Source organism: Hydractinia symbiolongicarpus, chromosome 5, assembly GCF_029227915.1.
Source record: "Hydractinia symbiolongicarpus strain clone_291-10 chromosome 5, HSymV2.1, whole genome shotgun sequence".
NCBI lineage: Eukaryota > Metazoa > Cnidaria > Hydrozoa > Anthoathecata > Hydractiniidae > Hydractinia > Hydractinia symbiolongicarpus.
The window spans coordinates 9,113,312-9,608,113 of record NC_079879.1 but is presented as its reverse complement, the minus strand read 5'-3'; the positions used below and the strand labels follow the sequence as shown (position 1 = coordinate 9,608,113).

At 35.9% G+C, this 494,802-nt stretch overlaps 14 protein-coding genes and 365 non-coding genes across 382 annotated transcripts; 376 read left to right on the top strand and 3 right to left on the bottom strand.

The window, feature by feature from the left end:
* Window positions 1–10,527: 10,527 nt before the first annotated feature.
* On the top strand, window positions 10,528–12,457 carry LOC130644669 (mitochondrial import inner membrane translocase subunit Tim13-like). The gene is made up of 3 exons (XM_057450368.1): window positions 10,528–10,698; window positions 11,165–11,233; window positions 11,696–12,457. The coding sequence occupies exons 1-3, from the start codon at window positions 10,567–10,569 to the stop codon at window positions 11,810–11,812; spliced, it is 318 nt and encodes a 105-aa protein (XP_057306351.1). The 5' UTR covers window positions 10,528–10,566; the 3' UTR covers window positions 11,813–12,457.
* Window positions 12,458–12,592: 135 nt separating this feature from the next.
* Window positions 12,593–17,532, top strand: LOC130644656 (carbohydrate sulfotransferase 11-like). The gene has a single exon (XM_057450343.1). The coding sequence runs from the start codon at window positions 16,040–16,042 to the stop codon at window positions 17,087–17,089; it is 1,050 nt and encodes a 349-aa protein (XP_057306326.1). The 5' UTR covers window positions 12,593–16,039; the 3' UTR covers window positions 17,090–17,532.
* Window positions 17,533–22,267: 4,735 nt separating this feature from the next.
* On the top strand, window positions 22,268–24,353 carry LOC130644659 (E3 ubiquitin-protein ligase NRDP1-like). The gene is made up of 2 exons (XM_057450347.1): window positions 22,268–23,249; window positions 23,736–24,353. Exon 1 carries the CDS (start codon window positions 22,426–22,428, stop codon window positions 23,218–23,220), a length of 795 nt encoding a protein of 264 aa, XP_057306330.1. The 5' UTR covers window positions 22,268–22,425; the 3' UTR covers window positions 23,221–23,249; window positions 23,736–24,353.
* A 4,925-nt stretch (window positions 24,354–29,278) lies between these two features.
* On the top strand, window positions 29,279–30,791 carry LOC130644662 (fibroblast growth factor 1-like). Its single transcript, XM_057450351.1, has 3 exons — window positions 29,279–30,254; window positions 30,362–30,462; window positions 30,566–30,791. Exons 1-3 carry the CDS (start codon window positions 30,056–30,058, stop codon window positions 30,761–30,763), a joined length of 498 nt encoding a protein of 165 aa, XP_057306334.1. The 5' UTR covers window positions 29,279–30,055; the 3' UTR covers window positions 30,764–30,791.
* A 12,649-nt stretch (window positions 30,792–43,440) lies between these two features.
* On the top strand, window positions 43,441–44,600 carry LOC130646267 (trans-aconitate 2-methyltransferase-like). The gene has a single exon (XM_057452441.1). It carries the CDS (start codon window positions 43,588–43,590, stop codon window positions 44,374–44,376), a length of 789 nt encoding a protein of 262 aa, XP_057308424.1. The 5' UTR covers window positions 43,441–43,587; the 3' UTR covers window positions 44,377–44,600.
* A 7,715-nt stretch (window positions 44,601–52,315) lies between these two features.
* On the top strand, window positions 52,316–53,305 carry LOC130645946 (rhodopsin-like). The gene has a single exon (XM_057452074.1). The coding sequence runs from the start codon at window positions 52,316–52,318 to the stop codon at window positions 53,303–53,305; it is 990 nt and encodes a 329-aa protein (XP_057308057.1).
* Window positions 53,306–57,991: 4,686 nt separating this feature from the next.
* LOC130645945 (uncharacterized) lies at window positions 57,992–59,776 on the bottom strand. Its single transcript, XM_057452073.1, has 2 exons — window positions 59,722–59,776; window positions 57,992–58,998 (listed from the first exon to the last, which is right to left on the bottom strand). The coding sequence occupies exons 1-2, from the start codon at window positions 59,774–59,776 to the stop codon at window positions 57,992–57,994; spliced, it is 1,062 nt and encodes a 353-aa protein (XP_057308056.1).
* A 25,707-nt stretch (window positions 59,777–85,483) lies between these two features.
* On the top strand, window positions 85,484–85,555 carry Trnah-gug (transfer RNA histidin (anticodon GUG)). Its single transcript has one exon. It is a non-coding gene; the product is annotated as a tRNA-His (tRNA).
* Window positions 85,556–86,067: 512 nt separating this feature from the next.
* On the top strand, window positions 86,068–86,139 carry Trnah-gug (transfer RNA histidin (anticodon GUG)). Its single transcript has one exon. It is a non-coding gene; the product is annotated as a tRNA-His (tRNA).
* A 1,107-nt stretch (window positions 86,140–87,246) lies between these two features.
* Trnah-gug (transfer RNA histidin (anticodon GUG)) lies at window positions 87,247–87,318 on the top strand. Its single transcript has one exon. It is a non-coding gene; the product is annotated as a tRNA-His (tRNA).
* Window positions 87,319–88,722: 1,404 nt separating this feature from the next.
* Window positions 88,723–88,794, top strand: Trnah-gug (transfer RNA histidin (anticodon GUG)). The gene has a single exon. It is a non-coding gene; the product is annotated as a tRNA-His (tRNA).
* A 1,104-nt stretch (window positions 88,795–89,898) lies between these two features.
* Window positions 89,899–89,970, top strand: Trnah-gug (transfer RNA histidin (anticodon GUG)). Its single transcript has one exon. It is a non-coding gene; the product is annotated as a tRNA-His (tRNA).
* An 812-nt stretch (window positions 89,971–90,782) lies between these two features.
* Trnah-gug (transfer RNA histidin (anticodon GUG)) lies at window positions 90,783–90,854 on the top strand. The gene has a single exon. It is a non-coding gene; the product is annotated as a tRNA-His (tRNA).
* Window positions 90,855–91,369: 515 nt separating this feature from the next.
* Window positions 91,370–91,441, top strand: Trnah-gug (transfer RNA histidin (anticodon GUG)). Its single transcript has one exon. It is a non-coding gene; the product is annotated as a tRNA-His (tRNA).
* Window positions 91,442–91,957: 516 nt separating this feature from the next.
* On the top strand, window positions 91,958–92,029 carry Trnah-gug (transfer RNA histidin (anticodon GUG)). The gene has a single exon. It is a non-coding gene; the product is annotated as a tRNA-His (tRNA).
* A 222-nt stretch (window positions 92,030–92,251) lies between these two features.
* Trnah-gug (transfer RNA histidin (anticodon GUG)) lies at window positions 92,252–92,323 on the top strand. Its single transcript has one exon. It is a non-coding gene; the product is annotated as a tRNA-His (tRNA).
* A 519-nt stretch (window positions 92,324–92,842) lies between these two features.
* Trnah-gug (transfer RNA histidin (anticodon GUG)) lies at window positions 92,843–92,914 on the top strand. The gene has a single exon. It is a non-coding gene; the product is annotated as a tRNA-His (tRNA).
* A 223-nt stretch (window positions 92,915–93,137) lies between these two features.
* Window positions 93,138–93,209, top strand: Trnah-gug (transfer RNA histidin (anticodon GUG)). The gene has a single exon. It is a non-coding gene; the product is annotated as a tRNA-His (tRNA).
* Window positions 93,210–94,311: 1,102 nt separating this feature from the next.
* Trnah-gug (transfer RNA histidin (anticodon GUG)) lies at window positions 94,312–94,383 on the top strand. The gene has a single exon. It is a non-coding gene; the product is annotated as a tRNA-His (tRNA).
* Window positions 94,384–94,601: 218 nt separating this feature from the next.
* On the top strand, window positions 94,602–94,673 carry Trnah-gug (transfer RNA histidin (anticodon GUG)). The gene has a single exon. It is a non-coding gene; the product is annotated as a tRNA-His (tRNA).
* A 223-nt stretch (window positions 94,674–94,896) lies between these two features.
* On the top strand, window positions 94,897–94,968 carry Trnaq-uug (transfer RNA glutamine (anticodon UUG)). The gene has a single exon. It is a non-coding gene; the product is annotated as a tRNA-Gln (tRNA).
* An 805-nt stretch (window positions 94,969–95,773) lies between these two features.
* On the top strand, window positions 95,774–95,844 carry Trnah-gug (transfer RNA histidin (anticodon GUG)). Its single transcript has one exon. It is a non-coding gene; the product is annotated as a tRNA-His (tRNA).
* An 811-nt stretch (window positions 95,845–96,655) lies between these two features.
* Window positions 96,656–96,727, top strand: Trnah-gug (transfer RNA histidin (anticodon GUG)). The gene has a single exon. It is a non-coding gene; the product is annotated as a tRNA-His (tRNA).
* Window positions 96,728–97,244: 517 nt separating this feature from the next.
* Trnah-gug (transfer RNA histidin (anticodon GUG)) lies at window positions 97,245–97,316 on the top strand. The gene has a single exon. It is a non-coding gene; the product is annotated as a tRNA-His (tRNA).
* Window positions 97,317–97,538: 222 nt separating this feature from the next.
* Trnah-gug (transfer RNA histidin (anticodon GUG)) lies at window positions 97,539–97,610 on the top strand. Its single transcript has one exon. It is a non-coding gene; the product is annotated as a tRNA-His (tRNA).
* A 223-nt stretch (window positions 97,611–97,833) lies between these two features.
* On the top strand, window positions 97,834–97,905 carry Trnah-gug (transfer RNA histidin (anticodon GUG)). The gene has a single exon. It is a non-coding gene; the product is annotated as a tRNA-His (tRNA).
* A 224-nt stretch (window positions 97,906–98,129) lies between these two features.
* Window positions 98,130–98,201, top strand: Trnah-gug (transfer RNA histidin (anticodon GUG)). Its single transcript has one exon. It is a non-coding gene; the product is annotated as a tRNA-His (tRNA).
* Window positions 98,202–99,011: 810 nt separating this feature from the next.
* Window positions 99,012–99,083, top strand: Trnah-gug (transfer RNA histidin (anticodon GUG)). Its single transcript has one exon. It is a non-coding gene; the product is annotated as a tRNA-His (tRNA).
* A 223-nt stretch (window positions 99,084–99,306) lies between these two features.
* Window positions 99,307–99,378, top strand: Trnah-gug (transfer RNA histidin (anticodon GUG)). The gene has a single exon. It is a non-coding gene; the product is annotated as a tRNA-His (tRNA).
* A 1,102-nt stretch (window positions 99,379–100,480) lies between these two features.
* Trnah-gug (transfer RNA histidin (anticodon GUG)) lies at window positions 100,481–100,552 on the top strand. The gene has a single exon. It is a non-coding gene; the product is annotated as a tRNA-His (tRNA).
* Window positions 100,553–101,235: 683 nt separating this feature from the next.
* Window positions 101,236–101,307, top strand: Trnah-gug (transfer RNA histidin (anticodon GUG)). Its single transcript has one exon. It is a non-coding gene; the product is annotated as a tRNA-His (tRNA).
* A 224-nt stretch (window positions 101,308–101,531) lies between these two features.
* Window positions 101,532–101,603, top strand: Trnah-gug (transfer RNA histidin (anticodon GUG)). Its single transcript has one exon. It is a non-coding gene; the product is annotated as a tRNA-His (tRNA).
* A 1,105-nt stretch (window positions 101,604–102,708) lies between these two features.
* Trnah-gug (transfer RNA histidin (anticodon GUG)) lies at window positions 102,709–102,780 on the top strand. Its single transcript has one exon. It is a non-coding gene; the product is annotated as a tRNA-His (tRNA).
* A 516-nt stretch (window positions 102,781–103,296) lies between these two features.
* Trnah-gug (transfer RNA histidin (anticodon GUG)) lies at window positions 103,297–103,368 on the top strand. The gene has a single exon. It is a non-coding gene; the product is annotated as a tRNA-His (tRNA).
* A 518-nt stretch (window positions 103,369–103,886) lies between these two features.
* Trnah-gug (transfer RNA histidin (anticodon GUG)) lies at window positions 103,887–103,958 on the top strand. Its single transcript has one exon. It is a non-coding gene; the product is annotated as a tRNA-His (tRNA).
* Window positions 103,959–104,180: 222 nt separating this feature from the next.
* Trnah-gug (transfer RNA histidin (anticodon GUG)) lies at window positions 104,181–104,252 on the top strand. Its single transcript has one exon. It is a non-coding gene; the product is annotated as a tRNA-His (tRNA).
* A 223-nt stretch (window positions 104,253–104,475) lies between these two features.
* Window positions 104,476–104,547, top strand: Trnah-gug (transfer RNA histidin (anticodon GUG)). Its single transcript has one exon. It is a non-coding gene; the product is annotated as a tRNA-His (tRNA).
* A 1,089-nt stretch (window positions 104,548–105,636) lies between these two features.
* On the top strand, window positions 105,637–105,708 carry Trnah-gug (transfer RNA histidin (anticodon GUG)). Its single transcript has one exon. It is a non-coding gene; the product is annotated as a tRNA-His (tRNA).
* A 516-nt stretch (window positions 105,709–106,224) lies between these two features.
* On the top strand, window positions 106,225–106,296 carry Trnah-gug (transfer RNA histidin (anticodon GUG)). The gene has a single exon. It is a non-coding gene; the product is annotated as a tRNA-His (tRNA).
* A 515-nt stretch (window positions 106,297–106,811) lies between these two features.
* Trnah-gug (transfer RNA histidin (anticodon GUG)) lies at window positions 106,812–106,883 on the top strand. Its single transcript has one exon. It is a non-coding gene; the product is annotated as a tRNA-His (tRNA).
* A 517-nt stretch (window positions 106,884–107,400) lies between these two features.
* Trnah-gug (transfer RNA histidin (anticodon GUG)) lies at window positions 107,401–107,472 on the top strand. The gene has a single exon. It is a non-coding gene; the product is annotated as a tRNA-His (tRNA).
* An 810-nt stretch (window positions 107,473–108,282) lies between these two features.
* Window positions 108,283–108,354, top strand: Trnah-gug (transfer RNA histidin (anticodon GUG)). The gene has a single exon. It is a non-coding gene; the product is annotated as a tRNA-His (tRNA).
* A 226-nt stretch (window positions 108,355–108,580) lies between these two features.
* Window positions 108,581–108,652, top strand: Trnah-gug (transfer RNA histidin (anticodon GUG)). Its single transcript has one exon. It is a non-coding gene; the product is annotated as a tRNA-His (tRNA).
* Window positions 108,653–109,459: 807 nt separating this feature from the next.
* Window positions 109,460–109,531, top strand: Trnah-gug (transfer RNA histidin (anticodon GUG)). The gene has a single exon. It is a non-coding gene; the product is annotated as a tRNA-His (tRNA).
* Window positions 109,532–109,757: 226 nt separating this feature from the next.
* Window positions 109,758–109,829, top strand: Trnah-gug (transfer RNA histidin (anticodon GUG)). Its single transcript has one exon. It is a non-coding gene; the product is annotated as a tRNA-His (tRNA).
* A 222-nt stretch (window positions 109,830–110,051) lies between these two features.
* Window positions 110,052–110,123, top strand: Trnah-gug (transfer RNA histidin (anticodon GUG)). The gene has a single exon. It is a non-coding gene; the product is annotated as a tRNA-His (tRNA).
* Window positions 110,124–110,350: 227 nt separating this feature from the next.
* Trnah-gug (transfer RNA histidin (anticodon GUG)) lies at window positions 110,351–110,422 on the top strand. Its single transcript has one exon. It is a non-coding gene; the product is annotated as a tRNA-His (tRNA).
* A 222-nt stretch (window positions 110,423–110,644) lies between these two features.
* Trnah-gug (transfer RNA histidin (anticodon GUG)) lies at window positions 110,645–110,716 on the top strand. Its single transcript has one exon. It is a non-coding gene; the product is annotated as a tRNA-His (tRNA).
* Window positions 110,717–111,516: 800 nt separating this feature from the next.
* Trnah-gug (transfer RNA histidin (anticodon GUG)) lies at window positions 111,517–111,588 on the top strand. The gene has a single exon. It is a non-coding gene; the product is annotated as a tRNA-His (tRNA).
* A 510-nt stretch (window positions 111,589–112,098) lies between these two features.
* Trnah-gug (transfer RNA histidin (anticodon GUG)) lies at window positions 112,099–112,170 on the top strand. Its single transcript has one exon. It is a non-coding gene; the product is annotated as a tRNA-His (tRNA).
* A 227-nt stretch (window positions 112,171–112,397) lies between these two features.
* Window positions 112,398–112,469, top strand: Trnah-gug (transfer RNA histidin (anticodon GUG)). Its single transcript has one exon. It is a non-coding gene; the product is annotated as a tRNA-His (tRNA).
* A 1,389-nt stretch (window positions 112,470–113,858) lies between these two features.
* Window positions 113,859–113,930, top strand: Trnah-gug (transfer RNA histidin (anticodon GUG)). The gene has a single exon. It is a non-coding gene; the product is annotated as a tRNA-His (tRNA).
* A 221-nt stretch (window positions 113,931–114,151) lies between these two features.
* Window positions 114,152–114,223, top strand: Trnah-gug (transfer RNA histidin (anticodon GUG)). Its single transcript has one exon. It is a non-coding gene; the product is annotated as a tRNA-His (tRNA).
* Window positions 114,224–114,445: 222 nt separating this feature from the next.
* On the top strand, window positions 114,446–114,517 carry Trnah-gug (transfer RNA histidin (anticodon GUG)). Its single transcript has one exon. It is a non-coding gene; the product is annotated as a tRNA-His (tRNA).
* A 218-nt stretch (window positions 114,518–114,735) lies between these two features.
* On the top strand, window positions 114,736–114,807 carry Trnah-gug (transfer RNA histidin (anticodon GUG)). Its single transcript has one exon. It is a non-coding gene; the product is annotated as a tRNA-His (tRNA).
* A 223-nt stretch (window positions 114,808–115,030) lies between these two features.
* Trnah-gug (transfer RNA histidin (anticodon GUG)) lies at window positions 115,031–115,102 on the top strand. The gene has a single exon. It is a non-coding gene; the product is annotated as a tRNA-His (tRNA).
* Window positions 115,103–116,080: 978 nt separating this feature from the next.
* Trnah-gug (transfer RNA histidin (anticodon GUG)) lies at window positions 116,081–116,152 on the top strand. The gene has a single exon. It is a non-coding gene; the product is annotated as a tRNA-His (tRNA).
* A 1,691-nt stretch (window positions 116,153–117,843) lies between these two features.
* On the top strand, window positions 117,844–117,915 carry Trnah-gug (transfer RNA histidin (anticodon GUG)). Its single transcript has one exon. It is a non-coding gene; the product is annotated as a tRNA-His (tRNA).
* An 811-nt stretch (window positions 117,916–118,726) lies between these two features.
* Window positions 118,727–118,798, top strand: Trnah-gug (transfer RNA histidin (anticodon GUG)). Its single transcript has one exon. It is a non-coding gene; the product is annotated as a tRNA-His (tRNA).
* An 810-nt stretch (window positions 118,799–119,608) lies between these two features.
* On the top strand, window positions 119,609–119,680 carry Trnah-gug (transfer RNA histidin (anticodon GUG)). The gene has a single exon. It is a non-coding gene; the product is annotated as a tRNA-His (tRNA).
* An 812-nt stretch (window positions 119,681–120,492) lies between these two features.
* On the top strand, window positions 120,493–120,564 carry Trnah-gug (transfer RNA histidin (anticodon GUG)). The gene has a single exon. It is a non-coding gene; the product is annotated as a tRNA-His (tRNA).
* Window positions 120,565–121,079: 515 nt separating this feature from the next.
* Trnah-gug (transfer RNA histidin (anticodon GUG)) lies at window positions 121,080–121,151 on the top strand. Its single transcript has one exon. It is a non-coding gene; the product is annotated as a tRNA-His (tRNA).
* A 516-nt stretch (window positions 121,152–121,667) lies between these two features.
* Trnah-gug (transfer RNA histidin (anticodon GUG)) lies at window positions 121,668–121,739 on the top strand. Its single transcript has one exon. It is a non-coding gene; the product is annotated as a tRNA-His (tRNA).
* A 222-nt stretch (window positions 121,740–121,961) lies between these two features.
* On the top strand, window positions 121,962–122,033 carry Trnah-gug (transfer RNA histidin (anticodon GUG)). The gene has a single exon. It is a non-coding gene; the product is annotated as a tRNA-His (tRNA).
* Window positions 122,034–122,552: 519 nt separating this feature from the next.
* On the top strand, window positions 122,553–122,624 carry Trnah-gug (transfer RNA histidin (anticodon GUG)). The gene has a single exon. It is a non-coding gene; the product is annotated as a tRNA-His (tRNA).
* A 223-nt stretch (window positions 122,625–122,847) lies between these two features.
* Trnah-gug (transfer RNA histidin (anticodon GUG)) lies at window positions 122,848–122,919 on the top strand. Its single transcript has one exon. It is a non-coding gene; the product is annotated as a tRNA-His (tRNA).
* Window positions 122,920–124,021: 1,102 nt separating this feature from the next.
* On the top strand, window positions 124,022–124,093 carry Trnah-gug (transfer RNA histidin (anticodon GUG)). Its single transcript has one exon. It is a non-coding gene; the product is annotated as a tRNA-His (tRNA).
* A 218-nt stretch (window positions 124,094–124,311) lies between these two features.
* Window positions 124,312–124,383, top strand: Trnah-gug (transfer RNA histidin (anticodon GUG)). Its single transcript has one exon. It is a non-coding gene; the product is annotated as a tRNA-His (tRNA).
* A 223-nt stretch (window positions 124,384–124,606) lies between these two features.
* On the top strand, window positions 124,607–124,678 carry Trnaq-uug (transfer RNA glutamine (anticodon UUG)). Its single transcript has one exon. It is a non-coding gene; the product is annotated as a tRNA-Gln (tRNA).
* A 1,687-nt stretch (window positions 124,679–126,365) lies between these two features.
* On the top strand, window positions 126,366–126,437 carry Trnah-gug (transfer RNA histidin (anticodon GUG)). The gene has a single exon. It is a non-coding gene; the product is annotated as a tRNA-His (tRNA).
* A 517-nt stretch (window positions 126,438–126,954) lies between these two features.
* Window positions 126,955–127,026, top strand: Trnah-gug (transfer RNA histidin (anticodon GUG)). The gene has a single exon. It is a non-coding gene; the product is annotated as a tRNA-His (tRNA).
* Window positions 127,027–127,248: 222 nt separating this feature from the next.
* Window positions 127,249–127,320, top strand: Trnah-gug (transfer RNA histidin (anticodon GUG)). The gene has a single exon. It is a non-coding gene; the product is annotated as a tRNA-His (tRNA).
* Window positions 127,321–127,543: 223 nt separating this feature from the next.
* Trnah-gug (transfer RNA histidin (anticodon GUG)) lies at window positions 127,544–127,615 on the top strand. The gene has a single exon. It is a non-coding gene; the product is annotated as a tRNA-His (tRNA).
* A 224-nt stretch (window positions 127,616–127,839) lies between these two features.
* Trnah-gug (transfer RNA histidin (anticodon GUG)) lies at window positions 127,840–127,911 on the top strand. Its single transcript has one exon. It is a non-coding gene; the product is annotated as a tRNA-His (tRNA).
* Window positions 127,912–128,721: 810 nt separating this feature from the next.
* Trnah-gug (transfer RNA histidin (anticodon GUG)) lies at window positions 128,722–128,793 on the top strand. Its single transcript has one exon. It is a non-coding gene; the product is annotated as a tRNA-His (tRNA).
* A 223-nt stretch (window positions 128,794–129,016) lies between these two features.
* Trnah-gug (transfer RNA histidin (anticodon GUG)) lies at window positions 129,017–129,088 on the top strand. Its single transcript has one exon. It is a non-coding gene; the product is annotated as a tRNA-His (tRNA).
* A 1,102-nt stretch (window positions 129,089–130,190) lies between these two features.
* Trnah-gug (transfer RNA histidin (anticodon GUG)) lies at window positions 130,191–130,262 on the top strand. The gene has a single exon. It is a non-coding gene; the product is annotated as a tRNA-His (tRNA).
* A 388-nt stretch (window positions 130,263–130,650) lies between these two features.
* Trnah-gug (transfer RNA histidin (anticodon GUG)) lies at window positions 130,651–130,722 on the top strand. The gene has a single exon. It is a non-coding gene; the product is annotated as a tRNA-His (tRNA).
* Window positions 130,723–130,945: 223 nt separating this feature from the next.
* Window positions 130,946–131,017, top strand: Trnah-gug (transfer RNA histidin (anticodon GUG)). The gene has a single exon. It is a non-coding gene; the product is annotated as a tRNA-His (tRNA).
* A 224-nt stretch (window positions 131,018–131,241) lies between these two features.
* On the top strand, window positions 131,242–131,313 carry Trnah-gug (transfer RNA histidin (anticodon GUG)). The gene has a single exon. It is a non-coding gene; the product is annotated as a tRNA-His (tRNA).
* Window positions 131,314–132,123: 810 nt separating this feature from the next.
* Trnah-gug (transfer RNA histidin (anticodon GUG)) lies at window positions 132,124–132,195 on the top strand. The gene has a single exon. It is a non-coding gene; the product is annotated as a tRNA-His (tRNA).
* A 223-nt stretch (window positions 132,196–132,418) lies between these two features.
* Trnah-gug (transfer RNA histidin (anticodon GUG)) lies at window positions 132,419–132,490 on the top strand. The gene has a single exon. It is a non-coding gene; the product is annotated as a tRNA-His (tRNA).
* Window positions 132,491–133,006: 516 nt separating this feature from the next.
* Window positions 133,007–133,078, top strand: Trnah-gug (transfer RNA histidin (anticodon GUG)). The gene has a single exon. It is a non-coding gene; the product is annotated as a tRNA-His (tRNA).
* Window positions 133,079–133,596: 518 nt separating this feature from the next.
* Window positions 133,597–133,668, top strand: Trnah-gug (transfer RNA histidin (anticodon GUG)). The gene has a single exon. It is a non-coding gene; the product is annotated as a tRNA-His (tRNA).
* Window positions 133,669–133,890: 222 nt separating this feature from the next.
* Trnah-gug (transfer RNA histidin (anticodon GUG)) lies at window positions 133,891–133,962 on the top strand. The gene has a single exon. It is a non-coding gene; the product is annotated as a tRNA-His (tRNA).
* A 223-nt stretch (window positions 133,963–134,185) lies between these two features.
* Window positions 134,186–134,257, top strand: Trnah-gug (transfer RNA histidin (anticodon GUG)). The gene has a single exon. It is a non-coding gene; the product is annotated as a tRNA-His (tRNA).
* Window positions 134,258–135,359: 1,102 nt separating this feature from the next.
* Window positions 135,360–135,431, top strand: Trnah-gug (transfer RNA histidin (anticodon GUG)). The gene has a single exon. It is a non-coding gene; the product is annotated as a tRNA-His (tRNA).
* A 1,267-nt stretch (window positions 135,432–136,698) lies between these two features.
* Window positions 136,699–136,770, top strand: Trnar-gcg (transfer RNA arginine (anticodon GCG)). The gene has a single exon. It is a non-coding gene; the product is annotated as a tRNA-Arg (tRNA).
* Window positions 136,771–137,575: 805 nt separating this feature from the next.
* Trnah-gug (transfer RNA histidin (anticodon GUG)) lies at window positions 137,576–137,647 on the top strand. The gene has a single exon. It is a non-coding gene; the product is annotated as a tRNA-His (tRNA).
* Window positions 137,648–138,736: 1,089 nt separating this feature from the next.
* Trnah-gug (transfer RNA histidin (anticodon GUG)) lies at window positions 138,737–138,808 on the top strand. Its single transcript has one exon. It is a non-coding gene; the product is annotated as a tRNA-His (tRNA).
* Window positions 138,809–139,324: 516 nt separating this feature from the next.
* Trnah-gug (transfer RNA histidin (anticodon GUG)) lies at window positions 139,325–139,396 on the top strand. Its single transcript has one exon. It is a non-coding gene; the product is annotated as a tRNA-His (tRNA).
* Window positions 139,397–139,911: 515 nt separating this feature from the next.
* Window positions 139,912–139,983, top strand: Trnah-gug (transfer RNA histidin (anticodon GUG)). The gene has a single exon. It is a non-coding gene; the product is annotated as a tRNA-His (tRNA).
* Window positions 139,984–140,500: 517 nt separating this feature from the next.
* On the top strand, window positions 140,501–140,572 carry Trnah-gug (transfer RNA histidin (anticodon GUG)). The gene has a single exon. It is a non-coding gene; the product is annotated as a tRNA-His (tRNA).
* An 810-nt stretch (window positions 140,573–141,382) lies between these two features.
* Window positions 141,383–141,454, top strand: Trnah-gug (transfer RNA histidin (anticodon GUG)). Its single transcript has one exon. It is a non-coding gene; the product is annotated as a tRNA-His (tRNA).
* Window positions 141,455–141,680: 226 nt separating this feature from the next.
* Window positions 141,681–141,752, top strand: Trnah-gug (transfer RNA histidin (anticodon GUG)). The gene has a single exon. It is a non-coding gene; the product is annotated as a tRNA-His (tRNA).
* An 807-nt stretch (window positions 141,753–142,559) lies between these two features.
* Window positions 142,560–142,631, top strand: Trnah-gug (transfer RNA histidin (anticodon GUG)). The gene has a single exon. It is a non-coding gene; the product is annotated as a tRNA-His (tRNA).
* A 226-nt stretch (window positions 142,632–142,857) lies between these two features.
* Trnah-gug (transfer RNA histidin (anticodon GUG)) lies at window positions 142,858–142,929 on the top strand. Its single transcript has one exon. It is a non-coding gene; the product is annotated as a tRNA-His (tRNA).
* A 222-nt stretch (window positions 142,930–143,151) lies between these two features.
* Window positions 143,152–143,223, top strand: Trnah-gug (transfer RNA histidin (anticodon GUG)). Its single transcript has one exon. It is a non-coding gene; the product is annotated as a tRNA-His (tRNA).
* A 227-nt stretch (window positions 143,224–143,450) lies between these two features.
* On the top strand, window positions 143,451–143,522 carry Trnah-gug (transfer RNA histidin (anticodon GUG)). Its single transcript has one exon. It is a non-coding gene; the product is annotated as a tRNA-His (tRNA).
* Window positions 143,523–143,744: 222 nt separating this feature from the next.
* On the top strand, window positions 143,745–143,816 carry Trnah-gug (transfer RNA histidin (anticodon GUG)). Its single transcript has one exon. It is a non-coding gene; the product is annotated as a tRNA-His (tRNA).
* Window positions 143,817–144,616: 800 nt separating this feature from the next.
* Window positions 144,617–144,688, top strand: Trnah-gug (transfer RNA histidin (anticodon GUG)). The gene has a single exon. It is a non-coding gene; the product is annotated as a tRNA-His (tRNA).
* Window positions 144,689–145,198: 510 nt separating this feature from the next.
* Window positions 145,199–145,270, top strand: Trnah-gug (transfer RNA histidin (anticodon GUG)). Its single transcript has one exon. It is a non-coding gene; the product is annotated as a tRNA-His (tRNA).
* Window positions 145,271–145,497: 227 nt separating this feature from the next.
* Window positions 145,498–145,569, top strand: Trnah-gug (transfer RNA histidin (anticodon GUG)). The gene has a single exon. It is a non-coding gene; the product is annotated as a tRNA-His (tRNA).
* Window positions 145,570–145,791: 222 nt separating this feature from the next.
* Window positions 145,792–145,863, top strand: Trnah-gug (transfer RNA histidin (anticodon GUG)). The gene has a single exon. It is a non-coding gene; the product is annotated as a tRNA-His (tRNA).
* Window positions 145,864–146,958: 1,095 nt separating this feature from the next.
* Window positions 146,959–147,030, top strand: Trnah-gug (transfer RNA histidin (anticodon GUG)). Its single transcript has one exon. It is a non-coding gene; the product is annotated as a tRNA-His (tRNA).
* Window positions 147,031–147,251: 221 nt separating this feature from the next.
* Trnah-gug (transfer RNA histidin (anticodon GUG)) lies at window positions 147,252–147,323 on the top strand. Its single transcript has one exon. It is a non-coding gene; the product is annotated as a tRNA-His (tRNA).
* A 222-nt stretch (window positions 147,324–147,545) lies between these two features.
* Window positions 147,546–147,617, top strand: Trnah-gug (transfer RNA histidin (anticodon GUG)). The gene has a single exon. It is a non-coding gene; the product is annotated as a tRNA-His (tRNA).
* A 218-nt stretch (window positions 147,618–147,835) lies between these two features.
* Window positions 147,836–147,907, top strand: Trnah-gug (transfer RNA histidin (anticodon GUG)). The gene has a single exon. It is a non-coding gene; the product is annotated as a tRNA-His (tRNA).
* Window positions 147,908–148,130: 223 nt separating this feature from the next.
* Window positions 148,131–148,202, top strand: Trnah-gug (transfer RNA histidin (anticodon GUG)). The gene has a single exon. It is a non-coding gene; the product is annotated as a tRNA-His (tRNA).
* Window positions 148,203–149,180: 978 nt separating this feature from the next.
* Trnah-gug (transfer RNA histidin (anticodon GUG)) lies at window positions 149,181–149,252 on the top strand. Its single transcript has one exon. It is a non-coding gene; the product is annotated as a tRNA-His (tRNA).
* Window positions 149,253–150,943: 1,691 nt separating this feature from the next.
* Trnah-gug (transfer RNA histidin (anticodon GUG)) lies at window positions 150,944–151,015 on the top strand. Its single transcript has one exon. It is a non-coding gene; the product is annotated as a tRNA-His (tRNA).
* Window positions 151,016–151,533: 518 nt separating this feature from the next.
* Trnah-gug (transfer RNA histidin (anticodon GUG)) lies at window positions 151,534–151,605 on the top strand. Its single transcript has one exon. It is a non-coding gene; the product is annotated as a tRNA-His (tRNA).
* A 221-nt stretch (window positions 151,606–151,826) lies between these two features.
* On the top strand, window positions 151,827–151,898 carry Trnah-gug (transfer RNA histidin (anticodon GUG)). The gene has a single exon. It is a non-coding gene; the product is annotated as a tRNA-His (tRNA).
* A 4,319-nt stretch (window positions 151,899–156,217) lies between these two features.
* Window positions 156,218–156,289, top strand: Trnah-gug (transfer RNA histidin (anticodon GUG)). Its single transcript has one exon. It is a non-coding gene; the product is annotated as a tRNA-His (tRNA).
* An 811-nt stretch (window positions 156,290–157,100) lies between these two features.
* Trnah-gug (transfer RNA histidin (anticodon GUG)) lies at window positions 157,101–157,172 on the top strand. Its single transcript has one exon. It is a non-coding gene; the product is annotated as a tRNA-His (tRNA).
* Window positions 157,173–157,979: 807 nt separating this feature from the next.
* Trnah-gug (transfer RNA histidin (anticodon GUG)) lies at window positions 157,980–158,051 on the top strand. The gene has a single exon. It is a non-coding gene; the product is annotated as a tRNA-His (tRNA).
* An 811-nt stretch (window positions 158,052–158,862) lies between these two features.
* Trnah-gug (transfer RNA histidin (anticodon GUG)) lies at window positions 158,863–158,934 on the top strand. Its single transcript has one exon. It is a non-coding gene; the product is annotated as a tRNA-His (tRNA).
* A 220-nt stretch (window positions 158,935–159,154) lies between these two features.
* Window positions 159,155–159,226, top strand: Trnah-gug (transfer RNA histidin (anticodon GUG)). Its single transcript has one exon. It is a non-coding gene; the product is annotated as a tRNA-His (tRNA).
* A 1,106-nt stretch (window positions 159,227–160,332) lies between these two features.
* Trnah-gug (transfer RNA histidin (anticodon GUG)) lies at window positions 160,333–160,404 on the top strand. Its single transcript has one exon. It is a non-coding gene; the product is annotated as a tRNA-His (tRNA).
* Window positions 160,405–164,441: 4,037 nt separating this feature from the next.
* Window positions 164,442–164,513, top strand: Trnah-gug (transfer RNA histidin (anticodon GUG)). Its single transcript has one exon. It is a non-coding gene; the product is annotated as a tRNA-His (tRNA).
* Window positions 164,514–164,731: 218 nt separating this feature from the next.
* Trnah-gug (transfer RNA histidin (anticodon GUG)) lies at window positions 164,732–164,803 on the top strand. Its single transcript has one exon. It is a non-coding gene; the product is annotated as a tRNA-His (tRNA).
* An 811-nt stretch (window positions 164,804–165,614) lies between these two features.
* Window positions 165,615–165,686, top strand: Trnah-gug (transfer RNA histidin (anticodon GUG)). The gene has a single exon. It is a non-coding gene; the product is annotated as a tRNA-His (tRNA).
* A 2,095-nt stretch (window positions 165,687–167,781) lies between these two features.
* Trnah-gug (transfer RNA histidin (anticodon GUG)) lies at window positions 167,782–167,853 on the top strand. Its single transcript has one exon. It is a non-coding gene; the product is annotated as a tRNA-His (tRNA).
* A 220-nt stretch (window positions 167,854–168,073) lies between these two features.
* Window positions 168,074–168,145, top strand: Trnah-gug (transfer RNA histidin (anticodon GUG)). The gene has a single exon. It is a non-coding gene; the product is annotated as a tRNA-His (tRNA).
* Window positions 168,146–168,956: 811 nt separating this feature from the next.
* Window positions 168,957–169,028, top strand: Trnah-gug (transfer RNA histidin (anticodon GUG)). The gene has a single exon. It is a non-coding gene; the product is annotated as a tRNA-His (tRNA).
* A 218-nt stretch (window positions 169,029–169,246) lies between these two features.
* Trnah-gug (transfer RNA histidin (anticodon GUG)) lies at window positions 169,247–169,318 on the top strand. The gene has a single exon. It is a non-coding gene; the product is annotated as a tRNA-His (tRNA).
* A 1,107-nt stretch (window positions 169,319–170,425) lies between these two features.
* Trnah-gug (transfer RNA histidin (anticodon GUG)) lies at window positions 170,426–170,497 on the top strand. The gene has a single exon. It is a non-coding gene; the product is annotated as a tRNA-His (tRNA).
* Window positions 170,498–173,069: 2,572 nt separating this feature from the next.
* Trnah-gug (transfer RNA histidin (anticodon GUG)) lies at window positions 173,070–173,141 on the top strand. Its single transcript has one exon. It is a non-coding gene; the product is annotated as a tRNA-His (tRNA).
* A 218-nt stretch (window positions 173,142–173,359) lies between these two features.
* Window positions 173,360–173,431, top strand: Trnah-gug (transfer RNA histidin (anticodon GUG)). Its single transcript has one exon. It is a non-coding gene; the product is annotated as a tRNA-His (tRNA).
* Window positions 173,432–174,242: 811 nt separating this feature from the next.
* Window positions 174,243–174,314, top strand: Trnah-gug (transfer RNA histidin (anticodon GUG)). The gene has a single exon. It is a non-coding gene; the product is annotated as a tRNA-His (tRNA).
* A 2,568-nt stretch (window positions 174,315–176,882) lies between these two features.
* Window positions 176,883–176,954, top strand: Trnah-gug (transfer RNA histidin (anticodon GUG)). The gene has a single exon. It is a non-coding gene; the product is annotated as a tRNA-His (tRNA).
* Window positions 176,955–177,172: 218 nt separating this feature from the next.
* On the top strand, window positions 177,173–177,244 carry Trnah-gug (transfer RNA histidin (anticodon GUG)). The gene has a single exon. It is a non-coding gene; the product is annotated as a tRNA-His (tRNA).
* An 811-nt stretch (window positions 177,245–178,055) lies between these two features.
* Trnah-gug (transfer RNA histidin (anticodon GUG)) lies at window positions 178,056–178,127 on the top strand. The gene has a single exon. It is a non-coding gene; the product is annotated as a tRNA-His (tRNA).
* A 2,855-nt stretch (window positions 178,128–180,982) lies between these two features.
* Window positions 180,983–181,054, top strand: Trnah-gug (transfer RNA histidin (anticodon GUG)). The gene has a single exon. It is a non-coding gene; the product is annotated as a tRNA-His (tRNA).
* A 220-nt stretch (window positions 181,055–181,274) lies between these two features.
* On the top strand, window positions 181,275–181,346 carry Trnah-gug (transfer RNA histidin (anticodon GUG)). Its single transcript has one exon. It is a non-coding gene; the product is annotated as a tRNA-His (tRNA).
* A 1,106-nt stretch (window positions 181,347–182,452) lies between these two features.
* Trnah-gug (transfer RNA histidin (anticodon GUG)) lies at window positions 182,453–182,524 on the top strand. The gene has a single exon. It is a non-coding gene; the product is annotated as a tRNA-His (tRNA).
* Window positions 182,525–183,335: 811 nt separating this feature from the next.
* Window positions 183,336–183,407, top strand: Trnah-gug (transfer RNA histidin (anticodon GUG)). Its single transcript has one exon. It is a non-coding gene; the product is annotated as a tRNA-His (tRNA).
* A 220-nt stretch (window positions 183,408–183,627) lies between these two features.
* Window positions 183,628–183,699, top strand: Trnah-gug (transfer RNA histidin (anticodon GUG)). Its single transcript has one exon. It is a non-coding gene; the product is annotated as a tRNA-His (tRNA).
* Window positions 183,700–184,217: 518 nt separating this feature from the next.
* On the top strand, window positions 184,218–184,289 carry Trnah-gug (transfer RNA histidin (anticodon GUG)). Its single transcript has one exon. It is a non-coding gene; the product is annotated as a tRNA-His (tRNA).
* A 220-nt stretch (window positions 184,290–184,509) lies between these two features.
* Window positions 184,510–184,581, top strand: Trnah-gug (transfer RNA histidin (anticodon GUG)). Its single transcript has one exon. It is a non-coding gene; the product is annotated as a tRNA-His (tRNA).
* Window positions 184,582–185,392: 811 nt separating this feature from the next.
* On the top strand, window positions 185,393–185,464 carry Trnah-gug (transfer RNA histidin (anticodon GUG)). The gene has a single exon. It is a non-coding gene; the product is annotated as a tRNA-His (tRNA).
* Window positions 185,465–185,977: 513 nt separating this feature from the next.
* Window positions 185,978–186,049, top strand: Trnah-gug (transfer RNA histidin (anticodon GUG)). Its single transcript has one exon. It is a non-coding gene; the product is annotated as a tRNA-His (tRNA).
* A 220-nt stretch (window positions 186,050–186,269) lies between these two features.
* On the top strand, window positions 186,270–186,341 carry Trnah-gug (transfer RNA histidin (anticodon GUG)). Its single transcript has one exon. It is a non-coding gene; the product is annotated as a tRNA-His (tRNA).
* A 1,394-nt stretch (window positions 186,342–187,735) lies between these two features.
* On the top strand, window positions 187,736–187,807 carry Trnah-gug (transfer RNA histidin (anticodon GUG)). The gene has a single exon. It is a non-coding gene; the product is annotated as a tRNA-His (tRNA).
* Window positions 187,808–188,027: 220 nt separating this feature from the next.
* Trnah-gug (transfer RNA histidin (anticodon GUG)) lies at window positions 188,028–188,099 on the top strand. Its single transcript has one exon. It is a non-coding gene; the product is annotated as a tRNA-His (tRNA).
* A 1,101-nt stretch (window positions 188,100–189,200) lies between these two features.
* On the top strand, window positions 189,201–189,272 carry Trnah-gug (transfer RNA histidin (anticodon GUG)). The gene has a single exon. It is a non-coding gene; the product is annotated as a tRNA-His (tRNA).
* A 1,107-nt stretch (window positions 189,273–190,379) lies between these two features.
* Window positions 190,380–190,451, top strand: Trnah-gug (transfer RNA histidin (anticodon GUG)). The gene has a single exon. It is a non-coding gene; the product is annotated as a tRNA-His (tRNA).
* A 515-nt stretch (window positions 190,452–190,966) lies between these two features.
* Window positions 190,967–191,038, top strand: Trnah-gug (transfer RNA histidin (anticodon GUG)). Its single transcript has one exon. It is a non-coding gene; the product is annotated as a tRNA-His (tRNA).
* A 517-nt stretch (window positions 191,039–191,555) lies between these two features.
* Trnah-aug (transfer RNA histidin (anticodon AUG)) lies at window positions 191,556–191,627 on the top strand. The gene has a single exon. It is a non-coding gene; the product is annotated as a tRNA-His (tRNA).
* Window positions 191,628–192,432: 805 nt separating this feature from the next.
* On the top strand, window positions 192,433–192,504 carry Trnah-gug (transfer RNA histidin (anticodon GUG)). Its single transcript has one exon. It is a non-coding gene; the product is annotated as a tRNA-His (tRNA).
* A 512-nt stretch (window positions 192,505–193,016) lies between these two features.
* On the top strand, window positions 193,017–193,088 carry Trnah-gug (transfer RNA histidin (anticodon GUG)). The gene has a single exon. It is a non-coding gene; the product is annotated as a tRNA-His (tRNA).
* An 802-nt stretch (window positions 193,089–193,890) lies between these two features.
* On the top strand, window positions 193,891–193,962 carry Trnah-gug (transfer RNA histidin (anticodon GUG)). The gene has a single exon. It is a non-coding gene; the product is annotated as a tRNA-His (tRNA).
* Window positions 193,963–195,066: 1,104 nt separating this feature from the next.
* Trnah-gug (transfer RNA histidin (anticodon GUG)) lies at window positions 195,067–195,138 on the top strand. Its single transcript has one exon. It is a non-coding gene; the product is annotated as a tRNA-His (tRNA).
* A 512-nt stretch (window positions 195,139–195,650) lies between these two features.
* Window positions 195,651–195,722, top strand: Trnah-gug (transfer RNA histidin (anticodon GUG)). The gene has a single exon. It is a non-coding gene; the product is annotated as a tRNA-His (tRNA).
* Window positions 195,723–195,944: 222 nt separating this feature from the next.
* Window positions 195,945–196,016, top strand: Trnah-gug (transfer RNA histidin (anticodon GUG)). The gene has a single exon. It is a non-coding gene; the product is annotated as a tRNA-His (tRNA).
* A 218-nt stretch (window positions 196,017–196,234) lies between these two features.
* On the top strand, window positions 196,235–196,306 carry Trnah-gug (transfer RNA histidin (anticodon GUG)). The gene has a single exon. It is a non-coding gene; the product is annotated as a tRNA-His (tRNA).
* Window positions 196,307–197,117: 811 nt separating this feature from the next.
* On the top strand, window positions 197,118–197,189 carry Trnah-gug (transfer RNA histidin (anticodon GUG)). The gene has a single exon. It is a non-coding gene; the product is annotated as a tRNA-His (tRNA).
* A 512-nt stretch (window positions 197,190–197,701) lies between these two features.
* On the top strand, window positions 197,702–197,773 carry Trnah-gug (transfer RNA histidin (anticodon GUG)). The gene has a single exon. It is a non-coding gene; the product is annotated as a tRNA-His (tRNA).
* An 808-nt stretch (window positions 197,774–198,581) lies between these two features.
* On the top strand, window positions 198,582–198,653 carry Trnah-gug (transfer RNA histidin (anticodon GUG)). Its single transcript has one exon. It is a non-coding gene; the product is annotated as a tRNA-His (tRNA).
* Window positions 198,654–199,231: 578 nt separating this feature from the next.
* Trnah-gug (transfer RNA histidin (anticodon GUG)) lies at window positions 199,232–199,303 on the top strand. The gene has a single exon. It is a non-coding gene; the product is annotated as a tRNA-His (tRNA).
* A 512-nt stretch (window positions 199,304–199,815) lies between these two features.
* Trnah-gug (transfer RNA histidin (anticodon GUG)) lies at window positions 199,816–199,887 on the top strand. The gene has a single exon. It is a non-coding gene; the product is annotated as a tRNA-His (tRNA).
* A 517-nt stretch (window positions 199,888–200,404) lies between these two features.
* Trnah-gug (transfer RNA histidin (anticodon GUG)) lies at window positions 200,405–200,476 on the top strand. The gene has a single exon. It is a non-coding gene; the product is annotated as a tRNA-His (tRNA).
* Window positions 200,477–200,991: 515 nt separating this feature from the next.
* Trnah-gug (transfer RNA histidin (anticodon GUG)) lies at window positions 200,992–201,063 on the top strand. The gene has a single exon. It is a non-coding gene; the product is annotated as a tRNA-His (tRNA).
* A 512-nt stretch (window positions 201,064–201,575) lies between these two features.
* Trnah-gug (transfer RNA histidin (anticodon GUG)) lies at window positions 201,576–201,647 on the top strand. The gene has a single exon. It is a non-coding gene; the product is annotated as a tRNA-His (tRNA).
* Window positions 201,648–202,743: 1,096 nt separating this feature from the next.
* Trnah-gug (transfer RNA histidin (anticodon GUG)) lies at window positions 202,744–202,815 on the top strand. The gene has a single exon. It is a non-coding gene; the product is annotated as a tRNA-His (tRNA).
* A 218-nt stretch (window positions 202,816–203,033) lies between these two features.
* Trnah-gug (transfer RNA histidin (anticodon GUG)) lies at window positions 203,034–203,105 on the top strand. Its single transcript has one exon. It is a non-coding gene; the product is annotated as a tRNA-His (tRNA).
* A 223-nt stretch (window positions 203,106–203,328) lies between these two features.
* On the top strand, window positions 203,329–203,400 carry Trnah-gug (transfer RNA histidin (anticodon GUG)). Its single transcript has one exon. It is a non-coding gene; the product is annotated as a tRNA-His (tRNA).
* Window positions 203,401–203,622: 222 nt separating this feature from the next.
* On the top strand, window positions 203,623–203,694 carry Trnah-gug (transfer RNA histidin (anticodon GUG)). Its single transcript has one exon. It is a non-coding gene; the product is annotated as a tRNA-His (tRNA).
* A 511-nt stretch (window positions 203,695–204,205) lies between these two features.
* Window positions 204,206–204,277, top strand: Trnah-gug (transfer RNA histidin (anticodon GUG)). The gene has a single exon. It is a non-coding gene; the product is annotated as a tRNA-His (tRNA).
* Window positions 204,278–204,495: 218 nt separating this feature from the next.
* Window positions 204,496–204,567, top strand: Trnah-gug (transfer RNA histidin (anticodon GUG)). Its single transcript has one exon. It is a non-coding gene; the product is annotated as a tRNA-His (tRNA).
* A 223-nt stretch (window positions 204,568–204,790) lies between these two features.
* Trnah-gug (transfer RNA histidin (anticodon GUG)) lies at window positions 204,791–204,862 on the top strand. The gene has a single exon. It is a non-coding gene; the product is annotated as a tRNA-His (tRNA).
* A 222-nt stretch (window positions 204,863–205,084) lies between these two features.
* Trnah-gug (transfer RNA histidin (anticodon GUG)) lies at window positions 205,085–205,156 on the top strand. The gene has a single exon. It is a non-coding gene; the product is annotated as a tRNA-His (tRNA).
* A 508-nt stretch (window positions 205,157–205,664) lies between these two features.
* On the top strand, window positions 205,665–205,736 carry Trnah-gug (transfer RNA histidin (anticodon GUG)). The gene has a single exon. It is a non-coding gene; the product is annotated as a tRNA-His (tRNA).
* An 811-nt stretch (window positions 205,737–206,547) lies between these two features.
* Window positions 206,548–206,619, top strand: Trnah-gug (transfer RNA histidin (anticodon GUG)). The gene has a single exon. It is a non-coding gene; the product is annotated as a tRNA-His (tRNA).
* An 812-nt stretch (window positions 206,620–207,431) lies between these two features.
* Trnah-gug (transfer RNA histidin (anticodon GUG)) lies at window positions 207,432–207,503 on the top strand. The gene has a single exon. It is a non-coding gene; the product is annotated as a tRNA-His (tRNA).
* An 805-nt stretch (window positions 207,504–208,308) lies between these two features.
* Trnah-gug (transfer RNA histidin (anticodon GUG)) lies at window positions 208,309–208,380 on the top strand. Its single transcript has one exon. It is a non-coding gene; the product is annotated as a tRNA-His (tRNA).
* Window positions 208,381–209,192: 812 nt separating this feature from the next.
* On the top strand, window positions 209,193–209,264 carry Trnah-gug (transfer RNA histidin (anticodon GUG)). The gene has a single exon. It is a non-coding gene; the product is annotated as a tRNA-His (tRNA).
* A 1,687-nt stretch (window positions 209,265–210,951) lies between these two features.
* On the top strand, window positions 210,952–211,023 carry Trnah-gug (transfer RNA histidin (anticodon GUG)). The gene has a single exon. It is a non-coding gene; the product is annotated as a tRNA-His (tRNA).
* A 1,386-nt stretch (window positions 211,024–212,409) lies between these two features.
* On the top strand, window positions 212,410–212,481 carry Trnah-gug (transfer RNA histidin (anticodon GUG)). Its single transcript has one exon. It is a non-coding gene; the product is annotated as a tRNA-His (tRNA).
* Window positions 212,482–212,996: 515 nt separating this feature from the next.
* On the top strand, window positions 212,997–213,068 carry Trnah-gug (transfer RNA histidin (anticodon GUG)). Its single transcript has one exon. It is a non-coding gene; the product is annotated as a tRNA-His (tRNA).
* A 512-nt stretch (window positions 213,069–213,580) lies between these two features.
* Window positions 213,581–213,652, top strand: Trnah-gug (transfer RNA histidin (anticodon GUG)). Its single transcript has one exon. It is a non-coding gene; the product is annotated as a tRNA-His (tRNA).
* Window positions 213,653–213,870: 218 nt separating this feature from the next.
* On the top strand, window positions 213,871–213,942 carry Trnah-gug (transfer RNA histidin (anticodon GUG)). The gene has a single exon. It is a non-coding gene; the product is annotated as a tRNA-His (tRNA).
* Window positions 213,943–214,458: 516 nt separating this feature from the next.
* Trnah-gug (transfer RNA histidin (anticodon GUG)) lies at window positions 214,459–214,530 on the top strand. The gene has a single exon. It is a non-coding gene; the product is annotated as a tRNA-His (tRNA).
* A 223-nt stretch (window positions 214,531–214,753) lies between these two features.
* On the top strand, window positions 214,754–214,825 carry Trnah-gug (transfer RNA histidin (anticodon GUG)). The gene has a single exon. It is a non-coding gene; the product is annotated as a tRNA-His (tRNA).
* Window positions 214,826–215,043: 218 nt separating this feature from the next.
* Trnah-gug (transfer RNA histidin (anticodon GUG)) lies at window positions 215,044–215,115 on the top strand. The gene has a single exon. It is a non-coding gene; the product is annotated as a tRNA-His (tRNA).
* Window positions 215,116–215,632: 517 nt separating this feature from the next.
* Window positions 215,633–215,704, top strand: Trnah-gug (transfer RNA histidin (anticodon GUG)). Its single transcript has one exon. It is a non-coding gene; the product is annotated as a tRNA-His (tRNA).
* A 222-nt stretch (window positions 215,705–215,926) lies between these two features.
* On the top strand, window positions 215,927–215,998 carry Trnah-gug (transfer RNA histidin (anticodon GUG)). Its single transcript has one exon. It is a non-coding gene; the product is annotated as a tRNA-His (tRNA).
* Window positions 215,999–216,511: 513 nt separating this feature from the next.
* On the top strand, window positions 216,512–216,583 carry Trnah-gug (transfer RNA histidin (anticodon GUG)). The gene has a single exon. It is a non-coding gene; the product is annotated as a tRNA-His (tRNA).
* Window positions 216,584–217,100: 517 nt separating this feature from the next.
* Window positions 217,101–217,172, top strand: Trnah-gug (transfer RNA histidin (anticodon GUG)). Its single transcript has one exon. It is a non-coding gene; the product is annotated as a tRNA-His (tRNA).
* Window positions 217,173–217,685: 513 nt separating this feature from the next.
* Window positions 217,686–217,757, top strand: Trnah-gug (transfer RNA histidin (anticodon GUG)). The gene has a single exon. It is a non-coding gene; the product is annotated as a tRNA-His (tRNA).
* Window positions 217,758–218,275: 518 nt separating this feature from the next.
* On the top strand, window positions 218,276–218,347 carry Trnah-gug (transfer RNA histidin (anticodon GUG)). Its single transcript has one exon. It is a non-coding gene; the product is annotated as a tRNA-His (tRNA).
* Window positions 218,348–218,862: 515 nt separating this feature from the next.
* On the top strand, window positions 218,863–218,934 carry Trnah-gug (transfer RNA histidin (anticodon GUG)). Its single transcript has one exon. It is a non-coding gene; the product is annotated as a tRNA-His (tRNA).
* A 224-nt stretch (window positions 218,935–219,158) lies between these two features.
* Trnah-gug (transfer RNA histidin (anticodon GUG)) lies at window positions 219,159–219,230 on the top strand. The gene has a single exon. It is a non-coding gene; the product is annotated as a tRNA-His (tRNA).
* A 222-nt stretch (window positions 219,231–219,452) lies between these two features.
* On the top strand, window positions 219,453–219,524 carry Trnah-gug (transfer RNA histidin (anticodon GUG)). Its single transcript has one exon. It is a non-coding gene; the product is annotated as a tRNA-His (tRNA).
* Window positions 219,525–219,746: 222 nt separating this feature from the next.
* On the top strand, window positions 219,747–219,818 carry Trnah-gug (transfer RNA histidin (anticodon GUG)). The gene has a single exon. It is a non-coding gene; the product is annotated as a tRNA-His (tRNA).
* A 512-nt stretch (window positions 219,819–220,330) lies between these two features.
* Trnah-gug (transfer RNA histidin (anticodon GUG)) lies at window positions 220,331–220,402 on the top strand. Its single transcript has one exon. It is a non-coding gene; the product is annotated as a tRNA-His (tRNA).
* A 518-nt stretch (window positions 220,403–220,920) lies between these two features.
* On the top strand, window positions 220,921–220,992 carry Trnah-gug (transfer RNA histidin (anticodon GUG)). Its single transcript has one exon. It is a non-coding gene; the product is annotated as a tRNA-His (tRNA).
* A 515-nt stretch (window positions 220,993–221,507) lies between these two features.
* Trnah-gug (transfer RNA histidin (anticodon GUG)) lies at window positions 221,508–221,579 on the top strand. Its single transcript has one exon. It is a non-coding gene; the product is annotated as a tRNA-His (tRNA).
* A 224-nt stretch (window positions 221,580–221,803) lies between these two features.
* Trnah-gug (transfer RNA histidin (anticodon GUG)) lies at window positions 221,804–221,875 on the top strand. Its single transcript has one exon. It is a non-coding gene; the product is annotated as a tRNA-His (tRNA).
* Window positions 221,876–222,097: 222 nt separating this feature from the next.
* On the top strand, window positions 222,098–222,169 carry Trnah-gug (transfer RNA histidin (anticodon GUG)). The gene has a single exon. It is a non-coding gene; the product is annotated as a tRNA-His (tRNA).
* A 222-nt stretch (window positions 222,170–222,391) lies between these two features.
* On the top strand, window positions 222,392–222,463 carry Trnah-gug (transfer RNA histidin (anticodon GUG)). Its single transcript has one exon. It is a non-coding gene; the product is annotated as a tRNA-His (tRNA).
* A 517-nt stretch (window positions 222,464–222,980) lies between these two features.
* Window positions 222,981–223,052, top strand: Trnah-gug (transfer RNA histidin (anticodon GUG)). The gene has a single exon. It is a non-coding gene; the product is annotated as a tRNA-His (tRNA).
* A 223-nt stretch (window positions 223,053–223,275) lies between these two features.
* Window positions 223,276–223,347, top strand: Trnah-gug (transfer RNA histidin (anticodon GUG)). The gene has a single exon. It is a non-coding gene; the product is annotated as a tRNA-His (tRNA).
* Window positions 223,348–224,154: 807 nt separating this feature from the next.
* On the top strand, window positions 224,155–224,226 carry Trnah-gug (transfer RNA histidin (anticodon GUG)). The gene has a single exon. It is a non-coding gene; the product is annotated as a tRNA-His (tRNA).
* Window positions 224,227–224,741: 515 nt separating this feature from the next.
* Trnah-gug (transfer RNA histidin (anticodon GUG)) lies at window positions 224,742–224,813 on the top strand. Its single transcript has one exon. It is a non-coding gene; the product is annotated as a tRNA-His (tRNA).
* A 218-nt stretch (window positions 224,814–225,031) lies between these two features.
* Trnah-gug (transfer RNA histidin (anticodon GUG)) lies at window positions 225,032–225,103 on the top strand. Its single transcript has one exon. It is a non-coding gene; the product is annotated as a tRNA-His (tRNA).
* A 222-nt stretch (window positions 225,104–225,325) lies between these two features.
* Window positions 225,326–225,397, top strand: Trnah-gug (transfer RNA histidin (anticodon GUG)). Its single transcript has one exon. It is a non-coding gene; the product is annotated as a tRNA-His (tRNA).
* A 218-nt stretch (window positions 225,398–225,615) lies between these two features.
* Trnah-gug (transfer RNA histidin (anticodon GUG)) lies at window positions 225,616–225,687 on the top strand. The gene has a single exon. It is a non-coding gene; the product is annotated as a tRNA-His (tRNA).
* A 222-nt stretch (window positions 225,688–225,909) lies between these two features.
* Trnah-gug (transfer RNA histidin (anticodon GUG)) lies at window positions 225,910–225,981 on the top strand. The gene has a single exon. It is a non-coding gene; the product is annotated as a tRNA-His (tRNA).
* Window positions 225,982–226,204: 223 nt separating this feature from the next.
* Window positions 226,205–226,276, top strand: Trnah-gug (transfer RNA histidin (anticodon GUG)). Its single transcript has one exon. It is a non-coding gene; the product is annotated as a tRNA-His (tRNA).
* Window positions 226,277–226,494: 218 nt separating this feature from the next.
* Window positions 226,495–226,566, top strand: Trnah-gug (transfer RNA histidin (anticodon GUG)). The gene has a single exon. It is a non-coding gene; the product is annotated as a tRNA-His (tRNA).
* A 517-nt stretch (window positions 226,567–227,083) lies between these two features.
* Window positions 227,084–227,155, top strand: Trnah-gug (transfer RNA histidin (anticodon GUG)). Its single transcript has one exon. It is a non-coding gene; the product is annotated as a tRNA-His (tRNA).
* Window positions 227,156–227,377: 222 nt separating this feature from the next.
* On the top strand, window positions 227,378–227,449 carry Trnah-gug (transfer RNA histidin (anticodon GUG)). Its single transcript has one exon. It is a non-coding gene; the product is annotated as a tRNA-His (tRNA).
* Window positions 227,450–227,962: 513 nt separating this feature from the next.
* Window positions 227,963–228,034, top strand: Trnah-gug (transfer RNA histidin (anticodon GUG)). The gene has a single exon. It is a non-coding gene; the product is annotated as a tRNA-His (tRNA).
* Window positions 228,035–228,551: 517 nt separating this feature from the next.
* On the top strand, window positions 228,552–228,623 carry Trnah-gug (transfer RNA histidin (anticodon GUG)). Its single transcript has one exon. It is a non-coding gene; the product is annotated as a tRNA-His (tRNA).
* A 515-nt stretch (window positions 228,624–229,138) lies between these two features.
* Trnah-gug (transfer RNA histidin (anticodon GUG)) lies at window positions 229,139–229,210 on the top strand. The gene has a single exon. It is a non-coding gene; the product is annotated as a tRNA-His (tRNA).
* Window positions 229,211–229,723: 513 nt separating this feature from the next.
* Window positions 229,724–229,795, top strand: Trnah-gug (transfer RNA histidin (anticodon GUG)). Its single transcript has one exon. It is a non-coding gene; the product is annotated as a tRNA-His (tRNA).
* Window positions 229,796–230,896: 1,101 nt separating this feature from the next.
* On the top strand, window positions 230,897–230,968 carry Trnah-gug (transfer RNA histidin (anticodon GUG)). The gene has a single exon. It is a non-coding gene; the product is annotated as a tRNA-His (tRNA).
* Window positions 230,969–231,486: 518 nt separating this feature from the next.
* Window positions 231,487–231,558, top strand: Trnah-gug (transfer RNA histidin (anticodon GUG)). Its single transcript has one exon. It is a non-coding gene; the product is annotated as a tRNA-His (tRNA).
* Window positions 231,559–232,073: 515 nt separating this feature from the next.
* Window positions 232,074–232,145, top strand: Trnah-gug (transfer RNA histidin (anticodon GUG)). The gene has a single exon. It is a non-coding gene; the product is annotated as a tRNA-His (tRNA).
* A 518-nt stretch (window positions 232,146–232,663) lies between these two features.
* Trnah-gug (transfer RNA histidin (anticodon GUG)) lies at window positions 232,664–232,735 on the top strand. Its single transcript has one exon. It is a non-coding gene; the product is annotated as a tRNA-His (tRNA).
* A 222-nt stretch (window positions 232,736–232,957) lies between these two features.
* Trnah-gug (transfer RNA histidin (anticodon GUG)) lies at window positions 232,958–233,029 on the top strand. Its single transcript has one exon. It is a non-coding gene; the product is annotated as a tRNA-His (tRNA).
* A 222-nt stretch (window positions 233,030–233,251) lies between these two features.
* Trnah-gug (transfer RNA histidin (anticodon GUG)) lies at window positions 233,252–233,323 on the top strand. The gene has a single exon. It is a non-coding gene; the product is annotated as a tRNA-His (tRNA).
* A 218-nt stretch (window positions 233,324–233,541) lies between these two features.
* On the top strand, window positions 233,542–233,613 carry Trnah-gug (transfer RNA histidin (anticodon GUG)). The gene has a single exon. It is a non-coding gene; the product is annotated as a tRNA-His (tRNA).
* A 517-nt stretch (window positions 233,614–234,130) lies between these two features.
* On the top strand, window positions 234,131–234,202 carry Trnah-gug (transfer RNA histidin (anticodon GUG)). The gene has a single exon. It is a non-coding gene; the product is annotated as a tRNA-His (tRNA).
* Window positions 234,203–234,424: 222 nt separating this feature from the next.
* Window positions 234,425–234,496, top strand: Trnah-gug (transfer RNA histidin (anticodon GUG)). Its single transcript has one exon. It is a non-coding gene; the product is annotated as a tRNA-His (tRNA).
* Window positions 234,497–234,719: 223 nt separating this feature from the next.
* Window positions 234,720–234,791, top strand: Trnah-gug (transfer RNA histidin (anticodon GUG)). Its single transcript has one exon. It is a non-coding gene; the product is annotated as a tRNA-His (tRNA).
* A 218-nt stretch (window positions 234,792–235,009) lies between these two features.
* On the top strand, window positions 235,010–235,081 carry Trnah-gug (transfer RNA histidin (anticodon GUG)). Its single transcript has one exon. It is a non-coding gene; the product is annotated as a tRNA-His (tRNA).
* A 517-nt stretch (window positions 235,082–235,598) lies between these two features.
* Trnah-gug (transfer RNA histidin (anticodon GUG)) lies at window positions 235,599–235,670 on the top strand. The gene has a single exon. It is a non-coding gene; the product is annotated as a tRNA-His (tRNA).
* Window positions 235,671–236,185: 515 nt separating this feature from the next.
* Trnah-gug (transfer RNA histidin (anticodon GUG)) lies at window positions 236,186–236,257 on the top strand. Its single transcript has one exon. It is a non-coding gene; the product is annotated as a tRNA-His (tRNA).
* Window positions 236,258–237,359: 1,102 nt separating this feature from the next.
* Window positions 237,360–237,431, top strand: Trnah-gug (transfer RNA histidin (anticodon GUG)). The gene has a single exon. It is a non-coding gene; the product is annotated as a tRNA-His (tRNA).
* A 518-nt stretch (window positions 237,432–237,949) lies between these two features.
* On the top strand, window positions 237,950–238,021 carry Trnah-gug (transfer RNA histidin (anticodon GUG)). The gene has a single exon. It is a non-coding gene; the product is annotated as a tRNA-His (tRNA).
* A 1,689-nt stretch (window positions 238,022–239,710) lies between these two features.
* Window positions 239,711–239,782, top strand: Trnah-gug (transfer RNA histidin (anticodon GUG)). The gene has a single exon. It is a non-coding gene; the product is annotated as a tRNA-His (tRNA).
* An 809-nt stretch (window positions 239,783–240,591) lies between these two features.
* On the top strand, window positions 240,592–240,663 carry Trnah-gug (transfer RNA histidin (anticodon GUG)). The gene has a single exon. It is a non-coding gene; the product is annotated as a tRNA-His (tRNA).
* Window positions 240,664–241,426: 763 nt separating this feature from the next.
* On the top strand, window positions 241,427–241,498 carry Trnah-gug (transfer RNA histidin (anticodon GUG)). Its single transcript has one exon. It is a non-coding gene; the product is annotated as a tRNA-His (tRNA).
* Window positions 241,499–242,261: 763 nt separating this feature from the next.
* Window positions 242,262–242,333, top strand: Trnah-gug (transfer RNA histidin (anticodon GUG)). Its single transcript has one exon. It is a non-coding gene; the product is annotated as a tRNA-His (tRNA).
* A 1,104-nt stretch (window positions 242,334–243,437) lies between these two features.
* On the top strand, window positions 243,438–243,509 carry Trnah-gug (transfer RNA histidin (anticodon GUG)). The gene has a single exon. It is a non-coding gene; the product is annotated as a tRNA-His (tRNA).
* Window positions 243,510–244,025: 516 nt separating this feature from the next.
* Window positions 244,026–244,097, top strand: Trnah-gug (transfer RNA histidin (anticodon GUG)). The gene has a single exon. It is a non-coding gene; the product is annotated as a tRNA-His (tRNA).
* A 224-nt stretch (window positions 244,098–244,321) lies between these two features.
* Window positions 244,322–244,393, top strand: Trnah-gug (transfer RNA histidin (anticodon GUG)). Its single transcript has one exon. It is a non-coding gene; the product is annotated as a tRNA-His (tRNA).
* A 222-nt stretch (window positions 244,394–244,615) lies between these two features.
* Trnah-gug (transfer RNA histidin (anticodon GUG)) lies at window positions 244,616–244,687 on the top strand. Its single transcript has one exon. It is a non-coding gene; the product is annotated as a tRNA-His (tRNA).
* Window positions 244,688–245,201: 514 nt separating this feature from the next.
* Window positions 245,202–245,273, top strand: Trnah-gug (transfer RNA histidin (anticodon GUG)). The gene has a single exon. It is a non-coding gene; the product is annotated as a tRNA-His (tRNA).
* A 218-nt stretch (window positions 245,274–245,491) lies between these two features.
* Trnah-gug (transfer RNA histidin (anticodon GUG)) lies at window positions 245,492–245,563 on the top strand. Its single transcript has one exon. It is a non-coding gene; the product is annotated as a tRNA-His (tRNA).
* Window positions 245,564–246,080: 517 nt separating this feature from the next.
* Trnah-gug (transfer RNA histidin (anticodon GUG)) lies at window positions 246,081–246,152 on the top strand. Its single transcript has one exon. It is a non-coding gene; the product is annotated as a tRNA-His (tRNA).
* Window positions 246,153–247,255: 1,103 nt separating this feature from the next.
* On the top strand, window positions 247,256–247,327 carry Trnah-gug (transfer RNA histidin (anticodon GUG)). The gene has a single exon. It is a non-coding gene; the product is annotated as a tRNA-His (tRNA).
* Window positions 247,328–248,430: 1,103 nt separating this feature from the next.
* Window positions 248,431–248,502, top strand: Trnah-gug (transfer RNA histidin (anticodon GUG)). Its single transcript has one exon. It is a non-coding gene; the product is annotated as a tRNA-His (tRNA).
* Window positions 248,503–249,018: 516 nt separating this feature from the next.
* Window positions 249,019–249,090, top strand: Trnah-gug (transfer RNA histidin (anticodon GUG)). The gene has a single exon. It is a non-coding gene; the product is annotated as a tRNA-His (tRNA).
* Window positions 249,091–249,606: 516 nt separating this feature from the next.
* Trnah-gug (transfer RNA histidin (anticodon GUG)) lies at window positions 249,607–249,678 on the top strand. Its single transcript has one exon. It is a non-coding gene; the product is annotated as a tRNA-His (tRNA).
* An 807-nt stretch (window positions 249,679–250,485) lies between these two features.
* On the top strand, window positions 250,486–250,557 carry Trnah-gug (transfer RNA histidin (anticodon GUG)). Its single transcript has one exon. It is a non-coding gene; the product is annotated as a tRNA-His (tRNA).
* An 809-nt stretch (window positions 250,558–251,366) lies between these two features.
* Window positions 251,367–251,438, top strand: Trnah-gug (transfer RNA histidin (anticodon GUG)). The gene has a single exon. It is a non-coding gene; the product is annotated as a tRNA-His (tRNA).
* Window positions 251,439–252,249: 811 nt separating this feature from the next.
* On the top strand, window positions 252,250–252,321 carry Trnah-gug (transfer RNA histidin (anticodon GUG)). The gene has a single exon. It is a non-coding gene; the product is annotated as a tRNA-His (tRNA).
* Window positions 252,322–253,128: 807 nt separating this feature from the next.
* Trnah-gug (transfer RNA histidin (anticodon GUG)) lies at window positions 253,129–253,200 on the top strand. Its single transcript has one exon. It is a non-coding gene; the product is annotated as a tRNA-His (tRNA).
* Window positions 253,201–254,596: 1,396 nt separating this feature from the next.
* Trnah-gug (transfer RNA histidin (anticodon GUG)) lies at window positions 254,597–254,668 on the top strand. Its single transcript has one exon. It is a non-coding gene; the product is annotated as a tRNA-His (tRNA).
* Window positions 254,669–255,184: 516 nt separating this feature from the next.
* Trnah-gug (transfer RNA histidin (anticodon GUG)) lies at window positions 255,185–255,256 on the top strand. The gene has a single exon. It is a non-coding gene; the product is annotated as a tRNA-His (tRNA).
* A 516-nt stretch (window positions 255,257–255,772) lies between these two features.
* Trnah-gug (transfer RNA histidin (anticodon GUG)) lies at window positions 255,773–255,844 on the top strand. The gene has a single exon. It is a non-coding gene; the product is annotated as a tRNA-His (tRNA).
* A 1,103-nt stretch (window positions 255,845–256,947) lies between these two features.
* Trnah-gug (transfer RNA histidin (anticodon GUG)) lies at window positions 256,948–257,019 on the top strand. The gene has a single exon. It is a non-coding gene; the product is annotated as a tRNA-His (tRNA).
* Window positions 257,020–257,535: 516 nt separating this feature from the next.
* Window positions 257,536–257,607, top strand: Trnah-gug (transfer RNA histidin (anticodon GUG)). Its single transcript has one exon. It is a non-coding gene; the product is annotated as a tRNA-His (tRNA).
* Window positions 257,608–258,123: 516 nt separating this feature from the next.
* Trnah-gug (transfer RNA histidin (anticodon GUG)) lies at window positions 258,124–258,195 on the top strand. Its single transcript has one exon. It is a non-coding gene; the product is annotated as a tRNA-His (tRNA).
* Window positions 258,196–258,713: 518 nt separating this feature from the next.
* On the top strand, window positions 258,714–258,785 carry Trnad-guc (transfer RNA aspartic acid (anticodon GUC)). The gene has a single exon. It is a non-coding gene; the product is annotated as a tRNA-Asp (tRNA).
* Window positions 258,786–259,301: 516 nt separating this feature from the next.
* On the top strand, window positions 259,302–259,373 carry Trnah-gug (transfer RNA histidin (anticodon GUG)). The gene has a single exon. It is a non-coding gene; the product is annotated as a tRNA-His (tRNA).
* Window positions 259,374–260,475: 1,102 nt separating this feature from the next.
* On the top strand, window positions 260,476–260,547 carry Trnah-gug (transfer RNA histidin (anticodon GUG)). Its single transcript has one exon. It is a non-coding gene; the product is annotated as a tRNA-His (tRNA).
* A 515-nt stretch (window positions 260,548–261,062) lies between these two features.
* Window positions 261,063–261,134, top strand: Trnah-gug (transfer RNA histidin (anticodon GUG)). Its single transcript has one exon. It is a non-coding gene; the product is annotated as a tRNA-His (tRNA).
* A 516-nt stretch (window positions 261,135–261,650) lies between these two features.
* Window positions 261,651–261,722, top strand: Trnah-gug (transfer RNA histidin (anticodon GUG)). Its single transcript has one exon. It is a non-coding gene; the product is annotated as a tRNA-His (tRNA).
* Window positions 261,723–261,944: 222 nt separating this feature from the next.
* Trnah-gug (transfer RNA histidin (anticodon GUG)) lies at window positions 261,945–262,016 on the top strand. Its single transcript has one exon. It is a non-coding gene; the product is annotated as a tRNA-His (tRNA).
* Window positions 262,017–262,824: 808 nt separating this feature from the next.
* Window positions 262,825–262,896, top strand: Trnaq-uug (transfer RNA glutamine (anticodon UUG)). Its single transcript has one exon. It is a non-coding gene; the product is annotated as a tRNA-Gln (tRNA).
* A 222-nt stretch (window positions 262,897–263,118) lies between these two features.
* On the top strand, window positions 263,119–263,190 carry Trnah-gug (transfer RNA histidin (anticodon GUG)). The gene has a single exon. It is a non-coding gene; the product is annotated as a tRNA-His (tRNA).
* A 1,100-nt stretch (window positions 263,191–264,290) lies between these two features.
* On the top strand, window positions 264,291–264,362 carry Trnah-gug (transfer RNA histidin (anticodon GUG)). The gene has a single exon. It is a non-coding gene; the product is annotated as a tRNA-His (tRNA).
* Window positions 264,363–265,172: 810 nt separating this feature from the next.
* On the top strand, window positions 265,173–265,244 carry Trnah-gug (transfer RNA histidin (anticodon GUG)). The gene has a single exon. It is a non-coding gene; the product is annotated as a tRNA-His (tRNA).
* Window positions 265,245–267,228: 1,984 nt separating this feature from the next.
* Trnah-gug (transfer RNA histidin (anticodon GUG)) lies at window positions 267,229–267,300 on the top strand. The gene has a single exon. It is a non-coding gene; the product is annotated as a tRNA-His (tRNA).
* Window positions 267,301–267,515: 215 nt separating this feature from the next.
* Window positions 267,516–267,587, top strand: Trnah-gug (transfer RNA histidin (anticodon GUG)). The gene has a single exon. It is a non-coding gene; the product is annotated as a tRNA-His (tRNA).
* Window positions 267,588–267,805: 218 nt separating this feature from the next.
* Trnah-gug (transfer RNA histidin (anticodon GUG)) lies at window positions 267,806–267,877 on the top strand. Its single transcript has one exon. It is a non-coding gene; the product is annotated as a tRNA-His (tRNA).
* A 222-nt stretch (window positions 267,878–268,099) lies between these two features.
* On the top strand, window positions 268,100–268,171 carry Trnah-gug (transfer RNA histidin (anticodon GUG)). Its single transcript has one exon. It is a non-coding gene; the product is annotated as a tRNA-His (tRNA).
* Window positions 268,172–269,568: 1,397 nt separating this feature from the next.
* Window positions 269,569–269,640, top strand: Trnah-gug (transfer RNA histidin (anticodon GUG)). Its single transcript has one exon. It is a non-coding gene; the product is annotated as a tRNA-His (tRNA).
* A 215-nt stretch (window positions 269,641–269,855) lies between these two features.
* Window positions 269,856–269,927, top strand: Trnah-gug (transfer RNA histidin (anticodon GUG)). The gene has a single exon. It is a non-coding gene; the product is annotated as a tRNA-His (tRNA).
* Window positions 269,928–270,145: 218 nt separating this feature from the next.
* Window positions 270,146–270,217, top strand: Trnah-gug (transfer RNA histidin (anticodon GUG)). Its single transcript has one exon. It is a non-coding gene; the product is annotated as a tRNA-His (tRNA).
* A 222-nt stretch (window positions 270,218–270,439) lies between these two features.
* Window positions 270,440–270,511, top strand: Trnah-gug (transfer RNA histidin (anticodon GUG)). Its single transcript has one exon. It is a non-coding gene; the product is annotated as a tRNA-His (tRNA).
* Window positions 270,512–271,606: 1,095 nt separating this feature from the next.
* Trnah-gug (transfer RNA histidin (anticodon GUG)) lies at window positions 271,607–271,678 on the top strand. Its single transcript has one exon. It is a non-coding gene; the product is annotated as a tRNA-His (tRNA).
* A 218-nt stretch (window positions 271,679–271,896) lies between these two features.
* Trnah-gug (transfer RNA histidin (anticodon GUG)) lies at window positions 271,897–271,968 on the top strand. Its single transcript has one exon. It is a non-coding gene; the product is annotated as a tRNA-His (tRNA).
* A 222-nt stretch (window positions 271,969–272,190) lies between these two features.
* On the top strand, window positions 272,191–272,262 carry Trnah-gug (transfer RNA histidin (anticodon GUG)). The gene has a single exon. It is a non-coding gene; the product is annotated as a tRNA-His (tRNA).
* Window positions 272,263–273,659: 1,397 nt separating this feature from the next.
* Window positions 273,660–273,731, top strand: Trnah-gug (transfer RNA histidin (anticodon GUG)). Its single transcript has one exon. It is a non-coding gene; the product is annotated as a tRNA-His (tRNA).
* Window positions 273,732–273,946: 215 nt separating this feature from the next.
* Window positions 273,947–274,018, top strand: Trnah-gug (transfer RNA histidin (anticodon GUG)). The gene has a single exon. It is a non-coding gene; the product is annotated as a tRNA-His (tRNA).
* A 218-nt stretch (window positions 274,019–274,236) lies between these two features.
* Window positions 274,237–274,308, top strand: Trnah-gug (transfer RNA histidin (anticodon GUG)). Its single transcript has one exon. It is a non-coding gene; the product is annotated as a tRNA-His (tRNA).
* Window positions 274,309–274,530: 222 nt separating this feature from the next.
* Trnah-gug (transfer RNA histidin (anticodon GUG)) lies at window positions 274,531–274,602 on the top strand. Its single transcript has one exon. It is a non-coding gene; the product is annotated as a tRNA-His (tRNA).
* A 1,984-nt stretch (window positions 274,603–276,586) lies between these two features.
* Window positions 276,587–276,658, top strand: Trnah-gug (transfer RNA histidin (anticodon GUG)). The gene has a single exon. It is a non-coding gene; the product is annotated as a tRNA-His (tRNA).
* A 223-nt stretch (window positions 276,659–276,881) lies between these two features.
* Window positions 276,882–276,953, top strand: Trnah-gug (transfer RNA histidin (anticodon GUG)). Its single transcript has one exon. It is a non-coding gene; the product is annotated as a tRNA-His (tRNA).
* A 218-nt stretch (window positions 276,954–277,171) lies between these two features.
* Window positions 277,172–277,243, top strand: Trnah-gug (transfer RNA histidin (anticodon GUG)). The gene has a single exon. It is a non-coding gene; the product is annotated as a tRNA-His (tRNA).
* A 1,102-nt stretch (window positions 277,244–278,345) lies between these two features.
* Trnah-gug (transfer RNA histidin (anticodon GUG)) lies at window positions 278,346–278,417 on the top strand. Its single transcript has one exon. It is a non-coding gene; the product is annotated as a tRNA-His (tRNA).
* A 7,392-nt stretch (window positions 278,418–285,809) lies between these two features.
* Trnah-gug (transfer RNA histidin (anticodon GUG)) lies at window positions 285,810–285,881 on the top strand. The gene has a single exon. It is a non-coding gene; the product is annotated as a tRNA-His (tRNA).
* A 4,039-nt stretch (window positions 285,882–289,920) lies between these two features.
* Window positions 289,921–289,992, top strand: Trnah-gug (transfer RNA histidin (anticodon GUG)). The gene has a single exon. It is a non-coding gene; the product is annotated as a tRNA-His (tRNA).
* Window positions 289,993–290,215: 223 nt separating this feature from the next.
* Trnah-gug (transfer RNA histidin (anticodon GUG)) lies at window positions 290,216–290,287 on the top strand. Its single transcript has one exon. It is a non-coding gene; the product is annotated as a tRNA-His (tRNA).
* Window positions 290,288–290,509: 222 nt separating this feature from the next.
* Window positions 290,510–290,581, top strand: Trnah-gug (transfer RNA histidin (anticodon GUG)). Its single transcript has one exon. It is a non-coding gene; the product is annotated as a tRNA-His (tRNA).
* Window positions 290,582–291,391: 810 nt separating this feature from the next.
* On the top strand, window positions 291,392–291,463 carry Trnah-gug (transfer RNA histidin (anticodon GUG)). The gene has a single exon. It is a non-coding gene; the product is annotated as a tRNA-His (tRNA).
* Window positions 291,464–292,953: 1,490 nt separating this feature from the next.
* On the top strand, window positions 292,954–293,025 carry Trnah-gug (transfer RNA histidin (anticodon GUG)). Its single transcript has one exon. It is a non-coding gene; the product is annotated as a tRNA-His (tRNA).
* Window positions 293,026–295,725: 2,700 nt separating this feature from the next.
* Window positions 295,726–295,797, top strand: Trnah-gug (transfer RNA histidin (anticodon GUG)). The gene has a single exon. It is a non-coding gene; the product is annotated as a tRNA-His (tRNA).
* Window positions 295,798–296,020: 223 nt separating this feature from the next.
* Window positions 296,021–296,092, top strand: Trnah-gug (transfer RNA histidin (anticodon GUG)). Its single transcript has one exon. It is a non-coding gene; the product is annotated as a tRNA-His (tRNA).
* A 1,057-nt stretch (window positions 296,093–297,149) lies between these two features.
* Window positions 297,150–297,221, top strand: Trnah-gug (transfer RNA histidin (anticodon GUG)). Its single transcript has one exon. It is a non-coding gene; the product is annotated as a tRNA-His (tRNA).
* A 1,125-nt stretch (window positions 297,222–298,346) lies between these two features.
* Window positions 298,347–298,418, top strand: Trnah-gug (transfer RNA histidin (anticodon GUG)). The gene has a single exon. It is a non-coding gene; the product is annotated as a tRNA-His (tRNA).
* A 1,390-nt stretch (window positions 298,419–299,808) lies between these two features.
* Trnah-gug (transfer RNA histidin (anticodon GUG)) lies at window positions 299,809–299,880 on the top strand. Its single transcript has one exon. It is a non-coding gene; the product is annotated as a tRNA-His (tRNA).
* A 2,833-nt stretch (window positions 299,881–302,713) lies between these two features.
* Trnah-gug (transfer RNA histidin (anticodon GUG)) lies at window positions 302,714–302,785 on the top strand. The gene has a single exon. It is a non-coding gene; the product is annotated as a tRNA-His (tRNA).
* A 1,959-nt stretch (window positions 302,786–304,744) lies between these two features.
* On the top strand, window positions 304,745–304,816 carry Trnah-gug (transfer RNA histidin (anticodon GUG)). Its single transcript has one exon. It is a non-coding gene; the product is annotated as a tRNA-His (tRNA).
* Window positions 304,817–306,773: 1,957 nt separating this feature from the next.
* Trnah-gug (transfer RNA histidin (anticodon GUG)) lies at window positions 306,774–306,845 on the top strand. Its single transcript has one exon. It is a non-coding gene; the product is annotated as a tRNA-His (tRNA).
* Window positions 306,846–307,361: 516 nt separating this feature from the next.
* Window positions 307,362–307,433, top strand: Trnah-gug (transfer RNA histidin (anticodon GUG)). The gene has a single exon. It is a non-coding gene; the product is annotated as a tRNA-His (tRNA).
* A 223-nt stretch (window positions 307,434–307,656) lies between these two features.
* Trnah-gug (transfer RNA histidin (anticodon GUG)) lies at window positions 307,657–307,728 on the top strand. The gene has a single exon. It is a non-coding gene; the product is annotated as a tRNA-His (tRNA).
* Window positions 307,729–307,950: 222 nt separating this feature from the next.
* On the top strand, window positions 307,951–308,022 carry Trnah-gug (transfer RNA histidin (anticodon GUG)). Its single transcript has one exon. It is a non-coding gene; the product is annotated as a tRNA-His (tRNA).
* A 516-nt stretch (window positions 308,023–308,538) lies between these two features.
* Trnah-gug (transfer RNA histidin (anticodon GUG)) lies at window positions 308,539–308,610 on the top strand. The gene has a single exon. It is a non-coding gene; the product is annotated as a tRNA-His (tRNA).
* Window positions 308,611–309,713: 1,103 nt separating this feature from the next.
* Trnah-gug (transfer RNA histidin (anticodon GUG)) lies at window positions 309,714–309,785 on the top strand. Its single transcript has one exon. It is a non-coding gene; the product is annotated as a tRNA-His (tRNA).
* Window positions 309,786–310,004: 219 nt separating this feature from the next.
* Trnah-gug (transfer RNA histidin (anticodon GUG)) lies at window positions 310,005–310,076 on the top strand. Its single transcript has one exon. It is a non-coding gene; the product is annotated as a tRNA-His (tRNA).
* Window positions 310,077–310,593: 517 nt separating this feature from the next.
* On the top strand, window positions 310,594–310,665 carry Trnah-gug (transfer RNA histidin (anticodon GUG)). The gene has a single exon. It is a non-coding gene; the product is annotated as a tRNA-His (tRNA).
* Window positions 310,666–310,887: 222 nt separating this feature from the next.
* Window positions 310,888–310,959, top strand: Trnah-gug (transfer RNA histidin (anticodon GUG)). The gene has a single exon. It is a non-coding gene; the product is annotated as a tRNA-His (tRNA).
* A 219-nt stretch (window positions 310,960–311,178) lies between these two features.
* On the top strand, window positions 311,179–311,250 carry Trnah-gug (transfer RNA histidin (anticodon GUG)). The gene has a single exon. It is a non-coding gene; the product is annotated as a tRNA-His (tRNA).
* A 517-nt stretch (window positions 311,251–311,767) lies between these two features.
* On the top strand, window positions 311,768–311,839 carry Trnah-gug (transfer RNA histidin (anticodon GUG)). The gene has a single exon. It is a non-coding gene; the product is annotated as a tRNA-His (tRNA).
* Window positions 311,840–312,650: 811 nt separating this feature from the next.
* On the top strand, window positions 312,651–312,722 carry Trnah-gug (transfer RNA histidin (anticodon GUG)). Its single transcript has one exon. It is a non-coding gene; the product is annotated as a tRNA-His (tRNA).
* A 1,103-nt stretch (window positions 312,723–313,825) lies between these two features.
* On the top strand, window positions 313,826–313,897 carry Trnah-gug (transfer RNA histidin (anticodon GUG)). The gene has a single exon. It is a non-coding gene; the product is annotated as a tRNA-His (tRNA).
* Window positions 313,898–314,998: 1,101 nt separating this feature from the next.
* Trnah-gug (transfer RNA histidin (anticodon GUG)) lies at window positions 314,999–315,070 on the top strand. Its single transcript has one exon. It is a non-coding gene; the product is annotated as a tRNA-His (tRNA).
* Window positions 315,071–315,585: 515 nt separating this feature from the next.
* Trnah-gug (transfer RNA histidin (anticodon GUG)) lies at window positions 315,586–315,657 on the top strand. The gene has a single exon. It is a non-coding gene; the product is annotated as a tRNA-His (tRNA).
* Window positions 315,658–316,174: 517 nt separating this feature from the next.
* Trnah-gug (transfer RNA histidin (anticodon GUG)) lies at window positions 316,175–316,246 on the top strand. Its single transcript has one exon. It is a non-coding gene; the product is annotated as a tRNA-His (tRNA).
* A 218-nt stretch (window positions 316,247–316,464) lies between these two features.
* Trnah-gug (transfer RNA histidin (anticodon GUG)) lies at window positions 316,465–316,536 on the top strand. The gene has a single exon. It is a non-coding gene; the product is annotated as a tRNA-His (tRNA).
* Window positions 316,537–317,346: 810 nt separating this feature from the next.
* Window positions 317,347–317,418, top strand: Trnah-gug (transfer RNA histidin (anticodon GUG)). The gene has a single exon. It is a non-coding gene; the product is annotated as a tRNA-His (tRNA).
* A 223-nt stretch (window positions 317,419–317,641) lies between these two features.
* Trnah-gug (transfer RNA histidin (anticodon GUG)) lies at window positions 317,642–317,713 on the top strand. The gene has a single exon. It is a non-coding gene; the product is annotated as a tRNA-His (tRNA).
* Window positions 317,714–318,519: 806 nt separating this feature from the next.
* Window positions 318,520–318,591, top strand: Trnah-gug (transfer RNA histidin (anticodon GUG)). Its single transcript has one exon. It is a non-coding gene; the product is annotated as a tRNA-His (tRNA).
* A 517-nt stretch (window positions 318,592–319,108) lies between these two features.
* Trnah-gug (transfer RNA histidin (anticodon GUG)) lies at window positions 319,109–319,180 on the top strand. The gene has a single exon. It is a non-coding gene; the product is annotated as a tRNA-His (tRNA).
* A 222-nt stretch (window positions 319,181–319,402) lies between these two features.
* Window positions 319,403–319,474, top strand: Trnah-gug (transfer RNA histidin (anticodon GUG)). Its single transcript has one exon. It is a non-coding gene; the product is annotated as a tRNA-His (tRNA).
* A 513-nt stretch (window positions 319,475–319,987) lies between these two features.
* Window positions 319,988–320,059, top strand: Trnah-gug (transfer RNA histidin (anticodon GUG)). Its single transcript has one exon. It is a non-coding gene; the product is annotated as a tRNA-His (tRNA).
* A 517-nt stretch (window positions 320,060–320,576) lies between these two features.
* On the top strand, window positions 320,577–320,648 carry Trnah-gug (transfer RNA histidin (anticodon GUG)). The gene has a single exon. It is a non-coding gene; the product is annotated as a tRNA-His (tRNA).
* A 222-nt stretch (window positions 320,649–320,870) lies between these two features.
* Trnah-gug (transfer RNA histidin (anticodon GUG)) lies at window positions 320,871–320,942 on the top strand. Its single transcript has one exon. It is a non-coding gene; the product is annotated as a tRNA-His (tRNA).
* Window positions 320,943–321,164: 222 nt separating this feature from the next.
* On the top strand, window positions 321,165–321,236 carry Trnah-gug (transfer RNA histidin (anticodon GUG)). Its single transcript has one exon. It is a non-coding gene; the product is annotated as a tRNA-His (tRNA).
* Window positions 321,237–321,749: 513 nt separating this feature from the next.
* On the top strand, window positions 321,750–321,821 carry Trnah-gug (transfer RNA histidin (anticodon GUG)). The gene has a single exon. It is a non-coding gene; the product is annotated as a tRNA-His (tRNA).
* A 517-nt stretch (window positions 321,822–322,338) lies between these two features.
* On the top strand, window positions 322,339–322,410 carry Trnah-gug (transfer RNA histidin (anticodon GUG)). Its single transcript has one exon. It is a non-coding gene; the product is annotated as a tRNA-His (tRNA).
* A 222-nt stretch (window positions 322,411–322,632) lies between these two features.
* Trnah-gug (transfer RNA histidin (anticodon GUG)) lies at window positions 322,633–322,704 on the top strand. Its single transcript has one exon. It is a non-coding gene; the product is annotated as a tRNA-His (tRNA).
* A 517-nt stretch (window positions 322,705–323,221) lies between these two features.
* Trnah-gug (transfer RNA histidin (anticodon GUG)) lies at window positions 323,222–323,293 on the top strand. The gene has a single exon. It is a non-coding gene; the product is annotated as a tRNA-His (tRNA).
* Window positions 323,294–323,515: 222 nt separating this feature from the next.
* Window positions 323,516–323,587, top strand: Trnah-gug (transfer RNA histidin (anticodon GUG)). Its single transcript has one exon. It is a non-coding gene; the product is annotated as a tRNA-His (tRNA).
* Window positions 323,588–324,100: 513 nt separating this feature from the next.
* Window positions 324,101–324,172, top strand: Trnah-gug (transfer RNA histidin (anticodon GUG)). Its single transcript has one exon. It is a non-coding gene; the product is annotated as a tRNA-His (tRNA).
* Window positions 324,173–324,689: 517 nt separating this feature from the next.
* Trnah-gug (transfer RNA histidin (anticodon GUG)) lies at window positions 324,690–324,761 on the top strand. The gene has a single exon. It is a non-coding gene; the product is annotated as a tRNA-His (tRNA).
* Window positions 324,762–324,983: 222 nt separating this feature from the next.
* On the top strand, window positions 324,984–325,055 carry Trnah-gug (transfer RNA histidin (anticodon GUG)). The gene has a single exon. It is a non-coding gene; the product is annotated as a tRNA-His (tRNA).
* A 222-nt stretch (window positions 325,056–325,277) lies between these two features.
* Window positions 325,278–325,349, top strand: Trnah-gug (transfer RNA histidin (anticodon GUG)). Its single transcript has one exon. It is a non-coding gene; the product is annotated as a tRNA-His (tRNA).
* Window positions 325,350–325,866: 517 nt separating this feature from the next.
* Trnah-gug (transfer RNA histidin (anticodon GUG)) lies at window positions 325,867–325,938 on the top strand. The gene has a single exon. It is a non-coding gene; the product is annotated as a tRNA-His (tRNA).
* Window positions 325,939–326,160: 222 nt separating this feature from the next.
* Window positions 326,161–326,232, top strand: Trnah-gug (transfer RNA histidin (anticodon GUG)). The gene has a single exon. It is a non-coding gene; the product is annotated as a tRNA-His (tRNA).
* A 222-nt stretch (window positions 326,233–326,454) lies between these two features.
* Window positions 326,455–326,526, top strand: Trnah-gug (transfer RNA histidin (anticodon GUG)). Its single transcript has one exon. It is a non-coding gene; the product is annotated as a tRNA-His (tRNA).
* A 1,394-nt stretch (window positions 326,527–327,920) lies between these two features.
* On the top strand, window positions 327,921–327,992 carry Trnah-gug (transfer RNA histidin (anticodon GUG)). The gene has a single exon. It is a non-coding gene; the product is annotated as a tRNA-His (tRNA).
* A 218-nt stretch (window positions 327,993–328,210) lies between these two features.
* Trnah-gug (transfer RNA histidin (anticodon GUG)) lies at window positions 328,211–328,282 on the top strand. The gene has a single exon. It is a non-coding gene; the product is annotated as a tRNA-His (tRNA).
* A 222-nt stretch (window positions 328,283–328,504) lies between these two features.
* Trnah-gug (transfer RNA histidin (anticodon GUG)) lies at window positions 328,505–328,576 on the top strand. Its single transcript has one exon. It is a non-coding gene; the product is annotated as a tRNA-His (tRNA).
* Window positions 328,577–329,089: 513 nt separating this feature from the next.
* On the top strand, window positions 329,090–329,161 carry Trnah-gug (transfer RNA histidin (anticodon GUG)). Its single transcript has one exon. It is a non-coding gene; the product is annotated as a tRNA-His (tRNA).
* Window positions 329,162–330,845: 1,684 nt separating this feature from the next.
* Window positions 330,846–330,917, top strand: Trnah-gug (transfer RNA histidin (anticodon GUG)). Its single transcript has one exon. It is a non-coding gene; the product is annotated as a tRNA-His (tRNA).
* A 222-nt stretch (window positions 330,918–331,139) lies between these two features.
* Window positions 331,140–331,211, top strand: Trnah-gug (transfer RNA histidin (anticodon GUG)). Its single transcript has one exon. It is a non-coding gene; the product is annotated as a tRNA-His (tRNA).
* A 222-nt stretch (window positions 331,212–331,433) lies between these two features.
* Window positions 331,434–331,505, top strand: Trnah-gug (transfer RNA histidin (anticodon GUG)). Its single transcript has one exon. It is a non-coding gene; the product is annotated as a tRNA-His (tRNA).
* Window positions 331,506–332,604: 1,099 nt separating this feature from the next.
* On the top strand, window positions 332,605–332,676 carry Trnah-gug (transfer RNA histidin (anticodon GUG)). The gene has a single exon. It is a non-coding gene; the product is annotated as a tRNA-His (tRNA).
* Window positions 332,677–334,068: 1,392 nt separating this feature from the next.
* Trnah-gug (transfer RNA histidin (anticodon GUG)) lies at window positions 334,069–334,140 on the top strand. Its single transcript has one exon. It is a non-coding gene; the product is annotated as a tRNA-His (tRNA).
* A 218-nt stretch (window positions 334,141–334,358) lies between these two features.
* Window positions 334,359–334,430, top strand: Trnah-gug (transfer RNA histidin (anticodon GUG)). Its single transcript has one exon. It is a non-coding gene; the product is annotated as a tRNA-His (tRNA).
* A 222-nt stretch (window positions 334,431–334,652) lies between these two features.
* Trnah-gug (transfer RNA histidin (anticodon GUG)) lies at window positions 334,653–334,724 on the top strand. The gene has a single exon. It is a non-coding gene; the product is annotated as a tRNA-His (tRNA).
* Window positions 334,725–335,237: 513 nt separating this feature from the next.
* On the top strand, window positions 335,238–335,309 carry Trnah-gug (transfer RNA histidin (anticodon GUG)). Its single transcript has one exon. It is a non-coding gene; the product is annotated as a tRNA-His (tRNA).
* Window positions 335,310–339,341: 4,032 nt separating this feature from the next.
* Window positions 339,342–339,413, top strand: Trnah-gug (transfer RNA histidin (anticodon GUG)). The gene has a single exon. It is a non-coding gene; the product is annotated as a tRNA-His (tRNA).
* A 2,859-nt stretch (window positions 339,414–342,272) lies between these two features.
* On the top strand, window positions 342,273–342,344 carry Trnah-gug (transfer RNA histidin (anticodon GUG)). The gene has a single exon. It is a non-coding gene; the product is annotated as a tRNA-His (tRNA).
* A 223-nt stretch (window positions 342,345–342,567) lies between these two features.
* On the top strand, window positions 342,568–342,639 carry Trnah-gug (transfer RNA histidin (anticodon GUG)). Its single transcript has one exon. It is a non-coding gene; the product is annotated as a tRNA-His (tRNA).
* Window positions 342,640–343,152: 513 nt separating this feature from the next.
* Trnah-gug (transfer RNA histidin (anticodon GUG)) lies at window positions 343,153–343,224 on the top strand. The gene has a single exon. It is a non-coding gene; the product is annotated as a tRNA-His (tRNA).
* A 514-nt stretch (window positions 343,225–343,738) lies between these two features.
* Window positions 343,739–343,810, top strand: Trnah-gug (transfer RNA histidin (anticodon GUG)). Its single transcript has one exon. It is a non-coding gene; the product is annotated as a tRNA-His (tRNA).
* Window positions 343,811–344,034: 224 nt separating this feature from the next.
* On the top strand, window positions 344,035–344,106 carry Trnah-gug (transfer RNA histidin (anticodon GUG)). The gene has a single exon. It is a non-coding gene; the product is annotated as a tRNA-His (tRNA).
* A 1,981-nt stretch (window positions 344,107–346,087) lies between these two features.
* On the top strand, window positions 346,088–346,159 carry Trnah-gug (transfer RNA histidin (anticodon GUG)). Its single transcript has one exon. It is a non-coding gene; the product is annotated as a tRNA-His (tRNA).
* Window positions 346,160–346,973: 814 nt separating this feature from the next.
* Window positions 346,974–347,045, top strand: Trnah-gug (transfer RNA histidin (anticodon GUG)). Its single transcript has one exon. It is a non-coding gene; the product is annotated as a tRNA-His (tRNA).
* Window positions 347,046–353,444: 6,399 nt separating this feature from the next.
* Window positions 353,445–353,516, top strand: Trnah-gug (transfer RNA histidin (anticodon GUG)). The gene has a single exon. It is a non-coding gene; the product is annotated as a tRNA-His (tRNA).
* A 1,063-nt stretch (window positions 353,517–354,579) lies between these two features.
* On the top strand, window positions 354,580–354,651 carry Trnah-gug (transfer RNA histidin (anticodon GUG)). The gene has a single exon. It is a non-coding gene; the product is annotated as a tRNA-His (tRNA).
* A 1,068-nt stretch (window positions 354,652–355,719) lies between these two features.
* On the top strand, window positions 355,720–355,791 carry Trnah-gug (transfer RNA histidin (anticodon GUG)). The gene has a single exon. It is a non-coding gene; the product is annotated as a tRNA-His (tRNA).
* A 218-nt stretch (window positions 355,792–356,009) lies between these two features.
* On the top strand, window positions 356,010–356,081 carry Trnah-gug (transfer RNA histidin (anticodon GUG)). Its single transcript has one exon. It is a non-coding gene; the product is annotated as a tRNA-His (tRNA).
* Window positions 356,082–356,672: 591 nt separating this feature from the next.
* On the top strand, window positions 356,673–356,744 carry Trnah-gug (transfer RNA histidin (anticodon GUG)). The gene has a single exon. It is a non-coding gene; the product is annotated as a tRNA-His (tRNA).
* An 804-nt stretch (window positions 356,745–357,548) lies between these two features.
* On the top strand, window positions 357,549–357,620 carry Trnah-gug (transfer RNA histidin (anticodon GUG)). The gene has a single exon. It is a non-coding gene; the product is annotated as a tRNA-His (tRNA).
* An 805-nt stretch (window positions 357,621–358,425) lies between these two features.
* On the top strand, window positions 358,426–358,497 carry Trnah-gug (transfer RNA histidin (anticodon GUG)). The gene has a single exon. It is a non-coding gene; the product is annotated as a tRNA-His (tRNA).
* Window positions 358,498–359,381: 884 nt separating this feature from the next.
* On the top strand, window positions 359,382–359,453 carry Trnah-gug (transfer RNA histidin (anticodon GUG)). The gene has a single exon. It is a non-coding gene; the product is annotated as a tRNA-His (tRNA).
* Window positions 359,454–359,674: 221 nt separating this feature from the next.
* Trnah-gug (transfer RNA histidin (anticodon GUG)) lies at window positions 359,675–359,746 on the top strand. The gene has a single exon. It is a non-coding gene; the product is annotated as a tRNA-His (tRNA).
* Window positions 359,747–366,765: 7,019 nt separating this feature from the next.
* On the top strand, window positions 366,766–366,837 carry Trnah-gug (transfer RNA histidin (anticodon GUG)). Its single transcript has one exon. It is a non-coding gene; the product is annotated as a tRNA-His (tRNA).
* A 478-nt stretch (window positions 366,838–367,315) lies between these two features.
* Trnah-gug (transfer RNA histidin (anticodon GUG)) lies at window positions 367,316–367,387 on the top strand. Its single transcript has one exon. It is a non-coding gene; the product is annotated as a tRNA-His (tRNA).
* A 1,068-nt stretch (window positions 367,388–368,455) lies between these two features.
* Trnah-gug (transfer RNA histidin (anticodon GUG)) lies at window positions 368,456–368,527 on the top strand. Its single transcript has one exon. It is a non-coding gene; the product is annotated as a tRNA-His (tRNA).
* A 218-nt stretch (window positions 368,528–368,745) lies between these two features.
* Trnah-gug (transfer RNA histidin (anticodon GUG)) lies at window positions 368,746–368,817 on the top strand. The gene has a single exon. It is a non-coding gene; the product is annotated as a tRNA-His (tRNA).
* An 804-nt stretch (window positions 368,818–369,621) lies between these two features.
* Window positions 369,622–369,693, top strand: Trnah-gug (transfer RNA histidin (anticodon GUG)). Its single transcript has one exon. It is a non-coding gene; the product is annotated as a tRNA-His (tRNA).
* A 514-nt stretch (window positions 369,694–370,207) lies between these two features.
* Trnah-gug (transfer RNA histidin (anticodon GUG)) lies at window positions 370,208–370,279 on the top strand. The gene has a single exon. It is a non-coding gene; the product is annotated as a tRNA-His (tRNA).
* Window positions 370,280–389,355: 19,076 nt separating this feature from the next.
* Window positions 389,356–395,889, top strand: LOC130645944 (ubiquinone biosynthesis O-methyltransferase-like). The gene is made up of 8 exons (XM_057452072.1): window positions 389,356–390,184; window positions 390,536–390,775; window positions 391,066–391,225; window positions 393,995–394,021; window positions 394,749–394,869; window positions 395,473–395,556; window positions 395,617–395,680; window positions 395,869–395,889. The coding sequence occupies exons 1-8, from the start codon at window positions 389,939–389,941 to the stop codon at window positions 395,887–395,889; spliced, it is 963 nt and encodes a 320-aa protein (XP_057308055.1). The 5' UTR covers window positions 389,356–389,938.
* Window positions 395,890–403,738: 7,849 nt separating this feature from the next.
* LOC130645943 (uncharacterized) lies at window positions 403,739–404,718 on the bottom strand. The gene is made up of 3 exons (XM_057452070.1): window positions 404,697–404,718; window positions 403,921–404,188; window positions 403,739–403,886 (listed from the first exon to the last, which is right to left on the bottom strand). The coding sequence occupies exons 1-3, from the start codon at window positions 404,716–404,718 to the stop codon at window positions 403,739–403,741; spliced, it is 438 nt and encodes a 145-aa protein (XP_057308053.1).
* Window positions 404,236–410,480, top strand: LOC130644646 (uncharacterized). The gene is made up of 2 exons (XM_057450330.1): window positions 404,236–404,401; window positions 407,751–410,480. Exon 2 carries the CDS (start codon window positions 407,761–407,763, stop codon window positions 409,720–409,722), a length of 1,962 nt encoding a protein of 653 aa, XP_057306313.1. The 5' UTR covers window positions 404,236–404,401; window positions 407,751–407,760; the 3' UTR covers window positions 409,723–410,480.
* A 3,059-nt stretch (window positions 410,481–413,539) lies between these two features.
* LOC130644645 (TBC1 domain family member 24-like) lies at window positions 413,540–425,961 on the top strand. The gene is made up of 11 exons (XM_057450329.1): window positions 413,540–413,631; window positions 415,672–415,998; window positions 416,253–416,554; window positions 416,975–417,097; window positions 421,823–421,931; window positions 422,133–422,215; window positions 422,332–422,496; window positions 423,295–423,380; window positions 423,710–423,782; window positions 423,930–424,723; window positions 425,287–425,961. Exons 2-11 carry the CDS (start codon window positions 415,695–415,697, stop codon window positions 425,426–425,428), a joined length of 2,181 nt encoding a protein of 726 aa, XP_057306312.1. The 5' UTR covers window positions 413,540–413,631; window positions 415,672–415,694; the 3' UTR covers window positions 425,429–425,961.
* Window positions 425,962–427,095: 1,134 nt separating this feature from the next.
* Window positions 427,096–464,857, top strand: LOC130644639 (uncharacterized). Of its 3 annotated transcripts, none has more exons than XM_057450321.1 (42): window positions 427,096–427,433; window positions 437,167–437,292; window positions 438,249–438,319; window positions 440,207–440,252; window positions 440,618–440,705; window positions 440,887–440,926; window positions 441,126–441,183; window positions 441,315–441,396; window positions 441,466–441,536; window positions 441,615–441,754; window positions 441,855–442,010; window positions 442,463–442,513; window positions 442,587–442,631; window positions 442,828–442,866; window positions 444,346–444,459; window positions 445,680–447,026; window positions 448,145–448,498; window positions 448,942–449,025; window positions 449,112–449,249; window positions 449,765–456,210; window positions 457,162–457,312; window positions 457,501–457,601; window positions 457,974–458,081; window positions 458,245–458,400; window positions 458,564–458,656; window positions 458,791–458,963; window positions 459,115–459,297; window positions 459,389–459,464; window positions 459,616–459,711; window positions 460,171–460,226; window positions 460,421–460,464; window positions 460,571–460,645; window positions 460,989–461,044; window positions 461,270–461,340; window positions 462,096–462,147; window positions 462,336–462,409; window positions 462,536–462,598; window positions 462,682–462,738; window positions 463,227–463,346; window positions 463,510–463,563; window positions 464,094–464,174; window positions 464,358–464,857. In XM_057450321.1, exons 1-42 carry the CDS (start codon window positions 427,245–427,247, stop codon window positions 464,424–464,426), a joined length of 11,694 nt encoding a protein of 3,897 aa, XP_057306304.1. In that variant the 5' UTR covers window positions 427,096–427,244; the 3' UTR covers window positions 464,427–464,857. The 3 variants fall into 3 exon arrangements, with proteins under 3 accessions (XP_057306304.1, XP_057306305.1, XP_057306303.1); XM_057450320.1 differs by having other exon boundaries at window positions 427,097–427,433; window positions 448,924–449,025; XM_057450322.1 differs by lacking the exon at window positions 444,346–444,459 and having other exon boundaries at window positions 448,924–449,025.
* A 1,369-nt stretch (window positions 464,858–466,226) lies between these two features.
* Window positions 466,227–478,789, bottom strand: LOC130644641 (uncharacterized). 2 transcript variants are annotated; one of them, XM_057450323.1, is made up of 17 exons: window positions 478,628–478,789; window positions 476,113–476,216; window positions 473,975–474,067; window positions 473,674–473,716; window positions 472,904–473,039; window positions 472,319–472,481; window positions 471,804–471,875; window positions 471,400–471,641; window positions 471,113–471,149; window positions 470,290–470,744; window positions 470,051–470,101; window positions 469,696–469,786; window positions 468,967–469,162; window positions 468,616–468,739; window positions 468,202–468,394; window positions 467,339–467,445; window positions 466,227–466,778 (listed from the first exon to the last, which is right to left on the bottom strand). In XM_057450323.1, the coding sequence occupies exons 1-17, from the start codon at window positions 478,674–478,676 to the stop codon at window positions 466,589–466,591; spliced, it is 2,346 nt and encodes a 781-aa protein (XP_057306306.1). In that variant the 5' UTR covers window positions 478,677–478,789; the 3' UTR covers window positions 466,227–466,588. The 2 variants fall into 2 exon arrangements, with proteins under 2 accessions (XP_057306306.1, XP_057306307.1); XM_057450324.1 differs by lacking the exon at window positions 466,227–466,778 and adding an exon at window positions 466,779–466,920.
* Window positions 478,790–486,123: 7,334 nt separating this feature from the next.
* LOC130644644 (prostaglandin reductase 1-like) lies at window positions 486,124–489,089 on the top strand. The gene is made up of 8 exons (XM_057450328.1): window positions 486,124–486,364; window positions 486,715–486,760; window positions 486,840–486,896; window positions 487,511–487,681; window positions 487,820–488,090; window positions 488,459–488,567; window positions 488,645–488,763; window positions 488,838–489,089. Exons 1-8 carry the CDS (start codon window positions 486,256–486,258, stop codon window positions 488,949–488,951), a joined length of 996 nt encoding a protein of 331 aa, XP_057306311.1. The 5' UTR covers window positions 486,124–486,255; the 3' UTR covers window positions 488,952–489,089.
* Window positions 489,090–494,802: the final 5,713 nt, after the last annotated feature.

The window sequence follows — 494,802 nt, the reverse complement described above, 5'->3', positions numbered from 1 at the left end:
TTGTCATGTATTGCACGTTTTTTGTGTGTGTAATCATCGAAACTAATATCCGTCGAAATCGCCAATCTTTTAATAGTCTTATAACATCTCGATGTGTGAAAAAATTTCCTTACTTAAATTTTACATTCTTATGACTGGTAAAAATTAAAGATTATAGAAGGTGACTTCTTTCTTATAAAAAAATTTCTTTTATAAAAAACGTGTACCTGGTTACTTATTTATATAATTCTTCACGGGGATTTAATAATTCAATTTCTTATTAGTAAATATGTTCCAACGCTTGTTGGTTTGCAATACTTATTAACTTTAAACAAAATTTGGCGTGTTTACCTTAAGCAGAGAAATCTTTGCGGTATAGAAAATTTGACAAAATAAGTGAATTTTGCCAATTATTATTATTATTATTATTATTTAACGAATGTTTATACAGGATTTGCATGTCAGTATATAAAACACTGTTATAAATATGCGTCCTGAAAATAAAATGTTAAAAATATTAATATTCATTTAAAATGGTTATATACAATAGATAAAAAGTAAATATGTAATGTGAAGATTATGTATATTTGTACGGAATAAAATGAGAGACAAAAAGAGAGAAAGACTATATCGAGAAAAACAGGGAAACAAACTAAGAAACTGTCACAAAACGGTGCACTATATAGAGTCCTCAGTTGAAAAAGAATGTTAACACAAAACTCAAAAAGATTGTGTCAAAAGCTAAACCAGGCTGTATGGAAAACACACTCACAAATACACTTATCAAACAAAATGTGCTTGACACAAAGCTTTAAATTCCTCAAAAATTTTACATTGCCTAATTCCAATGGGTAAAGAGTTGAATAAACTCACACCCATTGAAAAGAAGCTTCCCTTTGCAAATTCTAATTTCACTTTAGGTATAAATAAAAGAAAACCGTTGTTTCTTGTTGTTCTTTGATGACGCTTCACAGTGAAGTAGTCTTGAAAGTTATCACAGACATTACCATCCAAACATTTTTTAACAAACAGCACAGCTCGTTTTTCAATTTCTTTTCTGATCTCAGGAACATTTTGTTGAGTCAGAATTCTAGCACGATTGTCAATGGATTCGAGTCTCTTTATTTGAGTATCACTGAATTTGAGCTGAACGTTACTGCAATAGGATAATCCTGGTAAAATAATAGCTGTGTAGATCTTTCTAACAGCATCCGCAGTAAGACCCATTTTGAGTGAACTTAACAAACGTAGCTTGTTCGAAGCTCTTTTGTAAATCGTGTTGAAGTTTTCGTTCATGTTCAAAGATGGATCCAAAACAGTACCAAGATACTTATAATGTGTAGTTGAAGATATTGGAACGTCATTGTAATATAAATTCATTTGTCGTGAATACATCGAGAGTCGTTTTTGAGTTCCAAATACCATTGACTCGGTCTTTCCTTTTCTGAGATTTATTACTAATTCGTTATCTTTGAGATATTCGGCTATCTTCTCGAGATCGTAATTGAACTTGTCTTCGATGTCTTGTAACCGTTTGCTCGCAAAATATAACACCGTGTCATCTGCAAACTCTATGACTTCAGAATATTTAACGCACTCTTCAAAGTCATTGAAATAAAGTAAAAACAAGATAGGTCCTAAGATGGATCCTTGTGGTACACCACAGACAATACTTTTCTCTTCGGATGCTACGTTGTTTACTACGCAATACTGCTTTCTATTGAAGAGGTAGTCTGAGAACCAATTCAAAGCAATTCCTTTAATACCATAAGAACATAATTTTGACAGTAATAATCCATGACTAAGAGTGTCAAATGCTTTTGACAAGTCAACAAAAATTGCACCAACTAGATTGCCACTGTCTACTTCTTTCCTGATGTTGTCTGTTAATAACGTAGTCGCCATCTCCGTTGATCGTTTTCGACTGTACCCAAATTGATTTCGAGAAAGTAAGTTATTTGATTCTAGATAATCAATTAATTGGTGATGAACAGCACGTTCTAGAATCTTGGAAACTATAGGAAGAACTGAGATAGGTCGATAGTTTGTTTCTTCAGATGAATTTCCTCCCTTAAAAAGTGGCGTAACTTTTGCGATTTTCCAGTCCGACGGTATTGTACTGGTACGCAGCGACAGGTTTATAATGAATGCTAATGGTTGAGAAAGGAGTGTAGCAGCATCTTTCAAAACACCCGGTGGTATGTCATCTGCACCGGTGGCTTTCTTTCTCTTCAAAGATTTTAATTCTTTTTCGACAAACACTTTCGTGACGTAATGAAAATGAAAGAGTTTATCAGTCCTGGTCGAAATTATTGGAGTATATCTCCATATAAGGTTTCGTAATGGAAAAGCGACGTCCTTCAATTTTTTAGCGCAATCTGAAAAGTATCGACAAAATTTGTTAGCGTAAAGAAGTTTCTCAGCTGCATCCGGCTGATCACTATTTGTTGGAGATGATGACTTTCCTGCAGGAAATATGCTTTTGATTGTTTTCCAAAACTTACGAGGATTATGCCGGTTTTCCACTAACAAGTTTTTCTGATAACCATTTCTTGCAACTCGAATTTTGTTGTTACAAAGATTTTTTAATTGTCTGTACAAACACCAATCTGACGCTTTCTTCGTTTTTCGTGCTTTTCTCAAGAGTTTATCTCGATTGTTCATATGTTTCTTAATTTCAGCACTCAACCACGGACAGGAACGTCCTTTTACCATTTTGGTTATAACGGGAGCGTGCTTGTCGATTATAGCATGTACTGTTGTTTTAAAATATTCCCAGGAACTTTCCACGGAACTCATTTCATACATAGGTTGCCAATCATGATTATTTATGTCTGTGTTCAATTTTTCAGGGTCATATTTGTTGTAATTTCGACATCGTGTGGTGCGCGATTTAAACTTTTGATGGTTAACTTTTCTTACGCAACCAATACAATCGTGATCACTCAGACTCAGAGGTAGAACGTCCGTGTGGGAGATCGTCGAACTTTTGTTAGTAAATATCACATCAATTAATGTTTCAGTGTCTTGCGTTATTCTCGTGGGCTTTTTTACGAGCTGCACAAATGATTGCAATTTGAATATATCTTTGATTTCACGATGATCACCTTGTTTCAAATAATTCACATTAACATCGCCCATAATGATTGTTTCTAGTGTTAATTTATTAACAGCTATTAACATTTCTCTTAAAATTTCGTTAAAACGAGAATTCAGATATAGAGATGAGTCAGGGGGTCTATACATACAGCATATAAGAAAACTTTTTGCGTTTTTCGGAAAAATTTCGAGCCAGATACATTCAATGTCATTCACCTCAAGATCTTCCCTCCTTTTCTGTGGGCCACACTAAACAGAGTAGAAGCAGCGGTCCCTTAAACGAAAAACCCAATGCAACTCGGCACACACCAAAAACCGTTATAAAATGATTTGAATTGGAAAATAAATTCTTACAAATGTTTTTCAAATCACACAATTTTCTGAGAGCGTTCGTCATTCTCTAATTTCAACATGGCACCACGCCGTGGGGAGAAAGGTAGGCTTACGATTGTTGAAAAATACCAAATTTGAACAGAAATCAAAAAAGGCAAAAAACTTTTCATTACATTTATGAATACCTTCAATAAAATCCTGCTGGGCTTAATTTTCAAGTAAGTCCGAGTTATCGATATTTGGATATTTCGGGCATTCATTAAGTCCTCCCCCCCTCCCCCCCTGCAATTCCGAAATAACGAGATGCTACCATATACGCTTAATTTAAAATATTCGACCACTAACTAAAAATATTAGGTGACGCATTAGTAAAGGGTCGTTTCGATATGACTACTTATACAAAAACAGCTCGTGGCCTTTTTGCGCCATGGCGGAAAAATGCAGCTGAATAGACGAGCCATGAATAAAAAGAAATACTAACAAAACAACTTTGATTTTACGTCAATTTTTGTCCCAACCATCGACAAAATAATCGGGTGTGTGGTGCATGAACAAGCTGTACTGTATATTAATTTTGAGAAACTTTTTTTCGCATTTCTTCAAATTTAGTATGTGCTAAATTTAAAACATAAGCCATGCCTAAAATTTCGTTTCAACCAATATTCGAAGTAAATACGTCATTTTCTCCCCGTTAAGGCCACAGTGTCACGTATTGGTCAACCTCACCGCCGATTTTCTCTTTCTAGACAATCTCGGATGACGTAAGGATTTGGGAACAAGGTCAGGAAAGGTGCAAGGTGCTCTGGGAACGGTAGTACAGTCTGCAAGAATTTTTCTCTAATTATAAGTTTCTTCTCAATGTTTAACCCAACAGGGCGCTATTTAATGATTACGTAACAGCCTAATTTTCCATTCTTCAGCTCCCCACCCCTTGCACAGCATCATAACAAACCTAGTACTATCCACCTACCCACTTCTTTGTTACGCAATAATTCAAATGCTAAGACCTCCCCCATTCCTTTCCTATATTACCAAAAATTCCTTCATGTACAATAATCAGGCAAACTAATTTATTATTATTGTTGTTGTTTCGCCGTTAAGGAATTTACATTTTTTCGTAGAAAAACAAAAAACAAAAGCTATGATCTGTTATATTGCAGAATCTAGAAATATGTGATTGTATGTCCTTAGGTGCAGCTAGAGTAGTTAAAAATTGCAGGAGCAAGAAGAAGACTGCATTAGTCTTATCACCAAATCGCTAAACCTTCTATGAAAGGTTAGCAAAGTAGATACGGATGTCTTGCGACTTAACTGTGTTTTTTATCTAAAAAGATGTAGTTCATTGTCAGTATTAAATAGTTTCTGTTTTAGTTTCTGTTTGAATTGGGCAAGTGTTGAAAGAGTTTTCATGTCGTAGTCAAGGAATTTGAGCCATAGTTTAGGTCCTCTGCTAGTAATAAAGGATTTAGCAATTGCATAGTTATTTTTGGGTTGAAAAAACTTGTTACGTTAGAATCGGAAGGATACCTGTGTTGTAATGTTCCAAAACATTGGTTTTTTGGTATCAGATTGTTCTCAGGTTTGAACATAAAAATAAGAGTCTGATAAATGTTTAGTTGGTATACATTTAGTATAGTTAGTTTTTGCAATTAAACTTTGGAGTAAGTGTATCTGTCAACATTTAAAATAAGTCTCATTGCACGTTTTTGTTTATTTTGCAATTCTGCCATTTTTTAACGTGGGTGCTGCACCAAGCAATGTTTGCATAATTTAAATTGCAGTGTATGAAAGACTATGTGTTTTAAACAAGTTCTATCTAATACAAATTTTGCCTTTAAATAGAATGCCAATATTCTTTGCGACTTTTTGTTGTACAACAATTATGTGTTCATCCCCAAGGAAGATTTTCATCAAGAATTACTCCTAAGAATTTCATGCATTGTGCTCTATTTATATCTATATTATTATTAGACAAATTAGAGAGTTTTAGTGACGCATCATCTCTTCTTATTTAGTCTATGGAAATATGTATACCTTGTTTTAGAAATATATAAGGACAGTTTAATCATTCTGACACTTTGTAGAGTACATTATCCACTGTGTGAGATAATGTTTTTAGAAGTTTATATGCGTAAAACAGATTGGTATCATCTGCAAATTGAATTGAATGTAAAATATTTGAAGCTTTGTTTTGATCACTTGCCTAAGGAATAATGGTGGTCCTAAAAATGCGAACTTCACAACTAATTGTTTTGTAATTTGTTCTTCCTCCGGCGTCATAAGAAATGTATTGTTTCCTGTTAGACAAATAAGTTTTAAAACGCATAATAATCGTGTTATCGATTCCATATTTTTTAGTTTTTCCAGCAGAACGTTATGATCTAAAGTGTCAAACGCCTTGCATTCATTAAAAATTCATAGCACATACTTATTTTCATCAAATGCTTTAGACATTTCATAAATGAGTTTAACAATTGCATGATGAGTAAAATGACCAGGTTGAAAATCAAATCGATTTTCATAAAAAATATTATTTGCAGTCAAAAAAAAGAGTATAGTCTATTGTACATTCTTCAAGCATTTTTGAGAAACGCGGAAGAACTGAGATTAAGATCAAACTGTGCTGTAATATGAGAAGAAGATATAGACAAGTTTCAATGTTTACCTTTTTACTGGGTACTTGCACATGCGCGAAAAAAGTAACAAAAATTACGGGCAATGCGCAGACCTTGGGTAAAAGAAAGCCAAATTATGGTTACAAACATTTGTACTGTGGCTACTTACTAGCATCTTTTCACTGATGTATGATCTAAATCTAAACTACATGCAAGTTATATTATAATTTCAAGATCAAAAGATGGCTCTACCTTAAAATAAACTTTAAATTAGATTGGTCCACGGCCGCCTGCATTATTTTGGCTGATCGATTTGCGAAGTTGATTTATAACAGATTTTTTAACCAACTTGATCCACAGACGTATATGCTGAGCGCAGATATAGTTTAAAGCATTTTTCTCCCTGGAGCTCTTTGAGATGAACCTTACAAGTTAATGAAAAAGCCCACACACATTGCGCGCCCATTGTGCATAAAAGATCCCCTGGGAACGAGGTTGGTTTACATTACGTATCCACTGAACTAGGCGTGGAACAACACCGCGTGTAGAATATTTTTATCATTTTGCACATGGAACATTTCAAGATGGCGTTAGTTTTTACGAAAAAATAGTCAGTCAGCGGTTGATATTATTTTTATCAGATGACTCAAAATAATTAATTATTCAAAATAACAACCCAAGTACGGTAAAAAATATAAAGAAAAAAAAAAGGTTTCTAAAATGCATGCTTGCACGCATGGTAAACGCCATTTTCTGCTCCCCCCTCCCGTTTGCGCCTTCGCTTCGCCTCTCTTCTCTTACTTTAAATTTGCTTTGCATTGGAATATTAGGTAGCTAGCTAGATTCACCTCTCTTCCTGTGGATTTTCTACGAACACATCGTTTGAACTTTTAAACTGTTACTAAGTGTAGATTGATGCCCTCTTCTGATGTATTTGAGTTTGCCTATCTCCATGTGTGTAAAGAAATGAAATGAAAATAGCCACGCTTCACTTAGTGTTCCCATTTTCTTTCAACAAGGCAAATTCCCCATCCAGCAGAGCTTACTACTAAAGATGTAAACAAGAGCTATACACCTTTTCACAGTTGAGTAAAAATAACAAACCCTTATTTTATCCAACTCAAGTTATCAGTACAACTAGTACATAGTAAGTTTATTTTAATTTTTACAGGGTTTTGAATTATAAGTGTATTATAAGTTTTCTTTTTCTCTTTTTTCGGGCATTGTTCAGGTCTATGCAGGTTTTTTTGGCCAAACACTTGAGTTTTTTTCAAAACGCTGAACTTGCTTGAAAACGCCTGCTCTTTTTATGGCGTATGCTGCTTATCGGCACCCTCGTAATTTAGATAACACGACGTCAATATTGTGTGTGTGACACTTAAATCTTTTTCTGTTATCTTTTTTCTACATATTCTACATAGAAAAACTGGATAGAAAAAATGAAATAAATGCAGTCCAAACCTGGCAATGTTCTGTCCAGATTGCGAAAACGGCCTGTTTACAACCAGGACAGCCGGATTATGTACGCATAGTCAGATTATGTTTTTTAGCCCTGATTATGTTGTTGTGACCGGTTTAAGAACACTGATATAATGGCAGGCAGGCTGTGATTGGCATTTCCTTCCGACCTTTGTAAATGAAACATTCTCTACAAGAACACTCTTAAAAGCTAGGCATGGCGAAAGAAAAAAAGTCTCGACGTAATTTTGAGTATAAACTACATTTCAACATACATAATATACTTTAAAGTAACTAAATTTCACGGAACCTAAATTAAACGCCCTTTCGATTAATTGCCGTTTATTCGATTATTTACGGTATTCTTTTTGCGGGAATTCAGTTTGGTGAAAAGTTCTTAAAGTTATTAAACTTGAGAATCCCAAAATTTAGTAGTTGCCTCTAAATTTCGTTTCATTTAACAACATCTTTGCCACCTGCGCTATTTGCTTGTCAGAAGTGTGTAAAATATATTATTTTTGTTCTATAAGTGGGAAATAATGCCCTGATTATGTATTTTCTGCCCTGTTCTTAACCGGTGCAAGCTGCCGTACATAATCAAGGCAGAACAGCAACGCTCCTCAATATGCAGTATGCAAAAGAGCAAAATATGGGTTTTCAAGTTTAAAGTTTTTTTATGGCAATTTTTTAATATTTCAATGAACAAAAGATATTTGTCTTTTTCATTTCATACTTCTGAAAGTTAAAATGTTCATAAGATTGTTCTTTTAAGGAAAAAACTCACCGCAAGGTTTTTACTTTTAATTTACACTTTAATGTAAGCCAATCATGTTCATTCCTTTTGTTTCATAATGTACCAGAAACATAATCGAACAACCAAATAAACTTCAAATCTTTGTTTGTTTGTAACATCACCTTTTTAAGAAATTGCCAAAATACCTAAACAAACTTACTTCTAAAATATACTGAGAAAAACATGATATATACAGTAATAAATTCTAGAAATGAGACAAATGAAAACAAGGCTTTGCTAGAATGTATCAACGTTTGTACTAAACGTGCGCTAGTTAGATCAATCAAACACAATTCACGGATAAGTTTTGGTAAGCATGTTTTGAAAATTTTTGCATAACATTTAGCAGTAATAAAACTTGAGAAAAAGGATACCATGCTATTTGTATTTGTGCATTTGCATGCCTTGGCACACACCTAAATTGTTTCAGGCGTGTAATTAATTGCACACCTGAAAAATAAATATTGAGTTTTCAAAATCAACCTTTAAAATCCATTTTGTAGCGTGCGATGGCAGCCCTCGAAAGAATTTTTGGAGACTCGTCAGACAAAACGTCCGATAGATTTCCGTCATGGTCGGACACTTTTAGATCTTAGAAATTATTGAATAGTCCTGGTCCTTTTAATCCACAAGCAAGCCTTTTCATAGCCAACCTGACCATCCTAGCTAATTCACCGACTCCTGACTTAGTTAAAAGAAGTACGTAGACATAAATCTCTTTTGCCTGGCCCCTTCGTCGTTGGTAACCAGGTCTTACACAAGAAATCCAGCCATGCGGCTCTTAACTAATGCGGAGGTGAACGTAGACAGAGCACGGATGAAGCAAGTCTGCAAAACTGCACTTACAGGCGGAATAGACATTTTATCATGGATTTAATTGTAGACAATTTCTTCAAGTCCGAATTTAAAGGATTTTTTTTTTATGCCTGTAAAAACAAAACCCACGTGCAGTGTAAATTTTTTTGAGGTTTTAAGCCATGTGGATAAATATTTTTTTAAACTTAAAAACAATTTGCTTGTGATGACCTGAAAAGTGAACAATAAATATAAAAATGACAGTATAGTCATGCATACTATTTCGGACATGTAGAAAAGGAAGTTAAGATTGACAGAGTCGCTATACCAGTAGACGCTCGATCATCGTGTTTGGGGTTCACGGTTTAAAAGGCCCCCTACTTTTCTACTGCAAAATGAATGCGCAACAAAAAAATAACCTCAGAGACTGTGTCGTATGCGTAACATTCTTTGCACATGCGCTTTACATCGCACGAATTACTTGATTTACATATGTGAATCATCGCACACCTACTCAAATATTCCTGAAAAAGACTGCCCTACAAGAAAATTTATTTTCAAAAAGGAATTATTTTTATATTTTCAAAACTTGTTCATTTTGACTCACATTTCATTTTGTTTGCATGGCTTGACATAATCAACAATTTAAAGAGTTATTGCTTTTCATATGATAAATAAATACATATTTCAGGTAGATTTAAATTAAGGCATATATGATGCAGTACCTGCAATACAACTGCAGTATTACTCAATGCTCACATGTCTAACAAAATTAGGATACTACCAACCCCTTTCTTGCCAACTCTGCAAGGCTTAACATATACAAAAATAACAGAAATGTCTCCATATTGGAAGTCATGCCCTTGTAGTTGGAGATGTATTTACAACATATTCTTAAATACAGAAGCATTTTTGGAAAGTCCTATGGTGGGAAAAGTAAACTTTGAGGACGATAGGTACAAATTATATTCCATTTATAAACACTGTTGTAAAAGAAGACCTTTTTTCTAAATGTTTGTGTTTATGTGGGCCTATCTCTCGCCTTTTGAAACAGTAAATTTTGTCGGTATTAATATTGGCAGAAGATTGCTTGTAAAAAAAATTCACAAGTATCAAATTTTGCAAATGACATAAATTTATCCAATATTTTTGAAAAAATATAAACAATCATGCAAGTACACACTTCTAGTCGTCCTTTATTTTGATTCCGTCATTAATGTCAAGAATTTGGCCAAAACGTGTAAAATAGTACCATCAAATAATATAGATAACAAGACAGACAATAAAATTTTTTCCTGCAGCATTTGTCAACCTGGTATGACAAAATGTTGCCATAATTTAGACAATCCAAAGGAAAAGTAATTTATGTAGTTTAGACAAACATTAGCCAGAAATTAATTAAAGACTATTTTTATGTTCTGTAACGTGTACGGCTTATTCTTGATATTTTGTTTTCAATCTATATTTCTATATATATAGAAAAGCGAATACACGATGTCAGGCCTGGATTTCGGTTCATCCCTTGACTCATTTTCTGGTGGTTCAAAGCCACAAAATAACAATGCAATGGTGATGGAGACAGTCAAACAACAGATTGCTGTTGCTAATGCTCAAGAATTACTTTCTGTAAGTCTCATTTGTAGAAAGTTCTGGTGCACACAAAATCTAAAAAAATATGCAAAAATTAGTATAATAAAGCGAAATTACACTCTTGTGACTACTCCACAAGAGTAACATGAAGATGGATATCTTTTGAATTATGTGCTACATTTTTCTATAAGTCTTCTTTTTAAGTGTCCCTGTCTCAATAACAAGTGTGTTATTTCCAAACAATATTTATAAATGACCAGCTCTAATTAGCGCTGCCCAGGTTTGGGGTTAGGGTTACAGAGTTTTAACCAAATACAAGTAACTATTGACTATTAAATTATTAGGAGAAATTTTATTAAGGTTTGAGAAAATATTTATTCCCATATATATTATTTAATTTTGTAAGCAAATCCAGCACAGGTAATGAGAAGCATCATGCCTGCCTAATAAATTATACTGTTGTTTTGCCTTTACTATTTTGGTACCATTTTTGTATATTTAGAAAATGTCGGATAAATGTTTCAAGAAATGTGTGTATAAACCAGGAACAAGCTTAGACAGCTCTGAGCAGGTTGGTGTAGCTTTTCCTAAAAATTTGTGCCAGTTGTGATGTTTTGACTTGTGTGGCGTTTGCCTTAGCAGGAAAATTAGGAGAAAATCGGGGAATTCACAAACCTTTAAAATAAAAAAGATAAGTCAAAGAGGTTTACGGAATTTTCTGAAAATTTGTATGTAGGATACACTTATAACTAATATATCAATGGCATCTTATAGTACGGCAGTGAATAGACAATCCTGATTGGTAATACTTCACTGTTCAGTGCCGTTCTTTCTGTTTATCATAAAAAAAGCATCTAAAAAAGGGTATGAAATAAGGAAAATAATAGGAAGACATTAGATCCTGGTAGACATTCCAGTCGATATTATATTGTCGGTAGCTCTGTTATCGCATTGACCAGTCCTGTCTTACAAAGTTCTTTCTCCAAAAAAATGGAAGTTAATGTTCTGTAGTTTCTAGTGTACTTGGTTTTAGAAATGCGTGGCAATGTGTATGGATCGTTATATGGAAGCCTGGAACCTTGTTTCACAAACGTATACAAATCGATTAAATCAAGAACATTCCCGGGGAGGAGGTGGCGGAATGATGTAATGTCTATTTAAATACGTTTTATTTTCACAACTATTATAGGCAGATCGAATCTTCACAGATAATATAACTCAAGGAGATGTGGACAGCTCAAGTGTTTAACGTATTTTTAAAATGATTCGATTTAAAAAAACCGTAAATCCTCGATTGAGCGCCGACTCTCAAATAAGCGCACATCCTTTTTGCAATTGTTTTATAAGCGCCTCTTTTGAGAAAGCACCCAGGGGGCGGTTATTTGAATATTTTGTTGGACCCAAAGGGGGTGTTTTTTCAAGTATTTTTGAAGTCAGAAAAACGATCTTTTACTCAAAAATAGCTTTGTTCCTAATTTCATGTACAACATAAAATTTCATTTCAAATTTTTGTGTCTATCTTTTCGTTTAAGCAGTGCGTTATTATTTCGTTGACGTAGACAAAATTTATCCATAAAAATTTACGCCCAGGGAGATATTATTTACACCTGCTACACATCTTGTGTTTTTATATTTTATTTTTTATAAGCGCCCCTCTCGATTTACCGCCCCTTTTAAATAAACGCCCACTCAAATAAGCGCCCAAGGTACTTTATGGAGCATTTACGGTACACTATTTTTATAAATACGTAGGTGTATTATTTTAAATTCGCATTAAAATCTTAGCGTAGTTGAACTGTGGAAAATCGAATTAATAACAAAGCTCATATAAATTCGATGCAAAGTTTGAGCGAGCGAGATGAGAGATTTTTAACAAAACCTTTTCTCACCCGATGAGAAGCTACTTTTTAACTTAGCTACACTGAATATTAGTTACAAAAATGGTTTTTGAAAAATTGACTGGGTTTTGGACTAAAGTGTCAGCTATAAATATGGTTTTGAAAGTTCTTTTTTTTTGCTAAAAGTGTCTTACCATGTCTTATCTCGTAAAACCTATGGACCCAAACAACTTCGGAAGGTGAAAGAAAATTTACGCTTAAATTCTTCAATCTCAGTGGTTAATCACAATAACTCTTGGCGGGAAAACGTTTTGACAGTTAACTTTTCTTTTATTGGCGCATAAAACATAATGCTGGATAAAGGCGAGTAGAAAAAACAAGTTGTATTGCAGCCAATTTCAAAATCTTCAACAGCAGAGTCTAGTCCTCCATCGTCAACGTGTTGTTGACGATGGAGGACTAGAAGTGAAAGCATGTGTCACAGATAACTAAATCTATGGTGTTGAAAATTAAAAAATGATTAAAAAAATCAAGGTCTAAAAACATTCTTTTCGTTCGGCCAAACTTTTTTTTCTTCGCACCCTTTTTCTCCATATTACTTACGCAATAATAAACGCCCATGCTAAGATAACACTGAAAAACAACATTGACTTTTATTTCCGTCATATATTTTTATAAACCGTCGCCTATTCGGACAATTTGTTTTTCCTCGTGTCTAACAACTGCAGCTGAATCTTGAGTGTTTTTTTTGGATAAGAAGAAGATTTTTACTGACCAGCTAATTTCGAAAGCAGATGTTGGTAAAATATTGACAATTCATTAGTAAGGCCTTATTGGTTTGAAAGGACTTCCAACGATTGCTATGTCTCTTTTAAGTTTTTGTATCATTGTTAAGCGTGTATGTTCCACAAACGCAAGACAAAACGATTTGGAGTGTATTCAAAAGCAGCAGCATGGCAGAACACATCGAAACTCAGTTGTTGAGGTTTTATATCGCAATATAGTACTGCTTTACCGCTGACAACGATGAGCATCCTCGTCTCCAGGGTTTGTTGCCGGTCTCGATGTCGAAAAGGCAAAGGCCCCCGGGGACGAGGTTGAACAATAAGATGAATGACTTTCAAAACATCTCTGCAAAAGTAGTTTTGTGATAAGTTATATTTAAAATACCAACAAATGGGGAGAGGGTCAACCTCATCCACAGATGTTGTGCCCCAAATTGTAATAAATGCCCCAATTTGTAATACCTGCTCCATTTTGTAATAAACTTTACCTCAATTTGTAATAACACCTTTTCCGAATTTGTAACAAATAGAGTTGCCCCACTTTATAATAACATGAAAAATACTATAATTACTTTCCCGCTGTTTTAGCTAGCCGAATTGACAGGAAACACTATCTGCCAAGAATTTTTATTAATGTAGCACACGCGCAGTGAAAGGTATAATAACCGAAAAATGGTTAAAAATAAACAGAACTTTCTTTTTTTTAAAAAAAAAAAAAAAAATAAACAAATACCAAAATATATACAACCATAAAAATGTTCAATCAATTTTTTTTTAGCAATATGTTAAGCAAGATTGCGTACCATTCATACGTTAAGGCTTGCAACGCGAACACGGTTTGATTCCATCTTATCAATCTATCTGTTCTGCATTTCCGTAGCCGGTTATGGTCGTTCAATAGAATTTGTTTTAAATGCAGTGAAATACCACTGCATCTTTCACCAGTGACATCAATCAAATGTTTAGCTCTGATCGTCATTGAAGGTGGTATTTGATTTTTAACCATCTCCGAAGAAAATATTTGGAACCTCTTCGCTATCATCTTCCTCATCAACCAATCCATTTTCATCGAACACCTCTTCGCTACCATCGCCCTCATCAAACAAAGTTCTAATTATCAGCCATCTACGTCAACGTCGTTAATCCGTGCGTGATTGATAACAACTTTTCTAACATATTTTGGTTGAAGATAAATACCTTATTCTTGTGGTGCATAGGATATAGCTGAAAACGGATAATTTTCATCACCGACTGGATTGTAAGCAACGTAAAACTCTTGGTGGGACATACTTTACAATCGATCTTACTGCGTGAGAGGAATGAGAAAAGTTTTACGAAGCTGGTGCTTAGATGTGCCTTTTCCTTTCTCTTTGACATTATTTTTATTTTTTATTTTTAAATTAAAATCAGCAATGTCTTCAGCATAGAATCTTTCACATATGACTCTTTGTGACCGGGTAAAGTTATTAAAATACTATACTTTTCGATTCTACAATGCTTTTCCAAGATTTGAGAAAATTTGAATGTTTATTTTCTGACTGGTCCCTAAGTTTTACAATGGATTTTTCAAATAAAACTTTTTTCGAGAAAAGAAATTATTACAAATTGGGGCAAGGTCTCATTACAAATTGGGGCAGCTTTGAGTTATAACAAATTGGGGCAACTCTATAATTACAAATTGGGGCAAGGTGTTATTACAAATTGAGGCAAGTATTACAAATTGGGGCAGGTATTACAAAGTGGGGCAGGTATTACAAATTGGGGCAGGTATTACAAATTGGGTATTACAAATTGGGGCAGGTATTACAAAATAGGGCAGGTATTACAAATTGGGGCAGGTATTACAAATTATGGCAATTATTACAAATTGGGGCACAACAACAGGGTCTCGTGGCTCCTGAGCCGTTATTACGGAGTCAAATTCAAAATGCCCTGGGAACCAGGTTAAGAAAACGTTGGACAACCTTTAATACTACCTTAAACATAAAAAGCTTCGTAATAACCATCATGACCAAAGACTTCTTCTCTCAAGTTATCAGGTGCCAAATATTTGTCAATATCCTGACTTAACGACTGAATAATCGAGACCTGTTACTTTAACATTTATTGATTTACCAAAATCAAATCAGTGGACGCTTTTGCTGGTTCTGCAACTACATTAGATTTGAGCAAATTTTAAGCTTTTTATTAACTCTTCTCATTTTTCTATCACTTTCTTCAACTTGTTTCATCTTATGTCACACTTCATTAGATTTTTTGATCGACACAAACGTATCCTTTAATAAACAGAGACAGAGTTTTGACTGATGTTGACTTATTTAATTTTTCTTCATACGTTTAGATACAGGATTCTTTACTCGCATAAGCGTGGGTTACCTTTTCACCACAAAGTCATTTTATAAAGTAGGAGATTTAAGTTTTTTCATTTAAAAACATTTTAATTATTTCCTGTGCTGTCGACACCCTAATTGTTGCCGATTTGCAAAACAACAGTGTTAGATTTCATCTCCATTTACTTTCTTCCTAAAATTAATTTATGTACCTCATTAATCGGTAATCATTATGCAATATCTCAGGCTATATAATAATAACAGAATTGATTATTTTCTAAAATGTCTATCCTGTACATAAATACTTATCAATTGGGGACGGAAAATAACAAGTTTTTTCTTTCGTTCAATTTTTGTTTAGAGGAGGGAAGATAACATATTTTGCATTGCTTTAAAACCTGTTCAATATATTCAAAACAAAAGCATGAAAAAACTCAACGTGGAAATATTGTTGATTTTGTTGTGTTTTGTTTTAGTAGTTTTCTTCATTGAAATCATATGGACCAAACACAATGGAGGAAAGGGACATTACTACACAAAAACTAGTAGTAACATTCTCTTTAATCAGTTTGTTAATCTAAAAAACGAGCCTGACATCAACAAGAAACCTCGAATTATTGAAGAAACACAAGAGGAAAGAAAACAACGATTAAGAAATTTCTGCCGATCTAATAAATCTAGATCAACTTGGGAATCTAGTCATCCTGAAGAAAGACAGATATTAATTAGTGATAAACAAGGATTACTTTACTGCACAGTGCCAAAAGTTGCTTGCACAAACTGGAAGAGAATGTTTCAGGTATTTGAAGGACAAATGAAGAACTTATTTTCCATAGAGTCAAAAGACAAAATACACACATTGAAATACAAAACTTTTGTTGGTATGACAGAACACGAAAAGTTATGGAAAAGAGGTTCACATTATTCTTTTATGTTTGTTCGACATCCATTTGAAAGACTTTATTCCGCTTACCGTAATAAATTGAACAAACCATTTAGTGATTATCATCAAAAAGTTTACGGATCTCGTATTTTAAAAATGTTTCGTTCCAACTTATCAGAAATACAGTATAAAAAAGGAGAGAATGTCACTTTTGTCGAATTTCTAAAATTCATAACAAAATCCTACCAATCAGGTGGCTACAAATCATTGGACGAGCATTGGCAAATCATGACAAAAATATGCGTACCTTGTTCAATGAAATATGACTATATCGGCAAAATGGAAACTTTGATAAAAGACGCAAATAATGTGTTAACTGAAACAGGTTTAAATGGTAAATTTGAATTTCCATCGAAAGCACTTGATAACTATACAGAAAAGGCGAGCTCTTCAGCACTTAAAAACTTTTTAGAAATACCTTTAGAAGTTAGACGAGAATTATACGAAGTATACAAAGACGATTTTGAAGCCTTTGGGTACACGCCAGATAAATACTTTCAAACTGTAAATCGCACGAAAAGTGTTCATTAACATTGTTGTACTGTTTCATAAATAATTTGTGGCTTGTTAGCAAGTTAAAAGTCATTTGATTACTTTCTTGATGTAAACACCGAAAAGTTATTTTGTCGTTTAGGTAGGAATATAATTTATGTAAAATATAAGAATCTAAAAATTACGTAACTTAAAACACCTAGTAAAAAACACGTCGACTAAATTCCATACATCAAAACCATTATCTTTTTTAATAATGACTTGTATAACATGGCTTGACGATGTACTTTAATAGAATTTTACTCTAATTGACAATAATAAATTTCGCGAATTTATGAGAAATTTATGAGAAACATCTTTTAAAAACTCCCCTTTGTCAAAGGGTGTCTTCGGCGTAAAATGGCTATTGAGTTCGATGTGCATTAGCAAAGTATTAAGTCTGAGTATTAGTGAAGTTCGATTCATTTCCAGCATTAATAAACAAATAGAGCTTAACAAAGAATTACCAGCCTTTAGGAACAGTTTTATAAGCACTATATTGATCTTTGACAGTAATAGATCCACCGTAATGAATACCTGTGAACATGTGGAGACTGATATACTAACTTCAGAACCAGCCGTAGTGACCCTCTGTAATGGTGGGCAATCATCATCTTTAAATGTAAGAAAATTGATTCCACAAATCAGTTTTCTCATCTTGATTGTTAAAATTGTTTCCAATACTTGACTAAGGACATTCTGATTTTTTTATAAACAAAAAAACGATGGACCACAAATCCATAAACTACTGCGAACATGCTGTAAGAGGCGTATCCCGTTAGTTATAATACCACCAGGACACTAACCAAACTTTTTTTGTGTGTCACGCCGTATAGGCGATAAGTGTGGCAAGTTTGGTAAGGATGTTTCCCCTATATTCTCTATTTTATCACTAAATATCATTTCCTTTTTTTTGCTGAAACTGAAAAAATACAGTTTTGGTTTGTCTCTTGTTGACAATTGCCCTCTTTAAATAATTAATTGATTGCCTTTTAATGAAACTGTAATTGAACAACAACCTGTCATTAATTCAGTTTGTAATAGAAATAATTTCTATGGGGCTGCATTGACCAGGAATTAGAAAATTCTGTAAGTACTGAAGGGGTTAGAAGTTCTTTTTACCCAGAAACAATATTTACACACAAATTAGAAATAAATTCATTTCATATTTCAAGAGGTTTAGGAGATACTGAGAAATGGTACACTAAATGCAATACACTCACACCCCGAACAGTTCCTCAGATATTTACTTTTTGTGGAAAAAAATTGCAAAACCCTTATCACGTTTATTTCATCATCCCAATGGAAAACGTCAAGCCAGTTTTGGTGGTGCAAGAATTCCTTTGTGCTTTAACCTATCCCCCCACCCCACCTCCACTCTTCATTACTCACACAGCTAAAGTTTAAAATCGTTGAGAAGAATAAATATCAAGGTGATTGTGTAACTGTTGTTGATGCCCCAGACAGAAGATTATTTTTAGAAATGTGGCAGAGGGAAACAAATATATTTCTGTTGCTGCATGTAGGTTTGCGATAAACTAAAATTACAATCACTAATTCCACCAGTAAAGCGAATACAGTTCCTAAAAGTAGTTATTGGCTTAGAACATATGAGTTACGCGAGAACCAAGTCAATTAAATAAAAGGCTCATCGAAATATTACCACTCAAGCATAGTTTCTGCAAAACATATATATTTTGAAGATAATTCTGTACCAAATCACCCAAATATGTAATGTAAATGTCCAGAAATTATCACCAACAATGGAACCTACATGTTTTACTATTTAGGGCAGTATCCACAATTTAAAGGAAAGGCGAACTGCGCTGGGACACTGCTGCTGAATGTAAGTTCATGATGATTGTTGATTTTATAGACCAGACAGACTGACTTGACCGTGGAATTATTTATAATTTAGTATTTTTATACACGCCAAACGGGTGGCTAAATTAAAAAAAAGGCATATATTTTCCTTTATTGGGAAGATCACGGGTCAATACGCACTAAATAACGAAATTAAAGATCAAAATAGCAAAAAATATTGAACAACATGTGACGAACAAATTTTTGTTATTTTATACAGTAGACGTCCGTTAACTTGAACACGCAAGGGACTAAATTATTTTTTCGAATAAACGAGTGTTCGGACTATCGGAAGTTCAGGAAAAACAAGAATTTTAATAAACGTTTAAAGTTTTTATGCTAATATAACTTTATTACAACTTTACTACAACTTATTATAAAAACCGTCTGACATTGTTTGCTTGGCGATGGGCAAAACGTTTTTCCACCGCCTCTGCCAACACACGACGGGTGCATGGATTGCGCTTGTACAAATCTTCTCCCAGGTTAAGCACACGGGCTTCGCGTTTCGTACGTTGTTTTCGCAGGATTTAACAGCATTTACTTTGTTTTGCAGGCTGGAAGTGTTGAATCTCTACTTTGTTTCGCAGATAGCCTATTTCGCAGATTACCTGCTAAAATTATGCCTATGTACGGTCTTGTGTCTTCCATTTATGGTAATTTTGGACGCTTCCTATTGTCTAGTAAATTTCGCAGATAGGTTAAAAATTCGCTCCATATATAGCTATAGAAAATACGCAAGAATGTCAAAAATAAAAGGGCTAGCGAAGCTATCAAGGTGAACAAAGCATGATGTTGCTGTTAAACGTGGAGCCGTATTTAGTTTTAACTTGTATAGAGCTTCACGAAAATTCTTTATACTCGAACCATCCAATTTTTGTATCTGTATGTATATCTTCAGATTTTTTTTCCTGTATGGACAGCGCTTTGAACTTTTCAGTTAGCTAGCTACCCATTCCTCTGTAACTGTGTAGGCAGCAGATCTTATAACATACAGAATAAAGCTATTCTTATAAGCCCTTGGCAGTTTATTTAAGAGAAATATTTTAACTTTTTATCCTGATTGTGGTCAGCTATGATTCAAGACGGTTTTAATCAGAAGACTTTTTCTCATCAGATTTAAATAATAATTTACAACAGTATCTATCTAGAACCGTAGCTAAGAATTTGTGTCGTATAATTTATTGTATTTTATCTGGACAATGTTGTATTAAGATATAAAGTTCTAACTTTATGTAGGGAAATTATGAAAAATATAAGGTGTATTTTTTCACACGCGCTCTCATGAAAGCAAAACTCATATTCGGTTTTGCTTTCTTTCTGCATATTCTTTTGAAATAAGCTCTTACGCGCAGAGGAAAAAGCTCGCATACAAAAAACATTTTTTAAAAAAAAAATTTGTCCGGAGTGATCAGAATGTTTGAAGAAAATGCCCTGCTACACAGGTCATTTTTTAAAGTCTTAACACGCCAAAGGCTGGGTTTATTTTGGCTAGTATTTCTTTCTCTTTTGACACGCCATGTTCTAATTAGTTTTACGAAGAATTTGGTTTCAATTTTATCCCATTCTCCTCAAATACAAATTACTTACTTTAAAAAACTTACTTTAAGGTCAGAAACTTTAGCGGGAAGAAAGTTTCGCGGATCGAAAAAAACGCGAAATTTTTTGCATTTCGCGGGTAAAAACTTTCGCGAAAGGCCTAATTTTAGATGTTTCGCAGGAAAAAAAATTTCGCGGATAGAGTATAAAATCAAGAAGTTTTTTTGGTTTATACAGTATTCTCTCCAATTAACGGACACTCTAAAAGGCAGACACCTCTGATTCGCGGACACTGTCCATGCACCGGCCGTTTTCTGGTCAAAGTCTCATAAAATACTTTCCAATTAGCGGATAATCAATTAGCGGACACTCTGGTTAGCATACAAAATTTTTTGCACGAAGTAGAAACTATGGGCTTTTTTTTCTCCAATTAGCGGACAGTCCATAAAATTAGGAAGCATACAAAAAGAATGAAAAATTAAATAATTTTAAAATATTTATTTTAAACACTTTGAAACTTTACAAGAAATGTCGGCTTTTATTACAGCCTCAATCAACTTTTGTTGTCCGTAAAACTTATATATAACTGGTACTTCTTTTAGTGATAATACGTTCAATTTAATTGTTTTCTTCTTTTTTCGTGTCGAAGTCCAGCACGGTACCCGTTAATTTTTTAAGTTACACATTTCATATACAAAATCGCATTTTCTTCAAATTTTGAGCTTACATTGCAAAACTTTCCAAAAGGTGGACACCTCTAATTAGTGGACACTTTGTTCATGCACCAACGGTGTCCGCTAATTACAGAGAATACTGTATATCATTTTTTTCATTTTTTAATCAATTTCTACAAGTTCAGGGATCTTTTTTTTTCTGTTTGTCGTTTGTTCCTATTTTGTTATTTATAGCGACAGGATTAAAAATTTTACGATGTCCTTGGTTTTGACTTCTTTCTTTTTCGTTAATTTTTCTTTATTGTTCGAAATGTTCCTGGGTAACAATTGTAGACTTTAGTCTGATTCTCCAACTGTTGCAGCATGCAGATCGCAACATTTTTTGAACTAATAAATGAATTTGACAATGAAGAAAATTTGTTTCTTTTTAAATATTTACCTTGTTAGTATTTTTTACGATTGGTAGACAGCCAAATAAGTAATCGATAAAACGAATCAAAACTTCGTTATTTACTGTTTGTAAAAAAAAAAAAAAAAAAAATTTAAAAATAAAATTTTTATTGAGAAAATTCGCGGGAAAGAACTTTCGCGAAACGGCACAAAAGCCGCGATCCACGAAACTTTCTCTTCGCGAAGGTTTCTGACCTTAAAGCATTATTTATCTGGATCGGTATTATATTATCGACATATTTTTTGCAGAAACGCGTAGACAGAATGAAATGTTTTTTCCTTATGTGTGATTTCAAACTGACCGCGGTTTCTTGTTTGTCATTATAGTAGCTATTTTAGTAGATCTTAGGATTAGGAAATCTATAAATGTTTTTCTCTCGATAAAATTTATTTCCTGGCTGCCAAAAAATAAATTTTTATTTGCGTCTCCTTTAATCCCTGCGCTTCGATAATCTAGATCTAACCAAACAACGTAATTTAAAAAGATCAACGAAGGAGTACAATACTCAATCTTTGTTTTAGTTGTTTTCAGGTCGTAGAGTATGATTTCATAACAATTTTCTTAATGAAAAAAAAAATCCAAAAGCGATTCTAAAAATAAATATCAAGTATTAAAAAACAATAGAATGAATTACGGATGTGCAAAAAGTTTAAGTTAAAGTACAAATGCATAAGTATGTATTGACATTTTATTATTGACCCCCGTCTTAATATATATATAAACAAAAACTTAAAAGAAAGTACTTAGTTGATCATTTGATATAACAGGAAGAAAACAGACGGTTTTTGTGAAGAATTTAAGCTTTAAAAATGGATGAATCGAGTTTCATCTGCGCCATATGTTTAGAAATTGCAGACGAAGCTGTGGAAACTAATTGTTGTCACCATCTTTTTTGTGAGAGGTGTTTAAATGGTATGCTTGAAAGGCCTTGTCCTCACTGTCGAAAGAATTTAAAAGTGGAAGTTGCGCATTTTGCTCGAAGAATAATTGGTAATATGATGGTTGAATGCAAACATTCTGGCTGTGAGTTGAAAATATCCAGATCAGAATTAGAACAACACCAATCAAAGTGCGAGCACCGTCTTTATACGTGCCCAAGTAAAACATGTGTGTTTAGCGGAAGTAAACGGAATTTCGCTACACATTTATGTGAAGCTCACCAAACAGAGGTCGTGAACAACGCTGAGAAGTGTTTTTTAACAGATGAACAAAAAACTTCAACAAAAGATCGAATTCGAAAAACGACTAACAAATATGGTCGCTCAGCGCGTTTAGGAGAGTCAGGAAAATATTATTGTGCTGGACGGCTTGATATAAATTATAGGTACTGCAGCTGTTGCGACGCTCACTGTGGACCGACAAATGGATGCAACTGTAGTGGATGTATGGAGCTTGACATTGCTGCAAGACAACTTCCACGTCATTGGTATGTTAACAGGCAAGGTGCAACTGCAAGAAGAAGTAAGGAGAATGGAAGAATGTATTGCGGTAGGCGTGTTTTGGTTGGAACTCCTGGTTGTGACGGATACTGTGGTCCTGAAAATGGTCCAAACTGCCAGTCATGCGCTATATTGGATAGTCAAATTGCTACTCGATATGCTTAAAAAATGCAGGAACCCTAACTTAGTTTCTGGTAATTATGTTTATTAAAAAATGAAATTAAAACATTAAAAAAGTAATTACGTAAAAATGTAATGCTGAGCATTTACGACCAAGTTTTTAAAGTTTATGCCCTGCACATTGCATTTTTCTTACTTGCGTAATAATAACAACCAAAAACGACTGAATTTTGTTGCCAGCGAAAGTTAGTGCTCTTGGAGTATATGCATCTGATTAGAGGACCAATTCCATCTTCGCAGACGGTGAACATCATTGCTTATATTAAAAAAAATATAAGCGAAATGAAATATCGGAGAAAAAGGAGGTTGAAAACTTTTTAAAATTGTGCTGAAAATTTAGTTCATGTAATTACTTACTATTTCAGATGACAAACACCGCTTTTTGTAGTTTTTTTAATGTTACATTCGAACCTTTCCTTACTTATTATTAGACAGCCCTAAAGTTTTTGTTTTTATTTTAAAAATTGTTCTTATTTTGCAAATTCCTGTTCTTTTTATAGTTCCGTGAATTACGAGAGAAATTCTTGAAAATGAGACACCTCGTCATGTCATCAAGGGATATTGTGTGAACGTAGAATATTAAGAAATATTTTTTTTCTACGAAAAAATTTTGAAAAAAATATTTTGTTGTTGTTCTTCCGCATACGTACGAGTCATCAGCAGATCTTGAAGTGATCAATAGCGAGCTACCTAGATCGCCTACGTCCTGTTCACAGCATTTCATTCAGATTGGATTTATTTACTCATTATGATGGTGCTCCACTTTGATAACCAATTCGCTGGCTCTGATGGCAAATAAATGGGTTACAAAGTCGTCAAACATCACAAAGTGTTTTCCCTGTTAAAGCTTAGTGTACAACCTTTTCTGCACTGCTTCTGCCTTTTAGTTATTCACTCAAACTCACTTAAGAGTGAAAGATTAAACTTTTAAGGATTTAATGAGTGGTAAAGAGATTTTTGTTTTCCCGTTGTTTCCTCTAATTCTTTGCTTTTTAAATTTGATGTGCATCCTGTTGTGCAAAAATCAGTAAATGATTCGTCGGAAAAGTCAGCATTTTTTTTCGTGTTTACAAAAACAAACATTAAGAGAGGCTAGATATTTTTCCTTGTTAAAAAAAGACGGCGGGAATCAGGTCGGATTGTTATAAAAAGAACTAGCAACACATTACTCCCTGACTTGTGGATTGGATACATTGCTATGTGCATTAATAAAGCTTCAGGACTTTTTATTCTTAAGGCCGGCGCAAACCGGGCGACATATTGCCCAGCATTTCAAACAACACTCGCTGACCAATATGTTACCCAGCATGTTGGTCCGGTGTAGCAGATCATCCTGTGAAAGATGACTCCCGGGGTCAAAATAAACTAGAGAAAAATAACTCCCTTAGAGTAGAAATAACCTAGTAAATAATGACTCCTCTAGTTAATAAACACTTCCCTTATTTTCACAGAGATTTTTTTTGATCTTGATTTTTGCCTAACTCTAAAAAACCTTTGTTACGTTTTCTACTGTTTCTATCAATTTTTAACGTTTTTTAGGATTTATAAATAAAAGACACCTTATCTTTACCCTCCAGGTACAGTGTCTTTATTCTTTCCTATTTTTATTAATTTGTAACTAGGATTTTGAGAAAAAAAATTCTTATTTACTGTATTTTATATTCTGTAGTCATGTGTTTTTTACAGGACGTTTTGTCACTTCCCACCGATTAAGTTTGAAAATTCGTAGAATCCTTCCGACTAGATCTTTTATATCACTCAAAACCTACTATTTTCTATTTTCAGTTTAAAGCACAAATTTACGTCAAATAATGCAAAAAAAAGTTTGATCACAAATTTTTTAGTCAAGCCAAAAATTCAGGGAATGATCTTGGTCGGGTACAAAAAAGTCGTGTAAAATTTTGCTCATATAAAATTTAGTAACTGAACCGACTTTCTACCGTTCTATCGAAAAAGAAATATACGGCTCTGGAGGGTAACAATTCACTAGTTTATTATGACTGGGGAGTTATTATTAACTAGTTTATCTTAATTGGGGGGTCATTATAAACTAGTTTATTATGATGGGGAATCAGTACTCAGGGAAGTTAAAAATTCTGGTGACACCGGTTTGTTTTAAGCACCATGTTGGGGAAGAGAAAAATAACCAAAAAAAGTTAGCCAATAATTATTAAACTTTTAATAAATATTAGCCAACATGGCTAAAACCGCATGTTGTGCGGTTTGCTTTTAGCACCAACATTTTTGACCAACATTTGTGATTTCGTCACGATTCGAATGTTATGACAATTCGAACGTCATGGTCGAAAGACAGCCAAACAGCAAATGAATGAATGTGTAGAAATGTTGGCCGCTTTTTGTTTGAAAAAAATATGGTAAAGCAAGCCGTACCAACATTTTGGTCCGATTTACTGGTCGAAATGTTGAGTACATTGTTGCTGGGTTTGCGCCTGCATTTACCCATCAATAAAATGGCTTGGTTATCTAAAGACAACGCACAAGAAATGTAACCAACTCACTGTTTTGCATGGGTGCCGAAAGATAAAGTTTTTCACGCCATCACCACAAATAGCAAAAAATCGATGGATAACGATTACAAGTATCTAAAACCAATTGGAGTGACTTAAAGCACATGTCTTAATCTGTGACGTTTGACACAGACACTGATATTTCACAAAATAATTTAATAAATTACAAATTATGCTTTCTTCGGATTTGGTCAATCATCGTTATTATTGCAGACCTTATTTTACCTTACTAATAATTTCATGTATTGTTTAAAGTAGATTGACAGCCTTTCAGCGTCACATATATACACCTTTGAAACGCACTGTCGCGCAATGTCAGTTTCGCTAATTTCGTTGCATGAGTTTTTGTATAAATCTGGGTATGTACTAATTATTCGAAACATACAACAAGACAGATTAAAAGAAGGTGAAGTCGACAAGCATCATTATAAATCTTTCAGACATTTTTCTTAGCCTAATTAGTTTTAAAAACAAATTCTCTTTAAAGGTCCAAGATACTATTCGAAAGCGGTGGCTATTCTAAGTGGAAAAGTGAGAGCTTTCGGCAAACGGATATAACATGCGACCTAACTTGATTGTTGCCCGGCTTGCACGGATTTCACGTTTACAAGAGTGGAGATTAAAGTAAGGGTTGCGCAAGTGCACGTGGTCATTACAATTCGTACAAACTTGAGCATGGAGCACCAACCGATGACAAAAATGGTATGGTTAAAATTAGAATCTGCGACCATGTGGGGGGGGGGGGGTTATCTGGAAAATTCAGTGTGATTGAGGGAGCCATTGTATTGCATCGAAATGAGGATGACTTAGAGAGAAAAGGAAATGCAGAAAGCAGAGTAACTGGTAATGTTGGTGCAAGAGTTGGGTGTGAAGTTATTGGACTTTTTTTGGAGGATGCAAATATTTTTGTAATATTTTTTAAATTCCAAAGCTTATTATATCTTTTTAGTAAAAGCAGAAAAATTACGTAGACAAAAATAACTACTTAGAATTATTCATTGAATTCTCATGTAATTGGATCACAAAACGACTTGTGTAATGCTTTCTTTTTTCTACAAGTCAACAATAAATACAAAAAACACAACGATTCTCTGTAAATGAAGTCCTGTTATAACTGAAATCTCTCTCTCCCTATGTCTACTTTTGTCTTCATTTTTGCTAACCATCTCTGTCGCTAAGGTGCAGACGTCATTTAATGATGACCCTCCTCACTCACACGCCGCAGATATATCCAAGCACAGACTTAATAGTTTGTTGACGTGTATTTGCGTGAAATTAGAAATAAATGTTCACTTTTGAAAAAATAATTTTCTGCGGCAATTTAGCGAAAAAATAAAGTAATTTTTTTCAAAAAATAATTTTCTACTTATGTCAAATAAAGATGACTTTTTTGTGGAAACCAGGAATCTTCTTTAATGCGTTTTCAGACTCTAATATGAACAAGGAAGAGTTCACTGAGTAATTTCAACAAAGATGTCACAAGTGTATTTAGTAAAGAGTTACATAGCTCGTTATGAACTGTTAACAAAGAGTAGGATTTGTCGATTATTCTAGCATTTGACTTACACCGGGTAATCAAAGCTTGCATGAGTCACTATTTTTGTTTATATTTTTGATAATTACTGGATCAATCATGGCAAAAAGTAAGGCTTTGAGCACCAAAGGGCTATTGTTGTTACGTTTAGGAAGAATAAATATTAATAGCAGTGTGATCCCTTTTTTATGGTTTTCTTATGTTTTTCTTAGTTCTTTGTCGTCGTGTTATCTTTGTTGCGCATAACAGAAAGCTTACTTTTTATCAAAAATAATATTAAACCATTTTTGGGGAGGGAGTAAGTGCTAGCTACTAATCCCATCAATAATCTTTGTTCTAGACATAAGAATATGTGAAAAGTTTTATATCTGCTAGTAAAATAAAAGTTGGAAATTTATACATCTTGACTGAGCTAATTTGTGGAATTTTTGTAATTCTTTAAAACGACTACAATTAAATTTCATCTGATGTAATCATAATTTTTCCTAATATAGTCAAAGCTAATTAGGTTAATGTGGAGTGAAAAGTAAAAAAAAAGCAAAGCAATTCTTCTATTTTCGTCAGTTATTGTGCTAAGTTTCAATCATAGCGTTCGTACTTCTTTAAACTCTATAGACGTCGTGAAATTACGAAGCCAACACCAACGCTTATAACAGATAGTAAAACATCCACTACTTAAAAATATTTGGAGTTACGAAACAGCTCTATATCAAAATACCAGGTGATAAAACATCAAAAAGAAACAGGTAAGGGTCTTCAAAGATGTCAATTACATTAGCAGCATTCATTGGTCCGTGTAAAGAAGCTTGAGCATGATCAATATGCCGTACTTTCTTCCGGTGTGGGGTAGCAACGGTGATTTTATGCTACTTTTATCATAAGGATGTATTTTTTGAGGGATGAGTATGCTTTGCTGATGAATTAATTGGATGAAAGTGTAGTTTATTGTTTAGGTGTCCTAATTAAGATGATTTGTTTATTGGACGGATTCGTTTTGTTGCACAATAAATCTGGCGCGGTAAGCTGTTTACGCGTACTTTAAATAAATGGTTGATTTTACTTACGTACCAGAACACGTAGTGTGTGTTTAAGACGAATCCCTCAAGGAAACGCAGTTAAATAAGACTTTCAAATTGCAATTTCGACAAAGAATTTTCGCTTAGAAATGTCTTTTATTTTTAATTCTCCTGTACAACATGTTTACAATGGGACTATATACTTAATATTGCTTCAATTTTTCGTTCAGGAGAACACTAACTGTTAGTGTGCACAGTGCTAAAGGCAATTTATTTTCTATAAAGACTCTTAACTTAGCTATATACTTCATTGCACATCTACAGATCGACCTCATCTTGGGTACAAAATAATAAGGTAAAACGTCAACAACAAACAGAAGCCAAAAGCCTTTTACGATGTCAACTAAAGTGGCAACATCTGTATAGCCCACTCATTGATCCGTGAAAACATACCTGCAGATGATTAATACATCAGGGTCACCTTTAATATTGGTTAGGGGATGTAAAGCAGCGTCGTTGTTTCTATAATATTTTTAAATCTCGTTCATTGGAAGAAAGTGTTTATTGGAAGTTTAGTAAAGAAATTCGTTTACTTGGGGGATGTGTTTTAGACTGACTCATTTGTAACATTCGATATGGGATTAAGATTATTTGGAACAATTAAAATGGAATTGTGATTACACTTTATCCTATGGTTTTTGGGACTTTAAATTTCTGATTGCTTTATAAAATGCACTAAAAATTTGCAGCATCTGAATTTTAACCAATTTAGAGTTGAATGATAAAATATTAACTAGAAAATATTAATAAGGAAATTAATAAGCAGGCGGCTAATAACGATATATTTTCCTAGTTCTTAATTGTAATGAATACAATCCTGGTTTTGTTATCACCAAATGATTGATGTATGTTTGAGCGTGTTCAGAAATTATATTTAGGAAAAGAATGTTCCTTTTTGATCTAATTTATAATTAAAACGACTGTGCTAAATGTGAAATGAAATAATTTCACTTTTGAGGCGTATTAAAGATTCCAGAAGTTAGTTTAAAGCTATTGATCAAAGTGCTAAAAATTGTTGTCAACCATACAAGTATTTTGGCACAATTTCCCCTTTTAATGGTTTCCTGGAAGAACAAAATTTAATGTATCGCGATTTTTTAGTTTTTTCTTATTTTGCGTCATTAATAAATCACGTGAACGAACATAAATATGATACAGCCAGCTTTGCCAGATTTTAAATAGATGTTATTACTTGCAATGAGACATGGGAGATGGCAGCAGTTTAGACTTTACAAGGGTAAGGTAGTTCCTACCAAGCTTGACGAAGTTCATGAGGAATATTTTAATGTATACTTTTCGCAATTGGACATTATATAGAAGTTAAGGAAAGAGAAATGTTCTCAACTTTAGTTACGTAACCAAATCTGCTGGCTATTCTGCAATCAATGGCATAAATTATGGCAAGCTGCTGTTTTTTGCTAGGAAAGAGGGATCATTGATACCCCTATCTATTATCAACTTTTTTAGTGTCTAAGGTTATAATGTAAACAAGAATGTGATAATGTGTGTTGCTACGTATGGTTTTCGGGGGTTATGGAAATAGTTTTGGATGGTTGTATCAAGCTCTCTATCGCTGTAATTATTTAGATTGTTAACACAGCATTTACACGTTCTTTATAAGCGTGCAAAGTATATTTTGTGTGTTTATGTTTTAGTGAATATTAAAACAAAATTAAGATAAAATGAAATCAAACTTGGTTTATTTTGCATTATTTATCTGCACGATACCGATGCTGTCAACATCCTCCACCGATGAGTTTAAAAACAACAAGAAGCCATCAAACAAACAAAAAATTTTACTTTACAGCAACATCGGTCATTATTTGGCTATCTACCCTGATGGAAAAGTAAATGGTACCCTTGACATGAAGTCACCAAACAGTAAGTATTTAAAAGTTCAATTTAAATGTTTTGTGCTAACGAGGATGACTTATTTGGGATATTACTGTTAATAAGATAAATAATGAATAAATAAATCTTTGATCTAGTCGTTCTCGAGATGCAAGCTTTTGGCAGACACTATAAGAGAATCAGAAAACCAGGGTCATATTACTTGGCGATCAACAACAAGGGGAAGATTGGAACAAGGGTGAGTACACCAACGGCTTAAACAAATATTAGAAGGAGTGTTTGTACCTCTTGACGTGTAACCAGAGACTTTGTTGTTAACAGTTTATCCACTATTTTTCTAGAAAACAGCAACTAAAAACACACTTTTCAGAGAACATTTTGATGGTAATTATTTTTGGTACGAGAATGATGCCAACCAATATATCTTGGCAGTAGGTAGTAAACTCAGAACAAGAAACAAAATCAAAGCGACAAATCACACAAGACCGAAGAACCGTATTAGAAATACTCAATTTCTAATAGCACGCTTAGATTATTAAGGTTCATAAGTTTCCCAGAAAAAAATATATGCAGTTATGTATTTTAGTAAAGACATGTCTTTTTTGTTGACTGTTGAATGTTTTGTCACCATCAAAATGTCCTAACACAAGAGCTTCCTAGCTAGCCGTATTTATGCTGTTTTTTTTAACACTTTTCGCCTTGTATTAATTGTAGTCTTATATTAATTGAAATTCTAAACTTTCGCTGGATATTATTTGCATAATGCTGTGCAAAGGTTTTTCATATGATGGGATATTGACAGGTTGTATGTAGCCTGTGTTTTTGCTACGGGAAAGATATTACTTCAAGATGCATTACATATGAAATGCTTTATTGCGCTTCACTGGATTTGTGACACACTATGTGCCAGTGTTAAAAGCATCGCATCCGTACACTCTGCCAAGCTATATTATAATGGGCGCCGACTCTGTCTGTCTGTCTGTGACCAAAATATGATATCTTCGCGTAGGGTCAGTTCCTGTGAAAACATGTTGTAATAATCTTTTATAAGCATTACACAAGGTAATTTTTGTTTTTAGTAAGGATTGATCTGACTAACAAACACTGTGAAAAATGAAGAAACAGAATTTATTCTTAAGTCGTCCAGGATTTCACCAATTTTTTTCTTATTTTTGTCTCCCTGTAAAAGTCCTTATTCGAGAGGGACACTGAAAGAGACTGTCATGGAATGTCATGCGTCAGCACAAACACCCAAAGATATCTATGTATATAATACTTTCAGGATACAAACTTACATAAATATAGCAAGTGTACGTGCCATTTTAGGCAGTATTTACACTTCAGCAGTGTCACTTCACAGATATTACTTGGAAATAAATCTAATAAGACCAAGCAACCTTCAGCCTCGTCCCCAGGGATTTTGCCTTTTTGATACCGAGGCGGGCGGCGAAATCTTGTCAGCCGTCTAGTAAGCGCTAGCGGCCCTGGCATAGGCAGCAAACCCTGGGGACGAGAATGAAGTAACCTTGAGGGTTGAGTTATTCTAATTAAAAGTTAATGTTTGTGTTTACGCATTGAAACGCGAGTTTAAGACGAAATAAAACAACCACGAGAAGTTGCTCCGCTTACGCCAACACGCGCATGGTACAGAGTTATCAAACCTCTGTTTTTCCCTAAGCGATTCTGGTAAACCATACCGTGTAAAATGGAATATTGAAGCATGAAAAAATCTAAATTGCTCACCACGAACTTCTGAACAAACACACTGATCTAAATCGGATTGTCTCAAGGGTAAAAAATGTTTATTATGAACTCTTAAATAAAATAGGATAGTTATCGAAGAAACCTAGTATAATCAGTTGCATTTCTATTTGTAACCCAAATCTAAGGGAAAACATATCCTTGAGCCCAATGCTGCAAGTCTTAAAATCAAGGGTACCGTAAACGGAATTTGGTATGGGGTCATAAAGTAACAGCAGCAAATTCGAATTTTATCACGTTCTGAATTACTTACGCAATTGTTATGAAACTTTGTGACCACTACGGGACATTGCTCCAAGCCACCATGAAACTCTTTAACACTGTGCATGTGCTCGTATTTCTCAACCCGGTGGGACTTGATCCACGACCTTTAACTTGCTGCGATCTTTAATCACGATCTTCAATCGTTAAGCACTCTTCTGCACATACTGTATACCCACTCTTATTTCCTAGACGATTAAGCACTAGCTGTCGTCTTCTTAATCCTTTAAGAACTACAGCAAAGATCTCCTAAGCTATCCCTGTGGGGGTAGCTTTATCATACACTTTGCTGGTCTTTGGGCGATACTTTCTCTGTTTAAACTCTACTGCAGCAAAAACATCAGAAGTATCGAGGAAAGTTTATTACCAAAGGAATAACATTTGCGCCAAGTTTTGCGTCAAGTTCCTTATACGTCGCAAACATGCACAGAGACGTAACGATGAAAATGAGAAACAAGTGGTGGAACAAGAGATTTAAACTATATCTTATTTTCTGTGCGCATCGGGCTTTTTTTTTCGAATTTTCTATTCCTACCACACCATCTTATTTTTATAAGAAGGTCAAAATTTTACTAAGGATAAATTTTTTCTTTGTGTTATATATGGTCAGATTTAAGGACGACAATGAATATTTTAAGGTTGAGAAACAATACACGATTTTCTAGTGGAAGCAGTAAAATCTGATCTTACTTGTCTTATCTGATGCCACCATATCCACAAGAACTAGAGATGACTGGAAGCGCAGCCTCTGGTTCTTGTGACTATGTTTTTTGGCATAATTCAGACTTGTTCTTACTTATGACAACAACAATTTAAACCAGCCTCGATCCCAGGGACATCTGAGAAGAGGATAAAATAAATATATAACATATTTTATAGCTTGCTATACCAGATAAATTGAGATCTCAACTGACCAAATATTCCGGCGTTTTCAGGTCAATTCAGGTAAAAAACTCGAAAGTTGAACTGGTAGAATGCGGCCAATCCGATAAGATACAATGGTTTTCATTACTTCCATTACTAAAACAAACATCTGCAAAGCGAACATCTTTAAAAGACGAACAGCTTGATTTGTTTCGCACAAATTTTGTAAAAAACTATTATACCACACTCCGTATACCTCACTCCCTATACCACACTCTGTATACCCCAGTCCGTATGCCACACACTCCGTGTATCACACACTCCGTATACCTCACACTCCGTATACCATACACTCCGTATACCACACACTCCGTATACCACACACTCCGTCCACCACACACTTCGTCAACCACAAACTCCGTATACCACACTCCGTACACTGCACTCCGTATACCACACTCCGCATACCACACTCCGTATACCACATTCAGTATACCACACTCCGTATGCCACACTTTATATGCCACACTCCGTACACCCCAATTCGTTTACTATATTCCGTATACCACACTCCGAATACCACACTCTGTATACCACACTCTGTATACCACACTCTATATACTATACTTTGTATACCATACTCCGTTATAGCACACTCCGTATCGCGTACCTTGTATAACATACTCTGTATAACATATTCCGTGGAGCACTCTGTATCTCATACTTTGTATAACATACTCTGTATAACATATTCCGTGGAACACTCTGTATAGCACACTCTGTATACAATATATTCTGTATGTCATATTTCGTAAACCATACTCAGCATGTTATAATTCGTATCATTTGTTCAGCGTAACATAGTACCTGTACTACATAATCCGTTCTGCAATCCAAATATTAATCCTATTCCGAATAAAAACCTATTATGGAATTGTAGTAATCACACTTCGAATAGCAACATTATACTATGTATGTTTAGGCTGGAACAAAATGTAAGAAAATGCAATACCATTCAAGTTATTTTTTATATTTTTTTAAAGAAATGTGAATCATTTATTGCAGTACTCCGTATAGCTAAACCAAACTCCATATAACATCTACCCGAAGTGTTACTTACACACATTCCACAGATCCTTTCTTCGTTTCTAGAAAAAATGTGTACAGAACAATCTTGTGAGGATAAACACCAGCAAAAAGTTATAATATCGTATTAAATACAAATATGTGGTAAAAGATGTCAGAGACAGCGCTTGATACAAAGTAGAATTTTATATATTTATTCACATTAGTTAAAATATTAAAAAAGCAGTACACAATACTGACTGTTTCACGCTGTATGAGATCATCAGATATAAAATGGAAAAAACACTCTGAAAAATGTTATTTAGAAATAAAAACGACAAAATCTATGACGTCGCGTAGAATATTTTCACAGGGAGCGACATTTTTCCCACGTTTTTTCCACGTTTTTTTATAACATAACCCCCTGGCGGCATAATTTTGCGTTGATTATTTATTTGCGTTGATTATTTATTTGCGTTGATATTTAAAAAAGTGCAAAGTATATCAACTTGGAAGTGCATCTGCCAGGGGTTAGGTTTTTCTATTTTTTCTAATTTTTGATGTTTCTACTTCGCGAAAGATAGTATTTTAATATTCAACGACTGTCAAACGCATTTTTGGTTGTTTGGAGGGTCAATTTGTCAAAAATAGGGTATTTTAGCTCGTTTTAACCATGTTTTCATAGCGCATTAGCCAGGGCATTTTTTCTTAGTTTCCAATATGTTTAGGTTCACTACAAAGCTTAAGTGCTTTATTTATGAAATCATTGAATGACAGTGAAAAAATGCTCACGATTAATGACTATACTGTGAAATACTTCTTCAGTTTGGCTTCTGAAATTGTACAGAAGAATCCTATCTGTTAACTGGCTAGTTTTGAATTTAATTCACTTTTTACGAATATTCTATTAGATAAAACGATTGATATTATTATCAATGACATTGAATCTAATTATATAGATGGTATTCCTAACAAAGATTTGAAACGGCTTCTTAATCTAACGACTACCGACTCTATTTTTGTCTTCAACGGCGTATTTTTAAGCAAATCGACAGGCCAATATATTTATGTGTAATTATGAAAAAGTTTGGCTTGAAAATTGTCCGTCTGCATTTAAGCCGTTCTATTATAGGCGATATTTTAATAAAATTTTTGTTTCATTTGAATCACATGAGCATGTTCAAAAATGTTATGAATATATTAATTCTAGGCATCAGAATAATACATTCACGTTTGAAGAAGAATGAGATAAGTGTAGCCATGCGTTTGTATCAAACATATATTTGTTGACGTGTCTTAGATCAGTACCATTCTAAGTTTTTTTAACAGCGACGACTGTGAGAGGACTGCATTACTAAGGTTGTCCTTTAGGTTCTTGTATTAAACCCGTATCTAAAAGGTCTATAATAAGCTGTTTCAACAAATTCATTGTGTTTTATGCTCGACATATATTTTTTTTCCGAAAAAAGATGGTGGGTGTGAAGTAAAAACCAAGATATATCCATGTTATTATAACGTTCAATATATAAAGGTAGAGGATTCAAGTTTCTTTTCCCAAAACTGTATATGTTTTTCTAAGCGACCTTTAATTGAATTTGTTTTTGTCAGGGCAGTTGTAGAGTAAGTGTCCAGCTTTTCCGCAGAAATAACAGTTTCTATCGAACTTGTTCTTTCTATAATCGAAACCCTTTTTTCATTAAATCAGTAGGTTCATCACGATAAGATCTTAGAGCAAAGTTTTTAGGGTAAGAATTCTTGGAGTCGTACTGATTAAAATATTTCTACGCTACTTATTTCTTTTAGATTGTTCGACCTTGCCATTTTAATTTGTTCTTCATCAGCTTTATCAGATACTTTCATCAGACAAATAATCCTTAACGAAATGCCAACCAGTTTCCTCTTTATCAGCCGAATGAATGAGTTTCTGATACTCTTCAAAAGTTCCTTACCTTCTTTAAGAGTTTCTCTAGCTTCATTGCGCTGTTGGTTTTTAATCTGCTTATCTGCGGTATTAATGCATTCTTCTACCGCAATATTCCCTTTGTATTGCACTTTATTACCCTTGCTCCGGAAATTTGGCTTTTCCAATTTTATTTGTTTAACGGATTCTTCACCTGCTCTTGATGTTACTGTTTCTACGCGTCGTTTTAGATCCTTGTTCAACATATTCCTGACCTGGATTGCCATTTCCTTCACTATTGCTTCACGATTTAAACACGACTGGATTGCCTCCACAATCTTCTGCGTAAGTTGGTTATCAGATGAAGCCATGCTTAAGTTTAACGATGATGTGTCGTCACTGTTGTGTACACAGAAAGAGACTGTGAACTATTACTTAGTTCTTTTTATGACCCTTGGAACCTAATTTTACGGACTCCGATGACGCTCATTGCATAGCTGTCAAGAAAATAATTATCTTTAGAGCAAGTCTCAAGATAATATTATTACTCTTTAAATTTCCCATAGCCAAAGGTTTGGCCAAGGAACGTAAAATACTAGAAGGTCGGGAAGATCAGATTATTTACAATCTGTATTCTTATTAGTTGTAAACGAAACGAAGCTTTCCTATTGGCTTTTACTAGTATATATTATAGTATACTTGATGTGAGGTAAGAATTTGTATTTTAATCTAGCTGACTAAAATACAAATTCTTAGGTGTTGTTTAGCTGATCTGCACATGTCTTTATCTAGTCACCAAGTTAGCTATAAAATATTTAGAGCTAGCTACCAGAAAAGCCAAGTTTTTAGTTGGGTTAATAGTTAGCCAACTGGACGTAGGGACCCTTTTCCTTTAGTTTTACAAGGGTTTTAATTCATCCATTTCAGATTTTTTATTTGAAAGCTTGGGCAATTTGACGAACCTGCTTTGTAAATTCTCTAGCCAACTAGAAGCATTCACAAAATATTTTCCCAGGCTTCAATTGGATAAAATGTATAAATCACTTGTCCCTAGCTACACTTAACCCCATCACATAATAGCTAGCTAGCTAGACATGTTTTATCGTGACATGCTGGATTTTATATTTTCAGACCCCTAAAACAAATTGACAGGCTTAAAAATTGCAGGCAGTAAGCCATGGGATACTTTATTTCAAACTTTATCTCTAAGATTTGTGTATTACTCACTTATATGCTATGTTATAATTTTTTTTACATCTATATTATAACTGGGATATATTACCTTAACACGTGGACTTTCTAATTTTAGTCAAAACTTTGCAATTGGCCCGGGCGAATGCCCAGGTGTTACAAGAAATCTTGATCCACGTGGACATGTATTCGCCGACATTATTTTCATTGCAGTTGGATGTGACTTAATTAACATAAGTTTTGTTTCCATTTTCTCATAAACTTCTCTTAAAATGTAATTGGTATTTGTGTATGGGAGCATACGATGATGACAAACAACATATAAATTGCCCACATGAAGCACAAGTTTGTCAACATAGAGCAGGGAAATGGCAGTTCATGTTGGTAATTTTTGACCAACAAGACATAAACTGAATACCTTCATAGACTATAAGAGCAAAATAATGAGTCAATTTAAGAACACTTGAGGCTGGAAGAGCGTAAAGAATAAGAACATAAGCATCTGTTAGACGTTCTTATAAAAACCCTAACCCTATTAAAATAAAACAGGTTTAAACATTGAAATATCACCAGACATTCTGGTGATATTTCACTGAAATTGTGTTTTAACGATGCATAAATTTTACTAAAAAAACCAAATATTTTCACAGGTAGTCAATTTTTGTATTAGTCTTGTGAAATATGTTGTGAACACTGTTGATAAAATCATGTATATATACTTTACCTGTCTCTTATATACGTTTTCTGTCCTGATGGTTTTTAAATTGGATGGAGGGATTAATGAGGGATAAATATATTGTGTATGGACAAACTTACCATGTCAAATACATACATGATTTCATGGTTATCATGTAAACACGATTTACCAAAATAAAATTATTGCGCATGTTTATGAAACAGCTTCTTTATTGCACGTTACCCACCCAATTTACCATGGCTTCCTTCTGCATTTCAAATCTATAGTGTCGTTAATATTCGCCTTTACGTTCATAATTAATGAAAATTTATCAAAATTACATCCATTAAATAACATAGACACATTTGAAGCTGTGGTTATTAATGTTGGTTTTGCAATAAGTTTGTTTGCTGTTGTTGTGTTATCATATCTTGCAGTAAAAAAATAAGAAATTTGATTAGAAAAAGACATGCCGGCTGAACCAACAACCGATACATTTCCCATTAGACTGAAACAAAATTTCGTCCATCTTCTTTTCTTGTGTTACATTCGCATCAACAGAACGGCCTTTAAAATGATCCATTGTACTGACATACGCGAAAAGAAATACTTGTATGATATTGCCTGCTATATATATTGGCAATACATTGTCATGTTGTTTACGTTGAGTTGGGTATTTCCATTTTCAATAGCAATTTTGGTGGCAACTAAAGGATATGCAAAGGCTGAAATCACAAATTGCCTGTTTTTTTGGAATTCTTTTGTTTTCACCAGTAGTCGCTTTCTATTCCAAATTCTAATCAGTTGACCATGAAGTTGTGTGCAACAAATCTGAAAAGGAAAGTATATTAAACGTGATTAATGGACCATTCAGAACCAAAATTACATCGGAGGAAGAATTAGATCAAGCCCAACACAAAATGAGAATAAACTGGGAAGTAATGCTGATTATCAGACGTCTTGTCCTCGTTGCAGTAAGCATATTCGTAATCAATCCTCTTTCTCGTTTGTACCTCATGCTGCCAATTTTGGTACTGGTGCTTTTGTTGCATTTATACGCTAAGCCTTATCACAGTGGGAGAATGAATTCAACTGAAACAGTGTCCATTCTTCTTCTCCTGGTATTACCGACAGTGAATTTGTTTTGGGCTTGCGACTATATGGGTTCACTTACATCAACAGCACAATACCACTCCATCGTTACAGCACTGGAATATATCGAACACTTGATCTATATGTCACCATTTATTGCATTGTTCGTAATTTGTGTGCACTCCTTGTGTCAGAGAGTATGGCCATGTTTGATGCAATGTTTCGGAGCATAAAATTATGAAAGTGGAAGAGACAGAAGACATTTTATTTCTGAAGTTAATTTAATAAATAACAATTTCAATAAAAAGAGTATTTTTGTTTAACTTAACCACTTGCAACACATGCCAGTCTTAAATATCGTTTCTAACAGTAAATACAAAATATAAATTCGTTATTTTGTTAAATTTGTCACTGACTATGATGTAGCTATATCAGCGATATGCGATAACTGTGTTTTTTAGTATTTGTATAAAGAAGAACATTATTTGAATATATTACTTGAATATATCAAAAATATATGTTTAGGAATTTTTACCCTTATTATTGGTAATATGTTTTTAACTAGATGTTTATAGTGCAGAAAGAATGTATATTATTCCGTTTTGGTAGATATAAAAATGGCAATTTCTACACAACTTCTTTGTTTTTCTTCGCATACTCCAAATGGTGTATATATTTTCCAGTAGAAAACTCTTACCTGTGTTGTTTATAAAGCAAAAGGTCTGTAGATTTCTAAGTTTTATTTAGACAAACCAGCATCAGAGATTCCTGAAGTACTTAAAGGTGGTGTGATGGATATATAAAGGACGAGTCTGTCTGTGACTTTTGCAAAGTGGATTATATTCTTTACAATTTCTGTGATAAAGTCTATAAAACATCACCTATAAATTTGTTCTGTAATTTACCGAACTTTAATCTTAAAAGGAAAATTGACGTCAAAAGAAAGTATTAACATTAGTCATTACAATGCATTTAAAACTTAAGGGTTAAATAACTTGGAAACCAGGTGATTTTTCGTCAGTCATTTTTCACCAAGTTGGTAACGAAGAGCCAACTGGGACCAATTTGGGTAAGTTTTCCAAACCTGGGTCCCCGAATCCAATTCGGAATGAACGGGTTGATAAAGTTATCAAAAAACCTTTAAACCACAATAATTCCGTAACTGTTTGTCAATAATACGAACTGTATGTGACGGTCATAGTGGATGTGTAAATTTTCTTTGGAAGTCGCCGAAATTTTCTTTCAAAGTTGCCGAAAAAGTCTGTCTTCTTTGTTGCGAGTTTTGTTTGTGTACATCACGTGATCAAAATGACGCAAATTGATATGCTGAAATAATATTAACGGCTGACTTTCGAACACTGGGTTACCTTTTGACACAAAAACAATCACATAAGTGCGAAGTGCAGTAAGTGCGAACAGTCCGTGTAAATTGTTTGGAAAAAATTAACAGTGTGTTAAGTTTACAAGCATCAAAATTATTATTGAAGAAAATCAAAGGCAATATAACTTGCCATATCATGACAAAGTAGATGCAGTTTTGTTGGCAAAGATGGAGCTCCCCCTGCAAATCGGTAACTACCCACGTGAGGGTGTTTTACAAAATGTTTTTACATTATCTGCAAATTTGAAGCCAATGTTTTATCCCCTATTTTTCCATAGGGGTTAACCAGGTTGGCATAAAGAGATACTCCATGTTGGTGAACATGCAACCTGTACTCGCAACACTGCAACAATGTTGCAGTATTCTACTTACCGTCTCGCTATCCGCGAAGATTTTAGCCCAATTTATCATGGTAAAAAATTGTTGATTCTTATCTTAAAGTTGAAGGTAAAAATTTAGAATATGTTCGAGCAAATCAAACCAACCTTCGTGTTGATGGTGATGAATGTTTAGCTGACCACTTGAATGCACAAGCTGAACAGCAAATACTTCAACCAGGTCGTATTGTTGTCCTTTCTTCAAGCTTTTAAAGAAGTCCACGTGCAGTCATTGGTAAGTTTGGTAAATCTGGCGTCACATTACAGAAATATTGTTTTCATACTACGAAAGTGCTTGAGCTGAATGCAGTTAAAAAATGATAAATATATTGCATGCTGTGATCTACTATCCAAGCTCCCTTCTACTGATCTTTAGAATATTTTTGTGTGTGTCTTATCGTCTTTTGCGATTCACAGGTCGTGACAATTTTTGTTCTCCCAACCCTGATGATGTCCTTTTACAAGATTTTTACAAGATTTTTACATATTGTCATTAAATAGGTTTCCATCATTGTCTTATAATTATTGAGTTTAATTTAACAGGTCCTTTATTTAGAACAGAAATATTATTTTCTCTGGCAAAGCAAGTCTGTATAAATATGTTTAAAAAAATAATGATAGCGATAAAAGTTATGAAAGAAAGAATTTAAATTTGGTCATTCGAGAAACAAACAACAACAAATTGGATAAAAATATATCACATTTGATATTCGTGTTTCCGTAACATCATTTTCTAACTCAGCAGGGGTTCCGCGCAGAGACAGACAGACGGAATACGGCTATTATAATAGAGATTAATTCCCTTGCGTGAATAAAACTGTGAGCCCACGACAAGGAAATCACGGGTCACTTTTTTATGACTTGGCGTTACGCTAAAATTTACCAAGTTAAAAAAAAACGCAAATCAGGGGGTTACTTTTTTTAAACGTTTAATTCTCCTTTCTTATTACTTTTAAAAATAAAACTATTTTTTTATTTTATAGAATCTAATTTTTATTTTATTTCTAAATGTTTTTTTGTTTTAAAAATCCCGTTGGTGGTTATAGATAGAATAACTTAATTTTACCCCCGGTTTGCCATGTGCGCGCCATATCTCACGGAAACAAAGTTTATCAACTGAAAAAAGAAAACCGAAGCAAAGGAGGTTGTCTCTTTTTCAAAGTTATCCTGACAAAAGTTATTTCAAACAATGTCCTCAATCATTAGATTAAAACGTCTTTGTTTCTCCTATCATTTTTGTGTTCTGGGACCGAGTTTGCTTTCTTTTTTAAAAAAACCATCGAATTCGTATGATAATTCGAATCTAAAATGTAAAAAACAAAACTGTGTTTGTCGAGCGAGTATAAAAGGTTTATGTTGTTGTCAGAAATATTTGTTTTAAAGAAGAAAAACGTTCGATGATATAACGTCAAAAAGAGAAATGATTGGAAATTTCAACAAAAGTAAAAACTAAAAAAACGGAAGGGTAGTGCATTTTTGCCCCTCCCAAACCTGAATAGGGTTAACAAGGTTAGCTAGATGTAGAAGTAATAATAAACTAATAAGCGCCATAGTTTGATTTCATCTCGGCTCATCGTCAATTCAACGTCTTTTGAAGGTGGTTAAAACAATTACTTTTATACACACTATATTCATATAGTGCGGAAAAAATGTCCAAATTGATCTCTTATTTTAACCTTCATTAATTATTCATGATATAATATAAATTTGTTTCTACACAAAAACATCGCTTCTCCTTCGCGATTGTTAATATGCACAGCATTTTTTTGTTTTTAATTAATTTCTATACCTTTTTTGGGCAATAAAATTCAGACACTGCAGTCTTACGAAACCAAGTATCAATAATAAGATCGCAGTGCTTTTTTTAATCAACTTCAACTTGTTGTTTTCTGCGTTTCTACCTTCATTTCTATACCTTTTGTGGGTAATAATGGCAATTTAATCCTCCTTAATACTAAGGAAAAAAATTCAGACACTGCATATTACCTAAACTAACTAGTAATAATAAGATCGCAGCGATTTTTATTAAATACCTTTAGCCTTTAATACTCTGATTGGATCATTGGAATGAAAACAAGACACTTCTTCTTTGTAAACATCTGATGAGTGACCTGTTTTTGTGAGTTGTGAATGATCTTATTGTTTGTTTTTCTAAGCAATTGCAGGTTTTTTTCAAACAAAACTACATATCTTGCAGTTATGAACGTCACAACCTATACACTTTTTCATCAGTGTTTGAAGCTCTACAGATAGGGGCACGGGCTAAACAAATTTCTAAAAAAAATTCTTTTGTATATTTGTGAGACTTTGCGGACGTCACCGAAATTCAAGTGACGGTTCTCTTTTCTATTGTTACTCTGCCTAAGTGGATTTTTCCACGGGCCTTATCAACTAGTTTTTATTATTGTCATTAAAATTTATCCACGTTAATCGCTTCAGTAAATATCATTGAAGGCGTTTTGTGGTCAAAAAAGAGTTCTTATGATGATATAAATGGTTATTTGATCCTTTCAGAGCGCTAATCAAGATTGTATATGAAATAAGTTTCATTAAAACAAGCATTAACAGATTTAGTAAACAGTTAGTTATTATTTTTGTCTATCAAATTTATACATGTTAATCTCTTTAGTAAATACTATTAAAGGCGTGTTGTTGTCAAAAAAGTGTTATTATGATGTTTAATTGATCCTGTCATAACGAATAATGCATAACTATGAATTTCAAAAAAATTATAGATCAAATTATAGATAAAACAAACATTAAAAGATTTTTTCGCATGCGCTCTTGTAAGCAAGATGTCGACGAGCAACGCAAGCGACTATTTAAAACATAACGATCTCATGCAGAAAGAAGTATTTGAAAAGTTAGTATCAAAGTTAGGTGTAAATACCGGATTTAGGTGCCTTGATGTTGGTTGTGGACCTGGTAATTTAACTAAACTTTTGGTTGATCTTGTGGGAAAGGATGGGTACGTTCTTGGTATTGATCCTGATGAAGGCAGGATAAATCTTGCTAAAGAGGCATTTTCACAAGTTCCAAATTTAGACTTTATATGCATAAATGGTGGAAATATGGAAACAGACCTCCAACATTTTGACATTGTTTGTTCAAATTTTGTCTTGCATTGGATGAAAAACGAGGAAAAGTGGAAAACAATCCAAAATGTTTTCACCCTACTCAAACCTGGTGGTACCTTTGGTTTTTGTTGTTTGTTACAGTTACCTAAGGGGGCAAAACATATCTATAACTTTGTAGAAGATAAAGAAAAAGTTGCTCATATTATGAATGCGGAATATTCCTCTTTAAACGAATATAAAGAGAAGGTATCTCAGTATATGTTTGAGATTGTGGAAATACAGACCATAGAACATATTACTGCTTTTCAAACACTTGATCAATTATTATCATGGATGAATGCTTCGGCTAATTGTAACATCGACATTTTCGAACTATATGAGAAACACAAAACCGATATAAAATTTGAGCAAAACCAAAATGGCGAGTACCTCAAAAGGTTTAAATTGATCGAAGTTCTGGTGAAGAAACCCAACAATCACAAAAATGATGTTGGTGCTTTAGCATAACATCCATTCACGTGATTCATATGCAATTCTAAAATTATATTTCTTGTGCACAATTTTATTGTGAAAATAAAATCCTATAGCAACAGTTATCAGCAATTAAAAAAAGTCGTTCATAAATTTTAATTTGAAAGTCGATACCGTTTTAATCAATATCGAATAGAAAAGCTTTATTCACATGTAAACGTTTTTTATGTAAATAAGATTCCTTGCGTGTTTTTTCCTTTCGTAAGGTTTTGTTTATATATAAATTCTCTTCATGCAAAAAAGATTCCATTTTGAAAAGGCTGCACTCAACGAACATGCTTTTTGCCATGGCATAGAAGCAACGTCGTTGTCACAGAAGAAAAACACTTTATCAAAAGGACTATGGTTAAGAGACACTAACCAGGCCAAAATAACCAGTTGTTCTCCTCTCATAAAAAGATATAGTTGTAAGTAGTTTGCAATCACGGATACATTTCGTTGTTTACAAATGCCACAGCCTTCGCAAGGTTAAGTTTTTTGTAACAGTTTTTGGAATGCCATGGTACAACTCAAGGTAGTGCGTAAGAAGGTCAATTAAAACACGTTGCGTAAGCCCAGCTTGACTTGACCGTCAGATTTGCCAGTGTACATATGATGCTGTAGAGTGTAATGAGCTTAAAGCCCTACATCGATTTAAAAATTTTAGCATATTAAATGAAGAATATAAGACAAGTTTTTGTACCTATCTAAGCGTGTAGAATGAATTCGAACTTTAAACTATACAGTTCACTCTCCCTAATTCGAATTTCGGGGGAAAAAATTTTGTTCAAATTATAGAGAGATTCAAATTATAGAAAGTCTCTGTAACTCGAACTTTCAGCTTCCGAGAGTGAAAATTCGAATTACAGAGAGAAATTACGTTAATTTCAAAATCAAGACAAGAAGCCCTGCGGCTTAAAGATTTCCGCCATTAGCAATAATCTGAAAAAAGATATCAAATTGTGACATACATGTCACAATTTTATAGCTAAAATACATTATCTTTCACCAAAAAAATCCAGCCTCAACAATTCCTCTTTAAGTTATAATTCATTGATAAATAATTAGTTCTGCTGAATATAGCTTTAGTCTACGTGCTTACAAAATTGTAGTACAGAAGGAAATGATGTAATTATATAACATCAAAGATGGCGCATTATAAGACGATCTTCATTATGCTACACTGCACGAGCTTTAACTTTCGATTATAAACTTTAAAATAAAGTAATGTTCATTGGATAATATCTATCTATCTATCTATCTTCTCAGGCGATATTAAAGATTCCGCCTTCGCCGGCGGAAATCAAAAATATAATTCAAGATTCATTCAATCTTTATTTTCCAAATTTACACAAAAACGAAACTCTATATAAAAAACACTCTAAAATTCGAATTAGGGAGAGCATCGTACTGAAGGGACTGAAAAACTCTTCGAATTAGAAAAAGGTTTGAATTAAAGAAATTCGAATTGTAGAAAGTTTTTATTAGAGTTTCTTAAGGGAAATTGACGTGACGGAGCACTTGTTCGAATTATTGAAATATTCGAAATATAGAGATTCGAATTAGAGGGAGTCAACTGTATATTAATTGCTAACCGACAAAATACTAATTTTGTCGTTACGTCGCGACGTTGATAAATCAAATTGACGTCAATGTTTTTATTAAATTAGTGAAGCTACTAGTCGATAAAAACCCGTGGAGAAATCCACTTAGGCAATAGGACATTGAAAATGTTGGTTTGCTGTCGTCAGCATTGCAAATCCAAAATAAAAAAAAAATTGGCGAAATTTAGTTTATTCGTTGCCTGTAACGTGTAGAGGTTGAAACGCTGATCAAAATAATATAGGATCATAACTTTTCTACGAACAACAAAAGACATAAAAGGGTTTAAAAATTTTGCTGACGTCAGCAATGGCCCGTTAAAACGCAAAAAAAATTTTCAGAAATTTATATCCCTGTTACCTTCATCGTATAGACCTTGAAACGATGATCAAGAAAATATATAGGATCATATATCTTTGACAAACGGTTGCAGAGATATTAGGGTTTAAAGATTTTTTGATGACGTCATCAACCCGTCCATTCTAAAACGGATCCGGGGACCCAGGTTTGGGAAACTTACCCAAATTGGTCCAAGGTGGTCCCTAGTTACCCGCGCGGTGAAAAATCATTGACGTCACCAACTCGTTTCCAAGTTATTTAGCCTCAAAGTTTTAGGTGCACTGTAATGGCTTCATTAATTTAATATAGGATATTGACGTTAAAGTGGTGTTATTGACGTCGCGCCGTAACGTCAGAAAATTTGACATATTAGAGGTGCATTTTTCGGCAACATCAAAGGAAAATGAAAACATCCACTTTGCCTGTCACAGACACACAGACAGACACACTTAGCGTATTATCATATAGACTAGTCGATAAGGCCCATGGAAAAATCCACTTAGGCAGGATAACAGAGAAAAACAACCCTCATTTAAATTTTGCTGACATCACAGAGACCTTTCAAAACACAATAAAAAATTTTTCAGAAATATGTATACCTGTTACCTTCATCGTATAGATCTTGAAACGCTGATCAAGAAAATGTATAGGATCGTGTACTTTTGACAAATGGATGCAGAGATATTAGGGTTTTTATATGACGTCATTAACCCGTCCATTCCGAAACGGATTCGGTGACCCAGGTTTGGAAAACTTACCCAAATTGGTCTCAGGTAGTCCCTAGTTACCCACGCAGGAGATGGCGTTAGTTATTTCCACCCTTTCCAAGTTATTTAGCCTTAAATTTAAAAGTGCATACAATGGCTTCACTAATCTTAATATACTTTCCTTTGACGTCAATATTGCTTTAACGTCAAAGTTTAATAATTTACAGAACAAATTTATAGACGATGATGTTTTATAGAATTTGTTAAAGAAAATTTTGAAGAATGTAATCCACTTTGCAAAAGTGACAGACAGACACACGGAAATGGCGTATTATTATATAGATTACATTGGACTTTCAAGTTTAAGGTATAATAACTAGGAAACAGGCGAAAAGAACTGACATAATCTCCTGCGTAGGTAACTAGGGACCATCTTGATCAACCCACTTGTTTTAGAAAAGAAGGGTTGATGACGTCATTAGAAAAGCTTTACATCCCAACATTTCTGTAACCTTTCGTCAAAAGTACGATCCTATACATTTTCTTGTTCATAGCTTCAATCTGTATTCAATAGAGGCAACAGGTATACAAATTCCTGAAAAAATGTTTCTGCGTTTTGACAGATCTTTGCCGACGTCAATAAAATTGTAAACCTCTGACACCACCTTAACAGTTCGTTAAGGCATACAATCATATACATTTCCTACATAAGCCTTTTAAGTTCTGCATATAAAAAGCAACAGGGAAAACAAATTTCTTGAAATAAAATTTTGTTAGTGCCCTGCTTGCGTCATTAAAACTTATGAAAAACCTACCATTACCAGCTACCATTGTTCTTTTGCCTAAGTCTGTTTTTCCACGGGCTTACCGACTACTCTTAATTACTAATTCACTACGCATAAACTGTTCCTTTACTATACCTTGTAAGTAGTCTTGTTTGTTAAATGAATTTTTTGGATTAGTGAGGTGTTTAATCAGTACATAAAAGAGGTTATTTATTGAAGGGAATTTAAGATATACATGCATATACTCTTAAAAAGGAATAAAAAATTGTTAGAAAAGGATTCCTTAGTAATTTTAAACTAAATTGTTTTTTTCTTGTAATATATATGAAGGAATTTAGGCTAAACACGTTGTGTACACAGAATTCTTAATTGTTTTCACTTTAAAAAAATCATTTTAAATAATGTCATGAAAGCAAAATAGAAAAAATGTGGGGGAATTCCCTTATATCATTTAAACTGTATAAATAAGTGAACGTTTGGAAGTTTAGATGAAATGACAGAAATGATAAATTTGATTTAAGGAAATCCCCTTGAAGAAATGTAAGAAACCCTCGCTTAAGAATCTGTGATATCTAGCCACAAGTAATATAGGAATAATTTTTGAACTCATCTACCAGTGTGAGGATGTATGCTAATAACGTGGTCCGTGATCGGGGTCGGTTATCAAAAATTTCGTGTACAATCGTTTGACGAGAGTGCACGACCATGGTTGCCCTCGGGTAAAGGTAACTCCTAGTCATCCTAGGGTCAAGGTGACAAGGTTTGGTGCTGCCTAAAAGTGCTGCCCGACCCTCAGCCTGTAAGAAGGAGTGACCACTCTCTTTTCTCTTCCGGTTTTTTAAGAAGCGTAGGAGTGTAAAGAGGAACTGAAAATTTGATTTAAATGAGTCTAATAAATTTACATAAGGAGTAAAATATGCAAAAGGTAAGAAATAAGAAAAGGAAAAGTGCTAGATGTTTATGGGAACATGTTATTCTATACGTTATATTGATCTAGCTTCAAGCTCGTTCCCAGGGCATTTTGCCTTGTTGATAAAGCGGCCACTCCGACGAGGACGAGGTTGGATCTAGCTTGCTTTCTATTATTTTAATAGAAAAACGAAAGGTAGATTACGATTCGCCATCGAATTCGCCATCGAATTCGCCGTTCAATTCGCTTCGTGAAAATCCCCCTTAACCAAGGTGTGATGTGTAACAAACACAGCCGAAGGAGAGTAAAACATGGACGCAGGAATGCACTAAGAGACAAGTGAAAAAAAACTTTTTAGAAACAATTACCTTTAACAACATTTTAATTTTTTTTTTGACAACAATCATTTCTACCCTTCTATATTTTATGTTGAGTTACCTATACACCAATCCAAAGTTTTTTCCTTTCCACTAAAAGAGAATAGACGTCACTCTTGACAGCATATCTGTGTTATTCAACGCAACCACAATTACAAATTTCAAATTTGATAACGAGTCCTCAGAACAGTTATTAATAAAGAGACGGACTAATCTGCAATTTTTAACTTTTTTTTTTATGTGCGTTTTTTAATTTACTAACAAGATTTGCTGAATCAACATTCGGTTTTACGCATGTTTCGGTTGCTTTGCGAAAATTAATTCTTGCGAAAATTATTTTTTTGCTTAAAAATATCTCAAGAAAACTAGCTCTCGCGAAAAGTAATTCCCTTAAGGTACATAAACTACGTCTTTCGACTTACAAGGAGTTTCACGACGAACGTTGTTGGCAACACAAAGTGCTTACGTGAGTGACTACCACATTTTGAATAACTACGCTTCTGTTTCTCAATCAGATCACTTTAAATGTCATAGGTATCGCTCCTCATCAATACACTGGACAAATTGCTTTCTCTTTTGTTGACAAACATAACTGGAGCAAATAATTCATTTAACGAAGGATTTTGTTGTAAAATTGGGAGAAAACGGTTGGTTATTTCTTCTATAGTCGGACCTATGGGGTTAAACTTCGTCGCGAATATAATCTTCGGTTTTTCCTTGATAACCAGTTATTTAGCTTAATTACGAGATTTCCCACTTATATTACAAAACACCCTCTGAAGTTTTATTCGGTGGTACTCACGTAATGTAAGATCACTCGTATATCTCAGAGCTATTTTATCAAAGTCGTTGAAAGTACTACACATATTCCATCTTAGATGTCAAATAATGAAATATGCAAATAGATCGAATTTGATATCGTTTTCTCAAATCTTGTTCTGTATTGGATGAAGGACGACGAAAAGTGAAAAACATTCTAAAAAGTGTTTGCGCCTACTTAGACCTAGGGGTACGTTCAATTTTTGCGGTTTGTTGAATTCACCTATTTGCATCGATTGAAGAAAAAGTTGGAATGTCCCGCTTTAAACGAACATAAGGGGAAAGTTAACTGAGAAATACGGAGCGTAGGACATATTTATGTTTTTTCAATCACTTGATCAATAGACTTATTTTCAAAATCATTTTTGTTCCGCGAAATATACATGAGAAAATGCAAAATACGAGAACATAAAAACGAGATTAGTTATGAGCAAATTTTTAGTTTGCAGCAAAGTAGTACAGGTATGGAGGATTTTCTTGCAGTATTTGCAAAATTAGTTGATTTATACAATTTGATTATTAACATTTGGTAATAACATAAAGCAATAGCTTGTATCTGACAAACATTTGTTTATCATGTTTGGTGTTAAATGAGTATTAGTATTAACTAGCTCTAAATATGATAAGGCTAGTTGGTTCCGTTTCTTTCCAAAATAAGCAAAACTTCCCCAAAGCGGACACTTTTCTACAACGGATTAAATCTTTGGTCGCGTAAGTGTCCCCTTAAAAGAGGCGTAAACGCAAAATTCCATTTGTATCCAATAAAACATCTTTATCGTGGACACTGTTTGGCTCCACATAATAATATACAATTTCATCTAAATCTACCCACACAAACTCATCAACGCTAACATATCACGGTGTTGACCGTCATCATTATGAAAAATTGTTTATGACGTCAAGTTACTTACGTATTTGTTATTATTAAATAAAATAACCTATATATGCATGGTAAATCTGATTTGCATGTTTCCCAAAACACTTTCTACGAATGCAAGTTTTACCAAAGATGAATCACTCTTGGAACGCCATTTATCCGACTTAAAACTACCCTACCTAAATACATTTGTTCGTCTTTTATATATGAAACATTCTTTATAAGTATAAACTTTTAAGAGACACATATGAAACAAGTTTTTTTGGCTAGAATAAGTTTGCCGATTGTACATCAATTTGTTTCGTGATTTGTTGTAGTAAAGGGGCTTAAGGAAAAAGATTTAAAATTGCTCTGGAATGCAGAATTTTGTGGGTTGGCTTTAATATCAAATTATTAAATAAATCATTTTTTTAATTAAAATTCTTATAAAGAAACTTTATCTAAATAAATATCTATGGTAAAACAAATCGAGTCTTTAATAATTGACGTCCGTAGTCTCGACAAGAAAGAAAAAATCCATTATTTAAATTGTTTTTAGATACAATTGCTTGATTGAAAAAAGGGAAAAAGAGAAGACCATACATCAAGAAAATGCTTTAAATCATTCATAAAAAAATGGTTCACTCAAGAATGCAGAAAAGGATCCCGTCAATATAACTGGAAATGTTGATTTACTAGTATTTTAGTAAAATGTGTCTGCTAGCTGATCATTTGTTAAACAAAATCAAAAAATCAAAACTGCACAGCATTCGTTTGTGATCTCTTAATCGTTTAAATTTCAGGTCTTTTTTTCTTTTATTTTTTAAAAACAGAATAAAAAATAACAAAAGTTATATAACCTAATATTCAGTAGATAGATAAAATACGCCAATTAATTATAAAAAAAATTATTTTACTTGATCGGTAAAAATATATAGGTCAGCCAAAAAAATTTTAGGCAAGAACATTTAATCACGTTTTACCGATTAAACATTTTCGACATTTTTTGGAATAAATAATAAAAATTTTTTTTCAGAGCAAGCATATATGTTATACACCTGAATGAGAAACACTCGTTATTGCGAAGAAAATTTAAAACATTCCTATTTCAACTGAAAATGTAAACAAAAAATTTCTAAACTTTTCATCCTCTGTCTTTCAGACTGTTTAGTTCTTCATGTAGAATAGAAAGTAAAAAACTACAATGGGCGAAAAAATGTTAGCCAACAAAAAATAAAGTCGGTAAGAATGATTGCTAGGCAAACAAAAATGTCACTTTTTCCCTGAGCAATAATTTTTTAATTAAAATTCCTTCCCGCTCTTGCAAAACAAATTTTGCCTTATTTGTAACGATTAATTCGCGTAGCCGTTCTTATTGTGAAAGGTAAAAAAGAAGCCATAATTTAATCTTGTACGATCCTTTATGAATGCACCTGCTTGATATATAGAAAGAAGATAAATTCAAACTCAAATTTAAATCAAGCAGATAAAAAATGTTTTACACGTAATCGGTCCGCAACAAAACATTGATTTATAAAAGAATGCTTAACTCAAGTTTGCAGAAAATTTCACAGGAATCAGCCAACAAGACAGAAAATGTTGATTTACCAGTATTTGTGTGGAACGCATCTATACTCTTTGTGCAGTCCTGGTTTATCATATTGTTAAATATGGCGGTTGTTATTGTCATTCTGATGAAAAGAAGATTGAGAAAGAAGCTATGTAATATGTTTTTAATTCAGTTGCTTCTCTCTCACTTACATGTAGGCGTGTCATGCTTCATGTTTTCATTGTATCAACTCTGCACAGGATACAATCCTGAAAACGGAGGCCAGTTTTACCATACAATCTTGGCATTTTTACCAATAACTGGTTTTGTCATGACTTTTTCAAGTATTATACTTGTGACGATTGAAAAGCTGATTGCTATTAGGAAACCGTTCTTTTATGCTGAACTGGACTACCGATTCTTCGTTGTATGTTCTGGTATTGGATTCCTTTTCCCCCTAATTTCCACTGTATTGATTTTAAATAAATCTACGAAAGAAATTGCTTACAAAATGTTTGTTGCAGGAATTTTATGTGTGATAATTATCTTATCATTTTCAAATATTGTGATTTACAAAGAAGTGCGTCGGCAATTCTCTGCAATTGCATCAAACGTGGTCACAACGACAGATCAAGATCGCATCGAGAAACTTCAACTGATGAGAAAGCGCCAAAATCGATCAGTTCGTGTTTGTTTTCTAATTGTTCTAACATGCATTATCTGCTGGTTACCAGGCTGCTTTAACTGTTTCTTTTTCATCTTCTTCCGAAGAATGTATATATTTTCGAAACACTATACAACCATCAGAAGTGTTGTTTATCTCTTTGCTCTTATGAATTCAATCACAGATCCAATCATTTTTACTATGATGAACAAAGAAGTAAGAAATCGACTGAGATATCTAATTCTGAGAAAATGTAAGAAAGTTAACTCCATTCAAGCCGTCTCATTGTCTGACCATACTAAATCCAGCAATGCTTGACGATCCGCACTGTTATTAAAATGGTATCATTGACAAAGTGTATTTTAATTCTACATAACTTCACCTTAAAAAAACAATTGGCTAAAATATGGCAAATGTAAATAAGAATGTAAAAATAAATATAAAACGTATATATAATATAAACGATTTACTTATCTATCAGAAATGATTGATAATTATAAAGATATGTTATACCCGAGAATGCATGTTATCAAACAAATTTAGTATTATGTGTAAAAGTGACATAAAACAAATCTGATGTTGCCAAGAGAACAGTAATTAATGTGATTAACTTTTAAATAAGATGGGATGAAAATAAACTACTATTCGTACTATTACCTTAAAAAAACAATTGGCTAAAATATGGCAAATGTAAATAAGAATGTAAAAATAAATATAAAACGTATATATAATATAAACGATTTACTTATCTATCAGAAATGATTGATAATTATAAAGATATGTTATACCCGAGAATGCATGTTATCAAACAAATTTAGTATTATGTATAATAGTGGCATAAAACAAATCTGATGTTGCCAAGAGAACAGTAATTAATGTGATTAACTTTTAAATAAGGTGGGATGAAAATGAACTACTATTCGTTTCGAAACAATGTAAATTTTTACGTGATTGATTTTGACACATATTCTAGTTTGCGTCATTTTTGCTGCAAATTGTTTTATGCAAGTGATTTTTTTGTTTATGAGCATTGTCACTTATTAAAGAAACTAGAAAAATTTTAAGATTCGTATCTGTGCTATCCGTTTTTAATAAAAGATTGAGTTTGTGTTGTTCACCGTTTTTAATTTTTCACCTGAGTGTAATTATTTTTTTTTATATTTAATATATTTCAATAAGGGCGTATAATTAAAACTTTTGTTTGTAAAAACAATATTAATAAAAGGTTAAATAATTGATTCTAATAATTTTAATTTCTCTTTATTTATCCAATTTCGCTCCAAGTTTCATATTTAGGCATTTCTTACCCTATTTGGTATGGGCTTTTTTGACCCGTGTAAATATGCTGGGGCGGGGCATAAAGTGCCCGCGGGATGTAACTTTTGTTCAGTTTGGTTTTAAGTGACAAAACCTGACACAAAGAAGCATCAATATGTTGTGACTGAATTAGTTACTAAATTATTCACAGGAAGTGATGACGTCATAATGAGACAATGGTTGAAGAAAATATGTCTTTCTTGTTCTTGTTCTTTTATCTTCTTTAAAACTACAGTACTAGTCATTAAAAAAGTAATATAAGAATGCAAGATAATGTTAGCAACATTAACAGGTGGTATAAAGACAAAGGATTTCTCTAAGGAGAAAATGGAAATCAATCAACGTTCATATCTTCAAAAATTTTTTTGAAAAATCTATGTTTGCGAACCTTAGTGTTAGTAGCTGTCATGGAATAAAACTTGGTATATATATATTAGCACTTACGTCAGTAGCTACTCAATAAAGACAATTTGTATTGACATGGGACAAAATGACCTATGACGTTATCATATGACAATAGAAATAGAGAAATAGGAAATTACAACCATTCTGGATGTCCTTGTAACATCTAAAATACTAATATTCTTTCAAAGTTAAATAGTATTTACCTGGGGATGTAAATGTGGTTTGAACAATTTTTTATCAGAGCAGATGTTACTTTTATAACACCCGGAAAAACCAACAAAAATACTTTAAGAGTTTAATGGAGAAAGTAAGAACGCGCAGATCCATTATTTTTGTTAAGCAATACGAAGAAAAAGTTATTCTTTTTGAAATAATTTTTTTCTTTGACATTTAACACGAAATTACTCATATCAGCCGCTTAATTTTATTATACTTATTCTTGCTCGTAACGTAATTTAACAAAAAAAAGCTGCAATAGCTTCCCAAGATGGCGGTCGCTTTTCCGTAACGGAACTTTATTGCAACCGTTGCTGCGGTAAAATGAAAAAAACAGCTACCTACGGAGAAACATTTTTCAGCGTAAAAAAGCACTATTGGAAATTATTTTTCATACAGAAAGAGTTTTAACAAATATTAACCGAGAAGAGATGGAACAAGCGAGTGAACGTCTATTTAATTGCGATCGTTAAGAAATACAAATCTGAACATGGAATTATCCAACAGCTACGACACTGTAAGGGAAATTAAATCAATCAGGAAATTGGCCAGCCGCCTCCTGCACCCGAGCAGCACTTGCCACCGCCACAAGAAGAACAATTGCCAAAATTTCTGATGGTTCGAAACAATAGGTAGTAAGATAGAGAAAAATGCTAAAGAGGTTTACGAAAAAATCGTTTTCTGAAAACGCAATCTATTCATGCTACCAACCGGCGCTTTCAAAAAGGCATACATTCGTGAAACGACACGCTTGCTAAATTCGTGGACAGAGAATTCTCCACTCAAGATCTGTGCGCTGGGGCTGATGCACATTACGCCCGCCTTGCTATTACAGAAACCATCCAAAAGATCAAGGAGTAAAAACCACGTCGAAGCTCTCGAACAACGCCTGGAAACATGGCGACAGAGAGACTTTTCAAAACTTTACAGAGAGGCGGAAGCAATTCAGAAAAATCTACCTACCAACAACGGAAAGAGAGATATGGCAGCTGTTTCAAGACAATTTAAAGAGCTTATGCAAAAGGGTAACGTGAATGGTGCAATCAAGCTTCTTACGAACAACATGAAAGGAGAGATATAACCCTTAAACAAAGAAACAATGGAGCTTTTGCGAATCAAATATTCCGATGGAGAAGAGGCAAATGAAGAAGCCCTACTCTCAGGGGAAATTCCCACAGTGCAACCAATCATTTTTGAATCCATAGATGATCAAATTGTTCTCAAAGCAGCCCAGATGACGAAACGGGGTTACAGTCCATCTGGTATGGATGCGGACGGTTGGAGGAAGATACTTTCCTCTAAGATGTATGGCGACACTAACCAAGATCTTAGAAGTGCGTTAGCGAACGTTATCAAAATGAAGTAGGTCGATAACATCAACGACAACTCCCTCGAAGCAATAATTGCATCCCGACTAGTCCCATTGGACAAACAACCAGGACTACGGCCTATTGAAATAGGTGAAGTACTCAGGAAATATTGTCAAGAGAGGGCACAACACAAGGTGATCCACTTGGAATGGGTATTTACGCGATGGCTATATCCCTCTACTTGACATACTAATTGCAACAACTTAGGATAAAAAAAACAAAATGGTGGCGTTCGCGGAAGATGTAAACGCATCTGGAAGCTTCGTCGCACTTCGTAGTTGCGAGTCAAATCTCATCCAATGTGGACCAAAATATGGTATCATCCCCAACCAACAAAATCGTGGCTTATCGTGAGGTCAGAGAAATTCGACGAGGCAAGAGGGATTTTTGAAGGAATTGGGGTGAAACTCACCACTGAAGGAAAAAGATTTGAAAGATGTTACTCGAACAGCAACTGAAGAATATGAAAATTCCTGCAAGGTTACGCTCCATCTAAAGAACATGATCCTAGACACACAGGTAGAAGGTGACAAGACGAAATCAGTGATCAAGGCATAACGAAGACAAAAGCAACAAGCTAAGCTCGAAAGCCTATAGGAAGGAATGGCGGGTGCCGAAAAACGTTTGAACAACACCAACCTTGAAAGTGGCGTTTTGAACTGGCGGACAACAATACCCTTAAAAGAGTGGGGCTACGATCTGAATAAACAGCAGTTTTGGTATGCAATCATAATAAGGTATAACCGGAAGGCCAAGCGACTCCCGACAGTACAATGAACGGGTGTTGCAAATTGAGAATAGTACGTTCACACCACTGGTGTTCGCTGCGAATGGTGCAATGGCAGAAGAACGTAAAGCCTTCTTCAAGCAGTTAGCTAATATGATTGCAGAAAAACGAAACATTTCAAATTCGGTCGCACTTAAGGTCATAATAACGAAAATCAGCTTTTAGCTCATAAGATCAACATTAAGATACATTCGAGGATCAAGATCACCGAGAAATGCGGACAATAACATAGACAATAACATACAAGATGGAAAAATAAATAAAATAAAAAACATCTAGTATTTTATATATGTAAGATAACAACCTAATTTATGTATAATGCAGAGAGAGCTTAAAAAAAGATTTAAAAAACAGATTAATTAATAGTTTTGTGAAAAAAAGTTCCCGAAAAGAATTAAAAAGTCGATCCATGAAAATTTCTTTCATTATTTTGTATATTTGTCCACTTTTACTTTCCACACGCGCATATTACTTTCAATTTGAGTTCCGAAGAACTTTCATTATAATTTTAACTACAGGAACCTTTGGTAAACACTTGATGCAACAGATGATAAAGTTGTGCAATGTTAAAAAACAAAGCGAAAAATGTTACCAAGAAGGAATATAACATAACAGTGGTTTCATGGCAGAAAATTCGCAAACCTTTATAGACTCCAATCACTACTCTACGAACTTCTATTGATTAAAGAAGGAGCAAAGATTGAAAAAACTGTATGAATCCAATATTTGATGTATTTTTAAAAAGAGGGCTAAAGTTACAAGGAAGCTAACTTAGCAAAAAAACAAACTAAACAATATTTTACAGAATGGACAGAATAGTCGGAGAAGTTCGGCAATATGATGCAGCTAGAGCCGTCAAAGTGTGGAAATATAAAAGACATAGTTTAACACCTTTCAGTCTTGCATTGATTACTTGTTGCAGCATGCATTTCTGTGTTCTGTTGATAACTGACTCGTTGATGTAGATTCACTTTTATAATTCACCTTCTTTCTTTTCTTTGCGATAATATTTTTCACTTCACTCTTGACATCTTTGTTCATTGACATATGAACAATTGGAGCAAACAAGGAGTTTAAAAACACAACAATCATCAATCCCTTTTGTATAATTAATATTTGGGACAAAAATGGATAGCTGTTATCGAGAGAGAGGAGGAGAATACAATTAATACTTGTTGGTAACCAGCATAAAATAAATGACAATACCATAAAAAAGCAAATTCTTAGTGTACTCGTTTGCCGCTTTTTTAGGTGCGCAATCTGTTTATTTTTTTCCTTTACCGTTTTGGCAACTATGGTCGACGCTATAGCAGCGCATTGACGATTAACTTCTTGATGTATTACAATGTTTGAAACAACCAATAACACCATGGCCACTGCTAAGCTGAATATATACAATGAATAAGCCAAATCGTCATAATGTGTGATTTTTAAAGTAAAATATATCAACGGTAAAATTAAGGCGATCATGAAGCAGTACACAAAGAAGCTCTTTGTGCAGTTGTTGTACGTAAAAGGTAACTTGATAGCCGTTAACCTGTCCACTGTTATAGAGATGGTACTTACAAAGGACACCACAAATGTGGTGTGATAAACAGAAGCTATCCAATTCTCCAACGTATTCGTTTTGTTGTTTGGATTTTTCTTTGTTATGAGTTGATAAGTCGCAAATACGCAAGCACACAATCCAACAGTATAGTGACTTATCAATAAAGACAGCAAAAATAAATTCGAAAGTTTTTTGGTCAGTTTTTTCCGCAACATGATACAAATAGCGGCACCATTTAGGATTAAAATCAAACATGATTCTACAAATATGGTAACCACAAACCATGGAATGTAAGAGTCAGTCCTTTTCTGCTCAGTTGTGTCCGCCATTATTGCTTCTCTCGCCTTAACAGTTTTCTCTTGTATTTCTAACAAATAATTTAAAAAAGAATTTTTCCTTCGTTGAAATTGGATTATGTTTAGTTGTTTTGTGTTTGCATAGTTATGTTTCCTTTGTTAATGGTTTTCTTTTAAACTTGTTTATGGTTTATTTACAAAAACATAATTTATCATACATTATTCGTTATCCTTTTAGAAATCAAATGCAAATATATTTAAACAATTGACATCAATTTAACCAAGCAAAACAAACTCAACTCACTGTTTTAATTCAAACTGCGGAAAAAAAATGAAATTAAATAAAAATCGCCGAAAAAAGCCGTAAAGAATGAAACAAGTTATTAACAAGTTATTAATTAAGTTTTAATATTGTATAAATTACATAATTGAATGATTTTTATTCTGTTTTTCATGTTTTCATGGATTCAAAGATACTTTTCGTTAGAAAACATCTTTTTCGAATTTCGTTTTATTTTGGAATCATATTTCAAGATTTTTTGCACGAATGATAAACTAGTTATTACCCTTAAGTCTTGTACAGCATAACAAATATATTTTTTACATATAAATCTTGTACATATATAACACCACATTTCTTATGCAAATTAAAACAATTTTAATTCAGACACGTTACGTTAGCCCAATTTTAAAATCTTTTCAAATGTACACACTCTTCTCAACTTTACACAACGTAAACATCAAATGGTATGAAACAACAGTTTGGTTCAATATTCAACATTTTCTGTACTTACCTATCTTTTTATTACAAACAGAAGTTTTTTGGAAAAGCAAAACCAATTTTGACATTTAAGTAAATTACTGTTATAAACCAATGTTAAATACATTACATTTTAGCTGTTTGGGATTTTGCTACCTATGTAGAACCAAACAGGGTAAAATCATCGGTAATACATTTTTTCAAAATGCATGGTGAGATTTGATTCTAATGCACGCAAAAATAGGTATTAAATCACTTATGTGCCAACTAAAATTATTTCTCCAATGGCAAACGTCTCACTTTAGCAAAATGAAACGTTATATACCCTTTACAGACTTATACAGTCTGACTTGGATAGATGAACATTTTTAGTTATTTGCAGCTAGTTTCGTATATCATTACTCAATGTTCTTAGTATTATTGTTAGCATATTAAACCCAGGTATTTGAATTGTCGATATGTTTACCTCTGCCAGTAGCAGAAAAAATATTTATACAAAGAGACTTTCTGGGTTCACCGTCATTACATTAATAATAGTACCAACCCATTGTTGCGAAACAGGTTAATGTTATTTTCCGGTTGACAAACAATACAATACTCTTTTTTAACCGTTCATACAATTGTGTATGATTGTTTGTGTGCTGCTGCTGTAGAAACAGCCTCTCCTGCAATAGTGATTTATCTCAGCACCTATTGTTCAGAATTGTAGAATCATTATGTTACATGCCTTATGAGGGATTTGACATCAGGTGAAATAGCTGGTTCACTTTTTTAGTGAATAATTAGTAAACTTTGGTGCAATTAAATTGCACCAAATTGGAGATTTAAATCCTCTCATAATGATTACAAGTCACTACGCCATCTCTAAGCAAAGCCAACCAAATTTCAGATGATTATGCACCATGCACTAGCTCTGGATAAGATGTTGTATTTGAAAATTTTGTCAAAGCAAACCAATTTTACTCCTTTAACTTGGTGCGTAAAGTTATAGTCTTGGGGCTTATAATAAAATGAGTAAGGAAGAACAAAAAAAAAATAACAAGAGGAGAGGGTCATAACCAAGAAGAACGAGGGTCGTGTTGCCGCAGGCAAGAGACTTGCGGAATGGATTAGGAAGAACAAGGCTAACTTGCAGAAGAACGTGGGCAAAAAACATTCACAGGATGATAAGAAACCAGCGGCAGGTTCTAGCAAGTCGATGGGCAATGTCCACATCTACGGGGTTGGAGTTTTAGCCGTGATTGCCGTAGTAGTAGGCGTCTGGTACATGTTTGGCAGAGGCAAAAGTGAATCCAACAAGCCTGCGGCAAATCCGGAGCCCCAACAAGGCAAAACCCAGCCTAACCGAAAGAAAAGGAGATTTTAGATATGCTTTACGAGACAGTGGTAGACCTTGGTTTCACCTTTGCCTATGCCATGGCAGGTAAAATTTTTTTTGACAAAACGAGGCCATCTACAAAAATGGACACCAGCGATGTCATTAAGATGGTTGACTATTTTTCAGCAGGGAGAGCAAGTCGTGAAATGGCCGTATCCAAAGTGTGGTTTCCAGCCAGCATCGTGCCTAAATAAAATAGACCACATGGTAAAATTTCTATCTCCTATAGGGGAGATAGAAAATATGGAAAAGGAGGCTAAGCAGTATTATAAATGCCAAAAATCCCTACCATTGAACAAATTCAAGTCAAAGGGCAAAGGGAAGCTGCGAAAAAGTTGCATTTTATGCCTTGATCTTGGGAGGGTATCAAAAGGTACGACGAAACGTCGCATCTATATGCAACCCTTATATTAATTGATAATTCTTTTACAAGATCATATTCAGGCCCAATTTAATGAGGGGTATACCAGGGAGAATTACGAAAGACATGTGAATAATAGGGTACGCTTCAGATATGATGAAACATTTAATTCCCCGACACTTGCCGACGTCACTAATGCATTACGACGGGCACAGTATGCCATAAAATCCGGAAATCAGATGCTGTAAGCCAAAATATGTCTCGGAATGGCCACCAGAAGCAATAAATTGAACATCAAATGTTGCTGCGTATGCAAAAATCTAATAACCATACACAAGTTTAAAATAAGGGGTAATAGTCGAACGAAAAGTTGCATAGACTACCTTTATAAAGCCAAAAAAAAGGCGGGCGACTCCTAAAAATTAGGACATCGAAGATGTTGAAATAGACCCCCTTGCTATTGATGCAGAAATTAGAGGTATTCAACAGGATGAAAACAATGTCATCCTGTATGACCTGCTCGCATACGGGATTATACCTCAATATATCGAACTTATTGGGGACAGCCCGAAGAAGGCAAGGCTTGTTGAAAGGTACCGCAACGCATTGCGATGCCTTCAAGGTAAATTAATATATACTCCACCACTCTTTGAATACAAGGCTCGAAAGACTAAGCTCTGCCCTGCCTGTCGGGGGTCCTTGGTGAATAACCACGGGGGTACATGGGTAAACGAATCTCATCCTGGACTGGGACGAGATCAAAGTTGAGCTGAAAAAATCTGAACACTCTTACTTGTACGTAAGGCTTGAGCACCCCAGAAGTTGGAAAATTTTGGATTGGGCACAACTCGTGCTTGTCCCTAAGGGCAGAAACAAGTTAATATGGAGGATAATAGGAAATGCGCACACTGTAGACAATTTTGAAATCAAGGTAAACAGTCAACCAACGAAAACATGCATAAAATGCCTCAATAAAAAGAGGGCGTCACAAGAACGCAATAGGTGTCCCCATCAAAGGCTAAGATCCATGTGCAAAGACTGCAAGGGTGGTAATATCTGCCCTCATCAAAGGGTGTGATCCAAGTGTAAAGAATGTGGCGGAAGTCAGTATTGCCAGCATGATAGGCGGGAATCCGTCTGTAAAGAATGTGGGGGAAGTGAAATATGCCTCCATCAAAGGATAAAATCAACATGTAAGGACTGTGGTGGAAGCCAAATTTGCCGCCATCAAAGGCGGAATCCACCTGTAAAAAGTGTGGGGGTGGAAGCATATGCCATCATGAAAAGGAAAGGAATCGATACCCCATTTGCGACCCCTCCGGGCATTTGGTTGGTACCGTAAGAAACCAAACCCGCTACGCCCTGAAAGAAAAACAAGGAGCTCAGCTCCCAGGAGTATATTGGGTGTGATATCGTTACGCTGCGGGACCATATCGAGTCCCAGTTTTCCGATAGGATGACATGGGACAACCATGGGGAGTGGCACATTGATCATAAAATACCAATAGACCTATTTCAATATCCATTTCCATTCCGCAAAATACACAGCCGGAATAGACATACTAACATGAAAACGAGGTTAGTTTAGAGACAATTTTAATTTTCCAGCGAAGTGATGTACATATAGTTTGTTTACCTTTATTATTTCTCACATTAACTTGTCAAATTGGCAAATTATGAACTTTTGGTAAAAAAATAGAACATGGAACTTACTTTATACCCATTGGGCATATTAAAATTACTTGTTTATATTTTTTCCAGTGTTTAGCTAGTTAGCTATTGTTTTTCTTATGACTCTGGTTTGGATTTTATATTCTTTGAAACATCTAAAATTAACATTGTGACTTGGCTATCCCTTTCCTCCAAGGCTATCCTAAGCATGTTGGGTTGGTGGTATTAGACTGAATATTTGTCTTCATCATGTTAAATATTCAACAAAATGTAATAAGAGCAATGCAATCACCCAAGATAGTACTCATAAGTATCCTTGAACCTTGATTATTAAAAAATTATGGCCTGTAAGAATGTTACGGTTGCAGCTACAGATAATTGTTGTTGATTTTTAAATTCACAAAATGTTCTGTCAATAGGTAGTTTTTCTATAAGTATTGCCAGTAATATTATATTTATAAGTTTTGCCAGATTGTTATTCCACGTCAAGTATAACTATGGGTATTGTAATTTATTTGTACGTAAAAGCGAAGATCAAAAACTTTTGTATATAAAAATAATTTTCATAAGGGGTGCTCTTCTTAGACAAATCTGATAGAATTAACATAAAAACTTTTCTGTATTTTTTTTACTTGTTGTTCGTTCAAAAGCTAAGAGAATTGTAGATGAACAAGAAGCCTCAAGGCTTGAAGATTTCCGCCTTGTCAAGAGAAACTTTCCACAGAGCAAAACGTCCAATGGTCGACCCATGGCTGAGATTTCCAATTTAAAAACAGGATAAATGATTGAATAATTGCGCAAAACTATGTGACTTAACCGCTTTTTGAGGCTTTTTGACTATTCCATTTCTGGAGTAGTTTTAGTTGTAAAAACAATGATTTGAGTCTGGGATTGTGAGTCTAAGGTTCATGTTCTTATAACATTGTTCTTATATAAAAAGGGGTTAAAGTAACCTGGTCTGAAAAGTATTAAATATGGGCGACAAATAACGCAATTAAGATATACTTCAATTTAATTACACCTGAATAAATAACAAAAATATACAGATTTACACACAGTTATAAAAAGTATAAAAACTTGGGATCTACCTAGAAAGTTCTAAAAATTTTCATGATACAAATTCTGTAAAATCATAGAAGAACCATAGACGTCTAGTTTCCCTTAAAAATAATGTGAAGTAAATACTATTAACCAAAATAAGACTATAATAAATTATATAAATATATATTAGTTTTAGTGATTCATTTTTCACAAATTAATGTTTGCAGTTTACTCTGTCAACATTTTTTTGGAAATGCTGATAATGGCTGTGTTATATTATGGCTGACCTAAAAAAGAAAGAAAAATACTAAAAAAACATATATGAGGAACTCAAAATAATCTTAGCACATTAATGTGATATTGTTCTGTGCCCTATATATTTAAAGATGACAGGTATAAATGCAAGATAAAATAAAATATTTCACCATTTTATGAAGTTTTGATAAAAAATCAGGTGATACTGTGAAACGCCTAGTATTTGTGATGTCTGTCTTTTTAAAAAGAATACCTGCGTGTTCAAAGACAAATTTTGGAAGTTTTATAAATATTTAATTTTTTTGAAAGTTTCTAAACTTGCCTAAAAGCATCCCTAAAATGTTATATTCAACAGTGACCAAGAATACCATATTTACTCTAGTCTATTATTACTTCACCACTGGATTAGTGTTTTAACCTACAAATAAAGGTGGGTTTAGCAGGAATCCTATATTGCAGGATATATAGGCCGGATATGTTGAATTATTTTTGGGTAAAGAACCTGAGTGTAGTATTGTTTTTAGCAAAACTTAGGAATTTTTTAACAAAGTTTGGAAATATGAAGCATAAGAAATATAAACACCTACCTCAAATCTTTTCCAGGCTATAAGCAATACCTTGATAACTTTTTTTTTTCAATTTCAATATGCATTCAAACTTGTTGTAAGAGCCTAAACTTGCCAAGGGTACAAATTATTTGCACAATAAATTTTCCTGAAACTTATTTTTGTGGGTGAGTGGTACACAAAAATGCTTCAATTTGCAGAATATATGCGAAATGTGCAATATTAATTTTTGGGTGCCTAAAGTTCAATTATTTCAGCAGAGGCAAAATCAGTATTTTGTCTAACATAGTATTCAGAAGTTAGGGCATTTACAAATGAGCAACATAGAACCCAATAACTTAGATCCTAAAGAAATCAAAGTATGAAGAAATAAAAAATTTTTAATTGTTGCGGCTAGCTGAAATGGAAAATTTTGCGGAATAATTTTTCAGAACCGATGTTTGACTGATTTCTAAAATTTCTGTGGAACATTTTTACAGTTTTGGCCCAAAGTTCTGCAAAAAAAAGTTCCACAAAAATTTCTTCCACAGATAGTGTATGCTAATTATGAAAATATTTTTTACAATCCATGGCAAAAAAAAGCAGGATTACTTGAAAAACAGGGAAACTGGATAATAGAGTAAATATGTACAGTATACTTAATGCTTTTTTAAAGCTACATTCACATGTTTTTGTGCACATCAGGGAGAATTTTTATTCATAACCTCATTTATGTAAGTTACGACACACTTACATACAACTTAAGCTCGTATGTCAGGTTTTTTATGGAGCAAATTGTTTTGCTTGTTACACAATGTAACACAATGTAGTCCATAGGCCAAAATATATAAGAAAAAATGTTCGATTTAGCATTCAAATTTATAAAAATGTTTTTTGAATATTTGTGTACAAAACAAAATAGCAATTAATAAAGGACTTGTTATCTTAGTACAAAAGTACACAGCCCTTTTTATAAAGTTCATAAAGAATATTATCAGAAAAATTCACTGTAGATTTGCCTGTCAAAGTTTGTAATTCTGATCTGCTGCTAATGCTGCATTTTAACGATAGTCGTGTTAAATATAAGACAACACTTATTTTACGTTTTTTATGTGAAACTTTATATGCAATACAGTCTGTAGCTAGCTAGCTACATGACATGCAAATGTAGCTTAAATCGGTCAAACTTTCCTGAAAACTACTGCACCTTTTAGGCTATTATTCATCAGTTTTGGTTCCCAAACAAGTCAGGTAATGGGTTTGATCCCTAACTACGTATAAGGAAGGTCATTTTATAGTTGGACAGAAATGCTAGGGAAATGCGTAGCTTAAATAAGAGCTTTAAGCACTCTGAAGAATCGCAAATGTAAATCACTTTAACATAGCTAAGTAATAACAAACTAGCTAGAACATACAGCATTTTTTACCTGAGAAGTCTCATCGACCAAACATCCTGTTTTGCAAAACATTGATTTGGAGTTTCAAGCATATCAAGAGGAACGGTAACCGATTGTTTTGGGCAAGAAACTTTGGCCTGTGGGACCTGAAACTCGAAGAACTTCGAGACAAAGCATCACAGGAAGCCACGATATCAGGTTCTGACAATCTGAGACCCTATTGGCTAAAAAATCAAATAACGCATTTCTATTGGCTTTTAAGAAATTAAACAACTTCCAGGCCCAGAGTAAAATACTTTAATCTGGACACCGCGCGTTCAGGCTATAGGTGGTCCCTATCTCTCTATCTTCCAAGGCGATTTTAAAGATTCCGCCTTACGCGGCGGAAATCAACAATCCGCTCACGATTTGTTTCAAGTCACATCTCGTGTCAATGCAATAATGTTTAGCCAGGTAAGCTGGGCAGAATTTCCTTGATATGTTTAGTACTTGATCGATTTACCACAATAACTTAACCTATAAGTTATATGGCCTAAGAAAGTTAAGAAATTTTTAAATAGAATAAACTGCCTTACATGTTCAAGAAACGATAAACCTACAATACTAATATGAATCTGAACAGACAAACCAAAAAAATAAACAATTCGTGATTATATACTGTGTACAATGGGTTGAGCCAAAATATGTTTATTATAAATGTATAATAAATCGAAAGTTTAAATCATACTAGCAGGGGAGTCGACCTCGTTCCCAGGGCAATTTTTCGCTTTTTTGATATCCGAGACGGCGCGGAGAAATGACCCTGGGCCAGGCTGGTTATAATCAGCACGATTCGTGCTGATTTTTAATTTATTTAAAATTTGGTCATTTTGTTAACAATTGCATGTGGACCGCCGAGAACATCGTAATGCTATAATTTATGCAAAACAATCTTGGATCGAAATCATGGATAGAGTTTTATTTTTAATTTAATCAGAAACAAGTTAGTTAAAGTGTTTTGAGTTTTTGCTTCGAGAAAACATGATTGCAGTGTTGCCTTCGCTTTTTCTTGGCTACACACAATTTTTACGTATATATTTATTTTAAAGTTTTCAGCCATCTATAGCTAGATGAAAGGTCCAAGACGTACTTTTGTAGCTACAAAGGTTGTGAAAACCAAAGTAGCTAGCTATACACTTTTTTGATTATGATTTTTAGCTTTATCTTTATTTCATATTATAGTTAAAAGTGAAAGTACTTTAAGCTAGCTATAGCTAGCTTCCAAGCCACAGAATTCTCAAAGGGTTTTGTGATTAGATGCCTATTATTATTTTATTATTGAAATTATTTACCCAGGATAGCCTCTTCAGTTCCTGTTGGTACTGCTATCAACAAGGGTCCTGCTAAGGGGGTCCTAGCGCATTTAAAGCCATCGTCCTAACGTGCATATACACCCAAATAAATTGTATTGTCTAAAAAATTTTACAATTGTTAGGTCAAAATTCATAGTTGTCTTTAAAAAAAATCTTATCGCCCTGCTTTAAATGCCTAAATTCGAAAAGTATAGCTGTTACAGAATCATATTTTATGCTAATCCCATCGGACCAGCCTAAAAGCATCCCCTAAAAAGTTCTAACTCAATATCTTTCTTTTTCATCCTTCTTTTTTATCATATTGCACTTTCGGTTTTCACGAAACGGGTCCCTGGAAACCCATTTACAACTAAATGGCCACTATGGTCAAACCAATTGACTTTTTAAAATTAATTTATGTTCGTTGCTTTACTAAGAGATTAAAAGTCAAAAACCACAGGATGTTGGATTTCATGCAGTCAGAGAAAATTGTTATTTAATCTGTAAAATCGATTTAATTAAGCGTATAACTATTCAGTTAATTAAATTGTATGAACTTCTTAACCAAGTTTTTTAATCTCTTTCAACCAAATCAACAGCATATGATTTTTTTTGTTTATGTGTTCTGCCTCGAAAGAATATTAGCTAGATTGTAAAACAAGGTCTGTTCGGGAGAAATAGGATTAATTGTGTATACCAGTATATACCTTGTGTTGTATTTAAGCTAGCTAGATAGCTGCTAAACATGTCTTCAAAGAAACCTTCATTGTGTTTTTTACTACACCCTGTGCACAAAAGCTAGCATAGCTAGCCTTCTAGTCTGGTAGCTACCTCCTCAACTGCACTGCAAAAAAAACAGAAGCTTACTTTAACAGCCTTTGAGTACAACTAAAATTTATTTAATTTTGTTTGCACGTTAAGCTATACTAACAATGTCAAATATTTTATTTTTCACAAAAATAAATTCAGTCCAGCAGAACATAAACATCCCAGCGTCCCTTTCGGACACAAACTTAGCCGCCATTATTGTTTCTCTGTTATTATTCAATTTTTTACGCATAAATTAATTTATCTTCATAATTAACGGAAACTTGAGAAACCAATCAGATCTCAGAACTGACCAGTGTGGCCCAGGGTCATTTCTTCTCTCCGTCCGAAATGAGCCTGGTGACGAGGTGGCAAGGGAGTGTGACAATAATAACGATACATAGCTGGGCAACACATCATCCCTGAGTACATGCTAGCTATAACATTCAACCTATAAAATCTGACTATGAAAAGCAGGGTAACTTTTTTAGGAAAATAATAATAACCTATATAATTATAATATACATAACTTAAAATTATATAAGTTATATGAAGTTTTAGTAAACTAGGTAAACAGTTTATAACTTACAGTATAAAATATATAAACTTTTTGTAGGAGTAAGAAACAAGAAGTTTGTTGGCTAGCTAGCTATAGCTAGCTATAAATAAAAGTTACCATAAATACACACTTAATATCAATAAATATTCATAATTTTTGTCACACTACCACTACTAATACCCTCAATATACTTTTATCCACTACGATCCTTTCAATATGGCAGTTGAAAATCATAAAACCAACAAAAAGCATCAGTGGCACGTCGTTTAGAGTCACCATGCTCTTCCCCGGGTTGTAGAAGATAGAGATAGACACCATCCTTGGGTAGAGGCTTTTTCTCGGGATATTCCTCGATTTAGGCGAGTGGTACATCATTCAGGTTGATCGCTTTGTTAGGCTTCATACCAATCATAGTAGTCTTGGAATTGTTGAGACCCTTCACAATAGTATACAGGTGCTTGACCCAGGTGGTACTAGTCCCATCGGATGCCAACTTCTGGGCACCTTGGGGCTTGAATAGTCTTTCGGCGAGTACCCTGTTGTAAGAGTCCACGAAGGCCGTGAATGTATGGTGATGTTTCGTGGTTGACCTTTTAATTTCAACACCCTTATCCTCCAGTAATTTCGTTACGTCGGATTTAAAATCACTACCATTATCCGCCGGGTAGAATGGAAGATCCCGATTCAATTCAAACATCCTTCCAAGGGGTATGCAAAAGGTGTTCCCATAGGCTGCCACGGTTGTCTTTTCTTCATCGGTCCCCACATGGCCACTAGCACTTAATGGTCCCATCGATTGGATTAATACCTTGCAGGATGAGGTTGTTGTCACGGTCAAACTTGGGCAGCCAGAGATCTCTATAGACGGCTATAATGTTGTAGTCGCTAATGTTCTGGTAATACGTAGGTTTTTCACCAGATTTTGCCTATGTTAGACACGATGGTTCTTGTTGTATTGTTACCCGTCAGAGCCACGTCAAAAAGGAGTTTTAGACTACCTGGAAAGATGACATCATTCTGGTGCATGTTGGGTATGTCAATATAGAGGTGTTCATTCTGATTAATGGTTGATGGGGTATGTGAGATTTGAACCCTCTGTCTCCTCCCTTTCATACCTAGCAGTTGCTTGATCTCCGTATATAGATCTAAAATGGTTCCAAATGCATTTATATTTATTATAGGAGGAAAAATATTGTAAATAAATGAATAATCCAGTATTCACACCGGAGGAGGATATTGGTAAGCATGATGAGGACGATAAGGGTGACAAAGAGGATACCCGGCAATCGACGCAATTACCCGGAACGCAGCAACTTCCATCAACATCGGGGTAGCAACAACATACAATGAAGGGTATTGATACGGGTAGGCAGTTGCTGGACCCTATGTCCATGGATTATATGACCAAATTAGAAAGGACCCAAGGATGGAATCGGTGGAGGTCCATGTAATCGCATATAAAGATTTTCGCGTGGAGGGAAAATTGTCTTTTCTATAAAGGTGAGGATATTACCGAAAAAGTATACAAGGCTAGGGTTGTTGGCTTGCGATGCCCTGGATCTATTACAAGTAATTTGGGAGCAGGCCCCATACGTGACTTTGGTTTTAGAACTTTGTCTCCACGCCCAATAAAATAAAGGTACTCGCTATGGATGTTAATACTTTTGTTAATGAGGGCGGGGAGGACCCTGGTGAGATAATTCAGATGAAAACTATCAATAATATAAGGAGAATTATGCATGATGTTAAGACTCTTACGGAGGAAACTCCATTCTCCGATGCGGGAACTCTTACGGAGGATACTTCATTCTCCGGCAAATTCACCGAAAGCAAATTAAAGGGACTCGATCTTAAACTTCAAACTTAGCAGGTAAAGCAAGTGCTTCATTGCCGGGTATTATAGGTATGGTAGTCTCGTTCCTTATGAGAGTGGTGTCAACTATCGTTACATATGCGGCTAAGCATCTGTACATGGCAGCCGCTGCTGCCTTTGGATTTGTCGTGCTATACATTAAATAAGCCTTATCTTCTAAACCAAATGTATGCCAGGATGATCCCGACTCCTGTTATAATTAGGGTGGTCTTGGTATTTCCATGCTGATTTGACCCCTAAAACCTATGGGGGTGCCATCCCACTCTGTTTTAGGCTTGGGCGGTATGGATGGTATAGCCTGTATGGTATGATCGGGGGTATGTATAGAATGCGTAATAGGTGCTGTATGCCTTGGAGGTATGGATGGTATAGTATGACCGGGAGTATGCCCGACAGGTACGGCATGACGCACAATAGGCTTGTTATTAAGGTCAAGCTGGATAAGAATCGTTGCACTTGCGGGGGCAGTCAAAGTGTTGTTATTATACTCTACAATTTTGCCTATACGCAGATTCATGTCGGATGGCAACATATACACGTGATGCATTACAGCACAATTTACGGGCGTTCGGGCATACTGGAGTACCTTCTGAAATTCGGTGATGTCACGGCTTACATTTTCTTGCCTTTGGACCATAGCCTCGAATTTTTGTACTAGAATTTGCCTTGCTGTATAATTGTCTGCATTAGAGCCTATCAGGGATGCCTCGGCACCTGCTTGGGACCCTAGTAACAGCACCACGTAAACCCTGATACTCTCGAGGTAGGTTTTTGGGACCTTGATGGCATACTTGGTAAACTCCGGAAAGACCACTCTGGAAAGAGTCTGCGCTCACGTACAGGTCCGGATGCTCCAAGTTGGTTACACCAGGTGGTCATTCATCCCTGTTACTTGTATAGTTTGCAGAGTGGTTGTATTGGTGTATGTTTATCTCCTTTTTTTGTTAGAAGAAAGAAGATGAAACAACTGTGCATCACCGATATCGATAAACCTACTATATTTGAAGACTACCTGGGACAGGACACTCGCATTGCCCTAAAATCGATATCTATTAGACCCGGATGGCTGAACTTATATAGCAACAACGATATCACTATACGTAAAGTGGGACCTGACCGGAGGGTAACCAGAATCGACATTATGAATGGCTTGTACAAAATCGAGGACATCGCGGCTATTGTGAATAGCCAGGCAGAAGATAAAATCAAACCGTTTGTTTTAAAAAATGCCTACTGGAGGCTCCGTGTCAGTGACGGGTATACGATGGTGATGGGTAGGCAATTGCAAGGGCTTTTGGGAATAACCTATGACCCCGCAAAAAATATTACACAAAGGGCGACTACGATACAATATATAGAACCGACATATACCAAAGATTAAGACTTATTTTTCCACAATTGGATGAAGACGGCTGCTTGCTTAATGGCAAAAAATCAAAGGTTCTGGCCATGCTTCCCACTAAGGAATTAAACGCCTGGGGAGACACGCTGATATGGAATTTTGATACCCCTGTCTACCTTCCACTAAAGGGGTCTACTGAACGTCTTGAGTTTATGCTAACGGACGTCTACCATCACGAGAAGAAAGTTACGTTCTTAGACATCACAATGTGCATTCTCATAGCATAAAGGTGAGCGATATCAGCAAACTTTATCCGAGTTTGCCAAGTGCACCCGCGCAAGGCTCTGATCAGGATGAGGGACAGGTCTTTAGACTGAAAAAAATTGAGGAGATTGAGAAATATTTCCGGGATGAAATAAAGAATAGGAATAGATTGGCAAAGAGACTGAAGATGCACAATGGATGGGTACGCCTCTTTGACCATGGTCTACTTGGTGTAAGTGTTGTTACTTCGGGGCTTGGTATTGGGGCTATGGTGTGAGGCCTGGGGGTACCATTGGCCTGTGTAATGGGAGGACTCGCGATTGTTGCCGGAACAGGGCAAACCGGTCTTCGGAACGCCTCCAAACGGTTGCCTGTAAAATCCAAAAAACATGAGGGGATAAGGCTGCTTACTGAGGCGAAGCTCAATTCCATCGTTGACCTAATAAGCAAGGCAATGGAAAATGGCGTTATCAGTGACTACGAGTATAGCCTGATTAGCAAGGAAAAGGAGAGGTATATGTTGCTGAAGGAACAGATGCGGCATCGGTTTAATAGGATCGTGAATGCTATCAAAGAACAGGAGAGAGCCCAACTAATTGCTAAGGGCAGGGAAGAAGGCAAGGACGAAATTTCAAAAAAGCTTTAATCTGTGCATTATGCAAGCACTATGTAGGGTCTCCACCTGAATATAAGCCTTAATTTTTGGAGAAATAGAGGGTATAACAACTGGAATTGGCGACTACGGTTGCTCAGGTATACCGGGAGGGGGTATGCTTGGAACAGGGAAAAATCCTCATGATATTTTTGTCACTCTGGACGGGAGCCTAATATTTTATAGACCAAAAAGGCCTATAAAATGTATGTTTTTTTCTAGTCCTCGCTTAGTAACCGTTCTTTTTTAAACTCCCTGTATCCTCATTCTGTCATATGTACCTGGGGTAGTGGTTTTTGCCCTGTACATATATCGATGAAAAGGCTGGAATAGCGCTGGCTTGACAGGGCTCATCATACGGTACGGGCATACCAAAAAATTTGGTGGTAATTGTGTCCTTGTAATATTGAAGTTTGGCATTAATATAACGATCCTTTTTTACAGGCTCTGTCGTTAATTTTTCAAAGATTAACTCTTCGAATTTTGACCATATGTGACGATATTTTGCGATCCAATCCGGATACTCCTCAAAATCCAGACTCATTGCCGGTGATGCATTAAAGTTATACTTGTTCACCCCATTAAGACCAGATTTTCGGTGTTTTTACCCTAAGAGTTACCACGAGGTCCTGTGTATGGTACCCTATCACATATCGTTTGTCCTTACCTCCGTTGGCGGGCATGGCTTCTGATACCGTCAGGTATTCCACATCATTATCGTCAATGTCCGTAAACGTAGCGGCAAAGTTGTAGAATATATTAGGCTTAACAAGTTCGTTCTCAAATTTCAACATTCTGTTTATTGTATATTTCGAATGACTGCAGAGAATTACATGTCATCGTACATACGCAACCACCCCCATTATATGTGATATATTCATGATAGCAGTACCAGCATAACATTTTACCGCTTACCACGAACCTACGCCCGCAGGTACATTTGTCATATGCATCGAGTACCCTTTCACAGTCTTTGCATTGCTCATTCATTCATTAGGACATCAAGACGATCCACCAGGTCTTTAATCCTTCACCCATTGGACCCCTCCTCCTGTACGTATGCCAGGGTTACAAGTGGTAGGGAGAGACCGATGGCTGTAAGGAAGGTCATTAAAATCATACCTTTCAAACTATATTGACAGTTGATACACATCTTTATTAGTAGTATTATTTTGCAAAAACTGCTGTAAGATAACGTTTTCAGGCCAACCCCCAATATTTTTTGATATATTATACAACCCCAATATTTTTTTCTACCTTTTCATCCTCTGAAAAGCTCCAATTGATGAGCCGATCTAGATGCCAGGCTATTGGAAGAAGATCCTCTTTAATCCCGGCCTTTCCAATCTTTTTGTAATAGTAGGCCTCGAGTAGTTCGAGCTCCTCATTCTCAACAATCATATCCCATATATCATTGGTTATAAACCACTCCAGCACATACCTGAGCAGCCAGGGCTTCTTTGCAACCATCTTATTGCACATGTCACGGGTCTTAAACTAATCCGGCACATAGTAGAGCATTTCGGGATCCCCTTCAACAGCTTTATTACACATGTCCCGCGTTTTGAATTGATCTGGTACACATATGATCAACCTGAAATCCCCCCACTCCTCAGCGGCCTTGCTGCACATGTCTTGCGTTTTGAACCAATCCAGCACATCCCTTAGCATGTAGGGATGATTTTCAACAGCCTTATTGCACATGTTTTGCGTCATGAATTAATCGGGTATATATTCGAGCAGCCAGGGATCATTTTCAACAGCCTTCCCTTCCATCTTGATGGCGTCTGTGGTACGTCTAATAAGCTGATTAATTCAACTTTACGTAATTTATAATACCCTGTTAAACCACGACCTTTTGCAATATCACGTAATTGTTTGACAGTGTATGAATCCATTCTCTTTTTATTTAATTCTGCTCGAAAACCAACACAGTTATTTCACTCAAGGAAATTCCCTCTTTAATCATTTTTGTATGATAGGAAATTACCCTTATATGCGCGTTGATTTTTAGGGAATTGCGCTAGAATATTGATGACGTCATCGCGGTGAATAATAGGTCTTATGTAGATTAATATAGGATTAGGTCTTGGATGGGTGCGATGATTAATATGGGGACTGTCGTTGAATTGTCGGTGACTTGTCGGTGACTTGATGAGGGTTCCAGTGGGTTTCCGTGACGTGCGCACGCGACTGCACTAGAACATACATTTCCCTATCTCTTGTACTCCTCTACTGACCAGACTATAAACACAATTATAAACAGTTCCTGGTGCATTTTTTTTGCTTCTTTACTTCATAAGACTGAAATATGTTGTGCATCGAGTTAAAACATAAGGAAATATGGTTCTTAAAGGACGCATTGTAGTAGAGTGTTTTGAAAAACACGTATTAGGTTAACAATCTCATGATAACCGCGTTGGTAGAGTGGTTAGTACATTGCGTTGCAGCCGCAATAACCCAGGTTCGATTCCTGGTCTCGGCGTTATCAGAATTTGTGGTGAGAAAGTCAACATCTGCATCGACCAAATTCCCTCCGTTCGCAATGGTAAGCAATTTATGATGCATTCATTATAATATTATTTTTTTAAGACTTAGTATGTTGTGCATCGAATTTAAATATAAGGATATTTAGTTCTTTAACAATGCATTGTGGCAGAATGTTTGAAACAAGAAATAATTGATTAACAACCATATTTGCCGTGATCGTACAGTGGTTAGTACATTGCGTTATGACCGCAATAACCCAGGTTCGAATCTTGATCACGGCATTAACAATATCATGAATGAGACAGACCATATGTACTTCTATACTGACTAGACTATATCCAAACGAAATTATAAACTGTTCTTGATGCATTCTTTTTTCGTCTTTTCTTCATAGGGCCGAATTATGTTGTGCATCCAGTTCAAACATAGCTAGTATAGGGAGTCAATATATAGACATTTTCAAATTTCCACGGTCAAACCCTTATAAGAACCAACATACACAAAAACAGCTTGTGACGTCTCAGATTTCATCACACAAAACAAATGACCTATCCAGCAAATCCGCTGACAATCAGCATAAAATCAACGCATGCGCAACAACGCTCATGTGACAAAAACGCATGCTCAAGTTGTGGGGCTCTGAGTTAAACATCCTTCGCTGATGTATCTTATAGCCCCCCGGGGTTATAAGATGAATGGAACAATGCAATGATTGCGAACGTGTGCTTGACGAGTACGACAGGTGTAGCTGCGAAACGAAGGGTCATGATAAAGGCTAAAATTCTGTGCTGGTACTGCTACCAGGAGTGTATCACGTATAACGGGGGTAGTTGTGCATGTGCGAGGAACGATAGAAACAATCCGCGGACCTTTTTAAAAATAAAGATGCTAGAATTTGAAAATGAACTTGTCTAACCTAGAGATTTCTATAGTTCTGCGTGTAATGTTACCAACATCAGTAATATTAACGTGGATTATCTGACAGTGTCAGATCCCGTTCCTGCCAACGGAGGCAAGGATCAATATGACATCGTGGGTTACCATACGCGAGATCTTATCGTGGCCCTGAGAGTAAGTACGCCTAAAATCTGATCCCCAAATGGAGTTAGCCAATACAACGCCGGCGCCGTGCCGACAACGGGTCTTGGTTTCAAAGAGTATCCCGATTGGATCAAAAATTATCGTCAAATTTGGAACAAAATTGAGGGGTTCATATCTCAAATCTTGACGACGGAGCCACTCAAAAAAGATCGCTACATCAACGCAAAACACAAATACTACAAGGATGCGATCACGACTAAATTTCATGGCATGCGGGTACCCTATAATGAACCCTGCAAAGTCAATGCCATCCTGGCTATAGCCTCCGTGTATGTTCAAGGCAAGAACTACTACCCGCAGGTGCAAGTTGTGGAACGTAGGTACAAGGACTTTAAAGTCGAATGGTTGCTGAGTGATAAATACATGTTTTATAACCCTACAAGGGTTATAAAACATACAATAGTTAGGGCCTGTAAGCAGCTAGAGAATCTAGATACCGCTGGCATACGGTACAGATTGAAGTTGTTTTAAAAGCTCGTCCTTTCCCTCTTGTCTTCCCTTCGCAACTAGCTGAGCACGCTTTCGTTCATTAGTTAAGTCAACAATACGTTTAACGCTTTGTCGCATTTGCTCCTTCAATAGCATATACCGTTGTTTTCTTGCATAATCAGGTTGAACTCGTAGTCGCTGATGACTCCATTTTCTACCGCTTTTGAAATTAGATCAACGACGGAGTTCAATTTCCATTCCGCGAGCAGCCTGATGTTCTCATTTTTCTTGGATTTAACACCAGCCTCATTGAGGCGTTTCTCGAACCAGCCTGCTCGATCCCCATCGCTATTGTGATACCACCCATCGCGATACATAGTAGAGCCCCCAGACCCGAGGCTAACGCCCCAATTCCGACGCCTGCTGTGGCAACGTTGACACCTAGCAGTCCATAGTCACAGTAGCGTACCCAGGTCCCATGCATCTTGAACTTTTTTGCAAGCCCGTGCCGGTTCTTTATCTCTTGTCGTAGATATTCTTCAATTTCTTCGATCTTATTGGGTTGGGTACAGCTTACTCAACTCCATTTATTCTATAAGCAAACACATCGAAGTTCCAGTAAATAAAATATTTTTTTCATGATGATGTTCGTCTATTAGCATAAACTCGAGGTCCGTAGAACCCTTCAAAGGGAGGTAGATCGGAATCTCGAAACTCCATGTAGGCATGTCCCCCAAGCGTTTAATTCTTTGGTGGGAAGCAAGGCAAGAATTTTGGACTTTTTACCGTTAAGTAGGGCATCATTCTCATTCAGCTGAGGGCAAATAATTCGTAGCCGAATGTAAACGTCAGTCTTGTAAAATGCATCATAGTCGCCTTTCGTATAGTACGCTTTACTGAGATCGTAGGATAGGCCCATGAGCTCTTGCAGTTGTTGATTAATCACAACTGTGTACTCTTCATTGACACGGAGCCTGCAAAGTCCATTTTTCAGGACAAAGAGCTTGATCCTATCCTGTGCCTGGCTATTGACGATAGTTGCCAGATCTGCGATCCTGTACAAACCGTTCATAATTTCTATTCGGACTTCCACCTGCGTGGAACATACCTTACGGATGGTGCATTCAATGCTGCTGTAAATGTTCAGCCATGTAGGCCGGATACTTATCGACTTTAAGGCAATCCTCGTGTCCTGTCCTGGGTAATTCCCGAACATCGTGGGCTTTTCAATGTCAGTGATGTAGAGTTCCTTCAAACTTTCTTCTAAAAACAAAGGATGAACATGTAGTCGTACAATCTGAGGGTAAGGTACAAGTCAAACAGGGGAGAATGGCTGCTTGGTATCACGAACCTGGACCTATACGTGTCTACGGAATCAAATATTGCCTGAGGTATTGATATTCCCCGAGTTTAACAAGTATCCCATCAATATTACAAAAACCTAGCTGAATGATCCTGTTAAGATTGGATGGGAGGGACAAGCATTAAATTACTGGAACATTCAGGTTAATTTCGCAACCCATTGCGCAACCATGGCTTTAGGTATCTCCGCCAAGCATACGACGGGCTCCGTACCACTTGTCAACTCGATTTTCAAATTTCACATGTACTACCACATGCGTCGCATTCTGGCAAGAATGAAAGTACCAATGCCATTTGACGATGGCTTTGCTCAGCACAAAAATCCCTAGTCAACACCTGGATTCGTGCAAGTGTTTCGCAAATATGGTGCTGATCCCAATGGCCTGTACAAATTTAAGGTGGTAAGTTCTTCACTCATCAACGGTTCGTGGTGGCCTCAGGTTGGTGGGGACTATGCAAAATTCATCATCGCAACAAGTCAAGGCCTTACGGTGGAATGTCTGACAAAATTAAGTGAAAGTATTTGCGTCTACGTGGTCTTGTTTCTTGGGTCGCAGGCGGGGGCCAACGCATCCCTACTCGGTTCTGGTGCGGACAACTATACGGTATGATGATAAAGTATGATGCGGCGGGAAGAAAATGTAGCGCAAGATATAACACAATTTCAGAAAGTGCTGCAATATGCCCGAACTCCGGTTAAATGTGCTGTTATGCCCAGCGTGTACATGTTGCCTTCTGATATGAACCTGCGTATAGGTAAAATTGAGGGTTATAACAAAACTATCTTAATTGCACCTGCCAATGTAAACGTTCGGGTCCAGGTCTAAGCATACTATCAAACCAGCCCCTAGACATACTATCATACATGCGACACCACCTGAACATACGGAGCAGGCTGGCGCTATCAAACCCGCTGAACATAGCGAAGCCCACACAGGGGGAACAACATGAGGATACCAGGACCGCACTGATCATGGTGGGGGTAGGACTCATCATCGCTTACATCTGCCTCAAATAGGTCTAATGTGTTCATCAACATAGGCCACAAAAAACGCGACGGTAACAGCGATTGCCATGTACAGGTGTTTGGCTGCATATTTGACAATCTTTGCCGCTACTCTGCAAAAGAACAAGACAACCGTACCAATGATGCTAGGTAATGCAGCACCTGCCTTATCTGCCAGGTATTTTAAAAATTTCCCCAATCTTTCCAGCTGCTTTTCTACAAAGCCCTTCCCTGCGGCACTTCTTCCTGCGCCTGTCACGGCACCTCCCCCTGTAACTGCGAGTACGATGGTGGAAATCAGCAGACCAACAGCCGAAATGATGCTCGCTATAGTAAGCCCCTGCTCTTTGAACAAGATCTTAAGCTTTTTAACCAGGGATGTGTCATCTCCGCGATTTTCGTCAGCGTGTCTTTGATGGCTGTCAGCTGACAATGGATGCTGGAGGTTAACAGGCCGTGTGATTCTCGCGTGGCCTCTTTATAATCCTACAGGTTTTCAATCTCTTCCCTGGCCTTCGCTATATCCCTGTCCAAGGTAGATCGTTGTTCCTCGGTTGTCCCAACCTTCTGTGCCTCGAGTCTTTTCATCTTGGCCTCCACCTTATCGATCTTGCTATCGTATAGGATCAACTTGTTTTTCAAGTTCTATAATTTTCCCCGTAAGGTTTGAAGTTCGAGGTTAAGTCCTCTTTTCTTGCGTTCGGTAAAAACTTCATCGCCGCCAAACGAAGTATCTTCAATAAGGCTCTCCGTTTCATCTAGGACATTCCCGAGCAATGACATCATTTCGATATCATCGGCCTTCTCCTCGACGTGAACGATCTCGTTTAGATGTTTCTGGGCCATTGCCTTATTGCCCCTGTTGGATGTAGTGCAGTCGGTAAAACCCAGGGCTCGCAGACGATTCGTGCCCAACCTCCTTTGTATTTCGGAGACGCTTCTTAATTCGCCGTTCTGTTTTGTAATTTCTACCCTATCAAAAACAAGTTGATTACCCTTTAGTTCAAACTCGTTGTAAAATCTCGCAACGGAATGCCTCAGTTCCTCACTAAGATGTTCATAAAGATCGTCGACCTTTGATTTTAGTATCTATTTCCTCTGCTTTGTCGTGGTGCCTCCCGGAACACCCTGCTGCTGTTATCCTGGTGTTGGTACTGGCCTTGGTGTTGGCGCTAGAGGATCTTCAGGTCTGTCATCTGGAAGGTCCTCCTCTGGCGTGAAATTGTGTTCATATACTGGGTTTGTTGGCATTTATTTAAAAAATAATCCCCGTATAATAAAGGTATGAGTAACGCATTCGGAACTAAACTCGATCCTCACCAAGAGAGCTTAAAACGATGCTAGGTATTAAGGGTAAGAGGCAGCGCGTAAAGTTAAGTCACTTACCCTCTACAGTCAACCAAAACGAAGACGTCTATGTCGACATTCCCAATATAGGACATAACGATATCATTTTCCCAGAGGGCATCAAGCTACTGTTTGCCCTAGAGCTCACAGGTACCAATACGAAACGTACCATTGTCAGTAAGATAGGGAAAATCCTGGTGCGAGACCTATGTATCACCTTGAATGGCAACGAGGTACAGAACATTAACGACTATAATGCGTTCGCAGTTTACAGAGGTTTGTGGTTACCCAAATTTAATCGGGAAAACAACCTAATCCTTCAAGGGCTGAACCCAAATGACGGCACGATCCGCGCCCTGCAGGTGAAGGCGAGCGATCACGTGGTTACTGACGAGGAAAAACGATCGCAGCCGCGTATGAGAATACCTTTTGTATTCCCTTTGGCAAAATATTTGAACTTTCAAATGATCTCCCTTTTTATCAACCGGGATAATACGATAGGCTACAGTTTGTCCTGCATTTTGCTCCTTACGAAGTTGTTATCAAGGATGGAGGTACCTCTGCCGCAAGGAGCACGGCGGCAAAGCCGGCCGATGTTGCATATAAAATCATTAATATCGCGCTAGAGTTTGACAAGGTGAACCACGAGGGTCTTGCGAGTGCCATAACATCACGGTATAGTCGTCTCAATTTACCCTTTGAAAGGATACTTCGGAGTAAGGTGGTTACCATTAAGAAACAGGACACTAGCTATAACCTTCAAATCGATACTCCTGCAAAGAGTTTAAAGGGTGTCTTGCTACTGTTCGTAGACCCCGGAAAAGTGAAGGCCTATTTTGGTGCCAACGAGGTGTTTTACAACCCCAAATTGTGAAAATATGCATTACAGTCGAGGACGAGCCCAACAAGCTCTACTCACATACCATGCTTCCAAAAGATCACCTGGAAATTGTGAACATCTTCGGCAGCCACGTCTCGGAGGTGACGGTTAGGCAGTTCTTCACAGAGAGGTACGCGTTGTTTATCAATTTTCGGGCATTTCCTGATCATAGCCTACATGGTTTCGGAAGACCCCTACAACGTCTAAGCGACAGCATTACGTTGCACATCACGGAGAAGGCCGACGGAACCAGAGATATTCCCTGTTACGTGTATTTGCTTCAAGATGCTCAATTGAAGATATTGGATGGTAGGTTTCATAGTATCGAGTATTAAATAAATGGCGACCTTGGCAATCAAGCCCTGATTAACACGTTGGCTTTCAATGGTACGAATTTTCTGTTTAGTAAACTTTCAGGGCATGGCGAGGCGGAACGCAAGAGGCACTACGAATCGGTTGAACAAATGCAAGCCGTCCAGGAACAATGGGTGAAGGATAGGCAGGCGAAGATCGACTGGTTTAACAAGCAACGAGAGCTAAAAAGACGGCCTGGGGAGAGCTTGAGAGAGCTCGAAGATGACATGTACAAGTACTACGTCGCATCAAAGGTCCCGAAATTTGCAGATTTCTACACACCTTCCAAGCAGCAACAGGATGGTGAACTCACCTTCGTTCTTGGCTCCTTGACTTTTCTGGGACTCGCTACCATTAGAAGACCCAACGAGATCCATTAGTTTAACATCTTGTACATTCCTCATGACAAACTATACGGTAGCACCTACAAAGGTACAGGTACAAGGTGGCGAGAACCCTGCGCACGAAAAAAGCTAGCGAAGTCGCGGGCATGATCAAGGACATTTATAAAGCGGGACCTTTACGATACCCTAAAATTTTTCAGTTTGACAATGGCTCTGAATTCAAGTCAAATGTAACGAAATTGTTAGAGGGTAAAGGCGTGGAAATTAAGAAGGCTACCACCAGGTATCACCATACGTTTACGGCATGGGTACTCGTGGAAAGACTCTTCAAGCCCCAAGATGCGCAAGACATGGTTTCCGAGGAGACTAGTAGCACTTGGGTGAAACACCTACACAGCATAGTGAAAGGTCTCAGCAACACCAAGACTGCCATGATTGGCATGAAACCTAGTAGGGCGATCAAGCTCAAGGAGGTACCACTCGCGAAGGGGCAACAATATTCCGAAGAAAAGTAATTACCCGAGGATGGGTTGTATCTCTATCTGCTACAACCAGGAGAAGAGCATGGTGACGCGCGAAGATGCGCAACCGATACCTCTTGGAGTAAGAAAATGTATAGACTGGATCGTATTGTAGCGGGTAGTTGTGTTTTGTACTATTTGAAAGACGGACCCGATCGTAGTTTTTTTCCGGAGGAATTGATGCTTATTCCTGAAGATGTCGAAGTACCTCCGGAGTATGTCAAGGAGTGGTAAATGTTTTTCACAATTTCATTTAAATCATCCTCACCCTCACCATCACAATCCTCGTCATCCTCGTCCCAATCTTCGTCATCTTCATTTTGATCCCTTAAATAATCCAAGGGTTGTAGGGTATAGAACGGACACCCATATACGATACCTTTGATAACATCGGGTTCGCGTTCAAGGTCAATATCAAACAATCGCCTATTGTCTATAGGAAAGTTGAGGATATCGCCTATGCTTGCCAAGTCACTATAGTCGTATAGTGGTTAGTACATTGCGTTGTGGCCGCAATAATCTAGGTTCGAATCCTGGTCACGGCATTACAAGAATCAGCGATAGGAAAGTGAACATATATTTCTGTATCGATTAAAATGTCTCCGTTCGCTAGAGAAAACAGTCCTATGAATTCATTTTGCTTATTTTCTTTATATCACTGAATTATGTTGTGTATCGACTTCAAACATAACGTAATATACTTCTTAATCATCGCCCTGCAGCAGAGTGTTTTGAACAAGGCATGAATAGTCAATCTCACATAAGCCGTGATCGTATAGTGGTTAGTTCATTGCGTTGTGGCCGCAATAACCCAGGTTCGAATCCTGGTCATGGCATTAGAAAAATCTGTGATAGGAAGTTAACGTGTACTTCAGTATCGATTAAATTGTCTCCGTTCGTTAGAAAGCAGTCCTATGCATTCATTTTGTTTATTTTTTTTATATAACTGAATTATGTTGTGTATCGACTTCAAACATAACGAAATATACTTCTTAATCATCGCATTGCAGCAGAGTGTTTTGAAAAAGACATATATGGTTAACCATCTTATATGAGCCGTCATCGTATAGTGGTTAGTGCATTGCGTTGTGGCCGCAATAACCCAGGTTCGAAACCTGGTCACTGCATTAGAAGAATCAGTGATAGGAAAGTGAACATATATTTCTGTATCGATTAAAATGTCTCCGTTCGCTAGAGAAAACAGTCCTATGAAATCATTTTGTTTATTTTCTTTACATCACCGAATTATGTTGTGTATCGACTTCAAACATAACGTAATATACTTCTTAATCATCTCATTGCAACAGAGTGTTTTGAACAAGGCATATATACTTAACAATTTCACATAAGCCGTGATCGTATAGTGGTTAGTACATTGCGTTGTGGCCGCAATAACCCAGGTTCCAATCCTGCTCACGGCATTACCAGAATCTGTGATAGGTAGTTAACGTGTATTTCTGTATCGATTAAATTGACCCCGTGCGCTTGGATGAACAGCTCCTGTTGCTTTAATTTTGCTTCTTTTCTTCATAACACCGCATTATGTTGGATATTGACTTCAAACATAACGAAATATATTTTTTAATCAACGCTTTGCAGCAGAGTGTTTTGAACAAGACATACATAGATAACAATCTCACATGAGCCCTGATCGTATAGTGGTTAGTACATTGCGTTGTGGCCGCAATAACCCAGGTTCGAATCCTGGTCACAGCATTACAAGAATCAGTGATAGGAAAGTGAACCTATATTTCTGTATCGATTAAAATATCTCCTTTCGCCAGAGAAAACAGTCCTATGCATTCATTTTGTTTTTTCTTTTTAAATAACCGAATTATGTTGTGTATCGACTTCGAACATAACGAAATATATTTCTTAATCAACGCATTTAGTGTTTTGAACAAGACATATATAGTTAACAATAACACATGAGCCATGATCGTATAGTGGTTAGTACATTGCGTTGCGGCCACAATAACCTAGGTTTGAATCCTTGTCACGGCATTACCAGAATCTGTGATAGGAAATTAACGTGTAATTCTGTATCGATCCCATTGTCTCCATTTGCTTGAATAAACAGCTCCTGATGCCTTAATTTTGGTTGTTTTCTTTATTACACCGAATTATGTTGTGTATCGACTTCAAACATAACGTAATACATTTCTTAATCAATGCATTGAAGCGGAGTGTTTTGCACCAGCCATATATAGTTAACAATCTCACATTAGCCGTATAAGCCGGGTTCGAATCCTGGTCACGGCATTGCCAGAATCTGTGATAGGAAAGCGAACATGTATTTCTGTATCGATTAAATTGTCTCCGTTCGCTAGGGTAAACATTTCTTAATGCATTAATTTTGTTTCTTTTCTTTATAAAACCGAATTATGTTGTGTATTGACTTCAAACATAACGAAATATACTTCTTAATCATCGCATTGCAGCAGAGTGTTTTGAACAAGACATAGATGGTTAACAATCTTATATCAGCCGTGATCGTATAGTGGTTAGTACATTGCGTTGTGGCCGCAATAACCCAGGTTGGAATCCTGGTCACGGCATTACAAGAATCAGTGATAGGATAGTGAACATGTATTTCTGTGTCGATTAAATTGTTTCCGTTCGCTAGAGAAAACCGTCCTGGTGCATTCATTTTGTTTATTTTCTTTATATCTCCGAATTATGTTGTGTATCGACTTTAAACATAACGAAATGTGTTTCTTAATCAACGCATTGCAGTAGAGTGTTTTGAACAAGACATATATGGTTAACAATCTCATTAGCCGTGATCGTATAGTGGTTAGAACATTGCGTTGTGGCCGCAATAACCCGGGTTTGAATCCTGGTCACGGCATTGCCAGAATCTGTGATAGGAAAGTGAACATGTATTTCTGTATCGATTAAATTGACCCCGTTCGCTTGGATGAACATCTCCCGATGCATTTATTTTGTTTATTTTCTTTTATATAACCGAATTATGTTGTGTATCGACTTCAAACATAACGAAATATGTTTCTTAATGAACGCATTGATTGTTTTAAACAAGACATATATAGTTAACAATATCACTTAAGCCGTGATCGTATAGTGGTTAGTACATTGCGTTGTGGCCGCAATAACCCAGGTTCGAATCCTGTTCACGGCAATAGAAGAATCTGTGATAGGTAGTTAACGTGTATTCTGTATCGATTAAATTGACCCCGTGCGCTTGGATGATCAGCTCCTGGTACTTTAATTTTGCTTGTTTTCTTTATAACACCGAATTATGTTGTGTATTGACTTCAAACATAACGAATTATATTTCTTAATCAACGCATTGCAGCAGAGTGTTTTGAACAAGAGATATATGGTTAACAATATCATATGAGCCGTTATCGTATAGTGGTTAGTACACTGCGTTGTGGCTGCAATAACCCAGGTTCGAATCCTGGTCACGGCATTACAAGAATCAGTGATAGGAAAGTGAACATATAATTCTGTATCGAATAAAATGTCTTCGTTCGCTAGAGAAAACAGTCCTGAGAATTCATTATGTTTATTTTCTTTATATCACCGAATTATGTTGTGTGTCGACTTCAAACATAACGTAATATACTTCTTAATTATCGCATTGCAGCAGAGTGTTTAGAACAAGGCATGTATAGTTAACAATCTCACATAAGCCGTGATCGTATAGCGGTTAGTACATTGCGTTGTGGCCGCAATAGCCCAGGGTCAAATCCTGGTCACGGCATTACCAGAATCTGTGATAGGTAGTTAACGCGTACTTCTGTATCGATGAAATTGACCCCATGCGCTTGGATGAACAGCTCCTGATGCTTTAATTTTGCTTGTTTTCTCTATTACACCGAATTATGTTGGGTATTGACTTCAAACATAACGAATTATATTTCTTAATCAATCCATTGCAGCAGAGTGTTTTGAACAAGGCATGTATAGTTAACAATCTCACATAAGCCGTAATCGTATAGCGGTTAGTACATTGCGTTGTGGCCGCAGTAACCCAGGTTCCAATCCTGGTCACGGCATTACAAAAATCGGGGATAGGAGAGTGAACGTGTACTTCTGTATGGATTAAATTGACCCCGTGCGCTTGGATGAACAGCTCCTAATGCTTTAATTTTGCTTGTTTTCTTTATACCACCGAATTATATTGTGAATCGACTTCAAACATAACGAAATATACTTCTTAATCATCTCATTGCGGCAGAGTGTTTTGAACAAGGCATGTATAGTTAACAATCTCATTTAAGCCGTGATCGTATAGTGGTTAGTACATTGCGTTGTGGCCGCAATAATCCAGGTTCGAATCCTGGTGACGGCATTACCAGAATCTGTGATAGGTAGTTAACGTGTAATTCTGTTGCGATGAAATTGACCCCATGCGCTTGGATGAACAGCTCCTGATGCTTTAATTTTGCTTGTTTTCTTTATTACACCGAATTATGTTGGGTATTGACTTCAAACATAACGAATTATATTTCTTAATCAACCCATTGCAGCAGAGTGTTTTGAACAAGGCATGTATAGTTAACAATCTCACATAAGCCGTAATCGTATAGCGGTTAGTACATTGCGTTGTGGCCGCAGTAACCCAGGTTCCAATCCTGGTCACGGCACTACAAAAATCGGGGATAGGAGAGTGAACGTGTACTTCTGTATGGATTAAATTGACCCCGTGCGCTTGGATGAACAGCTCCTAATGCTTTAATTTTGCTTGTTTTCTTTATAACACCGAATTATGTTGGGTATTGACTTCAAACATAACGAATTATATTTGTTAATCAACGCATTGCAGCAGAGTGTTTTGAACAAGACATATATGGTTAACAATTTGATATGAGCCGTGATCGCATAGTGGTTAGTACATTGCGTTGTGGCGGCAATAACCCAGCTTCGAATCCTGGTCACGGCTTTACAAAAGTCAGTGATAGGAAAGTGAACATATATTTCTGTATCGATTAAAATGTCTCCGTTCGCTAGAGAAAACAGTCCTATGAATTCATTTTGTTTATTTTCTTTATATAACCGAATTATGTTGTGTATCGACTTCAAACATAACGAAATATACTTCTTAATCATCGCATTACAGCAGAGTGTTTTAAACAAGACATATTTGGTTAACAATCTCATATGAGCCGTGATCGTATAGTGGTTAGTACATTGCATTGCGGCCGCAATAACCCAGGTTCGAATCCTTGTCACGGCATTACCAGAATCTGTGATAAGAAGTTAATGTGTACTTCTGTATCGATTAAATTGACACCGTTCGCTTTGATGAACATCTTCTGATGCATTTATTTTGTTTATTTTCTTTATACAACTGAATTATGTTGTGTATCGACTTCAAACATAACGAAATATACTTCTTAATCAACGCATTGCAGCAGATTGTTTTGAACATGACATATATAGAAAACAATCTCAGATGAGCCGTGATCGTATAGTGGTTAGTAGATTACATTGTGGCCGCAATAACCCAGGTTCGAATCCTGGTCACGGCATTACAAGAGTCAGTGTTAGGATAGTGAAAACATGTACTGCTGTATCGATTAAATTGTCCCCGTTCGCTAGAGAAAAAAGTCCTATGCATTCATTTTGTTTGTTTTCTTTATGTCACCGAATTATGTTGTGTATCGACTTCAAACATAACGAAATATATTTCTCAATCAACGCATTGCTGCAGAGTGTTCTGAAAAAGACATATACAGTTAACAATATCACATTAGCCGTGATCGTATAGTGGTTAGTACATTGCGTTGTGGCCGCAATAACCCAGGTTCGAATCCTGGCCACGGCATTACATGAATCAGTGATAGGAAAGTGAACATATATTTCTGTATCGATTAAAATGTCTCCGTTCGCTACAGAAAACAGTCCTAAGAATTCATTTTGTTTATTTTCTTTATATCACCGAATTATGTTGCGTATCGACTTCAAACATAACGTAATATACTTCTTAATCATCGCATTGCAGCAGAGTGTTTTGAACAAGGCATGTATAGTTAATAATCCCACATAAGCCGTGATTGTATAGCGGTTAGTACATTGCGTTGTGGCCGCAATAACCCAGGCTCGAATCCTGGTCACGGCATCACCAGAATCTGTGATAGGAAGTTAACGCGTACTTCTGTATCGATTAAATTGACCAAGTGCGCTTGGATGAACAGCTCCTGATGCTTTAATTTTACTTGTTTTCTTTATAACACCGAATTATGTTGGGTATTGACTTCAAATATACGAAATATGTTTCTTAATCAAGGCATTGCAGCTCAGTTTTTTGAACAACACATATATAGGTAACAATCTCACATCAGCCGTTATCGTATAGTGGTTAGTACATTTCGTTGTGGCCGCAATAACCCAGGTTCGAACCCTGGTCACGGCATTACAAGAGTTAGTGATAGGATAGTGAACATGTACTGCTGTATCGATTAAATTGTCTCCGTTCGCTAGAGAAAACAGTCCTATGAATTCATTTTGTTTATTTTCTTTATACCACCGAATTATGTTGTGAATCGACTTCAAACATAACGTAATATACTTCTTAATCATCCCATTGCAGCAGAGTGTTTTGAACAAGGCATGTATAGTTAAAAATCTAACATAAGCCGTGATCGTATAGCAGTTAGTATATTGCATTGTGGCCGCAATAACCCAGGGTCGAATCCTGGTCACGGCATTACCAGAATCTGTGATAGGTAGTTAACGCGTACTTCTGTATCGATTAAGTTGACCCCGTTTGCTTGGATGAACAGCTCCTGATGCTTTAATTTTGCTTGTTTTCTTTATAACACCGAATTATATTGGGTATTGCCTTCAAACATACGAAATATATTTCTTAATCAAGACATTGCATCTCAGTTTTTTAAACAAGACATATATAGTTAACAATCTCACATCAGCCGTGATCGTATAGTGGTTAGTACATTGCGTTGTGGCCGCAATAACCCAGGTTCGAATCCTGGTCACGGCATTACAAGAGTCAGTGTTAGGATAGTGAAAACATGTACTGCTGTATCGATTAAATTGTCCCCGTTCGCTAGAGAAAAAAGTCCTATGCATTCATTTTGTTTGTTTTCTTTATGTCACCGAATTATGTTGTGTATCGACTTCAAACATAACGAAATATATTTCTCAATCAACGCATTGCTGCAGAGTGTTCTGAAAAAGACATATACAGTTAACAATATCACATTAGCCGTGATCGTATAGTGGTTAGTACATTGCGTTGTGGCCGCAATAACCCAGGTTCGAATCCTGGCCACGTCATTACATGAATCAGTGATAGGAAAGTGAACATATATTTCTGTATCGATTAAAATATCTCCGTTCGCTATAGAAAACAGTCCTAAGAATTCATTTTGTTTATTTTCTTTATATCACCGAATTATGTTGCGTATCGACTTCAAACATAACGTAATATACTTCTTAATCATCGCATTGCAGCAGAGTGTTTTGAACAAGGCATGTATAGTTAATAATCCCACATAAGCCGTGATTGTATAGCGGTTAGTACATTGCGTTGTGGCCGCAATAACCCAGGCTCGAATCCTGGTCACGGCATCACCAGAATCTGTGATGGGAAGTTAACGCGTACTTCTGTATCGATTAAATTGACCAAGTGCGCTTGGATGAACAGCTCCTGATGCTTTAATTTTACTTGTTTTCTTTATAACACCGAATTATGTTGGGTATTGATTTCAAACATACGAAATATATTTCTTAATCAAGCCATTGCAGCTCAGTTTTTTGAACAAGACATATATAGGTAACAATCTCACATCAGCCGTGATCGTATAGTGGTTAGTACATTGCGTTGTGGCCGCAATAACCCAGGTTCGAATCCTGGTCACGGCATTACAAGAGTCAGTGATAGGATAGTGAACATGTACTGCTGTATCGATTAAATTGTCTCTGTTCGCTAGAGAAAACAGTCCTATGCATTTATTTTGTTTATTTTCTTTATATAACCGAATTATGTTGTGTATCGACTTCAAACATAACGAATTATATTTCTTAATTAACGCATTGTAGCAGAGTGTTTTGAACAAGACATATATGGTTAACAATCTCATATGAGCAGTGATCGCATTGTGGTTAGTTCATTCCTTCGTTGCGGCAATAACCCAGGTTCTAATCCTGGTCACGGCATTCCCAGAATCTGTAATAGGTAGTTAACGTGTACTTCTGCATCGATTAAGTTGACCCCGTGTGCTCAGATGAACAGCTCCTGATGCTTTAATTTGGTTGTTTTCTTTATAACACCGAGTTATGTTGGTCATTGACTTCAAACATACGAAGTATATTTCTTAATCAACGCATTGCAGCTCAATGTTTTGAACAAGACATATATAGATAAAAATCTCACATCAGCCGTGATCGTATAGTGGTTAGTACATTGCGTTGTGGCCGCAATAACCCAGGTTCGAATCCTGGTCACGGCATTACAAGAGTAAGTGTTAGGAAAGTGAACATATAATTCTGTATCGATTAAAATGTCTCCGTTCGCTACAGAAAACAGTCCTAAGAATTCATTTTGTTTATTTTCTTTATATCACCGAATTATGTTGCGTATCGACTTCAAACATAACGTAATATACTTCTTAATCATCGCATTGCAGCAGAGTGTTTTGAACAAGGCATGTATAGTTAATAATCCCACATAAGCCGTGATCGTATAGCGGTTAGTACATTGCGTTGTGGCCGCAATAACCCAGGCTCGAATCCTGGTCATGGCATCACCAGAATCTGTGATAGGAAGTTAACGCGTACTTCTGTATCGATTAAATTGACCAAGTGCGCTTGGATGAACAGCTCCTGATGCTTTAATTTTACTTGTTTTCTTTATAACACCGAATTATGTTGGGTATTGATTTCAAACATACGAAATATATTTCTTAATCAAGCCATTGCAGCTCAGTTTTTTGAACAAGACATATATAGGTAACAATCTCACATCAGCCGTGATCGTATAGTGGTTAGTACATTGCGTTGTGGCCGCAATAACCCAGGTTCGAATCCTGGTCACGGCATTACAAGAGTCAGTGATAGGATAGTGAACATGTACTGCTGTATCGATTAAATTGTCTCCGTTCGCTAGAGAAAACAGTCCTATGCATTTATTTTGTTTATTTTCTTTATATAACCGAATTATGTTGTGTATCGACTTCAAACATAACGAATTATATTTCTTAATTAACGCATTGTAGCAGAGTGTTTTGAACAAGACATATATGGTTAACAATCTCATATGAGCCGTGATCGTATAGTGGTTAGTACATTGTGTTGTGGCCGCAATAACCCAGGTTCGAATCCTGGTCACGGCCTTACAAGAATCTGTGATAGGTAGTTAACGTGTACTTCTGTATCGATTAAATTCACCCCGTGCGCTTGGATGAACAGCTCCTGATGCTTCAATTTTGCTTGTTTTCTTTACAACACCGAATTATGTTGGGTATTGACTTCAAACATAACGAATTATATTTCTTAATCAACGCATTGCAGCACAGTGTTTGGAACAAGATATATATAGATAACAATCTCACAACAGCCGTGATCGTATAGTGGTTAGTACATTGCGTTGTGGCGGCAATAACCCAGGTTCGAATCCTGGTCACGGCATTACAAGAGTCAGTGATAGGATAGTGAAAACATGTACTGCTGTATCGATTAAATTGTCTCCGTTCGCAAGAGAAAAAAGTCCTATGCATTCATTTTGTTTGTTTTCTTTATGTCACCGAGTTATGTTGTGTATCGACTTCAAACATAACGAAATATATTTCTTAATCAACGCATTGCCGCAGAGTGTTTTAAACAAGACATATTTGGTTAACAATCTCATATGAGCCGTGATCGTATAGTGGTTAGTACATTGCGTTGTGGCCGCAATAACCCAGGTTCGAATCCTGGGCACGGCATTACCAGAATCTGTGACAGGTAGTTAACGTGTACCTCTGTATCGATTAAATTTACCCCGTGCGCTTGGATGAACAGCTCCTGATGCTTTAATTTTGCTTGTTTTCTTTACAACACCGAATTATGTTGGGTATTGACTTCAAACATAACGAATTATATTTCTTAATCAACGCATTGCAGCACACTGTTTGGAACAATATATATATAGATAACAATCTCACAACAGCCGTGATCGTATAGTGGTTAGTACATTGCGTTGTGGCCGCAATAACCCAGGTTCGAATCCTGGTCATGGCATTAGAAGAATCTGTGATAGGAAGTTAACGTGTACTTCTGTATCGACTAAATTGTCTCCGTTTGCTAGAGAAAACAGTCCTATGCTTTCATTTTGTTTATTTTTTTGATTTAACCGAATTATGTTGTCTATCCACTTCAAACGTAACGAAAGATACTTCTTAATCAGCGCATTACAGCAGAGTGTTTTAAACAAGGCATGTATAGTTAACAATCTCACATTAGCCGTGATCGTATAGTGATTAGTACATTCCTTCGTGGCCGCAATAACCCAGGTTCTAATCCTGGTCACGGCATTCCCAGAATCTGTGATAGGAAGTTAACGTGTGCTTCTGTATCGATTAAATTGACGCCGTGCGCTTGGATGAACAGCTCCTGATGCTGTAGTTTTGCTTGTTTTCTCTATTACACCGAGTAATTTTGTGTATTGACTTCAAACATAACGTAATACAATTCTTAATCAGCGCATTGCAGCACAGTGTTTTGAACAAGATATATATAGATAACAATCTCACAACAGCCGTGATCGTATAGTGGTTAGTACATTGCGTTGTGGCGGCAATAACTCAGGTTCGAATCCTGGTCATGGCATTAGAAGAATCTGTGATAGGAAGTTAAAGTGTACTTCTGTATCGACTAAATTGTCTCCGTTCGCTAGAGAAAACAGTCCTATGCATCCATTTTTTTTATTTTTTTATATAACCGAATTATGTTGTCTATCCACTCCAAACGTAACGAAAGATACTTCTTAATCATCGCATTACAGCAGAGTGTTTTGAACAAGGCATGTATAGTTAACAATCTCACATTAGCCGTGATTGTATAGTGGTTAGTTCATTCCTTCGTTGCGGCAATAACCCAGGTTCTAATCCTGGTCACGGCATTCCCAGAATCTGTAATAGGTAGTTAACGTGTACTTCTGCATCGATTAAGTTGACCCCGTGTGCTCGGATGAACAGCTCCTGATGCTTTAATTTTGCTTGTTTTCTTTATAACACCGAGTTATGTTGGTCATTGACTTCAAACATACGAAGTATATTTCTTAATCAACGCATTGCAGCTCAATGTTTTGAACAAGACATATATAGATAAAAATCTCACATCAGCCGTGATCGTATAGTGGTTAGTACATTGCGTTGTGGCCGCAATAACCCAGGTTCGAATCCTGGTCACGGCATTACAAGAGTAAGTGTTAGGAAAGTGAACATATATTTCTGTATCGATTAAAATGTCTCCGTTCGCTAGAGAAAACAGTACCATGAATTCATTTTGTTATTTTCTTTATATCACCGAATTATGTTGTGTATCGACTTCAAACATAACGTAATATACTTCTTAATCATCGCCTTGCAGCAGCGTGTTTTGAACAAGGCATGTATAGGCAAACTCACATAAGCCGTGATCGTATAGTGGTTAGTACATTGCATTGTGGTCGCAATAACCCAGGTTCAAATCCTGGTCACGGCATCACCAGAATCTGTGATATGAAGTTAACGTGTACTTCTGTATCGATTAAATTAACAACGTCCGCTTGGATGAACAGCTCCCGATGATTCAATTTTGCTTGTTTTCTCTATTACACCGAATTATTTTGTGTATCGACTTCAAACATAACGTAATACAATTCTTAATCAACGCATTGCAGCACAGGGTGTTGAACAAGATATATATAGATAACAATCTCACAACAGCCGTGATCGTATAGTGGTTAGTACATTGCGTTTTGGCCGCAATAACCCAGGTTCGAATCCTGGTCATGGCATTAGAAGAATCTGTGATAGGAAGTTAACGTGTACTTCTGTATCGACTAAATTGTCTCCGTTCGCTAGAGAAAACAGTCCTATGCATTCATTTTTTTTATTTTTTTTATATAACCGAATTATGTTGTCTATCCACTTCAAACGTAACGAAATATATTTCTTAATCAAGGCATTGCAGCAGAGTGCTTTGAACAAGGCATATATAGTTAACAATACCAAATAAGCCGTGATCGTATAGTGGTTAGTACATTGCGTTGTGGCCGCAACAACCCCGGTTCGAATCCTGGTCACGGCATTACAAGAGTCAGTGATAGGATATTGAACATGTACTTCTGTATCGATTAAATTGTCTCCGTTCGCTAGAGAAAACAGTCCTATGAATTCATTTTGTTATTTTCGTTTTATCACCGAATTATGTTGTGTATCGACTTCAAACATAACGTAATATACTTCTTAATCATCGCCTTGCAGCAGAGTGTTTTTAACAAGGCATGGATAGTCAATCTCACATAAGCCGTGATCGTATAGTGGTTAGTACATTGCATTGCTACCGCAATAACCCAGGTTCGAATCCTGGTCACGGCATTCCCAGAATCTGTGATAGGTAGTTAACGTGTACTTCTGTAATGATTAAATTGACCCCGTGCGCTTGGATGAACTGCTCCTGATGCTTTTATTTTGCTTGTTTTCTTTATAACACCGAATTATGTTGGGTATTGACTTCAAACATATGAAGTATAGTTCTTAATCAACACATTGCAGCTCAGTGTTTTGAACAAGACATATAGAGATAACAATCTTACATCAGCCGTGATCGTACAGTGGTTAGTACATTGCGTTGTGGCCGCAATAACCAGGTTCGATTCCTGGTCACGGCATTACAAGAGTCAGTTATAGGATAATGACCATGTACTGCTGTATCGATTAATATGTCTCCGTTCGCTAGAGAAAACAGTCCTATGCATTTATTTTATTTATTTTCTTTATATAACCGAATTATGTTGTGTATCGACCACAAACATAACGAAATATACTTCTTAATCATCGCATTGCAGCAGAGTGTTTTGAACAAGACATATATGGTTAACAATCTCATATGAGCCGTGATCGTATAGTGGTTAGTACATTGCGTTGTGGCCGCAATAACCTAGGTTCGAATTCTGGTAACGGCATTACAAGAATCAGTGATAGGAAAGTGAACATATATTTCTGTATCGATTAAAATGTCTCCGTTCGCTAGAGAAAACAGTCCTATGAATTCATTTTGTTTATTTTCTTTATATCACCGAATTATGTTGTGTATCGACTTCAAACATAACGTAATATACTTCTTAATCATCTAATTGCAGCAGAGTGTTTTGAACAAGGCATGTATAGTTAACAATTTCACATAAGCCGTTATCGTATAGTGGTTAGTACATTGCGTTGTGTCCGCAATAACCCAGGTTCGAATACTGGGCATGGCATTACAAGAATCTGTGATAGGAAGTTAACGTGTACTTCTGTATCGATTAAATTGACCCCGTTTGCTTGGATGAACAGCTCCTGATGCTTTAATTTTGCTTGTTGTCTCTATTACAACGAATTATGTTGTGTATCCATTTGAAACGTAACGAAAGATACTTCTTAATCATCGGATTGCAGCGCAGTGTTTTGAACAAGACATATATGGTTAACAATCTCATATCAGCCGTGATTGTATAGTGGTTAGCACATTGCGTTGTGGCCGCAATAACCCAGGTTCGAATCCTGGTCACGGCATTGGAAGAATCAGTGATAGCAAAGTGAACATGTACTTCTGTTTCCATTAAATTTTCTCCGTTCGCTAGAGAAAACAGTCCTATGAATTCATCTTGTTTATTTTCCTTATATCACCGAATTTTGTTGTGTATCGACTTCAAACATAACGTAGTATACTTCTGAATCATCGCATTGCAGCAGAATGTTTTGAACAAGACATATATTGTTAACAATCTCACATAAGCCATGATCGTATAGCGGTTAGTATATTGCATTTTGGCCGCAATAACCCAGGGTCGAATCCTGGTCACGGCATTACCAGAATCTGTGATAGGTAGTTAACGCGTACTTCTGTATCGATTAAGTTGACCCCGTTTGCTTGGATGAACAGCTCCTGATGCTTCAATTTTGCTTGTTTTCTTTACAACACCGAATTATGTTGGGTATTGACTTCAAACATAACGAATTATATTTCTTAATCAACGCATTGCAGCACAGTGTTTGGAACAAGACATATATGGTTAACAATCTCATATCAGCCGTGATCGTATAGTGGTTAGTACATTGCGTTGTGGCCGCAATAACCCAGGTTCGAATCCTGGTCACGGCATTACAAGAGTCAGTGATAGGATAGTGAACATATACTGCTGTATCGATTAAATTGTCTTCGTTCGCTAGAGAAAACAGTGCTATGCATTTATTTTGTTTATTTTCTTTATATAACCGAATTATGTTGTGTATCGACTTCAAACATAACGAAATATACTTCTTAATCATCGCATTACAGCAGAGTGTTTTAAACAAAACATATTTGGTTAACAATCTCATATGAGCCGTGATCGTATAGTGGTTAGTACATTGCGTTGTGGCCGCAATAACCCAGGTTCGAATCCTGGGCACGGCATTACCAGAATCTGTGACAGGTAGTTAACGTGTACCTCTGTATCGATTAAATTGACCCCGTGCGCTTGGATGAACAGCTCCTGATGCTTCAATTTTGCTTGTTTTCTTTACAACACCGAATTATGTTGGGTATTGACTTCAAACATAACGAATTATATTTCTTAATCAACGCATTGCAGCACAGTGTTTGGAACAAGATATATATAGATAACAATCTCACAACAGCCGTGATCGTATAGTGGTTAGTACATTGCGTTGTGGCCGCAATAACCCAGGTTCGAATCCTGGTCACGGCATTACAAGAGTCAGTGATAGGATAGTGAAAACATGTACTGCTGTATCGATTAAACTGTCTCCGTTCGCTAGAGAAAAAAGTCCTATGCATTCATTTTGTTTGTTTTCTTTATGTCACCGAATTATGTTGTGTATCGACTTCAAACATAACGAAATATATTTCTTAATCAACGCATTGCAGCAGAGTGTTCTGAACATGACATTTACAGTTAACAATATCACATTAGCCGTGATCGTATAGTGGTTAGTACATTGCGTTGTGGCCGCAATAACCCAGGTTCGAATCCTGGCCACGGCATTACATGAATCAGTGATAGGAAAGTGAACATATATTTCTGTATCGATTAAAATGTCTCCGTTCGCTACAGAAAACAGTCCTAAGAATTCATTTTGTTTATTTTCTTTATATCACCGAATTATGTTGTGTATGGACTTCAAACATAACGTAATATACTTCTTAATCATCGCATTGCAGCAGAATGTTTTGAACAAGGCATGTATAGTTAGCAATCCCACATAAGCCGTGACCGTATAGCGGTTAGTACATTGCGTTGTGGCCGCAATAACCCAGGCTCGAATCCTGGTCACGGCATCACCAGAATCTGTGATAGGAAGTTAACGCGTACTTCTGTATCGATTAAATTGACCAAGTGCGCTTGGATGAACAGCTCCTGATGCTTTAATTTTACTTGTTTTCTTTATAACACCGAATTATGTTGGGTATTGATTTCAAACATACGAAACATATTTCTTAATCAAGGCATTGCAGCTCAGTTTTTTGAACAAGACATATATAGGTAACAATCTCACATCAGCCGTAATCGTATAGAGGTTAGTACATTGCGTTGTGGCCGCAATAACCCAGGTTCGAATCCTGGTCACGGCATTACAAGAGTCAGTGATAGGATAGTGAACATGTACTGCTGTATCGATTAAATTGTCTCCGTTCGCTAGAGAAAACAGTCCTATGCATTTATTTTGTTTATTTTTTTTGTATAACCGAATTATGTTGTGTATCGACTTCAAACATAACGAAATATACTTCTTAATCATCGCATTGCAGCAGAGTGTTTTAAACAAGACATATTTGGTTAACAATCTCATATGAGCCGTGATCGTATAGTGGTTAGTACATTGCGTTGTGGCCGCAATAACCCAGGTTCGAATCCTGGGCACGGCATTACCAGAATCTGTGACAGGTAGTTAACGTGTACCTCTGTATCGATTAAATTGACCCTGTGCGCTTGGATGAACAGCTCCTGATGCTTTAATTTTGCTTGTTTTCTTTACAACACCGAATTATGTTGGGTATTGACTTCAAACATAACGAATTATATTTCTTAATCAACGCATTGCAGCACACTGTTTGGAACAATATATATATAGATAACAATCTCACAACAGCCGTGATCGTATAGTGGTTAGTACATTGCGTTGTGGCCGCAATAACCCAGGTTCGAATCCTGGTCATGGCATTAGAAGAATCTGTGATAGGAAGTTAACGTGTACTTCTGTATCGACTAAATTGTCTCCGTTCGCTAGAGAAAACAGTCCTATGCATTCATTTTGTTTATTTTTTTGATATAACCGAATTATGTTGTCTATCCACTTCAAACGTAACGAAAGATACTTCTTAATCAGCGCATTACAGCAGAGTGTTTTAAACAAGGCATGTATAGTTAACAATCTCACATTAGCCGTGTTCGTATAGTTGTTAGTACATTCCTTCGTGGCCGCAATAACCCAGGTTCTAATCCTGGTCACGGCATTCCCAGAATCTGTGATAGGAAGTTAACGTGTGCTTCTGTATCGATTAAATTGAAGCCGTGCGCTTGGATGAACAGCTCCTGATGCTTTAGTTTTGCTTGTTTTCTCTATTACACCGAATAATTTTGTGTATTGACTTCAAACATAACGTAATACAATTCTTAATCAGCGCATTGCAGCACAGTGTTTTAAACAAGATATATATAGATAACAATCTCACAACAGTTGTGATCGTATAGTGATTAGTACATTGCGTTGTGGCGGCAATAACCCAGGTTCGAATCCTGGTCATGGCATTAGAAGAATCTGTGATAGGAAGTTAAAGTGTACTTCTGTATCGACTAAATTGTCTCCGTTCGCTAGAGAAAACAGTCCTATGCATTCATTTTTTTTATTTTTTTATATAACCGAATTATGTTGTCTATCCACTCCAAACGTAACGAAAGATACTTCTTAGTCATCGCATTACAGCAGAGTATTTTGAACAAGGCATGTATAGTTAACAATCTCACATTAGCCGTGATCTTATAGTGGTTAGTTCATTCCTTCGTTGCGGCAATAACCCAGGTTCTAATCCTGGTCACGGCATTCCCAGAATCTGTGATAGGTAGTTAACGTGTACTTCTGCATCGATTAAGTTGACCCCGTGTGCTCGGATGAACAGCTCCTGATGCTTTAATTTTGCTTGTTTTCTTTATAACACCGAGTTATGTTGGTCATTGACTTCAAACATACGAAGTATATTTCTTAATCAACGCATTGCAGCACAATGTTTTGAACAAGACATATATAGATAAAAATCTCACATCAGCCGTGATCGTATAGTGGTTAGTACATTGCGTTGTGGCCGCAATAACCCAGGTTCGAATCCTGGTCACGGCATTACAAGAGTAAGTGTTAGGAAAGTGAACATATATTTCTGTATCGATTAAAATGTCTCCGTTCGCTAGAGAAAACAGTCCCATGAATTCATTTTGTTATTTTCTTTATATCACCGAATTATGTTGTGTATCGACTTCAAACATCTCTATAATAATAGCCGTCGTCTGTCTGTCTCTGCGCGGACCCCCCGCTGAGTCAGAAAATGATGTCACGGAAACACCAATATCAAATGCTATATAATTTTGTCTACTTTGTTGCGACGGGTAAATTTAAGGGACGCGCGACCCCGTGGATTTTTCGACAGGCTATTAACGAAATATACTTCTTAATCATCGCATTACAGCAGAGTGTTTTAAACAAGACATATTTGGTTAACAATCTCATATGAGTCGTGATCGTATAGTGGTTAGTACATTGCGTTGTGGCCGCAATAACCCAGGTTCGAATCCTGGGCACGGCATTACCAGAATCTGTGACAGGTAGTTAACGTGTACCTCTGTATCGATTAAACTGACCCCGTGCGCTTGGATGAACAGCTCCTGATGCTTCAATTTTGCTTGTTTTCTTTACAACACCGAATTATGTTGGGTATTGACTTCAAACATAACGAATTATATTTCTTAATCAACGCATTGCAGCACAGTGTTTGGAACAAGATATATATAGATAACAATCTCACAACAGCCGTGATCGTATAGTGGTTAGTACATTGCGTTGTGGCCGCAATAACCCAGGTTCGAATCCTGGTCACGGCATTACAAGAGTCAGTGATAGGATAGTGAAAACATGTACTGCTGTATCGATTAAACTGTCTCCGTTCGCTAGAGAAAAAAGTCCTATGCATTCATTTTGTTTGTTTTCTTTATGTCACCGAATTATGTTGTGTATCGACTTCAAACATAACGAAATATATTTCTTAATCAACGCATTGCAGCAGAGTGTTCTGAACATGACATTTACAGTTAACAATATCACATTAGCCGTGATCGTATAGTGGTTAGTACATTGCGTTGTGGCCGCAATAACCCAGGTTCAAATCCTGGCCACGGCATTACATGAATCAGTGATAGGAAAGTGAACATATATTTCTGTATCGATTAAAATGTCTCCGTTCGCTACAGAAAACAGTCCTAAGAATTCATTTTGTTTATTTTCTTTATATCACCGAATTATGTTGTGTATGGACTTCAAACATAACGTAATATACTTCTTAATCATCGCATTGCAGCAGAGTGTTTTGAACAAGGCATGTATAGTTAGCAATCCCACATAAGCCGTGATCGTATAGCGGTTAGTACATTGCGTTGTGGCCGCAATAACCCAGGCTCGAATCCTGGTCACGGCATCACCAGAATCTGTGATAGGAAGTTAACGCGTACTTCTGTATCGATTAAATTGACCAAGTGCGCTTGGATGAACAGCTCCTGATGCTTTAATTTTACTTGTTTTCTTTATAACACCGAATTATGTTGGGTATTGATTTCAAACATACGAAACATATTTCTTAATCAAGGCATTGCAGCTCAGTTTTTTGAACAAGACATATATAGGTAACAATCTCACATCAGCCGTAATCGTATAGTGGTTAGTACATTGCGTTGTGGCCGCAATAACCCAGCTTCGAATCCTGGTCACGGCATTACAAGAGTCAGTGATAGGATAGTGAACATGTACTGCTGTATCGATTAAATTGTCTCCGTTCGCTAGAGAAAACAGTCCTATGCATTTATTTTGTTTATTTTTTTTATATAACCGAATTATGTTGTGTATCGACTTCAAACATAACGAAATATACTTCGTAATCATCGCATTGCAGCAGAGTGTTTTAAACAAGACATATTTGGTTAACAATCTCATATGAGCCGTGATCGTATAGTGGTTAGTACATTGCGTTGTGGCCGCAATAACCCAGGTTCGAATCCTGGGCAGGGCATTACCAGAATCTGTGACAGGTAGTTAACGTGTACCTCTGTATCGATTAAATTGACCCCGTGCGCTTGGATGAACAGCTCCTGATGCTTTAATTTTGCTTGTTTTCTTTACAACACCGAATTATGTTGGGTATTGACTTCAAACATAACGAATTATATTTCTTAATCAACGCATTGCAGCACACTGTTTGGAACAATATATATATAGATAACAATCTCACAGCAGCCGTGATCGTATAGTGGTTAGTACATTGCGTTGTGGCCGCAATAACCCAGGTTCGAATCCTGGTCATGGCATTAGAAGAATCTGTGATAGGAAGTTAACGTGTACTTCTGTATCGACTAAATTGTCTCCGTTCGCTAGAGAAAACAGTCCTATGCATTCATTTTGTTTATTTTTTTGATATAACCGAATTATGTTGTCTATCCACTTTAAACGTAACGAAAGATACTTCTTAATCAGCGCATTACAGCAGAGTGTTTTAAACAAGGCATGTATAGTTAACAATCTTACATTAGCCGTGTTCGTATAGTTGTTAGTACATTCCTTCGTGGCCGCAATAACCCAGGTTCTAATCCTGGTCACGGCATTCCCAGAATCTGTGATAGGAAGTTAACGTGTGCTTCTGTATCGATTAAATTGACGCCGTGCGCTTGGATGAACAGCTCCTGATGCTTTAGTTTTGCTTGTTTTCTCTATTACACCGAATAATTTTGTGTATTGACTTCAAACATAACGTAATACAATTCTTAATCAGCGCATTGCAGCACAGTGTTTTGAACAAGATATATATAGATAACAATCTCACAACAGCCGTGATCGTATAGTGGTTAGTACATTGCGTTGTGGCTGCAATAACCCAGGTTCGAATCCTGGTCACGGCATTACAAGAGTCAGTGATGGGATAGTGAAAACATGTACTGCTGTATCGATTAAACTGTCTCCGTTCGCTAGAGAAAAAAGTCCTATGCATTCATTTTGTTTGTTTTCTTTATCTCACCGAATTATGTTGTGTATCGACTTCAAACATAACGTAATATACTTCTTAATCATCGCATTGCAGCAGAGTGTTTTGAACAAGGCATGTATAGTTAGCAATCCCACATAAGCCGTGATCGTATAGCGGTTAGTACATTGCGTTGTGGCCGCAATAACCCAGGCTCGAATCCTGGTCACGGCATCACCAGAATCTGTGATAGGAAGTTAACGCGTACTTCTGTATCGATTAAATTGACCAAGTGCGCTTGGATGAACAGCTCCTGATGCTTTAATTTTACTTGTTTTCTTTATAACACCGAATTATGTTGGGTATTGATTTCAAACATACGAAACATATTTCTTAATCAAGGCATTGCAGCTCAGTTTTTTGAACAAGACATATATAGGTAACAATCTCACATCAGCCGTAATCGTATAGTGGTTAGTACATTGCGTTGTGGCCGCAATAACCCAGGTTCGAATCCTGGTCACGGCATTACAAGAGTCAGTGATAGGATAGTGAACATGTACTGCTGTATCGATTAAATTGTCTCCGTTCGCTAGAGAAAACAGTCCTATGCATTTATTTTGTTTATTTTTTTTATATAACCGAATTATGTTGTGTATCGACTTCAAACATAACGAAATATACTTCTTAATCATCGCATTGCAGCAGAGTGTTTTAAACAAGACATATTTGGTTAACAATCTCATATGAGCCGTGATCGTATAGTGGTTAGTACATTGCGTTGTGGCCGCAATAACCCAGGTTCGAATCCTGGGCACGGCATTACCAGAATCTGTGACAGGTAGTTAACGTGTACCTCTGTATCGATTAAATTGACCCCGTGCGCTTGGATGAACAGCTCCTGATGCTTTAATTTTGCTTGTTTTCTTTACAACACCGAATTATGTTGGGTATTGACTTCAAACATAACGAAATATATTTCTTAATCAAGGCATTGCAGCAGAGTGTTTTGAACAAGACATATATAGTTAACAATAACACATAAGCCGTGATCGTATAGTGGTTAGTACATTGCGTTGTGGCCGCAATAACCCAGGTTCGAATCCTGGTCACGGCATTACAAGAGTCAGTGTTAGGATAGTTAACATGTACTTCTGTATCGATTAAATTGTCTCCGTTCGCTAGAGAAAACAGTCCTATGAATTCATTTTGTTATTTTCTTTATATCACCGAATTATGTTGTGTATCGACTTCAAACATAACGTAATATACTTCTTAATCATTGCATTGCAGCAGAGTGTTTTGAACAAGGCTTGTATAGTCAATCTAACATAAGCCGTGATCGTACAGTGGTTAGTACATTGCGTTGTGGTCGTAATAACCCAGGTCCGAATCCTGGTCACGGCATTACCAGAATTTGTGATATGAAGTTAACGTGTACTTCTGTATCGATTAAATTGACCCCGTGCGCTTGGATGAACAGCTCCTGATGCTTTTATTTTGCTTGTTTTCTTCATAACACCGAGTTATGTTGGGTATTGACTTCAAACATACGAAGTATAGTTCTTAATCAACGCAAGTGTTTTGAACAGGACATATATAGTTAACAATCTTACATCAGCCGTGATCGTATAGTGGTTAGTACATTGCGTTGTGGCTGCAATAACCCAGGTTCCAATCCTGGTCACGGCATTACAAGAATCAGAGATAGGAAAGTGAACATATATTTCTGTATCGATTAAATTGTCTCCGTTCGCTAGAGAAGACAGTCCTATGCATTCATTTTGTTTATTTTCTTTATATCACCGAATTATGTTGTGTATCGACTTCAAACAAACGAAATATATTTCTTAATCAACGTATTGCAGCAGAGTGTTCTGAACAGGACATATATGGTTAACAATCTTACATCCGCCGTGATCGTATAGTGGTTAGTACATTGCGTTGTGGCTGCAATAACCCAGGTTCCAATCCTGGTCACGGCATTACAAGAATCAGAGATAGGAAAGTGAACATATATTTCTGTATCGATTAAATTGTCTCCGTTCGCTAGAGAAGACAGTCCTATGCATTCATTTTGTTTATTTTCTTTATATCACCGAATTATGTTGTGTATCGACTTCAAACAAACGAAATATATTTCTTAATCAACGTATTGCAGCAGAGTGTTCTGAACAAGACATATATGGTTAACAATATCACATTAGCCGTGATCGTATAGTGGTTAGTGCATTGCGTTGTGGCCGCAATAACCCAGGTTCGAATCCTGGTCACGGCATTACAAGAATCAGGGATAGGAAAGTTAACATCTATTTCTGTATCGATTATAATGTCTCTGTTCGCTAGAGAAAACAGTCCTATGAATTCATTTTGTTTATTTTCTTTATATCACCGAATTATGTTGTGTATCGACTTCAAACATAACGTAGTATACTTCTTAATCATCGCATTGCAGCAGAGTGTTTTGAACAAGGCATGTATAGTTAACAATATGACATGAGCCTTGATCGTATAGTGTTTAGTACATTGCGTTGTGGCCGCAATAACCCAGGTTCGAGTCCTGGTCACGGCATTACAAGAGTCAGTGATAGAATTGTGAACATATACTTCTGTGTCGATTAAATTGTCTCCGTTCGCTAGAGAAAACAGTCCTGTGCATTTATTTTGTTTACTTTCTTTATAACACGGAATTATGTTGTGTATCGACTTCAAACATAACGAAATATATTTCTTAATCAAGGCATTGCAGCAGAGTGTTTTGAACAAGACATATATAGTTAACAATAACACATAAGCCGTGATCGTATAGTGGTTAGTACATTGCGTTGTGGCCGCAATAACCCAGGTTCGAATCCTGGTCACGGCATTACAAGAGTCAGTGTTAGGATAGTGAACATGTACTTCTATATCGTTTAAATTGTCTCCGTTCGCTAGAGAAAACAGTCCTATGAATTAATTTTGTTATTTTCTTTATATCACCGAATTGTGTTGTGTATCGACTTCAAACATAACGAAATATACTTCTTAATCATCGCATTGCGGCACAGTGTTTTGAACAAGATATATATAGATAACAATCTCACAACAGTCGTAATCGTATAGTGGTTAGTACATTGCGTTGCGGCCGCAATAACCCAGGTTCGAATCCTGGTCACGGCATTACAAGAATCAGTGATAGGAAAATGAACATATATTTCTGTATCGATTAAAATGTCTCCGTTCGTTAGAAAAAACAGTCCTATGAATTCATTTTGTTTATTTTCTTTATACCACCGAATTATGTTGTGAATCGACTTCAAACATAACGTAATATACTTCTTAATCATCTCATTGCGGCAGAATCTTTTGAACAAGGCATGTATAGTTAACAAACTCGCATAAGCCGTGATCGTATGGTGGTTAGTACATTGCGTTGTGGCCGCAATAACCCAGGTTCGAATCCTGGTCACGGCATTACCAGAATCTCTGATAGGTAGTTAACGTGTACTTCTGTATCGATTAAATTGATCCCGTGCGCTTGGATGAACAGCTCCTGGTGCTTTAATTTTGCTTGTTTTCTTTATAACACCGAATTATGTTGGGTATTGACTTCAAACATAACGAATTATACTTCTTAATCAACGCATTGCAGCAGATTGTTTTGAACATGACATATATAGATAACAATCTCAGATGAGCCGTGATCGTATAGTGGTTAGTAGATTACATTGTGGCCGCAATAACCCAGGCTCGAGTCCTGGTCACGGCATTGGAAGAATCAGTGATAGTAAAGTGAACATGTACTTCTGTATCGATTAAATTGTCTCCGTTCACTAGAGAAAACAGTCGCATGCATTTATTTTGTTTATTTTGTTTATATAACCGAAATATGTTGTGTATCGACTTCAAACATAACGAAATAAACCTCTTAATCATCGCATTGCAGCAGAGTGTTTTGAACAAGACATATATGGTTAACAATCTCATATGAGCCGTGATCGTATAGTGGTTAGTACATTGCGTTGTGGCCGCAATAACCCAGGTTTGAATCCTGGTCACGGCTTTACAAGAGTCAGTGATAGGAAAGTGAACATATATTTCTGTATCGATTAAAATGTCTCCGTTCGCTAGAAAAAACAGTCCTGTGAATTCATTTTGTTTATTTTCTTTATACCACCGAATTATGTTGTGAATTGACTTCAAACATAACGTAATATACTTCTTAATCATCTCATTGCAGCAGAGTGTTTTGAAAAGGCATGTATAGTTAACAATCTCACATTAGCCGTGGTCGTGTAGTGGTTAGTACATTGCGTTGTGGCCGCAATAACCCAGCTTCGAATCCTTGTCACGGCATTACCAGCATCTGTGATAAGAAGTTAACGTGTACTTCTGTATCGATTAAATTGACACCGTTCGCTTGGATGAACATCTCCTGATGCATTTATTTTGTTTATTTTCTTTATATAACCGAATTATGTTGTGTATCGACTTCAAACATAACGAAATATACTTCTTAATCAACGCATTGCAGCAGATTGTTTTGAACATGACATATATAGATAACAATCTCAGATGAGCCGTGATCGTATAGTGGTTAGTAGATTACATTGTGGCCGCAATAACCCAGGTTCGAATCCTGGTCACGGCATTGGAAGAATCAGTGATAGTAAAGTGAACATATATTTCTGTATCGATTAAAATGTCTCCGTTCGTTAGAAAAAACAGTCCTATGAATTCATTTTGTTTATTTTCTTTATACCACCGAATTATGTTGTGAATCGACTTCAAACATAACGTAATATACTTCTTAATCATCTCATTGCGGCAGAATCTTTTGAACAAGGCATGTATAGTTAACAAACTCGCATAAGCCGTGATCGTATGGTGGTTAGTACATTGCGTTGTGGCCGCAATAACCCAGGTTCGAATCCTGGTCACGGCATTACCAGAATCTCTGATAGGTAGTTAACGTGTACTTCTGTATCGATTAAATTGATCCCGTGCGCTTGGATGAACAGCTCCTGGTGCTTTAATTTTGCTTGTTTTCTTTATAACACCGAATTATGTTGGGTATTGACTTCAAACATAACGAATTATACTTCTTAATCAACGCATTGCAGCACTTTTTTTTTTTATAAAAGACATATATACATAACTATCTCACATCAGCCGTGATCGTATAGTGGTTAGTACATTGCGTTGTGGCCGCAATAACCCAGGTTCGAATCCTGGTCACGGCATTACAAGAGTCAGTGATAGGATAGTGAACATGTACTTCTGTATCGATTAAATTGTCTCCGTTCGCTAGAGAAAAAAGTCCTGTGCATTTATTTTGTTTACTTTCTTTATAACACGGAATTATGTTGTGTATCGACTTCAAACATAACGAAATATATTTCTTAATCAAGGCCTTGCAGCAGAGTGTTTTGAAAAAGGCATATATAGTTAACAATACCACATAAGCCGTGATCGTATAGTGGTTAGTACATTGCGTTGTGGCCGCAATAACCCAGGTTCGAATCCTCGTCACGGCATTACAAGAGTCAGTGATAGGATAGTGAATATGTACTTCTGTAGCGATTAAATTGTCTCCGTTCGCTAGAGAAAACAGTCCTATGAATTCATTTTGTTATTTTCTTTATATCACCGAATTATGTTGTGTATCGACTTCAAACATAACGTAATATACTTCTTAATCATCGCCTTGCAGCAGAGTGTTTTGAACAAGGCATGTATAGTCAATCTCACATAAGCCGTGATCGTATAGTGGTTAGTACATTGCGTTGTGGTCGCAATAACCCATGTTTGAATCCTGGTCACCGCATTACCAGAATCTGTGATATGAAGTTAACGTGTACTTCTGTATCGATTAAATTGACCCCGTTCGCTTGGATGAACAGCTCCTGATGCTTTAATTTTGCTTGTTTTCTCTATTACACCGAATTATGTTGTGTATCGACTTCAAGCATAACGTAATACATTTCTTAATCAACGCATTGCAGCACAGTGTTTTGAACAAGACATATATACATAACAATCTCACCTCAGCCGTGATCGTATAGTGGTTAGTACATTGCGTTGTGGCCGAAATAACCCAGGTTCGAATCCTGGTCACGGCATTACAAGAGTCAGTGATAGGATAGTGAACATGTTCTTCTGTATCGATTAAATTGACGCCGTTCGTTTGGATGAACAGCTCCTGATGCTTTAATTTTGCTTGTTTTCTCTATTACACCGAATTATGTTGTGTATCGACTTCAAACATAACGTAATACATTTCTTAATCAACGCATTGCAGCACTTTTTTTTTTATAAAAGACATATATACATAACTATCTCACATCAGCCGTGATCGTATAGTGGTTAGTACATTGCGTTGTGGCCGCAATAACCCAGGTTCGAATCCTGGTCACGGCATTACAAGAGTCAGTGATGGGATAGTGAACATGTACTTCTGTATCGATTAAATTGTCTCCGTTCGCTAGAGAAAAAAGTCCTGTGCATTTATTTTGTTTACTTTCTTTATAACACGGAATTATGTTGTGTATCGACTTCAAACATAACGAAATATATTTCTTAATCAAGGCATTGCAGCAGAGTGTTTTGAAAAAGGCATATATAGTTAACAATACCACATAAGCCGTGATCGTATAGTGGTTAGTACATTGCGTTGTGGCCGAAAAAACCCAGGTTCGAATCCTGGTCACGGCATTACAAGAGTCAGTGATAGGATAGTGAACATGTACTTCTGTATCGATTAAATTGACGCCGTTCGTTTGGATGAACAGCTCCTGATGCTTTAATTTTGCTTGTTTTCTCTATTACACCGAATTATGTTGTGTATCGACTTCAAACATAACGTAATACATTTCTTAATCAACGCATTGCAGCACTTTTTTTTTTTATAAAAGACATATATACATAACTATCTCACGTCAGCCGTGATCGTATAGTGGTTAGTACATTGCGTTGTGGCCGCAATAACCCAGGTTCGAATCCTGGTCACGGCATTACAAGAGTCAGTGATAGGATAGTGAACATGTACTTCTGTATCGATTAAATTTTCTCCGTTCGCTAGAGAAAAAAGTCCTGTGCATTTATTTTGTTTACTTTCTTTATAACACGGAATTATGTTGTGTATCGACTTCAAACATAACGAAATATATTTCTTAATCAAGGCATTGCAGCAGAGTGTTTTGAAAAAGGCATATATAGTTAACAATACCACATAAGCCGTGATCGTATAGTGGTTAGTACATTGCGTTGTGGCCGCAATAACCCAGGTTCGAATCCTGGTCACGGCATTACAAGAGTCAGTGATAGGATAGTGAATATGTACTTCTGTAGCGATTAAATTGTCTCCGTTCGCTAGAGAAAACAGTCCTATGAATTCATTTTGTTATTTTCTTTATATCACCGAATTATGTTGTGTATCGACTTCAAACATAACGTAATATACTTCTTAATCATCGCCTTGCAGCAGAGTGTTTTGAACAAGGCATGTATAGTCAATCTCACATAAGCCGTGATCGTATAGTGGTTAGTACATTGCGTTGTGGTCGCAATAACCCATGTTTGAATCCTGGTCACGGCATTACCAGAATCTGTGATATGAAGTTAACGTGTACTTCTGTATCGATTAAATTGTATCCGTTCGCTAGAGAAAACAGTCCTATGAATTCATTTTGTTATTTTCTCTATATCAACGAATTATGTTGTGTATCGACTTCAAACATAACGTAATATACTTCTTAATCATCGCATTGCAGCAGAGTGTTTTGAACAAGGCATGTATAGTCAATCTCACATAAGCGGTGATCGTACAGTGGTTAGTACATTGCGTTGTGGTCGTAATAACCCAGGTTCGAATCCTGGTCACGGCATTACCAGAATTTGTGATATGAAGTTAACGTGTACTTCTGTATCGATTAAAATGTCTCTGTTCGCTAGAGAAAACAGTCCTATGAATTAATTTTGTTTATTTTCTTTATATCGCCGAATTATGTTGTGTATCGACTTCAAACATAACGTAGTATACTTCTTAATCATCGCATTGCAGCAGAGTGTTTTGAAAAAGGCATATATAGTTAACAATACCACATAAGCCGTGATCGTATAGTGGTTAGTACATTGCGTTGTGGCCGCAATAACCCAGGTTCGAATCCTGGTCACGGCATTACAAGAGTCAGTGATAGGATAGTGAATATGTACTTCTTTAGCGATTAAATTGTCTCTGTTCGCTAGAGAAAACAGTCCTATGAATTCATGTTGTTATTTTCTTTATATCACCGAATTATGTTGTGTATCGACTTCAAACATAACGTAATATACTTCTTAATCATCGCCTTGCAGCAGAGTGTTTTGAACAAGGCATGTATAGTCAATCTCACATAAGCCGTGATCGTATAGTGGTTAGTACATTGCGTTGTGGTCGCAATAACCCATGTTTGAATCCTGGTCACGGCATTACCAGAATCTGTGATATGAAGTTAACGTGCACTTCTGTATCGATTAAATTGTATCCGTTCGCTAGAGAAAACAGTCCTATGAATTCATTTTGTTATTTTCTCTATATCAACGAATTATGTTGTGTATCGACTTCAAACATAACGTAATATACTTCTTAATCAACGCATTGCAGCACAGTGTTTTGAACAAGACATATATACATAAAAATCTCACCTCAGCCGTGATCGTATAGTGGTTAGTACATTGCGTTGTGGCCGAAATAACCCAGGTTCGAATCCTGGTCACGGCATTACAAGAGTCAGTGATAGGATAGTGAACATGTACTTCTGTATCGATTAAATTGACGCCGTTCGTTTGGATGAACAGCTCCTGATGCTTTAATTTTGCTTGTTTTCTCTATTACACCGAATTATGTTGTGTATCGACTTCAAACATAACGTAATACATTTCTTAATCAACGCATTGCAGCACTTTTTTTTTTTATAAAAGACATATATACATAACTATCTCACATCAGCCGTGATCGTATAGTGGTTAGTACATTGCGTTGTGGCCGCAATAACCCAGGTTCGAATCCTGGTCACGGCATTACAAGAGTCAGTGATAGGATAGTGAACATGTACTTCTGTATCGATTAAATTGTCTCCGTTCGCTAGAGAAAAAAGTCCTGTGTATTTATTGTGTTTACTTTCTTTATAACACGGAATTATGTTGTGTATCGACTTCAAACATAACGAAATATATTTCTTAATCAAGGCATTGCAGCAGAGTGTTTTGAAAAAGGCATATATAGTTAACAATACCACATAAGCCGTGATCGTATAGTGGTTAGTACATTGCGTTGTGGCCGCAATAACCCAGGTTCGAATCCTGGTAACGGCATTACAAGAGTCAGTGATAGGATAGTGAATATGTACTTCTGTAGCGATTAAATTGTCTCCGTTCGCTAGAGAAAACAGTCCTATGAATTCATTTTGTTATTTTCTTTATATCACCGAATTATGTTGTGTATCGACTTCAAACATAACGTAATATACTTCTTAATCATCGCCTTGCAGCAGAGTGTTTTGAACAAGGCATGTATAGTCAATCTCACATAAGCCGTGATCGTATAGTGGTTAGTACATTGCGTTGTGGTCGCAATAACCCATGTTTGAATCCTGGTCACGGCATTACCAGAATCTGTGATATGAAGTTAACGTGTACTTCTGTATCGATTAAATTGTATCCGTTCGCTAGAGAAAACAGTCCTATGAATTCATTTTGTTATTTTCTCTATATCAACGAATTATGTTGTGTATCGACTTCAAACATAACGTAATATACTTCTTAATCATCGCATTGCAGCAGAGTGTTTTGAACAAGGCATGTATAGTCAATCTCACATAAGCGGTGATCGTACAGTGGTTAGTACATTGCGTTGTGGTCGTAATAACCCAGGTTCGAATCCTGGTCACGGCATTACCAGAATTTGTGATATGAAGTTAACGTGTACTTCTGTATCGATTAAGATGTCTCTGTTCGCTAGAGAAAACAGTCCTATGAATTCATTTTGTTTATTTTCTTTATATCGCCGAATTATGTTGTGTATCGACTTCAAACATAACGTAGTATACTTCTTAATCACCGCATTGCAGCAGAGTGTTTTGAACAAGGCATGTATAGTTAACAATATGACATGAGCCCTGATCGTATAGTGGTTAGTACAATGCGTTGTGGCCGCAATAACCCAGGTTCTAATCCTGGTCACGGCATTACCAGAATTTGTGATATGAAGTTAACGTGTACTTCTGTATAGAATAAATTGACCCCGTTCGTTTGGATGAACAGCTCCTGATGCTTTAATTTTGCTTGTTTTCTCTATTACACCGAATTATGTTGTGTATCGACTTCAAACATAACGTAATACATTTCTTAATCAACGCATTGCAGCACAGTGTTTTGAACAAGACATATATACATAACTATCTCACATCAGCCGTGATCGTATAGTGGTTAGTACATTGCGTTGTGGCTGCAATAACCCAGGTTCGAATCCTGGTCACGGCATTACAAGAGTCAGTGATAGGATAGTAAACATGTACTTCTGTATTGATTAAATTGTCTCCGTTCGCTAGAGAAAACAGTCCTATGAATTCATTTTGTTATTTTCTTTATATAACCGAATTATGTTGTGTATCGACTTCAAACATAACGTAATATATTTCTTAATCAAGGCATTGCAGCAGAGTGTTTTGAACAAGGCATATATAGTTAACAATACCACATAAGCCGTGATCGTATAGTGGTTAGTACATTGCGTTGTGGCCGCAATAACCCAGGTTCGAATCCTGGTCACGGCATTACAAGAGTCAGTGATAGGATAGTAAACATGTACTTCTGTATTGATTAAATTGTCTCCGTTCGCTAGAGAAAACAGTCCTGTGCAATTATTTTGTTTACTTTCTTTACAACACGGAATTATGTTGTGTATCGACTTCAAACATAACGAAATATATTTCTTAATCAAGGCATTGCAGCAGAGTGTTTTGAACAAGGCATATATAGTTAACAATACCACATAAGCCGTGATCGTATAGTGGTTAGTACATTGCGTTGTGGCCGCAATAACCCAGGTTCGAATCCTGGTCACGGCATTACAAGAGTCAGTGATAGGATAGTGAACATGTACTTCTGTATCGATTAAATTGTCTCCGTTCGCTAGAGAAAACAGTCCTATGAATTCATTTTGTTATTTTCTTTATATCACCGAATTATGTTGTGTATCGACTTCAAACATAACGTAATATACTTCTTAATCATCGCCTTGCAGCAGAGTGTTTTGAACAAGGCATGTATAGTCAATCTCACATAAGCCGTGATCGTATAGTGGTTAGTACATTGCGTTGTGGTCGCAATAACCCAGGTTCGAATCCTGGTCACGGCATTACCAGAATTTGTGATATGAAGTTAACGTGTACTTCTGTATAGAATAAAATGACCCCGTTCGTTTGGATGAACAGCTCCTGATGCTTTAATTTTGCTTGTTTTCTCTATTACACCGAATTATGTTGTGTATCGACTTCAAACCTAACGTAATACATTTCTTAATCAACGCATTGCAGCACATTGTTTTGAACAAGACATATATACATAACAATCTCACATCAGCCGTGATCGTATAGTGGTTAGTATATTGCGTTGTGGCCGCAATAACCCAGGTTCAAATCCTGGTCACGGCGTTGCCAGAATCTGTGATAGGAAGTTAACGTGTACTTCTGTATCGATTAAATTCACCCCGTTCGCTTTTTATTAACAGCTCCTGATGCTTTAATTTCGCTTGTTTTCTTTATAACACCGAATTGTGCTGAGTATGGACTTCAAACATAACGAAACACACTTCTTATTCAACGCATTGCAGCAGAGTGTTTTGAACAAGACATATATAGCTAACAATATCACATTAGCCTTGATCGTATAGTTGTTAGTACATTGCGTTGTGGCCGCAATAACCCAGGTGCAAATCCTGGATACGGCATTACAAGAATCAGTGATAAGAAAGTGAACATGTATTTCCGTGTCGAATAAATTTTTTCCGTTCGCTAGGGTAAACACTTCCTATGCATTAATGTTGCTTCTTTTATTTATAACACCAAATTATGTTATGTATCGACTTCAAACGTAACGAAATGTATTTCTTAATCAAGCATTCCAGCAGCGTGTTTTGAACAAGACATCTATAGTTAACAATCTCGCTTAGCCGTATAAGCCCGGTTCGAATCCTGGTCACGCCATTGCCAGAATCTGTGATAGGAAGTTAACGTGTACTTCTGTATCGATTTAATTCAGCCCGTTCGCTTTTTATGAAGAGCTCCTGAAGCTTTAATTTTGCTTGTTTTCTTTAAAACACCGAATTATGTTGGGTATCGACTTCAAACATAACAAAACATGCTTCTTATTCAACGCATTGCAGCAAAGTGTTTTAAACAAGACATACATAGTTGAGAATCTCACATTAGGCGTGATCGTATAGTGGTTAGTACAATGTTTTGTCGCGCCAATAACACAGGTTCACATCCTGGTCACGGCATTACCAGAATCTGTGATAGGAAGTTAACGTGTACTTCTGTATCGATCAAATTTTCGCCGTTCGGTTGGATGAACAGCTCCTGATGTTTTAATTTTGTTTCTTTTCTCTATAACAAAACAATGCCATATCCGCCGTGATCGTATAGTGGTTAGTACATTGCGTTGTGGCTGCAATAACCCAGGTTCGAATCCTGGTCACGGCATTACAAGAATCAGTGATAGGAAAGTGAACATATATTTCTGTATCGATTAAAATGTCTCTGTTCGCTAGAGAAAACAGTCTATTGAATTCATTTTGTTTTTTTCTTTATATCACCGAATTATGTTGTGTATCGGCTTCAAACATAACGTAATATACTTCTTAATCATCGCCTTGCAGCAGAGTGTTTTGAACAAGGCATGTATAGTTAATCTCACATAAGCCGTGATCGTATAGTGGTTAGTACATTGCGTTTTGGCCGCAATAACCCAGGTTCGAATCCTAGTCACGGCATTACAAGAATCAGTGTTAGGAAAGTGAACATATACTTCCGTATCGATTAAATTGACACCGTTCGCTTGGATGAACAGCTCCTGATGCTTTAATTTTGCTTGTTTTCTCTATTATACGGAATTATGTTGTGTATCGACTTCAAACATAACGAAACATGCTTCTTATTCAACGCATTTCAGCAGAGTGTTTTGAACAAGACATGCATAGTTGATATTATCACATTAGCCGTGATCGTGTAGTTGTTAGTACATTGCGTTGTGGCCGCAGTAACCCAGGTGCAAATCCTGGTTACGGCATTACAGGAACCAGTGATTGGAAAGTGAACATATATTTCTGTATCGATTAAAATTTCTCTGTTCGCTAAAGAAAACAGTCCTATGAATTCATTTTGTTTTTTTTCTTTATATCACCGAATTATGTTGTGTATCGACGTCAAACATAACGTAGTATACTTCTTAATCATCGCATTGTAGCAGAGTGTTTCGAACAAGACGTATATGGTTAACAATCTTATATCAGCCCTGATCGTATAGTGGTTAGTACATTGCGTTGTGGCCGCAATAACCCACGTTCGAATCCTGGTCACGGCATTCCCAGAATCTGTGATAGGTAGTTAACGTGTACTTCTGTATTGATTAAATTGACCCCGTGCGCTTGGATGAACAGCTCCTGATGCTTTAATTTTGTTCGTTTTCTTTACAACACCGAATTATGTTGTGTATCGACTTCAAACATAACGTAATACATTTCTTAATCAACGCATTGCAGCACAGTGTTTTGAACAAGACATATATAGATAACAATCTCACATCAGCCGTGATCGTATAGTGGTTAGTACATTGCGTTGTGGCCGCAATAACCCAGGTTCGCATCCTGGTCATTTCATTAGCAGAATCTGTGATAGGAAGTTAACGTGTACTTCTGTATCGATTAAATTGACTCCGTTTGCTTGGATGAACAGCTTCTGATGATTTAACTTCGCTTGTTTTTTCTATTACACCGAATTATGTTGTGTATCGATTTCAAACATAACGTAATACATTTCTTAATCAACGCATTGCAGCACAGTGTTTTGAACAAGACATATATAGATAACAATCTCACATCAGCCGTCATCGTATAGTGGTTAGTACATTGCGTTGTGGCCGCAATAACCCAGGATCGAATCCTGGTCATTTCATTAGAAGAATCTGTGATTGGAAGTTAACGTGCACTTCTGTATCGATTAAATTGTCTCCGTTCGATAGAGAAAACAGTCCTATGCATTCATTTTGTTTATTCTTTTTAAATAACCGAATTATGTTGTGTATAGACTTCAAACATAACGAAATATACTTCTTAATCATTGCATTGCAGCAGAGTGTTTTAAACAAGACATATATGGTTAACAATCTTATATCAGCCGTGATCGTATAGTGGTTAGTACATTGCGTTGTGGCCGCAATAACCCAGGTTCGAATCCTGGTCACGGCATTACAAGAGTCAGTGATAGGAAAGTGAACATATATTTCTGTATCGATTAAATTGACCCCGTTCGCTTGGATGAACAGCTCCTGATGCTTTAATTTTGCTTGCTTTCTCTATTACATCGAATTATATTGTGTATCGACTTCAAACATAACGTAATACATTTCTTAATCAACGCATTGCAGCACAGTGTTTTGAACAAAACATATATCGATAACAATCTCACATCAGCCGTGATCGTATAGTGGTTAGTACATTGCGTTGTGACCTCAATAACCCAGTTTCGAATCCTGGTCACGGCATTACAGGAATCAGTGATAGGAAAGTGAACATATATTTCTGTATCGATTAAAATTTCTCTGTTCGCTAGAGAAAACAGTCCTATGATTTCATTTGGTTTTTTTTCTTTATATCACCGAATTATGTTGTGTATCGACGTCAAACATAACGTAGTATACTTCTTAATCATCGCATTGTAGCAGAGTGTTTCGAACAAGACGTATATGGTTAACAATCTTATATCAGCCGTGATCGTATAGTGGTTAGTACATTGCGTTGTGGCCGCAATAACCCACGTTCGAATCCTGGTCACGGCATTCCCAGAATCTGTGATAGGTAGTTAACGTGTACTTCTGTATTGATTAAATTGACCCCGTGCGCTAGAGAAAACAGTCATATGCATTTATTTTGTTTATTTTCTTTATATAACCGAAAGATGTTGTGTATCGACTTCAAACATAACGAAATTTATATCTTAATCATCGCATTGCAGCAGAGTGTTTTGAAGAAGACATATATGGTTAACAAACTTATATCAGCCGTGATCGTATAGTGGTTAGTACATTGCGTTGTGGCCGCAATAACCCAGGTTCGAATCCTGGTCACGGCATTACAAGAATCAGTGATAGGAAAGTGAACATATATTTCTGTATCGATTAAATTGACCCCGTTCGCTTGGATGAACAGCTCCTGATGCTTTAATTTTGTTCGTTTTCTTTACAACACCGAATTATGTTGGGTATTGACTTCAAACATACGAAGTATATTTCCTAATCAACGCATTGCAGCTCAGTGTTTTGAACAAGACATATACAGATAACAATCTCACATCAGCCGTGATCGTATAGTGGTTAGTACATTGCGTGTGGCCGCAATAACCCAGGTTCGAATCCTGGTCACGGCATTACAAGAATCAGGGATAGGAAAGTGAACATATATGTCTGTATCGATTAAAATGTCTCCGTTCGCTACAGAAAACAGTCCTAAGAATTCATTTTGTTTATTTTCTTTATATCACCGAATTATGTTGCGTATCGACTTCAAACATAACGTAATATACTTCTTAATCATCGCATTGCAGCAGAGTGTTTTGAACAAGGCATGTATAGTTAATAATCCCACATAAGCCGTGATTGTATAGCGGTTAGTACATTGCGTTGTGGCCGCAATAACCCAGGCTCGAATCCTGGTCACGGCATCACCAGAATCTGTGATAGGAAGTTAACGCGTACTTCTGTATCGATTAAATTGACCAAGTGCGCTTGGATGAACAGCTCCTGATGCTTTAATTTTACTTGTTTTCTTTATAACACCGAATTATGTTGGGTATTGACTTCAAATATACGAAATATGTTTCTTAATCAAGGCATTGCAGCTCAGTTTTTTGAACAACACATATATAGGTAACAATCTCACATCAGCCGTGATCGTATAGTGGTTAGTACATTGCGTTGTGGCCGCAATAACCCAGGTTCGAATCCTGGTCACGGCATTACAAGAGTCAGTGTTAGGATAGTGAAAACATGTACTGCTGTATCGATTAAATTGTCCCCGTTCGCTAGAGAAAAAAGTCCTATGCATTCATTTTGTTTGTTTTCTTTATGTCACCGAATTATGTTGTGTATCGACTTCAAACATAACGAAATATATTTCTCAATCAACGCATTGCTGCAGAGTGTTCTGAAAAAGACATATACAGTTAACAATATCACATTAGCCGTGATCGTATAGTGGTTAGTACATTGCGTTGTGGCCGCAATAACCCAGGTTCGAATCCTGGCCACGTCATTACATGAATCAGTGATAGGAAAGTGAACATATATTTCTGTATCGATTAAAATATCTCCGTTCGCTATAGAAAACAGTCCTAAGAATTCATTTTGTTTATTTTCTTTATATCACCGAATTATGTTGCGTATCGACTTCAAACATAACGTAATATACTTCTTAATCATCGCATTGCAGCAGAGTGTTTTGAACAAGGCATGTATAGTTAATAATCCCACATAAGCCGTGATTGTATAGCGGTTAGTACATTGCGTTGTGGCCGCAATAACCCAGGCTCGAATCCTGGTCACGGCATCACCAGAATCTGTGATGGGAAGTTAACGCGTACTTCTGTATCGATTAAATTGACCAAGTGCGCTTGGATGAACAGCTCCTGATGCTTTAATTTTACTTGTTTTCTTTATAACACCGAATTATGTTGGGTATTGATTTCAAACATACGAAATATATTTCTTAATCAAGCCATTGCAGCTCAGTTTTTTGAACAAGACATATATAGGTAACAATCTCACATCAGCCGTGATCGTATAGTGGTTAGTACATTGCGTTGTGGCCGCAATAACCCAGGTTCGAATCCTGGTCACGGCATTACAAGAGTCAGTGATAGGATAGTGAACATGTACTGCTGTATCGATTAAATTGTCTCTGTTCGCTAGAGAAAACAGTCCTATGCATTTATTTTGTTTATTTTCTTTATATAACCGAATTATGTTGTGTATCGACTTCAAACATAACGAATTATATTTCTTAATTAACGCATTGTAGCAGAGTGTTTTGAACAAGACATATATGGTTAACAATCTCATATGAGCAGTGATCGCATTGTGGTTAGTTCATTCCTTCGTTGCGGCAATAACCCAGGTTCTAATCCTGGTCACGGCATTCCCAGAATCTGTAATAGGTAGTTAACGTGTACTTCTGCATCGATTAAGTTGACCCCGTGTGCTCAGATGAACAGCTCCTGATGCTTTAATTTGGTTGTTTTCTTTATAACACCGAGTTATGTTGGTCATTGACTTCAAACATACGAAGTATATTTCTTAATCAACGCATTGCAGCTCAATGTTTTGAACAAGACATATATAGATAAAAATCTCACATCAGCCGTGATCGTATAGTGGTTAGTACATTGCGTTGTGGCCGCAATAACCCAGGTTCGAATCCTGGTCACGGCATTACAAGAGTAAGTGTTAGGAAAGTGAACATATAATTCTGTATCGATTAAAATGTCTCCGTTCGCTACAGAAAACAGTCCTAAGAATTCATTTTGTTTATTTTCTTTATATCACCGAATTATGTTGCGTATCGACTTCAAACATAACGTAATATACTTCTTAATCATCGCATTGCAGCAGAGTGTTTTGAACAAGGCATGTATAGTTAATAATCCCACATAAGCCGTGATCGTATAGCGGTTAGTACATTGCGTTGTGGCCGCAATAACCCAGGCTCGAATCCTGGTCATGGCATCACCAGAATCTGTGATAGGAAGTTAACGCGTACTTCTGTATCGATTAAATTGACCAAGTGCGCTTGGATGAACAGCTCCTGATGCTTTAATTTTACTTGTTTTCTTTATAACACCGAATTATGTTGGGTATTGATTTCAAACATACGAAATATATTTCTTAATCAAGCCATTGCAGCTCAGTTTTTTGAACAAGACATATATAGGTAACAATCTCACATCAGCCGTGATCGTATAGTGGTTAGTACATTGCGTTGTGGCCGCAATAACCCAGGTTCGAATCCTGGTCACGGCATTACAAGAGTCAGTGATAGGATAGTGAACATGTACTGCTGTATCGATTAAATTGTCTCCGTTCGCTAGAGAAAACAGTCCTATGCATTTATTTTGTTTATTTTCTTTATATAACCGAATTATGTTGTGTATCGACTTCAAACATAACGAATTATATTTCTTAATTAACGCATTGTAGCAGAGTGTTTTGAACAAGACATATATGGTTAACAATCTCATATGAGCCGTGATCGTATAGTGGTTAGTACATTGTGTTGTGGCCGCAATAACCCAGGTTCGAATCCTGGTCACGGCCTTACAAGAATCTGTGATAGGTAGTTAACGTGTACTTCTGTATCGATTAAATTCACCCCGTGCGCTTGGATGAACAGCTCCTGATGCTTCAATTTTGCTTGTTTTCTTTACAACACCGAATTATGTTGGGTATTGACTTCAAACATAACGAATTATATTTCTTAATCAACGCATTGCAGCACAGTGTTTGGAACAAGATATATATAGATAACAATCTCACAACAGCCGTGATCGTATAGTGGTTAGTACATTGCGTTGTGGCGGCAATAACCCAGGTTCGAATCCTGGTCACGGCATTACAAGAGTCAGTGATAGGATAGTGAAAACATGTACTGCTGTATCCATTAAATTGTCTCCGTTCGCAAGAGAAAAAAGTCCTATGCATTCATTTTGTTTGTTTTCTTTATGTCACCGAGTTATGTTGTGTATCGACTTCAAACATAACGAAATATATTTCTTAATCAACGCATTGCCGCAGAGTGTTTTAAACAAGACATATTTGGTTAACAATCTCATATGAGCCGTGATCGTATAGTGGTTAGTACATTGCGTTGTGGCCGCAATAACCCAGGTTCGAATCCTGGGCACGGCATTACCAGAATCTGTGACAGGTAGTTAACGTGTACCTCTGTATCGATTAAATTTACCCCGTGCGCTTGGATGAACAGCTCCTGATGCTTTAATTTTGCTTGTTTTCTTTACAACACCGAATTATGTTGGGTATTGACTTCAAACATAACGAATTATATTTCTTAATCAACGCATTGCAGCACACTGTTTGGAACAATATATATATAGATAACAATCTCACAACAGCCGTGATCGTATAGTGGTTAGTACATTGCGTTGTGGCCGCAATAACCCAGGTTCGAATCCTGGTCATGGCATTAGAAGAATCTGTGATAGGAAGTTAACGTGTACTTCTGTATCGACTAAATTGTCTCCGTTTGCTAGAGAAAACAGTCCTATGCTTTCATTTTGTTTATTTTTTTGATTTAACCGAATTATGTTGTCTATCCACTTCAAACGTAACGAAAGATACTTCTTAATCAGCGCATTACAGCAGAGTGTTTTAAACAAGGCATGTATAGTTAACAATCTCACATTAGCCGTGATCGTATAGTGATTAGTACATTCCTTCGTGGCCGCAATAACCCAGGTTCTAATCCTGGTCACGGCATTCCCAGAATCTGTGATAGGAAGTTAACGTGTGCTTCTGTATCGATTAAATTGACGCCGTGCGCTTGGATGAACAGCTCCTGATGCTGTAGTTTTGCTTGTTTTCTCTATTACACCGAGTAATTTTGTGTATTGACTTCAAACATAACGTAATACAATTCTTAATCAGCGCATTGCAGCACAGTGTTTTGAACAAGATATATATAGATAACAATCTCACAACAGCCGTGATCGTATAGTGGTTAGTACATTGCGTTGTGGCGGCAATAACTCAGGTTCGAATCCTGGTCATGGCATTAGAAGAATCTGTGATAGGAAGTTAAAGTGTACTTCTGTATCGACTAAATTGTCTCCGTTCGCTAGAGAAAACAGTCCTATGCATCCATTTTTTTTATTTTTTTATATAACCGAATTATGTTGTCTATCCACTCCAAACGTAACGAAAGATACTTCTTAATCATCGCATTACAGCAGAGTGTTTTGAACAAGGCATGTATAGTTAACAATCTCACATTAGCCGTGATTGTATAGTGGTTAGTTCATTCCTTCGTTGCGGCAATAACCCAGGTTCTAATCCTGGTCACGGCATTCCCAGAATCTGTAATAGGTAGTTAACGTGTACTTCTGCATCGATTAAGTTGACCCCGTGTGCTCGGATGAACAGCTCCTGATGCTTTAATTTTGCTTGTTTTCTTTATAACACCGAGTTATGTTGGTCATTGACTTCAAACATACGAAGTATATTTCTTAATCAACGCATTGCAGCTCAATGTTTTGAACAAGACATATATAGATAAAAATCTCACATCAGCCGTGATCGTATAGTGGTTAGTACATTGCGTTGTGGCCGCAATAACCCAGGTTCGAATCCTGGTCACGGCATTACAAGAGTAAGTGTTAGGAAAGTGAACATATATTTCTGTATCGATTAAAATGTCTCCGTTCGCTAGAGAAAACAGTACCATGAATTCATTTTGTTATTTTCTTTATATCACCGAATTATGTTGTGTATCGACTTCAAACATAACGTAATATACTTCTTAATCATCGCCTTGCAGCAGCGTGTTTTGAACAAGGCATGTATAGGCAAACTCACATAAGCCGTGATCGTATAGTGGTTAGTACATTGCATTGTGGTCGCAATAACCCAGGTTCAAATCCTGGTCACGGCATCACCAGAATCTGTGATATGAAGTTAACGTGTACTTCTGTATCGATTAAATTAACAACGTCCGCTTGGATGAACAGCTCCCGATGATTCAATTTTGCTTGTTTTCTCTATTACACCGAATTATTTTGTGTATCGACTTCAAACATAACGTAATACAATTCTTAATCAACGCATTGCAGCACAGGGTGTTGAACAAGATATATATAGATAACAATCTCACAACAGCCGTGATCGTATAGTGGTTAGTACATTGCGTTTTGGCCGCAATAACCCAGGTTCGAATCCTGGTCATGGCATTAGAAGAATCTGTGATAGGAAGTTAACGTGTACTTCTGTATCGACTAAATTGTCTCCGTTCGCTAGAGAAAACAGTCCTATGCATTAATTTTTTTTATTTTTTTTATATAACCGAATTATGTTGTCTATCCACTTCAAACGTAACGAAATATATTTCTTAATCAAGGCATTGCAGCAGAGTGCTTTGAACAAGGCATATATAGTTAACAATACCAAATAAGCCGTGATCGTATAGTGGTTAGTACATTGCGTTGTGGCCGCAACAACCCCGGTTCGAATCCTGGTCACGGCATTACAAGAGTCAGTGATAGGATATTGAACATGTACTTCTGTATCGATTAAATTGTCTCCGTTCGCTAGAGAAAACAGTCCTATGAATTCATTTTGTTATTTTCGTTTTATCACCGAATTATGTTGTGTATCGACTTCAAACATAACGTAATATACTTCTTAATCATCGCCTTGCAGCAGAGTGTTTTTAACAAGGCATGGATAGTCAATCTCACATAAGCCGTGATCGTATAGTGGTTAGTACATTGCATTGCTACCGCAATAACCCAGGTTCGAATCCTGGTCACGGCATTCCCAGAATCTGTGATAGGTAGTTAACGTGTACTTCTGTAATGATTAAATTGACCCCGTGCGCTTGGATGAACTGCTCCTGATGCTTTTATTTTGCTTGTTTTCTTTATAACACCGAATTATGTTGGGTATTGACTTCAAACATATGAAGTATAGTTCTTAATCAACACATTGCAGCTCAGTGTTTTGAACAAGACATATAGAGATAACAATCTTACATCAGCCGTGATCGTACAGTGGTTAGTAAATTGCGTTGTGGCCGCAATAACCAGGTTCGATTCCTGGTCACGGCATTACAAGAGTCAGTTATAGGATAATGACCATGTACTGCTGTATCGATTAATATGTCTCCGTTCGCTAGAGAAAACAGTCCTATGCATTTATTTTATTTATTTTCTTTATATAACCGAATTATGTTGTGTATCGACCACAAACATAACGAAATATACTTCTTAATCATCGCATTGCAGCAGAGTGTTTTGAACAAGACATATATGGTTAACAATCTCATATGAGCCGTGATCGTATAGTGGTTAGTACATTGCGTTGTGGCCGCAATAACCTAGGTTCGAATTCTGGTAACGGCATTACAAGAATCAGTGATAGGAAAGTGAACATATATTTCTGTATCGATTAAAATGTCTCCGTTCGCTAGAGAAAACAGTCCTATGAATTCATTTTGTTTATTTTCTTTATATCACCGAATTATGTTGTGTATCGACTTCAAACATAACGTAATATACTTCTTAATCATCTAATTGCAGCAGAGTGTTTTGAACAAGGCATGTATAGTTAACAATTTCACATAAGCCGTTATCGTATAGTGGTTAGTACATTGCGTTGTGTCCGCAATAACCCAGGTTCGAATACTGGGCATGGCATTACAAGAATCTGTGATAGGAAGTTAACGTGTACTTCTGTATCGATTAAATTGACCCCGTTTGCTTGGATGAACAGCTCCTGATGCTTTAATTTTGCTTGTTGTCTCTATTACAACGAATTATGTTGTGTATCCATTTGAAACGTAACGAAAGATACTTCTTAATCATCGGATTGCAGCGCAGTGTTTTGAACAAGACATATATGGTTAACAATCTCATATCAGCCGTGATTGTATAGTGGTTAGCACATTGCGTTGTGGCCGCAATAACCCAGGTTCGAATCCTGGTCACGGCATTGGAAGAATCAGTGATAGCAAAGTGAACATGTACTTCTGTTTCCATTAAATTTTCTCCGTTCGCTAGAGAAAACAGTCCTATGAATTCATCTTGTTTATTTTCCTTATATCACCGAATTTTGTTGTGTATCGACTTCAAACATAACGTAGTATACTTCTGAATCATCGCATTGCAGCAGAATGTTTTGAACAAGACATATATTGTTAACAATCTCACATAAGCCATGATCGTATAGCGGTTAGTATATTGCATTTTGGCCGCAATAACCCAGGGTCGAATCCTGGTCACGGCATTACCAGAATCTGTGATAGGTAGTTAACGCGTACTTCTGTATCGATTAAGTTGACCCCGTTTGCTTGGATGAACAGCTCCTGATGCTTCAATTTTGCTTGTTTTCTTTACAACACCGAATTATGTTGGGTATTGACTTCAAACATAACGAATTATATTTCTTAATCAACGCATTGCAGCACAGTGTTTGGAACAAGACATATATGGTTAACAATCTCATATCAGCCGTGATCGTATAGTGGTTAGTACATTGCGTTGTGGCCGCAATAACCCAGGTTCGAATCCTGGTCACGGCATTACAAGAGTCAGTGATAGGATAGTGAACATGTACTGCTGTATCGATTAAATTGTCTTCGTTCGCTAGAGAAAACAGTGCTATGCATTTATTTTGTTTATTTTCTTTATATAACCGAATTATGTTGTGTATCGACTTCAAACATAACGAAATATACTTCTTAATCATCGCATTACAGCAGAGTGTTTTAAACAAAACATATTTGGTTAACAATCTCATATGAGCCGTGATCGTATAGTGGTTAGTACATTGCGTTGTGGCCGCAATAACCCAGGTTCGAATCCTGGGCACGGCATTACCAGAATCTGTGACAGGTAGTTAACGTGTACCTCTGTATCGATTAAATTGACCCCGTGCGCTTGGATGAACAGCTCCTGATGCTTCAATTTTGCTTGTTTTCTTTACAACACCGAATTATGTTGGGTATTGACTTCAAACATAACGAATTATATTTCTTAATCAACGCATTGCAGCACAGTGTTTGGAACAAGATATATATAGATAACAATCTCACAACAGCCGTGATCGTATAGTGGTTAGTACATTGCGTTGTGGCCGCAATAACCCAGGTTCGAATCCTGGTCACGGCATTACAAGAGTCAGTGATAGGATAGTGAAAACATGTACTGCTGTATCGATTAAACTGTCTCCGTTCGCTAGAGAAAAAAGTCCTATGCATTCATTTTGTTTGTTTTCTTTATGTCACCGAATTATGTTGTGTATCGACTTCAAACATAACGAAATATATTTCTTAATCAACGCATTGCAGCAGAGTGTTCTGAACATGACATTTACAGTTAACAATATCACATTAGCCGTGATCGTATAGTGGTTAGTACATTGCGTTGTGGCCGCAATAACCCAGGTTCGAATCCTGGCCACGGCATTACATGAATCAGTGATAGGAAAGTGAACATATATTTCTGTATCGATTAAAATGTCTCCGTTCGCTACAGAAAACAGTCCTAAGAATTCATTTTGTTTATTTTCTTTATATCACCGAATTATGTTGTGTATGGACTTCAAACATAACGTAATATACTTCTTAATCATCGCATTGCAGCAGAATGTTTTGAACAAGGCATGTATAGTTAGCAATCCCACATAAGCCGTGACCGTATAGCGGTTAGTACATTGCGTTGTGGCCGCAATAACCCAGGCTCGAATCCTGGTCACGGCATCACCAGAATCTGTGATAGGAAGTTAACGCGTACTTCTGTATCGATTAAATTGACCAAGTGCGCTTGGATGAACAGCTCCTGATGCTTTAATTTTACTTGTTTTCTTTATAACACCGAATTATGTTGGGTATTGATTTCAAACATACGAAACATATTTCTTAATCAAGGCATTGCAGCTCAGTTTTTTGAACAAGACATATATAGGTAACAATCTCACATCAGCCGTAATCGTATAGAGGTTAGTACATTGCGTTGTGGCCGCAATAACCCAGGTTCGAATCCTGGTCACGGCATTACAAGAGTCAGTGATAGGATAGTGAACATGTACTGCTGTATCGATTAAATTGTCTCCGTTCGCTAGAGAAAACAGTCCTATGCATTTATTTTGTTTATTTTTTTTGTATAACCGAATTATGTTGTGTATCGACTTCAAACATAACGAAATATACTTCTTAATCATCGCATTGCAGCAGAGTGTTTTAAACAAGACATATTTGGTTAACAATCTCATATGAGCCGTGATCGTATAGTGGTTAGTACATTGCGTTGTGGCCGCAATAACCCAGGTTCGAATCCTGGGCACGGCATTACCAGAATCTGTGACAGGTAGTTAACGTGTACCTCTGTATCGATTAAATTGACCCTGTGCGCTTGGATGAACAGCTCCTGATGCTTTAATTTTGCTTGTTTTCTTTACAACACCGAATTATGTTGGGTATTGACTTCAAACATAACGAATTATATTTCTTAATCAACGCATTGCAGCACACTGTTTGGAACAATATATATATAGATAACAATCTCACAACAGCCGTGATCGTATAGTGGTTAGTACATTGCGTTGTGGCCGCAATAACCCAGGTTCGAATCCTGGTCATGGCATTAGAAGAATCTGTGATAGGAAGTTAACGTGTACTTCTGTATCGACTAAATTGTCTCCGTTCGCTAGAGAAAACAGTCCTATGCATTCATTTTGTTTATTTTTTTGATATAACCGAATTATGTTGTCTATCCACTTCAAACGTAACGAAAGATACTTCTTAATCAGCGCATTACAGCAGAGTGTTTTAAACAAGGCATGTATAGTTAACAATCTCACATTAGCCGTGTTCGTATAGTTGTTAGTACATTCCTTCGTGGCCGCAATAACCCAGGTTCTAATCCTGGTCACGGCATTCCCAGAATCTGTGATAGGAAGTTAACGTGTGCTTCTGTATCGATTAAATTGAAGCCGTGCGCTTGGATGAACAGCTCCTGATGCTTTAGTTTTGCTTGTTTTCTCTATTACACCGAATAATTTTGTGTATTGACTTCAAACATAACGTAATACAATTCTTAATCAGCGCATTGCAGCACAGTGTTTTAAACAAGATATATATAGATAACAATCTCACAACAGTTGTGATCGTATAGTGATTAGTACATTGCGTTGTGGCGGCAATAACCCAGGTTCGAATCCTGGTCATGGCATTAGAAGAATCTGTGATAGGAAGTTAAAGTGTACTTCTGTATCGACTAAATTGTCTCCGTTCGCTAGAGAAAACAGTCCTATGCATTCATTTTTTTTATTTTTTTATATAACCGAATTATGTTGTCTATCCACTCCAAACGTAACGAAAGATACTTCTTAGTCATCGCATTACAGCAGAGTATTTTGAACAAGGCATGTATAGTTAACAATCTCACATTAGCCGTGATCTTATAGTGGTTAGTTCATTCCTTCGTTGCGGCAATAACCCAGGTTCTAATCCTGGTCACGGCATTCCCAGAATCTGTGATAGGTAGTTAACGTGTACTTCTGCATCGATTAAGTTGACCCCGTGTGCTCGGATGAACAGCTCCTGATGCTTTAATTTTGCTTGTTTTCTTTATAACACCGAGTTATGTTGGTCATTGACTTCAAACATACGAAGTATATTTCTTAATCAACGCATTGCAGCACAATGTTTTGAACAAGACATATATAGATAAAAATCTCACATCAGCCGTGATCGTATAGTGGTTAGTACATTGCGTTGTGGCCGCAATAACCCAGGTTCGAATCCTGGTCACGGCATTACAAGAGTAAGTGTTAGGAAAGTGAACATATATTTCTGTATCGATTAAAATGTCTCCGTTCGCTAGAGAAAACAGTCCCATGAATTCATTTTGTTATTTTCTTTATATCACCGAATTATGTTGTGTATCGACTTCAAACATCTCTATAATAATAGCCGTCGTCTGTCTGTCTCTGCGCGGACCCCCCGCTGAGTCAGAAAATGATGTCACGGAAACACCAATATCAAATGCTATATAATTTTGTCTACTTTGTTGCGACGGGTAAATTTAAGGGACGCGCGACCCCGTGGATTTTTCGACAGGCTATTAACGAAATATACTTCTTAATCATCGCATTACAGCAGAGTGTTTTAAACAAGACATATTTGGTTAACAATCTCATATGAGCCGTGATCGTATAGTGGTTAGTACATTGCGTTGTGGCCGCAATAACCCAGGTTCGAATCCTGGGCACGGCATTACCAGAATCTGTGACAGGTAGTTAACGTGTACCTCTGTATCGATTAAACTGACCCCGTGCGCTTGGATGAACAGCTCCTGATGCTTCAATTTTGCTTGTTTTCTTTACAACACCGAATTATGTTGGGTATTGACTTCAAACATAACGAATTATATTTCTTAATCAACGCATTGCAGCACAGTGTTTGGAACAAGATATATATAGATAACAATCTCACAACAGCCGTGATCGTATAGTGGTTAGTACATTGCGTTGTGGCCGCAATAACCCAGGTTCGAATCCTGGTCACGGCATTACAAGAGTCAGTGATAGGATAGTGAAAACATGTACTGCTGTATCGATTAAACTGTCTCCGTTCGCTAGAGAAAAAAGTCCTATGCATTCATTTTGTTTGTTTTCTTTATGTCACCAAATTATGTTGTGTATCGACTTCAAACATAACGAAATATATTTCTTAATCAACGCATTGCAGCAGAGTGTTCTGAACATGACATTTACAGTTAACAATATCACATTAGCCGTGATCGTATAGTGGTTAGTACATTGCGTTGTGGCCGCAATAACCCAGGTTCAAATCCTGGCCACGGCATTACATGAATCAGTGATAGGAAAGTGAACATATATTTCTGTATCGATTAAAATGTCTCCGTTCGCTACAGAAAACAGTCCTAAGAATTCATTTTGTTTATTTTCTTTATATCACCGAATTATGTTGTGTATGGACTTCAAACATAACGTAATATACTTCTTAATCATCGCATTGCAGCAGAGTGTTTTGAACAAGGCATGTATAGTTAGCAATCCCACATAAGCCGTGATCGTATAGCGGTTAGTACATTGCGTTGTGGCCGCAATAACCCAGGCTCGAATCCTGGTCACGGCATCACCAGAATCTGTGATAGGAAGTTAACGCGTACTTCTGTATCGATTAAATTGACCAAGTGCGCTTGGATGAACAGCTCCTGATGCTTTAATTTTACTTGTTTTCTTTATAACACCGAATTATGTTGGGTATTGATTTCAAACATACGAAACATATTTCTTAATCAAGGCATTGCAGCTCAGTTTTTTGAACAAGACATATATAGGTAACAATCTCACATCAGCCGTAATCGTATAGTGGTTAGTACATTGCGTTGTGGCCGCAATAACCCAGCTTCGAATCCTGGTCACGGCATTACAAGAGTCAGTGATAGGATAGTGAACATGTACTGCTGTATCGATTAAATTGTCTCCGTTCGCTAGAGAAAACAGTCCTATGCATTTATTTTGTTTATTTTTTTTATATAACCGAATTATGTTGTGTATCGACTTCAAACATAACGAAATATACTTCGTAATCATCGCATTGCAGCAGAGTGTTTTAAACAAGACATATTTGGTTAACAATCTCATATGAGCCGTGATCGTATAGTGGTTAGTACATTGCGTTGTGGCCGCAATAACCCAGGTTCGAATCCTGGGCACGGCATTACCAGAATCTGTGACAGGTAGTTAACGTGTACCTCTGTATCGATTAAATTGACCCCGTGCGCTTGGATGAACAGCTCCTGATGCTTTAATTTTGCTTGTTTTCTTTACAACACCGAATTATGTTGGGTATTGACTTCAAACATAACGAATTATATTTCTTAATCAACGCATTGCAGCACACTGTTTGGAACAATATATATATAGATAACAATCTCACAGCAGCCGTGATCGTATAGTGGTTAGTACATTGCGTTGTGGCCGCAATAACCCAGGTTCGAATCCTGGTCATGGCATTAGAAGAATCTGTGATAGGAAGTTAACGTGTACTTCTGTATCGACTAAATTGTCTCCGTTCGCTAGAGAAAACAGTCCTATGCATTCATTTTGTTTATTTTTTTGATATAACCGAATTATGTTGTCTATCCACTTTAAACGTAACGAAAGATACTTCTTAATCAGCGCATTACAGCAGAGTGTTTTAAACAAGGCATGTATAGTTAACAATCTTACATTAGCCGTGTTCGTATAGTTGTTAGTACATTCCTTCGTGGCCGCAATAACCCAGGTTCTAATCCTGGTCACGGCATTCCCAGAATCTGTGATAGGAAGTTAACGTGTGCTTCTGTATCGATTAAATTGACGCCGTGCGCTTGGATGAACAGCTCCTGATGCTTTAGTTTTGCTTGTTTTCTCTATTACACCGAATAATTTTGTGTATTGACTTCAAACATAACGTAATACAATTCTTAATCAGCGCATTGCAGCACAGTGTTTTGAACAAGATATATATAGATAACAATCTCACAACAGCCGTGATCGTATAGTGGTTAGTACATTGCGTTGTGGCTGCAATAACCCAGGTTCGAATCCTGGTCACGGCATTACAAGAGTCAGTGATGGGATAGTGAAAACATGTACTGCTGTATCGATTAAACTGTCTCCGTTCGCTAGAGAAAAAAGTCCTATGCATTCATTTTGTTTGTTTTCTTTATCTCACCGAATTATGTTGTGTATCGACTTCAAACATAACGTAATATACTTCTTAATCATCGCATTGCAGCAGAGTGTTTTGAACAAGGCATGTATAGTTAGCAATCCCACATAAGCCGTGATCGTATAGCGGTTAGTACATTGCGTTGTGGCCGCAATAACCCAGGCTCGAATCCTGGTCACGGCATCACCAGAATCTGTGATAGGAAGTTAACGCGTACTTCTGTATCGATTAAATTGACCAAGTGCGCTTGGATGAACAGCTCCTGATGCTTTAATTTTACTTGTTTTCTTTATAACACCGAATTATGTTGGGTATTGATTTCAAACATACGAAACATATTTCTTAATCAAGGCATTGCAGCTCAGTTTTTTGAACAAGACATATATAGGTAACACTCTCACATCAGCCGTAATCGTATAGTGGTTAGTACATTGCGTTGTGGCCGCAATAACCCAGGTTCGAATCCTGGTCACGGCATTACAAGAGTCAGTGATAGGATAGTGAACATGTACTGCTGTATCGATTAAATTGTCTCCGTTCGCTAGAGAAAACAGTCCTATGCATTTATTTTGTTTATTTTTTTTATATAACCGAATTATGTTGTGTATCGACTTCAAACATAACGAAATATACTTCTTAATCATCGCATTGCAGCAGAGTGTTTTAAACAAGACATATTTGGTTAACAATCTCATATGAGCCGTGATCGTATAGTGGTTAGTACATTGCGTTGTGGCCGCAATAACCCAGGTTCGAATCCTGGGCACGGCATTACCAGAATCTGTGACAGGTAGTTAACGTGTACCTCTGTATCGATTAAATTGACCCCGTGCGCTTGGATGAACAGCTCCTGATGCTTTAATTTTGCTTGTTTTCTTTACAACACCGAATTATGTTGGGTATTGACTTCAAACATAACGAATTATATTTCTTAATCAACGCATTGCAGCGCACTGTTTGGAACAATATATATATAGATAACAATCTCACAACAGCCGTGATCGTATAGTGGTTAGTACATTGCGTTGTGGCCGCAATAACCCAGGTTCGAATCCTGGTCATGGCATTAGAAGAATCTGTGATAGGAAGTTAACGTGTACTTCTGTATCGACTAAATTGTCTCCGTTCGCTAGAGAAAACAGTCCTATGCATTCATTTTGTTTATTTTTTTGATATAACCGAATTATGTTGTCTATCCACTTCAAACGTAACGAAAGATACTTCTTAATCAGCGCATTACAGCAGAGTGTTTTAAACAAGGCATGTATAGTTAACAATCTTACATTAGCCGTGTTCGTATAGTTGTTAGTTCATTCCTTCGTGGCCGCAATAACCCAGGTTCTAATCCTGGTCACGGCATTCCCAGAATCTGTGATAGGAAGTTAACGTGTGCTTCTGTATCGATTAAATTGACGCCGTGCGCTTGGATGAACAGCTCCTGATGCTTTAGTTTTGCTTGTTTTCTCTATTACACCGAATAATTTTGTGTATTGACTTCAAACATAACGTAATACAATTCTTAATCAGCGCATTGCAGCACAGTGTTTTGAACAAGATATATATAGATAACAATCTCACAACAGCCGTGATCGTATAGTGGTTAGTACATTGCGTTGTGGCGGCAATAACCCAGGTTTGAATCCTGGTCATGGCATTAGAAGAATCTGTGATAGGAAGTTAAAGTGTACTTCTGTATCGACTAAATTGTCTCCGTTCGCTAGAGAAAACAGTCCTATGCATTCATTTTTTTTATTTTTTTATATAACCGAATTATGTTGCCTATCCACTCCAAACGTAACGAAAGATACTTCTTAATCATCGCATTACAGCAGAGTGTTTTGAACAAGGCATGTATAGTTAACAATCTCACATTAGCCGTGATCGTATAGTGGTTAGTTCATTCCTTCGTTGCGGCAATAACCCAGGTTCTAATCCTGGTCACGGCATTCCCAGAATCTGTGATAGGTAGTTAACGTGTACTTCTGCATCGATTAAGTTGACCCCGTGTGCTCGGATGAACAGCTCCTGATGCTTTAATTTTGCTTGTTTTCTTTATAACACCGAGTTATGTTGGTCATTGACTTCAAACATACGAAGTATATTTCTTAATCAACGCATTGCAGCACAATGTTTTGAACAAGACATATATAGATAAAAATCTCACATCAGCCGTGATCGTATAGTGGTTAGTACATTGCGTTGTGGCCGCAATAACCCAGGTTCGAATCCTGGTCACGGCATTACAAGAGTAAGTGTTAGGAAAGTGAACATATATTTCTGTATCGATTAAAATGTCTCCGTTCGCTAGAGAAAACAGTCCCATGAATTCATTTTGTTATTTTCTTTATATCACCGAATTATGTTGTGTATCGACTTCAAACATCTCTATAATAATAGCCATCGTCTGTCTGTGTCTGCGCGGACCCCCCGCTGAGTCAGAAAATGATGTCACGGAAACACCAATATCAAATGCGATATATTTTTGTCTACTTTGTTGCGACGGGTAAATTTAAGGGACGCGCGACCCCGTGGATTTTGCGACGGGCTAATAACGTAATATACTTCTTAATCATCGCCTTGCAGCAGCGTGTTTTGAACAAGGCATGTATAGGCAAACTCACATAAGCCGTGATCGTATAGTGGTTAGTACATTGCATTGTGGTCGCAATAACCCAGGTTCAAATCCTGGTGACGGCATCACCAGAATCTGTGATATGAAGTTAGCGTGTACTTCTGTATCGATTAAATTAACCCCGTCCGCTTGGATGAACAGCTCCCGATAATTCAATTTTGTTTATTTTCTTTATATCATCGAATTATGTTGTGTATCGAATTCAAACAAACGAAATATATTTCTTAATCAACGTATTGCAGCAGAGTGTTCTGAACAAGACATATATGGTTAACAATTTCACATTAGCCGTGATCGTATAGTGGTTAGTGCATTGCGTTGTGGCCGCAATAACCCAGGTTCGAGTCCAGGTCACGGCATTACAAGAGTCAGTGATAGAATAGTGAACATGTACTTCTGTATCGATTAAATTGTCACCGTTCGCTAGAGAAAACAGTCCTGTGCATTTATTTTGTTTACTTTCTTTATAACACGGAATTATGTTGTGTATCGACTTTAAACATAACGAAATATATTTCTTAATCAAGGCATTGCAGCAGAGTGTTTTGAACAAGACATATATAGTTAACAATAACACATAAGCCGTGATCGTATAGTGGTTAGTACATTGCGTTGTGGCCGCAATAACCCAGGTTCGAATCCTGGTCACGTCATTACAAGAGTCAGTCTTAGGATAGTGAACATGTACTTCTGTATCGATTAAATTATCTCCGTTCGCTAGAGAAAACAGTCCTGTGCATTTATTTTGTTTACTTTCTTTATAACACGGAATTATGTTGTGTATCGACTTCAAACATAACGAAATATATTTCTTAATCAAGGCATTGCAGGAGAGTGTTTTGAACAAGACATATATGGTTAACAATAACACATAAGCCGTGATCGTATAGTGGTTAGTACATTGCGTTGCGGCTGCAATAACCCAGGTTCGAATCCTGGTCACGGCATTACAAGAGTCAGTGTTAGGATAGTGAACATGTACTTCTGTATCGATTAAATTGTCTCCTTTCGCTAGAGAAAACAGTCCTATGAATTCATTTTGTTATTTTCTTTATATCACCGAATTATGTTGTGTATCGACTTCAAACATAACGTAATATACTTCTTAATCATCGCATTGCAGCAGAGTGTTTTGAACAAGGCATGTATAGTCAATGTCACATAAGCCGTGATCGTATAGTGGTTAGTACATTGCGTTGTGGTCGTAATAACCCAGGCTCGAGTCCTGGTCACGGCATTAAAGAGTCAGTGATAGAATAGTGAACATGTACTTCTGTATCGATTAAATTGTCTCCGTTCGCTAGAGAAAACAGTCCTGTGCATTTATTTTGTTTACTTTCTTTATAACACGGAATTATGTTGTGTATGGACTTCAAACATAACGAAGTATATTTCTTAATCAAGGCATTGCAGCAGAGTGTTTTGAACAAGACATATATAGCTAACAATAACACATAAGACGTGATCGTATAGTGGTTAGTACATTGCGTTGTGGCCGCAATAACCCAGGTTCGAATCCTGGTCATGGAATTACAAGAGTCAATGTTAGGATAGTGAACATGTACTTCTGTATCGATTAAATTGTCTCTGTTCGCTAGAGAAAACAGTCCTGTGCATTTATTTTGTTTACTTTCTTTATAACACGGAATTATGTTGTGTATCGACTTCAAACATAACGAAATATATTTCTTAATCAAGGCATTGCAGCAGAGTGTTTTGAACAAGACATATATAGTTAACAATAACACATAAGCCGTGATCGTATAGTGGTTAGTACATTGCGTTGTGGCCGCAATAACCCAGGTTCGAATCCTGGTCACGGCATTACAAGAGTCAGTGTTAGGATAGTTAACATGTACTTCTGTATCGATTAAATTGTCTCCGTTCGCTAGAGAAAACAGTCCTATGAATTCATTTTGTTATTTTCTTTATATCACCGAATTATGTTGTGTATCGACTTCAAACATAACGTAATATACTTCTTAATCATTGCATTGCAGCAGAGTGTTTTGAACAAGGCTTGTATAGTCAATCTAACATAAGCCGTGATCGTACAGTGGTTAGTACATTGCGTTGTGGTCGTAATAACCCAGGTCCGAATCCTGGTCACGGCATTACCAGAATTTGTGATATGAAGTTAACGTGTACTTCTGTATCGATTAAATTGACCCCGTGCGCTTGGATGAACAGCTCCTGATGCTTTTATTTTGCTTGTTTTCTTCATAACACCGAGTTATGTTGGGTATTGACTTCAAACATACGAAGTATAGTTCTTAATCAACGCAAGTGTTTTGAACAGGACATATATAGTTAACAATCTTACATCAGCCGTGATCGTATAGTGGTTAGTACATTGCGTTGTGGCTGCAATAACCCAGGTTCCAATCCTGGTCACGGCATTACAAGAATCAGAGATAGGAAAGTGAACATATATTTCTGTATCGATTAAATTGTCTCCGTTCGCTAGAGAAGACAGTCCTATGCATTCATTTTGTTTATTTTCTTTATATCACCGAATTATGTTGTGTATCGACTTCAAACAAACGAAATATATTTCTTAATCAACGTATTGCAGCAGAGTGTTCTGAACAGGACATATATGGTTAACAATCTTACATCCGCCGTGATCGTATAGTGGTTAGTACATTGCGTTGTGGCTGCAATAACCCAGGTTCCAATCCTGGTCACGGCATTACAAGAATCAGAGATAGGAAAGTGAACATATATTTCTGTATCGATTAAATTGTCTCCGTTCGCTAGAGAAGACAGTCCTATGCATTCATTTTGTTTATTTTCTTTATATCACCGAATTATGTTGTTTATCGACTTCAAACAAACGAAATATATTTCTTAATCAACGTATTGCAGCAGAGTGTTCTGAACAAGACATATATGGTTAACAATATCACATTAGCCGTGATCGTATAGTGGTTAGTGCATTGCGTTGTGGCCGCAATAACCCAGGTTCGAATCCTGGTCACGGCATTACAAGAATCAGGGATAGGAAAGTTAACATCTATTTCTGTATCGATTATAATGTCTCTGTTCGCTAGAGAAAACAGTCCTATGAATTCATTTTGTTTATTTTCTTTATATCACCGAATTATGTTGTGTATCGACTTCAAACATAACGTAGTATACTTCTTAATCATCGCATTGCAGCAGAGTGTTTTGAACAAGGCATGTATAGTTAACAATATGACATGAGCCTTGATCGTATAGTGTTTAGTACATTGCGTTGTGGCCGCAATAACCCAGGTTCGAGTCCTGGTCACGGCATTACAAGAGTCAGTGATAGAATTGTGAACATATACTTCTGTGTCGATTAAATTGTCTCCGTTCGCTAGAGAAAACAGTCCTGTGCATTTATTTTGTTTACTTTCTTTATAACACGGAATTATGTTGTGTATCGACTTCAAACATAACGAAATATATTTCTTAATCAAGGCATTGCAGCAGAGTGTTTTGAACAAGACATATATAGTTAACAATAACACATAAGCCGTGATCGTATAGTGGTTAGTACATTGCGTTGTGGCCGCAATAACCCAGGTTCGAATCCTGGTCACGGCATTACAAGAGTCAGTGTTAGGATAGTGAACATGTACTTCTATATCGTTTAAATTGTCTCCGTTCGCTAGAGAAAACAGTCCTATGAACTAATTTTGTTATTTTCTTTATATCACCGAATTGTGTTGTGTATCGACTTCAAACATAACGAAATATACTTCTTAATCATCGCATTGCGGCACAGTGTTTTGAACAAGATATATATAGATAACAATCTCACAACAGTCGTAATCGTATAGTGGTTAGTACATTGCGTTGCGGCCGCAATAACCCAGGTTCGAATCCTGGTCACGGCATTACAAGAATCAGTGATAGGAAAATGAACATATATTTCTGTATCGATTAAAATGTCTCCGTTCGTTAGAAAAAACAGTCCTATGAATTCATTTTGTTTATTTTCTTTATACCACCGAATTATGTTGTGAATCGACTTCAAACATAACGTAATATACTTCTTAATCATCTCATTGCGGCAGAATCTTTTGAACAAGGCATGTATAGTTAACAAACTCGCATAAGCCGTGATCGTATGGTGGTTAGTACATTGCGTTGTGGCCGCAATAACCCAGGTTCGAATCCTGGTCACGGCATTACCAGAATCTCTGATAGGTAGTTAACGTGTACTTCTGTATCGATTAAATTGATCCCGTGCGCTTGGATGAACAGCTCCTGGTGCTTTAATTTTGCTTGTTTTCTTTATAACACCGAATTATGTTGGGTATTGACTTCAAACATAACGAATTATACTTCTTAATCAACGCATTGCAGCAGATTGTTTTGAACATGACATATATAGATAACAATCTCAGATGAGCCGTGATCGTATAGTGGTTAGTAGATTACATTGTGGCCGCAATAACCCAGGCTCGAGTCCTGGTCACGGCATTGGAAGAATCAGTGATAGTAAAGTGAACATGTACTTCTGTATCGATTAAATTGTCTCCGTTCACTAGAGAAAACAGTCCCATGCATTTATTTTGTTTATTTTGTTTATATAACCGAAATATGTTGTGTATCGACTTCAAACATAACGAAATAAACCTCTTAATCATCGCATTGCAGCAGAGTGTTTTGAACAAGACATATATGGTTAACAATCTCATATGAGCCGTGATCGTATAGTGGTTAGTACATTGCGTTGTGGCCGCAATAACCCAGGTTTGAATCCTGGTCACGGCTTTACAAGAGTCAGTGATAGGAAAGTGAACATATATTTCTGTATCGATTAAAATGTCTCCGTTCGCTAGAAAAAACAGTCCTGTGAATTCATTTTGTTTATTTTCTTTATACCACCGAATTATGTTGTGAATTGACTTCAAACATAACGTAATATACTTCTTAATCATCTCATTGCAGCAGAGTGTTTTGAAAAGGCATGTATAGTTAACAATCTCACATTAGCCGTGGTCGTGTAGTGGTTAGTACATTGCGTTGTGGCCGCAATAACCCAGCTTCGAATCCTTGTCACGGCATTACCAGCATCTGTGATAAGAAGTTAACGTGTACTTCTGTATCGATTAAATTGACACCGTTCGCTTGGATGAACATCTCCTGATGCATTTATTTTGTTTATTTTCTTTATATAACCGAATTATGTTGTGTATCGACTTCAAACATAACGAAATATACTTCTTAATCAACGCATTGCAGCAGATTGTTTTGAACATGACATATATAGATAACAATCTCAGATGAGCCGTGATCGTATAGTGGTTAGTAGATTACATTGTGGCCGCAATAACCCAGGTTCGAATCCTGGTCACGGCATTGGAAGAATCAGTGATAGTAAAGTGAACATATATTTCTGTATCGATTAAAATGTCTCCGTTCGTTAGAAAAAACAGTCCTATGAATTCATTTTGTTTATTTTCTTTATACCACCGAATTATGTTGTGAATCGACTTCAAACATAACGTAATATACTTCTTAATCATCTCATTGCGGCAGAATCTTTTGAACAAGGCATGTATAGTTAACAAACTCGCATAAGCCGTGATCGTATGGTGGTTAGTACATTGCGTTGTGGCCGCAATAACCCAGGTTCGAATCCTGGTCACGGCATTACCAGAATCTCTGATAGGTAGTTAACGTGTACTTCTGTATCGATTAAATTGATCCCGTGCGCTTGGATGAACAGCTCCTGGTGCTTTAATTTTGCTTGTTTTCTTTATAACACCGAATTATGTTGGGTATTGACTTCAAACATAACGAATTATACTTCTTAATCAACGCATTGCAGCACTTTTTTTTTTTATAAAAGACATATATACATAACTATCTCACATCAGCCGTGATCGTATAGTGGTTAGTACATTGCGTTGTGGCCGCAATAACCCAGGTTCGAATCCTGGTCAAGGCATTACAAGAGTCAGTGATAGGATAGTGAACATGTACTTCTGTATCGATTAAATTGTCTCCGTTCGCTAGAGAAAAAAGTCCTGTGCATTTATTTTGTTTACTTTCTTTATAACACGGAATTATGTTGTGTATCGACTTCAAACATAACGAAATATATTTCTTAATCAAGGCCTTGCAGCAGAGTGTTTTGAAAAAGGCATATATAGTTAACAATACCACATAAGCCGTGATCGTATAGTGGTTAGTACATTGCGTTGGGGCCGCAATAACCCAGGTTCGAATCCTCGTCACGGCATTACAAGAGTCAGTGATAGGATAGTGAATATGTACTTCTGTAGCGATTAAATTGTCTCCGTTCGCTAGAGAAAACAGTCCTATGAATTCATTTTGTTATTTTCTTTATATCACCGAATTATGTTGTGTATCGACTTCAAACATAACGTAATATACTTCTTAATCATCGCCTTGCAGCAGAGTGTTTTGAACAAGGCATGTATAGTCAATCTCACATAAGCCGTGATCGTATAGTGGTTAGTACATTGCGTTGTGGTCGCAATAACCCATGTTTGAATCCTGGTCACCGCATTACCAGAATCTGTGATATGAAGTTAACGTGTACTTCTGTATCGATTAAATTGACCCCGTTCGCTTGGATGAACAGCTCCTGATGCTTTAATTTTGCTTGTTTTCTCTATTACACCGAATTATGTTGTGTATCGACTTCAAGCATAACGTAATACATTTCTTAATCAACGCATTGCAGCACAGTGTTTTGAACAAGACATATATACATAACAATCTCACCTCAGCCGTGATCGTATAGTGGTTAGTACATTGCGTTGTGGCCGAAATAACCCAGGTTCGAATCCTGGTCACGGCATTACAAGAGTCAGTGATAGGATAGTGAACATGTTCTTCTGTATCGATTAAATTGACGCCGTTCGTTTGGATGAACAGCTCCTGATGCTTTAATTTTGCTTGTTTTCTCTATTACACCGAATTATGTTGTGTATCGACTTCAAACATAACGTAATACATTTCTTAATCAACGCATTGCAGCACTTTTTTTTTTATAAAAGACATATATACATAACTATCTCACATCAGCCGTGATCGTATAGTGGTTAGTACATTGCGTTGTGGCCGCAATAACCCAGGTTCGAATCCTGGTCACGGCATTACAAGAGTCAGTGATGGGATAGTGAACATGTACTTCTGTATCGATTAAATTGTCTCCGTTCGCTAGAGAAAAAAGTCCTGTGCATTTATTTTGTTTACTTTCTTTATAACACGGAATTATGTTGTGTATCGACTTCAAACATAACGAAATATATTTCTTAATCAAGGCATTGCAGCAGAGTGTTTTGAAAAAGGCATATATAGTTAACAATACCACATAAGCCGTGATCGTATAGTGGTTAGTACATTGCGTTGTGGCCGAAAAAACCCAGGTTCGAATCCTGGTCACGGCATTACAAGAGTCAGTGATAGGATAGTGAACATGTACTTCTGTATCGATTAAATTGACGCCGTTCGTTTGGATGAACAGCTCCTGATGCTTTAATTTTGCTTGTTTTCTCTATTACACCGAATTATGTTGTGTATCGACTTCAAACATAACGTAATACATTTCTTAATCAACGCATTGCAGCACTTTTTTTTTTTATAAAAGACATATATACATAACTATCTCGCGTCAGCCGTGATCGTATAGTGGTTAGTACATTGCGTTGTGGCCGCAATAACCCAGGTTCGAATCCTGGTCACGGCATTACAAGAGTCAGTGATAGGATAGTGAACATGTACTTCTGTATCGATTAAATTTTCTCCGTTCGCTAGAGAAAAAAGTCCTGTGCATTTATTTTGTTTACTTTCTTTATAACACGGAATTATGTTGTGTATCGACTTCAAACATAACGAAATATATTTCTTAATCAAGGCATTGCAGCAGAGTGTTTTGAAAAAGGCATATATAGTTAACAATACCACATAAGCCGTGATCGTATAGTGGTTAGTACATTGCGTTGTGGCCGCAATAACCCAGGTTCGAATCCTGGTCACGGCATTACAAGAGTCAGTGATAGGATAGTGAATATGTACTTCTGTAGCGATTAAATTGTCTCCGTTCGCTAGAGAAAACAGTCCTATGAATTCATTTTGTTATTTTCTTTATATCACCGAATTATGTTGTGTATCGACTTCAAACATAACGTAATATACTTCTTAATCATCGCCTTGCAGCAGAGTGTTTTGAACAAGGCATGTATAGTCAATCTCACATAAGCCGTGATCGTATAGTGGTTAGTACATTGCGTTGTGGTCGCAATAACCCATGTTTGAATCCTGGTCACGGCATTACCAGAATCTGTGATATGAAGTTAACGTGTACTTCTGTATCGATTAAATTGTATCCGTTCGCTAGAGAAAACAGTCCTATGAATTCATTTTGTTATTTTCTCTATATCAACGAATTATGTTGTGTATCGACTTCAAACATAACGTAATATACTTCTTAATCATCGCATTGCAGCAGAGTGTTTTGAACAAGGCATGTATAGTCAATCTCACATAAGCGGTGATCGTACAGTGGTTAGTACATTGCGTTGTGGTCGTAATAACCCAGGTTCGAATCCTGGTCACGGCATTACCAGAATTTGTGATATGAAGTTAACGTGTACTTCTGTATCGATTAAAATGTCTCTGTTCGCTAGAGAAAACAGTCCTATGAATTAATTTTGTTTATTTTCTTTATATCGCCGAATTATGTTGTGTATCGACTTCAAACATAACGTAGTATACTTCTTAATCATCGCATTGCAGCAGAGTGTTTTGAAAAAGGCATATATAGTTAACAATACCACATAAGCCGTGATCGTATATTGGTTAGTACATTGCGTTGTGGCCGCAATAACCCAGGTTCGAATCCTGGTCACGGCATTACAAGAGTCAGTGATAGGATAGTGAATATGTACTTCTTTAGCGATTAAATTGTCTCTGTTCGCTAGAGAAAACAGTCCTATGAATTCATGTTGTTATTTTCTTTATATCACCGAATTATGTTGTGTATCGACTTCAAACATAACGTAATATACTTCTTAATCATCGCCTTGCAGCAGAGTGTTTTGAACAAGGCATGTATAGTCAATCTCACATAAGCCGTGATCGTATAGTGGTTAGTACATTGCGTTGTGGTCGCAATAACCCATGTTTGAATCCTGGTCACGGCATTACCAGAATCTGTGATATGAAGTTAACGTGCACTTCTGTATCGATTAAATTGTATCCGTTCGCTAGAGAAAACAGTCCTATGAATTCATTTTGTTATTTTCTCTATATCAACGAATTATGTTGTGTATCGACTTCAAACATAACGTAATATACTTCTTAATCAACGCATTGCAGCACAGTGTTTTGAACAAGACATATATACATAAAAATCTCACCTCAGCCGTGATCGTATAGTGGTTAGTACATTGCGTTGTGGCCGAAATAACCCAGGTTCGAATCCTGGTCACGGCATTACAAGAGTCAGTGATAGGATAGTGAACATGTACTTCTGTATCGATTAAATTGACGCCGTTCGTTTGGATGAACAGCTCCTGATGCTTTAATTTTGCTTGTTTTCTCTATTACACCGAATTATGTTGTGTATCGACTTCAAACATAACGTAATACATTTCTTAATCAACGCATTGCAGCACTTTTTTTTTTTATAAAAGACATATATACATAACTATCTCACATCAGCCGTGATCGTATAGTGGTTAGTACATTGCGTTGTGGCCGCAATAACCCAGGTTCGAATCCTGGTCACGGCATTACAAGAGTCAGTGATAGGATAGTGAACATGTACTTCTGTATCGATTAAATTGTCTCCGTTCGCTAGAGAAAAAAGTCCTGTGTATTTATTGTGTTTACTTTCTTTATAACACGGAATTATGTTGTGTATCGACTTCAAACATAACGAAATATATTTCTTAATCAAGGCATTGCAGCAGAGTGTTTTGAAAAAGGCATATATAGTTAACAATACCACATAAGCCGTGATCGTATAGTGGTTAGTACATTGCGTTGTGGCCGCAATAACCCAGGTTCGAATCCTGGTCACGGCATTACAAGAGTCAGTGATAGGATAGTGAATATGTACTTCTGTAGCGATTAAATTGTCTCCGTTCGCTAGAGAAAACAGTCCTATGAATTCATTTTGTTATTTTCTTTATATCACCGAATTATGTTGTGTATCGACTTCAAACATAACGTAATATACTTCTTAATCATCGCCTTGCAGCAGAGTGTTTTGAACAAGGCATGTATAGTCAATCTCACATAAGCCGTGATCGTATAGTGGTTAGTACATTGCGTTGTGGTCGCAATAACCCATGTTTGAATCCTGGTCACGGCATTACCAGAATCTGTGATATGAAGTTAACGTGTACTTCTGTATCGATTAAATTGTATCCGTTCGCTAGAGAAAACAGTCCTATGAATTCATTTTGTTATTTTCTCTATATCAACGAATTATGTTGTGTATCGACTTCAAACATAACGTAATATACTTCTTAATCATCGCATTGCAGCAGAGTGTTTTGAACAAGGCATGTATAGTCAATCTCACATAAGCGGTGATCGTACAGTGGTTAGTACATTGCGTTGTGGTCGTAATAACCCAGGTTCGAATCCTGGTCACGGCATTACCAGAATTTGTGATATGAAGTTAACGTGTACTTCTGTATCGATTAAGATGTCTCTGTTCGCTAGAGAAAACAGTCCTATGAATTCATTTTGTTTATTTTCTTTATATCGCCGAATTATGTTGTGTATCGACTTCAAACATAACGTAGTATACTTCTTAATCATCGCATTGCAGCAGAGTGTTTTGAACAAGGCATGTATAGTTAACAATATGACATGAGCCCTGATCGTATAGTGGTTAGTACAATGCGTTGTGGCCGCAATAACCCAGGTTCTAATCCTGGTCACGGCATTACCAGAATTTGTGATATGAAGTTAACGTGTACTTCTGTATAGAATAAATTGACCCCGTTCGTTTGGATGAACAGCTCCTGATGCTTTAATTTTGCTTGTTTTCTCTATTACACCGAATTATGTTGTGTATCGACTTCAAACATAACGTAATACATTTCTTAATCAACGCATTGCAGCACAGTGTTTTGAACAAGACATATATACATAACTATCTCACATCAGCCGTGATCGTATAGTGGTTAGTACATTGCGTTGTGGCTGCAATAACCCAGGTTCGAATCCTGGTCACGGCATTACAAGAGTCAGTGATAGGATAGTAAACATGTACTTCTGTATTGATTAAATTGTCTCCGTTCGCTAGAGAAAACAGTCCTATGAATTCATTTTGTTATTTTCTTTATATAACCGAATTATGTTGTGTATCGACTTCAAACATAACGTAATATATTTCTTAATCAAGGCATTGCAGCAGAGTGTTTTGAACAAGGCATATATAGTTAACAATACCACATAAGCCGTGATCGTATAGTGGTTAGTACATTGCGTTGTGGCCGCAATAACCCAGGTTCGAATCCTGGTCACGGCATTACAAGAGTCAGTGATAGGATAGTAAACATGTACTTCTGTATTGATTAAATTGTCTCCGTTCGCTAGAGAAAACAGTCCTGTGCAATTATTTTGTTTACTTTCTTTACAACACGGAATTATGTTGTGTATCGACTTCAAACATAACGAAATATATTTCTTAATCAAGGCATTGCAGCAGAGTGTTTTGAACAAGGCATATATAGTTAACAATACCACATAAGCCGTGATCGTATAGTGGTTAGTACATTGCGTTGTGGCCGCAATAACCCAGGTTCGAATCCTGGTCACGGCATTACAAGAGTCAGTGATAGGATAGTGAACATGTACTTCTGTATCGATTAAATTGTCTCCGTTCGCTAGAGAAAACAGTCCTATGAATTCATTTTGTTATTTTCTTTATATCACCGAATTATGTTGTGTATCGACTTCAAACATAACGTAATATACTTCTTAATCATCGCCTTGCAGCAGAGTGTTTTGAACAAGGCATGTATAGTCAATCTCACATAAGCCGTGATCGTATAGTGGTTAGTACATTGCGTTGTGGTCGCAATAACCCAGGTTCGAATCCTGGTCACGGCATTACCAGAATTTGTGATATGAAGTTAACGTGTACTTCTGTATAGAATAAAATGACCCCGTTCGTTTGGATGAACAGCTCCTGATGCTTTAATTTTGCTTGTTTTCTCTATTACACCGAATTATGTTGTGTATCGACTTCAAACCTAACGTAATACATTTCTTAATCAACGCATTGCAGCACATTGTTTTGAACAAGACATATATACATAACAATCTCACATCAGCCGTGATCGTATAGTGGTTAGTATATTGCGTTGTGGCCGCAATAACCCAGGTTCAAATCCTGGTCACGGCGTTGCCAGAATCTGTGATAGGAAGTTAACGTGTACTTCTGTATCGATTAAATTCACCCCGTTCGCTTTTTATTAACAGCTCCTGATGCTTTAATTTCGCTTGTTTTCTTTATAACACCGAATTGTGCTGAGTATGGACTTCAAACATAACGAAACACACTTCTTATTCAACGCATTGCAGCAGAGTGTTTTGAACAAGACATATATAGCTAACAATATCACATTAGCCGTGATCGTATAGTTGTTAGTACATTGCGTTGTGGCCGCAATAACCCAGGTGCAAATCCTGGATACGGCATTACAAGAATCAGTGATAAGAAAGTGAACATGTATTTCCGTGTCGAATAAATTTTTTCCGTTCGCTAGGGTAAACACTTCCTATGCATTAATGTTGCTTCTTTTATTTATAACACCAAATTATGTTATGTATCGACTTCAAACGTAACGAAATGTATTTCTTAATCAAGCATTCCAGCAGCGTGTTTTGAACAAGACATCTATAGTTAACAATCTCGCTTAGCCGTATAAGCCCGGTTCGAATCCTGGTCACGCCATTGCCAGAATCTGTGATAGGAAGTTAACGTGTACTTCTGTATCGATTTAATTCAGCCCGTTCGCTTTTTATGAAGAGCTCCTGAAGCTTTAATTTTGCTTGTTTTCTTTAAAACACCGAATTATGTTGGGTATCGACTTCAAACATAACAAAACATGCTTCTTATTCAACGCATTGCAGCAAAGTGTTTTAAACAAGACATACATAGTTGAGAATCTCACATTAGGCGTGATCGTATAGTGGTTAGTACAATGTTTTGTCGCGCCAATAACACAGGTTCACATCCTGGTCACGGCATTACCAGAATCTGTGATAGGAAGTTAACGTGTACTTCTGTATCGATCAAATTTTCGCCGTTCGGTTGGATGAACAGCTCCTGATGTTTTAATTTTGTTTCTTTTCTCTATAACAAAACAATGCCATATCCGCCGTGATCGTATAGTGGTTAGTACATTGCGTTGTGGCTGCAATAACCCAGGTTCGAATCCTGGTCACGGCATTACAAGAATCAGTGATAGGAAAGTGAACATATATTTCTGTATCGATTAAAATGTCTCTGTTCGCTAGAGAAAACAGTCTATTGAATTCATTTTGTTTTTTTCTTTATATCACCGAATTATGTTGTGTATCGGCTTCAAACATAACGTAATATACTTCTTAATCATCGCCTTGCAGCAGAGTGTTTTGAACAAGGCATGTATAGTTAATCTCACATAAGCCGTGATCGTATAGTGGTTAGTACATTGCGTTTTGGCCGCAATAACCCAGGTTCGAATCCTAGTCACGGCATTACAAGAATCAGTGTTAGGAAAGTGAACATATACTTCCGTATCGATTAAATTGACACCGTTCGCTTGGATGAACAGCTCCTGATGCTTTAATTTTGCTTGTTTTCTCTATTATACGGAATTATGTTGTGTATCGACTTCAAACATAACGAAACATGCTTCTTATTCAACGCATTTCAGCAGAGTGTTTTGAACAAGACATGCATAGTTGATATTATCACATTAGCCGTGATCGTGTAGTTGTTAGTACATTGCGTTGTGGCCGCAGTAACCCAGGTGCAAATCCTGGTTACGGCATTACAGGAACCAGTGATTGGAAAGTGAACATATATTTCTGTATCGATTAAAATTTCTCTGTTCGCTAAAGAAAACAGTCCTATGAATTCATTTTGTTTTTTTTCTTTATATCACCGAATTATGTTGTGTATCGACGTCAAACATAACGTAGTATACTTCTTAATCATCGCATTGTAGCAGAGTGTTTCGAACAAGACGTATATGGTTAACAATCTTATATCAGCCCTGATCGTATAGTGGTTAGTACATTGCGTTGTGGCCGCAATAACCCACGTTCGAATCCTCGTCACGGCATTCCCAGAATCTGTGATAGGTAGTTAACGTGTACTTCTGTATTGATTAAATTGACCCCGTGCGCTTGGATGAACAGCTCCTGATGCTTTAATTTTGTTCGTTTTCTTTACAACACCGAATTATGTTGTGTATCGACTTCAAACATAACGTAATACATTTCTTAATCAACGCATTGCAGCACAGTGTTTTGAACAAGACATATATAGATAACAATCTCACATCAGCCGTGATCGTATAGTGGTTAGTACATTGCGTTGTGGCCGCAATAACCCAGGTTCGCATCCTGGTCATTTCATTAGCAGAATCTGTGATAGGAAGTTAACGTGTACTTCTGTATCGATTAAATTGACTCCGTTTGCTTGGATGAACAGCTTCTGATGATTTAACTTCGCTTGTTTTTTCTATTACACCGAATTATGTTGTGTATCGATTTCAAACATAACGTAATACATTTCTTAATCAACGCATTGCAGCACAGTGTTTTGAACAAGACATATATAGATAACAATCTCACATCAGCCGTCATCGTATAGTGGTTAGTACATTGCGTTGTGGCCGCAATAACCCAGGATCGAATCCTGGTCATTTCATTAGAAGAATCTGTGATTGGAAGTTAACGTGCACTTCTGTATCGATTAAATTGTCTCCGTTCGATAGAGAAAACAGTCCTATGCATTCATTTTGTTTATTCTTTTTAAATAACCGAATTATGTTGTGTATAGACTTCAAACATAACGAAATATACTTCTTAATCATTGCATTGCAGCAGAGTGTTTTAAACAAGACATATATGGTTAACAATCTTATATCAGCCGTGATCGTATAGTGGTTAGTACATTGCGTTGTGGCCGCAATAACCCAGGTTCGAATCCTGGTCACGGCATTACAAGAGTCAGTGATAGGAAAGTGAACATATATTTCTGTATCGATTAAATTGACCCCGTTCGCTTGGATGAACAGCTCCTGATGCTTTAATTTTGCTTGCTTTCTCTATTACATCGAATTATATTGTGTATCGACTTCAAACATAACGTAATACATTTCTTAATCAACGCATTGCAGCACAGTGTTTTGAACAAAACATATATCGATAACAATCTCACATCAGCCGTGATCGTATAGTGGTTAGTACATTGCGTTGTGACCTCAATAACCCAGTTTCGAATCCTGGTCACGGCATTACAGGAATCAGTGATAGGAAAGTGAACATATATTTCTGTATCGATTAAAATTTCTCTGTTCGCTAGAGAAAACAGTCCTATGATTTCATTTGGTTTTTTTTCTTTATATCACCGAATTATGTTGTGTATCGACGTCAAACATAACGTAGTATACTTCTTAATCATCGCATTGTAGCAGAGTGTTTCGAACAAGACGTATATGGTTAACAATCTTATATCAGCCGTGATGGTATAGTGGTTAGTACATTGCGTTGTGGCCGCAATAACCCACGTTCGAATCCTGGTCACGGCATTCCCAGAATCTGTGATAGGTAGTTAACGTGTACTTCTGTATTGATTAAATTGACCCCGTGCGCTAGAGAAAACAGTCATATGCATTTATTTTGTTTATTTTCTTTATATAACCGAAAGATGTTGTGTATCGACTTCAAACATAACGAAATTTATATCTTAATCATCGCATTGCAGCAGAGTGTTTTGAAGAAGACATATATGGTTAACAAACTTATATCAGCCGTGATCGTATAGTGGTTAGTACATTGCGTTGTGGCCGCAATAACCCAGGTTCGAATCCTGGTCACGGCATTACAAGAATCAGTGATAGGAAAGTGAACATATATTTCTGTATCGATTAAATTGACCCCGTTCGCTTGGATGAACAGCTCCTGATGCTTTAATTTTGTTCGTTTTCTTTACAACACCGAATTATGTTGGGTATTGACTTCAAACATACGAAGTATATTTCCTAATCAACGCATTGCAGCTCAGTGTTTTGAACAAGACATATACAGATAACAATCTCACATCAGCCGTGATCGTATAGTGGTTAGTACATTGCGTGTGGCCGCAATAACCCAGGTTCGAATCCTGGTCACGGCATTACAAGAATCAGGGATAGGAAAGTGAACATATATGTCTGTATCGATTAAAATATCTCCGTTCGCTAGAGAAAACAGTCCTTTCAATTCATTTTGTTATGTTCTTTATATCACCGAATTATGTTGTGTATCGGCCTCAAACGTAACGTGATATACTTCTTAATCATCGCCTTGCAGCAGAGTGCTTTGAACAAGGCATGTATAGTCTATCCCACATAAACCGTGATCGTATAGTGGTTAGTACATTCCGTTGTGGCCTCAATAACCCAGGTTCGAATCCTGGTCACGGCATTACAAGAATCGGTGATAGGAAAGTGAACATATATTTCTGTATTGATTAAATTGACCCCGTTCGCTTGGATGAACAGCTCCTGATGCTTTAATTTTGCTTGTTTTCTCTATTGCACCGAATTATGTTGTGTATCGACTTCAAACATAACGTAATACATTTCTTAATCAACGCATTGCAGCACAGTGTTTTGAACAAGACATATATAGATAACAATCTCACATCAGCCGTGATCGTATAGTGGTTAGTACATTGCGTTGTGGCCGCAATAACCCAGGTTCGCATCCTGGTCATTTCATTAGCAGAATCTGTGATAGGAAGTTAACGTGTACTTCTATATCGATTAACTTGTCTCCGTTCGATAGAGAAAACAGTCCTATGCATTCATTTTGTTTATTCTTTTTACATAACCGAATTATGTTGTGTATCGACTTCAAACATAACGAAATATACTTCTTAATCATCGCATTGCAGCAGAGTGTTTTGAACAAGACATATATGGTTAACAATCTCATATGAGCCGTGATCGTATAGTGGTTAGTACATTGCGTTGTGACCACAGTAACCCAGATTCGAGTCCTGGTCATTTCATTAGAAGAATCTGTGATAGGAAAGTGAACATATATTTCTGTATCGATTAAAATATCTCCGTTCGCTAGAGAAAACAGTTCTATGAATTAATTTTGTTATTTTCTTTATATCACCGAATTATGCTGTGTATCGGCTTCTAACATAACGTAATATACTTCTTAATCATCGCCTTGCAGCAGAGTGTTTTGAACAAGGCATGTATAGTCAATCTAACATAAGCCGTGATGGTATAGTGGTTAGTACATTCCGTTGTGGCCTCAATAACCCAGGTTCGAATCCTGGTCACGGCATTACAAGAATCGGTGATAGGAAAGTGAACATATATTTCTGTATTGATTAAATTGACCCCGTTCGCTTGGATGAACAGCTCTTGATGCTTTAATTTTGCTTGTTTTCTCTATTACACCGAATTATGTTGTGTATCGACTTCAAACATAAGGTAATACATTTCTTAATCAACGCATTGCAGCACAGTGTTTTAAACAAAAGACATATATAGATAACAATCTCACATCAGCCGTGATCGTATAATGGTTAGTACATTGCGTTGCGGCTGCAATAACCCATGTTCGAATCCTGGTCACGGCATTACAAGAATCAGGGATAGGAAAGTGAACATATACTTCTGTATCGATTAAAATATCACCGTTCGCTAGAGAAAACAGTCCTATGAATTCATTTTGTTATTTTCTTTATATCACCGAATTATGTTGTGTATCGGCTTCAAACATAACGTGATATACTTCTTAATCATCGCCTTGCAGCAGAGTGTTTTGAACAAGGCATGTATAGTCTATCCCACATAAACCGTGATCGTACAGTGGTTAGTACATTGCGTTGTGGCCGCAATAACCCAGGTTCGCATCCTGGTCATTTCATTAGCAGAATCTGTGATAGGAAGTTAACGTGTACTTCTGTATCGATTAAATTGTCTCCGTTCGATAGAGAAAACAGTCCTATGCATTCATTTTGTTTATTCTTTTTACATAACCGAATTATGTTGTGTATCGACTTCAAACATAACGAAATATACTTCTTAATCATCGCATTGCAGCAGAGTGTTTTGAACAAGACACATATGGTTAACAATCTTATATCAGCCGTGATCGTATAGTGGTTAGTACATTGCGTTGTGGCCGCAATAACCCAGGTTCGAAGCCTGGGCACGGCATTACAAGAATCAGTGATAGGAAAGTGAACATATATTTCTGTATCGATTAAAATATCTCCGTTCGCTAGAGAAAACAGTCCTATGATTTAATTTTGTTATTTTCTTTATATCACCGAATTATGTTGTGTATCGGCTTCAAACATAACGTAATATACTTCTTAATCATCGCCTTGCAGCAGAGTGTGTTGAACAAGGCATGTATAGTCAATCTAACATAAGCCGTGATCGTATAGTGGTTAGTACATTGCGTTGGGGCCGCCATAACCAAGGTTCGAATCCTGGTCACGGCATTACAAGAATCAGTGATAGGAAAGTGAACATATATTTCTGTATCGATTAAATTGACCCCGTTCGCTTGGATGAACAGCTCCTGATGCTTTAATTTTGCTTGTTTTCTCTATTACACCGAATTATGTTGTGTGTCGACTTCAAACATAACGTAATACATTTCTTAATCAACGCATTGCAGCTCAGTGCTTTGAACAAGACATATACAGATAACAATCTCACATCGGCCATGATCGTATAGTGATTAGTACATTGCGTTGTGGCCGCAATAACCCATGTTCGAATCCTGGTCACGGCATTACAAGAGTCAGTGATAGGATAGTGAACATGTACTTCTGTATCAATTAAATTGTCTCCGTTTGCTAGAGAAAACAGTCCTATGCATTTATTTTGTTTATTTTCTTTATATAACCGAAAGATGTTGTGTATCGACTTCAAACATAACGAAATTTACTTCTTAATCATCGCATTGTAGCAGAGTGTTTTGAACAAGACATATATGGTTAACAATCTCATATGAGCCGTGATCGTATAGTGGTTAGTACATTGTGTTGTGACCGCAATAACCCAGGTTCGAGTCCTGGTCATTTCATTAGAAGAATCTGTGATAGGAAGTTAACGTGTACTTCTGTATCGATTAAATTGTCTCCGTTCCATAGAGAAAACAGTCCTATGCATTCATTTTGTTTATTCTTTTTAAATAACCGAATTATGTTGTGTATCGGCTTCAAACATAACGTAATATACTTCCTAATCATCGCCTTGCAGCAGAGTGTTTTGAACAAGGCATGTATAGTCAATCTAACATAAGCCGTGATCGTATAGTGGTTAGTACATTGCGTTGTGGCTGCAATAACCCAGGTTCGAATCCTGGTCATTTCATTAGTAGAATCTGTGATAGGAAGTTAACGTGTACTTCTGTATCGATTAAATTGTCTCCGTTCGATAGAGAAAACAATCCTATGCATTCATTTTGTTTCTTCTTTTTAAATAACCGAATTATGTTGTGTATCGACTTCAAACATAACGAAATATACTTCTTAATCATCGCATTGCAGCAGAGTGTTTTGAACAAGACATATATGGTTAACAAACTTATATCAGCCGTGATCGTATAGTGGTTAGCACATTGCGTTGTGGCCGCAGTAACCCCGGTTCGAATCCTGGTCACAGCATTACAAGAATCAGTGATAGGAAAGTGAACATATATTTCTGTATCGATTAAAATGTCTCTGTTCGCTAGACAAAACAGTCCTATGAATTCACCATGTTTATTTTCTTTATATCACCGAATTATGTTGTGTATCGGCTTCAAACATAACGTAATATACGTCTTAATCATCGCCTTGCAGCAGAGTGTTTTGAACAAGGCATATATAGCCAATCTCACATAAGCCGTGATCGTATAGTGGTTAGTACATTGCGTTGTGGCTGCAATAACCCAGGTTCGAATCCTGGTCATTTCATTAGTAGAATCTGTGATAGGAAGTTAACGTGTACTTCTGTATCGATTAAATTGTCTCCGTTCGATAGAGAAAACAGTCCTATGCATTCATTTTGTTTATTCTTTTTAAATAACCGAATTATGTTGTGTATCGACTTCAAACATAACGAAATATACTTCTTAATCATCGCATTGCAGCAGAGTGTTTTGAACAAGACATATATGGTTAACAATATTATATCAGCCGTGATCGTATAGTGGTTAGTACATTGCGTTGTGGCCGCAATAACCCAGGTTCGAATCCTGGTCATGGCATTACAAGAATCAGTGATAGGAAAGTGAACATATATTTCTGTATCTATTAAATTGACCCCGTTCGCTTGGATGAACAGCTCCTGATGCTTTAATTTTGCTTGTTTTCTCTATTACACCGAATTATGTTGTGTATCGACTTCAAACATAACGTAATACATTTCTTAATCAACGCATTGCAGCTCAGTGCTTTGAACAAGACATATACAGATAACAATCTCACATCAGCCGTGATCGTATAGTGATTAGTACATTGCGTTGTGGCTGCAATAACCCATGTTCGAATCCTGGTCACGGCATTACAAGAGCCAGTGATAGGATAGTAAACATGTACTTCTGTATCAATTAAATTGTCTCCGTTCGCTAGAGAAAACAGTCCTATGCATTAATTTTGTTTATTTTCTTTATATAACCGAATGATGTTGTGTATCGACTTCAAACATAACGAAATTTACTTCTTAATCATCGCATTGCAGCAGAGTGTTTTGAACAAGACATATATGGTTAACAATCTCATATGAGCCGTGATCGTATAGTAGTTAGTACATTGCGTTGTGGCTGCAATAACCCAGGTTCGAGTCCTGGTCATTTCATTAGAAGAATCTGTGATAGGAAGTTAACGTGTACTTCTGTATCGATTAAATTGTCTCCGTTCCATAGAGAAAACAGTCCTATGCATTCATTTTGTTTATTCTTTTTAAATAACCGAATGATGTTGCGTATCGACTTCAAACATAACGAAATATACTTCTTAATCATCGCATTGCAGCAGAGTGTTTTGAACAGGACATATATGGTTAACAATCTTATATCAGCCGTGATCGTATAGTGGTTAGTACACTGCGTTGTGGCCGCATTAACCCAGGTTCGAATCCTGGTCACGGCATTACAAGAATCAGTGATAGGAAAGTGAACATATATTTCTGTATCGATTAAATTGACCCCGTTTGCTTGGATGAACAGCTCCTGATGCTTTAATTTTGCTTGTTTTCTCTATTACACCGAATTATGTTGTGTATCGACTTCAAACATAACGAAATATACTTCTTAATCATCGCATTGCAGCAGAATGTTTTGAACAAGACATATATGGTTAACAATCTCATATGAGCCGTGATCGTATAGTGGTTAGTACATTGCGTTGTGGCCGCAATAACCCAGGTTCGAATCCTGGGCACTTCATTGGACGAATCTGTGATTGGAAGTTAACGTGTACTTCTGCATCGATTAAATTGAGTTCGTTCGATAGAGAAAACAGTCCTATGCATTCATTTTGTTTCTTACTTTTAAATAACCGAATTATGTTGTGTATCGACTTCAAACATAACGAAATATACTTCTTAATCATCGCATTGCAGCAGAGTGTTTGAACAAGACATATATGGTTAACAAACTTATATCAGCCGTGGTCGTATAGTAGTTAGCACATTGCGTTGTGGCCGCAGTAACCCCGGTTCGAATCCTGGTCACAGCATTACAAGAATCAGTGATAGGAAAGTGAACATATATTTCTGTATCGATTAAAATGTCTCTGTTTGCTAGACAAAACAGTCCTATGAATTCACTTTGTTTATTTTCTTTATATCACCGAATTATGTCGTGTATCGGCTTCGAACATAACGTAATATACTTCTTAATCATCGCCTTGCAGCAGAGTGTTTTGAACAAGGCATGTATAGTCAATGTCACATAAGCCGTGATCGTATAGTGGTTAGTACATTGCGTTGTGGCCGCAATAACCCAGGTTCGAATCCTGGTCACGGCAATACAAGAATCAGTGATAGGAAAGTGAACATATATTTCTGTATCTATTAAATTGACCCGGTTCGCTTGGATGAACAGCTCCTGATGCTTTAATTTTGCTTGTTTTCTCTATTACACCGAATTATGTTGTGTATCGACTTCAAACATAACGTAATACATTTCTTAATCAACGCATTGCAGCTCAGTGCTTTGAACAAGACATATACAGATAACAATCTCACATCAGCCGTGATCGTATAGTGATTAGTACATTGCGTTGTGGCTGCAATAACCCATGTTCGAATCCTGGTCACGGCATTACAAGAGCCAGTGATAGGATAGTAAACATGTACTTCTGTATCAATTAAATTGTCTCCGTTCGCTAGAGAAAACAGTCCTATGCATTTATTTTGTTTATTTTCTTTATATAACCGAATGATGTTGTGTATCGACTTCAAACATAACGAAATTTACTTCTTAATCATCGCATTGCAGCAGGGTGTTTTGAACAAGACATATATGGTTAACAATCTCATATGAGCCGTGATCGTATAGTGGTTAGTACATTGCGTTGTGGCCGCAATAACCCAGGTTCGAATCCTGGTCATTTCAATAGTAGAATCTGTGATAGGAAGTTAACGTGTACTTCTGTATCGATTAAATTGTCTCCGTTCGATAGAGAAAACAGTCCTATGCATTCATTTTGTTTATTCTTTTTAAATAACCGAATTATGTTGTGTATCGACTTCAAACATAACGAAATATACTTCTTAATCATCGCATTGCAGCAGAGTGTTTTGAACAAGACATATATGGTTAACAATCTTATATCAGCCGTGATCGTATAGTGGTTAGTACATTGCGTTGTGGACGCAATAACCCAGGTTCGAATCCTGGTCACGGCATTACAAGAATAAGTGATAGGAAAGTGAACATATATTTCTGTTTATCAATTAAAATATCTCCGTTCGCTAGAGAAAACAGTCCTATGAATTCATTTTGTTATTTTCTTTATATCACCGAATTATGTTGTGTATCGGCTTCGAACATAACGTAATATACTTCTTAATCATCGCCTTGCAGCAGAGTGTTTTGAACAAGGCATGTATAGTCAATGTCACATAAGCCGTGATCGTATAGTGGTTAGTACATTGCGTTGTGGCCGCAATAACCCAGGTTCGAATCCTGGTCACGGCAATACAAGAATCAGTGATAGGAAAGTGAACATATATTTCTGTATCGATTAAATTGACCCCGTTCGCTTGGATGAACAGCTCCTGATGCATTTATTTTGTTTATTTTCTTTATATAGCCGAATGATGTTGTGTATCGACTTCAAACATAACGAAATTTACTTCTTAATCATCGCATTGCAGCAGAGTGTTTTGAACAAGACATATATGGTTAACAATCTCATATGAGCCGTGATCGTATAGTGGTTAGTACGTTGCGTTGTGGCCGCAATAACCCAGGTTCGAGTCCTGGTCATTTCATTAGAAGAATCTGTGATAGGAAGTTAACGTGTACTTCTGTATCGATTAAATTGTCTCCGTTCCATAGAGAAAACAGTCCTATGCATTCATTTTGTTTATTCTTTTTAAATAATCGAACTATGTTGCGTATCGACTTCAAACATAACGAAATATACTTCTTAATCATCGCATTGCAGCAGAGTGATTTGAACAAGACATATATGGTTAACAATCTTATATCAGCCGTGATCGTATAGTGGTTAGTACATTGCGTTGTATCCGCCATAACCCAGGTTCGAATCCTGGTCACGGCATTACAAGAATCAGTGATAGGAAAGTGAACTTATATTTCTGTATCGATTAAATTGACCCCGTTCGCTTGGATGAGCAGCTCCTGATGCTTAAATTTTGCTTGTTTTCTCTATTACACCGAATTATGTTGTGTATCGACTTCAAACATAACGTAATACATTTCTTAATCAACTCATTGCAGCACAGTGTTTTGAACAAGACATATATAGATAACAATCTCACATCAGCCGTGATCGTATGATGGTTAGTACATTGCGTTGTGGCCGCAATAACCCAGGTTCGAATCCTGGACATTTCATTGGAAGAATCTGTGATAGGAAGTTAACGTGTACTTCTGTATCTATTAAATTGACTTCGTTCGATAGAGAAAACAGTCCTATGCATTCATTTTGTTTTTTCTTTTTAAATAACCGAATTATGTTGTGTATCGACTTCAAACATAACGAAATATACTTCTTAATCATCGCATTGCAGCAGAGTGTTTTGAACAAGACATATATGGTTAACAATCTTATATCAGCCGTGATCGTATAGTGGTTAGTACATTGCGTTGTGGCCGCAATAACCCAGGTTCGAATCCTGGTCACGGCATTACAAGAATCAGTGATAGGAAAGTGAACCTATATTTCTGTATCGATTAAAATATCTCCGTTCGCTAGAGAAAACAGTCCTATGCATTCATTTTGTTTTTTCTTTTTAAATAACCGAATTATGTTGTGTATCGACTTCAAACATAACGAAATATACTTCTTAATCATCGCATTGCAGCAGAGTGTTTTGAACAAGACATATATGGTTAACAATCTTATATCAGCCGTGATCGTATAGTGGTTAGTACATTGCGATGTGGCCGCAATAACCCAGGTTCGAATCCTGGTCATTTTATTAGTAGAATCTGTGATAGGAAGTTAACGTGTACTTCTGTATCGATTAAATTGTCTCCGTTCGATAGAGAAAACAGTCCTATGCATTCATTTTGTTTATTCTTTTTAAAAAACCGAATTATGTTGTGTATCGACTTCAAACATAACGAAATATACTTCTTAATCATCGCATTGCAGCAGAGTGTTTTGAACAAGACATATATGGTTAACAATCTTATATCAGCGTGATCGTATAGTGGTTAGTACATTGCTTTGTGGCCGCAATAACCCAGGTTCGAATCCTGGTCACGGCATTACAAGAATCAGTGATAGGAAAGTGAACATATATTTCTGTATCGATTAAATTGACCCCGTTCGCTTGGATGAACAGCTCCTGATGCTTTAATTTTGTTCGTTTTCTTTACAACACCGAATTATGTTGGGTATTGACTTCAAACATACGAAGTATATTTCCTAATCAACGCATTGCAGCTCAGTGTTTTGAACAAGACATATACAGATAACAATCTCACATCAGCCGTGATCGTATAGTGGTTAGTACATTGCGTGTGGCCGCAATAACCCAGGTTCGAATCCTGGTCACGGCATTACAAGAATCAGGGATAGGAAAGTGAACATATATGTCTGTATCGATTAAAATATCTCCGTTCGCTAGAGAAAACAGTCCTATCAATACATTTTGTTATTTTCTTTATATCACCGAATTATGTTGTGTATCGGCCTCAAACGTAACGTGATATACTTCTTAATCATCGCCTTGCAGCAGAGTGCTTTGAACAAGGCATGTATAGTCTATCCCACATAAACCGTGATCGTATAGTGGTTAGTACATTCCGTTGTGGCCTCAATAACCCAGGTTCGAATCCTGGTCACGGCATTACAAGAATCGGTGATAGGAAAGTGAACATATATTTCTGTATTGATTAAATTGACCCCGTTCGCTTGGATGAACAGCTCCTGATGCTTTAATTTTGCTTGTTTTCTCTATTACACCGAATTATGTTGTGTATCGACTTCAAACATAACGTAATACATTTCTTAATCAACGCATTGCAGCACACTGTTTTGAACAAGACATATATAGATAACAATCTCACATCAGCCGTGATCGTATAGTGGTTAGTACATTGCGTTGTGGCCGCAATAACCCAGGTTCGCATCCTGGTCATTTCATTAGCAGAATCTGTGATAGAAAGTTAACGTGTACTTCTATATCGATTAACTTGTCTCCGTTCGATAGAGAAAACAGTCCTATGTATTCATTTTGTTTATTCTTTTTACATAACCGAATTATGTTGTGTATCGACTTCAAACATAACGAAATATACTTCTTAATCATCGCATTGCAGCAGAGTGTTTTGAACAAGACATATATGGTTAACAATCTCATATGAGCCGTGATCGTATAATGGTTAGTACATTGCGTTGTGACTGCAGTAACCCAGATTCGAGTCCTGGTCATTTCATTAGAAGAATCTGTGATAGGAAAGTGAACATATATTTCTGTATCGATTAAAATATCTCCGTTCGCTAGAGAAAACAGTCCTATGAATTAATTTTGTTATTTTCTTTATATCACCGAATTATGCTGTGTATCGGCTTCAAACATAACGTAATATACTTCTTAATCATCGCCTTGCAGCAGAGTGTTTTGAACAAGGCATGTATAGTCAATCTAACATAAGCCGTGATTGTATAGTGGTTAGTACATTCCGTTGTGGCCTCAATAACCCAGGTTCGAATCCTGGTCACGGCATTACAAGAATCGGTGATAGGAAAGTGAACATATATTTCTGTATTGATTAAATTGACCCCGTTCGCTTGGATGAACAGCTCTTGATGCTTTAATTTTGCTTGTTTTCTCTATTACACCGAATTATGTTGTGTATCGACTTCAAACATAACGTAATACATTTCTTAATCAACGCATTGCAGCACAGTGTTTTAAACAAAAGACATATATAGATAACAATCTCACATCAGCCGTGATCGTATAATGGTTAGTACATTGCGTTGTGGCCGCAATAACCCAGGTTCGAATCCTGGTCACGCCATTACAAGAATCAGGGATAGGAAAGTGAACATATACTTCTGTATCGATTAAAATATCACCGTTCGCTAGAGAAAACAGTCCTATGAATTCATTTTGTTATTTTCTTTATATCACCGAATTATGTTGTGTATCGGCTTCAAACATAACGTGATATACTTCTTAATCATCGCCTTGCAGCAGAGTGTTTTGAACAAGGCATGTATAGTCTATCCCACATAAACCGTGATCGTACAGTGGTTAGTACATTCCGTTGGGGCCTCAATAACCCAGGTTCGAATCCTGGTCACGGCATTACAAGAATCGGTGATAGGAAAGTGAACATATATTTCTGTATTGATTAAATTGACCCCGTTCGCTTGGATGAACAGCTCTTGGTGCTTTAATTTTGCTTGTTTTTTCTATTACACCGAATTATGTTGTGAATCGACTTCAAACATAACGTAATACATTTCTTAATCAACGCATTGCAGCACAGTGTTTTGAACAAGACATATATAGATAACAATCTCACATCAGCCGTGATCGTATAGTGGTTAGTACATTGCGTTGTGGCCGCAATAACCCAGGTTCGCATCCTGGTCATTTCATTAGCAGAATCTGTGATAGGAAGTTAACGTGTACTTCTGTATCGATTAAATTGTCTCCGTTCGATAGAGAAAACAGTCCTATGCATTCATTTTGTTTATTCTTTTTACATAACCGAATTATGTTGTGTATCGACTTCAAACATAACGAAATATACTTCTTAATCATCGCATTGCAGCAGAGTGTTTTGAACAAGACACATATGGTTAACAATCTTATATCAGCCGTGATCGTATAGTGGTTAGTACATTGCGTTGTGGCCGCAATAACCCAGGTTCGAAGCCTGGGCACGGCATTACAAGAATCAGTGATAGGAAAGTGAACATATATTTCTGTATCGATTAAATTGACCCCGTTCGCTTGGATGAACAGCTCCTGATGCTTTAATTTTGCTTGTTTTCTCTATTACACCGAATTATGTTGTGTGTCGACTTCAAACATAACGTAATACATTTCTTAATCAACGCATTGCAGCTCAGTGCTTTGAACAAGACATATACAGATAACAATCTCACATCGGCCGTGATCGTATAGTGATTAGTACATTGCGTTGTGGCCGCAATAACCCATGTTCGAATCCTGGTCACAGCATTACAAGAGTCAGTGATAGGATAGTGAACATGTACTTCTGTATCAATTAAATTGTCTCCGTTCGCTAGAGAAAACAGTCTTATGCATTTATTTTGTTTATTTTCTTTATATAACCGAAAGATGTTGTGTATCGACTTCAAACATAACGAAATTTACTTCTTAATCATCGCATTGTAGCAGAGTGTTTTGAACAAGACATATATGGTTAACAATCTCATATGAGCCGTGATCGTATAGTGGTTAGTACATTGCGTTGTGACCGCAATAACCCAGGTTCGAGTCCTGGTCATTTCATTAGAAGAATCTGTGATAGGAAGTTAACGTGTACTTCTGTATCGATTAAATTGTCTCCGTTCCATAGAGAAAACAGTCCTATGCATTCATTTTGTTTATTCTTTTTAAATAACCGAATTATGTTGCGTATCGACTTCAAACATAACGAAATATCCTTCTTAATCATCGCATTGCAGCAGAGTGTTTTGAACAAGACATATATGGTTAACAATCTTTTATCAGCCGTGATCGTATAGTGGTTAGTACATTGCGTTGTGGCCGCAAAAACCCAGGTTCGAATCCTGGTCACGGCATTACAAGAATCAGTGATAAGAAAGTGAACATATATTTCTGTATCGATTAAAATATCTCCGTTCGCTAGAGAAAACAGTCCTATGAATTAATTTTGTTATTTTCTTTATATCACCGAATTATGTTGTGTATCGGCTTCAAACATAACGTAATATACTTCTTAATCATCGCCTTGCAGCAGAGTGTGTTGAACAAGGCATGTATAGTCAATCTAACATAAGCCGTGATCGTATAGTGGTTAGTACATTGCGTTGTGGCCGCCATAACCCAGGTTCGAATCCTGGTCACGGCATTACAAGAATCAGTGATAGGAAAGTGAACATATATTTCTGTATCGATTAAATTGACCCCGTTCGCTTGGATGAACAGCTCCTGATGCTTTAATTTTGCTTGTTTTCTCTATTACACCGAATTATGTTGTGTGTCGACTTCAAACATAACGTAATACATTTCTTAATCAACGCATTGCAGCTCAGTGCTTTGAACAAGACATATACAGATAACAATCTCACATCGGCCGTGATCGTATAGTGATTAGTACATTGCGTTGTGGCCGCAATAACCCATGTTCGAATCCTGGTCACGGCATTACAAGAGTCAGTGATAGGATAGTGAACATGTACTTCTGTATCAATTAAATTGTCTCCGTTCGCTAGAGAAAACAGTCCTATGCATTTATTTTGTTTATTTTCTTTATATAACCGAAAGATGTTGTGTATCGACTTCAAACATAACGAAATTTACTTCTTAATCATCGCATTGTAGCAGAGTGTTTTGAACAAGACATATATGGTTAACAATCTCATATGAGCCGTGATCGTATAGTGGTTAGTACATTGCGTTGTGACCGCAATAACCCAGGTTCGAGTCCTGGTCATTTCATTAGAAGAATCTGTGATAGGAAGTTAACGTGTACTTCTGTATCGATTAAATTGTCTCCGTTCCATAGAGAAAACAGTCCTATGCATTCATTTTGGTTATTCTTTTTAAATAACCGAATTATGTTGCGTATCGACTTCAAACATAACGAAATATCCTTCTTAATCATCACATTGCAGCAGAGTGTTTTGAACAAGACATATATGGTTAACAATCTTTTATCAGCCGTGATCGTATAGTGGTTAGTACATTGCGTTGTGGCCGCAAAAACCCAGGTTCGAATCCTGGTCACGGCATTACAAGAATCAGTGATAGGAAAGTGAACATATATTTCTGTATCGATTAAAATATCTCCGTTCGCTAGAGAAAACAGTCCTATGAATTAATTTTGTTATTTTCTTTATATCACCGAATTATGTTGTGTATCGGCTTCAAACATAACGTAATATACTTCCTAATCATCGCCTTGCAGCAGAGTGTTTTGAACAAGGCATGTATAGTCAATCTAACATAAGCCGTGATCGTATAGTGGTTAGTACATTGCGTTGTGGCTGCAATAACCCAGGTTCGAATCCTGGTCATTTCATTAGTAGAATCTGTGATAGGAAGTTAACGTGTACTTCTGTATCGATTAAATTGTCTCCGTTCGATAGAGAAAACAATCCTATGCATTCATTTTGTTTATTCTTTTTAAATAACCGAATTATATTGTGTATCGACTTCAAACATAACGAAATATACTTCTTAATCATCGCATTGCAGCAGAGTGTTTTGAACAAGACATATATGGTTAACAATCTTATATCAGCCGTGATCGTATAGTGGTTAGTACATTGCGTTGTGGCCTCAATAACCCAGGTTCGAATCCTGGTCACTTCATTGGACGAATCTGTGATAGGAAGTTAACGTGTACTTCTGCATCGATTAAATTGAGTTCGTTCGATAGAGAAAACAGTCCTATGCATTCATTTTGTTTCTTCTTTTTAAATAACCGAATTATGTTGTGTATCGACTTCAAACATAACGTAATACATTTCTTAATCAACGCATTGCAGCACAGTGTTTTAAACAAAAGACATATATAGATAACAATCTCACATCAGCCGTGATCGTATAATGGTTAGTACATTGCGTTGTGGCCGCAATAACCCAGGTTCGAATCCTGGTCACGCCATTACAAGAATCAGGGATAGGAAAGTGAACATATACTTCTGTATCGATTAAAATATCACCGTTCGCTAGAGAAAACAGTCCTATGAATTCATTTTGTTATTTTCTTTATATCACTGAATTATGTTGTGTATCGGCTTCAAACATAACGTGATATACTTCTTAATCATCGCCTTGCAGCAGAGTGTTTTGAACAAGGCATGTATAGTCTATCCCACATAAACCGTGATCGTACAGTGGTTAGTACATTCCGTTGGGGCCTCAATAACCCAGGTTCGAATCCTGGTCACGGCATTACAAGAATCGGTGATAGGAAAGTGAACATATATTTCTGTATTGATTAAATTGACCCCGTTCGCTTGGATGAACAGCTCTTGGTGCTTTAATTTTGCTTGTTTTTTCTATTACACCGAATTATGTTGTGAATCGACTTCAAACATAACGTAATACATTTCTTAATCAACGCATTGCAGCACAGTGTTTTGAACAAGACATATATAGATAACAATCTCACATCAGCCGTGATCGTATAGTGGTTAGTACATTGCGTTGTGGCCGCAATAACCCAGGTTCGCATCCTGGTCATTTCATTAGCAGAATTTTGAACAAGACATATATGGTTAACAAACTTATATCAGCCGTGGTCGTATAGTAGTTAGCACATTGCGTTGTGGCCGCAGTAACCCAGGTTCGAGTCCTGGTCATTTCATTACAAGAATCAGTGATAGGAAAGTGAACATATATTTCTGTATCGATTAAAATGTCTCTGTTTGCTAGACAAAACAGTCCTATGAATTCACTTTGTTTATTTTCTTTATATCACCGAATTATGTCGTGTATCGGCTTCAAACATAACGTAATATACGTCTTAATCATCGCCTTGCAGCAGAGTGTTTTGAGCAAGGCATATATAGCCAATCTCACATGAGCCGTGATCGTATAGTGGTTAGTACATTGCGTTGTGGCTGCAATAACCCAGGTTCGAATCCTGGTCATTTCAATAGTAGAATCTGTGATAGGAAGTTAACGTGTACTTCTGTATCGATTAAATTGTCTCCGTTCGATAGAGAAAACAGTCCTATGCATTCATTTTGTTTATTCTTTTTACATAACCGAATTATGTTGTGTATCGACTTCAAACATAACGAAATATACTTCTTAATCATCGCATTGCAGCAGAGTGTTTTGAACAAGACATATATGGTTAACAATCTTATATCAGCCGTGATCGTATAGTGGTTAGTACATTGCGTTGTGGCCGCAATAACCCAGGTTCGAATCCTGGTCACGGCATTACAAGAATAAGTGATAGGAAAGTGAACATATATTTCTGTTTATCAATTAAAATATCTCCGTTCGCTAGAGAAAACAGTCCTATGAATTCATTTTGTTATTTTCTTTATATCACCGAATTATGTTGTGTATCGGCTTCGAACATAACGTAATATACTTCTTAATCATCGCCTTGCAGCAGAGTGTTTTGAACAAGGCATGTATAGTCAATGTCACATAAGCCGTGATCGTATAGTGGTTAGTACATTGCGTTGTGGCCGCAATAACCCAGGTTCGAATCCTGGTCACGGCAATACAAGAATCAGTGATAGGAAAGTGAACATATATTTCTGTATCTATTAAATTGACCCGGTTCGCTTGGATGAACAGCTCCTGATGCTTTAATTTTGCTTGTTTTCTCTATTACACCGAATTATGTTGTGTATCGACTTCAAACATAACGTAATACATTTCTTAATCAACGCATTGCAGCTCAGTGCTTTGAACAAGACATATACAGATAACAATCTCACATCAGCCGTGATCGTATAGTGATTAGTACATTGCGTTGTGGCTGCAATAACCCATGTTCGAATCCTGGTCACGGCATTACAAGAGCCAGTGATAGGATAGTAAACATGTACTTCTGTATCAATTAAATTGTCTCCGTTCGCTAGAGAAAACAGTCCTATGCATTTATTTTGTTTATTTTCTTTATATAACCGAATGATGTTGTGTATCGACTTCAAACATAACGAAATTTACTTCTTAATCATCGCATTGCAGCAGAGTGTTTTGAACAAGACATATATGGTTAACAATCTCATATGAGCCGTGATCGTATAGTGGTTAGTACATTGCGTTGTGGCCGCAATAACCCAGGTTCGAGTCCTGGTCATTTCATTAGAAGAATCTGTGATAGGAAGTTAACGTGTACTTCTGTATCGATTAAATTGTCTCCGTTCCATAGAGAAAACAGTCCTGTGCCTTCATTTTGTTTATTCTTTTTAAATAACCGAATTATGTTGCGTATCGACTTCAAACATAACGAAATATACTTCTTAATCATCGCATTGCAGCAGAGTGTTTTGAACAAGACATATATGGTTAACAATCTTATATCAGCCGTGATCGTATAGTGGTTAGTACATTGCGTTGTGGCCGCAATAACCCAGGTTCGAATCCTGGTCAAGGCATTACAAGAATCAGTGATAGGAAAGTGAACATATATTTCTGTATCGATTAAAATATCTCCGTTCGCTAGAGAAAACAGTCCTATGAATTCATTTTGTTATTTTCTTTATATCACCGAATTATGATGTGTATCGGCTTCAAACATAACGTAATATACTTCTTAATCATCGCCTTGCAGCAGAGTGTTTTGAACAAGGCATGTATAGTCAATCTCGCATAAGCCGTGATCGTATAGTGGTTAGTACATTGCGTTGTGGCCGCAATAACCCAGGTTCGAATCCTGGTCACGGCATTACAAGGAATCAGTGATAGGAAAGTGAACATATATTTCTGTATCGATTAAATTGACCCCGTTCGCTTGGATGAACAGCTCCTGATGCATTTATTTTGTTTATTTTCTTTATATAGCCGAATGATGTTGTGTATCGACTTCAAACATAACGAAATTTACTTCTTAATCATCGCATTGCAGCAGAGTGTTTTGAACAAGACATATATGGTTAACAATCTCATATGAGCCGTGATCGTATAGTGGTTAGTACGTTGCGTTGTGGCCGCAATAACCCAGGTTCGAGTCCTGGTCATTTCATTAGAAGAATCTGTGATAGGAAGTTAACGTGTACTTCTGTATCGATTAAATTGTCTCCGTTCCATAGAGAAAACAGTCCTATGCATTCATTTTGTTTATTCTTTTTAAATAATCGAACTATGTTGCGTATCGACTTCAAACATAACGAAATATACTTCTTAATCATCGCATTGCAGCAGAGTGATTTGAACAAGACATATATGGTTAACAATCTTATATCAGCCGTGATCGTATAGTGGTTAGTACATTGCGTTGTATCCGCCATAACCCAGGTTCGAATCCTGGTCACGGCATTACAAGAATCAGTGATAGGAAAGTGAACTTATATTTCTGTATCGATTAAATTGACCCCGTTCGCTTGGATGAGCAGCTCCTGATGCTTAAATTTTGCTTGTTTTCTCTATTACACCGAATTATGTTGTGTATCGACTTCAAACATAACGTAATACATTTCTTAATCAACTCATTGCAGCACAGTGTTTTGAACAAGACATATATAGATAACAATCTCACATCAGCCGTGATCGTATGATGGTTAGTACATTGCGTTGTGGCCGCAATAACCCAGGTTCGAATCCTGGACATTTCATTGGAAGAATCTGTGATAGGAAGTTAACGTGTACTTCTGTATCTATTAAATTGACTTCGTTCGATAGAGAAAACAGTCCTATGCATTCATTTTGTTTTTTCTTTGTAAATAACCGAATTATGTTGTGTATCGACTTCAAACATAACGAAATATACTTCTTAATCATCGCATTGCAGCAGAGTGTTTTGAACAAGACATATATGGTTAACAATCTTATATCAGCCGTGATCGTATAGTGGTTAGTACATTGCGTTGTGGCCGCAATAACCCAGGTTCGAATCCTGGTCACGGCATTACAAGAATCAGTGATAGGAAAGTGAACCTATATTTCTGTATCGATTAAAATATCTCCGTTCGCTAGAGAAAACAGTCCTATGCATTCATTTTGTTTTTTCTTTTTAAATAACCGAATTATGTTGTGTATCGACTTCAAACATAACGAAATATACTTCTTAATCATCGCATTGCAGCAGAGTGTTTTGAACAAGACATATATGGTTAACAATCTTATATCAGCCGTGATCGTATAGTGGTTAGTACATTGCGATGTGGCCGCAATAACCCAGGTTCGAATCCTGGTCATTTTATTAGTAGAATCTGTGATAGGAAGTTAACGTGTACTTCTGTATCGATTAAATTGTCTCCGTTCGATAGAGAAAACAGTCCTATGCATTCATTTTGTTTATTCTTTTTAAAAAACCGAATTATGTTGTGTATCGACTTCAAACATAACGAAATATACTTCTTAATCATCGCATTGCAGCAGAGTGTTTTGAACAAGACATATATGGTTAACAATCTTATATCAGCGTGATCGTATAGTGGTTAGTACATTGCTTTGTGGCCGCAATAACCCAGGTTCGAATCCTGGTCACGGCATTACAAGAATCAGTGATAGGAAAGTGAACATATATTTCTGTATCGATTAAATTGACCCCGTTCGCTTGGATGAACAGCTCCTGATGCTTTAATTTTGTTCGTTTTCTTTACAACACCGAATTATGTTGGGTATTGACTTCAAACATACGAAGTATATTTCCTAATCAACGCATTGCAGCTCAGTGTTTTGAACAAGACATATACAGATAACAATCTCACATCAGCCGTGATCGTATAGTGGTTAGTACATTGCGTGTGGCCGCAATAACCCAGGTTCGAATCCTGGTCACGGCATTACAAGAATCAGGGATAGGAAAGTGAACATATATGTCTGTATCGATTAAAATATCTCCGTTCGCTAGAGAAAACAGTCCTATCAATACATTTTGTTATTTTCTTTATATCACCGAATTATGTTGTGTATCTGCCTCAAACGTAACGTGATATACTTCTTAATCATCGCCTTGCAGCAGAGTGCTTTGAACAAGGCATGTATAGTCTATCCCACATAAACCGTGATCGTATAGTGGTTAGTACATTCCGTTGTGGCCTCAATAACCCAGGTTCGAATCCTGGTCACGGCATTACAAGAATCGGTGATAGGAAAGTGAACATATATTTCTGTATTGATTAAATTGACCCCGTTCGCTTGGATGAACAGCTCCTGATGCTTTAATTTTGCTTGTTTTCTCTATTACACCGAATTATGTTGTGTATCGACTTCAAACATAACGTAATACATTTCTTAATCAACGCATTGCAGCACAGTGTTTTAAACAAAAGACATATATAGATAACAATCTCACATCAGCCGTGATCGTATAGTGGTTAGTACATTGCGTTGTGGCCGCAATAACCCAGGTTCGCATCCTGGTCATTTCATTAGCAGAATCTGTGATAGGAAGTTAACGTGTACTTCTGTATCGATTAAATTGTCTCCGTTCGATAGAGAAAACAGTCCTATGCATTCATTTTGTTTATTCTTTTTACATAACCGAATTATGTTGTGTATCGACTTCAAACATAACGAAATATACTTCTTAATCATCGCATTGCAGCAGAGTGTTTTGAACAAGACACATATGGTTAACAATCTTATATCAGCCGTGATCGTATAGTGGTTAGTACATTGCGTTGTGGCCGCAATAACCCAGGTTCGAAGCCTGGGCACGGCATTACAAGAATCAGTGATAGGAAAGTGAACATATATTTCTGTATCGATTAAATTGACCCCGTTCGCTTGGATGAACAGCTCCTGATGCTTTAATTTTGCTTGTTTTCTCTATTACACCGAATTATGTTGTGTGTCGACTTCAAACATAACGTAATACATTTCTTAATCAACGCATTGCAGCTCAGTGCTTTGAACAAGACATATACAGATAACAATCTCACATCGGCCGTGATCGTATAGTGATTAGTACATTGCGTTGTGGCCGCAATAACCCATGTTCGAATCCTGGTCACAGCATTACAAGAGTCAGTGATAGGATAGTGAACATGTACTTCTGTATCAATTAAATTGTCTCCGTTCGCTAGAGAAAACAGTCTTATGCATTTATTTTGTTTATTTTCTTTATATAACCGAAAGATGTTGTGTATCGACTTCAAACATAACGAAATTTACTTCTTAATCATCGCATTGTAGCAGAGTGTTTTGAACAAGACATATATGGTTAACAATCTCATATGAGCCGTGATCGTATAGTGGTTAGTACATTGCGTTGTGACCGCAATAACCCAGGTTCGAGTCCTGGTCATTTCATTAGAAGAATCTGTGATAGGAAGTTAACGTGTACTTCTGTATCGATTAAATTGTCTCCGTTCCATAGAGAAAACAGTCCTATGCATTCATTTTGTTTATTCTTTTTAAATAACCGAATTATGTTGCGTATCGACTTCAAACATAACGAAATATCCTTCTTAATCATCGCATTGCAGCAGAGTGTTTTGAACAAGACATATATGGTTAACAATCTTTTATCAGCCGTGATCGTATAGTGGTTAGTACATTGCGTTGTGGCCGCAAAAACCCAGGTTCGAATCCTGGTCACGGCATTACAAGAATCAGTGATAAGAAAGTGAACATATATTTCTGTATCGATTAAAATATCTCCGTTCGCTAGAGAAAACAGTCCTATGAATTAATTTTGTTATTTTCTTTATATCACCGAATTATGTTGTGTATCGGCTTCAAACATAACGTAATATACTTCTTAATCATCGCCTTGCAGCAGAGTGTGTTGAACAAGGCATGTATAGTCAATCTAACATAAGCCGTGATCGTATAGTGGTTAGTACATTGCGTTGTGGCCGCCATAACCCAGGTTCGAATCCTGGTCACGGCATTACAAGAATCAGTGATAGGAAAGTGAACATATATTTCTGTATCGATTAAATTGACCCCGTTCGCTTGGATGAACAGCTCCTGATGCTTTAATTTTGCTTGTTTTCTCTATTACACCGAATTATGTTGTGTGTCGACTTCAAACAAAACGTAATACATTTCTTAATCAACGCATTGCAGCTCAGTGCTTTGAACAAGACATATACAGATAACAATCTCACATCGGCCGTGATCGTATAGTGATTAGTACATTGCGTTGTGGCCGCAATAACCCATGTTCGAATCCTGGTCACGGCATTACAAGAGTCAGTGATAGGATAGTGAACATGTACTTCTGTATCAATTAAATTGTCTCCGTTCGCTAGAGAAAACAGTCCTATGCATTTATTTTGTTTATTTTCTTTATATAACCGAAAGATGTTGTGTATCGACTTCAAACATAACGAAATTTACTTCTTAATCATCGCATTGTAGCAGAGTGTTTTGAACAAGACATATATGGTTAACAATCTCATATGAGCCGTGATCGTATAGTGGTTAGTACATTGCGTTGTGACCGCAATAACCCAGGTTCGAGTCCTGGTCATTTCATTAGAAGAATCTGTGATAGGAAGTTAACGTGTACTTCTGTATCGATTAAATTGTCTCCGTTCCATAGAGAAAACAGTCCTATGCATTCATTTTGGTTATTCTTTTTAAATAACCGAATTATGTTGCGTATCGACTTCAAACATAACGAAATATCCTTCTTAATCATCACATTGCAGCAGAGTGTTTTGAACAAGACATATATGGTTAACAATCTTTTATCAGCCGTGATCGTATAGTGGTTAGTACATTGCGTTGTGGCCGCAAAAACCCAGGTTCGAATCCTGGTCACGGCATTACAAGAATCAGTGATAGGAAAGTGAACATATATTTCTGTATCGATTAAAATATCTCCGTTCGCTAGAGAAAACAGTCCTATGAATTAATTTTGTTATTTTCTTTATATCACCGAATTATGTTGTGTATCGGCTTCAAACATAACGCAATATACTTCCTAATCATCGCCTTGCAGCAGAGTGTTTTGAACAAGGCATGTATAGTCAATCTAACATAAGCCGTGATCGTATAGTGGTTAGTACATTGCGTTGTGGCTGCAATAACCCAGGTTCGAATCCTGGTCATTTCATTAGTAGAATCTGTGATAGGAAGTTAACGTGTACTTCTGTATCGATTAAATTGTCTCCGTTCGATAGAGAAAACAATCCTATGCATTCATTTTGTTTATTCTTTTTAAATAACCGAATTATATTGTGTATCGACTTCAAACATAACGAAATATACTTCTTAATCATCGCATTGCAGCAGAGTGTTTTGAACAAGACATATATGGTTAACAATCTTATATCAGCCGTGATCGTATAGTGGTTAGTACATTGCGTTGTGGCCTCAATAACCCAGGTTCGAATCCTGGTCACTTCATTGGACGAATCTGTGATAGGAAGTTAACGTGTACTTCTGCATCGATTAAATTGAGTTCGTTCGATAGAGAAAACAGTCCTATGCATTCATTTTGTTTCTTCTTTTTAAATAACCGAATTATGTTGTGTATCGACTTCAAACATAACGTAATACATTTCTTAATCAACGCATTGCAGCACAGTGTTTTAAACAAAAGACATATATAGATAACAATCTCACATCAGCCGTGATCGTATAATGGTTAGTACATTGCGTTGTGGCCGCAATAACCCAGGTTCGAATCCTGGTCACGCCATTACAAGAATCAGGGATAGGAAAGTGAACATATACTTCTGTATCGATTAAAATATCACCGTTCGCTAGAGAAAACAGTCCTATGAATTCATTTTGTTATTTTCTTTATATCACCGAATTATGTTGTGTATCGGCTTCAAACATAACGTGATATACTTCTTAATCATCGCCTTGCAGCAGAGTGTTTTGAACAAGGCATGTATAGTCTATCCCACATAAACCGTGATCGTACAGTGGTTAGTACATTCCGTTGGGGCCTCAATAACCCAGGTTCGAATCCTGGTCACGGCATTACAAGAATCGGTGATAGGAAAGTGAACATATATTTCTGTATTGATTAAATTGACCCCGTTCGCTTGGATGAACAGCTCTTGGTGCTTTAATTTTGCTTGTTTTTTCTATTACACCGAATTATGTTGTGAATCGACTTCAAACATAACGTAATACATTTCTTAATCAACGCATTGCAGCACAGTGTTTTGAACAAGACATATATAGATAACAATCTCACATCAGCCGTGATCGTATAGTGGTTAGTACATTGCGTTGTGGCCGCAATAACCCAGGTTCGCATCCTGGTCATTTCATTAGCAGAATCTGTGATAGGAAGTTAACGTGTACTTCTGTATCGATTAAATTGTCTCCGTTCGATAGAGAAAACAGTCCTATGCATTCATTTTGTTTATTCTTTTTACATAACCGAATTATGTTGTGTATCGACTTCAAACATAACGAAATATACTTCTTAATCATCGCATTGCAGCAGAGTGTTTTGAACAAGACACATATGGTTAACAATCTTATATCAGCCGTGATCGTATAGTGGTTAGTACATTGCGTTGTGGCCGCAATAACCCAGGTTCGAAGCCTGGGCACGGCATTACAAGAATCAGTGATAGGAAAGTGAACATATATTTCTGTATCGATTAAATTGACCCCGTTCGCTTGGATGAACAGCTCCTGATGCTTTAATTTTGCTTGTTTTCTCTATTACACCGAATTATGTTGTGTGTCGACTTCAAACATAACGTAATACATTTCTTAATCAACGCATTGCAGCTCAGTGCTTTGAACAAGACATATACAGATAACAATCTCACATCGGCCGTGATCGTATAGTGATTAGTACATTGCGTTGTGGCCGCAATAACCCATGTTCGAATCCTGGTCACAGCATTACAAGAGTCAGTGATAGGATAGTGAACATGTACTTCTGTATCAATTAAATTGTCTCCGTTCGCTAGAGAAAACAGTCTTATGCATTTATTTTGTTTATTTTCTTTATATAACCGAAAGATGTTGTGTATCGACTTCAAACATAACGAAATTTACTTCTTAATCATCGCATTGTAGCAGAGTGTTTTGAACAAGACATATATGGTTAACAATCTCATATGAGCCGTGATCGTATAGTGGTTAGTACATTGCGTTGTGACCGCAATAACCCAGGTTCGAGTCCTGGTCATTTCATTAGAAGAATCTGTGATAGGAAGTTAACGTGTACTTCTGTATCGATTAAATTGTCTCCGTTCCATAGAGAAAACAGTCCTATGCATTCATTTTGTTTATTCTTTTTAAATAACCGAATTATGTTGCGTATCGACTTCAAACATAACGAAATATCCTTCTTAATCATCGCATTGCAGCAGAGTGTTTTGAACAAGACATATATGGTTAACAATCTTTTATCAGCCGTGATCGTATAGTGGTTAGTACATTGCGTTGTGGCCGCAAAAACCCAGGTTCGAATCCTGGTCACGGCATTACAAGAATCAGTGATAAGAAAGTGAACATATATTTCTGTATCGATTAAAATATCCCCGTTCGCTAGAGAAAACAGTCCTATGAATTAATTTTGTTATTTTCTTTATATCACCGAATTATGTTGTGTATCGGCTTCAAACATAACGTAATATACTTCTTAATCATCGCCTTGCAGCAGAGTGTGTTGAACAATGTATGTATACTCAATCTAACATAAGCCGTGATCGTATAGTGGTTAGTACATTGCGTTGTGGCCGCCATAACCCAGGTTCGAATCCTGGTCACGGCATTACAAGAATCAGTGATAGGAAAGTGAACATATATTTCTGTATCGATTAAATTGACCCCGTTCGCTTGGATGAACAGCTCCTGATGCTTTAATTTTGCTTGTTTTCTCTATTACACCGAATTATGTTGTGTGTCGACTTCAAACATAACGTAATACATTTCTTAATCAACGCATTGCAGCTCAGTGCTTTGAACAAGACATATACAGATAACAATCTCACATCGGCCGTGATCGTATAGTGATTAGTACATTGCGTTGTGGCCGCAATAACCCATGTTCGAATCCTGGTCACGGCATTACAAGAGTCAGTGATAGGATAGTGAACATGTACTTCTGTATCAATTAAATTGTCTCCGTTCGCTAGAGAAAACAGTCCTATGCATTTATTTTGTTTATTTTCTTTATATAACCGAAAGATGTTGTGTATCGACTTCAAACATAACGAAATTTACTTCTTAATCATCGCATTGTAGCAGAGTGTTTTGAACAAGACATATATGGTTAACAATCTCATATGAGCCGTGATCGTATAGTGGTTAGTACATTGCGTTGTGACCGCAATAACCCAGGTTCGAGTCCTGGTCATTTCATTAGAAGAATCTGTGATAGGAAGTTAACGTGTACTTCTGTATCGATTAAATTGTCTCCGTTCCATAGAGAAAACAGTCCTATGCATTCATTTTGGTTATTCTTTTTAAATAACCGAATTATGTTGCGTATCGACTTCAAACATAACGAAATATCCTTCTTAATCATCACATTGCAGCAGAGTGTTTTGAACAAGACATATATGGTTAACAATCTTTTATCAGCCGTGATCGTATAGTGGTTAGTACATTGCGTTGTGGCCGCAAAAACCCAGGTTCGAATCCTGGTCACGGCATTACAAGAATCAGTGATAGGAAAGTGAACATATATTTCTGTATCGATTAAAATATCTCCGTTCGCTAGAGAAAACAGTCCTATGAATTAATTTTGTTATTTTCTTTATATCACCGAATTATGTTGTGTATCGGCTTCAAACATAACGTAATATACTTCCTAATCATCGCCTTGCAGCAGAGTGTTTTGAACAAGGCATGTATAGTCAATCTAACATAAGCCGTGATCGTATAGTGGTTAGTACATTGCGTTGTGGCTGCAATAACCCAGGTTCGAATCCTGGTCATTTCATTAGTAGAATCTGTGATAGGAAGTTAACGTGTACTTCTGTATCGATTAAATTGTCTCCGTTCGATAGAGAAAACAATCCTATGCATTCATTTTGTTTATTCTTTTTAAATAACCGAATTATATTGTGTATCGACTTCAAACATAACGAAATATACTTCTTAATCATCGCATTGCAGCAGAGTGTTTTGAACAAGACATATATGGTTAACAATCTTATATCAGCCGTGATCGTATAGTGGTTAGTACATTGCGTTGTGGCCTCAATAACCCAGGTTCGAATCCTGGTCACTTCATTGGACGAATCTGTGATAGGAAGTTAACGTGTACTTCTGCATCGATTAAATTGAGTTCGTTCGATAGAGAAAACAGTCCTATGCATTCATTTTGTTTCTTCTTTTTAAATAACCGAATTATGTTGTGTATCGACTTCAAACATAACGAAATATACTTCTTAATCATCGCATTGCAGCAGAGTGTTTTGAACAAGACATATATGGTTAACAAACTTATATCAGCCGTGATCGTATAGTAGTTAGCACATTGCGTTGTGGCCGCAGTAACCCCGGTTCGAATCCTGGTCACAGCATTACAAGAATCAGTGATAGGAAATTGAACATATATTTCTGTATCGATTAAAATGTCTCTGTTCGCTAGACAAAACAGTCCTATGAATTCACTTTGTTTATTTTCTTTATATCACCGAATTATGTTGTGTATCGGCTTCAAACATAACGTAATATACGTCTTAATCATCGCCTTGCAGCAGAGTGTTTTGAACAAGGCATATATAGCCAATCTCACATCAGCCGTGATCGTATAGTGATTAGTACATTGCGTTGTGGTTGCAATAACCCATGTTCGAATCCTGGTCACGGCATTACAAGAGCCAGTGATAGGATAGTAAACATGTACTTCTGTATCAATTAAATTGTCTCCGTTCGCTAGAGAAAACAGTCCTATGCATTTATTTTGTTTATTTTCTTTATATAACCGAATGATGTTGTGTATCGACTTCAAACATAACGAAATTTACTTCTTAATCATCGCATTGCAGCAGAGTGTTTTGAACAAGACATATATGGTTAACAATCTCATATGAGCCGTGATCGTATAGTGGTTAGTACATTGCGTTGTGGCCGCAATAACCCAGGTTCGAGTCCTGGTCATTTCATTAGAAGAATCTGTGATAGGAAGTTAACGTGTACTTCTGTATCGATTAAATTGTCTCCGTTCCATAGAGAAAACAGTCCTATGCATTCATTTTGTTTATTCTTTTTAAATAACCGAATGATGTTGCGTATCGACTTCAAACATAACGAAATATACTTCTTAATCATCGCATTGCAGCAGAGTGTTTTGAACAGGACATATATGGTTAACAATCTTGCATCAGCCGTGATCGTATAGTGGTTAGTACATTGCGTTGTGGCCGCTTTAACCCAGGTTCGAATCCTGGTCACGGCATTACAAGAATCAGTGATAGGAAAGTGAACATATATTTCTGTATCGATTAAATTGACCCCGTTTGCTTGGATGAACAGCTCCTGATGCTTTAATTTTGCTTGTTTTCTCTATTACACCGAATTATGTTGTGTATCGACTTCAAACATAACGAAATATACTTCTTAATCATCGCATTGCAGCAGAATGTTTTGAACAAGACATATATGGTTAACAATCTCATATGAGCCGTGATCGTATAGTGGTTAGTACATTGCGTTGTGGCCGCAATAACCCAGGTTCGAATCCTGGGCACTTCATTGGACGAATCTGTGATTGGAAGTTAACGTGTACTTCTGCATCGATTAAATTGAGTTCGTTCGATAGAGAAAACAGTCCTATGCATTCATTTTGTTTCTTCTTTTTAAATAACCGAATTATGTTGTGTATCGACTTCAAACATAACGAAATATACTTCTTAATCATCGCATTGCAGCAGAGTGTTTTGAACAAGACATATATGGTTAACAAAATTATATCAGCCGTGATCGTATAGTAGTTAGCACATTGCGTTGTGGCCGCAGTAACCCCGGTTCGAATCCTGGTCACAGCATTACAAGAATCAGTGATAGGAAAGTGAACATATATTTCTGTATCGATTAAAATGTCTCTGTTTGCTAGACAAAACAGTCCTATGAATTCACTTTGTTTATTTTCTTTATATCACCGAATTATGTTGTGTATCGGCTTCAAACATAACGTAATATACGTCTTAATCATCGCCTTGCAGCAGAGTGTTTTGAGCAAGGCATATATAGCCAATCTCACATGAGCCGTGATCGTATAGTGGTTAGTACATTGCGTTGTGGCTGCAATAACCCAGGTTCGAATCCTGGTCATTTCATTAGTAGAATCTGTGATAGGAAGTTAACGTGTACTTCTGTATCGATTAAATTGTCTCCGTTCGATAGAGAAAACAGTCCTATGCATTCATTTTGTTTATTCTTTTTAAATAACCGAATTATGTTGTGTATCGACTTCAAACATAACGAAATATACTTCTTAATCATCGCATTGCAGCAGAGTGTTTTGAACAAGACATATATGGTTAACAATCTTATATCAGCCGTGATCGTATAGTGGTTAGTACATTGCGTTGTGGCCGCAATAACCAAGGTTCGAATCCTGGTCACGGCATTACAAGAATCAGTGATAGGAAAGTGAACATATATTTCTGTTTATCAATTAAAATATCTCCGTTCGCTAGAGAAAACAGTCCTATAAATTCATTTTGTTATTTTCTTTATATCACCGAATTATGTTGTGTATCGGCTTCGAACATAACGTAATATACTTCTTAATCATCGCCTTGCAGCAGAGTGTTTTGAACAAGGCATGTATAGTCAATGTCACATAAGCCGTGATCGTATAGTGGTTAGTACATTGCGTTGTGGCCGCAATAACCCAGGTTCGAATCCTGGTCACGGCAATACAAGAATCAGTGATAGGAAAGTGAACATATATTTCTGTATCTATTAAATTGACCCGGTTCGCTTGGATGAACAGCTCCTGATGCTTTAATTTTGCTTGTTTTCTCTATTACACCGAATTATGTTGTGTATCGACTTCAAACATAACGTAATACATTTCTTAATCAACGCATTGCAGCTCAGTGCTTTGAACAAGACATATACAGATAACAATCTCACATCAGCCGTGATCGTATAGTGATTAGTACATTGCGTTGTGGCTGCAATAACCCATGTTCGAATCCTGGTCACGGCATTACAAGAGCCAGTGATAGGATAGTAAACATGTACTTCTGTATCAATTAAATTGTCTCCGTTCGCTAGAGAAAACAGTCCTATGCATTTATTTTGTTTATTTTCTTTATATAACCGAATGATGTTGTGTATCGACTTCAAACATAACGAAATTTACTTCTTAATCATCGCATTGCAGCAGAGTGTTTTGAACAAGACATATATGGTTAACAATCTCATATGAGCCGTGATCGTATAGTGGTTAGTACATTGCGTTGTGGCCGCAATAACCCAGGTTCGAGTCCTGGTCATTTCATTAGAAGAATCTGTGATAGGAAGTTAACGTGTACTTCTGTATCGATTAAATTGTCTCCGTTCAATAGAGAAAACAGTCCTATGCATTCATTTTGTTTATTCTTTTTAAATAACCGAATTATGTTGCGTATCGACTTCAAACATAACGAAATATACTTCTTAATCATCGCATTGCAGCAGAGTGTTTTGAACAGGACATATATGGTTAACAATCTTATATCAGACGTGATCGTATAGTGGTTAGTACATTGCGTTGTGGCCGCATTAACCCAGGTTCGAATCCTGGTCACGGCATTACAAGAATCAGTGATAGGAAAGTGAACATATATTTCTGTATCGATTAAATTGACCCCGTTCGCTTGGATGAACAGCTCCTGATGCTTTAATTTTGCTTGTTTTCTCTATTACACCGAATTATGTTGTGTATCGACTTCAAACATAACGTAATACATTTCTTAATCAACGCATTGCAGCTCAGTGCTTTGAACAAGACATATACAGATAACAATCTCACATCACCGTGATCGTATAGTGGTTAGTACATTGCGTTGTGGCCGCAATAACCCAGGTTCGAATCCTGGTCACGGCATTTCAAGAATCAGTGATAGGAAAATGAACATATATTTCTGTATCTATTAAATTGACCCCGTTCGCTTGGATGAACAGCTCCTGATGCTTTAATTTTGCTTGTTTTCTCTATTACACCGAATTATGTTGTGTATCGACTTCAAACATAACGTAATACATTTCTTAATCAACGCATTGCAGCTCAGTGCTTTGAACAAGACATATACAGATAACAATTTCACATCAGCCGTGATGGTATAGTGATTAGTACATTGCGTTGTGGCCGCAATAACCCATGTTTGAATCCTGGTCGCGGCATTACAAGAGCCAGTGATAGGATAGTGAACATGTACTTCTGTATCAATTAAATTGTCTCGGTTCGCTAGAGAAAACAGTCCTATGCATTTAATTTGTTTATTTTCTTTATATAACCGAATGATGTTGTGCATCGACTTCAAACATAACGAAATTTACTTCATAATCATCGCCTTGCAGCAGAGTGTTTTGAACAAGACATATATGGTTAACAATCTCATATGAGCCGTGATCGTATAGTGGTTAGTACATTGCGTTGTGGCCGCAATAACCCAGGTTCGAATCCTGGTCATTTCATTAGTAGAATCTGTGATAGGAAGTTAACGTGTACTTCTGTATCGATCAAATTGTCTCCGTTCGATAAAGAAAACAGTCCTATGCATTCATTTTGTTTATTCTTTTTAAATAACCGAATTATGTTGTGTATCGACTTCAAACATAACGAAATATACTTCTTAATCATCGCATTGCAGCAGAGTGTTTTGAACAAGAAATATATGGTTAACAATCTTATATCAGCCGTGATCGTATAGTGGTTAGTACATTGCGTTGTGGCCGCAATAACCCAGGTTCGAATCCTGGTCACGGCATTACAAGAATCAGTGATAGGAAAGTGAACATATATTTCTGTTTATCGATTAAAATATCTCCGTTCGCTAGAGAAAACAGTCCTATGAATTCATTTTGTTATTTTCTTTATATCAACGAATTATGTTGTGTATCGGCTTCGAACATAACGTAATATACTTCTTAATCATCGCCTTGCAGCAGAGTGTTTTGAACAAGGCATGTATAGACAATGTCACAAAAGCCGTGATCGTATAGTGGTTAGTACATTGCGTTGTGGCCGCAATAACCCAGGTTCGAATCCTGGTCACGGCATTACAAGAATCAGTGATAAGAAAGTGAACATATATTTCTGTATCTATTAAATTGACCCCGTTCGCTTGGATGAACAGCTCCTGATGCTTTAATTTTGCTTGTTTTCTCTATTACACCGAATTATGTTGTGTATCGACTTCAAACATAACGTAATACATTTCTTAATCAACGCATTGCAGCTCAGTGCTTTGAACAAGACATATACAGATAACAATCTCACATCAGCCGTGATCGTATAGTGATTAGTACATTGCGTTGTGGCTGCAATAACCCATGTTCGAATCCTGGTCACGGCATTACAAGAGCCAGTGATAGGATAGTGAACATGTACTTCTGTATCAATTAAATTGTCTCCGTTCGCTAGAGAAAACAGTCCTATGCATTTATTTTGTTTATTTTCTTTATATAACCGAATGATGTTGTGTATCGACTTCAAACATAACGAAATATACTTCTTAATCATCGCATTGCAGCAGAGTGTTTTGAACAAGAAATATATGGTTAACAATCTTATATCAGCCGTGATCGTATAGTGGTTAGTACATTGCGTTGTGGCCGCAATAACCCAGGTTCGAATCCTGGTCACGGCATTACAAGAATCAGTGATAGGAAAGTGAACATATATTTCTGTTTATCGATTAAAATATCTCCGTTCGCTAGAGAAAACAGTCCTATGAATTCATTTTGTTATTTTCTTTATATCAACGAATTATGTTGTGTATCGGCTTCGAACATAACGTAATATACTTCTTAATCATCGCCTTGCAGCAGAGTGTTTTGAACAAGGCATGTATAGACAATGTCACAAAAGCCGTGATCGTATAGTGGTTAGTACATTGCGTTGTGGCCGCAATAACCCAGGTTCGAATCCTGGTCACGGCATTACAAGAATCAGTGATAAGAAAGTGAACATATATTTCTGTATCTATTAAATTGACCCCGTTCGCTTGGATGAACAGCTCCTGATGCTTTAATTTTGCTTGTTTTCTCTATTACACCGAATTATGTTGTGTATCGACTTCAAACATAACGTAATACATTTCTTAATCAACGCATTGCAGCTCAGTGCTTTGAACAAGACATATACAGATAACAATCTCACATCAGCCGTGATCGTATAGTGATTAGTACATTGCGTTGTGGCTGCAATAACCCATGTTCGAATCCTGGTCACGGCATTACAAGAGCCAGTGATAGGATAGTGAACATGTACTTCTGTATCAATTAAATTGTCTCCGTTCGCTAGAGAAAACAGTCCTATGCATTTATTTTGTTTATTTTCTTTATATAACCGAATGATGTTGTGTATCGACTTCAAACATAACGAAATTTACTTCTTAATCATCGCATTGCAGCAGAGTGTTTTGAACAAGACATATATGGTTAACAATCTCATATGAGCCGTGATCGTATAGTGGTTAGTACATTGCGTTGTGGCCGCAATAACCCAGGTTCGAATCCTGGTCATTTCATTAGTAGAATCTGTGATAGGAAGTTAACGTGTACTTCTGTATCGATCAAATTGTCTCCGTTCGATAGTGAAAACAGTCCTATGCATTCATTTTGTTTATTCTTTTTAAATAACCGAATTATGTTGTGTATCGACTTCAAACATAACGAAATATACTTCTTAATCATCGCATTGCAGCAGAGTGTTTTGAACAAGAAATATATGGTTAACAATCTTATATCAGCCGTGATCGTATAGTGGTTAGTACATTGCGTTGTGGCCGCAATAACCCAGGTTCGAAGCCTGGTCACGGCATTACAAGAATCAGTGATAGGAAAGTGAACATATATTTCTGTTTATCGATTAAAATATCTCCGTTCGCTAGAGAAAACAGTCCTATGAATTCATTTTGTTATTTTCTTTATATCACCGAATTATGATGTGTATCGGCTTCAAACATAACGTAATATACTTCTTAATCATCGCCTTGCAGCAGAGTGTTTTGAACAAGGCATGTATAGTCAATCTCGCATAAGCCGTGATCGTATAGTGGTTAGTACATTGCGTTGTGGCCGCAATAACCCAGGTTCGAATCCTGGTCATTTCATTAGTAGAATCTGTGATAGGAAGTTAACGTGTACTTCTGTATCGATCAAATTGTCTCCGTTCGATAGAGAAAACAGTCCTATGCATTCATTTTGTTTATTCTTTTTAAATAACCGAATTATGTTGTGTATCGACTTCAAACATAACGAAATATACTTCTTAATCATCGCATTGCAGCAGAGTGTTTTGAACAAGAAATATATGGTTAACAATCTTATATCAGCCGTGATCGTATAGTGGTTAGTACATTGCGTTGTGGCCGCAATAACCCAGGTTCGAAGCCTGGTCACGGCATTACAAGAATCAGTGATAGGAAAGTGAACATATATTTCTGTTTATCGATTAAAATATCTCCGTTCGCTAGAGAAAACAGTCCTATGAATTCATTTTGTTATTTTCTTTATATCAACGAATTATGTTGTGTATCGGCTTCGAACATAACGTAATATACTTCTTAATCATCGCCTTGCAGCAGAGTGTTTTGAACAAGGCATGTATAGTCAATGTCACAAAAGCCGTGATCGTATAGTGATTAGTACATTGCGTTGTGGCCGCAATAACCCAGGTTCGAATCCTGGTCACGGCATTACAAGAATCAGTGATAGGAAAGTGAACATATATTTCTGTATCTATTAAATTGACCCCGTTCGCTTGGATGAACAGCTCCTGATGCTTTAATTTTGCTTGTTTTCTCTATTACACCGAATTATGTTGTGTATCGACTTCAAACATAACGTAATACATTTCTTAATCAACGCATTGCAGCTCAGTGCTTTGAACAAGACATATACAGATAACAATCTCACATCAGCCGTGATCGTATAGTGATTAGTGCATTGCGTTGTGGCTGCAATAACCCATGTTCGAATCCTGGTCACGGCATTACAAGAGCCAGTGATAGGATAGTGAACATGTACTTCTGTATCAATTAAATTGTCTCCGTTCGCTAGAGAAAACAGTCCTATGCATTTATTTTGTTTATTTTCTTTATATAACCGAATGATGTTGTGTATCGACTTCAAACATAACGAAATTTACTTCTTAATCATCGCATTGCAGCAGAGTGTTTTGAACAAGACATATATGGTTAACAATCTCATATGAGCCGTGATCGTATAGTGGTTAGTACATTGCGTTGTGACCGCAATAACCCAGGTTCGAGTCCTGGTCATTTCATTAGAAGAATCTGTGATAGGAAGTTAACGTGTACTTCTGTATCGATTAAATTGTCTCCGTTCCATAGAGAAAACAGTCCTATGCATTCATTTTGTTTATTCTTTTTAAATAACCGAATTATGTTGCGTATCGCCTTCAAACATAACGAAATATACTTCTTAATCATCGCATTGCAGCAGAGTGTTTTGAACAAGACATATATTGTTAACAATCTTATATCAGCCGTGATTGTATAGTGGTTAGTACATTGCGTTGTGGCCGCAATAACCCAGGTTCGAATCCTGTTCAAGGCATTACAAGAATCAGTGATAGGAAAGTGAACATATATTTCTGTATCGATTAAAATATCTCCGTTCGCTAGAGAAAACAGTCCTATGAATTCATTTTGTTATTTTCTTTATATCACCGAATTATGATGTGTATCGGCTTCAAACATAACGTAATATACTTCTTAATCATCGCCTTGCAGCAGAGTGTTTTGAACAAGGCATGTATAGTCAATCTCGCATAAGCTGTGATCGTATAGTGGTTAGTACATTGCGTTGTGGCCGCAATAACCCAGGTTCGAATCCTGGTCATTTCATTAGTAGAATCTGCGATAGGAAGTTAACGTGTACTTCTGTATCGATCAAATTGTCTCCGTTCGATAGAGAAAACAGTCCTATGCATTCATTTTGTTTATTCTTTTTAAATAACCGAATTATGTTGTGTATCGACTTCAAACATAACGAAATATACTTCTTAATCATCGCATTGCAGCAGAGTGTTTTGAACAAGAAATATATGGTTAACAATCTTATATCAGCCGTGATCGTATAGTGGTTAGTACATTGCGTTGTGGCCGCAATAACCCAGGTTCGAAGCCTGGTCACGGCATTACAAGAATCAGTGATAGGAAAGTGAACATATATTTCTGTTTATCGATTAAAATATCTCCGTTCGCTAGAGAAAACAGTCCTATGAATTCATTTTGTTATTTTCTTTATATCAACGAATTATGTTGTGTATCGGCTTCGAACATAACGTAATATACTTCTTAATCATCGCCTTGCAGCAGAGTGTTTTGAACAAGGCATGTATAGTCAATGTCACAAAAGCCGTGATCGTATAGTGATTAGTACATTGCGTTGTGGCCGCAATAACCCAGGTTCGAATCCTGGTCACGGCATTACAAGAATCAGTGATAGGAAAGTGAACATATATTTCTGTATCTATTAAATTGACCCCGTTCGCTTGGATGAACAGCTCCTGATGCTTTAATTTTGCTTGTTTTCTCTATTACACCGAATTATGTTGTGTATCGACTTCAAACATAACGTAATACATTTCTTAATCAACGCATTGCAGCTCAGTGCTTTGAACAAGACATATACAGATAACAATCTCACATCAGCCGTGATCGTATAGTGATTAGTGCATTGCGTTGTGGCTGCAATAACCCATGTTCGAATCCTGGTCACGGCATTACAAGAGCCAGTGATAGGATAGTGAACATGTACTTCTGTATCAATTAAATTGTCTCCGTTCGCTAGAGAAGACAGTCCTATGCATTTATTTTGTTTATTTTCTTTATATAACCGAATGATGTTGTGTATCGACTTCAAACATAACGAAATTTACTTCTTAATCATCGCATTGCAGCAGAGTGTTTTGAACAAGACATATATGGTTAACAATCTCATATGAGCCGTGATCGTATAGTGGTTAGTACATTGCGTTGTGACCGCAATAACCCAGGTTCGAGTCCTGGTCATTTCATTAGAAGAATCTGTGATAGGAAGTTAACGTGTACTTCTGTATCAATTAAATTGTCTCCGTTCCATAGAGAAAACAGTCCTATGCATTCATTTTGTTTATTCTTTTTAAATAACCGAATTATGTTGCGTATCGACTTCAAACATAACGAAATATACTTCTTAATCATCGCATTGCAGCAGAGTGTTTTGAACAAGACATATATTGTTAACAATCTTATATCAGCCGTGATTGTATAGTGGTTAGTACATTGCGTTGTGGCCGCAATAACCCAGGTTCGAATCCTGTTCAAGGCATTACAAGAATCAGTGATAGGAAAGTGAACATATATTTCTGTATCGATTAAAATATCTCCGTTCGCTAGAGAAAACAGTCCTATGAATTCATTTTGTTATTTTCTTTATATCACCGAATTATGATGTGTATCGGCTTCAAACATAACGTAATATACTTCTTAATCATCGCCTTGCAGCAGAGTGTTTTGAACAAGGCATGTATAGTCAATCTCGCATAAGTCGTGATCGTATAGTGGTTAGTACATTGCGTTGTGGCCGCAATAACCCAGGTTCGAATCCTGGTCACGGCATTACAAGGAATCAGTGATAGGAAAGTGAACATATATTTCTGTATCGATTAAATTGACCCCGTTCGCTTGGCTGAACAGCTCCTGATGCATTTATTTTGTTTATTTTCTTTATATAGCCGAATGATGTTGTGTATCGACTTCAAACATAACGAAATTTACTTCTTAATCATCGCATTGCAGCAGAGTGTTTTGAACAAGACATATATGGTTAACAATCTCATATGAGCCGTGATCGTATAGTGGTTAGTACGTTGCGTTGTGGCCGCAATAACCCAGGTTCGAGTCCTGGTCATTTCATTAGAAGAATCTGTGATAGGAAGTTAACGTGTACTTCTGTATCGATTAAATTGTCTCCGTTCCATAGAGAAAACAGTCCTATGCATTCATTTTGTTTATTCTTTTTAAATAATCGAATTATGTTGCGTATCGACTTCAAACATAACGAAATATACTTCTTAATCATCGCATTGCAGCAGAGTGATTTGAACAAGACATATATGGTTAACAATCTTATATCAGCCGTGATCGTATAGTGGTTAGTACATTGCGTTGTATCCGCCATAACCCAGGTTCGAATCCTGGTCACGGCATTACAAGAATCAGTGATAGGAAAGTGAACATATATTTCTGTATCGATTAAATTGACCCCGTTCGCTTGGATGAGCAGCTCCTGATGCTTAAATTTTGCTTGTTTTCTCTATTACACCGAATTATGTTGTGTATCGACTTCAAACATAACGTAATACATTTCTTAATCAACTCATTGCAGCACAGTGTTTTGAACAAGACATATATAGATAACAATCTCACATCAGCCATGATCGTATGATGGTTAGTACATTGCGTTGTGGCCGCAATAACCCAGGTTCGAATCCTGGACATTTCATTGGAAGAATCTGTGATAGGAAGTTAACGTGTACTTCTGTATCTATTAAATTGACTTCGTTCGATAGAGAAAACAGTCCTATGCATTCATTTTGTTTTTTCTTTTTAAATAACCGAATTATGTTGTGTATCGACTTCAAACATAACGAAATATACTTCTTAATCATCGCATTGCAGCAGAGTGTTTTGAACAAGACATATATGGTTAACAATCTTATATCAGCCGTGATCGTATAGTGGTTAGTACATTGCGTTGTGGCCGCAATAATCCAGGTTCGAATCCTGGTCACGGCATTACAAGAATCAGTGATAGGAAAGTGAACCTATATTTCTGTATCGATTAAAATATCTCCGTTCGCTAGAGAAAACAGTCCTATGCATTCATTTTGTTTTTTCTTTTTAAATAACCGAATTATGTTGTGTATCGACTTCAAACATAACGAAATATACTTCTTAATCATCGCATTGCAGCAGAGTGTTTTGAACAAGACATATATGGTTAACAATCTTATATCAGCCGTGATCGTATAGTGGTTAGTACATTGCGATGTGGCCGCAATAACCCAGGTTCGAATCCTGGTCATTTCATTAGTAGAATCTGTGATATGAAGTTAACGTGTACTTCTGTATCGATTAAATTGTCTCCGTTCGATAGAGAAAACAGTCTTATGCATTCATTTTGTTTATTTTTTATAAATAACCGAATTATGTAGTGTATCGACTTCAAATATAACGAAATATACTTCTTAATCATCGCATTGCAGCAGAGTGTTTTGAACAAGACATATATGGTTAACAATCTTATATCAGCCGTGATCGTATAGTGGTTAGTACATTACGTTGTGGCCGCAATAACCCAGGTTCGAATCCTGGTCACGGCATTACAAGAATCAGTGATAGGAAAGTGAACATATATTTCTGTATCGATTAAATTGACCCCGTTCGCTTGGATGAACAGCTCCTGATGCTTTAATTTTGCTTGTTTTCTCTATTACACCGAATAATTTTGTGTATCGACTTCAAACATAACGTAATACATTTCTTAATCAACGCATTGCAGCAGAGTGTTTTGAACAAGACATATATGGTTAACAAACTCATATGAGCCGTGATCGTATAGTGGTTAGTATGTTGCGTTGTGGCCGCAATAACCCAGGTTCGAGTCCTGGTCATTTCATTAAAAGAATCTGTGATAGGAAGTTAACGTGTACTTCTGTATCGAGTAGATTGTCTCCGTTCCATAGAGAAAACAGTCCTATGCATTCATTTTGTTTATTCTTTTTAAATAACCGAATTATGTTGCGTATCGACTTCAAACATAACGAAATATACTTCTTAATCATCGCATTGCAGCAGAGTGTTTTGAACAAGACATATATGGTTAACACTCTTATATCAGCCGTGATCGTATAGTTGTTAGTACATTGCGTTATGGTCGCAATAACCCAGGTTCGAATCCTGGTCACGGCATTACAAGAATCAGTGATAGGAATGTGAACATATATTTCTGTATCGAATAAATTGACCCCGTTCGCTTGGATGAACAGCTCCTGATGCTTTAATTTTGCTTGTTTTCTATATTCCACGGAATTATGTTGTGTATCGACTTCAAACATAACGTAATACATTTCTTAATCAACGCATTGCAGCTCAGTGCTTTGAGCAAGACATATACAGATAACAATATCACTACACCGTAATCGTATAGTGGTTAGTACATTGCGTTGTGGCCGTAATAACCCAGGTTCGAATCCTGGTCACGGCATGCAAGAATCAGTGATAGGAAAGTGAACATATATTTCTGTATCGATTAAAATATCTCCGTTCGCTAGAGAAAACAGTCCTATGAATTAATTTTGTTACTTTCTTTATATCACCGAATTATGTTGTGTATCGGCTTCAAACATAACGTAATATACTTCTTAATCATCGCCTTGCAGCAGAGTGTTTTGAACAAGGCATGTATATCCAATCTAACATAAGCCGTGATCGTATAGTGGTTAGTACATTGCGTTGTGGCCGCAATAACCCAGGTTCGAATCCTGGTCATTTCATTAGTAGAATCAGTGATAGGAATTTAACGTGTACTTCTGTATCGATTAAATTGTCTCCGTTCGATAGAGAAAACAGTCCCATGCATTCATTTTGTTTATTCTTTTTAAATAACCGAATTATGTTGTGTATTGACTTCAAACATAACGAAATATACTTCTTAATCATCGCATTGCAGCAGAGTGTTTTGAACAAGACATATATAGTTAACAAACTTATATCAGCCGTGATCGTATATTGGTTAGTACATTGCGTTGTGGCCGCAATAACCCAGGTTCGAATCCTGGTCACGGCATTACAAGAATCAGTGATAGGAAAGTGAACATATATTTCTGTATCGATTAAAATGTCTCTGTTCGCTAGACAAAACAGTCCTATGAATTCACTTTGTTTATTTTCTTTATATCACGGAATTATGTTGTGTATCGGCTTCAAACATAACGTAATATACGTCTTAATCATCGCCTTGCAGCAGAGTGTTTTGAACAAGGCATATATAGCCAATCTCACATAAGCCGTGATCGCATAGTGGTTAGTACATTGCGTTGTGGCCGCAATAACCCAGGTTCGAATCCTGGTCATTTCATTAGTAGAATCAGTGATAGGAAGTTAACGTGTACTTCTGTATCGATTAAATTGTCTCCGTTCCATAGAGAAAACAGTACCATGCATTCATTTTGTTTATTCTTTTTAAATAACCGAATTATGTTGTGTATCGACTTCAAACATAACGAAATATACTTCTTAATCATCGCATTGCAGCAGAGTGTTTTGAACAAGACATATATAGTTAACAAACTTATTTCAGCCGTGATCGTATAGTGGTTAGTACATTGCGTTGTGGCCGCAATAACCCAGGTTCGAATCCTGGTCACGGCATTACAAGAATCAGTGATAGGAAAGTGAACATATATTTCTGTATCGATTAAAATGTCTCTGTTCGCTAGACAAAACAGTCCTATGAATTCACTTTGTTTATTTTCTTTATATCACCGAATTATGTTGTGTATCGGCTTCAAACATAACGTAATATACGTCTTAATCATCGCCTTGCAGCAGAGTGTTTTGAACAAGGCATATATAGCCAATCTCACATAAGCCGTGATCACATAGTGGTTAGTACATTGCGTTGTGGCCGCAATAACCCAGGTTCGAATCCTGGTCATTTCATTAGTAGAATCAGTGATAGGAAGTTAACGTGTACTTCTGTATCGATTAAATTGTCTCCGTTCGATAGAGAAAACAGTCCCATGCATTCATTTTGTTTATTCTTTTTAAATAACCGAATTATGTTGTGTATCGACTTCAAACATAACGAAATATACTTCTTAATCATCGCATTGCAGCAGAGTGTTTTGAACAAGACATATATGGTTAACAATCTTATATCAGCCGTGATCGTATAGTTGTTAGTACATTGCGTTGTGGCCGCAATAAGCCAGGTTCGAATCCTGGTCACGGCATTACAAGAATCAGTGATAGGAAAGTGAACATATATTTCTGTATCGAATAAAATATCTCCGTTCGCTAGAGAAAACAGTCCTATGAATTCATTTTGTTATTTTCTTTATATCACCGAATTATGTTGTGTATCGGGTTCAAACATAACGTAATATACTTCTTAATCATCGCCTTGCAGCAGAGTGTTTTGAACAAGGCATGTATAGTCAATCTCACATAAGCCGTGATCGTATAGTGGTTAGTACATTGCGTTGTGGCCGCAATAACCCAGGTTCGAATCCTGGTCACGGCATTACAAGAATCAGTGATAGGAAAGTGAACATATATTTCTGTATCGATTAAATTGACCCCGTTCGCTTGGATAAACTGCTCCTGATGCTTTAATTTTGCTTGTTTTCTCTATTACACCGAATTATGTTGTGTATCGACTTCAAACATAACGTAATACATTTCTTAATCAACGCATTGCAGCTCAGTGCTTTGAACAAGACATATACAGATAACAATCTCACATCAGCCGTGGTCGTATAGTGATTTGTACATTGCGTTGTGGCCGCAAAAACCCATGTTCGAATCCTGGTCACGGCATTACAAGATTCAGTGATAGGATAGTGAACATGTACTTCTGTATCAATTAAATTGTCTCCGTTCGCAAGAGAAAACAGTCCTATGCATTTATTTTGTTTATTTTCTTTATATAACCGAATGATGTTGTGTATCGACTTCAGACATAAGGAAATTTACTTCTTAATCATCGCATTGCAGCAGAGTGTTTTGAACAAGAGATATATGGTTAACAATCTCATATGAACCGTGATCGTATAGTGGTTGGTACGTTGAGTTGTGGCCGCAATAACCCAGGTTCGAGTCCTGGTCATTTCATTAGAAGAATCTGTGATAGGAAGTTAACCTATATTTCTGTATCGATTAAAATATCTCCGTTCGCCAGAGAAAACAGTCCTATGCATTCATTTTGTTTTTTCTTTTTAAATAACCGAATTATGTTGTGTATCGACTTCAAACATAAAGAAATATACTTCTTAATCATCGCATTGCAGCAGAGTGTTTTGAACAAGAGATATATGGTTAACAATCTCATATGAACCGTGATCGTATAGTGGTTGGTACGTTGAGTTGTGGCCGCAATAACCCAGGTTCGAGTCCTGGTCATTTCATTAGAAGAATCTGTGATAGGAAGTTAACCTATATTTCTGTATCGATTAAAATATCTCCGTTCGCCAGAGAAAACAGTCCTATGCATTCATTTTGTTTTTTCTTTTTAAATAACCGAATTATGTTGTGTATCGACTTCAAACATAAAGAAATATACTTCTTAATCATCGCATTGCAGCAGAGTGTTTTGAACAAGACATATATAGTTAACAAACTTAGATCAGCCGTGATCGTATAGTGGTTAGTACATTGCGTTGTGGCCGCAATAACCCAGGTTCGAATCCTGGTCACGGCATTACAAGAATCAGTGATAGGAAAGTAAACATATATTTCTGTATCGATTAAAATGTCTCTGTTCGCTAGACAAAACAGTCCTATGAATTCACTTTGTTTATTTTCTTTATATCACCGAATTATGTTGTGTATCGGCTTCAAACATAACGTAATATACGTCTTAATCATCGCCTTGCAGCAGAGTGTTTTGAACAAGGCATATATAGCCAATCTCACATAAGCCGTGATCGCATAGTGGTTAGTACATTGCGTTGTGGCCGCAATAACCCAGGTTCGAATCCTAGTCATTTCATTAGTAGAATCAGTGATAGGAAGTTAACGTGTACTTCTGTATCGATTAAATTGTCTCCGTTCGATAGAGAAAACAGTCCCATGCATTCATTTTGTTTATTCTTTTTAAATAACCGAATTATGTTGTGTATCGACTTCAAACATAACGAAATATACTTCTTAATCATCGCATTGCAGCAGAGTGTTTTGAACAAGACATATATAGTTAACAAACTTTTATCAGCCGTGATCGTATAGTGGTTAGTACATTGCGTTGTGGCCGCAATAACCCAGGTTCGAATCCTGGTCACGGCATTACAAGAATCAGTGATAGGAAAGTGAACATATATTTCTGTATCGATTGAAATATCTCCGTTCGCCAGAGAAAACAGTCCTACGCATTCATTTTGTTTTTTCTTTTTAAATAACCGAATTATGTTGTGTATCGACTTCAAACATAAAGAAATATACTTCTTAATCATCGCATTGCAGCAGAGTGTTTTGAACAAGACATATATAGTTAACAAACTTAGATCAGCCGTGATCGTATAGTGGTTAGTACATTGCGTTGTGGCCGCAATAACCCAGGTTCGAATCCTGGTCACGGCATTACAAGAATCAGTGATAGGAAAGTAAACATATATTTCTGTATCGATTAAAATGTCTCTGTTCGCTAGACAAATCAGTCCTATGAATTCATTTTGTTATTTTCTTTATATCACCGAATTATGTTGTGTATCGGGTTCAAACATAACGTAATATACTTCTTAATCATCGCCTTGCAGCAGAGTGTTTTGAACAAGGCATGTATAGTCAATCTCACATAAGCCGTGATCGTATAGTGGTTAGTACATTGCGTTGTGGCCGCAATAACCCAGGTTCGAATCCTGGTCACGGCATTACAAGAATCAGTGATAGGAAAGTGAACATATATTTCTGTATCGATTAAATTGACCCCGTTCGCTTGGATGAACTGCTCCTGATGCTTTAATTTTGCTTGTTTTCTCTATTACACCGAATTATGTTGTGTATCGACTTCAAACATAACGTAATACATTTCTTAATCAACGCATTGCAGCTCAGTGCTTTGAACAAGACATATACAGATAACAATCTCACATCAGCCGTGGTCGTATAGTGATTTGTACATTGCGTTGTGGCCGCAAAAACCCATGTTCGAATCCTGGTCACGGCATTACAAGATTCAGTGATAGGATAGTGAACATGTACTTCTGTATCAATTAAATTGTCTCCGTTCGCAAGAGAAAACAGTCCTATGCATTTATTTTGTTTATTTTCTTTATATAACCGAATGATGTTGTGTATCGACTTCAGACATAAGGAAATTTACTTCTTAATCATCGCATTGCAGCAGAGTGTTTTGAACAAGACATATATGGTTAACAATCTCATATGAACCGTGATCGTATAGTGGTTGGTACGTTGCGTTGTGGCCGCAATAACCCAGGTTCGAGTCCTGGTCATATCATTAGAAGAATCTGTGATAGGAAGTTAACCTATATTTCTGTATCGATTAAAATATCTCTGTTCGCCAGAGAAAACAGTCCTATGCATTCATTTTGTTTTTTCTTTTTAAATAACCGAATTATGTTGTGTATCGACTTCAAACATAAAGAAATATACTTCTTAATCATCGCATTGCAGCAGAGTGTTTTGAACAAGACATATATAGTTAACAAACTTAGATCAGCCGTGATCGTATAGTGGTTAGTACATTGCGTTGTGGCCGCAATAACCCAGGTTCGAATCCTGGTCACGGCATTACAAGAATCAGTGATAGGAAAGTAAACATATATTTCTGTATCGATTAAAATGTCTCTGTTCGCTAGACAAAACAGTCCTATGAATTCACTTTGTTTATTTTCTTTATATCACCGAATTATGTTGTGTATCGGCTTCAAACATAACGTAATATACGTCTTAATCATCGCTTTGCAGCAGAGTGTTTTGAACAAGGCATATATAGCCAATCTCACATAAGCCGTGATCGCATAGTGGTTAGTACATTGCGTTGTGGCCGCAATAACCCAGGTTCGAATCCTGGTCATTTCATTAGTAGAATCAGTGATAGGAAGTTAACGTGTACTTCTGTATCGATTAAATTGTCTCCGTTCGATAGAGAAAACAGTCCCATGCATTCATTTTGTTTATTCTTTTTAAATAACCGAATTATGTTGTGTATCGACTTCAAACATAACGAAATATACTTCTTAATCATCGCATTGCAGCAGAGTGTTTTGAACAAGACATATATAGTTAACAAACTTATATCAGCCGTGATCGTATAGTGGTTAGTACATTGCGTTGTGGCCGCAATAACCCAGGTTCGAATCCTGGTCACGGCATTACAAGAATCAGTGATAGGAAAGTGAACATATATTTCTGTATCGATTAAATTGACCCCGTTCGCTTGGATGAACTGCTCCTGATGCTTTAATTTTGCTTGTTTTCTCTATTACACCGAATTATGTTGTGTATCGACTTCAAACATAACGTAATACATTTCTTAATCAACGCATTGCAGCTCAGTGCTTTGAACAAGACATATACAGATAACAATCTCACATCAGCCGTGGTCGTATAGTGATTTGTACATTGCGTTGTGGCCGCAAAAACCCATGTTCGAATCCTGGTCACGGCATTACAAGATTCAGTAATAGGATAGTGAACATGTACTTCTGTATCAATTAAATTGTCTCCGTTCGCAAGAGAAAACAGTCCTATGCATTTATTTTGTTTATTTTCTTTATATAACCGAATGATGTTGTGTATCGACTTCAGACATAAGGAAATTTACTTCTTAATCATCGCATTGCAGCAGAGTGTTTTGAACAAGACATATATGGTTAACAAACTTATATCAGCCGTGATCGTATAGTGGTTAGTACATTGCGTTGTGGCCGCAATAACCTAGGTTCGAATCCTGGCCACGGCATTACAAGAATCAGTGATAGGAAAGTGAACATATATTTCTGTATCGAATAAAATATCTCCGTTCGCTAGAGAAAACAGTCCTATGAATTCATTTTGTTATTTTCTTTATATCACCGAATTATGTTGTGTATCAGGTTCAAACATAACGTAATATACTTCTTAATCATCGCCTTGCAGCAGAGTGTTTTGAACAAGGCATGTATAGTCAATCTCACATAAGCCGTGATCGTATAGTGGTTAGTACATTGCGTTGTGGCCGCAATAACCCAGGTTCGAATCCTGGTCACGGCATTACAAGAATCAGTGATAGGAAAGTGAACATATATTTCTGTATCGATTAAATTGACCCCGTTCGCTTGGATGAACTGCTCCTGATGCTTTAATTTTGCTTGTTTTCTCTATTACACCGAATTATGTTGTGTATCGACTTCAAACATAACGTAATACATTTCTTAATCAACGCATTGCAGCTCAGTGCTTTGAACAAGACATATACAGATAACAATCTCACATCAGCCGTGGTCGTATAGTGATTTGTACATTGCGTTGTGGCCGCAAAAACCCATGTTCGAATCCTGGTCACGGCATTACAAGATTCAGTGATAGGATAGTGAACATGTACTTCTGTATCAATTAAATTGTCTCCGTTCGCAAGAGAAAACAGTCCTATGCATTTATTTTGTTTATTTTCTTTATATAACTGAATGATGTTGTGTATCGACTTCAGACATAAGGAAATTTACTTCTTAATCATCGCATTGCAGCAGAGTGTTTTGAACAAGACATATATGGTTAAAAATCTCATATGAACCGTGATCGTATAGCAGAGTGTTTTGAACAAGACATATATAGTTAACAAACTTAGATCAGCCGTGATCGTATAGTGGTTAGTACATTGCGTTGTGGCCGCAATAACCCAGGTTCGAATCCTGGTCACGGCATTACAAGAATCAGTGATAGGAAAGTAAACATATATTTCTGTATCGATTAAAATGTCTCTGTTCGCTAGACAAAACAGTCCTATGAATTCACTTTGTTTATTTTCTTTATATCACCGAATTATGTTGTGTATCGGCTTCAAACATAACGTAATATACGTCTTAATCATCGCCTTGCAGCAGAGTGTTTTGAACAAGGCATATATAGCCAATCTCACATAAGTTGTGATCGCATAGTGGTTAGTACATTGCGTTGTGGCCGCAATAACCCAGGTTCGAATCCTGGTCATTTCATTAGTAGAATCAGTGATAGGAAGTTAACGTGTACTTCTGTATCGATTAAATTGTCTCCGTTCGATACAGAAAACAGTCCCATGCATTCATTTTGTTTATTCTTTTTAAATAACCGAATTATGTTGTGTATCGACTTCAAACATAACGAAATATACTTCTTAATCATCGCATTGCAGCAGAGTGTTTTGAACAAGACATATATGGTTAACAATCTTATATCAGCCGTGATCGTATAGTGGTTAGTACATTGCGTTGTGGCCGCAATAACCCAGGTTCGAATCCTGGTCACGGCATTACAAGAATCAGTGATAGGAAAGTGAATATATATTTCTGTATCGATTAAATTGACCCCGTTCGCTTGGATGAACAGCTCCTGATGCATTTATTTTGTTTATTTTCTTTATATAACTGAATGATGTTGTGCATCGACTTCAGACATAACGAAATTTACTTCTTAATCATCGCATTGCAGCAGTGTGTTTTGAACAAGACATATATGGTTAACAATCTCATATGAACCGTGATCGTATAGTGGTTGGTACGTTGCGTTGTGGCCGCAATAACCCAGGCTCGAGTCCTGGTCATTTCATTAGATGAATCTGTGATAGGAAGTTAACGTGTACTTCTGTATCGATTAAATTGTCTCCGTTCCATAGAGAAAACAGTTCTATGCATTCATTTTGTTTATTCTTTTTAAATAACCAAATTATGTTGCGTATCGACTTCAAACATAACGAAATATACTTCTTAATCATCGCATTGCAGCAGAGTGTTTTGAACAGGACATATATGGTTAACAATCTTATTTCAGCCGTGATCGTATAGTGGTTAGTACATTGCGTTGTGGCCGCAATAACCCAGGTTCGAATCCTGGTCACGGCATTACAAGAGTCAGTGATAGCAAAGTGAACATATATTTCTGTATCGATTAAAATGTCTCTGTTCGCTAGACAAAACAGTCCTATGATTTCATTTTGTTTATTCTTTTTAAATAACCGAATTATGTTGTGTATCGACTTCAAACATAATGAAATATACTTCTTAATCATTGCATTGCAGCAGAGTGTTTTGAACAAGACATATATGGTTAACAATCTCATATGAGCCGTGATCGTATAGTGGTTAGTACATTGCGTTGTGGCCGCAATAACCCAGGTTCGAATCCTGGTCATTTCATTAGTAGAATCAGTGATAGGAAGTTAACGTGTACTTCTGTATCGATTAAATTGTCTCCGTTCGATAGAGAAAACAGTCCCATGCATTCATTTTGTTTATTCTTTTTAAATAACCGAATTATGTTGTGTATCGACTTCAAACATAACGAAATATACTTCTTAATTATCGCATTGCAGCAGAGTGTTTTGAACAAGACATATATAGTTAACAAACTTATATCAGCCGTGATCGTATAGTGGTTAGTACATTGCGTTGTGGCCGCAATAACCCTGGTTCGAATCCTGGTCACGGCATTACAAGAATCAGTGATAGGAAAGTGAACATATATTTCTGTATCGATTAAAATGTCTCTGTTCGCTAGACAAAACAGTCCTATGAATTCACTTTGTTTATTTTCTTTATATCACCGAATTATGTTGTGTATCGGCTTCACACATAACGTAATATACGTCTTAATCATCGCCTTGCAGCAGAGTGTTTTGAACAAGGCATATATAGCCAATCTCACATAAGCCGTGATCGCATAGTGGTTAGTACATTGCGTTGTGGCCGCAATAACCCAGGTTCGAATCCTGGTCATTTCATTAGTAGAATCAGTGATGGGAAGTTAACGTGTACTTCTGTATCGATTAAATAGTCTCCGTTCGATAGAGAAAACAGTCCCATGCATTCATTTTGTTTATTCTTTTTAAATAACCGAATTATGTTGTGTATTGACTTCAAACAAAACGAAATATACTTCTTAAACATCGCATTGCAGCAGAGTGTTTTGAACAAGACATATATGGTTAACAATCTTATATCAGCCGTGATCGTATAGTGGTTAGTACATTGCGTTGTGGCCGCAATAACCCAGGTTCGAATCCTGGTCACGGCATTACAAGAATCAGTGATAGGAAAGTGAACATATATTTCTGTATCGATTAAAATATCTCCGTTCTCTAGAGAAAACAGTCCTATGAATTAATTTTGTTACTTTCTTTATATCACCGAATTATGTTGTGTATCGGCTTCAAACATAACGTAATATACTTCTTAATCATCGCCTTGCAGCAGAGTGTTTTAAACAAGGCATGTATATCCAATCTAACATAAGCTGTGATCGTATAGTGGTTAGTACATTGCGTTGTGGCCGCCAAAACCAAGGTTCGAATCCTGGTCACGGCATTACAAGAATCAGTGATAGGAAAGTGAACATATATTTCTGTATCGATTAAAATATCTCCGTTCGCCAGAGAAAACAGTCCTATGCATTCATTTTGTTTTTTCTTTTTAAATAACTGAATTATGTTGTGTATCGACTTCAAACATAACGAAATATACTTCTTAAAAATCGCATTGCAGCTGAGTGTTTTGAACAAGACATATAAAGTTAGCAAACTTATATCACCCGTGATCGTATAGTGGTTAGTACATTGCGTTGTGGCCGCAATAACCCAGGTTCGAATCCTGGTCACGGCATTACAAGAATCAGGGATAGGAAAGTGAACAGATATTTCTGTATCGATTAAAATGTCTCTGTTCGCTAGACAAAACAGTCCTATGAATTCACTTTGTTTATTTTCTTTATATCACCGAATTATGTTGTGTATCGGCTTCACACATAACGTAATATACGTCTTAATCATCGCCTTGCAGCAGAGTGCTTTGAACAAGGCATATATAGCCAATCTCACATAAGCCGTGATCGCATAGTGGTTAGTACATTGCGTTGTGGCCGCAATAACCCAGGTTCGAATCCTGGTCATTTCATTAGTAGAATCAGTGATAGGAAGTTAACGTGTACTTCTGTATCGATTAAATTGTCTCCGTTCGATAGAGAAAACAGTCCCATGCATTCATTTTGTTTATTCTTTTTAAATAACCGAATTATGTTGTGTATTGACTTCAAACATAACGAAATATACTTCTTAATCATCGCATTGCAGCAGAGTGTTTTGAACAAGACATATATGGTTAACAATCTTATATCAGCCGTGATCGTATAGTGGTTAGTACATTGCGTTGTGGCCGCAATAAGCCAGGTTCGAATCCTGGTCACGGCATTACAAGAATCAGTGATAGGAAAGTGAACATATATTTCTGTATCGATTAAAATATCTCCGTTCTCTAGAGAAAACAGTCCTATGAATTAATTTTGTTACTTTCTTTATATCACCGAATTATGTTGTGTATCGGCTTCAAACATAACGTAATATACTTCTTAATCATCGCCTTGCAGCAGACTGTTTTGAACAAGGCATGTATATCCAATCTAACATAAGCCGTGATCGTATAGTGGTTAGTACATTGCGTTGTGGCCGCCATAACCCAGGTTCGAATCCTGGTCACGGCATTACAAGAATCAGTGATAGGAAAATGAACATATATTTCTGTATCGATTAATTTGACCCCGTTCGCTTGGATGAGCAGCTCCTGATGCTTTAATTTTGCTTGTTTTCTCTATTACACCGAATTATGTTGTGTATCGACTTCAAACATAACGTAATACATTTCTTAATCAACGCATTGCAGCTCAGTGCTTTGAACAAGACATATACAGATAACAATCTCACATCACCGTGATCGTATAGTGGTTAGTACATTGCGTTGTGGCCGCAATAACCCAGGTTCGAATCCTGGTCACGGCATTACAAGAATCAGTGATAGGAAAGTGAACCTATATTTCTGTATCGATTAAAATATCTCCGTTCGCCAGAGAAAACAGTCCTATGCATTCATTTTGTTTTTTCTTTTTAAATAACCGAATTATGTTGTGTATCGACTTCAAACATAACGAAATATACCTCTTAATCATCGCATTGCAGCAGAGTGTTTTGAACAAGACATATATAGTTAACAAACTTATATCAGCCGTGATCGTATAGTGGTTAGTACATTGCGTTGTGGCCGCAATAACCCAGGTTCGAATCCTGGTCACGGCATTACAAGAATCAGTGATAGGAAAGTGAACATATATTTCTGTATCGATTAAAATGTCTCTGTTCGCTAGACAAAACAGTCCTATGAATTCACTTTGTTTATTTTCTTTATATCACCAAATTATGTTGTGTATCGGCTTCAAACATAACGTAATATACGTTTAATCATCGCCTTGCAGCAGAGTGTTTTGAACAAGGCATATATAGCCAATCTCACATAAGCCGTGATCGCATAGTGGTTAGTACATTGCGTTGTGGCCGCAATAACCCAGGTTCGAATCCTGGTCATTTCATTAGTAGAATCAGTGATAGGAAGTTAACGTGTACTTCTGTATCGATTAAATTGTCTCCGTTCGATAGAGAAAACAGTCCCATGCATTCATTTTGTTTATTCTTTTTAAATAACCGAATTATGTTGTGTATCGACTTCAAACATAACGAAATATACTTCTTAATCATCGCATTGCAGCAGAGTGTTTTGAACAAGACATATATGGTTAACAATCTTATATCAGCCGTGATCGTATAATGGTTAGTACATTGCGTTGTGGCCGCAATAACCCAGGTTCGAATCCTGGTCACGGCATTACAAGAATCAGTGATAGGAAAGTGAACATATATTTCTGTATCGATTATAATATCTCCGTTCGCTAGAGAAAACAGTCCTATGAATTCATTTTGTTATTTTCTTTATATCACCGAATTATGTTGTGTATCGGGTTCAAACATAACGTAATATACTTCTTAATCATCGCCTTGCAGCAGAGTGTTTTGAACAAGGCATGTATAGTCAATCTCACATAAGCCGTGATTGTATAGTGGTTAGTACATTGCGTTGTGGCCGCAATAACCCAGGTTCGAATCCTAGTCACGGCATTACAAGAATCAGTGATAGGAAAATGAAGATATATTTCTGTATCGATTAAATTGACCCCGTTCGCTTGGATGAGCAGCTCCTGATGCTTTAATTTTGCTTGTTTTCTCTATTACACCGAATTATGTTGTGTATCGACTTCAAACATAACGTAATACATTTCTTAATCAACGCATTGCAGCTCAGTGCTTTGAACAAGACATATACAGATAACAATCTCACATCACCGTGATCGTATAGTGGTTAGTACATTGCGTTGTGGCCGCAATAACCCAGGTTCGAATCCTGGTCACGGCATTACAAGAATCAGTGAAAGGAAAGTGAACCTATATTTCTGTATCGATTAAAATATCTCCGTTCGCCAGAGAAAACAGTCCTATGCATTCATTTTGTTTTTTCTTTTTAAATAACCGAATTATGTTGTGTATCGACTTCAAACATAACGAAATGTACTTCTTAATCATCGCATTGCAGCAGAGTGTTTTGAACAAGACATATATAGTTAACAAACTTATATCAGCCGTGATCGTATAGTGGTTAGTACATTGCGTTGTGGCCGCAATAACCCAGGTTCGAATCCTGGTCACGGCATTACAAGAATCAGTGATAGGAAAGTGAACATATATTTCTGTATCGATTAAAATGTCTCTGTTCGCTAGACAAAACAGTCCTATGAATTCACTTTGTTTATTTTCTTTATATCACCGAATTATGTTGTGTATCGGCTTCAAACATAACGTAATATACGTTTAATCATCGCCTTGCAGCAGAGTGTTTTGAACAAGGCATATATAGCCAATCTCACATAAGCCGTGATCGCATAGTGGTTAGTACATTGCGTTGTGGCCGCAATAACCCAGGTTCGAATCCTGGTCATTTCATTAGTAGAATCAGTGATAGGAAGTTAACGTGTACTTCTGTATCGATTAAATTGTCTCCGTTCGATAGAGAAAACAGTCCCATGCATTCATTTTGTTTATTCTTTTTAAATAACCGAATTATGTTGTGTATCGACTTCAAACATAACGAAATATACTTCTTAATCATCGCCTTGCAGCTGAGTGTTTTGAACAAGGCATGTATAGTCAATCTCACATAAGCCGTGATCGTATAGTGGTTAGTACATTGCGTTGTGGCCGCAATAACCCAGGTTCGAATCCTGGTCACGGCATTACAAGAATCAGTGATAGGAAAGTGAACATATATTTCTGTATCAATTAAATTGACCCCGTTCGCTTGGATGAACTGCTCCTGATGCTTTAATTTTGCTTGTTTTCTCTATTACACCGATTTATGTTGTGTATCGACTTCAAACATAACGTAATACATTTCTTAATCAACGCATTGCAGCTCAGTGCTTTGAACAAGACATATACAGATAACAATCTCACATTAGCCGTGGTCGTATAGTGATTTGTACATTGCGTTGTGGCCGCAAAAACCCATGTTCGAATCCTTGTCACGGCATTACAAGAGTCAGTGATAGGATAGTGAACATGTACTTCTGTATCAATTAAATTGTCTCCGTTCGCAAGAGAAAACAGTCCTATGCATTTATTTTGTTTATTTTCTTTATATAACCGAATGATGTTGTGTATCGACTTCAGACATAACGAAATTTACTTCTTAATCATCGCATTGCAGCAGAGTGTTTTGAACAAGACATATATGGTTAACAATCTCATATGAACCGTGATCGTATAGTGGTTGGTACGTTGCGTTGTGGCCGCAATAACCCAGGTTCGAGTCCTGGTCATTTTATTAGAAGAATCTTTGATAGGAAGTTAACGTGTACTTCTGTATCGATTAAATTGTCTCCGTTCCATAGAGAAAAGAGTCCTATGCATTCATTTTGTTTATTCTTTTTAAATAACCGAATTATGTTGCGTATCGACTTCAAACATAACGAAATATACTTCTTAATCATCGCATTGCAGCAGAGTGTTTTGAACAAGACATATATGGTAAACAATCTTATATCAGCCGTGATCGTATAGTGGTTAGTACATTGCGTTGTGGCCGCAATAACCCAGGTTCGAATCCTGGTCACGGCATTACAAGAATCAGTGATAGGAAAGTGAACATATATTTCTGTATCGATTAAATTGACCCCGTTCACTTGGATGAACAGCTCCTGATGCTTTAATTTTGCTTGTTTTCTCTATTACACCGAATTATGTTGTGTATCGACTTTAAACATAACGTAATACATTTCTTAATCAACGCATTGCAGCTCAGTGCTTTGAACAAGACATATACAGATAACAATCTCACATCACCGTGATCGTATAGTGGTTAGTACATTGCGTTGTGGCCGCCATAACCCAGGTTCGAATCCTGGTCACGGCATTACAAGAATCAGTGATAGGAAAGTGAACATATATTTCTGTATCGATTAAATTGACCCCGTTCGCTTGGATGAGCAGTTCCTGATGCTTTAATTTTGCTTGTTTTCTCTATTACACCGAATTATGTTGTGTATCGACTTCAAACATAACGTAATACAGTTCTTAATCAACGCATTGCAGCACAGTGTTTTGAACAAGACATATATAGATAACAATCTCACATCAGCCGTGATCGTATAATGGTTAGTACATTGCGTTGTGACCGCAATAACCCAGGTTCGAGTCCTGGTCATTTCATTAGAAGAATCTGTGACAGGAAGTTAACGTGTTCTTCTGTATCGATTAAATTGTCTCCGTTCCATAGAGAAAACAGTCCTATGCATTCATTTTGTTTATTCTTTTTAAATAACCGAATTATGTTGTGTATCGACTTCAAACATAACGAAATATACTTCTTAATCATCGCATTGCAGCAGAGTGTTTTAAACAAGACATATATGGTTAACAATCTTATATCAGCCGTGATCGTATAGTGGTTAGTACATTGCGTTGTGGCCGCAATAACCCAGGTTCGAATCCTGGTCACGGCATTACAAGAGTCAGTGATAGCGAAGTGAACATATATTTCTGTATCGATTAAAATATCTCTGTTCGCTAGACAAAACAGTCCTATGAATTCATTTTGTTTATTCTTTTTAAATAACCGAATTATGTTGTGTATCGACTTCAAACATAACGAAATATACTTCTTAATCATCGCATTGCAGCAGAGTGTTTTGAACAAGACATATATGGTTAACAATCTCATATGAGCCGTGATCGTATAGTGGTTAGTATGTTGCGTTGTGGCAGCAATAACCCAGGTTCGAATCCTGGTCATTTCATTAGTAGAATCAGTGATAGGAAGTTAACGTGTACTTCTGTATCGATTAAATTGTCTCTGTTCGATAGAGAAAACAGTCCCATGCATTCATTTTGTTTATTCTTTTTAAATAACCGAATTATGTTGTGTATCGACTTCAAACATAACGAAACATACTTCTTAATCATCGCATTGCAGCAGAGTGTTTTGAACAAGACATATATGGTTAACAATCTTATATCAGCCGTGATCGTATAGTGGTTAGTACATTGCGTTGTGGCCGCAATAACCCAGGTCCGAAACCTGGCCACGGCATTACAAAAATCAGTGATAGGAAAGTGAACATATATTTCTGTATCGATTAAAATATCTCCGTTCGCTAGAGAAAACAGTCCTATGAATTAATTTTGTTACTTTCTTTATATCACCGAATTATGTTGTGTATCAGCTTCAAACATAACGTAATATACTTCTTAATCATCGCCTTGCAGCAGAGTGTTTTGAACAAGGCATGTATATCCAATCTAACATACGCCGTGATCGTATAGTGGTTAGTACATTGCGTTGTGGCCGCAATAACCCAGGTTCGAATCCTGGTCACGGCATTACAAGAATCAGTGATAGGAAAGTGAACATATATTTCTGTATCGATTAAATTGACCCCGTTCACTTGGATGAACAGCTCCTGATGCTTTAATTTTGCTTGTTTTCTCTATTACACCGAATTATGTTGTGTATCGACTTTAAACATAACGTAATACATTTCTTAATCAACGCATTGCAGCTCAGTGCTTTGAACAAGACATATACAGATAACAATCTCACATCACCGTGATCGTATAGTGGTTAGTACATTGCGTTGTGGCCGCCATAACCCAGGTTCGAATCCTGGTCACGGCATTACAAGAATCAGTGATAGGAAAGTGAACATATATTTCTGTATCGATTAAATTGACCCCGTTCGCTTGGATGAGCAGTTCCTGATGCTTTAATTTTGCTTGTTTTCTCTATTACACCGAATTATGTTGTGTATCGACTTCAAACATAACGTAATACAGTTCTTAATCAACGCATTGCAGCACAGTGTTTTGAACAAGACATATATAGATAACAATCTCACATCAGCCGTGATCGTATAATGGTTAGTACATTGCGTTGTGACCGCAATAACCCAGGTTCGAGTCCTGGTCATTTCATTAGAAGAATCTGTGACAGGAAGTTAACGTGTTCTTCTGTATCGATTAAATTGTCTCCGTTCCATAGAGAAAACAGTCCTATGCATTCATTTTGTTTATTCTTTTTAAATAACCGAATTATGTTGTGTATCGACTTCAAACATAACGAAATATACTTCTTAATCATCGCATTGCAGCAGAGTGTTTTGAACAAGACATATATGGTTAACAATCTTATATCAGCCGTGATCGTATAGTGGTTAGTACATTGCGTTGTGGCCGCAATAACCCAGGTTCGAATCCTGGTCACGGCATTACAAGAGTCAGTGATAGCGAAGTGAACATATATTTCTGTATCGATTAAAATGTCTCTGTTCGCTAGACAAAACAGTCCTATGAATTCATTTTGTTTATTCTTTTTAAATAACCGAATTATGTTGTGTATCGACTTCAAACATAACGAAATATACTTCTTAATCATCGCATTGCAGCAGAGTGTTTTGAACAAGACATATATGGTTAACAATCTCATATGAGCCGTGATCGTATAGTGGTTAGTATGTTGCGTTGTGGCCGCATTAACCCAGGTTCGAGTTCTGGTCATTTCATTAGAAGAATCTGTGATAGGAAGTTAACGTGTACTTCTGTATCGATTAAATTGTCTCCGTTCCATAGAGAAAACAGTCCTATGCATTCATTTTGTTTATTCTTTTTAAATAACCGAATCATGTTGTGTATCGACTTCAAACATAACGAAACATACTTCTTAATCATCGCATTGCAGCAGAGTGTTTTGAACAAGACATATATGGTTAACAATCTTATATCAGCCGTGATCGTATAGTGGTTAGTACATTGCGTTGTGGCCGCAATAACCCAGGTCCGAAACCTGGCCACGGCATTACAAAAATCAGTGATAGGAAAGTGAACATATATTTCTGTATCGATTAAAATATCTCCGTTCGCTAGAGAAAACAGTCCTATGAATTAATTTTGTTACTTTCTTTATATCACCGAATTATGTTGTGTATCGGCTTCAAACATAACGTAATATACTTCTTAATCATCGCCTTGCAGCAGAGTGTTTTGAACAAGGCATGTATATCCAATCTAACATAAGCCGTGATCGTATAATGGTTAGTACATTGCGTTGTGGCCGCCATAACCCAGGTTCGAATCATGGTCACGGCATTACAAGAATCAGTGATAGAAAAGTGAACATATATTTCTGTATCGATTAAATTGAACCCGTTCGCTTGGATGAGCAGCTCCTGATGGTTTAATTTTGCTTGTTTTCTCTATTACACCGAATTATGTTGTGTATCGACTTCAAACATAACGTAATACATTTCTTAATCAACGCATTGCAGCTCATTGCTTTGAACAAGACATATACAGATAACAATCTCACATCACCGTGATCGTATAGTGTTTAGTACATTGCGTTGTGGCCGCAATAACCCAGGTTCGAATCCTGGTCACGGCATTACAAGAATCAGTGATAGGAAAGTGAACCTATATTTCTGTATCGATTAAAATATCTCTGTTCGCCAGAGAAAACAGTCCTATGCATTCATTTTGTTTTTTCTTTTAAAATAACCGAATTATGTTGTGTATCGACTTCAAACATAACGAAATATACTTCTTAATCATCGCATTGCAGCAGAGTGTTTTCAACAAGACATATATAGTTAACAAACTTATATCAGCCGTGATCGTATAGTGGTTAGTACATTGCGTTGTGGCCGCAATAACCCAGGTTCGAATCCTGGTCATTTCATTAGTAGAATCAGTGATAGGAAGTTAACGTGTACTTCTGTATCGATTAAATTGTCTCCGTTCGATAGAGAAAACAGTCCCATGCATTGATTTTGTTTATTCTTTTTAAATAACCGAATTATGTTGTGTATCGACTTCAAACATAACGAAATATACTTCTTAATCATCGCATTGCAGCAGAGTGTTTTGAACAAGACATATATAGTTAACAAACTTATATCAGCCGTGATCGTATAGTGGTTAGTACATTGCGTTGTGGCCGCAATAACCCAGGTTCGAATCCTGGTCACGGCATTACAAGAATCAGTGATAGGAAAGTGAACATATATTTCTGTATCGATTAAAATGTCTCTGTTCGCTAGACAAAACAGTCCTATGAATTCACTTTGTTTATTTTCTTCATATCACCGAATTATGTTGTGTATCGGCTTCAAACATAACGTAATATACGTCTTAATCATCGCCTTGCAGCAGAGTCTTTTGAACAACGCATATATAGCCAATCTCACATAAGCCGTGATCGCATAGTGGTTAGTACATTGCGTTGTGGCCGCAATAACCCAGGTTCGAATTCTGGTCATTTCATTAGTAGAATCAGTGATAGGAAGTTAACGTGCACTTCTGTATCGATTAAATTGTCTCCGTTCCATAGAGAAAACAGTCCTATGCATTCACTTTGTTATTCTTTTTAAATAACCGAATTATGTTGCGTATCGACTTCAAACATATCGAAATATACGTCTTAATCATCGCCTTGCAGCAGAGTGTTTTGAACAAGGCATATATAGCCAATCTCACAAAAGCCGTGATCGCATAGTGGTTAGTACATTGCGTTGTGGCCGCAATAACCCAGGTTCGAATCCTGGTCATTTCATTAGTAGAATCAGTGATAGGAAGTTAACGTGTACTTCTGTATCGATTAAATTGTCTCTGTTCGATAGAGAAAACAGTCCCATGCATTCATTTTGTTTATTCTTTTTAAATAACCGAATTATGTTGTGTATCGACTTCAAACATAACGAAACATACTTCTTAATCATCGCATTGCAGCAGAGTGTTTTGAACAAGACATATATGGTTAACAATCTTATATCAGCCGTGATCGTATAGTGGTTAGTACATTGCGTTGTGGCCGCAATAACCCAGGTCCGAAACCTGGCCACGGCATTACAAAAATCAGTGATAGGAAAGTGAACATATATTTCTGTATCGATTAAAATATCTCCGTTCGCTAGAGAAAACAGTCCTATGAATTAATTTTGTTACTTTCTTTATATCACCGAATTATGTTGTGTATCAGCTTCAAACATAACGTAATATACTTCTTAATCATCGCCTTGCAGCAGAGTGTTTTGAACAAGGCATGTATATCCAATCTAACATACGCCGTGATCGTATAGTGGTTAGTACATTGCGTTGTGGCCGCCATAACCCAGGTTCGAATCATGGTCACGGCATTACAAGAATCAGTGATAGGAAAGTGAACATATATTTCTGTATCGATTAAATTGAACCCCTTCGCTTGGATGAGCAGCTCCTGATGGTTTAATTTTGCTTGTTTTCTCTATTACACCGAATTATGTTGTGTATCGACTTCAAACATAACGTAAGACATTTCTTAATCAACGCATTGCAGCTCAGTGCTTTGAACAAGACATATACAGATAACAATCTCACATCACCGTGATCGTATAGTGGTTAGTACATTGCGTTGTGGCCGCAATAACCCAGGTTCGAATCCTGGTCACGGCATTACAAGAATCAGTGATAGGAAAGTGAACCTATATTTCTGTATCGATTAAAATATCTCTGTTCGGCAGAGAAAACAGTCCTATGCATTCATTTTGTTTTTTCTTTTAAAATAACCGAATTATGTTGTGTATCGACTTCAAACATAACGAAATATACTTCTTAATCATCGCATTGCAGCAGAGTGTTTTGAACAAGACATATATAGTTAACAAACTTATATCAGCCGTGATCGTATAGTGGTTAGTACATTGCGTTGTGGCCGCAATAACCCAGGTTCGAATCCTGGTCATTTCATTAGTAGAATCAGTGATAGGAAGTTAACGTGTACTTCTGTATCGATTAAATTGTCTCCGTTCGATAGAGAAAACAGTCCCATGCATTCATTTTGTTTATTCTTTTTAAATAACCGAATTATGTTGTGTATCGACTTCAAACATAACGAAATATACTTCTTAATCATCGCATTGCAGCAGAGTGTTTTGAACAAGACATATATAGTTAACAAACTTATATCAGCCGTGATCGTATAGTGGTTAGTACATTGCGTTGTGGCCGCAATAACCCAGGTTCGAATCCTGGTCACGGCATTACAAGAATCAGTGATAGGAAAGTGAACATATATTTCTGTATCGATTAAAATGTCTCTGTTCGCTAGACAAAACAGTCCTATGAATTCACTTTGTTTATTTTCTTTATATCACCGAATTATGTTGTGTATCGGCTTCAAACATAACGTAATATACGTCTTAATCATCACCTTGCAGCAGAGTGTTTTGAACAACGCATATATAGCCAATCTCACATAAGCCGTGATCGCATAGTGGTTAGTACATTGCGTTGTGGCCGCAATAACCCAGGTTCGAATTCTGGTCATTTCATTAGTAGAATCAGTGATAGGAAGTTAACGTGCACTTCTGTATCGATTAAATTGTCTCCGTTCGATAGAGAAAACAGTCCCATGCATTCATTTTGTTTATTCTTTTTAAATAACCGAATTATGTTGTGTATTGTCTTCAAACATAACGAAATATACTTCTTAATCATCGCATTGCTGCAGAGTGTTTTGAACAAGACATATTTGGTTAACAATCTTATATCAGCCGTGATCGTATAGTGGTTAGTACATTGCGTTGTGGCCGCAATAACCCAGGTTCGAATCCTGGTCACGGCATTACAAGGATCAGTGATAGGAAAGTGAACATATATTTCTGTATCGAATAAAATATCTCCGTTCTCTAGAGAAAACAGTCCTATGAATTAATTTTGTTACTTTCTTTATATCACCGAATTATGTTGTGTATCGGCTTCAAACATAACGTAATATACTTCTTAATCATCGCCTTGCAGCAGATTGTTTTGAACAAGGCATGTATATCCAATCTAACATAAGCCGTGATCGTATAGTGGTTAGTACATTGCGTTGTGGCCGCCATAACCCAGGTTCGAATCCTGGTCACGGCATTACAAGAATCAGTGATAGAAAAAGTGAACATATATTTCTGTATCGATTAAATTGACCCCGTTCGCTTGGATGAGCAGCTCCTGATGCTTTAATTTTGCTTGTTTTCTCTATTACACCGAATTATGTTGTGTATCGACTTCAAACATAACGTAATACATTTCTTAATCATCGCATTGCAGCAGAGTGTTTTGAACAGGGCATGTATAGTCAATCTCACATAAGCCGTGATCGTATAGTGGTTAGTACATTGCGTTGTGGCCGCAATAACCCAGGTTCGAATCCTTGGCACGGCATTACAAGAATCAGTGATAGGAAAGTGAACATATATTTCTGTATCGATTAAATTGTCTCCGTTCCATAGAGAAAACAGTCCTATGCATTCATTTTGTTTATTCTTTTTAAATAACCGAATTATGTTGCGTATCGACTTCAAACATAACGAAATATACTATTTAATCATCGCATTGCAGCAGAGTGTTTTGAACAAGACATATATGGTAAACAATCTTATATCAGCCGTGATCGTATAGTGGTTAGTACATTGCGTTGTGGCCGCAATAACCCAGGTTCGAATCCTGGTCACGGCATTACAAGAATCAGTGATAGGAAAGTGAACATATATTTCTGTATCGATTAAATTGACCCCGTTCACTTGGATGAACAGCTCCTGATGCTTTAATTTTGCTTGTTTTCTCTATTACACCGAATTATGTTGTGTATCGACTTTAAACATAACGTAATACATTTCTTAATCAACGCATTGCAGCTCAGTGCTTTGAACAAGACATATACAGATAACAATCTCACATCACCGTGATGGTATAGTGGTTAGTACATTGCGTTGTGGCCGCAATAACCCAGGTTCGAATCCTGGTCACGGCATTACAAGAATCAGTGATAGGAAAGTGAACATATATTTCTGTATCGATTAAAATGTCTCCGTTCGCTAGAGAAAACAGTCCTATGAATTAATTTTGTTATTTTATTTATATCACCAAATTATGTTGTGTATCGGCTTCAAACATAACGTAATATACTTTTTAATCATCACCTTGCAGCAGAGTGTTTTGAACAAGGCATGTATAGTCAATCTAACATAAGCCGTGATCGTATAGTGGTTAGTACATTGCGTTGTGGCCGCCATAACCCAGGTTCGAATCCTGGTCACGGCATTACAAGAATCAGTGATAGGAAAGTGAACATATATTTCTGTATCGATTAAATTGACCCCGTTCGCTTGGATGAGCAGCTCCTGATGCTTTAATTTTGCTTGTTTTCTCTATTACACCGAATTATGTTGTGTATCGACTTCAAACATAACGTAATACATTTCTTAGTCAACGCATTGCAGCACAGTGTTTTGAACAAGACATATATAGATAACAATCTCACATCAGCCGTGATTGTATAATGGTTAGTACATTGCGTTGTGGCCGCAATAACCCAGGTTCGAATCCTGGTCATTTCATTGGAAGAATCTGTGATAGTAAGTTAACGTGTACTTCTGTATCGATTAAATTGACTTCGTTCGATATAGAAAACAGTCCGATGCATTCATTTTGTTTTTTCTTTTTAAATAACCGAATTATGTTGTGTATCGATTTCAAACATAACGAAATATACTTCTTAATTATCGCATTGCAGCAGAGTGTTTTGAACAAGACATATATGGTTAACAATCTTATATCAGCCGTGATCGTATAGTGGTTAGTACATTGCGTTGTGGCCGCAATAACCCAGGTTCGGATCCTGGTCACGGCATCACAAGAGTCAGTGATAGCAAAGTGAACATATATTTCTGTATCGATTAAAATGTCTCTGTTCGCTAGACAAAACAGTCCTATGCATTCATTTTGTTTATTCTTTTTAAATAACCGAATTATGTTGCGTATCGACTTCAAACATATCGAAATATACTTCTTAATCATCACATTGCAGCAGAGTGTTTTGAACAACACATATATGGTTAACAATCTTATATCAGCCGTGATCGTATAGTGGTTAGTACATTGCGTTGTGGCCGCAATAACCCAGGTTCGAATCCTGGTCACGGCATTACAAGAATCAGTGATAGGAAAGTGAACATATATTTCTGTATCGATTAAATTGACCCCGTTCGCTTGGATGAATAGCTCCTGATGCTTTAATTTTGCTTGTTTTCTCTATTACACCGAATTATGTTGTGTATCGACTTCAAACATAACGTAATACATTTCTTAATCAACGCATTGCAGCTCAGTGGTTTGAACAAGACATATACAGATAACAATCTCACATCACCGTGATCGTATAGTGGTTAGTACATTGCGTTGTGGCCCCAATAACCCAGGTTCGAATCCTGGTCACGGCTATACAAGAATCTGTGATAGGAAAGTGAACATATACTTCTTTATCGATTAAAATATCTCCGTTCGCTAGAGAAAACAGTCCTATAAATTAATTTTGTTGTTTTCTTTATATCACCGAATTATGTTGTGTATCGGCTTCAAACATAACTTAATATACTTCTTAATCATCGCCTTGCAGCAGAGTGTTTTGAACAAGGCATGTATAGTCAATCTAACATAAGCCGTGATCGTATAGTGGTTAGTACATTGCGTTGTGGCCGCCATAACCCAGGTTCGAATCCTGGTCACGGCATTACAAGAATCAGTGATAGAAAAGTGAACATATATTTATGTATCCATTAAATTGACCCCGTTCGCTTGGATGAGCAGCTCGTGATGCTTTAATTTTGCTTGTTTTCTCTATTACACCGAATTATGTTGTGTATCGACTTCAAACATAACGTAATACATTTCTTAATCAACGCATTGCAGCACAGTGTTTTGAACAAGACATATATGGATAACAATCTCACATCAGCCGTGATCGTATAGTGGTTAGTACATTGCGTTGTGGCCGCAATAACCGAGGCTCGAATCCTGGTCATTTCATTAGAAGAATCTGTGATAGCAAGTTAACGTGTACTTCTGTATCGATTAAATTGACTTCGTTCGATAGAGAAAACCGTCCTATGCATTCATTTTGTTTTTTCTTTTTAAATAACTGAATTATGTTGTGTATCGACTTCAAACATAACGAAATATACTTCTTAATCATCGCATTGCAGCAGAGTGTTTTGAACAAGACATATATGGTTAACAATCTTATATCAGCCGTGATCGTATAGTGGTTAGTACATTGCGTTGTGGCCGCAATAACCCAGGTTCGAATCCTGGTCACGGCATTACAAGAATCAGTGATAGGAAAGTGAACATATATTTCTGTATCGATTAAATTGACCCCGTTCGCTTGGATGAATAGCTCCTGATGCTTTAATTTTGCTTGTTCTCTCTATTACACCGAATTATGTTGTGTATCGACTTCAAACATAACGTAATACATTTCTTAATCAACGCATTGCAGCTCAGTGGTTTGAACAAGACATATACAGATAACAATCTCACATCACCGTGATCGTATAGTGGTTAGTACATTGCGTTGTGGCCCCAATAACCCAGGTTCGAATCCTGGTCACGGCTATACAAGAATCTGTGATAGGAAAGTGAACATATATTTCTTTATCGATTAAAATATCTCCGTTCGCTAGAGAAAACAGTCCTATAAATTAATTTTGTTGTTTTCTTTATATCACCGAATTATGTTGTGTATCGGCTTCAAACATAACTTAATATACTTCTTAATCATCGCCTTGCAGCAGAGTGTTTTGAACAAGGCATGTATAGTCAATCTAACATAAGCCGTGATCGTATAGTGGTTAGTACATTGCGTTGTGGCCGCCATAACCCAGGTTCGAATCCTGGTCACGGCATTACAAGAATCAGTGATAGGAAAGTGAAAATATATTTATGTATCGATTAAATTGACCCCGTTCGCTTGGATGAGCAGCTCGTGATGCTTTAATTTTGCTTGTTTTCTCTATTACACCGAATTATGTTGTGTATCGACTTCAAACATAACGTAATACATTTCTTAATCAACGTATTGCAGCACAGTGTTTTCAACAAGACATATATGGATAACAATCTCACATCAGCCGTGATCGTATAATGGTTAGTACATTGCGTTGTGGCCGCAATAACCCAGGTTCGAATTCTGGTCATTTCATTGGAAGAAGCTGTGATAGGAAGTTAACGTGTACTTCTGTATCAATTAAATTGACTTCGTTCGATAGAGAAAACAGTCCTATGCATTCATTTTATTTATTTTTTTTTAAATAACCGAATTATGTTGCGTATCGACTTCAAACATATCGAAATATACTTCTTAATCATCACATTGCAGCAGAGTGTTTTGAACAACACATATATGGTTAACAATCTTATATCAGCCGTGATCGTATAGTGGTTAGTACATTGCGTTGTGGCCGCAATAACCCAGGTTCGAATCCTGGTCACGGCATTACAAGAATCAGTGAAAGGATAGTGAACATGTACTTCTGTATCAATTAAATTGTCTCCGTTCGCTAGAGAAAACAGTCCTATGCATTTATTTTGTTTATTCTTTTTAAATAACCGAATTATGTTGCGTATCGACTTCAAACATATCGAAATATACTTCTTAATCATCACATTGCAGCAGAGTGTTTTGAACAACACATATATGGTTAACAATCTTATATCAGCCGTGATCGTATAGTGGTTAGTACATTGCGTTGTGGCCGCAATAACCGAGGCTCGAATCCTGGTCATTTCATTAGAAGAATCTGTGATAGCAAGTTAACGTGTACTTCTGTATCGATTAAATTGACTTTGTTCGATAGAGAAAACCGTCCTATGCATTCATTTTGTTTTTTCTTTTTAAATAACTGAATTATGTTGTGTATCGACTTCAAACATAACGAAATATACTTCTTAATCATCGCATTGCAGCAGAGTGTTTTGAACAAGACATATATGGTTAACAATCTTATATCAGCCGTGATCGTATAGTGGTTAGTACATTGCGTTGTGGCCGCAATAACCCAGGTTCGAATCCTGGTCACGGCATTACAAGAATCAGTGATAGGATAGTGAACATGTACTTCTGTATCAATTAAATTGTCTCCGTTCGCTAGAGAAAACAGTCCTATGCATTTATTTTTTTTATTTTTTTTTTAAATAACCGAATTATGTTGCGTATCGACTTCAAACATATCGAAATATACTTCTTAATCATCACATTGCAGCAGAGTGTTTTGAACAACACATATATGGTTAACAATCTTATATCAGCCGTGATCGTATAGTGGTTAGTACATTGCGTTGTGGCCGCAATAACCCAGGTTCGAATCCTGGTCACGGCATTACAAGAATCAGTGATAGGATAGTGAACATGTACTTCTGTATCAATTAAATTGTCTCCGTTCGCTAGAGAAAACAGTCCTATGCATTTATTTTGTTTATTCTTTTTAAATAACCGAATTATGTTGCGTATCGACTTCAAACATATCGAAATATACTTCTTAATCATCACATTGCAGCAGAGTGTTTTGAACAACACATATATGGTTAACAATCTTATATCAGCCGTGATCGTATAGTGGTTAGTACATTGCGTTGTGGCTGCAATAACCCAGGTTCGAATCCTGGTCACGGCATTACAAGAATCAGTGATAGGATAGTGAACATGTACTTCTGTATCAATTAAATTGTCTCCGTTCGCTAGAGAAAACAGTCCTATGCATTTATTTTGTTTATTCTTTTTAAATAACCGAATTATGTTGCGTATCGACTTCAAACATATCGAAATATACTTCTTAATCATCACATTGCAGCAGAGTGTTTTGAACAACACATATATGGTTAACAATCTTATATCAGCCGTGATCGTATAGTGGTTAGTACATTGCGTTGTGGCCGCAATAACCCAGGTTCGAATCCTGGTCACGGCATTACAAGAATCAGTGATAGGAAAGTGAACATATATTTCTGTATCGATTAAATTGACCCCGTTCACTTGGATGAACAGCTCCTGATGCTTTAATTTTGCTTGTTTCTCTATTACACCGAATTATGTTGTGTATCGACTTCAAACATAACGTAATACATTTCTTAATCAACGCATTGCAGCTCAGTGGTTTGAACAAGACATATACAGATAACAATCTCACATCACCGTGATCGTATAGTGGTTAGTACATTGCGTTGTGGCCCCAATAACCCAGGTTCGAATCCTGGTCACGGCTATACAAGAATCTGTGATAGGAAAGTGAACATATATTTCTTTATCGATTAAAATATCTCCGTTCGCTAGAGAAAACAGTCCTATAAATTAATTTTGTTGTTTTCTTTATATCACCGAATTATGTTGTGTATCGGCTTCAAACATAACTTAATATACTTCTTAATCATCGCCTTGCAGCAGAGTGTTTTGAACAAGGCATGTATAGTCAATCTAACATAAGCCGTGATCGTATAGTGGTTAGTACATTGCGTTGTGGCCGCCATAACCCAGGTTCGAGTCCTGGTCACGGCATTACAAGAATCAGTGATAGGAAAGTGAACATATATTTATGTATCGATTAAATTGACCCCGTTTGCTTGGATGAGCAGCTCCTGATGCTTTAATTTTGCTTGTTTTCTCTATTACACCGAATTATGTTGTGTATCGACTTCAAACATAACGTAATACATTTCTTAATCAACGTATTGCAGCACAGTGTTTTCAACAAGACATATATGGATAACAATCTCACATCAGCCGTGATCGTATAATGGTTAGTACATTGCGTTGTGGCCGCAATAACCCAGGTTCGAATTCTGGTCATTTCATTGGAAGAAGCTGTGATAGGAAGTTAACGTGTACTTCTGTATCAATTAAATTGACTTCGTTCGATAGAGAAAACAGTCCTATGCATTCATTTTATTTATTTTTTTTTAAATAACCGAATTATGTTGCGTATCGACTTCAAACATATCGAAATATACTTCTTAATCATCACATTGCAGCAGAGTGTTTTGAACAACACATATATGGTTAACAATCTTATATCAGCCGTGATCGTATAGTGGTTAGTACATTGCGTTGTGGCCGCAATAACCCAGGTTCGAATCCTGGTCACGGCATTACAAGAATCAGTGAAAGGATAGTGAACATGTACTTCTGTATCAATTAAATTGTCTCCGTTCGCTAGAGAAAACAGTCCTATGCATTTATTTTGTTTATTCTTTTTAAATAACCGAATTATGTTGCGTATCGACTTCAAACATATCGAAATATACTTCTTAATCATCACATTGCAGCAGAGTGTTTTGAACAACACATATATGGTTAACAATCTTATATCAGCCGTGATCGTATAGTGGTTAGTACATTGCGTTGTGGCCGCAATAACCGAGGCTCGAATCCTGGTCATTTCATTAGAAGAATCTGTGATAGCAAGTTAACGTGTACTTCTGTATCGATTAAATTGACTTTGTTCGATAGAGAAAACCGTCCTATGCATTCATTTTGTTTTTTCTTTTTAAATAACTGAATTATGTTGTGTATCGACTTCAAACATAACGAAATATACTTCTTAATCATCGCATTGCAGCAGAGTGTTTTGAACAAGACATATATGGTTAACAATCTTATATCAGCCGTGATCGTATAGTGGTTAGTACATTGCGTTGTGGCCGCAATAACCCAGGTTCGAATCCTGGTCACGGCATTACAAGAATCAGTGATAGGATAGTGAACATGTACTTCTGTATCAATTAAATTGTCTCCGTTCGCTAGAGAAAACAGTCCTATGCATTTATTTTATTTATTTTTTTTTTAAATAACCGAATTATGTTGCGTATCGACTTCAAACATATCGAAATATACTTCTTAATCATCACATTGCAGCAGAGTGTTTTGAACAACACATATATGGTTAACAATCTTATATCAGCCGTGATCGTATAGTGGTTAGTACATTGCGTTGTGGCCGCAATAACCCAGGTTCGAATCCTGGTCACGGCATTACAAGAATCAGTGATAGGATAGTGAACATGTACTTCTGTATCAATTAAATTGTCTCCGTTCGCTAGAGAAAACAGTCCTATGCATTTATTTTGTTTATTCTTTTTAAATAACCGAATTATGTTGCGTATCGACTTCAAACATATCGAAATATACTTCTTAATCATCACATTGCAGCAGAGTGTTTTGAACAACACATATATGGTTAACAATCTTATATCAGCCGTGATCGTATAGTGGTTAGTACATTGCGTTGTGGCCGCAATAACCCAGGTTCGAATCCTGGTCACGGCATTACAAGAATCAGTGATAGGATAGTGAACATGTACTTCTGTATCAATTAAATTGTCTCCGTTCGCTAGAGAAAACAGTCCTATGCATTTATTTTGTTTATTCTTTTTAAATAACCGAATTATGTTGCGTATCGACTTCAAACATATCGAAATATACTTCTTAATCATCACATTGCAGCAGAGTGTTTTGAACAACACATATATGGTTAACAATCTTATATCAGCCGTGATCGTATAGTGGTTAGTACATTGCGTTGTGGCCGCAATAACCCAGGTTCGAATCCTGGTCACGGCATTACAAGAATCAGTGATAGGAAAGTGAACATATATTTCTGTATCGATTAAATTGACCCCGTTCACTTGGATGAACAGCTCCTGATGCTTTAATTTTGCTTGTTTCTCTATTACACCGAATTATGTTGTGTATCGACTTCAAACATAACGTAATACATTTCTTAATCAACGCATTGCAGCACAGTGTTTTGAACAAGACATATATGGATAACAATCTCACATCAGCCGTGATCGTATAGTGGTTAGTACATTGCGTTGTAGCCGCAATAACCCAGGTTCGAATCCTGGTCACGGCATTACAAGAATCAGTGATAGGATAGTGAACATGTACTTCTGTATCAATTAAATTGTCTCCGTTCGCTAGAGAAAACAGTCCTATGCATTTACTTTGTTTATTCTTTTTAAATAACCGAATTATGTTGCGTATCGACTTCAAACATATCGAAATATACTTCTTAATCATCACATTGCAGCAGAGTGTTTTGAACAACACATATATGGTTAACAATCTTATATCAGCCGTGATCGTATAGTGGTTAGTACATTGCGTTGTGGCCGCAATAACCCAGGTTCGAATCCTGGTCACGGCATTACAAGAATCAGTGATAGGAAAGTGAACATATATTTCTGTATCGATTAAATTGACCCCGTTCGCTTGGATGAACAGCTCCTGATGCTTTAATTTTGCTTGTTTTCTCTATTACACCGAATTATGTTGTGTATCGACTTCAAACATAACGTAATACATTTCTTAATCAACGCATTGCAGCTCAGTGGTTTGAACAAGACATATACAGATAACAATCTCACATCACCGTGATCGTATAGTGGTTAGTACATTGCGTTGTGGCCGCAATAACCCAGGTTCGAATCCTGGTCACGGCTATACAAGAATCTGTGATAGGAAAGTGAACATATATTTCTTTATCGATTAAAATATCTCCGTTCGCTAGAGAAAACAGTCCTATAAATTAATTTTGTTGTTTTCTTTATATCACCGAATTATGTTGTGTATCGGCTTCAAACATAACTTAATATACTTCTTAATTATCGCCTTGCAGCAGAGTGTTTTGAACAAGGCATGTATAGTCAATCTAACATAAGCCGTGATCGCATAGTGGTTAGTACATTGCGTTGTGGCCGCCATAACCCAGGTTCGAGTCCTGGTCACGGCATTACAAGAATCAGTGATAGGAAAGTGAACATATATTTATGTATCGATTAAATTGACCCCGTTTGCTTGGATGAGCAGCTCCTGATGCTTTAATTTTGCTTGTTTTCTCTATTACACCGAATTATGTTGTGTATCGACTTCAAACATAACGTAATACATTTCTTAATCAACGCATTGCAGCACAGTGTTTTGAACAAGACATATATGGATAACAATCTCACATCAGCCGTGATCGTATAATGGTTAGTACATTGCGTTGTGGCCGCAATAACCCAGGTTCGAATCCTGGTCATTTCATTGGAAGAATCTGTGATAGGAAGTTAACGTGTACTTCTGTATCAATTAAATTGACTTCGTTCGATAGAGAAAACAGTCCTATGCATTCATTTTGTTTTTTCTTTTTAAATAACCGAATTATGTTGTGTATCGACTTCAAACATAACGAAATATACTTCTTAATCATCGCATTGCAGCAAAGTGTTTTGAACAAGACATATATGGTTAACAATCTTATATCAGCCGTGATCGTATAGTGGTTAGTACATTGCGTTGTGGCCGCAATAACCCAGGTTCGAATCCTGGTCACGGCATTACAAGAGTCAGTGATAGGATAGTGAACATGTACTTCTGTATCAATTAAATTGTCTCCGTTCGCTAGAAAAAACAGTCCTATGCATTTATTTTGTTTATTTTCTTTATCTAACCGAATTATGTTGTGCATCGACTTCAAACAAAACATAATACATTTCATAATCAACGCATTGCAGCACAGTGTTTTGAACAAGACATATATAGATAACAATCTCACAACAGCCGTGATCGTATAGTGGTTAGTACATTGCGTTGTGGCCGCAATAACCGAGGCTCGAATCCTGGTCATTTCATTAGAAGAATCTGTGATAGCAAGTTAACGTGTACTTCTGTATCGATTAAATTGACTTCGTTCGGTAGAGAAAACCGTCCTATGCATTCATTTTGTTTTTTCTTTTTAAATAACTGAATTATGTTGTGTATCGACTTCAAACATAACGAAATATACTTCTTAATCATCGCATTGCAGCAGAGTGTTTTGAACAAGACATATATGGTTAACAATCTTATATCAGCCGTGATCGTATAGTGGTTAGTACATTGCGTTGTGGCCGCAATAACCCAGGTTCGAATCCTGGTCACGGCATTACAAGGATCAGTGATAGGAAAGTGAACATATATTTCTGTATCGATTAAAATATCTCCGTTCTCTAGAGAAAACAGTCCTATGAATTAATTTTGTTACTTTCTTTATATCACCGAATTATGTTGTGTATCGGCTTCAAACATAACGTAATATACTTCTTAATCATCGCCTTGCAGCAGATTGTTTTGAACAAGGCATGTATATCCAATTTAACATAAGCCGTGATCGTATAGTGGTTAGTACATTGCGTTGTGGCCGCCATAACCCAGGTTCGAATCCTGGTCACGGCATTACAAGAATCAGTGATAGAAAAAGTGAACATATATTTCTGTATCGATTAAATTGACCCCGTTCGCTTGAATGAGCAGCTCCTGATGCTTTAATTTTGCTTGTTTTCTCTATTACACCGAATTATGTTGTGTATCGACTTCAAACATAACGTAATACATTTCTTAATCATCGCATTGCAGCAGAGTGTTTTGAACAGGGCATGTATAGTCAATCTCACATAAGCCGTGATCGTATAGTGGTTAGTACATTGCGTTGTGGCCGCAATAACCCAGGTTCGAATCCTGGTCACGGCATTACAAGAATCAGTGATAGGAAAGTGAACATATATTTCTGTATCAATTAAAATATCTCCGTTCGCTAGAGAAAACAGTCCTATGATATCATTTTGTTATTTTCTTTATATCACCGAATTATGTTGTGTATCGGGTTCAAACATAACGTAATATACTTCTTAATCATCGCCTTGCAGCAGAGTGTTTTGAACAAGGCATGTATAGTCAATCTCACATAAGCCGTGATCGTATAGTGGTTAGTACATTGCGTTGTGGCCGCAATAAACCAGGTTCGAATCCTGGTCACGGCATTACAAGAATCAGTGATAAGAAAGTGAACATATATTTCTGTATCGATTAAATTGTCTCCGTTCCATAGAGAAAACAGTCCTATGCATTCATTTTGTTTATTCTTTTTAAATAACCGAATTATGTTGCGTATCGACTTCAAACATAACGAAATATACTATTTAATCATCGCATTGCAGCAGAGTGTTTTGAACAAGACATATATGGTAAACAATCTTATATCAGCCGTGATCGTATAGTGGTTAGTACATTGCGTTGTGGCCGCAATAACCCAGGTTCGAATCCTGGTCACGGCATTACAAGAATCAGTGATAGGAAAGTGAACATATATTTCTGTATCGATTAAATTGACCCCGTTCACTTGGATGAACAGCTCCTGATGCTTTAATTTTGCTTGTTTTCTCTATTACACCGAATTATGTTGTGTATCGACTTTAAACATCACGTAATACATTTCTTAATCAACGCATTGCAGCTCAGTGCTTTGAACAAGACATATACAGATAACAATCTCACATCACCGTGATGGTATAGTGGTTAGTACATTGCGTTGTGGCCGCAATAACCCAGGTTCGAATCCTGGTCACGGCATTACAAGAATCAGTGATAGGAAAGTGAACATATATTTCTGTATCGATTAAAATGTCTCCGTTCGCTAGAGAAAACAGTCCTATGAATTAATTTTGTTATTTTATTTATATCACCAAATTATGTTGTGTATCGGCTTCAAACATAACGTAATATACTTCCTAATCATCACCTTGCAGCAGAGTGTTTTGAACAAGGCATGTATAGTCAATCTAACATAAGCCGTGATCGTATAGTGGTTAGTACATTGCGTTGTGGCCGCCATAACCCAGGTTCGAATCCTGGTCACGGCATTACAAGAATCAGTGATAGGAAAGTGAACATATATTTCTGTATCGATTAAATTGACCCCGTTCGCTTGGATGAGCAGCTCCTGATGCTTTAATTTTGCTTGTTTTCTCTATTACACCGAATTATGTTGTGTATCGACTTCAAACATAACGTAATACATTTCTTAGTCAACGCATTGCAGCACAGTGTTTTGAACAAGACATATATAGATAACAATCTCACATCAGCCGTGATTGTATAATGGTTAGTACATTGCGTTGTGGCCGCAATAACCCAGGTTCGAATCCTGGTCATTTCATTGGAAGAATCTGTGATAGTAAGTTAACGTGTACTTCTGTATCGATTAAATTGACTTCGTTCGATATAGAAGACAGTCCGATGCATTCATTTTGTTTTTTCTTTTTAAATAACCGAATTATGTTGTGTATCGATTTCAAACATAACGAAATATACTTCTTAATTATCGCATTGCAGCAGAGTGTTTTGAACAAGACATATATGGTTAACAATCTTATATCAGCCGTGATCGTATAGTGGTTAGTACATTGCGTTGTGGCCGCAATAACCCAGGTTCGGATCCTGGTCACGGCATCACAAGAGTCAGTGATAGCAAAGTGAACATATATTTCTGTATCGATTAAAATGTCTCTGTTCGCTAAAAAAAACAGTCCTATGCATTCATTTTGTTTATTCTTTTTAAATAACCGAATTATGTTGCGTATCGACTTCAAACATATCGAAATATACTTCTTAATCATCACATTGCAGCAGAGTGTTTTGAACAACACATATATGGTTAACAATCTTATATCAGCCGTGATCGTATAGTGGTTAGTACATTGCGTTGTGGCCGCAATAACCCAGGTTCGAATCCTGGTCACGGCATTACAAGAATCAGTGATAGGAAAGTGAACATATATTTCTGTATCGATTAAATTGACCCCGTTCGCTTGGATGAATAGCTCCTGATGCTTTAATTTTGCTTGTTTTCTCTATTACACCGAATTATGTTGTGTATCGACTTCAAACATAACGTAATACATTTCTTAATCAACGCATTGCAGCTCAGTGGTTTGAACAAGACATATACAGATAACAATCTCACATCACCGTGATCGTATAGTGGTTAGTACATTGCGTTGTGGCCCCAATAACCCAGGTTCGAATCCTGGTCACGGCTATACAAGAATCTGTGATAGGAAAGTGAACATATATTTCTTTATCGATTAAAATATCTCCGTTCGCTAGAGAAAACAGTCCTATAAATTAATTTTGTTGTTTTCTTTATATCACCGAATTATGTTGTGTATCGGCTTCAAACATAACTTAATATACTTCTTAATCATCGCCTTGCAGCAGAGTGTTTTGAACAAGGCATGTATAGTCAATCTAACATAAGCCGTGATCGTATAGTGGTTAGTACATTGCGTTGTGGCCGCCATAACCCAGGTTCGAATCCTGGTCACGGCATTACAAGAATCAGTGATAGGAAAGTGAACATATATTTATGTATCGATTAAATTGACCCCGTTCGCTTGGATGAGCAGCTCGTGATGCTTTAATTTTGCTTGTTTTCTCTATTACACCGAATTATGTTGTGTATCGACTTCAAACATAACGTAATACATTTCTTAATCAACGCATTGCAGCACAGTGTTTTGAACAAGACATATATGGATAACAATCTCACATCAGCCGTGATCGTATAATGGTTAGTACATTGCGTTGTGGCTGCAATAACCCAGGTTTGAATTCTGTTCATTTCATTGGAAGAAGCTGTGATAGGAAGTTAACGTGTACTTCTGTATCAATTAAATTGACTTCGTTCGATAGAGAAAACAGTCCTATGCATTCATTTTGTTTTTTCTTTTTAAATAACCGAATTATGTTGTGTATCGACTTCAAACATAACGAAATATACTTCTTAATCATCGCATTGCAGCAGAGTGTTTTGAACAAGACATATATGGTTAACAATCTTATATCAGCCGTTATCGTATAGTGGTTAGTACATTGCGTTGTGGCCGCAATAACCCAGGTTCGAATCCTGGTCACGGCATTACAAGAGTGAGTGATAGGATAGTGAACATGTACTTCTGTATCAATTAAATTGTCTCCGTTCGCTAGAGAAAACAGTTCTATGCATTTATTTTGTTTATTTTCTTTATCTAACCGAATTATGTTGTGCATCGACTTCAAACAAAACATAATACATTTCATAATCAACGCATTGCAGCGCAGTGTTTTGAACAAGACATATATAGATAACAATCTCACAACAGACGTGATCGTATAGTGGTTAGTACATTGCGTTGTGGCCGCAATAACCGAGGCTCGAATCCTGGTCATTTCATTAGAAGAATCTGTGATAGCAATTTAACGTGTACTTCTGTATCGATTAAATTGACTTCGTTCGATAGAGAAAACCGTCCTATGCATTCATTTTGTTTTTTCTTTTTAAATAACTGAATTATGTTGTGTATCGACTTCAAACATAACGAAATATACTTCTTAATCATCGCATTGCAGCAGAGTGTTTTGAACAAGACATATATGGTTAACAATCTTATATCAGCCGTGATCGTATAGTGGTTAGTACATTGCGTTGTGGCCGCAATAACCCAGATTCGAATCCTGGTCACGGCATTACAAGAATCAGTGATAGGAAAGTGAACATATATTTCTGTATCGATTAAATTGACCCCGTTCGCTTGGATGAATAGCTCCTGATGCTTTAATTTTGCTTGTTCTCTCTATTACACCGAATTATGTTGTGTATCGACTTCAAACATAACGTAATACATTTCTTAATCAACGCATTGCAGCTCAGTGGTTTGAACAAGACATATACAGATAACAATCTCACATCACCGTGATCGTATAGTGGTTAGTACATTGCGTTGTGGCCCCAATAACCCAGGTTCGAATCCTGGTCACGGCTATACAAGAATCTGTGATAGGAAAGTGAACATATATTTCTTTATCGATTAAAATATCTCCGTTCGCTAGAGAAAACAGTCCTATAAATTAATTTTGTTGTTTTCTTTATATCACCGAATTATGTTGTGTATCGGCTTCAAACATAACTTAATATACTTCTTAATCATCGCCTTGCAGCAGAGTGTTTTGAACAAGGCATGTATAGTCAATCTAACATAAGCCGTGATCGTATAGTGGTTAGTACATTGCGTTGTGGCCGCCATAACCCAGGTTCGAATCCTGGTCACGGCATTACAAGAATCAGTGACAGGAAAGTGAAAATATATTTATGTATCGATTAAATTGACCCCGTTCGCTTGGATGAGCAGCTCGTGATGCTTTAATTTTGCTTGTTTTCTCTATTACACCGAATTATGTTGTGTATCGACTTCAAACATAACGTAATACATTTCTTAATCAACGTATTGCAGCACAGTGTTTTCAACAAGACATATATGGATAACAATCTCACATCAGCCGTGATCGTATAATGGTTAGTACATTGCGTTGTGGCCGCAATAACCCAGGTTCGAATTCTGGTCATTTCATTGGAAGAAGCTGTGATAGGAAGTTAACGTGTACTTCTGTATCAATTAAATTGACTTCCTTCGATAGAGAAAACAGTCCTATGCATTCATTTTATTTTATTTTTTTTTAAATAACCGAATTATGTTGCGTATCGACTTCAAACATATCGAAATATACTTCTTAATCATCACATTGCAGCAGAGTGTTTTGAACAACACATATATGGTTAACAATTTTATATCAGCCGTGATCGTATAGTGGTTAGTACATTGCGTTGTGGCCGCAATAACCGAGGCTCGAATCCTGGTCATTTCATTAGAAGAATCTGTGATAGCAAGTTAACGTGTACTTCTGTATCGATTAAATTGACTTTGTTCGATAGAGAAAACCGTCCTATGCATTCATTTTGTTTTTTCTTTTTAAATAACTGAATTATGTTGTGTATCGACTTCAAACATAACGGAATATACTTCTTAATTAACGCATTGCAGCTCAGTGGTTTGAACAAGACATATACAGATAACAATCTCACATCACCGTGATCGTATAGTGGTTAGTACATTGCGTTGTGGCCCCAATAACCCAGGTTCGAATCCTGATCACGGTTATACAAGAATCTGTGATAGGAAAGTGAACATATATTTCTTTATCGATTAAAATATCTCCGTTCGCTAGAGAAAACAGTCCTATAAATTAATTTTGTTGTTTTCTTTATATCACCGAATTATGTTGTGTATCGGCTTCAAACATAACTTAATATACTTCTTAATCATCGCCTTGCAGCAGAGTGTTTTGAACAAGGCATGTATAGTCAATCTAACATAAGCCGTGATCGTATAGTGGTTAGTACATTGCGTTGTGGCCGCCATAACCCAGGTTCGAATCCTGGTCACGGCATTACAAGAATCAGTGATAGGAAAGTGAAAATATATTTATGTATCGATTAAATTGACCCCGTTCGCTTGGATGAGCAGCTCGTGATGCTTTAATTTTGCTTGTTTTCTCTATTACACCGAATTATGTTGTGTATCGACTTCAAACATAACGTAATACATTTCTTAATCAACGTATTGCAGCACAGTGTTTTCAACAAGACATATATGGATAACAATCTCACATCAGCCGTGATCGTATAATGGTTAGTACATTGCGTTGTGGCCGCAATAACCCAGGTTCGAATTCTGGTCATTTCATTGGAAGAAGCTGTGATAGGAAGTTAACGTGTACTTCTGTATCAATTAAATTGACTTCGTTCGATAGAGAAAACAGTCCTATGCATTCATTTTATTTATTTTTTTTTAAATAACCGAATTATGTTGCGTATCGACTTCAAACATATCGAAATATACTTCTTAATCATCACATTGCAGCAGAGTGTTTTGAACAACACATATATGGTTAACAATCTTATATCAGCCGTGATCGTATAGTGGTTAGTACATTGCGTTGTGGCCGCAATAACCCAGGTTCGAATCCTGGTCACGGCATTACAAGAATCAGTGAAAGGATAGTGAACATGTACTTCTGTATCAATTAAATTGTCTCCGTTCGCTAGAGAAAACAGTCCTATGCATTTATTTTGTTTATTCTTTTTAAATAACCGAATTATGTTGCGTATCGACTTCAAACATATCGAAATATACTTCTTAATCATCACATTGCAGCAGAGTGTTTTGAACAACACATATATGGTTAACAATCTTATATCAGCCGTGATCGTATAGTGGTTAGTACATTGCGTTGTGGCCGCAATAACCGAGGCTCGAATCCTGGTCATTTCATTAGAAGAATCTGTGATAGCAAGTTAACGTGTACTTCTGTATCGATTAAATTGACTTTGTTCGATAGAGAAAACCGTCCTATGCATTCATTTTGTTTTTTCTTTTTAAATAACTGAATTATGTTGTGTATCGACTTCAAACATAACGAAATATACTTCTTAATCATCGCATTGCAGCAGAGTGTTTTGAACAAGACATATATGGTTAACAATCTTATATCAGCCGTGATCGTATAGTGGTTAGTACATTGCGTTGTGGCCGCAATAACCCAGGTTAGACTCCTGGTCACGGCATTACAAGAATCAGTGATAGGATAGTGAACATGTACTTCTGTATCAATTAAATTGTCTCCGTTCGCTAGAGAAAACAGTCGTATGCATTTATTTTATTTATTTTTTTTTTAAATAACCGAATTATGTTGCGTATCGACTTCAAACATATCGAAATATACTTCTTAATCATCACATTGCAGCAGAGTGTTTTGAACAACACATATATGGTTAACAATCTTATATCAGCCGTGATCGTATAGTGGTTAGTACATTGCGTTGTGGCCGCAATAACCCATGTTCGAATCCTGGTCACGGCATTACAAGAATCAGTGATAGGATAGTGAACATGTACTTCTGTATCAATTAAATTGTCTCCGTTCGCTAGAGAAAACAGTCCTATGCATTTATTTTGTTTATTCTTTTTAAATAACCGAATTATGTTGCGTATCGACTTCAAACATATCGAAATATACTTCTTAATCATCACATTGCAGCAGAGTGTTTTGAACAACACATATATGGTTAACAATCTTATATCAGCCGTGATCGTATAGTGGTTAGTACATTGCGTTGTGGCCGCAATAACCCAGGTTCGAATCCTGGTCACGGCATTACAAGAATCAGTGATAGGATAGTGAACATGTACTTCTGTATCAATTAAATTGTCTCCGTTCGCTAGAGAAAACAGTCCTATGCATTTATTTTGTTTATTCTTTTTAAATAACCGAATTATGTTGCGTATCGACTTCAAACATATCGAAATATACTTCTTAATCATCACATTGCAGCAGAGTGTTTTGAACAACACATATATGGTTAACAATCTTATATCAGCCGTGATCGTATAGTGGTTAGTACATTGCGTTGTGGCCGCAATAACCAAGGTTCGAATCCTGGTCACGGCATTACAAGAATCAGCGATAGGAAAGTGAACATATATTTCTGTATCGATTAAATTGACCCCGTTCACTTGGATGAACAGCTCCTGATGCTTTAATTTTGCTTGTTTCTCTATTACACCGAATTATGTTGTGTATCGACTTCAAACATAACGTAATACATTTCTTAATCAACGCATTGCAGCTCAGTGGTTTGAACAAGACATATACAGATAACAATCTCACATCACCGTGATCGTATAGTGGTTAGTACATTGCGTTGTGGCCGCAATAACCCAGGTTCGAATCCTGGTCACGGCTATACAAGAATCTGTGATAGGAAAGTGAACATATATTTCTTTATCGATTAAAATATCTCCGTTCGCTAGAGAAAACAGTCCTATAAATTAATTTTGTTGTTTTCTTTATATCACCGAATTATGTTGTGTATCGGCTTCAAACATAACTTAATATACTTCTTAATCATCGCCTTGCAGCAGAGTGTTTTGAACAAGGCATGTATAGTCAATCTAACATAAGCCGTGATCGTATAGTGGTTAGTACATTGCGTTGTGGCCGCCATAACCCAGGTTCGAGTCCTGGTCACGGCATTACAAGAATCAGTGATAGGAAAGTGAACATATATTTATGTATCGATTAAATTGACCCCGTTTGCTTGGATGAGCAGCTCCTGATGCTTTAATTTTGCTTGTTTTCTCTATTACACCGAATTATGTTGTGTATCGACTTCAAACATAACGTAATACATTTCTTAATCAACGCATTGCAGCACAGTGTTTTGAAGAAGACATATATGGATAACAATCTCACATCAGCCGTGATCGTATAATGGTTAGTACATTGCGTTGTGGCCGCAATAACCCAGGTTCGAATCCTGGTCATTTCATTGGAAGAATCTGTGATAGGAAGTTAACGTGTACTTCTGTATCAATTAAATTGACTTCGTTCGATAGAGAAAACAGTCCTATGCATTCATTTTGTTTTTTCTTTTTAAATAACTGAATTATGTTGTGTATCGACTTCAAACATAACGAAATATACTTCTTAATCATCGCATTGCAGCAGAGTGTTTTGAACAAGACATATATGGTTAACAATCTTATATCAGCCGTGATCGTATAGTGGTTAGTACATTGCGTTGTGGCCGCAATAACCCAGGTTCGAATCCTGGTCACGGCATTACAAGAATCAGTGATAGGATAGTGAACATGTACTTCTGTATCAATTAAATTGTCTCCGTTCGCTAGAGAAAACAGTCCTATGCATTTATTTTGTTTATTCTTTTTAAATAACCGAATTATGTTGCGTATCGACTTCAAACATATCGAAATATACTTCTTAATCATCACATTGCAGCAGAGTGTTTTGAACAACACATATATGGTTAACAATCTTATATCAGCCGTGATCGTATAGTGGTTAGTACATTGCGTTGTGGCCGCAATATCCCAGGTTCGAATCCTGGTCACGGCATTACAAGAATCAGTGATAGGAAAGTGAACATATATTTCTGTATCGATTAAATTGACCCCGTTCGCTTGGATGAACAGCTCCTGATGCTTTAATTTTGCTTGTTTTCTCTATTACACCGAATTATGTTGTGTATCGACTTCAAACATAACGTAATACATTTCTTAATCAACGCATTGCAGCTCAGTGGTTTGAACAAGACATATACAGATAACAATCTCACATCACCGTGATCGTATAGTGGTTAGTACATTGCGTTGTGGCCGCAATAACCCAGGTTCGAATCCTGGTCACGGCTATACAAGAATCTGTGATAGGAAAGTGAACATATATTTCTTTATCGATTAAAATATCTCCGTTCGCTAGAGAAAACAGTCCTATAAATTAATTTTGTTGTTTTCTTTATATCACCGAATTATGTTGTGTATCGGCTTCAAACATAACTTAATATACTTCTTAATCATCGCCTTGCAGCAGAGTGTTTTGAACAAGGCATGTATAGTCAATCTAACATAAGCCGTGATCGTATAGTGGTTAGTACATTGCGTTGTGGCCGCCATAACCCAGGTTCGAGTCCTGGTCACGGCATTACAAGAATCAGTGATAGGAATGTGAACATATATTTATGTATCGATTAAATTGACCCCGTTTGCTTGGATGAGCAGCTCCTGATGCTTTAATTTTGCTTGTTTTCTCTATTACACCGAATTATGTTGTGTATCGACTTCAAACATAACGTAATACATTTCTTAATCAACGCATTGCAGCACAGTGTTTTGAACAAGACATATATGGATAACAATCTCACATCAGCCGTGATCGTATAATGGTTAGTACATTGCGTTGTGGCCGCAATAACCCAGGTTCGAATCCTGGTCATTTCATTGGAAGAATCTGTGATAGGAAGTTAACGTGTACTTCTGTGTCAATTAAATTGACTTCGTTCGATAGAGAAAACAGTCCTATGCATTCATTTTGTTTTTTCTTTTTAAATAACCGAATTATGTTGTGTATCGACTTCAAACATAACGAAATATACTTCTTAATCATCGCATTGCAGCAGAGTGTTTTGAACAAGACATATATGGTTAACAATCTTATATCAGCCGTGATCGTATAGTGGTTAGTACATTGCGTTGTGGCCGCAATAACCCAGGTTCGAATCCTGGTCACGGCATTACAAGAGTCAGTGATAGGATAGTGAACATGTACTTCTGTATCAATTAAATTGTCTCCGTTCGCTAGAAAAAACAGTCCTATGCATTTATTTTGTTTATTTTCTTTATCTAACCGAATTATGTTGTGCATCGACTTCAAACAAAACATAATACATTTCATAATCAACGCATTGCAGCACAGTGTTTTGAACAAGACATATATAGATAACAATCTCACAACAGCCGTGATCGTATAGTGGTTAGTACATTGCGTTGTGGCCGCAATAACCGAGGCTCGAATCCTTGTCATTTCATTAGAAGAATCTGTGATAGCAAGTTAACGTGTACTTCTGTATCGATTAAATTGACTTCGTTCGGTAGAGAAAACCGTCCTATGCATTCATTTTGTTTTTTCTTTTTAAATAACTGAATTATGTTGTGTATCGACTTCAAACATAACGAAATATACTTCTTAATCATCGCATTGCAGCAGAGTGTTTTGAACAAGACATATATGGTTAACAATCTTATATCAGCCGTGATCGTATAGTGGTTAGTACATTGCGTTGTGGCCGCAATAACCCAGGTTCGAATCCTGGTCACGGCATTACAAGAATCAGTGATAGGATAGTGAACATGTACTTCTGTATCAATTAAATTGTCTCCGTTCGCTAGAGAAAACAGTCCTATGCATTTATTTTGTTTATTTTCTTTATATAACCGAATTATGTTGTGTATTGACTTCAAACATAACGAAATTTACTTCTTAATCATCGCAATGCAGCAGAGTGTTTTGAACAAGACATATATGGTTAACAATCTCATATGAGCCGTGATCGTATAGTGGTTAGTACCTTGCCTTGTGGCTGCAATAACCCAGGTTCGAATCCTGGTCACGGCATTACAAGAATCAGGGATAGGAAAGTGAACAGATATTTCTGTATCGATTAAAATATCTCCGTTCGCTAGAGAAAACAGTCCTATGAATTCATTTTGTTATTCTCTTTATATCACCGAATAATGTTGTGTAGCGACTTCAAACATAACGAAATATACTTCTTAATCATCGCATTGCAGCAGAGTGTTTTGAACAAGACATATATGGTTAACAATTTTATATCAGCCGTGATCGTATAGTGGTTAGTACATTGCGTTGTGGCCGCAATAACCCAGGTTTGCATCCTGGTCATTTCATTAGCAGAATCTCTGATAGGAAGTCAACGTGTACTTCTGTATCGATTAAATTGTCTCCGTTCGATAGAGAAAACAGGCCTATGCATTCATTTTGTTTATTCTTTTTAAATAAGCGAATTATGTTGTGTATCGACTTCAAACATAACGAAATATACTTCTTAGTCATCGCATTGCAGCAGAGTGTTTTGAACAAGACATATTTGGTTAACAATCTTATATCGGACGTGATCGTATAGTGGTTAGTACATTGCGTTGTGGCCGCAATAACCCAGGTTCGAATCCTGGTCCCGGCATTACAAGAATCAGTGATAGGAAAGTGAACATATATTTCTGTATCGATTAAATTGACCCCGTTCGCTTGGATGAACAGCTTCTGATGCTTTAATTTTGCTTGTTTTCTCTATTACACCAAATTATGTTGTGTATCGACTTCAAACATAACGTAATACATTTCTTAATCAACGCATTGCAGCACAGTGTTTTTACAAGACATATATGGATAACAATCTCACATAGCCGTGATTGTATAGTGGTTAGTACATTGCGTTGTGGCCGCAATAACCCAGGTTCGAATCCTGGTCACGGCATTACAAGAGTCAGTGATAGGATAGTGAACACCTACTTCTGTATCAATTAAATTGTCTCCGTTCGCTAGAGAAAACAGTCCTATGCATTTATTTTGTTTATTTTCTTTATATAACCGAATTATGTTGTGTATCGACTTCAAACATAACGAAATTTACTTCTTAATCATCGCATTGCAGCAGAGTGTTTTGAACAAGACATATATGGTTAACAATCTCATATGAGCCGTGATCGTATAGTGGTTAGTACCTTGCGTTGTGGCCGCCATAACCCAGGTTCGAATCCTGGTCACGGCATTACAAGAATCAGTGATAGGAAAGTGAACATATATTTCTGTATCGATTAAATTGACCCCGTTCGCTTGGATGAGCAGCTCCTGATGCTTTAATTTTGCTTGTTTTCTCTATTACACCGAATTATGTTGTGTATCGACTTCAAACATAACGTAAAACATTTCTTAATCAACGCATTGCAGCACAGTGTTTTGAACAAGACATATATAGATAACAATCTCACATCAGCCGTGATCGTATAGTGGTTAGTACATTGCGTTGTGGCCGCAATAACCCAGGTTCGAATCCTGGTCACGGCATTACAAGAGTCAGTGATAGGATAGTGAACACGTACTTCTGTATCAATTAAATTGTCTCCGTTCGCTAGAGAAAACAGTCCTATGCATTTATTTTGTTTATTTTCTTTATATAACCGAATTATGTTGTGTATCGACTTCAAACATAACAAAATTTACTTCTTAATCATCGCATTGCAGCAGAGTGTTTTGAACAAGACATATATGGTTAACAATCTCATATGAGCCGTGATCGTATAGTGGTTAGTACCTCGCGTTGTGGCTGCAATAACCCAGGTTCGAATCCTGGTCACGGCATTACAAGAGTCAGTGATAGCAAAGTGAACATATATTTCTGTATCGATTAAAATGTCTCTGTTCGCTAGACAAAACAGTCCTATATATTCATTTTGTTTTTTCTTTTTAAATAACCGAATTATGTTGTGTATCGACTTCAAACATAACGAAATATACTTCTTAATCATCGCATTGCAGCAGAGTGTTTTGAACAAGACATATATGGTTAACAATCTCATATGAGCCGTGATCGTATAGTGGTTAGTATGTTGCGTTGTGGCCGCAATTACCCAGGTTCGAGTCCTGGTCATTTCATTAGAAGAATCTGTGATAGGAAGTTAACGTGTACTTCTGTATCGATTAAATTGTCTCCGTTCCATAGAGAAAACAGTCCTATGCATTCATTTTGTTTATTCTTTTTAAATAACCGAATTATGTTGTGTATTGACTTCAAACATAACGAAATTTACTTCTTAATCATCGCAATGCAGCAGAGTGTTTTGAACAAGACATATATGGTTAACAATCTCATATGAGCCGTGATCGTATAGTGGTTAGTACCTTGCCTTGTGGCTGCAATAACCCAGGTTCGAATCCTGGTCACGGCATTACAAGAATCAGGGATAGGAAAGTGAACAGATATTTCTGTATCGATTAAAATATCTCAGTTCGCTAGAGAAAACAGTCCTATGAATTCATTTTGTTATTCTCTTTATATCACCGAATAATGTTGTGTAGCGACTTCAAACATAACGAAATATACTTCTTAATCATCGCATTGCAGCAGAGTGTTTTGAACAAGACATATATGGTTAACAATCTTATATCAGCCGTGATCGTATAGTGGTTAGTACATTGCGTTGTGGCCGCAATAACCCAGGTTCGCATCCTGGTCATTTCATTAGCAGAATCTCTGATAGGAAGTTAACGTGTACTTCTGTATCGATTAAATTGTCTCCGTTCGATAGAGAAAACAGGCCTATGCATTCATTTTGTTTATTCTTTTTAAATAAGCGAATTATGTTGTGTATCGACTTCAAACATAACGAAATATACTTCTTAGTCATCGCATTGCAGCAGAGTGTTTTGAACAAGACATATTTGGTTAACAATCTTATATCGGACGTGATCGTATAGTGGTTAGTACATTGCGTTGTGGCCGCAATAACCCAGGTTCGAATCCTGGTCACGGCATTACAAGAATCAGTGATAGGAAAGTGAACATATATTTCTGTATCGATTAAATTGACCCCGTTCGCTTGGATGAACAGCTTCTGATGCTTTAATTTTGCTTGTTTTCTCTATTACACCAAATTATGTTGTGTATCGACTTCAAACAAAACGTAATACATTTCTTAATCAACGCATTGCAGCACAGTGTTTTTACAAGACATATATGGATAACAATCTCACATAGCCGTGATCGTATAGTGGTTAGTACATTGCGTTGTGGCCGCAATAACCCAGGTTCGAATCCTGGTCACGGCATTACAAGAGTCAGTGATAGGATAGTGAACACGTACTTCTGTATCAATTAAATTGTCTCCGTTCGCTAGAGTAAACAGTCCTATGCATTTATTTTGTTTATTTTCTTTATATAACCGAATTATGTTGTGTATCGACTTCAAACATAACGAAATTTACTTCTTAATCATCGCATTACAGCAGAGTGTTTTGAACAAGACATATATGGTTAACAATCTCATATGAGCCGTGATCGTATAGTGGTTAGTACCTTGCGTTGTGGCTGCACTAACCCAGGTTCGAATCCTGGTCACGGCATTACAAGAGTCAGTGATAGCAAAGTGAACATATATTTCTGTATCGATTAAAATGTCTCTGTTCGCTAGACAAAACAGTCCTATATATTCATTTTGTTTATTCTTTTTAAATAACCGAATTATGTTGTGTATCGACTTCAAACATAACGAAATATACTTCTTAATCATCGCATTGCAGCAGAGTGTTTTGAACAAGACATATATGGTTAACAATCTCATATGAGCCGTGATCGTATAGTGGTTAGTATGTTGCGTTGTGGCCGCAATTACCCAGGTTCGAGTCCTGGTCATTTCATTAGAAGAATCTGTGATAGGAAGTTAACGTGTACTTCTGTATCGATTAAATTGTCTCCGTTCCATAGAGAAAACAGTCCTATGCATTCATTTTGTTTATTCTTTTTAAATAACCGAATTATGTTGTGTATCGACTTCAAACATATCGAAATATACTTCTTAATCATCGCATTGCAGCAGAGTGTTTTGAACAACACATATATGGTTAACAATCTTATATCAGCCGTGATGGTATAGTGGTTAGTACATTGCGTTGTGGCCGCAATAACCCAGGTTCGAATCATGGTCACGGCATTACAAGAATCAGTGATAGGAAAGTGAACATATATTTCTGTATCGATTAAATTGACCCTGTTTGCTTGGATGAAAAGCTCCTGATGCTTTAATTTTGCTTGTTTTCTCTATTACACCGAATTATGTTGTGTATCGACTTCAAACATAACGTAATACATTTCTTAATCAACGCATTGCAGCTCAGTTGTTTGAACAAGACATATACAGATAACAATCTCACATCACCGTGATCGTATAGTGGTTAGTACATTGCGTTGTGGCCGCAATAACCCAGGTTCGAGTCCTGGTCATTTCATTAGAAGAATCTGTGATAGGAAGTTAACGTGTACTTCTGTATCGATTAAATTGTCTCCGTTCCATAGAGAAAACAGTCCTATGCATTCATTTTGTTTATTCTTTTTAAATAACCGAATTATGTTGCGTATTGACTTCAAACATAACGTAATACATTTCTTAATCAACGCATTGCAGCACAGTGTGTATAGTGGTTAGTATGTTGCGTTGTGGCCGCAATAACCCAGGTTCGAGTCCTGGTCATTTCATTAGAAGAATCTGTGATAGGAAGTTAACGTGTACTTCTGTATCGATTAAATTGTCTCCGTTCCATAGAGAAAACAGTCCTATGCATTCATTTTGTTTATTCTTTTTAAATAACCGAATTATGTTGTGTATCGACTTCAAACATATCGAAATATACTTCTTAATCATCGCATTGCAGCAGAGTGTTTTGAACAACACATATATGGTTAACAATTTTATATCAGCCGTGATGGTATAGTGGTTAGTACATTGCGTTGTGGCCGCAATAACCCAGGTTCGAATCCTGGTCACGGCATTACAAGAATCAGTGATAGGAAAGTGAACATATATTTCTGTATCGATTAAATTGACCCCGTTTGCTTGGATGAACAGCTCCTGATGCTTTAATTTTGCTTGTTTTCTCTATTACACCGAATTATGTTGTGTATCGACTTCAAACATAACGTAATACATTTCTTAATCAACGCATTGCAGCTCAGTTGTTTGAACAAGACATATACAGATAACAATCTCACATCACCGTGATCGTATAGTGGTTAGTACATTGCGTTGTGGCCGCAATAACCCAGGTTCGAGTCCTGGTCATTTCATTAGAAGAATTTGTGATAGGAAGTTAACGTGTACTTCTGTATCGATTAAATTGTCTCCGTTCCATAGAGAAAACAGTCCTATGCATTCATTTTGTTTATTCTTTTTAAATAATCGAATTATGTTGCGTATCGACTTCAAACATAACGTAATACATTTCTTAATCAACGCATTGCAGCACAGTGTGTATAGTGGTTAGTATGTTGCGTTGTGGCCGCAATAACCCAGGTTCGAGTCCTGGTCATTTCATTAGAAGAATCTGTGATAGGAAGTTAACGTGTACTTCTGTATCGATTAAATTGTCTCCGTTCCATAGAGAAAACAGTCCTATGCATTCATTTTGTTTATTCTTTTTAAATAACCGAATTATGTTGTGTATCGACTTCAAACATATCGAAATATACTTCTTAATCATCGCATTGCAGCAGAGTGTTTTGAACAACACATATATGGTTAACAATCTTATATCAGCCGTGATCGTTTAGTGGTTAGTACATTGCGTTGTGGCCGCAATAACCCAGGTTCGAATCCTGGTCACGGCATTACAAGAATCAGTGATAGAAAAGTGAACATATATTTCTGTATCGATTAAATTGACCCCGTTTGCTTGGACGAACAGCTCCTGATGCTTTAATTTTGCTTGTTTTCTCTATTACACCGAATTATGTTGTGTTTCGACTTCAAACATAACGTAATACATTTCTCAATCAACGCATTGCAGCTCAGTGGTTTGAACAAGACATATACAGATAACAATCTCACATCACCGTGATCGTATAGTGGTTAGTACATTGCGTTGTGACCGCAATAACCCAGGTTCGAGTCCTGGTCATTTCATTAGAAGAATCTGTGATAGGAAGTTAACGTGTACTTCTGTATCGATTAAATTGTCTCCGTTCCATAGAGAAAACAGTCCTATGCATTCATTTTGTTTATTCTTTTTAAATAACCGAATTATGTTGCGTAACGACTTCAAACATAACGAAATATACTTCTTAATCATTGCATTGCAGCAGAGTGTTTTGAACAAGACATATATGGTAAACAATCTTATATCAGCCGTGATCGTATAGTGGTTAGTACATTGCGTTGTGGCAGCAATAACCCAGGTTCGAATCCTGGTCACGGCATTACAAGAATCAGTGATAGGAAAGTGAACATATATTTCTGTATCGTTTAAATTGACCCCGTTCACTTGGATGAACAGCTCCTGATGCTTTAATTTTGCTTGTTTTCTCTATTACACCGAATTATGTTGTGTATCGACTTTAAACATAACGTAATACATTTCTTAATCAACGCATTGCAGCTCAGTGCTTTGAACAAGACATATACAGATAACAATCTCACATCACCGTGATCGTATAGTGGTTAGTACATTGCGTTGTGGCCGCAATAACCCAGGTTCGAGTCCTGGTCATTTCATTAGAAGAATCTGTGATAGGAAGTTAACGTGTACTTCTGTATCTATTAAATTGTCCCCGTTCCATGGAGAAAACAGTCCTATGCATTCAATTTGTTTATTCTTTTTAAATAACCGAATTATGTTGCGTATCGACTTCAAACATAACGAAATATACTTCTTAATCATCGCATTGCAGCAGAGTGTTTTGAACAAGACATATATGGTAAACAATCTTATATCAGCCGTGATCGTATAGTGGTTAGTACATTGCGTTGTGGCCGCAATAACCCAGGTTCGAATCCTGGTCACGGCATTACAAGAATCAGTGATAGGAAAGTGAACATATATTTCTGTATCGATTAAATTGACCCCGTTCACTTGGATGAACAGCTCCTGATGCTTTAATTTTGCTTGTTTTCTCTATTACACCGAATTATGTTGTGTATCGACTTTAAACATAACGTAATACATTTCTTAATCAACGCATTGCAGCTCAGTGCTTTGAACAAGACATATACAGATAACAATCTCACATCACCGTGATCGTATAGTGGTTAGTACATTGCGTTGTGGCTGCAATAACCCAAGTTCGAGTCCTGGTCATTTCATTAGAAGAATCTGTGATAGGAAGTTAACGTGTACTTCTGTATCTATTAAATTGTCCCCGTTCCATAGAGAAAACAGTCCTATGCATTCAATTTGTTTATTCTTTTTAAATAACCGAATTATGTTGCGTATCGACTTCAAACATAACGAAATATACTTCTTAATCATCGCATTGCAGCAGAGTGTTTTGAACAAGACATATATGGTAAACAATGTTATATCAGCCGTGATCGTATAGTGGTTAGTACATTGCGTTGTGGCCGCAATAACCCAGGTTCGAATCCTGGTCACGGCATTACAAGAATCAGTGATAGGAAAGTGAACATATATTTCTGTATCGATTAAATTGACCCCGTTCACTTGGATGAGCAGCTCCTGATGCTTTAATTTTGCTTGTTTTCTCTATTACACCGAATTATGTTGTGTATCGACTTAAAACATAACGAAATATACTTCTTAATCAACGCATTGCGGCAGAGTGTTTTGAACAAGACATATATGGTTAACAACCTTATATCAGCCGTGATCGTATAGTGGTTAGTACATTGCGTTGTGGCCGCAATAACCCAGGTTCGAATCCTGGTCACGGCATTACAAGAATCAGTGATAGGATAGTGAACATGTACTTCTGTATCAATTAAATTGTCTCCGTTCGCTAGAGAAAACAGTCCTATGCATTTATTTTGTTTATTTTCTTTATATAACCGAATTATGTTGTGTATTGACTTCAAACATAACGAAATTTACTTCTTAATCATCGCATTGCAGCAGAGTGTTTTGAACAAGACATATATGGTTAACAATCTCATATGAGCCGTGATCGTATAGTGGTTAGTACCTTGCGTTGTGGCTGCAATAACCCAGGTTCGAATCCTGGTCACGGCATTACAAGAATCAGGGATAAGAAAGTGAACAGATATTTCTGTATCGATTAAAATATCTCCGTTCGCTAGAGAAAACAGTCCTATGAATTCATTTTGTTATTCTCTTTATATCACCGAATAATGTTGTGTAGCGACTTCAAACATAACAAAATATACTTCTTAATCATCGCATTGCAGCAGAGTGTTTTGAACAAGACATATATGGTTAACAATCTTATATCAGCCGTGATCGTATAGTTGTTAGTACATTGCGTTGTGGCCGCAATAACCCAGGTTCGCATCCTGGTCATTTCATTAGCAGAATCTGTGATAGGAAGTTAACGTGTACTTCTGTATCAATTAAATTGTCTCCGTTCGCTAGAGAAAACAGTCCTATGCATTTATTTTGTTTATTTTCTTTATATAACCGAATTATGTTGTGTATCGGCTTCAAACATAACGAAATTTTCTTCTTAATCATCGCATTGCAGCAGAGTGTTTTGAACAAGACATATATGGTTAACAATCTCATATGAGCCGTGATCGTATAGTGGTTAGTACCTTGCGTTGTGGCTGCAATAACCCAGGTTCGAATCCTGGTCACGGCATTACAAGAATCAGTGATAGGAAAGTGAACATATATTTCTGTATCGAATAAAATATCTCCGTTCGCTAGAGAAAACAGTCCTATGAATTAATTTTGTTATTTTCTTTATATCGCCAAATTATGTTGTGTATCGGCTTCAAACATAACGTAATATACTTCTTAATCATCGCCTTGCAGCAGGGTGTTTTGAACAAGGCATGTATAGTCAATCTAACATAAGCCGTGATCGTATAGTGGTTAGTACATTGCGTTGTGGCCGCAATAACCCAGGTTCGAATCCTGGTCACGGTATTACAAGAGTCAGTGATAGGAAAGTGAACATATATTTCTGTATCGATTAAATTGACCCCGTTTGCTTGGATGAGCAGCTCCTGATGTTTTAATTTTGCTTGTTTTCTCTATTACACCGAATTATGTTGTGTATCGACTTCAAACATAACGTAATACATTTCTTAATCAACGCATTGCAGCACAGTGTTTTGAACAAGACATATATAGATAACAATCTCACATCAGCCGTGATCGTATAATGGTTAGTACATTGCGTTGTGGCCGCAATAACCCAGGTTCGAATCCTGGTCATTTCATTGGAAGAATCTGTGATAGGAAGTTAACGTGTACTTCTGTATCGATTAAATTGACTTCGTTCGATAGAGAAAACAGTCCGATGCCTTCATTTTGTTTTTTCTTTTTAAATAACCGAATTATGTTGTGTATCGACTTCAAACATAACGAAATATACTTCTTAATCATCGCATTGCAGCAGAGTGTTTTGAACAAGACATATATGGTTAACAATCTTATATCAGCCGTGATCGTATAGTGGTTAGTACATTGCGTTGTGGCCGCAATAACCCAGGTTCGAATCCTGGTCACGGCATTGCAAGAGTCAGTGATAGCAAAGTGAACATATATTTCTGTATCGATTAAAATGTCTCTGTTCGCTAGACAAAACAGTCCTATGCATTCATTTTGTTTATTCTTTTTAAATAACCGAATTATGTTGTGTATCGACTTCAAACATAACGAAATATACTTCTTAATCATCGCATTGCAGCAGAGTGTTTTGAACAAGACATATATGGTTAACAATCTCATATGAGCCGAGATCGTATAGTGGTTAGTATGTTGCGTTGTGGCCGCAATAACCCAGGTTAGAGTCCTGGTCATTTCATTAGAAGAAGCTGTGATAGGAAGTTAACGTGTACTTCTGTATCGATTAAATTGTCTCCGTTCCATAGAGAAAACAGTCCTATGCATTCATTTTGTTTATTCTTTTTAAATAACCGAATTATGTTGTGTATCGACTTCAAACATATCGAAATATACTTCTTAATCATCGCATTGCAGCAGAGTGTTTTAAACAACACATATATGGTTAACAGTCTTATATCAGCCGTGAGCGTATAGTGGTTTGTACATTGCGTTGTGGCCGCAATAACCCAGGTTCGAATCCTGGTCACGGCATTACAAGAATCAGTGATAGGAAAGTGAACATATATTTCTGTATCGATTAAATTGACCCCGTTCGCTTGGATGAACAGCTCCTGATGCTTTAATTTTGCTTGTTTTCTCTATTACACCGAATTTTGTTGTGTATCGACTTCAAACATAACGTAATACATTTCTTAATCAACGCATTGCAGCTCAGTGGTTTGAACAAGACATATACAGATAACAATCTCACATCACCGTGATCGTATAGTGGTTAGTACAATGCGTTGTGGCCGCAATAACCCAGGTTCGAGTCCTGGTCATTTCATTAGAAGAATCTGTGATAGGAAGTTAACGTGTACTTCTGTATCGATTACATTGTCTCCGTTCCATAGAGAAAACAGTCCTATGCATTCATTTTGTTTATTCTTTTTAAATAACCGAATTATGTTGCGTATCGACTTCAAACATAACGAAATATACTTCTTAATCATCGCATTGCAGCAGAGTGTTTTGAACAACACATATATGGTAAACAATCTTATATCAGCCGTGATCGTATAGTGGTTAGTACATTGCGTTGTGGCCGCAATAACCCAGGTTCGAATCCTGGTCACGGCATTACAAGAATCAGTGATAGGAAAGTGAACATATATTTCTGTATTGATTAAATTGACCCCGTTCACTTGGATGAACAGCTCATGATGCTTTAATTTTGCTTGTTTTCTCTATTACACCAAATTATGTTGTGTATCGACTTTAAACATAACGTAATACATTTTTAATCAACGCATTGCAGCTCAGTGCTTTGAACTAGACATATACAGATAACAATCTCACATCACCGTGATCGTATAGTGGTTAGTACATTGCGTTGTGGCCGCAATAACCCAGGTGCGAGTCCTGGTCATTTCATTAGAAGAATCTGTGATAGGAAGTTAACGTGTACTTCTGTATCGATTAAATTGTCTCCGTTCCATAGAGAAAACAGTCCTATGCATTCATTTTGTTTATTCTTTTTAAATAACCGAATTATGTTGTGTATCGACTTCAAACATATCGAAATATACTTCTTAATCATCGCATTGTAGCAGAGTGTTTTGAACAACACATATATGGTTACCAATCTTATATCAGCCGTGAGCGTATAGTGGTTAGTACATTGCGTTGTGGCCGCAATAACCCAGGTTCGAATCCTGGTCACGGCATTACAAGAATCAGTGTTAGGAAAGTGAACATATATTTCTGTATCGATTAAATTGACCCCGTTCGCTTGGATGAACAGCTCCTGATGCTTTAATTTTGCTTGTTTTCTCTATTACACCGAATTTTGTTGTGTATCGACTTCAAACATAACGTAATACATTGCTTAATCAACGCATTGCAGCTCAGTGGTTTGAACAAGACATATACAGATAACAATCTCACATCACCGTGATCGTATAGTGGTTAGTACATTGCGTTGTGGCCGCAATAACCCAGGTTCGAGTCCTGGTCATTTCATTAGAAGAATCTGTGATAGGAAGTTAACGTGTACTTCTGTATCGATTAAATTGTCTCCGTTCCATAGAGAAAACAGTCCTATGCATTCATTTTGTTTATTCTTTTTAAATAACCGAATTATGTTGCGTATCGACTACAAACATAACGAAATATACTTCTTAATCATCGCATTGCAGCAGAGTGTTTTGAACAAGACATATATGGTAAACAATCTTATATCAGCCGTGATCGTATAGTGGTTAGTACATTGCGTTGTGGCCGCAATAACCCAGGTTCGAATCCTGGTCACGGCATTACAAGAATCAGTGATAGGAAAGTGAAAATATATTTCTGTATCGATTAAATTGACCCCGTTCACTTGGATGAACAGCTCCTGATGCTTTAATTTTGCTTGTTTTCTCTAATACACCGAATTATGTTGTGTATCGACTTTAAACATAACGTAATACATTTCTTAATCAACGCATTGCAGCTCAGTGCTTTGAACAAGACATATACAGATAACAATCTCACATCACCGTGATCGTATAGTGGTTAGTACATTGCGTTGTGGCCGCAATAACCCAGGTTCGAGTCCTGGTCATTTCATTAGAAGAATCTGTGATAGGAAGTTAACGTGTACTTCTGTATCGATTAAATTGTCTCCGTTCCAGAGAGAAAATAGTCCTATGCATTCAATTTGTTTATTCTTTTTAAATAACCGAATTATGTTGCGTATCGACTTCAAACATAACGAAATATACTTCTTAATCATCGCATTGCAGCAGAGTGTTTTGAACAAGACATATATGGTAAACAATCTTATATCAGCCGTGATCGTATAGTGGTTAGTACATTGCCTTGTGGCCGCAATAACCCAGGTTCGAATCCTGGTCACGGCATTACAAGAATCAGTGATAGGAAAGTGAACATATATTTCTGTATCGATTAAATTGACCCCGTTCACTTGGATGAACAGCTCATGATGCTTTAATTTTGCTTGTTTTCTCTATTACACCGAATTATGTTGTGTATCGACTTTAAACATAACGTAATACATTTCTTAATCAACGCATTGCAGCTCAGTGCTTTGAACTAGACATATACAGATAACAATCTCACATCACCGTGATCGTATAGTGGTTAGTACATTGCGTTGTGGCCGCAATAACCCAGGTTCGAGTCCTGGTCATTTCATTAGAAGAATCTGTGATAGGAAGTTTACGTGTACTTCTGTATCGATTAAATTGTCTCCGTTCCATAGAGAAAACAGTCCTATGCATTCATTTTGATTATTCTTTTTAAATAACGGAATTATGTTGCGTATCGACTTCAAACATAACGAAATATACTTCTTAATCATCGCATTGCAGCAGAGTGTTTTGAACAGGACATATATGGTAAACAATCTTATATCAGCCGTGATCGTATAGTGGTTAGTACATTGCGTTGTGGCCGCAATAACCCAGGTTCGAATCCTGGTCACGGCATTACAAGAGTCAGTGATAGCAAAGTGAACATATATTTCTGTATTGATTAAAATGTCTCTTTTCGCTAGACAAAACAATCCTATTAATTCATTTTGTTTATTCTTTTTAAATAACCGAATTATGTTGTGTATCGACTTCAAACATAACGAAATATACTTCTTAATCATCGCATTGCAGCAGAGTGTTTTGAACAAGACATATATGGTTAACAATCTCATATGAGCCGTGATCGTATAGTGATTAGTATGTTGCGTTGTGGCCGCAATAACCCAGGTGCGAGTCCTGGTCATTTCTTTAGAAGAATCTGTGATAGGAAGTTAACGTGTACTTCTGTATCGATTAAATTGTCTCCGTTCCATAGAGAAAACAGTCCTATGCATTCATTTTGTTTATTCTTTTTAAATAACCGAATTATGTTGTGTATCGACTTTAAACATAACGTAATACATTTCTTAATCAACGCATTGCAGCTCAGTGGTTTGAACAAGACATATACAGATAACAATCTCACATCACCGTGATCGTATAGTGGTTAGTACATTGCGTTGTGGCCGCAATAACCCAGGTTCGAGTCCTGGTCATTTCATTAGAAGAATCTGTGATAGGAAGTTAACGTGTACTTCTGTATCGATTAAATTGTCTCCGTTCCATAGAGAAAACAGTCCTATGCATTCATTTTGTTTATTCTTTTTAAATAACCGAATTATGTTGCGTATCGACTTCAAACATAACGAAATATACTTCTTAATCATCGCATTGCAGCAGAGTGTTTTGAACAAGACATATATGGTAAACAATCTTATATCAGCCGTGATCGTATAGTGGTTAGTACATTGCGTTGTGGCCGCAATAACCCAGGTTTGAATCCTGGTCACGGCATTACAAGAATCAGTGATAGGAAAGTGAACATATATTTCTGTATCGATTAAATTGACCCCGTTCACTTGGATGAACAGCTCCTGATGCTTTAATTTTGCTTGTTTTCTCTATTACACCGAATTATGTTGTGTATCGTGTTCAAACATAACGAAATATACTTCTTAATCATCGCATTGCAGCAGAGTGTTTTGAACAAGACATATATGGTTAACAATCTCATATGAGCCGTGATCGTATAGTGATTAGTATGTTGCGTTGTGGCCGCAATAACCCAGGTGCGAGTCCTGGTCATTTCATTAGAAGAATCTGTGATAGGAAGTTAACGTGTACTTCTGTATCGATTAAATTGTCTCCGTTCCATAGAGAAAACAGTCCTATGCATTCATTTTGTTTATTCTTTTTAAATAACCGAATTATGTTGTGTATCGACTTTAAACATAACGTAATACATTTCTTAATCAACGCATTGCAGCTCAGTGGTTTGAACAAGACATATACAGATAACAATCTCACATCACCGTGATCGTATAGTGGTTAGTACATTGCGTTGTGGCCGCAATAACCCAGGTTCGAGTCCTGGTCATTTCATTAGAAGAATCTGTGATAGGAAGTTAACGTGTACTTCTGTATCGATTAAATTGTCTCCGTTCCATAGAGAAAACAGTCCTATGCATTCATTTTGTTTATTCTTTTTAAATAACCGAATTATGTTGCGTATCGACTTCAAACATAACGAAATATACTTCTTAATCATCGTATTGCAGCAGAGTGTTTTGAACAAGACATATATGGTAAACAATCTTATATCAGCCGTGATCGTATAGTGGTTAGTACATTGCGTTGTGGCCGCAATAACCCAGGTTCGAATCCTGGTCACGGCATTACAAGAATCAGTGATAGGAAAGTGAACATATATTTCTGTATCGATTAAATTGACCCCGTTCACTTGGATGAACAGCTCCTGATGCTTTAATTTTGCTTGTTTTCTCTATTACACCGAATTATGTTGTGTATCGACTTTAAACATAACGAAATACATTTCTTAATCAACGCATTGCAGCTCAGTGCTTTGAACAAGACATATACAGATAACAATCTCACATCACCGTGATCGTATAGTGGTTAGTACATTGCGTTGTGGCCGCAATAACCCAGGTTCGAGTCCTGGTCATTTCATTAGAAGAATCTGTGATAGGAAGTTAACGTGTACTTCTGTATCGATTAAATTGTCTCCGTTCCATAGAGAAAACAGTCCTATGCATTCATTTTGTTTATTCTTTTTAAATAACGGAATTATGTTGCGTATCGACTTCAAACATAACGAAATATACTTCTTAATCATCGCATTGCAGCAGAGTGTTTTGGACAAGACATATATGGTAAACAATCTTATATCAGCCGTGATCGTATAGTGGTTAGTACATTGCGTTGTGGCCGCAATAACCCAGGTTCGAATCCTGGTCACCGCATTACAAGAATCAGTGATAGGAAAGTGAACATATATTCCTGTATCGAATAAATTGACCCCGTTCACTTGGATGAACAGCTCCTGATGCTTTAATTTTGCTTGTTTTCTCTATTACACCGAATTATGTTGTGTATCGACTTTAAACATAAGGTAATACATTTCTTAATCAACGCATTGCAGCTCAGTGCTTTGAACTAGACATATACAGATAACAATCTCACATCACCGTGATCGTATAGTGGTTAGTACATTGCGTTGTGGCCGCAATAACCCAGGTTCGAATCCTGGTCACGGCATTACAAGAATCAGTGATAGGAAAGTGAACATATATTTCTGTATCGATTAAAATATCTCCGTTCGCTAGAGAAAACAGTCTTATGAATTAATTTTGTTATTTTCTTTATATCACCAAATTATGTTGTGTATCGGCTTCAAACATAACGTAATATACTTCTTAATCATCGCCTTGCAGCAGAGTGTTTTGAACAAGGCATGTATAGTCAATCTCACATAAGCCGTGATCGTATAGTGGTTAGTACATTGCGTTGTGGCTGCCATAACCCACGTTCGAATCCTGGTCACGGCATTACAAGAATCAGTGATAGGAAAGTGAACATATATTTCTGTATCGATTAAATTGACCCCGTTCGCTTGGATGAGCAGCTCCTGATGCTTTAATTTTGCTTGTTTTCTCTATTACACCGAATTATGTTGTGTATCGACTTCAAACATAACGTAATACATTTCTTAATCAACGCATTGCAGCACAGTGTTTTGAACAAGACATATATAGATAACAATCTCACATCAGCCGTGATCGTATAGTGGTTAGTACATTGCGTTGTGGCCGCAATAACCCAGGTTCGAGTCCTGGTCATTTCATTAGAAGAATCTGTGATAGGAAGTTAACGTGTACTTCTGTATCGATAAAATTGTCTCCCTCCCATAGAGAAAACAGTCCTATGCATTCATTTTGTTTATTCTTTTTAAATAACCAAATTATGTTGCGTATCGACTTCAAACATATCGAAATATACTTCTTAATCATCGCATTGCAGCAGAGTGTTTTAAACAACACATATATGGTTAACAATCTTATATCAGCCGTGATCGTATAATGGTTAGTACATTGCGTTGTGGCTGCAATAACCCAGGTTCGAATCCTGGTCACGGCATTACAAGAATCAGTGATAGGATAGTGAACATGTACTTCTGTATCAATTAAATTGTCTCCCTTCGCTAGAGAAAACAGTCCTATGCATTTATTTTGCTTATTTTCTTTATATAACCGAATTATGTTGCGTATTGACTTCAAACATAACGAAATTTACTTCTTAATCATCGCATTGCAGCAGAGTGTTTTGAACAAGACATATATGGTTAACAATCTCATATGAGCCGTGATCCTATAGTGGTTAGTACCTTGCGTTGTGGCTGCAATAACCCAGGTTCGAATCCTGGTCACGGCATTACAAGAATCAGGGATAGGAAAGTGAACAGATATTTCTGTATCGATTAAAATATCTCCGTTCGCTAGAGAAAACAGTCCAATGAATTCATTTTGATATTCTCTTTATATCACCGAATACTGTTGTGTAGCGACTTCAAACATAACAAAATATACATCTTAATCATCGCATTGCAGCAGAGTGTTTTGAACAAGACATATATGGTTAACAATCTTATATCAGCCGTGATCGTATAGTGGTTAGTACATTGCGTTTTGGCCGCAATAACCCAGGTTCGCATCCTGGTCATTTCATTAGCAGAATCTGTGATAGGAAGTTAACGTGTACTTCTGTATCGATTAAATTGTCTCCGATCGATAGAGAAAAAAAGCCTATGCATTCATTTTGTTTATTCTTTTTAAATAACCGAATTATGTTGTGTATCGACTTCAAACATAACGAAATATACTTCTTAATCATCGCATTGCAGCAGAGTGTTTTGAACAAGACATATTTGGTTAACAATCTTATATCGGACGTGATCGTATAGTGGTTAGTACATTGCGTTGTGGCCGCAATAAGCCAGGTTCGAATCCTGGTCACGGCATTACAAGAATCAGTGATAGGAAAGTGAACATATATTTCTGTATCGAATAAATTGACCCCGTTCGCTTGGATGAACAGCTCCTGATGCTTTAATTTTGCTTGTTTTCTCTATTACACCGAATTTTGTTGTGTATCGACTTCAAACATAACGTAATACATTTCTTAATCAACGCATTGCAGCTCAGTGGTTTGAACAAGACATATACAGATAACAATCTCACATCACCGTGATCGTATAGTGGTTAGTACATTGCGTTGTGGCCGCAATAACCCAGGTTCGAGTCCTGGTCATTTCATTAGAAGAATCTGTGATAGGAAGTTAACGTGTACTTCTGTATCGATTAAATTGTCTCCGTTCCATAGAGAAAACAGTCCTATGCATTCATTTTGTTTATTCTTTTTAAATAACCGAATTATGTTGCGTATCGACTTCAAACATAACGAAATATACTTCTTAATCATCGCATTGCAGCAGAGTGTTTTGAACAAGACATATATGGTAAACAATCTTATATCAGCCGTGATCGTATAGTGGTTAGTACATTGCGTTGTGGCCGCAATAACCCAGGTTCGAATCCTGGTCACGGCATTACAAGAATCAGTGATAGGAAAGTGAAAATATATTTCTGTATCGATTCAATTGACCCCGTTCACTTGGAAGAACAGCTCCTGATGCTTTAATTTTGCTTGTTTTCTCTATTACACCGAATTATGTTGTGTATCGACTTTAAACATAACGTAATACATTTCTTAATCAACGCATTGCAGCTCAGTGCTTTGAACAAGACATATACAGATAACAATGTCACATCACCGTGATCGTATAGTGGTTATTACATTGCGTTGTGGCCGCAATAACCCAGGTTCGAGTCCTGGTCATTTCATTAGAAGAATCTGTGGTAGGAAGTTAACGTGTACTTCTGTATCGATTAAATTGTCTCCGTTCCAGAGAGAAAATAGTCCTATGCATTCATCTTGTTTATTCTTTTTAAATAACCGAATTATGTTGCGTATCGACTTCAAACATAACGAAATATACTTCTTAATCATCGAATTGCAAGAGAGTGTTTTGAACAAGACATACATGGTAAACAATCTTATATCAGCCGTGATCGTATAGTGGTTAGTACATTGCGTTGTGGCCGCAATAACCCAGGTTCGAATCCTGGTCACGGCATTACAAGAATCAGTGATAGGAAAGTGAACATATATTTCTGTATCGATTAAATTGACCCCGTTCACTTGGATGAACAGCTCATGATGCTTTAATTTTGCTTGTTTTCTCTATTACACCGAATTATGTTGTGTATCGACTTTAAACATAACGTAATACATTTCTTAATCAACGCATTGCAGCTCAGTGCTTTGAACTAGACATATACAGATAACAATCTCACATCACCGTGATCGTATAGTGGTTAGTACATTGCGTTGTGGCCGCAATAACCCAGGTTCGAGTCCTGGTCATTTCATTAGAAGGATCTGTGATAGGAAGTTAACGTGTACTTCTGTATCGATTAAATTGTCTCCGTTCCATAGAGAAAACAGTCCTATGCATTCATTTTGTTTATTCTTTTTAAATAACGGAATTATGTTGCGTATCGACTTCAAACATAACGAAATATACTTCTTAATCATCGCATTGCAGCAGAGTGTTTTGAACAAGACATATATGGTAAACAATCTTATATCAGCCGTGATCGTATAGTGGTTAGTACATTGCGTTGTGGCCGCAATAACCCAGGTTCGAATCCTGGTCACGGCATTACAAGAGTCAGTGATAGCAAAGTGAACATATATTTCTGTATCGATTAAAATGTCTCTGTTCGCTAGACAAAACAATCCTATGAATTCATTTTGTTTATTCTTTTTAAATAACCGAATTATGTTGTGTATCGACTTCAAACATAACGAAATATACTTCTTAATCATCGCATTGCAGCAGAGTGTTTTGAACAAGACATATATGGTTAACAATCTCATATGAGCCGTGATCGTATAGTGGTTAGTATGTTGCGTTGTGGCCGCAATAACCCAGGTGCGAGTCCTGGTCATTTCATTAGAAGAATCTGTGATAGGAAGTTAACGTGTACTTCTGTATCGATTAAATTGTCTCCGTTCCACAGAGAAAACAGTCCTATGCATTCATTTTGTTTATTTTTTTTAAATAACCGAATTATGTTGTGTATCGACTTCAAACATATCGAAATATACTTCTTAATCATCGCATTGCAGCAGAGTGTTTTGAACAACACATATATGGTTAACAATCTTATATCAGCCGTGATCGTATAGTGGTTAGTACATTGCGTTGTGGCCGCAATAACCCAGGGTCGAATCCTGGTCACGGCATTACAAGAATCAGTGATAGGAAAGTGAACATATATTTCTGTATCGATTAAATTGACCCCGTTCGCTTGGATGAACAGCTCCTGATGCTTTAATTTTGCTTGTTTTCTCTATTACACCGAATTATGTTGTGTATCGACTTCAAACATAACGTAATACATTTCTTAATCAACGCATTGCAGCTCAGTGGTTTGAACAAGACATATACAGATAACAATCTCACATCACCGTGATCGTATAGTGGTTAGTACATTGCGTTGTGGCCGCAATAACCCAGGTTCGAGTCCTGGTCATTTCATTAGAAGAATCTGTGATAGGAAGTTAACGTGTACTTCTGTATCGATTAAATTGTCTCCGTTCCATAGAGAAAACAGTCCTATGTATTCATTTTGTTTATTCTTTTTAAATAACCGAATTATGTTGCGTATCGACTTCAAACATAACGAAATATACTTCTTAATCATCGCATTGCAGCAGAGTGTTTTGAACAAGACATATATGGTAAACAATCTTATATCAGCCGTGATCGTATAGTGGTTAGTACATTGCGTTGTGGCCGCAATAACCAAGGTTCGAATCCTGGTCACGGCATTACAAGAATCAGTGATAGGAAAGTGAACATATATTTCTGTATCGATTAAATTGACCCCGTTCACTTGGATGAACAGCTCATGATGGTTTAATTTTGCTTGTTTTCTCTTTTACACCGAATTATGTTGTGTATCGACTTTAAACATAACGTAATACATTTCTTAATCAACGCATTGCAGCTCAGTGCTTTGAACTAGACATATACAGATAACAATCTCACATCACCGTGATCGTATAGTGGTTAGTACATTGCGTTGTGGCCGCAATAACCCAGGTTCGAGTCCTGGTCATTTCATTAGAAGAATCTGTGATAGGAAGTTAACGTGTACTTCTGTATCGATTAAATTGTCTCCGTTCCATAGAGAAAACAGTCCTATGCTTTCATTTTGTTTATTCTTTTTAAATAACGGAATTATGTTGCGTATCGACTTCAAACATAACGAAATATACTTCTTAATCATCGCATTGCAGCAGAGTGTTTTGAACAAGACATATATGGTAAACAATCTTATATCAGCCGTGATCGTATAGTGGTTAGTACATTGCGTTGTGGCCGCAATAACCCAGGTTCGAATCCTGGTCACGGCATTACAAGAATCAGTGATAGGAAAGTGAACATATATTTCTGTATCGATTAAATTGACCCCGTTCACTTGGATGAACAGCTCATGATGCTTTAATTTTGCTTGTTTTCTTTTTTACACCGAATTATGTTGTGTATCGACTTTAAACATAACGTAATACATTTCTTAATCAACGCATTGCAGCTCAGTGCTTTGAACTAGACATATACAGATAACAATCTCACATCACCGTGATGGTATAGTGGTTAGTACATTGCGTTGTGGCCGCAATAACCCAGGTTCGAGTCCTGGTCATTTCATTAGAAGAATCTGTGATAGGAAGTTAACGTGTACTTCTGTATCGATTAAATTGTCTCCGTTCCATAGAGAAAACAGTCCTATGCTTTCATTTTGTTTATTCTTTTTAAATAACGGAATTATGTTGCGTATCGACTTCAAACATAACGAAATATACTTCTTAATCATCGCATTGCAGCAGAGTGTTTTGAACAAGACATATATGGTAAACAATCTTATATCAGCCGTGATCGTATAGTGGTTAGTACATTGCGTTGTGGCCGCAATAACCCAGGTTCGAATCCTGGTCACGGCATTACAAGAATCAGTGATAGGAAAGTGAACATATATTTCTGTATCGATTAAATTGACCCCGTTCACTTGGATGAACAGCTCCTGATGCTTTAATTTTGCTTGTTTTCTCTATTACACCGAATTATGTTGTGTATTGACTTTAAACATAACGTAATACATTTCTTAATCAACGCATTGCAGCTCAGTGGTTTGAACAAGACATATACAGATAACAATCTCACTTCACCGTGATCGTATAGTGGTTAGTACATTGCGTGTTGTGGCCGCAATAACCCAGGTTCGAGTCCTGGTCATTTCATTAGAAGAATCTGTGATAGGAAGTTAACGTGTACTTCTGTATCGATTAAATTGTCTCCGTTCCATAGAGAAAACATTCCTATGCATTCATTTTGTTTATTCTTTTTAAATAACCGAATTATGTTGCGTATCGACTTCAAACATAACGAAATATACTTCTTAATCATCGCATTGCAGCAGAGTGTTTTGAACAAGACATATATGGTGAACAATCTTATATCAGCCGTGATCGTATAGTGGTTAGTACATTGCGTTGTCGCCGCAATAACCCAGGTTCGAATCCTGGTCACGGCATTACAAGAATCAGTGATAGGAAAGTGAACATATATTTCTGTATCGAATAAATTGACCCCGTTCACTTGGATGAACAGCTCCTGATGCTTTAATTTTGCTTGTTTTCTCTATTACACCGAATTATGTTGTGTATCGACTTTAAACATAACGTAATACATTTCTTAATCAACGCATTGCAGCTCAGTGCTTTGAACAAGACATATACAGATAACAATCTCACATCACCGTGATCGTATAGTGGTTAGTACATTGCGTTGTGGCCGCAATAACCCAGGTTCGAGTCCTGGTCATTTCATTAGAAGAATCTGTGATAGGAAGTTAACGTGTACTTCTGTATCGATTAAATTGTCTCCGTTCCATAGAGAAAATAGTCCTATGAATTCAATTTGTTTATTCTTTTTAAATAACCGAATTATGTTGCGTATCGACTTCAAACATAACGAAATATACTTCTTAATCATCGCATTGCTGCAGAGTGTTTTGAACAAGACATATATGGTAAACAATCTTATATCAGCCGTGATCGTATAGTGGTTAGTACATTGCGTTGTGGCCGCAATAACCCAGGTTCGAATCCTGGTCACGGCATTACAAGAATCAGTGATAGGAAAGTGAACATATATTTCTGTATCGATTAAATTGACCCCGTTCACTTGGATGAACAGCTCCTGATGCTTTAATTTTGCTTGTTTTCTCTATTACACCGAATTATGTTGTGTATCGACTTTAAACATAACGTAATACATTTCTTAATCAACGCATTGCAGCTCAGTGCTTTGAACAAGACATATACAGATAACAATCTCACATCACCGTGATCGTATAGTGGTTAGTACATTGCGTTGTGGCCGCAATAACCCAGGTTCGAGTCCTGGTCATTTCATTAGAAGAATCTGTGATAGGAAGTTAACGTGTACTTCTGTATCGATTAAATTGTCTCCGTTCCATAGAGAAAACAGTCCTATGCATTCATTTTGTTTATTCTTTTTAAATAATGGAATTATGTTGCGTATCGACTTCAAACATAACGAAATATAATTCTTAATCATCGCATTGCAGCAGAGTATTTTGGACAAGACATATATGGTAAACAATCTTATATCAGCCGTGATCGTATAGTGGTTAGTACATTGCGTTGTGGCCGCAATAACCCAGGTTCGAGTCCTGGTCATTTCATTAGAAGAATCTGTGATAGGAAGTTAACGTGTACTTCTGTATCGATTAAATTGACTTCGTTCGATAGAGAAAACAGTCCGATGCATTCATTTTGTTTTTTCTTTTTAAATAACCGAATTATGTTGTGTATCGACTTCAAACATAACGTAATACATTTCTTAATCAACGCATTGCAGCACAGTGTTTTGAACAAGACATATATAGATAACAATCTCACATCAGCCGTGATCGTATAATGGTTAGTACATTGCGTTGTGGCCGCAATAACCCAGGTTCGAATCCTGGTCATTTCATTGGAAGAATCTGTGATAGGAAGTTAACGTGTACTTCTCTATCGATTAAATTGACTTCGTTCGATAGAGAAAACAGTCCGATGCATTCATTTTGTTTTTTCTTTTTAAATAACCGAATTATGTTGTGTATCGACTTCAAACATAACGAAATATACTTCTTAATCATCGCATTGCAGCAGAGTGTTTTGAACAAGACATATATGGTTAACAATCTTATATCAGCCGTGATCGTATAGTGGTTAGTACATTGCGTTGTGGCCGCAATAACCCAGGTTCGAATCCTGGTCACGGCATTACAAGAGTCAGTGATAGCAAAGTGAACATATATTTCTGTATCGATTAAAATGTCTCTGTTCGCTAGACAAAACAGTCCTATGAATTCATTTTGTTTATTCTTTTTAAATAACCGAATTATGTTGTGTATCGACTTCAAACATAACGAAATAATCTTCTTAATCATCGCATTGCAGCAGAGTGTTTTGAACAAGACATATATGGTTAACAATCTCACATGAGCCGTGATCGTATAGTGGTTACTATGTTGCGTTGTGGCCGCAATAACCCAGGTTCGAGTCCTGGTCATTTCATTAGAAGAATCTGTGATAGGAAGTTAACGTGTACTTCTGTATCGATTAAATTGTCTCCGTTCCATAGAGAAAACAGTCCTATGCATTCATTTTGTTTATTCTTTTTAAATAACCGAATTATGTTGCGTATCGACTTCAAACATATCGAAATATACTTCTTAATCATCGCATTGCAGCAGAGTGTTTTGAACAACACATATATGGTTAACAATCTTATATCAGCCGTGATCGTATAGTGGTTAGTACATTGCGTTGTGGCCGCAATAACCCAGGTTCGAATCCTGGTCACGGCATTACAAGAATCAGTGATAGGAAAGTGAACATATATTTCTGTATCGATTAAATTGACCCCGTTCGCTTGGATGAACAGCTCCTGATGCTTTAATTTTGCTTGTTTTCTCTATTACACCGAATTATGTTGTGTATCGACTTCAAACACAACGTAATACATTTCTTAATCAACGCATTGCAGCTCAGTGGTTTGAACAAAACATATACAGATAACAATCTCACATCACCGTGATCGTATAGTGGTTAGTACATTGCGTTGTGGCCGCAATAACCCAGGTTCGAGTCCTGGTCATTTCATTAGAAGAATCTGTGATAGGAAGTTAACGTGTACTTCTGTATCGATTAAATTGTCTCCGTTCCATAGAGAAAACAGTCCTATGCATTCATTTTGTTTATTCTTTTTAAATAACCGAATTATGTTGCGTATCGACTTCAAACATATCGAAATATACTTCTTAATCATCGCATTGCAGCAGAGTGTTTTAAACAACACATATATGGTTAACAATCTTATATCAGCCGTGATCGTATAATGGTTAGTACATTGCGTTGTGGCTGCAATAACCCAGGTTCGAATCCTGGTCACGGCATTACAAGAATCAGAGATAGGATAGTGAACATGTACTTCTGTATCAATTAAATTGTCTCCCTTCGCTAGAGAAAACAGTCCTATGCATTTATTTTGCTTTTTTTCTTTATATAACCGAATTATGTTGTGTATTGACTTCAAACATAACGAAATTTACTTCTTAATCATCGCATTGCAGCAGAGTGTTTTGAACAAGACATATATGGTTAACAATCTCATATGAGCCGTGATCGTATAGTGGTTAGTACCTTGCGTTGTGGCTGCAATAACCCAGGTTCGAATCCTGGTCACGGCATTACAAGAATCAGGGATAGGAAAGTGAACAGATATTTCTGTATCGATTAAAATATCTCCGTTCGCTAGAGAAAACAGTCCTATGAATTCATTTTGTTATTCTCTTTATATCACCGAATAATGTTGTGTAGCGACTTCAAACATAACAAAATATACTTCTTAATCATCGCATTGCAGCAGAGTGTTTTGAACAACACATATATGGTTAACAATCTTATATCAGCCGTGATCGTATAGTGGTTAGTACATTGCGTTGTGGCCGCAATAACCCAGGTTCGCATCCTGGTCATTTCATTAGCAGAATCTGTGATAGGAAGTTAACGTGTACTTCTGTATCGATTAAATTGTCTTCGTTCGATAGAGAAAACAGGCCTATGCATTCATTTTGTTTATTCTTTTTAAATAACCGAATTATGTTGTGTATCGACTTCAAACATAACGAAATATACTTCTTAATCATCGCATTGCAGCAGAGTGTTTTGAACAAGACATATTTGGTTAACATTCTGATATCGGACGTGATCGTATAGTGGTTAGTACATTGCGTTGTGGCCGCAATAAGCCAGGTTCGAATCCTGGTCACGGCATTACAAGAATCAGTGATAGGAAAGTGAACATATATTTCTGTATCGATTAAATTGACCCCGTTCGCTTGGATGAACAGCTTCTGATGCTTTAATTTTGCTTGCTTTCTCTATTACACCAAATTATGTTGTGTATCGACTTCAAACATAACGTAATACATTTCTTAATCAACGCATTGCAGCACAGTGTTTTTACAAGACATATATGGATAACAATCTCACATAGCCGTGATCGTATAGTGGTTAGTACATTGCGTTTTGGCCGCAATAACCCAGGTTCGAATCCTGGTCACGGCATTACAAGAGTCAGTGATAGGATAGTGAACACGTACTTCTGTATCAATTAAATTGTCTCCGTTCGCTAGAGAAAACAGTCATATGCATTTATTTTGTTTATTTTCTTTATATAACCGAATTATGTTGTGTATCGACTTCAAACATAACGAAATTTACTTCTTAATCATCGCATTGCAGCAGAGTGTTTTGAACAAGACATATATGGTTAACAATCTCATATGAGCCGTGATCGTATAGTGGTTAGTACCTTGCGTTGTGGCTGCAATAACCCAGGTTCGAATCCTGGTCACGGCATTACAAGAATCAGTGATAGGAAAGTGAACATATATTTCTGTATCGATTAAAATATCTCCGTTCGCTAGAGAAAAGAGTCCTATGAATTAATTTTGTTATTTTCTTTATATCACCAAATTATGTTGTGTATCGGCTTCAAACATAACGCAATATACTTCTTAATCATCGCCTTGCAGCAGAGTGTTTTGAACAAGGCATGTATAGTCAATCTAACATAAACCGTGATCGTATAGTGGTTAGTACATTGCGTTGTGGCCGCCATAACCCAGGTTCGAATCCTGGTCACGGCATTACAAGAATCAGTGATAGGAAAGTGAACATATATTTCTGTATCGATTAAATTGACCCCGTTCGCTTGGATGAGCAGCTCCTGATGCTTTAATTTTGCTTGTTTTCTCTATTACACCGAATTATGTTGTGTATCGACTTCAAACATAACGTAATACATTTCTTAATCAACGCATTGCAGCACAGCGTTTTGAACAAGACATATATAGATAACAATCTCACATCAGCCGTGATCGTATAGTGGTTAGTATGTTGCGTTGTGGCCGCAATAAACCAGGTTCGAGTCCTGGTCATTTCATTAGAAGAATCTGTGACAGGAAGTTAACGTGTACTTCTGTATCGATTAAATTGTCTCCGTTCCATAGAGAAAACAGTCCTATGCATTCATTTTGTTTATTCTTTTTAAATAACCGAATTATGTTGCGTATCGACTTCAAACATATCGAAATATACTTCTTAATCATCGCATTGCAGCAGAGTGTTTTGAACAACACATATATGGTTAACAATTTTATATCAGCCGTGATCGTATAGTGGTTAGTACATTGCGTTGTGGCCGCAATAACCCAGGTTCGAATCCTGGTCATTTCATTAGAAGAATCTGTGACAGGAAGTTAACGTGTACTTCTGTATCGATTAAATTGTCTCCGTTCCATAGAGAAAACAGTCCTATGCATTCATTTTTTTTATTCTTTTTAAATAACCGAATTATGTTGCGTATCGACTTCAAACATATCAAAATATACTTCTTAATCATCGCATTGCAGCAGAGTGTTTCGAACAACACATATATGGTTAACAATTTTATATCAGCCGTGATCGTATAGTGGTTAGTACATTGCGTTGTGGCCGCAATAACCCAGGTTCGAATCCTGGTCAAGGCATTACAAGTGTCAGTGATAGCAAAGTGAACATATATTTCTGTATCGATTAAAATGTCTCTGTTCGCTAGACAAAACAGTCCTATGAATTCATTTTGTTTATTCTTTTTAAATAACCGAATTATGTTGCGTATCGACTTCAAACATATCGAAATATACTTCTTAATCATCGCATTGCAGCAGAGTGTTTTGAACAACACATATATGGTTAACAATTTTATATCAGCCGTGATCGTATAGTGGTTAGTACATTGCGTTGTGGCCGCAATAACCCAGGTTCGAATCCTGGTCTATTCATTGGAAGAATCTGTGATAGCAAAGTGAACATATATTTCTGTATCGATTAAAATGTCTCTGTTCGCAAGACAAAACAGTCCTGTGAATTCATTTTGTTTATTCTTTTTAAATAACCGAATTATGTTGTGTATCGACATCAAACATAACGTAATACATTTCTTAATCATCGCATTGCAGCAGAGTGTTTTGAACAAGACATATATGGTTAACAATCTTATATCAGCCGTGATCGTATAATGGTTAGTACATTGCGTTGTGGCCGCAATAACCCAGGTTCGAATCCTGGTCATTTCATTGGAAGAATCTGTGATAGCAAAGTGAACATATATTTCTGTATCGATTAAAATGTCTCTGTTCGCTAGACAAAACAGTCCTATGAATTCATTTTGTTTATTCTTTTTAAATAACCGAATTATGTTGTGTATCGACTTCAAACATAACGAAATATACTTCTTAATCATCGCATTGCAGCAGAGTGTTTCGAACAACACATATATGGTTAACAATTTTATATCAGCCGTGATCGTATAGTGGTTAGTACATTGCGTTGTGGCCGCAATAACCCAGGTTCGAATCCTGGTCAAGGCATTACAAGTGTCAGTGATAGTAAAGTGAACATATATTTCTGTATCGATTAAAATGTCTCTGTTCGCTAGACAAAACAGTCCTATGAATTCATTTTGTTTATTCTTTTTAAATAACCGAATTATGTTGCGTATCGACTTCAAACATATCGAAATATACTTCTTAATCATCGCATTGCAGCAGAGTGTTTTGAACAACACATATATGGTTAACAATTTTATATCAGCTGTGATCGTATAGTGGTTAGTACATTGCGTTGTGGCTGCAATAACCCAGGTTCGAATCCTGGTCTATTCATTGGAAGAATCTGTGATAGCAAAGTGAACATATATTTCTGTATCGATTAAAATGTCTCTGTTCGCTAGACAAAACAGTCCTGTGAATTCATTTTGTTTATTCTTTTTAAATAACCGAATTATGTTGTGTATCGACATCAAACATAACGTAATACATTTCTTAATCATCGCATTGCAGCAGAGTGTTTTGAACAAGACATATATGGTTAACAATCTTATATCAGCCGTGATCGTATAATGGTTAGTACATTGCGTTGTGGCCGCAAAAACCCAGGTTCGAATCCTGGTCATTTCATTGGAAGAATCTGTGATAGCAAAGTGAACATATATTTCTGTATCGATTAAAATGTCTCTGTTCGCTAGACAAAACAGTCCTATGAATTCATTTTGTTTATTCTTTTTAAATAACCGAATTATGTTGTGTATCGACTTCAAACATAACGAAATATACTTCTTAATCATCGCATTGCAGCAGAGTGTTTTGAACAAGACATATATGGTTAACAATCTCATATGAGCCGTGATCGTATAGTGGTGAGTATGTTGCGTTGTGGCCGCAATAACCCAGGTTCGAGTCCTGGCCATTTCATTAGAAGAATCTGTGATAGGAAGTTAACGTGTACTTCTGTATCGATTAAATTGTCTCCGTTCCATAGAGAAAACAGTCCTATGCATTCATTTTGTTTATTCTTTTTAAATAACCGAATTATGTTGCGTATCGTCTTCAAACATATCGAAATATACTTCTTAATCATCGCATTGCAGCAGAGTGTTTTGAACAACACATATATGGTTAACAATCTTATATCAGCCGTGATCGTATAGTGGTTAGTATGTTGCGTTGTGGCCGCAATAACCCAGGTTCGAGTCCTGGTCATTTCATTAGAAGAATCTGTGACAGGAAGTTAACGTGTACTTCTGTATCGATTAAATTGTCTCCGTTCCATAGAGAAAACAGTCCTATGCATTCATTTTGTTTATTCTTTTTAAATAACCGAATTATGTTGCGTATCGACTTCAAACATATCGAAATATACTTCTTAATCATCGCATTGCAGCAGAGTGTTTTGAACAACACATATATGGTTAACAATTTTATATCAGCCGTGATCGTATAGTGGTTAGTACATTGCCTTGTGCCCGCAATAACCCAGGTTCGAATCCTGGTCACGGCATTACAAGAATCAGTGATAGGAAAGTGAACATATATTTCTGTATCGATTAAATTGACCCCGTTCGCTTGGATGAACAGCTCCTGATGCTTTAATTTTGCTTGTTTTCTCTATTATACCGAATTATGTTGTGTAAGGACTTCAAACATAACGTAATACATTTCTTAATCAACGCATTGCAGCTCAGTGGTTTGTACAAGACATATACAGATAACAATCTCACATCACCGTGATCGTATAGTGGTTAGTACATTGCGTTGTGGCCGCAATAACCCAGGTTCGAGTCCTGGCCATTTCGTTAGAAGAATCTGTGATAGGAAGTTAACGTGTACTTCTGTATCGATTAAATTGTCTCCGTTCCATAGAGAAAACAGTCCTATGCATTCATTTTGTTTATTCTTTTTAAATAACCGAATTATGTTGCGTATCGTCTTCAAACATATCGAAATATACTTCTTAATCATCGCATTGCAGCAGAGTGTTTTGAACAACACATATATGGTTAACAATCTTATATCAGCCGTGATCGTATAGTGGTTAGTACATTGCGTTGTGGCCGCAATAACCCAGGTTCGAATCCTGGTCACGGCATTACAAGAATCAGTGATAGGAAAGTGAACATATATTTCTGTATCGATTAAATTGACCCCGTTCGCCTGGATGAACAGCTCCTGATGCTTTAATTTTGCTTGTTTTCTCTATTACACCGGATTATGTTGTGTATCGACTAACGTAATACATTTCTTAATCAACGCATTGCAGCTCAGTGGTTTGAACAAGACATATACAGATAACAATCTCACATCACCGTGATCGTATAGTGGTTAGTACATTGCGTTGTGGCCGCAATAACCCAGGTTCGAATCCTGGTCACGGCGATACAAGAATCAGTGATAGGAAAGTGAACATATATTTTTGTATCGATTAAAATATCTCTGTTCGCTAGAGAAAACAGTCCTATAAATTAATTTTGTTGTTTTCTTTATATCACCGAATTATGTTGTGTATCGGCTTCAAACATAACTTAATATACTTCTTAATCATCGCCTTGCAGCAGAGTGTTTTGAACAAGGCATGTATAGTCAATCTAACATAAGCCGTGATCGTATAGTGGTTAGTACATTGCGTTGTGGCCGCCATAACCCAGGTTCGAATCCTGGTCACGGCATTACAAGAATCAGTGATAGGAAAGTGAACATATATTTATGTGTCGATTAAATTGACTTCGTTCGATAGAGAAAACAGTCCTATGCATTCATTTTGTTTTTTCTTTTTAAATAACCGAATTATGTTGTGTATCGACTTCAAACATAACAAAATATACTTCTTAATCATAGCATTGCAGCAGAGTGTTTTGAACAAGACATATATGGTTAACAATCTTATATCAGCCGTGATCGTATAGTGGTTAGTACATTGCGTTGTGGCCGCAATAACCCAGGTTCGAATCCTGGTCACGGCATTACAAGAGTCAGTGATAGGATAGTGAACATGTACTTCTGTGTCAATTAAGTTGTCTCCGTTCGCTAGAGAAAACAGTCCTATGCATTTATTTTGTTTATTTTCTTTATCTAACCGAATTATGTTGTGCATCGACTTCAAACAAAACATAATACATTTCATAATCAACGCACTGCAGCACAGTGTTTTGAACAAGACATATATAGATAACAATCTCACAACAGCCGTGATCGTATAGTGGTTAGTACATTGCGTTGTGGCCGCAATAACCGAGGCTCGAATCCTGGTCATTTCATTAGAAGAATCTGTGATAGCAAGTTAACGTGTACTTCTGTATCGATTAAATTGACTTCGTTCGATAGAGAAAACCCTCCTATGCATTCATTTTGTTTTTTCTTTTTAAATAACTGAATTATGTTGTGTATCGACTTCAAACATAACGAAATATACTTCTTAATCATCGCATTGCAGCAGAGTGTTTTGAACAAGACATATATGGTTAACAATCTTATATCAGCCGTGATCGTATAGTGGTTAGTACATTGCGTTGTGGCCGCAATAACCCAGGTTCGCATCCTGGTCATTTCATTAGCAGAATCTGTGATAGGAAGTTAACGTGTACTTCTGTATCGATTAAATTGTCTCCGTTCGATAGAGAAAACAGGCCTATGCATTCATTTTGTTTATTCTTTTTAAATAACCGAATTATGTTGTGTATCGACTTCAAACATAACGAAATATACTTCTTAATCATCGCATTGCAGCAGAGTGTTTTGAACAAGACATATTTGGTTAACAATCTTATATCGGACGTGATCGTATAGTGGTTAGTACATTGCGTTGTGGCCGCCATAACCCAGGTTCGAATCCTGGTCACGGCATTACAAGAATCAGTGATAGGAAAGTGAACATATATTTCTGTATCGATTAAATTGACCCCGTTCGCTTGGATGAGCAGCTCCTGATGCTTTAATTTTGCTTGTTTTCTCTATTACACCGAATTATGTTGTGTATCGACTTCAAACATAACGTAATACATTTCTTAATCAACGCATTGCAGCACAGTGTTTTGAACAAGACATATATAGATAACAATCTCACATCAGCCGTGATCGTATAATGGTTAGTACATTGCGTTGTGGCCGCAATAACCCAGGTTCGAATCCTGGCCATTTCGTTAGAAGAATCTGTGATAGGAAGTTAACGTGTACTTCTGTATCGATTAAATTGTCTCCGTTCCATAGAGAAAACAGTCCTATGCATTCATTTTGTTTATTCTTTTTAAATAACCGAATTATGTTGCGTATCGTCTTCAAACATATCGAAATATACTTCTTAATCATCGCATTGCAGCAGAGTGTTTTGAACAACACATATATGGTTAACAATCTTATATCAGCCGTGATCGTATAGTGGTTAGTACATTGCGTTGTGGCCGCAATAACCCAGGTTCGAATCCTGGTCACGGCATTACAAGAATCAGTGATAGGAAAGTGAACATATATTTCTGTATCGATTAAATTGACCCCGTTCGCCTGGATGAACAGCTCCTGATGCTTTAATTTTGCTTGTTTTCTCTATTACACCGGATTATGTTGTGTATCGACTAACGTAATACATTTCTTAATCAACGCATTGCAGCTCAGTGGTTTGAACAAGACATATACAGATAACAATCTCACATCACCGTGATCGTATAGTGGTTAGTACATTGCGTTGTGGCCGCAATAACCCAGGTTCGAATCCTGGTCACGGCGATACAAGAATCAGTGATAGGAAAGTGAACATATATTTTTGTATCGATTAAAATATCTCTGTTCGCTAGAGAAAACAGTCCTATAAATTAATTTTGTTGTTTTCTTTATATCACCGAATTATGTTGTGTATCGGCTTCAAACATAACTTAATATACTTCTTAATCATCGCCTTGCAGCAGAGTGTTTTGAACAAGGCATGTATAGTCAATCTAACATAAGCCGTGATCGTATAGTGGTTAGTACATTGCGTTGTGGCCGCCATAACCCAGGTTCGAATCCTGGTCACGGCATTACAAGAATCAGTGATAGGAAAGTGAACATATATTTATGTGTCGATTAAATTGACTTCGTTCGATAGAGAAAACAGTCCTATGCATTCATTTTGTTTTTTCTTTTTAAATAACCGAATTATGTTGTGTATCGACTTCAAACATAACAAAATATACTTCTTAATCATAGCATTGCAGCAGAGTGTTTTGAACAAGACATATATGGTTAACAATCTTATATCAGCCGTGATCGTATAGTGGTTAGTACATTGCGTTGTGGCCGCAATAACCCAGGTTCGAATCCTGGTCACGGCATTACAAGAGTCAGTGATAGGATAGTGAACATGTACTTCTGTATCAATTAAGTTGTCTCCGTTCGCTAGAGAAAACAGTCCTATGCATTTATTTTGTTTATTTTCTTTATCTAACCGAATTATGTTGTGCATCGACTTCAAACAAAACATAATACATTTCATAATCAACGCACTGCAGCACAGTGTTTTGAACAAGACATATATAGATAACAATCTCACAACAGCCGTGATCGTATAGTGGTTAGTACATTGCGTTGTGGCCGCAATAACCGAGGCTCGAATCCTGGTCATTTCATTAGAAGAATCTGTGATAGCAAGTTAACGTGTACTTCTGTATCGATTAAATTGACTTCGTTCGATAGAGAAAACCCTCCTATGCATTCATTTTGTTTTTTCTTTTTAAATAACTGAATTATGTTGTGTATCGACTTCAAACATAACGAAATATACTTCTTAATCATCGCATTGCAGCAGAGTGTTTTGAACAAGACATATATGGTTAACAATCTTATATCAGCCGTGATCGTATAGTGGTTAGTACATTGCGTTGTGGCCGCAATAACCCAGGTTCGCATCCTGGTCATTTCATTAGCAGAATCTGTGATAGGAAGTTAACGTGTACTTCTGTATCGATTAAATTGTCTCCGTTCGATAGAGAAAACAGGCCTATGCATTCATTTTGTTTATTCTTTTTAAATAACCGAATTATGTTGTGTATCGACTTCAAACATAACGAAATATACTTCTTAATCATCGCATTGCAGCAGAGTGTTTTGAACAAGACATATTTGGTTAACAATCTTATATCGGACGTGATCGTATAGTGGTTAGTACATTGCGTTGTGGCCGCCATAACCCAGGTTCGAATCCTGGTCACGGCATTACAAGAATCAGTGATAGGAAAGTGAACATATATTTCTGTATCGATTAAATTGACCCCGTTCGCCTGGATGAACAGCTCCTGATGCTTTAATTTTGCTTGTTTTCTCTATTACACCGGATTATGTTGTGTATCGACTAACGTAATACATTTCTTAATCAACGCATTGCAGCTCAGTGGTTTGAACAAGACATATACAGATAACAATCTCACATCACCGTGATCGTATAGTGGTTAGTACATTGCGTTGTGGCCGCAATAACCCAGGTTCGAATCCTGGTCACGGCGATACAAGAATCAGTGATAGGAAAGTGAACATATATTTTTGTATCGATTAAAATATCTCTGTTCGCTAGAGAAAACAGTCCTATAAATTAATTTTGTTGTTTTCTTTATATCACCGAATTATGTTGTGTATCGGCTTCAAACATAACTTAATATACTTCTTAATCATCGCCTTGCAGCAGAGTGTTTTGAACAAGGCATGTATAGTCAATCTAACATAAGCCGTGATCGTATAGTGGTTAGTACATTGCGTTGTGGCCGCCATAACCCAGGTTCGAATCCTGGTCACGGCATTACAAGAATCAGTGATAGGAAAGTGAACATATATTTATGTGTCGATTAAATTGACTTCGTTCGATAGAGAAAACAGTCCTATGCATTCATTTTGTTTTTTCTTTTTAAATAACCGAATTATGTTGTGTATCGACTTCAAACATAACAAAATATACTTCTTAATCATAGCATTGCAGCAGAGTGTTTTGAACAAGACATATATGGTTAACAATCTTATATCAGCCGTGATCGTATAGTGGTTAGTACATTGCGTTGTGGCCGCAATAACCCAGGTTCGAATCCTGGTCACGGCATTACAAGAGTCAGTGATAGGATAGTGAACATGTACTTCTGTATCAATTAAGTTGTCTCCGTTCGCTAGAGAAAACAGTCCTATGCATTTATTTTGTTTATTTTCTTTATCTAACCGAATTATGTTGTGCATCGACTTCAAACAAAACATAATACATTTCATAATCAACGCACTGCAGCACAGTGTTTTGAACAAGACATATATAGATAACAATCTCACAACAGCCGTGATCGTATAGTGGTTAGTACATTGCGTTGTGGCCGCAATAACCGAGGCTCGAATCCTGGTCATTTCATTAGAAGAATCTGTGATAGCAAGTTAACGTGTACTTCTGTATCGATTAAATTGACTTCGTTCGATAGAGAAAACCCTCCTATGCATTCATTTTGTTTTTTCTTTTTAAATAACTGAATTATGTTGTGTATCGACTTCAAACATAACGAAATATACTTCTTAATCATCGCATTGCAGCAGAGTGTTTTGAACAAGACATATATGGTTAACAATCTTATATCAGCCGTGATCGTATAGTGGTTAGTACATTGCGTTGTGGCCGCAATAACCCAGGTTCGCATCCTGGTCATTTCATTAGCAGAATCTGTGATAGGAAGTTAACGTGTACTTCTGTATCGATTAAATTGTCTCCGTTCGATAGAGAAAACAGGCCTATGCATTCATTTTGTTTATTCTTTTTAAATAACCGAATTATGTTGTGTATCGACTTCAAACATAACGAAATATACTTCTTAATCATCGCATTGCAGCAGAGTGTTTTGAACAAGACATATTTGGTTAACAATCTTATATCGGACGTGATCGTATAGTGGTTAGTACATTGCGTTGTGGCCGCCATAACCCAGGTTCGAATCCTGGTCACGGCATTACAAGAATCAGTGATAGGAAAGTGAACATATATTTCTGTATCGATTAAATTGACCCCGTTCGCTTGGATGAGCAGCTCCTGATGCTTTAATTTTGCTTGTTTTCTCTATTACACCGAATTATGTTGTGTATCGACTTCAAACATAACGTAATACATTTCTTAATCAACGCATTGCAGCACAGTGTTTTGAACAAGACATATATAGATAACAATCTCACATCAGCCGTGATCGTATAATGGTTAGTACATTGCGTTGTGGCCGCAATAACCCAGGTTCGAATCCTGGCCATTTCGTTAGAAGAATCTGTGATAGGAAGTTAACGTGTACTTCTGTATCGATTAAATTGTCTCCGTTCCATAGAGAAAACAGTCCTATGCATTCATTTTGTTTATTCTTTTTAAATAACCGAATTATGTTGCGTATCGTCTTCAAACATATCGAAATATACTTCTTAATCATCGCATTGCAGCAGAGTGTTTTGAACAACACATATATGGTTAACAATCTTATATCAGCCGTGATCGTATAGTGGTTAGTACATTGCGTTGTGGCCGCAATAACCCAGGTTCGAATCCTGGTCACGGCATTACAAGAATCAGTGATAGGAAAGTGAACATATATTTCTGTATCGATTAAATTGACCCCGTTCGCCTGGATGAACAGCTCCTGATGCTTTAATTTTGCTTGTTTTCTCTATTACACCGGATTATGTTGTGTATCGACTAACGTAATACATTTCTTAATCAACGCATTGCAGCTCAGTGGTTTGAACAAGACATATACAGATAACAATCTCACATCACCGTGATCGTATAGTGGTTAGTACATTGCGTTGTGGCCGCAATAACCCAGGTTCGAATCCTGGTCACGGCGATACAAGAATCAGTGATAGGAAAGTGAACATATATTTTTGTATCGATTAAAATATCTCTGTTCGCTAGAGAAAACAGTCCTATAAATTAATTTTGTTGTTTTCTTTATATCACCGAATTATGTTGTGTATCGGCTTCAAACATAACTTAATATACTTCTTAATCATCGCCTTGCAGCAGAGTGTTTTGAACAAGGCATGTATAGTCAATCTAACATAAGCCGTGATCGTATAGTGGTTAGTACATTGCGTTGTGGCCGCCATAACCCAGGTTCGAATCCTGGTCACGGCATTACAAGAATCAGTGATAGGAAAGTGAACATATATTTATGTGTCGATTAAATTGACTTCGTTCGATAGAGAAAACAGTCCTATGCATTCATTTTGTTTTTTCTTTTTAAATAACCGAATTATGTTGTGTATCGACTTCAAACATAACAAAATATACTTCTTAATCATAGCATTGCAGCAGAGTGTTTTGAACAAGACATATATGGTTAACAATCTTATATCAGCCGTGATCGTATAGTGGTTAGTACATTGCGTTGTGGCCGCAATAACCCAGGTTCGAATCCTGGTCACGGCATTACAAGAGTCAGTGATAGGATAGTGAACATGTACTTCTGTATCAATTAAGTTGTCTCCGTTCGCTAGAGAAAACAGTCCTATGCATTTATTTTGTTTATTTTCTTTATCTAACCGAATTATGTTGTGCATCGACTTCAAACAAAACATAATACATTTCATAATCAACGCACTGCAGCACAGTGTTTTGAACAAGACATATATAGATAACAATCTCACAACAGCCGTGATCGTATAGTGGTTAGTACATTGCGTTGCGGCCGCAATAACCGAGGCTCGAATCCTGGTCATTTCATTAGAAGAATCTGTGATAGCAAGTTAACGTGTACTTCTGTATCGATTAAATTGACTTCGTTCGATAGAGAAAACCCTCCTATGCATTCATTTTGTTTTTTCTTTTTAAATAACTGAATTATGTTGTGTATCGACTTCAAACATAACGAAATATACTTCTTAATCATCGCATTGCAGCAGAGTGTTTTGAACAAGACATATATGGTTAACAATCTTATATCAGCCGTGATCGTATAGTGGTTAGTACATTGCGTTGTGGCCGCAATAACCCAGGTTCGCATCCTGGTCATTTCATTAGCAGAATCTGTGATAGGAAGTTAACGTGTACTTCTGTATCGATTAAATTGTCTCCGTTCGATAGAGAAAACAGGCCTATGCATTCATTTTGTTTATTCTTTTTAAATAACCGAATTATGTTGTGTATCGACTTCAAACATAACGAAATATACTTCTTAATCATCGCATTGCAGCAGAGTGTTTTGAACAAGACATATTTGGTTAACAATCTTATATCGGACGTGATCGTATAGTGGTTAGTACATTGCGTTGTGGCCGCCATAACCCAGGTTCGAATCCTGGTCACGGCATTACAAGAATCAGTGATAGGAAAGTGAACATATATTTCTGTATCGATTAAATTGACCCCGTTCGCTTGGATGAGCAGCTCCTGATGCTTTAATTTTGCTTGTTTTCTCTATTACACCGAATTATGTTGTGTATCGACTTCAAACATAACGTAATACATTTCTTAATCAACGCATTGCAGCACAGTGTTTTGAACAAGACATATATAGATAACAATCTCACATCAGCCGTGATCGTATAATGGTTAGTACATTGCGTTGTGGCCGCAATAACCCAGGTTCGAATCCTGGTCATTTCATTGGAAGATTGTCTGATAGGAAGTTACCGTGTACTTCTGTATCGATTAAATTGACTTCGTTCGATAGAGAAAACAGTCCGATGCATTCATTTTGTTTTTTCTTTTTAAATAACCGAATTATGTTGTGTATCGACTTCAAACATAACGTAATACATTTCTTAATCATCGCATTGCAGCAGAGTGTTTTGAACAAGACATATATGGTTAACAATCTTATATCAGCCGTGATCGTATAATGGTTAGTACATTGCGTTGTGGCCGCAATAACCCAGGTTCGAATCCTGGTCATTTCATTGGAAGAATCTGTGATAGCAAAGTGAACATATATTTCTGTATCGATTAAAATGTCTCTGTTCGCTAGACAAAACAGTCCTATGAATTCATTTTGTTTATTCTTTTTAAATAACCGAATTATGTTGTGTATCGACTTCAAACATAACGAAATATACTTCTTAATCATCGCATTGCAGCAGAGTGTTTTGAACAAGACATATATGGTTAACAATCCCATATGAGCCGTGATCGTATAGTGGTTAGTATGTTGCGTTGTGGCCGCAATAACCCAGGTTCGAGTCCTGGCCATTTCATTAGAAGAATCTGTGATAGGAAGTTAACGTGTACTTCTGTATCGATTAAATTGTCTCCGTTCCATAGAGAAAACAGTCCTATGCATTCATTTTGTTTATTCTTTTTAAATAACCGAATTATGTTTCGTATCGTCTTCAAACATATCGAAATTTACTTCTTAATCATCGCATTGCAGCAGAGTGTTTTGAACAACACATATATGGTTAACAATCTTATATCAGCCGTGATCGTATAGTGGTTAGTACATTGCGTTGTGGCCGCAATAACCCAGGTTCGAATCCTGGTCACGGCATTACAAGAATCAGTGATAGGAAAGTGAACATATATTTCTGTATCGATTAAATTGACCCCGTTCGCTTGGATGAACAGCTCCTGATGCTTTAATTTTGCTTGTTTTCTCTATTACACCGAATTATGTTGTGTATCGACTTCAAACATAACGTAATACATTTCTTAATTGACGCATTGCAGCTCAGTGGTTTGAACAAGACATATACAGATAACAATCTCACATCACCGTGATCGTATAGTGGTTAGTACATTGCGTTGTGGCCGCAATAACCCAGGTTCGAATCCTGGTCACGGCGATACAAGAATCAGTGATAGGAAAGTGAACATATATTTTTGTAGCGATTAAAATATCTCCGTTCGCTAGAGAAAACAGTCCTATAAATTAATTTTTTTGTTTTCTTTATATCACCGAATTATGTTGTGTATCGGCTTTAAACATAATTTAATATACTTCTTAATCATCGCCTTGCAGCAGAGTGTTTTGAACAAGGCATGTATAGTCAATCTAACATAAGCCGTGATCGTATAGTGGTTAGTACATTGCGTTGTGGCCGCCATAACCCAGGTTCGAATCCTGGTCACGGCATTACAAGAATCAGTGATAGGAAAGTGAACATATATTTATGTATCGATTAAATTGACCCCGTTCGCTTGGATGAGCAGCTCCTGATGCTTTAATTTTGCTTGTTTTCTCTATTACACCGAATTATATTGTGTATCGACTTCAAACATAACGTAATACATTTCTTAATCAACGCATTGCAGCTCAGTGCTTTGAACAAGACATATACAGATAACAATCTCACATCACCGTGATCGTATAGTGGTTAGTACATTGCGTTGTGGCCGCAATAACCCAGGTTCGAATCCTGGTCATCTCATTGGAAGAATCTGTGATAGGAAGTTAACGTGTACTTGTGTATCGATTAAATTGACTTCGTTCGATAGAGAAAACAGTCCTATGCATTCATTTTGTTTTTTCTTTTTAAATAACCGAATTATGTTGTGTATCGACTTCAAACATAACGAAATATACTTCTTAATCATCGCATTGCAGAAGAGTGTTTTGAACAAGACATATATGGTTAACAATCTTATATCAGCCGTGATCATATAGTGGTTAGTACATTGCGTTGTGGCCGCAATAACCCAGGTTCGAGTCCTGGTCATTTCATTAGAAGAATCTGTGATAGGAAGTTAACGTGTACTTCTGTATCGATTAAATTGTCTCCGTTCCATAGAGAACACGGTCCTATGCATTCATTTTGTTTATTGTTTTTGAATAACCGAATTATGTTGTGTATCGACTTCAAACATAACGAAATATACTTCTTAATCATCGCATTGCAGCAGAGTGTTTTGAACAAGACATATATGGTTAACAATCTTATATCAGCCGTGATCATATAGTGGTTAGTACCTTGCGTTGTGGCTGCAATAACCCAGGGTCGAATCCTGGTCACGGCATTACAAGAATCAGGGATAGGAAAGTGAACAGATATTTCTGTATCGATTAAAATATCTCCGTTCGCTAGAGAAAACAGTCCTATGCATTTATTTTGTTTATTTTCTTTATATAACCGAATTATGTTGTGTATCGACTTCAAACATAACGTAATACATTTCTTAATCAACGCATTGCAGCTCAGTGCTTTGAACAAGACATATACAGATAACAATCTCACATCACCGTGATCGTATAGTGGTTAGTACATTGCGTTGTGGCCGCAATAACCCAGGTTCGAATCCTGGTCACGGCATTACAAGAATCAGGGATAGGAAAGTGAACATGAATTTCTGTATCGATTAAATTGACCCCGTTCGCTTGGATGAACAGCTCCTGACGCTTTAATTTTGCTTGTTTTCTCTATTACACCGAATTATGTTGTGTATCGACTTCAAAAATAACGTAATACATTTCTTAATGAACGCATTGCAGCTCAGTGCTTTGAACAAGACATATACAGATAACAATCTCACATCACCGTGATCGTATAGTGGTTAGTACATTGCGTTGTGGCCGCAATAACCCTGGTTCGAATCCTGGTCTTCTCATTGGAAGAATCTGTGATAGGAAGTTAACGTGTACTTGTGTATCGATTAAATTGACTTCGTTTGATAGAGAAAACAGTCCTATGCATTCATTTTGTTTTTTCTTTTTAAATAACCGAATTATGTTGTGTATAGACTTCAAACATAACGAAATATACTTCTTAATCATTGCATTGCAGAAGAGTGTTTTGAACAAGACATATATGGTTAACAATCTTATATCAGCCGTGATCATATAGTGGTTAGTACATTGCGTTGTGGCCGCAATAACCCAGGTTCGAGTCCTGGTCATTTCATTAGAAGAATCTGTGATAGGAAGTTAACGTGTACTTCTGTATCGTTTAAATTGTCTCCATTCCATAGAGAAAACAGTCCTATGCATTCATTTTGTTTATTGTTTTTGAATAACCGAATTATGTTGTGTATCGACTTCAAACATAACGAAATATACTTCTTAATCATCGCATTGCAGCAGAGTGTTTTAAAACAAGACATATATGGTTAACAATCCTATATCAGCCGTGATCGTATAGTGGTTAGTACATTGCGTTGTGGCCGCAATAACCGAGGTTCGAATCCTGGTCACGGCATTACAAGAATCAGTGATAGGAAAGTGAACATGAATTTCTGTATCGATTAAATTGATCCCGTTCGCTTGGATGAACAGCTCCTGATGCTTTAATTTTGCTTGTTTTCTCTATTACACCGAATTATATTGTGTATCGACTTCAAAAATAACGTAATACATTTCTTAATGAACGCATTGCAGCTCAGTGCTTTGAACAAGACATATACAGATAACAATCTCACATCACCGTGATCGTATAGTGGTTAGTACATTGAGTTGTGGCCGCAATAACCCTGGTTCGAATCCTGGTCTTCTCATTGGAAGAATCTGTGATAGGAAGTTAACGTGTACTTGTGTATCGATTAAATTGACTTCGTTCGATAGAGAAAACAGTCCTATGCATTCATTTTGTTTTTTCTTTTTAAATAACCGAATTATGTTGTGTATCGACTTCAAACATAACGAAATATACTTCTTAATCATCGCATTGCAGCAGAGTGTTTTGAACAAGACATATATGGTTAACAATCTTATATCAGCCGTGATCATATAGTGGTTAGTACCTTGCGTTGTGGCTGCAATAACCCAGGTTCGAATCCTGGTCACGGCATTACAAGAATCAGGGATAGGAAAGTGAACAGATATTTCTGTATCGATTAAAATATCTCCGTTCGCTAGAGAAAACAGTCCTATGAATTCATTTTGTTTATTTTCTTTATATCACCGAATTATGTTGTGTATCGACTTCAAACATAACGAAATATACTTCTTATTCATCGCATTGCAGCAGAGTGTTTTAAACAAGACAAATATGGTTAACAATCTCACATCACCGTGATCGTATAGTGGTTAGTACATTGCGTTGTGGCCGCAATAACCCTGGTTCGAATCCTGGTCATTTCATTGGAAGAATCTGTGATAGGAAGTTAACGTGTACTTGTGTATCGATTAAATTGACTTCGTTCGATAGAGAAAACAGTCCTTTGCATTCATTTTGTTTTTTCTTTTTAAATAACCGAATTATGTTGTGTATCGACTTCAAACATAAAGAAATATACTTCTTAATCATCGCATTGCATAAGAGTGTTTTGAACAAGACATATATGGTTAACAATCTTATATCAGCCGTGATCATATAGTGGTTAGTACATTGCGTTGTGGCCGCAATAACCCAGGTTCGAGTCCTGGTCATTTCATTAGAAGAATCTGTGATAGGAAGTTAACGTGTACTTCTGTATCGTTTAAATTGTCTCCATTCCATAGAGAAAACAGTCCTATGCATTCATTTTGTTTATTGTTTTTGAATAACCGAATTATGTTGTGTATCGACTTCAAACATAACGAAATATACTTCTTAATCATCGCATTGCAGCAGAGTGTTTTAAAACAAGACATATATGGTTAACAATCCTATATCAGCCGTGATCGTATAGTGGTTAGTACATTGCGTTGTGGCCGCAATAACCGAGGTTCGAATCCTGGTCACGGCATTACAAGAATCAGTGATAGGAAAGTGAACATGAATTTCTGTATCGATTAAATTGATCCCGTTCGCTTGGATGAACAGCTCCTGATGCTTTAATTTTGCTTGTTTTCTCTATTACACCGAATTATGTTGTGTATCGACTTCAAAAATAACGTAATACATTTCTTAATGAACGCATTGCAGCTCAGTGCTTTGAACAAGACATATACAGATAACAATCTCACATCACCGTGATCGTATAGTGGTTAGTACATTGAGTTGTGGCCGCAATAACCCTGGTTCGAATCCTGGTCTTCTCATTGGAAGAATCTGTGATAGGAAGTTAACGTGTACTTGTGTATCGATTAAATTGACTTCGTTCGATAGAGAAAACAGTCATATGCATTCATTTTGTTTTTTCTTTTTAAATAACCGAATTATGTTGTGTATCGACTTCAAACATAACGAAATATACTTCTTAATCATCGCATTGCAGCAGAGTGTTTTGAACAAGACATATATGGTTAACAATCTTATATCAGCCGTGATCATATAGTGGTTAGTACCTTGCGTTGTGGCTGCAATAACCCAGGTTCGAATCCTGGTCACGGCATTACAAGAATCAGGGATAGGAAAGTGAACAGATATTTCTGTATCGATTAAAATATCTCCGTTCGCTAGAGAAAACAGTCCTATGAATTCATTTTGTTTATTTTCTTTATATCACCGAATTATGTTGTGTATCGACTTCAAACATAACGAAATATACTTCTTATTCATCGCATTGCAGCAGAGTGTTTTAAACAAGACAAATATGGTTAACAATCTCACATCACCGTGATCGTATAGTGGTTAGTACATTGCGTTGTGGCCGCAATAACCCTGGTTCGAATCCTGGTCTTCTCATTGGAAGAATCTGTGATAGGAAGTTAACGTGTACTTGTGTATCGATTAAATTGACTTCGTTCGATAGAGAAAACAGTCCTTTGCATTCATTTTGTTTTTTCTTTTTAAATAACCGAATTATGTTGTGTATCGACTTCAAACATAACGAAATATACTTCTTAATCATCGCATTGCAGCAGAGTGTTTTGAACAAGACATATATGGTTAACAATCTTATATCAGCCGTGATTATATAGTGGTTAGTACCTTGCGTTGTGGCTGCAATAACCCAGGTTCGAATCCTGGTCACGGCATTACAAGAATCAGGGATAGGAAAGTGAACAGATATTTCTGTATCGATTAAAATATCTCCGTTCGCTAGAGAAAACAGTCCTATGAATTCATTTTGTTTATTTTCTTTATATCACCGAATTATGTTGTGTATCGACTTCAAACATAACGAAATATACTTCTTATTCATCGCATTGCAGCAGAGTGTTTTAAACAAGACAAATATGGTTAACAATCTCACATCACCGTGATCGTATAGTGGTTAGTACATTGCGTTGTGGCCGCAATAACCCTGGTTCGAATCCTGGTCTTCTCATTGGAAGAATCTGTGATAGGAAGTTAACGTGTACTTGTGTATCGATTAAATTGACTTCGTTCGATAGAGAAAACAGTCCTATGCATTCATTTTGTTTTTTCTTTTTAAATAACCGAATTATGTTGTGTATCGACTTCAAACATAACGAAATATCCTTCTTAATCATCGCATTGCAGCAGAGTGTTTTGAACAAGACATATATGGTTAACAATCTTATATCAGCCGTGATCATATAGTGGTTAGTACCTTGCGTTGTGGCTGCAATAACCCAGGTTCGAATCCTGGTCACGGCATTACAAGAATCAGGGATAGGAAAGTGAACAGATATTTCTGTATCGATTAAAATATCTCCGTTCGCTAGAGAAAACAGTCCTATGAATTCATTTTGTTATTCTCTTTATATCACCGAATAATGTTGTGTAGCGACTTCAAACATAACGAAATATACTTCTTAATCATCGCATTGCAGCAGAGTGTTTTGAACAAGACATATATGGTTAACAATCTCACATCAGCCGTGATCGTATAGTGGTTAGTACATTGCGTTGTGGCCGCAATAACCCAGGTTCGAATCCTGGTCATTTCATTGGAAGAATCTGTGATAGGAAGTTAACGTGTACTTCTGTATCGATTTAATTGACTTCGTTCGATAGAGAAAACAGTCCTATGCATTCATTTTGTTTTTTCTTTTTAAATAACCCAGTTATTTTGTGTATCGACTTCAAACATAACGAAATATACTACTTAATCATCGCATTGCAGCAGAGTGTTTTGAACAAGACATATATGGTTAACAATCTTATATAAGCCGTGATCGTATAGTGGTTAGTACATTGCGTTGTGGCCGCAATAACCCAGGTTCGAATCCTGGTCATCTCATTGGAAGAATCTGTGATAGGAAGTTAACGTGTACTTGTGTATCGATTAAATTGACTTCGTTCGATAGAGAAAACAGTCCTATGCATTCATTTTGTTTTTTCTTTTTAAATAACCGAATTATGTTGTGTATCGACTTCAAACATAACGAAATATACTTCTTAATCATCGCATTGCAGAAGAGTGTTTTGAACAAGACATATATGGTAACAATCTTATAGCGGCCGTGATCATATAGTGGTTAGTACATTGCGTTGTGGCCGCAATAACCCAGGTTCGAGTCCTTGTCATTTCATTAGAAGAATCTGTGATAGGAAGTTAACGTGTACTTCTGTATCGTTTAAATTGTCTCCGTTCCATAGAGAAAACAGTCCTATGCATTCATTTTGTTTATTGTTTTTGAATAACCGAATTATGTTGTGTATCGACTTCAAACATAACGAAATATACTTCTTAATCATCGCATTGCAGCAGAGTGTTTTGAACAAGACATATATGGTTAACAATCTTATATCAGCCGTGATCGTATAGTGGTTAGTACATTGCGTTGTGGCCGCAATAACCGAGGTTCGAATCCTGGTCACGGCATTACAAGAATCAGTGATAGGAAAGTGAACATCAATTTCTGTATCGATTAAATTGACCCCGTTCGCTTGGATGAACAGCTCCTGATGCTTTAATTTTGCTTGTTTTCTCTATTACACCGAATTATGTTGTGTATCGACTTCAAAAATAACGTAATACATTTCTTAATGAACGCATTGCAGCTCAGTGCTTTGAACAAGACATATACAGATAACAATCTCATATCACCGTGATCGTATAGTGGTTAGTACATTGCGTTGTGGCCGCAATAACCCTGGTTCGAATCCTGGTCTTCTCATTGGAAGAATCTGTGATAGGAAGTTAACGTGTACTTGTGTATCGAATAAATTGACTTTGTTCGATAGAGAAAACAGTCCTATGCATTCATTTTGTTTTTTCTTTTTAAATAACCGAATTATGTTGTGTATCGACTTCAAACATAACGAAATATACTTCTTAATCATCGCATTGCAGCAGAGTGTTTTGAACAAGACATATATGGTTAACAATCTTATATCAGCCGTGATCATATAGTGGTTAGTACCTTGCGTTGTGGCTGCAATAACCCAGATTCGAATCCTGGTCACGGCATTACAAGAATCAGGGATAGGAAAGTGAACAGATATTTCTGTATCGATTAAAATATCTCCGTTCGCTAAAGAAAACAGTCCTATGAATTCATTTTGTTATTCTCTTTATATCACCGAATAATGTTGTGTAGCGACTTCAAACATAACGAAATATACTTCTTAATCATCGCATTGCAGCAGAGTGTTTTGAACAAGACATATATGGTTAAAAATCTTATATCAGCCGTGATCGTATAGTGGTTAGTACATTGCGTTGTGGCCGCAATAACCCAGGTTCGCATCCTGGTCATTTCATTAGCAGAATCTGTGATAGGAAGTTAACGTGTACTTCTGTATCGATTAAATTGTTTCCGTTCGATAGAGAAAACAGGCCTATGCATTCATTTTGTTTATTCTTTTTAAATAACCGAATTATGTTGTGTATCGACTTCAAACATAACGAAATATACTTCTTAATCATCGCATTGCAGCAGAGTGTTTTGAACAAGACATATTTGGTTAACAATCTTATATCGGACGTGATCGTATAGTGGTTAGTACATTGCGTTGTGGCCGCAATAACCCAGGTTCGAATCCTGGTCACGACATTACAAGAATCAGTGATAGGAAAGTGAACATATATTTCTGTATCGATTAAATTGACCCCGTTCGCTTGGATGACCAGCTTCTGATGCTTTAATTTTGCTTGTTTTCTCTATTACACCAAATTATGTTGTGTATCAACTTCAAACATAACGTAATACATTTCTTAATCAACGCATTGCAGCACAGTGTTTTTACAAGACATATATGGATAACAATCTCACATAGCCGTGATCGTATAGTGGTTAGTACATTGCGTTGTAGGAATAGGAAAGTGAACATATATTTCTGTATTGATTAAATTGACCCCGTTCGCTTGGATGAACAGCTCCTGATGCTTTAATTTTGCTTGATTTCCCTATTACACCGAATTATGTTATTTATCGACTTCAAACATAACGTAATACATTTCTTAATCAACGCATTGCAGCACAGTGTTTTGAACAAGACATATATAGATAACAATCTCACATCAGCCGTGATCGGCATTACAAGAATCAGTGATAGGAAAGTGACATATATTTCTGTATTGATTAAATTGACCTCGTTCGCTTGGATGAACAGCTCCTGATGCTTTAATTTTGCTTGTTTTTTCTATTACACCGAATTATGTTGTGTATCGACTTCAAACATAACGTAATACATTTCTTAATCAACGCATTGCAGCACAGTGTTTTGAACAAGACATATATAGATAACAATCTCACATCAGCCGTGATCGGCATTACAAGAATCAGTGATAGGAAAGTGAACACATATTTCTGTATCGATTAAAATATCTCCGTTCGCTAGAGAAAACAGTCCTATGAATTAATTTTGTTATTTTCTTTATATCACCAAATTATGTTGTGTATCGGCTTCAAACATAATGTAATATACTTCTTAATCATCGCCTTGCAGCAGAGTGTTTTGAGCAAGGCATGTATAGTCAATCTAACATAAGCCGTGATCGTATAGTGGTTAGTACATTGCGTTGTGGCCGCAATAACCCAGTTTCGAATCCTGGTCACGGCATTACAAGAGTCAGTGATAGGATAGTGAACTTACATTTCTGTATCGATTAAATTGACCCCGTCCGCTTGGATGAACAGCTCCTGATGCTTTATTTTTGCTTGTTTTCTCCATTACACCGAATTATGTTGTGTATTGACTTCAAACATAACGTAATACATTTCTTAATCAACGCATTGCAGCTCAGTGCTTTGAACAAGACATATACAGATAACACTCTCACATCACCGTGATCGTATAGTGGTTAGTACATTGCGTTGTGGCCGCAATAACCCAGGTTTGAATCCTGGTCATCTCATTGGAAGAATCTGTGATAGGAAGTTAACGTGTACTTGTGTATCGATTAAATTGACTTCGTTCGATAGAGAAAACAGTCCTATGCATTCATTTTGTTTTTTCTTTTTAAATAACCGAATTATGTTGTGTATCGACTTCAAACATAACGAAATATACTTCTTAATCATCGCATTGCAGCAGAGTGTTTTGAACAAGACATATATGGTTAACAATCTTATATCAGCCGTGATCATATAGTGGTTAGTACATTGCGTTGTGGCTGCAATAACCCAGGTTCGAGTCCTGGTCATTTCATTAGAAGAATCTGTGATAGGAAGTTAACGTGTACTTCTGTATCGATTAAATTGTCTCCGTTCCATAGAGAAAACAGTCCTATGCATTCATTTTGTTTATTCTTTTTAAATAACCGAATTATGTTGTGTATCGACTTCAAACATAACGAAATATACTTCTTAATCATCGCATTGCAGAAGAGTGTTTTGAACAAGACATATATGGTTAACAATCTTATATCAGCCGTAATCATATAGTGGTTAGTACATTGCGTTGTGGGCGCAATAACCCAGGTTCGAGTCCTGGTCATTTCATTAGAAGAATCTGTGATAGGAAGTTAACGTGTACTTCTGTATCGTTTAAATTGTCTCCGTTCCATAGAGAAAACAGTCCTATGCATTCATTTTGTTTATTGTTTTTGAATAACCGAATTATGTTGTGTATCGACTTCAAACATAACGAAATATACTTCTTAATCATCGCATTGCAGCAGAGTGTTTTGAACAAGACATATATGGTTAACAATCTTATATCAGCCGTGATCGTATAGTGGTTAGTACATTGCGTTGTGGCCGCAATAACCGAGGTTCGAATCCTGGTCACGGCATTACAAGAATCAGTGATAGGAAAGTGAACATGAAATTCTGTATCGATTAAATTGACCCCGTTCGCTTGGATGAACAGCTCCTGACGCTTTAATTTTGCTTGTTTTCTCTATTACACCGAATTATGTTGTGTATCGACTTCAAAAATAACGTAATACATTTCTTAATGAACGCATTGCAGCTCAGTGCTTTGAACAAGACATATACAGATAACAATCTCACATCACCGTGATCGTATAGTGGTTAGTACATTGCGTTGTGGCTGCAATAACCCTGGTTCGAATCCTGGTCTTCTCATTGGAAGAATCTATGATAGGAAGTTAACGTGTACTTGTGTATCGATTAAATTGACTTCGTTTGATAGAGAAAACAGTCCTATGCATTCATTTTCTTTTTTCTTTTTAAATAACGGAATTATGTTGTGTATCGACTTCAAACATAACGAAATATACTTCTTAATCATCGCATTGCAGCAGAGTGTTTTGAACAAGACATATATGGTTAACAATCTTATATCAGCCGTGATCATATAGTGGTTAGTATATTGCGTTGTGGCTGCAATAACCCAGGTTCGTGTCCTGGTCATTTCACTAGAAGAATCTGTGATAGGAAGTTAACGTGTACTTCTGTATCGATTAAATTGTCTCCGTTCCATAGAGAAAACAGTCCTATGCATTCATTTTGTTTATTCTTTTTAAATAACCGAATTATGTTGTGTATCGACTTCAAACATAACGAAATATACTTCTTAATCATCGCATTGCAGAAGAGTGTTTTGAACAAGACATATATGGTTAACAATCTTATATCAGCCGTGATCGTATAGTGGTTAGTACATTGCGTTGTGGCCGCAATAACCGAGGTTCGAATCCTGGTCACGGCATTACAAGAATCAGTGATAGGAAAGTGAACATGAATTTCTGTATCGATTAAATTGATCCCGTTCGCTTGGATGAACAGCTCCTGATGCTTTAATTTTGCTTGTTTTCTCTATTACACCGAATTATGTTGTGTATCGACTTCAAAAATAACGTAATACATTTCTTAATGAACGCATTGCAGCTCAGTGCTTTGAACAAGACATATACAGATAACAATCTCACATCACCGTGATCGTATAGTGGTTAGTACATTGAGTTGTGGCCGCAATAACCCTGGTTCGAATCCTGGTCTTCTCATTGGAAGAATCTGTGATAGGAAGTTAACGTGTACTTGTGTATCGATTAAATTGACTTCGTTCGATAGAGAAAACAGTCCTATGCATTCATTTTGTTTTTTCTTTTTAAATAACCGAATTATGTTGTGTATCGACTTCAAACATAACGAAATATACTTCTTAATCATCGCATTGCAGCAGAGTGTTTTGAACAAGACATATATGGTTAACAATCTTATATCAGCCGTGATCATATAGTGGTTAGTATATTGCGTTGTGGCTGCAATAACCCAGGTTCGTGTCCTGGTCATTTCACTAGAAGAATCTGTGATAGGAAGTTAACGTGTACTTCTGTATCGATTAAATTGTCTCCGTTCCATAGAGAAAACAGTCCTATGCATTCATTTTGTTTATTCTTTTTAAATAACCGAATTATGTTGTGTATCGACTTCAAACATAACGAAATATACTTCTTAATCATCGCATTGCAGAAGAGTGTTTTGAACAAGACATATATGGTTAACAATCTTATATCAGCCGTGATCGTATAGTGGTTAGTACATTGCGTTGTGGCCGCAATAACCGAGGTTCGAATCCTGGTCACGGCATTACAAGAATCAGTGATAGGAAAGTGAACATGAATTTCTGTATCGATTAAATTGATCCCGTTCGCTTGGATGAACAGCTCCTGATGCTTTAATTTTGCTTGTTTTCTCTATTACACCGAATTATGTTGTGTATCGACTTCAAAAATAACGTAATACATTTCTTAATGAACGCATTGCAGCTCAGTGCTTTGAACAAGACATATACAGATAACAATCTCACATCACCGTGATCGTATAGTGGTTAGTACATTGAGTTGTGGCCGCAATAACCCTGGTTCGAATCCTGGTCTTCTCATTGGAAGAATCTGTGATAGGAAGTTAACGTGTACTTGTGTATCGATTAAATTGACTTCGTTCGATAGAGAAAACAGTCCTATGCATTCATTTTGTTTTTTCTTTTTAAATAACCGAATTATGTTGTGTATCGACTTCAAACATAACGAAATATACTTCTTAATCATCGCATTGCAGCAGAGTGTTTTGAACAAGACATATATGGTTAACAATCTTATATCAGCCGTGATCATATAGTGGTTAGTACATTGCGTTGTGGCCGCAATAACCCAGGTTCGCATCCTGGTCATTTCATTAGAAGAATCTGCGATAGGAAGTTAACGTGTACTTCTGTATCGATTAAATTGTCTCCGTTCCATAGAGAAAACAGTCCTATGCATTCATTTTGTTTATTCTTTTTAAATAACCGAATTATGTTGTGTATCGACTTCAAACATAACGAAATATACTTCTTAATCATCGCATTGCAGCAGAGTGTTTTGAACAAGACATATATGGTTAACAATCTTATATCACCGGTGATCGTATAGTGGTTAGTACATTGCGTTGTGGCCGCAATAACCCAGGTTCGAGTCCTGGTCACGGCATTTCAAGAATCAGTGATAGAAAAGTGAACATATATTTCTGTATGGATTAAAATGTCTCTGTTCGCTAGAGAAAACAGTCCTATGAATTCATTTTGTTTATTTTCTTTATATCACCGAATTATGTTGTGTATCGACTTCAAACATAACGAAATATACTTCTTAATCATCGCATTGCAGCAGAGTGTTTTAAACAAGACAAATATGGTTAACAATCTTTTATCGGCCGTGATCGTATAGTGGTTTGTACATTGCGTTGTGGCCGCAATAACCCAGGTTCGAATCCTGGTCACGGCATTACAAGAATCAGTGATAGGAAAGTGAACATATATTTCTGTATCGATTAAATTGACCCCGTTCGCTTGGATGAACAGCTCCTGATGCTTTAATTTTGCTTGTTTTCTCTATTACACCAAATTATGGTGTGTATCGACTTCAAACATAACGTAATACATTTCTTAATCAACGCATTGCAGCACAGTGTTTTTACAAGACATATATGGATAACAATCTCACATCAGCCGTGATGGTATAGTGGTTAGTACATTGCGTTGTGGCCGCAATAACCTAGGTTCGAATTCTGGTCACGGCATTACAAGAGTCAGTGATAGGATAGTGAACATGTACTTCTGTATCAATTAAATTGCCTCCGTTCGCTAGAGAAAACAGTCCTATGCATTTATTTTGTTTATTTTCTTTATATAACTGAATTATGTTGTGTATCGACTTCAAACATAACGAAATTTACTTCTTAATCATCGCATTGCAGCAGAGTGTTTTGAACAAGACATATATGGTTAACAATCTCATATGAGCCGTGATCGTATAGTGGTTAGTACATTGCGTTGTGGCCGCAATAACCCAGGTTAGAATCCTGGTCACGGCATTACAAGAATCAGTCATAGGAAAGTGAACATATATTTCTGTATCGATTAAATTGACCCTGTTCGCTTGGATGAACAGCTCCTGATGCTTTAATTTTGCTTGTTTTCTCTATTACACCGAATTATGTTGTTTATCGACTTCAAACATAACGCAATACATTTCTTAATCAACGCATTGCAGGACAGTGTTTTGAACAAGACATATATAGATAACAATCTCACATCAGCCGTGATCGTATAGTGGTTACTACATTGCGTTGTGGCTGCAATAACCCAGGTTCGAATCCTGGTCATTTCATTAGAAGAAACTGTGATAGGAAGTTAACGTGTACTTCTGTATCGATTAAATTGTCTCCGTTCCATAAAGAAAACAGTCCTATGCATTCATTTTGTTTATTCTTTTTAAATAACCGAATTATGTTGTGTATCGACTTCAAACATAACGAAATATACTTCTTAATCATCGCATTGCAGCAAAGTGTTTTGAACAAGACATATATGGTTAACAATCTTATATCAGCCGTGATCGTATAGTGGTTAGTACATTGCGCTGTGGCCGCAATAACCCAGGTTCGAGTTCTGGTCATTTCATTAGAAGAATCTGTGATAGGAAGTTAACGTGTACTTCTGTATCGATTAAATTGACTTCGTTCGATTGAGAAAACAGTCCTATGCATTCATTTTGTTTTTTCTTTTTCAATAACCGAATTATGTTGTGTATCGACTTCAAACATAACGAAATATACTTCTTAATCATCGCCTTTCAGCAGAGTGTTTTGAACAAAAAATATATGGTTAACAATCTTATATCAGCCGTGATCGTATAGTGGTTAGTACATTGCGTTGTGGCCGCAATAACCCAGGTTCGAATCCTGGTCACGGCATTACAGGAATCAGTAATAGGAAAGTGAACATATATTTCTGTATCGATTAAATTGACCCCGTTCGCTTGGATGAACAGCTCCTGATGCTTTAATTTTGCTTGTTTTCTCTATTACACCGAATTATGTTGTGTATCGACTTTAAACATAACGTAATACATTTCTTAATCAACGCATTGCAGCACAGTGTATTGAACAAGACATATATAGATAACAATCCCACATCAGCCGTGATCTTATAGTGGTTAGTACATTGTGTTGTGGCCGCAATAACCCAGGTTCGAATCCTGGTCATTTCATTGGAAGAATCTGTGATAGGAAGTTAACGTGTACTTCTGTATCGATTTAATTGACTTCGTTCGATAGAGAAAACAGTTGTACATTGCGTTGTGGCCGCAATAACCCAGGTTCCAATCCTGGTCACGGCATTACAAGATTCAGAGATAGGAAAGTGAACATGTATTTCTGTATCGATTAAATTGTCTCCGTTCGATAGAGAAAACAGTCCTATGCATTCATTGTGTTTATTCGTTTTAAATAACCGAATTATGTTGTGTATCGACATTCAACATAACGTAGTATACTTCTTAATCATCGCAATGTAGCAGAGTGTTTTGAACAAGGCATGTATAGGTAACAATTTTATATCAGCCGTACTCGTATAGTGGTTAGTACATTGCCTTGTGGCCGCAATAACCCAGGTTCGAATCCTGGTCACGGCATTACAAGAATCAGTGATAGGAAAGTGAACATATATTTCTATATCGACTAAATTGACCCCATTTGCTTGGATGAACAGCTCCTGATGCTTTAATTTTGCTTGTTTTCTCTATTACACCGAATTATGTTGTGTATCGACTTCAAACATAACGTAATACATTTCTTAATCAACGCATTGCAGCACAGTGTTTTGAACAACACATATATAGATAACAATCTCACATCAGCCGTGATCGTATAGTGGTTAGTATATTGTGTTGTGGCCGAAATAACCCAGGTTCGGATCCTGGTCACGGCATTACAAGAGTCAGTGATAGGATAGTGAACATGTTCTTCTGTATCGATTAAATTGTCTCCGCTCGCTAGAGAAAACTGTTCTATGCATTTAATTTTTTTATTTTCTTTATATAACCGAATTATGTTGTGTATCGACTTCAAACTTAACGTAATACATTTATTACTCAACGCTTTGAAGCAGAGTGTTTTGAACAAGACATGTACGTAACAATCTCACATTAGCCGTATAAGCCAGGTTCGAATCCTGGTAACGGCAATGCCAGAACTGTGATAAGAATGTGAACATGTATTTCCGTATCGATTAAAATGTCTCTGTTCGCTAGAGAAAACAGTCCTATGAATTCATTTTGCTTGCTTTCTCTATTACACCGAATTATGTTGTGTATCGACTTCAAACTTAACGTAATACATTTCTTAATCAACGCATTGCAGCTCAGTGCTTTGAACAAGACATATACAGATAACAATCTCACATCACCGTGATCGTATAGTGGTTAGTACATTGCGTTGTGGCCGCAATAACCCAGGTTCGAATCCTGGTCACGGCATTACAATAATCAGTGATAGGAAAGTGAACATATATTTCTGTATCGATTAAAATATCTCCGTTCGCTAGAGAAAACAGTCCTATGAATTCTTTTTGTTATTTTCTTTATATCACCGAATTATTTTTTGTGTATCGACTTCAAACATAACGTAATACATTTCTTAATCAACGCATTGCAGCACAGTGTTTTGAACAAGACATATATAGATAACAATCTCACATCAGCCGTGATCGTATAGTGGTTAGTACATTGCGTTGTGGCCGCAATAACCCAGGTTCGAATCCTGGTCATTTCATTGGAAGAATCTGTGATAGGAAGTTAACGTGTACTTCTGTATCGATTAAATTGACTTTGTTCGATTGAGAAAACAGTCCTATGCATTTATTTTGTTTTTTCTTTTTAAATAACCGAATTATGTTGTGTATTGACTTCAAACATAACGAAATATACTTCTTAATCATCGCCTTTCAGCAGAGTGTTTTGAACAAGACATATATGGTTACCAATCTTATATCAGCCGTGATCGTATAGTGGTTAGTACATTGCGTTGTGGCCGCAATAACCCAGGTTCGAGTCCTGGTCATTTCATTAGAAGAATCTGTGATAGAAAGTTAACGTGTACTTCTGTATCGATTAAATTGTCTCCGTTCCATAGAGAAAACAGTCCTATGCATTCATTTTGTTTATTCTTTTTAAATAACCGAATCATGTTGTGTATCGGCTTCAAACATAACGTAATATACTTCTTAATCATCGCCTTGCAGCAGAGTGTTTTGAACAAGGCATGTATAGTCAATCTCACATAAGCCGTGATCGCATAGTGGTTAGTACATTGCGTTGTGGCCGCCATAAGCCAGGTTCGAATCCTGGGCACGGCATTACAGGAATCAGTAATAGGAAAGAGAACATATATTTCTGTATCGATTAAATTGACCCCATTCGCTTGGATGAACAGCTCCTGATGCTTTAATTTTGCCTGTTTTCTCTATTACACCGAATTATGTTGTGTATCGACTTTAAACATAACGTAATACACTTCTTAATCAACGCATTGCAGCACAGTGTATTGAACAAGACATATATAGATAACAATCCCACATCAGCCGTGATCGTATAGTGGTTAGTACATTGCGTTGTGGCCGCAATAACCCAGGTTCGAATCCTGGTCATTTCATTGGAAGAATCTGTGATAGGAAGTTAACGTGTACTTCTGTATCGATTTAATTGACTTCGTTCGATAGAGAAAACAGTAGTACATTGCGTTATGGATGCAATAACCCAGGTTTGAATCCTGGTCATCTCATTGGAAGAATCTGTGATAGGAAGTTAACGGGTACTTGTGTATCGATTAAATTGTCTCCGTTCCATAGAGAAAACAGTCCTATGCATTCATTTCCTGTATTCTTTTTAAATAACCGAATTATATTGTGTATCGACTTCAAACATAACGAAATATACTTCTTAATCATCGCATTGCAGCAGAGTGTTTTGAACAAAACATATATGGTTAACAATCTTATATCAGCCGTGATCGTATAGTGGTTAGTACATTGCGTTGTGGCCGCAATAACCCAGGTTCGAGTCCTGGTCATTTCATTAGAAGAATCTGTGATAGGAAGTTAACGTGTACTTCTGTATCGATTAAATTGTCTCCGTTCCATAGAGAAAACAGTCCTATGCACTCATTTCCTTTATTTTTTTTAAATAACCGAATTATGTTGTGTATCGACTTCAAACATAACGAAATATACTTCTTAATCATCGCATTGCAGCAGAGTGTTTTGAACAAGACATATATGGTTAACAATCTTATATCAGTCGTGATCGTATAGTGGTTAGTGCATTGCGTTGTGGCCGCAATAACCCAGGTTAGAATCCTGGTCACGGCATTACAAGAATCAGTGATAGGAAAGTGAACATATATTTCTGTATCGATTAAAATGTCTCTGTTCGCAAGAAAAAACAGTCCTATGAATTCATTTTGTTTATTTTCTTTATATCACCGAATTATGTTGTGTATAGGCTTCAAACATAACGAAATATACTTCTTAATCATCGCATTGCAGCAGAGTGTTTTGAACAAGACATATATGGTTAACAATCTTATACCAACCGTGATCGTAAAGTGGTTAGTACATTGCGTTGTGGCCGCAATAACCCAGGTTCGAGTCTTGGTCACGGCATTACAAGAATCAGTGATAGGAAAGTGAACATGTATTTCCGTATTGATTAAATTGACCCCGTTCGCTTTGATGAACAGCTCCTGATGCTTTAATTTTGCTTGTTTTCTCTATTACACCGAATAATTTTGTGTATCGACTTCAAACATAACGTAATACATTTCTTAATCAACGCATTGCAGCACAGTGTTTTGAACAAGACATATATAGATAACAATCTCACATCAGCCGTGATCGTATAGTGGTTAGTACATTGCGCTGTGGCCGCAATAACCCAGGTTCGAGTTCTGGTCATTTCATTAGAAGAATCTGTGATAGGAAGTTAACGTGTACTTCCGTATCGATTAAATTGTCTCCGTTCCATAAAGAAAACAGTCCTATGCATTCATTTTGTTTATTCTTTTTAAATAACCGAATTATGTTGTGTATCGACTTCAAACATAACGAAATATACTTCTTAATCATCGCATTGCAGCAGAGTGTTTTGAACAAAAAATATATGGTTAACAATCTTATATCAGCCGTGATCGTATAGTGGTTAGTACATTGCGTTGTGGCCGCAATAACCCAGGTTCGAATCCTGGTCACGGCATTACAAGAATCAGTGATAGGAAAGTGAACATATATTTCTGTATCGATTAAATTGACCCCGTTCGCTTGGATGAACAGCACCTGATGCTTTAATTTTGCTTGTTTTCTCTATTACACCGAATTATGTTGTGCATCGACTTCAAACATAACGTAATACATTTCTTAATAAACGCATTGCAGCTCAGTGCTTTGAACAAGAAATATACAGATAACAATCTCACATCACCGTGATCGTATAGTGGTTAGTACATTGCGTTGTGGCCGCAATAACCCAGGTTCGAATCCTGGTCACGGCATTACAAGAATCAGTGATAGGAAAGTGAACATATATTTCTGTATCGATTAAATTGACCCTGTTCGCTTGGATGAACAGCACCTGATGCTTTAATTTTGCTTGTTTTCTCTATTACACCGAATTATTTTTTGTGTATAGACTTCAAACATAACGTAATACATTTCTTAATCAACGCATTGCAGCACAGTGTTTTGAACAAGACATATATAGATAACAATCTCACATCAGCCGTGATCGTATAGTGGTTAGTACATTGCGTTGTGGCCGCAATAACCCAGGTTCGAATCCTGGTCATTTCATTGGAATGACTTCGTTCGATTGAGAAAACAGTCCTATGCATTCATTTTGTTTTTTCTTTTTAAATAACCGAATTATGTTGTGTATCGACTTCAAACATAACGAAATACACTTCTTAATCATCGCCTTGAAGCAGAGTGTTTTGAACAAGACATATATGGTTAACAGTCTTATATCAGCCGTGATCGTATAGTGGTTAGTACATTGCGCTGTGGCCGCAATAACCCAGGTTCGAGTCCTGGTCATTTCATTAGAAGAATCTGTGATAGGATGTTAACGTGTACTTCTGGATCGATTAAATTGTCTCCATTCCATAGAGAAAACAGTCCTATGCCTTCATTTTGTTTATTCTTTTTAAATAACCGAATCATGTTGTGTATCGGCTTCAAACATAACGTAATATACTTCTTAATCATCGCCTTGCAGCAGAGTGTTTTGAACAAGGCATGTATAGTCAATCTCACATAAGCCGTGATCGCATAGTGGTTAGTACATTGCGTTGTGGCCGCAATAACCCAGGTTCGAGTCCTGGTCATTTCATTAGAAGAATCTGTGATAGGAAGTTAACGTGTACTTCTGTATCGATTAAATTGTCTCCGTTCGATAGAGAAAACAGGCCTATGCATTCATTTTGTTTATCCTTTTTAAATAACCGAATTATGTTGTTTATCGACTTCAAACATAACGAAATATACTTCTTAATCATTGCATTGCAGCAGAGTGTTTTGAACAAGACCTATACGGTTAACAATCTTATATCGGCCGTGATCGTATAGTGGTTAGTACATCGCGTTGTGGCCGCAATAACCCAGGTTCGAATCCTGGTCACGGCATTACAAGAATCAGTGATAGGAAAGTGAACATATATTTCTGTACGAATAAAATATCTCCGTTCGCTAGAGAAAACAGTCCTATAAATTCATTTTGTTATTCTCTTTATATCACCGAATTATGTTATGTATCAGCTTCAAACATAACATGATATACCTCTTAATCATCGCCTTGCAGCAGAGTGTTTTGAACAAGGCATGTATAGTCAATCCCACATAAACCGTGATCGTATAGTGGTTAGTACATTCCGTTGTGGCCGCAATAGCCCAGGTTTGAATCCTGGTCACGGCATTACAAGAATCAGTGATAGGAAAGTGAACATGTATTTCCGTATTGATTAAATTGACCCCGTTCGCTTTGATGAACAGCTCCTGATGCTTTAATTTTGCTTGTTTTCTCCATTACACCGAATAATTTTGTGTATCGACTTCAAACATAACGTAATACATTTCTTAATCAACGCATTGCAGCACAGTGTTTTGAACAAGACATATATAGATAACAATCTCACATCAGCCGTGATCGTATAGTGGTTAGTACATTGCGTTGTGGCCGCAATAACCCAGGTTCGCATCCTGGTCATTTCATTAGCAGAATCCTGGTCACGGCATTACAAGAATCAGTGATAGGAAAGTGAACATGTATTTCCGTATTGATTAAATTGACCCCGTTCGCTTTGATGAACAGCTCCTGATGCTTTAATTTTGCTTGTTTTCTCTATTATACCGAATAATTTTGTGTATCGACTTCAAACATAACGTAATACATTTCTTAATCAACGCATTGCAGCACAGTGTTTTGAGCAAGACATATATAGATAACAATCTCACATCAGCCGTGATCGTATAGTGGTTAGTACATATCGTTGTGGCCGCAATAATCCAGGTTCGCATCCTGGTCATTTCATTAGCAGAATCTGTGATAGGAAGTTAACGTGTACTTCTGTATCGATTAAATTGTCTCCGTTCGATAGAGAAAACAGGCCTATGCATTCATTTTGTTTATCCTTTTTAAATAACCGAATTATGTTTTTTATCGACTTCAAACATAACGAAATATACTTCTTAATCATCGCATTGCAGCAGAGTGTTTTGAACAAGACCTATACGGTTAACAATCTTATATCGGCCGTGATCGTATAGTGGTTAGTACATTGCGTTGTGGCCGCAATAACCCAGGTTCGAATCCTGGTCACGGCATTACAAGAATCAGTGATAGGAAAGTGAACATATATTTCTGTACGAATAAAATATCTCCGTTCGCTAGAGAAAACAGTCCTATGAATTCATTTTGTTATTCTCTTTATATCACCGAATTATGTTATGTATCAGCTTCAAACATAACATGATATACCTCTTAATCATCGCCTTGCAGCAGAGTGTTTTGAACAAGGCATGTATAGTCAATCCCACATAAACCGTGATCGTATAGTGGTTAGTACATTCCGTTGTGGCCGCAATAGCCCAGGTTTGAATCCTGGTCACGGCATTACAAGAATCAGTGATAGGAAAGTGAACATGTATTTCCGTATTGATTAAATTGACCCCGTTCGCTTTGATGAACAGCTCCTGATGCTTTAATTTTGCTTGTTTTCTCTATTACACCGAATAATTTTGTGTATCGACTTCAAACATAACGTAATACATTTCTTAATCAACGCATTGCAGCACAGTGTTTTGAACAAGACATATATAGATAACAATCTCACATCAGCCGTGATCGTATAGTGGTTAGTACATTGCGTTGTGGCCGCAATAACCCAGGTTCGCATCCTGGTCATTTCATTAGCAGAATCTGTGATAGGAAGTTAACGTGTACTTCTGTATCGATTAAAATATCACCGTTTGCTAGAGAAAACAGTCCTATGAATTCATTTTGTTATTTTCTTTATATCACCGAATTATGTTGTGTATCGGCTTCAAACATAACGTAATATACTTCTTAATCATTGCCTTGCAGCAGAGTGTTTTGAACAAGGCATGTATAGTCAATCTCACATAAGCCGTGATCGTATAGGGGTTAGTACATTGCGTTGTGGCCGCAATAACCCATGTTCGAATCCTGGTCACGGCATTACAAGAATCAGAGATAGGAAAGTGAACATATATTTCTGTATCGATTAAATTGACCCCGTTCGCTTGGATGAACAGCTCCTGATGCTTTAATTTTGCTTGTTTTCTCTATTACACCGAATTATGTTGTTTATCGACTTCAAACATAACGTAATACATTTCTTAATCAACCCATTGCAGCACAGTGTTTTGAACAAGACATATACAGATAACAATCTCATATCACCGTGATCGTATAGTCGTTAGTACATTGCGTTGTGGCCGCAATAACCCAGGTTCCAATCCTGGTCATTTCATTAGAAGAATCTGTGATAGGAAGTTAACGTGTACTTCTGTATCGATTAAATTGTCTCCGTTCGATAGAGAAAACAGTCTTATGCATTCATTTTGTTTATTTTTTATAAATAACCGAATTATGTAGTGTATCGACTTCAAATATAACGAAATATACTTCTTAATCATCGCATTGCAGCAGAGTGTTTTGAACAAGACATATATGGTTAACAATCTTATATCAGCCGTGATCGTATAGTGGTTAGTACATTACGTTGTGGCCGCAATAACCCAGGTTCGAATCCTGGTCACGGCATTACAAGAATCAGTGATAGGAAAGTGAACATATATTTCTGTATCGATTAAATTGACCCCGTTCGCTTGGATGAACAGCTCCTGATGCTTTAATTTTGCTTGTTTTCTCTATTACACCGAATAATTTTGTGTATCGACTTCAAACATAACGTAATACATTTCTTAATCAACGCATTGCAGCACAGTGTTTTGAACAAGACATATATAGATAACAATCTCACATCAGCCGTGATCGTATAGTGGTTAGTACATTGCGTTGTGGCCGCAATAACCCAGGTTCGAATCCTGGTCATTTCATTGGAAGAATCTGTGATAGGAAGTTAACGTGTACTTCTGTATCGATTGAATTGACTTCGTTCGATAGAGAAAACATTCCTATGCATTCATTTTGTTTTTTCTTTTTAAGTAACTGAATTATGTTGTGTATCCACTTCAAACATAACGAAATATACTTCTTAATCATCGCATTGCAGCAGAGTGTTTTGAACAAGACATATATGGTTAACAATCTTTTATCAGCCGTGATCGTATAGTGGTTAGTACATTGCGTTGTGGCCGCAATAACCCAGGTTCGAGTCCTGGTCATTTTGTTAGAAGAATCTGTGATAGGAAGTTAACGTTTACTTCTGTATCGATTAAATTGTCTCCGTTCCATAGAGAAAAAAGTCCTATGCATTTATTTTGTTTATTCTTTTTAAATAACCGAATTATGTTGTGTATCGGCTTCAAACATAACGTAATATACTTCTTAATCATCGCCTTGCAGCAGAGTGTTTTGAACAAGGCATGTATAGTCAATCTCACATAAGCCGTGATCGTATAGTGGTTAGTACATTGCGTTGTGGCCGCCATAACCCAGGTTCGAATCCTGAGCACCGCATTACAAGAATCAGTAATAGGAAAGTGAACATATATTTCTGTCGCGATTAAATTGACCCCCTTCGCTTGGATAAACAGCTCCTGATGCTTTAATTTTGCTTCTTTTCTCTATTACACCGAATTATGTTGTGTATCGACTTCAAGCATAACGTAATACATTTCTTAATCAACGCATTGCAGCACAGTGTTTTGAACAAGACATATATAGATAACAATCTCACATCAGCCGTGATCGTATAGTGGTTAGTACATTGCGTTGCGGCCGCAATAACCCAGGTTCGAAACCTGGTCATTTCATTGGAAGAATCTGTGATAGGAAGTTAACGTGTCCTTCTGTATCGATTAAATTGTCTCCGTTCCATAGAGAAAACAGTCCTATGCATTCATTTTGTTTATTCTTTTTAAATAAACGAATTATGTTGTGTATCGACTTCAAACATAACGTAATAAATTTCTTAATCAACGCATTGAAGCAGAGTGTTTTGAACAAGACATATATAGTTAACAATCTCACATTAGCCGTATAAGCCAGGTTCGAATCCTGGTAACGGCAATGCCAGAATCTGTGATAAGAATGTGAACATGTATTTCCGTATCGATTAAAATGTCTCTGTTCGCTAGAGAAAACAGTCCTATGAATTCATTTTGTTTATTTTCTTTATATCACCGAATTATGTTGTGTATCGGCTTCAAAGATAACGTAATATACTTCTCAATCATCGCCTTGCAGCAGAGTGTTTTGAACAAGGCATGTATAGTTAACAATCTCACATAATCCGTGATCGTGTAGTGGTTAGTTCATTGCGTTGTGGCCGCAATAACCCAGGTTAGAATCCTGGTCATTTCATTAAAAGAATCTGTGATAGGAAGTTAACGTGTACTTCTGTATCGATTAAATTGTCTCCGTGCAGTTCGATAGAGAAAACAGTCTTATGCATTCATTTTGTTTATTCTTTTTAAATAACCGAATTATGTTGTGTATCGACTTCAAACATAACGAAATATACTTCTTAATCATCGCATTGCTGCAGAGTGTTTTGAACAAGACATATATGGTTAACAATCTTATATCACCCGTGATCGTATAGTGGTTAGTACATTGCGTTGTGGCCGCAATAACCCAGGTTCGAATCCTGGTCACGGCATTACAAGAATCAGTGATAGAAAAGTGAACATATATTTCTGTATGGATTAAAATGTCTCTGTTCGCTAGAGAAAACAGTCCTATGAATTCATTTTGTTTATTTTCTTTATATCACTGAATTATGTTGTGTGTCGACTTCAAATATAACGAAATATACTTCTTAATCATCGCATTGCAGCAGAGTGTTTTGAACAAGACATATATGGTTAACAATCTTATATCGGCCGTGATCGTATGGTGGTTAGTACATTGCGTTGTGGCCGCAATAACCCATGTTCGAATCCTGGTCACGGCATTACAAGAATCAGAGATAGGAAAGTGAACATATATTTCTGTATCGATTAAATTGACCCCGTTCGCTTGGATGAACAGCTCCTGATGCTTTAATTTTGCTTGTTTTCTCTATTACAACGAATTATGTTGTTTATCGACTTCAAACATAACGTAATACATTTCTTAATCAACCCATTGCAGCACAGTGTTTTGAACAAGACATATACAGATAACAATCTCATATCACCGTGATCGTATAGTCGTTAGTACATTGCGTTGTGGCCGCAATAACCCAGGTTCCAATCCTGGTCATTTCATTAGAAGAATCTGTGATAGGAAGTTAACGTGTACTTCTGTATCGATTAAATTGTCTCCGTTCGATAGAGAAAACAGTCTTATGCATTCATTTTGTTTATTTTTTATAAATAACCGAATTATGTTGTGTATCGACTTCAAATATAACGAAATATACTTCTTAATCATCGCATTGCAGCAGAGTGTTTTGAACAAGACATATATGGTTAACAATCTTATATCAGCCGTGATCGTATAGTGGTTAGTACATTACGTTGTGGCCGCAATAACCCAGGTTCGAATCCTGGTCACGGCAGTACAAGAATCAGTGATAGGAAAGTGAACATATATTTCTGTATCGATTAAATTGACCCCGTTCGCTTGGATGAACAGCTCCTGATGCTTTAACTTTGCTTGTTTTCTCTATTACACGGAATTATGTTGTGTATCGACTTCAAACATAACGTAATACATTTCTTAATCAACGCATTGCAGCACAGTGTTTTGAACAAGACATATATAGATAACAATCTCACATCAGCCGTGATCGTATAGTGGTTAGTACATTGCGTTGTGGCCGCAATAACCCAGGTTCGAATCCTGGTCATTTCATTGGAAGAATCTGTGATAGGAAGTTAACGTGTACTTCTGTATCGATTAAATTGACTTCGTTCGATAGAGAAAACATTCCTATGCATTCATTTTGTTTTTTCTTTTTAAGTAACTGAATTATGTTGTGTATCGACTTCAAACATAACGAGATATACTTCTTAATCATCGCATTGCAGCAGAGTGTTTTGAACAAGACATATATGGTTAACAATCTTTTATCAGCCGTGATCGTATAGTGGTTAGTACATTGCGTTGTGGCCGCAATAACCCAGGTTCGAGTCCTGGTCATTTCGTTAGAAGAATCTGTGATAGGAAGTTAACGTGTACTTCTGTATCGATTAAATTGTCTCCGTGCGATTCGATAGAGAAAACAGTCTTATGCATTCATTTTGTTTATTCTTTTTAAATAACCGAATTATGTTGTGTATCGACTTCAAACATAACGAAATATACTTCTTAATCATCGCATTGAAGCAGAGTGTTTTGAACAAGACATATTTAGTTAACAATCTCACATTAGCCGTATAAGCCAGGTTCGAATCCTGGTAACGGCAATGCCAGAATCTGTGATAAGAATGTGAACATGTATTTCCGTATCGATTAAAATGTCTCTGTTCGCTAGAGAAAACAGTCCTATGAATTCATTTTGGTTATTTTCTTTATATCACCGAATTATGTTGTGTATCGGCTTCAAAGATAACGTAATATACTTCTTAATCATCGCCTTGCAGCAGAGTGTTTTTAACAAGGCATGTATAGTTAACAATCTCACATAATCCGTGATCGTGTAGTGGTTAGTTCATTGCGTTGTGGCTGCAATAACCCAGGTTCGAATCCTGGTCATTTCATTAAAAGAATCTGTGATAGGAAGTTAACGTGTACTTCTGTATCGATTAAATTGTCTCCGTGCGATTCGATAGAGAAAACAGTCTTATGCATTCATTTTGTTTATTCTTTTTAAATAACCGAATTATGTTGTGTATCGACTTCAAACATAACGAAATATACTTCTTAATCATCGCATTGCTGCAGAGTGTTTTGAACAAGACATATATGGTTAACAATCTTATATCACCCGTGATTGTATAGTGGTTAGTACATTGCGTTGTGGCCGCAATAACCCAGGTTCGAATCCTGGTCACGGCATTACAAGAATCAGTGATAGAAAAGTGAACATATATTTCTGTATGGATTAAAATGTCTCTGTTCGCTAGAGAAAACAGTCCTACGAATTCATTTTGTTTATTTTCTTTATATCACTGAATTATGTTGTGTGTCGACTTCAAACATAACGAAATATACTTCTTAATCATCGCATTGCAGCAGAGTGTTTTGAACAAGACATATATGGTTAACAATCTTATATCGGCCGTGATCGTATGGTGGTTAGTAAATTGCGTTGTGGCCGCAATAACCCAGGTTCGAATCCTGGTCGCGGCATTACAAGAATCAGTGTTAGGAAAGTGAACATATATTTCTGTATCGATTAAATTGACCCCGTTCGCTTGGATGAACAGCTCCTTATGCTTTAGTTTCGCTTGTTTTCTCTATTACACCAAATTATGGTGTGTATCGACTTCAAACATAACGTAATACATTTCTTAATCAACGCATTGCAGCACAGTGTTTTTACAAGACATATATGGATAACAATCTCACATCAGCCGTGATGGTATAGTGGTTAGTACATTGCGTTGTGGCCGCAATAACCCAGGTTCGAATTCTGGTCACGGCATTACAAGAGTCAGTGATAGGATAGTGAACATGTACTTCTGTATCAATTAAATTGCATCCGTTCGCTAGAAAAAACAGTCCTATGCATTTATTTTGTTTATTTTCTTTATATAACCGAATTATGTTGTGTATCGACTTCAAACATAACGAAATTTACTTCTTAATCATCGCATTGCAGCAGAGGGTTTTGAACAAGACATATATGGTTAACAATCTCATATGAGTCGTGATCGTATAGTGGTTAGTACATTGCGTTGTGGCCGCAATAACCCAGGTTCGAATCCTGGTCATTTCATTGGAAGAATCTGTGATAGGAAGTTAACGTGTACTTCTGTATCGATTAAATTGACTTCGTTCGATAGAGAAAACATTCCTATGCATTCATTTTGTTTTTTCTTTTTAAGTAACTGAATTATGTTGTGTATCGACTTCAAACATAACGAGATATACTTCTTAATCATCGCATTGCAGCAGAGTGTTTTGAACAAGACATATATGGTTAACAATCTTTTATCAGCCGTGATCGTATAGTGGTTAGTACATTGCGTTGTGGCCGCAATAACCCAGGTTCGAGTCCTGGTCATTTCGTTAGAAGAATCTGTGATAGGAAGTTAACGTGTACTTCTGTATCGATTAAATTGTCTCCGTGCGATTCGATAGAGAAAACAGTCTTATGCATTCATTTTGTTTATTCTTTTTAAATAACCGAATTATGTTGTGTATCGACTTCAAACATAACGAAATATACTTCTTAATCATCGCATTGAAGCAGAGTGTTTTGAACAAGACATATTTAGTTAACAATCTCACATTAGCCGTATAAGCCAGGTTCGAATCCTGGTAACGGCAATGCCAGAATCTGTGATAAGAATGTGAACATGTATTTCCGTATCGATTAAAATGTCTCTGTTCGCTAGAGAAAACAGTCCTATGAATTCATTTTGGTTATTTTCTTTATATCACCGAATTATGTTGTGTATCGGCTTCAAAGATAACGTAATATACTTCTTAATCATCGCCTTGCAGCAGAGTGTTTTTAACAAGGCATGTATAGTTAACAATCTCACATAATCCGTGATCGTGTAGTGGTTAGTTCATTGCGTTGTGGCCGCAATAACCCAGGTTCGAATCCTGGTCATTTCATTAAAAGAATCTGTGATAGGAAGTTAACGTGTACTTCTGTATCGATTAAATTGTCTCCGTGCGATTCGATAGAGAAAACAGTCTTATGCATTCATTTTGTTTATTCTTTTTAAATAACCGAATTATGTTGTGTATCGACTTCAAACATAACGAAATATACTTCTTAATCATCGCATTGCTGCAGAGTGTTTTGAACAAGACATATATGGTTAACAATCTTATATCACCCGTGATTGTATAGTGGTTAGTACATTGCGTTGTGGCCGCAATAACCCAGGTTCGAATCCTGGTCACGGCATTACAAGAATCAGTGATAGAAAAGTGAACATATATTTCTGTATGGATTAAAATGTCTCTGTTCGCTAGAGAAAACAGTCCTACGAATTCATTTTGTTTATTTTCTTTATATCACTGAATTATGTTGTGTGTCGACTTCAAACATAACGAAATATACTTCTTAATCATCGCATTGCAGCAGAGTGTTTTGAACAAGACATATATGGTTAACAATCTTATATCGGCCGTGATCGTATGGTGGTTAGTAAATTGCGTTGTGGCCGCAATAACCCAGGTTCGAATCCTGGTCGCGGCATTACAAGAATCAGTGTTAGGAAAGTGAACATATATTTCTGTATCGATTAAATTGACCCCGTTCGCTTGGATGAACAGCTCCTTATGCTTTAGTTTCGCTTGTTTTCTCTATTACACCAAATTATGGTGTGTATCGACTTCAAACATAACGTAATACATTTCTTAATCAACGCATTGCAGCACAGTGTTTTTACAAGACATATATGGATAACAATCTCACATCAGCCGTGATGGTATAGTGGTTAGTACATTGCGTTGTGGCCGCAATAACCCAGGTTCGAATTCTGGTCACGGCATTACAAGAGTCAGTGATAGGATAGTGAACATGTACTTCTGTATCAATTAAATTGCATCCGTTCGCTAGAAAAAACAGTCCTATGCATTTATTTTGTTTATTTTCTTTATATAACCGAATTATGTTGTGTATCGACTTCAAACATAACGAAATTTACTTCTTAATCATCGCATTGCAGCAGAGGGTTTTGAACAAGACATATATGGTTAACAATCTCATATGAGTCGTGATCGTATAGTGGTTAGTACATTGCGTTGTGGCCGCAATAACCAAGGTTCAAATCCTGGTCACGGCAATACAAGAATCAGTGATAGGAAAGTGAACGTATATTTCTGTATCGATTAAAATATCACCGTTCGCTAGAGAAAACAGTCCTATGAATTCATTTTGTTTATTTTCTTTATATCACTGAATTATGTTGTGTATCGACTTCAAACATAACGAAATATACTTCTTAATCATCGCATTGCAGCAGAGTGTTTTGAACAAGACATATATGGTTAACAATCTTATATCGGCCGTGATCGTATAGTGGTTAGTACATTGCGTTGTGGCCGCAATAACCCAGGTTCGAATCCTGGTCACGGCATTACAAGAATCAGTGTTAGGAAAGTGAACATATATTTCTGTATCGATTAAATTGACGCCGTTCGCTTGGATGAACAGCTCCTGATGCTTTAACCTTGCTTGTTTTCTCTATTACACCAAATTATGGTGTGTATCGACTTCAAACATAACGTAATACATTTCTTAATCAACGCATTGCAGCACAGTGTTTTTACAAGACATATATGGATAACAATCTCACATCAGCCGTGATGGTATAGTGGTTAGTACATTGCGTTGTGGCCGCAATAACCCAGGTTCGAATTCTGGTCACGGCATTACAAGAGTCAGTGATAGGATCATGAACATGTACTTCTGTATCAATTAAATTGCCTCCGTTCGCTAGAGAAAACAGTCGTATGCATTTATTTTGTTTATTTTCTTTATATAACCGAATTATGTTGTGTATCGACTTCAAACATAACGATATTTACTTCTTAATCATCGCATTGCAGCAGAGTGTTTTGAACAAGACATATATGGCTAACAATCTCATATGAGCCGTGATCGTATAGTGGTTAGTACATTGCGTTGTGGCCGCAATAACCAAGGTTCGAATCCTGGTCACGGCATTACAAGAATCAGTGATAGGAAAGTGAACGTATATTTCTGTATCGATTAAAATATCACCGTTCGCTAGAGAAAACAGTCCTGTGAATTCATTTTGTTTATTCTTTTTAAATAACCGAATTATGTTGTGTATCGACTTCAAACATAACGAAATATACTTCTTAATCATCGCATTGCAGCAGAGTGTTTTGAACAAGACATATATGGTTAACAATCTTATATCACCCGTGATCGTATAGTGGTTAGTAGATTGCGTTGTGGCCGCAAAAACCCAGGTTCGAATCCTGGTCACGGCATTACAAGAATCAGTGATAGAAAAGTGAACATATATTTCTGTATGGATTAAAATGTCTCTGTTCGCTAGAGAAAACAGTCCTATGAATTCATTTTGTTTATTTTCTTTATATCACTGAATTATGTTGTGTGTTGACTTCAAACATAACGAAATATACTTCTTAATCATCGCATTGCAGCAGAGTGTTTTGAACAAGACATATATGGTTAACAATCTTCTATCGGCCGTGATCGTATAGTGGTTAGTACATTGCGTTGTGGCCGCAATAACCCAGGTTCGAATCCTGGTCACGGCATTACAAGAATCAATGTTAGGAAAGTGAACATATATTTCTGTATCGATTAAATTGACCCCGTTCGCTTGGATGAACAGCTCCTGATGCTTTAATTTTTCTTGTTTTCTCTATTACACCAAATTATGGTGTGTATCGACTTCAAACATAACGTAATACATTTCTTAATCATCGCCTTGCAGCAGAGTGTTTTGAGCAAGGCATGTATAGTCAATCTCACATCAGCCGTGATTGTATAGTGGTTAGTACATTGCGTTGTTGCCGCCATAACCCAGGTTCGAATCCTGGGCACGGCATTACAAGAATCAGTAATAGGAAAGTGAACATATATTTCTGTATCGATTAAATTGACACCGTTCGCTTGGATGAACAGCTCCTCATGCTTTAATTTTGCTTGTTTTCTCTATTACACCGAATTATTTTTTGTGTATCGACTTCAAACATAACGTAATACATTTCTTAATCAACGCATTGCAGCACAGTGTTTTGAGCAAAACATATATAGATAACGATCTCACATCAGCCGTGATCGTATAGTGGTTAGTACATTGCGTTGTGGCCGCAATAACCCAGGTTCGAATCCTGGTCATTTCATTGGAAGAATCTGTGATAGGAAGTTAACGTGTACTTCTGTATCGATTAAATTGTCTCCGTTCCATAGAGAAGACAGTCCTATGCATTCATTTTGTTTATTCTTTTTAAATAACCGAATTATGTTGTGTATCGACTTCAAACATAACGAAATATACTTTTTAATTATCGCATTGCAGCAGAGTGTTTTGAACAAGACATATATGGTTAACAATCTTATATCAGCCGTGATCGTATAGTAGTTAGTACATTCCGTTGTGGCCGCAATAATCCAGGTTCGAATCCTGGTCACGGCATTACAAGAATCAGTGATAGAAAAGTGAACATATAATTCTGTATCGATTAAAATATCTCCGTTTCATAGAGAAAACAGTCCTATGCATTCATTTTGTTTATTTTCTTTATATCACCGAATTATGTTGTGTATCGACTTCAAACATAACGAAATATACTTCTTAATCATCGCATTTCAGCAGAGTGTTTTGAACAAGGCATGTATAGTCAATCTCACATAAGCCGTGATCGTATAGTGGTTAGTACATTGCGTTGTGGCCGCAATAACCCAGGTTCGAATCCTGGTCACGGCATTACAAGAATCAGTGATAGGAAAGTGAACATATATTTCTGTATGGATTAAAATGTCTCTGTTCGCTAGAGAAGACAGTCCTATGAATTCATTTTGTTTATTTTCTTTATATCACCGAATTATGTTGTGTATCGACTTCAAACATAACGAAATATACTTCTTAATCATCGCATTTCAGCAGAGTGTTTTGAACAAGGCATGTATAGTCAATCTCACATAAGCCGTGATCGTATAGTGGTTAGTACATTGCGTTGTGGCCGCAATAACCCAGGTTCGAATCCTGGTCACGGCATTACAAGAATCAGTGATAGGAAAGTGAACATATATTTCTGTATGGATTAAAATGTCTCTGTTCGCTAGAGAAGACAGTCCTATGAATTCATTTTGTTTATTTTCTTTATATCACCGAATTATGTTGTGTATCGGCTTCAAACATAACGAAATATACTTCTTAATCATCGCATTGCAGCAGAGTGTTTTGAACAAGACATATATGGTTAACAATCTTATATCGGCCGTGATCGTATAGTGGTTAGTCCATTGCGTTGTGGCCGCAATAACCCAGGTTCAAATCCTGGTCACGGCATTACAAGAATCAGTGATAGGAAAGTGAACATATATTTCTGTATCGATTAAATTGACCCCATTCGCTTGGATGAACAGCTCCTGATGCTTTAATTTTGCTTGTTTTCTCAAATACACCAAATTATGTTGTGTATCGACTTCAAACATAACGTAATACATTTCTTAATCAACGCATTGCAGCACAGTGTTTTTAGAAGACATATATGGATAACAATCTCACATCAGCCGTGATCGTATAGAGGTTAGTACATTGCGTTGTGGCCGCAATAACCCAGGTTCGAATCCTGGTCACGGCATTACAAGAGTCAATGATAGGATAGTGAACATGTACTTCTGTATCAATTAAATTGTCTCCGTTGGCTAGAGAAAACAGTCCTATGCATTTATTTTGTTTATTTTCTTTATATAACCGAATTATGTTGTGTATCGACTTCAAACATGACGAAATTTACTTCTTAATCATCGCATTGCAGCAGAGTGTTTTGAACAATAAATATATGGTTAACAATCTCATATGAGCCGTGATCGTATAGTGGTTAGTACATTGCGTTGTGGCCGCAATAACCAAGGTTCGAATCCTGGTCACGGCATTACAAGAATCAGTGATAGGAATGTGAACATATATTTCTGTGTCGATTAAAATATCTCCGTTCGCTAGAGAAATCAGTTCTATGCATTTATTTTGTTTATTTTCTTTATATAACCGAATTATGTTGTGTATCGACTTCAAACATAACGAAATATACTTGTTAATCATTGCCTTGCAGCAGAGTGTTTTAAACAAGGCATGTATAGTCAATCTCACATAAGCCGTGATCGTATAGTGGTTAGTACATTGCGTTGTGGCCGCAATAACCCAGGTTCGAATCCTGGTCACGGCATTACAAGAATCAGTGATAGGAAAGTGAACATATATTTCTGTATCGATTAAATTGACCCCGTTCGCTTAGATGAACAGCTCCTGATGCTTTAATTTTGCTTGTTTTCTCTATTACACCGAATTATGTTGTTTATCGACTTCAAACATTACGTAATACATTTCTTAATCAACGAATTGCAACACAGTGTTTTGAACAAGACATATATAGATAACAATCTCACATCAGCCGTGATCGTATAGTGGTTAGTACATTGCGTTGTGGCCGCAATAACCCAGGTTCGAATCCTGGTCATTTCATTAGAAGAATCTGTGATAGGAAGTTAACTTGTACTTCTGTATCGATTAAATTGTCTCCGTTCCATAAAGAAAACAGTCCTATGCATTCATTTTGTTTATTCTCTTTAAATAACCGAATTATGTTGTGTATCGACTTCAAACATAACGAAATATACTTCTTAATCATCGCATTGCAGCAAAGTGTTTTGAACAAAACATTTATGGTTAACAATCTTATATCAGCCGTGATCGTATAGTGGTTAGTACATTGCGTTGTGGCCGCAATAACCCAGGTTCGAATCCTGGTCACGGCATTACAAGAATCAGTGATAGGAAAGTGAACATATATTTCTGTATCGATTAAATTGACCCCGTTCGCTTGGATGAACAGCTTCTCATGCTTTAATTTTGCTTGTTTTCTTTATTACACCGAATTATGTTGTGTATCGACTTCAAACATAACGTAATACATTTCTTAATCAACGCATTGCAGCACAGTGTTTTGAACAAGACATATATAGATAACAATCTCACATCAGCCGTGATCGTATAGTGGTTAGTACATTGCGTTGTGGCTGCAATAACACAGGTTCAAATCCTGGTCATTTCATTGGAAGAATCTGTGATAGGAAGTTAACGTGTACTTGTGTATCGATTAAATTGACTTCGTTCGATAGAGAAAACAGTCCTATGCATTCATTTTGTTTTTTCTTTTTAAATAACGGAATTATGTTGTGTATCGACTTCAAACATAACGAAATATACTTCTTAATCATCGCATTGCAGCAGAGTGTTTTGAACAAGACATATATGGTTAAAAATCTTATATCACCCGTGATCGTATAGTGGTTAGAACATTGCGTTGTGGCCGCAATAACCCAGGTTCGAATCCTGGTCACGGCATTACAAGAATCAGTGATAGAAAAGTGAACATATATTTCTGTATGGATTAAAATGTCTCTGTTCGCTAGAGAAAACAGTCCTATGAATTCATTTTGTTTATTTTCTTTATATCACTGAATTATGTTGTGTGTCGACTTCAAACATAACGAAATATACTTCTTAATCATCGCATTGCAGCAGAGTGTTTTGAACAAGACATATATGGTTAACAATCTTATATCAGCCGTGATCGTATAGTGGTTAGTACATTGCGTTGTGGCCGCAATAACCCAGGTTCGAATCCTGGTCACGGCATTACAAGAATCAGTGTTAGGAAAGTGAACATATATTTCTGTATCGATTAAATTGACCCCGTTCGCTTGGATGAACAGCTCCTGATGCTTTAATTTTGCTTGTTTTCTCTATTACACCAAATTATGGTGTGTATCGACTTCAAACATAACGTAATACATTTCTTAATCAATGCATTGCAGCACAGTGTTTTTACAAGACATATATGGATAACAATATCAGATCAGCCGTGATGGTATAGTGGTTAGTACATTGCGTTGTGGCCGCAATAACCCAGGTTCGAATTCTGGTCACGGAATTACAAGAGTCAGTGATAGGATAGTGAACATGTACTTCTGTATCAATTAAATTGCCTCCGTTCGCTAGAGAAAACAGTCCTATGCATTTATTTTGTTTATTTTCTTTATATAACCGAATTATGTTGTGTATCGACTTCAAACATAACGAAATTTACTTCTTAATCATCGCATTGCAGCAGAGTGTTTTGAACAAGACATATATGGTTAACAATCTCATATCGACCGTGATCGTATAGTGGTTAGTACAATGCGTTGTGGCCGCAATAACCCAGGTTCGAATCCTGCTCACGGCATTACAAGAATCAGTGTTAGGAAGGTGAACATATATTTCTGTATCGATTAAATTGACCCCGTTCACTTGGATGAACAGCTCCTGGTGCTTTAACTTTGCTTGTTTTTTCTATTACACCAAATTATGGTGTGTATCGACTTCAAACATAACGTAATACATTTCTTAATCAACGCATTGCAGCACAGTGTTTTAACAAGACATATATGGATAACAATCTCACATCAGCCGTGATGGTATAGTGTTTAGTACATTGCGTTGTGGCCGCAATAACCCAGGTTCGAATTCTGGTCACGGCATTACAAGAGTCAGTGATAGGATAATGAACATGTACTTCTGTATCGATTAAATTGTCTCCGTTCCATAGAGAAAACAGTCCTATGCATTCATTTTGTTAATTCTTTTTAAATAACTGAATTATGTTGCGTATCGGCTTCAAACATAACGTAATATACTTCTTAATCATCGCCTTGCAGCAGAGTGTTTTGAACAAGGCATGTATAGTCAATCTCACATAAGCCGTGATCGTATAGTGGTTAGTACATTGCGTTGTGGCCGCAATAACCAAGGTTCGAATCCTGGTCACGGCATTACAAGAATCAGTGATAGGAAAGTGAACGTATATTTCTGAATCGATTAAAATATCACCGTTCGCTAGGGAAAACAGACTGTGAATTCATTTTGTTTATTTTCTTTATATCGCTGAATTATGTTGTGTGTCGACTTCAAACATAACGAAATATACTTCTTAATCATCGCATTGCAGCAGAGTGTTTTGAACAAGACATATATGGTTAACAATCTTATATCACCCGTGATCGTATAGTGGTTAGTACATTGCGTTGTGGCCGCAATAACCCAGGTTCGAATCCTGGTCACGGCATTACAAGAATCAGTGATAGAAAAGTGAACATATATTTCTGTATGGATTAAAATGTCTCTGTTCGCTAGAGAAAACAGTCCTATGAATTCATTTTTTTTATTTTCTTTATATCACTGAATTATGTTGTGTGTCGACTTCAAACATAACGAAATATACTTCTTAATCATCGCATTGCAGCAGAGTGTTTTGAACAAGACATATATGGTTAACAATCTCATATCGGCCGTGATCGTATAGTGGTTAGTACAATGCGTTGTGGCCGCAATAACCCAGGTTCGAATCCTGCTCACGGCATTACAAGAATCAGTGTTAGGAAGGTGAACATATATTTCTGTATCGATTAAATTGACCCCGTTCACTTGGATGAACAGCTCCTGGTGCTTTAACTTTGCTTGTTTTTTCTATTACACCAAATTATGGTGTGTATCGACTTCAAACATAACGTAATACATTTCTTAATCAACGCATTGCAGCACAGTGTTTTAACAAGACATATATGGATAACAATCTCACATCAGCCGTGATGGTATAGTGTTTAGTACATTGCGTTGTGGCCGCAATAACCCAGGTTCGAATTCTGGTCACGGCATTACAAGAGTCAGTGATAGGATAATGAACATGTACTTCTGTATCGATTAAATTGTCTCCGTTCCATAGAGAAAACAGTCCTATGCATTCATTTTGTTAATTCTTTTTAAATAACTGAATTATGTTGCGTATCGGCTTCAAACATAACGTAATATACTTCTTAATCATCGCCTTGCAGCAGAGTGTTTTGAACAAGGCATGTATAGTCAATCTCACATAAGCCGTGATCGTATAGTGGTTAGTACATTGCGTTGTGGCCGCAATAACCAAGGTTCGAATCCTGGTCACGGCATTACAAGAATCAGTGATAGGAAAGTGAACGTATATTTCTGAATCGATTAAAATATCACCGTTCGCTAGGGAAAACAGACTGTGAATTCATTTTGTTTATTTTCTTTATATCGCTGAATTATGTTGTGTGTCGACTTCAAACATAACGAAATATACTTCTTAATCATCGCATTGCAGCAGAGTGTTTTGAACAAGACATATATGGTTAACAATCTTATATCACCCGTGATCGTATAGTGGTTAGTACATTGCGTTGTGGCCGCAATAACCCAGGTTCGAATCCTGGTCACGGCATTACAAGAATCAGTGATAGAAAAGTGAACATATATTTCTGTATGGATTAAAATGTCTCTGTTCGCTAGAGAAAACAGTCCTATGAATTCATTTTTTTTATTTTCTTTATATCACTGAATTATGTTGTGTGTCGACTTCAAACATAACGAAATATACTTCTTAATCATCGCATTGCAGCAGAGTGTTTTGAACAAGACATATATGGTTAACAATCTTATATCGGCCGTGATCGTATAGTGGTTAGTACATTGCGTTGTGGCCGCAATAACCCAGGTTCGAATCCTGGTCACGGCATTACAAGAATCAGTGTTAGGAAAGTGAACATATATTTCTGTATCGATTAAATTGACCCCGTTCGCTTGGATGAACAGCTCCTGATGCTTTAATTTTGCTTGTTTTCTCTATTACACCAAATTATGGTGTGTATCGACTTCAAACATAACGTAATACATTTCTTAATCAATGCATTGCAGCACAGTGTTTGTACAAGACATATATGGATAACAATATCACATCAGCCGTGATGTTATAGTGGTTAGTACATTGCGTTGTGGCCGCAATAACCCAGGTTCGAATTCTGGTCACGGCATTACAAGAGTCAGTGATAGGATAATGAACATGTACTTCTGTATCAATTAAATTGCCTCCGTTCGCTAGAAAAAACAGTCCTATGCATTTATTTTGTTTATTTTCTTTATATAACCGAATTATGTTGTGTATCGACTTCAAACATAACGATATTTACTTCTTAATCATCGCATTGCAGCAGAGTGTTTTGAACAAAACATATATGGTTAACAATCTCATATGAGCCGTGATCGTATAGTGGTTAGTACATTGCGTTGTGGCCGCAATAACCAAGGTTCGAATCCTGGTCACGGCATTACAAGAATCAGTGATAGGAAAGTGAACGTATATTTCTGAATCGATTAAAATATCACCGTTCGCTAGAGAAAACAGTCCTGTGAATTCATTTCCTTTTTTTCTTTATATCACCGAATTATGTTGTGCATCGGCTTCAAACATAACGTAATATACTTCTTAATCATTGCCTTGCAGCAGAGTGTTTTGAACAAGGCATGTATAGTCAATCTCACATAAGCCATGATCGTATAGTGGTTAGTACATTGCGCTGTGGCCGCAATAACCCAGGTTCGAATCCTGGTCACGGCATTACAACAATCAGAGATAGGAAAGTGAACATATATTTCTGTATCGATTAAATTGACCCTGTTCGCTTGGATTAACAGCTCCTGATGCTTTAATTTTGCTTGTTTTCTCTATTACACCGAATTATGTTGTTTATCGACTTCAAACATAACGTAATACATTTCTTAATCAACGCATTGCAGGACAGTGTTTTGAACAAGACATATATAGATAACAATCTCACATCAGCCGTGATCGTATAGTGGTTAGTACATTGCGTTGTGGCTGCAATAACCCAGGTTCGAATCCTGGTCATTTCATTAGAAGAAACTGTGATAGGAAGTTAACGTGTACTTCTGTATCGATTAAATTGTCTCCGTTCCATAAAGAAAACAGTCCTATGCATTCATTTTGTTTATTCTTTTTAAATAACCGAATTATGTTGTGTATCGATTTCAAACATAACGAAATATACTTCTTAATCATCGCATTGCAGCAAAGTGTTTTGAACAAGACATATATGGTTAACAATCTTATATCAGCCGTGATCGTATAGTGGTGAGTACATTGCGTTGTGGCCGCAATAACCCAGGTTCGAGTTCTGGTCATTTCATTAGAAGAATCTGTGATAGGAAGTTAACGTGTACTTCTGTATCGATTAAATTGTCTCCGTTCCATAAAGAAAACAGTCCTATGCATTCATTTTGTTTATTCTTTTTAAATAACCGAATTATGTTGTGTATCGACTTCAAACATAACGAAATATACTTCTTAATCATCGCATTGCAGCAGAGTGTTTTGAACAAAAAATATATGGTTAACAATCTTATATCAGCCGTGATCGTATAGTGGTTAGTACATTGCGTTGTGGCCGCAATAACCCAGGTTCGAATCCTGGTCACGGCATTACAAGAATCAGTGATAGGAAAGTAAACATATATTTCTGTATCGATTAAATTGACCCCGTTCGCTTGGACGAACAGCTCCTGATGCTTTAATTTTGCTTGTTTTCTCTATTACACCGAATTATGTTGTGTATCGACTTCAAACATAACGTAATACATTTCTTAATCAACGCATTGCAGCTCAGTGCTTTGAACAAGACATATACAGATAACAATCTCACATCACCGTGATCGTATAGTGGTTAGTACATTGCGTTGTGGCCGCAATAACCCAGGTTCGAATCCTGGTCACGGCAATACAAGAATCAGTGATAGGAAAGTGAACATATATTTCTGTATCGATTAAAATATCTCCGTTCGCTAGAGAAATCAGTCCTTTGAATTCTATTTGTTATTTTCTTTATATCACCGAATTATGTTGTGTATCGGCTTCGAACATAACGTAATATACTTCTTAATCATCGCCTTGCAGCAGAGTGTTTTGAGCAAAGCATGTATAGTCAATCTCACATAAGCCGTGATCGTATAGTGGTTAGTACATTGCGTTGTGGCCGCCATAACCCAGGTTCGAATCCTGGGCACGGCATTACAAGAATCAGTAATAGGAAAGTGAACATATATTTCTGTATCGATTAAATTGACCCCGTTCGCTTGGATGAACAGCTCCTCATGCTTTAATTTTGCTTGTTTTCTCTATTACACCGAATTATTTTTTGTGTGTCGACTTCAAACATAACGTAATACATTTCTTAATCAACGCATTGCAGCACAGTGTTTTGAGCAAAACATATATAGATAACAATCTCACATCAGCCGTGATCGTATAGTGGTTAGTACATTGCGTTGTGGCCGCAATAACCCAGGTTCGAATCCTGGTCATTTCATTGGAAGAATCTGTGATAGGAAGTTAACGTGTACTTCTGTATCGATTAAATTGTCTCCGTTCCATAGAGAAGACAGTCCTATGCAATCATTTTGTTTATTCTTTTTAAATAACCGAATTATGTTGTGTATCGACTTCAAACATAACGAAATATACTTTTTAATTATCGCATTTCAGCGGAGTGTTTTGAACAAGGCATGTATAGTCAATCTCACATAAGCCGTGATCGTATAGTGGTTAGTACATTGCGTTGTGGCCGCAATAACTCAGGTTCGAATCCTGGTCACGGCATTACAAGAATCAGTGATAGGAAAGTGAACATATATTTCTGTATGGATTAAAATGTCTCTGTTCGCTAGAGAAGACAGTCCTATGAATTCATTTTGTTTATTTTCTTTATATCACCGAATTATGTTGTGTATCGGCTTCAAACATAACGAAATATACTTCTTAATCATCGCATTGCAGCAGAGTGTTTTGAACAAGACATATATGGTTAACAATCTTATATCGGCCGTGATCGTATAGTGGTTAGTCCATTGCGTTGTGGCCGCAATAACCCAGGTTCAAATCCTGGTCACGGCATTACAAGAATCAGTGATAGGAAAGTGAACATATATTTCTGTATCGATTAAATTGACCCCATTCGCTTGGATGAACAGCTCCTGATGCTTTAATTTTGCTTGTTTTCTCAAATACACCAAATTATGTTGTGTATCGACTTCAAACATAACGTAATACATTTCTTAATCAACGCATTGCAGCACAGTGTTTTTAGAAGACATATATGGATAACAATCTCACATCAGCCGTGATCGTATAGAGGTTAGTACATTGCGTTGTGGCCGCAATAACCCAGGTTCGAATCCTGGTCACGGCATTACAAGAGTCAATGATAGGATAGTGAACATGTACTTCTGTATCAATTAAATTGTCTCCGTTGGCTAGAGAAAACAGTCCTATGCATTTATTTTGTTTATTTTCTTTATATAACCGAATTATGTTGTGTATCAACTTCAAACATGACGAAATTTACTTCTTAATCATCGCATTGCAGCAGAGTGTTTTGAACAATAAATATATGGTTAACAATCTCATATGAGCCGTGATCGTATAGTGGTTAGTACATTGCGTTGTGGCCGCAATAACCAAGGTTCGAATCCTGGTCACGGCATTACAAGAATCAGTGATAGGAATGTGAACATATATTTCTGTATCGATTAAAATATCTCCGTTCGCTAGAGAAATCAGTTCTATGCATTTATTTTGTTTATTTTCTTTATATAACCGAATTATGTTGTGTATCGACTTCAAACATAACGAAATATACTTTTTAATTATCGCATTGCAGCAGAGTGTTTTGAACAAGACATATATGGTTAACAATCTTATATCAGCCGTGATCGTATAGTAGTTAGTACATTCCGTTGTGGCCGCAATAACCCTGGTTCGAATCCTGGTCACGGCATTACAAGAATCAGTGATAGAAAAGTGAACATATAATTCTGTATCGATTAAAATATCTCCGTTTCATAGAGAAAACAGTCCTATGCATTCATTTTGTTTATTCTTTTTAAATAACCGAATTATGTTGTGTATCGACTTCAAACATAACGAAATATACTTCTTAATCATCGCATTTCAGCAGAGTGTTTTGAACAAGGCATGTATAGTCAATCTCACATAAGCCGTGATCGTATATTGGTTAGTACATTGCGTTGTGGCCGCAATAACCCAGGTTCGAATCCTGGTCACGGCATTACAAGAATCAGTGATAGGAAAGTGAACATATATTTCTGTATGGAATAAAATGTCTCTGTTCGCTAGAGAAGACAGTCCTATGAATTTATTTTGTTTATTTTCTTTATATCACCGAATTATGTTGTGTATCGGCTTCAAACATAACGAAATATGCTTCTTAATCATCGCATTGCAGCAGAGTGCTTTGAACAAGACATATATGGTTAACAATCTTATATCGGCCGTGATCGTATAGTGGTTAGTCCATTGCGTTGTGGCCGCAATAACCCAGGTTCAAATCCTGGTCACGGCATTACAAGAATCAGTGATAGGAAAGTGAACATATATTTCTGTATCGATTAAATTGACCCCATTCGCTTGGATGAACAGCTCCTGATGCTTTAATTTTGCTTGTTTTCTCAAATACACCAAATTATGTTGTGTATCGACTTCAAATATAACGTAATACATTTCTTAATCAACGCATTGCAGCACAGTGTTTTTAGAAGACATATATGGATAACAATCTCACATCAGCCGTGATTGTATAGAGGTTAGTACATTGCGTTGTGGCCGCAATAACCCAGGTTCGAATCCTGGTCACGGCATCACAAGAGTCAATGATAGGATAGTGAACATGTACTTCTGTATCAATTAAATTGTCTCCGTTGGCTAGAGAAAACAGTCCTATGCATTTATTTTGTTTATTTTCTTTATATAACCGAATTATGTTGTGTATCGACTTCAAACATGACGAAATTTACTTCTTAATCATCGCATTGCAGCAGAGTGTTTTGAACAATAAATATATGGTTAACAATCTTATATCAGCCGTGATCGTATAGTGGTTAGTACATTGCGTTGTGGCCGCAATAACCCAGGTTCGAATCCTGGTCACGGCATTACAAGAGTCAATGATAGGATAGTGAACATGTACTTCTGTATCAATTAAATTGTCTCCGTTGGCTAGAGAAAACAGTCCTATGCATTTATTTTGTTTATTTTCTTTATATAACCGAATTATGTTGTGTATCGACTTCAAACATGACGAAATTTACTTCTTAATCATCGCATTGCAGCAGAGTGTTTTGAACAATAAATATATGGTTAACAATCTCATATGAGCCGTGATCGTATAGTGGTTAGTACATTGCGTTGTGGCCGCAATAACCAAGGTTCGAATCCTGGTCACGGCATTACAAGAATCAGTGATAGGAATGTGAACATATATTTCTGTATCGATTAAAATATCTCCGTTCGTTAGAGAAATCAGTTCTATGCATTTAATTTGTTTATTTTCTTTATATAACCGAATTATGTTGTGTATCGACTTCAAACATAACGAAATATACTTTTTAATTATCGCATTGCAGCAGAGTGTTTTGAACAAGACATATATGGTTAACAATCTTATATCAGCCGTGATCGTATAGTAGTTAGTACATTCCTTTGTGGCCGCAATAACCCAGGTTCGAATCCTGGTCACGGCATTACAAGAATCAGTGATAGAAAAGTGAACATATAATTCTGTATCGATTAAAATATCTCCGTTTCATAGAGAAAACAGTCCTATGCATTCATTTTGTTTATTCTTTTTAAATAACCGAATTATGTTGTGTATCGACTTCAAACATAACGAAATATACTTCTTAATCATCGCATTTCAGCAGAGTGTTTTGAACAAGGCATGTATAGTCAATCTCACAGAAGCCGTGATCGTATAGTGGTTAGTACATTGCGTTGTGGCCGCAATAACCCAGGTTCGAATCCTGGTCACGGCATTACAAGAATCAGTGATAGGAAAGTGAACATATATTTCTGCATGGATTAAAATGTCTCTGTTCGCTAGAGAAGACAGTCCTATGAATTCATTTTGTTTATTTTCTTTATATCACCGAATTATGTTGTGTATCGGCTTCAAACATAACGAAATATACTTCTTAATCATCGCATTGCAGCAGAGTGTTTTTAACAAGACATATATGGTTAACAATCTTATATCGGCCGTGATCGTATAGTGGTTAGTCCATTGCGTTGTGGCCGCAATAACCCAGGTTCAAATCCTGGTCACGGCATTACAAGAATCAGTGATAGGAAAGTGAACATATATTTCTGTATCGATTAAATTGACCCCATTCGCTTGGATGAACAGCTCCTGATGCTTTAATTTTGCTTGTTTTCTCAAATACACCAAATTATGTTGTGTATCGACTTCAAACATAACGTAATACATTTCTTAATAAACGCATTGCAGCACAGTGTTTTTAGAAGACATATATGGATAACAATCTCACATCAGCCGTGATCGTATAGAGGTTAGTACATTGCGTTGTGGCCGCAATAACCCAGGTTCGAATCCTGGTCACGGCATTACAAGAGTCAATGATAGGATAGTGAACATGTACTTCTGTATCAATTAAATTGTCTCTGTTGGCTAGAGAAAACAGTCCTATGCATTTATTTTGTTTATTTTCTTTATATAACCGAATTATGTTGTGTATCGACTTCAAACATGACGAAATTTACTTCTTAATCATCGCATTGCAGCAGAGTGTTTTGAACAATAAATATATGGTTAACAATCTTATATCAGCCGTGATCGTATAGTGGTTAGTACATTGCGTTGTGGCCGCAATAACCCAGGTTCGAATCCTGGTCACGGCATTACAAGAATCAGTGATAGGAAAGTGAACATATATTTCTGTATGGATTAAAATGTCTCTGTTCGCTAGAGAAGACAGTCCTATGATTTCATTTTGTTTATTTTCTTTATATCACCGAATTATGTTGTGTATCGGCTTCAAACATAACGAAATATACTTCTTAATCATCGCATTGCAGCAGAGTGTCTTGAACAAGACATATATGGTTAACAATCTTATATCGGCCGTGATCGTATAGTGGTTAGTCCATTGCGTTGTGGCCGCAATAACCCAGGTTCAAATCCTGGTCACGGCATTACAAGAATCAGTGATAGGAAAGTGAACATATATTTCTGTATCGATTAAATTGACCCCATTCGCTTGGATGAACAGCTCCTGATGCTTTAATTTTGCTTGTTTTCTCAAATACACCAAATTATGTTGTGTATCGACTTCAAACATAACGTAATACATTTCTTAATCAACGCATTGCAGCACAGTGTTTTTAGAAGACATATATGGATAACAATCTCACATCAGCCGTGATCGTATAGAGGTTAGTACATTGCGTTGTGGCCGCAATAACCCAGGTTCGAATCCTGGTCACGGCATTACAAGAGTCAATGATAGGATAGTGAACATGTACTTCTGTATCAATTAAATTGTCTCCGTTGGCTAGAGAAAACAGTCCTATGCATTTATTTTGTTTATTTTCTTTATATAACCGAATTATGTTGTGTATCAACTTCAAACATGACGAAATTTACTTCTTAATCATCGCATTGCAGCAGAGTGTTTGGAACAATAAATATATGGTTAACAATCTCATATCAGCCGTGATCGTATAGTGGTTAGTACATTGCGTTGTGGCCGCAATAACCAAGGTTCGAATCCTGGTCACGGCATTACAAGAATCAGTGATAGGAATGTGAACATATATTTCTGTATCGATTAAAGTATCTCCGTTCGCTAGAGAAATCAGTTCTATGCATTTATTTTGTTTATTTTCTTTATATAACCGAATTATGTTGTGTATCGACTTCAAACATAACGAAATATACTTTTTAATTATCGCATTGCAGCAGAGTGTTTTGAACAAGACATATATGGTTAACAATCTTATATCAGCCGTGATCGTATAGTAGTTAGTACATTCCGTTGTGGCCGCAATAACCCAGGTTCGAATCCTGGTCACGGCATTACAAGAATCAGTGATAGAAAAGTGAACATATAATTCTGTATCGATTAAAATATCTCCGTTTCATAGAGAAAACAGTCCTATGCATTCATTTTGTTTATTCTTTTTAAATAACCGAATTATGTTGTGTATCGACTTCAAACATAACGAAATATACTTCTTAATCATCGCATTTCAGCAGAGTGTTTTGAACAAGGCATGTATAGTCAATCTCACATAAGCCGTGATCGTATAGTGGTTAGTACATTGCGTTGTGGCCGCAATAACCCAGGTTCGAATCCTGGTCACGGCATTACAAGAATCAGTGATAGGAAAGTGAACATATATTTCTGTATGGATTAAAATGTCTCTGTTCGCTAGAGAAGACAGTCCTATGAATTCATTTTGTTTATTTTCTTTATATCACCGAATTATGTTGTGTATCGGCTTCAAACATAACGAAATATGCTTCTTAATCATCGCATTGCAGCAGAGTGCTTTGAACAAGACATATATGGTTAACAATCTTATATCGGCCGTGATCGTATAGTGGTTAGTCCATTGCGTTGTGGCCGCAATAACCCAGGTTCAAATCCTGGTCACGGCATTACAAGAATCAGTGATAGGAAAGTGAACATATATTTCTGTATCGATTAAATTGACCCCATTCGCTTGGATGAACAGCTCCTGATGCTTTAATTTTGCTTGTTTTCTCAAATACACCAAATTATGTTGTGTATCGACTTCAAATATAACGTAATACATTTCTTAATCAACGCATTGCAGCACAGTGTTTTTAGAAGACATATATGGATAACAATCTCACATCAGCCGTGATCGTATAGAGGTTAGTACATTGCGTTGTGGCCGCAATAACCCAGGTTCGAATCCTGGTCACGGCATCACAAGAGTCAATGATAGGATAGTGAATATGTACTTCTGTATCAATTAAATTGTCTCCGTTGGCTAGAGAAAACAGTCCTATGCATTTATTTTGTTTATTTTCTTTATATAACCGAATTATGTTGTGTATCGACTTCAAACATGACGAAATTTACTTCTTAATCATCGCATTGCAGCAGAGTGTTTTGAACAATAAATATATGGTTAACAATCTTATATCAGCCGTGATCGTATAGTGGTTAGTACATTGCGTTGTGGCCGCAATAACCCAGGTTCGAATCCTGGTCACGGCATTACAAGAGTCAATGATAGGATAGTGAACATGTACTTCTGTATCAATTAAATTGTCTCCGTTGGCTAGAGAAAACAGTCCTATGCATTTATTTTGTTTATTTTCTTTATATAACCGAATTATGTTGTGTATCGACTTCAAACATGACGAAATTTACTTCTTAATCATCGCATTGCAGCAGAGTGTTTTGAACAATAAATATATGGTTAACAATCTCATATGAGCCGTGATCGTATAGAGGTTAGTACATTGCGTTGTGGCCGCAATAACCCAGGTTCGAATCCTGGTCACGGCATCACAAGAATCAGTGATAGGAAAGTGAACATATATTTCTGCATGGATTAAAATGTCTCTGTTCGCTAGAGAAGACAGTCCTATGAATTCATTTTGTTTATTTTCTTTATATCACCGAATTATGTTGTGTATCGGCTTCAAACATAACGAAATATACTTCTTAATCATCGCATTGCAGCAGAGTGTTTTTAACAAGACATATATGGTTAACAATCTTATATCGGCCGTGATCGTATAGTGGTTAGTCCATTGCGTTGTGGCCGCAATAACCCAGGTTCAAATCCTGGTCACGGCATTACAAGAATCAGTGATAGGAAAGTGAACATATATTTCTGTATCGATTAAATTGACCCCATTCGCTTGGATGAACAGCTCCTGATGCTTTAATTTTGCTTGTTTTCTCAAATACACCAAATTATGTTGTGTATCGACTTCAAACATAACGTAATACATTTCTTAATAAACGCATTGCAGCACAGTGTTTTTAGAAGACATATATTGATAACAATCTCACATCAGCCGTGATCGTATAGAGGTTAGTACATTGCGTTGTGGCCGCAATAACCCAGGTTCGAATCCTGGTCACGGCATTACAAGAGTCAATGATAGGATAGTGAACATGTACTTCTGCATCAATTAAATTGTCTCCGTTGGCTAGAGAAAACAGTCCTATGCATTTATTTTGTTTATTTTCTTTATATAACCGAATTATGTTGTGTATCGACTTCAAACATGACGAAATTTACTTCTTAATCATCGCATTGCAGCAGAGTGTTTTGAACAATAAATATATGGTTAACAATCTTATATCAGCCGTGATCGTATAGTGGTTAGTACATTGCGTTGTGGCCGCAATAACCCAGGTTCGAATCCTGGTCACGGCATTACAAGAATCAGTGATAGGAAAGTGAACATATATTTCTGTATCGATTAAATTGACCCCGTTCGCTTGGATGAACAGCTCCTGATGCTTCAACTTTGCTTGTTTTCTCTATTACACCGAATTATGTTGTGTATCGATTCAAACATAACGTAATACATTTCTTAATCAACGCATTGCAGCTCAGTGCTTTGAACAAGACATATACAGATAACAATCTCACATCACCGTGATCGTATAGTGGTTAGTACATTGCGTTGTGGCCGCAATAACCCAGGTTCGAATCCTGGTCACGGCATTACAAGAATCAGTGATAGGAAAGTGAACATATATTTCTGTATCGATTAAAATATCTCCGTTCGCTAGAGAAAACAGTCCTATGAATTCATTTTGTTATTTTCTTTATATCACCGAATTATGTTGTGTATCGGCTTCGAACATAGCGTAATATACTTCTTAATCATCGCCTTGCAGCAGAGTGTTTTGAACAAGGCATGTATAGTCAATCTCACATAAGCCGTGATCGTATAGTGGTTAGTACATTGCATTGTGGCCGCCATCACCCAGGTTCGACTCCTGGGCACAGCATTACGAGAATCAGTAATAGGAAAGTGAACATATATTTTTGTATCGATTAAATTGACCCCGTTCGCTTGGATAAACAGCTTCTCATGCTTTAATTTTGCTTGTTTTCTTTATTACACCGAATTATGTTGTGTATCGACTTCAAACATAACGTAATACATTTCTTAATCAACGCATTGCAGCACAGTGTTTTGAACAAGACATATATAGATAACAATCTCACATCAGCCGTGATCGTATAGTGGTTAGTACATTGCGTTGTGGCCGCAATAACCCAGGTTCGAATCCTGGTCATTTCATTGGAAGAATCTGTGATAGGAAGTTAACGTGTACTTCTGTATCGATTAAATTGTCTCCGTTCCATAGAGAAAACAGTCCTATGCATTCATTTTGTTTATTCTTTTTAAATAACTGAATTATGTTGCGCATCGGCTTCAAACATAACGTAATATACTTCTTAATCATCGCCTTGCAGCAGAGTGTTTTGAACAAGGCATGTATAGTCAATCTCACATAAGCCGTGATCGTATAGTGGTTAGTACATTGCGTTGTGGCCGCCATAACCCAGGTTCGAATCCTGGGCACGGCATTACAGGAATCAGTAATAGGAAAGTGAACATATATTTCTGTATCGATTAAATTGACCCCGTTCGCTTGGATGAACAGCTCCTGATGCTTTAATTTTGCTTGTTTTCTCTATTACACCGAATTATGTTGTGTATCGACTTCAAACATAACGTAATACATTTCTTAATCAACGCATTGCAGCTCAGTGCTTTGAACAAGACATATACAGATAACAATCTCACATCACCGTGATCGTATAGTGGTTAGTACATTGCGTTGTGGCCGCCATAACCCAGGTTCAAATCCTGGGCACGGCATTACAGGAATCAGTAATAGGAAAGTGAACATATATTTCTGTATCGATTAAATTGACCCGGTTCGCTTGGATGAACAGCTCCTGATGCTTCAATTTTGCTTGTTTTCTCTATTACACCGAATTATGTTGTGTATCGACTTTAAACATAACGTAATACATTTCTTAATCAATGCATTGCAGCTCAGTGCTTTGAACAAGACATATACAGATAACAATCTCACATCACCGTGATCGTATAGTGGTTAGTACATTGCGTTGTGGCCGCAATAACCCAGGTTCGAATCCTGGTCACGGCATTACAAGAATCAGTGATAGGAAAGTGAACATATATTTCTGTATCGATTAAAATATCTCCGTTCGCTAGAGAAATCAGTCCTATGAATTCAATTTGTTATTTTCTTTATATCACCGAATTATGTTGTGTATCGGCTTCGAACATAACGTAATATACTTCTTAATCATCGCCTTGCAGCAGAGTGTTTTGAGCAAAGCATGTATAGTCAATCTCACATAAGCCGTGATCGTATAGTGGTTAGTACATTGTGTTGTGGCCGCCATAACCCAGGTTCGAATCCTGGTCACGGCATTACAAGAGTCAATGATAGGATAGTGAACATGTACTTCTGTATCAATTAAATTGTCTCCGTTGGCTAGAGAAAACAGTCCTATGCATTTATTTTGTTTATTTTCTTTATATAACCGAATTATGTTGTGTATCAACTTCAAACATGACGAAATTTACTTCTTAATCATCGCATTGCAGCAGAGTGTTTTGAACAATAAATATATGGTTAACAATCTCATATGAGCCGTGATCGTATAGTGGTTAGTACATTGCGTTGTGGCCGCAATAACCAAGGTTCGAATCCTGGTCACGGCATTACAAGAATCAGTGATAGGAATTTGAACATATATTTCTGTATCGATTAAATTATCTCCGTTCGCTAGAGAAATCAGTGCTATGCATTTATTTTGTTTATTTTCTTTATATAACCGAATTATGTTGTGTATCGACTTCAAATATAACGAAATATACTTTTTAATTATGGCATTGCAGCAGAGTGTTTTGAACAAGACATATATGGTTAACAATCTTATATCAGCCGTGATCGTATAGTAGTTAGTACATTCCGTTGTGGCCGCAATAACCCAGGTTCGAATCCTGGTCACGGCATTACAAGAATCAGTGATAGAAAAGTGAACATATAATTCTGTATCGATTAAAATATCTCCGTTTCATAGAGAAAACAGTCCTATGCATTCATTTTGTTTATTCTTTTTAAGTAACCGAATTATGTTGTGTATCGACTTCAAACATAACGAAATATACTTCTTAATCATCGCATTTCAGCAGAGTGTTTTGAACAAGGCATGTATAGTCAATCTCACATAAGCCGTGATCGTATAGTGGTTAGTACATTGCGTTGTGGCCGCAATAACCCAGGTTCGAATCCTGGTCACGGCATTACAAGAATCAGTGATAGGAAAGTGAACATATATTTCTGTATGGATTAAAATGTCTCTGTTCGCTAGAGAAGACAGTCCTATGAATTCATTTTGTTTATTTTCTTTATATCACCGAATTATGTTGTGTATCGGCTTCAAACATAACGAAATATACTTCTTAATCATCGCATTGCAGCAGAGTGTTTTAAACAAAGCAGGTATAGTCAATCTCACATAAGCCGTGATCGTATAGTGGTTAGTACATTGCGTTGTGGCCGCCATAACCCAGGTTCGAATCCTGGGCACGGCATTACAGGAATCAGTAATAGGAAAGTGAACATATATTTCTGTATCGATTAAATTGACTTCGTTCGATAGAGAAAACAGTCCTATGCATTCATTTTGTTTTTTCTTTTTAAATAACCGAATTATGTTGTGTATCGACTTCAAACATAACGAAATATACTTCTTAATCATCGCATTGCATCAGAGTGTTTTGAACAAGACATATATGGTTAACAATCTTATATCAGCCGTGATCGTATAGTGGTTAGTACATTGCGTTGTGGCCGCAATAACCCAGGTTCGAGTCCTGGTCATTTCATTAGATGAATCTGTGATAGGAAGTTAACGTGTACTTCTGTATCGATTAAATTGTCTCCGTTCCATAGAGAAAACAGTCCTATGCATTCATTTTGTTTATTCTTTTTAAATAACTGAATTATGTTGCGTATCGGCTTCAAACATAACGTAATATACTTCTTAATCATCGCCTTGCAGCAGAGTGTTAAACAAAGCAGGTATAGTCAATCTCACATAAGCCGTGATCGTATAGTGGTAAGTACATTGCGTTGTGGCCGCCATAACCCAGGTTCGAATCCTGGGCACGGCATTACAGGAATCAGTAATAGGAAAGTGAACATATATTTCTGTATCGATTAAATTGACCCCGTTCGCTTGGATGAACAGCTCCTGATGCTTTAATTTTGCTTGTTTTCTCTATTACACCGAATTATGTTGTGTATCGACTTCAAACATAACGTAATACATTTCTTAATCAACGCATTGCAGCTCAGTGCTTTGAACAAGACATATACAGATAACAATCTCACATCACCGTGATCGTATAGTGGTTAGTACATTGCGTTGTGGCCGCAATAACCCAGATTCGAATCCTGGTCACGGCATTACAAGAATCAGTGATAGGAAAGTGAACATATATTTCTGTATCGATTAAAATATCTCCGTTCGCTAGAGAAAACAGTCCTATGAATTCATTTTGTTATTTTCTTTATATAACCGAATTATGTTGTGTATCGGCTTCAAACATAACGAAATATACTTCTTAATCATCGCATTGCAGCAGAGTGTTTTTAACAAGACATATATGGTTAACAATCTTATATCGGCCGTGATCGTATAGTGGTTAGTCCATTGCGTTGTGGCCGCAATAACCCAGGTTCAAATCCTGGTCACGGCATTACAAGAATCAGTGATAGGAAAGTGAACATATATTTCTGTATCGATTAAATTGACCCCATTCGCTTGGATGAACAGCTCCTGATGCTTTAATTTTGCTTGTTTTCTCAAATACACCAAATTATGTTGTGTATCGACTTCAAACATAACGTAATACATTTCTTAATAAACGCATTGCAGCACAGTGTTTTTAGAAGACATATATTGATAACAATCTCACATCAGCCGTGATCGTATAGAGGTTAGTACATTGCGTTGTGGCCGCAATAACCCAGGTTCGAATCCTGGTCACGGCATTACAAGAGTCAATGATAGGATAGTGAACATGTACTTCTGCATCAATTAAATTGTCTCCGTTGGCTAGAGAAAACAGTCCTATGCATTTATTTTGTTTATTTTCTTTATATAACCGAATTATGTTGTGTATCGACTTCAAACATGACGAAATTTACTTCTTAATCATCGCATTGCAGCAGAGTGTTTTGAACAATAAATATATGGTTAACAATCTTATATCAGCCGTGATCGTATAGTGGTTAGTACATTGCGTTGTGGCCGCAATAACCCAGGTTCGAATCCTGGTCACGGCATTACAAGAATCAGTGATAGGAAAGTGAACATATATTTCTGTATCGATTAAATTGACCCCGTTCGCTTGGATGAACAGCTCCTGATGCTTCAACTTTGCTTGTTTTCTCTATTACACCGAATTATGTTGTGTATCGATTCAAACATAACGTAATACATTTCTTAATCAACGCATTGCAGCTCAGTGCTTTGAACAAGACATATACAGATAACAATCTCACATCACCGTGATCGTATAGTGGTTAGTACATTGCGTTGTGGCCGCAATAACCCAGGTTCGAATCCTGGTCACGGCATTACAAGAATCAGTGATAGGAAAGTGAACATATATTTCTGTATCGATTAAAATATCTCCGTTCGCTAGAGAAAACAGTCCTATGAATTCATTTTGTTATTTTCTTTATATCACCGAATTATGTTGTGTATCGGCTTCGAACATAGCGTAATATACTTCTTAATCATCGCCTTGCAGCAGAGTGTTTTGAACAAGGCATGTATAGTCAATCTCACATAAGCCGTGATCGTATAGTGGTTAGTACATTGCATTGTGGCCGCCATCACCCAGGTTCGACTCCTGGGCACAGCATTACGAGAATCAGTAATAGGAAAGTGAACATATATTTTTGTATCGATTAAATTGACCCCGTTCGCTTGGATAAACAGCTTCTCATGCTTTAATTTTGCTTGATTTCTTTATTACACCGAATTATGTTGTGTATCGACTTCAAACATAACGTAATACATTTCTTAATCAACGCATTGCAGCACAGTGTTTTGAACAAGACATATATAGATAACAATCTCACATCAGCCGTGATCGTATAGTGGTTAGTACATTGCGTTGTGGCCGCAATAACCCAGGTTCGAATCCTGGTCATTTCATTGGAAGAATCTGTGATAGGAAGTTAACGTGTACTTCTGTATCGATTAAATTGTCTCCGTTCCATAGAGAAAACAGTCCTATGCATTCATTTTGTTTATTCTTTTTAAATAACTGAATTATGTTGCGCATCGGCTTCAAACATAACGTAATATACTTCTTAATCATCGCCTTGCAGCAGAGTGTTTTGAACAAGGCATGTATAGTCAATCTCACATAAGCCGTGATCGTATAGTGGTTAGTACATTGCGTTGTGGCCGCCATAACCCAGGTTCGAATCCTGGGCACGGCATTACAGGAATCAGTAATAGGAAAGTGAACATATATTTCTGTATCGATTAAATTGACCCCGTTCGCTTGGATGAACAGCTCCTGATGCTTTAATTTTGCTTGTTTTCTCTATTACACCGAATTATGTTGTGTATCGACTTCAAACATAACGTAATACATTTCTTAATCAACGCATTGCAGCTCAGTGCTTTGAACAAGACATATACAGATAACAATCTCACATCACCGTGATCGTATAGTGGTTAGTACATTGCGTTGTGGCCGCAATAACCCAGGTTCGAATCCTGGTCACGGCATTACAAGAATCAGTGATAGGAAAGTGAACATATATTTCTGTATCGATTAAAATATCTCCGTTCGCTAGAGAAAACAGTCCTATGAATTTATTTTGTTATTTTCTTTATATCACTGAATTATGTTGTGTATCGGCTTCGAACATAGCGTAATATACTTCTTAATCAACGCCTTGCAGCAGAGTGTTTTGAACAAGGCATGTATAGTCAATCTCACATAAGCCGTGATCGTATAGTGGTTAGTACATTGCGTTGTGGCCGCCATCACCCAGGTTCGAATCCTGGGCACGGCATTACGAGAATCAGTAATAGGAAAGTTAACATATATTTTTGTATCGATTAAATTGACCCCGTTCGCTTGGATGAACAGCTTCTCATGCTTTAATTTTGCTTGTTTTCTTTATTACACCGAATTATATTGTGTATCGACTTCAAAAATAACGTAATACATTTCTTAATCAACGCATTGCAGCACAGTGTTTTGAACAAGACATATATAGATAACAATCTCACATCAGCCGTGATCGTATAGTGGTTAGTACATTGCGTTGTAGCCGCAATAACCCAGGTTCGAATCCTGGTCATTTCATTGGAAGAATCTGTGATAGGAAGTTAACGTGTACTTCTGTATCGATTAAATTGTCTTCGTTCGATAGAGAAAACAGTCCTATGCATTCATTTTGTTTTTTCTTTTTAAATAACCGAATTATGTTGTGTATCGACTTCAAACATAACGAAATATACTTCTTAATCATCGCATTGCAGCAGAGTGTTTTGAACAAGACATATATGGTTAACAATCTTATATCAGCCGTGATCGTATAGTGGTTATTACATTGCGTTGTGGCAGCAATAACCCAGGTTCGAGTCCTGGTCATTTCATTAGATGAATCTGTGATAGGAAGTTAACGTGTACTTCTGTATCGATTAAATTGTCTCCGTTCCATAGAGAAAACAGTCCTATGCATTCATTTTGTTTATTCTTTTTAAATAACTGAATTATGTTGCGTATCGGCTTCAAACATAACGTAATATACTTCTTAATCATCGCCTTGCAGCAGAGTGTTTTGAACAAGGCATGTATAGTCAATCTCACATAAGCCGTGATCGTATAGTGGTTAGTACATTGCGTTGTGGCCGCCATAACCCAGGTTCAAATCCTGGGCACGGCATTACAGGAATCAGTAATAGGAAAGTGAACATATATTTCTGTATCGATTAAATTGACCCGGTTCGCTTGGATGAACAGCTCCTGATGCTTCAATTTTGCTTGTTTTCTCTATTACACCGAATTATGTTGTGTATCGACTTTAAACATAACGTAATACATTTCTTAATCAATGCATTGCAGCTCAGTGCTTTGAACAAGACATATACAGATAACAATCTCACATCACCGTGATCGTATAGTGGTTAGTACATTGCGTTGTGGCCGCAATAACCCAGGTTCGAATCCTGGTCACGGCATTACAAGAATCAGTGATAGGAAAGTGAACATATATTTCTGTATCGATTAAAATATCTCCGTTCGCTAGAGAAATCAGTCCTATGAATTCAATTTGTTATTTTCTTTATATCACCGAATTATGTTGTGTATCGGCTTCGAACATAACGTAATATACTTCTTAATCATCGCCTTGCAGCAGAGTGTTTTGAGCAAAGCATGTATAGTCAATCTCACATAAGCCGTGATCGTATAGTGGTTAGTACATTGTGTTGTGGCCGCCATAACCCAGGTTCGAATCCTGGTCACGGCATTACAAGAGTCAATGATAGGATAGTGAACATGTACTTCTGTATCAATTAAATTGTCTCCGTTGGCTAGAGAAAACAGTCCTATGCATTTATTTTGTTTATTTTCTTTATATAACCGAATTATGTTGTGTATCAACTTCAAACATGACGAAATTTACTTCTTAATCATCGCATTGCAGCAGAGTGTTTTGAACAATAAATATATGGTTAACAATCTCATATGAGCCGTGATCGTATAGTGGTTAGTACATTGCGTTGTGGCCGCAATAACCAAGGTTCGAATCCTGGTCACGGCATTACAAGAATCAGTGATAGGAATTTGAACATATATTTCTGTATCGATTAAATTATCTCCGTTCGCTAGAGAAATCAGTGCTATGCATTTATTTTGTTTATTTTCTTTATATAACCGAATTATGTTGTGTATCGACTTCAAATATAACGAAATATACTTTTTAATTATGGCATTGCAGCAGAGTGTTTTGAACAAGACATATATGGTTAACAATCTTATATCAGCCGTGATCGTATAGTAGTTAGTACATTCCGTTGTGGCCGCAATAACCCAGGTTCGAATCCTGGTCACGGCATTACAAGAATCAGTGATAGAAAAGTGAACATATAATTCTGTATCGATTAAAATATCTCCGTTTCATAGAGAAAACAGTCCTATGCATTCATTTTGTTTATTCTTTTTAAGTAACCGAATTATGTTGTGTATCGACTTCAAACATAACGAAATATACTTCTTAATCATCGCATTTCAGCAGAGTGTTTTGAACAAGGCATGTATAGTCAATCTCACATAAGCCGTGATCGTATAGTGGTTAGTACATTGCGTTGTGGCCGCAATAACCCAGGTTCGAATCCTGGTCACGGCATTACAAGAATCAGTGATAGGAAAGTGAACATATATTTCTGTATGGATTAAAATGTCTCTGTTCGCTAGAGAAGACAGTCCTATGAATTCATTTTGTTTATTTTCTTTATATCACCGAATTATGTTGTGTATCGGCTTCAAACATAACGAAATATACTTCTTAATCATCGCATTGCAGCAGAGTGTTTTAAACAAAGCAGGTATAGTCAATCTCACATAAGCCGTGATCGTATAGTGGTTAGTACATTGCGTTGTGGCCGCCATAACCCAGGTTCGAATCCTGGGCACGGCATTACAGGAATCAGTAATAGGAAAGTGAACATATATTTCTGTATCGATTAAATTGACTTCGTTCGATAGAGAAAACAGTCCTATGCATTCATTTTGTTTTTTCTTTTTAAATAACCGAATTATGTTGTGTATCGACTTCAAACATAACGAAATATACTTCTTAATCATCGCATTGCATCAGAGTGTTTTGAACAAGACATATATGGTTAACAATCTTATATCAGCCGTGATCGTATAGTGGTTAGTACATTGCGTTGTGGCCGCAATAACCCAGGTTCGAGTCCTGGTCATTTCATTAGATGAATCTGTGATAGGAAGTTAACGTGTACTTCTGTATCGATTAAATTGTCTCCGTTCCATAGAGAAAACAGTCCTATGCATTCATTTTGTTTATTCTTTTTAAATAACTGAATTATGTTGCGTATCGGCTTCAAACATAACGTAATATACTTCTTAATCATCGCCTTGCAGCAGAGTGTTTTAAACAAAGCAGGTATAGTCAATCTCACATAAGCCGTGATCGTATAGTGGTAAGTACATTGCGTTGTGGCCGCCATAACCCAGGTTCGAATCCTGGGCACGGCATTACAGGAATCAGTAATAGGAAAGTGAACATATATTTCTGTATCGATTAAATTGACCCCGTTCGCTTGGATGAACAGCTCCTGATGCTTTAATTTTGCTTGTTTTCTCTATTACACCGAATTATGTTGTGTATCGACTTCAAACATAACGTAATACATTTCTTAATCAACGCATTGCAGCTCAGTGCTTTGAACAAGACATATACAGATAACAATCTCACATCACCGTGATCGTATAGTGGTTAGTACATTGCGTTGTGGCCGCAATAACCCAGATTCGAATCCTGGTCACGGCATTACAAGAATCAGTGATAGGAAAGTGAACATATATTTCTGTATCGATTAAAATATCTCCGTTCGCTAGAGAAAACAGTCCTATGAATTCATTTTGTTATTTTCTTTATATAACCGAATTATGTTGTGTATCGACTTCAAACATGACGAAATTTACTTCTTAATCATCGCATTGCAGCTCAGTGCTTTGAACAAGACATATACAGATTACAAACTCACATAAGCCGTGATCGTATAGTGGTTAGTACATTGCGTTGTGGCCGCCATCACCCAGGTTCGAATCCTGGGCACGGCATTACGAGAATCAGTAATAGGAAAGTGAACATATATTTTTGTATCGATTAAATTGACCCCGTTCGCTTGGATGAACAGCTTCTCATGCTTTAATTTTGCTTGTTTTCTTTATTACACCGAATTATGTTGTGTATCGACTTCAAACATAACGTAATACATTTCTTAATCAACGCATTGCAGCACAGTGTTTTGAACAAGACATATATAGATAACAATCTCACATCAGCCGTGATCGTATAGTGGTTAGTACATTGCGTTGTGGCCGCAATAACACAGGTTCGAATCCTGGTCATTTCATTGGAAGAATCTGTGATAGGAAGTTAACGTGTACTTCTGTATCGATTAAATTGACTTCGTTCGATAGAGAAAACAGTCCTATGCATTCATTTTGTTTTTTCTTTTTAAATAACCGAATTATGTTGTGTATCGACTTCAAACATAACGAAATATACTTCTTAATCATCGCATTGCAGCAGAGTGTTTTGAACAACACATATATGGTTAACAATCTTATATCAGCCGTGATCGTATAGTGGTTAGTACATTGCGTTGTGGCCGCAATAACCCAGGTTCGAGTCCTGGTCATTTCATTAGATGAATCTGTGATAGGAAGTTAACGTGTACTTCTGTATCGATTAAATTGTCTCCGTTCCATAGAGAAAACAGTCCTATGCATTCATTTTGTTTATTCTTTTTAAATAACTGAATTATGTTGCGTATCGGCTTCAAACATAACGTAATATACTTCTTAATCATCGCCTTGCAGCAGAGTGTTTTAAACAAAGCAGGTATAGTCAATCTCACATAAGCCGTGATCGTATAGTGGTTAGTACATTGCGTTGTGGCCGCCATAACCCAGGTTCGAATCCTGGGCACGGCATTACAGGAATCAGTAATAGGAAAGTGAACATATATTTCTGTATCGATTAAATTGACCCCGTTCGCTTGGATGAACAGCTCCTGATGCTTTAATTTTGCTTGTTTTCTCTATTACACCGAATTATGTTGTGTATCGACTTCAAACATAACGTAATACATTTCTTAATCAACGCATTGCAGCTCAGTGCTTTGAACAAGACATATACAGATAACAATCTCACATCACCGTGATCGTATAGTGGTTAGTACATTGCGTTGTGGCCGCAATAACCCAGGTTCGTATCCTGGTCACGGCATTACAAGAATCAGTGATAGGAAAGTGAACATATATTTCTGTATCGATTAAAATATCTCCGTTCGCTAGAGAAAACAGTCCTATGAATTCATTTTGTTATTTTCTTTATATAACCGAATTATGTTGTGTATCGACTTCAAACATGACGAAATTTACTTCTTAATCATCGCATTGCAGCTCAGTGCTTTGAACAAGACATATACAGATTACAAACTCACATAAGCCGTGATCGTATAGTGGTTAGTACATTGCGTTGTGGCCGCCATCACCCAGGTTCGAATCCTGGGCACGGCATTACGAGAATCAGTAATAGGAAAGTGAACATATATTTTTGTATCGATTAAATTGACCCCGTTCGCTTGGATGAACAGCTTCTCATGCTTTAATTTTGCTTGTTTTCTTTATTACACCGAATTATGTTGTGTATCGACTTCAAACATAACGTAATACATTTCTTAATCAACGCATTGCAGCACAGTGTTTTGAACAAGACATATATAGATAACAATCTCACATCAGCCGTGATCGTATAGTGGTTAGTACATTGCGTTGTGGCCGCAATAACACAGGTTCGAATCCTGGTCATTTCATTGGAAGAATCTGTGATAGGAAGTTAACGTGTACTTCTGTATCGATTAAATTGACTTCGTTCGATAGAGAAAACAGTCCTATGCATTCATTTTGTTTTTTCTTTTTAAATAACCGAATTATGTTGTGTATCGACTTCAAACATAACGAAATATACTTCTTAATCATCGCATTGCAGCAGAGTGTTTTGAACAACACATATATGGTTAACAATCTTATATCAGCCGTGATCGTATAGTGGTTAGTACATTGCGTTGTGGCCGCAATAACCCAGGTTCGAGTCCTGGTCATTTCATTAGATGAATCTGTGATAGGAAGTTAACGTGTACTTCTGTATCGATTAAATTGTCTCCGTTCCATAGAGAAAACAGTCCTATGCATTCATTTTGTTTATTCTTTTTAAATAACTGAATTATGTTGCGTATCGGCTTCAAACATAACGTAATATACTTCTTAATCATCGCCTTGCAGCAGAGTGTTTTAAACAAAGCAGGTATAGTCAATCTCACATAAGCCGTGATCGTATAGTGGTTAGTACATTGCGTTGTGGCCGCCATAACCCAGGTTCGAATCCTGGGCACGGCATTACAGGAATCAGTAATAGGAAAGTGAACATATATTTCTGTATCGATTAAATTGACCCCGTTCGCTTGGATGAACAGCTCCTGATGCTTTAATTTTGCTTGTTTTCTCTATTACACCGAATTATGTTGTGTATCGACTTCAAACATAACGTAATACATTTCTTAATCAACGCATTGCAGCTCAGTGCTTTGAACAAGACATATACAGATAACAATCTCACATCACCGTGATCGTATAGTGGTTAGTACATTGCGTTGTGGCCGCAATAACCCAGGTTCGAATCCTGGTTACGGCATTACAAGAATCAGTGATAGGAAAGTGAACATATATTTCTGTATCGATTAAAATATCTCCGTTCGCTAGAGAAAACAGTCCTATGAATTCATTTTGTTATTTTCTTTATATAACCGAATTATGTTGTGTATCGACTTCAAACATGACGAAATTTACTTCTTAATCATCGCATTGCAGCTCAGTGCTTTGAACAAGACATATACAGATAACAATCTCACATAAGCCGTGATCGTATAGTGGTTAGTACATTGCGTTGTGGCCGCCATCACCCAGGTTCGAATCCTGGGCACGGCATTACGAGAATCAGTAATAGGAAAGTGAACATATATTTTTGTATCGATTAAATTGACCCCGTTCGCTTGGATGAACAGCTTCTCATGCTTTAATTTTGCTTGTTTTCTTTATTACACCGAATTATGTTGTGTATCGACTTCAAACATAACGTAATACATTTCTTAATCAACGCATTGCAGCACAGTGTTTTGAACAAGACATATATAGATAACAATCTCACATCAGCCGTGATCGTATAGTGGTTAGTACATTGCGTTGTGGCCGCAATAACACAGGTTCGAATCCTGGTCATTTCATTGGAAGAATCTGTGATAGGAAGTTAACGTGTACTTCTGTATCGATTAAATTGACTTCGTTCGATAGAGAAAACAGTCCTATGCATTCATTTTGTTTTTTCTTTTTAAATAACCGAATTATGTTGTGTATCGACTTCAAACATAACGAAATATACTTCTTAATCATCGCATTGCAGCAGAGTGTTTTGAACAACACATATATGGTTAACAATCTTATATCAGCCGTGATCGTATAGTGGTTAGTACATTGCGTTGTGGCCGCAATAACCCAGGTTCGAGTCCTGGTCATTTCATTAGATGAATCTGTGATAGGAAGTTAACGTGTACTTCTGTATCGATTAAATTGTCTCCGTTCCATAGAGAAAACAGTCCTATGCATTCATTTTGTTTATTCTTTTTAAATAACTGAATTATGTTGCGTATCGGCCTCAAACATAACGTAATATACTTCTTAATCATCGCCTTGCAGCAGAGTGTTTTAAACAAAGCAGGTATAGTCAATCTCACATAAGCCGTGATCGTATAGTGGTTAGTACATTGCGTTGTGGCCGCCATAACCCAGGTTCGAATCCTGGGCACGGCATTACAGGAATCAGTAATAGGAAAGTGAACATATATTTCTGTATCGATTAAATTGACCCCGTTCGCTTGGATGAACAGCTCCTGATGCTTTAATTTTGCTTGTTTTCTCTATTACACCGAATTATGTTGTGTATCGACTTCAAACATAACGTAATACATTTCTTAATCAACGCATTGCAGCTCAGTGCTTTGAACAAGACATATACAGATAACAATCTCACATCACCGTGATCGTATAGTGGTTAGTACATTGCGTTGTGGCCGCAATAACCCAGGTTCGAATCCTGGTCACGACATTACAAGAATCAGTGATAGGAAAGTGAACATATATTTCTGTAACGATTAAAATATCTCCGTTCGCTAGAGAAAACAGTCCTATGAATTTATTTTGTTATTTTCTTTATATCACTGAATTATGTTGTGTATCGGCTTCGAACATAGCGTAATATACTTCTTAATCATCGCCTTGCAGCAGAGTGTTTTGAACAAGGCATGTATAGTCAATCTCACATAAGCCGTGATCGTATAGTGGTTAGTACATTGCGTTGTGGCCGCCATCACCCAGGTTCGAATCCTGGGCACGGCATTACGAGAATCAGTAATAGGAAAGTGAACATATATTTTTGTATCGATTAAATTGACCCCGTTCGCTTGGATGAACAGCTTCTCATGCTTTAATTTTGCTTGTTTTCTTTATTACACCGAATTATATTGTGTATCGACTTCAAACATAACGTAATACATTTCTTAATCAACGCATTGCAGCACAGTGTTTTGAACAAGACATATATAGATAACAATCTCACATCAGCCGTGATCGTATAGTGGTTAGTACATTGCGTTGTGGCCGCAATAACCCAGGTTCGAATCCTGATCATTTCATTGGAAGAATCTGTGATAGGAAGTTAACGTGTACTTCTGTATCGATTAAATTGAATTCGTTCGATAGAGAAAACAGTCCTATGCATTCATTTTGTTTTTTCTTTTTAAATAACCGAATTATGTTGTGTATCGACTTCAAACATAACGAAATATACTTCTTAATCATCGCATTGCAGCAGAGTGTTTTGAACAAGACATATATGGTTAACAATCTTATATCAGCCGTGATCGTATAGTGGTTATTACATTGCGTTGTGGCCGCAATAACCCAGGTTCGAGTCCTGGTCATTTCATTAGATGAATCTGTGACAGGAAGTTAACGTGTACTTCTGTATCGATTAAATTGTCTCCGTTCCATAGAGAAAACAGTCCTATGCATTCATTTTGTTTATTCTTTTTAAATAACTGAATTATGTTGCGTATCGGCTTCAAACATAACGTAATATACTTCTTAATCATCGCCTTGCAGCAGAGTGTTTTGAACAAGGCATGTATAGTCAATCTCACATAAGCCGTGATCGTATAGTGGTTAGTACATTACGTTGTGGCCGCCATCACCCAGGTTCGAATCCTGGGCACGGCATTACGAGAATCAGTAATAGGAAAGTGAACATATATTTCTGTATCGATTAAATTGACCCCGTTCGCTTGGATGAACAGCTCCTGATGCTTTAATTTTGCTTGTTTTCTCTATTACACCGAATTATGTTGTGTATCGACTTCAAACATAACGTAATACATTTCTTAATCAACGCATTGCAGCTCAGTGCTTTGAACAAGACATATACAGATAACAATCTCACATCACCGTGATCGTATAGTGGTTAGTACATTGCGTTGTGGCCGCAATAACCCAGGTTCGAATCCTGGTCACGGCATTACAAGAATCAGTGATAGGAAAGTGAACATATATTTCTGTATCGATTAAATTGACCCCGTTCGCTTGGATGAACAGCTCCTGATGCTTTAATTTTGCTTGTTTTCTCTATTACACCGAATTATGTTGTGTATCGACTTCAAACATAACGTAATACATTTCTTAATCAACGCATTGCAGCTCAGTGCTTTGAACAAGACATATACAGATAACAATCTCACATTACCGTGATTGTATAGTGGTTAGTACATTGCGTTGTGGCCGCAATAGCCCAGGTTCGAATCCTGGTCACGGCATTACAAGAATCAGTGATAGGAAAGTGAACATATATTTCTGTATCGATTAAAATATCTCCGTTCGCTAGAGAAAACAGTCCTATGAATTCATTTTGTTATTTTCTTTATATCACCGAATTATGTTGTGTAGCGGCTTCGAACATAGCGTAATATACTTCTTAATCATCGCCTTGCAGCAGAGTGTTTTGAACAAGGCTTGTATAGTCAATCTCACATAAGCCGTGATCGTATAGTGGTTAGTACATTACGTTGTGGCCGCCATCACCCAGGTTCGAATCCTGGGCACGGCATTACGAGAATCAGTAATAGGAAAGTGAACATATATTTCTGTATCGATTAAATTGACCCCGTTCGCTTGGATGAACAGCTCCTGATGCTTTAATTTTGCTTGTTTTCTCTATTACACCGAATTATGTTGTGTATCGACTTCAAACATAACGTAATACATTTCTTAATCAACGCATTGCAGCTCAGTGCTTTGAACAAGACATATACAGATAACAATCTCACATCACCGTGATCGTATAGTGGTTAGTACATTGCGTTGTGGCCGCAATAACCCAGGTTCGAATCCTGGTCACGGCATTACAAGAATCAGGTATAGGAAAGTGAACATATATTTCTGTATCGATTAAAATATCTCCGTTCGCTAGAGAAAACAGTCCTATGAATTCATTTTGTTTATTCTTTTTAAATAACTGAATTATGTTGCGTATCGGCTTCAAACATAACGTAATATACTTCTTAATCATCGCCTTGCAGCAGAGTGTTTTGAACAAGGCATGTATAGTCAATCTCACATAAGCCGTGATCGTATAGTGGTTAGTACATTGCGTTGTGGCCGCCATAACCCAGGTTCGAATCCTGGGCACGGCATTACAGGAATCAGTGATAGGAAAGTGAACATATATTTCTGTATCGATTAAATTGACCCCGTTCGCTTGGACGAACAGCTCCTGATGCTTTAATTTTGCTTGTTTTCTCTATTACACCGAATTATGTTGTGTATCGACTTCAAACATAACGTAATACATTTCTTAATCAACGCATTGCAGCTCAGTGCTTTGAACAAGACATATACAGATAACAATCTCACATCACCGTGATCGTATAGTGGTTAGTACATTGCGTTGTGGCCGCAATAACCCAGGTTCGAATCCTGGTCACGGCATTACAAGAATCAGTGATAGGAAAGTGAACATATATTTCTGTATCGATGAAATTGACCCCGTTCGCTTGGATGAACAGCTCCTGATGCTTTAATTTTGCTTGTTTTCTCTGTTACACCGAATTATGTTGTGTATCGACTTCAAACATAACGTAATACATTTCTTAATCAACGCATTGCAGCTCAGTGCTTTGAACAAGACATATACAGATAACAATCTCACATAAGCCGTGATCGTATAGTGGTTAGTACATTGCGTTGTGGCCGCAATAACCCAGGTTCGAATCCTGGTCACGGCATTACAAGAATCAGTGATAGGATAGTGAACATATATTTCTGTATCGATTAAAATATCTCCGTTCGCTAGAGAAAACAGTCCTATGAATTCATTTTGTTATTTTCTTTATATCACTGAATTATGTTGTGTATCGGCTTCGAACATAGCGTAATATACTTCTTAATCATCGCCTTGCAGCAGAGTGTTTTGAACAAGGCATGTATAGTCAATCTCACATAAGCCGTGATCGTATAGTGGTTAGTATATTGCGTTGTGGCCGCCATCACCCAGGTTCGAATCCTGGGCACGGCATTACGAGAATCAGTAATAGGAAAGTGAACATATATTTTTGTATCGATTAAGTTGACCCCGTTCGCTTGGATGAACAGCTTCTCATGCTTTAATTTTGCTTGTTTTCTTTATTACACCGAATTATATTGTGTATCGACTTCAAACATAACGAAATATACTTCTTAATCATCGCATTGCAGCAGAGTGTTTTGAACAAGACATATATCGTTAACAATCTTATATCAGCCGTGATCGTATAGTGGTTAGTACATTGCGTTGTGGCCGCAATAACCCAGGTTCGAGACCTGGTCATTTCATTATGAGAATCTGTGATACGAAGTTAACATGTACTTTTGTATCGATTAAATTGTCTCCGTTCCATAGAGAAAACAGTCCTATGCATTCATTTTGTTTTTTCTTTTTAAATAACCGAATTATGTTGTGTATCGACTTCAAACATAACGAAATATACTTCTTAATCATCGCATTGCAGCAGAGTGTTTTGAACAAGACATATATGGATAACAATCTTATATCAGCCGTGATCGTATAGTGGTTAGTACATTGCGTTGTGGCCGCAATAACCCAGGTTAGAGTCCTGGTCATTTCATTAGAAGAATCTGTGATATAGGAAGTTAACGTGTACTTCTGTATCGATTAAATTGTCTCCGTTCCATAGAGAAAACAGTCCTATGCATTCATTTCCTGTATTCTTTTTAAATAACCAAATTATGTTGTGTATCGACTTCAAACATAACGAAATATACTTCTTAATCATCGCATTGCAGCAGAGTGTTTTGAACAAGACATATATGGTTAACAATCTTATATCAGCCGTGATCGTATTGTAGTTAGTACATTGCGTTGTGGCCGCAATAACTCAGGTTCGAATCCTGGTCACGGCATTACAAGAATCAGTGATACGAAAGTGAACATACATTTCTGTATCGATTAAAATATCTCCGTTCGCTAGAGAAAACAATCCTATGATTTCATTTTGTTATTCTCTTTATGTCACCGAATTATGTTATGTATCAGCTTCAAACATAACGTGATATACCTCTTAATCATCGCCTTGCAGCAGAGTGTTTTGAACAAGGCATGTATAGTCAATCCCACATAAACCGTGATCGTATAGTGGTTAGTACATTCCGTTGTGGCCGCAATAGCCCAGGTTCGAATCCTGGTCACGGCATTACAAGAATCAGTGATAGGAAAGTGAACATGTATTTCCGTATTGATTAAGTTGACCCCGTTTGCTTTGATGAACAGCTCCTGATGCTTTAATTTTGGTTGTTTTCTCTATTACACCGAATAATTTTGTGTATCGACTTCAAACATAACGTAATACATTTCTTAATCATCGCCTTGCAGCAGAGTGTTTTGAACAAGGCATGTATAGTCAAGACCACATAAACCGTGATCGTATAGTGGTTAGTACATTCCGTTGTGGCCGCAATAGCCCAGATTCGAATCCTGGTCACGGCATTACAAGAATCAGTGATAGGAAAGTGAACATGTATTTCCGTATTGATTAAGTTGACCCCGTTCGCTTTGATGAATAGCTCCTGATGCTTTAATTTTGGTTGTTTTCTCTATTACACCGAATAATTTTGTGTATCGACTTCAAACATAACGTAATACATTTCTTAATCAACGCATTGCAGCACAGTGTTTTGAACAAGACATATATAGATAACAATCTCACATCAGCCGTGATCGTATAGTGGTTAGTACATTGCGTTGTGGCCGCAATAACCCAGGTTCGAGTCTTGGTCACGGCATTACAAGATTCAGAGATAGGAAAGTGAACATGTATTTCTGTATCGAATAAATTGTCTCCGTTCGATAGAGAAAACAGTCCTATGCATTCATTGTGTTTATTCGATTTAAATAACCGAATTATGTTGTGTATCGACTTTAAACATAACGTAGTATACTTCTTAATCATCGCATTGTAGCAGAGTGTTTTGAACAATTCATGTATGGTTAACAATCTTATATCAGCCGTGATCATATAGTGGTTAGTACATTGCCTTGTGGCCGCAATAACCCAGGTTCGAATCCTGGTCACGGCATTACAAGAATCAGTGATAGGAAAGTGAACATATATTTCTATATCGACTAAATTGACCCCGTTTGCTTGGATGAACAGCTCCTGATGCTTTAATTTTGCTTGTTTTCTCTATTACACCGAATTATGTTGTGTATCGACTTCAAACATAACGTAATACATTTCTTAATCAACGCATTGCAGCACAGTGTTTTGAACAACACATATATAGATAACAATCTTACATCAGCCGTGATCGTATAGTGGTTAGTATATTATGTTGTGGCCGAAATAACCCAGGTTCGGATCCTGGTCACGGCATTACAAGCGTCAGTGATAGGATAGTGAACATGTATTTCCGTATTGATTAAGTTGACCCCGTTCGCTTTGATGAACAGCTCCTGATGCTTTAATTTTCGTTGTTTTCTCTATTACACCGAATAATTTTGTGTATCGACTTCAAACATAACGTAATACATTTCTTAATCAACGCATTGCAGCACAGTGTTTTGAACAAGACATATATAGATAACAATCTCACATCAGCCGTGATCGTATAGTGGTTAGTACATTGCGTTGTGGCCGCAATAACCCAGGTTCGAGTCTTGGTCACGGCATTACAAGATTCAGAGATAGGAAAGTGAACATGTATTTCTGTATCGATTAAATTGTCTCCGTTCGATAGAGAAAACAGTCCTATGCATTCATTGTGTTTATTCGATTTAAATAACCGAATTATGTTGTGTATCGACTTTAAACATAACGTAGTATACTTCTTAATCATCGCATTGTAGCAGAGTGTTTTGAACAATTCATGTATGGTTAACAATCTTATATCAGCCGTGATCATATAGTGGTTAGTACATTGCCTTGTGGCCGCAATAACCCAGGTTCGAATCCTGGTCACGGCATTACAAGAATCAGTGATAGGAAAGTGATCATATATTTCTATATCGACTAAATTGACCCCGTTTGCTTGGATGAACAGCTCCTGATGCTTTAATTTTGCTTGTTTTCTCTATTACACCGAATTATGTTGTGTATCGACTTCAAACATAACGTAATACATTTCTTAATCAACGCATTGCAGCACAGTGTTTTGAACAACACATATATAGATAACAATCTTACATCAGCCGTGATCGTATAGTGGTTAGTATATTGTGTTGTGGCCGAAATAACCCAGGTTCGGATCCTGGTCACGGCATTACAAGCGTCGGTGATAGGATAGTGAACATGTTCTTCTGTATCGATTAAATTGTGTCCACTCGGTAGAGAAAACTGTCCTATGCTTTTGTTTTTTTTATTTTCTTTATATAACTGAATTATGTTGTGTATCGACTTCAAACATAACGTTATACATTTATTACTCAACGCTTTGAAGCAGAGTGTTTTGAACAAGACATATATAGTTAACAATCTCACATTAGCCGTATAAGCCAGGTTCGAATCCTGGTAACGGCAATGCCAGAATCTGTGATAAGAATGTGAACATGTATTTCCGTATCGATTAAAATGTCTCTGTTCGCTAGAGAAAACAATCCTATGATTTCATTTTGTTATTCTCTTTATGTCACCGAATTATGTTGTGTATCAGCTTCAAACATAACGTGATATACCTCTTAATCATCGCCTTGCAGCAGAGTGTTTTGAACAAGGCATGTATAGTCAATCCCACATAAACCGTGATCGTATAGTGGTTAGTACATTCCGTTGTGGCCGCAATAGCCCAGGTTCGAATCCTGGTAACGGCATTACAAGAATCAGTGATAGGAAAGTGAACATGTATTTCCGTATTGATTAAGTTGACCCCGTTCGCTTTGATGAACAGCTCCTGATGCTTTAATTTTGGTTGTTTTCTCTATTACACCGAATAATTTTGTGTATCGACTTCAAACATAACGTAATACATTTCTTAATCAACGCATTGCAGCACAGTGTTTTGAACAAGACATATATAGATAACAATCTCACATCAGCCGTGATCGTATAGTGGTTAGTACATTGCGTTGTGGCCGCAATAACCCAGGTTCGCATCCTGGTCATTTCATTAGCAGAATCTGTGATAGGAAGTTAACGTGTACTTCTGTATCGATTAAATTGTCTCCGTTCGATAGAGAAAACAGGCCTATGCATTCATTTTGTTTATCCTTTTTAAATAACCGAATTATGTTGTTTATCGACTTCAAACATAACGAAATATACTTCTTAATCATCGCATTGCAGCAGAGTGTTTTGAACAAGACATATATGGTTAACAATCTTTTATCGGCCGTGATCGTATAGTGGTTAGTACATTGCGTTGTGGCTGCAATAACCCAGGTTCGAATCGTGGTCACGGCATTACAAGAATCAGTGATAGGAAAGTGAACATATATTTCTGTATTGATTAAAGTATCTCCGTTCGCTAGAGAAGACAGTCCTATGAATTCATTTTGTTATTCTCTTTATATCACCGAATTATGTTATGTATCAGCTTCAAACATAACGTGATATACCTCTTAATCATCGCCTTGCAGCAGAGTGTTTTGAACAAGGCATGTATAGTCAATCCCACATAAACCGTGATCGTATAGTGGTTAGTACATTCCGTTGTGGCCGCAATAACCCTGGTTCGAATCCTGGTCACGGCATTACAAGAATCAGTGATAGGAAAGTGAACATATATTTCTGTATCGATTAAAATATCACCGTTTGCTAGAGAAAACAGTCCTATGAATTCATTTTGTTATTTTCTTTATATCACCGAATTATGTTGTGTATCAGCTTCAAACATAACGTAATATACTTCTTAATCATTGCCTTGCAGCAGAGTGTTTTGAACAAGGCATGTATAGTCAATCTCACAAAAGCCGTGATCGTATAGTGGTTAGTACATTGCGTTGTTGCCGCAATAACCCATGTTCGAATCCTGGTCACGGCATTACAAGAATCAGTGATAAGAAAGTGAACATATATTTCTATATCGATTAAATTGACCCCGTTTGCTTCGATGAACAGCTCCTGATGCTTTAATTTTGCTTGTTTTCTCTATTACACCGAATTATGTTGTGTATCGACTTCAAACAAAACGTAATACATCTCTTAATCAACGCATTGCAGCACAGTGTTTTGAACAACACATATATAGATAACAATCTCACATCAGCCGTGATCTTATAGTGGTTAGTATATATTGTGTTGTGGCCGAGATAACCCAGGTTCGGATCCTAGTCACGGCATTACAAGAGTCAGTGATAGATAGTGAACATGTTCTTCTGTATCGATTAAATTGTCTCCGCTCGCTAGAGAAAACTGTCCTATGCATTTATTTTTTTTATTTTCTTTTTATAACCGAATTATGTTGTGTACCGACTTCAAACACAACGTAATATACTTCTTAATCATCGCCTTGCAGCAGAGTGTTTTGAACAAGGCATGTATAGTTAACAATCTCACATAATCCGTGATCGTGTAGTCGATAGTTCATTGCGTTGTGGCCGCAATAACCCAGGTTCGAATCCTGGTCATTTCATTAGAAGAATCTGTGATAGGAAGTTAACGTGTACTTCTGTATCGATTAAATTGTCTCCGTGCGATTCGATAGAGAAAACAGTCTTATGCATTCATTTTGTTTATTCTTTTTAAATAACCGAATTATGTTGTGTATCGACTTCAAACATAACGAAATATACTTCTTAATCATCGCATTGCAGCAGAGTGTTTTGAACAAGACATATATAGATAACAATCTCACATCAGCCGTGATCGTATAGTGGTTAGTACATTGCGTTGTGGCCGCGTTAACCCAGGTTCGAAACCTGGTCATTTCATTGGAAGAATCTGTGATAGGAAGTTAACGTGTACTTCTGTATCGATTAAATTGTCTCCGTTCCATAGAGAAAACAGTCCTATGCATTCATTTTGTTTATTCTTTTTAAATAACCGAATTATGTTGTGTATCGACTTCAAACATAACGTAATAAATTTCTTAATCAACGCATTGAAGCAGAGTGTTTTGAACAAGACATATACAGTTAACAATCTCACATGAGCCGTGATTGTGTAGTGGTTAGTACATTGGCCTGGGACTGCAATAACCCAGGTTCAAATCCTGGTCACGGCATTACAAGATTCAGAGATAGGAAAGTGAACATGTATTTCTGTATCGATTAAATTGTCTCCCTTCCATAGAGAAAAAAGTTCTATGCATTTATTTTGTTTATTCTTTTTAAATAACCGAATTATGTTGCGTATCGGCTTCAAACGTAACGTAATACATTTATTACTCAACGCTTTGAAGCAGAGAGTTTTGAACAAGACATATATAGTTAACAATCTCACATTAGCCGTATAAGCCAGGTTCCAATCCTGGTAACGGCAATGCCAGAATCTGTGATAAGAATGTGAACATGTATTTCCGTATCGATTAAAATGTCTCTGTTCGCTAGAGAAAACAGTCCTATGAATTCATTTTGTTTATTTTCTTTATATCACCGAATTATGTTGTGTATCGGCTTCAAACATAACGTAATATACTTCTTAATCATCGCCTTGCAGCAGAGTATTTTGAACAAGGCATGTATAGTTAACAATCTCACATAATCCGTGATCGTGTAGTGGATAGTTCATTGCGTTGTGGCCGCAATAACCCAGGTTCGAATCCTGGTCATTTCATTAGAAGAATCTGTGATAGGAAGTTAACGTGTACTTCCGTATCGATTAAATTATCTCCGTGCGATTCGATAGAGAAAACAGTCTTATGCATTCATTTTGTTTATTCTTTTTAAATAACCGAATTATGTTGTGTATCGACTTCAAACATAACGAAATATACTTCTTAATCATCGCATTGCAGCAGAGTGTTTTGAACAAGACATATATAGATAACAATCTCACATCAGCCGTGATCGTATAGTGGTTAGTACATTGCGTTGTGGCCGCGATAACCCAGGTTCGAAACCTGGTCATTTCATTGGAAGAATCTGTGATAGGAAGTTAACGTGTACTTCTGTATCGATTAAATTGTCTCCGTTCCATAGAGAAAACAGTCCTATGCATTCATTTTGTTTATTCTTTTTAAATAACCGAATTATGTTGTGTATCGACTTCAAACATAACGTAATAAATTTCTTAATCAACGCATTCCAGCTCAGTGCTTTGAACAAGACATATACAGATAACAAACTCACGTCACTGTGATCGTATAGTGGTTATTACATTGCGTTGTGGCCGCAATAACCCAGGTTCGAGTCCTTGTCATTTCATTAGAAGAATCTGTGATAGGAAGTTAACGTGTGCTTCTGTATCGATTAAATTGTCTCCGTTCCATAGAGACAACAGTCCTATGAATTTATTTTGTTTATTTTCTTTATATCACCGAATTAATTTTGTGTATCGGCTTCTAACATAACGTAACATACTTCTTAATCATCGCCTTGCAGCAGAGTGTTTTGAACAAGGCATGTATAGTTAACAATCTCACATAAGCCGTGATCGTGTAGTGGTTAGTTCATTGCGTTGTGGCCGCAATAACCCAGGTTTGAATCCTGGCCGCGGCATTACCAGAATCTGTGATAGGAAAGTAGCGTTTATTTCTGTATCTATTCCATTGTCCCCGTGCGCTTGGATGACCAGCTCCTGATGTTGTAATTTTGGTTGTTGTCTTTATTACACTGAATTATGTTGCGTATCGATTTTAAACATAACGTAATAAATTTCTTAATCAACGCATTGAAGCAGAGTGTTTTAAACAAGACATATACAGTTAACAATCTCACATGAGCCGTGATTGTATAGTGGTTAGTACATTGGCCTGGGACTACAATAACCCAGGTTCAAATCCTGGTCACGGCATTACAAGATTCAGAGATAGGAAAGTGAACATGTATTTCTGAATCGATTAAATTGTCTCCGTTCGATAGAGAAAACAGTCCTATGCATTCATTGTGTTTATTCTTTTTAAATAACCGAATTATGTTGTGTATCGACTTTAAACATAACGTAGTATACTTCTTAATCATCGCATTGTAGCAGAGTGTTTTGAACAAGGCATGTATAGTTAACAAACTTATATCAGCCGTGACCGTATAGTGGTTAGTACATTGCCTTGTGGCCGCAATAACCCAGGTTCGAATCCTGGTCACGGCATTACAAGAATCAGTGATAAGAATGTGAACATATATTTCTATATTGATTAAATTGATCCCGTTTGTTTCGATGAACAGCTCCTGATGTTTTAATTTTGCTTGTTTTCTCCATTACACCGAATTATGTTGTGTATCGACTTCAAACATAACGTAATACATTTCTTAATCAACGCATTGCAGCACAGTGTTTTGAACAACACATATATAGATAACAATCTCACATCAGCCGTGATCGTATAGTGGTTAGTATATTGTGTTGTGGCCGAGATAACCCAGGTTCGGATCCTGGTCACGGCATTACAAGAATCAGTGTTAGGAAAGTGAACATATATTTCTGTATCGATTAAATTGACCGCGTTCGCTTGGATGAACAGCTCCTGATGCTTTAATTTTGCTTGTTTTCTCTATTACACCGAATTATGTTGTGTATCGACTTCAAACATAACGTAATACATTTCTTAATCAACGCATTGCAGCTCAGTGCTTTGAACAAGACATATACAGATAACAATCTCACATCACCGTGATCGTATAGTGGTTAGTACATTGCGTTGTGGCCGCAATAACCCAGGTTCGAATCCTGGTCATTTCATTGGAAGAATCTGTGATAGGAAGTTAACGTATACTTCTGTATCGATTAAATTGACTTCGTTCGATAGAGAAAACAGTCCTATGCATTCATTTTGTTTTTTCTTTTTAAATATCCAAATTATATTGTGCATCGACTTCAAACATAACGAAATATACTTCTAATCATCGCATTGCAGCAGAGTGTTTTGAACAAGACATATATGGTTAACAATATCAAAGCATAACGTAATATACTTCTTAATCATCGCCTTGCAGCAGAGTGTTTTGAACAAGGCATGTATAGTCAATCTCACAAAAGCCGTGATCGTATAGTGGTTAGTACATTGCGTTGTGGCCGCAATAACCCAGGTTCGAATCCTGGTCACGGCATTACAAGAATCAGTGTTAGGAAAGTGAACATATATTTCTGTATCGATTAAATTGACCCCGTTCGCTTGGATGAACAGCTCCTGATGCTTTAATTTTGCTTGTTTTCTCTATTACACCGAATTATGTTGTGTATCGACTTCAAACATAACGCAATACATTTCTTAATCAACGCATTGCAGCTCAGTGCTTTGAACAAGACATATACAGATAACAATCTCACATCACCGTGATCGTATAGTGGTTAGTACATTGCGTTGTGGCCGCAATAACCCAGGTTCGAATATTGGTCATTTCATTGGAAGAATCTGTGATAGGAAGTTAACGTATACTTCTGTATCGATTAAATTGACTTCGTTCGATAGAGAAAACAGTCCTACGCATTCATTTTGTTTTTTTTTTAAATAACCGAATTATGTTGTGTATCGACTTCAAACATAACGAAATATACTTCTAATCATCGCATTGCAGCAGAGTGTTTTGAACAAGACATATATGGTTAACAATCTTATATCAGCCGTGATCATATAGTGGTTAGTACATTGCGTTGTGGCCGCAATAACCCAGGTTCGAATCCTGGTCACGGCATTACAAGAATCAGTGATAGGAAAGTGAACATATATTTCTGTATCGATTAAAATATCTCCGTTCGCTATAGAAAACAGTCCAATGAATTCATTTTGTTATTTTCTTTATATCACCGAATTATGTTGTGTATCGGCTTCAAACATAACGTAATACATTTATTACTCAACGCTTTGAAGCAGAGTGTTTTGAACAAGACATATGTAGTTAACAATCTCACATTAGCCGTATAAGCCAGGTTCGAATCATGGTAACGGCAATGCCAGAATCTGTGATAAGAATGTGAACATGTATTTCCGTATCGATTAAAATGTCTCTGTTCGCTAGAGAAAACAGTCCTATGAATTCATTTTGCTTATTTTCTTTATATAACCGAATTCTGTTGTGTGTCGACTTCAAACATAACGAAATTTACTTCTTAATCATCGCATTGCAGCAGAGTGTTTTGAACAAGACATATATGGTTAACAATCTCATATGAGCCGTGATCGTATAGTGGTTAGTACATTGCGTTGTGGCTGCAATAACCCAGGTTCGAATCCTGGTCACGGCATTACAAGAATCAGGGATAGGAAAGTGAACATATATTTCTGTATCGATTAAAATATCTCCGTTCGCTAGAGAGTTATTTTCTTTATATCACCGAATTATGTTGTGTATCGGCTTCAAACATAACGTGATATACCTCTTAATCATCGCATTGCAGCAGAGTGTTTTGAACAATGCATGTATAGTCAATCCCACTTAAACCGTGATCGTATAGTGGTTAGTACATTCCGTTGTGGCCGCAATAACCCAGGTTCGAATCCTGGTCACGGCATTACAAGAATCAGTGATAGGAAAGTGAACATATATTTCTGTATTGATTAAATTGACCTCGTTCGCTTGGATGAACAGCTCCTGATGCTTTAATTTTGCTTGTTTTTTCTATTACACCGAATTATGTTGTGTATCGACTTCAAACATAACGTAATACATTTCTTAATCAACGCATTGCAGCACAGTGTTTTGAACAAGACATATATAGATAACAATCTCACATCAGCCGTGATCGTATAGTGGTTAGTACATTGCGTTGTGGCCGCAATAACCTGGGTTCGAATCCTGGTCATTTCATTAGAAGAATCTGTGATAGGAAGTTAACGTGTACTTATATTGTCTCCATTCGATAGAGAAAACAGTCGTATGCATTCATTTTGTTTATTATTTTTAAATAACCGAATTATGTTGTGTATCGACTTCAAACATAACGAAATATACTTCTTAATCATCGCATTGGAGCAGAGTGTTTTGAACAAGACAGATATGGTTAACAATCTTATATCAGCCGTGATCGTATAGTGGTTAGTACATTGCGTTGTGGCAGCAATAACCCAGGTTCGAATCCTGGTCACGGCATTACAAGAATCAGTGATAGGAAAGTGAACATGTATTTCTGTATCGATTAAATTGACGCCGTTCGCTTTGATGAGCAGCTCCTGATGCTTTAATTTTGCTTGTTTTCTCTATTACACCGAATTATGTTGTGTATCGACTTCAAACATAACGTAATACATTTCTTAATCAACGCATTGCAGCTCAGTGCTTTGAACAAGACATATCCAGATAACAATCTCACATCACCGTGATCGTATAGTGGTTAGTACATTGCGTTGTGGCCGCAATAACCCAGGTTCGAATCCTGGTCACGGCATTACAAGAATCAGTGATAGGAAAGTGAACATATATTTCTGTATCGATTAAAATATCTCCGTTCGCTATAGAAAACAGTCCTATGAATTCATTTTGTTATTTTCTTTGTATCACCGAATTATGTTGTGTATCGGCTTCAAACATAACGTAATATACTTCTTAATCATCGCCTTGCAGCAGAGTGTTTTGAACAAGGCATGTATAGTCAAACTCACAAAAGCCGTGATCGTATAGTGGTTAGTACATTGCGTTGTGGCCGCAATAACCCAGGTTCGAATCCTGGTCACGGCATTACAAGAATCAGTGTTAGGAAAGTGAACATATATTTCTGTATCGATTAAATTGACCGCGTTCGCTTGGATGAACAGCTCCTGATGCTTTAATTTTGCTAGTTTTCTCTATTACACCGAATTATGTTGTGTATCGACTTCAAACATAACGTAATACATTTCTTAATCAACGCATTGCAGCTCAGTGCTTTGAACAAGACATATACAGATAACAATCTCACATCACCGTGATCGTATAGTGGTTAGTACATTGCGTTGTGGCCGCAATAACCCAGGTTCGAATCCTGGTCATTTCATTGGAAGAATCTGTGATAGGAAGTTAACGTATACTTCTGTATCGATTAAATTGACTTCGTTCGATAGAGAAAACAGTCCTATGCATTCATTTTGTTTTTTCTTTTTAAATATCCAAATTATATTGTGTATCGACTTCAAACATAACGAAATATACTTCTAATCATCGCATTGCAGCAGAGTGTTTTGAACAAGACATATATGGTTAACAATATCAAAGCATAACGTAATATACTTCTTAATCATCGCCTTGCAGCAGAGTGTTTTGAACAAGGCATGTATAGTCAATCTCACAAAAGCCGTGATCGTATAGTGGTTAGTACATTGCGTTGTGGCCGCAATAACCCAGGTTCGAATCCTGGTCACGGCATTACAAGAATCAGTGTTAGGAAAGTGAACATATATTTCTGTATCGATTAAATTGACCCCGTTCGCTTGGATGAACAGCTCCTGATGCTTTAATTTTGCTTGTTTTCTCTATTACACCGAATTATGTTGTGTATCGACTTCAAACATAACGTAATACATTTCTTAATCAACGCATTGCAGCTCAGTGCTTTGAACAAGACATATACAGATAACAATCTCACATCACCGTGATCGTATAGTGGTTAGTACATTGCGTTGTGGCCGCAATAACCCAGGTTCGAATCCTGGTCATTTCATTGGAAGAATCTGTGATAGGAAGTTAACGTATACTTCTGTATCGATTAAATTGACTTCGTTCGATAGAGAAAACAGTCCTATGCATTCATTTTGTTGTTTTTTTTAAATAACCGAATTATGTTGTGTATCGACTTCACACATAACGAAATATACTTCTAATCATCGCATTGCAGCAGAGTGTTTTGAACAAGACATATATGGTTAACAATCTTATATCAGCCGTGATCATATAGTGGTTAGTACATTGCGTTGTGGCCGCAATAACCCAGCTTCGAATCCTGGTCACGGCATTACAAGAATCAGTGATAGGAAAGTGAACATATATTTCTGTATCGATTAAAATATCTCCGTTCGCTATAGAAAACAGTCCAATGAATTCATTTTGTTATTTTCTTTATATCACCGAATTATGTTGTGTATCGGCTTCAAACATAACGTAATATACTTCTTAATCATCGCCTTGCAGCAGAGTGTTTTGAACAAGGCATGTATAGTCAATCTCACAAAAGCCGTGATCGCATAGTGGTTAGTACATTGCGTTGTGGCCGCAATAACCCAGGTTCGAATCCTGGTCACGGCATTACAAGAATCAGTGTTAGGAAAGTGAACATATATTTCTGTATCGATTAAATTGACCCCGTTCGCTTGGATGAACAGCTCCTGATGCTTTAATTTTGCTTGTTTTCTCTATTACACCGAATTATGTTGTGTATCGACTTCAAACATAACGTAATACATTTCTTAATCAACGCATTGCAGCTCAGTGCTTTGAACAAGACATATACAGATAACAATCTCACATAAGCCGTGATCGTATAGTGGTTAGTACATTGCGTTGTGGCCGCAATAACCCAGGTTTGAATCCTGGTCATTTCATTGGAAGAATCTGTGATAGGAAGTTAACGTATACTTCTGTATCGATTAAATTGACTTCGTTCGATAGAGAAAACAGTCCTATGCATTCATTTTGTTGTTTTTTTTAATTAACCGAATTATGTTGTGTATCGACATCAAACATAACGAAATATACTTCTAATCATCGCATTGCAGCAGAGTGTTTTGAACAAGACATATATGGTTAACAATCTTATATCAGCCGTGATCATATAGTGGTTAGTACATTGCGTTGTGGCCGCAATAACCCAGGTTCGAATCCTGGTCACGGCATTACAAGAATCAGTGATAGGAAAGTGAACATATATTTCTGTATCGATTAAAATATCTCCGTTCGCTATAGAAAACAGTCCAATGAATTCATTTTGTTATTTTCTTTATATCACCGAATTATGTTGTGTATCGGCTTCAATCATAACGTAATATACTTCTTAATCATCGCCTTGCAGCAGAGTGTTTTGAACAAGGCATGTATAGTCAATCTCACAAAAGCCGTGATCGTATAGTGGTTAGTACATTGCGTTGTGGCCGCAATAACCCAGGTTCGAATCCTGGTCACGGCATTACAAGAATCAGTGTTAGGAAAGTGAACATATATTTCTGTATCGATTAAATTGACCCCGTTCGCTTGGATGAACAGCTCCTGATGCTTTAATTTTGCTTGTTTTCTCTATTACACCGAATTATGTTGTGTATCGACTTCAAACATAACGTAATACATTTCTTAATCAACGCATTGCAGCTCAGTGCTTTGAACAAGACATATACAGATAACAATCTCACATCACCGTGATCGTATAGTGGTTAGTACATTGCGTTGTGGCCGCAATAACCCAGGTTCGAATCCTGGTCATTTCATTGGAAGAATCTGTGATAGGAAGTTAACGTATACTTCTGTATCGATTAAATTGACTTCGTTCGATAGAGAAAACAGTCCTATGCATTCATTTTGTTTTTTATTTTTAAATATCCAAATTATATTGTGTATCGACTTCAAACATAACGAAATATACTTCTAAACATCGCATTGCAGCAGAGTGTTTTCAACAAAACATATATGGTTAACAATATCAAAACATAACGTAATATACTTCTTAATCATCGCCTTGCAGCAGAGTGTTTTGAACAAGGCATGTATAGTCAATCTCACATAAGCGTGATCGTATAGTGGTTAGTACATTGCGTTGTGGCCGCAATAACCCAGGTTCGAATCCTGGTCACGGCATTACAAGAATCAGTGATAGGAAAGTGAACATATATTTCTGTATCGATTAAAATGTCTCTGTTCGCTAGACAAAGCAGTCCTATCAATTCATTTTGTTTATTTTCTTTATATCACCGAATTATGTTGTGTATCGGCTTCAAACATAACGTAATAAACGTCTTAATCATCGCCTTGCAGCAGAGTGTTTTGAACAAGGCATGTATGGTTAACAATCTTATATCAGCCGTGATCGTATAGTGGTTAGTACAATGCGTTGTGGCCGCAATAACCCAGGTTCGAATCCTGGTCACGGCATTACAAGAATCAGTGATAGGAAAGTGAACATATATTTCTGTATCGATTAAAACATCTCCGTTCGCTAGAGAAAACAGTCCTATGAATTTATTTTGTTTTTTCTTTTTAAATAACCGAATTATGTTGTGTATCGACTTCAAACATAACGAAATATACTTCTAATCATCGCATTACAGCAGAGTGTTTTGATCAAGATATATATGGTTAACAATCTTATATCAGCCGTGATGGTATAGTGGTTAGTACATTGCGTTGTGGCTGCAATAACCCAGGTTCGAATCCTGGTCACGGCATTACAAGAATCAGTGATAGGAAAGTGAACATATATTTCTGTATCGATAAAAATGTCTCTGTTCGCTAGACAAAGCAGTCCGATGAATTCATTTTGTTTATTTTCTTTATATCACCGAATTATGTTGTGTATCGGCTTCAAACATAACGTAATATACGTCTTAATCATCGCCTTGCAGCAGAGTGTTTGCAACAAGGCATGTATAGTCAATCTCACATAAGCCGTGATCGTATAGTGGTTAGCACATTGCGTTGTGGCCGCATTAACCCAGGTTCGAATCCTGGTCATTTCATTAGTAGAATCTGTGATAGGAAGTTATCGTGTACTTCTGTATCGATTAAAATATCTCCGTTTGCTAGAGAAAACAGTCCTATGAATTCATTTTGTTTTTTTCTTTATATCACCAAATTATGTTGTGTATCAGCTTCAAACATAACGTAATATACTTCTTAATCATCGCCTTGCAGCAGAGTGTTTGCAACAAGGCATGTATAGTCAATCTCACATAAGCCGTGATCGTATAGTGGTTAGCACATTGCGTTGTGGCCGCATTAACCCAGGTTCGAATCCTGGTCATTTCATTAGTAGAATCTGTGATAGGAAGTTATCGTGTACTTCTGTATCGATTAAAATATCTCCGTTTGCTAGAGAAAACAGTCCTATGAATTCATTTTGTTATTTTCTTTATATCACCAAATTATGTTGTGTATCAGCTTCAAACATAACGTAATATACTTCTTAATCATCGCCTTGCAGCAGAGTGTTTTGAACAAGGCATGTATAGTCAATCTCACATAAGCCGTGATCGTATAGTGGTTAGTACATTGCGTTGTGGCCGCCATAACCCAGGTTCGAATCCTGGCCACGGTATTACAACAATCAGTAATAGGAAAGTGAACATATATTTCTGTATCGATTAAATTGACCCCGTTCGCTTGGATGAACAGCTCCTGATGCTTTAATTTTGCTTGTTTTTTCTATTACACTGAATTATGTTGTGTATCGACTTCAAACATAACGTAATACATTTCTTAATCAACGCATTGCAGCACAGTGTTTTAAACAAGACACATATAGTTAACAATCTCACATTAGCCGTGATCGTATAGTGGTTAGTACATTGCGTTGTGGCTCCAGTAACCCAGATTCGAGTCCTGGTCACGGCATTACAAGACTCTGTGATAGGAAAGTGAACATGTATTTCTGTATCGATTAAATTGTCTCCGTTGCTAGTGTAAACAGTTCCTGATGCACTCATTTTGTTTATTTTCTTTATAACACCGAACTATGTTGTGTATCGACTTTAAACATAACGAAATATCCGTTTCAATCAACACATTGCAGCAGAGTGTTTTGAACAATACATATATTGTTAACAATCTCACATTAACCGGGATCGTGGTTAGTACATTGCGTTGTGGCTGCAATAACCCAGGTTCGAATCCTGGTCACGGCATTACCAGAATCAGTGATTGGAAAGTGAACATGTATTTCAGTATCGATTAATTTGTCTCCGTTCGCAGGAATGATAGGAAAGTTAACATGTACTTCTGTATCGACTAAACTGTCTCCGTTTGCTTGGATGAACAGCTCCTGATGCTTCAATTTTGCTTGTTTTACTGATAACACCGAATTATGGTGTATATCGTCTTCAAACATAACGAAATACATTTCTTAATCAACGCATTGCAGCGGAGTGCAGGGGCGGATCCAGACTTTTTCTAGACTTAGTCAAGACTAAGTCTTGAATTTAGCAGCTGGGGCTAAATTTTAAGCTTTGCGGGTACAAAAATCGCCGAAAATGGTCTTCCGATTTATCTAGTTATTAATAAAATTGACCAAAAGAAACGCTAAGCTATAACAAATTCTCCTAGGAACATCTTTTATAAGAATCAAATCTCCGTCTTACACGTCTTATTTTAGATAGATAAGGCCACTAAAATTAACAGGGATTAACTACAATAAAGTGAGACAATTGTGAATATATTTCATTACTTATAAACTCTTGCTGTTTCTGCCAATATCAGGCTTCATCAGCATGACTAGGTGAATCAAATGATCACACCAGCCATGGACAGCAAAATAAAACACAATAATAACAAAAACAATAAGAATATGGAAAGATCAGGATAATGAAGATGAAATATACACACATGTGATATGATACAAACACACCTCAACCCATGTATTTGTTTATTCATAGGCCTAAACTCAAGTTTCGTTTGAACTTTAAAAGAAGAATTAAGAAGCTTTTTACTGCTTTTTGCATGCTGAAATAGGAAAATGCAACTTTCAGTTAAGAAAGTTGCAGCCTGGAAAAAGGGGAATGTAATGATTTGGCTTGAAGTCTACACCAGACTTAACAATATTTTCATAACAAAATAAAATTTTTAATATCTATCATCATGTATTTGGTTCCATTATTTACAAATGGTTCTTCTCCATAAAAAAAAAGAAAAGAGAAAAGGTTAAAAGTTACTTACAAATAAGTTATGATAAATTTATACATATAATACAATTAATAAAATACTATAAAATCCTACACTTAAGATAAGTCAAGACACATGGTAATTGGAACAGAACGCTGAGAAAAGGCTGAAAACAGGGAGACAAAAGAAAATTGGAACGTGGAAAAAGTAGAAGACAAAAGTGCATAAGTTCGCCAATTAAATTGTAGCTTAAATAAATTGAATAAAATAGACATAAGTAGGCACATGTAGCTAAGTAAATTGGGGTAGTAGACAGCAGGACGCTAAACCACAAAGATATATGTAAAATATGATGAAAATTATTCACTTGCTAAAAGTTAATTTGTTGAAATCGATTGAAGAGTTGAAGTACCATTCAACTGATCTCAGCAAGTCGTTAAAGATGAAAATAAAATAGTTATACGTAAGAAAAAGTATCACAATGACAGAAGTCTCGCTAGACCTTTGTCTTTGAAATACTTTTTCGCATCTGTTTTAAACCTGTAAAAATTTTCACAAACTCTTATTTTACGTGGTAGGTCATTATATATGTTAGCTTGTTCAGAAAACGTTTTTGCTTCACCATGTTGTAATGTCATTTCATTACCCAAACGTGGATTAAATGTGTTCATATGTAATGGAAGATAGTCTGGCCATGTATCAGTGTGTAAAGCTTTATGTACCAGTTTAACAGTCGCGAAATCAATGTTTTCTCTAACTGGCAACCACCCAAGATCGATAACGTCTGTTGTTTTCACATATCTTCCAAGAACATAAGATGCTGCTGTGTTCTGCACTCTCTGAAGTCTATTTAATAGGTACTTTGGTAATTGGCCAAATACTACATTACTATAATTAAGTTTGGATAGAATGAGTGTTTCAGCGAGGTTCTTTCTCACATGATACGGAGTAAATCGTTTCCATTGTTTAAGTGCTCGAATTACTGCATAGGAAGATTGTGTAACTTTGGTAATATGATTTTTCCAATTCTGATTTTCGTCAAAATGTATTCCCAGTATTTTTGAGATTGAGTTACGTTCGATTGAGCAACCATTGTGAATAATGTTACAGTCGTTAGTTGTTTCAAGATGATGATAGGAACTCATTTTGTTTGTTGAGAATAACATTTGTTTCGTTTAACTGATCTTCATCAGGTAAAATAAATGGGTGTGGCGATATACACTGTGTAAAGATAGTTGTAACAAACTGTAACAAGCCGAATTGTGGGTAAAATGTGTTAATTTTTCTCTTTATTACTGTTGACAAGGTAAGTATTGAAAGAAAAGGAAACCATGTCTTGGGGGTACAGTTGTTGATTGCTTCTGCTTTAACTGCCTCCTCGGGAGAAAGAGTCATATCACAAACAATATGGGAAAGGGAAAATCTGAATAAACTTTTCCCAGATATAAAAATATTTGCCTTTTGGTTTTTAAAAGCAAATTGAAAACAAGGATGATTGGAATAAAAGGAAGGATGCAAGAAAAGTTCTATGGATGTCAAGATTCTCAGAACATCAACAAGAGAATTATCACCTATACCAATACAAACGATGCGGAGCTGTATAGACAGATGGATTGGATCTAAAAATAATATATTTTACCATGACCTTTTACTCAACAAACCTTGTTTCCTAATAGCCATTCGAATAGTTGTTTATTTTCATCACCAACCTTACTTATCCAGATGTCAAGTTCTTGCTTCTAATAACAACAGAAATATTAATTGAGAAAGAATTCCTCCGCAATGCTGAAAATTCTGTCCAAAGCTCATATTACAAAAACAATACACCTTTACGATAATTCAATTGTACTTGCGTTTCCACGGCTCTCCATCGTTTTACAATATCGGAAAAAAGGAAGTAAAAATCGTGTTTTTATGAGAGTTTGTTAGAGACGAAAGCGTGTTTTCTCCAGTTTTTTGACTTCCGTCGTATCAATTTCTTTCAAATTTAATAAACTTAATAAACTCCTTAATAAACTCTTATAAAAGTGTGATGTTTAGCTGCCTCCTCTGATCGCAAAATAAGCTGCGATGGAGTGTTATTTTTTCCGAATTATCGTAAAGGTGTATTATAGCCCTAGCTATAGCTAATTAAATCTTTTTGCATTTGGTTTTAATAGTCTGTTGTATAAAGCTCTCCCTAACTAGCTTTTCTTAGCGGATATACTGAAAACCTTTAAAAAAAAGCAAGGTGTGTTGGAAAGTAAAAAACATACTTCTCACCTTAAAGCAATAATTCCTTTATCTTTACACCTCGCCTCTCAGATGAATGGTATTTATCTGGACCTGAATTCCGATGAAGACTTTTACCAACCAAGGGATAAATATCCCCAGACAACAAAAATGATCGAGAATAAACACTTTCTAAAAGTTCTTTTTGCATTTTACAAACAGATTCAAAATTATCACACTTTAAATCAGTAAGCACCCGGCCAACATATCTGCTGTAGCCATGATAGTACGGAAAGACCAAGCCAAAAGGCGTGAGTCTGAGACTAATCCTGACGGATGGGAGTTAAAACTATAGCCTAACAGGTTATCAGTAACCACGCAGTACGGAACCTAAATTTCCTCCGCCGGCTGCGGGCCACATATTGTTGGACTTCGCATAGAGTGTGAAAACTGCGTCACGATTTTGACGTCACAGGCCCCTTAGGTGAGATGGGGAGGGTTGCGGGCCATAGCTATTTGATTTTTGACTGACTGAGTGACTGATTAGTCAAAATGAATCAGTCAAAACTTGTAAGCTATAATTTGCAACCCTCTCAGTCTATAAGGTAGCCACGTCACAACTTTGAAGAGGGCTGTGAACCATGGCTTTTCGACGTAAATAAATTACAATCTGATTTTTTAACGTCCTCCGTTTGCAACACCTGGATTGTCGACATCTTCGCTTGGCTAACATTTTTCGTCAAATTTACACTTAGTCACGCGACTTATCTGACTAACCCTGGATCCGCACCTGGAGTGTTTTAAACAAGACACATATAGTTAACAATCTCACATTAGCCGTGATCGTATAGTGGTTAGTACATTCCGTTGTGGATGCAATAACCCAAGTTCAAATCCCGATCACCATACTACCAGAATCAGTGATAGAAAAGTGAACATACATTCCTGTATCGATTAGATTGTCTCCGTTCGCCTGGGTAAACAGATCCTGATGCATTAATATTGCTTCCTTTTATTTTATCACCAGAATATATTCTGTATCGAATTGAAACATAACGAAATGTGGCTCTTAAACAACGCATTGTAGCAGAGTGTTTTGAACAAGACATATATAGTTAACAATCTCACCTTAGCCGTGATCGTATGGTGGTTAGTACATTGCGCTGTGGTGCCAATAACCGAAGTTCGAATCCTGGTCACAGCATTACCAGAATCAGTGATAGGAAAGTGAACATGTATTTCTGCATCGATTAAATTGTCTCCGTTCGCTAGGGTAAGCAGTTCCTGATGCATTCATTTTGCTTCTTTTCTTTATAACACCGAATTATCTTGTGTATGGACTTGAAACATAACGAAATACATTTCTTAAACAATGTATTGCAGCAAAATGTTTTGAAAAAGACATATACAGATAACAATCTCACATCACCGTGATCGTATAGTGGTTAGTACATTGCGTTGTGGCCGCAATAACCCAGGTTCGAATCCTGGTCATTTCATTGGAAGAATCTGTGATAGGAAGTTAACGTATACTTCTGTATCGATTAAATTGACTTCGTTCGATAGAGAAAACAGTCCTATGCATTCATTTTGTTTTTTCTTTTTAAATATCCAAATTATATTGTGCATCGACTTCAAACATAACGAAATATACTTCTAATCATCGCATTGCAGCAGAGTGTTTTGAACAAGACATATATGGTTAACAATATCAAAGCATAACGTAATATACTTCTTAATCATCGCCTTGCAGCAGAGTGTTTTGAACAAGGCATGTATAGTCAATCTCACAAAAGCCGTGATCGTATAGTGGTTAGTACATTGCGTTGTGGCGCAATAACCCAGGTTCGAATCCTGGTCACGGCATTACAAGAATCAGTGTTAGGAAAGTGAACATATATTTCTGTATCGATTAAATTGACCCCGTTCGCTTGGATGAACAGCTCCTGATGCTTTAATTTTGCTTGTTTTCTCTATTACACCGAATTATGTTGTGTATCGACTTCAAACATAACGTAATACATTTCTTAATCAACGCATTGCAGCTCAGTGCTTTGAACAAGACATATACAGATAACAATCTCACATCACCGTGATCGTATAGTGGTTAGTACATTGCGTTGTGGCCGCAATAACCCAGGTTCGAATATTGGTCATTTCATTGGAAGAATCTGTGATAGGAAGTTAACGTATACTTCTGTATCGATTAAATTGACTTCGTTCGATAGAGAAAACAGTCCTACGCATTCATTTTGTTGTTTTTTTTAAATAACCGAATTATGTTGTGTATCGACTTCAAACATAACGAAATATACTTCTAATCATCGCATTGCAGCAGAGTGTTTTGAACAAGACATATATGGTTAACAATCTTATATCAGCCGTGATCATATAGTGGTTAGTACATTGCGTTGTGGCCGCAATAGCCCAGGTTCGAATCCTGGTCACGGCATTACAAGAATCAGTGATAGGAAAGTGAACATATATTTCTGTATCGATTAAAATATCTCCGTTTGCTATAGAAAACAGTCCAATGAATTCATTTTGTTATTTTCTTTAAATCACCGAATTATGTTGTGTATCGGCTTCAAACATAACGTAATACATTTATTACTCAACGCTTTGAAGCAGAGTGTTTTGAACAAGACATATGTAGTTAACAATCTCACATTAGCCGTATAAGCCAGGTTCGAATCATGGTAACGGCAATGCCAGAATCTGTGATAAGAATGTGAACATGCATTTCCGTATCGATTAAAATGTCTCTGTTCGCTAGAGAAAACAGTCCTATGAATTCATTTTGCTTATTTTCTTTATATAACCGAATTATGTTGTGTGTCGACTTCAAACATAACGAAATTTACTTCTTAATCATCGCATTGCAGCAGAGTGTTTTGAACAAGACATATATGGTTAACAATCTCATATGAGCCGTGATCGTATAGTGGTTAGTACATTGCGTTGTGGCTGCAATAACCCAGGTTCGAATCCTGGTCACGGCATTACAAAAATCAGGGACAGGAAAGTGAACATATATTTCTGTATCGATTAAAATATCTCCGTTCGCTAGAGAGTTATTTTCTTTATATCACCGAATTATGTTGTGTATCGGCTTCAAACATAACGTGATATACCTCTTAATCATCGCATTGCAGCAGAGTGTTTTGAACAATGCATGTATAGTCAATCCCACTTAAACCGTGATCGTATAGTGGTTAGTACATTCCGTTGTGGCCGCAATAACCCAGGTTCGAATCCTGGTCACGGCATTACAAGAATCAGTGATAGGAAAGTGAACATATATTTCTGTATTGATTAAATTGACCTCGTTCGCTTGGATGAACAGCTCCTGATGCTTTAATTTTGCTTGTTTTTTCTATTACACCGAATTATGTTGTGTATCGACTTCAAACATAACGTAATACATTTCTTAATCAACGCATTGCAGCACAGTGTTTTGAACAAGACATATATAGATAACAATCTCACATCAGCCGTGATCGTATAGTGGTTAGTACATTGCGTTGTGGCCGCAATAACCAAGGTTCGAATCCTGGTCATTTCATTAGAAGAATCTGTGATAGGAAGTTAACGTGTACTTATATTGTCTCCATTCGATAGAGAAAACAGTCGTATGCATTCATTTTGTTTATTATTTTTAAATAACCGAATTATGTTGTGTATCGACTTCAAACATAACGAAATATACTTCTTAATCATCGCATTGCAGCAGAGTGTTTTGAACAAGACAGATATGGTTAACAATCTTATATCAGCCGTGATCGTATAGTGGTTAGTACATTGCGTTGTGGCAGCAATAACCCAGGTTCGAATCCTGGTCACGGCATTACAAGAATCAGTGATAGGAAAGTGAACATGTATTTCTGTATCGATTAAATTGACGCCGTTCGCTTTGATGAGCAGCTCCTGATGCTTTAATTTTGCTTGTTTTCTCTATTACACCGAATTATGTTGTGTATCGACTTCAAACATAACGTAATACATTTCTTAATCAACGCATTGCAGCTCAGTGCTTTGAACAAGACATATCCAGAAAACAATCTCACATCACCGTGATCGTATAGTGGTTAGTACATTGCGTTGTGGCCGCAATAACCCAGGTTCGAATCCTGGTCACGGCATTACAAGAATCAGTGATTGGAAAGTGAACATATATTTCTGTATCGATTAAAATATCTCCGTTCGCTATAGAAAACAGTCCTATGAATTCATTTTGTTATTTTCTTTATATCACCGAATTATGTTGTGTATCGGCTTCAAACATAACGTAATATACTTCTTAATCATCGCCTTGCAGCAGAGTGTTTTGAACAAGGCATGTATAGTCAAACTCACAAAAGCCGTGATCGTATAGTGGTTAGTACATTGCGTTGTGGCCGCAATAACCCAGTTTCGAATCCTGGTCACGGCATTACAAGAATCAGTGTTAGAAAAGTGAACATATATTTCTGTATCGATTAAATTGACCGCGTTCGCTTGGATGAACAGCTCCTGATGCTTTAATTTTGCTTGTTTTCTCTATTACACCGAATTATGTTGTGTATCGACTTCAAACATAACGTAATACATTTCTTAATCAACGCATTGCAGCTCAGTGCTTTGAACAAGACATATACAGATAACAATCTCACATCACCGTGATCGTATAGTGGTTAGTACATTGCGTTGTGGCCGCAATAACCCAGGTTCGAATCCTGGTCATTTCATTGGAAGAATCTGTGATAGGAAGTTAACGTATACTTCTGTATCGATTAAATTGACTTCGTTCGATAGAGAAAACAGTCCTATGCATTCATTTTGTTGTTTTTTTTAAATAACCGAATTATGTTGTGTATCGACTTCACACATAACGAAATATACTTCTAATCATCGCATTGCAGCAGAGTGTTTTGAACAAGACATATATGGTTAACAATCTTATATCAGCCGTGATCATATAGTGGTTAGTACATTGCGTTGTGGCCGCAATAACCCAGCTTCGAATCCTGGTCACGGCATTACAAGAATCAGTGATAGGAAAGTGAACATATATTTCTGTATCGATTAAAATATCTCCGTTCGCTATAGAAAACAGTCCAATGAATTCATTTTGTTATTTTCTTTATATCACCGAATTATGTTGTGTATCGGCTTCAAACATAACGTAATATACTTCTTAATCATCGCCTTGCAGCAGAGTGTTTTGAACAAGGCATGTATAGTCAATCTCACAAAAGCCGTGATCGCATAGTGGTTAGTACATTGCGTTGTGGCCGCAATAACCCAGGTTCGAATCCTGGTCACGGCATTACAAGAATCAGTGTTAGGAAAGTGAACATATATTTCTGTATCGAATAAATTGACCCCGTTCGCTTGGATGAACAGCTCCTGATGCTTTAATTTTGCTTGTTTTCTCTATTACACCGAATTATGTTGTGTATCGACTTCAAACATAACGTAATACATTTCTTAATCAACGCATTGCAGCTCAGTGCTTTGAACAAGACATATACAGATAACAATCTCACATCACCGTGATCGTATAGTGGTTAGTACATTGCGTTGTGGCCGCAATAACCCAGGTTCGAATCCTGGTCATTTCATTGGAAGAATCTGTGATAGGAAGTTAACGTATACTTCTGTATCGATTAAATTGACTTCGTTCGATAGAGAAAACAGTCCTATGCATTCATTTTGTTGTTTTTTTTAATTAACCGAATTATGTTGTGTATCGACATCAAACATAACGAAATATACTTCTAATCATCGCATTGCAGCAGAGTGTTTTGAACAAGACATATATGGTTAACAATCTTATATCAGCCGTGATCGTATAGTGGTTAGTACAATGCGTTGTGGCCGCAATAACCCAGGTTCGAATCCTGGTCACGGCATTACAAGAATCAGTGATAGGAAAGTGAACATATATTTCTGTATCGATTAAATTGACTTCGTTCGATAGAGAAAACAGTCCTATGCATTCATTTTGTTTTTTTCTTTATATCACCAAATTATGTTGTGTATCAGCTTCAAACATAACGTAATATACTTCTTAATCATCGCCTTGCAGCAGAGTGTTTGCAACAAGGCATGTATAGTCAATCTCACATAGGCCGTGATCGTATAGTGGTTAGCACATTGCGTTGTGGCCGCATTAACCCAGGTTCGAATCCTGGTCATTTCATTAGTAGAATCTGTGATAGGAAGTTATCGTGTACTTCTGTATCGATTAAAATATCTCCGTTTGCTAGAGAAAACAGTCCTATGAATTCATTTTGTTATTTTCTTTATATCACCAAATTATGTTGTGTATCAGCTTCAAACATAACGTAATATACTTCTTAATCATCGCCTTGCAGCAGAGTGTTTTGAACAAGGCATGTATAGTCAATCTCACATAAGCCGTGATCGTATAGTGGTTAGTACATTGCGTTGTGGCCGCCATAACCCAGGTTCGAATCCTGGCCACGGCATTACAACAATCAGTAATAGGAAAGTGAACATATATTTCTGTATCGATTAAATTGACCCCGTTCGCTTGGATGAACAGCTCCTGATGCTTTAATTTTGCTTGTTTTTTCTATTACACTGAATTATGTTGTGTATCGACTTCAAACATAACGTAATACATTTCTTAATCAACGCATTGTAGCACAGTGTTTTAAACAAGACACATATAGTTAACAATCTCACATTAGCCGTGATCGTATAGTGGTTAGTACATTGCGTTGTGGCTCCAGTAACCCAGATTCGAGTCCTGGTCACGGCATTACAAGACTCTGTGATAGGAAAGTGAACATGTATTTCTGTATCGATTAAATTGTCTCCGTTGCTAGTGTAAACAGTTCCTGATGCACTCATTTTGTTTATTTTCTTTATAACACCGAACTATGTTGTGTATCGACTTTAAACATAACGAAATATCCGTTTCAATCAACACATTGCAGCAGAGTGTTTTGAACAATACATATATTGTTAACAATCTCACATTAACCGGGATCGTGGTTAGTACATTGCGTTGTGGCTGCAATAACCCAGGTTCGAATCCTGGTCACGGCATTACCAGAATCAGTGATTGGAAAGTGAACATGTATTTCAGTATCGATTAATTTGTCTCCGTTCGCAGGAATGATAGGAAAGTTAACATGTACTTCTGTATCGACTAAACTGTCTCCGTTTGCTTGGATGAACAGCTCCTGATGCTTCAATTTTGCTTGTTTTACTGATAACACCGAATTATGGTGTATATCGTCTTCAAACATAACGAAATACATTTCGTAATCAACGCATTGCAGCGGAGTGCAGGGGCGGATCCAGACTTTTTCTAGACTTAGTCAAGACTAAGTCTTGAATTTAGCAGCTGGGGCTAAATTTTAAGCTTTGCGGGTACAAAAATCGCCGAAAATGGTCTTCCGATTTATCTAGTTATTAATAAAATTGACCAAAAGAAACGCTAAGCTATAACAAATTCTCCTAGGAACATCTTTTATAAGAATCAAATCTCCGTCTTACACGTCTTATTTTAGATAGATAAGGCCACTAAAATTAACAGGGATTAACTACAATAAAGTGAGACAATTGTGAATATATTTCATTACTTATAAACTCTTGCTGTTTCTGCCAATATCAGGCTTCATCAGCATGACTAGGTGAATCAAATGATCACACCAGCCATGGACAGCAAAATAAAACACAATAATAACAAAAACAATAAGAATATGGAAAGATCAGGATAATGAAGATGAAATATACACACATGTGATATGATACAAACACACCTCAACCCATGTATTTGTTTATTCATAGGCCTAAACTCAAGTTTCGTTTGAACTTTAAAAGAAGAATTAAGAAGCTTTTTACTGCTTTTTGCATGCTGAAATAGGAAAATGCAACTTTCAGTTAAGAAAGTTGCAGCCTGGAAAAAGGGGAATGTAATGATTTGGCTTGAAGTCTACACCAGACTTAACAATATTTTCATAACAAAATAAAATTTTTAATATCTATCATCATGTATTTGGTTCCATTATTTACAAATGGTTCTTCTCCATAAAAAAAAAGAAAAGAGAAAAGGTTAAAAGTTACTTACAAATAAGTTATGATAAATTTATACATATAATACAATTAATAAAATACTATAAAATCCTACACTTAAGATAAGTCAAGACACATGGTAATTGGAACAGAACGCTGAGAAAAGGCTGAAAACAGGGAGACAAAAGAAAATTGGAACGTGGAAAAAGTAGAAGACAAAAGTGCATAAGTTCGCCAATTAAATTGTAGCTTAAATAAATTGAATAAAATAGACATAAGTAGGCACATGTAGCTAAGTAAATTGGGGTAGTAGACAGCAGGACGCTAAACCACAAAGATATATGTAAAATATGATGAAAATTATTCACTTGCTAAAAGTTAATTTGTTGAAATCGATTGAAGAGTTGAAGTACCATTCAACTGATCTCAGCAAGTCGTTAAAGATGAAAATAAAATAGTTATACGTAAGAAAAAGTATCACAATGACAGAAGTCTCGCTAGACCTTTGTCTTTGAAATACTTTTTCGCATCTGTTTTAAACCTGTAAAAATTTTCACAAACTCTTATTTTACGTGGTAGGTCATTATATATGTTAGCTTGTTCAGAAAACGTTTTTGCTTCACCATGTTGTAATGTCATTTCATTACCCAAACGTGGATTAAATGTGTTCATATGTAATGGAAGATAGTCTGGCCATGTATCAGTGTGTAAAGCTTTATGTACCAGTTTAACAGTCGCGAAATCAATGTTTTCTCTAACTGGCAACCACCCAAGATCGATAACGTCTGTTGTTTTCACATATCTTCCAAGAACATAAGATGCTGCTGTGTTCTGCACTCTCTGAAGTCTATTTAATAGGTACTTTGGTAATTGGCCAAATACTACATTACTATAATTAAGTTTGGATAGAATGAGTGTTTCAGCGAGGTTCTTTCTCACATGATACGGAGTAAATCGTTTCCATTGTTTAAGTGCTCGAATTACTGCATAGGAAGATTGTGTAACTTTGGTAATATGATTTTTCCAATTCTGATTTTCGTCAAAATGTATTCCCAGTATTTTTGAGATTGAGTTACGTTCGATTGAGCAACCATTGTGAATAATGTTACAGTCGTTAGTTGTTTCAAGATGATGATAGGAACTCATTTTGTTTGTTGAGAATAACATTTGTTTCGTTTAACTGATCTTCATCAGGTAAAATAAATGGGTGTGGCGATATACACTGTGTAAAGATAGTTGTAACAAACTGTAACAAGCCGAATTGTGGGTAAAATGTGTTAATTTTTCTCTTTATTACTGTTGACAAGGTAAGTATTGAAAGAAAAGGAAACCATGTCTTGGGGGTACAGTTGTTGATTGCTTCTGCTTTAACTGCCTCCTCGGGAGAAAGAGTCATATCACAAACAATATGGGAAAGGGAAAATCTGAATAAACTTTTCCCAGATATAAAAATATTTGCCTTTTGGTTTTTAAAAGCAAATTGAAAACAAGGATGATTGGAATAAAAGGAAGGATGCAAGAAAAGTTCTATGGATGTCAAGATTCTCAGAACATCAACAAGAGAATTATCACCTATACCAATACAAACGATGCGGAGCTGTATAGACAGATGGATTGGATCTAAAAATAATATATTTTACCATGACCTTTTACTCAACAAACCTTGTTTCCTAATAGCCATTCGAATAGTTGTTTATTTTCATCACCAACCTTACTTATCCAGATGTCAAGTTCTTGCTTCTAATAACAACAGAAATATTAATTGAGAAAGAATTCCTCCGCAATGCTGAAAATTCTGTCCAAAGCTCATATTACAAAAACAATACACCTTTACGATAATTCAATTGTACTTGCGTTTCCACGGCTCTCCATCGTTTTACAATATCGGAAAAAAGGAAGTAAAAATCGTGTTTTTATGAGAGTTTGTTAGAGACGAAAGCGTGTTTTCTCCAGTTTTTTGACTTCCGTCGTATCAATTTCTTTCAAATTTAATAAACTTAATAAACTCCTTAATAAACTCTTATAAAAGTGTGATGTTTAGCTGCCTCCTCTGATCGCACAATAAGCTGCGATGGAGTGTTATTTTTTCCGAATTATCGTAAAGGTGTATTATAGCCCTAGCTATAGCTAATTAAATCTTTTTGCATTTGGTTTTAATAGTCTGTTGTATAAAGCTCTCCCTAACTAGCTTTTCTTAGCGGATATACTGAAAACCTTTAAAAAAAAGCAAGGTGTGTTGGAAAGTAAAAAACATACTTCTCACCTTAAAGCAATAATTCCTTTATCTTTACACCTCGCCTCTCAGATGAATGGTATTTATCTGGACCTGAATTCCGATGAAGACTTTTACCAACCAAGGGATAAATATCCCCAGACAACAAAAATGATCGAGAATAAACACTTTCTAAAAGTTCTTTTTGCATTTTACAAACAGATTCAAAATTATCACACTTTAAATCAGTAAGCACCCGGCCAACATATCTGCTGTAGCCATGATAGTACGGAAAGACCAAGCCAAAAGGCGTGAGTCTGAGACTAATCCTGACGGATGGGAGTTAAAACTATAGCCTAACAGGTTATCAGTAACCACGCAGTACGGAACCTAAATTTCCTCCGCCGGCTGCGGGCCACATATTGTTGGACTTCGCATAGAGTGTGAAAACTGCGTCACGATTTTGACGTCACAGGCCCCTTAGGTGAGATGGGGAGGGTTGCGGGCCATAGCTATTTGATTTTTGACTGACTGAGTGACTGATTAGTCAAAATGAATCAGTCAAAACTTGTAAGCTATAATTTGCAACCCTCTCAGTCTATAAGGTAGCCACGTCACAACTTTGAAGAGGGCTGTGAACCATGGCTTTTCGACGTAAATAAATTACAATCTGATTTTTTAACGTCCTCCGTTTGCAACACCTGGATTGTCGACATCTTCGCTTGGCTAACATTTTTCGTCAAATTTACACTTAGTCACGCGACTTATCTGACTAACCCTGGATCCGCACCTGGAGTGTTTTAAACAAGACACATATAGTTAACAATCTCACATTAGCCGTGATCGTATAGTGGTTAGTACATTCCGTTGTGGATGCAATAACCCAAGTTCAAATCCCGATCACCATACTACCAGAATCAGTGATAGAAAAGTGAACATACATTCCTGTATCGATTAGATTGTCTCCGTTCGCCTGGGTAAACAGATCCTGATGCATTAATATTGCTTCCTTTTATTTTATCACCAGAATATATTCTGTATCGAATTGAAACATAACGAAATGTGGCTCTTAAACAACGCATTGTAGCAGAGTGTTTTGAACAAGACATATATAGTTAACAATCTCACCTTAGCCGTGATCGTATGGTGGTTAGTACATTGCGCTGTGGTGCCAATAACCGAAGTTCGAATCCTGGTCACAGCATTACCAGAATCAGTGATAGGAAAGTGAACATGTATTTCTGTATCGATTAAATTGTCTCCGTTCGCTAGGGTAAGCAGTTCCTGATGCATTCATTTTGCTTCTTTTCTTTATAACACCGAATTATCTTGTGTATGGACTTGAAACATAACGAAATACATTTCTTAAACAATGTATTGCAGCAAAATGTTTTGCAAAAGACATATTTGATAAACAATCTCACATTAGCCGTGATCGTATGGTGGTTAGTACATTGCGCTGTGGCGCCAATGTCCGAAGTTCGAATCCTGGTCACAGCATTTCAAGAATCTGTGATAGGAAAAGGAACATGTACTTCTCCATCGATTAAATTGTCTCCGTTCGCTTGGATGAACAGCTTCTGATGCTTTAAATCTACTTCTTTTCCTTATAACACCGAATTATGTTGTGGATCGATTTCAAACATAACGAAATATATTTCTTAATAAACGCATTGCAGCAGCTCTTTTTGAACACGACATATATAGTTAACAATCTTTGATTAGCCGTGATGGTATAGTGGTTAGTACATTGCGTTGTGGCCGCAATAACCCAGGTTTCAATCCTGGTCAATGCATTACCAAAATAAGTGATAGGAAAGTGAACATGTACTTCTGTATCGACTAAACTGTCTCCGTTCGCTGGTGTAAACAGTTCTTGATGCTTTAATTCTCTTTCTTTTCTTTATAACACCGAATTATATTGTGTATCGACTTCAAACATAACGAAATATACTTCCTAATCAACGCTTTGCAGCAGAGTTTTTTGAACAAGACATATATAGTTAACAATCTCACATTAGCCGTGATCGTGGTTAGTACATTACGTTGTGGCTGCAATAACCCATTTTCAAATCCTGGTCACGGCATTACCAGAATCTGGGATAGGAAAGTTAACATGTACTTCTGTATCGACTAAACTGTCTCCGTTCGCTTGGATGAACAGCTCCTGATGCTTTAATTTTTCTTGTTTTCCTTATAACACCGAATTATGTTGTGTATCAACTTCAAACATAATGAAATATATTTCTTAATCAACCATTGCAGCAGAGTTTTTTGAACAAGACATATATAGTTAGCAATCGTTCATTAGCTGTGATCGTATAGTGGTTAGTGCATTGCATTGTGACCGCAATAACCCAGGTTAGAGTCCTGGTCACGGCATTACCAGAATTTGTGATAGGAAAGTGAACATGTGCTTCTGTCTCGAATAAATTGTCTCCGTTGGCTAGGATAAACTGTTCCTGATGCATTAATTTTGCTTCTTTCCTTTATAACACCAAATTATGTTGTGTATCGACTTCAAACATAACGAAAGATAATTCTTAAACAATGCATTGTGGTAAAATTTTTTAAACAAGACATATTTGATTAACAATCTCACCTTAGCCGTGATCGTGTAGTGGTTAATACATTGCGTTGTGGCCCTAATAACTCTGGTCCGAATCCTAGTCACGGCAATACCAAAATCTGTGATAGGAAAGTGAACATGTACTTCTGCATTGATTAAATTTTCTCCGTTCGCTTGTGTCAACAGCTCCTGATGCTTTAATTTTGCTTCTTTTCTTTGTACCTCCGAATTATGTTGTGCATCGACCCCAAACATCACGAAATATATCTCTTAAACAACGCATTGCAGCAGAGTGTTTCGAACAAGACATATATAGTTATCAAACTCAAATTAGCCGTGATCGTATAGTGGTTAGGACATTGTGTTGTGGCAGCAATAACCCAGGTTCGTATCCTGGTCACGGTATTACCAGTTTTTGTGTTAAGAATGTGAACTTGTGCTTCTGTATCGATCAAGTTTCCTCTGTTTCCATTGGTAAGCAGTCATTAATGCATTCATTTCAACTCCTTTACTGTCAAAACTTAGTATGTTGTCGATTGAATTTAAATAAAAGTACACTTAGTTCTTAAACACTGCATTGTGGTGGAATGCTTTAAGCAAGACATATTTGATTAACAATCTCACATAAGCTGTGATCGTATAGTGGTGAGAACATTGCGTTGTTGCCGCAATATTCCAGGTTCGAATCTTGGTCACGACTTTACCAGGATCTGTGCTAAGAAAGTAAACATGTGCTTCTGTATCGATTAAATTGTCTCCGTTCGCCTGGGTAAACAGTTCCTGATGCATTAATATTGCTTCCTTTTATTTTATCACCAGAATATATTCTGTATCGAATTGAAACATAACGAAATGTGGCTCTTAAACAACGCATTGTAGCAGAGTGTTTTGAACAAGACATATATAGTTAACAATCTCACCTTAGCCGTGATCGTATGGTGGTTAGTACATTGCGCTGTGGCGCCAATAACCGAAGTTCGAATCCTGGTCACAGCATTACCAAAATCAGTGATAGGAAAGTGAACATGTATTTCTGTATCGATTAAATTGTCTCCGTTCGCTAGGGTAAGCAGTTCCTGATGCATTCATTTTGCTTCTTTTCTTTATAACACCGAATTATCTTGTGTATGGACTTGAAACATAACGAAATACATTTCTTAAACAACGCATTGCAGCAGAGTGTTTTGAACAAGACATATATGGTTAACGAACTCATATTAGCCGTGATAGTATAGTGGTTAGTCCATTGCATTGTGGCTGCAATAACGCAGGTTAAAGTCCAAATCACGGCATTACCAGTATTTGTGATAGGAAATTGAACAACTGCTTCTGTATCGACCAAGTTCCCACCGTTCGCATTGGCAAGCAGTTGGTAATGCTTTCATTTTAACTCTCTTTCTTTCAAGACTTGAGTATGTTATGGATCGAATTTAAATATAAGGATATTTAGTTCTTAAGCAATGCTTGGTGGCAGAATGCTTTAAAGAAGACATATGTGGTTAACAATCACAATATAGCTGTGACCGTATAGTGGTTAGTACATTGTTTTGTGGCCGCAATAATCCAGGTTCCAGCCCTGGTCATGGCATTACCAGTTTCTGTGATGGGAAATTAAACATGTACTTCTGTATCGATTTAATTGTCTCCGTTCGCTAGGGTAAACAGTTCCTATTGCATTAATTTTGTTTCTTTTCTTTATAACACCAAATTATCTTGTGTATGGACTTGAAACATAACGAAATATATTTCTTAAAAATTGTATTGTACCAAAATGTTTTGAACCGTTCCTTATGCATTAATTTTGCTTCCTTTCTCTTTATCACATTAATTTTGTTTCTTTTCCTTATAACACCGAATTATGTTCCGTACCGAATTCAAACATAACAAAGTATAGTTCTTAAACAACGCATTGCAGCAGAATGTTTTCAACAAGACATATATGGTTAACAGTCTCATTTTAGCTGTGATCGTGTAGTGGTTAGTACATTGCGTTGTGCCACAACTGCTCAGGTGCGAATCCCTATTATCTCATTACCAGTATCTGTGATAGGAAAATGCACATATTCTTCTGTATCAGTTAAAGTTTTTCCGTTCGCTTGAGTAAACAGCTCCTTATGCTTTAATTTTGCTTCCTTTCTCTTTATCACATTAATTTTGTTTCTTTTCCTTATAACACCGAATTATGTTCCGCACCGAATTCAAACATAACGAAGTATAGTTCTTAAACAACGCATTGCACCAGAGTGTTTTGAACAAGACATATATGGTAAACAAACTCATATTTTCCGTGATCGTATAGTGGTTAGTATTTTGCGTTGTGGCCGCAAAAATTCAGCTTCAATTCCTGGTCACGGCATTACCAGTCTTTGCGATAAGAAAGTGATCACGTGCTTCTCTGTCGACCAAACTACCCCCGTTTGCATTGGTAAGCAGTTGTTAATGCCTTCATTTTAACTCTCTTTCTTTCAAGACTTGAGTATGTTGTGGATCGATTTTAAATATAAGGATATTTAATTCCTTAACAATGCGTTGTGGCAGAATGTTTTAAACAAGAAATATTGGATTAACAATCGGAAAACAACCGTGATCGGATATTGGTAAGTACATTGCGTTGTGGCCGCAATAACCCAGGTTCGAGTCTTTGCCAAGGCATTATCAATATCATGAATGACAAATACCATATGTACTTTTATACTGACCAAACTATATCGAAACGCAATTATAAACAGTTCGTGATGCATTAATTCTGCTTCCTTTCGCAATAACCCAGGTTCGACTCCTGGTCACTGCATTACCAGAATCTGTGATAGGAAAGTGAAAATATATTTCTGTATCGATTAAATTGTCTCTGTTCGCTAGGGTAAACATTTCCTGATGCATTAATTTTGTTTCTTTTCTTTATACCACTGAATTATGTTGTCTATCGAGTTCAAACATATCGAAATATAGTTCTTAAACAACGCATTGCAGTAGAGTGGTTTGAACAAGACATATTTGGTTAACAATCTCATATTGGCTGTGGTCTATAGTGGTTAGTACATTGCGTTGTGGCCGGAATACCGCATGTTCGATTCCTGTTCACGGCATTAACAGTATTTGCTATAGGAAAGTGAACATGTATTTCGGCATCGATTAAATTGTCTCCGTTGGCTAGTGTAAACAGTTCCTGATGCATTAATTTTGTTTCTTTCCTTTATAAGACTGAATTATCTTGTGTATTGAATTCAAACATAACCAAATATAGTTCTTCAACAATGAATTGTGGCAGAATGTTTTCAACAAGACATATTTCATTAACAATCTCATATTAGCCGTGATCGTATAGTGTTTAGTGCATTGCGTTGTGGCCGCAACAGCCATGGTTTGAATCCTGCTCACGGCATTGACAATGTCAATAATAGGGGAAGGTGTATATGAATTTTAAAGCGATATGAAGAGTTGATAACGTTGCAAAGTTCAGAGACCCCTTAGAGAAAGATGTTTTTTCAATTTTATATACAGGAGACGCAATTGTGGCCGTTGTATTTGAAATACTTTTGTGGGCACTTAGAGAAAAAATTTAAACGTGGTGGGTGAAATAAATCGACAGTTAAATTACCCTAACCACCGGGAGTAGTAGCGGCAGTAGCGTCATTTTCCTTCTAAAATATAAGGCTAAGCTCAATGTAGTAGCTATGTAGCTACATAATTTAGGGAAGGCATAGGAGAGATTAGTCCTTTTTACTTATTTAAGCGATTTTCTGTAGGTGATTCAAGCCACGTATGCTTTAAAAATTGTGGGAAACAAATGATGTAATTCGCCAAAATAAGATTCTATGATTTTGAATTTGTTAGCTTAATTAGGCATTCGTCATCTAAATTAGGCTAGATTATTTTGCTAATTAAGAGCAGTATGTAGCTAGCTAGCTATAGGCTAGTTAGCTACATACTGCTTAGCTAGTTAATTATCGCTAGCTAGCTAGCTACAGCAGAGCTAAGTAGGCTAGTGGTATAGTTCACAAACTCTAGCTAGTTAGGCTAGCCAGCTACTAATCAAATAAATACCAAAATATTTTACTCGTTTAACAAAATATATGTAAACAATATTAATTTGCTAACTAAAGCTCTACGGAAAAAAATATAAACAGAGCATCCCACCTCATCTTAGCTGTCTTGTCTTTTCGACTTTCTTCAAGTTTTTTGTCGATTTTCAAATAAAACTTGGCCTCGCAGTAAACGATACTTTGCTAGTCAAAGCAAATAAAAAAAGTTTTGGGAAGTTAGTTCAGCGACAAAGAAAAGACTGTGCTAAGAACATCACGTATAAACGCATAAGAGCTGGCTCCGCGTAAAATATTCACCAATGTGTTCATTTTTTTTCCGGAACCGAAGAAAGGCTAAACCAAACACACATTCCTGCGGATTGTGTGAATGAAAACATATCAATCGATGTTGCTATATAGGTAAAAAATACTACAGCTATTATTGGAATAATGCCTCTTGAAAGATACGTTGCTTTAGCTGGTAAAGCAAATGCTCAAGAAAGTGTTAACTTTCAAGATATATGTATGGATTTCAAGAACATACTTCCAAAGAAAAAGGATCCAATATCTCAACTGACTGCAAGTCTACGCGAAAAAGATCAACTTATTCTTAAATTGGACAAGGCGTACAATAAGTTGCACCAATTGTATCAAATTGTATCAAACACGGTCACCCAACACAAAAAAAACACAAAAAAACGAGCAGTAATTAAGAAGGAAAACAACGAACATTAACCTCACCACAAAGAAAAAGGAAGGACATTCCTTTTTTTGATATTGTTAACAATCGACGCCGAACTCAAACTTTATATCAAGTGGATCGATGAAGCAGGTAACGATTTTGCAGCCGCTAATGGTGTTGACTATGGTCTAAAGCATGATGTTATCGGTAGAATGATTAAATTAATAACAATTTGTAGAGGTCATAACACCATTGCCATTAATGAGCTAAATGCTGATGTGACACTGCACCATTTTAGGGATTTTATTTCATCATGTACGAAAGAATATTTGGACTGGGACAAAGATTTGTTAATCGACTCGCATTAAAAGAAAAGTGGCAGGAGAGGCTGACAATTCAGCTGAAATTGCAAAGAGTACAAGGAAACTGCTTATTATATTCCTCTAAAAGCATTGAATCCTTTTTTCAGAATGAGTGACATTTCTCCAACAAAAGAATTAAGAATAAAAATAACATGAAATAAAAACAAGGAACAACTAATAAAAGGTTTAGGAAAAATTCCCTGCCGATGGATAGCAATACCAAACACCTTTTGGGAATTATGTTCTCACTAAACATCCAGAAATCTACATGTTTGAGCACAATTATAGAACAACCTACAGAATATTTTATGAACACCTTCAAAAGAAATACGGACCCTATTTGTTGCTCTATTACTATGTATGGAATAATAAAATAGACGGAGTTTCAACAGGCGCAACTCAAGCTACTTTTAGATTTGGAGCCAACTGGTAGCAGAAACAGTGTGTCGCCTTGGAATTTGTGTTCTGTCAACAAGGCGCGAAAAAACATTAAGAGAATAAAGATTAACAAAATATCTTTCAATGAGCAATACATGGAAATCGTTTACGATTTTACAACCTTAGTGAAATGTACCTAATGTATATGTCGTATTTTTCTGATCAACAAAATGGCCGAAGAATTAACGCTGACTATAATAACTATTTAAGAGTGAGTGAAGTGCTTAAAAAAGCCCCCCTCCAAAAACGATGAAGGAAACATGGTATTGTATTGACACGTGGTACACATATTGACTTAGTCATTGGAACATCATTGGGATTAAAAAAATGAATGACGTGATACCGTCAGCAATGACGTCATCACAAGTGTCAGGTGTTAAAAAAAATGCTAAAAAAATTTAGAATAGTTATTATTTTCTTGTAAAGTGGCATAAACATCGTGTTAATACTGTGTTGCAAAAATTGATTACTTTCAAAATATCAGAACCTTATAGCAGGTGTATTATGACGTCATAATCATAAGGCCTTTACACAGAGATTTGTTATGTATTTGAAACATCCAAATAAATGCACAAATGACTTTTTCAATATTTGTTTACTTTATAAATGTGCAACCAAAATATTAATGCTTGATAAAAAAGTTGATGTCGGCAATAGGAAAAAACGAATAAGGACATTATTATTTCTTATTTTGAAAGAGTCTTCGTATAAATAAGGTTCAAATATGTAAAAAAATATATATATAAAATGTTACTGCTTTTAGTATGTCCAATTGAAACAATCTGCGCAAATATTGATTGTATGTTTCTTAGGGCAAATGCCTTCGTTGTACCTTTTGGCACCAGTTCAATACTTTTGGTAATTTATCTTTTTTAGCTGTTTGATCGGTTTCAGATATTTTGTTCAAGCGAATACGACAGCGTCTCCGCATTCCTCTTTGGCAGTCTAAAACTTGAGCTCTGGATGCTGGTTCACCTAAAACTTTGAAAAACTAATTGAAGACATAGTAAAAGATTATAACCCATAAACAAATAAATATGTTTAAAAAACTTATAAGTAATGCATAAAATCAATGTAAAACAATTTCCGCAAAAAAATATTATTTGGCGAGGCGGCGAGTCTGTGACAAACAGGACAAAGAAGCTGTTCGTATTAAAATGGCGGAGGAGCTGTGTCATGCTGTTATTGTTTTTATACCACCTACGAAAATTTAAGATCTTTTTTTATACCACCTGACAGATCTGTCACCATGACAACAAGTGTAAAGTCATATCAAAAATTTTATATGTTCGTGGAGCTTATTAAATTTGATGAAAAGTCAGAGAATTGTGACGTACATTATGACGTACTTCAAAAGTTATCACAAAAAATGAGAGGAGGTGTTTTTTGTAGCCGCGAAAGTAAGAGACAAAAAAGCAGTTTTTGAAGGTCGGCGAATTGTTAGAAAAAGAAACTCACATCAAAACAAAAAAAAGACAAATTGGTAGCGGTATTGTTACAGATATAAGGGGAAAGGTTATGGGTGATTTGGTATACCTGGGAAGTGAGGCAGACAGAGCAGGTGAAAGGCAGCCAGAGGAGGTGTTAGAGAAATTTTCTCGTTGGGTAAAAGTGGTATAGCCGGGCTAAAAACAAGTTTTTTGGCCGCAGAACTAACGCTCGACGTCCACAGGTGTTGGTTAAAGAAACAGAAAGTTACAGAGAACTACTTATTTAATATTTCAACTTTATAAGAAAGCTAAAGTTTTTATAAATACAACAAAAAAGTTAATATGAGTACAATTATTTATGGTACGGGTAAAGCTAAACTCAAGTGGGGTCGAGGCATAAAAAAATCAAGAAAACCTAGATACATGCGAACAAGACAGATGAAAGGTGGTAGATCTAAAGGTCAAAAAGTAGGTTTCTACCCTTTTTTACTACCGGCTCCCAAAATCCTAGGAGGTGCAGCAGCACCAGCACTATTTAACTAAATAAATAACTTAAAATGGCTACGGCTCAACAATTTGAAGAACAACTTACTAACTGTTTAAAGTGCTTTATTTGACAATCAATCTAGTTTAATATTTAAGCACATAAATAAATACATTTGTATGCTGAAACCACACAGCAGAAAATATGATTGCGCACTTTGCTTTGTTGTCCAAAGACAAAAACACTTTTCGTTAATGGTTTCATTATTAGGCCGACACTTACCCTAGCAAGAACATAGATTGTGTGGACGGCGTCACCGACGAAAACAATTTTAAAACATTATTGGGCCTAATGTGTACCGTATTAGGGAAACTTTTATTCAATGAACTTACGAAATTTTTACGTAATTGGTATATCTATATACAAACTACAAGCCCATTTAACTTTTTAAATCATAAGCAATCATGGTTGGAATGATAAATATTGAAATCGAGAGGTTTGTGAACAAATATACCGACATTAAAAATAATTTTTGTGGTGTTTTTGCTATTAATAAACTTGTATACGATTTCGAAAATTATGCGAAGAATATATTTAATAAAGTAGGTAAAGCAGAAGATATTCCTTTTGTAATTGTCAATACTAATCCCTAATTTAAAAGTGGGTCACACTGGTTTTCTTTATACGCTCTACAAGAAGGGTCGATCAGTTTTTCGTCAACGATGATAGAGACTTCATCATTAAATTTACCGGCATAATGAATATTTAGCTTTAAATTTCATTCAGCACAGTACCTTCAATTATGCGACAGTGACTATTATCAAGACCTATCTAAAACTTTTAGGAGTTTTTTAACTTTTCATTGGCTCCTACTGCATCAACAAAAAAGGATCGATAAAAGTGCATCGGATAATCGACCAGCTTCAATATTTAACAACTTATACATGTGGTATTTTTTAATTAATATTCGCGTGGAACATTTTTGTCTACTCATCCAACAAAATAATCGAAAAACACGACGACTGCACTATATGCACCATTAAAGAGTTGCATAACTTCTCATAAGTTGCTGCAGAAATCTTAAGTTCTTTTGCAATGACATCCCACGTAATAGGTAGAACATCATCGACGTAAATATCAGGTTTTATAAAGACTGATCCATAGAGATAAGGATTATTGATGACAAACTCTTCCAACGTTTTTTGAACAATATCCTTGAAAAAAAAGAAAGGAAGGAAGAGAGATTGAATGAAAGAAAGAAAGAAAGAAAGAAAGAAAGAAAGAAAGAAAGAAAGAAAGAAAGAAAGAAAGAAAGAAAGAAAGAAAGAAAGAAAGAAAGAAAGAAAGAAAGAAAGAAAGAAAGAAAGAAAGAAAGAAAGAAAGAAAGAAAGAAAGAAAGAAAGAAAGAAAGAAAGAAAGAAAGAAAGAAAGAAAGAAAGAAAGAAAGAAAGAAAGAAAGAAAGAAAGAAAGAAAGAAAGAAAGAAAGAAAGAAAGAAAGAAAGGAAGGAAGGAAGGAAGAGTGCAAAAGAGAGAGAGAGAAATAAAAAAAACAGAAAAAAATTCGTCCAGGAATATTAGGATCCTTCCAATAGATCATTATTCTATAAATCACTGATGTAATTCTTTTTTAAAAATGGCAGCACCCTTAAAATTTCTAGTGTTCTTATCATTTTTTAGATTATTGTGGACGTGTAATGTAAATACGTATCTCTTTCTATCTTTTAGTTTCTGATAGAAATTTTTATCTAAATTTTGATGCCAATTAAACAATGCAGATTTTCTAAAATATAAAGGTATCGAAACGTTCGTTGTGATTTTTAATATTAAACCATGAGATGTAAAATTTCACTAGCCATTATATAAAGCGAAATTTATGTATGTTATTTTTCTATATAGACCTCCCAATAGTAAAATTGTGGTTACGGCACTGCATATGTATGTAAAAAAAAAAATAACGTCGATACTAGAAACCAAACTTACCATCTTTAATGACTTTTCTTAATTTTAGGTTCATTTACAATGTTAATTGACAACCGAAAGTCCTTATTATTTTTAGAATGTTGTGGGCGGATCAACGTCATTCATTTGACTTTCAAAGAAACAAGATAATTAGTCCCGAAATACTTCTTAAAGGCTAGTAATAAATTAAGTAGATGGTAACGCATAGGAAAATCTGCATAGCCCCTCAAAAATACATAGACGTGGCTACGAGATCTAAGAGGTGTTTCAGTTATGGTGTAATGGATTTTAGGGGTGTTTTTTGATTTAGAAAAATGTTTTTGAGAGTATAGAGTGTTTGGTGTTTTGAGTTTTAGAAAAAATATTTTCAGAAAAATATAGATGTTTTGAGTTTTGGTGTAATGGATTTTAGGGGTGTTTTAAGTTTAAAAAAAGAGAAATTTTAGGAAAAAATGAAACTAGTTTTTAAAAATATTTAAAATTAATTTAAAATTCAAACTTAAAAAGAATTCTTATTTTTTTATTTTTTTATTTTTCACATTTTTTTGTAATTTTTTGGGGAGTTTTGGATTTTTGGTTGTTTTGGATGATAGGTGTGTATTGGGTTTTCCATCTTGGTGTGGGCGGTGTTTAAAAAAATATGTGTGCATTTATCTATCATCGTCATTTCTCTTAAGCTTTCTGCTCTAGGGCTTTGCTAAAGCAGCTGGCAAATTTGATAGTGTCAGTTTAAAACATTGAACAGTTACGTTCATCTGGTCTAAACTTTGCTTATTTTGTTTTCATAAAGGAGTAAGATGCTTTACGTATTTTAATGCATTAAGTATTTGAATTATTGTTCTATGCTCTCTATTTATTGCCTGTGTTTCAGTACGTTTTGTTTTTTACAATGTTTTATTTATCTTAAAACATCACAGACGTAAGCCTCTGTTTTACCTGCTAAATGTTATTGTATTTAGGGTATCATAAATATGTTTTCAGCTAAAATGAGTATAAGGACAATTCCGATGATAGGAGATAAAACAACTTGGGCAAACACTTTGCAGTTCAGTTGTTTTTTTAGTAAATTGACAAAAGAGATGCTTACTGTCAAACCAGAAAATGTTGCAGAGTGCAAGGAATATAAAGGTGATCTTATTGATAATATAAATGATGCAATAATACAAACGTTATACTGATGGGATGGGATTATTCTATTTATTTAGGACAATAAATTTTAGTTAGGTACAAAAGTAACTGCAAAACTTGTAATTCTCATGGTCTACTGCAGAATTCATTTAAAAACGCTAACAACATTGGTGAGCATTTGACATTCTTTCAAAGTTAAGTAAAAAGCAATATGTTTAAAACATTACATATAAAAGAACTTACCAAAAACTTACATTTTTGTTTGCTTTTAGGCTATCTGTATTTAAAACTTTGTTTATCTCTTAGTACTAAAAATCATGCGAACGAGCCGATGCTATCGCTAGCGTACAACGTTTTTTAAAAAAGTTATGGCAATTGTGAACATATTTTGAAATTTTAAAATTAATTAAAAAATTAGAAATGTGTTACAGAGGAAAGTACATGACAATAATATCGGTTTGTAGATTCCTCATAGATTCTTTTCATAATGAACATTTAAGGAAAACACAAAAAAAACAAGAATGTCTTCCTACACAATCAATCTTTTGCAACATTAAAAGAATGTATAGATATAATGAAGAAGGGTATTTTGACAAGTATATAAGAACGCTTCTTACAGGTATAAAACATGATATGCATACCCTTTTGAAATAGCTAAAAATATTGAAGTGTTTACTTCACGATTTCTATTAAAATAGCTAGTAGAGTTTTATACCGAGTGACTCTGTCACAAAAGATTTGTTTCCTTCGAATAGTAACTTTTTTACTTTACAAAATATCCATGTAGTCACCGCATCCCACGTACATGTTTGAGGCTATAATATGGCCATATACAAACTCTCACATATGGAAATCATATAGAAAGAAGGAATTTGGTTCCATTTTTTCCATACTTAATACTTAATAAAAGCAGTAACTACTACTTAAATCACCTGAAAGAATCTGAAATCACCTGAACCACCTGAAACCACCTTGAACAACCTGAAACCACCTTGAACAATCTGAAATTAGGAGAAACTACCTAAAACTAGCTAAAATACAATATTGGGCATATATATTTTGTTGTCCAGCACTATAGCTTGAAATTTATGGGGAGCTTTTCTAGACTCATGTCAATGCGATACGCAGGAGTCGTGTCTAAAAAGACTTTCGTAAAAGTAAGTTAGGCGAGTCTAACTTATTTATTGTTAAATTTAACTTAACACACATTTTAGGCCAACATCATATATTTTGTTAGTATGTTGAGAACAAGTAATTTAATATTCATTATGTAAAACTTACAATAATAAAGCAAATATAATGCCACCATTATGTGGTAATCTTATTTTTTGGATTTAACCCAGTTTGACGTCATCTTCCGAAAGACAAAAAGGACCCCATGAATATGTTGTGGCAACGAAATTATAATAATTATACTAATTATACTAATTATAATAATTATAATAATTATAATAATTATAATAATTATAATAATTATAATAATTATAATAATTATAATAATTATAATAATTATAATAATTATAATAATTATAATAATTATAATAATTATAATAATTATAATAATTATAACAATTATAATAATTATAATAATTATAATAATTATAATAATTATAATAATTATAATAATTTAAGATTTCATCTTATGCTATACCTTTTTGCCATAAGAATAATAGAAGTAGCTAGAAAGCATTCTTCTTTAGGTAAGAAAGAACGAGCTGTGTGGACTCAATCTCTATATTAGAACTCACGACTATAATGAAAAGAATGAAATTATAAACACTATAGTGAACAAATTAACACCAACTTGTTATCAACTGTGAGTTTTTATTTAATATTGTACACATTTGTTAGTTTTACATACTTGCTAAATTAAATTAAAGCCAAAACCTAATATGAGACCAGTTTTATTTTACTACTAAGGAAAGGGACAGTTATATGACTACCTTCAAATTTCAAAGGGAAGGTTGGTTGATGGAGGATTAACAATTTCAGAGGACCTAGGAACCACTTTATACTATATTCATATAAGGTACTACAAATTCTTGAATAAATACTCATTCTATGCCAAAAACTGCCTTTGAATTTAAAAAAGTTTTTATTCCCATTTGCTCAAACTAAAAACAGGTACAATTTTTTAGATTGTTATAATAAATCCGTTTTATTTATGATTTTTTTCATGTTGTTTGAAAGCGATATAAATTATGCTGGATAATAATAGAGAATTAAATTATCCAAATGTTTCTTTCTTTTCAATGCGAAGATGGATTATCTGTATCTTCAAAAGAAATGCATGAGTTTCAAAAGCATGTAACTGAGTGGTGGAGGCCTGGTGGACAGTATGCTGGTTTGCGATCTTTAAATAAGCTACGAGTTCCATTGATTAAAAAGTTGCTTCTATCCAACGCTAAAGTAAAACAGAGCCAACCTTTGTCGGGTTATCGGGTTTTAGATGTTGGTTGTGGTGGAGGCATTTTAGCAGAGGTATTTGATATTATTAACAATTATCTAAGGTAATTGATTATTAAAAAATTTATCATTTTCACAAAAAATATCTCCATTATGATTGACTATTGAGAGTCTAGTTACCTTGTCCAATATTTTTTGGAGCGACAAAGAAGAAATATTTTTTACATACAATCAGAGAATTAAGTAATTTTATAGTGCAATTATTTTCAATAAAATCTAAATAGAAAGCTTGATTGTAACCGAAAAATTAATTGCGATTAACCTATTTTTTCCCTTTTAAAAGCAGAACGCTTTGTTTCCAACTTCGTTAAGATGCATGTTAAATATCTACTGATGCTTAATGATGTTAAATTTTCTTATTTTCAGCCTATTGCTCGGTTGGGTGCAAATGTTTTGGGAATAGATCCATTACAAGACAGTATTGATGAAGCTAAACATCATGCTTTGAAAGACCCTGATTTAGCAACGCTAAGTTATGAATGTTCGACCATTGAAGAGCTTGCTGAGAAGCAAAGTAACTGTTTTGATATTGTGCTTGCATCAGAAGTTTTGCAATATGTGGACAGTCCTGATGTGTTTTTACACAACTGTTGCAAACTGATCAAGGTATGTATTAATTAGACCATTTTAAATTTGGGTTAAATGTAGTGAAAGAAGTTTCATAACAATGCGTAGCTAGCATTTCGTTGCCTTGTTTACATAAGAAATTAATCACAAGATTATTTTTTACTTTCAGACATTCTGTTTTGAATGTGAGGGGTGTTGTAAAATTTAATTTATTGGCTAAGCACGTAAAGAACAGATACTATAAACTTTAGTGTGTCAACTTTGATAGCAATCTATTTATAGACACTATAAATGAGCAACATATTCAAATTTTATTCGTCTTATTTTAGCCTGGTGGCCATTTGTTTGTCACAACAATTAACCGTACCCTGCTTTCAACTATATTTGTCAAATATGCTGCTGAGAATTTGCTACGCATTGTTTCGCACAATAGTTGGGATGAAACCAAATTTATCACCACGGATGAACTCACAGACATGCTCAGAAGAAGTAAGTTTTGTTTACCAATGTTGTCTATATTACAAATCCTATATTATTTCTTGTAACCGGAGTCACATTGTTTAAAATTGTAGCTGGTCTATTCTCTTAAAGTCTAGAAAGAGTGGTCATCCTGTTTCAGGCAATATCGCACAGATGTTCAGGCGGTTCTCCTTGGGTCAAAAAGTTAGTGAAGTTAGATAATAATTTCTAATGCTTCTTGTAACTTGTTTTTTTTATGGTTGTTTACATTTTAAGCTACCATTTTTTCTGACTACGGGCAATACCGCTTATTACCGGCCCGTATTTAAGAGCGCCAATCCAATCATATTCCCTAAATGCTCTTTTGCCTGCTTGCAAAACCCAGACGGTTAACAATGAGTAATAAAAACACCACAATGGAAAGAAACCATGCAAGGGCATTAATTTAAACAATGCTTCTTCTCTTATAATAATACGCTAAGTGTGTCTGTGTGTCTGTGACAGGCAAAGTGGATGTCTTCATTTTCCTTTGATGTTGCCGAAAAATGCAACTCTAATATGGCAAATTTTCTGACGTTACGGCGCGACGAAAATAACACTACTTTAACGTCAATATCCTATATTAAATTAATGAAGCCATCACAGTGCACCTAAAACTTTGAGGCCAAATAACTAGGAAACGAAGTGGTGACGTCAATGATTTTTCACCGCGTGGGTAACTAGGAACCACCTAGGACCAATTTGGGTTATTTTTCCAAATCTGGGTCCCCGAATCCGTTTCGGAATGGACGGGTTGATGACGTCATCAAAAAATCTTCAAACCTTAATATCTCTGAAACTGTTTGTCAAAAGTACATAATCCTATACATTTTCTTGATCAGCTTTTCAAGATCTATACAATGAAGACATTAGATATATAAAATTCTGGAAAAAAATTTGATGTGTGATTGCGGGTCTTTGCTGACATCAGCCAAATTTTCAAACCCTTATATTTCCTTATACGTTCGTCGAAAACCCATGATCCTATACATTTTTCTCATGAGGGTTTTAGCCTCTACACATTACAGGCAACCAATAAACTAAACTTCGCTAATTCTTTTTTGTATCTGCACTGCTGACGACAGCAAAAAGTCTAAAATAATCAATTTTTACATTGTCCTCCTGCCTAAGTGGATTTTTCCACGGGCTTTATCGACTAGTCTCTTTTAATAATACGGAGCTTCTGTCTGTGACTTTTGCAAATTGGATAAAATTTCTTTGATAAAGTCTATAAAACATCGCCTATAAATTTGTTTTGTAAATTAGCAAACTTTGACGTTAAAGCAATATTGACGTCAAAGGAAAGTATATTAAGATTAGTGAAGCCATTGCATTGCACTTTTAAGTTTAAGGCTTAATAACATGGAAACGGGTGGAAATAACTGACGTCATCTCCTGCGTGGGTCACTAGGGACCACCTAGGACCAATTTGAGTAAGTTTCCCAAACCTGGGTCCCCAAATCCGTTTCGGAATGGTTGGGTTGATGACGTCATCAAAAAACCTTTAAACCCTAATATCTCTGCAACCGTTTGTCAAAAGTACATAATCCTATACATTTTCTTGATCAGCGTTTCAAGATCTATACGATAGAGGCAACAGGTATACAAATTTCTAAAAAAAATTTATCGGTTTTGACGGGGCCATTGCTGACGTCAGCAAAATCTTTAAATCCTTATATCTCATTAACATCAAAATTTTTATCCTGCTTTAGTGGATTTTCCACGGGTTTTATCGACTAGTCTCTTATAATAATACGGAGCTTCTGTCTGTGACTTTTGCAAAGTCGATAAAATTTCTTTGATAAAGTCTATAAAACATCGTCTATAAATTTGTTCTGTAGATTATCAAACTTTGACGTTAGAGCAGTATTGACGTCAAAGAAAGTATATTAAGATTAGTGAAGCCATTGCATTGCACTTTTAAATTTAAGGCTTGGAAATGGGTGGAAATAACTGACGTCATCTCCTGCGTGGGTAACTAGGGACTACCTGGGACCAAAAAATGGTAAATTATCTGATGTTACGGCACGACGTCAATATTACTATTTTAACGTCAATATCTTATATTAAATTAATGAAGTCATTACAGTGCACTTAAAGCTTTGAGGCCAAATAACTTGGAAATGAGGTGGTGACGTCAATGATTTTTTACAGCGTGGGTAACTAGAAGCTACCTGGGACCAATTTGGGTAAAATTTCCAAACCTGGGTCGACGAATCCGTTTCGGAATGGGTGGGTTGATGACGTCATGAAAAAACCTTCAAACCCTAATATCTCTGCAACCATTTATCAAAAGTACATGATCCTATACATTTTCTTGATCAGCGTTTCAAGATCTATGCGATGAAGGCAACATGTATACAAATTTCTAAAATAAAATTTTAGGTTTTGACGGGCCATTGCTGACGTCGGCAAACTTTTAAAACCCTTACATTTCATTAATCGCTCATCAAAACCACACGATTATATACATTTTCTTGATCAGCTGTGTAAGCTCTACACAATGGAGGAAACATAAAAACAAGTTTCTCAATTTATTTATTGTGTATTTGCACTGCTGACATCTGCAAATAATCTAAAACAACCTATTTTTCCATTGTCGTTCTGCCTAAGTGGATTACTCCACAGGCCCTATCGACTAGTATCTCTATAATGTCACGTCTGTAAGAGTGATTTTCTGTGTTTAATTATCACATACAAATCATATAATTTTTTATATTTAAACCTATTTGTAAAATATTTTTCAATTTTGTTTTTCAGATAACATGAACAGTTTGGTTTATCGAGGTATGTTTATGAATCCACTTACTTTGTCATGGTCGTGGACTGATATGAACTTACTGATTTATGCCTGTCATGCTAAAAAGCCATTGACTTAAAAAGAGTTTGGTAAGTAAGTAGTATAGCCAAGTAATGTTATTTTTTATTCTTATCTTATGCTTGTAATGTTCTTCAGTAATACATTCCTACCTTCTTTGTAGATTGTTTTTAAAGAATCCCGGATTTTGATTGTTTTAGTCGCCATTCTTTTTATTTGATTTTTTCGGTTTTGCATTGATCACTAAAAACACAACAGCTTTTCCCCATTTTTTAATATTGTTGTGTGTGGAGCGTTTTGGTCCCTATATCCCATTCTGTTTGTTTTGTTCTGAACCAACGATTTATAAACTTGAGAAACGCGAGTATATATTCGAGTTTTTGTAATTGTGGTCACTGCACATGTGCAAAAAACATCCTACATGATCTCATGCTGCTTCTTATTTCTATGTCCAATTTTTATTTTTATTTCTTTATATCCACATTTTCATTTTCTTATCATCACGCGACATTCAACCATTATTTTTAGGTGAAAGAATATAGAGCGAGTGAACTTTTATCATTCATGCTTTTACTGTCCATTTTGATTCATTTACAATGTAAATCCGCTCAATCTAAGAATTAGATTCATTTAATTTCCTTGTGGTTATTATATGTTTGTTTATGCTACAACTTATATATCAAAAATTTTGTTTAGCGGGTGTGCTGAAAAATTTTAAAAATAGGGCGGAGAAAGGCGTATCGGCGGTCGTGGCGGTTATGCTGAAACAAGCTCCTGATAGGAAAGACGGTGGTCTTCGAGTTACGAATGAATCTCAGTAGTGAACATTTATTTTTTTTAATATATTTATTTTATTAACCCCTAATTTATGCATTTCTATATATATTTTATAATCCCTAACTTATAATAACTTATGAAACTTATAATAAACGTGTATATTTTTTTCCAAAGTTGTTTTTATCATAGCTAATTTTTAGCACTAACTTATCATTAGAACAGGTTAGAAAGATAATGAGTTTTGAGCCTTGTAATAACAATTCCTTAACATTTTTGACTTCTTGAGCCTTTTTTTCTTTATGTCATAGACAATTTTTGCATAAAATATATTTAAAAAACCTATTGGTGCCAGATTGAAATAATAATAATAATAATAATAATAATAATAATAATAATAATAATAATAATAATAATAATAATAATAATAATAATAATAATAATAATAATAATAATAATAATAATAACAATAATAATAAATATTTAAAGTAGCTACCCCAGAAAATCACAAAAAGCTATAGTTAGTGGATTGTTTCCACTGGACATTTGTTTTTGTAGGAAATTGTCAAAGTTGATCAAAAACCATTTCTTGCTAAGCACTTTTTAATATTTGGAATATTATATTAACCTCTAATATATACTTAAGCATACCTTTGGTAGGTATGTACATGACACTTAAAATCAACTTTAAACGTCGATCTATATTAGCTGACTTATTGAAACAAAAAATGTAACTATAGTGGCTGACGAATTTCCGTTGATTTTCTATCTGTGCAGTTTTTTGTTTCAGTCTAAGTTACGTCGTTTGCTCACTTTTTTCTTACTGGTTTATTTTTTCTAACATTCTTACCAAAGTGTGTATATTATTATAGAAGTTTTTTAACAATTTTTTTTATATTTATTGTATTTTAACTGTTTTCACATTTATTTCATTTTATTTCATGCAATAAAAACTTAAAAAACTACGTTAGAAACTTTTATCCTTTTGTTAGTAGCAAAAAAGAACGTCTGTTTTTTTGCGTATTGCTGAGATGTATTTTAGACGTCTTACAAAAACGTCTAAATGAATTTCCAATTGTACCTTGTTAAAAACCAACAAAAGACGACTTTTTACGTCTCGAAAAGACGTATAGAAGACGACTTTAAGACGTCATTGTGTCCACTGGGTGGTTTGTTTACCACTGTTGGAACAAGAACTGTTTTGTATCTATTTTTCACACACGCAAGGTGAAATTTTTCGTCACAGTAAAAAAGTTCAAAACGTAAAGTTTTTTTTTCTTCAATGTTTGTGTTTTTAAACCATTTTCAAGAAAGTGAAATTTGTTGCTACAATAAAAAAAATAGTGCTTCTTTTATATTTTTGTTTAAACTAATATCTCATTATTTTTTCGATTTTTTGCTCTTTCGTGATCTTCGTAAATTTTAAAACTGCTATGTTTGCGCTCTCGTTGTGTAAACGACTACGTAGCTGTAAAAATGAGTTTCTGTAACATTAAAACAGTTTGCTGTTACTTTCATTTGGTTAAGTTTTGACAACTTTCAACTAGATTAATTGTTTTCATAGTTTAATTATCCAATTAGTTTTTAAATAACTTATACATAAAACACGATGACAGATAACACTGGAATCCACTTAAATTTTCAGTCAATGAGGTATAATATACTGGATGGTGAGTTTAGATGTAAGCACAAAGTACTTGAGATTGTTTTTGATAAACAAAAAACTCGTAACAAACGCAAGGCTCTAATTTGAAAAAAATTTGAATTGAAGTGATGGTTACTATTATTGTGATGAGCAACAGGCTAAGAGATATCGCCTCCTTGCTGAAAAAAGCAACGAAAGAGCATTGTGTTGCTTAATTTTATTTAATATGCTCTCCCTATTGGGAAAAACTACATGATAATCAAGTACAATACCCGCCTTGATCTCTATTAGAAAAAAAATTAAACAAGTTCATTAAATTTTGTTTTTAATCTGTAATTTATTCCTAATGTTCGCCATCTGTGAAAAACACGTCACCTAAATGTGTGCGAAAACTATGTGCGAAATTGCTAACAGAGGGTAAACATTCCGCAATATGATGAATGCAAGCTAAGAAGAAGGAGCGATTTAAGAAGGTATTTTGCAATCGAAGCAGAATCTTTTCACTTTAGTATCGCAACGACGTCATTCTGTTTCGGCTACCGAATTAGTTTCGTCTAAACATACTCCCCATCCGGAACGAAACTCGTTTCGTCTCTGTTTTTGGTTTAGAGGAATTATTTTCTTATATTATTTTTAGTAATTCTGCTAATGCGTAATTTTCTTTCTTTTTTTTTATTCTTTATGTGTAATTTTTTTATGTATGTAATAGCTCTGTCTCCCACAAGAGTCATCGAATCCGTAAGCGTTTCTTGTTATTTTTAGTAATCACTGATTTGGAACGGATTGTCAGTGGTGAGCAGCTAATTATGAGCTGTTGACCACACGTCCATAAATCGCTTGATAACTAGATATAGAAAAGGATACTGTAACACAAATAACACATTACGAAATCGTTGAAATCTCAATAACTAGATATAGCAAAAGGAAAGAACTGAAAAAACACATTACGAAATCAAATCAAAACGCTCGAAAAAAAGCTTGCTGCTTAAGGTCTAACTACTGAGCACTGTTCATTTCATGCAAAAGACACAGTCCAGCATATCACGCCATTTTACAAAGACAGATAGACAAACGAGGAAGGTGGGAAGCTCTGAGTAACACGGATCTATGAAAGTTCCCCACCGTATTACCGACCAGCCACGAGATATCTAAAAATTAGGAATCGTATAAAATTGTTGTAAAAAAGTTGTGCACGACGAAACAAGGTCATTTCTTATTGCTTTCGGGATTGTCTCCGGTAAAAGTGTATTTGGAGCCATCTCCGCTCGAAATATTTTATATCAGAAGTCAGTAATTGTTCGTTTTACGACGGAGCTTTAAAAAACTTGGCGTGATATCCCAGCGAAATACATTCGCCAGGAATATGATGGACTTGTGGATCAGTTTATCTTTATTTTACCCCTTGGAGAGGATGAATCTATTGATATAGAATCATATTTAGAATTTGCAGTACGTTACACGGTAAATAGGGTGGAATATTGGGACAACAACAGGGAACAAAATTATGGCTTTGTGTCTAAACCAACCAAGATATTGTTTCCTTGAAGCTAATTTTTTTTCTCTAGTTCCAATATTTTTTAGTATTTTTGTATAATGTCAGTAAAACTTCGCTGTTTTATATGTATTAAAGTTTTGTTATATACACTTCCAAAATAAATAATAAATGTAATTTAAAAAAAATTAAAAAAATTAAACGTTAATTTCGCTACTCCTTGTATTCTGTGTTCAAAATAGCAGCATGTAGCTTTATTTAACCCCCCCCCCTATTCTCGATCACAGAGCTTTTTAAGATAAACCTCAAAAGTAGCTACTTTGGAGTGAACTATAATAGTATAGTAGTTAGGACAAGCGTTATGGTCTCAGTAACCAATTGTTCAATCCTGGTCATAGTAAAGGAAATTATATTCAATATCGAAAATCTAAAATAAACCCTGGGTTATTACTGCCACAACGCGATTATCAAATATGTCTAGTTTAAAACATCCTGCCACAATGCATAGTTTAATACCTGCTTGAATTCGATGCACAACATAATTCCGCTTCATAAGCAAAAAATTAAAAAGAATGCATCATCAAGTGATTACCAATGCAAACGGAGGGAATTTGATTAGTACGAAAGTACATATACCCTCTGCGATTAATATTGTTAATGCCGTGACCAAGATTCATAGTTGGGTTATTGCAGCCACAACGCAATTTACTTACCACTATATGATCCTGGCATATATGAAAGTGTTATTCAAATATGTCTATTTTATAACATGCTGCCACAGTGCATTGTTTAAGAACTATATTTCCTTTTAGTTGAATTCGATGCACAAGCATATTCAGACTTACAACTAAAGGAGGTAGAAAGAATGCATCAGGAACTGATTACCAATGCAAACGGAGGGAATTTGATGAGTACGAAAGTACATATACCCTCTCCTATTAATATTGTTAATGCCGTGACGAGGACTCGAACCCTGGTTGTTGCATTCACAACGCAATGTACTAACCACTATGCAATCACGCTGCATCCAAAGTTTTATTGAAAAAGGTTTTTTGTCAAATATTCTATTACAGTAAATTCTTTAAGAGCAATATCTGCTTTAGTTCTGCTCTACTGCACTACTGATTTTATCCTAGTTGAAAGTGAAAGTATCAAAAACGGGCACGGTTACATACTTGACGTGGATGTACAGTATTTAAAGGCGCTACATGATAAATGAATATGAACTATCGTTTCTTCCAGATCACATGAAAACTGAAGGTGTGAAGAAACTGATACCAAACTTCAAGGACATGAGTAAATACGTGGTACATATCAGAGCGTTTCATGGGGCTATACAGCCCGGTTATACAGCTCAGGCTGAAAAAGGTACACCGAATAATCATGTTCAATTAGACTTCATGGCGTAAGGTATACGTCGATGTAAATACTAGAGTAAGGAGTTTGCCTGATGAACCTATCCGTTTTTTAAGTCTGTGGGGAATGTGAGGAGCCATTGCAGTATGAAACTAGTGACAAGTGAGGAGAAGTACCTTCAAATGATGGCGAAACTAAACTTCTATTGCGGAACCCGCTTTAGCAACTATCTCAGGCGGAAAGATGAGTAAAACAGGGGTTAAAATGTTGAAGGCTGTGTAAATTGTGCAACTGATCCTAGATCTCTCTAAGCTGATTATGTACAAGTGTCACTACGACCACATGCAGTCAAGCTATGGTAGTAAGATCAACTCTGCTATATGGTTACAGACAGCTTGTGTACTACATTTAAACGGAGAACTTCTCCGGGATAAAGCTGCAGATCTAGAGAAGCGCTTTGATACAAGAGCATATAGCAAAAAAGTCGCCAGGACACTTTCAATCGATAAAAACAAGAAAATTGTGGATTTGATGAAAACCGAAGAAGGCAGAAAAAATATGACAAAGTTCGTAGCACTGAGGACAAGACTGCATGGCTATAGTTTCACGGAGAAACAAAAGTTCCTTAAAAAACGTGAACAGCAAGGCAAAGCAGGCGTAGATCTCACCGGGTTGAAGGAGAGTATGAGAACGTATTACATTGCTACGCTTAAGAAGACTCCATAGCTTTCTCACTTCTACGTTCCTTCTAGGAATCAGAAAAATGGCAAGCGCTAACGTTTATTGCTGGATTCTTGGTCCAATTAGAACACAGCGTGTACAAAAACAGCTTTACAGAGCGCGTTACAAGTTCACATCGTTTTGTCATATAATAAAAACATGACAAAATGACATACGTTATCTGGCCAAGAGACGGAGAAGCTTAGCAAGATCTTCTTCCAGACAGAGCATCCCTGGACTGGACAAAAGGCCATCAAGTTGCTTGATTCAAAAACAAGTTGTCGCGAAAGAAATCCCAAACTGGTTTTCGCGTCAGCTACTCTGGCTTCGACATATTTGCGACCCGAAGTAATCGACTACCCACATTTTAACATTAATAAACTTTCAATTTTAACAACAATAGTATGGTGATACGTACGAGTATACCCCCACGGCTATCGACGTCGCTTCCAGGTATAAAGTTGCAAGACCCTTGCGCACAAAAAAGCTGCAGATGTTGCCAAGATGAACAAGAATATCTACAAAGTAGGACCTCTACGTTATCCCAAGTCCATCCAATGTTATAACGGGTCTGAGTTCAAGTCAATGCGACAAAGCTGCTAGAAGGTAAAGGTGTAGAAATGAAGCGCGTTACGACCAAAAAATATCATACTTTAACTTTAAACTTCATAATGCGGAAGAGTCAGTCACTGAGGAGACTAGTACGATATGGGTGAAATACCTGTTCTCTACAGAGGAGTTGGAATAATACCAAGACTGCCATGACTGGCACGAAGCCTTTAAAGGTCTTTAAGCTAGATGAAGTCCTACTTGCAAAGAGCAAACAGTATCCTGAAGAAAACCCTTTACCAGAAGACGATCTCTATCTCCACCTGCTTCAAGCGCAGAGGTATCGTAGTAATTCATAAATTACTCTTGTTGCACGTATACGTACGTGTCCCATCACTTTCTTTTTCGTTCGTAGCGATCAACAGACTACAATGCGAATCTCAGGAATGTAAAAGTCCCTCTGGATCATGTATGAAAAAGTGGTACATTTACAGTCATGATTTTAAAAAGCGTCTAGTCTTCGAGCGCTGGTACTCCCAATTTATACAAGGTCGATAGCAAGGTCGTGGCATTGATACCGCTCTACATACCCGTCTCCTTCTAATCTTTAAGACGCCTGTATACCGTTAGGTTTATCTATGACAACAATGTTTTAGAGCGAGGAAGGTTACCTGTGAGTCATCGTCTTCTGTTAGGGAAAACGCGTCTTTGACCACGCGCACAGTATTACGGGAGATGATGTTACTCATCGTCATCTTTTCTTGTATGTTTACGACATATCGAGATTATGTTGTATTTACCAGGATCTTGTGCGTGTAGAACATGTAGCTGTCGTAGCTCTGCATTCTGCTCTGTAAGCTTTTAAGATCATATTCAAAAGTTGCGTCCTTTCCTTTAATGACCAGCTTTGCCTACCGTTTAGCTGACGAAGTTCTTGAACCTTATTCTGCAGCATTATTATACCTTTTCCTGCAAGCCACTTTGGCACTGTTACAGCTTGGAGTTTCCGAGATCGGCATATAAACCCTAGAGCAGCATCCGATGTGACGATAAGATCGTGCCAATTTTGACCTTCTTTGACGTTGGCATAGTATGCCAGGACCCTATCAAGTATATCGGAACGGGTTTCTCAGGTTATGTTAAGTGCTCTAGAGGAAATTTATATTCTCTTTGTGTGGTCAAGTCGTACATACAAACACGCATGTTTTGATTTCCATACCCAAGTCTTGGGCTTCCTGTCACTGATCATGTTGGTTTCCTCATCGGTGAGTTTCATATGAGGGTACAACAGGAACGGCTGCTTTTTCTTCCCTTGAAGGTTCTTGGGTGGTGCTGTACAGGACTTTCTTAATAACAACAAACTATGCCTCCCTGAGATGTCTAGTTCGAGCAGAGACTGTCTTCGCTTGTCGAAGTTATCGTCCACTATGCAATTGTCGACAGTAAAGAGTGTCTCTTTACCAGCCAGTAGACTTGACAGTTTATCGATCCAATTTAACAGCCGATCTTCGGGATTTATGAGGAAGACGTAGTAATCCTTCCAAAGCGAGATTCTCTCACGGTACGTAGAGTTTTACCATAGCGTTGGACAGAGAATCACAACATTGTAAAAGTGTTGCTTATGCTCACCTTTAAGGAGGTCCAGAACACGCTTGGTTTTTCCAGAAGATGTCGGTCCACTAAAAATGGCTAAGTGGGGCTCTTTTACAACGACATCTAGAACCATTTATTCATTATATTTTTTTATATATATACTGCGGACTAAAAAAACTCCCTCCCGTGATGTTCAATTTGGCATCACTTAAAAGGAATTTCTCTGAAGTTTCCAAAAAGTGCTTACCTCTCAGTTATAAATTGTCCTATCGTGACCGTGAGTCCTATCGTGTCCGAAAAGATTAACAATTTGCTCAAAATGATCTTTTAGGACCATCACATGAAAAAAAATGCCTTATGATAAATATTTTACACTAGATGGAAATATTCCAGACCATATTCGATTGACTCTTCAGCAGGCCTGAGGACCTCTCGACGCTGCATTGCACTAGTTCTACTTGAACGCCAGGAGTGCATCGTATAAAAAGGGTTTAAGTTAGAAGAAAAAAATAAAGAGGTCAAACATCGGGGCTTTTTATAATCATCTCGAGACGGTGCTAAAAGTACCGAACGCCTGACATTATGACAACTTTAAACTAGAAAGAAATATAACCGACGCTTTGTATAAAGACAACGGGAAATTCCAGTCGGTGCAATAGTAAATAGGCTAAAGGCAGATCATCTAAGGAACCTAGGATTCAAGAAATGTACTAACACATCTAGGAATGGGAAGTCCGAAGCTCAGATGTTCATGTATGTAGAAAAACCATGAGACGATAAAAATGGATGATCTTAAGGATAATGTGGATGGGACAAAAAATCTCATGGAGAAGACTCTTTAGCGAGGAGAAATTATTACAGAATGGGAACGAAAGGGTTAAAACTGGAACTCCAAACCCTACGCAGTAACATTAAAACGTTGACAAGCGAGATGATCTTGTACAATAGGGTAATAGAAAAGGCTGAGGAAATGGTAAAGAAAGTAATGGGGAAAAAAATTAATTCGGACATATCCATGAAGCATTTGGAAGTTAGAAGAATGACATAGACGGTGCTTAAAAATAGTTGAAGCGACTAGAAGAAAAAAAGAGGAAGTACGTGAAGCATATGAGGTGGTATCAAACAAAATTCAGACCCAGCTACAGACGGTTAGAGAAACCATGATAAAGATGGCCGGAGATGATAGGTCTCTTAGAAAGAAGCTCGAGATTCTGTTCAATGAGCAGGTAATAACCATTAGGACCATAATCACAGCTGTCGGTATGCTGATCTCGACGATCGTATTGGTAGTAACAGGTGCAAGTGGAGCAGTGCGTGCCGCAGCAGGTGCTGCAGGAGAAGAGAATAAAAGCTTTGTAGAAAAACAGCTTGAGAGGTTTTCGAAATTTTTAAAATATCTTGCGGGCAAAGCAAGCGCAGCCCTTTCGGGAATTCTTGGCACAGATGTGTCCTTCATCTTCAGAGTTTCTGCGAAGGTTCTAGAGTTTGTTGCGCAGCATCTTTACCTGGGTATTGCGAGGGGTGTTGCACTTGCTGTATGCGGACTATGTACTTTTTTCAACGTCTCTGTGTGGGCTGTCTTCTTTTTTTCAACTTGCTTCGACGCAGAAGCATTAGACTTTGCTTTATTTGCATCGACTTGCATCGACTTGGATTCACCGTGGAAGGTGCGATAAGGATGTTTCTTGTGGAAGTTGTTCCTGATGTTGCCTTTCACTCTTTCAGTTTATTATTAATATACCGTTCTTTCTTCACACTTATGTTGCAATGCACTACCAACCCCTCTACTGTATGTTTGGGAGTCTTTATCAATAGCGGTGCCTTGAACAAGATACCCAATCACATATCTTTTGTCCTTCCACTTGTTTGGAGGGATACGGTCGACCAAGTTTTCTCCATTTACAACACATCCAATATTGCAAGGCGTTACGTCACTGATCCTTTGATGTCGTTGATACCCGGAAATTCCCCATTTTCGCGCATGCGTCAATTTTTTGATGATATCAGCTAAACAAAAAACTTTGGGAACGAGGTTGCAATATCTCTTTTAGGTTTATGAGGTATTTCCCAAAGCTTGGGGTAAACGACGCCGGACGCTTGTTTATAAAATTGGGGAAAAGTGGAAATTCCCCAGCAAGAAAAAGGGAAAATTATTCAAGTACAAAAAAGGGGAAAATGTAGTTCGTTGCACTTTATAAAATCATTTGAAGAGAGAAAGCGGTAAGCGTTAGTTGTATTGTTGGTGTAAGTTTTTTAACATGGGTTGTCTGACTTGTTTAACCGGCTAGCTAGCTTTGTGTGAGGGTGACAAAAAGGGCACAACACAGCAGCATAGCAGCTAGCTCAATATAATGCATAGCTATAGATAGCTAGGTAGCTATCGTATTTACTAAAATTAGCTAAAATTATCTTAGTGCCCCCCCCCCCCCCCCCCCCCAGTGGAAAGAATACACAATCTATATGTTCTTGTGATTTTTTTAACCAGCCCTCCGTATAGCTAGCCACTTTAGCTAACTATATTGTGCCAAGGTCAGCATGCTGTTATTTATATGCTAACATAGGTCGAACAGGGTATATTAATAAACCTCTTCAAAGCCTGCTTCTCAGCTTTCAGACTGGCGTTGTGGCGCCGTAGATTAGTGGTTATAGCTCTCGTACTCTGTGCAGGAGACTGGGGTTCGATTCCTCTTGACGGCGATTCAACATGGGCGAGTGAATGTTACCATAGCCCCGGGTTAACCCAAGCCATCTGAGGGAAATTGGGAAGATGGCACACTGTGTGGGTCGTTGGATGTTGCCGGGAGTTGTCTAGTAGAGCGTGGGCTCTAATTGGGTCTGCGTAGCTCAAAATGAGCATTAAATACTCTAGGACTCTCCATCTACGCCATGGCCCCTCCTGGAAATAATAGACAGGGTATATCCCTCGATATTTGTGAGGCTAGCCATGTAAAATATGCACATCTATCTATCTATCTATCTATCTATCTATCATTCTCCTATTTTTCCTTTCTAAAAAGTCAATGCCCATGTCTCATACTGTACAGCATAACACTTTTACACAGGCCTCATACAACCTGCCGTTTACCTCAATTTATAAAACTCTGCTTGTCAACAAAGGAAGGAAGTCTCTTAACGTTTCCCAAGCAAAACCTATCCTACAAGTAACACTTCTTTCAACACCACCTTCACTACCCAGTATATCACCTAAGTAACAGAAGTTCCCTATTTCTAACAAGCCACTGTTGTACATCATTAAAAGTGAAAATAAACTCACCTTTGAAAGGCTTGCATAAAAACTGAATATCTGCTCTCAACCTTCCTTCAATGCCACTGTACTTCTTATGTACTCAATGCTTACAAGTGTAAAAAAGTTTGAGTTACTACCAACCCATTTTCTGCAAACTTTACAAGGCCACTTTCCAACTACAAGGTCACACTTGGCTGCAATGCCATTATGATTTTAGACTTTCTGCATTCACTCAGCCTTTCTCTTCTAGTCTTTTCTTCCACTCACCAAACTTTTTATCTAATTCTTCCATTGATTCTGCTATGAGAACCAAATTATCTGCTTACAATAACTCTCATGGACAACTTGTTCTAAAATAAACTAAAATAAACAACGAAAGGGTGAGTATAGAACCCTGAGGTACACCAATTTTTACACTAAATTCATCACCAATTGAATCTGTAATCCCAACACAACGTCTAACATTGCTGTACATATATACATTGCTGTACCATCATAACTAGCCACTTATCCACACCTAATTTTTCCATTGCCTGCTGAATAACTTTACGTGACACTCTATTAAAAGCTTTCTCTAAATCTACAAAGGCAAGAGAGAGAGATTCTTTCTCCTTTCTAAATAATTTTCCTGAAGTTGTTTGCACCTGTAGGGCCACCTGGAACAAAACCAAATTGCATCCTATCTATATATCTATTCTTTCTCTAAGTAACTTACCAATCACTGCTTCAATAACTTATTTTTACTTGATCAACCAACTTCAACTTTCTATAGTTACCCTTTTCTAATGCATTTATCCTTTGCCCTCGAAACAATTAGCTATTGCACTTGACAAGACTTTAACTCTAGTATATCCAGACGCTTTTAGTATTTTGCAACAACATGGGTTGCCAACCTTCATTTTTCTAATATGTAGCCTCCACTACTAAAGTTTCCTTATTCCTTTATACACTGGTAAACCTCATTTTTCCACCACCAAGAATGTCTATGTGTAGGTCCTTTAACCACCTACAGGTATTATCAGGTAACATTTCCTTGAGAACAACTCTTCAAAGTACTTTCAAAGTACTATCAACATTTTCACTATCACATTGACCATTGTAGGCTAACTGCTAAACTTTTGCACAAATTATCTTGCTATACAATCTCTTCCGTTAGCTTCCAGAATTCACAACGGAGCCTGTACTTCCCCTTGATGTGTTGCAAACCACCATGTCCATTGGCATTTTAAACTCAAGAAATCCTCCCCTTTCATATTTCTGATAGAACTGACAGCAATGTAGATTAATGCCAATCAGGGGACCAAGCCCACTGTCTATTATATACACTAAAATATACAAAGCATATATGAATTAACAATTTCTTCTCCCAAAGCTGTAACCTCCATGCATACCTTTATAACTTTCAGATAACTACCCAACATGCCCGTAAGTCATTGTTATAAGTGATTTTCTTAGGTTTACATTAAACAGATGGGAATTATTACTTTTCAAAACATTAGTACAACTAAAATTTCTACATTATTTTTAAGATTTATAAAAACGGATTGGCTTTATGTGAAAGGGCTTGCAGTGTATGATAGAATTATTAAATAAAATCATAACGATATTGCGTACATTATATATAACTTAAGTCATTTAGATTGTTGCTTTCATTGTTTCCATAGCTAGTTTTCTCGCAGCATAAAAAATCTGCATTAAGAGACATATGACCGATAATACTTTGTTAATATTTTTTGAAGAAAAACTTACTTATTAGTTACATACAGTTTAGGGTAAGGTGCCAATTATGTTTACAATCGTTGTACAGAAATATTTGATTCAAGATGAGAAATAGTTTCAGAGTACCAATACTGATTTCAGATTTCTTTTTTCTGTCGAGTAGTTTTGGGATTTTTGTATTTTTATTTTGTAATCGAACTAATAAACTTAAAATATGAAGTGTTAGCCCAATTATATTTGAAAGTTTCTTCACAATCAACCACCCATTTAAATTCACTAGTGGTTGACACATTATGGTTGGATAAAACATTCTCTCTCAGAGTACAAAAATATTATTGTATTAAATATTGAAATTATACTGTAGGCCAAGGATAAGTTTATTTGTTAACAAGCAAGTCAATTAAGTAAAAAACCATATATACTTTTTAAGACCAAAAATTTTTTTAGAATTAGAAGAGGGGTAAAATGCTCTTTTTTTATCCCCTAAGGGAATCCACCACATTCTGCATATCAATTTAAAGCTATAAAGTGATGACGAAACTTTTGAATATGGATGGCTCAGTATATATTTGCCATACTTTTAACATTGTATTTATTTTTTAGTGAAAAAAATATGGCATCAGCTGAATTAATAGAAAAGCTGGTTAAAAGCAATTTTTTAGAAGTTTTACCTGATGATGTAAAAGAAAAATTACAAAATGCTAGATTGAAATATTTTAAGATGAAGGATGAATTTGATCTTGTACTGAGTGGTGCTTCTGTTGGACCTGACAATAAATATTTTTCTGAATATTACAACAGACCAGGAAAAAAGAGTCGCTTGGATGAATTAACTCCCAGACAAAAATTTACTGTTATTAAGGCAACTATAGAACTTATGGATGTTTACCCTCTCAAAATTGTACGTGATAATTCTGCTCCAATACTGTCAAAAAATCAAAGAAGAAAAGAAAATCGTAAAAAAGGAAAAAGATCTAAGAAAAGAAATAAAAAATGTGTAAAAGTTGAAGATGAAAAAGTAGATGAAAATTCTATTTATCTGAATGATGAAGAGGTAAAATCTGAAATAGCAAGGGTTAAAGAAGTTATGGCTGCTGAAAGAGCTGCTGCAAATGAACGAGAGTCCCTAATACAAGCAGAATTGTCCACTAATGGAGGTAGTGAAGAAGACGCTATAAGAAGGTTAGCTATAGATCAAGAGGAAAGAAAAAAAGATTTGATACGACGAGAAAAAACCAATGAGTTAGTAAGATGTTATGAAGATGTTGAGAATGCCTTAATTGATCTGGTAGAGTCACCCTTTTTTAGTAATGGGGAGAGTTGTGCTAATGAATTTTCAAATATTGTTGGAGACCTTGTGCAACCAGGGAATTATTCAGAAGATGCATGTAATAAATTAAGCTCTATTATTGATATATTTACTGAAGGTAAGAAGTATGTAGATAACGACGATGATGAATTTTATGATCCAGAGAGCCGGAGAAAAAGGTGTGATGAATTTGGAATTACATTACCTTCCACTTCAGACCAAGAGTTGTTTGCCAAGACATTTATAGATCTCATAAAAAGTTCAGATCTCGAGAATGCTAGAAAAATATTTGAGATGGCAAGTATAGTGGCAAGAGAATATGGAGGAAATTTGCTGAAACAAAAAGTTCTTGAAATTGGCATTTATGATTTGTTAAAGATTTTGAAGCAGGGTGTATTGTCTCATGAACTCTACATGACAGAATTAATATTCAAAGTAACTATGGCAATGCCTTGCGCAAGAAAATATTGCTGGAGAGACCCAGAATATTTTCCCACATTGGCAAAGCTTCTGACTGTGCTAGATCCTAATCCACAATTGGATAAGTTCCAAATTCGTGGCGATGCTGTCCACATTTTGTACACTTCCATTTTAGCAGCACCAAGAGATGTTTTTGAAAAGGTTGCAAATACTGATGCCATAGAGCATCTTTTTACTATTCTTAGAGACGGACCTGGTAATGAGAGAGATGCACAAACCGGTGAAGATGTAATTATGTGTATCACATTGTTCACAGAGCATTGGGATCTCTTTCATGAAAGTATGCGGAAAAACCATGTGATGAAACTTGTGCAAAATTGGCGGAAATATGCCCTTCAGTATGCATCATATTGTCCCAATTTTCCATTGAATCTTGAGCAATTAGTTTTACGTCTCAGAGTACTTTTGAAGTCAAAAGCTATTAAGAAGATTGATCCAGAGTTTAGGCTATCTGCACCAAGTATAGTTGAACACTCCAGGGATTTCATAAAATCACACAATCAAACTGCTTGTTCCAATTCATCCTGCTACAAGTTAAGCGTTGCTGAAAGCGGTATTCGATACAAAAAATGCTCAAAATGTCACATAGCATACTATTGCAGTAAAGAATGTCAGTTAACTCATTGGAAAGTGCATAAAGCATGGTGTAAACGCCCAACTTGGGATCGAAAGAAGGAGGATGAATTTGTTGCCCTGAATCTAGGCATACGGAAATTGGCCAACAAGCTGCCAGAGATGGTTACCGAGGATGTTGTTACTCAAGACTCTTTGAAGGACTTAGATTAAAGTAATATATATAAATGTATTTATTAAGCAATAGTGATTTCATTGTTGTTTTTAGGAGAATAATTGAAGTATCAGTTTGAGAATGCTGTTTCAACGAAAAGTACTAACAACTACTAAGCAATTGGGTAACCCCTTTGTATTGTACAATTCACCCTTGCACAAAAAAAATTTAGAAAAATAATATGGCCACAAACATGAACATGTATTTATCATTGAGTGGTCACCATCTATTATAAGTGATAAATTTGTGACAATATTATGCTATCCTCAGTATTTTAACCATATGTTCTATTACATGCACATCGTATTTAGCCTACAATCAACGAGACATATAAATCGAAGTTTTTATATATAATCATTTTTTATATCAGCATGATTTAATTGATAGCATATAGTTTTCTTTCTGCATTTTTTAAGTAGAATTCACATGTATAATTCTTAGTTTTTTCTAATACTGGTATTTTTCAAATGTATTTATGCCAGTAACAACTTGAAAGTAATATTTTCCCCTTTTTATCATCAAATATATATTTAAGTTTAAATGCATTTAAAGTCAACGTGGTCCTCTGTTGTATTTTTTTCCCAGTTAACTTACTTAAAATATATATATGTATATATATGTATATATATATATGTATATGTATATATATGTATATGTATATATATATGTATTGCACAGTTTATATTTCCTATAAATTATATAATATTGTTCATGGTTGTAATTGAAACATGAAATATATTAACTAAAAGAAGTGCAAGTGTACGTTTTGATGTTGGATATCGGTACTCTTTGCTTTAACCATGTACATGTTGTTAAAAGTTATCAAGTTGTTGCTTACTTGGTTAAAAGTTTCGGACTTAACAAGAAACCTAAAGCAAGGCACCCAAATCTTTGGAAAGCCTATAATTCATATTAGAAGTATAAAGTTTAGATTTTTTAACAAATACAATGGTCAATAGAAAATATGCAAAACAACAATTTTTTTATTGTTTTTTTTTACCCAAATGAGATTTAGTTTGTTATTTGTTCAATAAGCAAGTGCAGTACTTTATTGTTAACAAATCAATAATACGCACATTAAAAATATTGACTAAGATCTATACCTTTCTTATGCAAAGAAAATAGGTTAATTAATGTTGTAAGGCTTATGAAATTATTTCTTTTCCTCATGTCACTGTAAACATATTTTTTCAGTATACCATGGTAAGGTTTGCAAATGTATTTTATGTATGCCTGGAGATACTGTTTCTTGAAAACTTTACCCTTTTTGTACGTTATGGCAGTTTCTTATTTTATTTAAGAGTTAAAAATCATGTGTGTGCAACACACTAACAAAAAATTTTATTGCTATTTCTATGATCATTGGATTGTAGCGAATTCATAATTCAGAATTACATAAAAAGGTTTTGAAACATAATAAAATATTCTATACTGGTGGTCGTATTCTATCTGTCTGCAAGAGAAGAATAGTACTGTAGACAAAAAATATTTTTGCACGACAACATCCTGTGACAACAGGTAATGTTTAACTGCTACTGTTCACATTCAGTGCAAACTTTTCATAAGAAACTTACTTAATTATAAAAATAAGGGTTTGGAAATTGTAAAGGTTTATGCCAACAGTAGTGCAAAATAGAAAAATATTAAAAGCCAGTATAATTAGGATTAAGTCTTGTACATTTGTATTTTGAGGATTTCATTGAAATTATGGTAATTATCATAGTTAACAGGTTTTTATGATTCGGGTCAATAAATAAGTTTGATTAAAAGTTGATGCACATTAACTAACAATGACTATCAAATATAGCCTAAATAACGTAAAAAGCAGTGAAAATTCATGAAATTTATGATTTTTTGATAATGTTAGACACAAGCTACTAAATTGTAAATAAAATATATAAATTTCAAAGGAACAGAATACATAAAAGCACCCAAATAATTTATTTGGCAAAACTTTAGTTTTGTACGTATACACTTACACTCAGTAATTTGTTAACTTCACATATACACTTCTTTTGATAATGTATGTTGTGGTTAAATACGTACAAGTACCGAAACTTAACTTTCTTAGATTGTGACCTCCCTCTACTCTTTCCTTCTAAATTGTAAACATTGTAGTAGACATAAAAACTGTCAAAAGCTGTTGAGATTAAGACTTTGCCGACCCAGTTTGTGTTTGATGTGACAAATGAATTGCTGTCATTTACCACACTCAGTGGTCTTAAAAATTAAAGAATAGCACAAGAGACTAGTTATGCAGTAGTGTCCATTTTAAATTTTTTCAAAGTAATCCCTAACCACGAATATTATCTCACAGCAATTGGGGAATGATTTTAGAGAATCTTACACCTACAAAGAGGCCTACCAATAAGGGGAGAGCGATTGCTCTTGCTCACGCCAAGACTCGCCCAATTCTAAGAAATGAGAGACTAGCTAAGCCATAAATTGCTCTCTCTCAATTCCACAAAGTTTTTGTCTGGCTGAGCAATAATAATTCATCTCGCATGCAAATCAATGTTATCTTTTTATTATTTGCATTGAAAAAAACTAAAATATCTGAAAAAGACAAAATAAAATAGATAAAAAAAGATTTTTTTAATAAAATATGCATTTTTAAACTTATCTATTTATTCAGATTGCTCGCCCAGTCTAAATTATTGTAACTTTGGGGGAGCGATTTATTTAACAGGTATAAATTATTGATGACAGAAAATATCCAAATTTGCTATTACTTAAAATATGACATCATAATCATAATTTATATACATAATTAAATCTGAAATTCTGTAAATGTGAATATCGTGAGAATGAAAAGAGCTTTTTAAAAAATTTAAAAAGACTTGTTAAGCAACTTTTTAAGCTCTAATAAAAGTCCCTTAAGTATTTTCAGAAACTCACAAGTTTTCATCGTTTTTACAAGGTCTCCAATATTGGACTTTTGGATCTAATCTTTGCAAATTTCCTCATGCTTTATAGTTACTTTAGTCATAGTTCCTTGTACTTTTTAGACTTTAAATATATATTTTAATAAATACAAAATGCTTTTAAAGTTTTTCATGTATATCAATAGATGAAAAATTCAAAAAAGAAATAAAAATCTTAAATCAGTATTTTTTTTATCAGTTTTTAATCGGGTAAAATGTAATTCTCAAAAAATCTAAAACTAACTTGTCTTTTTATGACAAAAATTTATTCCTTTAAAATAATTCTTATTGATTATTGAGACAAATATATCTAAATAAATCCAAATTTCAAAAAAATATTCAGCATAGAATGTAGTCTTGCTAATTGTTTTTTTTTAGTTTTGCGTCATGGTTGTTGGTTTATTAAATTAACTTTCTTGAGACCTCTTGACTATGTCAATATTTTTTTAAAAACTTACACCTTAAAATGACGTTAAACATTGTTAAAAATATGTTATATGTTTCTATACAGAATTAATCTTTCCACCAGGCTACCATAGCAACAATTTTGCAACAATTTTCGTAATTGGTAAGGCATCCAAGTTAAAAGTTTAATATTAATTTGTGGATTGCAAACAAAAATATTATCTCCCCAATCAAGAACTAAAGTATAGCATATCAAAAACATTCTTTTACATTTTTTTTTCTGAATATCTGTGGCCAGAAATTCCAAGATTAAAGTCAAAATAATTTGTTAAAATTAACTTATTATGTATATTTTGATTAATCAGCTTTTAAAAAGTTAAGAAATAAAAAAAAAACTGATTCAAAATAAACTTTAAATTCGTGTGTTTCTCCTACTTAGTTATAGCTGTAATTTGATCTGCATAAAATGAGTTATAGTGTTTTATAGCAGTAATGATGTAGCAAAAGGTAAAGAAATGTGATTGTAATGGTGATTTGATTGTGGGATGACTTTTAACAAGCTATGGCAGCATAATTGAGGTAAGTTGTTATAATTATTTCTTCTCTGTCGAGCAGTAATTAATACTTTATTAAAAGAGGCTTGTGGGATGTTTTTAGTTATTTTGTGTAGATAAATTTTTAATTTTATTGTGAATATCTTTACTTATATGTTGTATAAACAAACAGCCACAGAAATATTTTTTGATATGTTATCACTTCAAGTTGTAACTAAGGTCAGGTTGTAAAAAAATTAATTTTAATCCTATGATTTGTTTTTTAACTCTGTTTGTGAGCTGTGATGTTTATGGGAAAAGCATCAATAAAACTTTTTATCCACATTAGTGAACTGTGAAGAGTGAGTGTATATTGATATTGATATTTTTGTTTTTGCTTTGACGTAGCATAATAAACATTTCCTTGTTTTTACATGTATATTATTCTCTAGTTCTCAAAAGTTGTGTGTATAATTTAGGGATGTATTTTTTTGAAACTTTATTTATGTGAATGTACAGAAATTCCAGGGTACTTGATTGTTATTTAACTATTTTATTATATAAATCTCTTTTATCTGTTTATATTTCTAATCTGTATAATGTTATTTAACATCACTGTAATGAAGGATGTATTATTTTTTTATTATAATAATAGTTTTCTTCTTTAAGTTTATGCTCACAGCAAACATGAGAATATTTTATAATAGTTCTTATATTAACTGCAAATTTAAATATCTTTTAGATATCTTTTTCTGACTAATCGCATATTTTTACCTGCACTCTTTCAACTGATGGTGTTAAGTTACACATTTTTTCTGTAATGTTTTTATAAACACACTAACTAATGTACATACATAGCTTTTTGTGCAATATTGACTGTGTATTTATTTTTTTACAATGTCCACATCAATATTGCACAAAAATAATAACATCCCTGCCAAAAATTTCCCCTATTTCAGTTTTAAATTTATTACATGTAGCTTCCCAACCTCTTAAATACCAACATGTACCTGAAGCCACGATTGCTGAAAATGATCCGGAATTCTGTTGTATTTCTTGTATAGGAACATTATTTTAAAAATTTTACTGGCTCTGTTTCTGTTCTCATTTTCTTTAATGAAGAGCTATTGGGATATTAAATAGAGTTTGAAATTAAGTGATATTCTTTTAAATTCTTTTATGCTATTCTCTTAGCATAACATTTGGTAGAACAATGCAAATATCCAGGAAGTAGAAGAAAACTGTGAAATAATGTAAAATTATGTTTAAGGATAATATGCAACAGCATATAACAATGAATGTTTCAGCATGCTGGTGTCAGCAGCAGGGATCTTTCTTCAAAACAATAGACATAGTCATGTGATCTGATGTGAGTGTTAAAATTTAAAAAAGGCAAGATGCTGTAAACAAACCAAAACAGAACAGTAAGAATAAAATTAATTAGAGAGCTTTATTTTATTAGCAGCCACACAGAAAGCAGGGATGCATTGCATTATGAATGTAATGTAACTTTGTATGCGGAATAATAAATTTCCAGTTACAAAGTATTGAAAAATTTTGTAAGGTAGCTGGCCAGCTTTTACACATGTTTAGCATCTTTTAAAATACTTTGAAAAGTTAACTGTTGATTTTATGTTAAATATAATTTACTTGTGAATAAACCATTATAGAGACAAACTTTTCATTTTTTTTTCGTGGTCGAGGGAAATATTTGTTGTCATGGTAACTTGCATTGTTTAACAAAGATAGTTGTTAAATTCTTTGAAAAAACACTTCAGTCGTTTTTTGCTTTACCCTTTTTAAATATTATCTTTAAGAGGTAAGAATTAAATTTCAGCCTTCCTAGTTTACTTAAACAACAATTGCTGATGTATATATACCAACATGTTAAAAGGAGCCGAAAGAAAGTTGCTCATTTTTAAAAAGCAAACCTCAGTTATGACTTTTAAGTATATGCTGCAGAAATAGCTGAGCCTCGCCATTGTATATACTCAGCATATGCTTTTCTTATGTTTGTAAAAAAAAAAAAAAAAAACTGTATTGTAAAAGGATTCATTAAGTTAAAATTTATTAAATTATTATTTAGGTAAGTCATCAAAAAACTTTAAAATGGCAGAAAATTTATTTCAAGTACATGTTAAATCTTCAGCTGTTACTGACCTCGAACAATCTGAGCTTTTTACCAGTGTAAATTTACTAAATCAAAAAGAAACTGAATTTGTAAAGAGTGTATCTTCAAAAGCAACAAGTGATCTAACAGCAAAAGAAGCTCAAAAGTTAAAAGAAATTGCTCGAAAACACGTAGAACCAACTGTTAGGGCGCAGTTATGGCTGTTATTGTCAGGAGGTGCAGATGTTAAAAAAAAAACTCCTTCGTTATACACTGAGACGTATGAGGAGTTGTTTACCAATGGTAGGGAGCATTTTAATATGCATCACTAGGTTTTATAATTATACTTACAAGTTCTTACTACACAACGACCTATAGATTATAAATCTTTGCTTTTCTGCTTCACCCTGGAATCTCATACAAGACATTCCCACAAATCCTTGCAATACCCTGGAAAGTCATTTTACTCCAGCATCCGTTCACAAGACAGCTTCATAAACTTGCCATAGTTCTAGTTTTTGTTCATTATATTATATTTTATTTTATTTTTCTCTTAGATGACTTTGTTCCTGATGGTATGGATGATAATCGAGAATTTTTGACTTATTATTTAACACCCGAAGGTGGACATAAGTTACGACAAGTAATGTGTGTTGTGAATCATTTGAATCCTGACATCACGTTTTGCCCATTGATGGAACCAGTAATATCTCTGTTTCTTCATTTTATGAATGCAGAAGATTGTTTTGCATGTGTCTCTGGATTACTTATGAACAAAACCATGCCATTTCTTGCACAAACAAAGTTCGATAACGTAATTGCTGATGCAACTCTGCAAGACCTCTTCAAGCAAGTCTATGTAAGTTTCTGTGATAATTTATCAAGTTTTTTTCAGGGAATAAAGTAGTTTTATTTTTAATATTCAAATACTGTAATGTTTCAATAAATTTCCTAATATCAGATTAACATTTGTGGTATTTAGACTAACTGTACCTGTTTTAATGTGACATTAACCATGCTCAATTTGGTATCTATGACATGTCATGAAAACAGTTAATTAAACTAAACCCTTTACTCAGATAACATCACAAATAGTGAAAAAATCCAATACCCTGTGCTGTAAATTGAAGTGATGCAAAAAAGCTGAAGAATATCCGCTAACTACTGTTGAATATTTTCAATTGTTGCTTTAAACTTTGTTTTGTCTTCTTTTGTTATCATATTTTTTTTAATGCATGGATTATTTTCAAGTCATACCATTGTTTTGGTTGTCGTTTAGAAACAAGGCTATGCCAGGTTATCATCATTTGTGCAAAATCAATCTGAAAACCCAAATAATAAGCTAGTTTTATTTCCATTGTGGAGACGAATGATTTTTGAGAAATTAAATTTTGTGTGCTTGGTAAGTAAATTGTGATTAAGTTATTTCATATCTATGCTTTGAATCCTTTTTTAAATGCGTATTATTGCGATACATATTTAAAATAAACTTCAATATCCATAAGTTATTTTTAAGAAACCAAAAAAAATTCTTTTGTGTGGGAGCCTGGATAAGTGGGACTTTCACTTTGTTGGACCTTTCTAACGTGAGACTTCGAAATGGGAGACAAAAAAAGCTTAATTCAAATAATTCGCATTGAGAAAAATACACATTTTTGAACAAATTGTAGAGTCTGTGTTTTTGTGCTAATTGATTGCAGGACGTTAGCAGGGTGTTACAAGTTCGACCTCAACAAAAATTGACTTATAAAAAATTCTTGAATAGCGCTCCAGCCGGCCGACGTCACAATTTATTTTTACCGGGCATTGTGGGATTGAAGTGCGGACAAACATTTAATAATTAGTTTGCTTGGCGGGGGGAAAGATGGATGCTGCTTTACCTCTACAAGAACTTATTCTAACAGAAGATGATGTTCCTGGCGCAAAACTTTTAAAAGATGTTGTGAATGTACGGTGGTGGAGTTAAAGCGTTGGCTGGAATGTCATGAGCAAAAAAAATGTGAAAAAAAGCAGAATTGCAAGAAAGAGTCAGAGGGTCCACACTCTTGGATTTCAAAGTTGATCCAAAAATCGATGGTCGGAAATGGTACAACTTAAAAAAGTGTGGAAAAGTTGTAGAACATCAAAATATAAATTTCAAAGATGATGCTTTTCCTGTTCAAGGCTGGAAAGAGTTCCCCTCTCTAAATATTCCAACCATGTTTAACTATGGTCATGTCTATCACTACCTAGTTGAATCAGTAGATCATCTTTTAGAGACTGAGGGTGACAATGATGATTTTGCAGAAGATACTGGGACAGCAAAGCCACTTCGAAAGGGGAGAAATCTTCTGGAAAGTAATTTCATTGAAAATCTTCAAAATGTTGATGATGATTCCCACTATTTTGTTAGAGCACATGTGCATCACTCAATGAAATCTGATTTACCTCTTCAAGTGTTTGTGTCACTTAGCAAAGCAAGTGGTTATATTAAATCTTCTACATGCAACTGCAAGGCAAATGGGCTTGGAAGATGCGCACATGTTGCTGCAGTTTTGATGCACTTAAGTGACTACGTTTCAAAAAATGGACATGATATTGTTACACCATCTACATCAATGGAATGCCAATGGAACAAAGGCAAGAAACGTATTAAAAACCCTACCCCCCTACATGTTGCTTCATATGATTCAAGCGAAAGAATAAAAGCTTGCGAAAAGTATAACTGGGATCCTCGACCACAAAGATACAGACAAATAATATCTATTGACGATGCAAATAATTTTGTATCTGATTTGCAAGTTTATAATGCGCCAAAAAAAAAACTTTCGATGTGGGAAACTTTGTTGCAGATTCATTATGTAGACTTTGCAATTGATAATGATGATGCAGATTATTATGTGAGTCTAACTGAACAGTTTGAAAATGAACTCATTGAATCCAATTAATTATTCCAGATGACAAGAATGCTGGTTCAATTACTGGGAAAGAACTCCAGAGTGATTCAGAACTTTGGCATCAATCAAGATGGTGTAGAATTACAGCTTCAATATGCAAAACTGTAACTGCCCTTGGAAAGAGAGTTTACGATGTAAACAATCGTACAGTGTTTTATAACTGGCTATGGAATAAATTCTGGCATAAGCAACATTTTACAACAATTGACATGCTGTATGGAATAAATGAAGAACCTTATGCTGTCAAGAAATATGAAGAATTCATGAAGGTAACCGTGACAAAAAGTGTGCTATGGATTAATAAAGCATACCCATATTTAGCTGCATCACCAGATGGGTTGATTATTGCTGAAAACCAGCTAGTTGGAATTTTAGAGGTTAAATGTTTGAAAATACTAAAAACTAGAAGTGTTCAAGAACTTCTAGAAAATAGAAAAACAATTAAAACTATAGTTCGACAGTGTTTTCAAGTAGTGAATGAACAGTTTTTTTTACGGAAATCACATGCATACTACTATCAGATACAACTACAGTTGCTTGTAACAGAAGCAAATTATTGTGACTTTGTGTTACATTCAGGTGTTGGTCCTCCACATGTTGAGCGCATTTTTCAAGATGAGCAAGTTCAAGGTGAAATAATAAGACATTGCTATAAATTTTGGAAATGTGTCCTTGTGCCTGAATATTTTTTGATGCGTGTGCCACGTAATCTTTTACCATCAGTAAATATGGCATAGTGTTTTTATTTATTTATACAAAATTGAATAGTTGGTAGTGATTTCTGAGGAAGTGTGCTTCTCCTGTTGTTTAGGATCCTATGTTTGTATTCAGTAGTTTTTGTGTAAATCTTAAATATTAGTGTATCATAAAGATGACAAACATTCATTGAACTTTTTGTTCTGCTCCCCAACCCTTTACCTCACGTGAGACGGATGTTTACATTATTAACCAATCAAATCAAGACGGCATAAAAATTAACAGGATACCTCATGTAAATTTATAATAAGCTAACGAGTGATCCTGATCTGTACATCAATAACATCAACATTTGATTGATTTGAGCCTCGTTTCAATGTCTCTCTCGCGTTGCGAACCGTGTTTTTCAAATAAGTGTCAAAGATTGTTGTCCTTCTCTGAACCACTTTTTCCTCCATTAGCGAAACTTTTTACCCGCGAAATATCTCGAAGGGGGCCATTCACGAAAGTTTATTCCCGCAAAAATGAATCTATTCTTTACCATCTTCGAAAATAGTTCGAGTTCAGAAGCGTACTAATTTTCGCATGTATTTAGCAAAGGGACATATAAGGAAGACAAATAAAGTAGGTTTTGAGTACAGAATATTATTTACATAAACAGTCTTGAAAATTAACAAGACAGCAACTAACATATACAAGCTGTGATGCCATTGGGGATAGCACTAAAGGTATTGTCCCACATATCAATCTAAACTTCTTTAATCGCTCATTGAATCTTTCTACGTGAATACGAGCTTTTGCAATCCTTTTGGTCAGCATTATTTCTTCTTTCGTTAATGAATCACGTTTGCCAAGAAATGGTGGAATGAAAATCGTAGCTTGCTTGGACAGGAGTACATCTTGCACTGTAAAACCCTTATCCACTAAAAAGCTATCACCAGGGTTGACATGGTTCATAAGACCACAAGTTTTGAAAATACGGGCATCATCAACACTTCCTTCATATAGATCAGATACGAAACAAGCTGCACCATTCGTGTTCACTGCGATTAAACATTTCATTGTTGTATGGTGTTTATATGATGAATACATATTTCCTTGACAACCATAATCTCTAGGAACTTCACAAAAAAACTCTGTACAGTCAATTGATGTTTTTGACTGATGTTTTTAAACTTTTTAAAGACTTTGGGCATAAATTGCTTAAAAACCTGTCTTTCTGGAAACATTACTGTTTCGTAGTCTTTAAAATGTTGATATAAAAACATTATCCATGTTGTAAAAATACTACTAATGTATGAATCACTTACACCATACATATGTGCTAGGGATGACAAATTAAAACCTCGACGCAGGCGTAACAAGGTTACAAACAGTTGATCTCTTACACTTAAACATTTTGATTTTAATGCTGGAGATGAAAGTACATTATTTCTGTGTTTCCAGTAAGTCAACTCATACTTTGAAGGACCAAGGAAGTTAAACAACATATCGAATTCATCTGGATACAAACCAATAAAATACTTGCACTTGTCCTGATCTTTTAAAATAATATCTGGTGACATAGGATTTGCCACGATTGATGGTAATGAAGTTTCCCCTATCTTGAATTTGTTTCTCAACACAATATTTTCAATTTTTAATCCAAGAACGGTCTTCTCGTAAATGGTTTGAGTGTATTTATTTTTCGTAAATATTGTATCATCCTCATCAACTTGCTCCATATCACCGTTGTCAAAGTTTTCCTCTGTGTCCTCGTTGGTTTCAAGGCTATCATATTGCAGCTTGGCCGTCTTTTTCAATATTGGGGTTCTAGACTTAGGTACTTTTCTCTTTCCAGAAGATTTTTGTTTTAATTGCTCTTCTGATAAAGTTGCAATTAAAGGATCAGGATTGTCATCAGTAGGTCCATTTCCCCCAACAAAGTGGAGTGAACAGATGTAAGTGTCCTTTTTCACTTGACACAACTTTGAAAAATCTCTTCGACCACAAGCATGAACCCATCGTTTACATTTATCCGTTCTTTCACCTTCTCGCTGCTTCTCCCAGTTTGTCATTACTTCCTTAATATTTCCTGGCTTTGTTAAACGTATAAAAAACACATCTGTAGGCAATCGATCTGCATATCTAGAATCAGAATTGCATTTTCCCCAACAGCAATGCTTTGTTGCCCCTTTCGACGCCATTAATGTTATGGTGTTTGTCCGCATTTCAATCCCGTACTGCTTTGCGAGAAATGCGTCATATTTTATTTTTAGCCTTCGGCTAGAGCGCTATTGGGGCACACATTCATCTTTTTTGTCAAAGTCTCCCTTAAAAGAAGATTCGGTTAATTAGGACGTTCACTAAATGGGAACTATTGTTTCGGTCCCTTAAGGTCCCACGTAAGGCAAAGTATATGTAATCATATTACTAGAAAACGATTTGCATTGAAATATAGTGACATGAAGTATATTGTAATGTTGTTAGTAATCCTATTATTATCAATTCTTTAGGTGCGTATATTAGATTGTTTAATTGTGGAAGGATCGAAAAGCCTTTTTCGAGTTGGCTTATTTTTATTAGATGCTTTTTATGAATATTCTTTAGCTTTCAGAAAACTGGGTACGTATTGTAAAAAATGTAATGAATAATACCGTGTTATTTTTCATTTAAAATCTCTGCAGATGAGGATCATTGTGTTGGTAATGTTCTTTATTTGACAGCTGCTGTTTTGTATTTTCCATTCCTGTTAGGATTTAATGTGTTTTTGGACACTGTTTTTGTAAAGATTGTGTACGATTAACCTAACATGCACCTTCATAGATTGCAGTTCACCTCCTGATTTACTAGCGACTGTAGGACAATATGCCACCGCTCTAAAGCTATCATCTGACTATCTGTTAAAGGTATGTCCTCTTTTGTTGTAAACTAAGCTAATTATTTCTTTTATAAGGTTGTAAAACCTTTTTTTATACATATCAGTACAAACATAGAGTTGAATGATGGAAATTATAACTTTCAGACTTCTATGAAGATCAACATTACCACCAAGCAAATTGAGAAGTTCAACAAAGATAACGGTGTGCTGCACAAAGAAGGTCGTCTTGAATATAAAAAAGAGATGGCAGTATCACAAGTTGTAGCTGTTGATTTGAATCAAGTATCAGACATCATTAAACCCGACCAAGTAAGCTCTGTTGATTTTGTTTGTTAGATTCATCTTTCGATTATTTTTATTAGATTGTACCCAAAAAACGTTATAAGCGAACATTGAAAAGGGATAGTGACTATGAAAATCGATTGAAAAATTTAAACGCGAATCCAAGGAACATTTGATGACAACTGAATTGGAGAAATACCCGGAAGTTAAATAAAAATTTGTACTTTGCATTAGTGATGAACATTGTTTAAATGGATTTTTTTTATCAATTTATCTAGCCTTATAGTTAAAGTGCCAAAACTTTCAAACGCAAAAAGTTTTCTTTGGTCGCGGAATTTTCCAATAGCATTAATTCGCGGATGTTTTTGAACGCGAAAAATCTTTTCCCCTAATTCGAAATTTTGCATTATTTTTATTTTATTTCGAGCGTTAAATTTTAAAACGTTCAGAAGAGAAAAACAATCTAACCTTTTCCAGCCTAGAATCTTAACTTTTGACATTCGTGAAAGTAAATGAAGGCAAAAATTCACGAAATTTTCTGCACGTAAAATCAATAGTGAATTTGTGTTATAAGAACAACCCTTATAAGAAGTTAATGAAAAATTTAATAAGGGGCTTCATACTGCATTGCATGGTTTTGTAATTTAAGACATTGGTTAAAGAACCTAGTAGCTACTACCATTAGTCATTTCGTTAGTTCCAGAATTGTCTCAAGAGCATTTTAAACTGTACAATGCAACTACTCCAAATTCAAAATTTTATATAGTATGCAGTTACTTTTCTAAAGCCATAATAGTTTCACTTTTACTTTTTTATTTTCCTTAGTGGCAACATGTGTGTCAGTGGCTACCAACTAGAATACAAATTCAACAACCGTTTCTTTTATTCTCCACCAACAAAGATGGTTACAAGTAAGCTTAATATATGCATTCAATGTTCTGTACATTGAAATTTGTAACAAACTCTTGTCAGGCTATTACAGTGGGATGTCAGACTACAAGCGTATAGGCGCGTACAGGGGCGGGAGTTATATGTGTGTATGTGTGCATTTCGACCATCAAGGGGGCGGGGGTGGGATGTTAAATTTTAGTGAATAGATACGCAAAGGAGGTCGAACACAAACGCGTGAAGTGCGTACAGGGGGAGGGGGTCAGAAAACATTCTGTCTCCTAAAATAACTTAAAAACGAAACGAAAAGTGGACATTAATTTTTTTGTATTGTGTTTTTGTTTGACCTTAGTTTAAAAACACTATATCTGCTTTGCGAAGACGAAGAACAGACACTGATCATCATTCAAACAACAAAAAAAGAGGTTCGAAGTTTTTTTCATCTTTTTTACAAGTCTGTGTTCGTTTTCTAATTCATTTTTTTTACTTTTAAATAGAAACGTAAAATTAAAATATGCAAGAAGTGTGACTTAATCAAAGCAAGGCTCATTTAAGTGACTTTTTTATTGTAGATATTTGGTGCGTATCTCTCGCGTTCGTTACTAGAGAGACATGATGGTCGTAGCAATATGAGTTATTTCGGTACCGGTGAAACTTTTCTGTTTAAACTGTCGCCCTCAACAACTTGCTATCATTGGGGTAAAGCAAGCAAAAAGGAAGAGACGCAGGCTAAGAGTAAATACGTGTTTGTTGACACGACTCCAGATCCTGTCAAGGTGAAGGAAGAAAGCGATGGTAACCCGACTAAAAGTCGACGAAAGTCGTTGAAGCGAACATTCTCTCGGCAAGCATCGAAAAGTGCTCGTGTTGTTCGTAACGACGCTCAACCACTTACTCTCATCAATATCAAACGCAACGCAAAATCTGTCCCTAGATACCTATTTCTTGGTAAAAGTATCGATCTACTCGATCATTCAGACAATAAAAATGAGGCATATGATAGAAAATTATCTGCAGACCGAGTCAACTTGTCAGCGAAAAGAAAGCCTCTTAAATCAGCCGAAACTTACGACGAGAGTGTTAAGAGACAGTTAAGCAGAGGGGAGAATGTGATTGAGGATGTCAACGGAGAGGATGTGTTTGAAAGTAACGACAACAGTGCTGCTGAGTCAAGCGTTAAGAATAATAAACGTATTTTAACAAAAGGTTCGAACGTAGAGGAAACTTTTGATGTTATTGACGAAGATGTTCCAATGAGCGTTGTCGAAAAAAAAGTGAACTTTCAGATGGGAGGTGAAACTACCGACACCGGAACGATTGAACTGTTTATATCTTGTGACAATTCGAGATTGATTGTTGGAGGAGGGTGAGTAAAATTTCTTTCTATTTCTTTGGTTTTTTTTCTTTCAATTTACTAGTATGAGAGTTGGGGCCACACATCTTGAAATTTCCAAAATAACCTAAAAATTGGACTAAAAAAATGATTCCTACCAAACTGTAATTTTTTTACCCTGAATTTTTTCTCTTAAAGTACATTTTACTTAAACATTAACCTGTATGTAATGAAAGGTTTCATTAGTAGTAACTCTTAATTTCTTCCTATAAATGTTGTCAATAACTGCTGAAGTGTAAAATGTTTTGATAAGTCCTTTAGTGATTTCTTTTAAATTTTGACCTAAAAACCTTCTAAATTCCTACAATCTATCAAAATTGTAAAATGTTAAATCTGTGGATACCCTGATCAGCAGATATTATGCTTCTTGACCAGTTATTTTTAAGCTTTTTACCATGTCGACGTGAAGTATTCTAATCTTCCAACTCAGAGGCCGAGGGACGAAGTCCTGTTATTTATAGCCAAGTATTTCACGCAATTACTGTATTATCTCTTCTAACGACCTTTTATTAACGTCTATTTGATTTACATCATAGCGGAGGGGAAGGGCTCAGTATTGATGGTGAGATACAAAAAGGACGTTCAAGTCGATGCGATACGTTTCAGAATGAACCGTTGTCGTCAGAAGAAAATGGTGACTTCATTGTCGCACGGTTAGACGTCTTCGGCTTTCGGTAACACCGAACGTTCTGGGTTGCATCTTTTTGTATTATAGCCTGTACATAACAAAATAAATAGACATTTTTACAATTATGAACAAATTAGTTCTTAGTGCACTAATTTATGCGCAAAACAAAATAAATTTTATTATCAGGACCACTTTAATTTATTGAATAATTTTATTATTTTTACGATTTTTTTAAACGTTATTTATTTTCGAATCATTTCATAGGATTTTGCATTTTGTATTTTTGTGTTGTTTTTCCATATGAAACGCCTTTTTTGTGAGCAGTATTATCGAACAAGGAAAGTGAAGGGTGGCAATCTGCTATTTCTTTCATTGTAGTGCAGTGAAATATGTTATTTTCGACCTACAAACAACGTCGTCAGCATTTACGTCACATAACTATATAATACTACAATGTGAGATATACGCGTAACCCTGCATCATTTAAATTCTCGTTATATTTTAATTCACAAATTTAGATGAAAATGACTTTATTTATTATTTGCATGTTTTAATTAGTAAAATAAATTCATTTTTTATTTAATCTTCGTCTTCAGCAACCTGGTCCCGGGCGTTTCTGTTTCGCTTTTTATCAGCTCAAGGAAGCTCACGATACGAATATTTCTTGTAATCATTTTAAACTTCTGGAAAGTCTTCCCTTTCGTTCATATATAAAAAATTGTTTTACGTGATAAAAAGGCTTTAGGAACGAGTTTATGTCGACAAAAAAAACTACATTATTCGCGACGCTATTGTTGTCAATTTACTAGCGCGATGATTCTTCATCATTGAGTTTATGTCGCTTTTATTTCGGAAAGTGGCCGTTATAGAGAACGTGATCAAGTCATTTTTTTGCTCTTCGAATGTCTGTTTGCAAATATCGCCAAGTTTTAATACTTCAGCTTAGGTTACCTCTTTCTTAACCGTCCAAAAAAGATTAGAATTAATTAATGTTAAGCTAAAAACTGATAATACTCATGATGACTGAAAGTTCCTTGGAAATTACGCGCTTTTTATAAGAAGAATTATAAAAACACGAGCCTGGAATTTTGCTGAAAAATAAACATGAATTTCAAGAAATCTAAAAAACCCTACATAGTAAAAAAAATAAGACGTTTGTGTTTATGAAGAACAAAATAAATACAAATATTACACGTGCTATTCTCCAGGCCACGGTCCCTCTTGCTGCGCCGTCATTTTTTATGTAAAACCATTCGAATTAAAAAACTCTGGGAAAATGCTAATTTCCGCCATAATTTCTACATAATTCAATCTTAGCCAACATGAATAAACATTTTGTTGGTGTGCAATATTTTGATATGGTTATCGCAACAGTACCAAACGCGTGAGGGGCAACACGTCTCAATCACGTTAGGCACTGTCAGGCCCCAAGGGATCATTTTGTGCGTTCCATGAAACTCTGTTACCCAGTTTTTTTTTGAAAAGCGCGAACAAAAAAAACTATGGCGTATAAAATTACGGACTGGTAGACTTTTTAATTCTTATGATGTTATAAACAAGTTATAACTTTTTTTTCAAAATTAATTAACTCTTTTTCATTTCGAGCATTCGTTGTCTGTATCTGGAAACTAGTGCTATTTTTAATTTTTATGTAACATTGATGCAAATGTTTCGTTATTGGTCCGTAAATTGTATACAGCAGAATGGAAAGTAATCTTCAAACCTCCACTTTGCGAAAACAACACGATCAACAGAGAGTGCAATTTTTACAACCAGATATTTGCTGGTTTATATATATTATTTTTGTCTTATGTACTGGCAACCATAGAGTAATTATTATTTGGACTTAATGCATAGTGACATAAAATGATCACAACAGATCACTTACCTGGTAAAAGGTTTCTGTTGAGTAAAACAGAAATAGTTGCAAGAGGAAGTCGCAGTACAAGCACCACTGGAGGAAGCAACAAAAGTGGTCACTTACCACAATACTTGACTGGACATATTAGAGCATGCAATTTTATAGTGGGTGAAGCTTCTGCTAAAAACCATAAAGTAAGTATTAGCCCACATTAATTCAACCAGTCTTAGCCAATCTTTAGATTTTTGGGTCACAGGGTACAACTCTCAGTTGTCAGTTAAGAGAAAACACAAAAATTTCATGGTCAACCTCTCACAAAAGAAGTGTTGATTAAACAAGAACTACAAGTAATCTAAATTAAACTGAAGCTAAACTAGCAAAAACTCCCATAGAGCTAGCTACACAATATGTCAGGTTTGAAGCTTAGAAAACAAAGATTCTGTTAGCTCCTCGGTCTGTTTATAAACAGGACGGCCGCATTATGTATGCATGGCCTGATTGTTTTTTTTTACCCTGATTATGTCGTAGTGACCAGATTATGAACGCTAAAACAAGTATAGCTCCGACAATTGCAAAATTTAAATGAAAGTTTTTTCAGACAATTTCTTCAAAAATGTAAGAGATGCCTAGACGTAATTTTTCTCTGCAAGATAATAGAAAACCATTGAAAACTAATTTTTATTTTTTGCAGGAATTAAATTCTGGGGATGACTTAAATTATTCGTTTTGCAGGAATTAGGTTTGGTGAAAAGTTATTAAACTTGTGAATCCTAAAAGTTTTATTTAAGAACAACAACAAGTTTACCACCAGTGCTATTTGCTTGCCAGAAGTGATGACCAATGATATAAAAGCCAGTCGGCCCCGATTATGTCTGTTCTATAAGTGAGGAATAACGTAAATCTGTTGCACATAAGGCTGCCCCAATTATGTTCGTTCTATAAGTGAGAAATAATGTTTATAAATGGGGAAATCTGCCGTACATAATCCAGGCAGCACTCATCAACTCTTCAGTTGACTTTATGGTTGTTTCCGCTGGGCCACTTTTCCCTTAAATCATAATTGCTACCATAAAAAATAAGGGTCTGTAATTGGTTTGAAAGTATCCAGTGACATTTGCTGACTAGGAGAATATAATATCTCTCCATGCTTTGTTTTATTTAGGTGTAGGCCTAGCTAGAGGTTAAATTGTTATCGTAAACATTCGCAAAAATGTACATTGTGATTCAGCATTGTAAGCATTGACAAATAATTGCTATGGCAAATTTTGGCAATATTGCTGATTATGTTAGCAATTTATGATTTAACACATTTTATAGTAACATATACATTTTTAGAACACATAGACGTTTTACAAAATTCTCAGGGATTATACTCTTGAATGCCAAATAAACAATGGGGGTCTTAATAGTTGGGGGACCAGAATCCAAATTAAAAGGGGGTGGTTAATTTAAAAATATATTTCTTTCTCGTAAATTTAACCTCCAGCATGCAGATATATTTAAAATATAACACACTTGCAGTTAAAATGTATACCGATTTAATGTATATAACATTGTGCAGAGGAGCTAAATGCATCTCATAGTACATAGTCTACACAGAGTTATGTAGAAATTAATCTCTGCATCTTATTTTTGTGATACTGTTCAATTTTAAAACCTGCCTCAGTTAGGGGACACATCACAGTTTTGAACACAGAAATGCATCTATAGATTGATATTATCTTCAATTCATAGCCACTTTACCTTTTTACGATTTCTTTACGATTCATGAAATTTTCTTCTTGTAAAGATTAATGGCGAAGTACAGAAATTAATTATTTTTTTAGCTAGTGTTCCAAACTGTGGTTTGACATTTTGTGTTAGATTTTATGAGTAAGATAAATGCTGCAAGAACTAATATAGGATTTACATACTCCTAAAAACCATTATTTTGACATTTTGTGTAAACCTCTTATGACCATAAGAGAATATTTAATATGCAAAAAAAACTACCTTGTTTTCCGGTATATAACCTGCGGGTTATAAGTTGATTTTTACGACGTCCACTATTGGTGCGGGTTATAATGTGGTGCGGGTTATGTGATTAGTTTTATATTTTTTGTCATTTATTGTGAGATTTAAAGTTTATACATTTAATGAAGAAAATAGTACCAACGGGATAAAATGCATACATTAATATAACTCCATGCGCGATCCTATATATCTACGTAATCTTCCTTTAACTATGTGATTTAATTTTTTTCACACAGTGAAATTGCTTTAACTTTCTATTGCTTGCCAGTGCTAATATTATGAGCTCTCTCTCTGAAACACAATTCTGGAGATCATTTTTCTTTTGTGTTGAATTTAATCCTAATCTATTTATATCTTTGCAATCACATTGAGCACATTGAAATGATTTGCTTGTGGTAATAGAGCAATATAGAAGGTATCATTTTTAGGTTAAATTGACAGGTATTTCACAACCTAGTGCCCAGGACTTAATTATTAATTCCTGTTAACAATATTGAAAAATGTGAAAATTAAAGTATAGATAATAATTTTTTTTTATTTTCGCTACCTTCGAGCAACAGGTGGCCACTGAAAATATCAAAAATAAATATAAAATTAATAAGACACACGCAACTATCTCCTCCTCATTCCCGCCATTCATTTTATCATGCACACTGTGATTGGTGAGATATAAATAGATAACAAAATTCTATAAACATTAGAAAAGAACGTTCTGTGCATCATTGTTACAGACAATCCGTAATAATTATTAGGTTGTTTATATTTATGCCAAAAAAACTTAAATATACATAAATACAGAGATTTTACTTTAAGTTTATAACCTGATAGAATGGTTGTTTGTTTTTTTTTGGTTTGTGTGTTTGTCGATCTTCTGCATTAGCAGAAGATCGACTTGTTAAATTAATTTTAACTCATTATTATTTCGGCAATCGGAGACAAGGAAGTTAAGACTGAGATAGTCACTAGTTCAGACACTCGGTTCTCGTGTTTGGTGTTCACGAGTTTAAACGTCCCCCACTTGTCTCCAGCATGAAAAGACAGAACACACTCATGTTTTTATAAAATGATTAGGGTAAGTAAAATACGCTAAATTTTTTTCTTAACATGATGCGGGTTATGCAAAGGTGCTGGTAAGTAAATGGATTGAAATTTTATGCGGGTTATACGAAGATGCGTGCTATCTTATAGAATCTAGTTTATACCTCATTAAAAAAGCTGACCAGCGGGTTATACGATGTGCGGGTTATATACTGGAAAATACGGTATATTTTTTTGATTTAACATTTATATACTTTTAGAAACCATTTTTTGACATTTTGGGTTAAGATATTGTGATAGCAGGCATTTTTTATTACATTAGAATTTACTCCTCAAAAGCCTTTTATTTTTGACGTATTCAGATTGAAAATTTGTGTTAAAGGACAGTATGCAATAATACTGAAACAGTCTTGATTTTTGACATGCTGTAAACTTTTGGCAGGTCAACCGTAGACTAATTAAAAAATTACTGTATCTCATGGTTCGAATGCAGTAGTTTTGTAATGTTTTTTCTGGAATACTTCCCACATTTTCAAAGCAAGTTATAGTGAATTTAAACCTTTACATGTCACAAGAAACATTTGATTTTGTCAGACACTTTTGAGTATTAATTTTTTAACCCCCCTGCTTACATTTTTAAACCTTTTGTTTCAGATGTTATAAATATGGACTGTTGTTGTAATTGTTCAAAATTCCATCTGATGTTGTTTTGCGTGGTTTGAATGAGAAATAAGTGATTCAAATTTTTCTTTCTCTGAACCAAATTCTGTTATATAAAGATATTTATCATCATCATTTTAATAATATTTCTAAATGCACACTTTTATTAGGTTTAATGGCTTAACTTGAGCGGCATCTTGATAGCATAAAATTTTATTTGGACATGTACATAGTATGTGTAAAACTAAGGTAAAGGTTAGTTTCCATAAAGGATTTAATTTAACGCTAATTTTATATTTCTTGTTGAAAGATGAAAGGCCCAAGTTTTTGTCTACTAGCACAACTGCTTGGGACTTAATTTACCTAATTTCCGATTATATTAAATATGTTAACTTCAATTTATTTACTGAGATAGATAAAACCCCCAGTCATACAACACAATTAAAAACTAATCTAAAATATAACAGTAGTAAACATAGTAAACAATCTTAAACATTCTCCCATCTTTTAAGAGAGATAGCATTCTGCAATAACTGTCTTCTGAACAAAATGAAATGTTTAAAAATAAAAGAATGTAGTTTTGTTTTGTTTTCTTTTTTGATTCGTTCAACAACAAGAATTCTTGTCCTTGACATATCATCTTCCTAGGGGCTACAACAACTTGCTCATAATGTAATCAATCAAACGTAATCTTCCCATTCGTTAAAACATTCATCAACCGCTGCAAGGATGCTCCTCGCTTGGTCATTCCATCTGACAATTGTAATGATGCAGGTACCCATCGAACAGAAACTTTCCTTCATTGACCATTTGTTGAATAGCTGCTATATCGATTCTAAGACGTTTTTCTGACACCAGAGTAGTAGCATGAATATTTTCATACAAAGATTTATTATCAATATAAGCTGTTATGGGAATACAATTCTCATTTGTTCTCTGTGAAAACAAAATCTGTGACATTAAACAGCCTATGTAGTATGCATTATCAATACCATTAACTAAGGATAAGGCTTCAGCAGCAATGGTACTCTTAACAACCCTCTTGATCTTCTTTGAACACCAAGAAATTGGGAAACATTTCCCATCCTCTGCAACGACAATCACTATACTACCGCCAGCACTGGAGACGCCATCTGGTAAGTTTGCATATGACGCATCTGAAAAGACTACCAACTTCCACAATTCATACTTTGGCATATTTGGAAAGATTAAGCACACATTGTTAGTGGCTTTCATTTTCTTTATAACCTTGTTAGCCACCAAAAGATGCTCTACTCTTGCGTTTTTAATGGAAACCCTTAATTCCAGCACATCGAAAGCCAAATCTGGGCGAGTTTGAGTAGCTATCCAGTTCAATTGTCCTATTGCAGATCTAAGTTCATGTAATTCGTCATCATTGAGTTCATCACGCTTTCTAGTGGATCGTTTGTTTGAAATCTGTATTTCCTGAATGCATTCAACATACTGCTTTTGATCCATAGTTATATTTCCACCATCTTGAGAAATGTTTATCCCAATGTATTTAAAGTTGGTCTCTTCTATCTTACCAACCTTATAGGTCTTAATCAACTGTGACATAATAGATGCTTCAAAAATTTTATTTCCTGCAAGTACAAAATCATCTACATGCATTATAAAGATGCCACACAGATTGTTATCTGTATCTTTCCAGTAGAAAAGTGCTTTATCTACTGTGGACTGCTCTGCCTTCAGCTTTAATAAGGTCTGACGTACACTGAAATACCAATTTCTTGGAGCATCGTTTAAGCCATAAACGACTTTAACAAGCTTCCATGTGAATCCATCTGGAACATTTGCTTCTTTGGGTGGTGTAACATAAACATCACGATCAATAGTGTGACCTTGCAGAAATGCAGACTTTACATCTAATGCCACACAATTCCAATTCTTGCAGGCTGCTATTCCAAAAAACATACGAAGAGTGTCTTTAGCTGCGGTTGGTGAGTCACGTTGCAGTTTGTGCTCTTCCTCAAATCCTCTAACAACAAGACGTGCCTTAACAACTTTAGAGGAATCCACTTCTTTTTCAGTGATAATCCATCTTGTTGATATCTTACTTTGTTTATCATCCGCAACCTGTCGAACAACATCAAACAATTTCCAGTTGTCTAATTCCTTCTGTTTTGCTTTAACTGCCTCTACAGTATCATGTACGTGTTCTGGAAGAATAACTACATTGACACTTTCAACTTTTTTCCAATCTTCAACATCCTTAAAATCTAGGCACATTTCATCATTTGTACCTTCTTTCCTTATGTTGTACCAACTACTGTACTTCCCTGTAGCTTTTCCACCTCTACTTATCACTTTTGCTGAAAACCATTCTGGTACATCTTTCATTTTCACTTCAACATGGTCGTTAACTTTGGGAAAATCATGCTCTTTTCGAACAGACACCTGTTGTTCTCCTTCCAAATTCATTTCTGCTTCTGGTACATCTGAAACATTTTCCTCATGTTCACTTCTGTTACGTTGTTCTTGTTGCACAGGTGTAGCATTTGACTCTTCAACCTCTAAATCAATCACTACTTCTGATTGATGATCACCTACATCTTTGTTCTCTTTAAGATCTGTATTGTCAAGTTTGTTCTGATTAGAGCCAGAAAATTCTTGACCCACTTTAACTAATCGACAAGGTGGGACTCTGACATACACACTGCCTTGCCGAACAAAAACAACCTTGCCGTCTTGACCAATAACTTTAGCATGACCCCTCCACTTTGGTGAATCATCACGTTTATAGTAGACTTTCTCTCCAGTGTAATACTGTGTGTTAGTACTTCGAATCTGATGACGCAAAGCTCTTCTAACTCTTTCTGAAGCTTCAGCTTCAATAAATGCTTTACGTGCATTATGAAGGGCATTAATATGCTTTGCAAACACATGTGATACGGTTACACCCTCTAAAGCTGGTGGATTTGCATTTAACACTGATGGCAAATTCGGATTCCGTCCGAAAACTAATTGATAGGAACTATAACCAGAATTCATATGCAAGGAATTCTTGGCATTAAGTGCCCAGACCAAACCAACTTCCAACGATAATTTTGGGTTTTCATCAAGAATCTTTCTCAAACAATCATCTACAATTGCATGGTTCCTTTCACACAATCCATTTTGCCATGGACTACAAGCTGATGTGTTTAAAACTTCAATATTTAGGTTATCACACATATCCCGGTACTCTTCATTAGCAAATTCTCCTCCATTGTCTGCTAATAAGCGTCCCGGAACACCAAATCCATTGCCAATCCACAACTGCATGGTTTTGTCAATAATAACAGAAGGTAATTTGCTTCGAATTACTGTAGCTAAAGTGAATCGAGTAGCTGCATCAATGAGGTAAAATAACCATATTTTACTTTTTACCCATTCTTTAAGATCCATTACAACACACTGATTGAAATCAGTAGCTAATGGCAGTGAGACCACTGGTCTAGGTGGTGTCCGTTTAAACTTCTTGCATGTTTCACAGTCCTGTTCAATTTGATCCAGGATTCTCTTACAGTCTTCATCATATAGTTTTGCATCAACCAACAAACTTGCTAACCGTTTTGCAGTGGGATGTCCAAATTGCTTGTGCAATTTTACAACTTTCTTTTCTTTTTCTTTAAACGACTCATTTATCAATATTGAGTTGGATAAACAGACTTCATCCTCTTTCAAGGGTACGCAATAATGGCCTGATGTTGTATTCTGCAAATCAACTAATGTACCAAATATTTCAGCAGTGTCGTTTACCAGATCTAATTTCATGTCCGCTTTCTTCATAGCTGTTTTACTAAGAAGAAGAGGTATATCACATTCAACTATGTCTGTCACAATTTCACATTCCTTCCCAGCCATATTACATGGTATTTTAACTTTGCCATTGGATTTTAATCTTTCCCCACCACCGAATCGAAAAACAGTGTCACTGGGAGATCGTTGTATTTTACACTTTTGCTCTGTTGTTAGTGAATCCAAATAACACTTAAGCCAATCTTCTCCAGTAACAGTTGCTGAACAAGCACTATCTAGTACAGCACAGTTAAGAGCTTCTGACAATAAAACACTTTTATCTTCAATTACTGCGCCCGTAAAAAGAACTGCTTTTTCCACCATATCATTTTCATAGCTTGCTTGGAACACTGGCTTGTCAAAGGTTTTATTCCCATGAGGACAAAACCGTGCAAAGTGCATAACTGACTGACAAATGTGACATCTAAGTGGTTCACCCTTTTCATCAAGTGGATTATTTCTTTTACGTAATGGTCGTTGATTGTTTCGTTCATAATTATTTCTGTTACCATATCTGAAACGTTCATTTCGAGGTCTAACTGAATTTCCATGAGTTCCAGTAATAAATACAGGTTCAGTTTTAGTAATAGATGGTTCAACTTTTATGCTTTCATTGCTATTAGTAGGTAATGATTGTTCTCCGAAAAACTTTTTTAATGCACTTTTCATTTGTTTAAACATAGTATTTACTTCTTCATAGTTTACACCAGTAAGTACAAGCTGTCTGTCTGAATGTTTTAAACAAGCTCCATCAAGTAATTTGAATGCTAAAACACTTTCTGGTAATGCCATATCAAATTTCTTTGTTTTATTGTACAACTTTTCAAATTCTATTATATACGACTCCATAGTTTCATCACTTTTTCTTTTATAACGATCAAAGTTTGTGTAATGTTCATACATACAGTTAATTCATCTTTCTTAAACAAGTTGTCCATAAACGCTATCAAAGTGTCTATTCCATCTTCTTTATTCAAATCAGCAATACTAATCTCACTGAACACTTTATCTCTTACTTGTGTTGAATCTTCTTCTGGTAAAGATAAGGCCACTGCGATGCCTTGCTTCTGCTTCTCTAAATCTGTTAATAATGTCCATGCTTTCAATTCATCAACATAGCGATTATATGGCTTCTTGTCATTAAAGACTGGGGGTATCTTGTAATTGTGACTCATCCTCTGCTACCACTGTTAACTTCAATTTATTTACTGAGATAGATAAAACCCCCAGTCATACAACACAATTAAAAACTAATCTAAAATATAACAGTAGTAAACATAGTAAACAATCTTAAACAAAATACAACGCCTAGAATAAACTCTCTTGTTTATGACATGATAATATCTATATTATTTAATAACACAATTTACTAGCATTGTTGACATATAAAGGAAAAACTTGCCTTATTTTTTTTTAACCTTTCATTTACTTAAAGTAAGCTAACTTATATTCAGCATTCCCTTCTGTAGAAAAAAGTAATTTTTTTAGAAAAGCCTAGAATATGCAAAAAAGTGGTTGCTTAGTAAGATATTTCAATCTTTAAGAATGTGATGCATTTCTGTTTTCTTGTGGTTGCTCTTTAAAGATCCTTACCACTTTGTACAGATCACTATTGAATCTGCACACATGCAGTCAATAACATAAAATGACTTACAGAAATTTTGAATTTGTCAAAAATTGTCATTGATTATCAATGTAAAAATGCATCATTTTTGACACAAGTTATTTTAGTATGTTATAAATATTGAGAAGTCCATAAAAAGTAACTCTTTTCTAACATTTATGGTTGAATGGGATTTAGCAAGAAAAAAAACTGCATCCAACAAATGCATGACATTCTGCACATGATGTACAAAGTGTCTGAATGTTGAATCATGCATTACTGCATGAATTTCTAGCAAAGATGTTAACTTTTCTTTATAGACAATTTACTGAAAGTAAACAAGCCTTAGGTTTGCTTAAAATTAAGAATCATGCAGTACAAAAATAAGAGAATGGAAAAAAAACATGGCTGTTTATGTGCAAAGAAAATACATTTACAAAGACATCTTATTTTTTTCCCCAATTTACTGCCTTAATTTTTCTTGCTGTTGTTACTTATAATAAATCCTACTTATGATTTATAAGAAATCATGCTTATACGGAAACTTGTTGGTTTCTAAGTACAGTTATGTCATTATCGTCATTAAAAAAGACATTTTTTGGAGGTGGAACAACAACTAGTTTTTTTTCATGATTTTATGAACAGTTGTTGGATCAAATATCTAAAAAAAAATTTACAGTTAACTTCCCTTTTATTAGCAAAGGATAAAAACGACTCGATACAATTTTATTTGTTATAAAAATATTTCAAACCAGATTTTTAGTCCAGACATCTGTGTGACTGCAGTGAAGTTAATTTTCACCTTTTTTTAGCTCTTGATTGAATATGACATTACTGGAAATATAGAAGAATTAAAAATACATAAACTTCGTCGTCAACTGTTGATTGATTACTTGCTTGTTGAAGTTCCAAATTCTTCAAGAAGATCGCCTGCATTGGTATGTTAAATTTTTAAAACAATATATTACAGTTGAATTGTACTCCCTAGTCTCATTTTTTTATTATTATTATTATTATTATTATTATTATTATTTTACGAATTGATTCTATAAAATTAAATTTATTTTTAAATAATGTATACAATAATCGCTAAGTGTGTCTGTCTGTCTGTGACAGGCAAAGTGGATGCGTTCATTTTCCTTTGATGTTGCCAGAAAACTTATGTCTCAAATGGTAAATTATCTGATGTTACGGCACGACGTCAATATTACTATTTTAACGTCAATATCTTATATTAAATTAATGAAGTCATTACAGTGCACTTAAAACTTTGAGGCCAAATAACTTGGAAATTAGGTGGTGACGTCAATGATTTTTTACAGCGTGGGTAACTAGAAGCTACCTGGGACCAATTTGGGTAAAATTCCCAAACCTGGATCCCCAAATTTGTTTCGGAATGGATGGGTTAATGACGTCATCAAAAAACCTTCAAACTCTAATATATCTGCAACCGTTTGTCAAAAGTACATGATCCTATACTTTTTCTTGATCAGCTATTCAAGACCTATTCGATGAAGGCAACAAGTATACAAATTTATAAAAAACTTTTGGGGGGTTTTGATGGGCCATTGCTGACGTCAGCAAAATTTTTCAACCTTATATCTTCTTAGGCTTTTGTCGAAAGCATGTGATCCTATACATTATTTTGATCAGTGTTTTAACCTCAGGCAACGAATAAACTAAACCTTGCCAATTTTTTTTTGTATCTGCAGTTTTGCCGTCAGTAAAAAATCTAAAACAAACTATTTGTCGTCCTTTTGCCTAAGTGGATTTCTCCACGAGCCTTATCGACTAGTTACAAATAATATGTTTGTTAGGGATAAAAAGTACCATTATGAGTTTATCGTCAGTACATATGCAGTCTGACTGTTTCATAATTCAAATTCTTTAATAGGTTTTTAAACCCTTGTTTGATGCTGTTGAAAATGACTGGGTGTATGTGCAGTATTTTGGTACCAGAAAAGTGTAAGTCATAACTATTAGTTCTAGAATAAGGCTTTATTGAAATGCTTTGTTTTCTGTGTGTAGAAAAACAAAAAAAATTCAGCTAGATGACCAAGTTAAAGCCTTTATACAAAGACTGAACATCGCCTTTTCTTATGGAATATTTAAGTGGGAATAGAAAAGTGTGATTTTTCATGTTACCTAAGTCATCTCTATAATATCTATATATTGATAAAAATTTTGAAATACATATTCTTTAACAGCTCTTAAAACCCTGTTATAAGATAACATATGAGCTAAATTTTTGCTAACATTTCTTAAAATAGAAAGGATTCAGGTGTGTTTACAAAATGTTAGATGGTGTTACACGCTATTAGGTCAAATCAGAGAGAAAAAAAATGGATGCACAATACACTCAAATCATCGAAAAAGCGTTTGTATGTACAGTTCTAGTCTTTTTAGCAGTAGCAATTCTTAAAGATAGGAAATTAACAAAGGAAAAACTTTGTCAGCATCTTCATATATCAACTCTATCAACTCGCTAATACACGCACAAACATAATCATGCCTCACAAAAATCTCTCTTCCCCCTTTAAAAAACATGTAGCAACTGATGGAGTGTCTTTTAATTGTAACATCCTTTAATGTAAATGTTGCCCACCAAAAAATCAAACTAGCTAATCTTTTTAGACTGGATTTACACATCCACTTAACCATTCTCATAGCATTTCTTTCTAATTGGTCAAGATCTTTCTATCCTGCTATCCACTGTTGTACATCATTAAAGTTGGAATAATTTGTTTATAATCTCACCTTTGCAATGTTTGCCTACAACCTGAATGTCAGCTCCTAAACTTCCTCCAATACCACTGCACTTCTTATGTACCCAATGCTTACATGTGTGACAGAAATTTTAATTACTACCAACCCCTTTCATGAAAACTTCACAAGGCCACTTGCCAACTGCAAGGTCACACTTGGCTTCAGTGCTACTAATCATGACTTTAGACTTTGCTGCATTCACTCTTAACCCTTTCTCATCTTTCACTTCTCAAACTTTTCAAGTAATTCTTCAATTGACCCCGCTATAAGAACCAAACCATTTGCATACAATAACTCCCATGGACAACCTGTTCTGAACAATAGACATCCATCAGTAGTGCTTCTAAGACTAAAGCAAACAACAAAGGACTAAGTACAGAACCCTAATGTAAACCCACATTTACACTACTTACCATCTGTACCATCTTAATCAGCCACTCATCCACACCTAATCTTCTCATAGACTACCAAATAACTTATGTAGCACTCTATCAAAAGCATTTAAAAATCTACCAAGAAAAAATAGAGTTTCTTTCTCTTTCCTAAATACTTTTTCTGAGACTGTCTGAGTAAAAATATTGCATTGCACCTGTGTTGCTGTTACTGAAATTTGACATAATTTATACAGCATAAATAAATCGTAAAACGCTTATTATTCAAATCTTGAGTACAAAGAAGCTCACAAACTTCTCTATGATAACCTACTGATTCCTTAAAAATAAACCGTACAAGTTGGTTTTGACAGGAGGAAAAATCATGTCCATTCCAAATATCACAGCAGGTAGTTGTTAATAATGTGTGTTAAATGTCTAAGTTGAACTTGAAACCAGGAAGTTTGAAGTGCGTATAGGTTCAAATCCTAATTTGTATGAAAATTAAGTTAACATTTCAGAATAGCACATATTAATAAAAAACACTGTCTGTTTTGTAAAAAACAAAGGCTAAGAGCAAGGTGATTTAATACAGTTTTTTTTAAATTTCTACAAAAAGGTGTGGTATTAATTAAGAAATCCACTTTGCAAAATGGGATGCGTAAAGTGTGCGAAGGGTTTAAAATCTACTTATTACTTGTGAATTTTTTTTTAGTGAAAAAGTGGTGAAAACATCCCTCTATCCATTTCGATTTAAGGAAGTATGTATACTTTTTTTGTGCCTAAAGTAAAAGTTACTATATGTTCTAAGATAACCAACTTCTTTACTGGGTGTTATTGGGAGCAATTACCTCCTATTGTGACATTGTGTGGACAATGAATGCTTTCACAATATGAGTGGAAACGAAAATCATCTGCTAGTTAATTTATTTAAAAAAAATTATTATTCTGAGTGATTTATTGCACATAATAATTAAAAAGAATACTTACCAAGTACTTCAGGAGTTCATCACTTTTGTCTGATACACACATCTGTTCATTTTACTATAATACTATTAGTCGACAACTTGTACTTTTTTCATAAGAATTTTTCTTGCTATTTTATTTTTCTGTTTCTGTATTTTAGTCAAAACGTGAATGTGAGGCCTCATTTGTTTCTGAAGATTTAGCATCTTGGTTAAGAGTTGCAAAAACACAGCTCCTGTTTTTAAAAGGTAAAGAATTGCTTTAAGTTTAGGAAAACGGAACTATAAGGAAATCACTAACCCAAACATTTGTTATGTTAATATTTTAAATTTGGATTTAAGTCCTGAGTATTTATGTTTTAAATTTAACAGGGTTTGTTAACCATCTACAAAAATGACTATTTTTTTCTCGTCACAATTTTTTGTTTAGGACCATACTCTATATCTCCATGTACACTGGATGTTTACAAGTAAGTATGAATTTCATTGTACGTAACTGAGTAGATAAGCTTTTATCTGTCAAGTCTTTCTAGCCATTTCTCATGTAATCCCATCCCATGCTACCTCATCAAATGTATTTACAAAGTATCTGACTAAATTGTGTTTTATGTCCTTATAAATAACATGCTTTATGTGGAATATGAAATTCATGATACAATTGTTATTTAGTTTTGCTAAGGGTGGGAAATTCCAAGCTACGTTGGTACACCACGACACCTTCAACAGGGTATGAATTAAATTTTTACTAAACCGCTTCTCATGGTGAGAAGTTGTACAGATTATAAAAAGACTAATAACAAAAAGTAGTAAGACTGATTTCTATTAAAGACATTCTGTTTTCACTTAGTTTTTTTATAGACATTTAGTATCATGGACAGTGAGAATTGCAAATCCTTAAAAGTTGATCCACGTTTGTCACAAGTTAAATTTACTTGTTCAGGTATGAGGTATTTTGTTAAGATAAATGTACTTAGCAAACTTTTTGTACTAAAATATAACTTTAATGCAGATGAAGATTTAAATCAAATGTTGATTGGTAATGCCCAGGTCAAAAAACATTTTTCGCGACACAGCCAAAAGGTAAATTATTACAATCTTTTTTAGTTGATGTCCTGCAATGATATAACCTAATTCTAACATGTCAGATTTTTCTTGTAGGGTAATATTAAAATGGAGACTGCAAATACTATGCATTGGAGGCCACCTGCATGGATGGCGTCTGAGAGTTACCTTCAACTTATTAGTACCATGAAGGAAAAAGATCGAACAAAAGCTTCAGTTATTAAAGTCAACCCGAAGTATAACCTTGCATATTTTTATAATCAATTACATTGGATTGTATACTAATTTGATAATGCTTGCAATACATCAGTTTAATTATTTGCAAAATTTATTTAGAAAAATCCGCTGTTCTAGAAGTTCTCGCAGCAGCTCAACTTCCTCAACTTTAAGTGCAGGTCAAAAAAGAAATACTGGCAGCACTGCAGGATCACTGGATTATGCAGAGTCTCTAAGTCCCTCTTCTGCACCTGGTGATCTTAATGAGGAGTTGAGGTGTGTGTGTTTTACTTTCTTTGTTGATCTGGTATGTAAGATTGCAAAAGGGACTGAATCTATAAATTAACTGCATTTTAATTATTTTTATATATAAAAAAAAAAATGATTTTAAGGTGAAATTTTTGAAGCAGAATCCCTGGAGCAAGCATGAATATTGCAGTTAGATTATTTTTAAAAAATCATTGACAATATAATCTGATTTAAGCTTGTCATCACAGCCCTTATAACTGCGAAATAACTGTGACTTTTATGTACAAAAGGGGTTTGTTTAATCATCAAATAGTTTGAGTCAGACAAGTCGAGTTTCTTGTAAGCAGCTTAAAATATATTTTGATAAATAAATAAACACAAAGACAGGTTTTTTAGATATAATTTACAAATTTTAGTTTTATTCGGTATCTCACATAACTGTTTTAACAATAAGATAATAAAGATGATTGCTTTTGTAGAGCTTCAAGGTTACTTCGTTTTCTTGAAATTAGCAGCGCTGAACCTGAAAAGTATGTACAAAAAATTATAATTTTTCTTTGCACAATATATTTACACTCTAATAATGGTTTATTGTCTCCATAGACCATCCAGGCTGCTACGCTTTTTCAAGATTAGTGACGGTAACAGGTAATGCCTTTTTTAGCAATATCAATTTATTTTTTACATTTTTGTTTTGCTTACAAAAAAAATTATTAAAATGTTAATCAATAACCAAAATATTTCACTTCTTTTTTGCAAATCCAAATTGTACGTTTTTTGCCCATGTGTAAAACAAGTATGTGTTTTTTGTATATTTTACATCTGCATGTTATTTTGCTTGTAGCTCTGGAATACAAAACCAAACACCTGTAGAAAATGATAGGTAAGGAAAACAGTGATCTTTTTATATGAATTCCACTTTTTTGGGGGGAGGTAAAGACATGCTAAAAATGATATTATTAGTGATAAGAGTACATCCTTGACCTTTCAATTCCTTAAATTATTTTCAAAGCTTTAAAAAGTGAAATAATTTTATATAATCTAATCTATGATTTATCAATCGAAATCTGATACTAAATTTATACTTTGGCTATTTTATATTTACTAGTCGTTCGCGGCAAATCAGCTGTCGTATATACTTCTTGCATCACTATTTCATGCATCCTTGCCGTCTGTTTTTGTGAAGTAACACAATTTGCTTGGACAGGGATTATTGTTATTTTTATGATTATGGAGATGGGATTATAATGATTAAAAAATGTGACTAAAAAATAAATTACTATTCACAGTTTACAACTTATTTTTTTAGAACTAATTTTAAAAGATATAAAAATACCTATTATTAATTTTAAGTAGATTGCTTTATTATCTGAGCAGTTCTTCATAAATAAGGAATTGGTTATTTAAATAATGATGTTCAGTTAATTATAGTTATATTGACAACAATCAGTTTAAATTCATTTCATTAAAAAAAATAATCTCATGCCATTTTACTTGCAAAACATGTATTCTGGTAGTTATTAAGAAGTGCAATGGAGATGTAGTTTGCAGTAATTCAAATTTGTGTTTTTACTTTGCATATATTACAAAAAATGTCTTTGTTTAATTTTTATACACTTAAACATGTTTTTTTGCCTCCACTGTTTAAAACTATTTTTGTCTTTGTTTTGTAAGTAAATGTCTTGCATTATGGCCAGTTTGTAATATCACTCATATAGTTTATAAGCTTTTTTTAACATACTGTTCTTACTGCCAGTTTTTTGGATATTCATATGATGTTTACTGCACACTTTTAGTTGATATGAGAACACAAAAAATAAAACACAAAATATGTAAATTGATGCTGAGCAATATTCTTAATTCAGTTTTGTCATCAGCACGGCCTATTTTTTCGATTTAAAACCTTTGCAGTACGTCCTGTTTTTGACTTAATCCTACAAAACTACCTAGGTGGAACCTAGCTAGAGAATGCAGCTGATGCTGTTTTGCAATTTCGAGAAATAGTCAAAATTTTTGAAAGAAATGTAGGTAAACAAAGCAACCAAATTTACATCAGGCTGTTTTATGTCGGGTTCAGAAAGTATTTGCTGCGTGCTTACCTAATGTTAATAGTATTTGGGTGATTTGGAGCCTAAATAATTCTACCAAGTTTATTCTTAACATTTATTTAATTGTTGCAATAATTTCAGTAGTTTACCTAAATTAAAAGAAATTTTAAAATTTAGATAAATTAAGTTAAAATTTGTTTATACATAAATGTTTGTTTATACATAAATTATTTCGCATTTACATATTTATTTTTTAATGATTTTGATGCTATTTTGAGAGTAAGTATTGTGTGACATTTGTGCATTTTGTGCAGACATCCAAGCTCACCTTGTGATCAGGAAATTGAGGAAGATTATTCCTCCACTAATGCTGGAGTTGAAGAGGACGATGTGTTTTTTGACACAAATGTTAACCTTTCCAAGCAAAAGTAAGAAATTATACTTTTATGCATTTAAACTCCGTGCAAGTTCTTCTTCATTATCTAGAAGTTTTAACTTTCAAGTAGAAAGCTGTTTTTTTTGAAGTAACAAAAAATAAAATAAAAGTTAATAAATATAAAAATATAAAGGATTGCTAGGGAATATTAAACAGACAGCTTGTTGCCTGCCTGTTTTCTTTCTTATGTGAACATTTCTCTAAAACTCTTTGCTTTTTTTTCATTTTGCAAATAACATTGATGTTTTTATTTGTACATCTGAATGGTGAAGTTTTAGTAACAAATATAAATTGTTTGCATGTTTGTTTTCTAATATAAGTTAAAAAAGAGAATGTTTGTTATTAGCTTAAATTGAAATTGAATGTTGTATGTTGGGAAAGAAAAAAAAAGTTCTTATCAAAATCTCCATCACATATAAAGTGTAGAAACTTCCACAAACCTAGGTTAAATGTTCTTTTCTTCTTTAACACTTCAAATTATTATAAGTACATGTTGATGAAATGTGGTAGATAATTCTAACAGTTATAATTACTGCATTGTTAAGTGTAAAAGAAACAGCTATTCAAATTATATTTTGCAATTTTTTATGCATTAGAATGAATTTACAAGCCTGTTTCTGTGACTACATGGTTTCTTTATTGTTGTTTGTAAACATTGTGGTTAAATGATATCCATTGCCAGCTGTGAAATCCTATAGCAAATGTATGGTTTTTCTCCAGTGTCTTACATTGTTATTTTAAAAAGTAGTTTTCTTTCCAATTCTGTCTTTTGTAAAAATAACTTTGTTTGATGACAATGATGCATATAAACATGAATCATAGATGTGGAGATTATGACAAAATAGTTTTTGCATAATCTCATGTATATGACTTCATGTCTTCCTTTTTGTGTGATTAACCGCTAAAGTTAATTAACTAATGAAAGAAAATTGTTATATAAGGAGCAGGAAGTATTGCAGAGAGGATCCCAACAAATTTTTTCCCTTTCAATAAATCTGAATTTTTTGCCAAATAATATTATCCATTTGTTCTATCTTCAATATATATGTAGGAATGTAAAGCATTTGTTCTACACGTTTGGTCTGAGCAAAAACATAATAAAAACAATTCATAAAAGAAACACCCATAGTGACAAAATTTTCACTTTTATATTTTCTCCCATTATTACTAATAGGCTTAGATCACATTAAATCACGATCACATTTTATTTAGTGTACACGAACATGCAGAGACCCCTCAAGAAAATGTTATTCCACAAGATGTAGACAAACCATGGAATGATATGCATAAAGAAATAATAACCCTTGACGTTCATGGGCAGGAACAGGCAATATCCGGTTACAAGCTACCAATTCAGGATCTTCAGGAGGGAAAAGCTACCCAACAAAACGTTTGTGAAACTGAAAATGTTAAAACCCAAGATTACAGTGATAGCAATGTTAACGGCAAACCTTTAGAAACTATGCCTGTTATTGGAAATAATTCAACTTCCTTTGTAAATGGTCATTTGAGAAAAGAGGAAATCCAACAGCAAATACCTATGGGCATAAATACTAGGGAGGACAATCTGGATGCTGTAATGAGCTTGGCAGAAATATCTAATGTCACTGTAGGTATGGTTAATGACAAATCAATACCAGATCATTCTTCAAGATCGAAAGAACTTAACGAAACAAAACCTGTAAAAAGAAATGTACTAAAAGTCAACCTAGAAAGTAGTGACAGTCATAATGCTGTAGAGTATCATCCACATTGTTCCTCAGAAAAGGAAATGCTAAAAGTTAATTTATGTAATAAAGATCTGCCTTCAAGTGAGCACAGTATTGATTTATTTCAGAAGGACCAAGTTGATATAACAACATCTGATAATGAAAAGTTTGCTCATGATGAAAATTGTGTAGAGATTTCTTACAATGGTAAAATCGCTGACATTCCCAGTCATAACCACACACCAGAAGTTTCATGCGCAATTAGCAGGAGTGAGGTTTCATGCAGAAGTAACATTATAAATGTTTCCTGCAGTGTTAACACCACCGCAGTTACATTTCCCAGTAACATAAAAAGAACTTTATGCAGTAATAACGTCCCAATAGTTTTTTCAAAGCATAATGACCCATTAGTTTCAAGCCCTGTTAACATTAAAGAAATTTCACGCAGCAGTAGAAGAACAGAATTTCCACACAGCAGTAAAATTACAGTTTCTTGCAGCAATATGCAAGATGCTCCAATTAGTAGTAACAGTACAATTTTGTGCAGTAGTATACCAGAAGTTCCATCAAGCAGTAACATCACAGCTTCATGCAGCAATATGCCAGTTGTTTCATGTAGCAGTAACACCACGAAGGTTTCATGTTACGGTGACATCATGGACGTTTCATGCAATAGTAACATTACAAAAGTAAAAAACGAACAGAAAGGATGCACAGAGAAGACACCAAACAATCTGTTGAACCATACTTTAGAGGAAGTAAACTTTTCTAAGATGGCATCTGAAAGTCTTATTGTAAATGAAGTATCTGATCAAAATTCAACAACGAGAACGCCAAAGAAGCATTCTAGGTGCTATATTTTTTCCCAATTTTTTTTTTCTTTTTTGCTTAAAAATTTGTGTAGGGTAAGTAAATAATGCAAATTTTTGATGATTTAAGCTTTCCAAATTACGTACCAAGTGTTGTGCTATTTAGGGTCCATTTTTTTCTACAAGATATCTGGCTACAAGTACCACAAATCCCACAATTTTCAGTAATTTTTTTTTAGTCTTTTGTGGTGCTTGTATCGGAATATTTTTGCCTTCTTCGGGAAGCAAGGCAAACGTAGTTGTGGTGGTACTCATAGCTAAACTAACCTGAACTTTCAGTGTAAACCTTTATGCTCTGACTACCAACTTTCAGGCATTTTATTCTGATAAAACGCGGCAATCGTAGTAATTTATTCGCAAAAATTTACCATATTTAAAATAATTATTTAATAATTATGCTTGTTGTGTAGTATAAACAAACATAATATAAACAAACAAGCGCCATAGTCAAATCAAAACAAATACATATGCACTTTTTGTCAATATTAAAACATGAGTATGAGCCATTGTGATGAAGAATTCTTCATCTGAGTCATTATCGTAATGATCATCACTTTCTTCTAATACAAGCGAAAGTGAAAGTATTTTTGTACGTAACTCGGCTAAGTTTACAAACTAATGTATTCAGCTAATTCATGCAACTGACAACGAAATAATTATTTTATTTTCAAACTATCCATTTTCAAAATAGCAAGCTAATGTGGCGGTGTTTGTGGCCAGATACCAATTGTTTTTTTCAGCCCTGGTAAGTGTCGTTGGTACATGTGGTATTTTTAACTGTTTCCTAAGTTGAAAAAATGGACCCTTACACCAGATAGTGTCCTCTTAAATGAAGTTTTCCTTTTTGGCGGAAAGTTTTAAGAGTAATTTCCTCAAATGAGCTCCACTTTATTTTCAAATAGAGGTCATTGAGAAAATAATGTTCAGAAAGGTTTTAAAAGGCTTGTTTTAAAAATAATAATAAATTTTCTATTTTTAAAATTGCATAAAAATGTTAAAATTACTTTAATGTCTTTTCTATATATTTAATACACACTTCTGTAGATGTTTCTCTTATCTCAATATTTTTAATTTTTCTTTCTATTATCTTATTATGCAGTGGTTTAAAACCAATAAATCAACTGGATATGTTACGAATAATGTATAGTGAAATTGACAAAAGTCCAAGCAGTTGTTCTACCACCTCCACGCCAATCAAAGAATTGACACCAGTAAAAAAACAGGCTATTCATGAAGAAGCAAAGGTACCAACTAATATCCAAAACCTTGATGTATCAGCTAAAGGATCTGTTACCCCAGTGAAACCTGTGGCAACATGTGGCTTTAATAGTGTTTCATCCTCTACAAATAAAACTGGACACCATCAATCTATATCTGATGCTAATTCAACGTGTGACAGTATTTGTGTCAGGCCTGATCAAGAGCAATTGTCTGAAAAAATTGATATGAAAAGGTAATGATGCTATACAATACATTGATATGTTCAAAAATATACATGATTTTAGCCATCTGTGAGCATAAGTATATTATGTTACATTTTTATCTTTGCAACTTATTTGGTGCTTTTAATAAAAATGTGGAATCAGGTTTGCAAGCACAAACAAATAAAAGTGTTTTTAAAAAAATGTTTAAAAGTCCTATAATTATGCTTTGCAACGAGATGTATGTAATCAAGATAAACGTGTTTTTAAGAAAAAGATAGTTCCCAATTTTCATCCAGTAAATGTCATGGCAACAGTTTTAAATTCATTTTAACAAGAATGTTGTCATGTTTTTGTTTGTTTATTTTTCCTGGCTGTGAATGGACCTGAAGATGAGAATTGTTAGCTTTGTAGTGATCATTTTTTATTAACATCCAGTATCTCTTTTGCCGTTTAGCAGTACTCCTAATTTCAGCATAACTGAGTCTACAAAATACACAACCAAGATTACAGAACAAAGAGGAAGTGTGGTGGAATATCCATATGAAAGTCACATAAGGTAAGAAAACATTGATCTTAAAGATCAGTATGAGGCACTTTGATCCTTATCGTATAAAACACTGACACTTTATGCTTTCTCATTAGCAATGGGGAATCAACAGTAACTAAAGTGTACGAAAAAACTATTGTTAAGCATATTATCAGTGAAGAAATTAAATTGAAGGAAGTTTCCACACACTCAGGTTGCAATAATGGCAATTCTTGGAACTCACACGACACAGGGTAATTATCAGATAACCTTTTCAACTTGAATATTAATTAGTAAAATAGCGTTATAGGCTGTCAGTAAATTATTTTTGTTTGCTGTAACCCAAGGTAGGGAAAAATTATGGTGAGTTGGTGGAAAAAGAAATGATTTTTTTTCCAATTTTAAAACACAAAACAAGCATTTCCAAGTCTATTAAGCATCATTACTAAGAATAAACTGTTTCTACATCAAAACATTTATTTGAGTATCCAGGCTATTTCCACTATTAAACTTTACCCGAGAATCTATCAACTCGGACTTGTGTCTGTCAGTTAATATTTCGTTAAGAAAAAAAAATACATAATGTTATAGGCGCTAATATTTTAATTGAAAAAAAGTTTCACAGGATTTCAAGTCCTGTGATATGGCATATCCATGTTACAGCAAACAAATAATTATTGTTCACTATATAGTTATTATTTCCATTTGTGTGCCCTTTGCGTAAACTCCTTGTATGGATTGTTAATTATATGGTCATTACTGTTTTTAGTACTGCATCAAAGCAAAAACTAAGCAGTTTTCAAAAGAGGAAAAATCCAAAATCGCCTGTCACGTTATCTCTCGAAAGCATAAAAGAAATCCTAGAAGAAACAAGAAAGTTATCAAACCCTTACAACTCAGAACATATGCAAAGCTTTGACGCTGCAAAAGATAATTTCATGCCACTCAGTAGTATTGGCATTTCTTCGAAAGCAACTAACTGTGAGAGTACTGCAATAACTGCATTAGAACGTTCAATTGGAAGTATAAATTCTACTGAGTATAATCCTACTACAAACTCTGATTCCAAGAAATGTGATTTTGTTATTTCCCAATCAAAAAGTAAAATTAACTTTCAAAACCATGGAAGCTCGGATAAGAAAAGCAAAAATCAAAGACAGAAAGTTTCTAAACGTAGATCACAGAAGAAATATCATCCACCAGCTGAGAATAGTGAAAGTGCTGTCGTACGTTCCAACAATTCCTGCCCCACTGCAACATCTTTTAAAGAAATGGCAAAGAAAAACTATAGTCATTTATCACAGGGTGGTTTTATTGACTCAACAGGAGAACACTATGAACAAAATCAAATGCATGCGAACAAAACTTTGACTTATCGGGAGAGCTTTCAATTTTCTCGAAGTTCAAATAGTTCCAATCCTGATTATAGACAAAATCATCAATTATCTCTCTCTCAACAGAACACTTTAGGTGATAATAAAGTGGAAAATTGGTCAAATAACGAACTTTTACAAATTATGCAGGCTAAAAGTGGTCCAACATCCTATGAGTATGCATCTATTGCTTATCTCCAAGCTTACCTATCCCGGCAGAAATGCACAACAGAATATTTAGAAGAGGAACTAATAAAGTTTAGCAAAAAGAAACGTGATAACAACACTGAAAGATTGGAAAATCGTTTGAAAACATTCTTATATGTCAGCAAGCTACCAACTTTACAGCACATTGGCAGTGAAGATTTCTTTGTGGGGGACCCGAATTTAAAATGGGACTTCATTTACCAAAAATTAACTTCGTTTGTTGCAAGATGTCAACAGGAATTGTCCACCAAACTGATGTTGCGAAATGGTATGCCTGGTTGTTATTCACACATGCAACAGAAAATGTACAATGCCTTCGACAGCCAGAACTTTACAACCCTTTGCAATCACAATAACCTACCACAGTTTCAATCCAACCAACAGTACAACTTTAATAATCTCAACTATATCTCTCAGTTAATGCAATCTCAATCCAATTCGTCCTTGAATTCATCTCAAGATATGCTACCATATTGCCACAATGATCATTTTCAAGCAACACCACACCTTTCAACTATATACAACAATTATGGTAATGAATTTTATAATCGCAGTTTAAGTGACTCAGCCGCTGCTGAGCAGGAACATAATCAAATTCAAAATTCAATAGATTACCATGGTTTAAATGCAATCCTACCAGATGGCTACCGTGTCACCGACAAAGTTCCAGATGTAATGGCAAGCAGCTCTGAAACACCGATAACCACGTCTGTTACTTACTCTACAAATATGCCGTGTATTTCCAAGCGTGCGTTTAGCTATACTGAAGGATTTGATCCATGCGAAATTCGAAAATCCCAATACTTCGGTAATTCTTCTTCTAACCCAATGTTACACGCAGTGAACAAGATTGAAACTAAAAGCAATACAGCAGCATCTATTTTTTCAAGCAAACCAAGTAGGAAGAAGAGAGACAGGATTACGATAGAGAACTACATGTCATCATATCACAATGATACTCTACCTACCAAGACAACTGGAACTTTAAAAGACAATGCAGAACCATTTGCTGTGCAAACAACACCTAATACCGTGACTTCTGCTGGTTACGAAGTAAATCCTTTTATTGACCTAAATACGACAGTTCACGATGCATTCCTTGACAGTCTTCTTGAAAAGTATCCGATCTCTTATAACACAAATCCAACTGCACAAATATTTGAGAACATATTAAATGATACGGATAACATTGACGAAAGTGGAAAGCAAGAAACAAATGAAGCTTCTGATCTGCATTGCTCAGTAGTCACATCACTAAAAGAAAAAGATTCAAAACCAGTTTCCGTTATAATGAATACACCGATTGCAAAATCTGAGAAACTGTCAGAAACTGGTCAAACCTCAGTTAAGAAGGATTTTGAAACAAACAATACTAACCTGGCGAAAGATAAAATTCCTCAAACGAAACTGGAAATTTCACACGTTTGTGAGACTGCAGAAACTTCAACAAAAGATCCAAAATATAACTTCGCTGTTAGTCATCCACAGACAACGTATTATGCTAAGGCAAATACATGCAAACATCCATCATATAGATTTGCTGAACGCTTAGGTTTGGATAAATCCGGCCTAAGTTTGACTGCACCTCGAAAGGACCAAGTCGTCAACAATCTGGAAATTAGAAAGAGTGAAAGCTATGATAAAACAATCTCAACTAGTCCTGGTATATTGACAAAAGGAGCGGCAGTATCCTCTTTGCCAAAACTTCCAACGAATGAACTAATGCATCAGGAAGTGCCGTGTTGTGAAAAATTAGACAAAGGCATTGAAGATACAAAGGTTATTTCAACAAGTTCATTAGGAGCAAACGTAAAGGATAGTTTGTCTGAGATTAAGAAGGCAGTTCCAAATCAGTCGTTTAATGATATAACTGATACTTCAATTGCTGCCGAAGTAGTCAATGAAGCTAACAACTTCAATGAAGTCTGCCGTGACTCAAAACCTATCAATACAAATGGTGATGGAAGGTCGTTAAGTGACAGCAGTACTGACGAGAACATCGGGGAGAAATTTAACAATGTTGTATCTGAATACATAATAGCGTTGATTGGGAAAAATAGAAAAAGCGTTCGAAGGCGTCCTTCTTTGAAAAGGCCAGACACATTTGTAAATGAAGACAATGACCCAAATGCACCGTGTGTAACCTCACCTAATGTAAAACCACCTTTACCGACTTCCACCCCGTCTGTTGCAACTGCAGTGAGTTGTCAAAACTCACCAAGACTGCAAACTAAACAACACATAAAGAAATTACAAAAAGATGAAGAAGTTGGCAAAAGTTTGGGTGATTCTAAGGAATATACAGATAAAGGTTTCAATTGTAAAACTCCTGTTACTGAAAACAATAAATTGCAAGCTGCAGCTGATCTTAGTATAAGTGTTTCTAAGGAAAGAAATAGTCCAAGAATAATAAAGGTTATAGAAGTAAAAGACCCTGCATACGAGGCACATTATAAACAAATGAATAAACGCTTGACTTTACCTCAATCATGTCAAATCGCAGGTCGGCGGTGTGTCAAAATTTTCGAAGTTACTGATTCTCACGATGATCTAAAACGTATGATATATAACAGTCCTCTCACCTTAAGAAGTTCTGAAATACATAGAACTAATTTCTCAGCTACAAGAAGTAATTCTAAAGCCTCACATGGAGCTGCAACTGTTACGACATGTATAAATAAAGCCCCACTATCTTCATCATTTCCTCTTATGTCGCCAAGTGTTTTTAATAAAAAACAGTCAGAGAAAAAATTTTCGACTTCTTCCCTGGCGACGCCTATTCACAATCCAAGATCATCCTCTATGTCGACATCATTCTTTATACAAAATATTTTGTCTTCTGTCAATAAAACATCTCCAACGAATCTTTCCAGCATGCAGAACGTCATCGCCAACAACAGGACGTGCAGTAATGAAATTTTTCAGACTAATACTGCACTTTCAGTGGGCACCACTAAACATACTCAACTTCATGAAGGAGTTCTAAGTTCCAACGGCAAAACTTCAATGCGTCAAGGCACAGAAGAACTTGGCAGAGTTTCTAAAGCAAAAGATCAATTATTGCCTGTTAGTGGTCCATTGTGTGTAGCCTCGTACGTAGCTTCTGAAGGAGACTACAGAAACATAAAGATTGTGGATACCTTACAGAAATTGAAAAACTCTGCTAATATTGAAAGCAGACAATGGAAACACCCCGTTGGAAATGATGGGAAAGTTTCTCTGCACACCAATTCAATAAACAAAGTTTGTGATGCTTGCCCATTATCAGTGGAACCAATTTCAAGGACTTTGAATCACATGAATAAACCCGTAACTACTACAGCATCGTTGGCAATGTCACCGCAGACATCAGATTCATCACTTGCTTTGGTCCTAACACCAGCAACAGCTGCTAAAGCCTCCTTGAGTAATGTTACATTAGCCAAATCCGGATCAACAGAAAAAACACAAGTTGGTAATGGAAGTGTATCTTCAGCATCACCATTAGTGTTTACTCCAAAAGTGTTGAACGAAATGAAAGCAGCGACATCTGCTGAAACAAACACAAGGACAGACGCCTCAGTCACAAAAGCTCGTACGACTTCTGCATTACTTTTCAATAACTTCACCTCAACGTCACCTCTTTCGTTCACGGTGCCACGTAGCCTACTTAGCCCTATGAAAGGACAAGATCTTAAATCTTTAGCAGGCAAAGGAATGCGATTTGTACTACAAGGCAAAAGTCTACTGTCGTCTTCCCCAATGCTGCTGACACCAACATCCTCAAGTGGCTATCAAATTCGATTTCTTACGTTGCCAAAAGCATCTATCAAACCATCATTTGATGCGCACACATCACAGTTTTCTACTAAGGTGACAAGTCAGGTGAAACCTGTAAACTTTTTTATGCCTATGGGAAAAAAAGGTGAGACATTGGAGTCCAAATTAAACACCAGTTTGAGTTCCCTGTCCAGTTCTGTCGTGACGCAAAACAAAGCAGCCGCAAAATTTCCACCAAACTTGTCAAAATCGATCACAAAAAATAATAAAGAAAGTAGGCCCCGTAAGAGGCGACACTTTGACGATTCCGATAAAAATGAAAGAAACGCACTGATTGGTGACATAAAAGTACGGAGAAGCAGTAGGAGTGTAGCGACAGATACGCAATGGAAGATGCATCAATGTCAAGTGGCAGAAGAAGATGCAGAAGACGAGGCGGATTCGTCCGAAACATCTCAGAAAAAAGATGAACTCAATAACAAAACAGAACTAGATGAGGAATTTATTAGAAGTGCTGACGCTCAAAACGCAGGTAAGGAGGAGGGTGAAAGTAACTGCAACACAAAACTAGGTGAGAAAGATGGAAAACTTAAGGATAACATGGAGCTAGGGGTGAGAGAAATTAAAAGTAATGACATCATAAAACAAGGAACGGACGAAATTAAAATATTCTCAAGCCAAGTTGTGACATCCACAATTCAGACTGTTTCAACTACGAGCGCTAATAAAAGGTTTACCGCGACCATTGTTCATGGTAAAATTCCAACAGAAGCAAAAATTACCAGTGTAAAAATGTCGCCCCTTAGTCTTCCTTTAATACCCTTCAAATATTTGCTTGAACAATCGAAAAGGAGCATGCCGAATAGCACTGTTTCTAACCTGTCTTGTACCACACATTTACCTACTACTGAAGACATACGTGCGAAGCCTTCTCAATCAAACGTATTACCTATAAAGCCTGAACCCAGCAAGACGCCTTGTAAAGCATCAGTGGAAAATGATTTTTCTCCTCCAGGCTCCCCACCGAAATCCCCACCTGTGCATTTAGCTGTACCAAGTGGTGTAAATCACGTGCTTTTGCCACCGGATGTCATTGAGAAAATTAAAGACAATAAAGTTCGATGTGAGTACGTTGACGAAAATGTGTTGAAGTCAATGAAAAATATGTCTAGTGAAACATCCACGCAGAGTTTGACATCCAAACATACCGTAAGTACGTCTACTCCAACGAAGATGAAAGCAGCTGGTGTGAAAGCAGGTATTAAGAATCAAGTTAGTGGTGTATCATCTAAGCCTACGACTGGTTGTACTAATCTTACGGTATCAACGCAGGTTCCAGTTAAAAGTAAGCTGAACAAATCGAATCAAGTCATATCAGCCTTGGTTTCTCAATTTAAAACTTTTTATGGTGATAAATTTGCAGGGTTTGATATCTACGAAGACAACGGGAACAAGTATTTGCGTATCAAACAAACAACTGATGGTGAAATGGTGTCGATCTCGAATACTATTATATCAAATGTTATCTCGTCCCTGAATGCTCAAAGTAATGCACCTAATATTGTTAAATCAAATCAGGAGACTACTTCAAGCCCGACGAGTGGTGATAAAAAGCTGACTAGTCCCTTCAAAGTCTTGTTGACAGATTGTAGGAAACCCCCAGGGAAGAATTTGAAAATGTCCTCTCAACGGATGACTAAGGAAATCCATCAAGAAGAATTAAAACCAAAGAAAAAGAAGCAGAGATATTATTTTCCAGGTGATGAAGACATAAAAAGTGAACCAAACATTGGAGAAATAGTGAAAGCAAGGCGTGGTCAAAGTCAAGAAAAATCAAGAAAAAGAGAGAGAAAAATTGTCTCTTCGAGTGATGACGGTGAGTTTGATGATTTTAATTCAATAGACATTTGATACATCTCCTGTAGTCGTATAACCATATTTGTTGACAAAAAATATGGCTGTTAAATTATCCACCCAAAAACACGCTGAAAACTTCATCCTGTCAAACTGATAGTATTACAGTTTTGACTGTGTTTTCATGAGAAAAATAAGTTGCAGTAACTTCTTTTTAACCTCTTAAACATCTGTAATTCTTCGAGATTTTTTGCTATTGAATTGTTTAGCAAAATATCTCTAAAACGTTGCCTTCCCCCATATTTATAAGGAATCCGAATATAGCAGAATATAAATTCGGAAAAACTGTATTCCGTGTTGGATATATTATATTATTACCCGGGTAAAAGGGCGGCATCAATATTTTCGAAAATCGTGCAATGTGATTGGTCAAAACTTACGTCATAGCGGGCAATATCCCACGGTATTGCCTGCTACCATAGCAACAGTTTTATAGTTTAAATACGGTAGCATTAAATGTAAATCAGCACGGAAAAAAGTAAACAAAACACGTATATTAGTGAAACTTACTTTATTTTTTTTGTAGCTGCGATATAACCTGTAATGTTTACACGATATTCGATTTAAAAAAATATATTTCTAGTTCGAATGTCCGTTCCATGGGAATAGTGTCTATAAAGACATGGTTTCTACATCCTGCTTATAATGTTATATTTTTTGAAAAATCTAGCACCCGGATAATAATCCATATAATAACTGTTTATTTCGGGCATTACCTTCAAATATTGACCTCTGTCACGTATTGCCCTCACAAGCTCGGGCAATACTTTGACGTTGGTCAATAATCTCCGGTATTGCCCTCATAAACAGTTATTATAGGGTTATAAATAAAATTACAAATTAACCGTGAAAAAAAATCTTGGTCATCCTAGAATATAATTTTTATTCTCCTATTTTTTGAAATTTTTTTTAGGAGTTAATAGAAAGAAGTTAAGATCAAGTCAAATTGAACAAAAGTCATGGCTTCAAACCACTACATGTGATAACTTTCCAAAGTTGCCAAAATGTGTTGATTGTAAAGAAGGAACGGCGGATGCGTACTGTCGGTTTACTATGTTCAGACGGTAGGTGCATCTGTGTCATACCAAGTACTATTCTAATCAAAAAATGACTACTGAGAACTTTAATTAAATGAATTTAATTGAAATATCATTTTTAAAATATCAGGCTTTTCACAGTATGTATGAAGCTGTTGGAAAATAAATAAAATTAATTCATTAACATATTTATATATTACCATATTAAACTGTAGATTGGTTACAACTGATACGGGGCGAATAAGAGCTGCTGGTTTCTGTACGGCAGATGCAGCGGAAAAAGAAGATCTCCTCCATTGGGTGTACAATAACGATGGTACATTTCTTTCATTTACGTTTTTATATTTCCAAAGAATTAAGAAAAAGAGATTTTCGCTTAAAGGGAAAATACTTACTCACCCTCAGATATTTTCACGTGTTCAGTACTATGGTGTAGCAAATTTTTTCATGAAATTTTTACTTAACTTGGAAAACAAAAATGGAGAAAAGCCAAAATTTAATTTTGTTAGCAAAAACTAATGTGTTCGTGAAAATTGCATATTACTTTCACTACCTGGAAAGGGTTTGTTGAACCTTTTAACAAAGTCTGTTCCACCCTCTAGTCTGTACCATAGTTTTAAAGAACGTATATACCTTCAAAGAGGTATTTTTCTCCTGGTAATATTTCTATCTTATTTTTTATATATAGTAAAGTTGGACCTTGGTATCTGCAAACAAATCTTACGACATGTTGGAATGCAGTTTCAACAGTTAGTCGTACAAGAGATCGAAGCACAAAAGCAGGGTGGCAAAAAAGGTAACATTTTGAAAAATGTTTTTGAACTATATAACCGATTTATGAGCCTCCAAACTTGTAGACGTGTCTTATTTACTGAGCAATGTGCTTACCTGCTATATTTGTAAAAGGTTATTGCAACAGGGTTTCCTGTGGTACTGTAATTCTTGTTCGTGTTTGTTAGGCGAAAACGCGTGGAAACGTGCTGTGTTGCGTGTACGAGAAATGTGCGACATTTGCGCGACCACGATATTTAACACCCATTGGACATGTGACAAATGTGGGTTTGGCGTTTGTTTGGATTGTTTTAAAGCAGCCTACGGTCAAAGCAGTGGAAAAGGTACGTTTTGTCATCATGTTTGTGTTTTTTCTGTGTCTGTATTTTCTCTAGCATGTGTGATTGATAAGTTAATTTACATTTTGAGCTGTAAACAAAAATCGATAAGAATTTTGACAAGATGTTAGGTAATACGTTTCACATACATTAGTGTTTATCTTTTCAGAAAACAACAGCTTCCTTGATTGGCCGTTATGTGACGGGGGTGACGAGCACAATGCTAACCTTCTCACCGTCACTGAAATCATACCGAAAAATGGTATCACTTGACCTTTATTTGTTTATTTACTTATTTGTTTATTTAATTCAACAGCTGTCATTTTCATTCTTTTCTTTACTTCTAATTGTACACTATCATTCTTTTTTTTGCTATGTATATTTTCAACATTTTAGTTTTGCTGGATCTTCATAAAGACATGTTGAACGTATGTAAACAAATTGGTCTCAAATTTCGACAGCTGGATTTGTTGGAGTTCTCACATCACAAAGTTTGCAGCGATGTGCAAAAAACGATTGAACCCGTCACCAATGATTTGGATTTATTAGCAACAGTCGCAAATTTCGAGGTTTCTTTTTTTATATTGCTAGGTTTTTTTTGTATTTCTTTTGTTTTGCTGCTACCAGGACGCACATAACAACGACCCTCGTAAGGACGACCCACGTAAGAATGACCCATGTACGTACGACCCACTTTACACCTACTTTGTTTTGTTTCAGCAACAGGACTCGTCAATAGTAAGTGATTGCGAACGCAACATATTTGAAAATTACGAAAGCATCAAACGACAAAGTGCGACCGAATGTGAGTGGTATTGCGATAATAAAATGTTACACATACAGACACCGCGGTTTTGTGAAGAAACAATGAAACTCTTTAAATCGGAATGGCTAAAAGGAAAGGTATTTCGAGGATATTGTTTATTTTTTAGTAACATTTAGTAACATTCACTTTTAAGTTGGTTAGTGTCATCATCGATATCTATTCGTTTAGCCTATCATTGTTTCAAATGTTCATCGCAATTTAAACGAAGAATTATGGAAGCCTGAATCATTTTGTAGAGATTTTGGTGAGTTAAAGTTACATTGTATTGTGATGCTGGATGCAAGCAAATATTCTCTACAGTAGCGCTGGGTTAATGTTGATTTCCGTTGCTCAGTACAAACAATACATGGTGGTGTTAAAACCTACTGCAAGGTATAAATTTTGATTTTTTTAAGGTAATGAGAAAAGTGATATAGTGAACTGTTACGATGGTACCATTATCGAGAATTATCAGATCGATCGTTTTTGGAAAGGATTCGAATGCGTAGCAGGTAAGTGTAGATGTTATATCGTTTACGAACAAACAACCTGAAGGACGGCGTGAGAAGCTGTTTCAATCACAGTAGCAGTCATTTTGAACTTTTTGTCATTTTGAGCAAAGTTCACCTGTCAGTGCGAACTTGACAGAACTTCGATTCTTAGGTGATTCGGTTAGATCAAAAATCTTAAACAGTGCTAATTTTTTCTCACTTCAGCACGCTCCAATTTTTTTATTCTTCCCACCTCAAAAGTGTAGCTAGCGGATATCTGACGTTGGTTGCTACATTCTTAACAAAGTAGAATTCTTGCAGCCTACTGGCTGCAGAGAACTGGTCAAGTTGTAGTCGACCAAGCTTTCTCAGAAAAGTTAAATTACATGGCTTTGGGGCAGTCCTGCTCGGCTGATATTATAAAAGCGCCTGCTGTGGTGTTAAATTCCTGCATTTCTCTGTATTTTTTTGTGAATTTAGAACGTCCTGTGTTTTCCTCAGACTTGCAACATCATGTGACGCTTTTGAAGCTAAAGGTATATAGATACAATTAAAATTTTCTACGCAATTAAACATGAAGTTAGTTCAAAACAAAGGCTTTTGGTGCGTTATTTTTTATACTTCACAACAAAATTTCGTTGTGGAAGCGAAGGAAATGTCTACATAACCGCTCATGCAATTTGGTTAGGAAAACGTAGAAGTTGTTAATAAAGTTTCTCTTTATTTTAAGGATTGGCCTCCTGGTGATGACTTCAAAGAGAAACTACCTGCTAGGTATGTGTAATATTTCTATGTACCTAATTAGTTCTGTAATTCAACCATTTGAATCTTTATATAAACACAGTTACTTTGCATAAACATTCTAAAACCATCATCTTAGGTTTGCGGATATGATGCAAGCACTACCTGCACAAAGTTATACTAATCGAACTGGTGAATTGAACCTAGCTGCAAGGTTCGATACTTTTTGTTCTACTTGAGTAATATACTCTTTTTCTTGTTTCCGATTTTTTATTTACAGTACCTATGTAGCGATTTATATTGTAGGTTAACCTCGCTAATTTTAAGAGATATAACCTGTGTATTTCCAGATGGGATCACAAAGGCAGTTCTAGAGTGCTTCAAGCTTCTATTTTAAATGTAGAAACCTTACAGTTTTTTGACCAACTAAGACAGTGGCATTATGTGAGAATCGAAGCCACGACATTTTAGGCAAAATAGAGTGTTGTACCAACTGAGGTACTGATTCATATCTATCATTTACGCTTTATTCTATAAGCTAGTTCTTTTGTTTTCAGGCTGCCTGATTTCTTTGCAGTTCCAGATCTCGGTCCTAAAATGTACAACGCTTACGGTAGGGGATGCAAACTTTTTTTACACCAAAAAATAAAGTTTAGTACAACATCTGTACCAAGTAAAACATTTTTGCGAAATAGAAACAAAATAGTTTAAGTCAAATATTTAATTTTCTAAATGTTAAAAGTCACCGTAATAGTTTGTGTTAGATCAATTAAGTTAGAAATTTTGTACATTTTGTCAGTTGAGACTATGTTGATGCTTAATTTTTATCTACGCATAGGATCCGCCTCGTATCCCAGTGCTGGTACAACGAACTTGCATCTTGACATATCGGACGCTACTAATGTGATAGTAAGTTTTTATCAGTTATTTGGAACTACCTCTGCTCTCACTTGCGATCAAGCTCGAGATTTTTGTGTTGTTTTTTATAAATTTTAAAATTTTGTACTTAGTGTTTGATTTGTAAACTACTTTTTATACTTCTTACACTTATACTGGGGTAAAAATTGGCTGTTTAATATTTACCTACTGAAGTCTATATTAAAATGTTCGCTATTCGTCTGTAAACCAAAGATGATACCGTAATAGAATAAATTTTTGCGAGAATTAAATTTCGCGAATTTTTAACCTTATCGCAAAATTCTTTAATTGGTACTGTTGTCATTCGCAAAAATATGTTCTCGCAAATTTTTATCAATTCCGTCGGCCAAACTCAATTTTTTTAAATTGCATAAATTTGTAAATAAATTTTTCGTTGATATTGCTCCACAGGTCCTGAAAACCTAACTTTCTGATAAAAGACAGTATGCGTTCCAATAAATAGTTGAATAGTTGTAATTAAGTGCTAGAGTAAAAACATGCATTTTCGAGAAAAACTTCGATTTGCGAAATCGCGAAATTAAATTTTCGCGAAATCTAAAAAAAATCAAAACATCGATTTGCTAAAATCGTGAAAATTTACTCCATCAAGTAGCAACGAGCGAATATTCTTGTATATTTTTCCGACGTGCAAATTCCTGTGTCACTTTTTACAGACTTATGACTAGTTTTTTAAATTTAACTGATGTTTTCTGAGTATCGATTTTTATAACCCATTTTTCTTCCAGTGTTACGTCGGCATTCCCATTGAAGAGGATGTCCGAGAAAAAGAAATTAATGGTAAGTATTATCATCTATACGTCTGCAAAGTTTTTTTAACTGTGAACGTGTTAACGTTAAAAAAAACAAGTGCAACACAAAGTATTGTGTTAAGATGTGTCTCTCGAAATCATAATATTAGAAATCATAATATAAAAAGTTAGAATATAAGAAGTCAGAATATAGCCAAGTCGTTCGTGTTTTTTTAGATACTATTACCACTGTAAACCGAGCTTGTTGCGAAGCCACTAAGAAAAGAATACAGGATCCAAATGTTCGACCAGTAAGCATCTTGAATTAACTCCGTTTTTTTGTGGTGCTGCTGCGAATACTAAATAATGTTGTTGATTACCGTCAATTAGTGTACTGTAGTACTGTGAAAAAGCTATAAATTTTTGTCTTGTTTTAGGGTGCATTATGGCATATATTTCCAGCACATTCAGCCGACAAAATCAGATGCTTCCTAAGAAGAGTATGTTGCTCAAAAGATTTATGTTTTCTCTCCGTTGGACCTGTTTTCTTCTTTTTTTCATTCTTCTATTTCTCGACTTTTAGATTGCTGAAGAGAGAAACACAGTAATTACGGAAAGTTCGGATCCCATACATGATCAAGTAAGCCTTCAAACTTTTTCTCGTTTTCTTCCTAAAATGTAAATTCCAAGATGTTGGACGTCAGCTTTTATTTTATTGGTAATACAGTGCTTATGTAAGCCTATTGATAGGTTGATCGTATAAAATGATGTATCTTAGGATATCGAGGCAATACCTTAGCCTATCGAGGCTATACGTTAGGACTCTTTGTTTGTAAAAGTAAAAAAAAGTTGTATTTTTTGTTTTTTAAATCTAAATAAAATCAAAAGAAATCTCTAGAGATGTTTTATTCTGCTGCTTTATTTACCTTATTGAATCCAACCCTTTAGTTTATTAAGTAGAAGGAAATTACCAACCAGAAAATATTACTTTACTTCGTCTTTTGAATACTGGCAAAGGTTACTGAAATTTTGGCTATTTTTAATAAATATGGCTTCATAAATTTTAAATTCAATTGAATGCAACAAACATGTTTACACTCTTTTTGACGAAAAATAAACTGTTTTTAGTCGTTTTATATGGACCAAGACTTGCTGGATCGACTGCGTGAAGAAGAGGGAGTCGTAGGAAATGCAATATGTCAGTGTCTTGGTGATGCAGTGTTTATACCAGCTGGCGCTCCCCACCAGGTACTATTTGTACAGTGCTTTTGTTAGACCTAAGCATGTTTTGCGAGTTTTAGTTCAGTGCCAGTTGGTCTTTGTTTGTAGGAGTAGTACAAGAGCGTGTGTTCAGGGATATCTTTCCTTATTTTCGCTATTTTTAAACGAATGTATTTTGCTATCATTTAAGGTCCTGAATTTACACAGTTGTATAAAAGTAGCTGAAGATTTCGTAGCACCAGAGGTATAGTTAGATTTGTGTTCGTACTTGCAATTTTCGTTTATCATGGTAACCCTAGCTGTCGCCCGTCCTCGTGTTTTTTTCATCTTTTCTTGTCGCCTAAATTGATATCGCTTCGACTTGTAAGATCATGTTCATACATTTCAAAATAAAATCACATCGGAAGAATTCTTTCCCGGAATATAATGTATAAGGTAGCCAGCTAAAATATAGTTTAAACTATATTCTTTTCTGTCTTGTTTCGCTTCTATTTTCATCTCCATCGATTCGGAATCATTTTAATTTTGTTGACTAGGTTTATTTTTGTGAACAGACCCCCATCTGGCACAAAACTAATTTGGAGACAACCTCTGTTTCCAACGTGAAAACATGGTCTAAGTACAATAGGCGGACCGCAGATGCTTTGTTCGCAATTTTTATTCATAAGTTCAAACCATACTGTTTGATCTTCAAGTTTACGGTTTTTGCTTTTTCTAGAGAGTTAGATAGCGGAAAATATAACTATTGTTCATCTGTTCGTCTTTTTCTTTCAGCATATTACACATTGTTTCCAGCTAACTGAAGAATTCCGTCATTTGTCCGACTACCATACCAATCACGAGGATAAGTTGCAGGTATATTTTTTAACAGGACTTAAAATTAACTTTCCGTAACGCCTGTCTGTATTGTTGCTGATTTTTTTTCGAAGAAAACGTTTAAAGAGGGGACGTTTTCTAAGTGAACCTCTATGAAAACTTCGTAAAATGACTTTATGCATGGAATGACAAGGTTTTGACTAACATGTTCTTTTCTTTTAGATTAAAAATATTATTTTTCATTCTGTGAAAGATTGTTTGGGTGTGGTGAAGAAACACTATAATTTGTGAAAAATTGTCGACGACAGAAAAGATTGTTAATTTTTTTTTAATTTATACTTATTCTTAATGTTATTTGAATGTTTTATATAAAATACAGTTCCTTAATTTTAAAAATACTTAAACTATTTTAAAGGCTATTCATAACAATTTTTTCCGGAAGCTTATTTGTGTAGCTAACATGAATCGCTTGCATGTGATTTTAATAAAATGTTAACGCACTTACATTGGCTAATTTATTTTTACAATAGAAATACTGTCAATTTATGCGGTTTATAAATAGCATAACATATTAGAAAATAATTTTTTTGTCAGACTGTCCGGTACTAGAAATTTTTGTTAGTAATGTTAGTTTTTATGTATCGCGTGGATATTTAAACGCAAATATCATGAAAACAGCTTTTTAACCCTTTGTGAAGAAATATATTCTCAAATGTATATAAGTATATAAATGTTCTATTTGTGAAACCACCACCGTCAAGGTCATTACTATCTCGCCTGCGAGGAGTATTCAAATACAGCTGTCCGTCCCAAAATGGAAATTTTTGGCTCTCTGAGCACCGACACGGGAGTAGTCGTGTGTTCGAATCTCATCTTGGTAACTATTTTTACTTAGGTTTCCAACTCGTAACTAACTAAATGTCCCAAATGGTCAATTGCAACGTCACAGATTTAAACTTCGTACCTAAACTCTCTAAGTACTTGGAAGTCATCTCAATGACGTTTCAGGCCAAAATTGGTATTTGTTTTCGACAAAATTTGGCACAGTTAACAAAAAAGGTATGCTGAACATAATAGTGACATCATAATTTTGATTTTTGTCACCTAAATGTCATTTTAGGCCAAAATTGGTCCAAAAATTAAAACTACTTTATTCTAGACAAAATTTGGCAAAGTTAACAAAAAACGTATGCTGAACATGATGGTGACATTAAAATTTTGATTTTTGTCACCTAAATGTCATTTTAGGCCAAAATTGGTCCGAAATTAAAACTACTTTATTTTCGACAAAATTTGGCACAGATAACAAAAAAAGTATGCTAACATGATGGTGACATCAAAATTTTGATTCTTTGTCACCTAAATGCCGTTTAAGACCATAAACGTTTCAATCGCGCGACTTTTAACCATGGATGATAGGCTGTATTTTTGTTAGCAGAAATTGTAGAATTGGGTCGCATTGTGGATGTTTCATAGCTGTGCATTTTTAATAGCGAGATAGTTTATGCAGCGCCTGCATCTTGTTTGTTCTTTAGTCGACCGGTGCCAGTTTAACATTGGGGTAAACTGCGAAAACGAACGCTTCAATCGTTTATAATGTTCGTCACTATTTTAAAAGGTTCTTAAAAATGGTTGCTGGACTAAACCGCGAAATTTAAGTTATTTCGTGGCAATAAACTTTCGCGGATGGAGGCTCTTTCACAAATTCGCGAAAAAACTCGACAGATGAAGACGATTCGTCATATTATGCATATATCTGCTTTTTTATGTCTTCAATTCCCAAAAGGAACTATAACATGAAAAAGGTTCGAAAAAATGCGAAAGGAAGTTTTTTTTACGCACTATACTGCTAAACGCAAACGCACTATACTGCTAAACACAAACACACTATAATCCCCAAATTTTGAAACGTGTTTTTCGCGAATTAAAGTAATTCAGAATTTATTCCAAGTTACGACAATTCGGGTGCAGTGCGTACTTACTGAACTTGAGGAAATGGTTCAAAATCTCCCAAAAATCCAAAATAAGAGTCAGACTTTCCTGGGATGATTTTACCTGGACCCGACCAGTTACCAAAATAAGGAAGCCAAGTTTATTTATCTATGTATTATGTTTAAGTATCAAAATTATACTTTCTTTATTGTCAAGACATACAGTTGTTTCGAACTGCTTCGTACACATAAATCATTTGTCACGGCTAGCGTGTGATAATAAGATTAACAGAGGAGGAAACTTTAAAAAAAAACGGAACACTTTTTACTCGACTCTTTCGTTATAAAATAACAAAAAAGTTTTCTTCTAATTAGATCACGGTAGAACATAGCTGAGAAGCGATCCACGCATACCAAGAATTCTAAAATCTTACTTAGTTTTACTACGATGACAAAATTTAACAGAAAAAAAACGCGAACATTGCGTGCCACTGAGTGACACTTCAAATAAAAATCGACTCATTAACTAGCCGGGATTTTCCCGTATTTAGCCTGGACCTTTGGTAGATCGACACCTTTATGACCACGCACGTGTTTATATCTGCATTGATTTTCGAAAACACAACCAGTTGTACGCCAGAAGTAACATTCGTTTCCATTTACTGGACCACTAACTTTACTGGAATCATTGCTGGACTCGCTGAGTGACCTTCTATAAAAGAGATGATACAGTCGCGTGATAGTTTTAATGCAAAAATGAGGAGTTTACGCGACAAGAACAGGGGGCTATCTGCAACGGCGTTGCCAATAACTTTTCACGCAAGCCCATATAAAATCCGCGCCAAGATTGATTACTAAAAATGTAAAAAAATAAAAAAATAAAAAAAATAAACAAATATAAATAAAAACTGCAAAAAAAAACCGAAATTGACAAAAAGAAACTGTCAACCAGCCGTTGGACACACAAAATTTAGAAGTTATATTCGCCTTTCCTCGCTTTTATTAGAAGTATTTTCTGATGACATTTTTACTTCGCTAAAAGTTCATTCTAACTACAACCTTAAAATTCAACTTTTTAAGTAAAAGGGAGAAAGACACATTTTCTTCTTGTTTAAAATAGCAATGTAATGTTTTTCGTCTATCGCAATTTAATTTTTTTTTCATTTTAGACATTTTTAGGCAAATGTGCACAACAACCCATTTAATTCCAGCCCCTCTCTGCTGTTCTCTATCAATAAATATAAACTTTATTGGATACTGGATAATACTTACGATTTTGAGATGGATGTTCTGGTTACTGTAGGTTCGGGTATGTATGATCCAGGTGGTGGGTTGTTGGGAAATCGTAGTAACAATTTCTGGTTACCTAAACCAGCGCCCTTAAAAAGAGAACGTTTAGAAAAATAATAAAGCAAGTAAAAGAACTATGAAAAGTAAATTTCTTTAAATTCGAGATATTCGAGATATATTTCCGAGTATTTAAATGAAGTAAAAACATTGGCATATTGAAGAAAACTGACTTTCGACAGTTTTACTTTTCTCGTCCATACAGAAATAAAAGCGTAAAGACTCGTTCCCACTCAACTGCGTTTTCTGCTATAGTGCAAAAAGTTCACGAGCATTTTGGTTGACGCGTGCGCACTTTGATAACATCTCTAATTTTAAATTGTCATAACAAATTAGAAATAACAATTATCTTAAGAATAAAGTCTTGTTCCCTATTTTTCATATCAGTAATTCATCTCTCTCTTAACTTAAGGGAACGATAAAAAAACTTGGCAGATTTAGCAGTAATAAATAAATCTATATTAAAATACCCGTCGACGTCTCCATCTGTCACGTAAAATGGTAACCGTGAGTAGTGAGACACGAAACGCGGTAAAGAACGGACGAACCCGTAGATTTATCCACGGCCAACAACTAGTAAATTAAATTGCCACTAAAATATATTTATTCGCCGTCTGCCGATTTTGCTCTGTTAGATTTAAAAACCTGATTGTTGACAAATACTCAAAATTAATATTTTTGGTATTCGTCAAATTAAATTCCACTAAGTCCGATAATTTTTTTCTTCCACTAAATTTTATTTCCACTGAAGAGGCAGGCTAGAAACGAACAAACTATAAATTTTTTACCTGCAATTTTTCCATAGCTAATGACGCACTGCTTGCTTCAACGTAGTTCACGAACGCACAATATTTATGAGGGAGTATACGAACACTGCTGACACGGCCACATTTACTAAACAGCTGCGTCATCTGCTTCTCTTTCACCAGTTGTGGATCAACATTACCTACCCATAATGCAGTGCATTTTGGTTCTGGTTGTCTAAAGAAGTAAAAGTGTTTAGAAACATTTTTTTAGTGAAACTAAAATCTTTATAAAAAAAAAAACTTTTGATGAACTTTTTTTATAGAGATAGGTATTCATCACTTCCTTTTGCCACATTATACTCACGGTGCTAAAAAGGGTCAAAGTTGAGTTTAATCAGCTTTAAAGGTTAAAAACAACGTTAAAAAACTACCTAGCACAAATTAATAAATGCTTACCTCACCGACTGTCTGTTTATATGTTGTTCTTGTTTTCTATTGTTTATATTGGCTTGGCTGTCAGACGTTATAACTTCGTCGTCTTCAGAAAAGTAAACGTCTTCGGAGTCTTCCTCGTCGCTTACTAAATTTAATTTGACAAGTTATTTCCCCAAAAAATGTGGTCTATCCATATCTTAGAGTCACATAAATGCAAGAATATAAACGAAAAGATAGAATTAAGGTAAAGAAAGTAGCAAAAATATTTTTTTCCATCAAGCAACGAACATATAAAGAACACCATATGGGAACAGAAATGCAATGGCGAAACAAAATCAAAACAACTCCAGAAAGTCATACAATCATACCAACCTTTTCCAGCCAGCAGAGCTTCTAACGCTTGCTGAACTGTTCCATAGGTTCTGACAGCCTGATCCGATAAACTCGGCGTGAAACCCATATCTATTAATATTTGCACACGTACGCGAGCTAGTTCAAACTGTGCGTCTTCACAAACAGGATCTAATTTTAACACTTGCTGAAATACTTGTTCCGCTTCTTGGAAACGCTAAACAAAATAGTAGTTATTTAGAGAAGTAACCAAAGTTTGAAAAGGGTACAAAAGCACTGAGATTTTAACTCAACCATTCCTTTCAATACTTTTGTAACCATATTGTTTAACATTATTTTTTATTTTGTTTGTTACTATTATGTTAATAATCGGAACAACGATTAATCACGTATACAGAATCCCCCCCACCTTGATGAGAAAAAGTTTTGTTGTAAGTTTAAAGTTGTAAGGATAATCCGTAGGAAAGTTTCCCAGATTATATGGATTTTATAGAGATTTGTACGGGCAGTTTCGAGCAATAGCCAATATCTAAGGCTCTGAAAGGTACGGTACTTAAAACCTTAGCACGCAGGTGTCTAATAAATAAATACGAAAAAAATTATCATAACGATGCAGTATAGCAAAAAGAGGGTTTTTTCCGGAATCCCCCCTGACCTCCCAGACCGAATATAATAACATAAATCAAACAAACCAAATATGTTAGATATTTATTACATCGAAAAAATATATATAATAAAACATTCATGTACCTTTAAACCGGTTAAAGCTCTTCCTTTTCGAAAATGACCTTTCGGCCACTCTGGAGCCAGTACTATAGCAGCGTCAGCATCTTCCAGTGCGCTAAAAATGCAGAAATGTGTAACATCAATCCCAAATTACAGACGTCAACAAAGCTTGATTTTCTTGACCAAAATATTTTTTTATACCAAAGACACGTAATAACTTGCAATAGCTAATTTTTACACGTTTAAATGAAACACACGACATCAAAAGATCAAATCTTCACAACTGTTCCTGACATAAAATTGACCCACTTGAAATTTTATTTTCAAAAAAAAAGCTACACCGCATTAAAAAAGTGAGCCGTCATAGATATATACTTACTTTTTATATTTTTCTATTCTATCATAACAGTATGATCTGTTTCCAAAAAACCTATCATGACAAAAAAATCAATATATTTATAAAACAACAAGAACTTCGTTCAGTCCAAACACTACTAGCTTCTCTCTTCACCAGTATTTATACACAACTTTAAAAGCTGGTGATGAAGACAAAAAAGTGTAAAAGCATTAATACAACCTCTTAAAAAAAAGTGAAAAGGGAATGAAGCAGTAACATACCGAAAATCTGTTTGGTCGAGATTTATTGCTTTTGTGAACATATCCACTGCACCATGATAATCGCCAGTCTGAGCCAACTGATTACCTTGTACAGCTAACTGCCGACTTTGCAGTACAATACTATCAATTTCGCCGGACGATTCTGTATGAGACGTTTTGTTTACCACCGGCAATGACTTTTCAGTATCCACCGTGGTATTCGTGAATGACGTACTACTGATACCAGACGTACTATTTTTTGTATTATTTTTCTTATCAGAATGTTCTGTATCGTTTATATTTGTACTCTGCTTTTTAGACTTTTTGCTTTGTTGTTGTTGATTTTGCGGTGATGTATTATTCTTTTTCTTTTTCGCAGACGTTTCTTTCGATGTGTCTTGTGATGAAGATGTAGACGTTGTGGGTGCCTTACTTGCTGCACGAGCAAAAAAAGCACTATTTGTATCTATTGTATCCTAGAATAAATAAAAAAATTAAAAATTGGTAAATTGGCTAAAACTTTATTTTCGTTGAGAAAGTAACAACTAAAACCAGTAGTTTCATATAAAAATCCAGCATGTATGCATTTTTAAAAAACACAGCAGAGGGTATCATGCCATGATCATAACTTTAATATGCTTTAATTCCAATAATTCCAACAATAAAAATATTCAGAGAAAAAGACACCCTCATACAAGTTGAAATCAGTCATAAAGTGATTAATATAAGGACATCCATTACGCCCATACCCAAAATGCAGTATTTAACGGTAAATAAATTTTAATAACAGACAACCTAAAAAAGCGATCTCAATAGAATCAATAGAAAGTGTATACCAACGAACCTCTTCTATATCTGAACCACCATTTTTGTTATTATTTCTAGATATAAACAAAAGACCAGCTTTTTAACTTTGTAGCAAATCTTTTAAAAACATAACATTTTAACATTAATAGTACAACACACAATGAATAAGGCTTTCCAATTCAAGTTTTTCCCATTCGCAAAAAATGGCCAACATGAAATACCATTTTCCTGCTTGGTTTGTGAACACACCAGTATTCGCAGTGTGATTGCCAACATGAATTAGAAAGTACTATACAAACTAAAAAGGTGTAGATAAAAACATACTTGTTTTTATCTTTTCTTCCACTTTGATCAGCTTTGTTATTTGATTTTGAAGAAGAAACCTTTTTATTCACGTTACTTTTAATCTTTTTCGTATTATTCTCTGGTTTACTGGTTATAACTTTTGAAGGTGGTTGGTTTATGTTCCTGTTTGTTGAAGGATCAGTTGAAAGTTTTGAAGGATTATTATTTTCTTTGTTATGAATCGTGTTATTAACATCTGGATTTTTGCATGAGTCCCCACTCTATATGAAATATTCAAAATAAGTTCTTTAAAAATATAAAATTGATTTGAAATCACAGCTAATGAAATCTATGCAAAACATCCGACCCTATCTTGTGGGTTGCAAAAAATATAAAAATATTTCTAGTGAAAATCTAAGAAAGTAAGATAAAAAGTTGTGTACTTTTATATTTTCAATTAACACTTCTTGTTCTTTCTTTTCTTTTTCTCTTTGCTTTTTCTTTTCCTTCTTTTTCTAAAACACACCAAAAACACACTTTCATGATCTATACTGATGTCTGCATTTCATCAGAAACAGTAAATACTCCAGATGTGAGAAATAAAGGTTGATGCACATAAATTATAGGCCAACAGTCTCCAAAATTTTCATCACATTTTTTATTAATTGGACAAAAATAAATAAAACGTGATTCTGTAATGTCATCAATCAGGCCACAGTACCAATATGGTAAATATATATTTATGATATTGTTAAAACACTAAGCTGGACATAACAGCAAGTTTTGCTGAAACAGACCACTTGGACTACTTTGGGATTAAAAACTTTTAAAGAATTAGAAAAAATTTTCAGAAAGTTTTTTGGCTACACATTTGAATTCTTTATTATCAGACGTTTATATTGAAAAAAATTTTTTGGTTGGATACATGATGTATATAAAAATGTTACGTAAAACTCACCTTTCTTTTAGCTTTCTTTTTCTCTTCTCTCTTTTTTTCAAGTTCTTCTTCTTCTATTAATTCACGTGCGTTACGCAAAGCTTCTTCTTCTGTTAAGCTCTGGCGTTGAGTTTGTATTTTATCTTTTGACATATATTTACGTGCTTCATATTTATTCCGTAACCTAAAATTTAAAATATTTACTACATAAAGAGAGCTTAAAACATTGTGAAATTTTAAAAGTTAATTTTTATGGTGCTTGATAAAAGATTAACAAACTAATGGATTTTTTATAATTGCTTACCTACCACACAGGGCCTAAGCAACAACCAGATTTACAAACTTGCAAACCTGTATTAGTTTCCTTCTTACTCAAATATTGTCTACAAATCACTAATTACAAGAATAACTGCAGGAGTACACAATAGAAGGTAGGAAAACAGCAAAGTTATGTAGCTAGATTCACGAGCACAAGAAAATAGAACTTTATACTAAAACAACTTTTTGTTTGCTGAGCCTGGTATTTTACCTAAGCTTAATTAGTTGATCAAAATCTACATTTAAAATTTCTACTAATGCATTAGTAATTAATCAACAATGTTTTACCTATGAGCTATTGTATCTAAGAACTCATCATCACTTTCTTCATCAGTATAGTCATAGTATTCATCATCACTATAGAAATATTCATCGTCTTCATAATCACAACAATCCATGCCATGATGTGGACATCCTCGAACACCTAAAATGGTATTGAAAAAAATTTAAATCTTGTGAGGTACTTACAGAAGGAAAAAGGTATAAAATATAAATTAAGATGAAAATTACAAAAGAAATTTTATGGGAAAAAACTGATGTTATGGGTGTAAATTGAAATACAAATTAACAAGACACTGTAACATTGCTAAAGTCACTAAGTTTGTTGCAATGTCCCAGATATTTTTCATCACAATGAAAAAGGCCAGAAACTTTAAATACAGTTTACATGCAGAATAATTGAGTCCATCCTGCATTTGACATATAATTGGACGAGAATCTAATATAATAAGCAACTTTTGTGGTATTTACTTGTTTTTCAGATACACATTGAAATTTTGTTTTGATATAATGTCAAAATAACCACAACTAAGGTAAGTTACAGCAATTTTCAACATTTACACAAACATATTTTAAAAAGTACAATGTTTATATTTTAACTTTATATGATCAGATCTGAATAAGTTTAAAATTAATTGCATTTGCAATACCTAAAATTTAAAACATTGTATAACATTGTGAATCATGTATTTTCATGTAATTTTTTTTATGATTGATTGAGATGATAAGCATCTACTGCCACACATACTTTAAAAAAAATGGGAAATTAAAGTGATTACCATTATGAAAGAAAATATGTGCAAATAGTTCCATCATTTCACGCTAAAATAAAAAAAAATCACATTTAGGTTCACCATCTTAAAAAAACTTGTAGTAATTAATTTTTAGAATTTACTTGTAACAGTTTTTTTTTACAAAAGAAATAGAAATTCTTTCCACAAAGGCTTAACTTGACTGACATCAATAGTCTAATACGGATTATACCAACTTTGTTTCGGTTACAGTTACAGTTACGCAGGTTGAGTGGAGTGAAGCTCCTTTCCCCACAAAATTTTTGTGGATTGAACAAAAATCCCTTACTATGTTCATAAATTCACCATCATCTATTTCATCATCAGTGTCATTGACACTTGTTGTCAGACGTTTATATGCAGCAGAGACCTCTTGAAATTTCTAAGAAAACAATAAATCATATTAATAATCTACACCTTAAAAATGTTCTTAAAAAAAAGCTTGATATTCTAGACCTTCCTACACCAGGCCTATTAATAAGGAGCGAACAACTGCTCTTACTCTCTCCAAGCAAAGACGCGTCCAATTGCAAAAATAACTGAGCCATTAACTGTTCCCCCAATTTAATGAAAAGTTTGGCTACCTGAGCGTTTTTCTAATAATTCTTTTTTCATTTAGATTAACATGGAACATATTTAAGGCGTGAGTATACAAAAAAGGTGTGATATTCTAAAATGCTATTAATTAACCAAAACTTTATTTCCATACATTAATGTATATATTTTTAGAAAGCTTTTATTATTTCCTATAAAATGGTACAAAAATTTTTAAGGAAAAATAAGGTTTGATGGTTTAATAGACACGAATAAAAAACGACCCCTCTCCTACAAATGAGATCCCATTTACAAAACTACTAGGTTCTTATGTTTGCTATTTTGCTTGATCACAAAACATTAATCTAAAAAGGATTTTTAATTTTTTTCTTAACATTTTCTACTTTGGGAGTTATTTAGTATTACATTTTCTTTCCACAATTTTTAACCTCCGATGATCATCGGAAAACTTATCATAACTCGCCTTTTACTCAAACTCACAAAATAAAAAAAAATTGCTTTTAGATCAAACATTCCTCTCCACACTAGAGGTGCTCTCTCCCCCAGAGCGTTTATAGTTTTGTAAAAGAGGTTATAAACGTATATACAAAGTACTCTCTCAAAAAATGAACGCTGTGAAAAAGAATTATAGAATTCTTAGACTTCTGCATAAATAATTGGTCCCTATGATATGACTATTAGCTAACAGGTTTTTTTAACATCTTTTTATGCTACATCTGTTTGCTCACATTCGCAATCACACACATTCAAGGATGGGTAAAACAAAAACAAATTGTAGAAACAAAAATCACAAAAAACCTGATGACTTTGAAAAGTGTATTTTTATGGAAAATGTTGTAGAAAAACTTTTTTAAAAAAATCTTTCAACTACATACAAAAATCATTTTCCTCTTTAAGGCCAAATTAATACCCGAGATGATTATGTGGGAACAAATATTTGATCTTATCACATAGTAAAAAACTGATTTATGAAAAAATTTTTCATTTTTGGAAAATACCCTAACTTAAATACATTTTTTTAAAAATATTTTTGCACAATTAGAAAGATTAGATTTTTCCCTATTCAATCACTGTAAAAATTTTTTTTTTAAAAAAAATCGATTTTTTTTCTATACTCACGCCTTAAGCTTCAAAATTGAAAAATAATTTTGTATGGAATAATGCCAATGGTATATTGGCTGTTTTGTTTGTAGGTGCAATTACGCAAGTTTGTTTCATCTATAGCATACAGAGGCAAGAATTTTTTTACTTCACTCAATTCAATTTTTTTGACAGGTCTGCTATCTATGATAGGATACTTCTTTTTCTTTGAGTAAAACATTTTAGCAACTTTGTTCCATAACAACTGTACAGAATATTATGAGAATTCTTGATATATTTATAATTTATAATAGATATATTTTTACTTCACTCAATTCAATTTTTTTTTGACAGGTCTGCTATCTATGATAGGATACTTCTTTTTCTTGGAGTAAAACTTTTTAGCAATTTTGTTCCATAACAACTGTACAGAATATTATGAGAATTCTTGATATAACATCAAGACAGGTGGATGTGCATATTTAACATGGCTAGCTCCATAAATATTGAGGAATATATGTGTTTATTATTTCTAAGAGAGATCCTGGCTTTGATGAGGAGTCCTGGAGTATTTAACACTCTACCAGACAACTTCCTGCAACAAAAAACTGACCCACACAGTGTGCTATCCCAGCCATTTACTAACATGGCTGGGTTATCTTGGGTCTGTGGTAATATTTACTCGCTAATGCTGTAAGCTACAGCCACTTTGTCAAAGCTATCCCTTATTAAATATAGCAAAACATTACATTTTTTGCTAATTCAGAGAGTTATCTAATAACTCAGACCTACCTGGGTAGCTTCATCTTTTGAAATATTACTGTCACCATGTTTATCTGGATGCCATTTGAGCGCCAGTCGTTTGTAGCTACTTCTTATTTCATCAGGACCAGCATCTAAAAATAGTACAAATAGTACTAGGTAAGAACATTTTACATACATACCATCACTTACATACTATAATATTTATGAAAATATAGTTGGTTGATCAATATTTTTTTGTGCTTTTGGTCTTAAAATTTTACACAAAATAAAAAAACAATATATATATCGCACGATCCATGATGCTGTCACCATTGCAAAATTTTTACCAGCGTGATCTATCGCAAACTTTACATCGCAATCTTAACGACAGCTTATTGTGACCTTTACTATATTCATTACATTTTTATCAAATAAACAAAAAGATAAGCAGTAAGCAAAATAGATTGAGAAACAAAATATTAAATTATTTAAAGTAAAAATGTTTATTAAAATGTTGCAGTTGTGTTTGTAAAAAAAATCTGTTTCTATTTTTATTTATTTTCACAACCCGCAATTTAAAATTGGCAGAGTGGATTTCATATGTTTAAAAACTATTTTTGAAAAACCTGAATGCTTTATGCTATTTTGATTTTTTTCTTTACATAAGTTAATGTGAGCATACAGTAATGTATTTCCTGATATTGTTCTGGGAAATTAAAGAAAAAATCTAATATGGCTTTATTAATGTTCTGTTGTTAACTTGATACAAAACTATTCTTGTCCAATTAATTCAATTTCATGAGATGGGAATAGCCCTTGTAAAATTATTCCTTATTGTTACGTCCACATGTGAGTCACTTTGTTAATAACAAAAACATTGCCATTTGTAAGTTTTATCCATTTGCACAAAGACACAAAATTTTCTGACTATTATAAAATTTATTGTATTTGCAGACTTTTGTACTAGAATTTAAATTTACGACTTTCCAGGTTTTTTCAGATTACTGACCACAATATTACAATTTTTTTCACTGTATTTCAAAAAGTTTTAAAATTACCATGTTTATGCACATATAAATATTAAACATATTTCTACCCTTTGGATAAATTGTTTTGAGAAACTGATTTATAAAACATACACAGAATTCTGTATTTGTGTACTGTCTTTTACTGTATTCTTTTATTGTGAAGCTTTTGCCAAAACACTTGCACAATAAAACAATACAGTCATTATTTTCTTATAACTGCTTTTTTTGATAAACAACATTGGAAATAAAATCTCCTTAAGTAATAAAATTAAACAACTTGTTAATTATGCAAGATTCACCACATTTTCAAAAAGATTTGTCCTTTTAAACATTTCATCTTTTTATTTAGTTTACCAAAACGTTGGGGGTTTCACAGCATAAATTTAGTAACATGTATTGCTTAGATTTTGGTTAGATGTTAGATTTTAAGCTAAAAAAATTCCTTTTTATTTCAACAGCTGGTATGTTATAGGGGATTCCTATGTCAAGAAGCTGTATTTAGCCTTTACTGTTTAAATAATTTTCAAGCAATCTATGGCACCGTGATAACCTTCTATGGTATGTTTTACAACACCAATATTTAAAGTTTATACAATAAAGTTTATTTTTATATTTTTAATTGCTGTTGTTTATGAATTCTGTAGACTTAGCACAGAGAGTATTATCAAGATTGTCTCACACAAGTTATTGTTGTTCAAACGATAAGTTTTCCTGGTCTATTCATCTTTTAGCATTGTAATTATCCTATCCGAAAGTCGACAGCCTATTATGAAAGTAAATAATTATGCTAGTTGTGGGTACACAGAAGCATAAATTCGAACTGTACAGTAGTTATTTTAAAGTTGTTAATGACTTCAGAGTAACTAAACCGCCATGTAGATGAATTTCTTGATTTACATTCTAAGCAGTATCTTGTGGCAGGAAAAAAGATGGGGGTGCTAGATGTACGTACATTTTATCTCACAGAGGCATTGTTAGTGTTTTAAATAAATTCAAATAAATCAGAGGCATCAATTTACGCTTGATATAAGTTTAAAACCACAAACAAACCATCCTAGCATCTTTTCCTGCTATGCAGCAAATGCCAGAGCAAAAAAACTTACTGCTGAAAAGTAAACAAATAATGTCATCTCTTACACCAAGGTTTTGACATTTTTACTTATTCACCTATAACTTATACAACCTTGCACAAACAGGGCTTTTCCAAGGGCTCTTATTACCAATTTGCGATTCTGCACATTCACCAGTAGCTAGCTAGGTTGCTAAACTCCTGCACTTTCACTTTTTGCATCATAATTCCTGCTTTTTGTTAATTGTTATATGCAAAACATAAAAGGTCAGGAGCCATGCAAGTTTTTAGTATTTTCACTGGCAATAACATTTTATTGATACACTGCAATACGCAAATAGGTACAAAGGAAGCACAGAACACGAGCCAGCTTAAGCTCGTCGTGATCAGAAGAGAAGTATACATATTTTATGGCCTCATAGCCAAAGATTAATAAGTACGTCTAAGAAGGGTATTGATCTAATACCTTCCTTGACACCGAGAATATTACAGGCATCTTCTTTGGTTATCTTCATATTTTTTTTAACTTTAACCAGGGAGGGAGATGTGTATGAGCAGTCAATGTTATGTGATTTTACCACACTCCGCCTTCCACTTCGACATGCAAAATGTAGAGCGCTGAGACATTAGCGCTTATTGTAACGGAGATAAATACGGATTAACATCTTAGCTATATAAAATTCATTCCGAACAGCATTATCGGGTTTAAAATCATATATCTCCCTCATAATTTGCCACAATAGAGTGAGTAAAATATTTTACGAAATGATTTGTACGGTTAATCACGCAGTGATCGCATTCACGTAAATTATGAGCTAAGTTATTAAACAACTATAGCGTTTAATATTTAAATTTAAAAATGTTTGAAGGAACTATCACTAAAACGTAGCACTTTCTTGGTGGCGAACCTTTAAACTTCTGCAAATTTAACAAACAAGAAGTTTCGCGCGAAAACGAGGCTGTCTTGTTATTGTTTTGATTTTGCACCGGACAAATAACATTTAAAATGCTGCGAAAGTTGCGAAGCTCTACCACTGAGTGGAAATCAATACGTAGGATGGGGTGCGAAGCGAAGAATACATGGAGTAATGCAGAATGATCTACTAGAAATTAAAAAAAAGGTTGCGAATCATTTCGCAAGTTGCAAGCAAAATTAAACTATCCAATACTTTGTCCCTAGCGCTTCTTGTTTAATTGGCGCTAACATCTTCCGAAATACATCAAAATTGAATATCATATAGAAGAACCCTGGGGACGAGGTAGGAAAATGAACGCTCTGCGGAACAATTCGTTGCTCAAAAACAGTTTTTTTGCGAATAGACTGCGCGAGTATTTGATGTGCGTGGGATATTCTTTTCAAAATGTGCGAGAAAATTAGATTACGCGAAACTAACAAAAACATATAACGCGTGTTAAAATTTTGTACCGCCTTTTCCCACAGAATGGTAAAAGTAAAGAGCGCAATACAAAATTACACTTTTAGCAGTATTCCGAAAGATATGTGATACATCGAGTTGTACTACCCGCAGAAGTTGGTCCTAACGTTAACGATTTCGTAAATGACCTCACAACAAAACAGTATTTTTTTCACGTAAAAATACCGGCAGTAGAAGCCACAGAATCTGCTGGAACGAATTTCGAAAATTCACGGGAAACAATTAAAACAAAAACAAACAAATCAAAACAGTTTTTTAACTTTATCAAGATTTATTAAATAGCTTCAAATTTGGGCAGAAAAACAATAACGGATTCGCCTTCTTTTCACCACACGCATTAGAAGATTACATCACTCACTGCCATTGTACACAATCTAAAAGAAAAAGAAAACATTTTCATATAGTGAAGCTTCCAGTGCCTTTAAGGGATGGCCAAGTCAATGGAATTGAAAGCACTGTTTTTCATCTTATAAATAATTAAGGCTAATTCGGAAAAGTATAAAAGAAAAAAACTAAACAATTTGGCAACTTTACTAATTTTATACGCAAAGTTCCAACCATACCAACAGTTTCCAAATCTGACAAAATAATTTTAGAAGTGTTTATTTTTTCAGAATTTGATTGATGCAAGGCCAAGGGAAATTAAATAAGTTTATTGTCCTAGACCCATTTAAAAACATATGCTTCTCATCATTCGGTTTTTTTCAACCAACATTAATGTAATCACCCAGAGGAAATTATAATGTCTCCTGTGTGTGTTTTAGAAGCTGAGTACACAAATACACAAATATTACAAGTGCTGAACTTGGGCAATCATATTTTGCAATCAGACCCTTTTAAAAACTCTGTGAACCATGTCAATTATTAAATTCAGCACTAATAGAAAAGCACCTTGGATAGGATTCTTTGTTGGGCGAATAAAATGACTGACAAATGGTTTATCGTGAATGAAATAGTAATTTTTACACAAATAATTTAAAAAATAATGAACTTTGTTATGTGGGTTGTTCTCAAACACACGTGGGCGGTGGACAAAAAACTGTTATGTAATTTCTCTTGGTCTATTATTCCTGAGAATATTCTAAAATAAGAGGGTGTCAATAAGCTGCAAAAGTTGCCCGAACTCGCCCTTATATATGTGATATAAGGGCGAGTTCGGGCAACTTTTCCAATTAAATTAGTGATTGTCTTCCAAAACCGCCCGCACTTTCCTGAACTTGCCTGGAGCATTTTCAAAATTCAATTCCTTGTAACATACCTTGTGGACGATAGTTGGAAAAAGATGCTTTAAGAGAAAGAAGTTAATAAAAATAAAAAGTTATTTACCAAGTAAATTTTATCAAAAACCATCAAAAACAGTTCTTTTAAGAACTTTACTACCACATAGTTTACTTTATGGTCTATGCAGGTTTTTTCGGGTGAATACTTCAATTTTTTTGCAAAACGCTAAACTTGCCCAAAAACGCCTGCACGTTATACGGCGTATGCAGCTTATCAGCACCCTTGTTCTAAAATTACAAGCAGTTTCGAAGGTGCCCACACCGTTTAGAGGACGTGGTGCGGCTTGGGCATCCTTGAAGTTCTGTTTAATGACAGTTTTAATGTTTTAATGTCGTTTTAAACCTTGTTCTCAGGGAGGGTGTACGGAAAACTAATTCCTATTGACAATTAAATTGCTGTTGGTTTGATAGCAAAAGTGGATATTTTTTTAATTACTGAAACAGGTTACTTATATAATAAATAAAAAATGATAAAAAACGGTTGGTCAGCTCACTCTAGCGCCCAGAGCTATTTGTTTTGTCTGCGCCCTAGCTACAGGTTTTCCTATATCTGGCTATCAGTTAGGTAGTAATACAGCTTCTCCATATGTATTCTACAAATTACTTTCAATTCTTTTATACAAAACTGAGCTCTAGCTAGCTAGCTACCTTTCGTGTGATTGAGCCTTACCTTGATTTGGATAAAACCAATTAAAATTGATAATATTGTATTCTTACATCCTCTTAGAAACAATAAAATAAAACACAGCTCGGCGCGTTATAATTGTACAAATTACTTCAATTTTTCTTTAGGAAAGGGTGCCTTACACAGGAGCTTTCCAATCCAACTAAAATCTCCAGAAAAAGCACAGCAACAAAAAAGCTTAAAATACACAAGTAAATTCGATTAGAAACAGGACTAGCAATAAATTTTTTCAAAAGAAGAAAACCGTTTTAATACTATTATGTTTCATTAAAATACAACTATAATAGTATTAGAAGCAAAATTGCAAAGTATTTAATTAATTATTTATACCATAATTAGCTATAATACAAAGAAATAAGGCATATTTTGGGTCTGTAAAATATACGTGTCTAAAATGCCGACTACCGTTTCTTGTTCACGGCATATTCCTCTTTGTGTGTTCAAGTTCGGCGGACGTATAATCCGGACCAAAAGACGGGGGGGGGTCAAAATCCGGGGGTGGGGGGGTACGAGCCGTACTTATTGCATTTTTTACTAAACTTATACTTTAACCCCTCGGTCCAAACTTATTTGTTTTATTAGAAAAAAAAATACCCTAGCTTTATGTGCAAAAATATCAGTCCTATTTCTTTACGCTGATTTTATATGATTTTTTTTCTATCGAAATTTTGAGAATCTCAATAATTCTCTTGGAATACCTCGCGTGTAGCAAACGTGCTCCACAATTTCGCTTCGCTCGCTTCGCTCGCAAAGCTCAATTGCTTCGCAAAAATGTGGGGATTTGCTTTTTTGGGTTGTAGTAAAAGCACTAATGTTTTCCAGTGCATGCGTGCATACTCAACCATACTCAACTTCTTCAAGAAACGGCGCTTTTGGCTGTCTGAGTGGGTGGGTGTTTTTCCAGTTGCAATTTCGTTTGTGGCATAGATGATATGGAGAAATGTTTAAAATTTCAATTTCACAAAACAATGAATTTTATCATCAATCCTTTCTGCTGCTTGCAATTTTAACACAAAGAGAGCCTTTACAGGACTTTGTGCAGGACTTGCAGAAATTTAACTTGCACCATATGAAAGGAGTGACCCCTTCTCTTGCCAAAATCAAACTAAAATTTGCGGAAAGTTAATTTTAAGGGTTTTTTAAATTGTTGCACATGCGCAAGGTAAAGAACTTTATTTTGTATATAGGTAGCTGCGCAGCAATGCGGCCAGATAATTTTAGTTTTTGATTTTTGAAGAGTCAATTGTAAAGTTTAGCCAATAAGGAGCATAATGGCCTGCCTCTGGTTCTCTTCCCATCTTTCTGAAACTATTATGATACCCTCCATAAGCCTTCTATAAAATTCCAGAAGTTAATTATAAATCACGACTGAAACAAGAAACAAAGCTCTAGCTTATTTACATAACCCTGTCCATGCATTCTCAGTAATGTTTAGTTCATATAATGGAAGTCTTTATTTTACCAAATAAATAATGCATACAGTACCATTTTCATCAATTGCTTTGGGTTCCAGAATAATAACACAAATTGATATTGAGTAGATATAACACATTCAGTATGCATAAACTATTTATGGTGCTTCCTTTATGCTTCGTCATAAGCACAAATATATACTGCATATCTTGAGCGTCAGGATATGCACAAATATGTAATGCATATCCAGAGCGTCGGATATGCATTATAGGCGTCTTCATGCCCTGAGCGTCAGGTGCATGAGACAGATGGGATGCATTGAGCTTCAGATGCATCAACATGTCCTGAGCGTCAGCCACATGCTAATGAGGCAGAAGCAATTTGTCTGGTTGTGTTGTGCTGTGTGCTCCCATAACAGTTGTGATGCAGTTGTCTTCAGTTGCATTGAACACGTCCATGATATTTCGATTCGATTTCATTGCACCACAATGATAAGTTGAATAATTATCTCACATACACCATTCATAGGTGTGTTGATGACATAAAATAAAGAAAAAATAGGTGAAAAAAATCGAAATATAAAAAGGGTGGAAGGGTGGGTAACTGTAAGCTGTAAGGTACACTTAAAGAACTTGTGCAGTGTGGGGTGTTGGGTCCTATATGCAACCATTAATAATCAAGACCTGGAGAGGGTCCAGTTCCTTTACAAGTGAGACTAATATTCCTGGCAACCTTTAAGATGAGAAACCACCCCCAATGTGCCAGGCTCTACATGACATCCTCAATGACTAAGGTAAACCTAATGTATACTAACCACAATGCTAAAGAACTGTACTTCTGTCACCACAATTAACATGAGCAAAACTTGCAGTTTAGCTCCATTTCTCATCTAACACGGTCTCCTCACTGTTTTGAAACAGCTCAAAAATTGGGATATCATCTAAAACCAATAAAACTTGGATTGGTTAGAATAACTTTGACAATGAAATTAAAGCCGGAACAACTATATAATAACATTAACCTAACTAAATTAACTTAATTTACCGTTGGATTGTTTATCGTCTAAATATAAAATAACAACTTTGCACTTAGTCCTCCCTATTAGAAAATATGGAACGTTACCTGTTATACCAATCAGTAACTTGTTGCAAACAACAAAAGAAATGTTTCTCGCATAAAAATATCTCCTTTGGTAAATTTTCTCTTATTATTCTAATTTCCAAGGGTTAGCCAAAGCCAAAAAAGAGTGGCAAAATTAAAATCTTTTGTTTACCTTTATTTGCATGATATCTTCGCTATATTGCAATTAAATCATATGATATGTACAAGCATGTAATATTTATCATTAATATTTCATTATATTTTACACGAAAAGTATAAATTTTATAAACGGGTAAATACCGTAAATGACAGATTAAGCAGCCGGTGCCCAATAAGCGCCCCTGTCAAATAAGTGCCCTGGGGTTAGAAAAATAATTTTAAGTAAGCGCCCTGCTCTAATAAGCGCCCCATCCTCCCCACTTATTTGGATCAGCACAAAAAGCAATGATTTTTATTATGACTATGAATTCCTCAAGATAGACAAAGAGAACGATGATAAAGATGAAAATAAAAATATTGATATTTCATAAAAGACAGATTCTTACTAATATTTTTTGTTTGTATTTCGACTTTTTATTCATAAAAGTTTGAGAATGAAGTTTGAAAAATTTGCTTTTTTAAAAAAAAAATTAATAAGTGCTAATTAATAAGTACTAATTAAACCGCCCCTGCCCAATAGTACAGAAAGTGACATAACACTTTTATTAGTAATTTTGACTTATGTAAGTTTTTTTATGGGAATTCTTTGGAGTAAACTTTTTTGGAGTAAACTTTTATAAGCATCGGTAACCTTTAAAATAAACGTGGGAAAGTGAAATAACTTTTTTTGATTTTGAAGCTCATTTAAAACTTTTAATGGTTACAATGCTTCATGCATTGCCCTAGCAGGCAACAAAACTACACTGCAGAAAAAAATTATTTTTCTCTGTTATATTTTTCATTTTTTGTGTGTATGATCGAAATGTAAAAAATTTTTGTGACTGATTTTGTCATTGGCAAATAATTGCAGAGACCAGCTTATCTTATTAAAAAATACATCAGCAATTAGCAATTATGTTGCCAAATTCTGAAGGCTGACACAAATTATTACAAAGTGACATAATGAAGTACGTGAATATCTTCTGTCTTAAAGCTTCAAAACAACCAAACATCTGTACATTTTAAGGCATCTAACCTATCATTCAACATTTCCTATTTACTTTTTTTTTTTTGTCTTAAGTTTAATTTCCAGGGGTGGCCGTTTCAAAGACTGGGTGGGTGGATATACTAAAAAATGGCCAAAATGGTGAAAACTTTGTCTTTAAGAATTGCACATAAGTCTTCGTATTTTTAGATAAAACATTGATGCTTTACTACAACAACATTTTTAATTTTTTAAAGGAATGTGGGATTTTTCAGCTCCCGTCATCAAGCCTCATATTTCAAATGTCCTGCGCATAACTTAAGCATAATGTCAGACATACTGAGGAATGTTTTTACAAACAAGTATTGGTGAACTTTTTTTTAGTAAAGTTTTTGAGAATACATACAGTTTGGTCAATAAATATATACCTTATTGGTATAAAATTTGACGCGTTTTAATTTTGGTGCACCCTACATCATCATCGCGATTTCGCGCGTACTAATTTTGGTACACATACCATATGTGCGTAATTATGGTATATATTTTGGTGCATGACAAGAAAGTTATAATTTTTGTTAGCACTATACCAATTCTTGATATTACCGAATTCAACAAATATGAAACATTTTTGCTAAATAAGAAGTAGAAGAAAAAAAATCGCGATTTCGCCCGTACTGATTTTGACTCATATAACATTTGCGCGTAATAATGGTATAAATTTTGGAGTATTTTTAGAATTTTACAAAATGATGGAATAAATTTAGCGACAGTTTCTCGTTTTTCAGAAAAACTAACTTTACTCAACGAATTATTAACCAACCAGAGAAAAACTGTACTGTAGAATTGAAAAATAAGTAAAAATTGCATTCGCTTCTCGGTAGAAAATAAAATTAGATTAGATAGTGCTAGTTATTAAGAAATTTGAGAAACTTAAATCTATCTATTGACTATCGGTAAACCTTTTGTGATTGTTTACTCTACAAAACAATATCTTACAGAAGCAGCACTCTTAAAAAACTAACACTGAGAGAAAGAAAGGCTTGCACAACATTGAAAATGGCGAAAGCAGGAAAAACTTTTATGTTTAAGAAACATTTTGTTGGTTTACCAAAAGAAGATGATTTTGATCTGGTGGATACCACTTTGCGTGAATTAGAGGATGGAGGTACTAATTTTTATTTATTATTTACATGTTCTCTTTAGATAAAAGCCTGAGGAAAAAAATAGAAATCCCTGTGAACGTTGCATAAACATCTGTTTGTTCAGGTTTTCTTATTAAAACTTTTGGTGTGCCAGGATTAACATTTTTTATACAACGCTTTTTAACCTCTTGTAGTTGAATACTATAATAAAACACCACCCCTTTGCATTGAAAGAGGCGTTTATTTCAGTCCTTCACCCTAAACGATTAACTCAATGGTGATTTCAGGACTCAATTTGCTTTTAACTCTCATTTTAAAAAATGCATCCGCGCTCGGAAAGCTAGATGCTTTCAATTAAGTTTTTTCTATTTAGAGTTTTTATTTGAAAGTCAGTTCCTCAGCGTGGATCCTTACATGAGGTGAGTGCCGCAAAGGTCTGGAATATAATAAATAATTTTTAAAAACATTTGTCTCAATTACCTTTCTGACTGATTCCAGACTCTTCACAAGTCAATTGCCTACTGGCATTCCGATGATTGGCAGCGGAGTTGGGAAGTAAGTAGCCGTAGGATATTCAAATAATCTTTCAAACAATATCACTATGGCAGAAATTAGGTGTAAAAAATCGGGACGGGAAATTTTTACTTTATCCCAGCAGCGCTTTGTTTCGTAAGGGACCACATGTTACTGATGTTATGGCCTTGATGTTGGAAATTCTTGACGTTTGAGTAGCACAGACTTGATTTTACATTAAAATAATTTTAATGACGTTATTAGGATTTAAAATGACGTCATTTATTTAAGAAAGTTTCTTATTTTAATGATAACATTTTACAGCACTCGTGCATGGGTTTTAAAATTCACGAAAAATAACCCTCGTCTGAAAGATATTTAAATTTTTCTTTTTATTACATGGCCTGATAACAGGCCGGAAGTCACAAAGTGTCAACAATGATTACGTTCCGAGCAAGTTATGTCCAGTCGAAAAAGGTGACGGTTAGGTCCACATCTAATTTTATCACTAACGAGGATGAAAACTATTAAACATGGGAAAATTTTTGTCAAAGACACGTGCTAGGGGCGGTCAAGGTACTAAACTAAGATCTTCGATGAAAAAAAATACCTAAAAAAAGAACAGATATCACGAGTAATAATTTTTTTCTTCCTAGAGTAACAGAGAGTAAAAATGAGAACTATCCAGTCAATTCCATTGTTGTCGGTCCATGTGGTTGGACAACTCACTTTATTGTTACTAAGGAATTAGTGAAATCTAAAGAATTTCTTGTCATACCATCAGACATGCAAATGTCGCATTCGCTCGGTACACTTGGCATGCCTGGGTGAGTAGTTGATTATATTTTTGACATATTTGGGATACTCGATATTCTGTTACTATGCGAACATAAGTATTGCTGATGATGTAGAATGAGAATGGGAATTTTTTTTTAGAATTTATGTTGAAATAAAATATTTTTTAGAATGACAGCCTACTTTGGTTTACTCGACATCTGCAATCCCAAAGAAGGTGAAACTGTGTTCGTCAACGCCGCTGCTGGAGCGGTTGGTAACGTGGTCGGACAAATTGCAAAAATCAAAGGTTGTCGCGTAGTTGGTTGTGCTGGTTCAGATGAAAAACTTAAATATTTGAAAGAAATTGGATTTGATGCTGTTTTTAATTATAAAAATGCCGATTTTGAAAAAACATTCTCCGAGCTTTGCCCGAAAGGAATTGATTGTTTCTTCGAAAACGTGAGTCTTCGATGTACTTTTCTGTACCTTGTCCTTAGCGTGGTGCTGAAATAATTTTTGGCTATTTAGTGCGTCTTTCAGGGATGATCAAAAAATCATAGAATCGATTTAAGAGAACTATTTGTTTTTTTCAACAAAATCATTTTAATTAATTTTTTTATTCCAAGGTAGACTTACCGAGATATTTACGAAATGCTTAGATCTCCAAAATATTACTTATCTAACTGAAGTTATTCAAAGAGACTGTTATTTGGTCAAAGGAGCACAAAAGACAAAATTGCAAATTGGTTCAACATAGTAAAATTCCGCAATCAGAGTCTAATTATGCTGCATCCGCCCTAACCGGTGTACATCTTATTTCTTCACAGGTTGGCGGAGCAATGTTTGATGCTGCTATGAATCACATGAACAAATATGGCAGAATAGCTGTTATTGGTGGAATCTCAGGATATAATAGTGTTCATGAACCACCAAAGGGTAAAAAATCTAATTGGTTTTTCTCTTTGTCTGTAGCAGTTAAAATTGTTCTGCTTAGACTTTTCTTCGATTTATAGGACCTTACATTCATTTACCTACGATTATGAAGGAACTGAAAATTCAAGGCTTCATGGCAGGTTCATACACTGATAGGAATCCGGAGGGTTTCAAGCAACTGAATTCTTGGATTAATGAGGTAATTTTTATAATTTTATAAAATGTAAACACACTGTGAGTTACTTCAGAAGATTTAATTTGATGAATGTTTAGGGTAAACTGAAAGTTCGCGAGAAAGTCATAGAAGGATTTGAAAACATGCCAAAAGCTTTGATCAGTTTGTTTCATGGAGAACACATTGGAAAGGTTGTTGTCAGTGTTAAGTAGAGTGCACAGCTGGTGTCTAACACACGCACAAGAAATACAGAAATTGCTTTTAAAGCACTGTTTTTATAATATATTTTCACCGTGATAACGTAAAAACAAAATTTTTTTTATCACGTTAAAAGATGTGCAATTTGTGTATTTAAAACTTTTTACATGTATTACCATTATGGAGGGGGGGAAATTAATCTGCGAAAAAAAAGTTGCGAGCAAAAGTTGTTCAGAACAGTATTTTTTCAAAACTCAGCATTCGCGGCGTTCATGAAAGGATGGTGTTGATGGTCACTGACTGGTTTAAAATTCATTGGATGGCAAGAGGGATACCTTGTAAACGAAAAAATTCCCGCGATTTTTTTTTTTCAAATTATGCTTCTAGTTTCTTTGTTAGTTTAGTTATAACGAATTTTAAATTTTCCACGAGGTTTTAATTTTGCAGAGACGCTTTGTAAACAGTGTTGTTTTCCCTTTCAGTTAACCAGGATAAACGATGTCATGAGCCCGTCGTTAGGTTATAATAGGTACTTTACTTAAAAAACAAAACGGCGTTATCAATAGGTTTTCATGAAGGCTCTTCATATCAAAAAACGCGCCAAAAAATTGATAACGTGATATTAAAGGATAGTAACAACAAAGAAAAATATAAACATAAGGGTTATTTTTAATTCAGACCTAGGACCCCCGACCGGGGTCGACTGCATCAAATTTTGGTGAAAGTACTGACAAATATTTGCGACAATATTTCTTACTTTTATTTTAATAATAATCCCTTCATTATAGTACCGATTTGTTTATATTTGCTGTGTTAATATGCGGGTTACAAGCGAATCAATATAATCCGCGTGGCATGTATGAACTACTGCAAGGTGAAATGACCTTTTATTATGGTTGGATGAAAAGTCTATATTATTTCGACCAAAATGTAGTTGTCAGCAAAGATTTTATTTCTAGAAGAATGGCCGGCAAAATTGAGTGTTGGTTTGTCGTTGTGAGCTGCATTCTTTGTATCTTGTCAATATAATACCAGTCAAAGTTTACTAAGAAATTCTCGCCGTCCTTATATCAAAAAGAGAAAGCCCTGGGATTGAGGTTGAGTTTACTTGTCATTGATTGCAAACTTTGGCAGGGTGGGTTTTTTTTGAATTTCAAGAAATAGTGGAAAACCAGCCTTTTTCATAAATATGTTCAGGTCAGCTAGCTGACTAATTGGTGTGTTTGACCTTACGACTTGCTGGCTGCTAGTTAGCTGGACGATTTGCGCAGTTTATCCAGCTACTTTTTTATAAATTGATTTTTTAAATTTCACCCCAAACATTGTTTTGCTACTTTAGGAGTAAACGCTCCTAAAATTCGTTTATCTGGGTGAGACTTTACAGGTTTCTGTTTATGTATATATTTTTCTTCATTTGAAGTTTAAAAAAAACAGGTTCTGCTTTTTTCGTCAATTTTATTTCTCTGTTTAATTTTTTTTCTCTGACAAACTAGACTTTGGACTTAATTCGCACCATGGAAATTTTTTTTTTTTTGACTAATTATCTACCATGCAAATTTTCTAATTTTCGACCATTTATTCGCCCCACGTATAACCGAATGACGTAACCGCATAACCGAATAATGAAACTGTATTACTAAATAAACCACTCGACCGCATATTGGTCTTTTATCTAAATTCATAAGCTTCATTTAAGACTGATAAATGTGCTTGTTGAAAGAGCGCAAATGAATGGGGTTAAACATGGTAAATCAATTAATAATAATGAAAGTGGCTAATAGACGAAGTTAAACCTCTTCGAAATTTTTGCGGTAGGTCCCACCGTTGTGTTCAGTCTGGATGTAAACTCGATCCCAGGGCTTTTTTTTCTATTTTGTTCTTGCTGTTCCTATCGAGGTTGGTCTAGATGCTTCTTAACTTTAAATATTTTCTGAAAATTTGTCCCCAGGGTCCTGTTTTAATGTTTTTTACAAAGATCTGTCAATCTATCTTCACTTCTCTCAATATGTTGTAGATTAGAAGTTAAAAGTATTTATAATCTCAGCGTCATGTTAAGAAACATCGTGTTTTTGAATTTCCGCGCCCGAAGGCGTAGGAAATTCTTTAAAACCGTCGTTTTTTCTTTCGGAGCATTTTTTGAGAAAAAATCGACCCTGGGATTTCATGTTGGTCCGTCACAGATGTAAACTTCGTACTCAAGCTCCTTAACTACTGAGAAGTCTAGTATTGATGCTTCAGGCCAAAATTGGTATTTGTTTTTCGACAAAATTTGACACAGTTAACAAAAAAAGTATGCTGAACATAATGGTGACATAATAATTTTGATTTTTGTCACCTAAATGTCATTTTAAGCCAAAATTGGTCCAAAAATTAGAACTACTTTATTTTCAACAAAATTTGGCACAGTAAACAAATAAAGTATGCTGAACATGATGGTGACATCAAAATTTTGATTTCTTGTTACCTAAATGTTATTTTAGGCCAAAATTGGTCTTAAAATTAAAACTACTTTATTTTTGACAAATTTTGGCACAATTAACAAAAAAAGTATGCTGAACATGATGGTGACATCAAAATTTTGATTTCTTGTTACCTAAATGTCATTTCAGGCCAAAATTGGTCCAAAAATTAAAACTACTTTATTTTTACCAAAATTTGGCACAGTAAACAAATAAAGTATGCTAAACATGATGGTGACATCAAAATTTTGATTTCTTCTTACCTAAATGTCATTTCAGGCCAAAATTGGTCCAAAAATTAAAACTACTTTATTTTTACCAAAATTTGGCACAGTTAACAAAAAAAGTATGCTGAACATAATGGTGACATCAAAATTTTGATTTTTGTCACCTAAATGCTATTTTAGGCTAAAATTGGTCCAAAAATTAAAACCACTTCATTTTTGACTAAATCTGGCACAGTTAACAAATAAAGTATGCTGAAAATGATGATGGTACAAAAGTTTGGTTTTTGTCACCTAAATGTCATTTCAGGCCAAAATTTATCCAAAAATTAAAACTGCTTTATTTTCGACAAAAATTGACACAGTTAATAAAAAAAGTATGCTGAAAATGATGGTCACATCAAAATTTTGATTTTTTGTCAACTAATGCCGTTTAAGACCATAAACGTTTCAATCGCAAGACTTTCAACCACGAATGATAGGCTGTATTTTTTGTTAGCAATTTCTTTTAAAATGTGAGTTTATTATGACACGTTTCATTTTGTTTGCGTTTTTTCTAGATATAATGTCACTGATGGCCTTTATCTTCAGAGGTTCATGCACCTAACCCCTTCGAATGTTTGACACAATAACACAACGAATTAGCAGGTTTTCATCAAATATTTTGGTAGCGCTCGGAAATTCTTAGAGCCCCAAGGGCTTCTTGTTATATATAAAAAAAAACGTTTAAGTATGATATTAAAGGTCATTTAAGATGTTATTTTAGTCCTTAGTGCTCACAATGTTTTATTACCATGTTTGTCACTAGTCAGATGTGTTCATACTCAGCGGTTCACGCTAACAAGCGAATAAATCCAGCAGAGATACATAATAGGTGAATTTTTATCATAGCACATCCGTACTTTATTCGTAACTATCTGAGTTCATCACTAACATATTGCCGCACGTAGTGTAGTGGGTTCGTCTGCGGCTCCTACTTCGCCCAGAAGTTATCAGATAACAAAATGTCTTGAGATCTTTGTGCAGGAAAACTGCACTACTAAGTCTGAAGTGCAAGCAGAACAAGAGAAAAAATGTTTGGCTGCTACAATTAAGGCTCGTTTCCATTCGACTGCATTTTCCGCTATAACGCAAAAAGATTTTTGCTCTCGAGCAGAAATCAATTTCATTGTGCGAATTTTTTTTTAAAAATAGCTGCTGCTGTAAACAAAAGATTAATTTTATCCTATAAACTAAAACTATCTCTTTTGTCTATTATAATTATACGTCGAAGACAGAAAAAAAGAGAGAATGTTTCAAAGAAAAAGAAAATTTGGATAAGAAAATTTTTTCAGGAGGGACGTTCAAAACGGTTGTGTTTAAATTTGATAAAGGACTTCATGCTGTTGGATCACGAATTACTATTCTGGGTTGCTCTTTTTATTATAAAATCGTCTCGTTTTCGTGACGTTACAGGTCCCAGTGAACGCTTATGCATCACATTATGGTATCTCAAAAGTGGAGATGCTCAATTACCAATTGCAAGTACTTTCGAATAAGTCCGTCAACTGCTAGTAGAATTATATAAAAAACTAGCGATGTTATTTGAAACGAGTGTCGTGGATATCTTATCGGACAAAACTTTGTCGGAGAAAAGTGACGAAATTTTTCTTTGGTGACGAAAGTTATGTCCGACGAAAAAATTTTGTCTGACGAAAAATTTGTCCAAAAGCAAATTTTCTAATATTTTAAAATTTACATATTGATCTCGAAAATTCATATAAGTTATACTCTGTTGATAGAATTTTACAAGCAACCAACTGGTCCCAACCTCGTCCCCAGGGCATCTTGTATCTTTTCTGACAAAATAAATTGGGCGCCAAATTCATTGTTTAAATTGGTTAACCGGGTTCTGATTTGTCAAAATCTAGCAGCGAAACCTTTAGCCACGAAAAAGTTAGAACTGTTTCTACTTTTCAGCGAAGCAAATATTTCGATGCAAAATCAAAACAAACAAAACTGCGCATGCTTAGATACAATTCGCCGTTAATTCGCTCCGTGAAAATCCGCCTTATAAGAATAATCCAAAATGGGCAAAAATTTTCGTCAGACAAAATTTTTCGTCGGACAAAAGTGACGAAAATTACGGAGGTGACGAAAATTTTGCCGATAAGATATGTTGACATGCCAGATACAGGAGCTAAATGGTTTAGAGTAGCGAAGGAATTTGAAGAAAGTGGAACTTTTCGCATTGTCTAGAAGCGATTGATGTAAAGCATGTGGTAATACAAGTCCCCCTCGTAGTGACTTGGAATTTTTTAATTATAAGAAAATGCATAGTATAATTTTACTATAGCCGTAAGTAGATACGAATTCACAATGCTTGATATTTGGGACGTTGGTCGCCAAAGCGATGGAAGAGTTTACAAAATACAAGTTTTTAATAAAATTCCGTTCGCACATAAATACTACAAGGACTTAACGAAACAAGAACGACGGGGACTATCTGCAACGACGTTGTCAATAACTTTTTAAAAAATCCTGTTAAAAAAAAGACGTCAAAAATTGATTACGAAATATTAAACGAACGCGACAAACTGAAGGTCTGTAAAAGAATGAAATTAGTCTATTAAAAGTCTGTTAAGAAAATTTAAACCTTAAAAAGCCTTTAAACCAGGTATTTTGTTTACAAAAAAAGTTTAATTTGGGAGCACCTATTTTTCCAGGTAACAAAGTTAACAATCCAATAGCAAGAAGTTTAACATTAAAATTAGAAGAAAAGAAAAAGTGTACCCCTTTTTGATATCAGACTACATGCAAAAAAGAGACAATAGGTCTAGAAATTGAGGTTGGATTTTTCCCGGAAACCTAAAAGTTTAAAAACATCCTGTCATTGCAGAGCATAATTTTACGGACCTGATTAGCATACGACCCAGCCCTATGTTTCGGGGGAACACTTCTAGTCGGCAGCTGGGACACAACAGTAAAGTAGTCAGCTGGGTCACAGTTAAGTGTTGTGGCATCCAGCCAGGTAGCTGTATTTTCAATAAGAAAGCAGAAAGCTTTACCAAAAGAAAGCTAAATGCTTATAAAATAAAATATGTTTTCGATGTCTTTATCTAGCTAACTGTTTAACTATAGTTAGTTAATATATATATAGGTAGCTAGATAATTTTTTATTAAAAGCAACCCAGTTATTAAAT

What these genes read in the sequence shown, in the direction of transcription:
- LOC130644669 (XM_057450368.1), top strand. Translation starts at nt 10,567, where the DNA reads ATGTCAGGCCTGGATTTCGGTTCATCCCTTGACTCATTTTCTGGTGGT. An exon ending in ATGCTCAAGAATTACTTTCT is followed by an intron (nt 10,699 to 11,164) that starts GTAAGTCTCATT and finishes TTGTATATTTAG; the next exon opens with AAAATGTCGGATAAATGTTT. An exon ending in GCTTAGACAGCTCTGAGCAG is followed by an intron (nt 11,234 to 11,695) that starts GTTGGTGTAGCT and finishes ACTTGGTTTTAG; the next exon opens with AAATGCGTGGCAATGTGTAT.
- LOC130644656 (XM_057450343.1), top strand. Translation starts at nt 16,040, where the DNA reads ATGAAAAAACTCAACGTGGAAATATTGTTGATTTTGTTGTGTTTTGTT.
- LOC130644659 (XM_057450347.1), top strand. Translation starts at nt 22,426, where the DNA reads ATGGATGAATCGAGTTTCATCTGCGCCATATGTTTAGAAATTGCAGAC.
- LOC130644662 (XM_057450351.1), top strand. Translation starts at nt 30,056, where the DNA reads ATGAAATCAAACTTGGTTTATTTTGCATTATTTATCTGCACGATACCG. An exon ending in TGACATGAAGTCACCAAACA is followed by an intron (nt 30,255 to 30,361) that starts GTAAGTATTTAA and finishes TCTTTGATCTAG; the next exon opens with TCGTTCTCGAGATGCAAGCT. An exon ending in AGGGGAAGATTGGAACAAGG is followed by an intron (nt 30,463 to 30,565) that starts GTGAGTACACCA and finishes CTATTTTTCTAG; the next exon opens with AAAACAGCAACTAAAAACAC.
- LOC130646267 (XM_057452441.1), top strand. Translation starts at nt 43,588, where the DNA reads ATGTCGACGAGCAACGCAAGCGACTATTTAAAACATAACGATCTCATG.
- LOC130645946 (XM_057452074.1), top strand. Translation starts at nt 52,316, where the DNA reads ATGCTTAACTCAAGTTTGCAGAAAATTTCACAGGAATCAGCCAACAAG.
- LOC130645945 (XM_057452073.1), bottom strand. Translation starts at nt 59,776, where the DNA reads ATGTCAAAATTGGTTTTGCTTTTCCAAAAAACTTCTGTTTGTAATAAA. An exon ending in TGTTTGTAATAAAAAGATAG is followed by an intron (nt 58,999 to 59,721) that starts GTAAGTACAGAA and finishes ATTATTTGTTAG; the next exon opens with AAATACAAGAGAAAACTGTT.
- LOC130645944 (XM_057452072.1), top strand. Translation starts at nt 389,939, where the DNA reads ATGTTTCTTTCTTTTCAATGCGAAGATGGATTATCTGTATCTTCAAAA. An exon ending in GTGGAGGCATTTTAGCAGAG is followed by an intron (nt 390,185 to 390,535) that starts GTATTTGATATT and finishes TCTTATTTTCAG; the next exon opens with CCTATTGCTCGGTTGGGTGC. An exon ending in GACTTATTGAAACAAAAAAT is followed by an intron (nt 395,557 to 395,616) that starts GTAACTATAGTG and finishes TTTTTGTTTCAG; the next exon opens with TCTAAGTTACGTCGTTTGCT.
- LOC130645943 (XM_057452070.1), bottom strand. Translation starts at nt 404,718, where the DNA reads ATGCTGACCTTGGCACAATATA. An exon ending in GCTGACCTTGGCACAATATA is followed by an intron (nt 404,189 to 404,696) that starts GTTAGCTAAAGT and finishes TTTTTTGTTTAG; the next exon opens with CTGATATCATCAAAAAATTG. An exon ending in AAGTGTGAAGAAAGAACGGT is followed by an intron (nt 403,887 to 403,920) that starts ATATTAATAATA and finishes GTGAAAGGCAAC; the next exon opens with ATCAGGAACAACTTCCACAA.
- LOC130644646 (XM_057450330.1), top strand. Translation starts at nt 407,761, where the DNA reads ATGGCATCAGCTGAATTAATAGAAAAGCTGGTTAAAAGCAATTTTTTA.
- LOC130644645 (XM_057450329.1), top strand. Translation starts at nt 415,695, where the DNA reads ATGGCAGAAAATTTATTTCAAGTACATGTTAAATCTTCAGCTGTTACT. An exon ending in TGAGGAGTTGTTTACCAATG is followed by an intron (nt 415,999 to 416,252) that starts GTAGGGAGCATT and finishes TTTTTCTCTTAG; the next exon opens with ATGACTTTGTTCCTGATGGT. An exon ending in ACATCATTAAACCCGACCAA is followed by an intron (nt 422,497 to 423,294) that starts GTAAGCTCTGTT and finishes TATTTTCCTTAG; the next exon opens with TGGCAACATGTGTGTCAGTG.
- LOC130644639 (XM_057450320.1), top strand. Translation starts at nt 427,245, where the DNA reads ATGATCACAACAGATCACTTACCTGGTAAAAGGTTTCTGTTGAGTAAA. An exon ending in TAAAATGTACAACGCTTACG is followed by an intron (nt 461,045 to 461,269) that starts GTAGGGGATGCA and finishes ATCTACGCATAG; the next exon opens with GATCCGCCTCGTATCCCAGT. An exon ending in TCAGATGCTTCCTAAGAAGA is followed by an intron (nt 462,599 to 462,681) that starts GTATGTTGCTCA and finishes CTCGACTTTTAG; the next exon opens with ATTGCTGAAGAGAGAAACAC.
- LOC130644641 (XM_057450323.1), bottom strand. Translation starts at nt 478,676, where the DNA reads ATGAAGATAACCAAAGAAGATGCCTGTAATATTCTCGGTGTCAAGGAA. An exon ending in GTGGTTCAGATATAGAAGAG is followed by an intron (nt 470,745 to 471,112) that starts GTTCGTTGGTAT and finishes TATTTATTCTAG; the next exon opens with GATACAATAGATACAAATAG. An exon ending in GAGCTTTAACCGGTTTAAAG is followed by an intron (nt 469,163 to 469,695) that starts GTACATGAATGT and finishes TATTTTGTTTAG; the next exon opens with CGTTTCCAAGAAGCGGAACA.
- LOC130644644 (XM_057450328.1), top strand. Translation starts at nt 486,256, where the DNA reads ATGGCGAAAGCAGGAAAAACTTTTATGTTTAAGAAACATTTTGTTGGT. An exon ending in TTGATTGTTTCTTCGAAAAC is followed by an intron (nt 488,091 to 488,458) that starts GTGAGTCTTCGA and finishes ATTTCTTCACAG; the next exon opens with GTTGGCGGAGCAATGTTTGA. An exon ending in TGAATTCTTGGATTAATGAG is followed by an intron (nt 488,764 to 488,837) that starts GTAATTTTTATA and finishes ATGAATGTTTAG; the next exon opens with GGTAAACTGAAAGTTCGCGA.